General features: G+C 42.6%; 4 protein-coding genes and 1 long non-coding RNA gene across 10 annotated transcripts; 3 read left to right on the top strand and 2 right to left on the bottom strand.

Annotated features, from left to right (window-relative positions):
* The first annotated feature begins 182404 nt into the window (after positions 1 to 182404).
* Positions 182405 to 388067, top strand: LOC144669353 (galactosylgalactosylxylosylprotein 3-beta-glucuronosyltransferase 1). The gene is made up of 6 exons (XM_078531720.1): positions 182405 to 182506; positions 351948 to 352090; positions 357036 to 357550; positions 365335 to 365631; positions 375146 to 375240; positions 377182 to 388067. Exons 2-5 carry the CDS (start codon positions 351979 to 351981, stop codon positions 375230 to 375232), a joined length of 1011 nt encoding a protein of 336 aa, XP_078387846.1. The 5' UTR covers positions 182405 to 182506; positions 351948 to 351978; the 3' UTR covers positions 375233 to 375240; positions 377182 to 388067.
* LOC144669312 (beta-galactosidase-1-like protein 2) lies at positions 351785 to 448829 on the bottom strand. 6 transcript variants are annotated; one of them, XM_078531687.1, is made up of 19 exons: positions 448577 to 448829; positions 433826 to 434023; positions 431806 to 431874; positions 429214 to 429309; positions 425870 to 425978; positions 424706 to 424798; positions 422301 to 422382; positions 421570 to 421631; positions 420238 to 420319; positions 417556 to 417693; positions 413832 to 413912; positions 412750 to 412856; positions 410397 to 410543; positions 404753 to 404824; positions 403386 to 403464; positions 401134 to 401221; positions 399987 to 400098; positions 392817 to 392933; positions 351785 to 352208 (listed from the first exon to the last, which is right to left on the bottom strand). In XM_078531687.1, exons 1-19 carry the CDS (start codon positions 448699 to 448701, stop codon positions 352137 to 352139), a joined length of 1929 nt encoding a protein of 642 aa, XP_078387813.1. In that variant the 5' UTR covers positions 448702 to 448829; the 3' UTR covers positions 351785 to 352136. The 6 variants fall into 6 exon arrangements, with proteins under 6 accessions (XP_078387813.1, XP_078387805.1, XP_078387799.1 ...); XM_078531679.1 differs by lacking the exon at positions 351785 to 352208 and adding an exon at positions 390013 to 391631; XM_078531673.1 differs by lacking the exon at positions 351785 to 352208 and adding an exon at positions 390013 to 391558.
* Positions 448830 to 467107: 18278 nt separating this feature from the next.
* LOC144690953 (uncharacterized) lies at positions 467108 to 474276 on the bottom strand. The gene is made up of 3 exons (XR_013578996.1): positions 474052 to 474276; positions 468198 to 468343; positions 467108 to 468110 (listed from the first exon to the last, which is right to left on the bottom strand). It is a non-coding gene; the product is annotated as an uncharacterized LOC144690953 (long non-coding RNA).
* A 2740-nt stretch (positions 474277 to 477016) lies between these two features.
* Positions 477017 to 492740, top strand: LOC144691555 (uncharacterized). The gene is made up of 4 exons (XM_078559748.1): positions 477017 to 477080; positions 482337 to 482895; positions 491087 to 492134; positions 492729 to 492740. Exons 2-4 carry the CDS (start codon positions 482537 to 482539, stop codon positions 492738 to 492740), a joined length of 1419 nt encoding a protein of 472 aa, XP_078415874.1. The 5' UTR covers positions 477017 to 477080; positions 482337 to 482536.
* A 45770-nt stretch (positions 492741 to 538510) lies between these two features.
* Positions 538511 to 555425, top strand: jhy (junctional cadherin complex regulator). The gene is made up of 3 exons (XM_078558874.1): positions 538511 to 538799; positions 554209 to 554295; positions 555032 to 555425. The coding sequence occupies exons 1-3, from the start codon at positions 538581 to 538583 to the stop codon at positions 555197 to 555199; spliced, it is 474 nt and encodes a 157-aa protein (XP_078415000.1). The 5' UTR covers positions 538511 to 538580; the 3' UTR covers positions 555200 to 555425.
* The last annotated feature ends 21291 nt before the right edge of the window (positions 555426 to 576716 follow it).

The following is a 576716-nucleotide window of genomic DNA, read 5'->3' as shown; positions in this document are numbered from 1 at the left end:
CAAGCAGGCTGCTTTGTCCTGGATGGTGTTGAGCTTCTTGAGCACTTTTGGAGCCGCACCCATCTAGTCAAGTGGAGAATATTCCATCACTCTCCTGACTTGTGTCTTGTAGATGGTCAACAAGCTTCGGGGAGTTAGGAGGTATAATTCACCTCCTAACTCTTCACAGAATTTCCTGAGCTGCCCCTGTAGTCACAATATTCATATATCTGGTACAGTTCAGTTTCTCATCACTGGTAAACCCCAGGATGTTGATAATGGGGGATTCAGTGGTACTAATGCCATTGAATGTCAAGTGGAGATGGTTAGATTGTCTCTTCTTGAAGATGATCATTGCCTGGCACTTGTGTGGCGTGAATGTTCCTTGCCACTTCTCAGCTCAAATGCTAAAATTTCCACAATAAAAAGTTCAACTGAAGAATTTCACTAGCTCCAACTCAGAAAATCTCTTCAAAACATTCAGTATAAGATACCGTCTGCAGCTGGTTAAGTTAGGCGAAGCACATTCCAAAAAATGTGTCATTTTCTCCTGTTGATTCCATTCACTCCAGTGCAATAGAGAGCAGCTGATTTCAGAAGCTGAATGTATGTCTGGAATAGGTGATCTTAAAAACAACAACACTTGGCATTCCATCTCACTCAAAGTTTAATCATTATACCTTTTTATAATACTTGTCATTGCAATAGTCTAAATTGTTAATTTGTCTCATTTTGCCAGAATTTCTCTTCCCTTTCAATCTCTGCTTTTGAGTTGCAAGCTTTTGCTTAGATGTTGTATTTAAATGACGCTTCATGCCTTTGAAAATCGCATGAGTGTACATTTTTAATTGTCAGGCATGTCACTAAAAATTCTGCAACATGAATTTGTTTAATACAGTACATTTTGTAACAATGCAGCATAGGTCATCTTTCTCTTCTGCCTGTGAGTTAGGGGCTTTCCAATTATGTCAGTTTGAAAAGATTGTAAGGGGTTTACAGTTCTCCCATGTGTAACAGGGTGAAAACTATGTGCAACCATGGGCTCAGTTCAAATTGCAGAATTTATGTGCAGTTGGATTTAGGAGGGAGAGAATTTATGAGTTATTTTCAATTATCAGTCATTTTTCCCATCCTTCAGTTGTGACCATTCATCCCTGCATGACTTTCATCAGCTGGACCACGATGTGAGTTATTCATAAGTTCTCCTGTCTCTAAAAATACCCAGCATTCTATGTTCTTGTTCCAATGGGAGTCCTCTTTTTCCCTGCAGTGTTACGACGCCCCGTGTGGGTTCACAAGTAACTGATCTGGTTTACATATGATTATAAGAAATAGGAGCAGGAGTGTTGTATCTCTATGTTTGCTAATACAAACTTACTGATCTCACACAGGACTGGTAGCCGTAGGTTTTATTTATTTGAAGATGTAGTACAAGTTTGCTCAGCAGATGGATTTACTATAAAGATTCAACTGCTATTGTTAACAGGAAAGTATAGCTGCAACTGCTTCACACCACATGCTGCTAGCTAAACTGAAAGTTACTCTGAACAATAATTCTGCCAGCTACATGATTTACATCCTGGCTACTTACTCATTAGCACATTCTCTCTTAAAGTGATATCACAACATCCCCTTTTTCCAAGATAACATTACATACATTAAGAGTGAAAATACACATACTTCAGTGTAGTTATGAAAACTATTTGCACTCTATTCAAGAATATAAGGATTTAAGAATCTAAGAGTTTAAGAGTCTGTATAATGTACAGGTGGTTTAACAATCCTCCCAGATTCCACAAAAACATAGAAACATAGAAAATAGAAGCAGGAGTAGGTTATTTGGCTCTCCAAGCCTGCTCCGCCATTCAATATGATCATGGCTGATCCTCTATCTCAATGCCATACCCCTGCTCTTTTAAAGTCTAGAAATCTATTTCCTTCTTAAATATATTTAGTGATTTGGCTTCCACAGCTCTCTGTGGTAGAGAATTCTACAGGTGCACCACCGTCTGAGTGAAGAAGTTTCTCCTCATCTCAGCCCTAAATGAGAAAGGGGACAGGTGCTGGCTTGGCAGGATGTCCTAACCTGCTTCCTGAAAATCATTTCTGCTGGTAATAGTAATTTCTAAATTTCTAAAAAAATCATGTCTAAAGGTGTTGCTCTTAAATGTAACACGGCAATACAGAGATCTTATTTTGTTTCCCTGCACTTTATGATTAATGACTTAACAGTGCAAGCCATTTGCTCAGTGAGACTGTTGGATCTGGGATAGTGTGGCAAGGCTGTCACATGGTTTATGCCCCATTTAGCAATCAAGTCCCTAAAAGGTCTGCCAGATACTGTGGCTCTTGTGTGATATGATCTCTCCAGGTGTGCCGAACAAGCTGAGAACTGAACTCATTATGTCTGCCATGGACGCACTTGAGGAATCCTTCAAATGTCTGATGATTTGAAACTTGGAAAAGTAGTCAGTGACAAGGGGAAATTAATTGGCATGGATAGTGAATAAATCTGTTGCGATTTTCAACCAAGGGTACAACTTCATGAGGTTGGTGAAGCTTCTTTGCTCCAATGTGGTTGGTGTATCTGGCATGCTCTGCACATGCTCACTGTCATCTCGATATTGTTGTTGATCTCTGGCCAATAAACAGCATACCTTGCCAGGTGCCTTGCTCTATGCCCATATGTCCCTGGCGTAACTGTGACAATATGTCCTTCGGGTACAGGCACTTGTTTTCCCTTGAAACTCATACCTCTTGAAATACCTAGTTCACCTAGGTATGGCCAAAAATGCCTGAGGGTGTAGGCAGTTCTTGTATCATATCAATACAAACTTTCACTACTACTCTTCATAATGCCTTCAGTCGTGGATCATTTACTGTTTCCTCCTAAAGCTGGTTGCACTTGTGTTGACCAAAATTCATCAGATTGATGTTGAATACAACTTCTGCATCACTGTCTACGTTGTCTACTTGTAGGCCTTGTGAACATCCACAGTCCTTTTCGGACTGGGTAACCTGCTCAGTGTGTCCGATGTGACCTTTTTTGCTACTAGGTTTGCAATGGACTTTGAAGTCTGGGCCCTGTATTTTTATCAGAAGCCTCTGCAGTCTGGGTGGTGCACTTGTCAGTGATTTGCACCAAATCATTTCCAAAATACTTTGTGGTCAGTTTCCACAATGAATCGTTTACCAATAGGCATGTGTGGAACCTTGTGATACCAAATACCAGAGCAAGTGTCTCGTGCCCTAAGTTCAAATAATTTGATTGCACTTGTGATAGACTTTTGGAATAGTAACGATTGATTTGCCATCTTGCATAATGCACCTCCTAACCCTTTTTGAGATCTGTCAACCTCTAAGATAATTTCCTTCCTTGGTTCGTAAAATTGTAGAACAGATGTCTCTGCTGGCAATGCCTGTTTAATTGATTCGAAAATGTGTTGATAGTCCTCCTGCCATACATATGGAACATCCTTCCTTAGCAGCTCTCGAAGTGGTGATGATCTATCGGCAAAGATGGGTATGTATGCTGATAAGTTGAAAAACCACCACATCTCTGCACGTGCTCTTTGTCCTGGGGAGTAGGCCTGTCTTTGAGTTTGCCTGGATCAGGATGGATCCTGGAACTTGAATAGATAGGACAGAAATAGTCAAATTAAACCACATTTCTTGCTATTGAAGATGAGTCTTTCATGATGAGTTGCTGCCATCAGTGAGTGCAGATTTCGGTCATGCTCCTCTTTCATATTGTCCATCACTGCAACATCATCGGCGACGCATACAAATGCAGAAATATTTTCTGTGATTGTGTCCATATGCTGCTTTAACAGATCCTGACTGATGGATAAACCAAAGGGTAATCTCTGGAAGCAGTAACTTCTGAATCGTGTCCTGAAAGTAGTGATTTCTTGAGACCCCCCTGCCAAGTGAACCAACCAATATCCATATTTGGTGTCCAACTTGGGGAAAAGCTTTGCTCCTGTGAATTTGGGATTCAATTCCTCAGATTATGGAATCTTGTTTGAGCATCTCTTTAGAGCAAGGTTTCAGTGTCTTGGATCTAAGCATACCTGGATTGTGTCATTCTTTTTCAGAATGCACCAGTCAGTTGCTGATGCACATGATGGACAATGCCATTACGCTCCATGTCATCCAACTCACTCTTTAGCGTCTCCTGTAGGTGCACAGTGCACTTTCTCAGAGTGTTAATTGATGGAATTGCATCCTCTCTGAGGTAGAGTACGGCGTCTCTCCTGAATTTCCCTATGGCGGTTGAATCTGTCAGGATACATCTGTTGTGAATCATGGACTGATTTAATGTGCTTATCTTCAGTCTCTCCTGTTGTGATTGGTATCTTGGTGATCTTGTGCATGGTCACAATGTTGAGCTCCGTACACGCTGGTAATCATTTTACTGCTGATCCAATTGTGTCCACCAGGTAGTTTTCTTGTGATTTCCATGCAGACTTGCCACAGCTGCATTTCAATGTCACTCTACCTGTGCAATGAATGGGTGACCCATTGTGCACAGTTAGTTTGTCTGTTGTAGATTGTATCATTGACGTCTAGCAATCCGGACACACATCCTTCAGGATTCTGACTGGTAGGATATTCATGCTCATTCCGAAGTCAGCTTTGGCTATGAGTGTGTGTTTGCCAGTTTTCTTTGGGCGTATGATGTTGATAGTAATAAAAGCCTCTAACCATTTTGACTTCATCCACACATTGGCCATTTCTGTTCCGGGGTCTAAGTTTGGTTGGCGGGTGTGGAAGTGAGACTGATTTCTACTGGGGGCAATGGCTGACTGTGGGCAATCTTGCGCTTTTCAGCTCATTATATATGCATCCGCAAGGATTCTCATGACAGGGGCAGGCAGGAGGTCGCTGTTCCCGTTGCCACCTCATGGGGTCGAAGATCCGGGCGCCATTTTTAAAGTGCACCAGACACCTTGCACTCTCCTTTCCACCTTTGATCGGCCACTGCTCCACCCTTCCATGCTAACCCTTCCTCCCTGTTTTGGTCTCCTTATTAGAGAAAGGATGTAAATGAATTGGAAGCAGTTCAGAGAAAGTTTACTAGACTAATACTTGCATTTGACCAGTTGTCTTTTGAGAAAAGGTTGGACAGGCTAGGTTTGTATCTGCTGTTACGACCCCTAGCTAGACCCCGGAACACGGAGGGAGATCTGGTTATGGACCAATAACTTTTTGTTTAAAGTAGATAAAGGTTGAAATTCAAGACACCTGCTTTTGGAATAAAGCCACGATTTTTAACAAACAGAAACAAACTTTACTATACAAGTTCAGAAAGATAAAACAATTTACAATATGTATCTTATACTCGAACATTCAGGGTATGTATGAGGTACATGTGAATTGTTCTGGCACAGTGGATGGTAAATGCTGAGCTGCTCAAATCCCAGAGGGAAATTTGAAACAGCTGCCACAACTGTTTTGCAATTTGTATCTTTATTTCGAGATGCATGCCTTGAATTCAGTAGTAATAAGACCACAGAGTCTTAGAGGTTTTTTACAAAGCTAAATTAAACATTTATTAATAAAATAAATGATTTTAAGCACATACATAGGTCTACAAATTACTACTATGATAACTCCAAATCTCCTAATTGATCTATCTGCCAGTTACACTTCTGTTAAGTCAACAGTAAAACAGCATAGATTTCAGCAGACTCAGGCACACAATACCCTGGACAATAATATTTAAAATGGATTCACTTAGCTTCAGGTCCTGGAGACAGTAGCTTGGTACATGGAACCTGGAGGCTTTTCACACTTTTTGGATCTATCTATCTATTCTTCCAGCAAACTCGGATACATTAGTTTCAGTCTCTTCGTCAAAGTCAGTAATTGTAATTGTATTGGTTGTTTACTGGAATGGATGTATTGGTTGTTTACTGGAATGGATGTATTGGTTGTTTACTGGAATGGATGCTATGTCTCACTGTTATGTTTTTTAAATGACTTTCTTTGGGCTCAACAGGTTTTGATTATTTCAAACTGATGTTCTGAATGCCAATAGAAACAAAGGGGCCCCTTTGGTGCAAAATGATTTTGATAAAACATGGAACATGCTAAATTTTTCCTTGTATGTTGTCTTTTTCATTTCTCTGCGGTGATTAAATAATATAAGATCGCCACTTAAAATTTAGTGCAAACTGTCAGGGTAAGAGTTGGGAACAGCAGTGTAACATTATAGAAAGGGATTTTATTTTCAGAACTGTACCTGGTATTGATATGAACTCACGGTTTGCAGTAAAATTGTTCTGTTTTTTATGACCTATTTCTTCCTCTGTGAAGCTCTTTAGCTAACCCTGTGATTGTATAACATATTGTGTAATTATTTCATATCCCTGGTCTCGTGGATTGGGCAATGCCTGTGTTATCATTTCTTGTGCCATTTTTGTTTTTATCTTTTACTGATAAATATCTTTATGGCGTTGCTCTAATCTACTGTCAGTTCTGCTCAGCCTCTGGCTCACAAGATGTTGGGTTCAAGCCTCTATCCCAGGCTTGAGCACATAGGGCTTGACCCTTGCAATACTGAGTGCTGCATTGCTATAAGTACCACGGGAGCAAACTGATTGGGCATAGAAAAAAAGAAAGAAAATGTAAATATCAAAGTGCTAATTTATTTTTTTTAAACAATTTTCAGAGGCAAGCACAATTCTTTCATTAAAAGCATTTGGGAAGGCTGTCAATGGACCTCACATTATCCAGCATGAGTGATATGTGACCTGGAACAGTTCCACTTCTGCCAGTTTTAAATCTATTGGATTGTAAGAGACAAATCATTTCTTTGGAGTGTTTTATTATCGCTGCACTTGTTATGGTTTATTGTGTGCCTTCTGAAAATGAATAAGAAATCAAAAGGAAGACTGTAGTTCTTATGCTTTATAGTGTCTCTGGTTGCACACAATGATTTCCACAAGTGGTACTTCTGGAGCTAATTCAGAAGAAAAGATTGCACAATTTTATTGTCAGACAGCAGCATATTCATGTAATTTTACCTGAAGGCAAACTACTTGGGGGAGATTTTATTCTTTGATCAATTCAAATGGTGAAAAGGCACGCTTGTTCTTTAAGTAAATGCACTATCCAAAGTGGAGCTGAGCCATACAAATCAAGATAGTACCTTGATCACTAACTGGGAGTTGTGAGCTAGGGAGATGGAACTCATCCATGCCTTTGACCTAATGTTCTCCTGGTCATCCTCCCAACCTCCACCCTTCCTAATCTTCAGCTCATCCAAAAATGCTGCTGTTGTCTTATCTCACACCATGCCAAGTTCCCCCTTCACCACCCTGCACTAGCATACCTCAAAACCTCAAATTAAAATTCTCATCCTATATAAACATTCCTCCATGGCCACAGCAGCTCTACAAAATCTCAACCTCTCAGTTCTTCCATCTTTAACCTCTTGCATATTCTCCCTTTACCCCCTAGTAGCTATGCCTTCAGTTACCTTGACCTAGCATTTGGCAATTCTTTCTGTAAGCCCCTCCAGCTCTCCAACTCCTTTAAGAGTCTCTTTAACACTCCCCATTTTTGACAAAGCTTTAGACCGGTCTTCCTTCTTTGGTTTTTTTGGCATCCATTTTTTCCCCTTGTGCCTTTGTAAAGTGAATTGTGTAGCGTTTTTCTACATTAAAGTTGCTTTATAAAGGCAAACAACTGTTGTTCTTCTTCTCGCCCTGCTCAGGCACTAAACAGGGGCAGCACATTTGAAGTGCACTGCGCCTATTCAAATCCATGGGCATATGTATTTCCTGCCTGGGGTAGATTAAATAGCCCAGATACAGCCATGGCACAGAACCACTCATGGCAGGCCTTTGCACTAACGGCAAGGCCAAGAAAACTACCTCTTTGCCCTCAGGGGTGAAGACTTTCTGGTTGTCAATGGAGGTCAGTGGTCAAAAGGTCTTGATTGTCCATTGAAATTCTTGGGCTGGGAGAGGGTATATTGTATTACTTACCTGCAGATTTTTGAACTGCTTCTCCAGAACCTTCAAGAACCCCCTGGCCAGTGGGGTTTGGGAGCAGGTCACAGTGCCACATTTAGGGCACTTCCATGCTTGAAGTTCCAGCGAGCATGACACCCAGAAATTGCAGTTCAAGACTGAGAGAACACCGGTAGGAGAACCCCTGAAACCCTGCGGCGGCATTAAATGGGAATAGTTCTGAGGATCCATCCCCTTTTCCCCGACCTTAATGTCTGCACAATGCTCAGTTCCTGGGCCAGAGAACCTGGAAAATTAGTTTCTACCTTGTAGACTCAAGTATTAAAAAATGGCTAAGGTGATTGGAGAACTAGTGGAGAATGAGTCAATGCCTTCAGGAAGATGATCTGGAATGCTCGTACAGTAATAGGGAAGAAATGAAACCTGCTGTTTATTTGGAAAGCCACTTGTCTCGAAGGGCGCTTCTTGATTGTGAGCAACAAGTGATTTTAGCTATCACAGACAACATAAAATATTGCATGCCAGATGCAATATAGGCCTGAAAAAAATGTCATTATTTTATTAACTCAGCTGTGGGATTATCTTTAATGGCCAGTGAAACAGTGAGATTTGCTGCCATGGAGAATTATTATTGGAAGAAGTGGCTAACACACAAGTTCAGTGTGAGATAGGCAGTTCTAGGTGACCTTAGGATTTGAATCACAAATACAAACTGAAGCAGGCTCCCTGAAGCACATCTTTACACCAATTCTTTCTTCAATGCTTTGATTGTAACACAGCAGAACAGCTGAACAGGAATGCGGTGGAAAAGGCAGCCAATTATTGACGGGATACAGAATGCAGGCCTAACAGGAATAGTTTGACAAGGTCTAATATCAACCTGTCAGTGAAAACGTCCACCTAATGGACAATCAGGCAGGTTTGGTGGGTCTCCAAGCGAGTACTGTTGTACCATGTGGCCAAAGAATGCCCAGGATCCTTGGCTCTGAATGATTGTATTCTATAGAAATTGCTTCCACGCACCAAAGAGAAGCATCAATCTGTTGTAAATCTTTAGTAAACTGCAAGGACTTGCAGAATGTACAAAAACATGATTTATATATTTAATAAAACATTGAGAGAAAAAAAGTATAATATATTTATAACACCTCAAGGCATATAATAGTTTATTTTATGCATTTTCACATGCCATTGATACAGTAAATCAAATAATTTTGGCCTTACTGGGCAAACTGATGTAGTATTGCATCCTTTTCAAAGCTAATTGTTTCCTATGTTACAACAGTGAAGAGGCACTGCTCTAGCTGTTAAGTGCTTTGGGACAGTCTGAGGTCATGAAGGGCGCTACATGTAAGGCTGTTGTTCTTTTTCTTTTAACATAGGAACTTCTTTAAGGCCACTGGGGTAGAAATTCTTCTTGAGCGATACTGTAAAGTGAGTATGAATCAGTCACTCGCATTACACTCTGATATGAAAGAAAATAAGAAAATTAAAGAGTGTAATATGGGTTGTCTGTGAACTGCTCCTTAACCAACACTGACAGGTGAATCCATCTGGAGGAGCAAGAAGCAAAGCGAGTAGAGGAGAACCAAGAGGACACAATAGTTGAGGAAAATGAAGCTCCATCTGAGCTCAGGGACAGTCAGGCCAACAGAGAAATCTCATCTTGGAAGCCCTCTCATGGTCATATCATCCAGAACAACATCTTCATCCCATTCCTTCATCTTGCCCTTCCTCTGGAATAAGGATAAACTCTGGAAAAATCACTCTGCAGCCAACCACAGCCCTTCTCATCATCATCCCTTATGACAAAAACCTCAATTCTAGTAGCATAGAAAGGGTTTTGCACAACCATCACATTTATAACCAATTGTGACTGTCACCCTAATCCTTCTCGCCATCTTCCCTTTCTTAACAGTAACTGCCCTTTTGAATATTTTTAATTAGCCTGGTGCTTTGTCCAAATGGTTCTCTTCAGAAAAGAAACAGGGCAGAAGGTTGGCTGCCACAAGTCACTGCCAGCTAATGTGGTTCACACGTCAGATGGGCTCGGATCAGTTTGCAAGGACTGCTTGGCCCTCTCATATTGAAAACTTCTGTGCAATCAAGGGAGGAGAAACTGATAGTGGTGTAGGTGGAGCCTATTGGAGAGCGAGAGTGCACAAATTTCCAGAGTGTATTTCGACATTCTACCTCTCTGCCTATTGGCGTAAGGGTTGTCAGACCCCATGACTGGATCGGCAAGGGCGTGGCTGACACCATCTCCTGCCTTTTTAAGCTAGAGTAAAATCTCCATGAGTTGAATCCCAGGAAAATCGCCTCCAAATGTGTTTCTATTTAACCCAATATGTCTACAAACGCAGTCCATGTCAAAAAGAACAGGTTCAAATGCCAAATGAAAACACAGTAAAGCAGTTTGTTTTTATTATTCATTCATGAGATGTGGGCATCGCTGACTAGGCCAGCATGTATCACCCATCCCTAATTGCCCTTGAGAAGGTGGTGGCAAGCTGCCTTCCTGAAATGCTGCAGTCCATGTGTTGTAGGTACATCCACGGTGCTGTTAGGGAGGGAGTTCCAGGGTTTTGATCCAGTGACAGTGAAGGAACAGTGATATATTTCCAAGTCAGGATGGTGAGTGGCTTGGAGGGGAACTTCCAGGTGGTGGTGTTCCCATCTATCTGCTGCCCTTGTCCTTCTAGATGGTAGTGGTCATGGGTTTGGAAGGTGCTGTGTAGGGAGCCTTGGTGAATTCCTGCAGTGCATCTTGTAGGTGAGTGTTGTTGGAGCTGCACTCATCCAGGCAAGTGGAGAGTATTGTGACCTGGAGCAAGCTCCCTGAAGCACATCTTTACATCAATTTTTTCTTCAATGCTTTGACTATAACACAGAAGAACAGCTGAACGAGAATGCAGTGGAACAAATGGAGAGAATGGTGCGGAACATTGTGCAATCATCAGCGAACATTCCCACTTCTGATCTCGTGATGGAAGGAAGGCAATTGATGAAGCAGCTGAAGATGGTTGGGCCTAGGACACTATCCTGAGGAACTCCTGCAATGATGTCCTGGAGCTGAGATGACTGACCTCCAACAACCACAACCATCTTCCTTTGTGCTACGTATGACTCCAACCAGCATAGAGTTTTTCCCCTGATTCTCATTGACTCTAGTTTTTCTAGGGCTCCTTGATGCCACGCTTGGCCAAATGCTGCCATGATGTCAAGGGCAGTCACCCTCACCTCACCTCAGGAGTTCAGCTCTTTTGTCCATGTTTGAACCAAGGCTGTAATGAGGTCAGTAGCTGAGTGATCCTGGCAGAACCCAAACTGAGCGTCAGCGAGCAGGTTGATCCTAAGCAAGTGCTGCTTGATAGCAGTTTTGATGACCCCTTCCATCACTTTACTGATGACCAAGAGTAAATAGATGGGGCAGTAATGGCTGGGTTTGATTTGTCCTGGTTTTTTTGTGTACAGGACATACATGGGCAGTTTTTCACATTGCTGGGTAGATGCCAGTGTTGTATCTGTACTGGAACAGCTTGGCTAGGGGCATGGCAAGTTCTGGAGCACAAGAACATGCTCTAAATGTTTGAAAAATTCTTTATTCAATTTGTTCACATACTACAATGACCTGAACTTGCATAAGGCTGGGACTTTGCATTGAAAAAGGCCAGCAGTTGGCTTCAGAAAAACTCCGTAATCTTTATGCCATGCTTCATGGCACAGTTTTCCACTTGCTGTATCTGCTTTACGTTCTCTCCGATCAACAACACTTTAACTCTTTCACGGGTTTAGCCATACTCCCAGGTTTTTCACATCCTTTCACATGGAGATCTCGCTGTCAAATGATGGCTTGATCAGCACTCCATGATTTTGCACTCTTATGTGCTCCAACTCCGCTCTTATTGGATGACATGGTCATATGGCAAGTTTAGATAAATTTGGCTTATCAGGAGTAACCAGTGTGGAATTTTAGCTCATCACGGGCTTCATTCTATGGGATTTGCTATTCTGCCAGCTGGAATGATTACGACTTTGGCATTACCGGAATTTTGCATCATCCGTGTTTGACTCATCTCGATTTCACTGTGCCTGTGTTGTGAGCGAGGCGAGGCAATACACCTCACAAAGGTGTGTGAAACTCCTGATGGCCAAATCCCTCCTTATTCTTGTTCCAAAAGGCTCATTGGATTAACAGGCATGCAGTTTGATTAACTGCTGCTGATTCTATCAGTTTATTCATTAACATGCTTGATTAAACCGTGCTCAGTCACCTTGAGAAATGATATGCCTGTCTGAATAAAAGAATGAGACAGATGCCCTGCCATTGTTGCTGTGATAATACAGTGCTGTACAGGGTTTTGAATTTACTATAAGCATATGTTCATGTTAAACACATAAATCTAAAATTCTATTGTGGGCTCTGCTCTCCCTCCAAAAGGGAAATTCATTGGAGGATATCAGAGATTCTCAAGGACTTGAATTAAGTAAGAAGAGCATCTCATAAACTGAACAATCATGGCAATTAAAAATAAATTTTCAGGGATTAAAATATACCTTCTAAAGATGATGAGGGTGAATTTGAGTAGTGCCAGCCAGCCCTGAACGGAATACAGGGAACAATCCCCTTTTTTTTTTAAGAACAGGCAAGCCCCATTCAATCTTGGTCCCCAAGCCCCAATTAAAATAAATCCACGGACTTAAATTTCAGGTCACTGTCTCAGCCGCTGCGGCCCTCAGGATGGGGAGATGCAGCAAGATCTGGAAAGCAACCACATGTTGAAGGGCTTTGGTGGGGAAAGAGATACTGAAGATGCTGCAGTAATCTACAAAGACAGAGGGACACAGGCACTTTTTTTGAGAAGGGAATGGCAAGAACTTTGAAAGGGAATGTAACAGTGGCAGAATTACATTTAATCTAAGCTGAAGAGAGACAGGACCTGCTGGAAAGAAAAAAAGGTAAAGATGAAAATCAAATGAGCATGTTTTTTATAGTACTTAACGTGAACAAATTAAGTTTGGTGACTAGTGCCCCCTACATCTTTCTTTGTAGGGCTTAACAGAGACTGAGCTAAGTTAGTGAGGACAAGATTGGAGGGAAATACTAATACTCTGCTAAGCCCTGTCACCACATTAATGGCCATTATGGTCTCCACTCTGGGTTTACCACCACTTTCACCAGACAGTCTCATCCAGTGGCAGGAACAGGGGTAGGTGCAAGGGAAATGGGACGGGAGTCCAGCTGCCCCCTGCCACCCACATTTGCAGCTGGCACACTGGGATGCCAGCTGCAGTCTCAGTGGGTGAGGCAGCGAGGGAAATCAAGGTCAGGGCAGAAAAGTGGGCATTGGCCTCACCATTCTATTTCCTTGCCATATCTGCCATTAAAGAACATCTTATGCACGATATGTTAACATTTTTCAATGACATTTTTATGCCTGTCAATTGCCTTTGGTGATGTGGATCGAACAGCGAGGTTAGAAAATGAAAACAGATAAAAATGGTGATCTACACGTGTAAACATTGTTGTACAGCTTGGCGCATGCTGCTGATGTTTGGAAACCAAAGTCGGTTGAACAACACCAGATTTATGTCTCTGTAAATTAACCCAATAGGAGGACTTGTGGTGCAGTGGATAGTGCTGCTGCCTCTGGGCCAGAGTTTCTGGGTTCAAATCCCATGTCAAGAATAGATGGCCAAGGAAGATATGTTCAAGATGCAGCCAAGCAGGTTGAGTACCAAACTGAAAATGCCTCCAACACACACCAGTGGCAGGTGGTAGAAGCAAGAGAGATTTCTAGTCAGCCATGTGACAGAAGGAACCTTGGGCAGCCCAGCAGGCTTATCTACAAATCTCTCATGATCCTGCAGCCTCAGACTGTCAGCTTGTGCACCCCACGACCTGCCTGACCATTATCTCTTGCTTCCACACTACCTGCTCCCCCACTGTGTCCTTTGGCCGCAGGCTTTCCCATGCATCAGCCTGTCTGTCAGGCTGCAGAGAGAGATAAAAGATGCTGTGTAGATGAAAACTGTTTAACATTCGGGACACCCATTTTTAGCGGTTTCCTATCTATAACTGACCTCCCCTGTCCAAAAGCCTCAAATATCAGGGGCCAAATTAGTGCATTCTCAAATCTCAGATCCACTTCAGCTACCAGTTACTTTATAAATCTCACTGCGCTATGGAGACCATGCAGATACCCTTTTGTCAAGTACAGCACAATGTAGGCTTTCCTCGAAATCCCTGCCCTGGATTTTAATGTGGATAAATGTAAGGCACGTTACAGAAGGAAACAGTCCACACAACGAAAAGATGACCTCCACTATATTATCAAAGGAAAAAAGACAGAACCAGTGCATCCGATGTACGATCCTTCTGTGCACCCTCAGGATTGCTGGGACTTACATTTGTATAGCACTCTTTACAACGACCAGATGTCACAAAGCAGTTTGCAGCCAATGAAGCAGTTTTTGAAGTGTACTCACTGTTGTAATGTAGGAAACATGGCAGCCAATTGGCGTAAGGCAAACGCCCAAAAAAGCTGTGTGATAATGACCAGATAATCTGTTTCTATGGGGCAGAATTTTGCCCTCAGTTGGCGGGCGGGCCCCACCGGCTCGGTGGGGGGCAGGCTGCCGAACTCCACTGCCGAAACAGGGCCCACCGCCATTTTCAGTGGGCGGGCCAATTAAGGCCCACCCAGCGGCCTGCCCGACAGGGGATCCCCAACTGCCAGAGTGCACATGCGCGCGAAAGAGCACACTGCACCCTGAGACCAAGTGCTGTCTCAGGGAGATTACTGACAGGTAAAAAAAACTCCAAAAATAGAAAAATATTAAAATTATTAACATGTCCCCCTCATGTAACAATGTCACACAAGATGGGACATGTTAATAAGAAACACATAAACTTTATGAAACTTTTAAAAAACGGACATGAACCCTCATCCCGCCAGTGGATGAGGTTTCATGTATTATCAGAAGCTCGCTGGGGTTCCTGGCCTGCCCGCCAGCCTTAAGGTTGGACGGGCAGGGTCTTTAATAATCTTTATTAGCCTGTCAATGGCCTTAACTCCACTGTCCGCCCGCCTTCCTGAAAATTTAAAGGGACCAGGATGATGCCAGGGGTTCCTCCCGATGTCCTCCCGAGTCATTTTCCTGTCGGCGAGCGGGCCCCGCCCACAAATCGCCGACGGGAAAATCCTGGCCATGATGTTTATGAGGGATAAATATTGACCAAGACACCAGGGAGAAGTCCCCTGTTCTTCTCTGAAATTGTGCTTTGGGATCTTTCACAAACAACCAAGCAGTTGTGGGGTTGTCCTCCGTTTAACATCCCATCTGAAAGTGGGGATCACAAGGACTTTCCACCCAGGTAATCACATGGTCCTGGAGTGCTTATTGTACAGGCTCACCTCCTGGCAAAGCCTGGAAAGTGATGGCAGCCACAGGCCTCAGACCTGCATTGAATGTCTAACCTTGGTCACCTTCTGGCTGCTGAATGATCAATGAGGTCCTCATTGATCATTAAAGTTCTGGAGTTGATTTCCAAAATGCAACAGTGCTCACATGAACATTTTTAGCCATGCACAGGACCACCTCTGGGTTAGCCTCTGGGGGCCTAGGGCAGACAATAGATGCCTTATTTTTTAGCCCCTCTGCCATAGGGTGATCAAATGCTATTTGCTCTGTAAAGGGAAGGATGAAGTTAGAAATGTCCCCTTCTGCCTCATTCACATTGTTCATCTGGCATGCCGAGGGTATCCCACACAGAATGACGGCTCCATTATACATACGCAGGTTCTTTTCTTCATCCACTGGAATGTTCTTGATGTGGATGCTAGAAATCCAGAAGGAAAATATATCTGGGAACACAGGAAAAGGGGGAGGCCATTCTTCTCCTCCAGCCTATTCTGCCATTCAGTTAGATCATAGCTGATCTATACTTCAAGTTCCTTTACGAATCTTAGTTCCATTAATCTTCATTTCCGAATGTTAACAGTTCTAACCGTGATGATCTGGTTGGTTTTTATTAATTAGGTAAAATTTGTGGAGTCAGTAAGAGATGCACGGTTAATGAGGAGAGACTTCAGCCTGAGTGAGACGGAGACCGAGTGAGTATATTTGGGAATTTGGTTCAAAGTGGGAATATGGTACATCGGGGAAAAGAGGAGCCTGAGGTAAGGTTTACTTCAAGAAGTAAAGTGTGCTGAGTGGAGAGTTCGCTGAAGGGAGGAGGTACTATTTTTCTTCTACTCTTTTCCAGCCTCCAGTTTTTGATTTCCACTTTGGTGCACCAGAAAGAACAGGTAACCAGTGACTGGTATTATTAGTTTTATCAGTATTGTAAGTACTGTATTGTTTTATCAGTATTGTAAGTTTTACTGGCAGTGCCAAAACCTATTGGGAGGTATAGGCTTAATTAATTCATAATTCATTAGCAATTATTAATTAATTAACTAACACATATTGGAGATGGCAGGTCAGGTGATGTGATGCGATTGCAGGATGTGCGAGCTTCTGGATACCGGTGTGATCCAGGGCAAACACATCTGCAGTAAGTGTTTGCGGCTACAGGAACTTCAACTTCAAGTTATTGAGCTGGAGGCTGAGCTGCAGACACTGCGGCATATCAGGGAGGGGCAAGTTACCTGGATACTTTATTCCAGGATGTGGTCAGACTCCTTAGGACAGAGCCTTCTGATTTGGTCAGTGGTCAGGGACAGGAGGGTGTGACTGTAAGTGAGGCAGGTAAGGGGACCCAGCGGGCAGGAGTGCAGGAGCCTCGGCCCTTGCAATTGTCCAACAGGTTTGAGGTTTTCTCAGCTTGTTTGAATGAGAGCGATAGCTGCAGGGTGGATGAGCTAACTGGCCATGACAACATGGAACAGGAAGCCATTCAAGCGGGGGGAGTTACAAGGAATGTGTGGTAGTGAGGGCAGTACAGTCAGAGGGATTTATACTGTTCTCTGTAGCAGAGAGCATGAGTCCAGATGGCTGTGTTGCCTGCCCAGTGCCAAGGTTCGGGATATCTGCTCAGGGCTGGAAAGGAACTTGCAGTGGGAGGGGGGCGGGGGAACCCAGTCATCATGGTCTATGTTGGTACCAATGACGTAGGCAGGACAAAGAAGAAGGTTCTGCACAGTCAGCATGAGGGGCTTGGCACTAAGTTAAGAAGTTCATAATCTCTGGATTATTACCTGAGCCAATTGCAAATTGGCATAGCATTTATCAGATTAGGGAAATGAATGCATGGCTCAAAGTCTGGTGTGGGAGAAGTGGGTTCTGGTTCCTGCAGCACTGGCACCAGTATTGGGGAAAGTGGAATCTGTACCATTGGGACGGCCTACACCTGAACCATGCTGGAACCAGTGTTCTTGCGAGCTACATAACTAGGGAAGTAGAGAGGGTTTTAAATTAAGTAGTGGGGGCAAGGGTACAAATTTGGGAAGGTGCGATAAATCAAAGAGTAGAGACAAGACAAAAGGGAAAGGTATTATTACGGAGAAATGAAATACAGACAGTGACAGGAAGGGATAGAGAGTACAAATCTAACAGTAAATCAACAGATGAGACTAGAGATTATTAAAAGAATAAAAGGATAAAACCAAAGGCTCTGTATCTGAATACATGAAGCATTCGAAACAAAACAGATGAACTGACAGCACACAGAAATAAATAAGTATAATTTGATAGTCATTACGGAGACATGGCTGCAGGAGGACATGGATTGGGACCTGAATATTAAAGAGTATAAGACATTTAGGAAGGACAGGAAAAGGTGGAGAGGTGGCTCTGTTAGTTAATGATGGTATTAGCACAATAGAGAGAGATGACCTAAATTCAGGGAACCAGGATATAGAGGCAGTTTGGGTTGAGGTGAGGAATGGTAAAGGTAAGAAGTCACTTGTGGAAGTCATGTACATGCCCCCTAACAGTAACCTCGTGGTAGGATTGAGCACAAAGGAAGAAATAATGGGAGCTTGTCAGAAAGGCATGGTGATAATCATGGGAGATTTTAATCTACAAAAAGACTGGAACAGTCAGATGGGCAAAGGTAGCCTAGATGAGGAGTTCATAAAATGTTTCTGGGATATTTTCTTAGAACAGCGTGTTCTGGAGCCAACCAGAGAGCAGGCTATGCTAACCTGGTATTGTGCAACAAGATGGGATTAATTAATGATCTCATAGTGAAGGCACCCCTAGGTAGCAGTGACCATAATATAAATGAATTTTACATTCAGTTTAAGGGACAGAGGAGTGGGTCCAAGACTATGTTTTCAAACTTAAATAAGGGCAATTATGAGGGCATGAAAGCAGAGCTGGCTAAAGTGAATTGGTAAATAAGGTTAAGGGATTGGGTAATAGAGATGCAGTGGCAAACATTTAAGGGGATATTTCGGAATACACAGAATGGATAAATTCCAATGAGTAAGAAAATTTCCAAGGGATGGACATGGCAACTGTGATTAACTAGAAAGGTTAAAGGTGGTATCAAACTTAAAGAAAAAGCATATAATTGTGCGAAGATAGGTGGAAAGCCAGAAGATTGGACAGAATATAAGGAACACCAAAGGATGACTAAAACATTAATAAGGAGGGAAAAATTAGAGTGCAAGAGAAAGCTAGCCAAAAATATAAAAGCAGAAAGCAAGAGTTTCTATAAATGTTTAAGAAAGAAAAAGTGTTAACAAAGCAAGAATTAGTCCTATAGAAAGTGAGTCTGGAGAATTGATAATGGAAAACAAGGAAATGGCAGATGAATTGAACAAGTATTTTGCATCGGTCTTCACCATAGAGCATACAAGTAACATCCCAGAAGTAGCTATAAATCAGGAAATGGAAGGGAGGGAGGAACTCAGGAAAATTACAATCACCAGAAAAGTGGTACTGAGTAAATTGTTGGAGCTGCAGGCTGACAAGTGCTCACGTCCTGATGGGCTTCATCCTAGGGTCTTAAAATAAGTGGCTAGTGAGATAGTTGATGCATTGGTTTTAATTTTCTAAAACTTCCTGGATTTGGGAAGTCCCATTAGATTGGAAGATAGCAAATGTAACTCCATTATTCAAAAAGGGAGGGAGACAGAAAGCGGGAAACTACAGGCCAGTTAGCTTAACATCAGTCATAGGGAAAATGTTAGAAGCTATAGCAGGGCACTTGGATAAGTTCAAGGTAATCAGGCAGAGTCAACATGGTTTTGTGAAAGGGGAACCATGTGTAACCAACTTAATGGAGTTCTTTAAGGAAGTAACATGTGCTGTGGATAAAGGAGAACCGATGGATGTACTGGACTTAGATTTCCATAAGGCATTTGATAAAGTGCCACATCAAAGTTTATTGTGGAAAATAAAAGCTCATGGTATAAAGAATAACATATTGGCATGGGTAGAAGATTGGCTGGTGAACAAGAAGCAGAGAGTAGGCATAAATGGGTCTTTTTCAAATTGGCAAGATGTAACGAGTGGTGTGCCTCAGGGATCAGTGCTGGGACCTGCACTGTTTACAATTTATATAAATTACTTGGATGAAGGGATGGATGGGATGGTTGCCAAATTTGCTGATGACACAAAAATAGGTACGAAAGTAAGTTATGAAGAGGACATAAGGAGGCTACAAAAAGAATATAGATAGGTTAAGTGAGTGGGCAAAGATCTGGCAAATGGAGTATAATGTGGGAAAATGTGAAATTATCCATTTTGGTAGGAAGAATAAAAGGGAAGCATATTATCTAAATGGTGAGAGGTTGCAGAGCTCTGAGATGCAAAGGGGTCTGGCTGTCTTAGTGCATGAATCACAAAAGGCTAGTATGCAGGTACAACAAGTAATTGGAAAGCTAATAGAATGTTATCATTTATCGCGAGAGGAATTGAATACGAATGTAGGGAGGTTATGCTTCAGTTATACAGAGCTCTAGTGAGACCACATCTGGAGTACTGTATACAGTATTGGTTACCTTATTTAAGGAAGTATGTCAAAGCATTGGAAGCAGGTCAGAAAGGGTTTACCAGACTAATAGCTGGAATGGGTGGGTTGTCTTATGAGGAACAGTTGGACAGGCTAGGCTTGTATCCACTAGAGTTTAGAAGAGTAAGAAGCGATTTGATTGAAACATCTAATTCTGAGGGGTCTTGCCAGGGTGGATGTGGAGATGATGTTTCCTCTTTGTGGGAGAATCTAGAAATAGAGGTCACTGTTTAAAAATAAGGAGTCGCCCAATTAAAACGGAGATTAGGCTATTTTTTTTCCTCTCAGAGGGTTGTGAGCATTTGGAATGCTCTTCCTGAAAAGATGGTGGAAGCAGAGTCTTTGAATATTTTTAAGGCAAAGGGGGATAGATTCTTGGTAAGCAAGAGGGTGATAGGTAATCTGGGTTAGGTGGGATGCAGGTGTGAGGTTTACTATCAGATCAGCCATGATCTTATTAAATGTTGGAACAGGCTCAAGAGGCCATATGGCCTACTCCTGCTCCTTGTTCGTATGTTCATATGACACCAAGCTGCACACCTGGCTGAAGAAGGCATTTGGAAGGCAATGGTAGAATTTCACATTTGGACTCAGGATTTTAACATGGTTAAATGTAAAGTGTACAATTTGTGCACAAAATGTAAAGATAACCATCATTAGCAAAGGCGAGGAAGGAAAAAGGATGATAATTACTGGATCTTCACTGAAAATATCCTATCAAAGCAAAATTATCCTCAACAAAGTTAATCAGGTACAAGGATGTTTTATATAGATCACTGAGGGCAAAACAACATTATGTCTATTTCCAGCACTCCAACTTCAAAACAATACCAATACATTACAAAAGATCCAGTAGAGAGTGACAAGGATGCTTGTAAGACATGGGTCTGCAAGTCGCATAGAGGGGTTAGTTTTCATTAAAGGGAGTCATGGTCCAGACTCTCAAATGCTGAGAGGATTGGATAATGTAGAGGCAAGTTGCTTAACTTGAAATATTAGCACATAAGCAGAAAGGATAAATATAGCTTTAAGCACTCAAGATTAGAAGTTTTTTTTTTATATTGTCGTGGATATGTGAAATAAACACCTTCTTAAGGCACTTAATGTTGGGTATGTAGAAAATTGCTGGATGAATATCTGGTTAGGAACAGAATTGGAGGTTAGGGGGTTACAAATGGATGATTGAATACTTTGTAAACACAGTGCCTTGGATTGCTGGGTCTAAAAAAGGTGCTGCCAAAAATGGTTACAGTCTGGAATTCATAATTTGGGATGAAAGCTAACTTGGAGGCATTAGGGGGAAGCCTGGGATCTGACTCCAAAGTGGATAGAAACTGACAACATTGAGTGCGAGTAGGACCAGGAGAATCTGATTCCGACCGGCCCCAGGTCCCTTAAGCATCATGATTCTGGATGTCAAACTTGGTTCTTGACCTGAAGTCAGCTTTAAGTGCAAACTACTCTCTAATACTATGGTTGTTTACTGTGCATTTATTCCATATATAAAGTGCACACAAAAGATCCCAGGGCACTATTCAAAGACAAGCAGTGGAGTTCATTCTGGTGTCATAGCCAATATTTATCTCTCAACCAATATTACAAAGATCAAAGTTAATATACAGGTGATATAATAATCCTCACTACTTACCTGAAGTTTTCAAAATTCAATTTGTTTATGCTGTAAGAAAGAAACCCTCAGAAATAAGCTTTCTGGGTAACAAGTACATAAAAAAATACATCTTTCACAAACGCCGAATTAGATTTGCATATTATTTCTCCAACAGCTATCATAGCTATTGTTTGTCTCGTCTGTTTTCTCTCTCTGTCTTCTTTTTCTTTCCTGTCTCTATCAGTTTCTTCTTCTTTAACTTTCTATCTACGTATGTCTCTGTCTTCAGTCTTTCTCCTTCTCCCCTTCATGCCCTTTCTAACTCTTTAGCTTCAATCCTTCTGCTTCTCTCTCGCTCTCCAGCTATCCTTGATTTAAGCTCTCTCTAATGTCAAAATTGATCACATGATATTTTAAATGTGAAGGATGATCTGAGTGCCCTTAAGTGGCACCTTTATGGGCCTAATTGGCTACCCGCCATGAGTGGGTGGGCAACAGTCACTCCCCACCAGCTGCCGCCTCCCTGGAAATAGGCCGGAGGAGGGAAGGTGCCAGCAGGCTGGCACACCGGCTGGTAACAAGAAATTGCTGGCACACTTGGCTCCAAACCCACCTCCAACTCTGGAAAATTCAGCCCCAGGGTTCTGTAAAAAATAAATTTATGAAAATTATCTGCAATTACAGAATTATTAAATTGTGTCGTCCCTTGATGTTCAATGGCATTACCATTACTGAATCCTCCACTATCAACATCCTGGGGGATGCCGCTGACCAGAAACTAAACTGGACTAGCCATATAAATACTGTGGCTACAAGAGCAGGTCAGAGGCTAGGAATTGTGCGAAGAGTAACTCAAGACCTGACTCCCCAAAGCCTGACCACCATCTACAATGCACAAGTCAGGAGTGTGATGGAATACTCCCTACTTGCCTGGACGAGTGCAGCTCCCACAACACTCAAGAAGCTTGACACCATCCAGGACAAAGCAGCCCGCTTGATTGGCACCACATCCACAAACATTCACTCCCTCCACCACCTGTGTACAGTAACAGCAGTGTGTACCATCTAAAGATGCACTGCAGGAATTAACCAATCCTCCTTCAACAGCACCTTCCAAACCCACGACCATTACCATCTAGAAGGACAAGGGCAGCAGATAGATGGGAACAGTACCACCTGAAAGTTCCCCTCCAAGTCACTCACCATCCTGATTTGGAAATATATCGCTGTTCCTTCACTGTTGCTGGGTCAAAATCCTGGAACTCCCTTCCTAACCGCAGTGTGGATATACCTACACCACATGGACTGCAGCTGTTCAAGAATGAAGCTCACCGCCACCTTCTCAAGGGCAGCTAGGAATGGGCAATAAATGCTGACCCAGCCAGCAAAGCCCACATCCTGTGAATGAATAAAAAAAAGTTATTCTCCTTAAATCACAGCTGTGAGTCCATATTTTCACATTTAAGATTTTTATTCAAAACCGGAATTGATGGAGGTACTCAGCAGCCTCTGAGGAGAGAATAAGTGAGATACTGGGGAAGAACATGGTTGGAGCAATAGCTCCCTCCACCTGGTCCCTATGAGCAAGAGGAGAAGCGTCATAATGTTCTGGTCAACATGAGATGCTGCCATTAGCTGTCAGCCCCTTTACAGCTACAGGTCCTCAAGGCTGTTCACCATGAATAGCCCAAGTTCCCTCAGTGGAAAGTCAGCATCCTTCCACCTCTCAACATGTAGCCACAGAGGAACAATCTTGTAAGAGCAGCAGAACAGGCTAGATGGTACAAAAGTCAGGCACTATTTGCACAAGAGATGATCTTTAGTTCTTAATTGTTAAACTTTTGGAATGATAAAATGAAGACTGAGAAGCATGAAGATGGTTTTTTAACTTTCTTAACTTAATTGTTGGTCTTAACTGTAGAGTAAGGAGGCATACTCTAAGAACATGCAAAAGAAGCTGGGCCATAACTTCCGGTGGAGTGGCAATTGAGTCGGAGTGCTACTCTGCTTGCCGTTACTTACCTGGAAATCTGGCTGCTCCTATCTCACTGGACCTTCCTACTGAGGCTGGGTGAGATCTGTGTAGCGCAGCGGGTTCCCAGGGCCTTCTGTCCAGAGCTGCAGCCTTGGAGGTGAGGAGGACATGCCCCCATTTTTAAGCTGGCATAAAGCAGATAAGTCTACTCGATATAATGTCTTAGCGGGTGTTGATTCTGGTATAGCTGGGATTTCCAAAACAATGCCAATTAACATATATTATTCAAAACACACCTAGCATCAGTTCTATATACAAGTGTTAGACCTCTGAGCTGGCAACTCGTCAAATCATGATTCTTACGTTGACACAGGTTAAACAAATGTTCATTTATTATCCACAGGGGCAACTCACCCTCATGAATTTGTCTCAAGTTTTCCTGTGTCTGCTTGAGCATCCATGATCAATAGGTGCTGCAGACGTCATTCCTGACCACATCATCTGAGAGGTTTCTCTCTACATTAATCAATTTGTTAATGGTCCAAGCCTGGCTGTCTGGTACAGTGGTCAAGCTCTGAATTATTCATGTCAGGTCTTAGTCCACACTGTGTTGTCACTTGTTTTACTAGAGCTGCATACAGTGCTCAGGTCTGACCCAAGCACCACTCAGGCAAGCCAACATTGGAGATGTTTAGGACAACAGGTACCTGCTCATGGTGTACATTATCATACAGAGTTTTGCCCACTTTTATCAGCACTAGTCCATTCTCTAGTCCAGGGCTCAATGCTGGACAAGATATATCAGTTAACTGTGGCCATGGTGTTTTACCTCCACTTATTAAGTCAGTTAGCGCTGTTGTTGTAGCATCATTCCTGCTGATTCAAGTACAAGGCCTCCCAGTCATCGCTGGTTGGCCACGATTAGTCCTGTAAGATAAGATCAGTTAATAACATGCTTCAATCGTGACCAGTGCTTCCACAAGGGCGTAAGTATCGCTAATCATTATTATCTCATTAAGTCCTATCCACTTGAGTGCAGAATCTGGTTTCTCGGGCGTTACCTTCACCATTACCTTATCCCTCACTTTTGGCACATCCTCACGTGTCGGTGCAGACTCGATGGGCCGAAGGGCCTCTTCTGCACTGTGATTCTGTGATTCTGTCCTGGGGGAGCCACTCCTCCTCATTTCTTTCCTGGTCTGCTATCTCCTGCTGTTGTCTCACCTCGTATCTCAATTGCTTAAACTGGCTACACAACTCTACAATGCACCTTCTTATCCAATCTTTCTATGGCTCAGTATCTTCTTTCTCTTTGGCAGTCGTTTAACTATGCCTGTCATCATGGTGTTAATCCTGTGGTCTTACTTTTTGTATCTCACAGGCACATTAATATGGTCAGTAATACATCTAATTAGCCTTTTACCAACTTTCCCTTTACCTGTATCCATCCTGTGGTAAATTGCTGTTAAGTATTATTTCTCCTTACCCTTCAATTGCCTCAACTACAGATTCTTTATACTTTTACCTTTAAGTTTTTTTTACTCCCCCTGACCATGATAATCCTAAAATTCTCTTAAGGTCAGTGTCTCTATTGCCTTGATTGTTTAAAATGTTTCCTTACTCTTTAGGCCATATTACCCATTCCATGTCAACGGGGCTTTCTGTCTCTAGATCTTGGCTTATCTCCCCCTGTGCAGTTCCACTGTCTCAGGTGATAGCCAGATTATCAAATTCAGATTATCAGTTTGTATATTGTATATTGTGTCCTCTTCCCCCAACTCTATCTCTATGGTAAAGTGAGGTAACCTGTCCCTTTAAGGGAATGCAAGTGTACTGATCATGTGACAACACTGACAGATCACTGTACAGCGTGGGCAACTGGGAACTGTAAGTCTAGTCCTGGGGGATTCTGAGTGAACACGTATGATCTGGTGCTCTGCCCTATGTCTCAATAAACCATCACTGTTTATTCTTACATCAACCTCTCCCAGTTATTGATTGCAGGCAGCAATTGATGAGAACATAGGAAGGTGTGCAGTTAGAGTTCGATTGGCCAACAAACTCATTTACCCAAGACATAAGAGTGGCAACGAGGATAAAGAAGGAAAGAAAATAAATTTCAAGATGGGTGAGAAAAGCATTGGAAAGAGCATCTGCACTTACTTGTAAAATAGGCGACAGCCGGCAATGGGAGCAGAAAGCAGTGCTGCAGTTTGAAATTTAAAAAAAACCCCGCAGAATTGCGATAACGGGGATCCTGCCAAAACTCAAACAGAGCAGAAAACCCAGCAGAGAAAAGCTGACAGCTGCAGAGACAGAGTTTTAAATAAAAGGTGACTGCTCTTAAAGCGGCAATACATTTAAAAAGGGTAAATACATGAAAAATGGCTATGGACAGAAAATTATAAGAGACCCCAGAGAGAGGGCGACTCCGGGGTAAGCCAAACATCTAAATTTGTCATTACCTGGAAAACCTATCAGAAGTTTTGAGTAAAGGAACCCATCCTCTGAAGTTAGAAGTTTCGGACACAAAACTGAGGATATACCCGGGTGAAGAAATAAGGCTGAAAGGGTTATGTCAAGTCTCGGCAATTTATGGCGATCAATCTGAAAGGTTGCCTTTGTTAGTGGTAGCTGGAGAGGGCCCCAGCTTAATAGGCTGCAACTGGCTCAAAAGGATTAAATTGAAATGGGCCGAAATTTTTCAAATTACAACAAAAAGCTTACAGGAATTGTTGCAAAAGTATGCTTCCGTTTTAAACGACAAGTTAGGAAGGATTCAAGGGCTACAGGCCAGGTCCATATAGATCCAAACGCAAGCCCCAGATTTATGAGAACCAGACCAGTCCCTTATGCTCTACGGGACAAAGTTGAACCGAACTGGACAGACTGGAAAAATTGGGCATCCTACAATCTATGCAATTTTCTGAGTGGGCAGCACCCGTCATACCTGGACTGAAGCCGGATCAAAGCTTGCGTTTATGCGGTGACAATAAGCTAAATGTCAATAAGGTGGCCAAACTTGATAGACACCCAACACCCAAGATTGAGGAATTGTATTCGAAGTTGGCAGGGGGCACCACATATTCAAAATTAGACATGAGCCATGCCTACCAGCAGGTAGAGTTGGAAAAGGACTCTAGGGAATTTGGCACCATTAATACATACCAAGGATTGTATCAATACACACGTCTCAATAAACCATCACTGTTTTATCCTGGCATCAGTCTCTCCCCGTTATTGATTGCAAGCAGCAATTGAAGAGAATCTAGGAAGGCGTGCAGTTAAAGTTTGGTTGGCCAACGAACTCATTTACCCAAGACACAAAAATCTCCTACCCTTAATAATTTCCTCATACAATTTTACACATGCAATAGCTACCATCTTATCTTGTTCAGTTTGTCTGGAGAGACTTTACACTCCAGTAAAACAAACATTCTCATAACATTTTTAAGACAGAAAACAAACATTTCTATTTGATTCCAGATATTAAGCTTGTTTTGCTTCCTTATCTTCTTCTCCTCAAATAACATTTTATTTTTCTCAAAAGTAACCAAACAGATTGTGTCTGACCTCTTCTTCATTTTAAAATTATCCCAGGTTCCTTAGCTCTACCAAAAATTGGATTTCTGACAAACTTTGCCAAGGTCTTGAGATTAACTTTGGAAACAGACTTACAAATACAAAAAGCATTTGAATTAGTGTCAATTGTCGTCAAACGTTTTAAAATAAAAAATCCCTTTTGAGAACTTTATCAGGAACCAAACCTCAAATTTTTGAATTTTGTATGAACTGTAATTTACTCTAGCAAAATTAAAACTACGTCTTTCTCATGCGTATAAATTTGTAGCCAAGCGCAAAATTGCGGAAGGCAGCCAATCGTGGCTGGGAGAGAATTGTACATCCGCTTCCAGGCTGCCAATCACGCTTGCATACCACACTAAAAGTTCAGCCCAGGTTTTCAAACTTTCTTTTAGCTCCACTCCGCCACCATGTTTCGAGCTCAAAGACCGCAGTGTTTCTTAGAGGAATACCTTTATTGCACTGATTGTAAGATGGCTGGCTGCAAAGCAAATCCCTCGTGGCAGAGATCACATGACTACAGCAAACCAGATAGGACATGTAATAATGTTGCATTTCAAACCCAAAGAGTATATACTTTGAGAGTATTCATGTGATGGTGTAAGGACATTGGGTGAATGGTAGGAGGGATTGCTGGTGCATTGGAGATGGAACAAATTATTGAACTGAGCCTCTCCTCAGTGGTTCTCCATCACAGAGCTCTGGCCATGGTAGGGATCAGTGCCTCTTTCTCTTCATCAGCATCCTCAGAATCCAACTCCCTCACTACCATTACTTCCTCCCAGAAGTCTCTAAGGGCTGCCCCTTTGCAGGCATGGAGCATGCAGCACACATGGAGACTCTCAGGGCTGTTCTGAAGAATGCCTCCAGACCTCTCCTGGCAGTAGAACCTCTGCTTCACGAGGCCACTGGCTTGTTTAATCAGAGCTGTGATTGAGGTGTGGCTCTGGTTGTAGTGCTTCTCCACACCTGCGCTTAGGCTCATGACAGGAGTCATGAAGCAGCTGGCCAGGTGATACTTTCTGTTGTCAAGCAGCCAATTTTACAGCCAACAGTCTGGGTGGAAGAGAAGAGGGTATTGAGTACTGGCGCAGGATAAAGGCATCATGATTATTGCCAGGAAACTGGGTATAGACCTGCATAATGACCTGTCTGTCATCACACATGAGTTGGCCCCATTCAGGAAATGAAATTTCTTCTTGTTGATGTTTATGCCTCACTTTTCAGCTACCCCATGCAAGGCCATGTGAATGCAGTCAACAATCCTGTGCACCTGTGAGAAACCTGCTATCGTGGCAAAGCCCACAGTTTATTTATCTCACTTACCGGCCTCCCGGGAAATTAGATAAATTGGTTTCTCACAAAGTAAAGTGCCTCTGTGACATTCCTTATGCAGTAGTGACCCTTTACTACAGCAACTTCTGTAATGTCCCTAATGTTACCTGATGCAGCCTGGACTGACCCTGTAAACTAGTACTTAACCAAGGTTTTCCACCCACGGTTGTTGACAGGGCCCTCAACCGTGTCCGGCCCATCTCCCGCGCATCCGCCCTCACACCTTCCTCTCCCTCCCAGAACCATGATAGGGTCCCCCTTGTCCTCACTTATCACCCCACCAGCCTCCACATTCAGAGGATCATCCTCCGCCATTTCCGCCAACTCCAGCATGATGACACCACCAAACACATCTTCCCTTCATCCCTGGCGGCATTCCGTAGGGATCGTTCCCTCCGTGACACTCTGGTCCACTCCTCCATCACCCCCTACACCTCAACCCCCTCCCATGGCACCTTCCCATGCAACCGCAGAAGGTGCAACACATGCCCCTTTACTTCCTCTCTCCTCACCGTCCAAGGGCCCAAACACTCCTTTCAAGTGAAGCAGCATTTCACCTGTACTTCCCTCAATTTAGTCTACTGCATTCGTTGCTCCCAATGCGGTTTCCTCTACATTGGAGAGACCAAACGTAGACTGGGTGACCGCTTTGCAGAACACCTTCGGTCTGTCCGCAAGCATTACCCAGACCTCCCTGTCGCTTGCCATTTCAACACTCCACCCTGCTCTCATGCCCACATGTCCGTCCTTGGCTTGCTGCAATGTTCCAGTGAAGCTCAACGCAAACTGGAGGAACAGCACCTCATCTTCCGACTCGACACTTTACAGCCTTCCGGACTGAATATTGAGTTCAACAATTTTAGATCATGAACTCTGTCCTCCATCCCCACCCTCTTTCTGATTTTTTCCCCCTCCTTTTTGTTTTTTCCAATAATTTATATAGATTTTTCTTTTCCCACCTATTTCCATTATTTTTAAATGTATTTCCATCCATTGTTTTATCTCTACCTTTTAGCCTTTTTCGATTCCTTCACCCCACCCCACCCCCACTGGGGCTATCTGTACCTTGCTTGTCCTGCTTTCTACCCTTAATTAGCACATTCCTTTAGATAATATCACCACCTTCAACACCTCTTTGTCCTTTTGTCCGTGACATCTTTTGGTTATCTCCACCTATCACTGGCCCTCTATCCAGCTCTCTTGTCCCAACCACCCCACCTTAAACCAGCTTATATTTCACCCCTTTTCTATTTTTCCTTAGTTCTGTTGAAGAGTCATGCAGACTCGAAACATTAACTGTGCTCCCTTCCACAGATGCTGCCAGACCTGCTGAGTTTTTCCAGGTATTTTTGATTTTGTTTTCGATTTCCCGCATCCGCAGTTTTTTGCTTTTATCTTAAGGGTCGCTGTTACCTTCACAGCCACAGGCAATGCTGTCCATGCCCTGATGCTGCAATAGGTGACAAAGCTCAGTGACAGCGTCCCTCATGAAGGAGTGATGCCTCACAGGCTGTTCCTCAGGTAGATCCAGGTAGACATCGCAGTTCCTGAAGACACTCTTGATGTAGGACCTCCTGTGCCCTCCCTTCACCATCTTCAAACAGCAATCATCCTTTAGTCTGAGCAACCTTTCTTGCTGGTCCTGCTCTTTCACATAATTTTCAATTCCAAAATACCAAACCCAACAGAACAACCAGGATTAAAATCATCGGGCTGAAGAAAAGAACCAAAAGCCTCCAAAATATGATTCTATACACTCCTGCTCCAGCCAAAATAGCCACAAAAAGATCACAAGCCTGCACGACAGCTGCAGTCAATCGTCTTGTAGGAACCAGAAATTATTTCTCTTTATGGTTCATGTTACTGGTGTTTAGCTGAAGGGACATAGAAAAGTTCCCAAGAATCAAAAGATTTTTAATGTCGAACGCCTATTTTTATTAGGCAAGCTGCTAAAAAAAATTCCTTAAATCTTTTCTTTTTGTTATGCAGTGGCACACAGAGCATGGTGAAGAGTGACTTGACTTTGATAAAGAGTAACAAGGCTCTTGGTGACACAGCACCTGAAGGCATATGGCAGGAAATGACTGGCACCATAAACATATGATTCTTCTCAGCAGCAGATTTATCAGTAAATATTGTGTTAAGAGCTTGAGCCAAGAGGTTACTGTTGGTGTAAAGGTCCATGCTGGAGGTAATTCAGAGAAATGAGGCAGTGTATTCTGGACTGCAGCACCACACTCACTTTCCCTTTAGAAAATACACTCTATACGCATTGCAGGCTATCCAAGGAGGCTTCTGTGTATCAGAGAGCACAATGTAGACATTAGATCAATTAAGACAGTTAATGCTGGCATAATTACTGTTACCTGGGGGACAAATTATATTCCAGAGCTTCTGAATCACACCTGCAATGCATTCTTGCTGTCCCCATAGTCTCTTGGAGTTGAGTCGGCATCACTGTAATGGAAACTTACCAGCAAAATGCTGCCCTACTGCGTTTCAGGCAATATTATTCTGCACAGATAGCAAGCACAAAGATAAGGCACTTTACAGCCTTCCGGACTGAATATTGAGTTCAACAATTTTAGATCATGAACTCTCTCCTCCATCCCCACCCCCTTTCCGAACCACTTTTTTTCCAATAATTTATATAGATTTTTCTTTTCCCACCTATTTCCATTATTTTTAAATGTATTTCCATCCATTGTTATATCTCTACCTTTTAGACTATTTCGACTCCTTCACCCCACCCCACCCCCACTAGGGCTATCTGTACCTTGCTCGTCCTGCTTTCTACCCTTAATTAGCACATTCCTTAGATAATATCACCACCTTCAACACCTCTTTGTCCTTTTGTCTATGGCATCTTTTGGTTATCTCCACCTATCACTGGCCCTCTATCCAGCTCTACCACCTACCCCCCGCCCCCCCCCCCCCCCCCCCCCCCCCGCCCCCCGCCCCCTTAAACCAGCTTATATTTCACCTCTTTTCTATTTTTACTTAATTCTGTTGAAGAGTCATACGGACTCGAAACATTAACTGTGCTCCTCTCCGCAGATGCTGCCAGACCTGCTGAGTTTTTCCAGGCATTTTTATTTTTGTTTTGGATTTCCAGCATCCGCAGTTTTTTTGCTTTTAACAAAGATAATTGAATTTGGCGTATCCTGACCACCAGATTCAGCTGTTCGGAGGGGGGTGGGGGGCAGGAGTGGCCTGGTGGAGTGGAAGGTGGCAGCAAAGCCATTCCATCTGGACCTGTCACTTCACTGCCCATCTAGTGGACTATCCATGGGATAGCTAGCGGGGTTTGATTCAAGAACTGCCCTAATGAGGCAATGACTGAGCTGTGACATGTCCTAAATGAAGCTCTCCAGCCAACATCTAGACAAAAAACATCCATCAGTGAGTAGCAGCAGCAAAGTCTTAGTGGAGACAGTGGTGTAGTAGTTATGTTGCTGGGCTAGTAATTTGAAAGTCTGGGCTAGTGCTCTGGGGCCACCAGTTCAAATCCCACCATAGCAGCTGATAGAATTTTAATTCAGTTAATAAATCTGGAATATAAAGCTAGTCTTAGTAATGGTGACCATGACAACTATCATCGATTGTCATAGAAAACCCATTGGTTTACTAATATCCTTCAGGGGAGGAAAACTGCATCCTTACCGGACCAGGCCTATATGTGACTCCAGACCCACAGCAATGTGGTTGGCTCTTAAATGCCCTCTGAAAATGGCTCAGCAAGCCACTCAATTTAAGGGCAGTCAGGGATGGGCAACAAATGCTGGCCTTGCCAACGACGTCCACATCCCATGAAAGAATAAAAAAAGGTGAAGGACTTCTACATTTGATTAATTGTTCCTGTGCGGCCATTTAGGCCCTTGCTCATAACTCTTGAGTCATAGATAAGCAAAAAGGCTTTTTGGCTCTCTCAATATCCGACTATGACCTAAGCATTGAATCACCCAGTCCAACTCTTGATACATTTATTCATGCTGGATCGAGAGAGCAATGGGAGCTGATAGACAAGGAAGTCAAGGGTTTTGGGGGGCAGACAGGAAATTGGAGTTGAGACCACCAGATCAGTCATGATCTTATTGAATGGCAGAACAGACTTGAGGGACCGAATGGCCTACTCCTGCTCCTATGTTCCCATCAACTACCGTCATAATGAAAAGGGCATGGGAGTACTCAAGAGCTAACAAGTTTCCCGTTATTATCCTGCATCCCAGTGTCAATACAGGAGCACTTTCCGATTCCATGACCCTAAAACAGTCCGAGGTAACTTCAACAAGAATAGTAATAACAAATACTGGTATTTGTATAGCACCTTTAATGTAGTAAAATGTCCCAAGGCATCCACAGGAGCATGGATAATTAAAATTTGACCCTGTGCCACACAGAGACTTTAGGGCACAGAGGTGGTTTTTGAGAAGAACCTTAGAGGAGGAGAGTTGGAGGAGCAATGAGGTTTAGGAAGGGAAATTCAGAACTTAAGGCCTTAGCAGCTGAGCGCATTGCCATCAGTGGTGATGCATTAAAATCAGAGATCATGAAAAGGCCCGAATTGGAGGAGTGCAGAAATTTCAGAGGGCAAGAGAAGGTTACAGTGCAAGACCAAAGAGGGATTTGATAACTCACATGGGGATTTTAAAATTGAGTGGAAGTCAGGGAGCATGGGGTGATTGGGTGAATGGGTTGGTGTGAGTTAGGATACGAGCCGCACAGTTTTGGATGAGTTTAAGTTTATGGAAGATGGGATGCAGCCCAGTAACGGGTTGGAATATTCAAGTTTAGAAGTGACAAAGACATGGATGAGGGTTTCACCAGTCGATGAGCTGAAGTGAAGTGGAGAAGAGCGATGTAATGGATGTGAAATTAGGAGAACCTAGTGATGGATATGTGCTTGAAAGTTCATCTTGGTTCAAAAAGGACAGTGACGTTGTGAACATTCTGATTCATCTTCAGACATTTGCCAGGGAAATGGAGGCAATGGTTTCAGCAATGTATCTAGTCTTAAAGTTGTATGAACCTATTATGGAGACATAAATCTTTTCATTGCACGGTGATAAATGTAAACTGTGTTTGTACTTATGCCATTAAAATTTTTTATTGATCAATGCTGGCAACAATGTCCATTAATTTAACATTAAATATGCATGTAATTTGTTCATTATAAACGTAGGAGAAGTGTGCATATTAGACCAAGGTAGAAAGTATTGCTGCTGTTGTAGCCTGTTTATTTTTTTAATAAATGGATGTTGATAATCTTTGTGCATCTGTATCTGAGACAAAGGCTGGAGTTTTATCAAAAGCTAGGTGGCCAAGCTGTCCCAGAAGTGGGCCCTGAGCCAGCGCAGGCAGCTGGTGAGACTTCGGCTGGGATTTTACTGGTGATGACCCAATTAAGAGCCCATCACTGGGACCCCTGTCCAATTGAAGATGCTAGCCCACCTCTCAGAGCTGCTGCCCAATCAGAGGACTGATAGAGGTGCGTGCTGTTGAGGTTACAGGGAGAGGAAGAGGATGTTGAGGCACTCTCGAAGGACAGTTCTGATTTTTTCCCTGTGTCAGGCCCAGTCAATCAGAGGGATGAATTCTCCAGTGGTGGCCCTACTTATTTTTCCAGAAAGTAGCAAGGGATCTATAAGTCCCCCCTGAGAGGGCAGTTGGGGCCTCACTTGTTCATTTCATTTGAAGTGCAGCACTCTGGAAGTGCAGCACTCCCTCAGTAGCACACTGAAGGGAAGAATTTGAACTTACAAGGGGGATTGGGGCGGGCTCAAGTGGGCAGGGTGGGGATTAAAGCCCCAAAAAGTGCCATCTTTCGGAAACCTAACATGATCCCGACCCATTCCCAGGTTTAACCGGAGTGAATGTGAAGCAAAGCTGCAAACTCTCATGGAACTGTCAGGGAAGTAATTTAAATAGACAATTCCTTGTGGATTTAACCCCGGATTCCGGCATTAACAACCAGCGCATGGGTTCCCGAGCTGTGTGAAATTTGCCAGGGTCACTAAGGTGAGAACACAGCGGGGAGCCATTATTGAAGAAATAGTGAAACCGCACAGCTGCTGGGTTGCTCATGTGAAAGGCTTGTGCTCACTCAGAGAACGAGAATTCACTGCTTCTCAGATGATTTCCAACTTTTTGAAAGTTATTTCACCTACCTTGAGCTTTCCTCATCTTGAGCTGATCTACCCTGTTATCGGCCTTCACTGCAGCTTGGGGCAGCTTACATAGCTGTGCCTTGGACTTCAGGTGAGGAACAACAGGAGCAGACGCACCAACATCAGCAGAACCAGCACCAGCAGCAATCTTCTCAGCCACTGCCGCTCCATATGTTCCGGCAGCTGCGAACATTTTTAATTTCAAATAGTTTAAAAGTTCTGATTTGACACTTCAAGATGGAGGCATCCTCTCTCTCAATGGCAGGCTGCAGTTTCTTCAGTGCTGGAGGGCCTCCTATTGGCCTTTCAGCTTCAAGGGCTTGCCCACGTGCTTTCATTGAACAGCGAGCCTGCCCTCTAGCGAATAATTGGCCAACCCAGGCAAAATCAATGTTGTGTTGCTGTTCCCACACAGTGTAGGGTCAGGACCCACCCTGATGTAAGGACACCAACTCAGAATAGAAAATCCTGTTCTTGTGTGGAGAGAGGCAAAACGGTGAAGTGAAAACCCTGAGATCATTTAAGATGCAACTCGATGCAGTAATGGGGGAGGCTGAATAATAAACAGTTGTTCTGAATTAAGGAATGAATGAAGTATGATGGGCTTAATGGCCTATCCATAAGCATTTTGTGATCCGATGAATGGCACATTACAAATCAACAGACTAATGAGACATTACACAGCCAGGTCAATGATTGAACTACTTCTGCCAGTATAAATGTTTTGGTTCTAACTCATTGTTTCTATTTAGCAGCGTAAGTGACTCCTCAGTGGTAATATTCATCAGAGTGATTATGTGTAACAAGGTCAGGACAGCAGGTGAGAAGTGGTAATTGGTTTGCCTATTTAGAAGATAAATTCAATGGGGGCCTGATGCTTGTTCTTTATTTGGTTCAATTTGGATTTGGAAGCAGAGGTGTAAGTATTAACCAAATTAAGTATTAAAAGCAATAGTTTGGTTGGTGACTGATTAATCCAGGAATATTAATTACATGGTATGTACAGCATAGAATCAGGCCATTTGACCCAACTGGCCTGTGCCAGTGTTTATGCCCCACCCAAGCTTCCTCACACTCCTCTTCATTTTACCCCATCACTAACACCTATGACTTTCTCCAACATGTGCTTATCAAACTTCCGCTTAAATGTATCTGCGCTATTCGAACACTGTCCCAGACTGCTGAGGGAGGAGGTCGCAGGGACTCTGACCCAAATTTTTTATTCCTCTCTGGCCACGGGGGAGGTGCCAGAGGACTGGAGAACAGCTAATGTGGTTCCGCTATTTAAGAAGGGTTGTAGAGATAAGCCAGGGAACTACAGGCCAGTGAGTCTCACGTCAGTGGTAGGGAAACTATTGAAGAAAATTCTGAAGGAGAGAATCTATTTCCACTTGGAGAGACAAGGTTTGATCAGGGGTAGTCAGCCTAGCTTTGTCAGAGGGAGGTCATGCCTAACAAATTTGATTGAATTTTTTGAGGAGGTGACCATGTGTGTAGATGAGGGTAGTGCAGTTGATGTAGTTTATATGGATTTCAGAAAAGCCTTTGACAAGGCCCCACATGGGAGACTTATAAAGAAGGCAAATGCACATGGGATACAGGGTAATTTGATAAGGTGGATTCAAAATTGACTTAGTTGTAGGAGACAGAGGGTGATGACAGAAGGATGCTTTAGTGACTGGAAACCAGTGTCCAGTGGCGTACCAAGGGATCTGTGCTGGGTCCCCTATTATTTGTCATTTATATAAGCGACATAGATGACTATGTCGGGGGTAGGATTAGTAAGTTTGCGGATGACACAAAGATTGGCCGGGTGGTTAACAGTGAGGTTGAGTGTCTTGGGCTACAGGAAAATATAGACGAGATGGTCAAATAGGCAGATAAGTGGCAGATGGAATTTAACCCTGAAAAGTGTGAGGTGATACACTTTGGAAGGAGTAATTTGACAAGGAAGTATTCAATGAATGGCATGATACTAGGAAGTTCTGAGGAACAAAGGGACCTTGGCATGTGTGTCCATAGATCTCTGAAGGCGGAGGGGCATGTTAGTGGGATGGTGAAAAAGGCATATGGGAACCTTGCCTTTATCAATCGAGGCATAGATTACAAAAGTATGGAAGTTATGTTGGAGTTGTATAGAACCTTGGTGAGGCCACAGCTGGAGTACTGTGTGCTGTTCTGGTCGCCACATTATAGGAAGGATGTGATTGCACTGGAGCGGGTGCAGACGAGATTCACCAGGATGTTGCCTGGGATGAAACATTTAAGTTATGAAGAGAGGTTGGATAGACTTGGCTTGTTTTTGTTGGAGCAGAGAAGACTGAGGGGTGACCTGATCGAGGTGTACAAGATTATGAGGGGCATGGACAGGGTGGATAGGGAGCAGCTGTTCCCCTTAGTTGAAGGGTCAGTTACAAGGGGACATAAGTTCAAGGTGAGGGGCAGGAGGTTTAGGGGGGATGTGAGGAAAACCTTTTTTACCCAGAGGGTGGTGACGGTCTGGAATGCACTGCCTGGGAGGATGGTGGAGGCGGTTGCCTCACATCCTTTAAAAAGTAGCTGGATGAGCACTTGGCACGTCATAACATTCAAGACTATGGGCCAAGTGCTGGTAAATGGGATTAGGTAGGTAGGTCAGGTGTTTCTCACGTATCAGTGCAGACTCGATGGGCCGAAGGGCCTCTTCTGCACTGTATGATTCTGTGATACTACTTGTAGTAGCAAATTCTACATTCTAGTCAGCCTCTGGATAAAGAAGTTTCTCCTGAATCTATTTGGATTTATTAGTGATTAGTCTGTTTCCTAATCAATTAAATATTTAAGATAAAATCATTTAAAACAAGCCTTTCAGTGCCTGAGAAAGTGCCTCAGAAAGCGAGTGGAATTTGAAGGGCTTTCCCAATCAACACAATCACCGGGTTCTTGCAATTTTGACTTGGGGAGAGTGTGGCCAGTTTTGTGGGTGGGGCCTGATTCAGACGCATTTAATCTTGAACCTGCGTAAACAATTGCGGAAAACATGAGCAAGGGTGCCTTTGGTCATAATTCACATCTGTTTTAAATTTTCTGATCTTTTGGTTTGGCTCAGTCAATTCCACCTTCAGTGCCTTGATGTACCTAATGGAAACCAGACTCCTTTATTCTTACCCCATGCATTATTTTGCAAATTACGCATAGTAGTTAGAATTATGTTTTCTCCGTTTTTCTTGTTTAACACTTCAATCAACCCAATTTAAGCTGATTTTAACTGTCCCTGCCTGGGAGAAAAATGGATGAGAGGAAGGACAGGGTGTGTTATGTGGAGGCAAAGTCGGTTAAAATAAGATCAGCAACCGAACAACAGTGGTCCTGTGGCGTTCCTGCTGTGTCCTTCGAGTGGGCGAGCAACAGACCAGCAGGAGAGAAGGTGTTTTTTTCAAAAATTCTTTTCATGGGATATGGCCCATCCCTAATTGCCCTTGAGAAGGTGGCGGTGAGCTGCCTTCTTGGACCGCTGCAGTCCACCTGGTGTAGGGTACGCCCACAGTGTTGTTAGGGAGGGAGTTCTAGGATTTTGACCCAGCGACAGTGAAGGAACGGCAATATACTTCCAAGTCAGGATGGTGAGTGACTTAGAGGGGAACTTGGAGGGTGCTACTCTAAATTTGTAGATCAAGACCAATGTCATCAGTATGTGTAAGCTGGAAATTTAGTTGAAGGCTTGGGGGATTTGGGGGGGGGGGGTGTGCTGCTGGGGATCATTGATGGCTACCCTGTCAGGCAAAACTGTCAGGAGCCTGACTGTGGACCAGAAGAGACGGGAAGTCGCAAAGTTTTAGATTTTCTTGTAGGTCAGGAGGGGCGGCAGTGCTCCTTGCAAAAAAAATGCTGACCACCCATGGCACCATGCTAGCCCTCCTCCCAATCTTTCAGGTAGGCCTCCTCCTAACCTCATTGGCCCCCCCAAGCTGAATTCCAGAGATGGTCCCCACGTCTCCTGCCACCAGCTGCCTACTCACACCCATCTGCCAGTTGCGTGTCAGGCGGGACCCTGCAGAGATTTATTGAGGAAGGCCTCACCGTTAAGATCAGCAGGGCCTCCACATCCCCAGCCTCACCAGGTTTGCCATCCACTACCAGAATCCCCCTGCGGCCTTCTGCCATCCAAAGCCTTGCCTAAATTTCAGCAATGTCAATGGCCTTCATATTAACAATGAAAATTAAGTGCTCATTCCACGAGTCCTGGTGCTGCTTTAAAAAGAGTTACGGTTTCTCACATTCTCTCACTGTTAGATGAATGAACGGCTTTGTTCCTTAATGAATAGCTAGATTCCAAAATACAGTATTTGTCCCGGCTATTTACCAGGACATTTGAGGTGGGGAATGTGGTGAGTTGGGCGATTGGCCTCTGAAACTTAGACTGGAAGTCATCTTTCTTTGCTAACACTAAGAATCAAATTTTGACATGAGTCTAACCTACATTTGAATGGGTGAAAAGCAGAAATCCTAACACTGGTGCGGTAACAGGTGAAAGGGCAGGACATGTTTCCCTCTATTGCTAATAATGCTACAGCAGAGTTCAGCACTTAAGCCTGACATTGAATTAAAAGATAAATAAAAATAATTTCAAAACTGACGTTTCTCACTACGATGAGCACAAAAATCATCAGAAGATTATATAGTAAGGAAAATATGATGCATGCTGTCAGGCAGCATTCTCTCAGCAGAGCAGTCTTTTGATATTCCTTTCCACATTCAACAATTATATAAATTATTATTTTTTTAAAGCAAGGAGTTTCTCTGTGAATAAATCTGACTACAATATATGGGAGTTATTTAAATAAGACCCCCCCAAGACTTTCCATGTCCTTCTTTGCATCTAAACCAAGAAGTGACCTGAGACTTTGAGACAAAGCCTGCAAACTTCTCCTTTGACCAGCGAAGGCTTAGGACAGATTTGCTAGGGGTGTCGAAAATCCTGAAGGGTTTAGATTGAGTAAATAAAGAGGAACTGTTTCCAATGGCTGAAGGGTCGATAATGAGAGGAAACAGATTTTAAGGTGATTTGCAAAAGAAACATAGGCGACATGGAGAAAATGTTTTTTTACCCAACAAGTAGATTTGGAATGCACTGCCTGATAGGGCCGCAGCAACTGATTCAATAATAAATGAATTGGCCTTCGAAAGAGCTTCCATGGACTTGATGGATTGAAAGCCTTGTGTGGCCTGCTGTAATACTATGACATTAGGATTTATGTAAGGGGCTTTTACAATGATATAAATGTTTCTTATTCATATCTTTCTGTCGCAGTTCAGATAAAGATCACTAAAAGCTGCCTAGTCTTTACTTATTCCAATCCCTCCTCTTCTCCCCCTCAGGATGTCTTTGCCAAGACTGATTTCTGGTGGAAACCCAACGCGAATGTAACTCCGATTCTGGGATTTGAACTCTGGTTCCCCAGGCACAAGTGGTTGTGTGCTTGTGTCATAGGTATGAGGTGGAATAAAACTGTATTGTTTCCATTTTTATTGATCTTTCTAGTTTTATGACAGCATAAAATAGACAATTTGTTAGCAATAGCCAGCATAGAGCTTCATGACAGGAGGATGTAGTAGGGAGATAAAAATGATTTATATAGGGCAGTGATGTATTTACAACACACTGTATAGGAACAGGTGTTTTTAAATTTATCAAAATATTCTTTATTTATTAAAACCCTGTGCGTTTAGATTGACATATGCTGGAGTCAGATGGTGCATAGCATTCATTTATTGGATTCAGAAGAGTGCATTGTTTTCAGCAAGAGGATGTGCGAAGATTACTGAAAATTAAGCCGGGAATGTTTATTGAAGAGAATTGTGAGAATTATAGTGAAACCCATGGTTAATTGGCCTGTTAGCAATGATTTAGTGTTTTTTTAATACTCCAAGCTGATTTGAAACTAACTGGTAAGTTGGTAAAGTGAAATATCTTTTTATGATAGATATTTACGTGGCATTGTTTCCCTCAGCACTCTGCGCTGAAGTGGTCACTGATGTGAGACATCAGATGTTTGCATTGATTTCTGCCTAATTATTATCCAATATGGATCTAAAATGGGATATGAAGAACAGTACATTAGACAGAGGGAGAAGTCAAGAGACAGAAAGAGACAGGGAGATGAAAGGACGTTTCTTTGCTTCTATGAAGGGTTCCATGCTTCAGAAGTTTGTCAAGATTAGTGCTGATCAATAGTCCATTGGAATAGTGATTCCTTTTCTCCATGGATATTAATAAAAGAGCTAGCACAGCTTTGGTTCATCTACCTGCTACCTACTCTGGTACCTCTGAACAGTCTACTGTCTGCAGCAGCTGATGATTGCATTGATCTGCAGGTCAAAATATCTTCATTCAAGTGCGAAAAGACCATCTAACAAACTCCTTCGTTGTCTGCAGTTCTAAGTGCACTCTATAAACAGTGTCTGAGAGTTGTCTGCCCACAGACATGAGCAGGGTGCAATAGAGTTTTCATAGCAATTTAACAAGTGAGTATGATTATTTGGGTTGTTAATTTGAACAATGTCTTTCAGAAAATGTTATTGACCTACTTCAGATGTACGTTAAATATGATTATACAATTTTCTACAATGGAAAAACGCAACATTGGGCAGAATTTTCTTCTCCTGTTGGAGGTGCGCGTCTTTGGTGGCATGAACGGCAGACAATATGCGATAAGGCCAAAAATCGGCTTCACACCATCATGAAACTAGTTTGCAATTGGCTGCTCTACCCATCAATGGCGGACTGCGTTTCCCACTGCCACATGTAATTTCAATACTTTAGCATCTCATTATAAGCCCCGCTCTCGGGAATCATCCCCTCACATTGGATCACCCGGGCACATCAGCATGATTGCACGCCGGAATGTTTCACAACTGTACATAATAAGCAACGTGCACCTGGTGAGCTGCACTTCCCTCGGGGCTTTAAGGTTTGTTTGCCTACCAGTCATCAGTGCCGGGCTTCACAGACAGCACCACAACACTTTTAGGGGGGCTCACGGGCAGGACTCTACCTACCAGACCAGACATAAATCGGAGGTGGCTTTTCAACGGCTGCAGGGTTAGGGCTTGCTTGGGGAAGGGGGAGAAGTGGCCTCAGGCAAGGGAAAAATGCTGCAGGGCAGGTGCTGTTTTGGGGAAGTGGGGTATCCCAGGGTGTGTGTGGGGGCACATGTTGATCTGTGCAAGTGACCTCAAGATGGTGAGGGCTGAAGAGGCAGTCTCCTGAGGATTTGAGACCAGGCGGAGATGTGAGAGTGTGTGTGTGTGTGATAGTGAGTAGTGATGTCCCTTGAGCTGGCAGCGAGTGAGATGCCAATGAATGTGTGATGGCCTTGAGTGTGTGAGTCTAGAGTAATGAGATGGTTGCCTTACCCTGAATTGGTGTCATGGATGAGATCACTCATCCTCTTTCTACTCTGGATGGCCGATCTCTTCTACGCAGCATTTGCATTGATCACCTCTGGTGATTGCTGGACCTCCTGCAGCCAAAGCGGAGTTGGAGGACATCACAGCCGGCCTCCAAAAGGCATTCCGGTGATGGGTCACTGAACTCTTCTTGGCTTTCAGGGCCATGTCTTCACTGGAGCAGCCCTGGGCTGTAAGCATTGAGAACTGTGAGGACTGTAGTTTAGATATGGCACCAGGAGTGAGGAACCAGTGAGGTAACAGCGTGGCAGGCAATTCAGAGGCTGCCCGCCAGCGAGACAGTGCGTTTCCTGTGACTGCATAACTAATGAGGTGGGAAGCGGACAATACGGCGCGAAAATCCGCCATTGTGGCTGGCGGGTAAAAAGTCTGTCTTCACGCCCGCTATAGCACTTAGTGCAATCCTGGGACAATTCCACCCATTACCTTCAACCTACGAAAATAAAGGGCAGCTTAATTTATATTCTTGTAACCGAGGTCATAGGCTAACGCAGCTCATGTGGTGTACTTGGTTTTCCAAAGGACGTTTGGTAAAGTACCACATAACAGGTTTGGCAGCAAAAGTTAAAGCCCATGGAATCAAAGGGATAGTGGCAGCATAGATATGAAGTTGACTGAGTGATAGGAAACAGTATTGGTGAATGGCTGTTTTTTGCACTGGAGGAACATATAGAGTGGGCTTCCCCCGGGGTCGGTATTAGGATCACTGTTTTTCTTGATCTATACTAAGACCATGACATGACTGTGCAGAGCTCCCTTCCAAAATCAGCAGAGGACACTAAACTTGGGAGTATTATGAACTGTGAGGAGGACATATAGTGATAGACTTCAAGAGGATATAGGCTCATGGAATGGGTGGAGATGTGGCAGATGAAATTTAATGTAGAGAAGTGTGAAGTGGTGGTAGGGAGAGCAAAGAGATAATATAAAATAAAGGATACAATAGGGTGAAGGAGCAAAGGGTCCTCTGTTGTATATGCATAAATTGTTGAAGGTGACAGGGCAGGTTGAGAAAGCAGTTAATAAGGCATACAGGGTCCTGGACTTTATAAATAGAGGCAAAGTATACAAAAGCAAGGAAATTATGGTGAACCTTTATTAAACATTGGTTTGGCCTCAACTGGAGTAATGTGTTCATTTCTGGGCACCACACTTCAGGAAGGATGTGAAGGCATTAGAGAGAGTGCAAAAGAAGATTTACAAGAATGGTTTCAGGGATGAGGGGCTCCCATTATGTGGGTCGATTGGAAAAGCTGGGGTTGTTCTCCTTGGAGAAGAGAAGCTTGAGAGGAGATCTGATAACGGTGTTCAAATCATGAGGGGTCTGGGCAGAGTAGATATGGAGAAAGTGCTCCCATTAGCAGAGTATTGGGAACTGGAGGGCACCAATTTAACATGAATGGCAAAAGAACCAAAGAAACGAGGATTTTTTTTTTAACGCAACATGTGACTAGGATCTGGAATGCACTGAGTGTGCTGGAGGCCAACTCAATCATTGCTTTCAAAAGAACATTGGATAATTATTAAAATAGGAAAAAAAATGTGTGAATATGGGGGAAAAGGCAGAGGTGTGGGACTAGCTGGGTTGCACTTTCAAAGAGCCAACATGGACACAATGGACTGAATGACCCCTTCCATGTTGTAACAATTCTATCAGTTTATTCCATGATTCTAAAAACTGCAAAATGCTTGATTTTGGCTTTATTCTTAACTAAAAGGCGCAGCCATCACATATTTCGTTTTAACAGATTCTTGGCTCAGCTCTTTCACTTCTGACACATGGGAGAACGTTGTGTTTATTGCTTTAATAGGCAATTTAGAGTACGTATTCTATCCATGTCATGGCAGGCTGACAATTTGAGGCTTCAGTCATTTTAAGTGCCTTCCATTCTGTTGTGTGGAACAGCAATGAAAACACCTCATAAAAGCTTTAAATCATTTTAAAATTTACATATTAAACAAAATTCTATTTCAACTCATTGTTTTGTTACAAATGTTCTTTAATATTGTATTTTTTCTAGTAATACTTACGGCCTATGGGCACAATGCAGAAACACAGTTTACAATTCACTTTTACGCTCCATCTCTTTGTAGTTTTCTGCCTCAGCTCTTTACTCACTTCGCCAGCTGGCTAGTCTACTGCCTTGCCCTAAACCCTACAGGCATCAGTATTTTTAACCCTATTTCTGAATGCTTTTACAAAGAAGGCTTACATTTATATAGCATCTTTCAAGACCTCTGGTTGCCCCAAAGCATTTTACAGTAAATGAAGTACTGTTGAAATGTAATTGTAACTGTCATGTAGGAAATGGGGCAGCCAATTTGTACACAGCAAACTCCCACAAACAGCATTGTGATAATGACCAGATAATCTCTTATAGTGGTGTTGGTTGATATAAATGTGGGCCAGGACACTGGTGAGAACTCTTCTGCTCGTCCTCAAAATAGGTTCATGGGATCTTTTACATTCAGCAAAGAGGGAAGGTGAGATGTCGATTCAACATTTCATCCAAAGGACAGCACCTCCATTGGTGCTGTGCTGGAGTGTCAACCTAGATTTTGTGCTCAAATCCCTGGAGTAGGGTTTGAACCCATGAACCCCTGACTCAGAAGCAAGGGTACTACTGATTGAACCATAGCTGACTAAATAGAGAGTGACGTGAACTGACAACTCCAGTGACAGGCATCAGAGTGACGCTAAAGATAAAGAATGGCCTAATTTAGTGTGGACCATCTACAAATGCACTGCAGTAATTCAGCAAGCCTCCTTCGAGTACCTTCCAAACCTCCACCCAAGAAGGACAAGGGTGTCAGAAACATGGGAATCTGCAAGTTCCCTCCAAGATGCACATTATCCTGACTTGGAGCTTTAAAACTGTTCCTTTACTGTCATTGAGTCAAAAACTTCCTTTCCCAGACTTTTTTTTCCTTAAAAATTTACATATCTAATTTTTACTTATTCTGGTGAAAGATCATTGACCTGAAACATTAATTTTGTTTCTTTTTCCACAGATAGTGCCTGCTGTTGGTATTTCCACATTTTCTATCTTTACTTCCATATGGGTTATTATATTTTTTTAGTTTTGGCCATTTTTACATTTCCTTAGCACTGGCCCGTCTCTGCCACCATAGTTTTGCCAAGGTTTAGGCATGTACATAGAGTTTCGTCACAATTTTGCTGAAATTATCTCAATGGATGTTAATGGTTTTTGTTTGATTAAAGACTGGAATCACACATAAAGAGAGTCAGCTGGGACACTAGGGTAGCAGTTAGGAGGCAGAGATCTGTAAGGCTGCATCCTGTGAATAAACCCACTACCAAGGAGGAGAATAGTGTCTTGTTTTGTACATCACCATCTGGCTAAGATCCATTTGTCATGGTAGCAGACAATGGTTGCCTAAAAATGAAGATTGGAAACAGAAGCCTGTAATTGGAGTTACTTTTGAGAAGAATGACTGAAATCAAGTGTAAAGTTTTAGGGTATGTTTTCCCACTGATGTTCTCTAAATCTGAACCGGGTGATCAATGGACAAATGAAGTAGCTGTGTGGACATGGGTCACACAGGTTACCAAAGAAAAGGCAAGGTATGACCTTGACACTGTTGCTTCCTACCAAAAGCAAGATCAGGTGCAAAGTATATTTGGAGCTAGAGGCTCATTAGTTGGACACTGAGGAAAGTTTGGATATTCTAATAAAATTTATCAACAAAATTTATCAGAAAATGATCTATTAAATGCATATGAAGCATTGTCAGACTGATAAATCCAGAATGACATTCTATAGGTGAATATATCATGGAATCTAACAGACTACATACACGATGGCAGAAATTCTATTTGGAAATTCCTAATTCAGCGTTTGCTTTCACATAGTCGGATTGTGCTAAAGTGTCACACATGGACAGGCTCCTGGTCTTAACTGGATTTAGATTCTGAGAGAGAGCCATGCTTTTGGATGAGATGTCTGATGCTTTAGCAAAATCCCTGGCAAAACAGTCATTTCCAGTGGCCTTCATGGCACAAATGGGACATTCGATGATGTGGTAAAATATGGAGGATTAAAAGCATGCGGCATTTCGAAATCGAACAGATGTGGGGCGCAGGTGTCAATTCACTGGAAGAATCACAGATAAAAGAAATCAGGATGGAGACCTTATTGGCAGATAAGATCTGGCAGACAAAAGGAGTGGAGTAAGAATAATAGAGGAATGAACCCCAGGAATGGCCTGGGAATTATTAACAGATGTTTCAGATCTAATTTAAAATATCATTATGCGGTAAATTGTCCAAAACAAAGCAGGGTTTTCAAAGAGATGCATGACATAGAAGATTCAGAAGGGGAAGATGATGATATTGATCAGTCTGAGGGAATTGTATGGGTCACAAGAAGCTTCAGTCCAGTAATGAGTGTACTAGTCACAGATTCATTTAATTGTGCCATGTTGGACGGTGGTTGCACATCCACAGAATGTGGAATGGATTGGTAGAAATGTTCTTTGGCTTCATTAAGTAGGGAGGATTAAAATAAGGTCAAGGAATATGAAGATTCTACTTCAGTTTTGAGGCTGACAACATGTTAAAGTCACTGAAAAGAGTGGCAATTCCATGTAGAATATCTTGGGTAAGCCTAGGATTTCCAACCCTCCAGAATTGGCCTGGAGTCTTCAGGAACTGCAGATCAGTCTCCAGGAATAATAACAGAAAATTATGGAAAAACTCAACAGGTCTGGCAGCATCTGTGGAGGGAGAAACAGAGTTAACATTTCAAGTCTGTATAGCTCTTCGGAGAGTCTGTTTCTCACTCCACAAATGCTGCCATGCCTGCTGGGTTTTTTCCAGCATTTTCTGTTTTCATTTCAGATTTCCAGCATCTGCAGTATTTTGTTTTTACCAATCCCCAGGATACTGATGTTTGCAACTCTGGAGAAATATCAGATACATTAAAAAAAGATTTTTTTTTGTCATTTTCTTTGAATATTTCTCTTTACCAGATATAAAAATATTGAAAATGGTGGATCAAGGCTATCTGGCTGACAGTCAAGCATCATTCAATTGGTAATGAGTTTTTTTTTTTGCTTTTTGATTGCTGTAGGAAGGTAGTACATACAAGGATGGATGTGTTGGCTGACCTAATGGTAGGAGTGTGAGACCAGTCATGTGATGAAAAGTCCAGGAATACATTTTAATCACAGTTGACAACCCTTGGTAAGCCACTTTATCAATACAGGTGTAGTGTCTATTGAGATACCTTTGCTACTGAGCACACCAATCATGAAAAGGGCACAAATGATTTTAGACATGGAACTTGGATAAAGCAATTATCTTTGGATAAATTGCAAATCTACTGATTTTCCAATCAGGACGTTATTGCATCCCTTTAATGAAACCTAGCATCTCTAATCAGAATGTTAAAGAAATGTTAATGGCATCAGGTGATAGGAACTTAGGAGAAAAAAGCAAATTGCCTTAAAGTTACATTGACAATTTGCCAATCCCTCTTGTCACAGGGTAAAAATCCTGCTAAAGGATGCAAGAGTGGTTGGTGATGAGTATCAAAGCTTATTGAGGAAATGAATGAGAATGCGATATATGCAAAAAGTATCGGAGGACAACATCATGGCCTATTATAAGTCTCCCATTAGCATGCGGCTTCAATGAAGTAGTAGCTATGGATTTAAAGGTGTCGGACAAGGATAGAAACATTTTTGTTTTACATTTCATAGACATGGTAACACGATTAATCTGTCTACAGTAATACATGGTAAAAACAAGAGTGATCGTGGATAAAACCATGGAAAAATGAATAGGTACCAGACTGCGGGTACCAGCTAAATTTCTGACTGACGAGGGCACTGGGTGGGGTGGGGAATAGGGTGGAATTTGCCAATCTCAAATTTAGAGACGCATGAAAATATGAACGTAGTAGTGATGGACATTGCAATCGATGGTCTCTTCAGTAATGAGCTTTGTGAAAGAAATTGCATGTGATTGATGAGATACTGCATAAGATCTAAGCTGACCAACCAAATTGTAAGCTAACGTGTGCCTTGGCATGGGTAGTCCATGTGAAGAATTCACTTCAAATGGTTGGGGGCTAAAATCTTCATCAGTTGGTCTATGAGAGAAATCCTTACATCCAGAGAGAATGACATTCACCAAGGCAAAAGTCTTAGAGAAAATTCAACGAGCCTTACAGTATTGCATAAGACTGTCAGAGATCAACTTTAATCCTGGGGATTTAGAACACTATAAAAGAGATGGTCAGGAAGAGTGGAAAGGCCCAGATAAAATGATGAGGTGTGATGGGAAGATAGTAATTCTCCAAAATGGTAGTCAAACTAGTAGGGTACATTTATCTAGGTTAATCGGGATTGGTTATAAACTTGCAGAATCTGAGCAATTAGTAGAAGATGGTGAAACACCCATACTTCACATACTCATATGTTTGACAGTTGTGAGGAGCGGAAAAGAAGCAGATGACAATAGACAAAGTGATACCCGTGCACAAGTTAGGGCTACTTATCCCAAAGGATAATTATCGAAAGTCGGCACTAGGGCAACATACATACCAGAAGGGCCATTGAATGGAGGGATGCAACCATTGTACAGGGAGCAGGGAAAGCCACCAGCAAATTCAAACATTGGATAAATGTGCAAGGTGATGGACATGACATAATATCTATGTACTGGCAAAATAAGAGGAAAATGTGGAAAACATAGCGGATCTGGAAGTGACTCTGGCCCTAAGAAAAGATCACATACTGGCAACAGAACCTCTGATCATGGGAGGGAGAGGTCATGCAGCAGTCCAGAATGAGAAAGGAGGGCACGTAGTGGCATAGTTTGACTAGAACAAACACTACAGAACAATCTAGGAATGCCACTAAGAGTAGCAGTCTTTATGATCGGGGGCTTTAGTGGCTACAAACAAATTATAAGATGAATAGGAGGTGGGGCGCAAAACAAAAACAGTTGGATAGTTGGAAAAAATTTGGTGTATACTCTGAAGTGTGAAAAAGGGGACAGCTAGCCTTACCACAGAGGTGGATGTGTATGGAAAAAGTTCTCCCTGATGGGGCACGTAAGATTTAAGTGGGGCTAACGACTCAGGGTTTCAAAGAGAATTGGCGATGAAAGATGTTGGAATGAACTCCCCAGTGCAGGAAAAGTGATCTTGAAGATTTTCTTGGCTCTTTTAACCACATGTGCTTGGGAACATAAAAGTTGTATTTTTACAGGGTGAAAAATTTCAGAGAAGTGTTTTTGAAACTACCTAAGGAGCGAGTGATATAGGAGGAAAGCTATAGAAATTAAACAACTGTATTTATGTATTGAATGATGCTTTGAGAGTAAGGTATTTCTCAGTTAGATTTGTAATGCTGAAAGTAGGTTATATTCAGCTGAAAGGAGACCCAGCAATGTTCTACTGGCATCACAAAGAAAAACTTACAGGCTTTTTTATGATGCACATTGATGCTTTTCTATGTGGAGTTTCTGTGGAATTAGAGCAATTTGTTTTTGATAAGATCAAAGCAGAATTTAAGACTAGAGGTCAGGCTTCAAGGGCCTGGAAATATATAGGGTTAGGCATTAATTAAACTAGATCAGGAGTAACCTTGAATCAACAATCCTATCTGGAAAGTATCCTGATTAAATGGAGCCAGATCCTCACAGAAAGATGCTCTTGTGTCCAAGGAAAAAACAGGCCAGTTAAAAAGTTTGATTGAGTAGTTAAACTGGCTGTGCCCTCAGACAAGACCTGATGTCAGGTGTGATGTATTGGAATTGAGTACTATGATGAAAAACGCTACAGTTGAGGGGGTCCTGAGGGTGGGTGGTACCAATGTGGCGTCCAGGCCAAGGATCAGTTTCACAGCGTGAAAGCAGAGCAGCATCATCCGATGGTCTCCGACATGGCAGAATGCCAACCCCGCTGGAGGCCATCGTGAAACCACTTTGCATCCCACTAATGGGATGCAAAGTAAGGCCTGACAGGCATTGCTCCCTCCATGCCAGATTTACTGTAATGTCGGCGGGAGAACACATCGGCCTGGAACACGTCTGGACAAGTGTGACATGCAGATGTCAGGACTTGGCGTTAGGCCCTAGATCGCAGACATCCAAGGAGCAGAAGATGCTGGAGCCCTACACATACCGGACCCTGGAGAAACATGTGCATCACATGCTGGGTGGATTCTCATGGACATGGCTCCACCGCTAAGCAGCTCTTGGAAGGTGGGAGGTCTCTGATGTCTCGAGTCTGCTTCAGATCATCATGGTCTTGGCCATGGGCTGCTACGGATGTTCGGCCATGAGGGGGAAAGGGAGGTCCAGCTGTGAATGCGAGAGGAAGGTGTATCGGGGTAGGGTGGGAGAGGAAGGTCTAGGTTTGACTGGGAAAAGAGAATGCAATGGCAGGGGAGAATGGGGGCGTGAGTTTAGGGGGTGTTGAAGGTGTCACGGTGGAGCTTGGGAGGGGGAGAAGGGAGTATAGGGGAGGAGGATGTTACGGGGAGAATGCAGCAAGTGGGGAGGTAGGTATAAGGGGGGAGGTAGGTGTAAGGGAAGGTGTTAGGAGGGGGGAAGGAGTCCCAGCAGAGGAAGAAGTCCCAAGGAGGGAGGAGTTCGGAGTTGAGAAGGGGTCCAGCGGGAGGAAGGGGTCCAAGGGGAGGAGGGAGTTCTGAGGTTGGAGGAGGCAGTAAGGTTCAAGGAGGCAGTAAGTTTGGAGGAGGGAGTAAGGAGGGGTGGATGTCCATGTGAACTTGCAAGGAGAGGTTTGTGGTCAATGACTGCCTCCTGGGGAGTGAACTGAGGGTGGGCATGCTAGGAAGGGTTGGCGAGTATGAGAGAGGGCAGAGTGAGGTGGGAGGGTGAGGATGCGACAGGAACGGTAGAAGGGATGGTGAGGGTAGTTGGTCAGGACTTAGAAGCAGATAAGGACCCTGGGGAGGCAAAGGCGATCGGGGAGATCAATGTGGCGGGATTCTCAGGAAGGTAGAAAATGTGCATTTTCACCTGGACATCCTGGGGGGAAAAAGGATTCTGGTTGGTTGGTAATGATGGGGAGGTGGAAATTGATGATGGGGAGACTGGTCAATAGTGATGGGGGTCAGGACATGGGTGACTTGGGGAGGAAAAAGGACTGGGGAGCTGAGCAGAAATGTGACGACGAATATTTTTCTCAAATCGAAAGTGAGTCTTGTGTTGGACGGGCACAAGTGCTGCGTGGGAGTGTGATCCGTGGGTGGGCAGAGATGCAGGTCAGCTCAGATGGACAATTTAAAGAGAACTCCAGCAGGCAGCATTGAAAATGTTTGAGACATTGAGATGAGTGTGATGTGTGGGAGAGTGCTTGCATGAGTCTCCGAAAGGCCCTGCCACACACACACCTCTCCCTGCAGAATCACTGGGGGGCTGGCTGCATACAGTTGAACTACCAGTTGGTGGGGGGAAGCGAGGGAGAACTCGTGAAGCCGGTAAATGAAGCTGAATGACACTATTACACATTATTCAGTGAAAGTGAATAATTTTTCAGATTATAAAGTGACAAAATGTCATCCATGCAATCACTTGTGATCAGAAATTCTTAACTTTTCTAGGTGTACCATTTCTTCTAGTTGTTTCCCTGACATCTGCAGCAGGGGTGGAGACAGCCTGTGCAATGGTTGGCCCTGTTGCCTCTGATGACTTTGGTGTAGGTTCTCTGGAGAGTTGAGGCCTTGAGGGACCCAGCTTGCTTTGGCTGCCCTCCTGTGGGCCAGCTGCTCCTTCAGCAGTGACAGAGGACGAGGTTGAGAGGGTCACAGGCAAAGGGGACTCGGAGGGAGAGGACAGCCTCTGAGGTTTCTGAGTGGATGATCCAGTGGTGTCAAACTGCTGCTCCTCCTCCCTTCGGGTGCCTGAAGGCCCGGCCTGTCTCCTTGAGGAGAAGGAGATCCTGGAGGGATGTCAAGGTGCCCCGTTTCTCTCTCATGTTGCCACTGCAGGAACTCATCATGGCTACCACAATGGAGTGCAGGTCTGTGTGAATCTCTGCATTCCGCTGGACTATAGTATCCATGGTGTCCACGGAGACCTCCATGCGCACACATGTGGGCCTGCCTTATCAGAGAGCAGGCAGATGCACTCCTCTGGCTCACGTGTCACTCTGAGAGCTTCCAACAGCTCTGTGTTATGTCCCATGCCTTCTGCTGACTCTCCAGGATGAGTTGTGAGGCCAAATCCAGAGACTCGTCATCTGACTTGGACGACGTCACAGATGCCTCTTCCCCAGCAGTTCTCCGAGTGCCGGGGGACTCAGTTGAACCTGCCTCCTCCTGCTGCTGGGGACATGTGTCCATGCTGTGACCACCGGATTGTGAGCCCGAGCCTGCTCTATCTTCTAGATCCCACTGAGGCGTGTGTCTCTCTGCATTGGTGGAGGGTGTGGTTAAGCGCTATGATGGGTCTTCCAGGCTGCTTATTTCCAGCACTTCAATGGAGGAGGTGTCCTCTTGGCTGGAGGTGAGGACGTGCATGGAGCTGAGGGATTGTCTGGCTGAGGGCATCGGTCACTTGGCAAAGCTCCCTGTGACCCAAAGTAGAAAGAATTTGTGCATGGCAGCAGTCTAAAGCAGGAGAGAGCGCACTCACAGTTGCGTTGAGAGAGGGATGATATGTTGCAGGATCCTCACGTGGGTGTTCACCGCCGACCTCACCATCACCGCAGGCAGGGTCCATGTCCTCGCCAGTCAGCGCGATGGCACACTCCTCGAAATGAGTGAGGGGTCTAATGTTAAGGGGCTCCAAGGTGATTTAGACAGGATGAGTGGGCAAATACATGGCAGATGCAGTATAACTTGGATAAGTGTGAAGTTATCAACTTCGATCGGAAAAACAGAATGCCAGAGTATTATTGAAATGGTGATAGGCTGGGAAATGTTGATGTACAAAGGGACCTGGGTATCCTTGTACAGCGATCACTGAAAGCAAGCATGCAGATGCAGCAAACAGTTAAGGAGGCAAATAGTACGTTGGCCTTCATTGTAAGAGGACTTGAGTACAGGAGCAAGGATGTCTTACTGCAGCTGTACAGGGCCTTGATAAGACCACACCTGGAGTATTTTGTGCAGTTTTGGCCTCCTTACCTAAGAAAGGATATACTTGTCATAGAGGGAGTGCAGTGAAAGTTCACCAGGCTGATTCCTGGGATGGCAGCATTGTCGTATGAGGAGACATTGGGCTGACTAGGCCTGTGTTCACTGGAGTTTAGAAGAATGAGAGGGGATCTCATTGAAAAGAATACAATTCTGACAGGGCTGGACAGACTGGATGTAGGGATGATGTTTGGTCTGGCTGGGGGGCCTAGAACAAGGACTCACAGTCTCAGGATACAGGGGTAAGCCATTTAGTACTAAGATGAGGAGAAACTTCTTCACTCAGAGGATGGTGAACCTGTGAATTCTCCACCACAGGGCTATGGAGGCCAAGTCACTGAATATATTTAAGAAGGAAATAGATATATATCTAGACTCTAAAGGCATCAAGAGGTATGGGGAGAGTGCAGGAGAACGGCGTTGAGATAGAGGATCAGCCATAATCATATTGAATGGTGGAGCAGGCTCAAAAGGCCAAATGGCCTACTCCTGCTCTTATTTTCTACGTTTCAATGTGGGCCACTCCACTCCTGTTCTGGGGCCTCTCCCTACTGTTGTGAGCCAGCTTCTCCTGGAGAATGTGTGGATAGATGGAGAGAGTGTGAACAGGATGCATGACACTGCGTGGAATGTTTGTGTGGTGAGCGGAACCATAGTCAGGATGAGGATGCGATCTCCAGTGAATATGAGCCTGATAGAGATGTGAAGTGGTGTGTGAGAGTTAGTGGTGTTGTCCCTTGAGGTGTGAGATCCTTGTGGATGTGTGACGGGTTTGTGAGTGTGTGAGCTAAGTGATGAGGTGGTTGACTTAACTTGGCGGGACGGATGAGAGCATTCATCTTCTCCCTACAATGGTTGGCTGACTTCCTCTGTGCTCCAGTGGCATTGACTACCATTGCTTCCCAAGCTGGAATGATGACTCTGGTGGAACTCCTGCGGCCAGAGCAGGAGTTGACGACATCGCAGCGGCCTTCCACTGCATCCAGTTGGTGCCCCAGAGGTGTGTGACTAAATTTGGGGGCTACCTTCTTTGCTTTTGGGGCCATATGTCACCTGGAACAGTCCTGGTCTGTAGGCATGAAGTAGGCATGTGCTCTGGTGCACTTTAAATATGGCGCCCAGAGTGAGGAAATGCTTAGGTCATGGCATGGCGGACAAATCCGAGCCCACCCGCCAGCGATCTGGCATGTTCCCCATGAATGTATAATTAATGAGGCGGGACATGCTGGGAATAGGGCAACACGGCGTGAAAAGCTGCCATTGCGCCGGACGGGTAAAACATCCAATTTCCAACCCGCTACCGCACTTAGTGCAAAGCTGGGATGATTCTGTCCCTTTTGTTATGATGAGCTATAAGAATTATGGAAACCATTCCTTACTTTAATTTCTATGTATGTTTAAATATGTCATAAAAATTTTTGGTTAAAGAAAGGAGAACCTGTTAATGATTTGTTGATCAAATTGTTAAAGACACACGTGTTGAATATTGCTTGATTAATGACTGGGATCACTTATAAAGAGAAACTGCTGGGACACTGGGGTAGTTAGGAGGCAGAGATCTGTAAGGCTGCATCCTGTGGATAAACCTACTATCAAGGAAAAGAATTGTCTTTCATTTCATACTCGACCATCTGGCTTGGATTCACTTGACAATGGAATGGGATCCGCTCCAAGGAAATTTCATACTATGATCTCAGAAACTTGGCGAGTTGATGTTGAAATATTTTAGTATCTTGATCATGTCAAGTTGAACTTTCTGTTCTGGATTTAATGAAATCGTGCGCAAACATCAATGCAGCCAAATCAGGGAAAGGGTGTGGCAGATCAAATTGGCTGAAGAAATGCATGATTTGCTTCTGAAATAAAAACAGACATTGCTGGAAAAGCTCAGCAGTGTTTGTGGAGAAAGAAACATAAATATGACTCTTCTTTGGAACTGCTTTGCCTCTGTTGTAGAGAAACAATAAACCAAGTCCTGAGCAGAGTTATAACTGCAGTGAACTGCTTTGGTCCCCATTATAATGAAGTGTGAGTAGTGATTAAAGCATTTCCTGTCAACTTAAAGCACAAAGGTTGATTGTTGTTTTCAGACTGAAGATTTACTTTTTAAATTGACATCTGTCTGCTCAATGTAAATGATAACAATATAATCATTGCTGACAAACTTTCTAAGAGTATTTCTAACATTGTTTCTATCAATGTGTTCAAATAGAATTGACTATTTTAGATTTGCCATAAAAGTAACTAATTGCCCCAAATCAAAGGAGGATGTACATAGACCTTCCCATGCAATGGCACACTTAGATTACAGTCTAAGATACAATTACATGCACTGCAACTTAATGTGCCTGCCCTTCTTCTTTTTCCTGGCCCTCCACTAGTACCAGCACAACTGAAAGGTTAAACAATTACAAAGGTCAGTAATTGCCAAGTTTTTCCAAAACAATGAATTGAGGAATTAGGTTAAATCTAAATGCTTCACACATTCGCGATCGGTTCATTCATGGGGTATGGGCATCACATGCAAGGCCAGCATTTATTGTCCGTCCCTAATTGTCTTTGAGATTCGGCCACATCTTGCTGTTAGAGTTGCTGCAGTTTGACAGGACAGGACTTCACTTTAAAAATCAGGAGGACCTGTATTTCCATGGCACAAACTCTCCTCATTATGAAGCTAATGGCCCACAGTGGAAATATGATTGATATAGTGAGGAGTTTGTAGCCTAAGAACTTTTTGTAATGTAGCTAAACTCCGTGGTGGTTTATTAAGGGATTGCAAAAAGCACTGAACATTGAGCATTTTGCTAATTTCCAATTGGAAAATTTGCTTACGTTTCAATCTTAGTTATAGCCTGTGATCCACTTCCCTTTCTTTTCTTCACCAAAAAGAACAACTAGGATGAGACCTCAACTGCCACTCTGTATAACTGAAATTACTTATTGGAAAATATAAACCCTATCAATGTTTCATTTCCATGTATATTTTATTAGCTAAACTAGATAGCTTAATTGCTGGATTTCTTTTCTATTCTTTTTCCACCTCGTCCCCTCTCCTCTTGAGGCTCTAACACACAACTCTGGGGGCATCACAATCAACCTCAACTCTGTCTACACACATTTACTTCCAATAGGAGTCGTTGCTTTTGAAAGAAGTGGAAACCTTAGACAATTTTCTCTTCTTCATAAAGAGCACCTAATTGCATTCTTTTTCCTTAACAAAAACAGAATTACCTGGAAAAACTCAGCAGGTCTGGCAGCATCGGCGGAGAAGAAAAGAGTTGATGTTTCGAGTCCTCATGACCCTTCAGCAGAACTGAGTAAAGTTAGGAGAGGGGTGAAATATAAGCTGGTTTATGGTGGGGGGTGGGGTGGGGGGAGAGAAGTTGGTGGGGTGGGTGGGTGGTAGTAGGGACAAGCAAGCAGTGATAGGAGCAGATAATCAAAAGATGTCACAGACAAAGGAACAAAGACGCGTTAAAGGTGGTGATATTATCTAAGAGAATGTGCTAATTAAGAATAGATGGCAGGACACTCAAGGTACAGCTCTAGTGGGGGTGGGGTGGAAAGACTGACAGGGCATTACAAGTATAGATTTAAAAATAATGGAAATAGGTGGGAAAAGAAAAATCTATATAAATTATTGGAAAAAACAAAAGGGAGGGGGAAGAAACGGAAAGGGGGTGGCGATGGGGGAGGGATTTCAAGATCTAAAGTTGTTGAATTCAATATTCAGTCCGGAAGGCTGTAAAGTGCCTAGTCGGAAGATGAGGTGCTGTTCCTCCAGTTTGCGTTGGGCTTCACTGGAACAATGCAGCAAGCCAAGGATAGACATGTGGGCAAGAGAGCAGGGTGGGGTGTTAAAATGGCAAGTGACAGGGAGGTTTGGGTCTTTCTTGTGGACAGACCGCAGGTGTTCTGCAAAGCAATCGCCCAGTTTATGTTTGGTCTCTCCAATGTAGAGGAGACCGCATTGGGAGCAACGAATGCAGTAGACTAAGTTAGGGGAAATACAAGTGAAATGCTGCTTCACTTGAAAGGAGTGTTTGGGCCCTTGGACAGTGAGGAGAGAGGAAGTGAAGGAGCAGGTGTTGCATCTTCTGCGTGGGCATGGGGAGGTGCCATAGGTGGGGGTTGAGGAGTAGGGGGTGATGGAGGAGTGGACCAGGATGTCCCGGAGGGAACAATCCCTACGGAATGCTGCCAGGGGGGGTGAAGGGAAGATGTGTTTGGTGGTGGCATCATGCTGGAGTTGGCGGAAATGGCGGAGGATGATCCTTTGAATGCGGAGGCTGGTGGGGTGATAAGTGAGGACAAGGGGGACCCTATCATGGTTCTGGGAGGGAGGAAAAGGCGTGAGGGTGGACGCGCGGGAGATGGGCCGGACACGGTTGAGGGCCCTGTCAACGACCGTGGGTGGAAAACCTCGGTTAAGGAAGAAGGAGGACATGTCAGAGGAACTGTTTTTGAAGGTAGCGTCATCAGAACAGATGCGACGGAGGCGAAGGAACTGGGAGAATGGGATAGAGTCCTTACAGGAAGCCGGGTGTGAGGAGCTGTAGTCGAGGTAGCTGTGGGAGTCAGTGGGCTTGTAATGGATATCGGTGGACAGTCTATCACCAGAAATTGAGACAGAGAGGTCAAGGAAGGGAAGGGAAGTGTCAGAGATGGACCATGTGAAAATGATGGAGGGGTGGAGATTGGAAGCAAAATTAATAAATTTTTCCAGGTTGAACTTAAGTTTGTTCACCACAGACAGGAGGTCGAACCTCACAACGTCCCAAAGCACTTACAAATAATGTATTTTTTAAGTGTAGTCACAGTTGTGATGCAGAAAGCAATTTGTGCACAGCAAGGTCCCACAAAGAGCAATGTCAAAAAGACCACATAAACTCTTAGTGATGTGGCTTGAGGGATAAATATTAGCCATGATACAAGTGAGAATTCCCCTATTGTTTTTGAATAGAGTGATGTGATTTTCCACGTCTCACCTGAAAGCCAAGATCTCTGATCAGTGCAGTACCGAGGGAGGGCTGAACTGAGTGTCAGTCTAGATTTTGTGCATGAGTCTCTGGAGTGGACCTATGAATACACATCCTTCTGACTCAGGTGTGAGTGCTACTGACTGAGTCATGGCTGACACTGTATGAAAACCACGTTAAAAACAATTTCATTAGTGACTGTGGACACACTTAATACTGGGGCTTTATAACTGATATAAATATTATCATTGTTATTAGTGCTCTTATTTAAAAGTTGTTTTGAGGAGGATGACTCATTGATGTTGTTGTAACTTTGTATCCATAGTCAACTAAAGGAAGTTTCCTGTCTGTCTCTCTGACATGGACGTGTTCATATGATGAACAATGACATATAATGTGATTGATCAATGAAGGGTACATGATTTTAATCTGAAATATTTTCCAGTTTGCTACCAGTTGAATGTAATAACAAGCAGTATACATTGGGGTGGGAAGGGGATTAAACTCATTGCAATAATGGGTGTAAAACCTTTGAATTTCACAGCATAATCTGCTACGTCCAAAGTGGAACTATGACAGAAACCATATTGGGTGATCTTTAATCTTACCTGGCCTGATAAAAGTGTTGGGCCAATGAGAGGCCTCTTACAGGGACCACTGGAGGTCATTCAAAAACAAAAAGGACCATCAATTGTTCTTTATTGTTGTGGGGCAGGACAAGTGGATGTGCTCTTTCTCGGCCTACAAGAAAACCTCCAGCCTGCTGCTGGTGTGTTTGAGGCCTTGCTGCAAGGATTTCCTCCCCTTCCATGCTAACCAGCTTGGGATCTGACTGATATCACCCCCGCCCTGACCATTGGGCTGCAATGGCACACTCACTAGACACCATCAGTCAGACCCCATACCCCCCTCCCAGCCCCCCCCTCCCCTCCACAAAAAGAAGGGAAAACCAGTTCAAAAGGTTCAAATCCCAGTAATGCTGGAGTTCCATTTTCAGCTATACAAGACCAGTTCCAAGGCCTATTGGCTCAGGCTTCAGGCCTGCAAATATCTCAGAGCAATGCATAGTTAACACTAGTTTCTAAATATACAACGGGTTTTATTTGCAAGAGTTTTAAAGTATCTCTGCAATCACAGAACATCTGCACTCCTGCTTACATCTCAGCTTCTCGTAGTTTCGGTTTGCTTAAGCTTGGGTGTGGAATTGGGGCAAAGTAATCAAGCACAATGAGTATAGATCAGTCACCACACTCATACAGTCAAACATAGGACAACTGACCACTGCACTTCACTATCACTGTTACTGTCAGCAGCTGTCGCTGCACCAATTTTGGCAAACATCTTTAAGCTCAAACATGACATCCAGCACAGCAGCTTAAAAATGCATAGTCAAACAAAAGACATAATTCACCCTGGCTCCATTTCCTGTATGAGGTCATCACATTTATGCCTGTTTCCATAATGCCAAACCCACTGTTTCATAAATCAAGAGTTAAATCCTAAAAAAATCAAGAGATTTGATATATAAATTGTCAGTAGCTATTTTTGAAAAAAAAAACAAACAAAAAAGATTGACAGTTAATTGATTTATTAGTGGCTATTTAATTTCTGACAGAACTCTATATAAATGCTGTATTACCGCATCTTAAAATGCTTGGCAAAAGACTTTTTAAAAAAATCCTATCCATTATAACCACGCTGGGAAAGGAAGTGACAGACTGGGAGACAAAGTCATCTTCTCCTCATTAGCTATGCAGAGGATGAACAATCCAATAATATTCCTCATTCAGAGGAATGGTTTCCCAGATCCTCACCTGGTCCCTGGTTGAGAGATGAAAAAACAAATTCTGACAGTTAAGACTTCCATTGTGAGACTGAGTGAGGCTTAATTTTACTTAGAAATCGGAGTTCTCATGACAAATTCACAAGCATTGACATGGCTGCTAATTTTCTTTTGAAGTTTGTGGCTCACACTGGGTTACAGTTCCACTCATGCCCAGTCCTCCGACATCCTGCCAAACAACCAGTTGACAAGTTTGTTCTAGGCAGCTGTTTCCAATCCAATCTTCATGCATCATCGACATGTAGACTGCCAGATAATGATCAGAAGCAGGACTCCCTGCTCAAAGGCACTGTCACTTCAGCTAAATAAGCCTAGACTAGAGATGGAAGCTAGGTCTTTCCTGGTTCTGTATCACATCATAAAATGTTGATGTCAAGGAAAGAGAGAAATAGGAAGATTTGCATTTATATAGCAACTTTCATGATCTCAGGACATCCCAAAATAAAGCTAATAAAGTACTTTTAGTCACTGTTGGAATATAAGAAACACAGCCACCAATTTGATCAGAGCAAGCTCACACAAACAGCACTGTGATATTGACCTGATTATCCATTTTGGTGATGTTGATTGAGGGATAAATAATGGCCAGGACACACAACTTCTCTTCTTCAAAATTAGTGCCATGGGATATTTTATGTCTGCCCGAGAGACAGACAGACAAACGGGGCCCTGGTTTAACATCTCACCCAAGAGCACCCCTTCACATCATTTTTGGTGACATCTATTTAACATAGTGAATCATTTTCATACACATAGCTATACACCATAGGCATATCAGCTATCAAAAATTTAATGGAGGAGCTTTTATGTCAAATTACATAGCCTATTGCTGTGCCATGAATTCTATTTGGTCCAGCAGGACTATGTTGGCATTTATACTCCACATGATCTTCCTCCCATCTTATTTTACCTCATTCTCAGCATATTTTTCTATTCCATTCTCCTGCAGGTACTTATTTAGCTTCCCTTTTGAGTTACTAATAGTTTAGAAATGGTGGATAGATGATGTATTGATGTTTTGTGGGATTGAATTGGGAGGAAAATGCTGGCTGCTCTGTTGTTAATCCGCTAACCTCGAACCCCCAGTTTGCTTGGGCAGTTCTATGAGGCAGGAATATAGTCAGTGGAATGAATAGAATATTATTTAATATTTTAGGGGTAGAGAATGGACAATCATCATATCAGCAATTCAGAAATAAGCATCAATGTACTCTTTGCAACTCCAGCTTGCCTGATAAACTATGTGGTGAAATTGCTTTATGGATTTGCAAAGACATCTACTGTTATCCCGCTCTCACGCTGCTAATTAATTGAGCTTTATCCAGAATCAAATGGCCATAAATCAATGGAATGTAATTAACTGTCCCTATCATTATAAATGATAATATTTAACATACAAGCTGGATAAAATCAATAACATTCTAGGTGTTATTATATTTAACGTAAAACCACAGACCTTATGTAAAAAGTGAGGAATTCAATAATCTGCAGAATATTGTAATTTTAGTTATGAAACAACCATCAGTGTTGCCCCAGATTCATCAGTCACTGTGACTGGGAACTCAAGACCTCCACAATATGCTAAGAGCAGTTTATCAGAGGCTGTTTACATGGTGTCCTTCATTAACGTCATAAACACAGTAATGGATTGCGGCAATCATTTCAGGAGCCTGCAGCCTATAAAACCATTATAATTAACTGAATCTAGTGCACATCTATACATGGGGCAGGATCTTCCCTCCTGACAGGGGCGGTTGTGCGGGAGTGGGTGCGAGCGGGCGGGTTCCCAGTCGGCGCCCCTGGTGGGGGGGGCACACCCCCATTTTACGTGGGCGGGCCAATTCAGGCCCACCCAGTGTGACGTGCGCCAGGAAGTGCTGTGTGCTCCCTGTGCGGGTGGTGGGGGGGGAATTCCCTAATCCGGGAGTGCGCTCGTTCACACATGCGCGCGGAAGGGCGCACAGATCTCCCTGAGGCTAAGCGCTGCCTCAGGGAGATCGGCTCCAAATGTGAAAACCAGTTTAAAGAATAGGAAAAAAATCACTGACATGTGCCCCCGTGTGACACTGTCACATGAGATGGGACATGCCCATAACTTTTATTTTAAAATATTCTGAAATTTTTAAACCCCTCATGAAACCTCACTTCGCCTGTGAACGAGGCTGCGTGTTTTTTCTGAAGCCCGTCTGGGCTCCCGGCCTGCCTGCCAACCTTAAGTCTGGACGGGCAGGTCCATTGATCACTTCAATTACTTTATTAAATGGTGTTAAGTGGCCGTTGACAGGCTGGCGGCCACGCAGCCGAGTTGGCTCCGCGCTCGCCGACCTGAAAATGTAAATGACGCAGGGTGACATCAGGACACCCATCCGGCGTCACCCCGCGCCATTTTATGTGTCGGCGAGCAGGCCCCGCCCCCCCCACCCCGCTCGCTGACCGGAAGGTGCAGCCCCATGGATACTTACAGTTAGGGATCAAAATTCCACATCACCTGCTCCTTGCAAATGGTCAGGGGAACAGATTGGGAACATGCACACTCCCAGTTTGTGCTTTTCCTGGTGCACTCTCCACGCATGCCCCAGGAGCAGATGTAACGGAGTGCTGCCCCTTAAATAGTTTGAAATTTAAAGAAATAGCTGTGTGCTCCATTTTCTATGGAATAAATATGTTTATGGTGATAAGTGTTTAGAAATGAATTCCTATTCTTAAGTACAGTGCTCAGTCCAAAGTGTCTTTCTGTTTTTTCTTCATTCCTCTTCTCCACATCAAAATGGAACTTTCAATTCCAAACATGAAGTAATAATACGTTGCTACATCCTCATGAATTTCTCATCATTCTTTAATGCACTTTTTATGGTACTTGCTCACTTTAAGTATCATCAAAGCCCAGACATATAGGCAGCACAGTAGAATTAGGGACAAAGAACATTTGTTTTACTGGTAGCTTGAACTCACCAAATCTTTTCTTCAGATCAGAGGTGAAAAACGAATGCCTATGCTGTTTGAGACTGAATTATGTAATTGTATAAGTGTCCAGCAGAGGGGATAAGCTGTGGAGTCAATGCTGTAATTATCTGTGTTTGCTCCTGGTCAAAAGGAAAAAGCCAGCAAGTTTGATTATTTGTAGCTAAATAAGATAAAGAAAGTGTTTTTCTCAAAGAAATGGTTTATGCTCAACATTATTCAGAAGCTATAACACCTAGATGCTGACCCTGCTAAATCAAGCCCTCATTGGCTAGTTTAGGTGGATGCAAGATCCCATGACATTATTTCAAAGAAGAGCAGGGGTGTTCTCTTGGTGTCTTGGCCAATATATATCCCTTGACCAACAACATATTGTCTCATTGCTGTGAGTGGGATCTTGTTACGAGCAAATTGGCTTACATGTTGTCTACATTTGCAACAGTGACTACACTTTGGGTGACCAACTGTCCTGTATTTTAAGGGATTGTCCCTTATTTTGATTGTTTGTCTCACGTCCCCTAAGGGATACCTTTTGTCCCTTAGTTCTAGGACAATCTGTGGGAGACTGAGCCTGGGAGTCTCATTTTGCCTTCACCTATTTGGTTTCTTGGTGAGTATGCATCCCCACCTAGCGCCCATTGCCTGTTGAGATAGGTTCTGACTTCCCGTGACCCTGAGTCAAATGAAGCGGTTCTGGAAAAGTGAGTGAGTATTCATACTGTGGTCATTGGCCACCAGGGGGAGTAATGCTCACCCAGCCCCCCAATGAGATCCCACGGTCGAAGTGTCCTTTATTTTATTTCATACATCGGGCACCCTGATTACTTTGAAAGCACCTCATTGCTGAGTTTGTGAAAAGACGCTATCTGAATGGAAGTTCTTTCTTTCTTCCCCCTAGAGATTTGATAGACCACAAAGTGCTGGTATGATTGACTCTATAAACAGAATGACCTGGTGGCAATTTGATCTGTGCAGCTTCCAGGAATATGAATTGGTATCAAGGCAGCATTTGACCGAGTGTGGCATCAAGGAGCCCAAGCAAACTGGAGTCCATGGAAACCAGGGGGAAAAGTCTATGCTGGTTGGAGTCATACCTAGCACAAAGGAAGAAGGTTGTGGTTGTTGGAGGTCAATCATCTCAGCTCCAGGACATCACTGCAGGAGTTCCTCAGGGTAGTGTCCTCAGCCCAACCATCCTCAGCTGTTTCATCAATGACCTTCCCTGATAAGATCAGAAGTGGGGATGTTCGCTGATGATTGTGTAATATTCAGCACCATTCGCGACTCCTCAATTACTGAAGCAGTCCATGTCCATATGCAGCAAGACCTGGACAACATTCAGACTTGGACTGATAAGTGACGAGTAACATTCATGCTACACAAGTACCAGGCAATGATCATCTCCAGTAAGGGAAAATCTAACCATCTCCCCTTGACATTCAATGGCATTGCCATCGCTGAATCTCCCACTATCAATATCAAAGAACAAAGGAAAGTACAGCACAGGAACAGCCCTTCGGCCCTCCAAGCCTGCGCCGATCATATTGCCCGTCAAACTAAAGCATTTTGCACTTCCGGGGTCCGTATCCCTCTATTCCCATCCTATTCATGTATTTGTCAAGCTGCCTGTTAAACACCACTATCGTACCTGCTTCCACCACCTCCTCTGGCAGCAAATTTCAGACACTCACTACCCTCTGTGTAAAAAAAACTTGCCCTGCACATCTCTAAAGTTTTCTCCTCTCACCTTAAATCTATGTCTCCTAGTAATTGACTCTTCCACCCTGGGAAAAAGCTTCTGACTATCTACTCTGTCCATGCCACTCATAATTTTGTAAACTTCTATCAAGTCGCCCCCTCAATCTCTGTCGCTCTAGTGAGAACAATCCGAGTTTCTCCAACCTCTCATAGCTAATAACCTCCAGACCAGGCAGCATCCTGGTAAACCTCCTCTGCACCCTCTCCAATGCCTCCATATCCTTCTGGAAATGTGGCGACCAGAATTGCACGCAATATTCCAAGTGTGGCCTAACCAAGGTTCTATACAGCTGCAGCATGACTTCCCAGCTTTTATACTCAATACCCCTGCTGATGAAGGCAATCATGCCACATGCCTTCCTGACTACCTTATCCACCTGCATTGCCGCTTTCAGTGACCTGTGGACCTGTACACCCAGATCCCTTTGCCCATCGATGCACTTAAGGGTTCTGCCATTTACTGTATAATTCCTACCTGTATTAGACCTTCCAAAATGCATTACCTTGCATTTGTCCGGATTAAACTCCATCTGCCATTTCTCCGCCCAAGTCTCCAACTGATCTATATCCCGTTGTATCCTTTGACAATCCTCTTCACTATCTGCAACTCCTCCAACCTTAGTGTCATTTGCAAACTTACTAATTAGCTCAGTTACATTTTCCTCCAAATCATTTACGTATACTACAAACAGCAAAGGTCCCAGCACTGATCCCTGCGGAACTCCACTAGTCACAGCTCTCCATTCAGAAAAGCACCCTTCCACTGCTACCCTCTGTTTTCTATGACCAAGCCAATTCTGTATCCATCTTGCCAGCTCACCTCTGATACCGTGTGACTTTACCTTCTGTACCAGTCTGCCATGAGGGACCTTGTCAAAGGCCTTACTGAAATGTAGATAACATCCACTATCCTTGCCATTGATCAGAAATTGAACTGGACTAGCCAAATAAATACTATGACTACAAGAGCAGATCAGAGGCTGGGAATCCTGCAATGAGTAACTCACCACCTGACTCCCCAAAGCCTGTCCACCATCTACAAGACACAAGTCAGGAGTGTGATAGAATACTCCCCACTTGCCTGGATGAGTGCAACTCCCACAACACTCAAGAAGCTCAAGACTATTCAGGACAAAGCTGCCCATTTGACTGGCACCCCATCCACCACCTCCAACATCCACTGCCTCCACCACAGATGCACGGTGGCAGCAGTGTGTACTATTTACAAGATGCACTGCAGCAACTCACCAAGGCTTCTTCAACAGCACCTTCCAAACCCATGGCCTCCAACAGCTAAAGGGACAAAGGCAGCAGGCGCATGGGAACACCAACACCTAAAAGTTCCCCTCCAAGCCACACACCATCCTGACTTGGAAATATGTTACTGTTCCGTCACTGTCTCTAGGTCAAAATCCTGGGATTCTCTATGTAACAGCACTGTGGGTGTATCTCCACCACGTGCACCGCAGAGGTTCAATAAAGTGGCAGCCACCACTTAGGAATGGGCAATAAATGCTGGCCCAGCCAGTGCTGCCCAAATCTCAATGAACGAATATAAAAAAGGCACTGAAGTGAAATGAGTGTTGAAGGCATGTTTTTCTAGAGGGAGGGGAAATTTTGATTTTCAAACCTTATTAGATGTATAATCTGACATTTTCAAACCAAAATAATTTCTTCTGGAAGGATTACAGTAATTGAGGGATTTCAATATAACTGTAAGATTCAGTGTACCAAACCCCAGCAACAACAATTCATTTGTAAACTGTAATTTTTTACATTGTGTAGTAATTATGGTTTTGTTAAAAGTTGGACTGTCCCTTTAAGAATAGTGCTGTGATGTAAGATCACACGATCTGTGTAAACTAATACATTAGCAGCGCGGGCTACCTCCTCAGGAGTATAGAGATAGAGATGGAGTTGAAAGCACACACGTAGTTGCTGCTGGCTGTATTGTAAATAGACCTAATGTTTCCACTTAGAAAGTTGTCTGCAGATCAACTCCATGACAAATGGGCGGCTCAGCCACGCTACAACAAACTGGCGATGAGGATAAATTGGAATCGGTACTGTACCTCGCCAGCAATTGTGAGTATCAACCTTTGTTTAAACTAGCAGAAGATATACTCACCCAAAATGCCACAATTTGGTAGAATCGATTGAGCCAGCCACAGACGACTGGTCTCAGTTTATAGAACGTCTTGCGTTCTTCTTTCAAGTGAACAAAATCACGGGGGAAGAGAGGAGACGAGCAATCTTCCTGAATGCTTGTTAGGGAAAAACCTACAGTTTGATTTGAAGTTTGACGGCACCCAGTGCCCCAGATTCGAATAATTCGAGGAATTGTTGAACCTTGTGAAGGGACATTTTCAACCCAAGCTCTCAGTCACAATGCAAAGGTTCCGGTTCAGTTTGCGAAATAGAGCCCCGGGTGAGACAATTGCTAGCTACATGGTGAAGTTGAAGCAACTAACGGAACATGGCGAATTCGGTGAGACTCTGAACGACATGCTCGTTTAGTGTGCGGTGTGAAAGAAGACACTACTCAGAGAAGATTGCTGGCTGAAGTGAATCTGGATTTTGAGAAGACGTTAGAAATGGTGCTGACCATGGGAACGCGGTAAGAGATTCACAAGCAATATAAGGGGCACAAAATGTCACCGTACTCCAAATTGGGCGGGAACAGTCAGCTGAAAGTGGCGTGAAAAAGCCAGACTCAGCCGCAAAGTGGGAAACAGCCCTCGCTAACTTAAAAATGAGAAGAAATAATTTAGCAGCTAAATTGAAGAACAACTTTAATTGATGTGGAAACGATTGGTCTTTTGGTGACTGGCAGTTTAAAAAAAGTTGAATGTTACTTTTGTCACAGAAGTGGACACGTAATGAGACAGTGCAAAGAGAGATTTAAACCAGCTTGCAAACAACAGCAGGAACCCAATGAAATCTGTAGTGTAAAAGAGCCTGAAACACCAAATTCTGACATCAATTCATTGTTTAACATGAAAGTTGGGAAGACAGAGCCAATATTTGTTACAGTACAAGTGAATGGTAAACTTGTAAAAATGGAAGCACATACAGGAGCTTCCACCACTGTAATTGAAGAACACCCTTTCAGATATTTACATAACGGGGAACATCAATTAAATTTGCAACAAACATCTGCCAAGTTTAAAACGTACACAGGCGAAGAAATCCAAGTAAAAGGGATCAGCAGAGTTACTGTCCATTATTGGCAATCGGCAAAGTTACCAGTGATGGTGGTTAGTAGGTGAAGGGTCAAGCCTTCTCGGGCAAGATTGGTTAAAGGAGATTAAATTAAACTGGTCAGAAAGCTTCCAGTTGAGAGTAAGTGGGCTACCGGAGCTGCTTAAAAAGTACGCCACCGTCTTCAAGGACGAGCTGGGAAAAATCCAAGGCCTGCAGGCCAAGATTTACGTGGATCCAGAAGCAACCCCTCGCTTCATGAAAGCAAGACCAGTGCCATACGCCCTGAGAGAGAAGGTTGACGCTGAGCTGAACCGGCTAGAGAGGCTGGGTGTCATGAAAGCGGTTCAGTTCTCAGAAAGGGCAGCACCCGTAGTCCCTGTCCTTAAACCAGACCAAAGTGTCCGAATTTGTGGGGACTATAAACTAACAGTCAACAGAGCAGCCAAACTGGGCAGGTACCCCATTCCAGAAATTGAAGATCTATATGCCAAACTAGCAGGAGGGACAATGTATACAAAGCTTGAATTGAGTCATTCATATCAGCAATTAGAGTTGGATGATGCCTCCCATGAATTTGTCACAATTAATACCCACAAAGCGTTGTACACGCTTGCCTTTCGGTGTTTCCTCAACCTGTGCCATATTTCAGAGAATGATGGAAATCTTACTGCAGGGGCTACCCCAGGTTGTAGTCTACTTAGATGATGTGCTGATAACCAAATTCACAGAAAAGGAACACTTGGCTAACCTAGATGAAGTTCTAAAATGCTTTTTACAAGCAGGAGCGCGACTGAAAAAGGAAAAATGTACTTTTTAAGCAAAGGAAGTAATCTATTTGGGTCACCGGGTAGATTCTCAGGGGTTACACCCTGTTGAAGATAAGGTTAAAGCAATAAGAGAAGCACCTGCACCCAAGAACGCCTCTGAACTTAAATCATTTTTAGGAATGATAAATTATTATGGACGATTTTTACCTAATTTATCTACAGTTCTGTCCCTCTGTATTCACTGCTAAGAAAGGACAAATGCTGGTTCTGGGAGGCACCCCAAAAAAAAGCTTTCATGAAAGTGAAACAGCTGTTACACTCATCCAATCTGGTAGTGCATTATGACCAGATGAAAGACTTGGTGCTAACATGCAATGCGCCTCCCTATGGATTGGGAGCGGTACTATCTCAGAAAGGATGACGGCACAGAGCAGCCAATAGGCTACGTGTCCAGGACGCTTACCACAGCTGAAAAGGATATTCTCAGATTGAAAAGGAAGGTCTGTTGATCAGTTTTAGTGTAAAGAAATTTCACCAATACGTGCATGGCTGGCATTTCACGATTGTATCAGACCACAAACCACTATTAGGTTTGTTTAGCAAGGAAAAGGCTACGCCACCCATAGCCTCAGCGAGAATGCAATGATGGGCCCTAATTTTGGCGGCTTATGAATACACCTTTGTAGAAAAGCCTGGCATTCACATCGCAAATGCTGATGCCCTGAATCACCTGCCCTTACAAGAGAATGACAAACACCTCCCAGTTCCACAGGAACGCGTTTTACTGTTAAATTTTCTAGATTCATCACCAGTATGTGCCAGACAGATCTGAGACTGGACGAGTTGGGACCCAGTCCTACCTCAAGTGCGAGACCAAGTGTTACATGGTTGGTCCCAGGAGCCAGTCTCCGATGAAATGAAACTGTTTTTCAACCGAAGACATGGGATGGGCAGTCAAGATGGCATTCTATTGTGGGGTGCACAGGTACTATAGTTCCTCCAAAGGAAGGGAGCCACTTTTAGTCAAACTATGCCGTGCCCATCCATGGACCTTCTGAATGGAGACCATAGCATGCAGCTACCTATGTGACCAGGGATGGATGACGATATTGAAAATGTGGTAAAGCACTGTGTGCAAAGTCAGCAGCTGCAAAAGTTGATGATGGCAGCTCCATCGCACCCATGGGAGTGGCCTGGTAGGCCCTGGGTGCAGTTACACATTGACTACGTCGGACCCTTCCTTGGAACCATGTTTCTACTGATTATAGATGCTCTTTCCAAGTGGTTAGATGTTTATGAGGTGAAGTCGCCAGTGTCGGGCACTACATTAGAGAAACTACGCCAGAGCTTTGCCATCCACAGGCTACCAGAAGTAGTCTTATACGATAATGGCACTGCATTCACGAGTGCTGAGTTCCAACGATTTATAAGCCTCAACGGTATCACCCATGTGAAGGCTCCAACCTACCATCTGTCATCAACCGGACTGGCAGAAAGAGCAGTTCAAACTTTTAAGGCGAGCACGAAGAGGTTAACAGGTGACTCGTTGGAGATGAAGCTTGCACGCTTTATTTTTCACTACAGGACGACCCCCCACAGGACGACAGGAGCAACACCAGCGGAATTGTTGATGAGGCACCGTCTCAGGACAAGACTGAGCCTACTATTTCCAAATTTGGAGGGGAAGGTGGAGAAGAGTCAAGGAAACCAAAAAGCTGCGCATGATTGCATAATCGTGAGATGCAATTTACTGTTAGAGAAGCAGTATATGTGAAGAATTTCAGTGGTTACTGGGTAAAGTAAGTTCAGTAACTGGACCATTATCATACCATGTGGAAGTGGAAGGCCAGATCATCCGTAAGCATGTGGACCATTTAGGAAAAAGAGAGATATTGCAACAAGATATGGTTCTACCTGTAACCATTCCTGAACCAATGTTTCCTGTTGAAGATGCGCAACCAAGGACTGCCATGTCTGATGTCTCTATCAGAGTGGAAGACTCTGAACTGCAAGTGCCCACCAAGGTACCTGATGTTCGTGCAGTTCCAGAGAATGTGGTTCCTGAAAAGGAATCTGAAATCGTGGAGCTGTGACATTCCACATGAATCAGGAAACCACCTGAAAGACTGTAAATTTCACGACTTATGTAAATATAACGTCATGCGATAAATATACTTGTAAATATATGTACAGCAAAGTTAAAGGGGGAGGAACTAAGTAATTATGGTTTTGTTAAAAGTTGGACTGTACCTTTAAGAATAGTCCTGTGATGTGAGATCACATGATCTGTGTAAACCAATCATACCTAACACAATGGAAGATGGTTGTGGTTGTTGGAGGTCAGTTATCCCAGCTCCAGGACATCGCTGCAGGAGTTCCTCAAGGTAGTGTCCTAGGCCCAACCATCTTCAGCTATTTCATCAATGACCTTCCTTCCATCATAAGGTCAGAAGTGGGGATATTCGCTGATGATTGCAAAAAGTTCAGCACCATTCGCGACTCCTCAGATGCTGAAGCAGTTCATGTCCAAATGCAGCAAGACCGGGAAAATATCCAGGCTTGGGCTAACAAGTGACAAGTAACATTCATGCCACACAAGTGTCAGGCAATGACCATCTCCAACAAGAGAGAATCCAACCATCACCCCTTAATGTTCAATGGCATTGCCATCACTGAATCCCCCACTATCAACGTCTTGGGGGGTTACCATTGACCAGAAACTGAACTGGACTAGCCATATAAATATTGTGGCTACAAGAGCAGGTCAGAGGCTAGGAATTGTGCGACATGTAACTCACCTCCTGACTCCCCAAAGCCTGTCCACCATCTACAAGGCACAAGTCAGGAGTGTGATGGAATACTCCCCACTTGCCTGGATTAGAGCAGCTTCCACAACACTCAAGAAGCTTGACACCGTCTAGGACAAAGCAGCCCCGCTTTATTGGCGCCACATCTGCAAACATTCACTCCCTCCATCACCGACGCACAGTAGCAGCAGTGTGTACCCTCTACAAGATGCACTGCAGGAATTCACCAAGGCTCCTTCGACAGCACCTTCCAAACCCACGACCACTACCAGCTAGAAGGACAAGGGCTGCAGATAGATGGGAACACCACCACCTGTAAGTTCCCCTCCAAGTCACTCACCATCCTGACTTGGAAATATATCGCCGTTCCTTCACTGTCACTGGGTTAAAATCCTGGAACTCCCCCACTAACTGCACTGTGGGTGTACCTACACCACATGGACTGCAGCGGTTCAAGAAGGCAGCTCATCACCACCTTCTCAAGGGCAATTAGGGATGGGCATTAAATGCTGGCCCAGCCAGTGAAGCCCATATCCTGGGTCATGAGGACTCGAAGCGTTGACTGATTTCTTCTCCACCGATGCTGCCGGACCTGCTGAGTTTTTCCAGGTAATTCTGTTTTTGTAAAAAAATATATATGTTAGCAATGCAGACTACCTCTGCAGTCAGTGTAGAGATAGAGGTGGAGTTGAAAGCACATGTGTAGTTGCTGCTGGCTGTATTGTAAATCAACCTAATGTTTCCACTTAGAAAGTTGTCTGCAGTTCAACCCTATTACAAATAGGCGACTCGGCCGCACTACAACATTATGCATCCAGAATAATCCAAAACAACAGCGTGTGCTGCATACAAGGTTACTTTGCTTAGATTATCAATACTCATTTTCTCGCTTGTCCTTGTCTCCTACCCTGTGGCAGCCCAGAGGAAGCTGTTGGGTTACAGCTTCTATTTTGTAAGTACCAGCAGGAGGTATAAGGGTAAGTTGATATCATTGAAACAGAAATGCAGAATGGAGTTCCTATCAAGGGTCACATCCAAAACTTAACCTGTTTTAATACTTGTTTAGATGATCATCAACCTACTGTGCGTTTCAATCATTTTCCAACATGCAGGGCTAGAGGAAGTACTGCTGGTGATACTAGCACATGAATAAGTAGCACTCACATGACATTCCTCAGCCTGCTAGTCTTGCAGAGGGCTTAACTTATTTATATAGGATAATGTCCTCCAATGAAATGGCAAATGGGAAAATTTAATTGTGTTAGCCTCTATTTAGTTATTTTTGGCCTATTTTGCCCAATTGCTCTATGTCAAAAAAGTTCTTCTCTTGGATTGGAAAGAACACTAAATTGCCTGAAGTCATGGTTTGTAGGAATGGGAATCTAAATTGTGCACCTGTTACACCTCACTGCCTTGGGTCTAAACTTTATAATCTGTTGGACTCATGGACTATTAACCTCAGTCCTTGCATTTCTTCATGAATGATCCCCACTCTGATACAAGTAATTCACTCCACAATTACTGCATAGTAACAAGAGGGAACCCCACCAAGGGCACAAACAGAAAACTGCTATCAAAGTTATAGTGTGTTTCATGTATAAGGACAGCAGTCATTTTTAGTGTGTGTCAGTGGAAGGTCTTTATTGAACTAATTTTAAGATGTTTGCCTCCAGAGGCAGCCTCATGGCACAGTAACATGACTACAGAGATCCAAAGGTGTCAATCTGACTGGTTACATTTCAAAGCCCAACATCCCTGCTTTCAAATTGAACTAAAGATACAAACAGCCCCGTTTTTCTTAGCAACAAAAGACACGTTTGAATGCATCATCCTGTTACCCACTATACACCCACTGTTCTCATGCATTATCAACTGTTTGTCCTAGTCAGTCACTTAATGGTCCCTGTGCATGTTGACATTGGCTGTACATCTGGGTGATATTCCTTGTCCAAAGAGTGTTGATCTCGTGGCCCTTGTTGCCTTGTTGTTCTATTGCAGTTGTTGGGGACTCATGGACCTCAGGGATTGATGGTAGTTCTGTACTCAGTACGGTCGGTGAGATCCCTGGTGAAATTGGTGATGGAGCAGCTTCACTAGTTGAGAGTATATGCCTGCGCCTGTATATCTGGCTGAGTTTTTTCAACTCTTGCTTTGAGTTGCCAACTATGGAATTGAGGGTCATTCTTTCCTCCTGGTACCTTTGTGTTGTCCCTGAAATTTGTTTGGTCAAATCTCTCACAGCTTAGTTCATTGAAGTCTTAAGTTTGTTGTGCTTTTTCAGAGAGAGAGTCTCAGCTGGAACCTTGCCCTTCAACTCTTCCAGTTCAGCTCTGATGTGCACATTTTCCTGTAGAGCATTTACCCTCAGCTCGTGCATTTCATTGCACTGATGTGGTTGGCAGCCATCTTGTGGTTTACTTGAATATTGTCTCCCTCTCTCTGGGGTCTTTTGTTGCCCTTTATCTGTTGGCACATTCAGGGTTACCAGCCCAAGCTTTAGACTTGATCTAGCTGGGATGAGTGGCTGTTGTGTCCCATCTATGATCTGGAACTCGAGATCTTCCTTCTTGCCATTGCTTGGGCTGTCAGACTAATTTGTCCTCTCGGTATGAGTCTTGCACCATCATATAGCCTCAATCTTACTTTTTGAGTGATCCATTTTCGGATCGCCATGTTGAGCCACTTCACATAGATCTTTTATATTGCATGGCGCACCTATGTCTATCTGACACTTCTTGTTGCTTGCTACTCTCCCTCTGCAGTCATCATTGTAACAGTCACAAGCCATTTGTCTCTTATCAACTTGATTGAACCAACCTCCTATGTGATGTATAGTTCTTCATCAGGCTTATCTGCTGAAATCTCTCCAGTGGCTATCTGTATCGGCTTGTTTGCTTTTTTTCTAGCCAAGTACTTGTGGGTGAAATGATTTTGCATCTCATGGTGAAAACACTGCTTTCCCTATGCTGGGCAATTCTTCTCCTCCTGTGCATGCTGTCTTATGCAGCATTTGCATCCTGCCCTTTGTCTGTGAGTGCTTCTGGACTGTCTCTCAGCATAATGTATCTACTGATCTGCTCTGCCATACATGTGCTCTAGCTGACGTTTCACATTTTGACACATGTCTATCGCTTTCTTTAGTGTCAGTTTCTCATCTTTCAGCAAACTTGCTCTCACCTAGGAGTCTCTCACCCCTAGGACCAATCCATCTTTAATCAGATCATCTGTTAGTTGTCCAAATTCACATGATACCACTAGCTGCATTTCTGCTGTCACATATCATTCAATGGTCTTGTTTTCACTCTGAACTCTGGTGTTGAATACATATCATTCATGTGTAACTCATTCAGAGTTTAAAATACGCATGCAATTTCTGTAACCTCTAATCTTTTTATCTTTGCTCGTCTGTTAGATTTAGGGTGGTATACACTTTGTAGCAATCTCTCCCCAGCAGTGTTAACAGTGTGGCTACTCTTATCGATTCAGGCTTGTTCATTAAGTCCGTTGCAATCTCATAGTTCTGCCACTGCCAGTTTTGCCGTGCATTATTTTTCATTGCTACTGGAGATGGGATTGGAAAATTTACTGCAGCCATTGTTTACTCACTCAGTATTTTTTTTTACTTGCAGCCTTTGTCTGTGTTTCCTTTGTCATTTTTATCTGCAGCTAGCATTTTACACTTCTCTGTGCTTTTCTTTTGTCCTTTTCCAGCACCTTTTTTCTTGCAGCTTTGTACTTTTTCTGTGTGCCTTTCTGAGCTGTCTCACTTGCAGCCTTTGTTTTCCTTTGTTCTTCTCAGCAGCTTTTTTTTTGTTGCAGATTTGAACCTTTTTCTGTGTTCCTGAGTTCTCAGTGTCTTCTCTGGTGCTTTTACAGGGTTTAAAAATCTATTTTTCTTCACTTCTGTACACCATGTTTCATGTATAAAGACAACAGTCTTCTATTGTGTGTGTCAGTGAGAGGTCTTTATTGAACTGACCTTAAGATGTTTGCCTCCAGAGGCAGCCCCATGGCACAGTAACATGACTATAGAAAGCCAGAGGTGTCAATCAGAGTGGTTACATTTCAAAACCTAAACATGGTGCATATTTTGTACAACTCATTCATTAAAAGGCCCCTATTCCAACCACAAATCATAGTATTGCACTACAATAATACCCAAATATCAGGATATTCATGTATTATTTAAATAAGTAAAACTCATAACCAATCCAACCACATTCCCTATTTTTTTTCCCAAATCTTAAGTAATCCTGCATGTCTCAGCACATGAACATTCAAACCTTCTTCTAAACCTCCAGCAGACTTCTGCAACAGTCTTGAAGATTAATAACCTTCACGTAAGACGGCATTACATGATAGTCCAGTAAGCTTCTTCGAGGAAATTCAAAATGTTTTTCAAAGCTTCATTTTAATAATCTCTGTATGTGTATATCTGTGGCTCACTGAAACCATCAGCTCATCTGAAACATTCCTGCCTCAAGTTTGTGTGCAATTTACAGCGGGAGGAAGGAATTTCTGATCGATTGCTTCTATTAGCGTTCAATCTCACTATCTAATTAATCTGATTGATAAGCTGACACGTAGCTATTAGCTTAAAAACCAATGGGGCAAATAAATACCTTTTATCTTTTTAGCAATGGTTCTGTGTATTTGCCTGTTCAAATGTAGATTCTTTGTTGTACATCATGTTCTAGTCCCATATTAGTGTACTTATTGATGAATAATTTTACTGCTGTAAAAATTTGGCAACATTCGCTGCTACTTAATAATAAAATCAGCTAATGTTAAAGTGTTGCTAAGGATGATGGCCCGCTCTCCAGTGCTGTAGCCATTAGCTTGAGTCTCTACGGTGGTTAAAAATAATGTATACCAGCCAAAGAATGATGCTTCTTCTGATCACAGAAGACTGAAACTGCGAGGTGGCATAGCAATTCAATGATGCTTGCCGCTCCTTGTGTTGGGAACCAATAGTTTGTAGCTGTTTGTCCCTCAAGCCTTGCTGAGCTCTGTGGTAAATGATTATGATGGAAAATAAAAGCGACAAGTGGAAATAAAATACATTTTTAAAAAAGATAATCTTCAGGACAACATATCACACACCTCAGCAACAACCGTGAGCAGGTAGCCAAGCCTATCAAATTGTGGTCTATAACAGGTCTCCCTTATAGGCATGTCGTGTTCCTTTTATCCAAATATTCAACTAGGGATCCACAGAAAATTGTACAATAAATGAACCGTGATTTTTTTTTATTTAGTTGCATTATTTTCCGAAAGTCAAAGAAACTGCAAATACAAGTCAAAGAAACTGCAAATACAAGTCAAAGAAACTGCAAATACAAGTCAAAGAAACTGCGACTCGATGGGCCGAAGGGCCTTTTTCTGTGCTGTAGACCTCTGACATGTCAGCAGTATAATTTCAGATTGAGGGAGGCAGTTTGAAAATATGATTCCGATAAAATGCTTGGGGAAAAGGATTCCACCTTCTGAACTACGAATATTTTTGATTAATTGACTAGAAGTTTTGGTAAGGTCTTCTGATATATAGTTCATGAGTTAATTAAGCTAAGGGGTGAAGGTAAAGCATCAGGGATTGAAATTCTTCTGTATTCTATTTTTCGCAAATTGTTTATCATATTTGTGTCAAACTTTTGAGTTTGTTATTCTGACAATGTCCAGAAAGCTGTTATATTTTTGTTCTAACGATTGTTCACGTGGGAGTTTCAATCTCCAGGTACTAAAAATGAAAGCTTTTGCATTGGACTGTAACGTTATACTCTGTGTTTATTAACTAATGTGTGATTTATATATTCTGAATTCTATAAAGTCAGAGAAATCTAAAAGGGAGTTCCCCAGGTAATTGTGCAGCTAGATGGTAAATGTAGCCATTTACATTTACATCCCATAGGGGATTCCTGCCCTGTAGGAATATGATTATGATTTGGCTAAAACGGGGAATCTTGTTACGATTCCCAGCTGAGGTTACCCCTGAACAAGCCTGATTCCAGAGTGGAACCTAGCTTGATAAATCCTGACATTTGATTTGTTTGTTTAAATACATGGAAAGTAGCTACTGAACAGAGTCAGAGGAGTCAGCTGATCAACTTTTAAAAAAAGAATAAAACATGTATTAAACAAGAAAAGATAAACTATATTACAATCCTCATTCACCCACAACTACACCTTTACAGATATATGCAGATTTGTAGTGATAACACAAGTTACAAAAGCTATCTTATACACTAATGTCCACAGTAAGTATGCAGTCCATGTACCAATAAGCACCCTGTGGTCAGACATGCCACACTCTGAAACCAAGTGATAGATGCTGCCTCAAACAAATGCTACGGGTCTCTCCTCAACTTCCCCCAGACGCTTGGCACACTGAGCCAACCAATTTCACTGCACTCCGTCTTTCACGTGAGATTTTCCAATCTCCACTCTCCAAGAACTCACCTTGGAATATTCTCCCAAAAGATGCTTTCTCTCAGATGCCTTCTGCAAGGGTTCAACCTCCAGGATTTCAAACTCTCCTTCTGATGTTCCTCTTCCCTGGGTCACCACATGCATTCAAGCTGTCTTCCACACACTCTTTCTCCCTGACACAGCTGACAACAGTACCCACTGCTTCACATGCCAATAGCAAAGAGTTACAGACCTTCAGTTGTCTTTTGCAAGCAGTTCTCGCTTTCGGCAGCTTTTGTCTCTTTAAACCTGAAGCTTTGAGCCTTTCTTTCTGCCCTTCACTCTTAACTTCATTAACAAGAGCTTTTCCAGGTTCCTGTCCTTCCTTGGACTTGAAGGTCTGCTTGGGACTTGGCTCCAGTCTCTCTCTCTAGCAGCTATTTTCAACCAACTTTATTCCAACAGCTTCCAAAACAAACTGCTGTTTTTCTTCTTCTGTGTGTCTGTGGGAGGGACCTGCTTCTCTGGCCCCTGTTGCTAGACAACTGCCCAATTATTCTACTCTTGTTTGCTTAACTTCTCTTTAGGAGTCTTAAAACTCATTAGAAATTCAGGCACTTTTTTAAAATGAAACTAAAGCTCAATTTGACGTCTCAACACACAGATACAAAAATACAAATTAAACTTAAACATTAAAGCTAAAACTCATTCTTAACACCTGCAAATACCAATATAGCTTACTTAAACTGTCTCTATTTCCTAATAATCTTCACAAAGGGATTTGGCATGTTGTTACTTCCAGTAAAGGAAATCGCTCTTACCACAATGCTTAGCTGTGAGTTTAACATTATGAAATTGTGCATGATTATCTTATTTACAGCTTGGTTCAGCCTCTGGGTCTCTCGCTTCTTCGGTCACAAGATTATGGGTTCAAGCGTCAATCTTGCAATTATGTCATCTAGGCTGATACTTCAGTGCCTTCTTGAGAAATTGTTGCACTGTTGAAGGCTCAATCTTTCAGATAAAACATTAAATCATGGCCTTATCTGTCTGGTTAGGTGGACATGAAGAATCCCATGGCATTATTTGAAGAAGCGCTTGGGAATTTTTCCAGGGTCTTGGTCAACATTCCTTCCTCACCCAACACTACCAAATCAACAACAAAAAACTTTCACTTATACAGTGCCTTTAATATCATAAAATGTCCCAAGGCACTTCAAGAGTACTTTATCAAAAAAAATTTGACACCGAGCCACTGAAGGAGATATTAGGACAGGTGGCCACAAGCCCACTTAAAGCGTTGGGTTTTAAAGAGAGTCTTAAAGAGGAAAAGATGAAATGGAGAGATTTACAATAACAGCAGTTTGCATTTATATAGCATCTGTAATGTTAAGAATGTCCCAAGGTGCCTCAGAGAGGCATAATAAAACAGAATATGACGCTGAGTCACATAAGGAGATGTTCAGTCAGACAACCAAAAGCTTGATCAAAGAGAAGTTGTAAAGAGTGTCTTAAAGGAGGAAAGTTAGGTAGACAGGTGGAGAGATTTAGGGAGGAGATTCCAAAGTTTAGGACCCAGGCAGTGTAGGCATGGCCACTGATGGTAAGGTGATTAAAATTAGAAATGCTCAAGAGGCCAGAATTAGAGGAGTTCATGTACCTCAGAGGTTGCGGCACTGGGGGAAGATTTCAGAGATAGGGAGGAGCAAGGCCAGGGAGGGTATTGTAGAGAAGGATTTTAAATTCAAGGTGTTGCTTAACTGAGAGCTAGTGTAGGTCAGTGAGCACAGGGTCGACCAGTGAATGGGATTTGGTGCGAGTTAGGTCAGGTTAATGATCATTTATCTTGTGGGACCTTTCTGTGTGCTAATTGGTTGTGATGTTTGACTACATAGTAACACTGACAAATCTTCAAAAGTGAATTCCTTTGTGACCATCTGAGGATATGGAAGGTACTATCTAGATGCAAGTTCTTTCTTTCTTATTTGAGTAATATAATACAGTAGCATGTACCCATGGTTATATTTAAACAACCTTTTTTGCATAAAAAACCTTTATCACAGTGAAGCTATTAATCGCTTCAATATTTCAAACTTGGTTAAATTAAGCAGTTTTATTTCCCATTAATCTGAAAGCGTCTGCACTGTATATAAAATGTAAGTGTTTCAGTTCAATATAATAAATGGAGTTCATAATGACAAACTTTAGCAAGTAACATCAGCACTTCATACTGAATATCTCTTTTGTTTTGGAGAGAGTTACTGTTGTAATTAATAACACCAACCTTAAGTACATTAAAAAACATTTTTTATGGAAATTCCTGGAAGTATGATCTCAGTACTACAATAATGTTGCATCATTTCTATTTTAGATAATTAATTGGAATGAAATTTACATTAATAATTTAGTAATGCAGAGAAATAAAAGATGAATATCTGGTTCTTGATTTGCTTTCATTTATTCAAAAATATATGTACTTAAAGAATTTTGTTCCCTTTTAAATACTGCTGCTGAGTCGATGGGACTGACAGCAACTATTAATCCATCTTTTCCCTGTGAAAGTTTGGGGGAGTGAGATTATGAAACTGCAGTTGTACTGAGTTACCATGAGCAAGCAAAAATCGGTGAGTAGTTATAAAAAAGACATTTGTGAGTGTAATTCCTGATTTCGTATTCAAGGTTGCTGCTGGACCAACTTCCAATAATGTATTAAAATTGAGAATATTTTCAAATTCTTATTGAATCAGACGCTAGTTTCTGTATAACCAGACCAGCATGCAACGAGATCGTCAGAACGATAGTGGGCCTAGAAATTGGACAACAGCCAGTTCTTGTGTCACAAGGGGTAGACCCAAAGCCCACCTGCTACAGAGCTTCATGCCTCACCAGGCAGCTCATCACTGAAGATAATTTGACTTGGGCTGTCTTCAGTTTTTTTATTATTTGTTCATGGGCATTGCTGGCTAGGCCAACATTCGTTGCCCATCCCTAATTGACCTTGAGAAGGCGGTGGTGCATTGCCTTCTTGAACTATTGCAGTACATGTATTGTAGAAACACCCACAGAGCTGTTAGGAAGGGAATTCCAGGTTTTTGACCTAGTGACAGTGAAGGAACTGCGATATAGTTCCAGGTGAGATGATGTGTGATTTGGAGGGGAACGCGAAGCTGGTGGTGTTCCCATGCAATGTCCTTCTAGGTGGTGGATCACAGGTTTGGAAGGTGCTGTCGAAGGAACCTTAGTGAGTTGCTGAAGTGCATCTTGTAGATGTTTTGGAGGGAGTGAACGTTTATTGTCATGGATGGGGTGCCAATCAAGTGGGCTGCTTTGTCTTGGATGGTGTCGAGTTTCTTGAGTGGGCTTGGTGCTGCACTCATCCAGGCAAGTGGAGAGTATTCCATCACACTCCTGATTTTTCCCTTGTAGATAGTTTACAGGCTTTGGGGAGTCAGGAGGTGAGTTACACTCCACAGAATTCCCAGCCTCTGACCTGTTCTTATAACCACAGTATTTATATGGCTAGTCCAGTTCAGTTCCTGTCTAATGGTAAGCCCCCAGGAGTTAATAGTGGTGGACTCAGCAATGATAATGCCATTGAATGTCAAGGGGAGATGGTTAGGTTCCCTCTTGTTGCAGATGGGCATTGCCTGGCACTTGTATGGCACAAATGTTACTTGCCACTTATCAGCCCAAATGTGAATGTTGTCCAGTTCTTCTGCATATGGACACTGACTGCTTCAGTACAGTCACGAATGGTGCTGAACATTTTGCAATCATCTGCAAACATCCCCATTCCTAACCTTATGTTGGAGGGAGAGCCTTTGAAGCTGATGATGTTTGGGTCTAGCACACTACCCCGAGGAACTCCTGCAGTGATGTCCCGGGATTGAGATGATTGACCCTCCAACAACCGCAACCATCTTCTTTTTTGCTAGGTATGACTCTAACAGGTAGAGATTTTCCCCCGATTCCCACTGACTTCAGTTTTGTTAAGATTCCTAAACGCTATATTTGGCCAAATGCTGCCTTGATGTCAAGGGCAGTCATTCTCACCTCACCTCTGGGGTTCAACTCTTTTGTACATTTTTGGACCAAAGCTGTAATGAGGTCAGGAGCTGAGTGAACCTGGAGGAACCCAAACTGAGCGTCAGTGAGTAGGTTATTGCTAAGCAAGTGCTGCTTGAGACAATGCTTTCCATCACTTAGCTAATGATTGAGAGTGGGCTAATGGAGCGTTACAAGTAGTCTATGTTAGAGAATCACCAGTTGACACCTCATTTTTAGATATGCCTGGTGCTGCTCCTGCCCTTCTGCACTCTTATTGAACTAGGGTTGATCCCATGACTTGATGGTAATGGTAGAGTGGGGGATATGCCGGTCCATGAGGTTACAGAAGGTGGACAAATATAATTCTGCTGCTGCTGATGGCCCATAGCACCTCATGGATGCACAGCTCGAGTTGCTAGATCTGTTCGAAATCCACCCCATTTAGCATGGTGGTAGTGCCACACAACACGATAGAGGATATCCTCAATGTGAAAACGGAACTTCATCTCCAAGGACTGTGCATTGGTCACTCCTACCAATACCGTCAATGACTGACAGGTGCAACTGCAGCGGGTGGATTGGTGAGGACGAGGTCAAGCAGCTGTTCGTGGAGGAGCACTGATACATCAGCTGATGGTGGATCGTAGGTGGTAACCAGCAGCAGGTTTCGTTGCCCATGCTTAATGCCATGAGACTTCATGAGGTGCAGAGTCTGTGTTGAAGACTCCCAGGGCAATTCCCTCCTGACTGTATACCACTGTGCCGCCACCTCTGGTGGTTCTGTCCTGTTGGTGGAACAGGACATAAACAGTGATTGTGATGATGGTGTCTGGGACATTGTAAGATATGATTCCATGAGTATGACTATGTCAGTCTGTTGCTTGACTAGTCTGTGGACAGCTCTCTCAATTTTGGGTCAAACCTCCTGATGTTAGTCACGGGGATTTGCAGGGTCGACAGGGCTGAGTGTGTTGTTGTTTCCAGTGCCTAGGGTGATGCCGGGTGGTCTGTCCCATTTCATTCCTGTTAGGCTTTGTAGCGGTTTGATACAACTGAGTGGCTTGCTAGGCCATTTAAGAGTCAACCAAATTGCTGTGGGTATGAAGTCTCATGTCAGCCAGGCCAGGCAAGGATGGTACATTTTATGAACCAGATGGGATTTTACAACAATCAACAATGATTTTGTGATCACCAGGTATTGTTAATTGAATTTAAATTCCAGCAGCTGCCATAGTGGGATTTGAACCCATGTCCCTACAGGATTAGCCTGGGCCTCTGGATTATTAGTCTGGTATTCTAGTCAGTGTTCTACGTCAGGAAACCAGTTGATGAAGGATAGAACTGGAGGCAGTGTTTACAAACTTTTATATATATTTACAGAGTTACATGTTACACGCATACACCTCCTAACCCAACAGCCACCTTTTTAGTCAGTGTCTTTTTATAGGAGCTCAGGCACAGTTAAACGCAATTACTATACAATTAACAATCAGTAAGTTAGAAGCGAGGAAATGATTAGGAGGAATGGACAATCAGGAGAGATTATAAGTGATCAAGAGATGGCAGGAGCGGGTAACAGTGATCAGGAGAGCAAGGCAGGCACCAATCAAGAAAGGGAGGGAGGCAATGCTCAGGAGGTGACTAGCAGCAGCCCATGGTGTTCACATGTCCCAACTATTTACAATCTATATTAATGACTTGGATTCAGGGATAGAAGGTACTATAGCTAAATTAGGTGGGAAAGCAAGTTGCAATGAAGAAATAAGAAGTTTATAAATGGAATTCGTTATCACAGAAAGTGGTTGGGACCAAAACATTGTATGTTTTCAAGAAGGAGTTAGATATAGCTCGAAAGGGATCAAAGGGTATGGGGAGAAAGCAGGAGCAGGCTATTGAGTTAGATGATCAGCCATGATCATAATGATTGGCGGAGCAGGCTTGAAGGGCTGAATGGCCTACTCCTTTTCCTAGTTCTATGTTTCTAAATGGACAGGTTAGGTGAATGGGTCAAAATTTGGCAGATGGAATTTAACGTGGATAAGTGTGAGGTTATCCATTTTGGTCGGAAGAATAAAAAGGCAACTTATTATTTAAATGGAGGGAAACTTCAGAATGCTTCAGTGCAGAAGGACCTGGGTGTGCTCATGCATGAATCGCTGAAAGCTAGTATGCAGGTACAGCAGGTAATAAGGAAGGCAAATGGAATTTTGGCATTAATCGCTAAAGGAATAAGAATAAAAATAGGGAAGTATTGTTGCAATTGTACAAGATATTGGTGAGACTGCACCTGAAGTACTGTGCACAGTTTTGGTCCCCTTACTTGAGGAAGGATATAGTTGCACTGGAGGCGGTTCAGAGGAGGTTCACATTGATTCCAGAGATGTGGGGCTTGTCTTGAGGAGAGATTGAGCAGTTTAGGCCTATACTCACTAGAGTTTAGAGGGATGAGAGGAGATCTAATTGAGGTATATAAGATGCTAAAGGGGATAGACAAAGTAGACGTGGAGTGGATGTTTCCTCTTGTGGGGCATTCTAGAACGAGAGGCCATAGTTTTAGGCTAAGGGGTGGAGCCCTGAACAGCCTTGGCACCTGGAGGAGGAAATATCCCCATCATCAGTAATGGAAAAGCCCAGCACATCAGTGCCAAAGATGAGGGTAAAGCATTTGCTACAATCCTCAGCCAGAAGTGCCCAGTGGATGATCCATCTTGGCCTCCACCGGAGGTCCCCAGCATCACAGATGCCAGTCTTCAGCCAATTCGATTCACTCCACATAATATCAAGAAATGGCTGAAGGCACTGGATACTCCAAAGGCTATGGGCCCTGACAATATTCCGGCTAAAGTACTGAAGACTTGTGCTCCAGAACTTGCCACGCCCCTAACCAAGCTGTTCCAATACAGCTACAACACTGGCATCTACCCGGCTATGTGGAAAATTGCCCAGGTATGTCCTGTACACGAAAAGCAGGACAAATCCAACCCAACCAATTATCGCCCCATCAGTCTATTCTCCATCATCAGTAAAGTAATGGAAGGGGTCATCAAAACTGCTATCAAGCGACACTTGCTTCGCAATAATCTGCTCACTGACACCCAGTTTGGGTTCTGCCAGGGCCACTCAGCTCCTGACCTCTTTACAGCCTTGGTTCAAACATGGACAAAAGAGCTGAACTCCCGAGGTGAGGTGAGAGTGACTGCCTTTGAGCCTTTGACATCAAGGCCACACTTCACCGAGTGTGGCATCAAGGAGCCCTAGCAAAACTGGTCAATGGGAATCGGGGAAAATTCTCTTTCTGTTGAAGGGTCATTCGGACTCGAAACGTTAACTGTGTTCCTTTCCACAGTTGCTGCCAGACCTGCTGAGTTTTTCCAGGTATTTTTGTTTTTGTTTTGGATTTCCAGCATCCGCAGTTTTTTGCTTTTATCTTAGTATAGTCAGTCTTTTTGCTTCCAAGGCCTGAATTTCAGCCCATCCCCATCAATGTGAGGAAAGTCTACCGTCTCCCTAATGTCTGCATTTGTAGGTTTGATTAATACAATATCATTAACTGGGCTGCCTTTCTTGACCAGCCAATGAAGGTTGCTGTAGCTAATAAAATTGTCTGTGCTGCTGTAGTTTAACTAGAGTCAGCTGACATGCAGTCTGCAAACTCCGCTTTAGTTGATCAAGTACATCCCATAATCTTGTGGGATCCATTGTCTAAAACTAACATCCCTCACATTAATGAGCATCATACTGGAACTTTGTTCAAAGACAAGGAGTGAGAAATTTCATAAAGGTTCAAAGCTCGGTGTAATTTTCAAATGTACAATGAGAATACTCAGTTCTACCTCATTATCAACTCCCATGACTCCTCCACTGTTGCTAAATTTTAAGATTGCTAAACCAACATCCAGTACAAGAGGAGCAGAATTTTCATCTAATATTGGTGAGATTGAAGCCATTATTTTCAGTCCCCGCTCCAAACTCTGGTCACCAACCACCTGCTCCACCCTTCTCTCTGGTAACAGTCTGAGACGAAGTCAGAAACCCTGGTGTCACATTTGGGCCCAAGATGGCTTCTGACCTCATAACTGTGCCACCACTAAGACCACCTATCTCCACCTCCGAACGTCACCCAGCCTTGACCCCGCCTCTGGGCTGTTCTGCTGTTGAAACTCTCATTTGTGCCTTTGATACCCCTAGACCTGACTATTCCAATGCAGTCCTGGCTGGTCCCCTGCTTTCTATTCTCCATAAACTTCAGGTCATCCAAAACTCTGCTGCCCGTGACTTTACTCGTACCTTAAGTCCTGTTCACCTATCAACCCGCTGCTCACAACATTGGCTCTAGGAGGTATAATATCTTAATTTTATAATCCTCATCCTTATTTTCAAATCCATCCATGGCCTTGCCCCTCCCTATCTCTGTAAACTCCTCCACTCCTATGACACTTCAAAATATCTACACTCTGATTCTGACCTTTTGTGCCCTGGTTTTAATCTCTCCACCATCGATGTCCACACCTTCAGCTGCCTGGGCCCTAACTTCTGGAATACCCTCCCTAGGCCTCTCCACCTCTCTATCTTTCTTTCTGCCTTTAAGAAACTCCTGAAAACCTAAGTCTTTAACCTTATGATAAAGGAAAAATACTGCAGGTGCTGGAAATCTGAAAAAAACAATAAAATGCTGGAAAAACTCAGCAGGTCTGACAGCATGTGTGGAGAAAAAGACAGAGTTAACGTTCCAAGTCCGTATGATTCTGAAGAAGAGTCATACAGACTCGAAACGTTAACTCTGTCTTTCTCTCTACAGCTGCTGTCAGACCTGCTGAGTTTTTCCAGCATCTTTTGTCTGTGTCTTTAATCTCATTTCCATCAAGGCTTCGCTATTAGTTTAAGTTTGATGGATAAGGATTCGCTTCATATGGCAGACAAACTGACAGGGTTTGTGGATTAGATCCGGTAACTGAAGCCAAATGAAGTGTATAATAGGACTGTATTTTTTTGCATAATATATCAGTTTGCAGGTTTATTGGCATATTCCAGAGGCATTGGATCTATAATGTTAGAATGACTTTGCTTCACTGACTGCAGTGGAGGGCCTTAGACGAACAAGCCATGTGGGTCTCATGGGGAGAGGAAGGTTTCTGATTCAAGGACGTGCAACAGAACTTTTAGCTCAGTGTGCGGGCACACGCCTGACCCGCTCGATCGCAAAATAGCGCATGGTGACGTCAGGCGAGCGTCCCGATGTCATCCCACGCTCCCGTGATATTTCAGTCAGCGGAGCATGCGCAAAAGTTGGAATTAAGAGGGTAATTAAGCCCATTAAAGTTCAAATTGTCCCCGATTTTTCATGGTCTGTCCGATCTTATGATTGGTGGAAGGGCGAATCTGCCAGGCGGACTTTGCATTTTTGATGACACCTCATCCAACGGTGAGATGAGGTTTCCATTAATAACTTAAAAAAATTAAAATGTATGGACAGAATTTTCATCATGTATATGTTCAGGTGACTGATTCTGATGCATGGACATTTTTTTCTGGATTTTAAAATATTTATTGGTTTTAAATTCTTCAGCTCCCTGACGCAGCTCTCTGTCTTCAGGCAGTTTTCATTCCGTGCTCGCCCGCACCTGCACTTACGTCAGCGCCCACTCTCCTCCCACCCCCAGCCCAGCTGCGCTTAACATTTCAGCACGTGTTTCACACTGGCTGGCTGTTAATTGGCCAGGCAGCGTGAAATCACGGTCAGGAGCCAATCACGGGCGGCAGTTCATTCCTCGGCCTCTCCCGAGTCCGCCTATCGCACCCACCCACCCACCCACCGACCTAACAGTCCTGCCCATGGTTTTGATTGGCAGTTCGGTGACTCGCTCCCCGTTACAAGGAGCTGAGGGAGGCTTGAAGGTCACCACTTCAACTCTACCAAAATAGTCAGTGTGAAGGAAATTGGACTTGGAAACTGGGAGGCAGGGAGGTTTTTGTTATAGTGTGTTGCATAGCATTTGGTAGACCTTATTGAATTGTCTTAAGTAGGTTAACTGTATGTGTTTATTAACCACAAGACCTATGTACATATATACAGTAAAAGGATCAAGCTGGGAGCTGTCTCCATGCTTGCTTGTGCACATGGCTCAGTCTAACAGTAGACTGACTCCTAGGCGTGGGTCATGTGTTCTCTTACATTACTGTGTGGATGGTACTGTATTCAGTCCCACATTAACCCTATATGTGGCAGACCCTTGTATTGCACCTCCCCCCAAGTCTTTATCCAATGTATTTCAAGTCATCCTAGTTCACCCCATCTATTTACATTGTTATTACTACCCCATCTCCCCTCTTCAAGTCTCTGACTTCATAGGATCAGGCGATCTGAAGGCCTTATAACCTTTCGATATCTAGTTCACATTACTATCAGAGGAGTGGTGGGCTCTGTTGCTCCAGATAAGCTCTGTTGACTTGGAGGTTGTTCTGGCAATTGGGCACCTCTTCATCCTATTTTCCCATATTCCTTGTTTTGAGCCACCTCTTTGCTAACTCGGTGATTGCAGTGATCGGTGTTTCTTGTTGCATTCCATTTCTTAAAGGGCGGACGAATGTTGTGATCATATCCGTGTCATTTTCCCTCTTCTTCCTTCGTCGTGTGAATCATCGCGATGTCCCCTGTGGCAGAAGATGGCCATTCCTGTTATGAGATTGTGTTTTTTTTTAGTAAGCTGACCTTTGCGTTTGGCTGTGTGGTGTGCTGTCAGCTATGGACGGTTGCTGCTTGGTTCCAGTATCATCTGTGGCCCTGTCCAGCTGGCTGGCAGATGCAGCATTTGCTCTGTGGTCGCAATGTGACCTTGTCAAGAGTCATCGGAGCCTGAAGTTGAGACTCTTCTAGTTGTTGGTTGTCTATCCTCCGCTGGAGGCGTCATGGTAACCATCTGAGTGTTTGACTGGTCTGACCAATGAGTGCTTTCCGGCACCTGTAACAAAAATGAAAAGAGAGAAGACAGTTCAGATCTGAAGTCCCAGTCAGGATCCTCTTTCTTGTTTGAGCTCTCGGGAACTTGTAGTTCTGTATAATTTACGACAGTCATTGTCTTGATGTCTGCCATTTTGAGGAGATTCAGAGTTACACAGGCAGCTCTGCTCAAGAGAGTAAAAGACTGGTTGGCTGGTTATGGATGACAAAGTTCAGTCCGAAGACTTGTTCACTGCCATACCTTAGTGGCTCCAGAATCATGCCTATGACCAGAAGTCAGATTCCTCTGGGTCCCTAGATTGGTGTGTCTGTTGTTCAAGGCCAGAAGTCTCTTAGCCACAGTTCTTTGTCGATAGGGCTGTGACACTGGCTCCCATGTCCGTTTTAAACTTTGTGAGATGGCCATTATCCAAAATGTCTATACTCCAATACAAAAATCTTTGACCTCGCCCAAGATACATGGCTGTGTGTCCTCTTGGTGTGTAGTCTCAACCTCAAGAATCATCTTGGGGTCTTCTGTGTGTTTAGATGTTTTGGCTTTTCACAGTTTAACCAAGTATCCAAATCTGTTGCATTGAAAGCATTGGGCTGAAATTGCAGGGCATAGATCCCGCCTGTGGAGGCGCTTTGCTCCACTGGCATAGTTGCCCTACTGGTTGGTTAGGGTATTGCTTCCCTTGGCCTGGAGTGTCCTTGTTTCTAAGCTGTTTAATGAACGAGGCTGTGGGGTTTACTTTATACCACGATTTGCTTTCTCATTTTAAAATGGACCTGTGCTGCACACAGTGTTCAGACTGCCTAAAAATCTGGATAGCTTTCTCAAGGGTTAGATCTTCCTTCGCTTGCAGCATGCCTGAGAGTGTGTCATCCGCTACTCCTACAACTATTCTATCCCTAATCAATTCAGATTTTAGATCTTCATATTCACAGCCTTCTTCCATCCCATACAGAGTCAATAGGTTCTCCTGGCTACTGGACATGCTTATTCAATTTAGCCCTTTTGAGGATTTTGTTACTTCTTGGTTAAAATTAACATTGAATGATTTTAGTACTTTTTCAAATTTAGCAGATAATTCATTGATTCCTTGTCCAGCAATAATGTTATCCGTTGTCGGGCCTACAGAATAAAGCAGCGTGTTAACTTATTGAGCTTCTGTCTTTTAATTCAGACCATGTATCTAAGGAATCTTTATCTCCAAGTCTCCAGTTTTGTGATTGATCTGGGCCTTTAATAAGTCCAAATTGACCTGGAAGAATAGATTTCTGGTCCATGGTTAAAAACTTTTGAAGTGTAGCTTCAGCTTTGAGAAGCTGCTGGAATTCAAGATGGCGCCGCCGTTTGCTTGAAGACACAGAATTCACCTGTACCTGCCGGCCTTGGCGGGCCCCCTCTAGAATGATGCTCGCACTCAGCCTTGAACAAAATTATAAAGAGTGGCAGGTCAGATCGACTGGCTGCAGACTTCTCTGCTTCAGCCCTATGCTTTAGGGTCACAACAGCATCGAGTCCTGGTCTTTGCTATTCTTTAAAACTGATTCTTTAGCCGTGATTTTCACAAATTAAGTTTTTTTTTTTCCTTTTTGGAGTGAGCACGGACGTCACCTGTTCAAGCACCAACTGGGGGATCTATTTTTTTCCAGACAGAGTTATTAACAAACTATTTCTGACCACTGAGCTATTTAAAGTTTCTCAGTACTTGCTGTATCCTGGGATTTAAAAGTTTTCGTTCACCCCTGCTAGGTCTGCTGACTCTGCGCTCTGGGAATTGAAGCTGGAATTCCAAGAGGTCCCATGGAGACTTCTGCTGCAGTGAGGAATTTTAGACTTCTGCCTTTAGCTTCCAAGCCTTTCTTTGAAGCTCATTGCTGGCGATTTACCTCTGCATGTCTGCTTCTCAAGCGTTTCTTCAGTCCAGAATGTTTCTTTGAATTTTTCTTTAATCATGCAGGATTTTGGTTTTTCTCTACGTTTTTTGAGAGTTTTTGGGTTTTTCCCCTTGCTGCTCCTATGTTGTAGGGTGTCAATAGGCCTTACTGAAGTGTTTGTAGGTTAACTACAAGAACTATGTACATATATACAGTAAAGTGTTCAAGCTAGGAGCTGTCTCCATGCTTGCTGGTGCACACAGCTCTGTCCAAGACCAGACTGACTCCTAAGTCTGGGTCATGTTTTCGCCTACATCACCGTGTACTCAGGGTTAATGTGAAACTATATGTGCCAGATCCTTATACTATAATTTTATTGTCAAATTAGCCCACGAGAATTGGATGATTGCATTATGAAAATGTATAGGTGAATCTTTCTTTTCGCTGATTAGTGGGAAAGGAGCAGGGGAGTGGTTCACATTGAGCAGCTCTATTTTCCCGCTACGTTACCACTGATTCTTCTTATTTGATGTTGGTGATTTTAGCAGTAGATAATATTCCCACCAAACTCTGGCAGAGACCTAATCAATAAGTGGAAATGGAGGAACTATGATGTTTGTGAGGCACTGGATGGTGCTTGAAGTAGCTTCTGAGCACGATACCCAACACAACTACCGTCAAATAATGCTGTCAGGGAGCAGCAACATCCACTAAGGGTGACTAATAAACTCTTACCTTCATGGGGCCAGGAGAAGCAATAGAGCTCCTCTGGGCCCTCCAGGAATTCCCAGGTTTCTGCGATAACTCTCACCCTCCCTTCCAGTGACGAGACTCGCACAGCAACTCCTTTCCCAGACATACTTTGCTGCAGGCAGCCTCTCGGGCCAGTGGAAGCATCTAGGCTGCCCAATCTTTGGCCCTTCCCCCATTCCCCGCCATCCATTAGCTACTTTCCACCCAAAGAGCAGCTGACCTCTGGCATTTAAATGAGGCCTCGCAATTTAAACCTGCTACATCTCTGATGAAACCTCCTGTCGGCAGTAACAGCTTTAATGCATTTGTAAGAGAAAGATTAGTGCCCTCTGGTTTTCAGTGATCATAAAGTGAGATTAGCCCATTAACAGGAGTGGAGTGGCAGAGTTTATTGTTTTCCATGTTACAAACAGTGATATGAAATAAATTGAACCTCACTGAGAGCTGTATTCTGCTCAGTCCTGGATTCCTTGTACCATCTCATTGTTTTACAGTTCAATTGCTGTAATTAGAATACTTTCATCTTCTAGGAGATAAAATATGCACAAGTGGGAGCAAGTGTGAGATCACCATATTCAGTAAATACAATGGGACATAGGAATTACACAGGAACAATTGTGTAGAATAGTTGAGAAAATATGTATCAAATAATGTAGGGCAATGTGTTTAGATAGGAAACATAATGTGGGACACTCTTGTGTGTCAAGACTGGGACTAAGCTAGAATACAGTTCCACAGGCACCAACTATCCTCCACTCTTTCATCATGTGTGGCATTTAAGACTGAGCATCACAGCCCAGCCCAATCCGGAAGATGATTAATGAATGGAAATCAGAAAATTGACCATTTTTAGAGCCCCTGAAGCCCTGCAAATGAACACAATTAGCAAAAACTTCCAATGGTAATTCATTTGATCTGGGGCATGGCCAATTTTTCAGGTGAGGATCAGGTGTAGTGCAACGTTTTTTTTTTAAACTAGTGCAAAAGATCACGGAAACACAAGTTATGTCAAATGTAATACGCGTTTAAAATTCCGCCATTGTTTGCCTGCTTTTGCTAATTGTGGAAAAATTGTGCTTTTAAAAAAGCAGAACTGAGCTGAAATTGATGGTCTTTTTGTTAATTTGTTAAGTAATATTAACCTTTGCATAAGCCTCCCAACAGCACGGAGTATGTTAGCATATTGGACCACATTACAACTCACTCACTTTTCCAGAACTGCTTCATCCGATTCAGAGTCGCGGGCACATTACAATTGTGTCCGAAAAATGATTGGCTTATTATGAAAAATATTAAATTATTGTAAAATGTTTGGGTTAGTTGTTCCCTGAATAATAATTGTTACGTCCTTGTCACCAAAGCCTGTCCAAGGCACAAGTCAAGAGGCCACTTGCCTGGATGAGTGCAGCTCCCACAACACTCAAGAAGTTTGACACCATCCAGGACAAAGCAATACCTTGATCGGCACCCCATCTACCAACTTAAACATTCATTCCTTCTACCATTTGTGTGCAGTGGCAGCAGTGTGTATTATATACAAAATGCACTGCAGCAACTTATCGAGACTCCTTCGACAGCACCTCCCAAGCTTGTGGCTTCTACCATCTAGAAATGCAGCAGATGCATGGGAACACCACCACCTGCAAGTTCCCCTCTAAGCCACACACCATCCTGACTTGGAACTATAATGCCATTCCTTCACTGCTGCTGGGTCAAAATCCTGGAACTCCCCCAACCCCCCCTTAACAGCACAGTGGGTGTGCCTACACTACATGGACTGCAACAGTTCAAGAAGGCGGCTCACCACCACCTTCTCAAGGGCATCTAAAGATAGGCAACAAATGCTGGCCTTGCCAGCAACGCCCACATTCCTTGAAAGAATAAAGAACATTTTAGCAAGGCACAAGCCTAGCATCGATTGTCGTATGGTAGAATAGCACTCAAAGCACAGCAGTACTTACTCTACATTGCGTAATCTAATTAACTGTCAGAGAATGCATTGTCAGGAAAACTGATAGATTGTTCAAGGCAGTTGATTCATAATGCTCTTTCAAACCCACCAAGAAACAAAAAATAAATGAAAAAACAAAAAAGAAAGCATCCTATTTACGGATTTATGCAGCCCCCTACTCTAATGTCAGGATAAGTAATGATAAATAAAGCAACGGTAAGCCTGACTGACAAGAAATGGGAATATGTCATTGTGAAAGCAGTATCAATACCATATAAATATTTGTGGCAGTAAGTTACTGTTGGAGAGGTTGTAATAGGATTGGATGTTAAAGTGAGGGCAGAACAATGGCAGAATGTTACACTAAAAGCACCACATTACAGTGGAGTTGAAAATAACACCAGAGCCAATATATAATAGCAAGGCTGGATATAACATCAGAAGTGAGACGTAATGATGCTTGGTAGGATGTTACAGCAAGGATGGGCTGTAATGTTTGAGCTGGATGCTCGGTTGTTAGCGTTAGGTCAGTGAATGTATTCTATTTTGTTATATCCGTTGTGCTCGCAAGTGTGCACTACATTTACTAAGGATAAGATATAATTGATATGACAGCCTGTTAGGGCAGGATTTTTAGGTTGGCATCCGGCGTGATTGGTGGGCCCGTGGGCGGCCAGGGAACAGACCACTGCCCTGACCATGACTGGCCCACGACCACGATTTCACACTGGCTGACCAATTAACGGACAGCCAGCGTGCTGAAATGCTCAGCGCTGCTGGGCTGGGGGCAGGAGGAGGGCAAGCACTGATGTAAGTGCAGGCGCAGGGGATCGCTGAACGAAACCTCCCTGAAGGCAAAGAGCTGCCTCAGGGAGCTGAAGAATTTAAAACCAATAGATAAAGGTGTTAAAACCCAGAAAAAAAATGTCCACGCATCAGAATCAGTCACCTGAACATATGAAGATTGAAAATTCTGTCCATACATTTATATCTTTTTATTTAATAATGGAAAACTCATCCCACCCTTGGATGAGGTTTCATCAAAAATGCAAAGTCCACCTGGCAGATTCACCCGTCCACCAACCATAAGGTTGGATGGACCACGAAAAACTGGGGACAATTGGAACGTTAACAACTTTAATTGTCGGTAGGCAGGCTTCTGACACTCGCTGGCGCCCACCAACTGAAATATCGCGCGAGCGCAGGATGACGTCGGGACTCTTGCCCGGCATCACCTCGTGTAATTTCATGTCCTATCTGGTCAGGCGCGCGCCCGCACGCCAACCTAATAATTCTACCCTTAGTGATCACCTTGTTAGTGTTTGTATGAGTCATATTAGTAATCACCTTGTTAAGATTTTATGAAGCTAGCTGTCCACTTTCTTTCAAGAAAAATCAGCCAGTTTAAAACAAATGGGTTAATGCTTTTTTAAGCATTAATGGGGGCAGTTCCTTTTAGTCAGAAGTTCAAGTGCAGTACTGAAGGTGCCAGGTGAGATGTAAACCCAGATTCTATCTGTTCCTCCTCAGGTTGTTACATAACATCTCCGAGTAATATTTAGAGAAGAGCAGAGTAGTTCTCCCAGTGACCGAAAACAGATTATCTGATCATTTGAAATAAAATCAGGAAGAAATGTTGGCATCTTTTGTTCTAACAACACAGATTATACAATGATATAAAAGAAGCATTTAAAATTGTGGAAGAATGGGATAGGTGCAGAGTATTTCCAATAACAGAGAGGTCTAGAACAAGGGACCATAGATACAAGACTGAATGTAAGGCTTAGAGCAGAAGGCAGAGAGCAAAACAACTTTACACAGAGTTATGAGGTTGTAGAGTTTTCTTCCAGGGTTAGTAGTTGAGGCAGAAAATAAGTCAACATTCAAGATCATATTGGATAGGTAGATAAAGGAAAGGGAAAAATAGGGTAGATAAATATGATTAGGATTATTTTCTCATTTGAAGGGTAAACTCTAATACGAATTACTTGGGCCAAATTGCCTGCTTCTGTGTTGTAACTTCTATATTTTTTTATGTATCTAACCACTGTTTGTTGTCTGTTGCTGTGTACAACTTGGTTGGAATGTTTACCTACAAAATAATAGTGAATACACTTCACAGAATCACAGAATCACAGTGCTGAAGAGGCCCTTCGGCCCATCGAGTCTGCACCGACACGTGAGAAACACCTGACTTACCGACCTAATCCCATTTACCAGCACTTGGCCCATAGCCTTGAATGTTATGACGTGCCAAGTTCTCATCCAGGTACTTTTTAAAGGATGTGAGGCAACCCGCCTCCACCATCCTCCCAGGCAGTGCATTCCAGACCGTCACCACCCCCTGGGTAAAAATGTTTTTCCTCACATCCCCCTTAAACCTCCTGCCCCTCACCTTGAACTTATGCCCCTTTGTGACTGACACTTCAACTAAGGGGAACAGCTGCTCCCTATCCACACTGTCCATGCCCCTCATAATCTTGTACACCTCGATCAGGTCGCCCCTCAGTCTTCTCTGCTCCAACGAAAACAACCCAAGTCTATCCAACCTCTCTTCATAACTTAAATGTTTCATCCCAGGCAACATCCTGGTGAATCTCCTCTGCACCCGCTCCAGTGCAATCACATCCTTCCTATAATGTGGCGACCAGAACTGCACACAGTACTCCAGCTGGTTGCCAAATTATAGGAAGGATGTGATTGCACTGGAGGGGGTGCAGAGGAGATTCACCAGGATGTTGCCTGGGATGAAACATTTAAGTTATGAAGAGAGGTTGGATAGACTTGGGTTGTTACTTCAAAAGTAACCAATTGCCTGTAAAATGGTTCATAGATGTAATTTGTCTTATTCTTTCAATATTGGAGAAACAGAAGCACTGAAAATGTTTTAAGAAGAAAAAAGTAGGGAATGGTTATATGAAGATTTGTTATGAGTAATGAAATATGTCCCTGATGATAGATCATTTGTTATTGGTTCTTAGAGACCAGTTTGGATTCCTGCAGCTTGAGAGGAATGGTTTTCCAGATGTTTGTAAACTACATTGCACATGACTTCATCAGGAACATGTGATTAAAAGCATGTGTTTAAATTACTATTCCAGAAGATAAGAGAATAACAAGTGGGAACAAGTGTGAGATCACCATATTCAGTAAATACAATGGGGACATAGGAAATGCATGGGAATAATTGTGCAGAATAGTGGAGAAAATATGTAGTGTATTGGACAATAGAGGGCAAAATGTGTAGAATAAAGGATAAAATGTATTATATCAAACAATACAGAGGAAGTCTTTAATATGCAAGGAAACATAATATGGGACACTGCATTGTGTCAAGACATGGACTAAGCTAGAATACAGTTCTACAGGTCAATAGGCAGAGATTGAATTTCATGCATGTGTGTGTAACTGTCAGGGGAAGTAGAGTTGTTGATGGAATGTTGGAAGAGTGAATCGGTTTCTTTGGAAAGCTGAGAGGTTAAGAGGATGCGAGAGGTGAGGAAGATGTGTTGGGTGGTGGCATCATCTTTCAGATGATGGCATTGGAAGAAAATGATTTGTTGAATGCGGAGCTATAGTGGGGTGGCAAGTAAGGATATTGGACACCCTACCATGACAAATGACAATCTGCATGTAAAAAAGCACAACTAACATAGGCATACATCTTATGGCACTTCCTTAAAGTAAACATCAGATTCTTGTGATCTTAGAATTATTCCTGAAATGAATAATGAATGGGCCTGATTTGAAGTTGGCTTTTAGTATTAATGGCACCTACAGAAGATGACATGAGCTTCATGAGTGAATTTGTAAGTAAGAAGGAACAGCATGAGTGCTAAAGATCGAAAATAAAAACAGAATTATTGAAAATGTGCAACAAGTCAGGCAGTATCAGAAAGAGAAAGATAGTTTAGTGGCCCAGGTTTTGTAGTCAACAGTGAAATGACAGTGCTCGCTGCTAACATAAAACTGTTCATGAAGACCTGGTGATCTCTTTGGCCCTTGTCCGATTTTAGTTTAACTATGGAACCAAGTCAAGGGGATCGCTAGGCCTCGGGGAAAGTGATGTCATCAAGCAGGGTAAGAAGTCAATTAAATTTCAGTATTCTCACAGACAGCAAACCAACAAGTAAAATCCATTTTAATTAAATTTTAGAGGGAAAAATAGGGGCATACACATTGGAAGCTGAAATATGAAAAACAAACTATTTTTAAAAATGTTAAAATACAGAGCTTTTTTTAATACCATGGAAAAAATTGATGTTTCATATACATAAAATTAGTTTTTCAGGGCCAGTGAGGCTATGTATTAGTAATTATGAACTTTATATATGGTTAAAATCCCAGGGATAGCTCATTCAACAAGGAATAGCTTTTTCAAGGATTTTTGTAGTGAGACTGTTATGACCACGAGTGTTTACATATGATTCCCCTATTATACCCTCTAAGTCTGACCATGACAGGGTGTTATTTTGAATTTAGCAAGGATGACAGTATTTACTTAATGTTTGTGCTAAACCACTGATTGCAAAGAAACTAGTCTGGCAGGCTTTCTTCAGTTTAAAACAAAAATATGTTAGCTTTATTGAGTAAAAAAACACACTCAGGTAAAAATATAAAAATATTTCAAAAGGTAAATCAACACCTCAACTTCGTAACACATGCATGCACATAATCATGCAAAGTTACAAGTTATATAGTGGGTGGTTACTTTCGGCCAAGTTTAAATTCAATACTTAAAGGTGTAAAAAAAGTGTTCACTGTTTTGAGTCGTTTAATAGTATACATGGCTGCGGCAGATTTTTCTCCATGGAAGATTTTTCTCCTTGAAGCCCATGTAAAACTGCAATTTCCGAAGACAATTTATTTTAAAAATGTAATCTGTCTGTTCCAGAAGTCAATAATTTCTGCATCTGTGATCCCTTTCAATGGAAATTCACTATCTCTGTGCTGGATTTTAAAATTGTAACAGAGATAAGGTCTCGCAAAGAAGGGGACAGGGAGAGTATTACTACCTCTTTGGCATGTTCCTTCTAGACTACTCCTCAGTCGCTTGTGTGCTGTAATAAAAGGCGTTCAGAAAATGGTTAGTCTAGACACATGACCTCTCTCCCCATTATGATTTCAGAAGGTATTTTCTTAGCTGATGTCTGACCAGACTGTGGCTATTGTTCCATGGCCTATAATCAGGTGTGAAATTCCAAGAGGATGCCTGGGCATGCCCTAATTGTATTCCACATTGGAACCTTCCAGGAAACTGGTCACCTTGTAATACCAGACATCAGGTGACTTGTGGTAGCCATCTTAAGTCATGCCTTTGCTTGCTTTTTTAAAAACTCCTTTTTAAACAGTTCAACAATATATGTCTGATCAGCCAATGAAATTAAAGACTAATGCCTCTCATTAATAAGTCACATTAAGTAACGAGATTAATGAGTCTTCAAAAACTTACTCCACTGAGAAACATAGTATCCCTGACGGCAAATTCGAGATTTTCGCATTTAATTGCATGTGTGGACTCCAGAAGTTGTTGTCAACTTGTGCTGGCAAATGCTGACAGTTTCACTGTCATGACTACTGCAAAATCTGGTTCCATGCTTTAGCAAGGGTACATATGAGAATTCAGAGTAATATTTGAGTTGTTCATAATAATCATTTGAAATCTGAGACTTTAATTCCACTTGGTTAGAGCCGGAATGTCCAAATTATGGCCTGAAGTCCATGCGTAGCTGGAATGGTCCTGGTGATCTTGCCCTTAAAGACTAAGAGACTCATATTTATACGAGCTTGCTCTTCCAATTTGGCCTGCAGATTTAAATCTTAGGTCTGTTGCTTCATTGTTGGGTAGAATTTAAATCAGAATATCAAAATCTTATAGGATCTGTTGCTTCGCTTAAATGCAATTTAATGGAAACATTCATCTAAACTTCATAAACAACCCAGGATGGGAGATTTGTTATATAGAAATAGGAAATGCTGGAAATACTCAGCAGGTCTAGCAGCATCCATGGAGACAGAAATAACATCAGCACTTCACACCTGTGATCTTTCGCCAGAACTGGAAAAGTTAGAGATGCAACAGGTTTTAAGCAAAAACAGAGGCAGGGAAAGGGGGAGGGGAATGGAAAGAACAAAAGGGAAAGTCTGTGATTGAGTGGAAGATAGGAGAGATTAAATATCAAAAGAGATGACGGTGCAAGGAAAAGGTGAGTGCTAATGAAAACAAGAAACAGAAGAAATGTCTCAAGGAGATGCCTAGAGTTGCTATGAAATGGCAATGGCAGAACCGCAACCAGCACTTGCTATCTAAAATGTTCGGAGCGGTGGTTATGATCTGAAATTATTGTACTTGATGTTGAGTTTGGAAGCTCTGTAGAGTGTCTTATCCAAACGTGAGCTGCTGTTCCTTAAGCTTCTTTTGAGCTTCTCTGGGATAGTGTAGGAAGCCGAGGACACAGAGGTCAGAGTGGGGGAGAGGCGGGAAATTAAAATGGCAAGTGATCAGAAGCTCATGGTCTCATGGACTGAATAGAGGTGTTCAGAAAAGTCATCACCCAATTTGCATTTGGCCACCCAGGCCAGAATTTTTAGCTTGGCTTGCGGATGTGGGTGTGTGCTCGACACGCCTGAGCGTGAAATAGAGTGTCGACGTCGGCCTAGCGTGCTGACGTCAACGCGCACTCTCGCGATATTTCACTAGGCAGGTGCACGATGAAGATGGAGGCACACCCGCCATTAATTAAGTGGCCAGTTAAGGCCCTTGAGACACCAATTGTCTCAGAGTTTACGTAGCCGGTGCAATTTTTAGGCCATCGCACAGGCTAAACGGGCAGGCGGACAGGCCACAATTTCAAAAAGCTTGTAAATGTGAGCAATTTGTAGTTTAGGATATAACTTGCTACGGGTCGCTTGTTCAAACATCTTCATTTCGCTTCAGAGCTGCTTTGACAGAATTAGGAGGCTTCGGTTCAGGACTCTGTGTTGTTTTCCAGGCCCCCGGAGGATTCATACCACTTGGGACCTTCCAGGTAACAGACAGCCTTACCCTGGTAATGGGGATTGTGGCATCTGCTGGAGGCACCTCCTCCGAGAAGGAAGAGAGGCCAGGAGGGGGCGGAGGCCAGGTGTCCCTATTCAGCTTCTAGGGGAGCGATCTGTGGGAGGAGAGGCGCAGGCACAAAGGGGGAAGGGCCAACAGGAAGTCCAAGGTGGAAGGGTCTGCAGAAGATGCCACCATCCTGCTGCCAGGGTTTACAGGTGTAGATGCAGCTACCTCAATATGTCTGAGGTGCAATGTTGAAGGAGGCTCCGCCTCTCAAGGGAGACATTGACCTCCATTTGTCAGAGAATCGGCCCTGAGATCAGCCCCGACTGTGTGGGTGGACACCCCATGCAAGTGGTGCTGAAAGTCACAGTGGCCCTCAACTTCCATGCCTCTGGCTCCTTCCAGGGCTCAGTGGGGGATCCGTGTGGAATCTCACAATCAGCTGTCTACAGTTGTGTCAAGCTGGTGACAGATGCTCTGTTCAGACAGGTGTTGACTTTCATTCACTACAATATGGATGAGGCCAGCCAGGCTGAGTGAGTCAGAGGCTTCACGGCCATTGCTGGCTTCCCCCATGTCCAGGGTGCTATAGACTGTACACATGTGGCCATCAAGGCGCCAGCAGGTGAGCCTGGTGCCTTCATCAACAGGAAGGGCTTCCACTCCATGAACGTGCAGATAGTGTGTGACCACAGGATGCTGATTCTACAAGTCTGTGCAAGGTACCCAGGCAACTCCCATGATGCCTACATCCTTAGACACTCCCAGGTGCCAAGGCTTTTCAGTGCTCCAGCCCAACTGGATGGATGGCTGCTGGGTGACCAGGGCTATCCCTTGAAAAGGAGGCTCATGGCGCCTCTCCGCCACCCAAGAATAGAGGCCGAGCAGCGGTACAACAGGAGCCACGCATCCATAAGGGCGATGGTAGAGAGAACCATTGGTCTTCTCAAGATGTGCTTCTGGTGCCTGGGCTGTTCAGGGGGCGCACTGCAATACCCCCCAGATCGTGTGTCACTGACAGTGCTTGCATGCTGATAGTGGAACCTGTGCTGGTCCACCTGAGACAGTGCAGCAGTGCCGTGACTGGCATCTCCCCAGTTGCTGCAGCCTCATCGGATGCCACGGTCACTGGCAGAGGGGCGGAGGAACTGCTGTCCTCATCCGGAGCGCCCTGAGAGGAGCCCGCAGAGATGACAGGCAGCGCGTGCGCCAACGTGAGGTAACTCATGACCTCCCTGCTCACCATTGATGGATGGGCACCTAGCTGGGATACTGGATGCCCAATCCATCTCCCACACTGACACTGACACTGACTCCACAATCCGATACTGGAAAGGGTTGGTGCAGTGGAGGAAGCGGATCTTGACGCAGCTGTTCAGGCAACAGATGAGGAGTAGTGTAGTGAGTCAGACGGTCAGGAGAATGCTGGGGGGATAGACGCTGACCTGACAACCTCCAGGGAAGCAGGGACACCCGGGATGCTTTGTTCCAACGCTCCTTCAGCTAGACTACCAAATAAGAGCCACCACCACATGCCAGGGCTGCAGGCTCCAGACTCGATCCCTGACAGGACCAGTTCCTTGGTCAACAACATACACTCTGTGCCATTTCAATAAAGTGTAAGGAGAAACACGACCATCATAACATTATTGCTTACCCTGCACCTGCAGAACAAATAAAGCATCCACAGGCCAGTTGCACAAAAACACATTGAATTAAACGCCTGCGGCATTGTTCCAGTGAAGCTCAACGCAAACTGGAGGAACAGCACCTCATCTTCCGACTAGGCACTTTACAGCCTTCCGGACTGAATATTGAGTTCAACAATTTTAGATCATGAACCCTCTCCTCCATCCCCACCCCCTTTCTGATCCCCCCCCCTTTTTTTCCAATAATTTATATAGATTTTTCTTTTCCCACCTATTTCCATTATTTTTAAATGTATTTCCATCCATTGTTTTATCTCTACCTTTTAGCCTATTTCGATTCCTTCACCCCACCCCCACCCGGGCTATCTGTACCTTGCTCGTCCTGCTTTCTACCCTTAATTAGCACATTCCTTAGATAATATCACCACCTTCAACACCACTTTGTCCTTTTGTCTATGACATCTTTTGGCAATCTCCACCTATCACTGGCCCTCTATCCAGCTCTACTTGTCCCACCCCCTCTTAAACCAGCTTCTATTTCACCTCTTTTCTATTTTTCCTTAGTTCTGTTGAAGGGTCATTCGGACTCGAAACGTTAACTGTGTTCCTCTCCGCAGATGCTGCCAGACCTGCTGAGTTTTTCCAGGTATTTTTATTTTTATTTTTAATTAAATGGTACTTGGCATACATTCTACAAATTAACATTGACAGGTGTTTTCCGTCACACCAATAAACACTGAGTGGAAAAATGGGGGAAACAAATACCACCCTTGATCAGGCCATGTTGTGCCTAAGGTGCTTTACGTTTTCGCTTGTGGGTGTTACATCTAGGTGTTCCCCCATTGCTGGCATCGGCATTGGAGACAGCCTGCTCACTCTGCTGTCCTGTTGGCCTTGATGACCTTGGCGGGTGTCCTCTGGCCCGTAGAACCTGTGCTGGCCCCGCCTGGGAGGGAGCGGCCAGTGCCGCAGCTGGCATCTCCCCAGTTGCTGCAGCCTCATCAGATGCCACGGTCACTGGCAGAGGAGCAGAGGAACTGCTGCCCTCATCCGGAGCGCCCTGAGAGGAGCCTGCAGAGACGACAGGCAGCTCGTGCGCAAACATGAGGTTACTCTGGACCTCCCCGTTCACCATTGATGGACGGGCACCTAGCTGGGATACTGGGTGCCCAATCCATCTCCCACACTGACACTGACCACCTGAGGTCATTGCCGGTGTGAGGGCTTGCAGGTCCGAGCACATCCCCAGGAAGCCCTGATTCAGCTCCTGGAGGAGCCTCTCCATGAGAGTCACCACTCTCTCCATGGAGGAGGCATTGCGCTCGGCCATGAGGGTCAACGCAATGCTTGCGCTCTGCAAGGACTCCTCCACAATGGAGATCATGGCACACATTCCCTCATGTATCCCCACCAGATCCTCCCGCACACCCTGCTGTATGTCCAGCATTTGCTACCTCATGGACAACTCCAGAAGCACATCATCAGCCATCGATTCAACGTTATCCTGGTCCCCAGCTGTCCTCTGACTGCTGATGCTCTGGGTACTCTCTGCCTCCACCTGCACCTTAAGAGAGTGTGAAGTGCCTCACCAATGTGCACTGAGATAGTAGCCGGCGATCTAATGCCCACCGAGGTGCTGGTATCTGTGCTGGTGCCTGCTTGGCAGAAAGGCTGTGATGCAGGTGCGTTCTGATCAGTGTTGCCCTCAGGGGTCAGGAATGAGCCTTCAGGCTCCTCATCCCAAAGGGTTGGTGGTGAGACCAAAAGGAAGAACAAGGATATGTTATTAGTTGAAGTCATTACACTGTTACTGTGCATGCCTGGCAGCCTCATGAGACAGGGATCAGGGTGCCCTCGTCTTTCCATTATCACTGGGGATTCCAGGTTCGAGGCTCACATCAATATAGAGACTACAGTAAAATGGTTGCAATTACCGATATTCCCACCTCAGTGTACTGCACTCTTACTTCTTTGTGGCACCCCAACCTCTCCGCGACTGCCTGACCGAGGTGCCTCTCCAGCTCCAGGGCTTCCTGCTCATAAGGAGTGAGGATTAGTAGGTGTGGTAATCCCCCACCAGTCCGCAACCTCTTTGCATTGTTGTGGGATGTTTTCTCCTGAAAGGACAGGGGAGCATTGATTGGCCCACTCTCTACCTGCAGCGCCATTGCAGCCTGACCAATCCCACCTGAGGAACACCTCACAGGGCTCAGCCAATTCGTGACTCTGGAGTCGCAAGGCACTCAGTCCAAGCAGCCAGGGCTCATCCTCTTGCCCGGATCCTGCCTCATTAACATTTGCCACTCACACTCTAACATCTCTGAGGTCCACAGGGGGATGGGCACTTCTTAACTGTTCTGCAAAGTGACCCATACCAACACGGTACTCACCCTTCAATGATCTGCAATCAGGAAGCGCTTCCGGCACTGCACCCATGTGTGCCTCAGCACATCGTGGCTGTTGACCCTGGATGCCACCTCCTCCCAGGCCTTTTTGGTGAGGTGGGTGGGGGGGAGGCTCCTCTTCGGTCCCTGGGGCCAAGGGCTTCTCTCTGCGCTGACACCTCCTCCAGGAGGGCAGCAAGGCACTCACCTGAGAAACACGGGGCCGACTGCGCCGCTGACCTGCCCTCCCGCCTGCCGTGTCCACCTGCAACACTGTCCATCATGACTTCCGCGTCCTTTGCTGGCAGCCTTCCAAGGGCTGCCTAGGCCTCATTTGAATCGGTGGCTGGGTCACCATTGGACCCGGCGGACATCGAGCACCCGCCCTCGCCTGCCCCTTCGCGCTCATTCTGCAGCCATGTATTACGCTGGGCGGGCCTTAATCGGACGTGTAAAATCGCAGTGCGCTGCCAATCGCGGGTGGCGGGCGGCTTCCCGACTGCCCCCACCGATCCCACAGGCCAAGGGCAAAATTCTGCCCCCAGTGTTTACTAGATTTACTTGTCCGGGAGTTGAACAATATATTCGTGACTTCAAAATGACCAATTTCTTCTCAAGAGATGGAAGGAAAATTCATTGGTTAGTATGATAGTTGATTCCAATATAAAATGGTATGGTAGGGAGATTTATCTATGAATACTTATAGACCATCTGCTGGAAATTCTGCAATATCTAAGTTCATTTGTGTGAAAATACTGGAGGCAGGGCAATCTGCACGCATATCACATGCCATGAAGTATGGCCTAAATAATTGATGAAATAATTATCGCGGGGCACTTTCTGCTGACTGCCTTTAATTACAATTCAGTTACATTAATTGAACATCACACAGAAAGCAGTAGGCCCACAGGGTGGACCCAAATGTGGTCATATAGCACACCAGTCTATTAAACGCTACCAAGTATTTATGAGCAGTAGCATTTCCTGGTCATTTCAGTGTAATTTCATGAGCAAACCAACAGCACTGGGAGGTTTCGCGCTCGTACTTTCATCAAGAGGACTGATGACAGCACCAGGAAAATGGAACACATCGCCCCACTTTATACTGAGCAACAAGCTGAAATTCTTCTGAGCTCGGCATAAAACACGAGGCAGATTTACTCTCCCGTTGGCCTGAAAGTACAGCTCAATCTCAGCCCTGTCCACCCCGCCCCACATGGCACAGGACTGACACTTCCATTTCAACAAGCTTGTCTCTTCTGAACTGCTCCCAAAAGAATCGCTGCAGAAGTAGGAGTCAGCAATGCAGGTCAGTGTCTGCTGCGAAAATGGATTGTTAGGCTGCACAGTGAGAGCCTGCCCATGAATCCCAAGTACTTTAGATGATGGGGATTTCTAAGGGGTGAACAGCATGTTCCTCTTACAGCGGTTTTCCAGTGGGAAGAAAAGATGGACCAAAACAAATTAATTGAGCAAGTTATCGCCTTGTGGGTAATGCATATTGTTTAATTGCAAACTTACATTTTCACACACTGCATTAAGGCTTAAATTTACTCATGCATTTAGCTATTAAATTTCTTTAAGCTCTTTAGTCTACAAATTGGGATGTGTGGTATTAGCATACAAATCCTAAAGTAGTCGTACTGAATTATTTTGTCTGCTGTTCTAACAGAGGCTCCCATTTAAACTAACTGTGTTAATGCATCCGTTAAACATGATGCAGAAAGTAATAAAAGCTTCCAGCCCTGAAGGGGGCCCTTGACTCATCTGTGTCAACTCTTTGCTAGAGAAATCCAAACCAAATCGTATTGCGCTCCTTGCCCCAGTCTGTCGCATCCTCAACTTTGGTATTGTTCCATCACACAAGTCAAATGAAGCATTTGTACGCTGGAGCCACAAACACTTGCCAGGGGTGGGATAGCAGGCATAAAATTTGGCAGCAGGGCAGCCACACCATCCTCGTCCATATACCCACCCCCACCTCCCCCCACAGTTATTTCACCTATGGTGGGAAAAGGTATCAGGAGGCCCACTTATCCGTGGGCCAATTGAGGCCCACTTAAATGCCTCCTCCCATCACTGCTGGGATTTTACTCATGGCGGGGAGGCTGCTGCCAAGTGTCCAGGTCCCCAGGCGAAACCTGGTGGGCTGGTGATTGGGCATGGGAGTGGCTCCTTTTTGGGCACCCTATGCCCATCACCGGCCCCCTCCAAGGTAATTCTGTCTCCCCCGACCCCTCCCCCACCCCCTACCCCCCCACCCCCACCTTCTGGATTTCCTGCCAGCTTGGCCCCAGCGAGATCCTGGATTTATCTTCGTCCAGACTCCATTGTGTCTATTCTTCAGGGGAACAAATGTAATCCCAGCAATGTCCTGTTCCTGGTGATTGGCCAGCCGCTCTCAAGGTGGTGGGGCTACCTCTCCGATGGGGACAGAAGTCCGCCCCAAGCCAACTAACTGTTGACGTCTGTTAAATGGCTGTGGGGGGGAGCCAGCCATGCGCAGGTGGGCTTGACTCTCTGACTTTTACGCTGGGGTGGGGGTTGGGGAGGGGTGCAGAGAGGCCACCACCCCCACATATAAAACTCAGCCCACTAAGAGGGAAAACCGATTGAATTAATTTGATCAGGTTACTTGTCCTGGTAATGCCAGAGTATCACAGCTCCTGATTTAAAACTGTTTAACTGAGCAGGTGGCGAGGAAATCCATCCAAAACTACTATGGTCCTTCTTCATATAGGCATGCTTGGGCCTGATGAGGGTTACCAAGATGGAAAGAGAGAGTTTGCATTTATATAGCATCTTTTATATAGCACATTTATGTAGTCTTGAAACGTGCCAAAGCACTTCACAGCCAATCAATTGGTTTTTGAAGTGTAGTCATTGCTGTAATGTAGAAAATATGGCAGCCAAATTACACACAGCGCAGAGGCACAAACGTCATGTTGGTATGGAGATCAATATTGGCCAGGATACAGGAAGAACTCACCTGCTTTTCTTCAAAATAGGACCATGGGATCTTTTACATCCACCTGAGAAGGCAGGCAGGGCCTCAATTTAAAATCTCATCTGATAGGGCTTTCCTGCAGTCCTTCTAAGATCGTCCTGGAGTCTCCTGGAATTAATTAATTATTAATCTCCTGGACACCGATGTGAGCAATAAGCCAGGAGTAAAAAAATCATAAGGGCACGAAAAAAATTGTCGTCTTTATCATTTTCTTTGACTTCTTTCAATTATTGGTTACAACAAAAGAAAAAAATAATAATTTCTGACTGGTTGAGGCAATTGGAGCTGGTGATCATGTGATGAAACCTCCTGGAATATGAGCAACCAGAATAGGCAAACCCACATCCAAAGCAAAGAAGGTTGGCCTGGTAGCTGCACATAATAAGTATTCCTCTGAGGTACCCAAGTTTAGCTAAGCACTTTGTGAAGGTATCCTTTCAGTTGCCAAGGCCCTAAACTCTGGAACTCCCTTCCTAAACCTTTACGGACTTGTTTCCTCTTTCCCCTCTAGTTCTACTTCTTTAAGGAAGCCTTTGTTACCTGTTCTAATAGCTCTTTATGTGCTTCACGGTTATATTTTGTGCCTTTGGGATGTTTAACTACATTAGAAGTGCTATATCACTGCAAGTTGTTGTTGGTGTTAATGGCCCCTGATTGATTTGGGGCATCATGAAATAAGCACAAGTGTCACAAGCCTAATGGCATATCAGCTGATAGAATGTGAGGGGAGGAAGGGAAAGGGAAGAAAGGCAGAATTCCACAGGGCAAGGGAGAGGGGGAGTCATGGAAAAGAGGCAGGAGGATGCCAGAGGGTGAAGGAGATCGATACCAGAGGAGTAGAGTAAAGGTCAGAGGGAGAGGAACTGACTTGCCCAAGAGTCATAAAATTACTTTGGGAGGTTTGCTGTAAGAATGTTCAAACACAATTTGCCCTTTGTAAAATTATTTTGACTCTGTCTGGTCATACTGTGATTTTCTAAGTGCATTGTTAAGAATAGATTAGATTAATAATAGATTCCAATGACTGATGTCAGGCTACCTGGCTTGCAGTTCCATGTGTCTTCTTTCCCTCCTTTTTTGAATAACGCTGTTGGAGTTACTAACTTCCAATCCATTCTAAACTCTAGGGAATTTTGAAAATCATAACCTGCGCATCCATTAATTCTGCAGCAAAATCTTTTACAATCTTAGGATGGAGACCATCAGGACATGGAGATTCGTCAGCTTTTAATCCCTTATGTTTCACTAACACTTTTTTCTCTGCTGATATTAACTACTTTAAGTTCCTCACTCTTAATAACTTGCTTGCCCATTATTTCCGATATGTGATTTGTGTCTTCTACTGTGAAAACAGGCACAAAGTATTTGTCCAACACCTCTGGCATTTTCTCATCCCCCATGGTAATTTCTTCTGTCTCTGTCTCCTAGGGACTAATGTTTACTTTAGCTACTCTCCTCCTTTTTTATATACTTTTAAAAGCTCTTACAATCTGTTTTTATAGTCCTGGCTAGTTACTATCATTCTATTTTCTTTTCCCTATTTATCGACTTATTGCTGGTTCCCAAAACCCTTCCAATTCTCAGGTTTACTACTATTCTTTACAACATTATAAACCTCTTCTTTTAATCTAATGCTATCATTAACAGTAATGAATCTGTTGGAAGCATTGAAATAATCCCAGTGAAATTTAATGTGGAGTAACTTGGAATAAATAATAAATTAATCAGTATGTATTCCTGTCTGTATGTCTGTGTTTAATATATGTGTATATGCTAAGAACATGCGTATCAGCTCATAGAATTTATTCTAATTTAAGTGGGTTCCAAGCATTTGCTCTGTTTTAACATGAATCCTGATTGCTTCTGAGAGTGGTATTCTCTGTCCAAATATCCATTCACTGAACATAGCTTAGAACTTTCAGATTCACTGAAATATAATTAAAAGGTAGGAGCAGCTTATATTAATTCTTGAATAAATTTCACAGGGCTCTATTGTTATTGCATTGAACAGATGGCAGAGCTAACAGTTGTTTTGTCCAGTTTAACCTTTAGGTAATGAAATCACATACTGATGAGCTAGTAACTGGAAGAAATGTCCAAAGGGAATATTTAGGTGTTGTTATATGATAAATATGAGCCTAATGTGGAGTCAGCAGACCTGATCTATATTGCAAGCTCCATGGCCCTCTCACTCCATCAGTGCTCATTGGCATTTGCTTATGGCAGATGAAAAAGACACACAGAAAAAGGCAGGCAAGTTCATGCAATTTGTTACTTTCAACCATGTTGTAATGAGGCAACACCACCCCAACATTCTTCATCCACCACCAACCATGTCATACCTTGAGTGCGGCTAAATAAACAGATTAAAAACAAAAACTTTAGACCAACTCATGAAAAAAAAGGAAATCTAGGAAATTTCTCCCCAGCTCCTGAAAGTCACTGGAAGTGACTTCTAGAAGATAACAGTGACAACAAAGTACATCCCCCACCATCCCACTCATGCTTTTGTATGCAGCAATATCAGGCTGCTGTGGGAATTTATCCAGCTCCCTCATGAATGCTTGCAGTGAATCCACACTCACTGCATGAGTGGCAACCTGTTCCAAAGGTCAATGGAAAAGATTGACCACCAGACATCTAACCTAGTTTTGTGCCTGTGTCGCTTGTACAGATGTTCCTCTTTCTTCATAATTTAAGCAACCTCCATTAGATTATTTTGGACAGCGGCAAAAAAATGCCATTCGGGTTAGGTCTTTGGGCTTTTAAATTGTGTAGGAACCATCAAATGTGAACAATGTAGGCAGTGGACATTCTGTACATTCAGAAATGCAAAGATACATAAATTAACATATACACGAAATATAACTATGGTAGGAAGAATGTGGAAAAAAGAGAATAATGGCACAGTAGCAATAATGTTTTTTAACATGTTGATTTTTTTTCTAAAATATATATTAATAATCTTTCAATAATTAAGCTACTTATAATCTCTGGATAACATTATATTTGTGATGATGCTTCAGCCTTTCGTGAAAAGTTCCATGGAATTATTTCACAGAATAGCATGGAGCTCTTCCCAGTATCCTGTACAATATTTATCCTGCAACCAACGCAAAAAAAAAAATCAGATTAGCCGGTCATTATCACGATTTTCTTTTGTGGGACCTTGCTTTGCACAAATTGACTGTTGTATTTCCTGAATTACCAGAGTGACTACACTTGCAAAACATTTAATTGGCAGTAAAGCACTTTGGGATCACCTGGGGCCCTCGAAAGCACTACATAAATTGAAGTCCTTTCCTTCTTTGCATGTGATGAAATTCGCAACACTAAATAGCAGGCTGTAGTGATTGTGGGCAAAACCGTTCCTACTATTTTAGGGATCATGTGATTGTACTGACGAATCAGCCCTAAACGTGGGTATTCTTAGGGGCAGAGCTTTCTAGTCATGGACCTGGTCCAAGCATGTAGCTTCTTCAAGAAATCTGTAAATAAATTTAAGCTTTTCAAGTAAGAAACATGTCCGATACACCAAGTTTATTACAATTGGCAACGAGGATAAATAGTTTAAATGCTGCACCTCGCCTCCTGAATGTGAGTACATCAATTCTTAAAGAGAGAAAGAAAAGTATACTCACTAGTCATGTTATTCATCGGCAGAATCGACCCTTATGGCTTGTCCATGGAAGACTGGAGCCAGTACATAGAGCGCCTAGGTTTTCATTTCGTGGCGAATGAAATAACAGCGGAGGAGAAGCAGAAAGCAATTCTTTTAGGTGTCTGCAGGAGCAAGACATATAACCTCAATAGTCTGACAGCCCCGAACCCACCCAATTCTAAATCTTTTAATGAACTAGTAGACCTCGTGAAGACACATTTTCAGCCTAAGCCATCAGTAGTTATGCAAAGATTCAAGTTCCACTCTAGAGTAAGGGCCCCAGGTGAGTCAATCGCAACTTATATCATGTAGTTAAAACTGTTGACTGGGCACTGCGACTTCAGAGATACACTCAATGACATGTTGTGAGATCGTTTGGTGTGCGGCATACACGTCGATGCCATTCAGTGCCATTTAATTGCAGAAGCTAATATTGATCTGAAGCGCGTCATGGAAATATCTCTAGTGATGGGGAGTGCTGAAAGGGATTCACATGCTTTGCAGAGTGTGTAACATTTCTCCGTTCTTCAGTCAGGGCAGGAACCTACCACCGGGCGTGGTGCAAAAACCAGGGAGACAACTGCAAAGCGGGAAACAGTCTCTTCTGCTTGAAAAACGAAAAGGCTTACTGGAAGCATCTCACCAGCGATTCAGAAATTAATTTGTTACTGATGTGGGGGTAGCCATGTACCAGAAACTTTCAAATTTGAAGAGGCAGAATGCCACTACTGTCACAAAAAAGGGCACATAATAAAGCAATGCAGGGTGAAATTGAAACAGTCAATGAAACAGGAGACCAAGATGATTGAAGTGCACAATATAACTGAACCAGAGGCTGATGATCCTGATATCTATTCCCTATACAATGTCAAAGCAGTAAAGACTGAACCAATCACCATCACCCCTTCAAGCGAATGGGAAACCCCTAGTCATGGATGTTCACACAGGAGCATTGACCACAGTGGTGGGAGAGCACATATTTAAATACCTAAATGAAGGTGCCCAGCCACTGAATCTGAAGCAAACCACAGCTCAACTGAAGATGTACACTGGAGAGGCAATACAGGTAAAAGGCATCGCCTCTGTACCTGTACCCTACAGGCAACAGACAGCCCAGCTTCCAGTGATTATTGTAACAGGTGAAGGATCTAGTCTTCTGGGCTGCGATTGGTTAAAAGAAATTAAGCTCAACTGGTCGGAAATTTTTCAAGTTAGAACAGGAGGAATTTCTGAGCTGTTAAAAAAAGTACTTTAGCATAATTCATGATGAATTGGGAAAGATAAAAGGCCCACAAGCAAAAATATATATAAGTTTGGAGGCAACACCCCGTTTCTTTAAGGCCAGGCCTCTGCCTTACACTCTAAAGGAGAAGGTGGATGCAGAATTGTGCTGCTCAGAGGAGCTAGGCATCATCCAGCCAGTCGAATTTTCAGAATGGGCAGCGCCCATAATCCCTGTGATGAAACCAGATAAAAACTATTCGCATTTGCGGAGACTACAAATTAACTGTGAACAAGGCTGCTAAATTAGATAAATACCTTATCCTGAGGATTGAAGATCTGTACACTAAGCTAGCTGGAAGAAAATCCTACACCAAACTGACATGAACCATGCATACCAACGGCTAGAGCTGGACAGCACATCTAGAGGGTATGTAACTATCAACACACAAGGGCCTATACCAATATACACCAATATGGTGTATCGTGTGCCTGTGCGATTTTCCAAAGAACCATGGAAAGCTTATTGCCAGGGCTTCCCTGAGTAGTAATGAACCTGGATGATGTCCTGATCACAAGATCAGTGGAAGACAAACATTTGGTCAATTTAGAAGAGGTTTTAAGAAGATCTTTGGAAGCTGGTGTATGATTAAAGAAAGAGGAGTATACTTTCCAAGTGACTAAAGTCACTTATTTGGGTCACCGAGTGTATGCCCAGGGGTTGCAACCAGTAGAGGAGAAAGTCAGATCAATCAAGAAGGCATCCTCTCCTACCAGTATCACTGAACTGAAGTCTTTTTTTGGGCAAGATAAATTATTACTGTCACGTCTTGCCAAACTTATCAACAGTGTTAGCTCCTCCACACTTGCTACTAAAAAAGAACCACCGATGGTCATGGAAGGTGCACCAAGAAGAAGCCTTTGCAAAAATCAAGAAGCTGTTATGCTCATCATGCCTTTTAGTACATTATGACCCATCAAAAGAATTAATATTAACCTGTGATGCATCTCCCTACAGTATGGGAGCGGTGCCATTACACAGGATGGAAGACAGTTCCAGAAGGTCAATAGGCTATGCCTTCAGAACCCTCTCTGCAGCCGGGAAGGATTACTCACAACTTGAAACAGAAGGTTTACCCGTAATATTTGCAATAAAGAAATTTCATCAATATTTACATGGTCAACATTTCACCATAGTGTCAGACCATAAGCCACTAATGGGGTTATTTAGTAAAGCTAAAGCAATTCCGCCGATAGCCTCTGCTAGAATTCAACAATGTGCCTTGATTTTGTCGGCACATGAGTACACCTTTATGCACCGTCCAGGTGTGCATATTGCAAATGCAGACGCCCTCAGTTGTCTTCCATTGCCAGATAGCGTTGTACATGCTCCAGTGCCACAAGAAATTGTGCTTATGTTGAATTTCCTGGACTCCTTGCCAGTCTGTGTGAAGCAAATAAAGAATTGGAGAAACCAGGATCCAATTTTATCAAAAGCTCGAGACCAAGTATTGCAAGGATGGTCAAATGCACCAGTCTCTGAAGAGATAAAACCGTTCTATGCCCGTAAAACTGAGTTAAGTTGTCAAGATGGAATTTTGTTGTGGGGATCAAGAGTCGTCATCCCCTCACAAGGAAGAGAACTACTCTTGACTGAGCTTCACAGTGCGCATCCAAACATTTTGAAGATGAAAATGCTTGCACGAAGCTATGTTTGGTGGCTAGGTAAAGACAGTGATAAAGAAAAAATAGTTAAACATTGTCTCCAGTGTCAGCAACAACAGAAGTTGTCCTTTTTAGTACCACTGCATCCGTGAGAGTGACCTAGTCAACCCTGAATTAGACTACATATGGACTATGTAGGTCCATTTTTAGGTACCATGTTTTTATTGATCAGCGCGCATTCATGGATATGTCTAAAGTTAGATCACAGACATCATGTGCAACTATTGAAAAGCTGCGCCAATGTTTTAGTTTACATGGCCTACGAGAAGTCATCGTTTTGGATAATGGTACTGTCTTCAGTATGGAATTCCAGAGCTTCGTGAGTTTAAATGGAATTAAACATAATAAAATAGCACCATATTGTCCCTTATCCAATGGGTTAGCAGAAAGAGCAGTGCAAACTTTCAACATAGGAATGAGGAAGTTATCCGAAGGAACGTTAGAAACTCAAATTTCACAATTTTTTCTCAACTATCGCACGACTCCTCATGTGACTATGGCTTGAGTCTGAATTACTGATGAAATACCACTTTCGTACAAGGTTGAGTCTGGTGTTTCCAAACTTAGAGGGGAAGGTAGGGAAGAACCAGAGTAGTCAGAAAGTGAATCATGATATTCGTGGAAAATCTCAAAAATTTATTGTTGGAGAGACAGTTTTTGTACAAAATCTTGGAAATAGACCTAGTTGGGTTCCTGGTATAATTGTTTTTGAAACTAGACCTTTGTCATACCAAGTGGAAGTGGAAGACCAGATTATTTGAAAATGTGGATCATCTGAGAAGTAAAGAAACATTCCAACAACCAGTTATTCCACCTGAAATTGATGTCAAACCTTTAATCTCTGAGGTGGCCGATCAACCTAGAATAGACATACCTGATGTCTCTGCTGAATTAAGGAATTCTGAACTGCCATTGTCTAAAGATGTCCCTGATGCTGCAGTTCCTCATAATGTTGATGATAGAGCTATGCTGCTCTAATCGAATTGGAAAACCACCTCAGAGACTTGACCTATACTCGCATGACCTATGTATATATGTATATGTTGTGGATTAAGATATTCTTGTAAATAAGAAATGTAAAAAAAAATAAAGGGGGAGGAACATAGTAATTGTGGGTAAAACCTTTCCTTCTGTTTTAGGGATCACACGATTGCACTGGCAAATCGGCCCTAAACATGGGTAATCTTAAGAACGGAGCTTTCTAGTCATGGACCTGGTTCAAGAATGTAGCTTCTTCAAGAGCTCTGTAAATAAATTAAACTGTTTCAAGCAAAACACCTGTCTGGTACACCAAGTTTATTACACAGGCCCAAGATTTACAAGTACATTATGATTCCAATACTGTAAGGATAAGCATTTGAACCAAAGAACAACACTTCTAAAATAGTGTCCCCTTAAGACTAAACCTAAAAATGATACAGAGACAAAAGTACCATCAACTGAGCCAAATTATGCTATAAATTAATAATTAAACAATTATTGGCCTTGATTTTGTGTTGACAATAGCAGTGAGGCAATTAGCAGTCACTGTTATTGAGGAATAATTCAGAAAGCAATTTCTTTTATCTGCATGTCCTCAGTTAAATGTGGAAATGTAGAAGTTGCTAACTGAGTTGCCCTAGTTTTTTTTAACTCTTTCATGGGGCATGGGTGTTCGTGGCTAGGTCAGCAATTTTATTGCCCATCCCTAATTGGTGGTGGTGAGCTGCCTTTTTGAGCTGTTGCAGTCTATATCGTGTAGGCACATCCACAGTGCTGTTTGGGAGGGAGTTCTGGGATTTTGACCAACCAGCAGTAAAGGAACGGCAAGTCAGGATGGTGAGTGGCTTGGAGGGGAACCTGAAGGTGGTGGTGCTTGCATGCATCTGGTGCCCTTGTCCTTCTTGGTGGTAGAGGTCATGGGTTTGGAAGATGCTGTCAAAGGAACCTTGGTGAGTAGCTGAAGTGCATCTTGTAAATAGTACATAATGCTGTCACTGTGCATTGGTGGTGGAAGGGGTGAATGTTGAGGATGATGGATGAGGCACCAATCAACTGGGCTGCTTTGTCTTGGATGGTGTTGAGCTTCTTGAGCGTTGTAGCTGCACTCAACCAGGAAAGTGGAGAGTATTCCATCACAATCCTGACTTGTGCCCTATAGATGGTGAACATGCTTTGGGGAGTCAGAAGGACAATTACTTGCCACAGGATTCCTAGCCTCTGACTTGCTCTTGTAGTCACAGTATTTATATGGCTGGTCCAGTTCAGTTTCTGGTCAATGGTAACCCCCCAGAGTGTTGATAGTGGTGAATTCAATGATGGTAATGCCATTGAATGTCAAGGAGAAATGGTTGTATTCTTTTTTGTTGGAGATGGTCATTGTCTGGCATTTGTGTGATGTGAATGTTACTTGCCACTTATCAGCCCATCCTGAACATTGTCCAGGTCTTGCTGCATATGGTCACAGACTGCTTCAGTATCTGAGAGTTATGAATGGTGCTGAACATTGTGCAATCATCGACGAACATCCCCACTTCTGACCTTATGATGGAGAGAAGGTCATTGAAGCTGAAGATATATTGGTCTACGACACTACCCTGAGGAACTCCAGCAGTGATGTTCCAGGACTGAAATGATTGACCCTCCAACAACCACAACCATCTCCCTTTATGCTAGGTATGACTCCAAGTAGTTTTCCCCCTGATTTCATTGACTCCAGTTTTGCTAGGGCTCCCTGATGCCACACTCAAATATTGCCTTGATGAGAAGGCCAGTCACTCTCACCTCACTTCTTGAGTTCAGCTCTTTTGTCCGTGTTTGGACCTAGTGAGGTCAGGAGCTGAGTGGCCCAGGGGGAACCCAAACTGAGCGTCATTGAGCAAGTTATTGCCGAGTAAGTGCTGCTTGATAGAACTGTCAACAACACTTTCCATCACTTTGCTGCTGATCAAGAAGAGTAAGCTCATGGGGCGGTAATTAGCCTGGTTGAGTTTGCCCTGATTTTTGTGGACAGGACATATTTGGGCAATTTTTCACATTGCCAGGTAGATGCCAGTCTGTAGCTCGAACAGCTTGGCTAGGGGTGCAGCTAGTTCTGGAGCACAAGTCTTCAGCTGTATTACTGGAACATTGTCAGAGCCCTAGCCTTTGCAACAACCAATGCCTTCAGCCATTTTGTGATATCACATGGAGTAAATGAAATTGGCTGAAGACTGGCATCTGTGATGTTGGGGACCTCAGAGGAGGCCAAAATGGATCCGCCACTCTACAATTCTGGCTGAAGATGGCTGCAAAGTTTCAGCCTTATATTTTGCACTGATATGCTGGGCTCCCCTAACAGTAAGAATGGGGATATTTGTTGAGGCTCCTCCTCTAGTTAGTTTTTTTTTAATTGGCCACCACCATTCATGACTGGCTGTGGGAGGATTGCAGAACTTAGATCTGATCCATTGGTTGTGGGATCACTTAGCTCTGTTTATCTCATGCTGCTTCCACTGTTAGCATGCAAGTAGCCCTGTGTTGTAGCTTCACCAGGTTGACACCTCATTTTTAAGTATGCCTGGTCCTGCTCCTGGCATGCCCTCATGCACTCTTCATTGAAACAGGGTTTGATCCTTGGCCTGGTGGTAATGGTGCCCTCATCACCTACTGCAGACCCAGTCTAGCAGCTATGACCTTTAGGACTCTGCCAGCTCAGTCAGCAGTGGTGCTACTGAGGCACTCTTGGTGATGGACATTAAAGTCGCACAACCAAAGTACATTCTGTGCCCTTATCATCCTCAGTGCTTCCTCTAAGTGGTGTTCAACATGGAGGAGGTTCGCCAGCTGAAGGTAGGTGGAAGCCAGCAGGCGGTTTCTTTGCCAATGTTTGAACTGATGCCATGAGACTTCATGGGGTCCAGAGTTGATGTTGAGAACCCAACTACCTGTGACTGTATACAACTATGCTGTCACCTTTGGTGTGTCTGTCCTGTTGGTGGGACAGAACATAACCAGGGATGCTAATGATGGCATCTGGGGCAATGTCTGTAAGGTATGGTTCCATGAGTATGGCTATGTCGGTCTGCTGCTTGACTAGTCTGTGGGAAAGCTCTCCCAATTTTGCCACAAGCCCCAAGATGTTATTGAGGATGATTTTGCAGGGTCGACAGGGCTGGGTGTGCCATTGTTGCTTCTGGTGCTAGGTCAGTGCCAGGTGGTCCATCAGGTTTCATTATTCCTTTAAGACTTTGTCGCGATTTAATACAACTGAGTGGCTTGCTAGGCAATTTCAGAGGGCACTTAAGAGTGAACCACATTGCTGTGAGTCTGGAGTCACATGTAGGCCGGACCAGGTAAGGACGCCAGATTTCCTTCCCTAAAGGACATCAGTGAACCAGATGGGTTTTTATGGCAATTGACAATGGTTTCATGTTTACCATTAGACTAAATTTTAATTCCAGATTAATTAAATTTAAATTTCACCAGTCCATGGAGAAGCTGCCAGTCATACCAGGGAGAAATTGTTAATCCTGAATCAAAGTCTATAGCTGTGGTGAGCTGAAATTTGTGGGCTACAAGGTTGAAACATATCCTGTATCACTTGCTGATTTTCCCATATTTCGGGCTGATTTCCAGAACATTGAGAGAAATTCTTTACAGAATGGGCCAGAGATAGTTTTTGCTTTCCCAGGAGATGAGGAAGAGGAGGGTTAATGCATGAGAATGAAACCCAGCTGAGAACAGAAGAGCGAGCATGAGTGTGTCTGATGGTCTTTTCTCATCCTTGATAGCATAAACCGAGTAATCAGCATAAACAGAACTTTCAAGTGAAAACATCAGGATAAAATGTGGAAAGAATGAATGGCATTCTAAATAGAGATTGCAAGTTTATTAATAAATGTTTTTTGTCATCTCTCAGTGTGAAGATGAATTTTTAAAAAATATTTTTGGCAATATGGTGGTATTCTGTAAAGAAAGCTGTGAGTGTGTGTGTTTGTGTATGTAAATAAACTGGGGGAAGGTTAGTGAAGACAGCTTGTCTGTGGGAGCAGAGAGATGAAAGGGAAAGGTCTAGATGCATGCATTTATAATGAGAGGCTATGGTGAAGTTGAATGTATGAATAAATGGGGCGGGTTTTAGAATTCACATTTGGTGATAGGCAAGGGCTTGACATTTCAGCTGTTAAATTTCAAAGGGACTTTTACAACTTATGAAGTTTCATAAGTAAACAAGGAAAGGTTATTAAATTTTATTTTACCCAAAAGTGGAGGCAATAGGAAAGCATGAAAGATTTTTATATTTTGGAAAAATTCAGCTCAAAGAGGTGCTTAGAACAATGGAATCTAAGACCAAAGGGGAAAAGGATATTTAAGGAAAGATGTTTTGTTTAGTTGAGTTGTGTTGTCTGTGTGGGGGAGATGTCCTGAGACCAGCTCTGTGCTGAGAAAAGTTATGAATTTGAAGCAGCCATCCAGTTTCAAGCCAGAAAACTCTTTATTTTCAGAAAGCAGTCTTTCTGAACTTCCTTTGATTTTCTACAACAGATGAAAGAGAGTGAGCAATTGTATGGGGTACAGTATTGATGTAGCAGCAGTTTTTGCCTTGGGTAATATTATTGGATTTTTATGGTTAAAGGGAGCTGTTGCCAAATAGTTCACTTGTGTGTTCTGGTCAAGCAGGGGCGGGGGGGGGGGGGGGGGCGGTTTCGGGGGAGGTGGGGGGGTGGAGTGTTTTAACTTTATAATTTTAATCTTGTGTGTTTAAAAAGTTTTTTTTCTTCTTGTTAATAAATCTTAATTTTACAATCCTAAAAGTGTTACTGGGACTCTATTCTTCTGGGATCAGTAGTTTTCCCCTCGTTTTCAAAATGCAAAGAAAAGTTATGATCAGTAAGACAGGTTTTTCTCTGGGATTTGGCTTGCTCAGCAAATAACATTAGCTGCGATCATAACACTCAGTACATTGGGTATCATTAGCTGATTGCTCATTTCACTTAAGTATGAGTTAGAACTCCAATCTTTTGCACATTAACCCAATCATCTAAAAATTGTCACAATTCATTTAGAGCCAGTTGCAGAGCAGATAATCCAGAGAGTAAAATTATTAGTGTTGCAAACTGATCACTCATTTTCCCTTTCACTAAAACTAGCATTTCATTATTTTACACTGTCTCACTGCTGATAATAGAAGTGATAATGGTGCTCCTGGTGGAGTCAAGAGAAGTTTAATGAAATGTCTTCCTAATTTATTGACAACATTTCTCAGAAGCATTGCCAGTGACACTCAAAATGGCATTTTTAGTCTACCAACTCAAATTAGCAATTATGCAAACACGTCAGCTTAAAAATGGCTCTCACTAACACATAAACAAAAGATATTGTGGATGTTGGAAAATCTGAAATGAGTTCTAATGCATGGCCATTAACTTGAAACATTAACACTGTTCCTTCCCCAAATAGATGCTGCCTGACCTGCTGAGTATTTCCAGCATTGTCAGGTTTTAGCCTAAACGTGACTGTGTATGATGTGGCATACACATACTCAAAATGTTTTGAAGACATAATTCCTTGATCAAAAAGAACTGACTTAATAATGCAACATTAAGTATTCAAATGCTGAGATCAAATGTAGCACTAGAGGAAGATTAGACTTCTATTGGGAGTCAACTCTAACAAGAATAGTAAGGATTATCATTACTCAGGTACATCAAAAATGCACAAACTGTAAGTGAGACTGGCCCTTTTGAGCAGAGTGCTCAACAGATTAGCATGGTATTGCAAAACATTTGCCTTCAACTCAGCAGATGTGCCAGTAGTGCTGTTACCACTGTTAACTGGCAGCGGTGAGACATTGTAAAATAATGAAATACTAATTTTTTCATAATTTAGTAAGCAACGTGTTTCGAGAATAAGATGCATCGCTTATGTCATTAAACTTTAAACAGATTTTGGGAGCAGGAGCATTAGCATGAGTGCATGTACTTTTATAGATATGTTCAAAAGGGAAGTGATGACCTTCCAAAGTGCAAATATCCTCTTTACCAAGTCTGAGGGAGTTCCCCATTCCTTTATCCTTTCAAAGCACTGATTTAGGAGTGGTTTGTCTCCTCCCTGTTCTCTGTATTCCTTTCTTACAGGTGATGACTTCACAGGCCTTCTGTAGTACGATCGCAGACAGGAAGGTCTGGACTTTCCCGCAAAATCACACCTGAAATTCTATGATGTAGCAAAATAAATGGGTAAAAATCAGGGCTGTGAGGTTCCCCTCCCTACACTCCATCTGCCACGACCACCTTTTTTCCCATCTGGCAGGTAAAAATGTCAGCTTTCTGAGAATAGGCAAGAACTTCCCACCCTACTTCCCGCCCTTTGGTCCTTCTTGCAGCCGCTCCTTCCTGGCAATGTTACCTGGTATTTACAGCACAGAAACGTGCCATTTGGTCTAACAGGTCTATGCTTCACAGGAGCCTCGTCCCTCCCTATTTTGTCTCACCCCGGGCAGACAGTGGTAATGGTAGTAATGGCCTAAAAATTTGTAAATGGAGGGAATAGGCTTTGCGGTGGCCTCCTCTCCCTCTATTTTGACCCATTTTGTTAGCTCTAAAGAGCTCTTCTCCCCAGTTTAAAGTGACCTCCCATCATTGAGTGCTTCAGCATTGTCAGGATTTTCCTCATTGGCAGTGGTGGTCTCCTCATGTTGACAGAAATTCCTCTGAGTGCTGTGCCTGCACGCTGAATGAACTAAAGGTCAGGCAAATGGCCCATAACAACTGCAGCACGTGTTTATACAGTGCCTTTAATGTAGTAAACCGTCCCAAAGCACTTCACAGGAGCATTATCAAACAAAATTTGGCACTAAGCCACATATGGAAACATTTAAGAGTGATGACCAAAGGTTTGATCAAAGAGGTAAGTTTGAGGATCGCGCTAATGGGGGAGAGAGGAGAGAGACGAAGAGGTTTAGGGATGGAATTCAAGATCTTGGGTCCTCAGCAGCTGAAGGCACAGCCACCAATGGTGGACTGATTAAAAACAATGATGTTCAAGAGGCCTGTTGAAGGAGTGCAGAGATCTTGGAGGGTTGCAGCACTGGAATAAGTTACAAAGATAGGGAGTGGTGAGGCAATGAAATAAAGACTTGCATTTGCATAGCAGCATTATAACCACAGGCTATCTCAAAGCACTTGGCACCCAAAGGAAAATTGCAGATAAGTTGCACACAGCAATCTTCCACAAACAGGAATGTGAGGCATATTCTTCCACTCCAGGCTGAAATTCCGCGGCGGGAGCAGGAAGTTGGAGTGACATTTGCTGGTGAACGGAACGGGTGATTATGTGTAATTGTGTGCTGCCCACCTTATTATTTATGCATGTGCACTGTTCACGTCAAATCTCATGGCAATGCCCCCCCTCCACCCCAATCATGTCTGGGCATCATATTTAAAAGTCACCCGGACAGCCCTTCATTAATGGTGCCAGGAACCTTGCAGAAAGATGTGCAGCAGAAGGCAGCAACCTCTACCCCCAAGATTCAGCAATGCCTCCCTGGAGAATCTCCTTTAGACTACAGAGGAAAGACAGGATGTCCTTTCCAAGGGTTGGCGGCAGGAGTTCCTCTTGTCTGACCATGGCGGCCTGGGAGAAGGGCGCCAGGGTGGTCAGTCACCGTGGGGTCTATAGGAGGACCGTCCTGCATTGTAGGAAAAAGATCAATGATCTAATCCACTCCACTAAGGTAAGTGAACCCCCTACTCTCCAAACTCACATCGCCACTCATTTTGTGATTCTGTCATGTGACTTGGGCAGCACTGTCCAGGGCAGCATTTTTGTTGCCCATCCCTAAATGTCTTTGAGAAGGTGGTGGGGTGATGCCTACTTGAAAGGCTGCAGTACATGTGGTGTGCTAGCTTTTGGCACAGCCGCAGAATGTGGAGTAAAGGGCAACTTGCAGGTGGTGCTGTTCCCATGCACCTGCTGCCCATCTAGCTGATAGAGCTTGCAGGTTTGGAAGGTGATATCAAAGGACCCTTGGTGAGTTGCTGCAGTGCATTTTGTACCTGGTGCATACTGCTGCCTCTATGCATCGATGGTGGAATGTCTGAATGTCAAGGGCGCTGGATGGGGTGCCAAACAAGCAGCTGCTTTGTCCTGGATGGCGTCGCACTTCTTGAACGTTTATGGAGCTGCACTCGTCCAGGCAAGTGGAGAGTATTCCATCACACTCCTGACTTAAAACAGAAGAACATAAGAATTAGGAGCAAGAGTAGGCAATTCGGCCCCTCAAGCCTGCCCCGCCATTCAATAAGATCATGGCTGCTCTGCCCCAGGCTTCAACTCCTCTTTTGTGCCAGCTCCTGATAGCCTTAAACCCCCAGATATTTCAAAAATCTATCTACCCCCTCTTTAAATACTCTCAGTGATCTAACCCCACATCTCTCTGGGGTAGAGAATTCCAGACATTCAATACCTTCTGAGAGAAGAAATCCCTTCGCATCCCGGTTATAAATGAGTATCCCCTTATTCTGTAACTATGGCCCCTGGTTCGAGATTCCCCCACTAGTGGAAACATCGTCTCAACATCTACCCTGTCAAGCCTCCTCAGAATCTTGCATGTTTCAAGAAGATCACCCCTCATTCTTCTAAACTCTAACGAATAAAGGCCTAACCTGTTTAACCGTTCTTGATAAGTCAATCCCTTCATCCCAGGAATCAGCCAAGTCAATCTCTTTTGAACTGCCCTCCAAAGTCAGTATATCCTTTCTTAAATATGAGAACCAAAACTGTACACAGTACTCCAGGTGCAGCCTCACCAACACACTTTACAGTTGTAACAAGACTTCCCTATTTTTAAACTCCAACCCCCTAGCAATACAGGCCAAAATTCCATTTGCCTTCTTAATTATTGGCTGCACCTGCATGCTAGCTATTGTGTTTCATGCAAAAGAACACCCAGATCCCTCTGTGCTGCACTTTTTTGGAGTCTCTCTCCATTTAAAAAGTCTGCCTTTTGATTCTTCCTACCAAAGTGCATGACCTCACACATTCCTACATTAAACTCCATCTGCCAAGTTTTTCCCCAATCACTCAACCTATCTATATCCCTTTGCAGATTTCTTGGGCAGGCTTTTCCCCTTGGCGATTTGGGGGCGGGGCCCGCTCGCCGAGGGGAAAATGGCACGGGATGACGTCGGGAGGAATCCCCGACGTCATTCGGGTCCCTTTAAATCTTCAGGAAGGCGGGCAGACAGCGTAATCAGCTGTCCGCCCGCCGACCTGTCAATGGCCAATTGAGGCCATTGATAGGCCCATTAAGATAATTAAAGACCTGCCCGTCCAAGCTTAAGGCTGGCGGGCAGGCCAGGAGCCCCAGTGGGCTCCAGCTTATTCATGAAACTTCATCCACTGGCGGGATGAAGTTTCATGTCCGTTTTTTTAAACATTTAATAAACTTTATGTGTTTATTATTAACATGTCCCATCTCGTGTGACATTGTCACATGAGGGGGACATGTTAATAATTTCAATATTTATCTATTTTAGACTTTACTTACCTGTCACGAATCTCCCTGAGACAGGACTTTGCCTCAGGGAGCAGTGCGCTGTTTCGTGCGCATGCGCAAAAGAGCGCACTTTGACAGATGGGGATTCCCTCACCACCCACCCACCCCCCCACCCCCGCACAGGAAGCGCATAGCGCTTCCTGTCAAGCAGGCCGCTGGGTGGGCCTTAATTGGCCCCCCCACTCAAAATGGCGGAGGGCCCCGTTTCGGTGGCGGGGGTCGGTTGTCCGCCCGCTGCCGAGCCAGTGGGGCCTGCCTACCATCTGAGGGAAAAATTCTGCCCCTTATGTCCTCATCACAACATACCCTCCCACCTATTTTTGTCTTCTGTGTGTTAAGCAATCCTCAATCCACGCTAATACATTACCTCCAATGCAATGAGCACCCATCTTGTGCATTTTTTATGTGGCACCTTATCGAATGCCTTCTGGAAATCCACCAGTTCCCCTTTATCAACTCTGTTTTTATATCCTCAAAGAACTCTAGCAAATTTGTCAAACATGACTTCCCTTTCACAAAACCATGTTGCCTCTGTTTGATTGAGTTAAGCTTTTCTAAATGTCCTGCTATTTCTTCCTTAATAATGGACTCTAGCATTTTCCCAATGACAGATGTTAGGATGACTGGCCTATAGGTTCCTGCTTTTTGTCTCCCTCCCTTCTTGAACAGGGGTGTCACATTAGTGGTTTTCCAATCCGCTGGGACCCTTTCGGAATCCAGTGAGTTCTGGATATTTTGACCAATGCCTGCACTATCTCTGCAGCAACTTCCTTTGAAACCCTTGGATACAGGCCTTCAGGTCCTGGCGACTTGTCTGCCTTTAGTCCCATTATTTTGTCAAATACTTTGTTCCTCATGGTAGAGACTGTTACAAGATCTTTCCTCGCATTAGCTCTTTGCTTATCTGATATCTTTGGGATTTAGAGTGTCTTCTACCATGAAGACCGATGCAAAATATTGGTTTAAATTTTCTGCCATTTCCCTGTTCCCTGTTATCAATTCTCCAGTCGCATCCTCCAAGAACTTGTGCTTAGTAAATTGTGGCCCAGCTTTGGGTACTCAGAAGATCAGTTATTAGCCACAGAATTAGTAGCCTACAACCTGCTCTTTCATCAAACAAGCTCATTATCTAGCTCACTCACCTATCTATCTTTATGCAGGAGAAGACAGCAGGAGGGAGAGAGAGAAGATGAGGGATGGAATGCCTGAGCTCTGACCCCTCACTCCATTTGAACACCAGACTGTTGAGGTGGCAGGTGATTATAGAGACTGTGCCTGTGCCAAGGGTGAGGTCGGCCTCTCCCAAGAATCCAGTGAGGAAGTTTGCATTATTCCGTTAACTTTGGAAAATTAAAGTGATTGACGCGTGCAATGTTTGAGCCAACCTTGGCAGTCACTCATTCTCTCCTTTCTCCATTCGAGGTGCCAGCAGGAAGAGGAAGAGCATCCAGCATCCTCCACAGAAGAAAGCCCCAGCCACCAGGACACCTTAAAGGAAGAAGACAATGATGACTTCACATCTGTAGAGCCATTAGTGTTCACCTGTACCCTTTACCGGTCCAGAGACACACACACCTCAGTGGGTCATATGTCTAGTATAGGCTCGGGGTCACACTCTGGTGGTAACCTCACACACGTGTCCACAGTAGACAGAAGCAGTGACACCAAGGCCTCTGGCGCTCGGAGGACTGCTGGAAAAGACCCTGCTAAGGCAGAGTCGAGTCTAAGTCATGAGCCTCTGCAAGTGGCCATAGAAAAGTTGCAGGAGATTCAAAGAGACACACAGGAACTTCAGTCAGAGCTGTCAGAGGCACAAGAGATGGAGGAGTCTGTCTGCGAGCTCTCTGATGTCGTGGCTCTGGCATTTGAGCACATGGAAGTCTCCATGGAGAGGGTTCCAGAAGCCATAAAGACCCAAGTCCAGCAGTTTCTGCTGGGTGTGTGCTTGGATATCACTATAGCCATGGCTAGGTGAGAGGGGACAGAGCACCTCGAACCTTCCTCCAGGTGCCCCTACTCCTCAAGGAGTCAGGGAGGGGCCGTCGAGCATCCAAAGAGAGGAGGGGCATCAGGTGGACACGCAGGAGGCATCCACCCTGGACACTCCAAGGGTGTCCAGACATTCCCAATCTCCTCTGTCTGTACCCCCATCAGCTCCAGCTGCTTAGGTCATGGAGGGTGCACCTGCCCTGAGCAGGAGACCCAAAGTAGGCCAGGGCGCTCCAGGTCTTGGTCCAGAGGGACACCCACCAAAGTCATCACAGACAAGGGGACAATTAGCAGGCTGCCTCCACCTCTGCTGCAGATGTCGGGGACATACCCAGACCAACTGGTAGAGGGTAAAAGGTAGCGGAGAGCGATTGAAAAAGACAAAGGCTGCTCAGCAGCAAAGCAGCACCCTCAAAGTCCAACTGCAAAACATCGAGGTGGGAGGAGGGTGTTCTCAGGCAGGTGGAGCTGAAGGTCAGCAGAACTGGACAACTAAAGGGAAACTCTAATAATCGTGGGGCGACTGCATGAGAGCTTTGTTCTACTGAAATCCTCACTGTTTGGTGAAGCTCACACGGCAGCAGGTCTGACCCTGAGGGTTCTCATTACAACGAGATCCCAGCAAGATGTAGAGCTGCCATTCACTCTGAACCATCTTCCATCTGCTCCAGTCACAGTGGCACAGGTGTACAGTCATTAGATACAGTTTTGGCACTTGTAAATATATGTTAGCTTGCGTCGATTGGAAGTCTCCTGGATTCATTCTTGCTGCCAGTTTTTTCAAAGGCCGCGCGCACTCCAGGTGAAGGACATCCTGAGGGGCCTAGAGTGTGTGTTCCTCCCCCTAATACATATTTGCAGATAGAGACATCGTTCTTTGACAAGGGTGGTGAGAGCCTTGTGTGAGAAGCCTCCAACTCACACTATTCCACTCTTCTCCACTGCCCTCGAGATTCTACAGAGAGACTGTTGCCTTGTTATAACCGAAAGGCTAATCACATGAGCCCTTGTCAGGCAAGTACATTCCCTCAGAAGCTGGAGGTTTGCAGTCGCCAGTTGGCTGCCTTTCGGCTGCATGTCCCTTGTAGGCATCCACCTCCATCCTACCCTTCATCTCTAACTCTGACTGGAGCCGATGGAAAATGGTTCAGAGTGAATGGCAGCTCTACATCTTGCTGGGATCTCGTTGTAATGAGAACCCTCAGGGTCAGAGCTGCTGCCTTGTGAGCTTCACCAAACAGTGAGGATTTCAGAAGAACAAAGCTCTCATGCAGTCGCCCCATGATTATTAGAGTTTCCCATTAGTTGTCCAGTTCTGCTGATCTTCAGCTCCATCCACCTGAGAACACCCTCCTCCCACCTCGATGTTTTGCAATTGGGGTACTGCTTTGCTGCTGAGCAGCCTTCGTCTTTTTCAATCCCTCTCCACCACCTTTTACCCTCTTCCTGTCACCCAACAACTTCCTCCCCCACCCACCCATCACCATTCCCCCATGTGACCTTGACTTTGCCCTCTGTTATCCTTGAATCTCTCCCATCACCCTGGACCCTATAACCATTAACCTGGGCATTGGACATGCCTTCCCTCCCCAATGAGCTCACATCAATCACAGTGCCCACCCTGATACAGCCCACTACTGTTACCCATGCCATCATTCTTGTCCTCCTCATGACCCTCCCGATGAGAACTACACTCACCATACCCACACTAACCTTCCTTCCTGCACCTGAATTTCCCCTCTCACTGTCACCATAAGCTTTGTTCCATCAACACCCTCAGATCATCCCCCAAGAACTCGCTTTTGACTCCACTGACCCCTCTCTATAAAACTCCTTCTTCCCTGTACAAACCCCCTTCTCCGCTCACATCCACCCCCCTCAAACTTTTAACCACCCCAACCTTTGTGCCTTAAACGCACCCCACTGCCCCCCACCTTCAAGCCTTCTATCCCCCCTCTCTCTTGGAGCCTTCAACCTTATCTCTCTTCGTGTCTTCAACACCTCTCTTGTGTGCCATTTCCTGTGGTTCCCACCAATTGTTCAGGCAGCGCACACTGACCAGTAAGTCCTAGATGTCCCTTTCACCGAGTGCACATTATGTTTCTTAAGTCAGGTAACTGAACGGCATAAATTCCCACCGGCGGGGCAGAAGATTTGGCTTGGGCACAAGATTCCGCTCTATTGGCCTGGTAATGAGCATTCACAAGGTGTAAAATGAGTTCCCGATGATCTTCAGTGAGAAAATTGACCCGCCTTTAACCCTCCATGAAAGTTGGGAGAACTTGATTCGGACCTGATTTCCCGACATCGGGAAACTGATTTTTGGCCTCCTCCCTCCATCCCCGGCTGCTACAGTTCCCACGGATGGCAGGAGGGGAAGATTTGGCCTATGATTACGGCCAAATAATCTTTTTTTCTGTCATCTTGATTAAGGGATAAATATTGGCCACGACACCAGGGATAATTGTTTGGATCTTTCTGTCTCTATTTCTGGTGATAGACTGTCCACCAATATTTATTACAAGCCCACCGACTCCCACAGCTACCTCGACTACAGCTCCTCACACCCCGCTTCCTGTAAGGACTCCATACCATTCTCTCAGTTCCTTCACCTCCGTCGCATTTGTTCTGATGATGCCACTTTCCAAAATGGCACTTCTGACATGTCTTTCTTCCTTCCTTAACCAAGGTTTCCCCATTACTGTGGTTGACAGGGACCTCAACCGTGTCCGATCATCTTCTGTGCCTCTGCCCTCACCCTTTCCCCTCCCTCCCAGAACCATGATGGGGTCCCCTTTGTCCTCAGTTTTCACCTCACCTGCCTCCGCATTCAAAGGATCATTTTCTGCCAACTACAGCATGATGCCAACACCAAGCACATCTTCCCCTCAATCCCCTGTCAGCATTCTATAGGGACTGTTCCTGCGAGTGGACCCTGGTCCACTCCTTCATCACCCCCAACACCTCATCCCCTTCCTACGGCATCTTCCCATGCAATCACAGATGGTGCAACACCTGCCCCTTTACCTCCTCCCTCCTCACCATCCAAGGGCCCAAACATTCCTTTCAGGTGAAGCAGCGCTTCATTTGCACCTCCTTCAATTTGGTCTACTGCATTCGCCGGTCCCAATATGGTCTCCCCTACATTGGGGAGACCAAACGCAGACTGGGTGACCACTTTGCGGAACACCTTCGGTCTGTCCACAAGCATGACCCAGGCCTCCCTGTCGCTTGCTATTTCAACACTCCACCCTGCTCTCATGCCCACATGTCCATCCTTGGCCTGCTGCAATGTTCCAGTGAAGCTCAATGCAAATTGGAGGAACAGCACCTCATCTTCCAATTAGGCACTTTACAGCCTTCCGGAATTAACATTGAGTTTAACAACTTCAGACCATGAACTATCTCTTCTATCCTCACCCCTTTATCAATCTCCATTTTTTCTACATTCAGTTTTATTTTTTATCCATTTATTTTTATTTTCATTCATTTATTTATTGATCCCCTTTTTTATCCCATTTTCTATCTTTTTTTCCCCACCACCACCCCTCCCCCACCCCATCCCCAAAAGGGCCATCTGTTGCTTGTTCCATGTTGTTCTTTCACACAATGCTACCCTTGTTCTGCTATTATCTGCTTTCTTACCTTTACCTTTCTTACTTTTACACCACTATCAGCCCCTTTTTTAGTCCTTACCACTACCATTAACACTCCCTTTGTCCTTTAGTTCATGACATCTTTGTCAATCTCTCCTTTGCCACCAGCTATTGCTGGCCTTCTATCCAGCTTCACCTGCTCCACCCCCTTTAAACAGTATAAACTTAATCACATTTCCACTTCTCTTTAGCTCTGAAGAAGGGTCATATGGACTCGAAACGTTAACTCTGTTCCTCTCTCCACAGATGCTGTTAGACCTGCTGAGATTTTCCAGCATTTTCTGTTTTTGTTTCAGGGATAGCTCCACAGATCTTCTTCAAAATAGCAACATGGAATCTTTTCCATTCATCTGAGAGGACAGACAAAGCATCGATTTAATATCTCACCTGGAAGATGGCACCTCTGACAGTGCAGCACTCCCTCAGTACTGCATTGGAGAGTCAGCCCTGATTTTTGTGCTCAAGTCGTGGGGCTGTGAACCTACAACCTTCTGGCTCAGAGATAAGAGTGCTAAAGACTGAGCCAAGGCTCCCAAGAGTGATGGGTTTACAGCAGGATCAGAGGGCTGAGTGGATGTTCCATTTCACTACCATCTCAGTACAAAGAGGGAATCCAACTCTTTCTTCATTGAATATTCCAGCAAAAAGGGTTGGGTGACATTGGGAGAGCCTAATCCTGTCCTGCCAATGCCAACTCTTGCAAACTTTACAGCAACTTCACCATATGCTTTCATCTGGGTGTCATTAATTCCCTGGGTGTAATAATTTTTAAAAATGCTCTTCCCTAACATCCGCATCAATGTTCCTAATCAGCAAAACCCCCTTGCCTTCCATAAAAAGATCCCTAAGAATTACAAAATGGTTAAATGATTTGTACACACGTGTTACATACATTTTTTTAGAGCATTAATTTGTTTTAATATTATGACAGCTGTTAATGCACTGTCAGCAGTTTATAAATCTACACCAGGGACAAGCAACATGACAGTGTGCTTATACAATATAGTGTAATGAATGTTTATCTTAGTAATTAATGACAGTTTTTCTTAAACATGATAAATTCTGGCCTGGCTGCTATTTTCTGTATAGGTGAAACCTTTAACAGTAATGAATACCAGCAGGTTTGTCCTAAAGTCTCACTGCAAAATCTCTTTAAAAAGTTGTATATTTTTGGATGATGTGTAACTGGGGTTTTAACAGGGTGATATGTTCATAACTGTTGATAAACAGCCTCACTGGCCTGGAAGAATAATTTTCTATCTGTTGAATGTCATTTTTTTCTCATTATAATAAGACATTCCACATAATTTTAAAATAATATTTACATTTTGGTTTGTTTATAATATTTTATTGTCTACTTTAATCCCATGTGTAAGTCTGAATCTTTTGTTTGGCTATCTGTAAATTCTAAACATTAAAAAGCGATACTATCTGGATTGTTGTCTGTGAGAGTACTTAAATGTGATTGGTTGCTTACTCTGCTTGGTGAATCACTGTTGCTGGAGGCCTGCAGATCCCCCTTGCTTCCAGTTGAAAACTGACATTGGGAAAGAAGAAACCTGTTGCCAAAGAGATAGCTAGATCTTTGCGGGCAACTTTACTTCTTCAAGGTCAGTGGAAAGTGCCAACGTTTCACCAGTGACTACAAAATTCAATCCATTTCATGCACCATTGGCAGCCTGCAGCCTGAATTAAGGAAATGTGGTTTACGCTATCTTTTACATTTTTATCCTGTGACTTACATTGCTGCCATATGGAACGACAGAGCAAACATTAATAAAGCTTTGAATAACACACAGTAAAATTGTATTATCCAGGATACGCGATGCTTGCACATTATAAAACAGAATTACTGAAACATTCAAAGAATAAAACCACCATCTGTTTCCACCTCAGAAAAAAACTCCAACATCTAAACTTTCCTTTTTGCCTAATCTTTGACTGAGCAGCTTTGCAGACAATCTAATATGAACCATTTCTGTCTTAATCCCTACTGAAAAAATGCATTGAAATTAAAGGGTATGTGCACAGATTTTGTATAGATCCAGAACAGAAGACTGTACCACACAGCTGGATGTTAACACAGCATCATCTTTATTTATATTGCGGTGGATCAAAATATTATAGCTGGATTAGTGAATAAAGAAGGGATTTGAGAGGTAGGACAAGTAACTGATGGAGTTGAAGGTTTGAAAACAAAGCCTATGTTTGAGACATAAGCTATTGTTGAGGCTACTTTTGGGAAATCTGAAGATGACCCCTTGAAATGTCACTATACCATCTTATACCAGCACCTATCTGAGTTATACTGCTGGCTGTGGACTGAAGAATGGCCAGAGGTGAAGGAGTTCCTCTGACAGAATGGGTACATTTTAACATTTGAAGAGTGCTGATAGGAGCAAATGTTGCCTCCCAACATTAAATAACTCCTCTTTTGGTCCATCAGGGACCACCAGGTAACATTTTCAACTTTGCATCAGGCTGGAGTTCAAGGAACTTGAACAATGTGAGACCACCTAGCAGAGGTATTCCACAACACTAGCGCAGTCTACCGTAAAACTGGCAGCCTGACTCCAGAGTTACAGTGAACGTTGAAAAATCTATGGCACAAAAGGAGGCCATTCAGCCCATCATGCCCATGCCATTGCAATTCACACAAAGGTAGCCATCTTAACAGCATGCTTAGGTTCATATCAGTTCTAGCAAAGCTCCCAGAGTTTCACCAACAATTTTGTCCATCGGGTTATTTCTGCTGCCTAAACCACTAATAAAAATCCCTTAGGATTCCAAAAGATTTGTCAGAGACTAATTACACTAATAGAACCCACTGCTGAAGATGCAGTTTTCATTTTGGCTACAGTCAGAGGATTGACAGTACTCGAAGGTGCCAAGATGGAGTATAATAAATGTTTAGGGATATGGAAAGACAGATTACTCCCTTGTGTCAGGAGCTTCTCTATAATGCTAATGTGAGCTAAACAACCACTTTAAAATTCATACAGGTCCTGATAAATATTAGTTTGTCAAGTTTCCAAAGTAGTTTCCAAGACATTAGTGCCAGCGTATGGCACAATGGAGATTATAAACAAGCTTACAGGACACATGTTATCACATATTTGTGTTTGATATTAAAGACAGCAACACTACATGGGCTGCTGCAGTAGTTGGTGAATAACAATTACACTGTTATAAAGATCCTAACTGCTAGTAATAAAATCTTTATGCCCAAGGCAATTTAAATAGGCTAACCACCTAAAGAATGTTAACTATACTCACAATATATACAGTGGAATTTATGTTACACAAGTTTCAGTCCTTGATACCAAACAAATTAAACAAGGTTTTGTTGGCAGTTATGTTTTTTTTAATATTCTCTAATGGGATGTTGGTGTCATTGGCTAAGCCAGCATTTATTGTCCATCCCTAATTGCCCTTGAGAAGGTGGTGGGCGGGCTGCCTTCTTGAGCCGCTGCAGTCCCTGTGATGTAGGTACACCCACAGTGCTGTTAGGAAGAGAGTTCCCGGATTTTAACCCAGTGACAGCGAAGGAACGGCGATGTATTTCCAAGTCAGGATGGTGAGTGGCTTGGAGGGGAACTTCCAGGTTGTGGTGTTCCCATGTGCCTGCTGCCCTTGTGCTTCCAGATTGTAGCGGTTGTGGGTTTGGAAGGTGCTGCCTGGGGAGTCTTTGTGAGTTCATGCAGTGCATCTTGTAGATGGTACACACTGCTGCCACTGGTGGTGGAGGGAGTGAATGTTTGTGGATGGGGTGCCAATCAGGTAGGGCTGCTTTGTCCTGGATGGTGTCGAGCTTCTTGAATGTTATTGGTGCTGCACTCATCCAGGCAAGTGGAGAGTATTCCATCACACTCCTGACTTGTGCCTTGTAGATAATGGACAGGCTTTGGGGAGTTTGGGGAGGTGGGTTACTCGTCACCCGATTCCTAGCCGCTGAACTGCTCTTGTAGCCGCAGTATTTATATGGCTAGTCCAGTTCAGTTTCTGGTCAGTGGTAACCCCCAGGATGTTGATAGCGGGGGATTCAGCATCGTAATGCCATTGAACATCCAGGGGCAATGGTTAGATTCTCTCTTGCTGGAGATGGTCATTGCCTGGAACTTGTTATGGTGTGAATGTTAATTGCCACTTGTCAGCCCAAGGCTGGATATTGTTCAGATCTTGCAACATTCGGACATGTGCTGCTTCAGTATCAGTGGAGTCATGAGTGGTACTGAACATTGTGCAATCATCAGCGAACATCCCTAATTCTGACTTTATGATGGATGGAAGGCCATTGATAAAGCAGCTGAAGAACTCCTGTATTGGTGTCCTGGAACTGAGATGATTCACGTCCTACAACCACAACCACCTTCCTTTGTGCTAGATATGACTCCAACCAGCAGAGATGTTTCCCCCTGATTCTCATTGGCTCCAGTTTTGCTAGGGCTCCTTGATGCCACACTCGGTCAAACGTTGCCTTTATGTCAAGGGCAGTCACTCTCACCTCACCTTTGGAATTCAGCACTTGTGTCCATGTTTGAACCAAGGCTGTAATGAGGTCAGGAGCTGAGTGACCCTGGTGGAACCCAAACTGAGCATCAGTTAGCAGGCTATTGCTATGTAAGTGTCACTTGATAGCACAATTGAGGACCCCCTTCCATCACTTTACTGATGGTGGAAAGTAGACTGATGGGGCAGTAATTGGCTGGGTTGGATTTGACCTGTTTATTGTGTATAGGGCATACCTGGGCAAGTTTCCACATTGCCGGGTAGATGCCAGTGTTATAGCTGTATTGGAACAGCTTGGCTAGGATCTGTAAAGAAAGGTACACCTAGGAAGTGGCTGTAGAAATAGTGGAGGCATTGGTCGAAATATTCCAGAACTCACCAAATTAGGGAGGGTCCCAGCGGATTGGCAAATCTGCTAATGTGACACCCCTGTTTAAGAAGGGAGGGAGACATAAGGCAGAAAACTATAGGCCAGTCAGCCTAACATCTGTCATTGGGAAATTGCTAGTTTATTATTAAGGAAGAAATAGCAGGACATTTATAAAAGATTAACGCAATCAAACAGAGTCAACATGGTTTTGTGAAAGGGAAATCATGTTTGACAAATTTGCTAGAGTTCTTGCTAGGATACAACAAGCAGAGTTGATAAAAGGGAACTGGTAGACATAGTGTATTTGGATTTCCAGAAGGCATTTGATAAGGTGCCACATAAATGGTTATTGTACAAGATAGGAGCTCACTGTATTGGGGTAATGTATTAGCATGCATTGACACACAGTTAACACACAGAAGACAGAGAGCAGGGATTAATGTGTCTTTTTCTGGTTGGAAAGATGAAACTAGTGGAGTGCCACAAGGATCAGACTTAGGGCCTCAATTATTTACCATCTATATTAATGACTTGGAGGAGGGTGTAGAGTGTAATGTATCCAAATTTACTGACGATACAAAAATAGGTGGGAGGGCATGTTGTGATGAGAGCATAAGAAATCTGCAAGGGCTTATATATAGGTTGTGAGTGGGCAAAAGCTTGGCAGAAGGAGTTTAATGTGAGGTCATACACTTTGGTAGAAATAATCAAAAAGCAGATTATTATTTAAAAAGTGCAGCACAGAGAGATCTAGGTGTTCTTGTGCAAGAAACACAAAAAATTAGCATGCAGATGCAGCAAATAATTAAGAAGGTAAACGGAATTTTGTCCTGTATTGCTAGGTGGTTGGAGTTAAAAAAATAGGGAAATCTTGTTACAATGTACAAGGTGTTGGTGAGGTCACACCTGGAGTACCGTGTACAGTTTTGGTCCCCATATTTAAGAAAGGATATACTGGCATTGGAGGCAGTTCAAAAGAGATTGACTAGTCTGATTCCTGGGATGAAGGGTTGACTTATCAAGAACAGCTAAACAGGTTAGGCCTTTATTCATTAGAGTTTAGAAGAATGAGGGGTGATCATATTGAAACATGCAAGATTCTGAGGGGGCTTGACAGGGTAGATGTTGAGATGTTTCCACTAGTGGGGGGGATCTCAAACTAGGGAACATAATTACAGAATAAGGGGACAATCATTTAAAACTGAGATGCAAGGGAATTTCTTCTCTCAAGGGTAGTGAATGTCTGGAATGCTCTACCTCAGAGAGTTGTGGAGGTTAGGTCACCAAAAGTATTTAAAGAGGAGGTTGATAGATTTTTGAAATATCGGGGAGTTGAGGGCTATGAGGAGCTGGTATGAAAGAGGAGTTGAGGCCTGGGGTAGATCAGCCATGATCTTATTGAATGGTGGGGCAGGCCTGAGGGGCCAAATGGCCTGCTCCTATTTCTTATGTTTTTATAGCCTTTGCAGTATCCTTGAATTTCTTTTTAGTATATTCATTCATGGGAATGTGGACATCACTGGCTAGGCCAGCTTTTATTGCCCATCCTTAATTTCCCTTGAGAAGGTGGCATGGTGCCATTTCAGAGGACATTTTTAAGAGTCAACCACATTGCTATGTGTCTGGGGTCACATGTAGGCCAGATCAGGTAAGGACTGCAGATTTTCTTCCCTAAAGAGCATTAGTGAACCAGATGGATTTTTACAACAATTGACAATGGTTTCATGGTCATCATTAGATCTTTAATTCCACCATCTGTGGTGGTGGGATTCGAATACAGGTACCTAGAGCATTACCCAGGGTCTCTGGATTACTAGCCCTGTGACAATACCACTACACCACCACCTCACATGGAGGGGATGGGATTGGCTGAAATCTGGTATCTGTGATGCTGGGGGTCTCCAGAAGAACCTAACAGCTGTTATATTTTACTTTATTGCAATATGCATACTTGCTCTTTCTGCTTTGGCATATGCTAGGGAGTTGGGCCATGGGGGAGTCAGGGATGGATAGTTGGCTCGGGGGTAGTTTGGGATGTGGGTAGTCGTGTTGGGGGCTGTCGGTTGGATTCTGGGCTGGTAATTGGGTTGGGGGGTTAGTCAGGTTAGGGAGGTAGTTTGGGGGGTGGGTAGTTGGATCAGGTCGGTGGGGGTAGTTCATTGGATGTTTAAACTTGATGCTGTTGATATCGGAAGATCTGACCGGAAGTTTTCTTTTCATTCCTTATTTGATTCCTTGGTGACTATCTTTAGGAAAAGCTTCTAGGTTTGATGCTCCCAATAAATAGAATCACTCTCTCTGTATCTACTTTAACAAAACCTTCCATAAGCTTAAAGGCCTCTATTAAGGTTTCTCCCTCCAGTCTAGTACAATGGAGATTCAGTAACAAAGAGAATAACTTTGCAAATATAAGGGACTCCACGATCTGGAGACCTGATGAAAGGTCATCAACATTAACTGTTAACTCTTTCTCTCTTCACAGCTGCTGCCTGACCTGTTGAGTCTTTCCTGCATTTCCTGGTTTTATTTGTTCTGTAAGCCAGCAATCCTTCCACCAAAATTGGTTAGGCCATGCTTTGAGTATTGCAATATGCACATTTACTCTTTCTGCTTTGGGCTATGGTCATTAACTTGGCCTAGGTATGGAGTTGTGGTCACCATATTCTAAAAGGAGGGGTGATCTAATAATTATTTTTGTAGCTAGTGGCAGTCACCACTGACTTGAAAATCTGGAACTTTTTTTTACACCAAGATTAATGAGATTGATGAGAACAGGGAGTTCCCTACCAGGGGCAGTGTTTGAGACCAACAGTGTAGATGCATTTAAGAGGAGGCTAGATAAGCATATGAGGGAGAAGGAACTAGAGTGTTATGTTGATATAGGTAGATATGAAAGGATGGGAAAAGGCTTGAGCAGAGCATAAACGCTGGTATAGCCTGTTTCTGTGCTGTATATTCAATGTATATAAAAATAAACCCATAAAAGGTCAGAGTGTTTATTGATACCACTGAACTGGAACTGGGGCAGGATGTACGGCAGGACTCCCAGCAAAATGTCTATTTTACAGAAAATAAGGTCTATTTGAACATTAAAAAGTCAATTTAAAAAGAGTCTCTATGAGTTACAGCAAACGGAACAGCTGAGCAATACTACAGCAACATCTCCCAATAAAAGCAGGATCATTTCTCCAGCAAAATGCAGTGAGAGGAGGATGGGTGCATTATACAAATTGATTATTTGTCCATTAAAATGCTGAGTTAGGATAGTTACATACTGTTCATTGTGTGCATAAAATCAATCCCAATCACTTATAGCAAGACCATCACCAGGCATGAGTGACAGGGGATTTATATAATCACCTTCAGTACAGGCAAGAATAGCGTCACTTTAAATGACCAGGAAGATTTGTTTCCTTCCCCTTCGCTCCTCATTATCCCATCTGTCAGATGTGCTAGGGCCATAGTTAAATTATCCTTGTGTAATCCATTTGTTTTTTTATACGTCACTACCCTCCCTCCTGCTTCTCCCAACACACTCCACCCTGCCTTACCTTACTCTTACCTTACTCTCACCTGCCTTGTCTGTTGTGCAGGATTCGCCATTTGACCATCTTTCTCTGGGATATCCTAATCTGTGAATTGGGTATTAAATGCACTTCTGTATCTTTATTAAAGCAATTAACAGAATCAAACACTTCAAACTCAGAAACATTGCAATATCCCATCATTATTTCATTCCACCTCCTGAGGCACTGACGCTTGCCACATCTAGTTCCACTGCTTCACTTTTCCAGCAACTCAAGTAGTCCATGTGGCCAGGCGTTATACACAAGTCTTAAGTGTGAGTGTTAGTAAGTTTATTTTTCAGTTGAAAAGCATAAGTGCTTTTATGGTTACATTTAAGTTATGTCACATGCAACACACAAAGCTTTTAATATATTAAATACATTTGAAATTAACCTCAAACCAAGCATTAGTTAAATGCACAGTGTTAAAAGGATACCAACTATAGGGTAAATTCATCAATCCCATGTGAGACCATGGGAGATCAATAATTTGAATTGGGAACTACCTTGACCTAAATCTTTACAGCATTAATGTCTTTGTTGGCTAAAAATAAAGTCTACGTTAAATCCTTAATGACATGCAATATCCTTTCTGTAACACTGTGTGTGCGTGTGTGTCTGTAATGAGAAAGCAAAATTCAATGATTCAGAAAGGCGAACATGGCATCTAAAAACCTTTGTAGTCATGTGGACGTTCCTTGCTATGCACTGTGTCAGAAGCATCAAATGTTCGAAAAAGTTGAGGTGCAAACAAGTACTATGTCATTCATCTGCAGAAAAAAAAACATGATTTTATCTGTGGCATTGGAAAGTTATAGGACAGCTTTCACGCCAACTGCAAGTGGAGAGTCTCAATGAATTCAAGAAAGAATGTTAAAAATGGATAAAATGGATGTCATTTTACAGTAGACTGTGAGCATGAAAGAATGCTTTCAAATAAGACAACAAAGGAATCCAGAAGACTAAAGAACTGTAGTAATTCATGGAAAACAAAGTATTCTATGGGCAGAGTTTTCAGGTTGGTGAGCAGGCGTGATTGGTGAGCCTGGGATCAGCTGGGAAATGAGCCCCTGCCAGCGATCAGCCCACGAACGCGATTTCACTGTGGCAGGCCAATTAATGCCCGCCCGGCATGATACATGGCTCCCCAATATTGGGGAGAACGGTGACCTGGCGGCCGGTTTAAAAACGCCACAGTCAGCCCCTTAAATACTGCCACGAAAGAACGTATCTCCTGCGTTTTCAACAGTAAAGCCATGGGATCAAGTGTGGCTGGAGATGGCAGGTGGGAGGGAAGGTCAGGTGGGCACTTGGCCATCCGCTTTTCGGACGAGTGTCTCGCCATGCTCCTGGATGAGGTAGCTGTCAGGAGGACAGAGACGGGAGGAAGAGTCCACCGCGCCTCACGAAGAGAGCATGGGAGGAGGTGGCAGTGTAGGTCAGCAGCCATGACGTGGTGTGGAGCACATGGGTGCAGTGCCGCAAGCGGTTCAATGACCTGCTGCGATCAGGAAGGGTCAGTGCTGTGTTGGCGTGGATCAGTGTGGAGAAGTGTTAAGGCCTGATCACCCAACCCACCCCCCTCCCCCGCCCCCAGGAGCTCAGGGATGCTGGAGTCTGAGTGCCAACTGTCAATGAGGCAGGACCTGGCCAAGGGGGTGAGCCCTGGCTGCTTGGATTGAGTGCCTTGCGCCTCGAGGGCCACAACTCGGATGTGCCCTGTGAGATGTTCCTCAGCTGAGGTTGGCCAGGCTGCAATGCTGCTGCAGGTAGCGAGTGGACTAATCAATGCTCCTCTGTCCTTTCAGGAGAAGATGATCCATAACCAAACAGAGAGGGCACGTACAGGTGGAGGCCTGCCCAACCTGCTGCTGCTGACCAGGTATGAGCAGGACGCCCTTGAGCTGGAGAGCCGGCACGCTCCCCGTGCAACCGGGCGTGGAGAGGCAGGAGTGTCAGATGAAGGTAAGAGCTCAGTGCACAGAGGTGAGAGTTTCAGATTGTGCAACCATTCTAGTGCAGTTTCTCCATTAATGGAGCCTCAATTGGAGTCCCCGTTGATCATTGAAAGAATTTGGCACCATGATGCACATCTCCATTGTCTCACCAGGGTGCCTGGCATGCACAGTGATAGTGTGATGGCTTAAACTAATGGCATGTCCTTGTTCTCCCTTAGATTCACCAGCACGCACTCGTTCTCTGGACCCCGAAGGGCCACACCTGACACCAGTGGGCCGCCGGGTTTCATCTGCATCTGTGTCACACCGGCTCTCTGAACCAGGCACCAGCGCAGATACCAGCACCTCGACGGGCATTAAATAGTCAGTTACATTGGTGCACAATGTTGGTGCACATTGGTGAGGATACTTCACACTCGCTTGAGGTGCAGGTGGAGGCAGAGAGTGCCCAGGGCACCAGCAGTCGGAGGACTGCTGTAGACCAGGGCGATGCTGGGTTGAAGGCAAATGATGAGCCTCTGGAGTCGTCCATTAGGCGGCAGATGATGGGTGTCCAGTGGGATGTGCAGGACGATCTGGTGGAGATCCATGAGAGTTTGCGTGCCATGGTCTCTGTTGTGGAGGAGTCCATGTGGAGCATGAGCACTGCATTGACCCTCATGGCCGAGCGCACTGTCCCCTCCATTGAAAGACTGGCGACTTTCATGGAGAGGAATCTCCAGAAACAGAATTAGGGGTTCCTGGGGATGCGCTCAGACCTGCAAGCCCTCACACAGGCAATGACCTCGGGTCATCAGTGTGAGTGTGGGTGATGGATGAGGCACCCAGTATCCCAGCTAGGTGACCGTCCATCACTGGTGAGCAGGGAGGTCCACAGCGACCTCATGTTGGCACACGAGCTGCTTGTCGCCTCTGCGGGCTCCTCTCAGGGTGCTCTGGATGATGGCAGCAGCTCCTCCGCCCCTCTGCCAGTGACCGCGTCACCTGATGAGGCTGTGATGACTGGGGAGATGCCAGCCGTGGCATTAGCCGCTCCCTCCCAGGCGGGGCCAGCACAGGCTCCACGGGCCAGAAGACGGCCGCCAAGTTCATCAAGGCCAACAGGACAGCAGAGTCAGCAGGATGTCTCCAATGCCGGTGCCAGCAAATGAGTGGAATTCTTTCCTGTTAACGAGGGCACCCGGCTCATCCGCTGGTGCCTTGATGGTCAATGTGTACAGTTGATTGCACCCTGGACATGGGGGAAGCCAGTAATCGCTGCAAAGCCTCTGGCTCGCTCAGCCTGGCTGACTTCATCTGTACAGGATAAAGAATAAAGATCAGTACCTGCCTGAACAGAGCTTCTGTCATCAGCTTGACACAACTGTGGACAGCTGATTGGGAGACTCCACACAGATCCCCAATGAGCCGTGGAAAGAGCCGGAGGCATAGAAGTTGAGGGCCACTGTGACCTTCAGAGCCAGTGGCAAGGGGTGTCCACCCACACAGTCGGAGCTGATCTCAGGCCCAATCATCTGACAAATGGAGGTGACTGTCTCCCTTGAGAGGCGGAGCCTCCTTCAACATTGCACCTCAGACAAATTGAGGTAGCTGCATCTACACCTGTAAACCCTGGCAGCAGGATAGTGGCATCTTCTACAGCTTCTAATGCCTTGGACTACCTGCTGGCCCTGCGCCCCTTGTGCCAGTGCCTCCCCTTCCACAGGTCCCTCCCCTGGAACCTGCACTGGGACAACTGGCCTCCTCTCCCTTCTGCCCCTCTCCTCCTCAGAGGAGGAGGTGCAACCAGCGGAGAGCACAATCCCCATTACCAGGGTAAAGGAAGGCTGTCTGATACCTGGAAGGGTCCACACGGTCTGAATCCTCCGGGTGCCTTGGAGACACCAATGATTCCTGAAATTAAGCCTTGAAATGCACAGAATGAAGTCCCGAACAGAGATGAAGCTGCCTAGCACCAATAAACAACCAGCAGGAAACTATCTCCAAAACTCCTCATTCTTCACAATGGCAATGCTGCTGACCCTTTGTATCCTGCCCTTGGATGAGGTTTTGTAAATTGTCGGCTGCCCGCTTGCCCGTTTTGCCTATGTGATGAGCACGAAATCGCACCATGAAATCTTGGTCGATTGCCTTTTTAATTGCCTTAACTGGCCTCTTAATTGATGGCAGGAGCGGCTCTGACACCCACGCGCGCCCGCCGACCGAAATATAGCTGGAGCGCGGGATGGCATTGGGACACTCGCCCAACATCATCTTGCGTGATTTCACATCCAATCGGGTTGGGTGCACGCCTGCCCAATCAGCATAAAATTCTGCCCTATATCTAAATGCAAAGTGCAGGTTTTATTCCACAAGTGACTTATTTGAAGACCTTCAAGAGAGTGAAAGAAAAACCATGGTTCCTGACTCTATAGGGAATATCTGAGCATTCTGTGATAGAGTCATAGATTCAATTATAAAACACATAATTCTCTTCTATTATTACATCATCAACATATCCTATGTGTAATATAATAGTTCCAGGCAAGATAAAAACTTGGCTGGTTATGTTAGTCATGGTATGACTGTGTATCTTCATCCAGAAGCTCGCAGAACCTGAGATATTGTATCTCGGGCCATGTAGCAGTCAGAGCTGAGATGATCATATAAAAAAAAATTGGAGCAGGAGTTGGCCATTCAGTCCATTGAGCCTGCTCCACTATTCAATAAAATCATGACTGATCTGATTGTGACCTTAGCTTCACTTTCCTGCCTGTCCCCAAAACCCTTGACCACCGCCAATCCCCACCCCACCCCCACCCCACCCTCCCACATTGTAGATCAAAAATCTGTCAAACTCAGCCTTGAATGCATTCAATGGCCCGGCCTCTGCTGTTCTCTGTCAAAAATACTTCCAAAGATTGATGATCCTTTGAGAGAAGAAATTCCTCTTCATCTCTGTCTTAAGTGACTTGTCGGTGACTTGTCCTCAGATTGGTCGTCATACAGTGTGAAGCATAAACACTGAGACCAGAGTTATTCTGCAGGCTGCAACTCACATTCTGCCAGGTGGAAGGCAGCTTTTAACAGTTGTTTGCATGCATGTACACAGCTCTGCTTCTTTATTGGCTACTTTCCGATGCTAGAAGGCAGGTGTTAGTGTTTGCTTTCTTGCAAAATTAGGAGATCATCTACTGTTACTGGTGTGAAGTCCAAGCAATGTGAGAGAGCTCCAAAGAAGTTCTCAAATCAGTTGGCTTTAGTGCATTGAGGAGACAGATATGGATCTGGTGCCAGACTCAGCTGCCATGTTCACAGTGATGCACAGCTGAAACTGCCGTGCATCAATGTGAAAGCAGCGGTATGACTGAGGCCCGAAATTGATTGCACATCCAGCAGAGGGAGCCGAGTCCTGGAAGCAATACAGTTAATCATTATTGCATAACCTGTCAGCTAGGAGGTCGTACATCAGTTGGAACTGTTGAAAAAGTGCTGACAGTGTGCTCTTGTAAAATCAACGATTTCTCTTTAATTTTATTCCGTTCCATAACACACCATAAACATCCTGTCCATGCTGTCCTCTACTAGCAATTGGGAAGCTCATTACAATGACTCAGAAATAATTTTCTTACCAGTCTCCTCATTCTCTGTAGGACACCATACAATCTTCACTCAGTACTTTCACGGTGATGCAGCCAAGACTGGGAACTCGGTGGTGTCGGAACTAACAGCACAAGCCCAACTGCCACCGGATGTTCTGTGCTTTGCACACAATATCTGTTGATAGCTAGTATTCATGTAAAGTACAGTAAACTGTTTAAAGATATTTTCTTGCTGATGGCTCAGTTGGTAGCACTCTCATCTCTAGATCGCAAAATTCTGAGCCCCGGTCCCACTCCAAGGCTTGAGCAATAAATCAAGGCTGACACTCCAGTGCAGTACTGAGAGAGTGCTGCCCTGTTGGAGGTGCCATCTTTCAGATGAGAATTTAAACTGAAGTCCCACCTGCCTGCTCAGGTGAATATAAAAGGTGCTGTGCCATTATTTCAAATAAGAGAAGGGTGGTTATTTCTAGTGTCCTGGCTAATAGTTATCCCTCAATCAACAAAAACAGGCCATTTGGTCATTCTCACATTGCTGTGTGTGGGAGTTTGCTGTGTGCAAATTGGCTGTCATGTTCCCTTCATTACATCATGATCTACACTTCAAAAAGTACTTCATTCACTGTAAAGCAATCTGAGGCATCTGCCAGTCACGAAAGGTGCTACATAAATGCAATTCTTTCTTTTTCTTTCTGATTCAGATTATGTGTGTCTAAGATTAAAAGAAACTTTCTTGAAGGTAAATGCTTCCAGCACTTTATCCCAGCAACTGCATTGATAAATGTGTTCAAATATATACAAAAGCAAGGTACTGCAATTTGGAAATTGGAAATGGAAATAGAGTTAACATTTCAGGTTCTGATGAAAGATCATTGACCTGAAATGTTGGGTGGAATCTTGTGCAGGGAAAAGGGGGCACAGCTGTCAGCTGGAGAGCCAACGACGCTCCAACATTGCCTCTTTTCAAGAGGGCCTGCCCCTTCTCGTGGCGATCAGGCACTTGACAGGCCATCGTTGGGCCTTCCCCCCGGGATCAAGGACCCCCTGGGGTGAAATTCTGCCTGAGCAAGAACTACCGGCCAATTAGAGGCTGGCAGCTCTTCTGTACTGAGCAGCGCCACTGGGGAGGTGATGGCTGCTGCAGGTAAGATACCCACCCAAGGCCTCGGATCACAGGGGCACAGGTGAGCGGGCTCACAGGGTGGAGGTTGGGGGGGTTGGGGGGGGATAGGCAGCAAAGGCAAGGGATGGCTCTCAGCAGCACCACTCCCCCTTCCCACATGCACTGTGTCTATGAACGAGCGACTGGAGATTCTCTCTCCGAAGCAGAAATGCCTATTATTAAAAAAAGAGAAGCCGTGACCTGAAAATAACTGTGAGGTGTAAATTAAAATGAAACAATCAAACTGCGCCAGCCCGATATAAAGGGTATCAAAAATTGCTGACAATTGCTGACAGAGAGAAAAAAAAATGTGTGAGGATATTCAAATTAAATCACCGAGGCTACTGCAGGATTTAGTAAGTGATTGAATAATAATTTCCATGCTGCCTGCAGTTCTAAGTGTGTATCCTCTTTGTAAATGTATAAGCTGTTTAGCGTTAAATTCTGTTGTGAAGTCTGTTGTTGTGCCATCTTGCAAGTCCTCACCTAGTACGGTCTTTTGTCCTTGTGGTTCAAGTCGGAATGTTAAGTAGTTCTATTTTCTGGATTAAAGTGCATGGAAAAAACAATACAAATCAGTGCAAACTTGAAATTCTCATATTAACAGTATCTCCAGAGGGGAAATTCACTGACCTTGCATTCCCAGTGAGGAGCCGTGCTTGAAGGATACACAAATTAGAGAATCAGCATTGGAGCTATATCACTGAACTGTATTCTCTTTGCTAATAGCTTCCAACAATTTTATGCAGTCAACAGTGTTAGGTCTGCTTGTGGGGCTGGAGGACAAGGAGGAACATTGATAAGGACAGAAGAGCAGGAGCAGCTGGGAGAAGAGGGAGGATGTGGGCACTGTGCAGGAGATCATACCACACCTTTAGGGAGCACTTCACCTACCTCAACCTCACTGACGATGTGTCAACACCTGAGCTTCAACAAAGAGTCTATCGCTACTGCAGTGTTAAGTGAGATTGCCCCCATGCCAGAGCATGGACAGTGCTGTTTGTGGCTGTCACAGTCACTATGGCCCTTAACCTTTATGCCATGGGCACATTCCAGCCTGCAAAAAAAGAAAGATGTGCATTCATGCGGCACCTTTCCTAACCTCGGGACATCCCACTATGCTTTAAAGCCCAGGAATTGTAGTAACAGTTGTGTGTAGAGATTGGCAGGAAGCCAATTTATGCACAGCAAGGCCATACTAACAGTAATACAATAAGGACCAGTAACATGTTTGTGTATGAATGCCCGAGACACCAGGAAGAATTCCATCGCTTTTTGAAATCGTGCCATGGGATCTTTCATGCCCACAAGAGAAGGTAGGCAGGGCATTGGCTCAAAGTCCCATCCAAAAGGCAGCACCTCCAACAGTGCAGCACTCCCTCACTTTTGCATTATAGTATCAGTCTTAATTACATGTTCAAGTCAAGCCTCCTAAATCAGAGGCGAGACTGCTAACAACAGAGCTATAGCAAATGTCTATTATGAGGTACAAGTTACAAGTGGAATATTTGCTTCTGTAGCCAAGACACCAACACAGGACTCTGATCATTCAAAGAAGAGTCATATTGGACTTGAAATGTTAACTCTGTTTCTCTCTCCACAGATGCTGCCAGACCTGCTGAGATTTTCTGGCATTTTCTGTTTTTATTCCCGATCATTGGTTTGTTATAAATCAAGACCAAATGAATGGAAATGCCCTCTCCCCATGTCACATAGATCTCATCAATCAAAGTGAATGAGGAGAAAGGAAACAAACGATGAATAGTAAAACACTGAATGGGATCCAATAATAAATAAATATGCTCATTAGATGATGAGCTCCTCTTTGGATTAAAAACAGAAAATGTTGGAAAACAATCTGCTGGTCAGACAGCAATTGTGGAGAGTGATACAAAGTTGTCTCAGGCCGATGACACTTCATCAGAACTGGAAAGTGTTAGAGATATGCAGATTTTATACACAAACATACAGCCAGGGAAAAGTGGGTGAGGGGGGAAAGGAAGGTATAGCGGTGAGGGTTGGGTTTAGGGGAAAGGAGGGTTGGGGTGAGGGTTGGGTTTGGGGAAAAAGGAGGGCTGGGGGTGAGGGTTGGGTTTGGGGGACAAGGGCTGGGGGTGAGGGTTGGGTTTGGGGAAAGAGGAAAGAACAAAATGGAAGGTCTGTGATAGGATGGACGAAAGAAAGTCTTTAGTGGATCTATCCGGGGTTTGCTTAATTTTTACATTGAAAAACATTTTCAATTATGGAAATTATTTATTACTTCTTCATTCTGGCAGTTTCCCATTACTGGGGCTTCCCTGTTTCACACCTCAGCGCTATCATTTACTATCTCTACTGCTCCCACCCATGAGGGCATCATGTCATGCACTGCTGCTTCTACTCCTGCTATAGATTTATTGACTTTAGCTTATGAGAAGTCCTAGGAACGGTCAAAACCAGAATTTCTTTGTGTCAACAAGATGCCAAAATGATTATTAAAGTCAATTACTTGCATTGAATACCACTAGGCTTGGCGTTTATCAACCTGCATTAGATGAGAAATGGGTTCCGATGTACCAATATTATCGGTGAGAACCCTTAATCATTTTGATGGTCCAGCCTCATTTGTGTTGAATTGGTGAGTTTCTCACACGTATTTCCAAACTCCGTTAGGCAGTTTGCCATTTTGAAAGTGTGTGAAATCCAGTGGGACAGCACAAAGCATGGAGGGCGGGGAAGAATAGGGGGGAGAGAGGTAATGGAGAGCATTGATAAAGGGATTTGCAAACTATGAGAAAGGTACTGGAAGGGCAGTTAAGGTAATGCTGAAGGCTCAAAACTATTAATTAATAAAATTGCTTGACCTGCTCCCAGCCACCTTTTTAACCATTGCTGGTTATTACCTTATCAAAAGTGGGAAGGATTAAGATGTGCAAATTGGAAACAACCAAACTAGCATCAAGCTCCTAATTGTCTTTCTACCCTTAATGTCACCTATTAGCACATTCCTTAGATAATATCACCACCTTCAACACCTCTTTGTTCTTTTGTCTATGACATCTTATGGTTATCTCCACCTGTCACTGGCCCTCTATCCAGCTCTACCTGTCCCACCCCCACCCCCCCCACCCCCTTAAACCAGCTTCACTTCTTTTCTATTTTTCCTTAGTTCTGTTGAAGAGTCATACGGACTCGAAACGTTAACTGTGTTCCTCTCCGCAGATGCTGTCAGACCTGCTGAGTTTTTCCAGGTATTTTTATTTTTGTTCCTAATTGTCTTATTGGACCCCAACTTGCATGCAGCAATGAGGTTCCCACACTTTCTGTCGAGAGAACTGGCCACTTAAGTCGAGGCCTGTGCAAAATTGAGTAGTCATGGTGAGGTTATGTTTTGCTATTTTCAGCTCACTACTGCATCATCCATGCTTTAAAAAAATAAGATGCTAGTGAGAAAAAAATTAGGGGCCCTTGTGACTTATGGGCTGCAGCTGAGCAAAACGATCATGAAAGCAGTTGGATTTTTGTATCCTTCAGGGAAGGCAGGCTGAGAACCTCATCTGGTCTGACCCATCCATGACGCCAACTCCACACTATAGTGGGTTGGCTCAAAATATCTTCAAGACAACCTGGGATGAGCAATAAATGCTGTTTTGCCAGTGTCACCCATATCCCAAGAACTAACAAAAAGCAAAAAGGACAACATTTTATCAAGTAGCTTCCTGCTTCAATAATCAGATCATTTTCGAGCGCATTAAGAGGAGAGACTGGTCCAGTTGGAACCAAGACTGGAAAAATACAGGATCTGAATAGAATAGATAAAATAATTATCACAGCTGTCGGATAGATGCAAACACCCGAAACAGGCTGAACAGAAGTTTGTGTACCGCATAGAAATACTGATGAGCTTATGAAAATATTCTTCAAATGTAATTAATATAAAATCATATGCAAGTAAGGGAAATATGTAAAATAGATTGATATCACTAAGCTCCATAATAGCAGAGTATGACTTGGCACGGTGTCAACATCCCTGTCTCTCAGCCAGAAAGCCATGGAATCGATACTGTGGACAACACTGGTGAAGAGACTTCTGGTCTTTGAATGCCATGGACTATCTCATTGATCAAGAGGAGTACATGTATGTGATTTGATTCCCCACGCCCCATTTCACCTAACCAGGTCCCGCCAGTCAGGTTAACGACCCATGCACATAAAAAGAGGGTGTTGTTATGGAAACAGCCCAGAACACAATGTAAAAACAATGGAGGGAACGTGTTGCCATATGTGCCATTCGATGTGGAAGTAAGCATTATCCTGTATTATGTAAAATGAAGTCTTTATGTAGGCTGAAACAATTAAAAGATAAGAAAACAAAGGCTAAGCAGGTGTGCTTGGAAAATTCACAGGATTTATCCATGATTTATGGAGAGTTAGCTGATTTCAGTAGGATCAGTGTTGCCTCGATATGCCCCTGAGTTAGTCTGAAGCTAGAAGATTTGTATAACTGCACAAGAGAATACTTGGCTATGATGCCCTCAAACGCTTCATTATCGTGTATGCAAAATTCATCCAGATGAGCTATCTGTGGATTGTTAGCACCTTTGGAAATGCTCCCTATACGAAGTCCAATGATCAGGACAATAGGAGAAAAAGGCAACAAAACTGGAGGGAAAAAAGTCCTTAAATTGAAGGTACAATACTTGTTATAAAACATAAGGAAATGATCTCACTGGGTAATCTTTAGTACCTATCTGTAATAAATGCAATAATCATATGAGAGCTGCTGACAAGTCATTTGTGTGTAAAAGGCTTTAAAGAGGTCCTCTTAGATTGAAAATTAGAACATTGCAGGGGAGGTAGGTTGGAGTATGATTTTAAGTCAAAATATTTAATAAAATATTGAGGAAGTCATACAGTGCATTTGATCCACTACCTCATAGGTCAAGTCTCTTTAAGTGAGGTGTTGATTCTTACATAAAGGAACGGAATGGCAGCCTGAGGCAACATTTCCTAAAACAAAACCACAGCTGCTGTATCTGGTCAAATTTAACTGCAACTTCCATCGCTGTCAGAAGCGATCTGTTTAACAGCAGTTATACTGAGCAGAATAACGGGCACTGGATCGATTTGTGCCAAGGGCTACACATCCACATTCAGAGGAAAGCTTGATTAGGTACAAGAAATAATCTCCTGAGAGTCTGAGGTTGATTGTAACTTGTTGAAAGAAGTTGTTGGCAGGGGACAACCACATTGAAAGCAGCTCACCCTAACAGCTGGTCTGAATTCAAGTTCACAATTAGTAAGCGCTGGCAAATGGAACTGACTTTATCCAAGCCTATTAGTATAAGGCTGACCTATAAAAAAATGGAATATCAAGAGGGTGCATTCCTAGCCGCCTCAGTATTCAGGAATGTCCATTGAATGAGGCTCAAATACTAAAATATTAATGGGGAGAGTCTTCTCCCCGTCGGGGGGAGCTGAGCGGGAGCATGCGCGGGCGGGCACACAGCCGATTGCTGTCCGTAATCGGTTGTGCACTGCCATTTTACGTGGACAGGCCAATTAAGGCCCGCCCAGCGTGACACACACCCGGAAGCGCTGAGCTGCCTCAGGGAGTTTAACTTCATTGTGAAAAAGTCAATATAAGATTTTTAAAAATTATTTGGACATGTCCCCTCATGTGACAGTGTCACATGAGCTGGGACATGTCTATGAATTTTATTAAAAATCTTTATTAAAGTTTAAAAACATTCATGAAACCCCATCCCACCCGTGGATGATGCTGCATGAAAAATGCAAAGGCCGCCCAGGCTTTTCGCCTGCCCGCCAACCTTAAGGTTGGATGGGCAGCCCTGTTAATTGTTTTAATTGCTATTTAAATAGCCTTAATAGGCCTTTGACAATTTGGCGGGCACGCAGCTGACTCCGGTGCGCGCCCGCCGAACTGAAGATCTGAATGACGCGCGGTGACGTCAGGACACACGCCCAACATCACCGCATCGGCGAGCAGAGCCCGACCCCACACACCGACCAGAAGATTCAGCCCTATGAGAAAATATTGTCAGATCCATCAATGCTCCCCTCTATCCTGTGAATCATAGGATCATAGAATCATTGAATGGTTGCAGCACAGAAGGAGACTATTCAGCCTGTAGTGTCTGTGCCGTATCTCTGCAAGAGCAACTCATCTAATTCCAACCCCCTATCTTTTCTCTGTAGCCCTGCATTTTTTTTCTCTTTTAATAATTATCCAATTCCCTTTTAAAAGCCACAATTGAATCTGCCTCCACCACATTCTCAGGCAGCGCATTCCAGACCCTAGCCATTTGCTGCGTAAAAAACATCTTTCGTGTGTTGCAATTGCTTCTTTTGCAAATCACCTTAAATCAGTGTTCTCAGGTTCTGGATTCCTACACTAATGTGAACAGTTTTTCCTCCTGACTACTCAGTCGACACCCCTCCCGTGGTTGAATTCCTCTATCAAATCTCCACTCAACCTCCCTGTTCCAAGGAAAACAGCCACACCTTCCCCAATCTGTCCAGATAACCGAAGCTCCTCATCCCTGGAACCGTTCTCATGAATCTTGGAAAAGGCAGCTTTTCCAATGCCTTCCTATCGCTCCTGAAGCGTGGTGCCGAGAACTGGACACAACGGCCAGGATTTTCTGGTCACGCTCGAAGTCAACAGAGCTTTGCTGGTCCATCCTGCCCATGACGATTCTCACCATGGGTGGGACTGGAAAATAGCAGCCAGTGTTCCAGCTGAGGCTGAACCAATGTTTTATACGGATTTATCATAACTTTCTTACTTTCGTTCTCTATGCTCCCATCTATAAAGCCCAGAATCCAGTATGCTTTATCAACCAAGTCAATTATTAAATGAAGCTATCTGATATGCTAATTTTCAGCCTCATACTCAAAGAATCCCATGTCGCCTTCTGTATGCAACTGTGCATAATTAATTTGATTATCTCCTCTGTGCTTGCTTTTTTAACAATACTTGCACTTGTTCTTCATTAAAATATTATTCTAAGATGTTGATAGTGTTCCAAGATTTATGTACCAGTAAAAATAAAAAATCATGTTTCTGGAGGAAGTGTGTGGAACAGTGAATCAGGCACTGGCCTTTCAACTCTGGGACTTGAGATCAGCTCCAGCCTAAGCTGATGGTTTAAATGTGTCCTTTGGATGATCTCAATCTAGTTTCTAGTGACTTAGGCCTACAGTACAAAACTGACACTAAATGGCTATCGTACCCAGAGGCCATGAAATGGCTGGTGTGGGAAATGAACAACAGAAAACCTTTGCTATAAACTGACCTAAAAATGCTTGATGTTAACACTGAGTGACGTTCCTAGCACAAAGGGAAAGAGATCACATTTTTTTTGCTAAGTTGCAAACTCAAAGTAAGTACTCTGGAGAATGATCTTTAGAAAATAAGAATCAGGTTTAACTCTTTCTTCAACCAACCAAAAATAGTTTAACTGGTCATTAACTTCATTGCTATGTCACTCCATATTGTGGGATTTTGCTGTGCTCAAAAATGGATGGTCCATTCACCTTCATGATACCTGTGAGTACAATTCAAGAATAACTCCTTGTATGTGAAGCATACTGATACACCCTGAGCGATATGAATTTTATCTATAAAATGCTATATTTTTCTCCATTAACTAAATTTAGTTAAAGAAATGCACAAGTATAAAGTATGGAATACTCAATATTCAACCCTACTTTGTCACTAAAGCTGGCAATAAATTACTTTTTAATGAGTGATGAATATGTTCCCATATAGAGGATGAAATCTGAGGAGCTTACTATGCTTTATCAATGTAGAATGGGCATAGTCTTTTACATATTTAGAACATTTACTACTATGTATTCACAGATACTACTGCATTTCAAGAATTTCTAATTAGTATTTTATAGAAGCTTGCTGACAAAAACGCTTAAATGATTCATTTCAAATCAAAAAAATCTGGACAATCTAATTGTGATATCTGATTAAAGCATTTGATAGGGTAGATAGACAGGTACAGGTATCCAGAACAATGAGGCATAGCCTTAAAACTAGCGCTAGGCCATTTGGAGTGATATCAGGAATTACATCTTCGTCCAAAGTATAGTAGCAATCTAACAATCATGATCTAATTGAATGACAGAAAATGCTCGAGGGGTTGAATGGCCTACTCCTGTTCCTATCCAATTATTATGATGTTGGTAGAGACAAATAACTTTTTTTTAAAGTAGAAGAAATCTGAAATCCTAGTTATTTTCTAAAAGAGTGAGGGCCGAAGCAACAAGACTCCACAATTTGAAATAGAAGAATTTTTACTATACTAGAGTCAAACAAATCAAACACTAAATACTATCTTAATTAATATTCTAAAACTCAAAGTCAACATTAGTTAAACATGAATTAACAGGCAAATTATGGTTGATTATAAACGACAGATGCAACTAAGACAGGTCTTATGAATGGACTCAATGGTCTACTCAGCATGTAGGCCATCAAACTCAGTCACAAAGTCCTTCAAAACTCTGTTTTCCTTGTGAAGAATTTCAGCTCCCCTTTTTCTAGGATGAAACCTGATCCCCAGCGACAGAAGCACATAACCAATCTGAGTTCCACAGATACGGTCTTCACCAGAATTGAGTCCTTAACTCAGTTTGGATGGTGTAGGTCTACCAATGTTATCTTCAAGTAACAGAAACAACTGCATCAACTGTGTATTTGCTTATTCTCAGCTTCTGGAGCTAGCCTCTGTCTTCTTAAGCTCAACTGGACTCATCAACTACAGAGTTCTGATGGCTCTGTCTCCTTTTATATAGTTTCAACCAATAGTTTTGGTTTCCAATTATCAGCTTCAGTCATAGTTTGCTTAGCAACTGGGAGGATCCATTTTCTTTCTCAGTTTCCCTTTTCGATTAGGAACAGTCTCAAAACATACAAACCCTGACCATAGATTCCATCACACAATGGGGCGAATTTTCCAAGCCTGCTGGCGTGTGCAAAAAAGTATGGTGCGATCTGCTTCACGACAGTATAAAGGCAGGTTGTGATCGTCCGCTCGGCCCGGCGACAGCAGGCTGCCTTTCTCACCATTGGTTGACGGGGAGTTAATTGTAATAGATTAGCATATAACTAAAAGGCCATCCCACCAGGCTGTTGGAATCCCGCTGTATTGTCCATCCACGTGGCGGGAAAGCAGGCCGATGTGTTTCACAACAGCACGCCTGGCGGCCTTCACTTTGGGGGAACTGAGGAGAGTGAGCAGCAGCGTTCTCCACAGCTCACCTGATGTTTACAGGCCTCAGGGGTGCCGAGGGGCGGGAGCAACTGATGCCTGGCCCCAGAGGCGATGCTGGGGGTGGGGTGGCGGGGGATGTCCAGGGGCAAGTGCTGGCCAGCCTCGGGGGCGACTGCTGAGGTGGGGAGGGGTGGTGTGTATGGGGGTAAATGCAGGCCAGCCTCAGAGGCGACCATTGTCGGTGGGGGTGGGGTGTGGGTCAGGTGTTGCCTTGGCGCTGCATCCCATGCACAGGCGACCGAGGTGGGGGGCAGGGTAAGCCATGCATTAGGGGCACCTGTATAAACTGACCATGCCTCTGCAACTGAGACAGATCAAGCGCAGCCACAGTGATATGATTGGGGTCGGGCTCCTAGCCTGCCCGCCCACGCAAGCAACATGGAGGCACCAAAGGGCCACCAAGTGCTCCAGGCCTTCCTCCATCTGCCCCCCCCACCCCACACCCCCAGCCCAATGCCCCCCGGCACAGACTTCAAGTCCACCGCCACTTCATTGGACCGTGGAGCAGTTATACTGCACATGTTGTACAACCTCTTCGCCAACACTGGCCATGTAGCAGTCACTGCTGGAGGTGCTCACAGCCCCTTACAATCTCAGCATCCTGGTTTGGATCAGTGTCCCCCATGTCGCAGGTTGCCAGGGCAGCTGTGCAGCGAACTCATCTCCGGCCATCCGAGGGGTGACCAGCACTCTCCGGGAAGCGTTAAGGGGTAGTCACACTAGGCCAGGAAAGGTGCTAAGTACAGCCATGATAACCACATCTCTCTCTCTTTCATGCTGCAGGAGGACCACGTCAGGATCATGGATCCAGGTGACCTAGCTAGCCACGATCATGACCTGGTCCTCCTGCAGCATGAAAGAGAGAGAGACATGGTTATCATGGCTGTATTTAGCGCCACTCCTGGCCCAGTGTGACCGCCCCTTAACGCTTCCCGGAGAGTGCTGGTCACCCCTCGGATGGCCTGATGGCCTACAAAGGCCATAGGAGACTGAGGAGAGAATGAGTGTGGTTCCTGGCTGCTCAAAGGCAGGAGCAGGAACCTCAGGAAGAAGGGGCAGAAGGGGCTCCTGCGCACACTGCCCAGGAGTGACAGCGAGCACTGGCTGGTCGGAGCCTAGCAACACCCAGGGTCTATAGACGCCGCCTGCCATTCCTGCAGATAACTGAGAACCAGTGTCGCTAACGAATGCACATGTCTAGGGACCTGGTCACTCACAACTGCCATTTACTGCAGGATTTGGCGTCATGGGGACATGGAGGGCATCCACTGCCAGTGGCTGTGAAAGTGACTGTGGCGCTCAATTTCTATGCCAGTGGCTCCTTTCAGGGCTCCACAGGTTACCTCTGTGGGATTTCACAATCCACCACCCACAAATGCATCCATGAGGTCATGGATGCCATCTTCTCCTTGACACACAACCTTGTGCATTTTGCTTGGGACTGGGACAGCCAGGATGCAAGGACCATTGGATTTGGCCAGATCCCGGGATTTCCACAGGTGCAGGGTGCAATTGACTGCACTCATGTGGTGCTCAGGGCTCCATCGCTACACTCGGTGGACTTCAACAACTACAAGGGCTTCCACTCACTGAACGTGCAGCTGGTGTGCGACCACCAGAAACGCATTCTGCAGGTATGCGCACGGTTTCCAGGGAGTGTGCACGGAGCCCACATCTTGAGTCGCTCGCAGATCCCTGAAGTCTTCCAGGGTTCACAGAAGCTGCAGGGTTGGCTCCTTGGGGACAAGGACTACCCGCAGAGGCCGTGGCTGATGACATCCATGCGGTGGCCTCAGACTGCAGCAGAGCGATGCAATAATGAGGTTCATGCTGCAGCTCGCAACTTGGTGAAGCAGACCATCGGGATGCTGAAGATGCGGTTCTGGTGGCTGGACCAGTCTGGTGGAGCCCTGCAATACAGTCCGCAGAGGGTGTCATGCATCGTTGTCATCTGCTGCACCCTTTATAACCTGGTGCTGCAACGGGGAGAAGAGCTGGCTGAGGAGGAGAAGGAGGAGCTGCACGTCTCCTCCAATGAAGAGAACACCAATGGGGACGATGCTGAGGGTGCCTTTGGTGGTGACGATGGTGGGGATGAGGCTCTTGCACTGGCTAGAGAATGCTCCTGTCATGGAGATGCATTGGCGACCCTAATAGTCATTTGATCGCAGGAGGATGATGATGACATGCAGTGACGGCACTCGACAGATCTTCACATAGCCTCTGAGAATGTCTGACTCCTGTCTGGAGCTTGATCTGAGGCCCTGGGTCATGGACTCTTGTCAGCTGTTTGGCAGTAATGCCTGTTAAAGCAATAATTAGTGATAATTAGTGCATGGCAGTGGCCTGTGAGAGAGGACACATCACTCACGGCATGGTTATCTGATGGACGTTTCACTTGCTGGATCCTCACTTGGTAGAGCATCACCGACCTCACTGTCAGCACAGGACCAGTCCCAGTCATCGCCGGCCAGCTGAACAGTTCTGTTTTCGAACTCTTTCAGAAATGTGATCTCCGGCTTCCCTCCACCTGTCAGCGACCTTTCCCTCCTGTTGTGAGCCAGTTTGTTCTGCATGGATAGAGATGTGGGGAGTCTTTCAGGATGCCTGCCAGGCCAGATGATAAGTATGCCTGTCCTGTGTGGATGGTGAGTGGTCCCATGGACAGGATGAGGATAATGATGGTGTGTGTGAAAGAGTGAATGGTGATGTCCCTTGCACTGGCAGTGAGTGAGGGCCCTGTGGATGTGTGATGGATTTGTGAGTGTTTGAGTTGGGAGTGATGAAAAGAGTGACTTACCCTGGCGGAACGGAGGAGATCATTCATCCTTTTGTGGCACTGGGTGACTGTCCTCCTCTACAGGTCATTTACGCTGACCACTGCTGCCAACACCTCCCAAGCCGGGTTGGTAATTTTGCTGCCCATCCTGCATCCAAAGCTGGGGTAGAGCACATCCCGGCAGGCCACCATGGCATCCTGCAGTGGCACAAGGGACCCATCATTGAAGCTGGGGGCTGCAGTCTTTCTTTCTTTGCTGGCCATGTCTCCCAGGCAGTGGTGTTGAGCTGGTGGCGATGAGCGCTTTGCTGGTGGCTGCCTTTTAAAGATGGCGGCCGGTGTGATGCAACAGCGGGGTAATGGCGAATGGGTGAATGAGAGCCCACCCGCCATGGAACTGGTGTGTTTCCCGGGAATTAATAAATAATGTAGCGGGCTTGGGACGATACGGCGTGAAAACCCGCCATTTTCGTCGGTGGGTAGGACACCATTTTACCCACCCGCTACCACACTTAGTGCAATTCTGGGAAAATTCCACCCTATATACTTAAATTCATAAACAAAAGAAAACCATGACTAACTTTTGAGATAATACTTCGATCAACCAAAAGAAGTAAGGAAAATATTAATTGAAAATAACGTAAAGTATTTATAGATGTAGAGCGGCCTGCTAATGGATACCCAAAACAATTTAATGGACTCTACTGTGTAACAGAGAATCCCATGTTAATCAAAACATTCATTGTTAGTTTATCAACCGTCTTCTAATCCCAGATGGAAAGTTTTGCATCATTCAATGTATTTCCAAATTCACAGGACAGTGGATGCCCACCACTAGCTGCACAATTCACACCCAGTGTTCAGTTCAATAAATTTCAACTTGTTGCACAGAGAAATACTAATCTGAGCTGAAATGAGAAAATAAAGTGCCGAGCAGAGGCAGGATGCTTTGCCAGAGGGAAGGAAGAACAATTGGGAGTTGAGTTAACTCCAGGAAATGTCTTGATGTGAGGTATCTGTCAGCTGGAAGGAAATGTATGTGGCAAGCTCTGTAGAATGAATGGAAGCAAAATGGAAAAAAAATAATGAAAATCGGGTTACTACAGCATACATTTGCACAAGGAGCTCTTATAATACTTATCAAATTAATATATAACAGAACAATTACTAGATATGGCTGAAGGCAATGCAAAGGCTACGGGCCTTAACGACAAACCAGCAATAGTTCTGAAGACTGAGCTCCAGAACTAGCTGCACCCAAGCCAAGCTGTTCCAGTACTACCCAGCAAGGTGGAAAATTGCCAAGGTATGTCATGTTCACAAAAAGCACGAAAAATCCAATTATCGCCCCATCAGTCTACTCCCGAACATCAGCAAAGTGATAGAAGTTGTTGTCGACAGTGTTATCAAGTAGCACTTACTCAGCAATAGCTTTTTCATTGGCATTCAGTTTGTGTTCCACCAGGGTTAGTCAGTTCCCATCATCATTATAGCCTTGGTCCAAACTTGGACGGAAGAGGTGAAGTGAGAGTGACTGCCCTTGACATCAAGGCAGCATTTGATCGAGTATCATCAACAATACCTAGCAAAACTAGAGTCAATGGGAATAAGGGAGAATACTCTCCACTGGTTGGAGTCATACCTAGCACAAAGGAAAATGGTTGTGGTTGTTGGAGGTCTATCATCTCAGTCCCAGGATTTCACTGCAGGAGGTCCTTAGAATAGTGTCCACAACCCAATCATCTTCAATTGCTTCATCAAATGACCTTCCATCCATCATAAGGTCTGAAGCTGGGATGTTCTGTGATGATTGCACAATGTTCAGCATTGTTCATGATTCCTCAGGTACAGATGCAGTGCGTGCCCACATACAGCAAGGCCTGGACAATATGCAGGCTTCGGCTGATAAGTGACAAGTAACATTCACATCCCAAGTGCCAGGCAATGACCATCTCCAACAAGAGAGAATCCAATCATCTCCCCTTGACATTCAATGGCATTACCATCGCTGAATTCCCCACTATCAACATCCTGGGGGCTGCCATTAACCAGAAACTGAACTGGACCAGCCATATAAATACTGTGGCAACAAGAGCAGGTCAGAGGCCTGGAATTCTGGGACAAGTAACTCAAATCCTGACTCCTCAAAGCCTGTCTGCCATCTACAAGGCACACGTCAGAAATGTGATGGATTATTCTCCACATGCCTGGCTGATTGCAGCTTCAACTCCACTCGAGAAGCTCAACGCCATCTGGGACAAAGGAGCCTGCTTGATTGACACCCCCAGCTTCAACATTCAGTCACTCCACCACCACAGCACAGTGGCAGCAGTGTGTACTACATACAAGATGCACTGTAACAACTCACCAAAGCTCCTGCCAAAGAGTCTTCCAAACCCACAGCCTCTACCACCTAGAAGGACAAAGGCAGCAGATGCATGGGAACACTGCTACCTGCAAGTTCCTGTGCAAGCCACATACTATCCTGACTTAGAACTATATCGCATTTCCTTCACTGCTGCTGGGTCAAAATCCTGGAATTCATTCTCTAACAGCACTGTGGGTGTACCTACACTACATGGACTGCAGTGGTCCAAGAAGGTGTCTCAGCACCACCTTCTCGAGGGCTATTTGGGATGGGCAATAATTGCTGGCCTAACCAGCGAGGCCCACACCCTGTGAAAGGATAAAAAAATACATGATAGATGTAGTGGATTGATGGGGTCTTCTAATTTTCAGAACACTACAGTGACTACACTTCAAAAATATTTCATTGGCTGTGAAGTGTTCTAGAATATTGTGAGATCATGAAAGGTGCTATGTAAATGCAAGTTCTTCATTCTTTCCTGCACTTGCCAATCCATCTTTTTATGCCCATTAAAATAACTAGGTGCAAAGCCATGTGCTGGGATACCACAGAGACAGAAAAACTCCGGCTATAAATTAGATAATTTAGCTAGATAAATTAGCATGTAATAATTTCCATTAGATCTTTAAAAAAATGTTCAAATTACTGAATTCACCCAATTACCTTAAATAAAAACCAGAGGGCTGAGTTCTAATCTTGTTTCCTTTGGGCTCTTAGGAGTATGGAAGGACCCAGGAAAGTTGATCCAGGCAAATTATGGCAAGGGGGGTCAAATAGCAGGAGACACAAGTTCTAAAATGATGGTGTTAGCTATAAGAAGGGAACTCAGTCAAATTTTTTTTGTGGAAAAAGTGGTACATTTGAACAGGGTAATTTTGTGAATTTCTGAATATGACAGTGGTTATAGTACTAGCCTAGATACCATGAGTTCAAATCTCACCATGAACATAGGAAGCTGAATTCAGGAGATATGGTAATTTGTGGTCTAGAAACCACAAAAAACCAACCATATAAAGTATCAGATTGTCATTAAAAACCTACTGGTTCATGAATGTTTTCCAGGAAAGGGAACTGACTGCTCCTACCCAATCTGGCCTCCATGTGGCTCTAGTACACATGATGCGGTTTATTCTTAATTCCTATCAAGAAGGCCCAACACTATTTTCTTAAGTCAAATACTCAGGGGAAATATTCAAAGCCCTATCAATTTCAGCACATTGTACCACCAAATTTGAAGAAAGTTTATGATGTAGATCTTCATCTATGAGGACTGGTATTGATGAATTTGATATTTGGAACTCCTATGTAGGATACATTCTGAGGGAAGCCATTGAAGCACACAGTATAAATGGGCTGATGCTCCTTTTCTAGACAGAGAAGGGTGTAAAAATCCATGGAATAGGAAAACAATTTTCTATTGTGGGCAGCTGACCTACAACAACAGCTTTATGCCCAGGCAGCAAGTTGAAAAGCTGCCTCTATATATTTACCAGGCTACAGATGTAGATGAGTTCGTACTCCCCATGACGTGGACTGTGTTGGACAAAAATATTATGTGGAACATCCAGATGCTTGTGCCTGCATTCCCGAAACATGCTACCGTTGCGTAAAGGTGCGTCTCAGGAGCACTAATTTGTAAAGTCTAGTTCACTGTTACTAACTGTAAAATGCTGCATTAAAAAATACAGATGCAAGCAAGCAACTGTATGCTCTTAACTGGGTCAAAAATAACCTGCAGGGTGTGCAATGATGATTGATTTAAAATGCCAGACAGTTGATTAGACATGAGGCATTTTTTTTTATGACTGAAGAACTGTGATAATTGCTTGAAAATTCAGTTTTTCTTATCATGCTTTTGTTGCTGTTCATTATAAACTACCACCAATGTCAATGTTAGTATTATATTGTAAAATGCAAGAGCTAATATTCATTCAGCTGTTGGGCTAACCTTTCTAGTCGATATGTATTTTTTAAACAATAATTGTTAAACGCAAATAGAAACTGCCTATTTTTGATTCCCACTTCCTGGACTCTCAAGTGATGTAGAATACTGCCTAAGATCATCATAAACATAAACTTATGGTCATTTCCCATCAAATGCCAGTGTTTTTCAGTTTTTTTTTATGAAGGGCCATAAATCCAATAGTGTTTGCTTGCAGATTGCCCCCAGGAATATTTGTGCCCATAGACTCCACATGTTGAGCTTTGGTTTCAAATTTATCAAGTGAGGACAAAGCATGCTCACGCATTCCAGGAAGGAGGCTAATAATTTCACTGTAGGCCCTGTAATATAGGCCTTTCACATTCTGCATGGTTACTGCCTCCAAAAAGTAGCCTCCTGCTTCCAGTCATTGGACAAGAAACAAATCAAAGGGAACCGTATTTATCCCCAGCTTTGGTAATACCTCAAAGCCATCCATGAAAACCTTGGAAAATGTGGGGGTGTTGATCTGCCGACAGTCAAAGCTAAAAGTGAAGTTGAGGTGCTCGTGTTCCCTGAGCCGCATTCTGAGTCACGCTAATATTAGTGGAAAAAAGTGAGTGAGCGTTTTGTTGCACTGCCTCAACAAAAGCAAACACTGTTGATGCTGGAAATCTGAAATTAAAACAGAAAATGTTGGAAATACTCAGCAGATCTGGCAGCATCTGTGGAGAGAGAAAGGACCTTTCTTCGTAATGGCTGTTGGACTGCTTTCTTGTTCTAATTCAGTTTGTTACTTTGAACACTGGAGCACAGAAACAGCTGGTTATAATAATGCAAAATAAGATAGTTAATGAGATCATACTTCACAATGTGTGCTCAGGTCTTTAATATGGCATCATACAATGCATTCCTGTATGTGCGCTGTGGTATATCACACTTTATGATTCCAGTAGGTGTACAGCACACAGTGGTTCATGCATAACACTTATACTAATCATACCTTGATTTCTGTACCCCAAGTGTACTAAATCATGGTACATCAAAGATACATAAAAGTGATATCAGAATAACAACATGGAGCAATCAAAATGCGTTTAACTCTTTTCAATATCTTCCAACAATTATGTTACCATGATTATATTTTCCTCTTAACTGCCATAATTATATTGCCCTCACAAGCCCTTTCCACCACTTTCTTACTATCAACAGTAGATTCAGATCTACTAGAGCTATGGATTACTGAATTTCACACATTCTTTCAGTCACTATCTGAGAGGACATCCCTGCCTTAGCCCTGCTTACTTAATGCACCCCAAGCTCAGCAGAAAACTGGTTTAACTCTTCATGTGCTTATCACATTGACAGCCCAGGACATTGAGGTATTTGGGTAGTGTGAACTCTCATTCCCACACATTTCACTAAGAGTTCTTCACTGAAGGGCACTTAGAATTCCCTGCTGACTAATGACATTACCACTTTATTGACACTTAGCTGTCCTGCTCACTTGAACAATTGGTATTGAAGAATCTAAGACTTTTCTTTCTATATGTTTTAACACAATAAATCCTGTCTGTGTCAATAGCCCGCAGAGTTCACATCACTTTGGGCTTCCATTCTCTTAACTTTAACACAAATTACAGGATATCAGCTTAAACAAAAAATTTGGTCATTTCAGTGGAGGAATTCTTAATATTAATTTTAATGGATGAACGCTTCTGTTAAATAACAGATCTCTGTTAAATAGCAGACAGAGAGTCCCAAGATTGTGCTGTGCATTTATTCACTGATATTACTAATGGTAATTCCTAGGTTATGGCAAGTAGAATTTTTGCAGGGAAACCAGGATATCTTTAAAATGAGAAATCCTAGCTGCGCTTCTGCTATGTCAAGAATTAACAAAATATAATTAGAAATATAATTGTAATTTTTGATCTCATCAATCAGGTTTTCCTGCCAAAAAGTCTCCAAAAACCTTCCAGGAAAACATAGCCAAGCAGGGAGTATATTGTTTCCTTTTTTGTGCAATAATTAAGCTAAGAAATTGAAGACATGGAATTGATTTCCCAGCAATTATAACCAAAGCACATGTACTGTTCACTCTACCTTATGAAGGTCAATTTACGGTGTTGAATAGCAATGCTACTAGTCAAGAATGCTGCTCATTAAAATGTATATGTGTTACAGATAGGAAACTGCTGTCTTCAGCTAAGAGCTGGGATCTGATCATAGTTCTGTTGCAAAGAAAGACAAGACCTGAATTTGTATAACACCTTTCATGACTGCAGGATGCTTGAAAGCACTTTATAGTCAGTAAGGTACTTTTGAAGGGTAGTCATGTAGGAAAAGCAGCAACCAATTCGTGCACAGCAAGCTCCCGCAGTTTTGTGATGTTGGTTGAGGAATATATTTTGGCCAGAACACCAGGGATAACTCCCCTTCTGTTTTTCAAAATAACACAGTACACAAGAGGGCAGACAGAATATTGGCTTAATATTGCATCTGAAAGACAGCACCTCCAACTCCACAGAGCTCCCTCAATGAGACTTGAACCCCCAACCTTTTAAGTGAAAGGTAAGAGTGCTACCAACTGATCCATAGCTACAGACTGCTTCCTTTATGCTGTTCACTTTCTTATCTCAGTGTCTCTGCTATGTAGGCTGTGGTGTAGAGCCGAGGCAGTTTGTCAATTAAGGAGGAAAATTAGAGGGGGAATCATCAGGAAACCCCTGGCAGCTCACACCATTTAGTGGTTAGCTCAAGACTGTCATTGACAGAAACTAAAGAGAAGAAGGACCTGTAAGTTTATAGTTTCATGTGAATTCTTCCAATAATAATCATGAGGCATAGTCTTGGCAATCCCTCCAGTGTGTGCACAGGATCATATGAATCCAACACGGGTTCTGCTATGTACATAGTTACATTACAGTGAGAAGTGAAAAACAGATTAAACAATTTTGGAATTTTTGTTTGATTCAGAGTGATCCAAAAAAGCTTTGTTCCCTCCCTTTCACAAACAAGGAAATGCCCTTCAGTTTAAAGTAAAATAATTGATCACATCTTCTGTATCAAATCATCAATATGCCTAATGGGCCGTAATCAGATAAATATTCTTAAAAAGACTCCCCTGGGCCATTGTTTTTTTAACCTTTTCTTCTGGTAAAACATAAATTTCAGAATATTGAAGTAGTATTGAATAATTATGTGGATGGCACATATTAGCCAAAAGCAAATGTATGATGCTTTAAACTCAGTGTAGGGCAATTGATAACAAATAGTGGAATTAAAGGAGATGTTTTGTGATCCTGTGCAGGCAGAAACCCTGTGTATACAGCCCATGATTTTCCATCAATTAAAGTGACAGGCCCATACTCCCAAGGTACCCTCCCAAGGTAGTGCCAGGTTCTAAAATTGTCCATTAAAAGTGTGATGAGAATTATTGTGAGATTCAAATGCATTGTGATTTAATGATTAATGATCCATTTTGTCATTGCGGAATGTAATTTTTGATGTGGAGGGAGTGATTTCTTCTATGTATTAGGTGCGGCAATACAAAAAAGCATTGATTAGCTTGCTTTCCGTGGTCATAGAAGAATTCAGTGTCCATATTTAGTAAACTGTTACTTATGGGGCAGACATTTTCGCTAGGCAGGTGGGCGCGCGCGTGCCCAACGCACTCGAACGTGAAGTGACACACACACCGACATCAACGCGCAGTCACACGATAGTTCGGTTGGCAGGCGGGCACCAGAGCTGGCAGCACACCCGTCGACAATTAGAAGGCCTGTTAAGGCCATTAAGTAATCAATTAAATTAAATTTTTTTTGCTGCCTGCCCAACCTAACGGTTGGCGGGCAGGCAAAAAGGCCAAGCAGCCTTTGCATTTTTTGGAAACCTCATCCACGGGCGGGATGAGGTTTCCCAAAGCAAATGAAAATAAAATAAAAACTTTAATTTTTCGTTAATAACACGCCCCTGCTCATGTGACAGAGTCACACAAGGGGACATGTTGCATTACATCTTTATAATTTTTTGTTAACACCTTTTATCATATCACTCGTGTGCATGCATGGAGTTTGCACTCGGCCCGCTGGCCCTCCTCCCCCCCACCCACCACAGAGTCAGCGCTGTCGCTTGCGTTTCACGCTGGGCTAGCTTTAATTGACCTGCCAGCGTAAAATCGTGGTCCAGTGCCGATCGTGGGCGGCAGTCGGCTTCCTGACCGCCCCCGCCCACCCCACCTGAGCACCCCCACCAAGGGCAAGTTGTTTTTTTTATTTCAATTTCCAGTTTTTCACAGTAGTTTCTTCCATCCATTGACACAGTAAAAGTTACTCACACTTGTAGGTTCTGCAGGGTTATTTTACTAGGAGCATTGTGCATGATCAAAATCTTTGCTCCACGTTCATGTCTGTATGAAGACATTAACTATTCTCACATGGAAAAGATGTTTCCACTTTGTAGTCCAAAACTAGAGGTCAAAAATATAAGATAGCTGCTAATAAATCCAGTAAGGAATTCAGGGCAATTTCCTTTCGCAGGGAGCAATTAGAATGTGAAACTTGATACCGCATGAAGTAGTTGAGACATATAATCAATGAATATAAAGGTGTGTGGATAGGGTTAAAGAAGTAGAGTAAGAACAGAGTCATGAGGAGCATAATCACTGGCACAGATGTTAGGAAATAGAGATAGTTGAAGTAAGTTATATTTGTATATGTGGGTTTTAGGAATGAGTTTTAGCTTAAAGGCTTAAGTTTGATTTGTATTTCTGTACCTGTATGTTAAGAAAGGTCAAATGGAGTTTTAATTTCACTTTAAAAAGGTGCTTGCATTTCTAATGAGGAGTTTTACAACTCCTATAAAGTAAAGGTAAATATACAAGGGTAGAGGGATTGGACTGTCGCCTGGCAACAGGGGCCCAGAGAGGCAGGTCCCTCCCACAGGCACACACACAAAAGAAGATAAACAGCAGTTTTGATTTGGAAGCTGTGGAGTTCAGTTGGTTTGTTTGAAAGTTGCTGCCAGGAGAGACTGGAGCAAAGGGAACAAATAGCCAGTCCCAAGCTAAGGAAAACCCCAAAAATCCAGGGGAGTGGAACAGGAGAAAGTACCAAGAAGATCTTCTAGTTAAAGGAAGGACAGGAACCTGGAAAAGGTCCTGTTCAGTGAAGTTAAGAGTGAGCGGCAGAGAGAAGGGCTCCAAGCTTTAAAGAGACAAAAGCTGAAGAAAGCAGATTTAAAGTGAGAACAGCTTGCAAGAGGCAAAAGGGTCCAAAAAGAGAACTGAAGGTCTGTAACTCTTTGCCATGGGCATGTGAAGCAGTGGTGTACTGTTGACAGCTGAGTCAGAGAGATAGATTGTGTGGAAGACAGCTTGAATACCGAAGGAAGAGGAACATCAGAAGGAGAGTTTGAAACCTGGAGGTGAACCTTTGCGGAAGGCATCTGTGAGAAAGCAAGGGTTTGGGAGAAGATTCCAAGGTGGGATCTTGGAATGTGGAGATTAGAAACCTTCATGTGAAAGACGGAGTTCAGCAAGACTGGTTGGCTCATGGTGTGACAAGCGTCTGGGGAGTTGAGGAGATATCCATAGCATTTGGTTGAGGTGGCATCTGTCAGTTGATTTCAAAGTATGGAGTGTCTGACCACAGGGTGCCATAGATTTACATGGACTCTGTACTTACTGTGTACATTAGAGTGCATTAAGATAGCTTTTGTAACTGGTGTTGTCCTTACAAATCTGTATACATCTGTAAAGGTATAGTTGTGGGTGAAGGAGTATTGTAATATAATTCATCTTGTTGAATAAATGTTTTATTCTTTTGTTAAAAGTTCATCAACTGACTCCTGTGGCTCTGTTCAGTAGCTACTCTCCACATATCTAAACAAACAAATAGAAGTTAGGATCTATCAAGCTGGGTTCTGGGCTCAGGCTTGTCCAGAGGTAACCTCAGCTGGGATCATAACAAAAGACCAGCTGGCTGTCTGGCCTACTTGCATGCTTTAACTTCTATGGAATTCTAAGTAATATACCAAGGGCTCACATCAATGTTGATAGTGCTCATTTTATAAAGTCATTGAGTTCAATGACTCATATCTGTCATGTTCAATGGTTCAATTGTTCTGTGTTTTATTATGTGAGTCTGGTAACTGATCTATGCTTACTGTGCTTGATTAGCTAAGCATGGTGTGATGACTCAGAGGAAAGTAAACAGGCAATAGAGAAGCTGGAAGCATGGAGTAGACATTTTAAAGCACTGTGAATGACACAGAAATAGTGTCATCTCTTCATAGATCAGAGATGGAAAATATACAACAATATCTTTGCATTAATTTCAGATGTGATGCCTTTCTGTAGAGGTAAGTTGTTGTAGGGGATCATTTGACAGTTTTTAAGAGGGAATGCTCTCCAATTATTCCCAGCTCTAGCAGCATAGATGCTTTCATTTGATCCATATCATATATTTTATTCAAAGTTTGCATGTCCAATGGACCCTCTTTAATTGTGTTCAGTTTAGTGTTGCATCTGTGCTAGTATTGGTTGCTAACGCCTAACGGCATTCTCCAAACTTTCTCCCTGGTTAATTTCTCCAGCTCATTTTCCCAATACGTGCTTATTGATATTTTTATTTCTTTCTCTTTAACTCAAAATAGCATATATTGCGCACACAGGTCTCTCCACTAGGTTTGCTTTGCGTGTTACTCATTTAATTTGTGATTTTTGGACTCTGATTCCCTTGCTCTGCCAGAGTTTGTCTAATTATCCCATGATCTGTAGATATTGGATTCTAGGTAATTGAAGCTTCTTTCAGTTGATTAAAGCTGGTAAAGGAATTCTTCAAGAATCACTAGATCCCCAATGACTGTTAATCCTATCATTCGCCATACTTTATTCACTAATTATTTGCTATCTACTTTCCTGGGCTGGTTATTCCACAGTGATTTTTCAAAGACTGTCAGTTCTTGGAAGCTATCCAAAAGGTCATTTGTATGCAGTAGTCCAAGTATACCTGATCCACAGATTTTTCTTTGCTCCTTCACTTTTACCCCTCGAAGCACAGATCTTAAGTCTGCTGGCTGTAATAAATGCCTTTTCTTTGGAAGGCAAGGGAAAATGTGACAGTTTCCATCTGTTTGTTTGAACTTAAAAAGTTAGCATTTCAATGTTTCCATCAAACATTTTCAAATGCAAGAGGTTGGTGATATTGATGTTTCAGACTTGATCTATTAGCTGTGAAAGGGCAGCCACCCATGTGGTATGGAAGCACCTTCAAACAAAGGAACCTGTTAGAATTTGGCTTTGCCTTATGAAGGTGCTTTGAATAAGAAATTACAACTATGTTTCCTTTACATTATGGCGTGAGTTACAATGTGACTAATCTTTATCACAAAGAACCAATCCTAGCTTGTACAATAGTTAGCTCAGAAATTGAATTAGCAGTTCTCCAGTGTACATCACGCTCGTGGTGAAGTGTTGGTTTGAAAACTGGTCCAGTCGTTTCTGATTCCAGGGACAATATCACATTTCACAAAATGCTTACACTTATTCAATTGCTCACACACCTTGATTGTTTATCACTTTCTGTCTTAATTGCAGTGTTCAATTCATAGAATCTTGTAGCACAGAAGGAGATCATTCAGCCCATCAGGCTGTGCCAGCTCTTTGAAAGAGCTGTCCAATTTGGCCCACTCCGCCGACTCTTTCCCCATCACTCTATTAATATTTCCTTTTCAAGAGATATATCCAATGTCCGAGAAGAACACTTTGTTCTTCTGACAGAGGGTTTCTGTACACCCTCCCCTACCCACCATTGGAAGCCATGTCTTCAGCTACCTAAACCCTATTACCTGGAATTTACTCTTTAAAACACTCCACCATTCTTCAACTCTCTCTATCCTTCCTTACCCACTTTTCCACTGTTCATAGTAAAATAATGCTTCAGAGAAAAGAATCTTCTCATTTTTTTATTGTGAGATAAGATTAGCAGCAGACATCTTTATATAGTAATTCCTCACTTAATGCTCTAGATGTGGTCTTTAAAAGTGCAACTTTAAACGAAACATCATTAAGCAAATCAGATTTTTCCATAAGAATTTATGTTTAAATTGGAGTTAGGTTCCTCAGTGATTTCCTCACCCCCAATCTCCAGTGATTCTCTCCCCAGTCTCTGCTCCTGGATAAGTTTTGAATAAGTTAAAATTTTGGCCAGACAGATTTTTGGATACTCAGGGGCTCAAAGAATACAGAGATTGGCATGTGAAGGTGCAGCTGTAAGTAGGAAATCAGGGAGGATTTTATTAAATGGCAGAGCAGACTCGTGGAGCTAAATGCCTACTCCTGCTTTAATTTCTTATGTTCTCAGAAGAAGACGCAGTCTGGTTTGCAAAGGACGTGAGAATCACTGAAGTGAGTACTCAGGGGTGCAGAACCTGAGGACAATATGCAGTGTGGGTAACATCCAGTGTCAGGTGTGCCTCAGTTAGTAGTACTCTCACCTCTGAGTAATAAAGTTTTGGTTCAAGTCCCACTCCAAGGTTTAAGCATGAAAATCAAGGCTGACACTCCAGTGCGGTATTGAAAGGCTGCTGTCAGATGAGATATTAATCTAAGGCCCCATCTGCCTGCTTGGATGGATACAAAAGAGCTTCTGGTATTAGTTCAAAGAACAGTGGAGTTATTCCTCTTATCCCAGTCAATATTTATCCCCCAGTCAACATCACAAAACACAGATTATGTAGTTGTTATAACATTGTTGTATGCTGGAGTTTGCTGTGTGTAAATTGGCTGCTGTGTTTCCTATAGTTCAACAGGGACTAGAGTTAAAATTAATTTATTGCCTGTAAAGTGCTTTGAAGTGTCTGATGGTTATGAAAGTTGCTACATAATCAAGTCTTTCCTTTTCTTTTGAAGCAGCCATCATGCCCAGCTTTAGAATTTATGTCCAAGTCCCTTCAGATGTAAATCTACAAACATTGATTTTTACTGGCTTTAAAACCAAATGTAATCCCAAAAGTTTGCATTCAGTAAATACTGTCATCTCAGCTAAAGTTACCAGCTATTTGGATTGGGAAAGTACTCCAACAATCAGGAAACCCAAACTCTGTGAGAGCTTACTTGAGGGGATATCACATATTTAGCTTGGGATTTAAATCTAGACCTAAACAGCCACTTTCATCTTGAGATGCACTCAAAACTCCTTGGCATTGATACAACTGCTGCAATTAAATAGTGTCTTAATTTTTAAGTGAACAAATCAAGTTAATTATTTTAGTAGAAGGTTCTCTACAATTAGTCCCTAATGAAGGAGACTTGGTTTGAAATGTTCAATTAACAACCTCCTCAAAACCATTATAGGCCCAACTGAGAGCACTGTAATCATAAAGGAAAATTTAGCAAGAATCTCTGTCGTACTGTAAATCTGACAGACTTTGTATTATACCATTTACAATCGCAGACTGCTGATGAGTTTTATTTAACGCAACAGCCAAAAAATGGCACAATGTTAATAATAATTAGCAGTATATCAACAAACCTTTTGAGACTGAACACAAGTCTATTGCACTGAAAGAAGATGTCACACTGGTCAATCTTTAGATATCACTGCTGTAGCATAGTGCTTCATGTACTGTTGTAAACAACAATAATGCAACTGAACTACATCATACCCGAGCTGCAGCAATCTGATATTGACATTAGGTGGAAAGTAAGAAAGTTTCAATTACATTGTGCAATTGGGTCCCTTAGTGGGCACATGTACTTACAATGCTTTCATTGTAGCTCTTACAGCTCATTAGAGCACTGTAATACTGCCTTCCAGTAATACAATGTGGACTGTATGATTTATGTGAGGTCTGCTCCATTTTGCTGAATCATAATTTAATAAATCTATCCAATGGTGTTTGATCTAAAGTGGGCTTCTCATCACACACACAACCTGCCATGATTGACACCAAAATGTCAAGATACACAATGCAATGAATAATACAAATATAAGCTTCTTCTATGAAGTTGTGGATTGATAACCAGTTTATTTAAGGAATTTTGACATCTCAGCTTAAAACAAATGCATTATTTAAGAGGGTCCCATAAAGCATATTGTTGATGGGAACAGTGTCATCTCTCTCTCTCTCTCTCTCTCTCTCTTCCTCCTTTATAACATCCATAAACTTTGAAAAGGACATAAATCAGATGGATGTTTGAACTATGAAAAGGGCTATTTAGACAGTGAAAATTTAATGAAAACTTGACTAGCAATAAAATAGATCACCAGAACACAAAAAGCATCAGAATGAATGGCACCATTTAGTTAAATGGATTGGAATCAGGTTGGCTTGATCACACAACCTAATGGCAAAAAGATGTCAGGATGATTTGATTTATGATTCAACCACGTCATCTTAGATTATAAACTTGTGCTTTCCAAGTTGGGATGACAGATGTCAGGTACCCTTAAAATTAAACACATATAATAAGTCATGCTCTTAGTCAGGAAAGATATCAGTTGTCAAATCTCATTCCATAAGGAATTATTTGGGAAGGAATTATTGTTTAATTTCAAACAATAATGCAGAGTTCAAATCTTCTTGCTCCTGCAAACGTAAAGGGAAGATTTTCTCCACTGGTTATTGCTAACAAAATCACTAAACTTCTTCTAAAATAATTTGAGGGTAAAATTTATCTATGACATGAGTGTGAAATGGCCTCATAGTGAATTGCCAGCTGATTCTTCACCCTGCCAATTGTTGGGTTCCATTGACTTGGAAAATATTGCCAAGATTTTTAATTTCAAGACAAGTAAAAGTAACAGTGAGACTAGAAAAGGAGTCTGCAAAAAGAGATTGAACAGTCATGCTGTGAAATTCAGTGGAAAGAAGATCAGGCAGGTGAAAAATGGTCTAATGGTTCACTAAGATGCTGTCTCGCGTTGTTAATGTGGACCAATTTCACCCCCTATAAGATCTTGCCAGACATAGTGAAGATAAGAACACTTGCAGTATTGCAAACAAGTAGCAGTTAGAGATCTCCCTCCTTACTTTGATCATGTAAAAATACTTTCAAGATTAGAGTGGATCTCTGTGTTTAGCTGAAAGAACATCCCTCTATGTCAATGAAGAACTCTGATGTACAAAATAGGAGGAATATTAGAAGATAGTGAAGAATAAATATGAAGATTTTCACCTAGTTCCATTGCCCAGAGAAAGATATTCTATTTGTGAGTACATTGAATATAAAAAAAGATTAGCACTCAAGAGCAGAATGTAAAGGTCTTGGGCTCAGTAAAAAAGCAAGGGTTAATCATCTTTTCTAATCAAAATGAGGAACATTTTGTATAGGCAATAGACAGAAAAACTGAGTTATGTATTTTTGGGGTCTACCTTATCAAGCCTACCTCAAAAAGCCTACTTCATATCCTTAAGGACTATACAAGCTGACTGATTTTAGCAAGATTAATGAACCCAGGAGCTTTAAGAGCGTCGAACGCCTCTGTAGATCTTGGAATAACAGGGTAGATACTTGTATTCACAGCCTGAACGGCAATAAGACGGGACGATTGCCTGTCCTTTATAGAATCCAGCTGAATTTAATTCTATTGAAACCACTGAAATGAAAATCAAGCAAGTTCTGTGAAGGAAGTGTTATCAAACCCAATTGATTGCTACCCAGATGGTGAAGGTGAAAAACCTACGCCAATAGAGAGGGAACCATGCCAACTGTGGGATAATATTACAACCTAAAGTGGAATGGCACCAGCTATGCTTCAGAGTTGAAGAGTCAGCAGAGCCAATAATTTGATGTTAAGAATATTTGTTTGATCCATCTTAAAAAAAACTTCAGAGGGCCCTAACTCTAGCAAGACTGCTAAAGTTGACGTATTCGAGCTAAAATGGTTCCCAATGAGACTTGGATGTATACTAGCCACATAGCATAACATTGGGTTCTATATTCAAGTATAATCTTAATTCAATGGTTGGCGTTTAGGAACAGTCATCAGTGCAAATAATCCTAACAATTTTATATCACTCCTTAGAGCTTTTCATACATTTTCTTTGCAAGCGAATCAGTAGGTAAGAAGCTCCTGAAATCCATTATTTATAAAATATAAACCTTCTCTGCCATAAGGCCAGTCAGTTTTCTACAGTGACAAATTTTTCACAGGATCTAATTCCAATCATGTTTAGTTTGATCAAAGATTCCAAGCATTTGTAACATTTCAACTCATTAGTCTCAAGTGCCAATAATAGTGGTTCTGTTTTAAAATTCTCATCCATGCTTTCAAACCCCTTGATAGTTTCTCTCCTAATAATTTCTGTAACCTTCTCCAGCCCTACAACCCTCCATGATATCTGTGCTCCTCTAATTCTGGACTCTTGTGCATCCCTAATTTTCATCCATCCACCATTGACAAGCATGCCCTCGGCTGCCTATGGCAGAAGATCTGAATTCCCTCCTTAACTTCAACCGCCTTTCAACCTCTCCTTTGCCCTTTAAAATATTCCTTAAAATCTCTTGTTTTGACAAAGCTTTTTGTCACCTGTCTCTTGCTTGTGTGGTTCTTGGTATTAAATTTTATTTGGGAACACGCATTTGTTTGCTTAACTACGTTAAACGCGCTTTACAAATGCAAGTTGTTTTTGTTGTTGCTGCCTTACTACATCAGCAGTGTTCTACTTAATGCTTCTCATGTTGGCCCTCTTCCAAGGAATTGATTTGAAAAAAAAATTGCCAACCAATTTGATATTGTCTGTTCAGTTAATTTTATGAGCCCATTCATCTGTTTTTTTTCTGAGTCCAGGCCTTCTGACATATCCATCCTTTATCTTGAAATGGGGCCATCTCTAACTTTTCATTCAGATTAACAGCCTTTGAATTTGACACGTTGACATCATGTAAAGTCAGAGATTAATATCCCTCCTTAAATAAGGAGACCTAAATATATGTGGTACTCTAGATGTGATCTCACCAATGCCTTGTACATTTGTTGCAAGTCTTCCCTATTTTTATACTCCATTCCCTTGCAATGAAGGCCAGATTTCCATTTGCCTTCCTACTTATTTGTTGTACCCGCAAGCTAATGTTTTGTGATTCATGTATGAAGACACCCAGATCCCTGTACAGCAGCATTCTGCGCTCACTCTCCATTTAAATTATGGATTTCCCAGCCTTCATTGATCCTTCCCTGACTCCAAGTAAAAATTGGGGGCAAAGTATCTACTTAGCCACTTTTCATTTTCAGATTCTTTAAGGGTAACTCATAGACTCATAAACTCATAGACATTTACAGCACAGAAGGGCCATGCAGCCCATTGTGACCATGCTGGTGAAGAAAGCTCTGACAATATTAATCCCAATTTCCAGCGCTTGGCCAATAGCCCTGGAAGCTATGGAAACGCAAGTGAATATCTAAATACTTCTTAAATGTTACGAGAGTTTCTGACTCAACCACCCTTTCAGGCAGTGAGTTCCAGACTCCCACCACCCTCTGGGTGAAAAAATTCCTTCTCAACTCCCCTCTTAGCCTTCTACCTCTTACCTTAAACCTATGCCCCCTGGTTATTGACCTCTCTACTAATGGAAAAAGTGCCTTCCTATCCACCCTATCTATGCCCCTCATAATCTTATACACATCTATCAGGGTCCCCTCTCAACCTTTGCTGATTCAAGGAAAACAACCCCAGCCTATCCAATCTTTCCTCATAGCTCGGACACTCCAGCCCAGGTAGCATCCTGGTAAATCTCATCTGCACCCTCTCCAGTGCAATTACATCCTTTCTATAATGTGGTAAACTGAGCTGCATGCAGTGCTCCAGTTGTGGCCTAACCAGCATTTTATACAGTTCCAGCATAACCTCCCTGCTCTTGTATTCTATGCCTTCTTAACCACCTGCTACTTTCAGGAATCTATGGATATGCACACCAAGGTCCCTCTGATCTTCAGTACTTTCCAGGATCCTACCATTCATAGTGTAACCCCTTGCCTTGTTAGCCCTCCCCAAGTGTATTACCTCACACTTTTCTGGGTTGAATTCCATTTGCCACTGCTCTGCCCAACTGACCAGTCCATTGATATCCTCCTGCAGTTTACAGCTATCCTCCGCACTATTTACCACCCTACCAATTTTCGTGTCATCTGTGAACTTCTTGATCATACTCCCTACATTTAAGTTCAAACCATTTATGTAAACCACAAACACAAGGGCCCCAGCACCGAGCCCTATGGAGCCCCACTGGAAAAAGACTTCCAGTCACAGAAACATCCCTCTACCATCACTCTCTGCTTCCTGCCTCTCAGTCAATTTTGGATCCAACATGCCACTTTGTCATGGATCCCATGGGCTCTTACTTTCTTGACCAGTCTGCCATGAGGGACCTTATCAAAAGCCTTGCTAAAGTCCACGTAGACCCCATCAAATGCATTACCCTCAACAACACCCGGTTGCCTCCTCAAAAAATTCAATCAAATTTGTCAAACACAACCTTCTCTTAACAAATCCATGCAGACTAAATCCATGTCTCTCCAAGTGCAGATATATTCTGTCCCTCAGAATTATTTCTAGTAACTTGCCCACCACCAAGGTTAGACTGACTGGCCTGTAATTTCCTGGTCTATCTCTTCCTCCCTTCTTTAATAATGGGACAACGTTAGCAGTCCTCCAGTCCTGTGGCACCTCACCTGTGGCCAGAGAGGGTTTTAAAATTACTGTCAGGGCCCCTGATATCTCTTCCCTTACCTCCCCCAACAGCCTGGGATACATCTCATCTGGGCCTGCAGATTTATCCACTTTTAAGGTTGCTAAACCCTCTAGTACCTTCTCGCTATATGTTAATTTCCTCTAATGTTTCCTCTAATAAAGCACTTCAGTCCATGTGCACGTGTGCATGTTTGCCACATCCCACCATGTCAAGAAAAATGCCAAGGTTAAAGCTACAGTAACAAAAGCCAAAGTTTGAAGTATCTATTTCACTTTTTATACATGTTCCAGTCAGATGGAGGCATCAAAGAGTTGATGTTACAATGTTAGCTGTTGCCAGCCAAACTCAGCCACTGACAGAACTGATGAGGAATGCCAGTCCACTCCTCCCTCAATCTCCTGTCAATCATTTGCTTCCTGGCCCTCTGATGGTAAGGCATTGGGAGAATTTTAACTCCCAAAAATGGGTGGGTGTGTGTTGAGTGAGAAGTAAAAATGTTAAAAATTTCAAACATGAGACCCACCGTGTCTTGAACCCTCCCGCTTCTCGTTTTAATAGAGACAAGTGACAGAGAACGAATCTGCTCTTCGGAGGCAGCTTGGTTGCATGCCTTCATTTTAACATGCTTTTTATTTTTAAGACCATGGCCTGAATTTTTTCAGTCAGCATGCGGGCTCAGCGGGAGCGGGCGGAGGTGGTCACGGAGCTGATCGGCCCGCCTGTGATTGGCTCCGCGCCGCCATTTTATGCAGGTGGGGCAATTAGGGCCCGCCCAGCGTAAGACGCGAGCGGTAGCGCGCTACCTGTGCAGGCTGGGGGAGGAGGGAGAGTCGGGGCCAGCACTCTTTCGCGCATGCACACGAAAGAGCGCTTCAATCTCCCTGAGGCGCAGAGCTGCCTCAGGGAGATTGCAGCGATATTGAAATAAATAAATAAATGGGAAAAATAATTAATTAAATATGTCCTCTCATGTGACTGTGTCAAATGAGATGGGACATGTTTTTATATTTCAGAAATTTTTTAAATTTAATTAATAAAAGCTTCAGGAAACTGCATCCCGCTCGTGGATGAGGTTTCCTAATTAACGTAAAGGCCGCTTGGCCTTTACACCTGCCCGCCAACCGTAAGGGCAGTGTTAACAATGACACTAATTAATTCATTAATGGCCTTAATAGGCCTATCAGTTATCGGTGGACGGGTAGCCGACTACAGCGCACGCCCGCCAAACAAAACATCATGAGACAGCGCGATGATGTCAGGACGCACACTTGACATCATCGCGCGTCATTTTACGCGCTGGTGCATCGGGCCCGCCCCCGCATGCCGACTGAAAAATTCAGGCCCGTAAGATGTAGGAGCAGAAATAAGCCATTCGGCCCATCGAGTCTGCTCCACCATTCAATGAGATCATGGCTAATCTGATAATCCTCAACTCCACTTTCCTACCTTTCCCCATAACCCTTGATTCCGTCACTGATTAAAAATCTGTTTATCTCAGCTTTGAGTATACTTAAAGACCCAGCATCTACAGCCCTCTGCGGTAAAGAATTCCACAGTTTAATTACCCTCTGAGAGAAGGAATTCATCCTCCTGTCATTTTAACCACTGTTGGTGGGTTTCCCAGGTCTCAGTAAACCCAGCAGGTAAAATGTGAGAAGGAGGGCTAGATCCATGAGGTAGGTGTCGTTACATCACTGCTTGTTGGCCAGGAGGAACAAGGATGCTTCCCTGATGTGCAAAACCTCCATAGTCACTCCCTTTATCTCTCGTCGACCCTCCATATCCAATCACACTGGCGATATCCTCTCTCACCACAACCACCCTCGTGGTCTCACACCTACCGCCCACACCAATATGCCCCCACATGGTCTGTCACCTGTGATCCATCAGCTTCATCCCCCATGATCTCTACCTCACAACCACTACACCTTGGCTGTGACCTTTATGCGGAAACTTCCTTTCATGTTTTTGGTTATCAAGTTCACTTTGTCCTGCGAACACAAGTTGTCCCCTTGATATTAACACATTAGTTGGTGCTTGAAACAGTATAGGCAGAGAGACCGATTGACTGAACAAACACTGGTGGTTTATTGGAACTAAGAAGAGAACACTAACAAAATGTGTGCTTCTTCACTTCCAGCTCTCGACTTACAGTTACCAAAGTAGCCCACACTGTATAGTGATTGGTCAATATAGTCACGTGGTCAATCAACTACATTCTCTTAAAGGTACATAGCACTCCACTTTACCTCACTTCCTCATCCTGCAGACAGCCAATCAGGCTGTATATCAGACAGGGAAGCTGGGGGGAAAAAATTCTCACTTTGGAGATCAAATTCCACAGCAGGAAATTGCAGGGAAACCTGCAATTCTCCCCTGCCCTGCAGCTCAGAAACCATGCCACAGTAGTCACTGGGGCCAGTGTCTCCATGGTCTTGTGGGAGGAATTTTTTGTTGGTAGATTAACCAGTGCAAGGCATCCCTGTTCACAATTCCTGCTGACCTAGAGGTGGCTATAAATCTTTCCCAAGTGATTGTGTTTCCTGGTGCTTTAGGAAAGCTTGAAGTTCAAGGATCACATCTTTAGTTTTGTCTTTATGAAGACTTGCATTTCTGATCCTCAAAGCTGAAGAAAAAATCTCTGAATGTTTGACTACTCATCCTTTACCATTGTTTATGTGCACGCTGAGGTAAAGAAAGCAGAGGCATATTACAGGTGTATTTCGTAATAGGAAGATAGCGGCAATTCATGTCAACCATGCTGTTAGTCATTCTCCGAATAATTCCATGCAGGCATAAGTCAAGGCCAAGATTTTAAATGGAAATTCAGAAGAAAAAGCAAGGAAACATGCAGGGATAGGAGGTCAATTTAAATTAAAAATATCATTAGGTTTTATCAGCTGAAATTTACAAATGTGAGGTGAAAATATGACAAATGTATCACCTTACAAAAATCTTTCAATTGAGGGAAGAAACCGTTTTCATTTTAATTATTTTATGTTACATTTTTTTGAATCAACATTGTTCTATGCAATGTATTAAAAGAGTACCAATGCAACTTTTGTCATCACCTCATTATTCATTATCATACGTATAATGCATTATTTTCTAATTATCTGTACTGTGATATATCAGGCATCTTCCCATCAGAGAACATTTTTTCTAACTTGTTATGTCATTCACTTTGCAATTCTGTAGTTGTACAGAAGTTGTAACTAGTCACAAAATGAAACAGTATGTTCAAAAACAATAGGCCATAAAGTCTGGTCATTGCAACTAATGGGCCAAAAATATCTCAATCAAACCTGTTCTCTGTTACGTGAATCCTATTTTTACACTGCTGTGGATAAAGACACATTCAGTAGGTGTGGTATTTGACAACCCAATAAATCTCCATTGCTTATTATTTTGATTGCTATTACTAACAAGTAGAAAATCACAGTACACTTTCACTCCAACAGAAAATTCTCAGAGGAGATTCTGGTATGAACTATGTATTACAGTTCCATATCAGAGACTATGGTCTGTCACCGAATGCTACCTACTGAGAAGCTTTTGTACCTTGTAATTTGCAAACATTTAACGATTTGACTGTTAAGAAAACAGCACTTCCTGACAATCATGCATCTTTCCATTCGATAGATAGTGTTGAGGTTTTTTTTGAGTTACTGTAGAATCAAAGACGCTTCGAGAAAGAGGCTATTTGGCACATTGTGCCTGTGTCAGTGTTTGGTCCGCATCAGAGCTGTCAGTCCTAATGCTATTTTCCTGCTTTTCCTCATGCCCTTCCTCAGGCACTTACCTAATTCACTCTTAAATGTGATTGTCACAGCTTTACCAGCCAGTTATTGCATATGCTAATAACCGTCTATGTGAAAAAACTTCTAACCTCCCCTTTATCATTCTATTAGTAATTGTAAATTTATGGACCCTTGTTGCCAATTCATCAACCACTGTTAATAATCTTTCAATATTTACCCTCTCAAGCTCTTTCGCAATTGTGAATGCCTCGGGTTAAAATCCCTTTGACCTTTTCTGCTTCAACAAACACAACTCTAATTATTAAAATCTCTCATAGTAACTATATCCTTTTATCATTGATAGCATCTTTGGGAATCTATGTTATAGCTTTTCCATGGCTCCAATATGCTTTTTATTAAAGGGGGCACAAATCTGGACACAGTATTACAGCTTGTGGCCTAATCAATGCTATAACACAGGCACATCATCACCTTCTAACTTTTGTATTCAATATTGCTATCTATAAAATCCAAAAGCACATTTACCCTTTGAATACCATAGTATTTCACACTGGTGCTATGTTGTCACACTGGTGCTATCTTGTTATTCTTGAAAGTGAACGGAAATGTTTAATTTCTATTCGCTGAATCATTGTGCAAAATGCAGCCTTGGCCTCAAAAGGAGGATAATTTGTAGATTATCTTAACCTTGTATAACATTATCAGGTGACACACTCTTCAGTACAGTAACTGCTGCAAGCAAATAGCTAAACTTAATTAAAACGCTATGATGTGAATATTGACAAAAATGTTGTGCTGCCTGATGTGAAACAGAGCCAGTCAGGCCAAGCATGTTGCAGGCTCAAACCTTGGTCTGTGTTGAGTGAGTTGATATCATTTAGGGAAATGATGGGAGCCACTACAATTAGTCTAAAGAGAGTAGAGTAGGTAGGAAATTCATCAGGGTTCTAGTTCTGAACACTATCCAGTGACCCCTGCTGGTCAGTGTGTGTGTGTCATGATATGGAAAGGATGGGTCTGGTTTCAGGCGTGATGCCTCTCCGAGTCATAACTTTCACATGCCATCACATACACATGTGTGACTGCACATACACCTGCATAAACGCACCCTAATGCACACATACACACACACACACACACACACACAAACACACACAAACAGACATCCACATTCATGCTACTCACTGTCTAGCGTCACAAATAAAGAATTCTGATTTGGGCAAGGTAACAGAATTGTTACACTTGCATGTCACTCACTGCCTTCAGGGAAAGGGAGGAGAAAATTGGAGCAAAAATATTGAATTCTTCTGACCCATATAAATAAAGTACTGAATCACATTTTACGCATGTGTGAGATGTTTGAGGGAAAGCGAAAGACAAAAGAAAATAGTGAGTGACATCACTTGTTCTTCTGAAGTTTAAATTTTAGGGTTTTAAAATGTTAATAAAACTCATCAATAGCACAATGAGCACTCGTAATGGTTGAATTTCAGATACTGCTACAGTAAATATAAAATCTCTGCATTTGTGTAATGCAAAACATTAAAAGCAGTGACATGCTAACATCATCTTACTTTGTGCATTTTTCATTTATAGTCACCATTTGGCTATGCCAAGAAAAAATAGCCAAAATGTTGCAGTATTCAATAAAGCTGCAGAATCAGACATCTCATTGTTGCTTCTACAAGAATAAAGCACATTTTGTGGATTTATATTGCAACTAGCTGGACCGTTTCCTGTTAGGTGGCAGGAACCATTCTTTCTCGGGGATAATTGAAGCAGACTTCACTGATTTGCATGCAGCTGTTACTGTGAGGGTACTAGCAGCCCACCCCGGATAGCTGTTTCCTTTGGTACAGACCATTCGCAGAATAAGTCCCATGCCCCCATGGGGGTGGGCTCTCGGGGTACCAGGACTGGTTTCCCTATTCAAAAACACACAGATGTTACTCCACGCTTCAGATCATTTTGCTGCTGCTGGGCAGTCTCATTCGCTCAGCTGGCTTGAAGGAACTGTAGGGTGGCTGGGTTTATGTAGAGCTGTTTTTCATGGGCTGCATTAACTTGGGGGGACTGACAGCAGCTGCAGGATTAGATAAAGGGATGCTTTGAATTCTGCTTCTGTGCTTAAAGAAAGGATTATGACTGAATGGAAGTAAGCTAACAGCATGTGGTGGGAATCTCAGACCATTCACTCTCCAGACCTGAGGTACCTTATTCTCTTTCAAAGTCTGTATGATTTGTATACCATTTATGAGGCTCCTTGTGTAGCTTTAGAGGAGTGCTATTAGATGTTTAAATAAGTCTTTCAGTCAAATGTCTGCAGTATATTGCCACAGATTTGTTTTTGTGTGAATAGAGCTCATCGCTAATCCTTAACTCTTTGTGGAGCTTATTTTATTTCTGAGCAGTAAATGCACCTTTCTTTACATTTGTAATATTTGTAAAATAACACTGGACAAAGAACAAAGAGATCCAAACACATTATAGAGAAGCGCATCTCAGAGGCATCCTGAAGAGAGCCTGATTTGGTATAATTTTGGAGTACAGTGCAAACATACTGCTTGCCACTATTAAATAGTTAAAATATGCCGGCTCCCCCCCCACCACCACATTTTCGATGAGGCACTCAAGCAATTGCTAATTCCAGTATTCCTAGTTATCGCACGGGATTTTAAAGTTGGAATGTTCCGAGAATTATGCTTCAGTATGAACCGCAGTGTCTTGTTTGGAATTGAAGGGAACGCAGACTGAAAACAAGATCCTTCTTTCAGCGTGAGATCCTTTCTATTAACTGAATTTAATGGGCAGCAAGGGATTTACCAAGGCTTCCTCGTGCTGAAACCACAGATACCCAGGTCTCCAGCACCAAATATCTTGGGCTTCTTCTTTCATGTCTCCTTTACATAAAAGCCTTTCTTAGGAACGAGTGAAATGATTACCAGAATATTTAACCTTTTCAGCACTATCTTTTCCACTGCAACTTTCCAAAATATATTCAGAATGAATTTTGGTTCAATTTGGCAAAACTGTCTGTAGGCAAGAGGGCACTTTATGTTAGTTCCTTTAACATTGATCTGAAAACATATTGCTTTCAAGGTTTGCCTGTATATTTTGTTTTAACCAACTGATTGTGGAGCCAATGCACTCAGTTGTCTTAGTCTATCAGCATCATTACCAGATTAGAGCAGTGATTAAGATATATTACAGTATGAAGTTGCAGAGCATCTGGATGGACTTAATTGCAAGTAGCCAGTGCCCCAATTATCAGCCAGTGACCTGATATGTGGCATTGTGCAGTCATTATGGGCAGCTGTTGTCCCAATTCAGTTCATGGTTGGATATCTATTGCTCGTTTTGCTGGGGTAGTAATAACTTATGTTTTCGTGATGCAGCTCGATTTTTTTTTTAATTGCAGTTTAGCATCAGTACCTCCTAATGGTTCCCTCTCGTCCAAGGATCCACATGTAGGGCACTCCAGGTGTACATGCGAAGTTTTATTTTCCCCATTTCTCATCATTTTGTCAATGCATTTGTGTTCTATGCCACTCGTTGGTAAAACACTGAATTGTCCGTGTGAAAAATATTTTTTGACAGTGTAAGAATCAAATGAGCCAGCAGAGTACTGACACAAATCCATTTTGGGTGTTCTTCACATGAAAACTGATTGGTAAGTGGGCATATAGTTAGGAAGATGCAGAGACAAAAGCATCCAGCAATATTTGATAACTATGGAAATAGTTATTTGTAAAACAGACTGCTCACATATCATCAGTTACAATGTTGCTATATAGTGTATATTATGCTCACTGTTTTTTCAGTAAGCATTTTGTAATCAATGATTAAGCTATGCTTTGATCTATAATATAAAATGATTCAACCTATAACAGATGTCATTATGACAAGTTATTAAAACATTGCTACAATCTCAATTTGATTTTAGACAAAGCTATTCATCCAATAATTGGTTGTAAGTCACTCCTATCACTATCAATAGCACATTCAAAAAGTGCATGCAGCAGAAGAGATCTGGCGTAGTAATTTTGGATGAACAGTTGACATTTGAGTTAGAAGCACGAGAACCTGTGGCATTGTAGTCGATAATAGAAATGGAATTATAACCAGTAAAATGGAATCAAAAGGTGCTAATTATGGACTAGTTTAAACAGAACTATTAAAGGGAATCTGGACCCTTGCCAATTCTTGTAGTTGTCAAGGCTAAACTTGGTCCCGAGTCATTGACACATGAAGATTAGTTCTGCTGATTTACTTTTTAATTTATCCTGTTAAGTATATTATTGGTTGACAGAGAGCATTCATTTTCTTGCAATTAGGTTTTCACACAAGGAATAGTGAGTGTAGTTTGACAATAATTTTACATCCTTTTCAATAGAAAATGGACTGTCTGAAAATCTCAGTGTCAGGCACAGCCTGTTATAAATATTAAATATGAATGGTTGGTTCAATGTCTTGAGTGAAAATATATTGACATAAAGAAACATCAAAGGAACCTTCAACCATGACTATACAGTCAATTGTGATTGCCTTGCGTCTTTTATTCTAAGAATACGTAGCAAATTATTAAGAAAGCCTCAAGTTATCACTCATTAGTTTGTTCTTTTGTTGAACAGTCGCGACTCAACTTCATTAAACGGCATACAATGCTACACGCTATGCAAAATCTTGTTAATACCGGAAATTATATTAGTTAGTTCGAATTGTTGACAGTTTTATTAATTTCCTCAAGTCATGAATTTAAACCTTGGCTTGAAGAATATGTTATTGACTTCTCTTCTAACTTGCCGCAGCATAATCTTTCCATCGATTTCCCATTTCATATTAATCCACTCCTAGTGCAATGTCCCATTTTCAGATCTCAGTGCGCTGCCGCTCCTTTTATCCTTTACAGATTTTAAAAACAAGGCTGTACTCTCCAATTCTATTTTGCTGTCTTGGAGGTGCTGGCATGTGCTGGGGTCCAGCACCACCGCCCACCCCCCCTTGCCCCCCCAACTCAAGAATGGGCATGCCAGCCCTCCCATTACCTTACCCAGCTGGTCTCTCTTCAAATATGAGTCTGCAAATTGGTCAACAACAGTAGTGCAAATGGGTTATTAGCACATCAGCAGCCCTTTTTACACTGCGTACAGTAAAATCAATGGAGAAAGAAAATTGGGCATGCTGTAAAACCCACTGCCAAGTCACGATCAGGTTCTTATACCTCACCAGCTTTGAAAATATCAGTAGGTTACTCAGTCACAGTAGGGTCACAGCCCAAGACCAGGTTGATCCTCAATAAACAGTGAGATATGCAGACATTCCGGCAGGATCACTGGACAGTGAAGAGGTGCAGAGACCTTAGCTGATTTTCCACTCCATAGACCAGAAATGCTGAAGTGTATCTAAGCACCTTCATCCTGCATAAATATTTAACCACAGGCAGTGAAAATATCTGTTTTAGGACATGGTTATCTTTTATTAACCAAATATTTAGCATTGCTTCCTGTAATATGGATGGAACTAGCATTCCTTTTCATTCTTGGGATGTTAGCATCACTGGCAGAGCCAGCATTTATTGCCATCCTTAGTTGCCCTTGAGAAGGCGGTGGTGAGCTACCTTTTGAACCACTGCAGCCTATGAGGTGTAGGTACACCCTCTATGCTTATTTTTGGCCTATACCTTTAAGTGCAAAATGCCATTTCATTTCATTAAACCAGTGATTAAAATTAAGAAAATGCCTTTGGTTTCTTTGTTCCAACATCTGATTTTCAAACCTTTTTATTTGTTTTGAATAAGGTTTCAATTGTTTCTGACTATTCTATCTGCTATGCAATGGGGTGAGTTACAAGAATAGGTTATGGTCTAATGCTGCCTCCATTGGCTGTAAGTTGATTATTGTCGACTCATTTCTTTATCCTTAGGTTTCCTCCTTTTATCATAGGTTGCATTGCCAATGGACATCGTCCTTCAGCATGCATGTCAATCATGGAGGTCTCTATCATTCAAACCATTGCTGCTCAGGAGTTGGGTGACAATTAAGAGACACAGTTCAAACCATAACCCAAACTGGAATGTTTCTTTACCTTCACCTCTACTACATATTGTCAAAGACAGGTCATTTCACTTGTACCTGCTGCTCTGTTCGAACAGCCTAGCTGTTCCAAGCTCTGTACCAACCAAGCCAAACAAACTCCTGTGAGCCTTAAAAGTCAGGTTGTTGACTTTCTGGTGAAGAGTTGGATATCTAACAGCATCGGTGGGCTAAGCAAATTAGTAGTTACTCTTTGAATTTGTTTCTGGTGGAACAAGTTCCAGCTCATCTATCTTTGATATGATGCTTGGTACTGCCATGTCAGGTTAGCAGACACTGGTATTAGCACAATTGTTGGCCATTATCACATTTAAAAGGAACAAAATCAGTACCTGCACACTGCCCGCTCATTACACCCACGATGCTCGTTGTGTGCGTTTTCTTTTAGTCTATGTATCTTTTTTATATAGTCACGTGACCGGACAGGTGGGGGTCAGGGACAATGAATGGAGAGTGCAGGTGACAGGGCTATCATAACACACACAAAATTTGAGAGCAATGAGGAGTCAGATAGTACATTCAAGCCGGTTTCTCATAGTAAGATTCCGATTCAGCACTAGGGCAAAATTTATCTGAGATCTTTATGACAACCTCGCTGCTTCAGTGCTCAGTAATTTTTGCTGCTTTGCATGGTAAACAGAGTTAACATCCGGGTAGCTGTAAGTACACAAATGGTCTCCCACCCTCTGATAAGGGAGTTGGTACAGAGAAGGATACTCACTCCTGATTAATATCCAATGGTACTAACAGGGTGATTGGATCTGAGCTCAGTTAGGGTCAGGCTTGATCATGATTCCTCCCATTATCAAATATCTTTGCAACATTCAATAACAACAACAACTTGCATTTACATAGTGCCTTTAATATGACAGGGAACCACATAAGGAGATATTAAGGCAGATAAGAAAGACTTGCATTTAGATAGCACCTTTCATGACCTCAGGGTATCCTAAAGCATTTTAAAGCCAATGAATTACTTTTGAAGTGTACCCTATGATGCAAAGTATGAAGCACAGAAGTTAATCTGCTTGCAGTAAGCACCCACAAACAGCAACGTGATAATAAGTTAATCTCTTTTTGTGATGTTGATTGATGGATAAATATTGGCCAGAAGACCGCTTATCTTTAAAAAAGTGCCATGGGATCTTTTACGTCCACCTTAAAGATCAGATGAGGCATTGGTTAAACATCTCACCCTAAAGCTAGCACTGCATCACTGGTGTGTCAACCTAGAGTTTTGTGCTCAAGTCTCTGAAGTGAGACTTAAACCCACAATCTTCTGACTCAGAGGTGTGAGTGCTACATAGCGAGCCATGATTGACACCAGGTGACCAATACTTTGGTCAAAGAGATAGGTTTTAAGGAGCATCATAAAGGAGGAAAGACAGGTGGACAGCTGGAGAAGATTAGGGAGGGAATACCAGCGTTTAGGGACTTGGAAGCTCAGGGCATGGTTTTAGGAACTAGAGATGGTTTAAGACATATCTTTGAGTTTAAGTTTAATTTGTAATTCAGTATTTGTGTGTTAAGAAAGGGAACTTGAGTTTTTGTTTCACTTTAAAAGATGTTTGCCTTCGAATGAGGTTTTATGACTCTTGAAGGGAAGTTAAAACAAACACAAGGTAGAAAAAACTGTGCTGTTGACTACCAATAGGGGTGCAGAGAGAGGACCCACAGAGACAGAGAAAAAACAAAAAGTAGTTTCAGTTCAGTTGAAAGGAGTTTCCAGGAGAAGCAGCATAGGCGAGGGAAAAAGAACAAGTCCCAAACTAAAGATAAAGCCAAAACCATGGAGTGGAACAGGAGAAAGGAATCAAGAAGACCTTCTAGTCAAAGGAAGAACAGGAATCTGGAAAAGATCATGTTAAGTGAAATTAAGAGTGGGGAGCAGAGGAAGGCTCCAAGCTTAAAGGGAGAAAGCTGCAGGATGCAGACTTAAAGCAAAATAGGCTTGCAAGAAGCCAGAAGATTTAAGGAGACAGCCAAAGGTTGGTGACTTCTTACTGTAGGCATGTGAAGCAGTGGTGTTCTGTTGGCATGGCTGAATATCTGAGCGAGAGTTGGTGAAAGGTGAAGTTTGAATGTACGTGGCAATCGAGGGGAGAGGCACATTGGGAGGAGAGATAAAAACTCCCTTGTGGAAGGCGTCTCAGAGAAAGTATTGTTTGGGAGAAGATTCCAAAGCAGGTTCTTCAAGAGTGGAGGTTAGAAACCCTGATATGAAAGATGGAGTCCAGTGAGACTGGTTGGTTCACAGTGTGACAAGAGTCTGGGGGGAGTTGGTGAGGGATCCACAGCACCTGTCAGGGGTGGTATCTGTACTTGGTCTCAGAGTGTGGTATGCCTGGCCAGAGCTCGCCTATTGGTTTACACAAACTGTGTACTTGTGAACATGAGAGTATAAGATAGCTTTTGTATCTTGTGCTCTCCTTATGAATCTGTATATATCTGTAAAAGTATAGTTGTGGGTGAAGGAGTATTGTAGTATAATTCATTTTTTCTTGTTAAATAAGTGTTTTATTCTTTTGTTAAACATTCATCAGATGACTCCTGTGACTCTGTTCAGTAGGCGCCCTCCATGTTTCTAAACAAAAAATAAAAGTTAGGATCTATCAAGCCAGGTTCCACCCTGGGATCAGGCTTGTCCAGTAGTAATATCGGCTGGGGTCATAACAATGGCCACTATAGGTGGATCAATTAAAATTGGGGTTGAATAAGAATTGGTGGAGCATAGACATCTCAGAGGGTTGTAAGTCTGAAAGAGGTTACAGAGCCAGGGCAGGTATTGAAAGATGGATGAGAATTTTGAAGTTGAGGCATTGCAAACCAGCCAACAATATGGATCAGTGAGTACAGGGATAATGGGTGAACAGGACTTGGTGCAAGTTAGGACGTTGGATGACCTTAAGTTTAGGGAGGGAGGAATTTTGGAGGACAGCCAGTACTTCATTGGAATAGTCAAGTCAACGACATGGATGAGGATTTTAGCAGCAGATGAGCTGAGGCAGGTATGGAGTCCGGTGACATTACTGATGTGGAAGTAGGTAGTCTTAGCAATGGCACAGATATGTAGTCAGGGCTCATCTCAGGGTCACATATGTCTGCAAGATCACAAACAGTCTGGTTCAGCCTTGGACAGTTGCTAGGGAGAGAGATCGAGTTGGTGGTTAGGGAATGGAGTTTGTGGCAGGGAGAATGGCATCACTCTTTCCAATGTTTAGTTGAAGGAAATTTCTGCTCTTTGAGTACTGGATATTGGACAAACAGTGTACAGATAGTGGAAGGGCCAAGAGACCTGGATGTCAACAGCTTATATGTAGAACCTAACCAGTTCTCAGATAATGTCTTCGAGAGGCAGCATGTAGATGAGAAATAGGAGGGGTCAAGGATAGATCCTTGGGTGAAATAAAAAGTAATGGTGTGGGAGGTGGGTAAAAGAGTCATTGCAGATGTTTTCCTGACTCTGACTGGATAGATAAGAAGGAAACCAAGCAAGTGCAGCCTCACTCAGCTGGACAATGGAGGAGAGCAAGATGCTGCTGGTTAACTGCGCAAAAGGCTGCAGGCAGGTCAAGAAGGATGAGGGGCAATAGTTTCCATGGTCACAGTCACTTGGATGTCATTTGTGACTTTGACATGATCTGTATTGCTACAGTGGGAGGGATGAAAACCTGATTGTAAGGACTCAAACATGGAGTTTCAGGCAAGATGTGCACAGGTTGAGAAGACAACAGCAAGTTCAGATCTAGAAATGATTGTTGGCAAAATTAGTGGAAAAATATGTCAATGTTACACTTGTTTTATCATAAATGTGTTGATGTCTGCATTAATATCATATATATCTAGGCTTCACTGTTGCAGATTACATATGGAGAATGACTACATGAATGAAATGACTGAGGTTGTTAATACCTTTGAAACCGTATCCCAGGATGAGGAGTGAAAGAGGAACAAAACTATAAAGAAAAAATGAGAGTTCTAGAAATTGAAGCTGACAAATCCATTACAATGTTCCCTTCCCTGGGACGTTTCCACTTTTTAAGCCCTTTGAGGGGTAACTATTTGTAGCAAAATTGTAAATGCAACTCTATAAATGTTTCAGATTTCCAGATCAATAATCCTTCCTCTTTGTGTTCCTATACTTAGGACTATACTTTTCCTCAGGAAAAGATCTTAGTTAGTTCAACAACATATTCCTTAAATATTGTACAAATGAATCTTAAAGATCCTGAAGTAAGAACTTGTACAAATGTACTGTATTAAAATATCAAAGCATGTGAGCAATAAACAGTGAAAGTATTGGACATTACAGCTTTGACATAGAGCTGAGATTGCTTGCTAACGTTACAAAGTAGAACAAACCAGGCCTCATTGACTGTTTTATTACTTATATATTGCTGATGAGGAAGGATATTGCCAGGTATGTAATACTGTAGGCATCTGGGGAAATCCCAGTGGGAGCTTAAGCTGTACCTGAACTGAATAAATGATAATGTAGAATTCAGCCCAGTCCCATGTTGGAACAAAGAACACTTCAAATTGCAGAATTCATTCTATGGGCAGAATTTCAAGTGATTGGTGAGAGCAGGAAGCTCACAGACTGAGACAGTGATGTGTGGCAAATTTTGTAAGAGAGACCATGACAGAACCCGAGGATTCTTTCATTTTTAGTTTCTCTGGCTACAGAAATGAAACAAAAAATAAAATGCCTGCTCTCTGCCCTTGGGCACATTGACATCAATTCTCTGTTTTACCATCTAAACTCTGTAATCATCACTTTTGCAAATCCTGTTCTGAAATGTTTGTACTTTTATCATCTCAAAAGCAACACATTTTTATGTAAAATGTCCATTTGAGATGCAGGTTTTCGCTATTTAGCAGTAGCTTACAGATAACAGCTCTGTTTTTAAACTGTGCATAATGCTATACTCTTTGCTATGAAAATTATAAAAGACAGTGGAATCCTGCAAATGCACTAGGTAGTGACGGAGTGGCAGGACAGAGGTGGCAGCACAGTGGTGTACATTTGGAGGGGTTTTGCTCAACATTGACTCTGGACCCCACAAAGTATCCTGGCATCAGGTCAAACATGGGCAAGGAAACCTCCTTGGTTATCACTGACTGCCCTCCCTCAACTGATGAATCGGTGCTCCTCCATGTTGAACACCACTTGGAGGATGCACCGAGGGTGGCAAGGGCACAGAATGTATTCTCGATGGGGGCAACACCAGAGAGAAAAATCATGGACCGTAGTGCTTCTCCTCTTTCCGGGCCCCTTATTCTCCACACCTCCCCCTGCTCCAACTTAACCCTCCCCCCTCAAATATGATATTTTTCCCCCTTTCAAGATTAACCAAACAACTCACCAATCACAGAAAGGTACTAGTAAAATGATGACATCCATTGTTAGCATCTTGTTACAAATATCATCCGATATATATGCAGTGTGGGTCATTAATGTCAAGAGCAGCAACACAGTGTTCGTTTGCGTGCATCCTTTAAGTGACCCCCACCGCGACTATTAAACAAACAAGAGAGTACAAATTTTACATTATCAGCATCATGCAATATTGTTAATTTGACTTGAAAATATCCTATTGGTTATTTATAACACTGCACAGACGATAACACTGATTTTGGTGACTGCCCCAGCCCTCATTAACATGTTCTGCAAATTGCACCATTTGAACATGATGAAAGTAAATTAATTTTTGGGGGAAAGATTCAATACTTGCAATCCAGATAAACTACACAAAATCTTTTCCATTCTGTAGGAGAATTAGAAGACTTTCTCCTGCCTGGGTGCATGATATTTCATAGAATGGGTGTAATTGGATTCTATTTTATTAGTAATCTCACAGGGTAGAAAGATCAAATGACTCCTGAGTAAAAAAGTGGAATGATTGAACCACATAGGTCTTCACTGTCAGTGAGAAGTATTGGAATCCTCAGGTATCTCTGTGCAACACGATATTTAGGACGCCAGAAGACAAATACTGAATGGTTCACAATTGTATCTGTGTTTTCTTGATCAGCAAGTTTGAAGACTCTGCTGATTGCTGCTTCTCACTACAATAAATTTTCAATATCTACTGTGCAACACAACTTTATCACAGCATTTCAATATGGCAAAAATTTCACGAAAACACAAAGATAGAGTGGAATAATAGGTAAGTAGACAAAAGGACAAGATTGAAGTCAATGGAAAAGACTCTTGAGAATCATGTCTCATGTAAAACAAGTTATTGATTCACTATGAGCCTATTACGCACTCCTGTCCTTGCATTTTCACCCCACAAAGCCTGCGCACAGTAAACTTCCATTAGCAACAAAATAAATAGAAGTCCAGCCATAATTCCACCCTCTGTTTGCAAGGCAATTATGGATGGCAAAGGCCATCTAGCCCAGCTCATATCATCCATCCAGGATGACATACAAACATATGTATTAGGGGCAGAAGTAAGCCATTCAGCCTCTCGAGTCTGCTCTGCCATTTAATAACTGCCTACATTATGCCAGTGACTACAACTCAAGTTTATTTCATTTCAAAGTGATTTGAGACATCATGGAAGGTGCTGAGTAAATGTAGGTTTTATCTTTCATTATACCTGCATGCAATAGGCAAGGTAACAGTAGCAATGATGAAATTAGAAGGCCAATGCTAATTCTGTAAGGATAATTATTCACAGAGAAATCAACTGATGTTAGTAAAGTGGCTACAAAGAAATCATTACAATTACAAAATAATTCAACTCTGTAGCTAATACAACCTTACCATTCTGATTTCTCTGACAGCAACTCACAATATACCAAATTTGGCATCTGCTCCTTTCACACTAATGACACTATGCCAAGGATTTGTCAGTCAGACATCTACTAGCAGCTTAGGAAAAATATATGGCAGATGGAATTGCTAATATGAATTTTTCAGAGAAGAATGATAAGTACATAAATTCAGTACGACCTTAACTCAAGAACTCTTCCCTCAGAAACTGTTATACGCCTCCCAACCTGCACCGATCAGCTCCCCACCTGCCCAGCACAAACAATGTTCTAAAATAGAGATTTGATTCAGCATTTTTCAGCAAAGAACACTCTCAGTTGCTGTGCTGCTTTTGTTCAGCCAACTTCGTGGTTTCTCTGGCAAGCTTTTCAAAAGAAAATCAGAATCATGAAGCTGCTGAAGGTCAGAAGCAGCAGTGTAGCAACTCAGTGAAATTGACCTGACACTGACAGACCAGCTTTATAAAAAAATAGGATCTCAGCCTAGAGATTCCAATTTTTTTAAAAGTCAGTTTTCCAGGTCTGCAGCTTTGCCTCTAGCTGTTCAGGCTATAGGACAACAAGATACTCCATTTAGAGCAAGGAGCCCTGGCCCCCCAGTAGCCCCGGGCCCCGGTGTTTGGCACCGTCTAAACTCCCCTCTCCCAGGCCCTGGATGGAGGTCCTCAATGTTCATCATCAAAAGTGGCTCGGTAGCACCGCTACTGATAAACTGGCCGGCCAAGTCCTGAAGAACATATCTGCCAGACTGGGCCTGCAGCAGGTGTTGAGAGAACCAAGAGAAAAAAACCTACTAGACCTTGTGCTCAACAATCCACTGTCCATGAGACCATTGGTAGGAGTGACCACCACACAGTTCTTGTGAAGATTAAGTCCCATCTTCACACTGAGCATACGCTGTATTGTACTGTGTGACACTACCACCATGCTAAATGAAATAGATTCAGAACAGATCTAGCTGCTCAAAACTGACCATCCATGTGGTGCCTTGGCCATGAGCAACAGCAGAATTGTATTCAACCACAATCTATAACTTTGTGGCTCAACATTTCCCTCACTCACTACCATTACCACCAAGCCAAGGGATCAACCCTGGTTCAATGAAAAGTGCAGGAGGGCATGCCAGGATAAGCACCAGGCATACCTAAAAATGAGGTGTCAACTTGGTGAAACTGCAACACAGGACTATTTTGTGTGCCAACAGTAGAAAAGGGATGTGATAGACAGAGCTGAGCGATCCCACAGCCAACAGATCAGATCAAAACTCTGCAGTCCTGCCACATCCAGTCACGAATGGTGATAGACAATCAAAGATGGAGGAGGAGGCTCCACAAATATATCCCCATCCTTAATGAGGGGTGAACCTAGCACATCAGTGCAAAAGACAAGGCTGAAGCATTTGCAACCATCATCAGCCAGAGTGATGGGTGGTTGATCCATCTTGGCCTCTTCCTGAGGCCCCAAGGACCACATATGCCAATCTTCAGCCAATTCAATTTACATTACTTGATATGAATAAATGGCTGAAGGCAATTGCACTGAAGACCTGTGCTCCAGAACTAGCCAAGCCGCTAGCCAAGCTGTTCCCTCATAGCTACATTACTAACATCTATCTGACTTTGTCGAAAATTGTTCAGTACTTCCCACAAAAAGCAGGACAAGTCCAATCTGATCAATTACCGCCCCATCAGCCTCCTCTTGATCATCAGCATAGTGATAGAAGATGTTGTCAATCGTGCAATCAACTGGCTCTTAGACAGCAATGGGACCACTCCATTCGTGACCTCAAAAGAGCTTTGGTCCAAACATGGACAAAAGAGCTGAACTCAAAAGGGAAGGAGAGATGTCTGCCAATGACATCAAGGCAGCATTTGACTAAGTGTGGCATCACGGATCCCCAGTGAAATTGAAGGCATTGCCGTCGCTGAATCCCAGATTATCAACATCCCGGGGGGTTACCATTGACCAGAAACTTAACTGGACCAACCATATAAATACTATGGCTACAAGAACAGGTCAGAAGTTGGGCATTCTGCGGTGAGTAACTCATGACCTGACTGTCCAAAGTCTGTCCACAAGACACAAGTCAGTGGTGTGATAGAATACTCCCCACTTGCCTGGATAAGTGTGGCTCCATCAGCCATGATCATATTGAATAGGCCTAATGGCCTACCCCTGCTCCTAGTTTCTATGTAACACCCAAGAAGGTCGACACCATCCAGGAAGAAGTAAGCAATTTGATCGACCACCCATCAGCTTAAACATTCACTCCCTCCATCACCGATGCACACTGGCAGCGGTATGTACCATCTACAAGTGGCACTGCAGCAACTCATTAAGGTCCTGTGACCTCTACCATCTGGAAAGTCAAGGCATGGGAACACCACCAACTCTAAGTTCCCCTGTAATCCACACAACACCCTGACTTCAAAACATACCATCATTCGCTCATCATTGTCAGGTCAAAAGCCTGGAAATCTCTACCAAACCACACTGTTGGACAACATTAACCACATGGATAACAGCGGTTCAAGGCTCACCACCATACATATATGAACACAAGAATTAGGCCATTCGGCCCCTCAAGCCTGCTCCACCATTTCATACGATCATAGCTGATCTGACTGTGGCCTCAACTCTACTTTCCTGTCTGTCCCTTATACCCTTTGATTCCCCTGTCAGTCAAGAATCTACCTAACTCAGCCATAAAAATATCCAATGACCCTGCTCCACTGATCTCTGGAAAAGAGAATTCCACAGAGTAAGCATCCTCTGAGAGAAAATATTTCTCCTCATATCCATCTTAAATGGGGGATCCCTAATTTTTAAACTGTGTCCCCTAGTTCTAGTCCCCTCCATAAGAGGGTATCTTTCACAAGGACAATAAGGGATGGGCAATAAATGTTGGCCTTGCCAGTGACACCGACAACCAATGAACGAATAAAAGAAGGCCTGGTACAACGAAGTGTGCAGTACATCGGAGTGGCCATGAGGAGTACATCAGTGTGGTGCAGTGAGGAATATGGAGTATATCACTGTAGTACAGTGAGGAATGTGTTGTATGTGTGTGTGACACAGTGAGGAATGTGAAGTATATCAATGTGGTACAGTGAGGGCTGTGGAGTATATCATTCAGGTACAGTGAGGAGTGTGCAGTATGTTAAAGTTGTTGCAAGGGGTGTGGAGTATATCAGGGTGGTACAGTGAAGGGTGTGGAGTATATCAGTGTGGTACGGTGAGGAATGTGGAGTATATGAGTGTGGCACAGTGAGGGATGTGGAATATGTCAGTGTGGTACAGTGAGGGGTGTGGAGTATATCAGCGTGGTACAATGCGGGGTGTGGAGTATGTCAGTGTGGTATCGTCTGGAGTGTGGAGTATATCAGTCAGGTACAGTGAGGAGTGTGGAGTATATCAGTCAGGTACAGTGAGGAGTGTGGAGTATATCAGTCAGGTACAGTGAGGAGTGTGGAGTATATCAGGGTGGTACACTGAGGGTTGTGGAGTATATCAGTCTGGTCCACTGAGGGGCGTGGTGTATATCAGTGTGGTACAGTGAGGGGCTGTGGAGTATATCAGTGAGGTACAGTGAGGAGTGTGGAGTATATCAGCCTGCTACAGTAAGGGGTGTGGGGTATATTAGTCAGGTACAGTGAGGAGTGTGGAGTATATCAGGGTGGTACACTGAGGGGTGTGGAGTATATCAGTCTGGTGCACTGAGGGGCGTGGTGTATATCAGTGTGGTACAGTGAGGGGGTGTGGAGTATATCAGTGAGGTACAGTGAGGAGTGTGGAGTATATCAGTCTGCTACAGTGAGGGGTGTGGAGTATATCAATGTGGTACACTGCGGGATGTGGAGAATATCAGAGTGGTACAGTGAGGGGTGTGGAGTATATCAGTCAGGTACAGTGAGTAGTGTGGAGTGTATCAGTGTGGTACTGCGAGGATTATGGAGTTGTTCTGATGTAACATATGATGTGTGCCTGGCAGACCAAATCCACAAGTGAAACTTGGTCACACTATCACAACAGCTTTGCAATTTGTATTTATTACGAGATGCATGCACCGAATTCAGAAATAGTAGCTCAACCAAGACTTTTAGAGGTTTTAAAAATTAAATTAAATATTTCTTAATAAAATAAAAGATATCAAGCACTTACATAAGACTACAATTACTACCATAATAACTGCTTAAATTCCTAATTAACCTGATCCCATTACACTCCCTTTAAGGCAACGGTCCAGATTTTAGATTTAAAACAAACTCAGCAAGTTAACACAATACCCTGGACAGTGTAATTCCAAATGGCTTTTCTCCAGCTTCTGTTTCAGTAGACAGCAGATTTATGCACAAATGCTGGAAGCTTCATTAAGGCTATTTCAAACACTCCTGTTAGATCTTACATGGCCTTCTCCTCTCACATAGCCTTTCATTCTCCTTTATATATGTTTCTCTCTTTTTAACATGTAAATTCAATTGTTCCACATGTCTTTGAAACTGTATCTTCCTCATAACATAAAAACTTCCATGTTGCCAACATTGCCAGTATCCTTTGGGAAAAATAAACACATTCCTTAGCCTTGCTTATTTGGCTTGTTATAAACAGACTAAGATCCCTTTGAAATCCAAATATCCCTTCACTTATCTAAAAATGCAAATTCCCTTCACAACTTACATGCTAAGAGAGTATCCATGTTTACTCATTAGCATGTCAAGCACTTAGCTTCTTTTATAAAAACAAAAAACTGCGGATGTTGGAAATCCAAAACAAAAACAAAAATACCTGGAAAAGCTCAGCAGGTCTGACAGCATCTGCGGAGAAGAATACAGTTAATGTTTCGAGTCCAAATGACTTTTCATCAGAACTATATTCTGATGAAGAGTCATTCGGATTCAAAACATTAACTGTATTCCTCTCCGCAGATGCTGTCAGACCTAACTTCTTTTGATGAATTAAACTTGCGTCTACTTGACTCCAAATGTAATAAATCACAGACATACCCAACTATACTTACCCCCATAAACCTACTTTACAATAAACCAGAAAAATATTATGGAAAAACTATTAATTTTATGACACCTCCATCCTTTTGGCAAAATGAACCGTCATAATTTTAAAAGACTGCTTCATTTACTTAACCCATCTTACACTACCAGCTATACCTTTCTATATATCCAACCTATTAAATTACTAGGTACATGCATTAACATAACAATATATATACAAATACTTGGTATCAACAGAGGTCATTTCAGTCCAGTATCCAGGTTTTAAATGTTCAATTTCCCTTTGAGCTTTAAACTCTTGACAATGCGTCTGCAATTAGATTTTCTCATCCAGCCACATGTATAATCTGTAAATTAAATAGCTGCAGTAATAAAGTCCATCTGAACAGCCACAGCACTTCAGTCTTGAAATCTGTCCAGGAATTTTAAAGTATTGTGGTCTGTATAAACAATTGTTTCTGATGAATTGTTTGCAAAATACACTTCAAAATGTTGCAATGCTAACACCAGAGTCTCCTGTGCGATTTGAATAATTTTTCTATTGTACATTCAACTTTCATGAAAAGTACCCTATCGGTTTCTCAATTACAGTTTAACCTTCTTGCAACAATACATCACAAATGCCCATATCACTGGCATCAACAGCCAACTTAAATTGCTTGCCATAATTAGGTACTGCCAAAACTGGTGTCATAATCAATACAGTTTTTATACTGTCACATGCCTTCTGAAACTCTTGTGTCCATTGAAACTTCTCGTTCTTTTTTGATATTTCAGTTAATGGAGCAACCACACTACTAAAATTTGGTACAGATTTCCGGTCAAACTCACTCATGCCCAGAAAGCTCAAAACTTCTTGTTTTTTCAGTTGGCACGGGGAAATACATGAAAATCACTTCCACATCTCTCAGACCCACCTCACCATGCCCAATGGTAAGGCCCAGATATGTAACTTGCCCTTTTGCAAATTCACTTTTAGTCAAGTTCATCACCAAATTAGCTTTCTGCAGTCAATTAAATAATTGTTCCAGATGTTGTAAACGCTTCTCCCATGTTTGACTGAAAACTATAAGTCATTATTATAAACAGCACAATTGCTCAGTCCCGCAATTACTTTGTTTGTCAGTCTTTGAAATGTCACTAATGTGTTTTTCATACCAAATGGCATGACTTTAAACTGATATAGTCCATCTGACATCACAAATGCCAATATCTCTTTTGCTCTCTCCGATAACGGTACTTGCCAATATCCTCTCAGAAAGTCAATCTTTGTGATAATTTTTGATTGTCCCATTCTCTCAATGCAATCTTCCAACCATGGTATAGGACATGAATCCACTTCTGTCCATGCATCCACCTTTCGAAAGCCCATACACAGTCTTTGTGTTCCATCCAGTTTCGGTGCCATCACAATAGGTGAACTCCAGTTACTGTAACTAGACTCAATGATGTCATTTTGAAGCATGAATTCAGTTTCTTTCTGTACTTGTGATAACTTTGCAGGACTTAATGTGTAAGGAAAAATGTGAAAGTGAATCTCCTACATGCACGTCAATAGTAGCTAAATTTGTCCTCCCCACCTTATTCCCACACATAGCTTTGTATGACTGCAATAGCTTCTCCAAATCACTTTGACACTTGTCTGGAAGGTAACTCAATATTGCAATTGAATTTTTAAGTGCCCCCTGGTTATCCAGTTTGATTAGAGGAAAATCAATTTCGGAATCCTTCATTTCTCCCTCTTTTGCCTTATCTACCACCACTAATACCTCCTTTTGGTCCTCTTCACTGTCAAAGTGCTTTTTAAGCACAACTACGTGACACACCCTCTGCTTCTTTCTTCCATCTGGAGTATTTATTAAATAGTTTACTTCACTTAGTTTCTTTTCAATCCTGTAAGGCCCACTAAACCTTTCCTTTAACAAGTCACCCAGTACTGGTAACAAAACTAACACTTTCCCCCCCAGCAACAAAATTATGAGCTGTGGCTCTGCTATCTGCCTTCACTTTCATCACTTGCTGTGATAACTTTAAATGTTCCCCAGCTAACTCACATGCTCTGTTCAATCTTTCTCTGAAGTTTGATATATAATCCAGGAGAGTGATTTCTGAACTTTGATCAACCAATTTCCCTCATGAATCAATTTCAGTGGTCCCCTTACCTCATGACCGTAGACTAATTGAAAGGTTAAATCCAGTTGATGCATTAGAAGCATCCCTAATAGCAAATAACAAGAATGGAATTCCCCTATCCCAATCCTGTGGATAGCCTTATCTATAAGCTCTCATCATGATTTTTAAAGTTTGATGCCATCTTTCCAAAGCCCCTTGTGATTCAGGATGATAAGCTGCTGACTTAAACTGTTTTATCTCCAAACCATTCATTATTTCCTTAAACGCCTGTGACATGAAATTTGAACCCTAATCTGATTGTATTTCTTTTGGTAAACCATATATTGTAAAAACTTTAGTCAACTTTTCCACAATTCTCTTTGTTGTAATATTTCTCAAAGGTATCTCTTCTGGAAACCTGGTAGACACATACATTATTGCCAGTAAGTATTGATTCCCACTTTTAGTCTTAGGGAGGGGTCCTACGCAATCAATCAGGACCCTAGTAGAAGGTTCCTCAAATGCTTGAATTGGAATTAAAGATGCCGGTTTCATCACTGCTTGTGGTTTCCCCATCACCTGACATGTGTGACATGTTCTACAGAATGTGACTACACTCCTCACTGTACCAGACTGATATACTCCACACTCCTCACTGTATATCAGTGCTGTACAGTGAGGGGTGTGGTACAGGGAGGAGTGTGGAGTATATCAGTGTGGTACAGTGAAGGGTGTGGAGTATATCAGTGTGGTACAGTGAGGGGTGTGGAGTATATCAGTGTGGTTCAGTGAGGGGTGTGGAGTATATCAGTGTGGTTCAGTGAGGGGTGTGGAGTGTATCAGTGTGGTTCAGTGAGGAGTGTGGAGTATATCAGTGTGGTTCAGTGAGGGTTGTGCACTATATCAGTGTGGTTCAGTGAGGGGTGTGGAGTATATCAGTGTGGTACAGTGAGGGGTGTGGAGTATATCAGTGTGGTACAGTGAGAGGTGTGGAGTATATCAGCGTGGTACAGTGAGGGGTGTGGAGTATATCAGTGTGGTTCAGTGAGGGGTGTGGAGTATATCAGTGTGGTTCAGTGAGGGGTGTGCACTATATCAGTGTGGTACAGTGAGGAGTGTGGATGTATATCAGTGTGGTACAGTGAGGGGTGTCCACTATATCAGTGTGGTACGGTGAGGGGTGTGGAGTATATCAGTGTGGTACAGTGAGGCGTGTGCACTATATCAGTGTGGTACAGTGAGGGGTGTGGAGTATATCAGCGTGGTACAGTGAGGGGTGTGGAGTATATCAGTGTGGTACAGTGAGGGGTGTGCACTATATCAGTGTGGTACAGTGAGGAGTGTGGATGTATATCAGTGTGGTACAGTGAGGGGTGTCCACTATATCAGTGTGGTACGGTGAGGGGTGTGGAGTATATCAGTGTGGTACAGTGAGGGGTGTGGAGTATATCAGTGTGGTTCAGTGAGGGGTGTGCACTATATCAGTGTGGTTCAGTAAGGGGTGTGGAGTATATCAGTGTGGTGCAGTGAGGGGTGTGGAATATATCAGTGTGGTACAGTGAGGGGTGTGCACTATATCAGTGTGGTTCAGTAAGGGGTGTGGAGTATATCAGTGTGGTACAGTGAGGGGTGTGGAGTATATCAGTGTGGTATAGTGAGGCGTGTGGAGTATATCAGTGTGGTACAGTGAGGGGTGTGGAGTATATCAGTGTTGTACAGTGAGGGGTGTGGAGTATATCAGCGTGGTACAGTGACTGGTGTGGAGTATATCAGTGTGGTATAGTGAGGGGTGTGGAGTATATCAGTGCGGTACAGTGAGGAGTGTGGAGTATATCAGTGTTGTACAGTGAGGGGTGTGGAGTATATCAGCGTGGTACAGTGAGGGGTGTGGAGTATATCAGTGTGGTACAGTGAGGGGTGTGCACTATATCAGTGTGGTTCAGTAAGGGGTGTGGAGTATATCAGTGTGGTACAGTGAGGGGTGTGGAGTATATCAGTGTGGTATAGTGAGGGGTGTGGAGTATATCGGCGTGGTACAGTGAGGGGTGTGGAGTATATCAGTGTGGTACAGTGAGGGGTGTGGTGTATATCAGTGTGGTACAGTGAGGGGTGTGGAGTATATCAGTGTGGTACAGTGAGGGGTGTGGAGTATATCAGTGTGGTACAGTGAGGGGTGTGGAGTATATCAGCGTGGCACAGTGAGGGGTATCGAGTATATCAGTGTGGTACAGTGAGGGGTGTGGAGTATATCAGCGTGGCACAGTGAGGGGTATCGAGTATATCAGTGTGGTACAGTGAGGGGTATCGAGTATATCAGTGTGGTACAGTGAGGGGTATCGAGTATATCAGTGTGGTACAGTGAGGGGTGTGGAGTATATCAGTGTGGTACAGTGAGGGGTATGGAGTATATCAGTGTGGTTCAGTGAGGGGTGTGCACTATATCAGTGTGGTTCAGTAAGGGGTGTGGAGTATATCAGTGTGGTGCAGTGAGGGGTGTGGAATATATCAGTGTGGTACAGTGAGGGGTGTGCACTATATCAGTGTGGTTCAGTAAGGGGTGTGGAGTATATCAGTGTGGTACAGTGAGGGGTGTGGAGTATATCAGTGTGGTATAGTGAGGGGTGTGGAGTATATCAGTGTGGTACAGTGAGGGGTGTGGAGTATATCAGTGTTGTACAGTGAGGGGTGTGGAGTATATCAGCGTGGTACAGTGACTGGTGTGGAGTATATCAGTGTGGTATAGTGAGGGGTGTGGAGTATATCAGTGTGGTACAGTGAGGGGTGTGGAGTATATCAGTGTTGTACAGTGAGGGGTGTGGAGTATATCAGCGTGGTACAGTGAGGGGTGTGGAGTATATCAGTGTGGTACAGTGAGGGGTGTGCACTATATCAGTGTGGTTCAGTAAGGGGTGTGGAGTATATCAGTGTGGTACAGTGAGGGGTGTGGAGTATATCAGTGTGGTATAGTGAGGGGTGTGGAGTATATCAGTGTGGTACAGTGAGGGGTGTGGAGTATATCAGTGTTGTACAGTGAGGGGTGTGGAGTATATCAGCGTGGTACAGTGACTGGTGTGGAGTATATCAGTGTGGTATAGTGAGGGGTGTGGAGTATATCAGTGTGGTACAGTGAGGGGTGTGGAGTATATCAGTGTTGTACAGTGAGGGGTGTGGAGTATATCAGCGTGGTACAGTGAGGGGTGTGGAGTATATCAGTGTGGTATAGTGAGGGGTGTGGAGTATATCAGTGTGGTATAGTGAGGGGTGTGGAGTATATCAGTGTGGTACAGTGAGGGCTGTGGAGTATATCATTCAGGTACAGTGAGGAGTGTGCAGTATGTTAAAGTTGTTGCAAGGGGTGTGGAGTATATCAGGGTGGTACAGTGAAGGGTGTGGAGTATATCAGTGTGGTACGGTGAGGAATGTGGAGTATATGAGTGTGGCACAGTGAGGGATGTGGAATATGTCAGTGTGGTACAGTGAGGGGTGTGGAGTATATCAGCGTGGTACAATGCGGGGTGTGGAGTATGTCAGTGTGGTATCGTCTGGAGTGTGGAGTATATCAGTCAGGTACAGTGAGGAGTGTGGAGTATATCAGTCAGGTACAGTGAGGAGTGTGGAGTATATCAGTCAGGTACAGTGAGGAGTGTGGAGTATATCAGGGTGGTACACTGAGGGTTGTGGAGTATATCAGTCTGGTCCACTGAGGGGCGTGGTGTATATCAGCGTGGTACAGTGAGGGGCTGTGGAGTATATCAGTGAGGTACAGTGAGGAGTGTGGAGTATATCAGCCTGCTACAGTAAGGGGTGTGGGGTATATTAGTCAGGTACAGTGAGGAGTGTGGAGTATATCAGGGTGGTACACTGAGGGGTGTGGAGTATATCAGTCTGGTGCACTGAGGGGCGTGGTGTATATCAGTGTGGTACAGTGAGGGGGTGTGGAGTATATCAGTGAGGTACAGTGAGGAGTGTGGAGTATATCAGTCTGCTACAGTGAGGGGTGTGGAGTATATCAATGTGGTACACTGCGGGATGTGGAGAATATCAGAGTGGTACAGTGAGGGGTGTGGAGTATATCAGTCAGGTACAGTGAGTAGTGTGGAGTGTATCAGTGTGGTACTGCGAGGATTATGGAGTTGTTCTGATGTAACATATGATGTGTGCCTGGCAGACCAAATCCACAAGTGAAACTTGGTCACACTATCACAACAGCTTTGCAATTTGTATTTATTACGAGATGCATGCACCGAATTCAGAAATAGTAGCTCAACCAAGACTTTTAGAGGTTTTAAAAATTAAATTAAATATTTCTTAATAAAATAAAAGATATCAAGCACTTACATAAGACTACAATTACTACCATAATAACTGCTTAAATTCCTAATTAACCTGATCCCATTACACTCCCTTTAAGGCAACGGTCCAGATTTTAGATTTAAAACAAACTCAGCAAGTTAACACAATACCCTGGACAGTGTAATTCCAAATGGCTTTTCTCCAGCTTCTGTTTCAGTAGACAGCAGATTTATGCACAAATGCTGGAAGCTTCATTAAGGCTATTTCAAACACTCCTGTTAGATCTTACATGGCCTTCTCCTCTCACATAGCCTTTCATTCTCCTTTATATATGTTTCTCTCTTTTTAACATGTAAATTCAATTGTTCCACATGTCTTTGAAACTGTATCTTCCTCATAACATAAAAACTTCCATGTTGCCAACATTGCCAGTATCCTTTGGGAAAAATAAACACATTCCTTAGCCTTGCTTATTTGGCTTGTTATAAACAGACTAAGATCCCTTTGAAATCCAAATATCCCTTCACTTATCTAAAAATGCAAATTCCCTTCACAACTTACATGCTAAGAGAGTATCCATGTTTACTCATTAGCATGTCAAGCACTTAGCTTCTTTTATAAAAACAAAAAACTGCGGATGTTGGAAATCCAAAACAAAAACAAAAATACCTGGAAAAGCTCAGCAGGTCTGACAGCATCTGCGGAGAAGAATACAGTTAATGTTTCGAGTCCAAATGACTCCTCATCAGAACTATATTCTGATGAAGAGTCATTCGGACTCAAAACATTAACTGTATTCCTCTCCGCAGATGCTGTCAGACCTAACTTCTTTTGATGAATTAAACTTGCGTCTACTTGACTCCAAATGTAATAAATCACAGACATACCCAACTATACTTACCCCCATAAACCTACTTTACAATAAACCAGAAAAATATTATGGAAAAACTATTAATTTTATGACACCTCCATCCTTTTGGCAAAATGAACCGTCATAATTTTAAAAGACTGCTTCATTTACTTAACCCATCTTACACTACCAGCTATACCTTTCTATATATCCAACCTATTAAATTACTAGGTACATGCATTAACATAACAATATATATACAAATACTTGGTATCAACAGAGGTCATTTCAGTCCAGTATCCAGGTTTTAAATGTTCAATTTCCCTTTGAGCTTTAAACTCTTGACAATGCGTCTGCAATTAGATTTTCTCATCCAGCCACATGTATAATCTGTAAATTAAATAGCTGCAGTAATAAAGTCCATCTGAACAGCCACAGCACTTCAGTCTTGAAATCTGTCCAGGAATTTTAAAGTATTGTGGTCTGTATAAACAATTGTTTCTGATGAATTGTTTGCAAAATACACTTCAAAATGTTGCAATGCTAACACCAGAGTCTCCTGTGCGATTTGAATAATTTTTCTATTGTACATTCAACTTTCATGAAAAGTACCCTATCGGTTTCTCAATTACAGTTTAATCTTCTTGCAACAATACATCACAAATGCCCATATCACTGGCATCAACAGCCAACTTAAATTGCTTGCCATAATTAGGTACTGCCAAAACTGGTGTCATAATCAATACAGTTTTTATACTGTCACATGCCTTCTGAAACTCTTGTGTCCATTGAAACTTCTCGTTCTTTTTTGATATTTCAGTTAATGGAGCAACCACACTACTAAAATTTGGTACAGATTTCCGGTCAAACTCACTCATGCCCAGAAAGCTCAAAACTTCTTGTTTTTTTAGTTGGCACGGGGAAATACATGAAAATCACTTCCACATCTCTCAGACCCACCTCACCATGCCCAATGGTAAGGCCCAGATATGTAACTTGCCCTTTTGCAAATTCATTTTTAGTCAAGTTCATCACCAAATTAGCTTTCTGCAGTCAATTAAATAATTGTTCCAGATGTTGTAAACGCTTCTCCCATGTTTGACTGAAAACTATAAGTCATTATTATAAACAGCACAATTGCTCAGTCCCGCAATTACTTTGTTTGTCAGTCTTTGAAATGTCACTAATGTGTTTTTCATACCAAATGGCATGACTTTAAACTGATATAGTCCATCTGACATCACAAATGCCAATATCTCTTTTGCTCTCTCCGATAACGGTACTTGCCAATATCCTCTCAGAAAGTCAATCTTTGTGATAATTTTTGATTGTCCCATTCTCTCAATGCAATCTTCCAACCATGGTATAGGACATGAATCCACTTCTGTCCATGCATCCACCTTTCGAAAGCCCATACACAGTCTTTGTGTTCCATCCAGTTTCGGTGCCATCACAATAGGTGAACTCCAGTTACTGTAACTAGACTCAATGATGTCATTTTGAAGCATGAATTCAGTTTCTTTCTGTACTTGTGATAACTTTGCAGGACTTAATGTGTAAGGAAAAATGTGAAAGTGAATCTCCTACATGCACGTCAATAGTAGCTAAATTTGTCCTCCCCACCTTATTCCCACACATAGCTTTGTATGACTGCAATAGCTTCTCCAAATCACTTTGACACTTGTCTGCAAGGTAACTCAATATTACAATTGAATTTTTAAGTGCCCCCTGGTTATCCAGTTTGATTAGAGGAAAATCAATTTCGGAATCCTTCATTTCTCCCTCTTTTGCCTTATCTACCACCACTAATACCTCCTTTTGGTCCTCTTCACTGTCAAAGTGCTTTTTAAGCACAACTACGTGACACACCCTCTGCTTCTTTCTTCCATCTGGAGTATTTATTAAATAGTTTACTTCACTTAGTTTCTTTTCAATCCTGTAAGGCCCACTAAACCTTTCCTTTAACAAGTCACCCAGTACTGGTAACAAAACTAACACTTTCCCCCCCAGCAACAAAATTATGAGCTGTGGCTCTGCTATCTGCCTTCACTTTCATCACTTGCTGTGATAACTTTAAATGTTCCCCAGCTAACTCACATGCTCTGTTCAATCTTTCTCTGAAGTTTGATATATAATCCAGGAGAGTGATTTCTGAACTTTGATCAACCAATTTCTCTCATGAATCAATTTCAGTGGTCCCCTTACCTCATGACCGTAGACTAATTGAAAGGTTAAATCCAGTTGATGCATTAGAAGCATCCCTAATAGCAAATAACAAGAATGGAATTCCCCTATCCCAATCCTGTGGATAGCCTTATCTATAAGCTCTCATCATGATTTTTAAAGTTTGATGCCATCTTTCCAAAGCCCCTTGTGATTCAGGATGATAAGCTGCTGACTTAAACTGTTTTATCTCCAAACCATTCATTATTTCCTTAAACGCCTGTGACATGAAATTTGAACCCTAATCTGATTGTATTTCTTTTGGTAAACCATATATTGTAAAAACTTTAGTCAACTTTTCCACAATTCTCTTTGTTGTAATATTTCTCAAAGGTATCTCTTCTGGAAACCTGGTAGACACATACATTATTGCCAGTAAGTATTGATTCCCACTTTTAGTCTTAGGGAGGGGTCCTACGCAATCAATCAGGACCCTAGTAGAAGGTTCCTCAAATGCTTGAATTGGAATTAAAGATGCCGGTTTCATCACTGCTTGTGGTTTCCCCATCACCTGACATGTGTGACATGTTCTACAGAATGTGACTACACTCCTCACTGTACCAGACTGATATACTCCACACTCCTCACTGTATATCAGTGCTGTACAGTGAGGGGTGTGGTACAGGGAGGAGTATGGAGTATATCAGTGTGGTACAGTGAAGGGTGTGGAGTATATCAGTGTGGTACAGTGAGGGGTGTGGAGTATATCAGTGTGGTTCAGTGAGGGGTGTGGAGTATATCAGTGTGGTTCAGTGAGGGGTGTGGAGTGTATCAGTGTGGTTCAGTGAGGAGTGTGGAGTATATCAGTGTGGTTCAGTGAGGGTTGTGCACTATATCAGTGTGGTTCAGTGAGGGGTGTGGAGTATATCAGTGTGGTACAGTGAGGGGTGTGGAGTATATCAGTGTGGTACAGTGAGAGGTGTGGAGTATATCAGCGTGGTACAGTGAGGGGTGTGGAGTATATCAGTGTGGTTCAGTGAGGGGTGTGGAGTATATCAGTGTGGTTCAGTGAGGGGTGTGCACTATATCAGTGTGGTACAGTGAGGAGTGTGGATGTATATCAGTGTGGTACAGTGAGGGGTGTCCACTATATCAGTGTGGTACGGTGAGGGGTGTGGAGTATATCAGTGTGGTACAGTGAGGCGTGTGCACTATATCAGTGTGGTACAGTGAGGGGTGTGGAGTATATCAGTGTGGTACAGTGAGGGGTGTGGAGTATATCAGTGTGGTACAGTGAGGGGTGTGCACTATATCAGTGTGGTACAGTGAGGAGTGTGGATGTATATCAGTGTGGTACAGTGAGGGGTATGGAGTATATCAGTGTGGTACAGTGAGGGGTGTGGAGTATATCAGTGTGGTACAGTGAGGGGTGTGGAGTATATGTGTGGTTCAGTGAGGGGTGTGCACTATATCAGTGTGGTTCAGTAAGGGGTGTGGAGTATATCAGTGTGGTACAGTGAGGGGTGTGGAGTATATCGGTGTGGTACAGTGAGGGGTGTGGAGTATATCAGTGTGGTACAGTGAGGGGTGTGGAGTATATCAGTGTGGTATAGTAAGGGGTGTGGAGTATATCAGTGTGGTACAGTGAGGGGTGTGGTGTATATCAGTGTGGTACAGTGAGGGGTGTGGAGTATATCAGTGTGGTACAGTGAGGGGTGTGGAGTATATCAGTGTGGTACAGTGAGGGGTGTGGAGTATATCAGTGTGGTACAGTGAGGGGTGTGGAGTATATCAGTGTGGTATAGTAAGGGGTGTGGAGTATATCAGTGTGGTACAGTGAGGGGTGTGGTGTATATCAGTGTGGTACAGTGAGGGGTGTGGAGTATATCAGTGTGGTACAGTGAGGGGTGTGGAGTATATCAGTGTGGTACAGTGAGGGGTGTGGAGTATATCAGCGTGGCACAGTGAGGGGTATCGAGTATATCAGTGTGGTACAGTGAGGGGTGTGGAGTATATCAGTGTGGTACAGTGAGGGGTGTGGAGTATATCAGTGTGGTATAGTGAGGGGTGTGGAGTATATCAGTGTGGTTCAGTGAGGGGTGTGCACTATATCAGTGTGGTTCAGTGAGGGGTGTGGAGTATATCAGTGTGGTGCAGTGAGGGGTGTGGAGTGTATCAGTGTGGTTCAGTGAGGGGTGTGGAGTATATCAGTGTGGTACAGTGAGGGGTGTGGAATATATCAGCGTGGTACAGTGAGGGGTGTGCACTATATCAGTGTGGTTCAGTAAGGGGTGTGGAGTATATCAGTGTGGTACAGTGAGGGGTGTGGAGTATATCAGTGTGGTATAGTGAGGGGTGTGGAGTATATCAGTGTGGTACAGTGAGGGGTGTGGAGTATATCAGTGTTGTACAGTGAGGGGTGTGGAGTATATCAGCGTGGTACAGTGAGGGGTTTGGAGTATATCAGTGTGGTACAGTGAGGGGTGTGGAGTATATCAGTGTGGTGCAGTGAGAGGTGTGGAGTATATCAGTGTGGTACAGTGAGCGGTGTGCAGTATATCAGTGTGGTACAGTGAGGGGTTTGGAGTATATCAGTGTGGTACAGGGAGGGGTGTGGAGTATATCGGTGTGGTACAGTGAGGGGTTTGGAGTATATCAGTGTGGTGCAGTGAGGGGTGTGGAGTGTATCAGTGTGGTTCAGTGAGGGGTGTGGAGTATATCAGTGTGGTACAGTGAGGGGTGTGGAATATATCAGCGTGGTACAGTGAGGGGTGTGCACTATATCAGTGTGGTTCAGTAAGGGGTGTGGAGTATATCAGTGTGGTACAGTGAGGGGTGTGGAGTATATCAGTGTGGTATAGTGAGGGGTGTGGAGTATATCAGTGTGGTACAGTGAGGGGTGTGGAGTATATCAGTGTTGTACAGTGAGGGGTGTGGAGTATATCAGCGTGGTACAGTGAGGGGTTTGGAGTATATCAGTGTGGTACAGTGAGGGGTGTGGAGTATATCAGTGTGGTGCAGTGAGAGGTGTGGAGTATATCAGTGTGGTACAGTGAGCGGTGTGCAGTATATCAGTGTGGTACAGTGAGGGGTTTGGAGTATATCAGTGTGGTACAGGGAGGGGTGTGGAGTATATCGGTGTGGTACAGTGAGGGGTTTGGAGTATATCAGTGTGGTACAGTGACTGGTGTGGAGTATATCAGTGTGGTACAGTGAGGGGTGTGGAGTATATCAGTGTGGTACAGTGAGCGGTGAGCAGTATATCAGTGCGGTACAGTGAGGGGTGTGGAGTACATCAGTGTGGTACAGTGAGGGGTGTGGAGTATATCAGTGTGGTACAGTGAAGGGTGTGGAGTATATCAGTGTGGTACAGTGAGTGGTGTGCACTATATCAGTGTGGTTCAGTGAGGGGTGTGGAGTATATCAGTGTGGTACAGTGAAGGGTGTGGAGTATATCAGTGTGGTACAGTGAGTGGTGTGCACTATATCAGTGTGGTTCAGTGAGGGGTGTGGAGTATATCAGTGTGGTACAGTGAAGGGTGTGGAGTATATCAGTGTGGCACAGTGAGGGGTGTTGACAATTTATGACAGTTTGGATTAAATTATACATTTAATACTTGTTTCCACTCACCTCTAACGTTAAATGCAATAAGTAACTAATTTTATCAAACTGAATAGAAATAATAAAGAAATGACTTTTCAAAGATCACTGTTAGAAGCTGCTCCTGAATGGAGTGAAAAAAATCTGACTCCCGTTGTACATTTTTGAAATTATGCAGAATTAGCCTAGCATTAATTGAAAGGTCCGAACAGAAGATACTCATGGCTCAGTGCAGATCTGAGCAGGTGGAACTGCCCTGGTTTTATTTATGGGTTTCAATTTGAATGGTAATCTGATGAAAAGCCAGCCTGTCTTTCTTCAAACACAGCAGAACTGCTGGCAGACAAAGAGCAGCTTTGTCCTCCGCCTCATTGTTTGTGGTCACTTAACAGACCTTTTGGTGGGCGGGCTTTCCTCCAAATGGCTTTCAGTTCCATCCCCCCTCACTATCCCCAACACCCCCCCCACCGCCCCCCCACCACCACCACCACCACCATCACACACACTTTGGCTGTTACAGAACTTATTATCACCGAGATCCTTGTAAGATGATGGCTAATAGGGCCTTTTCAGTTTTGAAATTGTGATTACCCCTTTGCACATGTCAAAGCAGGCAAGTAGTGAAAAGCGCTGTAAGGTTACAAAATACATTAGAGTTCTATAAATGTGAAACTCATATTGCCATTGCTAGATCCAATATATGGAAAGCTTCTTAATATTATCAAGGGATAGTTATGTCTTTATGTAGCTCATTCCCATGAGTGCCCAAATTACCAAGACAAGAATAACAGTCATGAATGAGCGATTCATTTCCTCCCAATTAAGGAATGAGCTTCAAATTTCATATGGTTTATACATGATAACATACTTAAAATTGGCAGGGAGGAAAAGATGTGCTGGCCCATTGAGCCTGCCCTAAACTACAATGGCAGGACCTTCATGGCTAGACTCTTGTTTCCTCCCCTCCACTTCCCACCAGCCACCACAGCAAGTTAATCTCCTGGCTGAGGCAAAGAAACAGAGAGGAAAAAACCTAGGGCCAAAAAGGGACAAAACGCTCTGAGAAATTCCTCTCCTACTTCCTCAGTTACTATAGGCAGGAACTCTTTTTGAGCCTTTGCACTCGTTGCATTCATGGTTACTCAATGTCCTTCAATCTCCTGTTGAAGCTCTGGCCAAAGAAATTAAGTATAAGAACGGGTGACAAATGTGGCATTGGCAGCATCACCCAGCACCTGAAATTAAATATAAAATGTGGCAAAAAAAACACTGTTTTTTCAACAAAATACATCTGAGTGTAGGCTGAACACTCTGAACTGACTGAGTATATATCTTCATTTAAACTGCCAAATATTTCATAATCACTCAGTTTACTGCAGTTGAGAGCAACATAAATTAGTTAACTAAAATTGACACTGCAATACTTTCCCCCTAAATGTATCAGAAACATATGTAAAAGATTGCTTCCAGCAGCATTTTAGTTTCTTCGATACCCCTGTAGTTATGTAAGACCCCCTGTAGAGATCAGAGAAGACATTAGGATGAGTAAGTCTGCATTGCATTTTTTAAAGAATTCCATCGGTTTTAGTATACCAACCAGTTTTATTGTTTTTTAATTCATTCTGGAAATGTGGGTGTCTCTAGAAAGGTCAGTGTAGATTGGCCATCCCTCTTTGCCCTTGAGAATTTGGTGCTGAGCTTTTTTTTAAACCACTACAGTCCATGCAGTGATGGTTCCCCTCAGTGCTTTTCCTTGCTTTGTTCATGGGATGTGGGCATCGCTGGCTAGTCCAGCATTTATTGCTCATCCCCAATTGCCCTTTAGAGGGTGGTGGCGAGCCACCTTCTTGAACCGCTGCAGGTCATGTGGTGTAATACACCCACAGTGCTGTTAGGAAGGGAGTGCCCGGATTTTGACCCAGCGACAATGGAGGAATGGTGATGTATGTCCATGTCAGATGGGTGTGTGCCTTGGCAGGGAACTTGGAGGTGAGGGCGCTCCCGTATGCCCGTTGTTGCTCTTGTCCTTCTAAGTGGTGGAGGTCACAGGTTTGGGAGATGTTATTGAAGGAGCATTGGCAAGTTGCTGTTGTGTAGATAATGCACATTGCAGCTGATGTTGTGACTGGTATTTGTACTTTATTAAATAAACATTAGGGAGGTCTGGAGGTGCAATGAGTAGCATCCCTGCCTCTGAGCGAGAAGCTCTGGGCTCAAGTCCTACGTGAGAACTTCATGGCCAAGGAAGGTGCATTCATAATTCAGCCAAACGGGTTGAATATCAACTTGTAAATCCTTCCAACTTACACCGATGGCAGATGGTAAGTGTGAGAGAGATTCCTGGTCAGTCATGTGATGGAAAGAAAATTGGAGCTTCTATCATCACTATCCATAGCTCTGGACTACAATGTTTATGTAAAAATGCATGTGGCCACAGCAACTTGGACTTTCTGCGGGAATGGTTGGCTAAGTTGGCTGGTGTGGATCAGATTGGTGCCAACATCAGTGGATTGGAAGAACCCTGACAAAATTCTAGACCTTCATGTTTTGGACAGGTAAATAGATTTATCAACTTCCCACCTCCCCCCCTCTATATGTCCTCCTGGGCCACATACTATTCCCAGGCCAAGAGAGTAGGCAGACAACCACTTCCAATGTGTCACGAGAACCTCTGAGCTGCCCACTAGGAGGAATAGGACAGCAGACTGGAGTGGCTCAGCTGGGAATCTAGGGCAACCACAGAAGGAGGTTCAGAACTGAGTGAAGTGTTTATGTCTGTCAGCAAACAAAACCAGATAATGCAAGGTGCTGTGTGAATGTGCTTTAACCTCAATCTCCTCATAGCACCAGCAGAATATTTCCATTGCTTACACCAGCTTTAGTTACATTTGGCCCTTTTCTTCCGGCTAGTATTGATTTTAGGACAGAGTCATAATGAGGAAAAGCAGCGAATAGGAGATAAATTCATGACCAAAAGGCTTTCACAACTTGAAAGCTTTTTATTCTATTTTTTACATGATACTTATTAAGCCTCATCCAGTCAGCATTGCCATCTGGGAGGCTGGCAAACATCTTCTAATTTCAGTTTAAACTCCTCATCAGAAGGTAGTTGACTCACTCTCTGAGAAACATTTTCTCCCATTGCTGAGTTCCTCCTCCATGTGATTCACCCAAAACTAGGAACTAAATATATGGGGTTAGGAGTGGAGGCCTGTAAACATGACTCTGTGATGCAGTGTGCCCATAAGTTAGTGACAAAGTCATCTGGCTACCAATCTTTATAAATTTAAGAACAAACACTTTTCAGATTCATTTTTTATATTTTCAGCCAAAGTTAAAAGATGCACACGGCAAACTGATAGAACAAAATGCTATTGCAGTGAAGTACGTATCACAGGTCAAGACAGGTTTGAAGTCTTGTCCAGATAGTGATGGATATGAACTGGGTTATTGGGACAACTCTATCTGGAAGTGAGGTAGCTAATCCATGGTAGGGAGGAAAATATATTTGTCCCAGGCACCATTGAGCACTGAATAACAGCAATCCCAATTGGGTAACTTCATCCACTTTCCCTGCAAAGGAGACCGGATCCCCATACCAGGCCATGTATGCAGTAGGAGCGTTTCACTTTATGTAATTAGTAAGAGGGAAGATGAGCCTGTGGCCCCGAACAGTTTAAAGGAGACTATCGATCAATCTTCTGTATAAAGGTTAAACCTTTGGGGGTAAATTTCACTTGGAGTCCTCCCAGCCCTCCTCTTTAACAACCTTCACACTGCTCTTTTTGGGAGCTGTCATGGCTCTTTCATCAATGTTACAATGAATGAGCAATGTCCTGTGGCAATTCAGCTCAGACATTGCAAATATACAATTTTTTCATATGATGTAGAGCTAAAACCCAGAAAGATTAGAGACAGCCAGACTTCCCGATGGTATTTGATCCACAAATTATCTCAGTTAAAGGATCTGTGTGTGTGTATATATATATATATATATATATGAATATAAATAACCTACGGTGCCCTATGTGCCCCCTGTAGTATTCAGTACATGTTATCTGTCCAAAACATCTGTACAAGATAATTTCTATGCATTCCTAATCCTTAGTATAACATGGAAGTGGAGCTGCACAGCAGGTCTTCATTGACACTGACTGTAATCTTCTTACATATAGTATTTCGATATGGTAAAAGAATATTGTCATAGCCTCTAAAGGTCACAATTGTTCAATGATGTAGGCTTTACAGACAACATTATCAAAACAGGCTGCTATGAGGCAAACTGCAAACAAAATCTAGTACTCCAAGGGTTCCTTTAACTATATTCAGTTGCTTTCTGCTGGTTTGAGTTGTCATTTCACTGCTGAATCATTAAACAGCACAGAGAGGCTCAGACACAAAAACCTAACAGAATGTGAGGCTTGAGAATGTTACAAATTGTCCTAATCTTTGACAAGTCCCATCTGTGGGCTTAAAATCCTTGAGCAGATGCTGGATAAATTACACTGTCGTCTGGCTGGAAGCCTGAGAATATACCACGGTGAGCAGATTATCCATGACACAAACTGCGACTCGAGGCCACTGACATGAAGCTGTACTTCAGAACAGCTTTTCGGAGTCAGTGGCAGGATGGTTACCTCCTTAGGGACACGTTTGACCCCAATGCCATGCCTACTGTCATGGAACAAATACTCCCATCTCCTAGGTGTAAAGGCAGCAATTTAGTGTCTGGAGCAGATGGGTTGGTTTGCGGGGGGAGGGGGTCATTCTATTTTAATAAATCAAGACTGGGAACTACCAGGGACTGTATAAGCATTGTCACCATTTGGAGGACAAAAATGCTCAGCTTTCCCAATTAACGAAGAAAATGAATTGAATCATCCTGTTTCCTTCCTGTAAAAAAATAATATTACAAGCCTACTGACAACAGTGTGATGCATTTTCAAGGAAGCCAAATTCCTGGAAGAGCTAGATTAATAGCTGGATTGAAAATATTATGGGCATTCCATGGCTTGCTGTGATTTAAATGTTTGTAATGCATTTATCTTTCTTAAAGTTATTATTTATAGCTTAATTTCAAGTTGGAATGGTTGAATGAACAAAGACAATTGGAGATGCAAAGATGTTATTACAGCCTTGATCATTCGACACGCACTGTTGTTTTCAGACCTCCCCAAATTTCTTACAAGATATTGGATCAAACTATCCTCCAGGTTTAGTCTGATTTAGAATTTGTCGAAATTGGACAATATTCTAAACCTCAATCCAATCTGGATTCATCCAGCCATTGCCATTAAACAATTGTCTGTTTTTCATCTTGTCACATAATCATTGTGAGAATTTGTTAAAGTGCATTCAAAAACCAACTCGTTGAGCAAATAATACAGGAGAAAAGTGTAAAAACTTTTTTTTAAAATACATTTCTTCTGTTTAGCTTATTTTATATCAAGTTGCATTGTTTCTTTACCTATAAAGTATTACAATAATTCTGAATGTACATAATCCTTTATTATTGTTCATAAAATGTTATATTTTGGAACAATTTTTGGGGGGAGTTATAGGCCCAATACAAGCTGAACTTATTGCAGCTTCAATATGAAGATGTAATTACCCAGAAGGAAAAAGTAGTTCTGACCAGTACTCTTATTTCTCATTTTCTACTATTTTTTACCTTCTGGGTAGCTGTGACATAAACATTTCAGATACAGGATTACATTAGGCCCAAACTAGACAAACAACTATCTTTTGCAGATTAACATCTACCCTCCTACAACTACCACTTTCTCTGGAAAAATATCTGATTGCTTTTTCAAACTATTTATATTGTTTGCTGCAGTGGTAACTTAATGACTTGTTCTACTGTTTTACACTAGTTCCTCTTTCAGTTTTAATCCATGGTATCTTCATCAACAGTACTAATGTAGGGGAAAACGAAGGAGTGTGCCAAGGCCAATTCAAATACTAGAGCTATCCAGCTCTTAATGTTTCTCAACCTGAAAGGATCCCTTTTCTAGCAACAATCCATTCCTTGTTTTCTAGATAATCATCTATCCAGTGGAATTTTTAAATAATTTATCATTTCCTGGGATGTGGGCATCACTGACAAGATCAGCATTTGTTGCCCTTGAACTGAGTGGCTTACTAGGCCATTTCAGAGGACGGTTAAGAGTCAACCATATTGCTGTGGGTCTGGAGTCAGTAAGCCAGATCAGGTAAGGATGGCAGATTTCCATCCTTAAAGGACATTAGTGAACCAGATGGGGTTTTATGACAATCAATGGTGGCTTCATGGTTACCATTACTGAAACTAGCTTTCAAGTTCAGATTTAATCAGTTTAATTTAAATTCTACCAGATGCCATGGTGGGATTTGAGCCCATTTCCCCCAGATCATTAACCACTAACCTCTGGATTACTAGCCCAGTGACATTACCACTATACCACTGTTGCCCCATCACTGGAGTGCTTTACTTGATAATCTATGGCTCCATACTTTAGGCAAATGCAGAACTCTTAATAACATCTGAAAATATCATAATATTAACCATAGTTCCTCTGACCATCAAGTCAGTAATGGCTTCAAAAAAATCTCCAAATGTTGGTTGAACATCATGTCCATTTCTTGAATCAATGACTCTTAAACATTTGATCACCCACATTAGACGGGCTCTCAAACCTGGGTACTCAATTACATGGGGATTTAACCATCTTTCAGTTCCATAATTGAGTTTTTTCTGGTACCGGTTTTCAGAGCTTGTTTAAGGTCCCAGCTCTTCTGATCCTACCAGGATTCTAATTTGCATTACATTACTGACACTAATTAAAGTAGGTGGGGCTGTGATGGTTAATTTTACATTTTGACAGGTACTATTGCTTGCTTTGATAGGATATAGATTTTGTTCGTTGATTAATAACAAGACATCAATTAAAATTAAGGGCACCCTCGTCCTCATTTTTCACATCAAAACTTTTCATTAACCAATTAATTAATGATTGCACCTTTAATTCCCTCAATGGTGAGGAGTGAACAGATTCTTGATGTTTGTCATCATTCTTGGCTATCATCAGTTTTAGGAAGGGAAGATCCTTATTTAAATAAATATCATTTAACTGATTGCCCTCAATGTTACCTGTTGGCTGAGTTGCTGGAATGCATTGCCCATTGTAGAACTGAGCATTACAAGGGTTCAAATTCCGTCTCTGCCCAGTGCTGAGTCACATCTGGTCGACAGTATGCACTAGTTACAATTGGTCTCTGAGCTAGCATGAGTGACAAATGGCTTCCCATGGTCAGATACCTTGTCCACTTTCCCATATAATGAATAGCCTCGTGGGTGAAGCACTGGAAAGCCAATGCTGCCCAAGGACCGAAAGAAAGAATAAGGCAAGCAAGTTTTGCAATCATATAGTGCCTTTCATGATCTCAGGGCTTCTCAAATCACTTTACAGCCAATTTTGAAGGAAGCACAGCAGCCAATTTGCACACAGTGAGGTCCCATGAATAAAATGGTGATTTTTTTTTTATTATTCATTCATTGGAAGCTAATTTTGCTGGCAAGACCAGCGTATGTTGTTCATCCCTAATTGCCCTTGAGGTGGTGAGCCGCCTTCTTGAGCCATTGCAGTCCGTGTGGTGTAGGAAGACCCACAGTGCTGTTAGGGAGGGAGTTCCAGGATTTTGACCCAGCAACAGTGAAGGAATGGTAATTTGGTTCCAAGTCAGGATGGCGTGTGGCTTGGAGGTGAACTTGCAGGTGGTGATGTTTCCATGCATCTGCTGCCTTGTCCTTCTGGTGGAGATCGGGGATTTGGAAGGTGCTATTGAAGGAGCCTTGGTGAGTTGCTCCAGTACATCTTGTAGCTGGTACACACTGCTGCCACTGTGCTTCGGTGGTGGAGGGAGTGAATGTTGAAGGTGGTGAATGGGATGCCAATCAAATGGGTTGCTTTGTCCTGAATAGTGTTGAACTTTTTGAGTGTTCTAGGAGCTGCATTCATCCAGGCAAGTGGATTATATCCCATCACACTCCTGACTTGTGCCTTGTAGATGGTAGATAGGCTTTGGGGAGTCAGGAGGTGAGTTACTCTCCTCAGAATTCCTAGCCTCTAACCTGTTCTTGTAGCCACAGTATTTATATGGCTAGTCCCATTCAGTTTCTGGTCATTGATAACCCCAGGATGTTGATAGTGGGGGATTCAGCGATGGTAATGCCATTGAATGCCAAGGGGAGATGGTTAGATTCTCTCTTGACGGAGATGATCATTGCCTGGTGCAAATGTTATTTGCCACTTGTCAGCCCAAGCATGAATGTTGTCCAGGTCTTGCTGCATATGGACAAGGACTGCTATCTGAGGAGTCATGAATTGTGCTGAACATTGTGCAATCATCCACGAACATTCCCACTTCTGACCTTATGATGAAAGGAAGATCATTATTGAAGCAGCTGAAGCTGGTTGGGCCTAGGACACCACCCTGAGGAACTCCTGCAGTGATGTCCCAGGTTGAGATGATTGATCTCCAACAACCACAACCATCTTCCTTTGTGCTTGGTATGACTCCAACCAGTGGAGAGTTTTCCCCTCGATTGCCATTGACTCCAGTTTTGCGAGGGCTCCTTGATGCCACACTCAGAAAAATGCCGCCGTGATGTCAAGGGCAGTCAGTCTTACCTCACCGCTTGAGTTCAGCTCTTTTGTCCATGTTTAGAATAAGGCTGTAATGTGGTCAGGACCTGAGTGGCCCAGGCAGAACCCAAACTGAGTGTCAGTGAGCAGGTTGTTGCTGTGTAACTGCCACTTGATAGCACTGTCAACGACACCTTCCATCACTTTGCTGATGACCAAGAATAGACTGATGGGGCAATAATTGGCCTGCTTCTTGTGGACAGGTCATACCTGGGCACTTTTCCACATTGGCGGGTTGTAGCTGTACTGGAACAATTTGGTTAGAGGTGAAGCTTGTTCTGGAGCACAAGTCTTTAGTACTATTGCCAAAATGTTGTCAGGCCCATAGCCTTTGCAGTATCCAGTGTCCAGCCCTTTCATTATATCACATTGTGTGAATCGAATTGGCTGAAGATTGGCATCTGTAATGCTGGGGACCTCAGGAGTGGGCTGAGGTGGATCATCCATCCTGCATTTCTGCCTGAAGATTGTTACAATGCTTCAGCCTTCTCCTTTGCACTGATGTGCTGGGTTTCCCCATCATTGAGGATGGGGATATTTATGGAGCCTCCTCCTCCTGTTAGTTGTTTAAGTGTCCCCCACCATTCACGCCTGGCTGCTACAGAGCTTAGATCTGATCCATTGGTTGTGGGATTGCTTAGCTCTGTCAATTGCATGCTGGCCCTGCTGTTTGGCATGCAAGTAGTCCTGTGTTGTAGCTTCACCAGTGGTCATGGTCCATGTAGGTACCAATGACATAGGCAGGATGAGGAAGGAGGCTCTGCATTGTCAATGTGACGAGTTAGGCACCAAAGTAAGAAGCAGAACCTCAAAGGTAATCATTTCTGGATTATTACCTGAGCCAACTGCAAATTGACATAGGACAAATAAGATTAGAGAAATTACTCAAAGACTGGTGTGGGAGAAGTGGGCTTTGGTTTGAGGGCCCGGGCACCTGTATTGGGGAAAGTGAGATCTGTACTGTTGGGATGGTCTACACCTGAACCATGTTAGGGCTGGTGTCCTTACAATCTGCCTAACTAGGGAAGTAGAGAGGGTTTTAAACTAAATAGTGGGGGCAAGGGATTAAATTTGGGAAAATGTGGTAAACCAACGTGGCAAGAGAGACAGGTATTAATATGGGAAATGATAAACAGACTGTGACAGGAAGGGACAGGGAGTACTAATCTAAGAGTAATCCAGCAGGTACAGCTAGACACTACAAAAATAATAAAAGGACAAACGTAAAGGCTCTATCTAAATGTACGTAATATTCGAAACAAAACAGATGAACTGAAAGCACAAATAGAAATAAATAAGTATGATCGGATAGCCATTACAGAGACATGGCTACAGGATGACATTCATTGGGACCTGAATATTGAAGGCTATGTGACATTTAGGAAGGACAGGAAGTTATGAAAGGGTGGAGGGGTGGCTCGGTTAATTAATTATGGTATTAGAACATTAGAGAGGGATGACCTAAGTTCAGGAAACTAGGATGTGGAAGCAGTTTGGGTTGAGATGAGGAATGATAAAGACAAGAAGTCACTTGTAGGAGTAATGTACAGGCTCCCTAATTGTAACTACACAGTAGGACAGGGTATAAAAGAAGAGATAATGTGAGCTTGCCAGAAAGGTACAGCAATAATCATGGGGGATTTTAATCTACATATAGACCAGAAAAATCAGATGGGCGAAGATAGCATAGATGATGAGTTACAGGATAGTTTCTTAGAATAGCATGTTCTGGAACCAACCAGAGAGCAGGCTAAACTAGACCTTGCATTGTGCAATAAGAGAGGATTAATTGATGACCTCCTAGTGAAGGCACCCCTAGGTAGCAACGATCATAATATGATTAGATTTTACATTCATTTTGAGGAAGAAACAAGTGCACCCAAGACTAGTATTTTAAACTTAAGTAAGGGCAATTATGAGGGCATGAAAGCAGCTAGCTAAAGTGAACTGGCACATGAGTTTAAGGAATTGTTATGTCGTGGCAGGTGATGTGTGCCAGGTGGACCAAATCTACAGAGGAAACATGGCCATGCTATAACAACGGTTTTGCAATTAGTATTTATTAGAAGAAGATTTAGGCACTGAATTCAGAAGTAATGAGTCCACTAACAACTTTAGAAATTTTAAAAAATAATTAGAACATTTATTAACAAAAAAAAATTCAAGCACATAAATAAGATTACAGTTACTTAATATTATAACAAATCCCAAAATTCCTAATTAAGCTGACTCCCAACTACACTCCGCCTCCCTTTAAGGCAACAGTGCAAAATAGATTTTTAATTTAAATAACAAGCCAGCACATTTACCACAGCACCCACTTGACAGTGGAATTCCAAAGGCTTTTCTCCAACTTTAGTAACGACACAGCAGACTTTTGCAAACATGGCTGGAGGGCTTCTCCAAGGATGTTTCATACACTCCTGATGGATCTTACATGGCCCCACAACATCACCTTCTTTCCTTCTTTATATGCGTTTCTCCCTCTTTAATCTGCAAATTTCATGGCTCTATATGTCTTTGGATATGGGGAGGTGGTGGCATAATGGTATTGTCACTGGACTGGTATTCAGAGACCCAGGGTATTGTTCTGGGAACCTGGGTTTGAATCCCACCATGGCAGATGGTGAAATTTGAATTCTATAAAATCTGGAATTAAAAGTCTGGAATTAAAAGTCTCCTCTCCTGATGACTATGAAAAACTATTGCCGATTGGTGCAAAAACCCATCTGGTTCACTAATGTCACTTAGGGAAGGAAATCTGCCACCCTTACCTGGGGCAGAATTTTCTGCCTGTTGGGCGGACGGGCCCGACCCAATCTCCGGTGAACCGGGAGCTGATCCCTGCCTTAGAAGCAGGCCCCACCGCCATTTTACGTGGGCGGGCCAATTAAGGCCCGCCCAGTATGATGTCCGCCGGGAAGCGCTATGCGCTTCCTGTGCGGGCAGGGGGGATTCCCTAAATGCGAGAGTGCGCTCTTTCGTGCATGCGCATGAAAGAGCACACATCTCCCTGAGGCTAAGTGCTGCCTCAGGGAGATCGCTGACAGTTTTGAAAACATTAAAAATAGGGGAAAAAAATCCTTAACATGTCGCCCTCATGTGACTATGTCACATGAGATGGGACATGTTCATAAATTGCACTGAAACTTTATTGAACTTTTTAAATCCCTACATGAAACCTCATCCCACCGGTGGATGAGGTTTCATGTTTTTTCTAGTTCCTACCGGGGCTCCTGGCCTGCCCGCCAACCTTAAGGTTGGACGGGCAGGTCCTTTAATTGTTTTAACGATCCTGTCAATGGCCTCAATTGGCCATTGACAGGTCGGCGGGCCCGGAGCTAATTTTGCTGCGCCCCCGCCTTCCTGAATATTTAAATGGGGCGGGATGACGTCAGGGGTTCCTCCCAACATCATCCCACGTCATTTAGCACGTTAGCGAGCAGGCCACACCCTCTGCTCACCAACGGCAAAATTCAGCCCCTGGTCTGCCCTACATGTGGCTCCAGACCCACAGCAGTGTGGTTGACTCTTAGCTGCCCCCTGAAAAAGGGCAATTAGGGATGGGCAATAAATGCTGGCCTAGCCAGTGATGTACACATTCCAGGAATGAATTTAAAAAATGTACTTATCCCATAATATGAAAATCTCTCATGCTGCCAATATGGTCAGTACCTTTTTAGCAAGAATAAACATAATAACCTTGCCCTATTTACCTTGTTAGTTATAAACTTCCTTCCATCCCTTTGAAACCCAAACAACTCCTTCACTTACCGAAAAATGCGAATTTGCTTCACACCCAACATGCTAATACCTCTGCCATGTTTACTCATTAGCATTTCAAAGCCTTTTACCCCTAATTTATTTTGGTAGTTTCAAGCTTGCAGCTTATCTGACTCTAATTTAACTCAATCGCACAGACGACCATCTACACTCACACCCATAAACCTACTTCACAACAAACCACAATAATATTATGAAACTTATAGTTTCGTGGCAGGATATGTCAATTGAAGGTAGGCAGACATTTAAAGAGGTATTTCAGAAAACACAGAATATATACATTCCAATGAGAAAGAAAAATTCCAAGGCGAGGGCCCACCATCTGTGGTGAACTAAAAAAATTAAAGACAGTATCAAACTTAACGAAAAAGCATATAATTATGCAAAGAGAGGTGGCAAGTCAGAAGATTGAAAAGAATATAAAGGTTAATAAAGAAGGAAAAATTAGAGTATGAGAGAAAGCTAGCTAGTAATATAAAGACAGGTGGTAAGATTGTCTATAGATATTTAAATAAGAAAAGAGTTAACAAAGTGAGTATTGGTCCTATAGAGAGTGCATTTGGGGAATTGATAATGAAAAGTAGGGAGATGGCAGATGAATTAAACAGGTATTTTTCTTTGGTCTTCACAATAGAGGACACAAGTAACATCCTGGAAATAGCTGTAAATCAGGAAATGGAAGGGAGGGAGGAACTCGGGAATATTACAATCACCAGGGAAGTGATATTGAATAAATTGTTGGGGTTGTGGGCTGACAAATCTTCAGGTCCGGATGGACTTCAATCTAAGGTCTTGAAAGAACTGGTTAGTGAGATAGTTGATGCACTGGTCTTAATTTTTCAAAATTCCCTAGATTCTGGAAAGGTTCCATTAGATTGGAAAACAGCAAATGTAACTCATTTATTGAAAAAATGAGGGAGATAGAAAGCAGGAAACTATAGGCCAGTTAGCCTAACATCTGTTACAGGGAAAATGTTAGAAGCTATTATTAAAGATGTTATAGCAGGGTACTTAGAAAAGTTCAAGGTAATCAGGCAGAGTCAACATGGTTTTGTGAAAGGGAAATCATGTTTAACCAATTTATTGCAGTTCTTTAAAGGAGTCACATGTGCTGTGGATAAAGGGGAAACAGTAGATGTACAGTACTTAGATTTGCAGAAGGCATTTGATAAAGTGCCACATCAAAGGTTATTGCAGAAAATAAAAAATGGTGTAGGGGATAACATATTGGCATGGATAGAAGATTGGCTAGCTAACATGAAGCAGAGAGTTTGCATAAATGGGTCATTTTCTGGTTGGGAAGATGTAACCAGTGGTGTGCCTCAAGGATCAGTACTGGGGCCTCAAATTTTTACAATTTATACAAATGACTTGGATGAAGGGACCGAAGGAATGGTTACTAATTTTGCCGATGACACAAAGATAGGTAGGAAAGTAAATTGTGAAGAGGACGTAAGAAGGCTACAAAGTGACATAGATAGGTTAAGTGAACAGGCAAAGATCTGGCAAATGGAGTATAATGTGGGCAAATGTGAAATCATTCATTTTGGCTGGAAGAATGAAAAAGAAGCTTATTATCTAAATGATGAGATATTGCAGAGCTCTGAGGTTCAGAGGGATCTGGGTGTCCTAGTGCATGAATCACAAAAGGTTAGTATGCAGGGACAGCAGTTAATTAGGAAAACTGATAGAATGTTATCATTTATCGTGAGGGGAATTGATTACAAAAGTAGGGAGATTATGCTTCCATTGTACAGGTCATTGGTGAGACCACATCTGGAGTATTATGTACAGTACAGGTCTCTTTATTTAAAGAAAGGTGTAAATGTGTTAGAAGCAGTTCAGAGAAGGTTTACTAGACTAATACCAGGAATGGGTGGGTTGTCTTATGAGGAAAGGCTGGAGAGGTTAGGCTTGCATCCAGTGGAATATAGAAGGTTAAGAGGCAACTTAATTGAAACTTTTAAGATCCTGAGGGGACTTGACAGGGTGGATGTGGAGAGGATATTTCCATTTGTGGGAGAATCTAGAACTAGGGGTCACTGTTTAAAAATAAGGGTCAGTCATTTAAGAAAGAGCTAAGGAGAATTTTTTCTCTCAGGGAGCTCTGAGTCTTTGGAACTCTCTTCCTCAAAAGATGGTGGAAGCAGAGTCTTTGAATATTCTTAAGGCAGAGCTGGACAGAATATTGATTAACAAGAAGTTGAAAGGTTATTGAGGGTAGGCAGAAATGTGGGGCTGAGGCTACATTCAGATAGGCCAAGATCTTATTGAATGGCAAAGCAGGCTCGAGGGGCCAATTGGCCTACTCATGCTCCTAATTTGTATGTTCGTTTGTTGACACCTCATTTTTAGGTTTGCCTGGTGCTGCTCCTGGCATGCCCTCTGCATTCTTTGTTGAACCAGGGTTGAACCCCTGGCTTGATGGTAAATTTAGGGTGGGGGATATGCCAGGCCATGAGGTTACAGATTGTATTCAAATATAATTCTACTGCTGCTGATGGCCCACCATACCTCATGGATGCCCAGTATTGAGCTGCTAGATCTGTTTGAAATCTAACCAATCTGGCAAGACCACACCAACACAATGGAAGGTATCCTTAATGGCATTTACCTGGCAATGTAAAAAAGTGCCCAGGTATGTACTGTCCACAAAATGCAGGACAAATCCAACCCAACCAATGCTGCTCCATCAGTCTACTCTCAATCATCAGTAAAGTGATGGAAGCTGTCGTTAACAGTGCTATCAAGTGGCACTTACACAGCAATAACCTACTCACTGACACTCATTTTGAGAAGACAGGACTTTGTCTCTACAAGGACCGTGTGGTCGTCACTCCTACCAGTACTGTCATGGACAGATGCATATGCGACAGGTAGTTTGGTGAGGATGAGGTCAAGTAAGTGTTTACCTCTTGTTGGTTGCCTCACCACCTGCCGCAGACGCAGTCTAGCAGCTATGTCCTTTTGGTCTCAACCAGCTCGGTCTCTAGCGGTGCTACAGTCCACTCTTGGTGATGGAATGAAGTCCCCACCCAGAGTACATTCTGTGCCCTTGCCATCCTCAGTGCTTTGACCAGGATGGTGTTCAACATGGAGAAGCATTGATTCATCAGCCAAATGGGGTGGTAGGTGGTAATCAGCAGGAAGTTTTCTGGCCCATATTTGACCTGATACCATGAGACTTTTTGGGGTCCGGAGTCAATGTTGAGGACTCCCAGAGCAACTCCCTTGCAACTGTATACCATCGTGCCTCCACCTCTGGTTGGTCTGCCCTGTTGGTGGGACAGGATATATCTAGGGATAGTGATGGTGGTGTCTGGGACATTGTCTGTAAGTTATGATTCTATGTGTATGACTATTTCAGGCTGTTGCATCTCTGGTCTTTGGGACAGCTCTCCCAATTTTTACAGACATTAGTAAGGAAGGCTTTGCAGGGTTGACAGGGCTGGATTTGCCATTACAGCTTCCGATGCATAGGGTGATGCCAGGTGGTCCATCCAGTTTCACTCCTTTTAGACTTTGTAACAGTTTGATCCAACAGAGTAGCTTGCTAGGCCATTTAAGAGTCAACCACATTGTTGTGGGTTTGGAGTCACGTGTAGGCCAGACTAGGTGAAAACGGCAAATTTCCTTCCAGTTTTTATGACAATTGTTTCATGGTCACCATTACTGGGACTAGTTTTTAATTCCAGATTTATTAATTAATTGAGTTTAAATTCCACCAGCTGCTGCCACGGTGGGATTCAAACCTGTGTCCCTAGGGCCTCTGGATTACTAGTCCAATGATATTACGGCTAACCCACTGTCTTCCCTAATAATGATCACATGATCTGTTTCTGGGACATTGGTTAAGGGATTAATATTGGTCAGGACACCAGGGACAATTTTCCCCACTTTTCTTCAAATAGTGCAGTGGGATCATAGGCCCACTTGAGAGGCCTAGGAGAGGGGTTTAACCTCTCAAACGAAAGACAACACCTCCAACAGAGCAGCACTCCCTCAATACTGAACTGCAATGTGAGGCTAGATTTAGAATAGGGCCAATTCCATGCTCCTGGTAGGGGGTTAGGCTCACTAAGAGTGCCTTGTGGATTCAGAGACTCTGATCTCCCACCCATTCAGATCAATGGGCAAAAAATTGCAGCCTGAGCACTTGCAACACACTCCCAATGAGCACTGTCCTCTGGTGCAAGTACAAAAGCCCTGAGTTTGTGGTCAGGACACACAGAAAAAAAATGAAGCCAAAAATATGTCCTAATAACTGGGTGCCTTTCAATTGATCCATAAAGGATCATTTTACTCAGTGAGCACAATAGTACATAGTGCTATGATCAGATTAGCTGGAGTGAACTGACTCCACTCCTGAGCTGGTTATAATAGAGTTTGAATTTAAAAGGGAGGTGAAATTATCAATTCAATGTATTTTTAACTGCGTATAGCTTAGTGCAAGAAATAAGACAACCAGGTTCCTTAAGTTAACAAGTAAAGAGTTCAGTTTACTGCTAAAACTCACTCAGGGAAAGATGCAGAAATTACTAACAAAAAGTTTAAAATGTACAAATTTGTACAGCTACCCACTAATTCAAAAATAACACACACTCAAGCATGAAAAATAGAAGTAAAACTCTGCACAGTATCAATTATTAAAATTAAGCCAACTAACTAATAAAGTCAGGGAAAAAAAAAAATCACGGAGTGCCCAGATGCTTGTTTACAGTTGACAGGCCCCTTTCCACAGTAGCTGTCAGTTCTTGGGATTTCTCACTGGACAGAATGGTGTTGATTCAGAATTCTTCTCCAAGAACTCTCGGTTTGCAGCAATGAGGTCTTCTGGTGGGTTTTTCAAATTGCAAACAGCTCAGCTTTGATGAGAGAGGTTTCAGAAGAAAGAGAGATGGGGTGAGACTGTTGCCTATTTGGCAGTCTCTGTTGGTACAAAATCTAGCTTATATTTTTACACCCAAGAGCTGGATCAATGACCGCTCTCTGAGCTCTCCATAGACTTGGTTTCTCCATAAAAGCAGCTTGTGTCCTTTGCAAATGCAATATAGAAGCTGCTGTAACCAGTAAACTGTAAAAGTGTCCTTTTCAATAAAGTTCAATACATATATATGTCCAGCCAAAGACATTATAAATTAATATTATATGCAACACATCTTCATTAAAAAAGGGAGCTACAACATTATAGCCTGATTTTTCAACCCAGTTGTGAGTATTGCAGTATTATCCCAATACTCTACTAGATTACATTCCTGTGGATTCATGAGTTGAAGTGCAGTATTTTGTACATTAAAACACAACAAAGGACTATTTGGCATGTTCAGCAGTATGTGTCCTCAGTCATTATTGCACATACAAAATTCTCCAGCCTCTGTCACTGAATGTCAAGGCATCTTAAAGTTCATCCTTAAACAGTAGTATTCTATAAAATAGGAATTATGTTTCAATATGAAGGTGAAAGACTGCAATGCTGGCCATTGGATCTTTTCTTTCTCATTATTTGCATTGACTGGTAATACCGGGTTGTACCAAATCAAGAGTTGCATGACTCAGACAAAATCATTACTTATGGCCCGGGAGTGTCCCTTAACCACAAATACAAAATAGAACTCTGTTTCCACTCTACCTTTCACTTCATCAATGTGCCATTGTCCATTGCCCCTTGTCCCTAATGTAATATTAAAAGACAGGGAATAGGAGAAGCTTAGGAAACTGGAGCGAATCCAAATGGATCAAGGATTGAGTTAGGCTGATATGAAATTTTGACCAGGAATAGGAGCTGGCCCTGGTACAGTGAATTAAAAGCTAGAGTTAATTCAATAGTTTGGTGTGGATTAAATGCTTCATTATGCTAGGTGAACAATGATCTGGCTTTGTTCTTCAGTTCAGTGAGTTTTCCCAAATAGACAAAACTAGACATCAGTAAGCTGATTAAACCCAAGTGTAGATTACTCAGATAATTTGTCAATGAAAAGGTGAGAACTACCAGTATTTTTAATTATTACATTATTACTGCTCTCTTGCCTCTGAATTAAAGACTCAAATCCTCAAATTTTACATTAACAATAACATTGAGGCTAACAGCAGTCACTGTTATTGTGGAATATTGTGGAGTATATCAGACAGCAAACTCCACAATCCGCATGAGCATTTAAACATGGAAATTCAGAAGTTGCTGTCAGGAATATGCTGCTCCTCTACAGGCTGCACTATATCATTCCTTACTAATAGACTCAGCATTAAAAGACACGTAATGACATGAACATGGGACCGCTGTCCATTAGTTCCAAGGTAGATGTCACAAATAGTTAGGACTGGTACACAAGAGTAAGTGAATTTTTAATGGTGTGATAATTGATAAAAACGGCCAAATAATCTCTCCGACCCTGGAAATTTAAATTTACAAGCATGGCGTCTCATTCCATCAGAATTTGATCAGTGTTGAAGATATTTTAATAAATAAAAATTCAAAGAATTTGGTTTTACTTTTTCTGTCCGTCTCTAATATCTGTCTCTCCTAATCACATTTGTTTCCCCACACCCCCCCACCCCCAACCTCCCTCCCTCCCTCCCTCCCCCAATCTCTATTCTGCTTTTTGGGCATGATTTATATCTAACTTATACTTCGGGCTTTATACTTCCTGGTTTGGACTCTGTGTGTCTTAGTGAGGATTCTTCAATCTAATTGGTTGAGGAGCCTCACTGCTGCTTGCCCTGCTCACAGATGCCTTGGATTCTCTGTCAATGGTGCTGCACTGGATCAGACAATGACTGAAGCAAGTCTCTGCTTTAAAGCCCACGAAAACCTTGTGGACAGTTGTCAGCAAGGTTAACAGCGAGTGCCATTCCTGCACTGCTGACTGCAAAATCTGGGCCAATTTCTGTCTCAAATCTCTTCTCATGTTGTTCGTTTTGAGACATTCCCTACCTCATTTTTATTGTTTAATTGTACAAATCTCTTGCTGTTGAACTGCAAAATTATTCAATTTTCAGCTAAATGAGCCTCATCATTTGATCAAGACAAACTTAGACTTTTTGTGGCTCTCTTTCTCATTATGTACTTTACAAACAAATTTGATACATGTATAATTGTAGCAATCTGGATTAGTAAGACACATCATTCAATAAATGTTAGGTGGAGAAGCTGGCCCCACCCTAAGACTAACTTCTCCAGGACTGAGAGGTATCTGATGAATAGTTAAAACACACAGTGGGATCTTAGCATATGTTGCATAAAGTGATTCCTTATAAAACAAATTATAAAGCGCCAACCTATTAGGCCCTGCAGTATAAAAATTTGTGTTTTCACTTGTGATTCTCAATATTGCCATTCTCTGCCAATCTTTGTTGTGTCAGCAGGAGATGCAAAAAAGAGCCCAATCATTTATTTGAAGAACATCTTAATGATCTGCTTGAGAGACACAAAGCATGCAGAGTTCCAGAGTGAAGTTACACGCCGAGCCTTTTGGTGTAGACCAGGGAGATTTCAGCAGAATAAAAACAGAAAATTAAACGGCAAAATTAAAAAGAAAAATCAAGGAACATGGCAATTTAGAAATTTAAATTGCTCAAGAGATGATAATATACACCTCAGGCCATAGAAATGGGATGTGTCCTACCTGATAGGTCTCATGCCAAAGAAAATATCTTGCAGTACCATAAACTAGTTACCAATAGCTGTTCAACCCTGAGGAATGAAAGTAAACAATTACCATAGCGAAAGAACATGAAGAAATAAATTACCCTCCACCCTTTCATTTCTTATCTAATATAATTCATCGAACATTGGGTTGATTCAATAAAAGGTATAATGTCACACAGCATATTAAATATTTTTAAAGAGTAGTGACAAATATGATATTTGCCTGATCCAATTTAATGATATTTTGATCAATTTAAGGCTGTACCTCACATTCAATATTGGAAATTAAATTAAATAATGAACAAAAGAAATGAGAGCTTCAGAGCATTTTGAATTGATCTTCATTGATTGCACCATTTAACAGCATAAAATAAGCAAAATACATTCATTGTCACCTACAATATAAAGTATCCCATATAGACTAGCAATGCACAGCTTCCCATTGCTTCTCTATACATGTTTACTTCCAATATTGGCAAAGGCCCATCACCATTATTTTGTTCCCTTGATGTGTAGATGTTGCCCAGTGGCTCAGTCTGGAACCAGCATTTTATGGAACTGCTTTTATTGAAAACCATCAGTAGCTTAAAGGAAACATTAATGGATCGGCTATTCATTAAAAACTCCTTATCTTAAGTCACTTCCCACCAACTCATACCCGTTAACCTGTCACTGACTCTAGTGAACAACTATTTAACTGCCTTGCGTTCCTTAGCTTTAGTAACTAAATTAGGATAAGTGATAGTAATTAATAGGGTTGCAATGTGTTTCATAGTTTGTGATATTAGAATTGGAGCAAAGTTTTAACAAGATTAAATTATGGTCTTTTACTTACCCCCTGCAATTTTATATCATGTTTACTAGACATGTAATTCCACTTCAACTTTGCTTTGGAAAAGCAAATAATTCTTTTACTGCACCTTTTTGTGAATCACATGACAGGAGCCTTCAGCACTGATGACATCCCAACAACGTCTTTCTATCTTCAATCAATGGCCCAGAAGTTGCTGGAACAGGGAATCTCACTCACCCTTCAGATCATATTGTTCTTGCCCTGCAAATTGCTGGAAGTGCAAGCTTACACTAGCACGGTGAGGTGATTGGCACACCTGGGACTTTGTGAACATCAGCTGCAATAGTCCATCTCCTTAACCACTGAAATATAAAGATAGAGAAAAAAGCAGAACAAACAATGCAGAAGCAAATGGGATGAATCAGAGTCACATTATATGCATAAATAAAAATAAAGAAAAGGAAAGAAAAATTGGATTAAGAGAGACAAAAACAGCCAAAAGAAAAAGTAAGAAATTAAAATTCACTATTTTAAAAATGCCTCTAGGAACAATTTACTACCTGCAGGTGTGAGAATCTAGAGCTTCATTTGTTTTCCTTTTTGGCTTTGTCAAGACCATAAATCATGTCACTAGCAGGATCTTGCAACATGAATTAGCAGTGCTTAAATGTCCTCAGCACGATCCATTCATATTTATGTGCAACCACAGCAATTTCTTGACACTTACAATGAGGATCATGGTGAGCTTCCACTTTTATGAAGCTAATGCAAGTGTTGAAAATTTTCCAGCAATTCATGGCAATTCACAACTTAAGACATAACTCATCCTCGCCTGATATTGCTAGAGTTTTTGTGCATTAATAATGACTTGCCATGACCTCTCCATTATTTTTCCAGTCATTTTCTGCCAATATTATTTTGACTCTTATTATCATTGAATTCATTTTACTGAAACATTACGAAATTATGAACATTATGTACATTATGAAAGAAAAGATTGTAGGTGGTAAAAATTCAGTTAAAACCTATCATTTTGTTGCAGAATTGGAATTGTTTATGATGTATTCTGAATCTTAATTCAGTGGCAACCTTATTATTCACTCAAAACCGTCCATACTTCCTTACAATAAGTACTATTGTCCCAATGACATGAAAAGTAATAAAGTGGAGCTGACTTGACATTGACTGAAGACACCGAGAGAATACTGTGCTGAAAAATGTCACAGGAGGATTAAATATGTAGAATAATGTATGGTTGAGAGTGAGTAACAGGGTCATAATTTAATCAAGAGCTTCACAAGACATCATAAAAGAGTTTGAGCTGTTTGTGTTTGTTAAAAAATCCAGGACTGAATTGTAACAAGCCCTGATTGTGTTACTTCCTTGCAATTTATTGTCGATATCATTCAATAAATCTCTAGTGATCTTATTACTACCACTAATCGTTGAGGATGGACATTGTCATACATCAACTGCACAGAAGTCCCTGGCTTTTAGCGTCCATCTTAATACTGAAGTCTGACTGAAATAAAGGAGAGTGAAAATCAAATAAATTAGTCTCAACGCTTGCTCAGTATATTCTATAGAGTGACTAGATCAGTGGGAATGACTTGCAGGAAGTAATCTCATCTTGAGCTTCATGCATATTAAAGATAAAAAGAAAGGCTTGCATTTGTGCTGCCCTGTAGCACATCTCTCAGCAACGCCTTTAAGTGTCTCACATATAGGGTAGAGTTTATGAACCAATGCTTCCAATGCTGAGTTTTGTGCAAGAGGAAAGAATAATGAGGATTTGAGTGCAGAGGTGAACACCCAAATTCCCAATAGGCGCTCCCATCATACTAAGTTCTGAGCCAACAATGCTAATTTGTAAAATCTATTCCATAAACAATTATTTCGAGATGCCTGGCTGCCATGTTTCACATAGTCGGATCCCACAGAGATAATTGGCGAGTTATTTGTTTTTCTATGGACTATTAGTTGAAAATTATGAGGGAATGTTTAATGAGTTTGACATGTATTCTCTTGCTTGGAGAATGAGGGGTGATCTAATTGAGGTATTTGAAATGTTACAAGGATTTGAAAGGATAGGTATGGGGAAGACATTTCATGTCTTGGGGAAATCAAGAACAAGGGGACATTATTTTAGAATTAGAGCTGGGCCATTCAGAAGCAAAACCAGAAAGCAATGTTTCTACACATAGGGTAGTAGAAACCTGTAACTCTCTCCCTAAAAGGGCTGTGGAGGCTGGTTGAATTGGAACTTTCAAGACTGAGATAGATAGATTTTTTTTTTTGGCAGTGTTATCAAAGATATGAACCAAAAGTTGGAAAATGGAATTGAAGTGCAGGTCAATCCTAATCTAATTGAATGGTGCAGCAAATTTGAGGGGCTGAATGGCCTACTGCTGTTTCTAACATGCGTAATACTCCTATGAAAGAAAAGAAATGTTAGCTGGGACACTGGAAGAACTTTTAACTTTACCTGGCTTAAGCTCCAGCTTTATTCGTGCAGTTTATGCTATGTGAATCCCACATGAGATTGCTGCTTGACACTGGCTCCTTAATATCCATTCCATCTACCTAATTTTAGTCATTTTTTTTTCACAATATTTATTCTAAACTGGATTTTCACATTCTTGTTTTTTACTATCAAAGATAGATTCCAAAAGGTACATTGTAGATTCACAATAAAATTGAGTTATTCAATTGACATTAGCGCAGGCATGCTATTGATTAAATAGTCCAACTGGCTGTCACGGCATAATTAAGTTATTATTTTTGCAGCTGTAAAGCAGAATTATGACAATTTAGGAAATCCAGTATGTATCACATATCTTAGGTGGCACAGCTTTGAAAACCACAGTGGTACAATATGTTGAAACCATCCGCTTCCATTTACACTGCTCCCACATTACGAATTATCAATGCCTGAGTGTGAAATGTGAGTGCTTGACTCTAACTAGACACAGGGGTACTCATTAACTTTTTACTGAGGGCCATATTCATATGTGGTAACTTAATCAAGCTGCACTCACAAATCACAAGAAAGATTTAATTCTTTTAATTCAGATTTCCCACCAACACAAGCCCCAGGGTTAACACTTAGATATATCCTTGGAGAGAGAGCTCAACCAGCTTTACCTCTCTCATCTAACAGGCTGTTGAAAGTTGGTGACCTCGTGAGGTTCTCACGTTGTTCTTTTCCCCGTGGGAAGTAGGTTTGTTTGTAGGCCAAACAACCGAAATGAAATGTTCTAGTTCATATAAGGGTCCTACCTGAAACCAATAGTTTGGATGGTTTTAAATGAGACGTTGTAGGCACAAGTGTGCAACACAAAACTGCCTTTAGTTTAGCGCAAATTGCCACTAAGTAGGTAAATTCACTCAAAGTTAAGCCTAATTCTTGTGGTAAGTAAAAATGGACGGGTGCATGGGGAGTGGGATTGTAATTTCTGAAATAAGGTTAAAATGTATTTTAGAGAAGAGTAGGACAGCTGGGTGTGCTATGTCTGTGCTTGATTCTGATAGGGATTCTTGATGGAAAGGTCTTTGGATTCCCAGTATTGCGATCCCTCATCCCGATGACTGCTAAATATGACAGCCAATAATAAGGACACATGACTGTGTACTTGAATGTTTTCTCAATCAAACTTTTTTCTTCCAATTTTCTTTTCATATTTACCATATGGAGTAGCATAACAGTCCATTTGATATTTATAAATGAAGAGTAATTAAAAATCATTTCTTGGCGAGAACTGAGTGAGTTTAGACTCTACAACAACACAACTGCTTTGATTTACAGCCATGATTAAACTCTAGGGTTAGCTTGATCCCTATTCATATGCCAATATACATAATATATGATATGGATTTAAGGGAAGTTTTAGTTTATTTTGACTTTATTTTGTATTATTCTAGATATCAGTAACCATGATTCATTTGTTTCAATTCATTTGTCGGATGTGGGCATTACTAGCAAGGCCACATTAATTGCCTATCCCTAATTGCCCTTGAGAAGATGGTGGTGAGCTGCCTTTTTGAAATGATGCAGTCCTTGTGGTGTAGGTACACCCACAGTGCTGTTAGGAAGGGAGTTCCAGGATTTTGACCCAGTGACAGTGAAGGAACGGTGATATATTTCCAAGTCAGGATGGTGAGTGACTTGGAGGGGAACTTCCAGGTGGTGGTGTTCCCATGCATCTACTGCTCTTGTCCTTCTAGATGGTAGTGGTCGTAGGTTTGGAAGGTGCTGTCGAAGGAGCCTTGGTGAATTCCTGCAGTGCATCTTGTAGATGGTACACACTGCTGCTAATGACCGTCGGTGGTGGAAGGAGTGAATGTTTGTGGATGTGACACCAATCAAATAGGCTGCTTTGTCCTGGACGGTGTCAAACTTCCAGGCAAGTGGGGAGTATTCCATCACACTGCTGACTAGTACCTTGTAGATGGACAGGCTTTGGAGAGTCAGGAGGTGAGTTACTCGTCACATGATTCCTAGCCTCTGACCTGCTCTTGTAGTCACAGTATTTATATGGCTAGCCCAGTTCAGTTTCTAGTCAATGGTAACCCACAGGATGTTGATAGTGGGAGATTCAGTGTTGATAATGCCATTGAACACCAAGGGGCGATGGTTGGATTCCCTTTTATTGGAGATGGTCATTGTCTGACACTTGTGCGGCACGAATGTTACTTGCCACTTGTCAGCTCAAGCCTGGATATCGTACAGGTCCTGCTGCATTTGGACATGGACTGCTTCAGTATCTGAGGAGTCGTCAATGGTGCTGAACATTGTGCAATCATCAGCAAACATCCCCACTTCTGACCTTATGGTGGAAGGAGGTCATTGATGAAGCAGCTGAAAATGGTTGGGCCGAGGACAGTACCCTGAGGAACTCCTGCAGTGATGTCCTGGAGCTGAGATGACTGACCTCCAACAACCACAACCATCTTCCTTTGTGCTAGGTATGACTCTAACCAGTGGAGGGTTTTCCCCCTGATTCCCATTGATTTCAGTTTTGCTAGGGCTTCTTGATGCCACACTTGGTCAAATGTGGCCTTGATGTCAAGGGCAGTCACTCTCACCTCACCTCGGGATTTCAGCTCTTTTGTCCATGTTTGAACCAAGGCTGTAATAAGATTGGGAGTTGAGTGACCTTGGCGGAACCCAAACTGGGCATCAGTGAGCAGGTTATTGCTAAGCAAGTGCTGCTTGATGGTACTGTTGATGGCCCCTTCCATTACTTTACCGGTGATCGAGAGTAGACTGATGAGGCAGTAATTGGCCTGGTTGGATTTGTCCTGCTTTTTGAGTTCAGGATGTACCTGGGCAATTTTCCACGTAGCCGGGTAGATGCCAGTGTTGTTCCTATGCTGGGACAGCTTGTTTAGAGGTGTGGTAAGTTCTGGAGCACAAGTCTTCAGTGCTATTGCCGGAATACTGTCAGAACTCATGGCCTGTGCACTATCCAATGCCTTCATCCGTTTCTTGATATCATGTGGAGTGAATCAAATTGGCTGAAGACTGGTATTTGGGGGCCTCTGGAGGAGGCTTAGATGCATCATCCACTTGGCACTTCTGGCTGAAGATTGTAGCAAATGCTTCATCCTTATCTTCTACATTGATGTGTTGGTCTCCTCCATCATTGAGGATGGGGATATTTGTGGAGCCTCCTCCTCCAGTGAGTTGTTTAATTGTCCACCGCCATTGATGACTACATTGCTGTGGAGTCTGGAGTCACATATCAGCTAGATACACTAAGGAAGGCAGGTCTTCTTCCCTAAAGGACGTTAGTGAGTTTGATTTTTACAACAAATTTAATATTGGCTATCAGAATATGGCTTTTATTATCTAATATAATATGTTTTCATATTGAATTCCTCCACCTAACCGCAGCTAAATGAATCTAACAGACTTGACAAGCATGGGGATCATGGTATGTGATTAACCTGTGTCTGTTTAGTGTGATTCAGGCAGCACATTAACTTTGTACTGCTTACTGGTTTAATCAGAAGGGGCATGGTGAGGTACATTGCAGCTCCAAGAAGTATTAGGGATATTTTGAAAAATGAATCTGGCTGTGATATTGTGACGAATGGCTGAATATGTGAGCGCGCAGGCCTCCTGCTCTGACAGCCCACTGGAAGGGTTGATGCAAGAGCTGGAGAGCAGAAGGCACATCCTTTATCCACTGCGGGGGTGGTAGAAGGAGGTTCAGGATGCCCTCCAGACATATGCTCCAAGAAACTGCGTGCAGTGCAGGAAAAAGTTTAATGACCTGGCAGGAGTTGCTAAGATGAGTGAGTTCATCTTCAAATAGCATATTCTACCAATTGTATGAAACGGCTGATGTTAAATGCCGAGCTGCCCAAATCCCAAAGGGAAACTGAAAACTGCTGCCAAAATGGTTTTTGCAATTTGTATAGTATGAGGAAAGGTTCTGAAGTCAGGAAATGATTTCCCAACTACTTGTGATGATTTTATAGTGGAATAAACATGCATTAAAAAAAATAAAGGAAAAAAAGCACAATTACACTTAAACACAAGGATGGCTTCACACAGTAAACAGTACTTTAAAACCATTCCAAAAGATCTTAACTTAACTACACTCAGAGCTAACCTTCCCCTTTTCTGTTAAGCAACTATCCTTATAGATTTTAAAATCCATAGAGTTTCAGTAATTTTACCACACAATGCCTTTCTCCTTGGGTTTCCCTCTGAGGCTAACAGCAACTGGTTCTTTCAGTCTGGGCTTGTTCACACCATCTTCTGAGAGTTCTGACCAGCTATCCTGCTGCCTTCTGGGTTCTGGGAGATCTAAACAGCTACCCCCTCACATAGGCTTCAATATTTCCTTAAATGCGTTCCTTTGCTTTGATCTCCCAATTGTCTCAACCAATCTCTTCAGAAATGCTTTCTCCCCAGAATTGATTAAACTCATTTCTTTACTCTAGCTCCCAGCCTTTAAAAAAGTAAACTGACCCTATCTTTACCTTACTTACTTACACCTTTTACAACTTGCATATATCACCCTTTGAACTAAAACAACTCAGTTCAAAACTACTCTGTTATTGCTTTCTGTAAAATTCTGATTGAAGTTCCTCTTGGTTTATTAACATATCAAAACCACTTCTTACTGTTGGTTTTAGACTCTTGTAGTCACTCTGTCCCTTACTCCAATTACCATACTTACAACCCCCAACAGCCTGTCTCCCAGTACATGAGAGATATGACAATGATTTCACCAAAGAAAAATATAACTATTTTTTTCTTGTTTTCTTGACATGTACCATTAGCCTTAAATGGTAACCACTGCTCAATTCATTATTCCCTCATCACCACCCAACAGCAATGTCTGTTGAGCCTTCAATTCACATGCTTTATCTCATCCTCACATGGTTACACACATTCACATTAGCTGATGGCTGCAAGTGTGGGGGATTGAGTGGCAGAATCTTCATCTTCACTGTCATCCTCCTCTCCCTCTTCTCATGGGAAGGCTCCAGTTCGCTGAAAAGAAAAAAGGGGCAAGAATGGGTTTGTGGTGAGGGGAGAGGAGAAAGTAAATTGTGTGCTTACAATATCTGCAGCTTGTGAGTCAGTAGAGATTGTGGGATGAGGGAGAGTGGGAAGAATGAAGAAGGACCAGGAATATAGAGACCCACATCATTGATCCCTTCAATGCCTCCAGAGGCCATGGTCTCAGCAATGCCCCTTCCCAGAATGGCCAGCACTGTTTCCTCCAATGAGGGCAAAATGTACATAGACACTTGAACCTCCTCCAGTTCTCTGCTGCTGCCTTTGGTTATGCGCTATCTTCTCCTACAAAAATAAAAGAGGGATATGTGTCTTCAAGGGGCATGCAATATGTGTGGGTGATATGGCTATCATGGTTGAATAGCTGCTACTCTGTGTGAGCCATGAGCTGTGTGTACAAGGCATGCAACAGTGCTAAGTGTATGAGGTAAACAATATTAATTGAAGAGTTGAGTATGATTGATAGAGAATGTTGGTAAGTAAGTCATGCGGGTGCAATGAATTGAATAATTAATGTGACTGGTGGTGCAGTTGGTAGGCTATGCCATTTGAAGATTGAACTCACCTTGGCAGGTCATGTGAAATCATTAAATATCTTCCTGCGCTGCATCCATGTTCTTGGAGTACCCCTGCTATTGACTACTGCTGCTCCTTCCCACTGCCTCCTTGAGCAGGTATGTTGAGGGCTTCCCATCCTCATAAAGTATGTGAATTGAAGGCTTGATAGACATTGCTGTTGGGTGGTGATGGGGAAATAATGAATTGAGCAGTGGTTACCATTTAAGGCTAATGGTACATATCAAGAAAACAAGAAAAAAATTGTTATAGTTTTGGTGAAATCACTGTCATATTTCTTATGTGCTGGGAGACAGGCTGTTGGGGGTTGTAAGTAAGATGTCTCTCCTTCTTTCTGCCTCTTCCACCAAAATCTCCAGTGCAATATCAGAACACCTTAGTTCACTCTCTTACATATTCTTCCATTCCTCAAAGTGTCAGATTCAGCTTTCAAAGGGCTCACACCATTTCTTGCACACACAATGGACTCCCCTTAAGAGCTGCGGGCTGCCTTTAAGTAGCACCAGTCATCCCTTCACTGTGCCCAATGCTGATGCTTCCAGCCAAGCTCAGGTAGCACCAATTTAACATGCTGGCTGCAGTGTAATGAATAGATATACGTTAATCACAGACCGTGATCCCCATGCCTTTTCATGAAGTTAGGCAATTTAACTCCCTATACCAGCATAGGAACTGGCCCACTTCCCACCAGTAATTTAAATGGAGGAAAATTGGAGTTTGGTCACAGCATTCTGCCTGACTTTCTAATCCACAGCACCAAATTCTGGACCCAAGGAAAATTTCCCTTTAAAGCAGTTTCAAATGTTTTCTCAGCTGTTTCCCAGAGCCTGCAAAACAAACCTTCTCATTTTTCTATTTTATCTTCTCACAGACTGTCAACTTTCCATCTTCTGTGATAGCTTTGGATTTTTTTTTTTACTTTCTTTTCTTCCTAGTCTGGAACTCCCATCTGTCTGGTTTTGATGATGGCCTGCTTTTTGAGTTGGCTGCCTAAACATTTGCAACATGTATACCAGACACCAGTTCTCTGATTTTAGAATAGAATTCCTTTTCCTACCCTAACTGTTGTAAGAGGCTTGAATTATTAAGATTGTTTTGTTTGTATATTAATTTTCAGCAGCAGGAAGCCAAACTTTAGAGCGTATCAGCTGCTAGAGAACGATTGGAAAATTAGTTGAGCGTGCAAGGCCTTAGCTTAAGACCTACATCGATTCCTTTGCTTATGAATTTCCATGTGGCTTTACTTTTGTGTCCGAGTCCAATTACATGTAGCAATCTAATTAAGGTCACAGAATTTATGTAATGAATGGTGCAGCTTTCTTGCCTTTGTATCAGGATTGTGCTGTTAAGCCTTCAAAGCCCATTTTGAATGGCACAAGGAGAGGACCATGTGTGATAGAGCTCAGATAGGGCAGAGAACTTTATAAAGTGTATTTCTGTTTGCAATATTTACCATACCTGTTTGATATTGTGCTGTATTGATCAGAGATTTTGTCAATAATTCTGAAATTGTTATTAAGACTATAATTATTTTTAGGTGGACAATTTTTCTTTCTGAATTAAATTTGTTTGTATATGTCACTAGAAAAAGGGTCCATTGGTGTCCAATAATTCACAATAAGTGGGGGGAAAAGCGAAATATTTACAAGACTTCAGCGCTACAGGAACAGATGAAAACATTTCTCCCAGCCCTCACTTTCATGGTAGCTGAAAGTGTCGCAAGACATCCAGTTCCGAGTTGCAGAGTTTATTTATGGATAAGCAACTCTATTCAGTTCTTCTCTGTTGCTCACATAAATCTTCCAAATCCCAAAAGTGCATCATCAATAATCTTGAAAATAATTTTTAAAATTTATTATTTTAACAGTGGATCTGCTTTATTCCAGCAGTTTCTCACTAGCATTGAACATGAACGGTGACTTGAAAACAAAAACAATTGAAAATAATGCTTGAGATGAACTCTCCGGCCTTGCCTGGTAGTTGATCTTTGACTCACGCCATATGAGGAGTTATCTTCTAAATCTGTGCCAGTAGTAGGGAACCTTGCCCCTCACAAGGGCACACTTGCAAATTATAGGTTCACTAGCCACGATGTTTCGATATACACTGGCATTGGGCAAGGTTTGGATGATGCCAATATAGGCATAGATAATTACTGCCAGTGCACAACTAGGTTCTATCCATCTATTTTTTATTTATGTTTTTGATAACACTTCCAATTTTTTTTCAACTGTGTTTGTCACAGCACTTATTTTAATCGTAAAATTATCTCCAAATTTACCTTTTATGTTTTTTTATTCTCAAATCAGTCAATAGATTCTGGATCAGTAAAATGGGTCTATTCTTCTCTTGTTCTGGTCCCCAGTGGTTTTCTTGGGAGAGGACATCAAACATTACATAAAATCCAGGAATTTCAGAGGGCTAAAGGCCAGCGAATCATAAGAATTACATCATTGATGGACGCCATTCAGTCCATCATATCTGTGCCAGCATTAACTGTTCAACAGGAGACACCCAGCGCATCTAATTTCCCTGCCCTTTATCATTTTATATTCTTCCTTAAAACTACTAATCTTGTATCCTTTGAAATGATATTCTAACTTTTCCCTAAATGGCCACTTGTGATAAAGCATTCTGTATTCTAAGAACCTTTTGTGAAAAAGTCATTCTAGTTTCCGTTTTCATTAAATGTTCCTTCTGGATCGATGCCGCCCCAACCTTATTACCAGTTTGTCAGCCATTAGAAGCAATCTTTCACCATTTACCCTCTCAAAACCTTTCAGAAATGTGAAAACCTGCATCATATACTCGCTTAATCTTTTCTATTTCAGTGAAAGAAGAGGTTTTTTTTCTCCCCATAACCATAACTTCTCATTTCCGCTACAATTGTGCTGCATTTTTGCTGTCCCCTTTCCATATCTTTAATATCCTTCCTATAATGGGGTCACTCAATGTTAATCAATAATTGCAGTGTTAGTCGAGCCAGACATTTTCAGCTCCTGCTGTCCCACTTTTTGACCTAATTTCCAGCTTCCTTAGCTCCCTTTCCAGCTATTGTGTTTTCCATGCCTATTCTCAACCTCCTGACCACAATCAATTGAATTTCAATGGTTTTCCAAACTCCTAGCATCAGTATCAATGGCACATTTGCACCTAACATATCTAACTGCGACAATATGGCATTCTTCAGCTGGAGCTATTTGCATCATCCCTTCTTCATGAAAAAAAACCTTCTATTCATAAGGGAACCAAAAAAAAAAATCACCAAAGACGAGCTTGCTGTAAGTGATGGTAAGATGGAAAAGATATTATTGCACTTCAGTTTGCGAAACTAAGTCGGCACTAATTGAACTGAAGCCGAGAGGCTAAGCGTAGCACGTCTCCTGTGTCTTCTCAGTTACATACATTTTTGGTTGCAGGATCATTTTGCGCTAGGCAGACAATATTGCGTCTGTTTTTCTGATAGTCGGGATGCTTAGTGTTACCCAAGGAGAGCAGCTTCAATTTCACTGCACAACTCTTAGGGAAGTTCATTTTTGTAAAAAAAAAATCAGCTCTTCTTTCTCGAATTCCCTTTGGGTCTTCTTTAGAATGATTTCAAGCTTCTCAAATGTTTTAACTCCTGAGTTTAAGTTTTATGACCCACGGCACATATTTTCCATGAATAAAATTTGAAAGGTCGCTCAGTTGGAAAATCCAAGTCTTTTATGCTGACCCAGCCAAACAAGGAAGGTGCTCATGTCAGCCGTGGCTCAGTTGGTTGCACTCTTGCTGCGGAGTGGGATGATTGTGGGTTCAAGTCCCACTCCAAAATCCTCAAGCAGTTAATCTAGGCTCACATGCCAGTGCTGAACAGAACATTGCACTGTTGGAGGTACTGCCTTTAGAATAATATGTTAAACTGTCGCCCTCCCTGCCCTCTCAGTTGGATGTAAAAGATCCCATGGCACCATTTGGAGAGGAGTAGCGGGGTCTTGGCCAAAATGTATCCCTCAACTAATATTGCTAAAAACAGATTATCTAGTCATTATCTCATTGCTGTTAGTGGGGACTTGCTGTGCACAATTTAGCTGGATGCATTCGTTTCCTAAATTACAACTGTGATTACACTTCCAAAAGTACTTTGTCGACTGTCACACACTTCAGCAAATCCTATGGTTGTAAAAGGCACTATATAAATACAGGTTCCTTCTTTTCTTGCTTTGTTAGTTAAGCCTAGCCTGATGGTTGCTTTCATCATCCCAGTGGTCAGGAGGAAAAGAATCAGTCAGTGTCCTGATTCCTTATCACTATCCTTAGATCCTGTGTTGGAAGGTACAACATTGAGTGACAAGAAGGTTTGGCATGGCTGCGATCTAATTCATTGTTGGTCACACATGGAGGGTGGCAACTCGGCTATGGCAATGGGTAGTAGGAAGCATCCATGGAATCATATCACAGAATGAATCAGGCCATCAGGAGAGGAAAGAATTGGAGGAGAGAGTTTTTCCATCAGCAAGGGTCAATGTTGAATGGACATCAGGCAAGTTCCCCATTGCGAGGGGTAAAATGAAGCGCCAGTCACCCAGGGTCACTGTTGAACATTTCTAGTTATAGGTTAAAGAGTGTCCCAGTGGAGGGGTCGTAAAAGGTCTATAGCACAGCCCTTCTGACTCAACAGGTGAATGGTACAGAGACATTGACATGGGAGGAGGGGAGTAGAAATATTTGCACATTTACATTATTCGCCAAACAAATGAATGAATTGAACATTGGAATACAGGGTAAAATTTCAAAATTTGCCCATGGTACCAAACGTGGAGATGTGTCGAACAGTGAGGATGATACCAATCAATTGCCACAGGACATAGATAGGCTAGCAGAATAGTCAGACAAGTGACAGGTAGAATCTAAAACAGAGAAGAGTGAGGCAATGCATTTTGGCAGAAGGGATAAGGTGAGGCAATATAGATTTAATGGTCTGGATTTTCACCGAGTCGGGTTGACTCGGGAGCCCTTTAAAAATGGCAGGAATGTCCTGATTCTGGGATTCTTGATCCCATTCCTGGGATGTCTAATTTTTGGAAGTGCCTTTAAAGGGTATGGGCTGCTTCCTGTCAGAAGCCCACATCTGGCACTGCTGACCTGGCCGGCTCCATTGCGGAGATAGGTATCTCCTACTCCTCTGCGATTCCCATGGAATTGGGCCAGGTTTTTAAAGAGTCACGGTTCATGGACCCTTAGAGGAGTTGTGAACCCTAATCAGCAAGAGGGGACCTTTTAATAGGTAAGTTCAAAAGGTCCCCCTCATGCTCCCATGCCAAGTTATGCCCCTCTCACCCCCTATGCCCCCTCCATACCCCCATGCCAAGCTCTGCCATTCTAACCATCCCCTCAAGCTGCTCATGCCCCCTATGCCAAGCTCTGGCATTTTGATGCCCATTGACCCACTGTACACTTTCTAGAACCAATGAGCACCGTGGCATAAAGTGGGATGTGTAAAAATAAAACTTTGAAAAAAGGTAATCTCTTTGATCACTTTCTCCTATACTTGGAAAAAAAAAGTCTGGACAAGCTACTAAAAGTGTCAATCATCCAGGCCCTTTGAAGTTTCAAAAACCACAAACCCTTGAAACCACTTAACTTGTGTCAACAAACATTGTGAAATTGTCCGCAGGATTCAGAGAGTCTGACCTGTCAGTCAAACAATGTTTTCTCTAGGGAACAGGTATTCCGTGATTCTAATAGATGTCAGGACTCTCAGCCAAGCGTACATAATGAAGCTTGGCGGAGACCCCAGACAGCTATTAGAATAATAAAACAGTTGGTCCCCAGAGGAAACATTATTTAATTAGGCTATCTGGTCTTTGTGGTCTATTTCACTATGTTTGTTGACACAGGTTAAGTGGTTTAAAGGGTTTGTGGTTTGTGTCTTTAGGAACTTCAAAGGGGCTGAATGATTGACACTTGTATTAGCTTGTCCAGATTTTTTTTTCAAGCACAGAAGAAAGCAATAAAAGAGATTACATATTTTCAAAGCTCTTTTTTTAACACATCACATATACACTGTGGTACTCATTGGTCCTAGAAAGTGTACAATGGCTCAAAGGGCACGGAAATGCCAGAGCTTGGCATGGGGGCATGAGGGGCCTGAGGGGATGCGTAGAAGGGAAAAGCGTGGCATTAGGGCATGAGGAGACATATGGGGTGGATGGAAGGGCAGAACTTGATATAGGGAGCATGAGAGGCCTGACGGGGTGGGTGGAAGAGCAGAGCTTGGCATGGGGGCATGAGGGAACATAGGGGGTGGGGCAGAGCTTATCAGAGGGGCAATGGAGGGGCCTAAGGAGTGGGTGGAAAGGGAGAGTTTGGCATAGGGGCCATGGAGGGACACCGGGGTGGGTGGGGCATGAGGTGGCATTGATGGGGCAAGGAGAGTGTTTGGAGGGTGAAAGGGGTGTGAGGGCTGGAGCACCTTTGCAGGTCCTATAGCACCAAGGTGGGCCTTTTAAACAGCCCATCTCTGCACCCAGAAGCCGCTATGGCTGCCTCCGCACTTCTTCTCAGGTCTGCTGGTCGAAATCCAGCCCACACCCGGTCCCCAGAAATGAAGATCCCACTTTTGCAGGAACTTTCACCAGAGTCAGGCGGGTCAAGCTGGTAATTTTCCCGACTCCCCCTACCTACCTCGAGGATGAAAATCCAGGCTAATGGCACAGTTCTAGAGAATGTGCAAAGATAGAGGGACATGGGAGTTCATGTGCACAAATCTGTAAAGGTGACAGGACATATTGAGAGAGTAGTTAGGAAAGCAAGTGATCTTCGGCTTCATAAATACAGGTATTGAGTACAAAAGCAGAGAAGTGATATTGAACCTTTATAAAGCTCTGGTTAGGCCACAACTGGAGTATTTCATCCAGTTCTGCTCACCACACTTTAGGAAGAGTCTGAAGGTCCTCGAAATGCTACAGAGAAGAATCACCTGAATGATTCCAGGGAGGAAGAATTTTAACTACGAGATTAGTTTGGAAAAACTGGGGTTATTCTCCTTGCAACAAAAATGATTGAGGGGAGATTTGATAAGGCGTACAAGATTATGACAGGATTAGATAAGGTGCACAAAGAAAGGCTGTTCACGTTCAAGGACTGGGAGACACGGATTTAAGGTTTATGGTAAAAGATGCAGTGGGGATGTGAACATATGAATATGTGAGAAATAACTTTTCTCACAGCAAGTGATCATCACCTAGAATTTATTGCCTACGAGGGTGACGGAAGTGGAGATGATCAATGATTTCCAAATAAAATTGGATGAGCGCTTGTGACAAATAAACTTTCAGGGTGACTGCATAGAGCGGGGAATGAGATGGACTGGATTGCTCCATAGAAGGCCAGTATGGACATGATGAGTCAAAAGGCCTCCTTCTGAGATGTAATGACTTCATGGGTGGTATTTAATGGAAGCCAGAAGGGTCTCACTGCTGGCTGGAGACCCAGTGTGACCTCCACCTCGACTCTTTTCAGTAAGGCCCACTGAATTAAGTGCCAATCCGGAACTTAACTGGGCATAGGTGAGACATCTCCAGGGGCAGAAGTGTCGCCAACTGAGAGCTCTCGGCCAGAGATTGGCAGCTCTTCATTGTTCAGTAACACCACTGGGAAGACTGTGGGCTGCTGCTGGTACTGCACAAATCCAAGGCCCAGAATCGCCAACGAACAAAGGCACAAGTGAGTGATGGCAGGAGGAAGGTGTCATGGGGTGGAGGGGGGAGGTCAGCAGCAAGGGTAGGCAGCTGACTCTCAATAGACCCTTTCTTCCCAATGTTGGATCCCTCAATTAGGAACTGAGTGCCTTTGAATGAGGAACCCCTACTGGAAGCCTGTAAACAATCCCGAAAGGATTTACTTTTCAGGCTTCCCGCATGTTGAGCCCCCTGCCCACCATTGGATGAGTACCAGCAGTGGTGAGATGAGGCATTAATTGCCCACTTAAGGGCCTCAGTTGACGGTGGGGTGAGAAGGTCATCCATGGGCTTTCCCACCCTGCGGACCCTCCTGCCATATTGAATGCCCCCAGCTACCAAAAGTGCCACAAGGGAGGGAATTAAATTATAACACTATGGGCTGAATTTTACACTGATTGGGTGGGTGCGCACCCAACCCGATTGGGTGTGAAATCGCGCGAGATTTATGTCGGGTGAGCGTCCCAACGTCATCCTGCGTTCGGCAACATTTCAACTGGCGGGCATGCACAAAACTTGGAAGTGCACTCGCTGACAATTAAGAGGGCAATTAAGCCCATTAACAGCGCAATTATCTGTCATTTTACGTAGCCGTACAGTTGGCAGATGGGCGAATCAGCCAGGTGGCCTTTACATTTTTCAGCAAACCTCATCCAAGGGCGGGATGAGGTTTCCGTTACTAAATAAAATAAAAAATAGAAATCTGTGGACACCATTTTTATAATCTATATGTTCAGGTGCCTGATTGCGATGCTTGGACATTTTTTTCCTGATTTTAAAAACTTCGTTTCCTGGGCTTCGGGTCTTCAGTTCCCTGAGGCAGCACTCTGCCTTCAGGGAGCTTTCTGTCAGCGCTCGCCCGCACTCGCGTCAACATCATCGCCCGCCCTCCTCCCGCAGACCCTCCCACCTCCCCCCCCCCACCCCTCCCAGCGTGGTGAGCTTTTCAGCACATGCTTCACACTGGCTGGCTGTTAATTGGCCAGCCAGCGTGAAATTGTCGTGGGGGGGGGCCGATCGCAGTCCGTTTCCCGACTGTTCCTGGGCCCGCCGATCGCGCCTGTCCACCGAGCTGGAAACTCAGGCCTGTGACACCAATTTCTAATGTCAACACGGAAAATTCTCATTAGAATTCAAGCTAGTTATGAGACCCTAGCCGGTGGAGATTCACGTAAAGCAAACTACCTATAGCACATCCTTCGCATGTTTGGTGAAAAGGTGGCACTTTAGTTATTGAAAAGGTAATTTATCCATCTCTCATCCATCAAGACCACTCAAAAAGCATTGTAGCCACAGATCATGTTGGGGTATTTGAGTTTCTATGTAGACCAATTGCTCATTATGTAATTCCATATCTGAAATATAATATTTTAATGCTTTTAGTCTCTTTGGAAGTAATTTAATTATGTGCCAGCAATTGTGACTGAGAAATCATCTCTTAAGTGTCTGCTCCTCATTGCTAATGTTTTGTTTAGCAACTCCAGGTTCTGACAGTGATATTAATACAAAGTATTCGCTGAAAAATATCCGTGTGGTCCATTTTCTCCTATGGTTTTGACATGCAAAATGTTTCCTTAACCTCCTTCTGCTCTCTGGGTGTCCGGTGAAACATCGATCCTCTCAGTCGAACATTTGATCCGTTGACAGATGTATGGCAGTTCTAGCCTCAGTTCAAATGAAAAGAAGCAACTATGGTCCTTGATGACTGAATTTCTCCCGTTTCTTGGGAATTTTATGCTCACTGAGCTGGTATTAGTCTTGGAAAATGGACCAAGTGTCAAAATCAAATAACCACAGGGCAGGCTTAGAATAGTTTGATGTGATTTGCCAGGTTACCTTATGCAAAAACCTGTTCCAGTATGAGGGGACATTCGGCGATCCCATCTTCCTGATGTGGAGCCTTGCTTGACCAGGGCATGGGTTTTAGATTCACTGTTAAGTTTTGTAGCCCTGCCTGTAATGTGCTCATCCATTGAGCAGTCTTCTGCTGGGAGTGCAGAATTGGTGAATTGAACCCACGTGGTGATTATGAACCCTGTAAAACATGATGAGACTAATGTGGAAAATATAGAAAATACAAAATATATTGCTCTTTAATTAGGTAATCAAAATTCAGACTCGAGCAAAAATGTATCCAAATTCATTTAAAAGGTCAACCAATTCCATTCATTTTGGCACATGATCTTCGATGCTTGAGTGAGAGCAACAATATTTTACATTACCTTTAAAAATATATTTTAATTATAGTTTTCATTTTGAGTGCATTGTGAATAAAGACATTTGTATGTTCAGTGCTTTGGCTTTATTCTGTCACAGCAATCGTCAGTCTACATTTTTTTTATCATTTATCAGGGTTGAAAAATCACTGAGGAAATAATGAAGTCATCTGCTGTATATCATGTTTTAGTGTTGGACACTTGACAAGCTAACTCCAGGTCTGAGGCTCAATCTCAACTAACATTCCACACTTATGTCTGCCAAGAATTAGTGGTGATAAGGTCACTTACAAAAGGAAGGGAAGGAAACTGCCTCGTGGAAAACTTGGTCAGCTCTCTGAGCTCGAACCTTCCTGATCCACATAAGAATGATGTTGCTTGTTAGATGATAATTGTATCACACAGGTTTGATGACTGAAAAAGCAGTTCCTGGGCTTCTAATTCCTATTCAGAGTAGATTTTTCCTCCCTATACTTTCTAACGCTTTTTCAATATTACCACTCCCTAAATCTAATGAAATGAAGATGCATTCAGGAAACATTGAATACCCTAAGAAGCTTTTTAATAGCTGGTGGGCATGGCTTTTAATAAGTGTCTAATAGATTGGTTACATGCACATGAAAGATATGCATATGGTGCGCAGAATATTACGCGCTGGCGTGGTGCATGTACCTGCCCACCTGGAAACGGCCGGCATTCAGACTTCCAAGCCCACTGCCCAAAGACGCCGAATAAAATGTCAGTTGGGCCAATTAAGAGTTCTGAGTGGGTTCTGGGCTGCAGATTGAGAGCATTACGCCCAATCAGAGCAGCAGGGCAGGATATCTGGCACTGGAGTTCATCAGCCAACACCCAAATCGAGGCCACGGCCTGTAATTTAAAGGGCCACTCTGGCCTCTTTAGCAGAAATGGAACTCTCTGCATGAGGTCTCAGGTGCTTAAATCAGGAATTTAAGTCAGTATACATCTACTTCTTCCACAAAGCGCTTCTAGCGGCCAAAGAACACTGAACAGCCAAGATTTAACTTTGCCCTCAGACAACCCACCATTACAGCCTGCCTGATGAAAAAATGGGAAATACGGCTGGCATGAAACCCGCTTTGAGAGCGTTTTTTTTTCCATTCTGCACATAATGTGGCAGCCGATTACCTTTTCATTGAGCACAACTAGCCTATTACCTTCAATTTGCATAGCATGGGCAGGCTCCTGATTTCCAGTCCCATCCGCTACCCAGACTGGTGTCTTCACGCCTGATAATACGTTGGCACATGCGCATATCACTCCCATTTTCAGAGTGTATTATTCAGGCCTGTATCTCATCGAACTCACACAACCCACAATAGCCCAATGTTAAAATGACAGCAACTGTTGACAGGTTATTAAAGAGAATGCAAGTTACTGCCTTTTTTTCCCTTTGCCTATTTCCAACCACCTTTCCTTATTTCCATGTCAGTCTCTATGTGCTGGTAATTGTGTCTATATAATTCATTAAGATCTACGAATGATTAAATGTTCACATCTATTACTGTGTGCACAATGTATGTCTCCGAGTTCAGTCATATATGTATAGATTATGCTTTAAGTTGAGCATGCATTCTAGTAAAATAGCAAGGGAGACTTGAAAATAGGGCTAACTGTGGTGATCACAGAGAAGCTGGAGGTTAAGATTTTCATGCTGCTTTTACTTTGTAAAATGGCTTAAAAATAGCGAAAGAAAATCTCAGTTCACGGCCCCAGAAGTTGTTGATGCTGGGTTGACTCCACCGAGACCCCGGACAAGTGGTAGTCTTTTGAAAGTAGGAGACTGAGGAGTGACCTATTAGAGGTCCTTAAAATTTTGAAAGGTTTTGATAGACTGGATACAGTGTGAACGTTTCCTGTTGTGAGGGAGAGCATAACTGGAGGCTGTCAATATAAGATAGTCACCAACAAATCCTGTAGGGAATTCGGAAGAAACTTCTTCACCCAAAGAATGGTGAGAAGGTGGTACACGCTGCCACAGGGAGTGGCTAAAGCAAATAGAATGGATGCATTTAAGGGGAAGTTAGACAAACATGAGAGAGAAGGGAATCAGTGATTTCATTGATAAATTTAGATGAGGCTCAAGTGGAGCATAAATAATGGCATGGACTGCTTAGGCTGAATAGCCTGTTCTGTGCCGTATATCTTGTGTAATCCTATGTAATTGTGGCAATGTTATAAAATATCTCTGAATGCAACACTCTCATAATCCAATATGGTGCTGTGATTCGCATTGAGTTTAACCTCTGTCTAAACTGACAACTCCTCGGATTAACATTTGGGGCTGATTCATATGTCAATATATGCAAACAACTGGCATGCTAAATCAGAGCAGAAAAACAAGTGCTACCTCATGCAGAGGGAACATTGCTCCTCAGGCACAGTGACTCTCTGCCTTTCAGAGAAACTTGGAGTGTAAAAGAACCTACCTCGTATAAATAACGCAATGTTAACTTGTTGCCCCTCACTCACTCACTCCATTGGGTTTACATATGAAAAAGACGCAAAAGACTAAGAGAGGTTTGGGGTTAAATTGGGCCATGCAGTGTCTATTTCTCAGATACTACGCAGCCTCCCAAAATCCCAAAGTGGCAGACAAGTAGCACCTCCCATCATATTGGGAAAGGACAAACAAGAGGCGTTCTTCACCTTTGCCTAAAGCAGCCATTATACCATTTGTTGCTGCAACTTTGATTAACCCAGAGAAAAGATCACCTGAATAAAAAAAAGTAAGTACTCACTGCAATCACTGAGTCCAACCTCCAGCCTCCCCCATCGCCCTCCCTCTCCTCAGCCCTGTCAACTAGAGCCCCTCAATCTCTGGAGGCTCTGGTCTCTCTCCCCAACAGTAACACTTAGGTCCCCAATTCACTTACCCAGATGACCAAACTTGGACTAATTACCTGATGTCAACTCCTCCTACAGTGCCATCTTCATTAAGATGAGGTCCTTGGCTGAATGTTTGAGGCTCCTCGGATGTCACCATTTGTGCTTGGGTTGAGAGGTGGGGATGGGGTGGGTGGGTACTGGTTCCAAAACTGGACCCTCCAAAATGTAACCTTCAATGTATACCCTGTATGGTGTATACCTCCCAAATATGTAGTAACTTTTCCCTGTACTAAAGCACATGGCTAATACATTGTAACTATGCCTCGCATTGAATATGCCTATTCTTGTCACACTGTATATAATGCCAGCATTTTGTTCATTGTGTTCTTATTCCCTTTCAATGAATTTTGTCTTTGTTCTACAGAAGGTAATATTCAATGTTGAAGAAGAAACTTTATAAAGCTTTGGCGTGATGTTTACCTTTGCCCTGCTTCCAAAATGTATCCTGCTGGGTTCTGCAGTATTCAAGATGTGTAGGATGTATGCACGCGTCATAAAATAATGACATTTCCAAGTCTTGTGATGTGTGCAACATAATTGGCATTTATTAGAGTGTTATCCTTAGATACAATAGGTTGACTTGATCGAAACTGATTTTGATTTCAAATTGCCAGCTAGAACACTACCTGGCAATGTGGAAAATTGCCCAGGAATGTTCTGTACACAAAAAACAGACTAAATCCAACCCAGTCAATTACCGCTCCATCAATCTACTCTCCATCATCAGTAAAGTGATGGAAGGGGTCATCAACAATGCCATCAAACAGCACTTGCTTAGCAATAACCTGCTCAATAACGCTCAGTTTGGTTTCTGCCAGGGCCACTCAGCTCCTGACCTCATTACGGCCTTGGTTCAAGCATGGATAAAAGAGCTGAACCCCGGAGGTGAGATGAGAGTGACTGCCCTTGACATCAAGGCAGCATTTGACCCAGTGTGATATCAAGGAATCCTAGCAAAACTGGAATCAATGGGAACCAGAGGGAAAACTCTCCTGTGGTTGGAGGCATACCTAGCACTAAGGAATATGGTTGTGGTTGTTGGAGGTCAATCGCCTCAGTTCCAGGACATCACTGCAGGAGCTCCTAGGCCCAACCATCTTTAGCAGCTTCATCAACGACCTTCCTTCCACCATAAGGTCAGAAGTGGGGATGTTCGCTGATGATTATACAATACTCAGCACCATTTGTGACTCCTCAGATGCTGAAGCAGTCCATGTCCAAATGCAGCAAGACCTGGACAATATCCAGGCTTGGGCTGAGAAGTGGTAAGTAACATTCGTGCCACATAAGTGCCAGACAATGACCATCAACAACAGGAGAGAATCCAGCCATCTCCCCTTGACATTCAATGGCATTACCATCACTGAATTCCCCCACTATCAACATCCTGGGGTTACCATTGACCAGAAACTGAACTAGACTAGCCATATAAATACTATGGCTACAAGAGCAGGTCAGAAGCTAGGAATCCTGCAGCGAGTAACTCACCTCCTGACTCCCCATAGTTTGTCCACTATCAACAAGGCAAAAGTCAGGAGTGTGATGGAATACTCTCCCCTTTTCTGGATGAGTGCAGCTCCAACAACACTCAAGACGTTTGACACCATCCAGGACAAAACAGCCTTCTGATAGGTACCCCATCCACAAACATTCATTCCCTCCACCACCAGAGCACAGTAGCAACAATGTGTAGAATCTACAACATGCACTGCAGGAACTCAGCAAGGCTCCTTTGACAGTGCCTTCAAAACCCACGACCACTACCATCTAGAAGGATAAGAGCAGCAGACATATGGGAATACCACCACCTGGAAGTTCCCCTTCAAATCACTCACATTCTGTCTTGGAAATATATTGCCATTCCTTCACTGTCACTGGGTCAAAATCTTGGAACTCCCTCCCTAACGGCACTGTGGGTGTACCTACACAACATGGACTGCGGCAGTTAAAGAAGGCAGCTCACCACCACCTTCTAAAGGGCAATTAGGATGGGCAATAAATGCTGATCTCGCCAGTGATGCCCACATCCCATAAAGAATTTTTTAAAATTTTCAACTTGTTACTCACAATTGGTATCTCATAAAGCCATGAATGATATTTCAGTCATAATTAACTGATTTGACTGAGGACTCACACTGTGCTTAAAATGAATTGGAAATAAGTTTCAATTTGTGTGTAATCATTAGCTGAGTGTTGGGACTCCAATTATGTCTTCTGGCCTTTACTGTGATATCATCGCCCAAATCTTCAATTAGCATCAGAACAGTTCTGACTGATATTAACCACAGGAACAAGTACACACTAACAGCCTGTGTCTTTTAAGGCCAGACTTCTGATGCTGGCTGCTCCCTGAAGTCTCCAGTAGCAAATCAGGCAGGGCTCAGGGCAGGAGAGATCAAGCCAGGCCCCTTTTTCACTTACTCTCTTAAGTAAGAGTTTAAATGTCCCAAAGCTTGTGGTAATTGTGTTATTTCCAGCTTTGTTTCATAGCAGAAAATGTGATTTTCAGTAACCACAACTGGTAAATATCCCATGGCCAGCATTTCCAAATCAAATTACTTGCAATTCTTTGAAAGCACACATTCAAAACCCATGGGTTAAAGATTGACTGGAGCTGTCCACCTCCAAAACTGTGCATAGCTTCACCCCATTGACAGTGCTAACCACAACCTCACTCCACTGACAGTGCTAATCCCCCTTCACTCTACTGACAGTACTAATCCCCCCTTACCCCCAACAATGTCCACCCACCACCGCACCACTGCCCCCTCACCCCACCCCCTCACTCCACTGACAGTGCTCACCCCAATGGCCCAGGTCTTCCGGACTTTGGATAGTCAGAGGCCAGACGTACCCCGGGAGATAGGTGTTGGGACCTTTCGGAAGTCCAGCTTGCACATTTCCCTGGTACTTACGCAGGAAGTTTAAATTCCGATTGCCGGTTTATCCTGCCTGGAATTTTTTTTTTATTCGTTCGTGGAATGTGGGCATCACTGGCTAGGCCAGCATTTATTGCCCATCCCTAATTGCCCTTGTTCAGAGGGCATTTTAAGAGTCAGCTCCGTGATTGGCCAGAACCACAGAGACTTGGGCGGTTTGTCCTCTACTTACCTAGTTTTTACATGGATTTACTTTGAGTTTTTCAGAGCAGGTATAAACCCAGCAAAACTCTAAATCAGCGGGACTGTCACAGCACTCCAACACCTACAGAAATGTTCACCCCACCCAGTGCTCACTCCGTCTCCTCCCACTCACCCTCTGGCATTCCCAGTTCCTGTCCAGCTGATGTCAGAGTCAGCATTATAGGGGAGGGGGTGAGGGGGGTAAGCATTTTCGTGGGCTGAGATGGGTTGATCGGGGCTGAGCACTGTCGGGGGCTGAGGGAGGGAGTAGTGCTGTGAGTAGAGTGATGGGAGATTAGCACTGTCAGTGGAGTGAGGGGGGATTAGCACTGTCAGTAGAGTGAGGGCGGATTAGCACTCAGTGGAGTGAGGAGAGATTAGCACTGTCAGTGGAGTGAGGGGGATTAGCACTGTCAGTGGCGTGAGAGGGGATTAGCACTGTCAGTGGAGTGAGAGGGGTTTAGCGCTGTCAGTGGAGTAAGGGGGATTAGCGCTGTCAGTGGAGTGAGGGGGATTAACACTGTCAGTGGAGTGAGGGGGGATTAGCACTGTCAGTGGAGTGAGGGGGATTAGCACTGTCAGTGGAGTGAGAGGGGATTAGCACTGTCAGTGGAGTGAGAGGGGTTTAGCGCTGTCAGTTGAGTAAGGGGGATTAGCGCTGTCAGTGGAGTAAGGGGGATTAGCGCTGTCAGTGGAGTGAGGGGAGATTAACAGTGTCAGTGGAGTGAGGGGGGATTAGCACTGTCAGTGGAGTAAAGGGGATTAGCATTGTCAGTGGAGTGAATGGCGATTAACACTGCCAGTGGAGTGAGGGGGGATTAGCGCTGTCAGTGGAGTGAGGGAGAGATTAGCACTTCCAGTGGAGTGAGGGGGATTAGCACTGTCAGTGGAGTGAGGGGGATTAGCACTGTCAGTGGAGTGAGGAGAGATTAGCGCTGTCAGTGGAGTGAGGGGATTAGCGCTGTCTGTGGAGTGAGGGGGGATTAGCACTGTCAGTGGAGTGAGGGAGAGATTAGCACTGTCAGTGGAGTGAGGGAGAGATTAGCACTGTCAATGGTGTGAGGGGGATTAGCACTCTCAGTGGAGTGAGGGAGAGATTAGCACTGTCAGTGGAGTGAGGGGGATTAGCGCTGTCAGTGGAGTGAGGGGATATTAGCGCTGTCAGTGGAGTGAGGGGGATTAACACTGTCAGTGGAGTGAGGGGGGATTAGCACTGTCAGTGGAGTGAGGGGGATTAGCACTGTCAGTGGAGTGAGAGGGGATTAGCACTGTCAGTGGAGTGAGAGGGGTTTAGCGCTGTCAGTGGAGTAAGGGGGATTAGCGCTGTCAGTGGAGTGAGGGGAGATTAACAGTGTCAGTGGAGTGAGGGGGGATTAGCACTGTCAGTGGAGTAAAGGGGATTAGCATTGTCAGTGGAGTGAATGGCGATTAACACTGCCAGTGGAGTGAGGGGGGATTAGCGCTGTCAGTGGAGTGAGGGAGAGATTAGCACTTCCAGTGGAGTGAGGGGGATTAGCACTGTCAGTGGAGTGAGGGGGATTAGCACTGTCAGTGGAGTGAGGAGAGATTAGCGCTGTCAGTGGAGTGAGGGGATTAGCGCTGTCTGTGGAGTGAGGGGGGATTAGCACTGTCAGTGGAGTGAGGGAGAGATTAGCACTGTCAGTGGAGTGAGGGAGAGATTAGCACTGTCAATGGTGTGAGGGGGATTAGCACTCTCAGTGGAGTGAGGGAGAGATTAGCACTGTCAGTGGAGTGAGGGGGATTAGCGCTGTCAGTGGAGTGAGGGGATATTAGCGCTGTCAGTGGAGTGAGGGGGATTAACACTGTCAGTGGAGTGAGGGAGAGATTAGCACTGTCAGTGGTGTGAGGGTGATTAGCGCTGTCAGTGGAGTGAGGAGAGATTAGCACTGTCAGTGGAGTGAGGGGGGATTAACATTGTCATTGGAGTGAGGGGGATTAGCACTGTCAGTCGAGTGAGGGGGATTAGCACTGTCATTGGAGTGAGTGGGATTAGCACTGTCAGTCGAGTGAAGTGGGATTAGAACTGTGAGTGGGGTGAGGGGGATTAGCACTGAGTGGAGTGAAGTTGGATTTGCGCTGTGAGTGGTGTGAGGGGGATTAGCACTGTCAGTGGATTGAGGGGGATTAGCACTGTGAGTGGAGTGAAGTGGGATTAGCACTGTGAGTGGTGTGAGGGGGATTAGCACTGTCAGTGGAGTGAGGGAGAGATTAGCACTGTCAGTGGATTGAGGGGGATTAGCACTGTCAATGGAGTGAGGGGGGATTAGCACTTGCGGTGGTGTGAGGGGGATTAGCACTGTCAGTGGAGTGAGGGGGGATTAGCACTGTCAGTGGAGTGAGGGAGAGATTAGCACTGTCAGTGGAGTGAGGGGAGATTAGCACTGTCAGTGGAGTGAGGGAGAGATTAGCACTGTCAGTGGAGTGAGGGAGAGATTAGCGCTGTCAGTGGAGTGATGGGGATTAGCACTGTCAGTGGAGTGAGAGGGTATTAGCACTCTCAGTGGAGTGAGGGAGTGATTAGCACTGTCAGTAGTGTGAGGGGGATTAACGGTATCAATGGAATGATGGGGAATTAGCGCTGTCAGTGGAGTGAGGGGGATTAGCACTTTCGGTGGTGTGAGGGGGATTAACGGTATCAATGGAGTGATGGGGAATTAGCGCTGTCAGTGGAGTGAGGGGGATTAGCACTGTCAGTGGCGTGAGGAGGGATTAGCACTGTCAGTGGAGTGAGGGGGATTAGCACTGTCAGTGGAGTGAGGGGGGATTAGCGCTGTGAGTGGAGTGAGGGGGATTAGCACTGTCAGTACAGTAAGGGGGATTAGCACTGTCAGTGGAGTGAGGGGGATTAGCACTGTCAGTGGAGTGGGGGAGAAATTAGCATCTCAGTGGAGTGAGGGGGATTAGCGCTGTCAGTGGATTGAGGGGGATTAGCACTGTCAGTGGAGTGAGGGAGAGATTAGCACTGTCAGTTGAGTGAGGTGGGATTAGCACTTTCGTTGGTGTGAGGGGGATTAGCGCTGTCAGTGGAGTGAGGGGGGATTAGCGTTGTCAGTGGAGTGAGGGAGAGAGTAGCACTGTCAGTGGAGTGAGGGGAGATTAGCGCTGTCAGTGGAGTGAGGGAGAGATTAGCACTGTCAGTGGAGTGAGAGGGTATTAGCACTCTCAGTGGAGTGAGGGAGTGATTAGCACTGTAGGTGGTGTGAGGGGGATTAACGGTATCAATGAGGTGATGGGGAATTAGCGCTGTCAGTGGAGTGAGGGGGATTAGCACTGTCAGTGGAGTGAGGGGGATTAGCACTGTCAGTGGAGTGAGGGGGGATTAGCACTGTCAGTGGAGTAAGGGGGGATTAGCACTGTTAGTGGAGTGAGGGGGATTAGCACTGTCAGTGGAGTGAGGGGGATTAGCACTGTCAGTGGAGTGAGGGGGATTAGCACTGTCAGTGGAGTGAGGGGGATTAGCACTGTCAGTGGAGTGAGGGAGAGATTAGCACTGTCAGTGGAGTGAGGGAGAGATTAGCGCTGTCAGTGGAGTGATGGGGATTAGCACTGTCAGTGGAGTGAGGGGGATTAGCACTGTCAGTGGAGTGAGGGGGATTAGCACTGTCAGTGGCGTGAGGAGGGATTAGCACTGTCAGTGGAGTGAGGGGGATTAGCACTGTCAGTGGAGTGAGGGGGGATTAGCACTGTCAGTACAGTGAGGGGGATTAGCACTGTCAGTGGAGTGAGGGAGAGATTAGCACTGTCAGTGGAGTGAGGGAGAGATTAGCGCTGTCAGTGGAGTGATGGGGATTAGCACTGTCAGTGGAGTGAGGGGGATTAGCACTGTCAGTGGAGTGAGGGGGATTAGCACTGTCAGTGGCGTGAGGAGGGATTAGCACTGTCAGTGGAGTGAGGGGGATTAGCACTGTCAGTGGAGTGAGGGGGGATTAGCACTGTCAGTACAGTGAGGGGGATTAGCACTGTGAGTGGAGTGAGGGGGATTAGCACTGTCAGTACAGTGAGGGGGATTAGCACTGTCAGTGGAGTGAGGGGGATTAGCACTGTCAGTGGATTGGGGGAGAGATTAGCATCTCAGTGGAGTGAGGGGGATTAGCGCTGTCAGTGGAGTGAGGGGGATTAGCACTGTCAGTACAGTGAGGGGGATTAGCACTGTCAGTGGAGTGAGGGGGATTAGCACTGTCAGTGGAGTGGGGGAGAGATTAGCATCTCAGTGGAGTGAGGGGGATTAGCGCTGTGAGTGGAGTGAGGGGGATTAGCACTGTCAGTGGAGTGAGGGAGAGATTAGCACTGTCAGTAGAGTGAGGGGGGATTAGCACTTTCGGTGGTGTGAGGGGGATTAGCGCTGTCAGTGGAGTGAGGGGGGATTAGCGCTGTCAGTGGAGTGAGGGGAGATTAGCGCTGTCAGTGGAGTGAGGGAGAGATTAGTACTCTCAGTGGAGTGAGGGAGTGATTAGCACAGTCAGTGGTGTGAGGGGGATTAACGCTATCAATGGAGTGATGGGGAATTAGCGCTGTCAGTGGAGTGAGGGGTGATTAGCGCTGTCAGTGGAGTGAGGGGGATTAGCACTGTCAGTGGAGTGAGGGGGATTAGCACTGTCAGTGGAGTGAGGGGGATTAGCACTGTCAGTGGAGTGAGGGGGATTAGCGCTGTAAGTGGAGTGAGGGGGATTAGCACTGTCAGTGGAGTGAGGGGTATTAGCACTGTCAGTGGAGTGAGGGGGGATTAGCACTGTCAGTGGAGTGAGGGGGATTAGCACTGTCAGTGGAGTGAGGGGGGATTAGCGCTGTCAGTGGAGTGAGGGGATTAGCACTGTCAATGGAGTGAGGGAGAGATTAGCACTGTCAGTGGAGTGAGGGGGATTAGCACTGTCAGTGGAGTGAGGGAGAGATTAGCACTGTCAGTGGAGTGAGGGGGATTAGCACTGTCAGTGGAGTGAGGGGTATTAACACTGTCAGTAGAGTGAGGGGGATTAGCACTGTCAGTGGAGTGAGGGGGATTAACACTGTCAGTGAAGTGAGGGGGATTAGCACTGTCAGTGGAGTGAGGGGGATTAGGACTGTCAGTGGAGTGAGGGAGAGATTAGCACTGTCAATGGAGTAAGGGAGAGATTAGCACTGTCAATGAAGTGAGGGGGGATTAGCACTGTCAGTGGAGTGAGGGGGATTAGCACTGTCAGTGGAGTGAGGGGGATTAGGACTGTCAGTGGAGTGAGGGAGAGATTAGCACTGTCAGTGGAGTGAGGGAGAGATTAGCACTGTCAGTGGAGTGAGGGGGATTAGGACTGTCAGTGGAGTGAGGGAGAGATTAGCACTGTCAGTGGAGTGAGGGGGATTAGGACTGTCTGTGGAGTGAGAGGTTATTAACATTGTCAGTGGAGTGAGGGGAGGATTAGCACTGTCAGTGGAATGAGGGGGGGTGAGCACTGTCAATGGGGTGAGGTATATGCGTACATAAATCATTTGTTGATATTTAATTTAAAATATACAAAACAATTAAATAGCTCTTTGCTTTTGCAGTGACGGTTTTGACTAGTTTGCTTCCACAGGTCTCAATTTCCCGTTTTGTCACACAACTAAATAGTCTGATTTCTGAACGTGCTTTTGTTAAATAACTTACAACCATTAAGAACTGTAAACTGAAAAAGGCTGCTGCGAGGTCAAAACAGGGGTCAAGATAAAAGGGCAAATGCTATTTTCTCACGGTCCTGTTTGTTTCTATAAAGTCCCAGGATTTCTGGGTTTCCCCTGGTATTATGGAGGACAGCTAGGGGCCAGAGGCTTGTGCCTGCAGTTCAATTATTTCATAGAATTCAGTCAAGGGGGAGTGTTTCCAGCTACCCAGCTCTATTTTCACTTCTCCACTCCATTGAGTGTCCATTTTCAAGATCAGCCAAAGAAAGTAGCACCATGTAGCGGCTCACCAACTGCTTAAGGACGATTAGTAATAGTCAATAAATAATGCTCACATTCAAAGAATTAATTTAATAAAATTATAGTTGGTGCCTGGCTCCTGGTGGATAGAGGATCTCTGGAGGTCCCAGTATTGCCCAAAATCAGAAACTCCCTGAATGGAAAGAGATCTTTCTTTCCCCAGGGGTAATCTTGTGATATTTAGGCCTCAGGGTCTCTGGTTGCCAATTCTCCTGCAATTGTTAGAGGTTTCAACCCTGGTGGCCCGAGACCTGCTCATGGCCATCGTGCTAGTCTCCTGTTTCCTGCCCTCTTTCTCAGCACACTGCCAACCCTGGAGATGGACCAACACCAGGGGTGCTCCTGAGCTTTAGAAATGGCTCAGGCCAGGAAATTTGATGTTCCAGAGCATGCTCAGGCATTGCACCCTTTCCACTCCTGTGCAGTGCAGACATGTTAGGAATGAGGAAAATCGCACATATGAGCTCCAAAAGTTTATGCCAGGTGCTATCCTCCTGCCTATTACTGCCCTTGTGGTCAGTTAACTAGTTAAATATTCCTCTATGGGAAGGTTCAGAAGTAGAGCAACTGGAGGCCATTTCTGTGCACTTTAAGGGGGCCTTTGAGCTAGGCTACTTGCCTGTATTTTCAGCTTGTGCCAAAATAGCAATGAAGAACGTCAGAACTTTGTTCAGAACAATAGTGCAGTCCACCTATTCGAAGGCCTAGAATACTTCTATCTAAGATTGCTTTACTCTCATTAGAAGTGAGAATACCTTTTGCAAATTGTGCAGTAATTGCTAAAACACAAGATAATGTAGAAGAGTGATTTGATGAGGTAACTGCTGAGAAACCTCGTCCATTCACCTGATTTATAGCAGTGTAAGGAATGATACGATGAGTTCAGCTTCTTGATTGCTTTAGCTATCAGTGTGTGTGCACAGAGATCAATACTAATCTTCTGATCTGATCAGACCCTTGTCTAAGGGTTAGTCACATCTTATTGATTGCTGAATATAGGTGAAAGTGCATGATAGATATAGTTATTAAGACACTTGTGGAAGTGCTCAGACTCATTGCGACCATGTATATTCCTTTTTGAATGCCTCCATTCTACACATTGTACAGATATTTATTCTGAATTCAATCACGTTGCAAGTGTGGTGTTGTAATGAGTGGCAGGAAGGAGAAAGCATGCATGATAATCATCCACAAACGTTTAGATTTAAAATGCCAGAAAAGATAAGGTATTGTTCTTATAGAACTGGGAAAGTGAGGGGCGGGGAAAGCAAATGTCAGCAATCAAGCATCCAAAAGATGAAGAATGGCTTCCACTATTTGTGTTTAATCCCTATTTATTCAACTAAACTGCATTCATAAGTTTCACAGAGCAATGAGGGCCATCAGCAGCATTAATTGGGAGAAATTCATTACTGTGCAGATCTCTTGGGGTTTCTGTTATCTGGCATCAAATAACGAGAGGGGAGAATTTAAGAGGGAAACCAAAGTGGCTTCATAATAAATGCCACATAAGACAGTCGGAGTTTTGTTTAAGCAGGACATTCATTTTCTTTTGAACAGGAGAGACTGGGAAAAACTCAGCACCTGAAACTAAAAGCATTGAATAAAAGCAACTAACTCGCAGTCCCCAGGTGAACAGAATTACAACATTCAGGGCCTGAATATCCCAGACTTTGTGAACAAGGCCTGCTTAAAACACTTTCTCAATTGGCGGAGACACTGTTGGTGATGCTGTCCTAAGGCACAATGCAAAAACTGTGGTTAAAGTAAAGTCTATTATATGGCCTCTTTATTAGTGAAAGAGCCATAAATAAATACAGGAAAATAGAGGGTTGTCAGGGAGTTATTAAATTGTAATTCAGTTGAGCTGGTCTGAGGATTTTGTAAATTGAGGTTTATGGTTGACAATGGAACTGTGAAAGATTAAATTACTGTTTTGAACATTTGTTCATTTTATATAGGCCAATGATTTTTCTTTCAATAAGCTTTAAGTAAGTTCTGAATGGATGTGAGTTCACAGTACAGAAGTATCCTAATTGGGTATTAATTGCAACAAAATTGTCAATTGCTCAACCAGACCAGTAAGATGACTCATGGGAAATGGAAACATTCACATAAGGCAGAGATATCTGTTCTTCATAGAAAGCATGGATGCCACTTTTAAGCATAACATTTAACTTTGGCAGCATTGACTGCCCATTATACAAGTTGCCTGATGTTCCTTTCCATTGAAATCAATGATAAGAATAATAGGCAGCATGTATAACAAGTGCATGATCCACTTCTGACTGTTTTCCACCCTGTACCAATTGAATTTTATTCCTGTTTAACACACATCTCTATTAATTCAAACACATTTATTAGTTGTCAATAATGACAGCTTTTGGGACTGTGCTTTAGGAATCCTAAATGGAATGTGTCAACTACTATAAAAGCAGCCTTTCTGATCAAATTTCGCATCAAATTCCAACAGGACAAACCAAGAAATAAATAGAAGGGAAAATAAAGTTGAGTTTCCTGGCTTCAAAGGCCACTCCTTCAGCCATCTGCAGATGAATGGAGGCATAGATGTTAAATTTGATATGTGGTTCTCAGGGCTCCATATGCACTGTGTAAAAAGGTTGGACATCCCTGTCCTACATGAGTAGAGTTTTTTTTTTTCACTTTGCAAACCAGCCTTCCTTTGACCTCAAGTGCAATTATCAATTATCTTGCTGTAGTTTGCAATTTTGGTAGCCTTACATTACAGAGAAGTACATAGAATTTGCAGAAACAGGCCATTTGACCCAGATGGTCAATATCATTGTTTAAGCTCCACGTCTGCCTCCTTCTAGCCTACCTTGTCTAGCCCTATCAGCATTTTCCTCCTGTTCTTTTCTCCCTCTTGTACTTATCTATTTATCCCTTAAATGCATTTATTTTTATTTGTTCATGGGATGTGGGTGTCGCTGGCTATGTCAGCATTTATTGCCCATCCCTAATTGTCCTTGTTTCAGGTTTCAGACCACATTCCTGTGGGTCTGGAGTCACGTGTAGGCCAGACCAGGTAAGGATGGCAGATTACCTTCCCTAAAGGACATTAGTGAACCAGACGGGTTTTTACAACAATTGGTAATGATTTCACGGTTGTCACCAGACTTTTAATTCCAGATTTTTGTTGAGTTAAAATTTCTATCAGTTACTCCATGTGATAGCAAGTTCCACAAACTAACCATTAATGAAAGAGAATATTACAGTGCTGGAGAGAAAGGATGTCCTAGAGGGGTCAAGGATAGGGTCTATTTGATTAGAGTTAAGAAACAATAGTGGTGCCATTACACCACTGGGTGTATTCTACAAGTCACCAACTAGTGCACAGGTTATGGAGAAACAGATTTGCAGGGAAATTACAGAGGTGCAAAAACTATAGGGTAGTGATGATGGGAATCTTTAATTATCTTAATATAAACTGGGATAGTAATTTTGTAAAGAGTAGAGAAGGTTTCTGAAGGCGCTCTGGAAAATTTTCTTGATCAATATGCTCAGGTCCACTGAGGAAGAAAGCATTCCTGGATCTGGTCTGGGGAATGAGCTGGATCAAGTGTTAATGGGGGAACATTTAGGAGGCAGTGATCGCATTATAAGGTTAGCCAAGGGAAAGGACAAGGAGCCATCTAAAATTTTTTAAAAATATTAATTGAAGGAGGGCCAATTTCATTGGGGTGAAAACAGATGTGTCCCAGATATTTTGGAATCAAGAATTGGCAGGTAAACTGTAACAGAGCAATGAGCTACCTTTAAAGAGGAGATGCCCTGGGTACGGTCGAATTGCATTCCAACAAAGGGGAAAGTTGGGGCATCCAAACTAGACTGCCATGGGTGATGAAAGAGATGGAGAGTAGAATGAAGCAGAAAAAAGGAGCCATATGGCAGATGTCAGTTTGATGATACAAGTGAGAACCAGGCTGAATATAGAAAGTTCAGAGGGGAAATGAAAAAGAAAACAAGAGAGACAATGTGAGAGTACAAGAAAAGACTGGCAGCTAACATAAACATGAATCCAGACGGAATCCAGGAGTCTTCTATAGACATATAAATGATAAAAAAAGTTGTAAGATGAAGGGTGGGACTGACTAGGGACCATAAAGAAATCTACACATGGAGGCAGAGGGCATGGTCAAGGTAATAAATGAGAACTTTGCAGTTGTTTTTACCAAGGAAGAGGATGCTGACAAAGTCACAGTGAAAGAGAAGGTTGTTGAGTTGCAAATGGTCAAAAAATTGATTTTTAAAAAAGAGGTATTAGGAGGGCTGGCTGTACTTAAAGTTAATCAGTCACCAGGACTCAATAGGATGCATTCGAGGATGCTGAGGGGAGTAAGTGTGGAAATTGCAAAGGGACAAGTCGTAATCTTCCAAACCTCCTTAGATTCAGGCTGATGTCAGAGGACTGTTGCAAATGCTACACCCTTGTTGAAAAGGAGTGTAAGGATAAACCCAGCAACTACAGGCCAGTTAGTTTAACCTCAGTGGTGGGAAAGCTTTTAGAAATGATAATTCGATACAAAATTAGCAGTCAGTTGAGCAAGTGTGGATTAATTAAGGAAACCCAGCATAGACTTGTTAAAGGAAAATCATGTTTTACTCACTTGAATGAGTTTTTGATGATGCAACAGAGAAGGTCGATGAGGGTAATACGATTGATTTGGTGTAAATGGATTTCTGAAACGGTGTTTGATAAAGTATCACATAATAGACTTGCCAGCAAAGTTGAAGCCCATGGAAAAAGAGGGAAAGTGGCAGCATGGACACAAATTTGGCTGAGTAATAGGAAACAGAGAGTACAGTGAATGGTTGCTTTTCAAACTGGAGGAAGATATACAGTTTAGTTCTACAGGGGTCAATACTAGGACCACTGCTTTTCTTGATATATATGAATGACTTAGACTTGGCTGTACAGGGCATAATTTCAAAATTTTCAGATGAGCTAAAACTCGGAAGAATTGTGAACCATGATGAGGATAATGATAGCTTTAAAGAGAACATCGACAAGCTGGGGGCAAAGGCAAACATATGGTAGATGAAAATTAATGCAGAAAAATGTGAAGTGATACATTTTGGTGGGAAGAATGAGGACAGGCAATTTAAATAGAGCACAATTCTAAAGGGGGTACAGAAACAGAGAGACCTGGGAGATATATGCATAAATCATTGAAGGTGATAGAGCAGATTGAGAAAGTGGTTAAAAAGGCATATGGGATATTGGTCTTTATAAAGCAAGGTATAGCGTACAAAAGGCAAGAAAGCTATCATGAACCCTTATGAAACACTGATCAGCCTCAACTGGAATAGTATCCTGTTCTGGGCATCACATTTCCAAAAGACATAAAGGTTTTAGAGATGGTGCAGAAAAGGTTTATGAGAATCTTTCCAGGGATGAGGGACTTCAGTTACATGGATAAATTGGAGAAGCAGGGGTTGTTCTCCTTAGTAAAGAAAAGGTTGAGAGGAGATTTGATAGAAGTGTTTAAAATCATGAGGGTTCGAGACAGAGTAGATAAAGAAAATCTGTTCCTACTGGCGAAAGGGATAAGAACCAGAGGAGACCAATCTAAGGTGAGTGGCAAAAGAACCAATGGAGACATGAGGAAAAACTTTCTTGTGCGGAATGTGGTTTGCACTGCCTGAGAGTCTAATGGAGACAGGTTCCGTTGTGTCTTTCAAAAGGGAACTGGATAAGCACCTGAACAGAAAAACATTTGCAGGGCTATGTGAAAAGGCCAGGACATTGGGGCCCGCAGGGTTGTCCTTGCAGAAACCTGGCATGGATAGGACATGTCAAATAGCTCCCCTTCTGTAACGGTGCTGTAACGATGCTATGATTCTTTTCTAACTTTCCGGGTTGAAGAAGTTTCTCCTGAATTCCTTACATGTACTTTTGGCTGTGAAGAATGCTCTGCTAAGGCTTGGATTAAGCCACTTCATTGAAACAGAGTAAGGGAACTATCCTTTGAAGCTCTTTGTACTTTGCCTGACCTGGGAATGCTGCAGTGGTAATCCTGGGTAACAAATTGACAAAATTATTCTGCTCGCAACACTGTTGTCCTTCACCTATATGAGCACAAAATTCACCCTCTAACACAGGAAAGTGGGGAGGTGGTGGCATGAGATGAGTCGGTGGCATAGTGGCATTGTCATTCGACATAGTGTTCCAGGAAACCCAGGGTGATGCTCTGGGAACCTGGGTTTGAATCCCACCACAACAGCTGGGGAAATTTGAATTCAGTAAAAAATCTGGAATTAAGTCTGATGATGACCATGAAACCATTGCTGATTGTTGTAAAATCCCATCTGGTTCACTAATGTCCTTTAGGGAAGGAAATCTGCCATCTTTACCTGGTCTGGCCTCCATGTGACCCCAGACCCACAGCAATGTGGTTAATTCTTAACTGCTCTGTGAAGAAGAGCAATTAGGGATGGGCAATAAATGCTGGCCTAGCCAGTGACACCGTCCCATGAATGAAGTAATGCTGATTTTATAAATCCACACAACCCCTATGAAGCTCTAACATAATTGCTGATTCATGTATCAGGGCTGGTAGTATATTGGTGGTATATCAGGGAGCCTATATAGGTAGATAGATGACATGAATGTCTGTGAGTAACAAGGTAATAATTTAATTGTTGGGATTTGATGACATTATAAAACAATGGGCTGTTATTGATGGTCAGCTCACCACCACCAAGGGCAGCTAGGGATGGGCAATAAATGCTGGCCCAGCCAGCAAAGCCCACATTCTGTGAATGAATAAAAAAAAAAGCATGCTATTTGTAATAGTTAAGTGAAGTGAACTTTGGCTTTTAAATTAACGTTATTTATCATAGGGAGTTTGTTTCTAAGAGCTCATGCAATAGCAGGTTCACTTCAGTACTAAATTGTACAAAATAATTAATTGTCTGTTATAATAAGGAAAAGACTGAAGAAGGCCCTGGTACATCACAGCGACATGAACTGAAAAGAGTTCAAAAAACAGGAAGAAAAACAAGACATTGTGAATAACGTGCCTTCCACTGACTGGACTTCAGAGGCTGAGCATTACAAAGAAAAAGTCTATTGTCTTTTTGTTAATTGTAATGTAGATTTACTTTGGACATAGCTTGCCATTGTCAGACATTCATACTTTGCAATGTATGACCTCTTTCAGGACTAAGACATTACACTTTGGAAAATAGATGCAGGTTAAATGCAGCACAGCCATTTTTATCTTCTGCTTGTGTCCTCTGCCCAGAGGCAGACCCACACAATGCCACAACCTCCACCATGGGTAGGGCAAAGGGGTAGGTCCTGAATCCACCACAGTTTGAACAGGGTTTGAACCCTGTGCTGTTGGTAGCAATCTGATTCACACCGGCTGTCCAGCCAACTGGCTCCGCCCCCAAGGATTCTGAGTTGCTGCGGCAACATGTACTTTTACACGTATGTTGTAATTTAGAGCTATGGGTAATGATGGTAGAGGCTCCAATTTCTTGCTATCACATGGCACACCAGGGATCTCTCCCATTCTTACCTTCGGACATTGGCACAAATTGGAAGCATTTACAAGTTGATACTAAAGCTGTTCAGCCGTGTTATGAACACACCTTTCTGGGCCATCAAGTCCTTGAAGTGGGACTTGAACATGGAGCTTCTGTCTCAGAGGTAGAAATGGTGTCCCCTATGCCATAACACCTCATTGTAATTTTTCTAACCATTAATTAAATACATTTAAATCGGTGTATCAGCTGACCATTTGAAAAACAAACATTTAATCACTTTATTGTCATCATTTAAAATAACTGTAAATGACTATGAGAACCACAGAGGCAGGAAGTAAATAATATTTTTAAATAGCTGTAATAGAAAGTGAATGCATTTCTTCTAACCTGTAAAAAGCAATTTTTCTGACAACTGATATCCGAATTGATAAGCTATAAAACTGCTACTTTAGTTCTGAAGGTTAGGAGATGACATATCCAAAGTGTAATAAAAATCTTATGCCTTGTGATTGTGACAGATTACTGTAAATAGGTTAATCAATATTTACAACACAGTTTTTTTTATTTGTAACACTATTTCACAGTTTTACTGCTTGGGGTGAATGCAGGTTAGGCAGGGAGAGGCAGAATATGTTGGATTAGATGAAAGTGTTCAACTTAATGCTGGGTATAACAGAACTTGAGTATTGCTGAAAAAAGAGGCATGTCTAAGCTTTTCATCTTGCACTCATCAGGACACCGATTTAAGATTGTCAGTCAAGCATGCAATGTGACACATTTGCATGTATTGGAAAATACATATATTAATACACAGGGCCCTGTTCTTTGGCAGACAGAAAGAATGTGTACATACATTGCACCTGTTTCAGCTGAATAAAATAAGTGACAGCCATTCACTGACTCATACCTCAGGGCAATACCTTGACCAGTCAGGGTCAAGCTGCCCGGTTTAAATTTCAAACAATGTTTGTCAGTCACCATCACTGGTGCATTCCCAATGGCAACGCCACTTGCCAGCCAGTCAGCACTCTCTTCACATACAGTATAAATTGTTGTTTTCCCCTTTTATTGGTATTCTTGTGAGTGTCCTGATGAGTGCAAGATGAAAAGCTTAGACATGTCTCTTTTTTCAGCATTGAAATATCATTGTCAAACTATAAGGAGAAAATGAAAAAAAAAACACTTTGCATTCTAAAATAAACTATTAGGATTTACAAAAATAAAATTCAGCCCTTGGGAGCTACATAGAATAATCAATAGCAATATCTTGTGAGGACCAGGTGAGGTGAAGTGCTGGGGCCTCTGGAAAGTATGAAACATTTGAGAGCTAGGCAAATCATCGACATCTTCAAATCCCTCCATGGAGTGACCCACTCAATCTTGACAAACTCCTCCAGCCTTCCAACACCTTCAGCACTCCAATTGTAGTATTTTATAAGTTTTTTTATGTTCATATCTTGATCTCTCAGGGAATCAAGGGATATGGAGAACGGGTGGGAAAGTGGGGGTTGAGGCAGAAGATCAGCTCCGATTGTATTGAATGGCGGAGCAGGCATGAGGGGCCATTTGGCCTATTCCTGCTTCTATTTGTTATGTAATCTTGTGGTATATTTTTTGGATATCTTTTTATTTTTCTGAAAAAATAGTGGCTGTTACAGACAGGGCACATTCTTTTTCTCTTGATCAATCAGCATCCTTTCCCTGAGTGAACACAGGTAGACAACCCACTCACCTCTTGGCCTCACAAGTTCCTCTGTGACCAGATGCTGGAACTGCAGTGAAGAGGTTGAGATGCAGTGGATTTTATCTGGTGATTTTCCCAGTCACTTGATTGAGAAGTGTTAGACTTCTTCAAGAGGCGGGCTAGTTCGTCGCACGATTCGTGGGTGTAAACCCATGTGATAGCAAGTAGGCTCTTTAAATATTGTTTCCCTGTTTGTCATTGCAATGCACATTTAACGGACTGAGTGCAGTAGTGGGACTTTCTTTTTTGATTCTGCTTTCAGTTACTTTCAGCAGTTGCTATCCAAACTGAAATTGTACAAAGCGAGAAGTAAAAATATACATTTCATAATTAATATTCAGGTGATGGGTACGTGGAAGGACAGTTCATGGTTGACCTGTATCATAATTGTTTCGAAAGACAATTTTTTCCTTTGCACTGCTGAGTGTCTCTTGCTCCTCTAGGGCTTTTTCTATTAAAATGAGTTACCATTTTCCTGATAGAAGGTACGTCCACATGATTAATGGATTTCAAAGATAAAATGAGGAATTTAAAGGTCACGTTAATGCAAAGGCAGTTTCTAGGGGTGAAAGTGGTCTGCAGGCAGCAGTGCAGAACAGGTTGTCAGTGAACTGCCAGTTGACTTTTCACCGCAGCATTATTTATTTTCTACTGGCTTGGAAGACGTTACCAAGATTTTAAATTTAAAACCAAGCAATTCATCAGTGAGACCAGGAAACGGGACTCCAAGAAGTGTCTGAGCTGTCGTTCTGTGAGCTTCGGTGGAAAGATCAAGTAACGTGAAAAATCGGCCCCCAATTTGCTACAAGCCCATTCTGTGCTGCCGGTGTTGACTGTTTCACTCCCTCTGTGTTTATTCTCAGTTTTAAAGCTACAAATATGAACAGGCCAATATGGAAGGAATTTTATACTAGAACATCATTTTTTTTAAATCAGAAAGAACTCTCCTCCAGCTTTTTCCTTTCAATTGAGCTCTTTGGATATTAGCGCACCAAAATTGAAGTTCTTGTTAAAGTTTTAATTAATTTACGCTCAAAGGAATTTCAAGTATTCTATAATTCAAAGAAAAAAGGAACTTGTATTTACATAGCACCCTTCACATCCTCAGGATGTCCCGCAATACTTAACAGCAATTGAATTACTTTGGGTGTGCGGTTGTTTTTGTTTTGTAGGTGTAAAGCAATTGCTAATTTGTTCACAGCAAGGTCCTACAAACAACAATGAGATAAATGCTCAGTTAATATGTTGTGGTGTGCAGGATAAAGAGGAATATTGGCCAGGACTCCAGGAGGACTCCCTCTCTTACTCAAGTCATGCCATGGGATCTTTGACACTCCCATCAACAGACAGGCAAGCGTTCGGTTTAACAAAAGATGGCACCTCCGACAATGAAACAATCCCTCAATTCTGTACTGGATCCATAATCAAATCCCTGGCGCAGGGTTTCCATACACAAACCTCTGACTCAGAGGCGAGTGTACTATTACTGAGTCATGCTAATACTTGGGGGGAGTCGATTTAATTTCAACCATCCAGTAGAATCCAGATATGGGAGCCATTAAAAAAAAATGGCGGATTGCTTGCTCTGGGTGAACTTTAGCAACATGGTAGATAAGGTCCTCATCTAAACCAGGTAGAAACCTTACACAGGTATGCAAATCTGCAACCTTATCTGCAGATTAATATGACCCTGCTGGCCTTTTAACTGAGATCTCAGTGGAGAACCCATTCCATTTCGAAATCAGCCAGTGAGCAGAATATGCTGTATCCTGGCCTATCAGCAGGCTTCAGATTGACCATGTAGGGATGTCACCTTTGTTGCTTTGGCCACCAAGGCCATCAGTGCCAGGAGAGGGCAGGACATAGACAGGAGTTCCTGACGTCAGAATTTTCCAGTTCCCCATTTAGGAGCTGCTGTGGAATGGGCCAACAAAGAGCAGAAGTAGGGCACACCTGGTGGGGGGTCAAGGTACACTGGAGACAGGTTGCTGATGTCGTTCGTTGGTGGTGGGGTGGTGGCATGGGGAATGGTTGCTACCTCTCTGTAAAGCCACTGAATGGCCAGACACTTTTGTGAGAAGTGTCCTTGATATGCCCCCGAGAGGCATCAGTGCTCATTTTACCATTCAAAGCAGGGGACCTCCCGCTGACCACACAGGCTTTCGCAGGGATCAGTGGTGACCGTCCTGGGGGGGCACATCTGGACTCCCAGTAGATCCCCCATTGATTTTTGGAGCCATGAATTTTAATTTAAAGCTTAACATGGGAACAACCTAAATTTATTTTTTAAACTTCTGTTTTGAATCACAGTAAATTTATTATACGCGTTGAAACAAATTATTGATGAGGAGGGGAGAAAATTAGAAGTAAAATATTTTTGTTTCCTTAGGAGCAGTCAGTGCTTAGCTTACATGGCCAGTCTGATACCTGAAAGTTAGAGGTCGCATGCAACTAAAGCCCATGCATTAATCCAGTAAGTTATTCCTTCCACATATTAGATAGTAAAAGCCATCACACTAATTTACTAATAGACAGCAATGCACCAGAGTAAAATGGACTGATGTAATTCTGCTCATCACCATTTTAACACCAGCAGTGAGGTGACCCTTTGAACAAGTTAGAATTCAGTCCTGTGTGAGAGATCTACACTTCCACAGCAAATCAAATTCCATGCTCCTCTGGTATAAGCAGGTGAATGAGGAACATTTCAAATGTTATTTAAATTTATTTTAAAATACAGTGAAATTAATACTAACACTTTGATTTTCTGTACCGTAATATCCTTGCAATATTCATTCCAAGGGTTGCTTTGAGAATTCTAATTGCCTCTTCCATGTAGCTCTGCACAAACATATTATCCCAGTGTGACTGCAACTAACTCATCACTTTAAGTTAATGTTGAAGATTATAAATTAATATGTGTATGTGAGAAAACTGCTAGCGCTAGTAAAAGCATCCAAGCTGATCCTTTCCCTGAAGGATGGGTCAGCAGATTGAGTTCAGTAGCCCTGCTGTGTCAAATTCTTTCATACAAAACAACCAGCGTGCATCATTTCCAGGCGCTAACCTTTTCCTTTGATTCTTGCAGCTTTTTTGGTATTTTCTGCTTGAATTTGTGTCCTTTCACCCCTCCTCGCTTTCTGATGGTGATTCAGGTGATGGTGCAGGTACAGAGCTCACTTTGATAGTTGCCCTACTTGTCCTATCAGCAGTAAGTGTAGCTGATGTATTTGACTGTGATTAGCAGCACAGCTGAACCTTATCCTGTTCTCACCTGATGTCTGCACATGTTGCCTGCCAGGAGTCAGAGAGCAATCAGGAACCCTGACCAATATTTTCTCTTCGGACTCTGGAGATTCCCTGGGCTGTCGGGGAGAGAAATTGGGAGATGCCTGGAAGGTTTCCCAGATCTAAAAGTGAGGTGGGGGAAGGAAAACTGAATTTGGAAGCACAGTGTGGTGTGCCGGAAAGGTGCTGGAAGTGCACACAACACCATATTGGTCCAAGTGCTCGATAGGTATCCCGAGCGACATCAGTTAAATATGATACTAAGGCACCTGCACCTGAATCAGGCCTTTTACTAAAATTGGTATCTGTGCACGTCTGAAATGTTATTTCCTTAACAGGCCCAAAAAAAATCAGTGAGAACACTTGGCCAACACCATTCAGCTGCCTTATTTAAAGTGAGTCTGTTTGGGTTGAGTCAGTATCGGTTTCTTGGGTGCTTTCGAGCCAGAGTTTCATCAAGTGCTTGTTTCATTAAAATACTTTTGCAGGGTGAGTTTGTGGACTGTTTCAGGGGGAATTTCCTTGTCCTGAATTACATGAGAATGCTGTGGAGCTTATTGTTGAGGCTCCAAAGTCAGGAAGTGGAGCAGCAGGAAGCAAGTCAGCAAAGAGCAGCAAAGGAGGGCGAAGCAGGAAAGGGTACAGGAGGTCTTAGTGTGTGCATCTTAAAGAACAGTGTATCACACCTGAACCTCATAGAGGAGCAGTGTGTGGCTGTGTTTCAGTAGGAACATTCACTTACCTGTGCCATCTGTTGCAGCAAGTGTTGGAGCCCAGCACCAGTGGATGTGTTGGATGTGTGCGGTCGTGAAGGTCACTGTAGCTCTAAGGTTTTGTGCCTCTAGCTGCTTGCAAACTGCTTCTGCTGACATCAGCAAGTTTGCAGCAGGCGGCCCTCCACCAAGATACTGATGCCCTGTTTGTGGGGTCATTGCCATCCCAATGGAGACTGACAAGCATCAAAGAAAGTGCCCTGGGATTTGCCCTCACTGCTGGGCTCCCTCAGGTGCAGGGCATCATGGACTTTACACATGCAGCCCTGTGTGCTCTCTGACACAAAACAACACTTTCTCAACAGGACGGCCAACTATTTGTTTAATTTTCAACGTATTTGCGACCACAGGCAAAGGCTCATGCAGGTCGGGGACTTGATTCTTGGCAGTGGTTGTGATGCTTTCGCACTACTACCCTCCTCAATGTCCCCTCTCGATGTAGAGAGACGCAGAGCAACAAGACCTCTGAGTAGACCATCGGTGATCTGAAGGAACGAATTTTCCCAGGCAAAAGGAGGTGGGCTTGGGTGCATGCAGGGAGTGACACCCCCCCCCAAAAAATAACACTGGGTCATAATCCTGACATTGTCCAATCTTCTTCCAGCTTCCGCCTCTGTGCAGCTGTTGGGTCAGCCATTTAAATATTGATTTAATTTGGGGAGACATTGATGTAGTGATAATGTCACTGGACTAGTAATCTAGAGGGCTTGGCTAAGGCTCTGTAGACATGGGGCAGAATTTTCCCATTGGCATCCGGGGACGGGCCTCGCATGTCCGTGCATAAAATGATGTGCGGTAATGTTGGGCGAGCATCCCGATGTCACCGTGCGCCATCGCGATATTTCATTGGGCGGGCACGCAATGATACCCGCTCCGTGCCAGCCATTAACTAACGGGCCACTTAAGGCCCTTGACTGACCAATCGACGCCGATTTTTCATCGCCCGTGCAATCTTCAGGTCGGTGCATGGGCGCAATGGGCAGGCGGGTAGGACAGATTTGTATAAACCTCATCCACAGGCGGGATAAGAGGGCTCTCTGGGATCGGGAGTGTGCACTGTCAAGTATTGAGTTTTCGAAGTTATTAAAACTTGCCTGTGTGATCTGCAATACTTCAAAACGCATACCAGCTGCTTTGTCTGGACTCACAACCTTCAGGTCAGCACTCTGCAGTGAGGAATCTTTTTTGGGCCTGCAGGTTTCATTCCCATAGCCTGGGAATGGGAGCTGAACTCTCCACTGAAGGCACCTCCTCTGAGGATGAAGGGAGGGCTTGAAGGGGGAGGAGGCCAGGAAGTGCACATTCAGCCTCCAGGGGAGCTACCTTTGGGAGGACAGGTGCAGGCACAAGGGGCACAGGGTCAAGAGGTAGACCAAGGTAGAAGGGGACACAGAAGACACCACTATCCTGCTGCCAGGGTATACAGACAGCTAAGCAGCTACCTCAATAATTCTGAGGTGCAGTGCCGAAGGAGGCTCCATCTCTCAAGGGAGACAGTCAACTATATCTGTTAGATGATTGGCCCTGAGATCTCCCCTAACTTTGTGGGTGGACACCCCATGCCAGTGGCTCTAAAGGTCACAGTGGCCCTCAACTTCTATGCCTCTGGCTCCTTCCAGGGCTCGGTGGGTGATCTTTGCGGTGTCTCCCAATCAGCTGTCCACACTTGTGTCAAGCAGGTTACAGACGCTCTGTTCAGATGAGCATTGATCTTCATCCACTTCCGCTGCGACCAGGCCAGCCAGACACAGAGAGCCAGAGGCTTTGCGGCCATTGCTGGCTTCCCCCGCGTCCAGGGTACTAGACTGTACACATGTGGCCATCAAGGCACCAGCAGGTGAGCCCGGTGCCTTCGTCAACAGGAAGGGATTCCACTCCATGAACGTGCAGATAGTGTGTGATCACAGGATGCAGATTCTACAAGTCTGTGCAAGGTACCCAGGCAGCTCCCATGACGCCTACATCAGACACTCCCAGGTGCCGGGACTCTTCAGCCGGCCCGGCTGGATGAATGGCTGCTGGGTGACAGGGGCTATCCCCTCAGAAGGTGGCTCATGACGCCTCTCCACCATCCAAGAACAGAAGCTGAGCAGCGCTACAATAGGAGCCACGGCACCACAAAGGCTACTCAAGATGCACTTCCAATGCCTGGACTGCTCAGAGGGCGCACTCCAGTACCCCCCAGATCGTGTGCCACTGATAGCGGCTGCATGCTGCGCTCTCCACAATCTTGCGCTGGAAAGGGGGGACGCAGTGGATGATGAAGACGTTGATGTAGTGGCTGTGGCTGCACATGATGAGTCCAGCAGTGAGTCCGAGGCTGAGCATGCACAGGGAAATGCTGAGGGAGTAGACGCTGACCCGGGCATACTGCAGGGAGGCAGGGACACCCTGGAGGCTTTAATCCAACAAACCTTCAGCTAGCACACCACAGATGGACCTCCAGGACAAGCCTGGGCTGTAGGCTCCATACTTGATACCTAAGTGCCAAATCTGCCTGGTTAGGAACAGTAACTAAGGGCCTTGTTAATAAATCTGAATGTCCCACAAAGCACTCGTAACATTTTTGGAAACCATACACGTGCAGAGATAAAGAGGCACCCCCAGCCATGGCCACATGTCTGAATTTAATATCACAGGCAAAGAAACTTAATGAAACAAAATGACAAGGGTGTTCCAATTCAAAGCAACTCATAAGGACCTCATCTCGAGCCAACACAAAGGCACCAGTGAGAAACCCGTGGTGTGCCTAAGGTGCCTTATGTTTACATTTCCGGGTGCTACATCTTGGTGCTGCCCCCTCACTGGGAGAGGCAGCTGAGACAGCCTGCTCACTCTGCTGTCCTGTTGGCCTCGATGACCTTGGCGGTCGTCCTCTGGCCCGTGGAGCCTGTGTTGGCTCACCTGGGAGGGAGCTGCCAGTTCCACAGCTGGCATCTCTCCAGTCGTCACAGCCTCACCAGATGCTATAGTCACTGGGAGAGGGGCAGAGCAGCTGCCGCCCTCATCCGGACCGCCATGAGAGGTGCCCGCAGAGGCGACAGGCAGCTGCTGCACGAATGTGAGGTCGCTTCGGACCTTCCTGCTCACCGTGAATGGATGGGCACCGAGCTGGGAAACGTGGTGCCCACACCATCTTCCACACTGGCACTGACCTGCTGAGGGTCAATGCCGATGTGAGGGCTTGCTGGTCAGAGCACATCCCCAGGAAGCCCTGATGGGTCACCTGGAGGAGCCTCTCCATGAGAGTCGCCACTCTCTCCATGGAGGATGCACGGCACTCGGACATGAGGCTCATTGATTCAGTGATCGTCCGCGTAGACTCTTCCACCACGGAGACGAAGCCAAGCATAGGCTCATGTATCTCCCCCAGATGCTCCCGCACACCCGGCCGCATTTCCTGCAGCTGCTGCATCGCGGGCGACTCCAGAGGCACATCATCAGGCACCAACTGAGCATGTGCCTGGTCCCCTGCAGTCCTCCGACTGCTGGCACCATAGGCACTCTCTGTCTCTGCCAGCTCCTCCAGCAACTGTGAAGTGCCCTCACCGCTGTGCCCCAGGACACTAGCCGATGTTCTAGCTCCCACCAAGGTGCAGTTCCAGCACAGTGCCTAATTGCAGCTCCTCCAGGTTGCCCCAAAACAGTAATGTGGGTCTCAGTGTACCACATGCTGCGGGCGCAGAACACATCTCTTCACCATCCTCTCAGGGTGACCTCGGCATGGGCAATATCTGCTGGCCCACCCAGCAAAGGACACATGCTGTCAATGATTCGACACAGTCACTAAACTCAGACTTGAGTTGGAGGTTGGGGGGTTGGGTGGGCAGCAGGGGTGAAAGCCGACCTGCTGGGTTAAATGCCCAATTCAAACATTGTCCTCACCCTTCCAGAGCACAACAAGTTGTTGAAGCGCTTGCGACACTGGATCCAGGCACGCCACACCACATCGCGGGAGCTCACCACCTCTGTCACCTCCTCCCAGGCACGTTTCGTCATGTTGGGGGGGGCCTCCTCCTCCTGTCATGGGGAACCAGCACCTCCTGCCGTGCTGCCACCTCCTCGAGCAGGGCAGCAAGGCAGACATCAGAAAAACAAGGGGCACACTGGCCCCCCCACCCTACCCTCCGGACTGGCATTACCTCCATTGCCCCTCTGCAGACCCCTTCACCCAGCCATGGCGAGCAGCCTTTCCAAGGTACAGGCCACCGGGCCGCCATTGGACCCGGCGGGTTAAGCGCACCCGCTGCTGCCACCCGCCCGCTGCCGCTATGCACGGGGGTGGTGAAGTACACTGGGCTGGCCTTAATGGCCCGCACGCGTAAAATGGCGGCGGGGACCTGATCGCGAGCGGCAATCGAGTCCGCGCCTTCCTGCATCCGCTCTCGCTCCATTCCACCCCCCCCACCATCCAGAAAATTCTGCCCATGGGTTCAAATCCCACCATGGCAGCTGGCGGAATTTAAATTCAATTAATAAATCTGAAATATACGAGAAAAGCTAGTCATTTAGTAACAATGACCAGGAAAGCTATCCTTGATTGTTATAAAAACCCATCTGGTTCACTGATGTCCTTTAGGAAAGAAAATCTGCTGTCCCTACCTGGTCTGGTCTGTATGTGACTCTGGACACACAGCAATGTGGTTGGTTCTTAAACTGCCCTCTGAAAAAGCCTCACAAGCCACTCAGTTCAAGGGGAGTTCGGGATGGACAACAAATTTTGCCCTTGTCAGCAATGCCCACACCCCAGGAAAGAATAAAGAAAAAAATGAAATATTATAGTAGGTAATTAACTGCTGTTTCAACCCTCAATTCAGGCTTTGACAGACAGGACACCTGATTACCAGCCTGTCAGCACCTCTCCAGGGTCATTGAGGTGAGTGCACAGTGGGAAGAGCTGGGGAGGCTTTGATCAGTTCTATCGAAGAGCTCCAGCCACGGCCAGGTGGAAAACTGCTACTCTCAATGCTTCTTCTGTCAGAGAGAGTGCTTCCACTGTTTGACAGCCGGTTGCCAACCTCTTGGAAGTCACTTCACTTGCCTTGCACTTCACTCATCTTCAGCTGTACAGCCTTCAACATGGCTTAGGAACAGCTTATGCAGCTCCATCTTCCAGCTCTGATGAGGAACAATGTGAGTAGCGACAGCACCGCAAACCGTAGCTACTTTCTCCTCAGACGTATGACAGACGGAATGAACACATACCTAACTGGATGGAGGTGAGACCCCCCAGCTCAGTGTCTACAGGTTGAGGATCAGCTCCTCAACATATCTGTCAACATGTCAGGCTTAGGCTTTTACGATGGGTTGCTGCTGACATCTGCAGCATCCTGGAACCAGGGGGATCACTTTGCCAGTGGCCAACAAGATGCCTGTCACTGGAGGGCCACCTTACTGCCTGTCGCCAAGCTTATGTATTCTCTTCTCCTGTAAGAAGAGAAGACAGTTATAAGTGTTAGAAACGGTTATGTGGAGAGGAGGGAAGGATGCCACTTGTGGAGGGTGACTGTGAGGCAAAGGGTGCAAGAGGGCAGTAGGAAGAGGATGAGTGTTAGCCAGTTGGTTGGGATGTGAGATGCTTGCAGAGAGAAGAATGAGTGGAGCACCAAGGTGTGTTGTTCAGACAAGTGACGTGTAAGGGAATGCTGGGTGAGCCAAAGTGTGGGGCTTGGCACCTGGAAGTGTTATGCCATACACCCTTCCTGTTCTCCTGAGGTCCTGGTTCACTGTCTTCAGGTTGGAGAGACAACACTCCTGCTGACTTCCTCAGCCACATCCATCCACGCCTGCATGGTTGAGGAGGTTGCCTCTTCCACCTGTCCTTGGGTGCGCTTACCTCATTGCAGCACCTTGGTTCGCTCAGGAGGGCCTCCAGGTAAGAATGAAGGGCCCAAGAGAGTAGCTTTCCCAGGTCTCCTCATCTCCATTCCTTGCTGCAGCCTCAAAAATCCAAGTGTTGGTGAGGTAACCCATACTGTGATCCTTTTAATTAGAAACCCTTCCTTTGACAGATCCAGCACTCATGCCACCCGCACTCCCTGATTGTTCGCAGAACCCGGAGGTGGGATGTTAATGTAGGAGCTCAGTTAAAGAGCCTTAGGAAAATCCACTCCTCAACTCACCAAGCGGTCCTGTTGTTGCGGCAGAGAACAAGTGTTGAAAATTCTGCCCAATGGTTCCACTGTCTGGACAGTTTGGGGGAGATATTTCAGTACAGCCCAGAATATATGTCAAGATTCTTTAACGTTTGCTGTACATTCTACAATTTTACTATTGTGAGGAACCCAATTTTGAAAAATTTGAAGGACATTGAGTGTTGGACTTTCTTCCTCCTGAGTAATTCTTAAAAGTTTGCAATATTAATTCGCGGCTGTGAGTATGCCTTTCTTCAAGAAACCATGGGTCAACAGGGATGTCCTACAGGAACACCTGGAGAGGGAAGAGACACTTTTTATATCTAAGTAAACAAAGGACTGCTGTTGCCAGGCTAAAGGCTCTTACTGATTGGTTAAAAACACCTGAGAAGCAGGTTGCAAGAACGGACTCTCTCTTTTTCCTCTCTCTCTCTGCCCCACCTTCATGTTCCATGCAGTCTAGAGTAGGTTAAACATTCCTCAGAAACTTTCATCAGGATAACTCATCTGCTTTATTTTGCAAGTCTGCAAAGTTGTGATAAGTAAGAGTCATCAAAGACAATTTCACCAATAAGTCGGTCTGAAAGAACTTCCAGACCTATTGTGACCAGAATTCTGTTATAACAACAGCATCGAGATCTCTTCAAATTTTATCCTTTTGAAAGAAATGTTCCCATCCTCCAGCCTCCCCAGGGGACGGTGTTTGTTTTGTCCTGTTTTGTGTTTGTGTGTGAGTGTATAGGGGTTCGAATATCTGTTGCTTTAAAAAAAGAGGAAGATCGTTACACTTCTAAACTACAATTTGTATGTTAATCAGTTCATTAACTTGTTTTTCAAAAGTAGTTTGTTTTATAATAAATCAATGTTTTTGTGTCTACTGAAAGAAGCCTGGTTAGAGTATTTTTGTGCTGGGAATAACAGAATCAAAGGTAAACAATTGGCCAGTTTTGTGGATGAATTAAACGTTTAAGCTATTATTATGACCTGGGGGCTAGAATTAACTGGGCACTCCTCCCATGTCGGTCCATAACACTGCCAAAAAGGGAATGGCATGAGAACTTCCTGCGAAGTTCTGAAGAACTGGAGCAAAAAAGATGATAAAGGGAATGAGGAAGCAGACAATACCAAAGAAGAGCATGGCCCAGCAGTACTCTGAGCGGACAGAGAGGTAAAGCATAAAATTAATACGGAGAGATTCTCCTGAACAATCTGTCTCCTGTCCAGAGGACCACCATTTTCTCTTTCCATTTGATACCCACTCCAGCAATGCCCTCAAACAGTACAATAAGGCACTAAAATCAACTTCTATCTTGTTATTCCATTAGCTGCTCAATTGTGATCAGCTATGTTGGTATACATTGGTGTGAACCGGGGATCTCTGGTCTCTAGCTTATCTGAGTCATGGCATACTGCATATTTCACATGGCCAACACCAATCTCAAAGTAAACCTATCAGCTTCGAGAGAATGATCCATGGCCCTAGCACCCTATTGAAACCAAGATAAAAGCAGCTCACAGCATAAGTGTTAGATTCACCAAATTAGCACACAAATCAAAGATTTTTTGAAATATTTAAGTGCAGCATAAAATCACAAAAGCTCAAACCCTTGTGGTGTTCTCTCTATTGAATCTGACACTCTGGTGGGTAACTGATTGACATCCTGAGATGTTAAAGAGCATCTGAAAAAGAAGGCATCAGTTTGAGCTGACAATCATCAATCAAATTTGAACACATGGTGATAACCAAACAAAACAATATATTTTCAAACATACAAACATATGAAACAGGAGCAAAAGTAGGCCATTCAGCCACTCGAGCCTGTTCCGCCATTCAATAAGATCATGGCTGATCTGTTTGTGTTTCAAATTCCGTGGGCGGAATTTTACAGCCCCCTTCTGCCGGCAGGATTCGCCAGTCCTGTTAAAGTCCGATTTACCAATAAATAAGTATGCATACTGTTAGCCTTTACCCTCACTGTTATTGTTGCAGTAATTTCTGACCCATTAACTTTAATTCCGGCTTTATACCATGAGTTATAATGGGAAATCTAAGGCGATGTTTAGGATGAAAAATCAACGGACATTTAAAACTTCTTAGAAAACTTGGACGAGTTGAAGGTAAAAAGTCACATGAAAATCTAATATCTTGATATATGTCATGCTTATTTATGTTTGTAGGTAGATTTAATCCCCTGTTCTATGACATTTCAGAATGCCTTTTAGTTCTTTTAGGATTACATTTAATCCAGTACTTTTGAAATAGGGCATGTTTTCATAGAATAAAGATATACAGAATTTCAGAGAAAATAAAATGACCACTTTAGTCCTTTAAAGCCCAGTGAAATGGTTTGTGCCTACAGCAGGATTTTTGTATTGGAAATAACTCAGTAGCATGCTAGAAATCCTGCTTCATCATTCTTGCAGCTATTATATTGTACATTTTTCACAAGAAGCTATTATATTATTTTGCACTAACTAACCACTCTGCCAAACCAGACCTGATCCATGTAATGCCAATCAAAGCATGCTGATGTGAAGATTTTCAGCTCTCATTAGTTCCAACGCATAGAAGAGGAATTGAATTTTAGACTTCAATCCGGTTCTTAGCTGGTAATCGATCTGAAACTCTCTGGCCCACTTTAATATGTTTCAGTTCCTAATCTGCTCTGTCAGGCATAAAGACAACAGATGCCTGCAATGATTCTGGGAGGGATGGCAGCTTTTCACAGTGTACGAGGTCCATAAATCTTCCTTTGTATTGTGAAAGTCTAGCTGTTTGCACATGGTAATGTCACCAGGAAAATGGAGCAGCAGCCAAAGCAGATTTGACAGCTAGCTGAGGCAAAGCTGGAAATATGTCGTATCATTTGATTTTGGTAACAATATTTTGGTGACAATATTTTGATGGGGGTAGGGGGATGGTCATTCTTTCGGGGAGAGACACTCCACCCCACCCCTGCCCCAGACTGCTGTTTGCTTATAATGCACAGCACACTCCTCCAACGTGTATTTGATGGCAGGGTTTTTTTTTTCATCCTTTACACAGGATAAGACGAGCTTTGAAGCGAAATCTTTTCGGCTTCATTGCAGCCCTCGGAGAAAGCAATGCGACATCAGTGTCTGGTGACATGTATCAGCCAATAATCTCTCCGTAGCAATCAATGACCATGGTCAGTGACTGACAAGCAGCCACTTTGAAACTTCGTTTCGCTCTCCGTACAGATGAGGTGACACAAGCAAATTGATTTAAAGATTGAAGCAATTCCTTAGCTTTAGGTCCCTAGGTGTCTGAGGAGAGCGAGGGATCTTAGCTGGTGCTATTGAAGGATACTATCCCTCTGGATAGAGTGTACCTTTGCTATGAGACTGTGCAATCAAAAGGTACAATAGCTTCATCAAATATATGCTTGAATACAAACTCTTGAAAATATTACATTTAATTTTAAGTGAATTGGTGCTGGCCTGAAGGACTGTATTAAGTAGAACTGCTGCTGCATTCTGTAATTTCCCTTTCAAAGCCAGTTGGAGTCATTTGAATAAGGAAGTCAGTAAATCATCTTTGCGTGAATGGAAGCCGGTCATCAGGATGAATACACTAAACAATAACAGTAATAAGAAATGATTAGACATTGATGCTGCTCCAGCATTTTTCAATCTACTGCGACTGCTGTTTTCGATAATGTCGGTTTAACTCAACAGGCAGGGCTTAGCTTCCATACACACACACAGCCGCTTAAAAAGAAGATGGATTTAGCGTGTGAAATAAATACAGGGATTGTTACCCTAGAATGAGTGACAGCTCGGGGAGGTCTTTCAGCTGCCGGCTGCTCAATACCTGCCTGAAAAACGGCTAGGTGGCGGAGGAAAGTCAAGTGGGGACCACGGACACCCATTTGCCCACCTGATTTGATTTTTCAGGCAGGTCTTTAAATGAACACCCAACCCTTCCAAAAACAGGTGGCAGTTTGTTTGCAGTTGTCATGGAGAAATGGGTGAAGCATGCAAAACACACATTAGTCTTCTCCAGGCATTGAGAGGCAATGGCCAGTGACCAGTGATTCATAAAGGTACCGCTAGAACTCCAAAACATGAAACTTTTCATTTGTTTTGAGGAATTTTGTGGGACCTAGAGTAAGGACCATGCTCACCCTTAGTCCCTCAAAATTCATCCCAGTCTGCCTGCTGCTAGCTCTTTCTTGCCTCCCCCAGAGGATCTGCTCCCCTTCAGCAGGCCCTACCTGCCAGCTAGATCAGTGCCAACCTTACCAGCTTCAAACATGGTGAGCTGCAGCAAATTACCCATTTGGCCCCCTGCAAATATTTAAATGAGACCCAAATCAAAATGCAGCAGGCCTCCCAACCCTGGCCCTGTGCAGGCATCATGGGCAGACCAGTGATAACGTGCACATTTTGGGCCTGCACTGAAAATATTTTCTCGCCCCCCCCTTTTTGAATAGAGAAACATTGGTGAAAGGCTAGACCAGTGCCAAATTTGATAATAGCAAGAGAGAAAATTAGGTAAGTAAAGGATCCCTGGTTAGGTGGCACTAAGTTTGGATTTTGAAAGTCTGTAGAAGATAAAGGCTGAGTGAACATTACTGTCCACTTCAATATTTAAGGACTCCATGCAATTTTTTCAAGAATACAAAGCACCCAATGTTACTGATCACATGCAGTAAAAGTTGTCCTATGATTTGTTGAATGTGGCCTGTTGAATACAATAGGATCTACAGCGATATGTAGTCTAACCACCTTCTGCGCTTCTTTGGATTCAGAGTAGCACATTGATGGAGATCCTCGGTTATTAATCCACCAATACCCAGACAAGTTGAAAAACATTCACAAGCATTGATGATCATGATTATGAACAATGTGTGGAAGCTATTAAAGCTCCCGCTCCTTCATGGCAAAGAAGAGGGTGTGTGTAAACAGAGTGCTTGATGCCTTTTTCTTATGCCTGATATTTCATATAAGATCCTTACTATTCAAAAAAACAGCTTGAAGATTATAGTGGGAAGGATTGGTTTGGGGATGATAGGGATGGGAGGTGGGAAGAAGTTCCTGAGGACCTGAGGGGTCATCAGTTTAATTATGAGATGATGTGCTGCATCATTATTTTCACACAGTGAGAGGGTGGGGAGAAGAAAGAATATGTAGATAGTGAAATTATAGTTCAGGAGGATCAAAAAGGAGAGTTCAGAGGAGTACTGATGATAAGAATATCAACAGAATAGAGAGTGGTCAATTGAGAAGTTGGCATATAGATGTGAGAGGTGTGTTACAGATCACTCAGGGAGTCCAAGTTACTGTGGCAACATGCACTTTTTACATGCATGTTGTAGTCTAGAGCTTTGAATTGTGATGGTAGAGGCTCCAACATTCTTTCAATCACATGGCTGACCAGGAATCTCCCCCGTTCTTACCGCCTGCCATTGGCGTGTGTTGGGAGGATTTGCAGGCTGATACTCAACCTGTTTGGCCATGTTATGAATGCACATTCGTTTACCAAGAAGTCCTGGGATGGGACTCGAACCTACAGCTTCTGGCTCAGAGGCAGGGACACTACACACTGCACTACAAGACCGCCATCCGATGTGAGAGAGGGGGTTCCTATTCTATGACAAGCTTTCTCCTGACCTTATCCAAGACTGCACGTGAAGTGTTGGAAGAGCTTCCTCAGTAATTGAACAATATTCAGTTCTTGGCTTGATCAAGACTGGAGCCAAATGCCACGACTGGTCTCTAGGCAAGGTTCCCCCAATTTGTTATGATGCCGGACGAGACATCCCAAATTGTTATGTTCCCAGGTGAGGAGGAATGAACTGGCTGCCTTTATTTGTTCAACCCCCTCTGTTGGTCACAACAAGGTTAATTTAAAAAGGATCCCTTCCCTTGTGGATACCTTTTCCAAGTCCAAATGTATTTATGTTTTAAAGGAGCCAATTTAACCATGGTGTCTTGAGTTAAAGAAAGAATGAGTTTATTAGTTACTAAAAAATAAGAAAAAATATAATAAAAACACAATACACACACGCACAGATTAGAAATGAGAAGTGAGCCCAGAAATAAAGGTTTTTAAAAATATACCAATCAGTCTTTGGCTTGTCCATGTTGGTGAAACATTGCAGCTGTTTAGTTGGGCAATTCCGGTAGAGCTAGCTTTCGCAGTTGAGCAATTGATTTAGAGATTCTTGGTTCTGCAGGTTAGCTGAAAGGAGTTGTCCTGTTTCCTTTTCAACTGTGGCTTTGCTGGTATGTGACTTGCTTCTAGCAATCAGAGAGAGGGGACTTTTTTTACCTACAAGCGCAGGGGTGCCTAGTTGATCTTCTTCAGCTGTGACCTTCACAACATACCCTCGCACATCAGGCCTAAAACACCAAAAATAGCACAGAGACCAGGTTTGCAGCTGGCTTTTTAACCCCCTTTCTTGTGTATTCCTGGAAGGGAAAAAAACAATCATGTCTTTCACCCAGATCTGCTTTTTTTTCAACTCACTTCATGTCCACAGTCTGGAATATAGCTCACAGGACATGGTAATCAGCCTATATTATCTTCACGACAACAGGACATTACAGTTCAGTTTTTGCATTGCATCTTTTCCTTCGAAGTGTATCTGTCTGAAGTAAGCCTTGACAGCTTTTTAGGAGCAATATTATATTCTCTAGACTCGTTGGTCAAGTGTAATCCACATAGGAATTTTCCAGCAATGGTTACTTTACAGTCTCAGCCAGCGTTGGCTTGTAGGTCCTTTTTTAAAACACACATGGCTTACTTAAAAGTTCAATATGTCTGTAAAAAAATCGGGGCTATGATCCATGGTCATGACACAAGGCTCTAGTGGAAAGGATAAATAGGACTGCAGAAAGCGAAATAAGTGAAAAGTGAGCATTTGGGGAGATATAACACTAAATTAAAGAAAAGAAAAAGAGGGGTTGAGCAAAGAGGAGTTGTACAAAGATAAAAATAACATAAATACTCAGGGAGCAGAAAGGATTCTAGGAAATAATAATAAAAAAACCTGTTAAAAATAAAGCAGGAGGAATGAATGATTTAAAATCAATTAAACTGAAGCAGTGTATTGAAGGCAATAATTCCAAGTGAGGAAATGGATGCAATAGAGTTAGCAGAAGTATGGTTGGAGGCAGGACTGGAGTGGCAGTTAAATACTAAATGTTATAATGTATATTGAAACAATAGAGAAGGAAGAAGGGGGGTAGGGTAGCTATTCTCGTGACCATGGATCATAATCCCAAATTGCTAATTGACATATTGAACTTTTAAGTAAGACATGTGCTTTTAAAAAAAAAAGACATACAAGCAAAAGCTGGCTGAGACTGTAAATTAACCACTTGCTGGAAAATTCCTACATGGTTTACACTTGACCAACTAGTCCAGAGAACAGAGAAGCTTCAAAGGAAAAGATGCAATGCAAAAACTGAACTGTAATCTCCTGTGGTTGCGGAGATAAAGAAGGTTGAATACCATCTCAGCAGAAACCATCTTCTGTGAGTTAGACTGTGGATATGATGCACATTGAAAGAAAGTAGTTTCTGGGTGAATGACATGTTTGTTTTTCCCCTCCAGGAATACACAAGAAAAGGGGTTAAAAGCCAACTGCAACCCTGGTCTCTATGTGCTAGATTTGGTGTTGCAGGCCTGGTATGCAAAGGTGTGTTGTGAAGGTCACAGTTAAAGAACATCAATCAGGCATCCCTGCGCTTGCAGGTAAGAAAAGTCCTTCTCTCTGATTGCTGGAGGAAAGTTGCTTCTCGTGTTTCCGTAACTAATAAACTCACTCTTTCCTTGATTCAAGAAAGCCTGGTTAAATTGGCTCCTCTTAAAACATAAATACATTTGGGCTGGGAAAAGGTATCCACAAGGGAAGGGATCCTCTTTAAATTAACCTTGTTGAGACCAACTAAAGAGATTGAATAAAGAAGGGAAGCCAGTTAATCCCTCCTCACCCTGGAGCATCACAATTTGGGGTACATGGACCAGGATCATAACAAATTGGGGGAACCTCGCCTGGGGTCCAGCCATAACACTGTGTTAATCAGAAAAAGCAAAATAGCAAAAAAGGGTATTACAGAAAATAGAACGGAATCTTTGTTAATTGAGATAAGTATAGGAAGGGATCAGTCATACTATTAGAGGTGAACTGCAGGTCACCAAATAGTTGAGGGAGGTAACAGTAAGAAATTAATTTTAAAAACACTCAGAATCATAATCCTGGAGGATTTCAGGTACCCCAAAAAATAACATTGAGAGGGCGTGATAGAGGAGAAACAAGGTTTTACAATGTGTACAAGACTCCTTTCTAAAACTGAATTCTTTCAGTAGTTTGCAGAAAGAGTAAGCAGGGGAACTGCAGTTCATGTGATACACATGACCTTTTAGAAGGCCTTCAATAAACGATCACAAAAGAGACGCATGGCAAAGATCAGGGTGTGTGGTGTCGGGTCAGGCGACAGAATGGATTGAAAGGTGGTAACAAAACAGAAAACAGAGGGTAAGAGTTAAGGAAGTTTTCTCAGACTGGCAGAAAGTAGGAAGTTGTGACTAACAGTGATCCATGTTGGGACTACTGTTGTTCACCATATGCAGAGAAGTGTTGGACTCAGAAATTGGAAATATGGTCTCAAAATTTGCAGAAGATACGTGTAGGGGTAAAGCTAATAACGCAGAGGGCTTTGGTCGATAAGAACCTATACGGTGTAGAGGATCAAAGAGGTCTATGAAAACAGCTAGATATATCACTAAAAGTCCACAAGATAAATCTCTCAGACAATAAATAGTGCAAACAAGGTACTGTTGTTTATTTTGAGAGAAATAGAATATAAAATGCAGGGAGGTAATGTTAGGTTTACATTGGGCAGAATTTTGCCCTTGGCGTGTGGGATCGGTGGGGCGGGTGGGGGCAACCGGGAAGCCAACCACCGCCTGCGATCAGCAGCACTCCGCGATTTTACACCGACGGGCCAATTAGGGCCCACCAGCACGATATGTGAGCGGCAACGCTGAGTGCTGCCTGTGCAGGGTGGGCGGTGGGTGGAGGGTGAGCAGGTCTAGTGCGCAATTCGTGCATGGGCGTGAAAGAGCGCTGAATAATCTCCCTGAGGCAGCTCCGTGCCTCAGGGAGATGAAGAATATATTGAAAAAATTATTAAGCAGCACAAAAAATTAATGAAACATATCACTGCTCATGAGACTCTATCATGTTTTTAATTAAAAATTAAAGTTTTTGTTTCATTTGTATTTGATTTTGGAAACCTGTCCGTGGGCAGTGAAAAATTCAGCACGCTTGTTAACTTAATGGCCTTAATGGGCCTTTTAATTGTCAGAGGGTGCACTGCCGGCTCTGGCGCGCGCACACTGACCGAGCTATCGCCCGACTGCGCATTGACGTCAGCACGCACAGCTGACGTCATTTCATGCTCGGTCAGGTCGGGCGCACGCCCACCCGCCAAGCTAAAAACCCTGTCCATAGAATCTTGGTTAGACCACACTTGGAATACTGAGGGCAGTTCTGTTCTACAAAAAAAGCCATTGAAGCACCAGAGAAAAAATTTATAAGAATCTACTAGAATTAGCAGATTGCAATTATCATGAAAAATTGAGCAGGCTGGCACTCCATTCTCTGTAAAAGGGAAATCTAAGAGGAGACCCGATAGTGGGCCTTAAAATCACAATGAAGATCATTAGGATGGATGTGGAGAAGCTGTTCCCCCTTATTGATGAGTCCAGAACAAAGGACATAAATTTAAGGGTTTTAATTCATTCATGACTTTCGACATCGCTGGCAAGGCCAGCATTTATCGCCCCTCCCCAGTTCACCCCTTCAGGATGCACAATAAATGTTTTCCTGAGCCCCCGTCACGAACCATTGCAATTCGTGTGATGGTAGTGCTTAGTGCTTTCATGCAACTGAGGTGGCTTGCGAAGGCACTTCAGAGGACAGTCAAGAGTCAACCGCCTTGTTGTGGGACCAGAGTTAGATAAAGACTAGATTGGCCAAGCCAGGCAGGTTTCCACCCCTAAAGACATGAGTGAACCAATTGAATTTTTCCAACAATCCAACTTTATTATGGCCACTTTTACTGACATCAGAATTTTATGCCCAGATTTTGTTTTTTACTGAATTCAAATTTTCAAACCACCATGGTGGAATTTGAAGTCAAGTTCTCTAGGTTATTAGTGCAGTCTCCATTACCAAGCCCAAAATTAAATGATCACTAACTGCTTAAATAAAGAACTTAGGATGAATTTCTTTATACAGAGACTGATGAGAATGAGCAATTCACTACTATGAGATTGAAACTGATAGCATCGGTGCATTGAAACCTGATGTAAAAATGAGGGGCAAGGGAATAGAGGCATGAAGAAGCAGTTATAGAATAAGAGAGCTCATGTCATGTTTAAGGCTGGAGCCCCAGTTGGGCTGTGTGGCCTGCGCTGTAGACTTAGTGTAATTCTGGGCTGCATCTTCCGATCGGGGAGCGGCGCGGGGCCCGCTTGCCAACACGTAAAATGACGCGGGGTGACGTCGGGCGGGTGTCCTGACATCACCCCGCGTCATTTACAGTTTCAGGTCGGCGGGCGCACAGCCGAGTCAGCTGCGCGCCCGCTGACCTGTCAACGGCCTATTAAGGCCATTAAAATAGTAATTGAAATCATTAATGGACCTGCCCTTCCAACCTTAAGGTTGGCAGGCATGGCCGGGAGCCCTGGCGGGCTTCAGAAAAAACATGAAACCTCATCCACGGGCGGGATGAGGTTTCATGAGGGATTTAAAAATTTCAGAATATTTTAAAATAAAAGTTATGGACATGTCCCATCTCATGTGACAGTGTCACATGGGGGGGACATGGCAGTGATTTTTTTTCTATTGTTGAAACAGCTTTTCACATTTGAGCCAATCTCCCTGAGGCATCACTTTGCCTCAGGGAGATCTGCGCACTCTTTCGTGCGCATGCTTATGCATTCCCGGCTCAGGGGATCTCCCCCGCCAGCACAGGGAGCACATAGCGCTTCCTGGTGGACGTCACACTGAGCGGGCCTTAATTGGCCTGCCCACGTAAAATGGCGGCAAGCCCCCGATTGGGGGCGCTGATTGGGAACCTCCCCCGCGCCTGCTCCCGCACATCCCACCCAACGGGGGGAAAATGTTGCTCTCTAAGCAAGATAGGAGACCAGGTTTAGTAGTTTCTAACATTTGCAAGCATACTGCCCAGAGCATAGCCATCGTCTTACACCATTCACAGGCCTGAACCGTGGATACTTAGAAATATCAAAGGTCACTATGATATTTATAATCAAGATTTATATACCCTTTTCTGAACAGTTTCAAAAATACAATTTTCCCATAAAAGCATTTCTATTGCAGTTATCTTGCAGTTTGCAACAGGATCGATTTGATGTATGTTACCCTCCTTGAATAGACATTGGTGAAAGGTCTTCTGCTTTTCCAGGTCTTGGCTTTGTTAATTATTCTTGGCCCGAGGACAAAGAACAGTGTTATCTTTCTTCTTCCTCATTGTTTGATCTTCATTATATAACCCTGCAGGGAGAGGACAAATTAAGATCAAGCCACTTCCAAAATGTCAGAATGGAATTGGCATTCACCTAGTGACTATGAGAAGCACTTGACCTCTGTGATTTAGTGTGATTTGTGCATGGCTCTGAATCAATAAAGAAAAATGGAAGTGATTGCATTAATGTTACATAGGTAAGCTGAAATATCAGACTGAAGAAGTAGAATTTGTGAGGTTCAGTATATCGTGGCAAAATAAAAATGTTACATACCAATTATTTATCAAGAACTGGTGTCATTTATTTCAGTACAAGCACTTGCAGTTAAGAGTAATAAAAGCTGAATAATTTTCTTAGTTCAATGTGGATTTTCAAATCATTTATTCAGTGGCACAACATTGATGGTAACTGTTGCTCTTTTATTCAAAGAAAGATCTTTTTGGCTATCATCCATTGACTTTTTTAATATTCTTTCCCCATTATTATTTTCTTCCTCCTTTCCTGAATGTCTGTGGGTCTGGTTCTGCACCATAATTTGACACGTGTAGCAGCCATCTTTCAGTAGATTGTCCAGATAAGCATCCTTTATGTGTGAGCATAGTGTCACTAGGCTGGTTAACTGTGGTACATAATAAGAATGAGTATAATCCTGTCATCACCTGATAGCCAGAAAGAACAGGATTCACTGGAGAACACCAAGGAATATGGTTTGGTGCTCACCTTTTTTACTCAGAGACCCTTATCTTCAATCTCTCTTGCTGAGATCATTTAATTCAAGATTGTCTCAGAGTTGAACACAAGATCTTCTGGCCTGTGCTGTACAATTCCCCAATAAGCAGGATATTTGCTCACTAAACCAACAAGGGACACAAATAGCTTTAATTTGAGGTACTCTGCATTGTCTCATCCTACAGCCTGTCCCACCATTTATCCTTGGGGGTCTTACCTGAATGCAGCTGGTGAGCTCCAGGCTCCAAACAGATGCCCCCATGCAGCTTGCTGGTCGCAGGAGGCTGGGAAATCAACCAGCTCCAATACTGAGCCAGCCAGCAGGTCAAGCAAGGGAAGGGTTGTTATAGTGGTGGAGGCAATCTGAAAGGAGGAGAGCCCAGGCCAGCAGGGAGCTGTGCTATTTTTGATGAAACCTGAAAGAGCATGTTGTGTATTTTGCCAGCTTGTTGTATTTTTATACATTGGATTTGCCTCAAAGCAATACAGAGGTAACACCAGTTTCTAAGTATGCAACAATTTTATTTAAGGGGCTTTAAAATAGCTCTGCAATCACATCTTCTAGGTCTTTGTTCACTCAAGCTCTGAGTTAACACCTAGGCTTAACCAATTAAGCACGGTGGCATAGATCAGTTACCAGGCTCACATAATCAAACACAGATAAATTAATCCATTAAACACGACAGAGCACTCCTGTGGAACCTGCAAAAAAATACTAAAAATAGCTCACGGTCCTTTAAGGACCACTGGTTAACCTGCTTATAACTTGGTACAAATGGATGGATTATATCCCATGTATGCTCTACCCATTTCAAAATTGCATTTGAGGTCCTTTGCAATTTTCAACTGCAAACTACTTGCTTTTCAGGTGAGAAATGGACAACTGGCAATGGAAAATTGGCACCACCATAACTAAGTAAAACATCAGTAGGTTAATGAGTATGAATAGACACAAAAGCAGTTGAAAGTTTTCTTCCAAGTTTTTATAAACATATTACAATATGATTCATGATGCAATTGTCAGGAACTATCATATCATCACAAAAATATTAATGCTTTGCTTATGTATTCTGATCACACTTCTTCTTGAAATGTTAATTGTTCCTCCAAGAGTTTATGATAAAGGGCAATAATTAGCTGATGTAATATTTTATTTCAATGGCGCATGGTTATGTGGAATTTTTTTTCTCATGCTGTGTATAAATATCACCTCTATAATTTAAAATGCTTGGCATTTTTCAGTGTTACAAGTATCTCCGTTTACTTCAAAATATTTTTCCAGGCCAAACTGAGAGGCAAAGTCGAACTGAAAACACACAGGCAGCTCCTGTTACTGAAGGTTTACTGATAAATGCTGTCACTGTGGGATAATTAGTCATGACGGTGCACAGGGACCATAACACGTAGAAAGAATCACTTGCTTCAAATGCAAAACCTTCCAGAAACTGGTATTTCTTTTTTTAACTTGAGAAGAGTCAAAGCTAAAGTGATTCAAAGAGAAGACAAGGTGAATCAAGATGTAATCCTAAGCCTGGATTTTCAAAGTAAGAAAAATTGTACATGAAAGGTATGACTGGGAGAGATAGAATTGCTCAGTTTGAGGTGCTGAGAAAGAATGCAGTAGGAAAGAGGAATTAGGACAAAGAATGAAATATTACAGCTCAGGACAAGTGAGAGAATGTTCCATAGCAATATTTATCTCAAGGTCTATCGGGCTGTCATTGGATGAGATACTTATTGGATGTTTGGCATTTAACCTCTCTCATTGATGTTGAAATAATATACTCCACACGATATTTAAAGAAGCAGTGATGCTTTCCTGTGATCATACAGGAAATTATAGCTCATGTGGAGGCACTAGTGGGACTCTTCCGTGTGTAAACACTCCAAAGGGAAAATTTTTAAAAAGCAGAAGTTGAACAGTGGTTAATGAAAATTTAATACCTGTTGTCATCAATGGAAAAGATTTTACAAACAGCACCACAATCCAATTGCTTTTAAAGGAAGTTGCCTTGTATGGTAATGGCAGGCATCCAACATCAATTAACTCTTCATACAATATCAATAAGAGAGCTTTTAAGCTATGGCAGTAGATATTGGAAGACAATACCAGAGTAATGAAGTAAGTAAAAGTTTCAGAAAATGAACTGTCACTTCACAAAGGAGCTTTAGCTTTAGGAGAAGGAAAAGCGTTCGGGAAAGTGCTTAAAAAAATATTTGCTGTGAGATGAGAAAATTAGAAAGACTTCCACTATTCTGTGGAGGGGAAAATCTTTGGTATATTGGCCTGAAAAATAAAACATTCATCACAAAAAGAAAAAAAAAAATGATTCTGGCATGATTGTGACCGCAAATTAGATGCTAAAGGATTTCCTTTGATGGGGGCAACATAATAAAAATCTAACAACTGATGTATTCATCATAGTAATATACAATTTCAAATTGTTGTCATAGTCTCATTGATATGTGGGAAGGAACACATTTATTTATCGAGGTGTGAAGATTGCCATGTCCACTTGCCATTCTTCACCAACAAGGTTAATACTGACCACTAGCCTTTTGTGCTGCCATAAAAAATGCTCTTCAAGAATGCGTACTTTTTTTTGAACTAAGAAATAAAAGAAAGACTCATCTGATCCTTAAAAAGAAGCTTTTTATCCATGAGATATTTGGCTTTGCTGGCATTTATTGCCCAAGAGAAGGTGATGGTGAGCTGCCTTCTTGAATACAATTGAGTTGCTTGCTCAGCCAATTCAGAAGGCAAGTACCAGTCAACCACATTGCTGTGGGCCTGGAGTCACATACACAGGCCAGACCAGGTAAGGAAGCAGATTTCCTTTCCTCAATGACCTTAATGAACCAGATGAGTTTTTACAGCAATCTAGTAGTTTCATGGTCACTATCATTGATTCTAGCTTTTTATTGCAGATTTATTTAATTAACTGGATTTAAATTCTCTGGCTGCCAAGGAGGGATTATGAATTTATATTTCGAGGTCATTAGGCAAGGCTCCTGGATTACCAGTCCAGTAATATAATGCTATCATAGCACTTTTCCAAGGGGTTATGTCGAATACTTTTGGGGCAATATCCTGAAGGCGTATGCTTCTTAGGCGATCCCTTAGGATCATGGATGACTTGCATCCACTCCAGTTTTATGGCTTCTGAGATGGTTGATAAGTCCAACATGTGACCTACAGATAATGTCAAATGTGGAGCAGGCGGTGCCTGAAGGGTTGGGCAGATGAGGTGTTTGGAGGTTTGTGAGCTTGCTCTGACACCTCGGCTTCAACTCTGCGTATTCCCCATGAAGTGTCTCCAGGTCATTGATGTCTTCACAAATGAACATTCTTGGTCAGTCACAAACCAGGGATTCTCATGGGCTGAATCTTCAGCTTGGTGAGCAGGGGTGTGGTGGGGCCCACCCCTGCTCGCTGAGGCATAAAATGATGCGGGGTGACATCGGGCGTGCATCCTGATCTCACCGCACATCATTTAGATTTTCAATATGGCGGGCGCGCAACCAAGTTGACTGCAAGCTTGCCGAACTGTCAAAGGCCATTAATTAACTAATTAAGCCAATTGATAAAGCTGCCCATCCTCTAGGTTGTTGGGCAGGCGAAGAGCCCAGGCGGCCTTCACATTTTTCATGGAACTTAATCCACGGGCGAGATGAGGTTTGATGAAGGGTTTATACATTATATACATTTTTTCATTAAAGTTCATTGACATGTCCCCTCATGTGACACTGTCACATGAGGGGACATGTCTTAATTATTTTTTTCTTTATTAAAATTTTTAAAATTTAAAACTTATCTCCCTGAGGCATCTCTGCCTCAGAGAGATTTCTGCGCTCTTTCGCGTACATGCACGAAAGAGCGCACTCCCAACTCAGGGAACACACGCACCCCCCCAACCTGCACAGGGAGCGCACAGCGCTTCCGGGTGCGCGTCACGCTGGGCGGGTCTGAATTGACCCACCCACATAAAATGGCGGCATGGACCCAATCGCGTCCACACCCGACCCCACACAACTCCCCTCACGGGGGGAGAATTCTACCCCATGAATCGACAGTGATGCTTTATCTCTTCAGGGATGCTTTGAGTACATCCCTAAACAGTTTCTGCTGTCCTCCTGAAGTGTCCTGACATGGCCAAATTCCAAGTAGAGCTGTTTCTGGAGTCTGGTGTCAGGCATACAAATGACACGTCTCACCCAGCGGAGCTGGTTTTGAGTGATTAGCGCCTCGATGCTGAGCAAGTTGGCTTGGGAGAGGACGCTGCTGTTGGACTGCCTTTCTTGCAAATGAATATGGAGGATCTTGTGAATGCACTGCTGGTGGTACTTCCCCCAATGCTTTGAGGCGCCTGGTGTAGGTTACCCAAGTGGCTGAGACATATAGGAGCATAAGTCTACACTAGCCTCTTGTGGACAGATTCCAGTTCTCTTGTATTGTGCTGGTTGGGATTTTTTCTTTTGGCTTCTATGAATCATATTGGATTGCCAGTAAATCCGACCAGTTGTTTAGCCTAAACAATGTGTTTTATTACTGTGATATTTCTCATTTACTGAGCTGGCAGAAGACGTAGTGTTCTCCATTAAACAATTTAACCTGATTGGGATTAATTGTTGGGCCTGGCCTGTGGTAACTCAGTGCAACAGAAGGATGAAGAGGAAGTAGGCGGTGCTGTTTGTTTATGCAAACTAACATCAAGCTGCTTCCATTATGAAATGATGCTCACCAATAAAGTTTGAACTAGAGCTCATTAATAATGCTGATTAATAATTCCAGCAATATTCTCCCTAATTGAAGAATCGGTGATCTGTAAAAAAAAATTACAGAAATGCTTTCTTTGAATATTGTATTATTTTCTAACTTTATGTTAATAAATGTTTTCATCCTCTTTCTCCTTTTAGGAACGATTTAGAATTGGTTCCAATACCCAAGCTTTGGTACTCATGGTACAATAATGAACACGATTAGGTCAATTTCAAAAGTTATTAAATGGTTCAAAATGTAGTCAGGTGAAGTTTTGATCACTGAGTTAATTAATTTCCAGCAATTTCAAGAAAAAGGAAATGCTACTTAGAGCATCATATACGGTGAGGTTTTACTCTTCAAGATAGTTCAGGGAATGGCATGGCTTGGATAGCCGGTTTGAAGGCTTCACTTGTAATCTGGGATCTGAAAGGACCAAGCCTCCTCTGCTTTTTAACCGACTGAGGTCTAGTGAATGGATGCATTGGGCAGGATTTTTCAGCCGGCTTGCTGGGGCGGGCCCGACATGCCGACACGTAAAATGACGCGCGATGTCATTGGGCGTGTGTCCCTACGTCATCGCGAGGTTTTGGTCGGCGGGCATGCACCAGAGTCAGCTGTGCACCCACCGATATTTAAACGGCCTATTAAGGCCATTAAGGAAGTGATTAATGGAATTGTTAACGCTGCCTGTCCAACCTTACGGTTGGCCGGCAGGCGAAAAGGCCAAGCGGCCTTCACGTTTTTTAGGAAACCTCATCCACGAGCGGGATGAGGTTTCATAAAGCTTTTTATTAATAAAATGAAAATTTTTCCCGATCTATAAAAACATGTCCCATCTCATGTGACACAGTCACTTGAGAGGACATGTTTAAATAAATTTTTAATCCATGTGTTTAATAATTTCAATAGCAATTCAATCTCCCTGAGATAGCTCCGTACCTCAGGGAGATTGAAGCGCTCTTTCTCGCGCATGCACGAAAGAGTGCTGGCCCTGACTCTCCCTCCTTCCCCCCACCTGCACAGGTAGTGCTGAGTGCTGTGGCTCGCATCTTATTGGCCCACCTGTGTAAAATGGCGGCGCGAAGCCGATCGCCGCCTGCAATCAGCTCCACGACCACCCCCTCCCACTCCCACTGAGCCCGCCCGCCGCCGGAAAAATTCAGGCTATTGAGTTTTTCTCTCACAGAAAGAGCCAAAGAAATGCCTTCTTAGGCCGGAATTTTCCAGCCCCCTGCCCCCGCGGTAGCTTCCCCCACGACGGGGCCGGTGAGCCATTGAAATCTCAATTCACATCGGTGGCACTGGAAGATCCCACCAGCTTGAGGGGCTGTAAAACTCTGGCCTTAGTGTTTATTGTGTTTTTATTTTGTTTCATTGTCATAAACATATAATAATCATCTCAATGGCACTGTTTTCCCTTGAGGGATATCATTTAGGGTCTGTTCAGAATTCGTATGAGTTTACGAGAATAGAACAATTCCTTTTGGCAACCACTTAATGAGGTTAAGTTACACATTTTACTGTGACATTCATTGTTAAAGTGCAGAACTTCCAATTCTGTTTGCCCCTTAGCTCAATATTTTTCTAAGCATTTCATCAGTTCATGAAGGATGTTACAGCTTCAGAATTGCCTTGTAACAATAACACATCACCTTTTTTTATAAATAGGTTCATTGGCAGGATTTTACACCCCGTGGGCAGGCCCGTGCCCGACCCGATCGGGTGTAAAATAGTGCGCAATATTCTGGTCGGCAGGCACATGCAAGAGTTGGCAATGCACCCGCCGACAATTAAGAGGCCTAGTAAGGCCATTAATCAATTAATTAAAAGCTCTTTCTCGCTGCCCGTCGGTTGGCGGGCAGATGAATCGGCCAGGCGGCCTTTGGGTTTTTCAGGAAACCTCATCCACGGGCAGGATGAGGTTTCCAACATTCATTTTGAAAATAATAAAAATGTTTTGACATTATTTTTATGACATTTATGTTCATGTGAGTGAGTCCTGTGTGGGGACATTGTTTTCATATTTTCAAAATCTTTATTTTTGTTTTTACAATTCCTTAGCTCCCTGGGGTAGCCTTCAGGGAGTTTTCAGCACGCGCTCCCCTGAGCACCAGCAGGCTTTTACGCTCGCACTCCTCCCGCCCTCACCCCGGCAGCGCTGAGCCTCTCAGCATGCCTTTCACCCTGGTTGGCCGTTAATTGGCCAGCCAGTGTGCAGTCACAGTCGGGGGGCCAATCGCGGGCGGCGGGCCGTTTCCAGGCCACTCCCAGGCCGGCCGCCGCGCCCACCCCGATGACCCGAAAATCCTGCCTCATACTTTTGTTTCTTTATTTCAAAGCTTATTGTCAGTACTTACAGGCAGTGATGATTAGCAACAGAGCGGCTGGGCGGTCGTTTTTCTCAACACTTCTGCCAAATTGAGAAAGAAAAATAAAAGAATTCTGTGAGACTGGGTCATACTCTTGGGCACCAAAAATAAAGCTAGGGCCCTGCCAAAGCAAACCAATTTAAGGTCCAAACATGTACTGTCACACAAACGTATTGAACGATTTCTCAGAAATTAAAGAGAGCCAGATGGGAATAATTAAGTAATATTGTCAAACAGACTTGTGAACTTCCTAATGAGATTTTCTACTGAATAAAGCCAGCCTGATCTTTATCTTATTGAAGCCTCTAATACAGTAGAGCACCTGGACAGCCTCCAGTGACATGAACCCTCATCCTATTTGTCATCTCATACCCTTCCCTCACAGGTATCCTCCACAAATATTATTGTTTCATCCACTCAAACATATTCCATTTCTGGGGTGGGCTTTTTATTAGGTCCACTGGCTGTCAGCCCACTCTTGTCGGGGGGTTTGGACATGGGCACGAATAATTCAAATGACTCACTGTCTTTCATGTAACAGTCCTCAATCTTTTATTTAGAAGCTGTGGAAATTCAGCCTTTAGAAGCTGAGGAAGTTTATACACTCAGCAGTAAGTTCCTTTCTTTCGCAGAGACACCATCCACTAGACCCAGGGCCGACGAGGAAGTTATGAACCTCTCAGTTCTTCGCAAAGTAAGACCAGAGGTGGAGGATACAGACGGCACTGAAGCAGATGGTGACCAACCCCATGTAGACCTGCTGGACCTGAATTGGCTCTTCCTAGAGAGTGAGGAGGAAGAATTCCTTGCAGTGTTTAGTGATCTACTGGAGAATGAGGCCCTAGAGAATTATCCGTCTTTCCCGTTGATGAATGTGCCTTATGAAGTCTCTGTTGTCTTTTTAGAAGCATCAGCTGTGCTTTTCATGGCTGAGCCACATTCAGATCTCAGTTCCACTGAATCGACCAATCTATTACCTGCTTTATCTCCTGTCGTTCATGAAGTGTTTTCCACAGAGAATGCTTTGTCTGAATCCTGGTTAGAGTCCATAGAGGATCACACTGCTGAAGAGCTGGTACCTTCCCACGGTGAAAGTCAATTGACACCCACACTTCAGTCCCAGCTGCAAGTCTTCTCTTCAGAGCTGGAGGTCAGCACGGAAGATGTGGCAGAATATTCAGCACTTCTGAGGGTGAAGAATCCTGTACAGCATCTTATCCCAGAGTTCATTGTCTACAGGAAATTTCTCTCATTACAGAGGCTGTCTTGCCTTCATATCCTCAGCAATTCTTCCCATTGCCCATGGTGGAGCAACCTCATACAGAGTGCGGCTCTCTTACCGCTACCTACAGACAGTAGACAGTCCTCCCAATATATCATTGGTAAACCATCTCTCCTTTTCCTGACAGTCTTACAGGAAATTGGTCATCTTTTCCTTTGTCATGTAAATTCATTGAAAGCTCAGATCTTCAATGCCTTTTCAGTCATTGATACGACAGTGGATGATATGACTGCGACAGTCCTTCCTGGAGTTGAAAATCTTTCCTCTTCTGAAGCTTCTACCCAGAGTCCTTCATGGGAGTAACAAGTTCCTCAGAGCGTCCTGAGTTCTTCTCTTCTAGTCCCAGAGAGTCCAAAAGTCAATTCTCTTTAGTCTTCTCTTTTGCAAGCCATGTCTTCCTGCAACCGGCACTCTGCTACTGAGCTATGCTGATGGCGATGATGCTAAAATGTTGCTCCATCCCGCAGACGATGATGTCCTGCCAGATGCAGAAGAAAGTTCTCATATCCCCAACACTTCGTCCCTCAGGGCCCAGAGCACTGAGGGAGACTGAATGCCCCAGGGGAGGGGACTAGGAGTTGGTGTTGAGTAGAATGTTTAGTTGTAATAAAAGGAGTTATTGAGATATAATGTAAATAATTAAAGATACAGGGAGGGATTTTCCCCTCCATGGGCTAAGTACCGTGGCAGGTGGCGAAAGTGGCATTTTTCCCGCCACCCGCAATGGTGGGTTTTCGCGCCCGATTGTACCCATCTCACCTCATTAAATATACATCAACAGGAAATACGTTGTATCACAGGCGAGTAGTCTGTGAATCGCCCACCCCACCGTAACCTAAATGGATCATTGGTGCAGGCGCCATATTTAAATCACACCCGTACACAATATCTGGAGCTCAGGACTACTGCAAGAAAGAGATGGCCCCCAAAGGGAAGAAGAGTGCAGACCCCAAGTTCAGCGACGCATTGCTAGGTCACCTTTTTGATGCCATTGAGGATCACCAGGAGGTGCTCACCACTGTGATGGCAGAAGGCAACCCAAAAACCTCACAACTGCGGCTTGGGAGGAGCTGGCATTGGCGGTGAGTGCCAACTCAGCCCATTAGAGATCTGACATCCAGTGTAGGATGAGGATGAATGATCTCATCCATTCCGCCAGTGTACCTCATCATTCTCAACTAACAGTCTCACACGCCCATCAAACATTCGCAGGATGACTCTCACAGGGATCTCACACATTGTCAGCTCAAGGGACATCACCAACCACTCTCACACACATTTTGACATCTCCATCTGAGCTCACATCCTGTGCAGCTCGTGTATTCATCCCGTGCAGGGCTCCGCTCAGCACTCACACAAGGCAGGCATCCTTATCATCTGCCTTGGCATGCATCCTGCCCACACTCTCTCCATCTGTCTTTATGCAGGACAAGCTCACCCACAATAAGAGGGCGATGTCCCAGATCCAGGTGGGATTCCTGATCTCAAGGTCCTCACTCCCTATGAGAAGTGTGCTATTGAGCTGGCCAGAGAGGACCATGACCGTGCCTGGGGCGACGGTGAGGTCAGCAGCACAGACACAGTTGAAGACCCTGCACTAGCTGATCCTTCAGACAGCGGGACTGTGAATGCATTGTTATGTTTTGTAGTCTGCTGCCATGCACTAATTCCCTTTCACAGCCAAATGCCCCAGGGACACCAGGAGTCAGACCCTCATATCCAGTCCTGAAGACACCTCGGATGAGGATCCAGACAACACGCTGCTGGAAGATCTGTCACAGCGCTCACCCACACCTTCCACCAGTGCAGAGACAAACCATCTGGTGGTCACAGACCAGCTGTACATTGGGCAAATGGAACCCTTTCCTGTAAATATATTGCACTGGCTCTTGCCAGGGAGCTCTTATAGCCACGAGTGCAGCCAATGGCACCCTGCACCTGTGAGAATCAAGAAACAGCAGCAAAGCCCAGTGCTCAGGCTGCCTGGCTAGCTTGATCTCTAGCAAAGTGTATGTAATTGTGCACCTTGGCAAAGAGAGTATCTGTCACCTCCTGTATGCACTTGTAAGTGGAAGCTTGAGAGATTCCACAGAGGCCCTCTGTGGAGCCCTGGAAGAAGCACTCACGTAGAAGTTAAAAGCTGCAGTGACTTTGAGACTCACTGGCAATGGATGTCCACCCAGTCCCCACAATGTCAACTCCTGGGGAGTGCGGCAGATATTGACCCATCAGATCCCTGGACATGCGGAGGCGTCAGCGGCACTGACTCTCGCTCATCAGGAGGAATGACATGCAGTTTCTGTTCACCCTCGGTCTTACGAGCCAACTATGCTCAGTGGATCTGTAGCCTCATCCTCCGGCTCTGGAGGGGGCTGCTGCCCATTGCTCATCAGAGTGATGCTCCTCCCTTTGACAAGCCTGGCACCAAAGTAGCACTCTTCTCCACCTTTCCTCCTGCCTGCATGAAATGATGAAGGCAACGTTAAATGCGCCATCAATCTTCCCCATGTTCTCCTCTCTGCTGGGACATTGAAGAAAAACATGAGTGAACATCAACCTCCAAAGCTCCTCTTCCTATTGCTGACTAGAGAGTGACTATGGTTTCACCAAGGTGTTTGTTTCAGTCGAGGCTCCTCATCACCACGAAATTCCTCGGCAGCGTAATGACAGTTTTCAGGATCACAGCATGCACATTCTCCACCCAGCCTCCCCTCCCCCTCCCCCTCCCCCACCCCCCCACCTCTTTCGAAGACCCAATGATATAAGGTTGCTTTGATGTGTTTCGATGTGCTACATTTATCCCAGGTGCTGAAATGCTCATCCAGTGCACTCTAAGACTACATGCTTTGGAATACACATCAGGGCAAATGTTTAGTGAGGGAATCGGATTATTTTAGGAGGGACTGGGGTTTCCCATCTCAGAACCTGCCAGAAGCAAGGTTCAGTGGTGCAGTTTACAATAGGTGTCTGCAGTTTGTCCAGCTGCTCACTTGTTCTTGGGTTTATTGTTGCAGTGGGAGATTTCCACGATTGGGACAAGGGGTAACACGTATTAGAATTAATCTCGCCTGAATGCGCTTTAGGATTTCAGGCTCCTGATTGCATCTATTGTTATTAAAATACATGTCTCAGCTCTGCATTCCTCCTCATTTGGGAATACAGATATCAATTGGATGCTCCTTAAATTGGCCCACCAGTGCAGTGATCCACTCCTTCCAGAAGCCTTAAGAGCCCTCCCCACCAGAGGTATTTGGGCTTCTTTGCTCAACTCTCTTCCCATTCTGGCCCCAAGGATGTGCCCAGCTGCATCACCACTCCCGCCCCACTCAATCATGTGTCTAAGCCTCGTCTCACCAGTCTTCACACCCCTACCCCCCAGTCAAGCCTTTGTCCTCCAGTCCCTTCCCTTGCCTCTGTCTTGTCTTCCCCCCTCCCACCGTCTCAGGCAAGCCTTTGCCCTGCGGCCATTTCAACCCACCCTTGCCTTACTGCTGGTCTGGTATGTAACATCTTGGCTCTGAAACCACCCTGAAATCATTCTGCTTTTGCCTGCGATGCCTGGCATGGAGTCAGAGGTGCCGACAGCAAAGCGCGATGTAAGGTAGGCGAACTTATCTCAAAGTCACGAGTGAAGTGCAGTTTGCCAGGTGCAGGTCCCTTATAACCGGTTGTGAAACATGCAGGTCTTTTGATCCAGCGTGGGGGCAAGATTCCGGCGAGCTGTCCTGATAATGAGCACTCATGGTATTCAAATGCCATCCCCGACATGGCGCAGAGGGAAACATGCGCAGCATTGAAGCCTGGAGGGGATGATCACAGCCTGTTTTTGCACTGACATAGACCTGACTTTTGCGCTCCCTCGATATTTTCCCCTCCCACCCACCATGATACCTGACACTGATGGGATCGGAAAATCCCGCCCATAATTTCATATTGTTGTTAAAAAGTAGGATAGTATTCTTGGAGTGAGGTGTAGTGAAAAGGGTTAACAGATGGGATATGCTAATGTATGACTTAGATGATGATGCACCACTGATATCAATCAGTCATGTGGTAGATTCGCGAGAGGCTGGGATCACATGATTAGGAGCAACATGCCTACTCTGTAACCTATGTATTTGTAGTACTAATAAACAGGTGTTGAGCAGATACCAGAGTATGTCTACAGTCTGTCTAAGAACCAAGCTCCACGCCTAGAGTCCAAGATAGAAGAGCCATCTCAGAACACCTTTAACGATAGTCTTAGCATAGCCTTGTTCCCATACTCTGAGAGGACTTTGTGTATATTCTCTCTAGATCCTTGACTCCATCTGGATAAATGCAATGATGATACTCTTCATCCCATCAAATAAGCAAAGAAATTCTCCTTGCTCCCACATTTGGAAAGCCAAAGTTGAAGACACGTTAATAAATCTTCTGTTTTTAATCCTTTATATAAACACTGCAGACTCAACATGGAGACACTACAGAAACACCACAGCATCACGCTAGAAATATTACAGGAATGCAGCACTCTCTATTGAAATGCTGACTTCCCAGAAATATATTTTGTTTTCATAAAGCCTCAAAAGGAATCATGTTCTGTTCACAAAATCACAGAATTGTTACAGCATAGAAGGAGGCCATTTGGCCCATCATGTCTGCACTAGCTCTCCATAATAGTTAATGCCTGAAAATTAGAATTAATCTGACCAGATTTTTGATCAGGTCTGGAAATTCCTTGGCAAGAACGTTGTCAACTGATTTAGTTGATGGCAAAGTCTTGGCTAAGGTTTGTGTACAGAACAGACATGAATTTGTATCTAATCACCACCACAATGCTTCAATTGCAGCTGTAGAATTGAATTTGACATCCCTTCATCTTTTGAGGAAAGAACATAATATAAGCTTTATTATACCTCAACTTGTCTTATTTAGGAATGAAAGAAGCAGACTTCATTCAAAGAGCAAAGGAAATAAAAAAAATAATGATAGTCCAATGGTCATGCTAGCTTGGGCTATAATATTTTGTGAACTGTATTGATAGCTATTAGAGGTTCAGTGATAAAAGGTTTTTTTTGCAGGAATGGGATGGTGTTGGTTTCTTCCTTATTGCCCTATAATCCAATGATCATTCGCTGTTCCTTGGATATCGATCTGAGGCTGTCAGTTATTGAATAATGAAGCAGAGGTTGAGTGTTACTGGGCGTGCTGCTTCACATCAGCATCTAGAACCAAGTAGAATTACAGTCTCTGCTCAATCTGCAGTGTTGCTCATAGATGGAGTGTTCGACTGGCATCAGCTGAGCCTGTCCGAGTCCACCCCAATCCTGAAATTAAAAGCCTCCGTGAAGATTTCGGTGAACTTCTAGTAGTTGGGGGAGATTTCATCAATCTTATTGCATTGGCAGAAAAGATGATAGAGTTTTGCACAAGAGGTGCACTTTGGGATTCAGGCCCGTGATTACATTCCTCTTGATCTCTGCTTTTGAGTCCTGCCATAAGGTGGGCCATTATAATTCCTGCTGGACTGCCTTTGTTTTAACTACACAGTGACCCATTTTTGGTGAGAACTGTTACACTCCAATTCCTGTTTAAAGAAACCCCATTCTAGAGCCATTAACAATGAGAGATGACACTGATGTGCCTGATTTCCTCTGCTCTGAAGTTCCCTTCATTTGACAGGTCAGGTTTGAAAGTAATATAGCAGAATTTTTCTCCCATCTATTATGATTGGCATGTAAATTCTAGTTTATTTTCTGAACTCCGCTGCTCTCCCATGGCATTGCTCATGAGTAGTCCATAGTTGTGATATTTAGCTGCTAAGATGAATTGTTCTCTAATCTGACCTGTACCTTTCAGGCCATTTCAAATACTCCCTGTGTGGAAGCAGTCTAAATAGGCAAATTCAGGTAATTATGGACACCTATAAATTTCTACGTCCAGGTCAAAAGAATGTGGCGATAAGTGATTGCTTTCCTGTCCCTGATTAAGATTTTTTGCCATCTAGAACAATGTTGTGAACCTCTGAGGTTTAGCACAATAGAAGCAAAGCTATATATATGTCAATGTTTCAATAATAGTTCCAGTCAGTGGGCCTTGTCCCCAACCTTTTCATTAATATGTCCTGTCGAGCTCCCCAAATTTTTGAAATTGTATAATGAAAATATTCTTAAAAAGATTGAAGACCTTCCTAGAGAAATAGTTGGAGGTTACAACTTTAATAATATAAGATACACCGATGACACTATTCATATTGCTGACTTTGAAGGGAAACTGCAAAATATTTTGGATAGAATGAAAGTGAGAAGAAAGGGCTGAGCATAAATTGTAAGAAACCAAATGTCTAGTAGTGTCCAAAAATAAAATCATACCAGAATGTAAGTTCACAGAGAAGAATGAAAAGGTCACACGGGTAGACAAATTTTGTTACCTAGGAAGTATGTTAACATCGGACAGAAAGTGTGACCAAGAATTAAAATGAAGGATTGGAATGGCCAAAGATGCATTTCAAAAAATGAAAATGATTATGATCAAATCAAAATTAGCCATGAAAAAAAAACTGAGAATCCAGGAATGTTACAGCACACCAATTTTGACATACGGACATGGGTGTTGGATTATCAGTGAGGCAAAGCAGAGAAGAATTGAGGCTGCAGAGTTGTGGTTTTTGAGATAAATAATGAAGATACCTTGGACAAGTCACATTACCAATGAAAGGGTGCGAGTAAAATCTGAGACCAAAAGAACCTGCTGACGAAGATCAGGAAGCGACAGTTGGAATTTCCAGGGCACGTAATAAGAAATCATGAGTTAGAAAGTCTGATGCTGATGAGAAAGATCGATGGTAAAAGAGATTGAGGCAGACAAAGAACGATCTTTCTAAAGAGCCTCGCGAACTGGATGAATGTACCACCAGCAAAGATGATTCATGCCTCCAGAGCAAGATTAACACGGAGGTCGTCAATGCCATCTTAGGGCATAGTACCGGAAAAGAAAAGAGAGAGAGAGAGCTCCATGACCTATGGATTAGTAATAACCCCACTTGATCTGCTAATTGAATGAAATGAAGTTTCTTACCACATTATCATAATCACTTTGGCAAATAAGATATTAAGCACAAGACACAAAATGATATTTTTAGCTTTGCAAGATAATGCTCTGGTTATTGATATAGTTTTCATCTTCTCGTGCACCATTTAGTTTCTATATAAGTACGCAGAGTACTGAAATGATGCAGGAAACAGATTCAGTAGTAACATCCAATGGATCCAATTGATATATAATTGGAAAGGAAAACTTTACAGAGTTGTGGGGAAAGAGTAGGGGAGTGGAACTGGCTGGTTAGTTCTTACCAGAAGCCGGCAAGGTCACAATAGACTGAATTGCCTCCTTCAGTGCTCGATGATTCTTTTGAAACACTTCCTTCAAGTAACATTTAAAAGTGAGCCTACCAAAAGATCTTTCAACTGGATTCAAGTTTTTTAAAATAAGCTTTAAAATTTAAGTGGCATTCAAACGTACAATTTGAGAAATGTTGATAATACAAATAAAATACATTTTACTGAATGTGGAGCAAAACAAATCGGATAGGGGCAAACTGACAGAAAATAAATCTTATGAAGGTTTACTCAATTTAGAGGTTTCCAGGCATTAGCAATTTAAACCAACAGATCAATCTGATCTGGGATCAAAAAAGGCCATCTATATTTTTTAATTAAATTGAAACAGGGAAATTCAGGCATTTGAATCATTGAGAGAGAAGTCAGTAGTCAGTGTAATATAAGGGTTAGGCAGAATGAGGTTCCCCTTTGCATTTAGATTTGTATTGCGCACGGCTGAAAGACAAATTGTTTGCATGGAAAACTGGAGTTAAAACCAAAAAACAATAACAATAACCTTTGTAATTTATGTAGTACCTTGCAAGTTATTGGGCAGGATTTAGCCCTTATCGGGCGGCCTCGGTGGGGGAAGGTGAGGCGGGGGGCAGGCGGGAAGCTGACCGCCACCCGTGATCGAGGCCGGAGGGCGATTTCACACTGGGCGGGCCAATTAAGGTCCGCCCAGCGTGAAACGCGAGCAGCAATGCTCAGTGCTGCCTGTGCGGAGAAGGGGTGGGGGGGTTGAGTGCAAGCGGGGCTAGCGTGAACTTCACGTATGCGCACAAGTACGCACTTGAGAATCCCCCCGAGGCTCAGAGCTGACTCAGGGAGATGAACAATTTTTTAAAAGTAAATTAAGATTAGAAAAATGTTATAAAACATGTCCTTTCATGAGACTCTGAGCAGGGACGTGTCATTAATTGAATTTTAAAATTTTAATTTTATTTTTAAAAAAGTGCAAAGGCCGTTTGGCCTTTTCGCCTGCCTGCCAACCCCAAGGTTGGATGGGCAGCGAAAAATTTCTTTTAATTATCTTTCTAATGGCCTCAACAGGCCTTTTAATTGTCGGCAGGCGCATTGCCAACTCCGGCGCGTACCCACTGAACGAAATATCACGCGACTGCGCGTTGACATCGGGACGCTCGCCCAACATCAACACACGTCATTTTACGCTCGAGTGGGTCGGGCGCGCGCCTGCCCGTCGAGGTAAGCGTTCTGCCTATTGTGTTAGTGTTTTAAACTTTTTGCCGAGCTTTTTGAAGTGCAGTGATTGCGAAAGAAAGAACCTGCATTTAAGTAGCACCTTTCACATCCTCAAATCAAAAATAACTAACGGAGTGCTGTTGAACTATGAACACTAATGCGATACATGGAAACGCGACGTCCAATATACACACAGCAATGTCACAATAACAGAAACCAGATGAACAACATTTTGGCCAGGATTTTCCAGGCTGGACCCGTCACAGGTGGGACGGAAAATTTGGAGAAGCAGCCAAATGTGCATTAACTTCAGGCGGGAACTTCCGGTCCCGCTGTAGTTGTGTCTACTTAATGGGCATTATCCATGGGTGAAAGCTGGAACTATTTCACCACCATCAAATCACAGAAGGAAAATCATTGCCTTTTTTCCCCTGGCAGCCAAATTGAAGTTGGTATTGGTAGGAAACCACTGGCCACTAATAAGTACTCAACATATACAGATTGCCCAAACACCTGAGCTGAGGCTGGTGTAACACCAACTCTCACTGATGTAATACAACTCAAATGTTTGGTATAGTGCATCAGAAGGAAACAGAGTGCCGCAGGGCTTCACATTGCTGCCCCAGGGGATCCAAAAATAGTAGAGAAGTCTCTATTCTAGGAAAAGACTTCCTGTTGGGTTAGCTAAAAATACATTACATGTAGCACATGTCCAGTGTTATGTTCCGTATTGCCAGATTTATTTCATCAGTGTTAGAAACCTACCTAACAACAAGTCTGTCAGTCAAACCAAATAACACATAATATATTGTTAATAGTGAATTTTCCTTAATATTAATATGATTTTGATGATTAAATACTACTTGTGTAAACTATTCAGAAATTAATTCAAAATGACAAAATACAAAATAGGCAGGAAAATTGCAATTATTCAGTAAACCTCAGTAATTCTAATAATTAGATTCAATTTGTTTCTCATTTGATGGTTCTCTGTGAGTTGTATATTTTGTCAATGTGCAAGCCCATTTTCTCATAATCTACCATGAAAATGAGTTTTTTTTTAATCTATTGACTATCAGACGCCTTGCCAGCATCAAATTTGCAATTTATTTGCTATCATGTTCCAGCTGATTCAATCATTTCTTGCTTCCAATAATTCCTATTATTAAAACAGAGCTCCCCAACAGCTTGCCTGGCCAATTCACCACTTAGTTTGGTCATGTTCTTCCAGGCCAGGAAAGGTCACAGGTTCAATCCCCAATTTGCTTGTATTGCTTGATATGGGAGATGATGTGGCTGTTTGACTCAGTTGGCAGCACTCTCACCTGCGGCAAAGGGTTGTGAGATCAATCCACCCTCCAGATTCAAGCACAGAATCTAGACTAATATTTTGCCCAGTATATGGCATTGTTGGAGGTGTTATCTTTCAGGTGAGGTCTTAAACCAAGGCTATGTCTACCCGCTATCTGGATGTAAAACATACCATGGCATTATGTGAAGAAATTCATAATACTCTCAGTTTACTAGCCAACGTTCATTCTTCCAGCTAAAACAATTACCTTACATTAAATCTTTTCATATTTGTGAGACCCTTGGGGTGGTTTTTTTTTTTAGCTATTTGTTCACGGGATGTGGGTATCGCTGACTAAGCCAGCATTTATTGCCCATCCCTAATTGAGAAGGTGATGGTGAGCTGCTTTCTCGAACCACTGCAGTCCATGTGGTGCAGGTACACCGACAGTGCTGTTAGGAAGTTCCAGGATTTTGACCCAGCGACAGTGAAGGAACAGCGATATATTTCCAAGTCAGGGTGGTGAGTGACATGGAGGGGAATTTGCAGTTGGTGGTGTTCCCATGCATCTACTGCCCTTGTCCTTCTAGGTGGTAGAGGTCACGAGTTTGGAAGGTGTTGTCTAAGAAGCCTTGGTGAGTTGCTGCAATCCACTTTGTAACTGTTACATGCTGCTGCTACTGTGTGTTGATGGTGGAGAAGTAAATGTTTCAGGTGGTGCTTAGAAAATGTGTATGTATATTTGCTGACCCATGTGCCTGTATAACAATAGTGATGACACCTCAATCATGAAATTGTTGTTTACGACAGGTGTTGGGATGTCCTGACAATGTGAAAGGTGCAGTACAAATGCAAGGCTGTTCTTTTTTAGCAGAGGAAACATTTTTACCTAGTGAAAGAAAGAAAATCCTGCACCTAATTGCTATACTGTTGCTGAAAAGTCCACCTATGGCATTATTGGCTGAGGACAGGATCAGATACTTTTGAAGGTCCCCACAATTTAATAATTTGGCAAATCAACAGCAGGTTCTGCCCTCAATTCAATTTTCTGTTCCTATTGGCCACTTTGCACTTCCACCCAAGATAAATTTATACACAACTGAACATATTCATACAAAAAAAAAACCTTGGACGATGACCAAGGCATTGCCACACGTGAAATCATACTTCAGCATGATTCATTGCTGTAGATTTTCAATTTGTAAAAGTGATGCTGTGGATTGCACCCACTTTCTAGAAACCGCCCAATTTATGTTCCCATTTATTTGCATGGAAAATCGAAAAATTTCCCGAGCCTGCCGGGATCGGGCGTGATAGGTGGCGTGAGCGGACAATATGGCGCGATCCGTTTCACAACAGCGGGAAACCAGTTCGCGATCGTCTGCTCGCCTGAACCTCATCAGCATATCATTATCAGGCCAGCCCGCCGGAATCGTCCCCCACACCCCCCAACTGGATCATCCGTCCACGTTGGCGGGAAAGCAGGAATGATGTGTTTCACAGCGGCACTTAAAAGGCGTGCGCTTGGTGGCCTGCACTTTGAGGGGGCCTCAGAGGTGAGTACACGGTAATGTTGTGCAGTGCTCGCCAGGGTCGCCTGTTAGACTTCGAATTTCAGGGGCGTCAGGTAGTCGGGTTTAAGGGCAGCTCTGTCATTGAGGCGACTGGTGGTAGTGGGGGTTAAGGGCAGCCCTACCATTGAATATAGCGCACAAGCATTCAGGGTGGGGGGTAGGGTGGGCGAGGGAAGTGGACACACATCAGGGAAAACTGTATAAAAAGTGACCATTCCTCTGCAACTGAGACGGGTCAGGCGTAGCCGCATTGATATGATTGGGATCGGGCTCCTCGCTTATTTCCCCATTCAGGCAACGCAGAGGCATCAAAGTGCCACCGAATGCTTCAAAGCTCCCCGCACCCCCCACCCCGCCTGGCACAGACTGCAAATTCATGAGTACTTTAGTGGATGGAAGAACAGTTGGATGACTGCTCACCTTGTACAATCTCCTCGCTAAAGCCGACCATGTAGCAGTCACTGCTGGAGATGCTCACAGCCCCTTGCAATGTCAGCATCCCAGTTTGGACCAGTATCCCCCATGGTTCAAGCTAACAGGGCAGCCATGCAGCACACTAATCTCTGGCCATCCGAGTGGTGGCCAGCACTCTCCGGGAAGTGTTAAGCAGCCATCACACTTAACCAGGACAGGTTCTTAGTACACCCATGCTAACCCACGTGACTCCCTCTTTCATCCTGCAGGAGGAGTGCATCAGGATCATGGAGCCTGGTGAATTAGCTGTATGCCTGATGGCCTACAGAGCATGAAGAAGATGGAGGAGAGAGCGACTGAGGCTCCTGGCTGCACAGAGGGAGGAGCAGCAACCTCAGGAAGAAGAGGCGGCTGGGGCTCCTGCACATAGCGAGCCATTGCAGGCCAGCACCTAGCAACACCCAGGGTCTATAGACACTGCCTTTCATTCCTGCAGATGACCGAGAACCAGTGACACCGAAGGCTGTGCATGTCTAGGGAACTGGTTGGTCACATCTGCCAGCTACTGCAGGATTTGGTGCCACGAGGACACGTCGGGCATCCACTGCCAATGGCTGTGAAAGTGACTGTGGCACTCAATTGCTACGCCAGTGGCTCCTTTCAGGGCTTCACAGGTGACCTCCATGGGATCACAAGCCTCCACCCACAAATGCATCCATGAGGGCACGGATGCCACCTTTGCGAGGGCACACAACTTTGTGCATTTCGTCCGGGACCAAGACAGCCAGGATGCAAGGGCGATTGGATTAGCCCAGATCTCGGGTTTCCCACAGGTTCAGGGTGCCATCGACTGCACTCAGATCTCCATTGCAACACACAGTGGACAACATCAACCACAAGGGGGTCCATTCGCTGAATGTGCAACTGGTGTGTGACCACTAGAAACGCATCCTGCAGGTGTCCACACGGTTTCCATGGAATATGCACTACACCTACATCCTCAGTTGGTCATAGATCCCTGGAGTCTTCCAGGGTCCAAAGAAGCTGCAGGGATGGCTCCTTGGGGACAAGGGTAGGCAGGCCGTGGCTGATGACATCCGTGTGGTGGCCTCAGACTGCAGCAGAGCGACGCTATAATGAGGCTCATGCTGCAGCTCGAAACTGGTGGAACAGACCATCGGGATGTTGAAGATGAAGCTCCAGTGCCTGGACCGGTCTGGCGGAGCCCTGCAATATAGTCCACAGAGGGTGTCACGCGTCGTCATCGTCTGCTGCACCCTTTACAACCTGGTGCTGCAATGGGGAGACAAGCAGGTTGAGGAGGAGATGGAGGAGCTGCACGTCTCCAATGATGAGGAAGATGCCAATGGAGATGAGGGTGGGAAGGTCCTCAGAGGTGACGATGATGAGAATGAGCCCCTCGCACTGGTTGGATGAGACAGGCACGCTCGGGAGGCCCTCATAGCCACTAGATTTGTGAAGGATGATGACGACATGCAGTGATGTGACCCCATAGATCCTCACATCGCATCTGTGAATGTTTGACTCCAGTCTGGCTTATGGCAATGCGAGTACCCTCTGTGAGAATGCTCCTGTCATGGAGATGCATTGGAGGCCCTAGCAGTCGCTCGATTGTAGGAGGATAATGATGACATACTGTGAGGACACTCCATAAATCTTCACATTGTCTGAGAATGTCTGACTCCTGTCTGGCCGAGGGAAAATCGCTTGAGCTCTGTGATCAGGGTCATATCATAGAGATGCAGCCATGAAACTTTAGAAGCATCTGATCCTTTGTCCGCCTTCAGCACCTGAACCCTTCAGGAACACAGCATCAGTGGTCACAAATGCTGAAGAGATGGGGGCTAGCTCCACCTTAAAGGTACTGAGAACACACAGAGAGAATGACGGAACTCTGTGACGCCTGCCCACTACATTCCAACAGCAATGACAAGCACAGCCAAGGTGCAGGCGTCAGTAATGTTTCCAGGGAGTGTGAGGCCAGACCATCACTTTAATCTGAAGGCTGCACAGAGCACAGGGAAGAGGCCCTGGACCTAGACACCTGCCTTTATCTTGTGCAGAAAGGTTTCAAATCTGAGTGACAAGATCACGGTTCATCAGAGCAAGGAGCCATAGGCAGGGAAACATTCATGGAAGTTTATTGACAATAGTGAACAGTATGTACAAGTGATTAACACCCATGCCCAGGCTGTGCACCTAATTCTCCTTAACTTTCCTAATGCTGCCGCTATGTCTTGGTGCTCCCCAGTCATGCACAGCAGAGGTGGAGACAGCCTGCTGACTGTGACACCCTGTCTGTGTTGACCTTGGCGGGCATCCTCTGGAGAGTCAAGGCTTGGAGGGCCCTGGCCTGCTTTCAAGGTCCTGCTGTGTAGCAGTGGCTCCTCCTCGGCTTGTGGAGCCGGAGCTGCTGAGGTCACAGGAAGAGGGGAGGCGGATGGGCCGGATGCTCGGAGTCACCTGGATGGATGAGCCCGGAGTGTGCACCTGCTGATCCTCCTCCCTATGGGTGCCTGGGGGCCCCAGGCTGACTCCTTGAGGAGCAGGAGTAGCTGGAGTGAGATCGAGCTGCCCAGCACCCCGCTCGCATAAACACTGTTGGAGGCCAAATATGGCATCAGCGATGGAGTTGAGCCCGCGCAGCAGTGCAGGAGCAAAGTCTTGGACCAAGGTCTCCTTGGCGGCCGTCACCCTACCAGTATTGACCATGGTGCATTGGTGTGCCAGTGCTATCACCTCAGCCTGAAGGTGGATGGACTCCATCACCGTGCCTTGCAATCTGAGGAATGCAGCCATCCATTCCTGATGTTCCTGAGCTTGCCTTTGCATCTCCAGCAACTCTGAAATGACCGAGTCCAGAGGCTCGTCATCTGACTCGGACTCAGCAACGTTCTGGCCTCCAGCAGTCCTCCGAGTGCCAGAAACCTGGGAAATCCCTGCCTCCATCTGTTGTGAATCGGATGGTGCAATGTGTTCACCAGATTGTGATCACAAAGCTATTCTAAAGCTAGGTCCCACCGAGGTGTGTGCCCCTGTGCTGGTGGAGGGTGTGGGTGAGCGCTGTAACGGGACTTCAAGGAGGGTGCCTCCAGATTCCTCTCCAGAGGTTTCTTCAGGGCTTGATTGGAGGCCCTGAGTCATGGACTCTGTTGGCCGTGTGGCAGATGTGCCTGCAGAAGCAAGGGGAAATAATTAGCGCATCACAGTGGCCTGTGAAACACTTCTCTTCACCCACAGCGTGGTTATCTGATGGTTGTTGCACTGCTGGACCCTCATCGTCAAAACAGGACTAGTCCAGATCTTTGCCGGCCAGCTGGATGGCTCTGTTTTCAAAGTCCATGAGGACCTTGATTTCGGGCGTTCCTCCACCAGTCTGCGGCCTCTCCCTCTTGTTGCATGGCAGCTTGTCCTGCATGAATAGAGATGGAGAGAGTATAAATAGGATGCCTGCCAGGCAGATGATAAGTATGCCTGGCCAGTGTGGGTGAATGAGTGGTCCCATGGATGGGATGAGGACAATGGCAGTGAGTGTCAGAGAGTGAATGGTGATGTCCCTTGAACTGGCAGTGAGTGAGGGTCCTGTGGATGTGTGATGGGTTTGAGAGTGTGTGAGTTGAGAGTGATGAGAAGAGTAACTTACCCTGGCGTAACAGAGGAGATCATTCATCCTTTTGCGGCACTGGGTGGCTGTCCTCTTTTGAATGGCGTTGGTGCTGACCACCACTCCCACCGCCTCCCAAGCTGGGTTAGTGCTGTTGCTGCCCATTCTGCGGCCAGAGTGGGGATCGAGGACTTCCCGGTGGGAATCCACGGCATCCAAAAGGCGTTTGAGAGACGTGTCACTGAACCTGGGGGCTGCAGTCTTCTTCAGTTTTAGGGCCATGTCTTCCATGCAGCAGTGGTGGTCTGGAAGCACTGAGATGTGTGCGCGGCCGGACTTTAAATATGGTGCCCGTCGTGATGCAGCAGCAAGATGGTTGCGGGCTGGCAGGTGATTAAGTGCCCGCTCACCATGGAAACGGCGTGTTTCCCGGGAATGCATGAATAATATGGTGGGTTTGGGATGATACGGCGTGAAAACCCGCCATCGTGGCCAGCAGGTAAAACGTCGTTTTACCCACCCGCTACCGCACCTAGTGCAAATCTGGGACAATTATGCCCATAGACACTTGTAAGTAATCCAATCAAGTGATCAAGTTGATGACCTCTAGCCAATGACAATCGTTTTGACTATCTTACGCTCCTTAGCTGCCTGACGGTTAATTCACTAGCAGGTTTTATTGTTACCATTTTAATTTATATTGTACAGTGAATTGATGTTGAATCTCCATTTCTTGCCCTTGCAGTGGGTCGTCCCTTTGTTGTGAAGGTTTTGAGCCCTGTGATGTAGGGCAACAGTCCTAAGGGTATTATTGATTTTATGACACAGGAAATTAAGTTAGATTGGATCAGATAGCAGGTTCTGCTACATTGTCAGTTCTTCCGCAATGTAATTTCTCTTGTAAAAGGTATTTCCCATTGTTTTGGATAGCACAGCACATTTGAGCCCAAATGCCCATGAATTCCAAAACAACATGCTTTATGCTCTCAACTGTGCTGTCAAAGTGAAGCATTGAATGAATTTGTAGTGCTTTCGAACACTAGAGGGAAATTATAGGACGAGTCACAAAGGACTGCTCTCATGCACCTCCTTGTGGTCTGTCAAGAAACAGCAAGAAATAGTCTGTCAAGAGGAAAATAGGAAAGATGTCAGCCATGCACAGTTGGTTAGAAAGAGGCAGAAACTCTTCAAGGGGAAGAAAATGAGAGATCCTTAATATAGTTTTAGAATCATAGAAAGTTTGTGGCACAGAAAGAGGCCACTTGTGTCTGCTCCGGCTGAAAAAAATAAGACACCCGGCCTAATCCCATTTCCCAGCATTTGGCTCATAGCCCTGCAGGTTTCGGCACTTCAGGTGCACATCCAGGCACTTCTTAAATGAGATGAGGTTTTCTGCTTCTACCACCTTTTTGGGCAGAGTTCCAGACCCTACCATCCTCTGGGTGAAAAGAAATTTCCTCATCGCCCCTCTAATCCTTGTACCAATCAATTTAAATCTATGTCCCCGAATCACTGACCACTCTACTAAGGTAAATAGGCCCCTCCCACCCACTCTATCTCAATCTAATCTCCCCTCAGCCTCCTCTGTTCCAAGGAGAACAACCCCAGTTTATCAAATCTTTCCTCATAGCTGCAATTTTCCAGTCCTGGCAACATCCTTGTAAATCTCCTCGGTACCATCTCTAATGCAATTACATCCTTACTGTAATGAGGTGACCTGAACTGCACACAGTACTCAAATTGTAGCCTAACTAATGTTTTATATAGTTCCAGCATAACCTCCCTGCTCTTACATTCTATGTCTCAGCTAATAAATGAAAGGATTCCATATGCCTTCTTAACCATCTTATCAACTTGTCCTGATACCTTTAGGGACCTGTGGACAAGGTCCCCTCACTTCCTCTTCACCTCTTAGTATCCTTCCATTAATTATGTAATCCTTTGCCTTGTTTGACCTCCCCAAATACATCACTTCTTCTCTGTATTGAACTTAATTTGCCACTTTTATGGCCACCTGACCAGTACATTGATATCTTCCTGCAGTCTGCAGCAATCTTCCTCGCTATCTACCACACGGCCAATTCTTATTTCCCCTGCAAACTTCTTGACCATTTCCCCCTTTATTTACATCCAAATCATTAATATATACAACAAAAAGCAGGAGACCTAGTGCTGAGCCCTGTGGAACCCAACAGCCTTCCAGTTGCAAAAACATCCATCGATAATTTCCTACCACTGAGCCAGTTTTATATCCAGCCTGCTACATTCCCCTGGGCTTTTATTTTTTTTTAACCAGTCTGCCATGGGGAACCTTGTCAAAAGCTTTGCTAAAGTCTGTGTGGACCCCATCAACTGCACTACGCTCATCAATCCTCCTGTTACTTCCTCAAAAAATTCAGTCAACTTAATCCAACATGACCTTCTCTTAAATTCATGACTTAAATTCTGACTTCTTTATTAATCCACGCCTTTCGAAGTGACAGTTTATCCTGCCTCTCAGAATTAGTTCCAATAATTTGCCCACTACTGAGGTTAAATTGACGGGGTTGTAATTATTCAATGTAACCCTCGCTCCCTTTTTAAGCAAAGGTGCAACGTGAGCAGATCTCCAATTCTCCGGCACCATACCTGTAACCAGTGAGGATTGGAAAATGATGGTCAGACCTTTCGTTGTTTTTTCCCTGGCTTCTTTTAACAGCCTGGGGCACATTTCATCCAGCCCTGGTGATTTATCCATTTTCAAGGATGCTAATCCCCTTATTACTTCCTCGCTCCCTATGTTTATCACATCCAATAGTTCATATTCCTCCTCCTTAACAACAATGCCTGCATTGTCTCTATCTTTTGGAAGACAGACGCAAAGTCTTCATTAAGAACCATCCCCACCCATTCATTAAGAACCATACCCACATCTTCCACCTTCACACATGGGTTACCTTTTTGGTCTTTTATGGGCCCTACTCTTTCCTTAATTATCCTCTTGCTCTTAATGTATTCATAAGATATCTTTGGGTTCTCTGTGATTTTGCTGGCTAATATTCTTTCATGCCCTCCCTTTGCTTTCCTAATTTCCCTTTTGATTTCACCCCTTCACATTCAATACTCCTCTTGGATTCTGTTGTATTGAGTTCTCGGTGTCTGACTTAAGCTTTCCTTTTCTGCCTTATCTTACCCTGTTAGCTCTTTGACATCCAGGGGGCTGTATATTTGGCCATCCCACCCTTTTTTTTTATGGGAACATGTTCATTCAGAACCCCTTGAATCTCCCCTTAGAATGCCTCCCAATGTTCTGATACTCATTGACCTTCAAGCAGCTGTTTCCAATCCATTTTTGCTAAATCACTTCTCAGTTTAGTAAAATTGGCCTTACTTTAGAACTTTAAGTCCATTTCTATTTTTGTCCTTTTCCATAATTATGTTGAAATTAACTGAATTATGATCACTACCACATTGCTATCCCTTCCATTTAGCCAGCTTCATTAACTAAAACTAAGACCAGAACCACGTCCTGTCTTGTTGGACTTGCTACATCCTGGCCAAAATATTCTCCTGAATGCACCTTAAATGCACCAGTAGAAACATAGAAGCAGGAGTAGGTCATTCGGCCCTTCGAGCCTCCTCCGCCATTCAATATGTTCATGGCTGATCCTCTATCTCAATGCTATACTCCCACACTCTCTCCATATCCTTTGGTGCCTTTAGAGCCCAGAAATCCGTCTATTTTCTCCTTAAATATATTCAGTGACTTGGCCTCCACAGCTCTCTGTGGTAGAGAATTCCACATGTTCACCACCCTCTGAGCGAAGAGGCTTCTCCTCATCTCAGTAAATGACCTACCCCGTATCTTGAGACTGTGACCCCTTGTTCTAGACCCCGCAGCCAGAGGAAACATCGTCCCTGCATCCAGTCTGTCCAGCCCTGTCAGAATTTTATACGTTTCAATGAGATCCCCTCTCATTCTTCTAAACTCAGTGAATACAGGCCCAGTCAATTGATGATCCTTCTAACATATCATCCCTCCTCACAGTTGTAAATGCTTCTTCAAAATAGTCACCCCCTCCCTTTTTATCCCCCTCTCTATCTCATTTGAAAACTCTGTAACTGCGAATGTTGGGCCACTATTCCTGTCCCTCTTTAATCATGTTTCTGTAATAGCTATGATATCATACTGCCACGTTTCTATCTGAGCCCTCAGCTCATCTGCTTTTTTCACTATACTCTTTGTATTGAAGTATATAAGCTTCAGCACTGCTTTTAAAATTTTCTATCCTTTGTTCCCTTTGCTTTCCAGACTCACTCACTAATCTTATGTCTTCCATTTCCATTTCTGATTTTACCCCTTCTGAGTCTACCCTCAGGTTCCTATTGTGCCTGCCAAACTAGTTTAAACCATGCCCAACAGCACTAGCAAAACTCCCAGCAAGGATATTGGTCCCAGCCTTATTGAGGTGCAAACCATCCAGCTTGTACAGGTCCCACATCCCCCAGAACCACTCTCAATGCCCCAGGAATCTGAAGCCCTCCCTTCTGCACCATCTCTCCAGCCACACATTCATCAAGCTCTAACCTCCTATCTCTATGTCCACTGGTGCATGACACTGGGTGTCACTGAGGTCCTGCTTTTTAATTTCTTGTTTAGCTCCCTAAAATCTGCTTTCAGGACCTCATCCTTCTTTCCACCTATGTCATTGATACCAATGTGAACAATGACCTCTGGCTGTTTACCTGCCCTCTTAAGAATGCCCTGCAGCCACTCTGTAACATCCTTGACTCTGACACCAGGGAGGCAATGTACCATTTTGGATTCACGTTAATGACCGCAGAAGTGTCTGTCCATTCACCTAACTATTGATTCTCCTACACATTTTCACTTCCACTCTTCCCTCCCACCCATGCAGCTGCACCATCTGTGGTGCCTTGAACTTGCCTCTTGCTACGCACCTCTGAGGAATGTCCATAATGGAAAACCAGTTTGTGAGAGAGAGAGTCTCAGAGGACTCCTGCATTACTTGCCTGGATCTCCTAGACTCCCTGGTGGTCACCCATTCCTTCTCTGCTCGCATGCTCCTAACCTGTGGTATGAACACCACCCTAAACATGCTATCCATGTAGTCCTCAGTCTCGCGGATGCACCACAGTGACTCCAGCTGCTGCACAAGTTCAGAAACCCAGATCTCAAGTTTCTGCAACTGGTGATGTGTTCACCTAGGCCATGTGAAGTATGGCTTCCCACATATCACAGGACGTGCATTCCACTTGGCCAAGCTGGCCTGTCATACCTTAACCTTACTTTTAAGCCAGTTGCTAGTCGAATCTAGAATTACAGACCTTCACTCACTAATCAGCTCCTTCTCCTGCAGGTAGTTAATGGTTATTTAAAACTTCTACATTTTTCCATTATGCAGTTATTTTCACACAGTGGATACTCACTGACCAACTGGCTTATGAGTTGAGTTGTAGTCTCCTAGCTTGGAGAGAAAGGAAGAAAACTAATCAACTACTGGAGGCTGAAAAAGGTAGAAAAAGAGAGGAGAGCCTCTTTCCCCTCTTCACCAAACCCCCTACCCCTCCCCACCACTCGCCAAACTTCCAACGTCACACTCTGTATTACATAGTACTTAGAACACAGATACAGGCCATTCAGCCCAACAGGCCCATGCCAGTGCTTATACTCAGCACAAGTCTTGTCTCACCCATCTTCATCAAACCCTATCAACATATCGTTTCACTCCTTTCTTCCCCACATTTATCTAGCTGCCTCTTAAATGTATCTATGCTATTCACCGCAACAAATCCTTATAGTAGCAAGTTCCACATTATAATCACTCTTTAGAACAGAGTTCCACTGAATTCACCATTGGATTTATAAGTTATTTATGGTCCCTAGTTCTGGTCTTTCCTGCAAGTAGAAATATCTTCTCTATGTCTCTTTTTTACTTCATTCATTCACGGTCTGTAGGCATCACTGGTAAAACCAGCATTTGTTGCTGCCCATCCTAATTGCCCTTCAGCTGAACATTTTAGAGGACAGTTAAGTGTCAACCACATTGCTGTGGGTCTGGAGTCACATGTAGGCCAGACTAGGGTAAGGACCTTAGTGAAGCAGGTGGGTCTTTACAACAACCGTTGATAGCTTCGTGGTCGGACTAGTTCTATATTCCAGTTTTGTTAATTCAGTTTAAATTCCACCAGATGCTGTGGTGAGATTTGAACCCATGTCCCCAGAGCATTAGCCTGGGCCTTTGGATTACTAGTTCAGTGATATTATCACTATGCCACCATCTTTTTTTTATATTAATTCACAGGATGCAGTCTTCGCTGGCTGGGCCAGCATTTATTGCCCATCCCTAGTTGCCCTTGAGAAGGTGGTGATGAGCTGCCTCCTTGAACCGCTGCCGTCCATGTGCTGTAGGTACACCCACAGTGCTGTTAGGGAGGGAGTTCCAGGATTCTGACCCAGCGACAGTGAAGGAATAGCAATATATTTCCAAGTCAGAATGGCGAGTTACTTGGAGGGGAACCTCCAGGTGTTCCCATGTAACTGTTGCCTTTGTCCTTCTAGGTGGTAGTGGTAGTGGGTTTGGAAGGTGCTGTCTAAGGAGCCTTGGTGAATTCCTGCAGTGCATCTTTGGATGGTATACACTGCTGCTACTGTGCGTCGGTGGTGAAGGGAGTGAATGTTTGTGGATGTGGTGCCAATCAAGCGGGCAGCTTTGTCCTGGAAGGTGTCCAGCTTCTTCAGTGTTGTGGGAGCTGCACTCATCCAGACAAGTGGAGAGTATTCCATCACACTCCTGATTTGCGCCTTGTAGATGGTGGACAGGCTTTGGGGAATCAGGAGGTGAGTTACTCGTCGCCCGATTCCTAGCCTCTGGCTTGCTCTTGTAGCCACAGTATTTATACGGCTAGTCCTGTTCAGTTTCTGGTCAATGCTTACCTCCAGAATGGTGATAGTGGGGGAGTCAGTGGTGGTAATGCCATTATACGTCAAGGGCCGATGGTTAGATTCTCTCTTGTTGGAGATGGTCATTGCCTGGCATTTGTGAGGCGTAAATGTTACTTACCACTTGTCAGCCCAAAGCTGGATATTATCCAGGTCTTGCTGCATTTGGACATGGACTGCTTCAGCATCTGAGGAGTCACACATGGTTCTGAGCATTGTGCAATAATCAGCGACCATCCCCACTTCTGACCTTATGATGGAAGGAAGGTCATAGATGAAGCAGCTGAAGATGATTGGGCCTAGGACACTACCGTGAGGAACTCCTGCAGTGATGTCCTGGAGCTGAGATGACTGACCCCCAACAACCACAACCATCTTCCTTTGTGCTAGGTATGACTCCAACCAGTGAAGAGTTTTCCCCCGATTCCAATTGTCTTCAGTTTTGCTAGGGTTCCCTAATGCCACACTAGGTCAAATGTGGCCTTGATGTCAAGGGCAGTCACTCTCACCTCACTTCAGGATTTCAGCTCTTTTGTCCACGTTTGAACCAAGGCTGTAATGAAGTCAGGAGCTGAGTGGCCCTGGCATAACCTAAACTGGGCGTTAGTGAGCAGGTTATTGCTAAGCAAGTGCTGCTTGATAGCACTGTTGATGACCCCTTCCATTTCGTTACTGATGATGGAGAGTAAACTGATGGGGCAGCAATTGGCCAGGTTGGATTTGTCCTGCTTTTTGTGTACAGGACGTACCTGGGCAATTTCCTACATAGCTGGGTAGACGCCAGTGTTGTAGCTGTACTGGAACAGCTTGGCTAGGGGCGTGGCAAGTTCTGGAGCACAAGTCTTCAGTATTATTGCCGGAATATTGTCAGGGCCCATAGCCTTTGCACTATCCATTGCCTTCAGCCATTTCTTGACATCAGGTGGACAGAAGTGAATTGGCTGAAGACTGCCATCTGTGATGCTGGGGACCCCCGGAGTAGGCCAAGGTGGGTCATCCACTCGGCACTTCTGGCTGAAGATTGTGGCAAATGCTTCAGCCTTATCTTTCACACTGATATGCTGGGCTCCCCCATCATTGAGGATGGGGATATTTGTGGAGCCTATTTCTAACCTATTAAACCCTTTCATAGTTAAAGACCTTTATTAGGTTACTCTTCAATCTGCTTTTTCTAACGCTTGTTCAATCTTCTAAATTCTTATACGCACAGATGCAATCCATCTACCAGGGGTTTTCCCCCACTCTGAGCTTGATTAGTTTATCAATTAACTCTCTATTTTCTATCTTAAATTCTTTTTTTTTTGGTCTCTTTTTCTAATATCATGTCCATGTTTGTCTTCCTGGTAAATATCAAAGCAAGGTAATTATTTAATATTTCTGCCATTTCACTGTCATTACCTATGATTTTATTGCATTTTTGGTCCTATCCCTAACTGATTTTTCTTTTGTTCTTTATGTGCCTGTAGAGTATTTTGATATTTCTTTTCATATTTCTTGATAATTTTATTTTATAGTTTATCTTTGTCTTCAAAATTGTTTTATTGGCTTCTTCTCTGAACATTCTATTTTTGCTGTTTCACCCTCTAATGTATGCCTTTTTCTTTAGTTTCAATTTTGCGTCATTTCTGGCTAGTCTTCGGTGGACTATGTTTCTCATAGATGCCATTGATCACCATTTGAAATATTTCACACTGCTATTCTATTTATTTGTCAGTATTTTTTTCAAGTTTACTTTCCCTAGTTCTATTCAGATTCTCTTACAATTTGCTTTTATCCAATTTATTACTTGGGTCGTTGTCATACACCCTTCTCAACCTTTATCTTAAACCTTTATTATGATGTGATTGCTATTGCCTAGATGTTCCCCTATGCTTACCTCCATTATCTATTCTGGTTCATTTCCAACTACTAGATCCAGTATTACTCCCTCTTTTACTGGGCTTTTCATAAACTGTGTTCGGAATAGAGTCCTCCACACATCTTCTTACCAGTTTATTTGCTATGTTTAATGAGTACAACAATTCCACAACCCCTTCTTCCTTCCCTATCCTTTCTAATTATGTTTAAACCTGGAATATTTATTTGCCAGTCCTGTTCTTTATATAGCCATGTTTCAGTTAGTCCTATTACATATTGTTATTTGCTACGGATTATTAAGAAAATTATGGACATACTCCTTTCCCCTTCATTGCCACCTAGTATCTCTAGGGAAGCTACATCATATAATTTATACCTAAATAGGAGACCAATCTCCAAACACATTACTGAAGAAATTATATGATTTAGCACATAGCTTTGCATAATGAGAGCAAGTATCAGAAACTTAAGCATGGAGGTCATCGTGCCCAATTGATGACCTGCACCTGCAAACTTTGGCATCCATTTCTGAGAAGTGATTTCTGCAGTTGGCAGTGGATTGGTTCCATATCTGAGCACTGTGAGACTGTGCACTAGATTCCTCAGACCTTCAAGAGTATTATCAACAGCAAGTGAAAACTGGCAGTGTTCTGCATTGCATTGGTTCACCAGCAGATGTTGCCATGGATACCGGGGGACATAGGTCGAATCTCCTACTTCCCCATTTCTGATCTAAGTTACAGAGCTGAGAGGAGATGCCTGATTCCCCTCTGCGGCAGTGCTGATAAAATCAGTGTGAGATTCTTCCGCAGGCCATTTTTCAAAGGTAGTGGTCGCTAGCTATAATGATACAATGATAGGCACCAGAGAAACAGAGAGAGAGAAAGAGACAGAGAGGGATAGGGAGGGAGAGATAGAAAGGAAAGGTAAGAAATAAAGTTAAGTTTTAATTTTTCTTAAAATCTCCACCAAAAATTCAAATCCTGAAGGAATGAGACCACCATTGTAATAGTTAACTTTCAGTGCCAGAGAGGTTGGTTGGGAGCAATTAACAATGATCACATCATTAAAAGGCTACTTACATGATTAAATACTAGTCATAAATATCCGTGGTGAATTTAGTTCAATGGACAATTTCATGGCATTCAGTGCGTGGCCATGGTAATCCAGACAATGAAATGCAATTTTTGCAAAATGGAGGGGCACAACTTAGATAGTAAATTCACAGTTAACCTGCTGCTTACCTGAAGTTGCTCTACTATTTACACCTAGGGGCAGCATTCCACCCCCCCGGGATGGTTGTGCAGGAGCGGGCACGAGCAGGCGGGCTCTCAATGAACGCCCCCGATTGGGGGCATGCCGCCATTTTATGTGGGCGGGCCAATTAAGACCCCCAGTGTGACATCCGCCCTGAAGCCCTGTGTGCTCCCTGTATGGGTATGAGGGGAGGGTGGTTTCCCTGAGCAGGTCTGCACGCATGCGCGAAAGAGCCCACAGATCCCCCTGAGGTAAAGTGCTGCCTCAGGAAGATCGCTTCAGCTTTAAAAACTGTGCTGAAAGGAGAGGAAAAAGAATATTGACATGCCCCCTCATGCGACACTGTCACATGAGCTGGGACATGTCAATTATTTGAATGTCAAAACTTAATAAACATTTTTAAAACCCTCATGAAACCTCATCCCGCCTACGGATGAGGTTTCATGTTTTTTCAGAAGCCCGCCAGCATTAAGGTTGGACGGGCAGCCCTGACAACAACCTCAATTCGGTAATTAACAGGCCTTAATAGGGCTTTGACAATTCAGCTGCATGCCGAAAATCTAAATGACACTGGGTGACGTCTGGACGCCCGCCCGATGTCACCCCATGTCATTTTATGTGTCGGTGTGCGGGACCCACCCCCACAAGCATACTGGGAAATTCTGCCCCTAAATAACAGGGAGTGCCATTATAATTAGCCTCACCATTAATTTGATAGCAAATTTTGGCCCAATTTTTTTTATCACACGGCTTCAATATTTTGAGTAATTTTAGGCTAACTATAAATAACTGGAAGACTGAATAATTGAAGGTGCTTGAGTGCCGCAGGAAAGAGTTCTGCTTTGTTAATTAAAAGGAAATTATATTCATTGAATTATTACTGCAGTTTAAATGTTATAGAGGGAGACATCTGTACATTTACTGGTTTTCATTTTTCTTTTCTTCCCACGGTTAATTCTGTTAGTTGGAGGCCAAGCAGGAACAAAACATGTGTATGAATAAGTTGCTCTTGAAGGGTTGAATCTTCCTGCAGGCATTGGGAAACCAATCTTGGGATCTTTACATTGGAACAATGTCCAAGTACTGGACACAGGGATTCAGGTGTCTGCCAGTCTAATTTTACAGGATGTTGCTAATCAGTAGGCTGCCTCTGTGATTGCCATCCAATTAGGGAAGTCGAGTAGCATAAAGACTCGCAAGGGCCATTCAGAGGGGCTGAAGGGAGGGTCCCACTGCGAAAGGTGAGCACTGCTCAGGCAGACGGAGAGCGAGAGGGTGCCGCACAATGGTGGGTTTTTTTAATTCATCCATGGGATATGGGCATCACTGGCTAGGCCAGCATTTATTACCCATCCCTAATTGCCCTGGTTCAGAGGGAATTTAAGAGTCAACCACATTGCTGTGGGCCTGGAGTCACATGTAGGCCAGACCAGGTAAGGACAGCAAGTTTCCTTAGTGACATTAGTGAACCAGATGGGTTTTTATGACGATCGGCAATGATTTCATGGTCATCGTTACACTTTTAATTCCAGATTTTTTTCAAATTCTAATTCCACCATCTGCCATGGTGGGTTCAAACCCGGGTCCCCAGAGCATTACCCTGGGTCTCTGGATTACCAGTCCAGTGACAATACCACTACACCACCGACCTCCCCAGGTGCTTGTCTGGAGGTCCAAATGGCATCTTTGAATAGAGGCCAGCACCATCTCAGCTATCAACGTGAAGCGGAAATAGTTCCAACTGCCTACAGATATGCTGATTACAACTTCCTACTTATTTTGACATGATTCTGCAAAACCATATGCTGTAGCTCTGGCCTCCCACTGTGAAACTGTCTCCAATGTGTTACTGGTCTCCTGACATTGCGGGGAACCAATGTGCCTTCATAAACTATCATTGTGGTGTCAGAATTGGGGCTAATAGCCCTTTTAATTACTGTAATTGACTATCCACCACTGCCAGACAGGTAGCCTTTGGTACTGGGAGCCCGTCTCCAGGCAAAGCGCATGGAGTCAACAACACATTGGGAATCAACACAACACACTACATTCTAAATTTCTGCTCCAAAGCCACTTCCACTGGGCTGGTAAAATTCCAGCTGATAGCATTAAGTTTTTCCCTAAAGCATGAGGAATGTTGGAAGCACCCTGCTATCTCCTGAGTGTTGAATTTTGCTCACCATTCACGATTCAGTCAGAGTGGAACTTTGTAAAAGCATCGCTGATAATTTGGCACAAAAACCTGGGCAGGATTATTGGGTAAATTTTCAACATTTTGTGTTCTGAGCGCAGAGCTTTGCAATGACACAATTCCATATTGGAAATTCAGGAAAAGAGGTGAACAAATCTGATACACAATCTGCATGACTGTCAAGCCATCACTAGAAGTGGTAAATTATAAAGTGGTAAATTGTGAGTCTATCCCTAGGTCTCTTGGTCAGATATGTATGTGCTGTGAGTCATCAGGGACATTTGTTCAAAACTCTTCACAAGTGCAGTCACTTATGTAATGTTAAAAAACAAGGCAACATTTCACAAATAGCAATGTGATCATTTACCAGGTAATTTGTTTTATTGATGTTGGTTCAGATAAAAGTGCTGGTCAGGACTGAAAGAGAGCACCTTGCGATACTTTGAAATAATGCTGCGGGATCTAGTACATCTTTTTTTAAATTTACTCTTTCATGGGATGTGGGTGTCACTGCCAAGGCCAGCATTTGCTGGCTATTCCTAATTGCCCTTGAACTGAGTGGCTTGGTCAGCCATTTCAGAGAGGAGTTAAGAGTCAACCTTATTGCTGTGGATCTGGAGTCACATGTAGGCCAGACCAGGGAAGGACAGCAGATTTCCTTCTCTAAAGGGGTTTAGTGAACCAGACGTGGTTTTGTGACAATTGATGCTAGTTTCACAGTCATCGTTACTGAGACATTCAATTATTCATTAATTGAATTTAAATTCCACTAGCTGCTGTGGTGGGATTTGAGCTCTTGACCCCAGAGCAATAGTTTGAGTCTTTGGATTACTAATCCAGTGACATTTCCACTAAACCGGCATTTTCCTCATTTGGGAGGGCAGACAGGACCTCAGCTTAAAGCCCCAGCCAAAAGACAACACCTGTGGCAGTGCAGCACTCCTTAATACTGCACTGAAGTGTCAGCCTAGATTATGTGGTCAAGTCTCTAGAGGAAAGTTTAAACCCATGTCCTTCTGACTCAGCGACAAGAGTGCTACTAACTGGGATAAGGGCCTGAGGCCAAGAGTTGCACTGATCATATTTAGATGGACATTGTCCTCTTTATATTCCTGATTATGGCTGGAATCCTCCTTCTCCAAGTGAATCGCTCTGTGCAAATGAACATACAAACATACAAATTAGGAGCAGGAGTAGGCTACTCGGCCACTCGAGCCCACTCCACCATTCAATAAGACCATGGCTGATCTGATTGTAAGCTCAGCCCCACAATTTCCTGCCCATCCCCGATAACCTTTCACCCCTCTTGCTAATCAAGAATCTATCTAACTCTGCCTTAAAAATACTCAAAGCTTCTGCTTCCACCGTCTTTGGAGGAACAGAGATCAAATGACTCACGACCCTCTGATAGAAAAAATTCCCCTCATCTCTGTCTTAAATGAGCGACCCCGTGGGCAGAATTTTTCCGTCGGCATGCAGGGGGCGGGACCCACATGCCGAAACGTAAAATGACGCTGGGTGACATCGGGTGGAACTCTGACATCACCCCGCGTCGTTTACATTTTCAGGCCAGCGGAGGCACTGCCGACCCGGCTGCGTGTCCGTCGACCTGTCAACGGCCTATTAAGGCCATTAAAGAAACCAATTCAGCTCACTAACGGACCTGCCCGTCCAGCTTTAAGGTTGGTGGGCAGGCCAGAAGCCCAGGTGGATTTGTGAAAAAGCCTGAAACCTCATCCACCGGCAAGATGAGGCTGCATGAGGGTTTTTAAATTTTAATGAAAGGTTGCAATAAAAGTTATGGACGTGTCCCAGCTCATGTGACAGTGTCACGTGAGGGGACATGGCAGGGAAAATTTTTTAACCCCGTTATTAAAAGTTTCAAAACGGAGTCGATCCCCCTGAGGCAGCACTTTGCCTCAGGGAGATCTGTGCACTCTTTCACGTGCCTTAATTAGCCCGCCCACATAAAATGGCAGCATGCCTCCGACCAGGGCCGCCGATCAGGAGCCCGCCTGCTCGCACCCACTCCTGCTCTTCCCCCTCAACGGGGGGAACACTTTTCCCCATATTTTTAAACGGTGATCCCTAGTTCTAAACTCTCCCACAAGAGGAAACATCCTCTCCACATCCACCAGGTCAAGACCCTTCAGGATCTTAAATGTTCGATCAAGTCGCCTCTTACTCTTCTAAACTCCAGCGAATATAAGCCTAGTCTGTCCAACCTTTCCTCATAAGACAACCCGCCCATTTCTGGTATTCATCTAGTAAACCTTCTCTCTGAAGCATTTACATCTTTCCTTAAATAAGGAGGCGAGTACTACTCCAGATGTGGTTTCACCAGTGCCCTGTACAACCGAAACATAACCTCCCTACTTTTGTAATCAATTCTCCTCATAATAAATGATAACATTCTATGAGCTCCCCTTATTACTTGTTGTACCTGCATACTAGCCTTTTGTGATTAATACACTAGGACACCCAGATCCCTCTGAATCTCAAAGCTCTGCAATCTCTCATCATTTAGATAATAAGCTTGTTTTTTATTCTTCCTGCCAAAATGAACAATTTCATATTTTCCAACATTATACTCTATTTGCCAGATCTTTAACCACTCAATTAACCTATCTATGCCCCTTTGTAGCCTCCTTATGTCCTCTTTCTTACTTTCCTACCTATGTTTGTGTCGTCAGCAAATTTAACAACCATTCTTTCGGTCCCTTCATCCAAGTCACATATAAGTTGTAAAAAGTTGAGTCCCTAACACTGATCCCTGTGGCACATCACATGTCACATCCTGCCAACTACTTCCTGTTAGTTAGCCATTCTTCTATCCATGCCAATATGTTATCCCCCTATACCATGAGCTTTTATTTTCTGCAATAACCTTTGATGTGGCACCTTATCAAATGCCTTCTGGAAATCTAAGTACAGTACATCCACCAGTTCCCCTTTATCCACAGCACAAGTGACCCCTTCAAAGAACTCCACTAAATTGGTGAAACATGGCTTCCCTTTCACAAAACTGTCTGATTGCCTTGAATTTTTCTAAGTGCCCTGCTATAACATCTTTAATAATAGTGTAGAGATTTTAAGTAAAACCTTTCATACTATTTCAGGGATCACGTGATTGTACTGACGAATCAGCCCTAAGCGTGGGTGATCTTAGGGGCAGAGCTTTCTAACCATGGACTGGGTTCAAGCATGTAGCTTCTTCAGGAGCTCTGTAAATAAAGTTAACTGTTTCTTACAAGAAACCTGTCTGGTACACCAAGTTTATTACAAATTGCTTCTAACATTTTCCCTATGACAGATGTTAGGCTAACTGGCCTATAGTTTCCTGTTTTCTGTCTCCCTCCCTTTTACAATAAATGAGTTACATTTGCTACTTTCTAATTTAATGGAACCTTCCTGAATTGAAGGAATTTTGGAAAATTAAAACCAATGCATCAACTATCTCACTAGCCACTTCTTTCAAGACCTTAGAGTGAAGTCCATCAGGACCCGAGGATTTGTCAGCCCGCAGCCCCAACAATTTGCTCAATGCCACGTTCCTTTCCCAAGCTCCTCCTTCCCTTCCATTTCCTGATTTACAGCTATTTCTGGGATATTACTTGAGTCCTCTGTAGTGAAGACCGATGCAAAATCTGTTTAATTCATCCGCCATCTCCTTATTTTCCATTATCAATTCCCCAGATGCATTTTCTATAGGACCAACACTCACTTTGTTAACTATTTTCTTATTTAAATATCTATAGAAACTCTTACAATCCATCTTTATATCACTAGCTAGCTTTCTCTCGTACTCTAATTTTTTTGTCATTCTTTGCTGTTCTTTATATTCTTTCCAATCTTCTGACCTGCCACCCGTCTTTGCGCAATTAAATGTTTTTTCTTTAAGTTTGATGCTGTCTTTAACTTTTTTAGTTAACCACAGATGGTGGGCCCTCCCCATTTGTGCATTTATCATCTCTTAATAAATGAAAAAGTTATAATCTCCGACATTTCAGGTGTTTCAATTGGTTTTATAAATGTTGCTATGACCCTACAATAGCAGAATAATTAAGTAAAACAATGTACAATTGTTAAGGATTCCCATTAGGAAAGCTAGAGAGAGAGAAAAAAATTGATAAGGATCAGAGTTCCTCATCACATCTTTCGATCTTGTTTGTGTCTATTTCCAATAAAGTGTTCAAATTGAAATTCCTCTCTTAGTTTTACATGGGCTGAGAAACTCTTTGTACTATTTAATTTCCTATAATTTATACAGCAAGATAATTTATAAGAAAGTGCTGAAGGCTAAGAAATCCAAAGGCTAGAGATGATACTGCTCGGAATTATATTGCTGACGCATTACAAATACTCTCAGTGTTAAAATTCAGTGTAATTACCCGTGGCAGTACAGGGTCTGCACTTCCCTGGAGGCCTGCAGCACTGATGCTAAAATAAAAATGAAATTTGTGTGTGAGAAGTACAAATAAGTGCATTTGATCTCACCAACATATATCATTCATAACGTAATTTTAAATGTTCTTTGGGACTTTGGGAGAAAATGAATTGTTGGACTAAAATCAAATGGATGTTCAAATCTCTACATTTTGTCTTGTATGTCAAGACGTTCCCTTATCTGTTATGTGGGTCGGGGCTGTTAGCTAAAAGCTTCTGCATTATATTAATTATATGAAAGAATTGTCTAAGCATTGGACAACATTCAGGCTTGGGCTGATAAGTGGTAAGTAACATTCCTGCCACATAAGTACCAGAATAATGACCATCACCAGCAGGAGAGAATCCAGCCGTCTCCCCTTGACATTCATTGGCATTACCATCACTGAAATCCCCCATAATCCACATTCTGGGAGTTACCATTGAGCAGAAAATGAACGGGACCAGCCATATAAATACTGTGGCTACAAGACCAGGTCAGAGGCTGATAATTCTGTGAGAGTAACTTACCTCCTGACACCCCAAAGCGTGCCCACTATCCGACTTCAGCCCTCGCCCTCCTCCCACCCCTACCCCGGCAGCGCTGAGCCTCTCAGCGTGCATTTCACGCTGGCTGGCCCCCCGTGCCCGCCTGACAACCCGAAAATCTTGCCCAATGATTTCTTACTTTTAATTTATTCTTTAGTAAATTAGAACATGTAAATTAGCCCACAGAAAAATTAAGTATTTTGTCAAGGTTAAAAAAATTATACAACTTTGAAGTTGTATTTTCACAAGGGAAAAATATGTTTCTATTATACTTAAAGTGCGGTTTGGCAAATACCTGCTTTAGGCTGATGTACGCAAAGGGTTATACTGTGATGCATTGTACTTATACAACGTAAAGGTACATAAACACATTTTCTCACTGGTTAGAATATTGCTAACTTTTGAAATCTAATGAAGGAGACAATTCAACTACTCTAGTTAACATCAGAAAGTTAAACGTTATGGAGTTGCTTGGCATTAGATGCAAATATACTGTACAATTATTTTGTAATGTGTCAGCAATTATACTATAGCTGCTATCAACTACTTTCCCAATGGTGGCCTCCTTCCCAAAGTTGGCTGGCTCCATTTGTCAAAATTCAGATCTCATTGAGATTAGCAATATAATATATTGCATTGACAAACAACAGTATAATTGACCCATTACAAAAACAATTCCATGTTCTTATGTTCCCGTCCTTGCACTTTTAATCAAGTCTGTTTGTGCTCTGCCTGAAGGCAGGTCTCCTGATGCTTCACCTCGAGCTGTTTCCTTGGCTGGTTTTTCCAATGGTGGTTTGCCATTGTCTTCCACTCTCAGGGGCAGGGCAAAGAGCAGGCCCCAAATGTACCTCAGCCAGAACAGGAACCAGACCTGCACTGTTGGTGGTATTTTGAACCACACACGAGCCATCTAGTCGATCCCATCCCTTATATTTTATGCACTTAGAATTCATTCTTTTTGAGGGGAAGAAGGAATGTTCACTGAGGTGAGGAAGTTTGTCTTGGGGAACAAAAAATATTTTGCCATTTTGTACCAGGAGTCTACATCAAACACTGACAGGTACAAGTCCTTCTACTCTGTGCCCAAATGTACCTCAACCCAACATCATATGAGCAACTGTATTTGTAGGATACAACTTTGGCTTTAATTGTCATTTTACTAGAGGAAATTAACACCACATCTATCCTTTAGTTTCTTACAACTCATTTATCACATAGTTAAGAGTGGTTGACATTTAAATGAATCAAGTTGAAATGTCTTTGTGAGTAATTCTTGCCTTTAACCCTTACATTGTTGCTGTCATTCGTGCCTTTATATAATACCTTTCAAGACTTTTGGATATCCCAATGCACTTGACAGCCAATTAAATCATTTTGAAGTGTAGTCACTGTTGAAATGTTGGAAATGTGCCAACAAATTTGTGCACAGCAATCTCCACAAACAGGAATGTGATGATGACCAGATAATTTGTTTATTGTAATGTTGGCTAAGGATAAATATTGGACAGGTCACTGAGACAAATTCCCTTACTCATCATTTTGTGCCATGGGATCTTTAACATCCACATGAGAGGCCAGATATCTCACTTGAAAGATGGCAGCTCCAACAGTGCAGCTCTCTCTTAGTACTGCACTGGAGTGTCAAAATACATTATGTACTGAAGTCTGCAGCGAGGCCCACAATCCTCTGACTCAGAGACAAGAGTGCAACCACTGAGGCATAGCTGGCGCTAAGAAAGGGACAACCTTGTTAATAACTATTAAATAATACAAATGATGGATCTCCACTTGAAGTAAATCAATCTATCTACCTCTGCATTAAAAATATTCAAAGACTCTGCTTCCACTGCCTTTTGAGGAAGAGAGTTCCAAAGATTCACAATTCTATGAGGGACAAAAAAATTCTCCTCATCTCTGTCCTAAATGGGTGTCCCCTTATTTTTAAACAGTGGCTCCTTGTACTAGATTCTCCCACAAGAGGAAACATCCTCTCCCCATCGACTTTGTCAAGACCCCTTAGGATCTTATATATTTCAATCAAGTCACCTCTTACTCTTGAAACTCCAGTGGGTAAAAGCCTAGCCTGTCCAACCTTTCCTCATAAGACAACCTGTGCAATCCAGGTATTAGTTTAGTAAACCTTCTGTGAACTGTTTTTGATTCATTTACATCCTTCCTTAAATAAGGAGGCCAATACTGTACATGGTACTCTAGATGAGGTCTCATCAATGCCTATATAGCTGAAGTATAACCTCTCTACTTTTGTATTCAATTCCCCTCGCAATAAATGATAACATTCAATGAGCTTTCCTAGTTACTTGCTGTACCTGCATACTAGCCCTTTGTGATTCATGCTGTAGGACCCCTAGGTCCCTCTGTATCTCAGAGCTCCGCAATCTCTCACCATTTAGATAATAAGCTTCTTTTTTACTTTTCCTGCCAAAATGGACAATTTCACACTTCCCAAGATTATACTCCATTTGCCAGGTCTTTTCCCACTCACTTAACCTATCTATGTCCCTTTATAGCTTCCTTATGTCCTCTTTACCACTGCATCTCTATTGATCTATCCCTTAACCTAAGTTGCCAGTTCACTTTTACTAGCTCTGCTTTCACGACCCCATAATTGCCCTTATTTAAATTTAAAATACTAGCCTTGGGCCTGCTCTCCTCTCCCTCAAAATTAATGTAAAATTCAATCATATAATGATTGCTGCTACCTAAGGGCACCTCCATTATAAGGTCATTAATTAATCCTATTTCATTGCGCAATAGCAGGTCTTGTATAGCCTGCTGCCTAGGCGGTGCCAGAATGTGCTGTTCTAAGAAACTAACCCAAAAACATTCTATGAATCCCTCATCTAGGCTACCTTTACCTATCCGATTTTCCCAGTCTATAAGCAGATTAAAATGCCCCATAATAATCGCCATACCTTTTTGACAAGCTCCCATTAGTTCTTCCTTTGAACTCCCTCCTACTGTATAGTTACTGTTAGGGGGCCTGTACAGCACTCGCACAGTGATTTCTTGTCTTTATTATTTCTCATCTCTACCAAAACCCCCGTTTCTATATCCTGGTTTCCTGAACTTAGGTCATCCCTCTCTAATGTACTAATATCATCATTATTTAATGGAGCCACCCCTCTACCTTTTCCTAGCTTCCTGTCCTTCCTAATTGTAACATACCCTTCAATATTCAGATCCCAATCTATGTCATCCTGCCGCCATGCTTTTTACTGAGTATCAGATCGTACTTTTTTATTTCTATTTGCACTCTCAGTTCATCTGTTTTGTTTTAAATGCTATATGCATTCAGATGCAGAGCCTTTAGTTTTGTCCTCTTAATATTTTTGTAACTTCTAGCCTTAATCTGCTGATTTACCCTTGGATTTGTATTCCCTCTGCTCTCTGTCCCTTCCTGTCACAGTCTGTTTATCATTTCCCACATTAATACCTTTTCCTTTTGTCTTTTCTCTACTCTTTGATTTACCACATCTTCCCATGCTTATCAGTGATCGTTTTGGTAAGGTATTTTCTGTTTATTTCAGTATTAATTTGTGGCAGGAGCCTTCAGTACCCCAAGCCATTTATTATTTAAAATTCAGCATGTTTTTGTTTTGGAAATCAATTATAATCATGTTAATATAAGCCCAGACCATGAAAGATCGAAGATCACTCATCTTTCTCTCTCCAATTTTTCTCTATTTCTTTAACCAGTGATGCTGAATCTTTTACCTGACTCTGTGCCCAAGTAATCATTCTTCATGTCTGGGGAAAGAAGCGAGTCCTAGCAAGATGTTGAACCCCTGAAGGCATCAAACCCAGACTTTCCCTTTCCTCACCTGCTTTCCACACATGCACACTATGTGGCAGGTCGTAATGGATCATGATTCTCAGCTGATTTTCCCTTTGATTGTTCCAGACCATGGACGCCAATTAAAGCATCCTTGTGACTGGCTGGCCTGTCATCAACTAGCTCATCATACACCAAGGATCTGGCATGACTTTCCCTGATCTGTATGGATCAGTAACCCTGTGGGTGGTGAATCTCTCCAGTGAAACAGGGAAGCAGTGAAACATCAGTTCAGTGAGCAATCATTGCAGGCTTGGCTTTAATCTCTTGCTCCCATGCTTCTTAGAAATAAAATATGCTTTTAGTTTCAAGATTATTTCATGAATTTAAATTAGAGCAACTGGTATACTAGCTATCAGAATGTTCTGATTAACACCAAATTTGTTGGCTGATTGCTTCTACAGTTTATTTTTCAAGGATTATCTATTATAATTATAGTTGGTTGTGACCCAAGCTACATCATTTTGTTAGAATTTTATCCTTCAGTTCTACTTAAACAAATGTTACAGGAACACACAGATGTATCCAAACAAGCCTTAAGATTTTCCATGAATGAATCTTGTTTTTAACTCCATGTATACCTCAATAAAAACAAGAAAAAGAGTACAATATGGATAAAAAAGTTTCATATCATTTATTAGAAATAAGTAAATTACTGGCTCCTTACTCCCAGTTTGAAGGATTTTCATCTCTGCTGCCGTGTTTCCTCAGTGTTTTTACAGGGTCTGGGATTAGGTCAGTTGGGTTGTGCCCAGTATTCTTCATATCCATATCTCACAGCATCGCTTTGTGCCAGTATCGGATGTGTACAAGTGTGTGTGTATATGTATATGAGTGCATGTATGATTGTGGGTGTGTATGACTGTGTGTGTGCACGTGTATGTATGTGTGCAAGTATATGTGTATGAGTGTGAGTTTGTGTGTATATATGAATGTGAATGTGTGTGAGTATATGTGTGTATAAGTTTGTGTGAGTGTGTGTGTATATCTGTATGTGCGCGTGTGTTTATATATGAATGTGTGGGTGGGTGAGTGCATGTGTGTATAAGTTTCTTGTGAGCGTGTGTACATGTGTATGTATGAGTGTGTGTGTATCTTTATGTTTCAGTGTGCATGTGTCTCCAGCCTCAGAAGAATACCTCCTTGACACTTACCATCTTCTGGACAAAACAACAAGTACCAGAACTAAAACAAAAATACCTGGAAAAACTCAGCAGGTCTGGCAGCATCTGCGGAGAGGGACACAGTTAACGTTTCGAGTCCGAATGACCCTTCAACAGAACTAAGTAAAAATAGAAGAGAGGCGAAATATAAGCTGGTTTAAGGGGAGAGTGGGAGAAGTAGAGCTGGATAGAGGGCCAGTGATAGATGGAGATAACCAAAAGATGTCACAGACAAAAGGACAAAGAGGTGTTGAAGATGGTGATATTATCTAAAGAATGTGCTAATTAAGGGTAGAAAGCAGGACAAGCAAGGTACAGATAGCCCTAGTGGGGGTGGGGTGGGGTGAAGGAATTAAAAAAGGCTAAAAGGTAGAGATAAAACAATGGATGGAAATACATTTAAAAATAATGGAAATAGATGGGGAAAAAAAATCTGTATAAATTATTGGAAAAAAGGTGGGGGGGATCGGAAAGGGGGTGGGGATGGAGGAGAGAGTTCATGATCTAAAATTACCATTACCAGAACTATAGAGGACAGATAATTATGAATGTAAAACAACAATTCAATTTTGCACTGAATTGGAGCCCAACACATTGTTGTTAAAATTACCTACTGATATTATCATGGGGTGTCATCACTTCGGGGACTGCCGCAGTTGAAGTAAAAGGCTCACCACCGCTTCTCCTTCTGTGCTTTGTCTGAAGGCAGGTCAGACCCACAGCTCCACAGAAAAAGCTTAATTTCATTCAGGTTGACAGCTAGATCATGTTTCCTATGTGAACTGACAAGCATCCAAGACTGATGACTACCTTTAGAATGTTCAATTAGGCCATTCACCCTGGAGATATACCAGAAGATTTTATTATATGACTCCCACTTCCAACCACCCCACCACCACAGTTCTGCCATTGGTCATCTGACACATTAATCCACATGACACATCATCTTCTCACACCACTTGGAATTCCAACAGACTCTTTCTTACCTGACTTTTTTTTTATTCATTCACAGGATGTGGGCTTCGCTGGCTAGGCCAGCATTTATTGCCCATCCCTAATTACCCTTGAGATGGTGGTGGTGAGCTGCCTTCTTGAACCGCTGCAGTCCATGTGGTGTAGGTACACCCACAGTGCTATTAGGGAGGGAGTTCCAAGATTTTGACCCAGTGACAGTGAAGGAACAACGATATATTTCCAAGTCAGGATGGTGAGTGGCTTGGAGGCGAACTTGCAGGTGGTGGTGTTCCCACCTGGAACACCACTGGATGTTGACTGGATGATTCCTGACTGTCAGGAATCTAGGTTGGAAAGTCACTGCAGGGCTTCAATCTAATTTCCCATTTTTTAAATTTTTATATCCGTACGATTTTTCCCCCAGGATGTTCGGAGCAGTGAACAGGAGATTCACCTTTAATTTCTTGAGTTTCCAGGACAGTCTAGGAGGGTTGACAACCCAGTATTGCAGTATCATTTCAAAGATCCCTATAAATCTGATTTAGTGGAAAATCTCCCACCAGCTAAATTCATAATCTTCAGGCATTGAAAAGTTCTGGATTTTGGTTAAGGCTAATGGGTGGTGTTGTGATATGATGTGCATGCATCTTTAAGGGGTGTATATTAACCCACTGTCAATCACTATCCGCCTTGGCAGGATGTGATGTAATTTTCCCATGAATTGTAAACAGTCTGCAAACAGCAGCAGACATGTACATAGAGTCTCCCATTTAACAGCACTTGTACATAACCTTACCTTCAAGTAAAGATCCCACATTATTGTTTCACCAATCCTTGTGTATGACCTGTATGTTTACATCGAAGAGAAGCAGAATGTAACATGGTGGCAGGGTGGCAGGATGGTTTTGAAGATTTGACTGTGCCGAATACAAGTCTCAACCCTTCGCATGCAACAGAAGAAAAGAGCTCATGTGAAAATGAAACAACCATCGACGCTCACTGTGTGTAAGGATTCTACAGTTTTTTTAGGGATTCAACATACAGTACTGTTCTGGGATCATACCTCGCTCCAGCCAGCAGGCATCGGGTCCCAGTAAGATTGTTCAGATTTAGGAGAGCTTAAATAGTTAAAGTCTATCTTGCTTTAAGAACTCACGGACAGGAGAGCTCTTTACTGCTGAAGATAAACACTGTAGGCTGGTCTGGGAAGAAGAATCTATCCAGTAACAGCTCCTAGCAGCTAAAAGAAGCCTGTAAAAAGCTTTCCTCACTACTTGCTTTGACTTTTGAAGCCCTGCAGTTACTTTCCAACCTAAATCAGCGCTTTGTGGGAGAAGCTTAGAGTCAACCTGTAAAAAATCAGAAACAGTTCAACAGCACCACCATTAAAGTCAAGCAGTAATCTATTACCAGTTAGGGCAGTGACCCTAAAGGTACAACAATTCAGAGCTACATTAACTCTAAAAGAGCTGGCAGAATCTTGCATAGCCGTTAAAAGCTCGAGGTAGCATTAAAAATCCTGCAGAAAGGTAAAAAATGAGCACAAAATTTCCAACCCTCAATTGGAAGGCAACAGATATCCTATCTGAGTTTATTGCATTCGAACAATGTGTCGAGCTGTGTTTACTGGACCTCGATATTTCTGAAGTAGATAACAAGCCATTAAAACTAAAATTGCTACAAGCAACAAAGGCCTCCACAGACTGAACATGTCAGGTCTGTCCTACGGGCACCTGAATCAGACATGAAGGACTGAATGGCCTCTTTCTGTACTGTAACTATCCCATGATTCTAGAGTCCGTACTTATTGCTAACTTTGGCAGCCATCCAAAAATTTTATTATGGCAAAGCGCATGTTGCAGAATGGGTGCTTTTCTTGATTTGGTGAGTGATCCGTATGCAATCTGTATTTGATGAGAGAGGCCATGGTATATCAGAGTGCCGTCGTGAGAGGAGAGACCATTCATTCTGCTCATGAGGACCCAAAAAATTAATGCTTTCTTTATCCAGTTCATTGTGGTCCTGATGCTACATTCAGAATGTGACTTGCCTGCCCTTCCACCATAGCCCTTCAAATATTTATCCAATTTCCTTTGGAAAGTTACAGCTGAATCTGAGTTCACTGTCCTTTCTAGCAGTGCATTACAGTTCATGGGCGGGGTTTTCCGCACCCGCCCGCCGCCAGGATCTTCCGGTCCCCCCACAGGTCAGTGGGCTTCTGGCTGGGGCGCCGCTTTGCCCGCAGCAGGTCCCACCCGCGACAGGGCTGGAAAATCCCGGTCCATACTTCACTGAGCAAAAACATGCTCCTCATTTCACCCCTGGTTCTTTTGCCAATTACCTTAAAAAGTGGAGATTTATAAAATAAAACCAGAAAAGAGCATTAGTGAATTCTTAACATAAATTATAATATTATTCAGGGGCTTTAATGAACCCTTACACAATTTCCCAAGCCCCATCTAGCCTATATTACTGCTGAGGGCTCTCAAAAGATCAGCCCCGAGGTCTAAATAAGATTTGTAAAATGAAAATGGCAGAGACATTACTGTAATGACTCAGAAATTAGTCAATCTTGTTGAGAGAACAGGCAAGTAAAATATTCAGGTGTGAACCCTTGTACAGTGAGATCATTGTGAAAAATTCATTCATAATTCCCAGAAGAAATACATGGGCAGAATTCTTGGCGTGCGGGATCGGTGGGGGCGGTCAGGAAGTCGACCGCCGCCCGCGATCCACAGCGCACTGCGATTTTATGCTGGTGGGCCAATTAAGGCCTGCCCAGCGTGATACGCAAGTGGCAGCGCTGAGCGGCGGGAGGAGTGTGAGCAGGCCTAGCGCGCATTTCGCACATACGCATGAAAGAGCACTGAATAATCTCCCTGAGGGCGATGAAGAAAATATTGAAGACATTATTAAACATCAGAAAAATTTAATAAAACATGTCCCCTCTGTCACATGAGCAGGGACATGTTTTTAATTTAAAAAATAAACTTTTTATTTCACTGGTATTTGCTTTTGGAAACCTCATCCTGCCTGTGGATGAGGTTTCCAAAAAAAATGCAAAGGCCGCTTGGCCTTTTCGCCTGCCTGTCAACTGTTAGGTTTTAACGGCCAGTGAAAAATTCAGGGCTATTGATAACTTAATGGCCTTAGAAGGCCTTTTAATTGCTGGCAGGCGTGCTGCTGGCTCTGGCACACGCCCACCAACAAAAATATTGCAAGACTAAGCATTGACGTTGGCACGCTCGGTTGACGTCAACGCGCGTCATTTCACGTTTGGTCGGGTCGGGCGCGCTCCCACCTGCCGAGCTAAAAATTCTGGCCTATATAATTTTCGGTGACCATACTCTCTCCCTGAAAAATTATACAGAATAATGTTTTAAGGCCTCAGTAACAGGGGCTGGATTTTTACAAGTACAATGTTAAAAAGATTTGTGAGGAAAAGATTCAGAGAGAGAGGCTTAGAAAGTGACTTATGCCCAAGTTGGTTCTCATGAGACATCAGGATGTGACTGGCATGTTGGAGTTGTCAACCTCATCACATCGGGTAGGACTTTGGGTATGAAGAGGAGGAAAGTCGATTGGCAGGGTTACTGGCACTCGGCTAGTGAGTCCAGGACTGGGGAGAGACTGGGATGTGCCAGAGAATTTGGGAATGTAACCTTTTTTCAATTACCTTTTTTGTGGCAGCCTCCAATGGTTTGGTACTGTGGTCACATGCAATCCAATATAGGCAAGGCCCTTGGTTTTGCTTAGAAATGGGCCTAGCACTGTTTTCAGCTACGCTCCTGAATGATGTTGAGGGGCCCTTACTAACTTGCCAAGTGTCATTTCCCTGATGCAGAATGAGTGCATGCCAATTTGGACACTTCAGCGCCTGTTTTAACCCCCACAAAAAAGGCACAGTGCAATCCAATTTCTAAGCCAACATATTCAAGGAAACTTTGTACCAATATTGTAGTTATAAGTTATAAGAGAGAACAATGAGCGAGAATTGTGAAGGTGATTAACAGAATGACTGATTGATTCAGTGATGAATCAATGACATTTCAAGATTCACGGTTCACTGATTGAAGATTGCTGAGCTGAATTTTAGAATATATTACACAGTTTGCTGTGTATTGGTTGAAAAGCATCAAAGTAAACAAGAACTAATTTGATATTTTGAAACGTGATAGGAATAATCCTATTATAGTTTTAAAAATGTCTTCACATTAAACCTGCAGTATATTGCTTTGCTGTGGCCTGTCATATACAGAATGATTCTACTCTTACACAGAGGAAATGTGATAAAATGCAAGGGAAAGTTGGCATTATGGGACAGGAAGTATCAGTGATGGGTACCAATGTGCATTTGTGCAAAAAAACTTTTATGGAAATTTTGTCTCAGGACAGTTGTGCCATTAGAAAACTGGGAAATAGCCAATGCTATTCCACATTGAACAAACAATGTGCAGGGAATGATAGGTCTGTTGCATTTGCCTGAGGGAGGTATGCTTGGCACTTCTGTGTACTGCCACAAGCCTGTTTGTAATATTGATTGCTGAAGTTGTTTTAATTTTGATTCAAAGTCCGTCATTTAATTTTATGCAGTGATGTGATACACATGTACATGGTTTGTTACTGATAAGTGTGCAGAACAAGCAGTTCATTGGCTACAACACAAATTGTTAATTAATGCTTTGTAGGCCACCATCAACAGTAATATGTAGTGTTTCAAATTTCCGGTCTGCTCTCAATATTTTCTCAGATTCAGCATTTCTAATCACTCCCATAAATGGCTCCCATGTGGCTTATAATGACACTTTACCTTTCCTGCCTAATATCTAGTCATAAAATAGCATGACCCAACAACAACTTGTATTTATGTAGCACCATTAACATAGTAAAAATATCAACACTTCACAGAAGTGTAATCAGGCAAAATTTGATACCGATCCTCAGGCAATGGACTACTTTACACTTCCTTGTGTAACTTTACTGCCATTTTCTGCTACAGATAAGTTTTAGACATGGAGTGATACATATGGTCATAAGTCCATGATTGACACTAGTATCAATCCTTTTGACTCATTTGACGTCAGTGTGTATCGCTGAAAGTCTCCCCTGCAAAAAGTGCTGGTGTCACCTCCAGGAAGCACGGGCCATTGTTTAAAGACTACACGCGCTGTCATAATGGAAAGCCCTAGTGCATTTTTTATTTAGTTCTTCGGATGTGCCAGCATTTCCATTAGTTTGGTCACAAGGTTCAGTGGAGTACATAATGAAGAAATTGGAACTCTTTGAATTGTTTGTTGTGTTTACTTGGGAGAAGGTGCCTCTTTCTGGGTGGATTTTTGTGTGACACAAGAATGTTGCCATGGCAAATAGTACAGCTAATGCTTTTAGCCAAAGTTACATAAAGAGTCAATTTTGGCAGGATGAAAAGTAATATGCTATCATTTGCTTCATAGGCAGGCAAGTTAAATGTGGCTGCATAACCCAATTTTAGCTCACAAACCACAGAAAGGATTTGCTTATGGGAATCACAGCTTTGGACAAAATTCCTGCAAAGGCCATTTCATCAGGCACTGTTTGGCAGAACTATTCTGTTGACTGCTGAAAATTACATGAACTAATGGACGATTAAGGAAAGAAAGTTACTTTCTTAAGAGGTTTCCTTTGAGTATCATAGAGTTCCGGCCTATGTTCTAGTTCACTCCAGTTCCTAGTCTCAAGCGATAAATGTACATTTGAATAAAATGACTCTTGGGGAGGAAGAGACAGAATTTCTCTGTGCACTATATCTAATGAAGTAGTAAAATCACTTATATAAGAACTGAATTGTAATTGTATCGCAGAGTATAAGGAGGAAATCTTACCCAGAGGAAAGGTAGCAATTTGAAATTGTGCTACTCCTGTTGTTTTATGCAGGCAGTATCATTTCTGGTCTGTGAGGGCTTCTGAGAATGAGGGAAGTTTGAGTTTGGACACTGAATGAGGAGAGGTTCAGGCTTGAGCTGTGATTGGCCTCAGTGATTGACAATCCCTCCAACATTCACTGTTTAAATTTCTGCATGAGGGAGGGCTAACCTGCAATGCGATTCATTGGGAGGAAGGGGGAGGGGTGAAATCAGGCAGCGCAGCAGCTCTTAATGGACTACTGCTCGCCCTTAAAGCAGCAGTGTATAACTGATTGTTTTATTATTTTGTTTGATCTTGGTTTCTGGGGAATAGTGAAGCACGAACGTGGGGTTGAGATTGCAGTGGTAGAGTGGGGGGGTGATGGGGGGTGGCGAAAGGTAAAATTACAAGTGGTCATATCAGTGGGAATCTTTTTCCTTTCATGGTCAGTGGGTGGCTTGATATGTTTGATGCTGAGTGAGTCTTCAAAAATGGACCTTAGAAGCTTGCTAATGGGGAAGCATCTACTTACAGCTAGTGGCAAGTCTGCCCTTTCCAATGCAATCCAGATTGAGTTAGAGTATCCCCTGGGCAGAAATTGTTTATAACTCTCCACCACCACTACAACAATAATGTGTAGTGTTTCAAATTTCCGGCCTGCTCTCGATATTTTCTCAGGTTCAGCATTTCCAGTCACTCCCATAAATGCTTCCCCGTGTCACTTACAATGAGACTTTACATTTACTGCTTAATTTCTTGTCATAAAATAGCATATGCTATCAACAGCAATTGCATTTATATAACACCTTTAGCATAGTAATAATATCCAAAGGCACTTGACAGAAATGTAATCAGACAAAATTTGATACCGATCCACATAAGGAGGTGAGCTGACGCAGGGGCAGAGATGGCCTAAGGGTTAGCCAGGACCATAACAATGAAGTCTTTTGTTAAATAAAATGGTTATTTATAATCTCATATACGTGCTTCTCTAATATTTTCAAAGACAGACTGATTCACACTTCAATGAGACAAGGCTAAACATAAGTCGTGGAACCATACATCACTGAAGGAGGCCACTCAGCCCAAAGTGCCTATGCCAGCTCTTTGGAAGCTACCCAATTAGCCTCCACATCGCGGCTCGCTTCAAATCAACAATTCATTTGTTTGTTTTGCAATTCTTAAGTGAACATTTTTGCTATATCCCATTGCACTTGACCCTGAGAACAACAAGAAATAACATGCCATCATGTCCCTATTCGTAGGCTAAAGATCCACTTTTTCACTCAGCTATTTGTCTGAACCTGACAGAGTCTATCTTACAGAAATAGGACCTGGACTCAGTCTGGCTGCCTCTTTCTTGCAGCAAATCTCCTGGAACTGACACCAGGCCATGTGTTTATCGTACTTTGTTCCTCGCTGGACAGCAAACCTGCAGTTTGGCCCCTTATTCCCTCTCTGCCTCTGTGTTGGCCAATAGGGCTGCCAATTAAACTAGTTACTGGGCCTCCGGGTAGAGGCTCCCTTTGAAATTATCTCCTGTTGTTTCTCAAATTAATAACATCACTAGAGCATAATGAGCAATGATAGCAGAGATAGCTCACACAATCTCTTATCTGGAATGAGTTAATGACTCAGTAGCACCGCTCCATGCACTGGTTCTTCTAGTTTTACATATGTTCCAGGCTTCCCGTATAGAACATTTAACTACTTGAGAACAACATTTCAATTAAAAGTAATATTTTAATATCAATCAAACCAAGCCTTGTTTGTCTTTCCTGACAGTTATATCTTTTCAGTATTGGTATTATCCAATGTGCAATGAAGATTTACAAGGATGGGACCAGCGCTGAGAGGTTCTAACTGTCATGAAAGACTGAATGGGCTGAGGCTCCTTTCTCGAGAAAAGGAAAATAGGTGTCTTTAGAATTATGAAGGTGTTTGATAAGGTAAATATAGAGAAACGTAGAGAGATCGTCACCAGGGATATAAATCTAAGGTAGTCACATATAAGGTAGTCACATAAATATAAGGTAGTCACTAATAAATTCAATAAGAAATTCAAGAGAAACCAGAGAATGATTAGATGGTGGAACCACCTGGAGTAGTTGAGGTAAAGATGCATTTAAGAGGAAGGTAGATAAATACATGAGGGTGAGAGAAATAGTAGGATATGATGATTGAGTTAGACAAATAAAGATGGGAGGTGGTTTGTGCAGAGAGTAAACAATGGCATTGCCTCAGTGGGCTAAATGGCCTGTTTCAGTAATTTCATCTCCATGTAATAATAATAATTCTATGTTAGAGATCCTCCTGTGGTAAAAATGGTCAGAAATGACAAAACTTAGAACGGTCCCTATCGTTTGCCAGCTTTCTCGTAATCATTGCCCTTGTTTGTACCAGCAAAGATCAGACTCAATCATCAAACCATTCAACTTTGACTAAACTCTTCTGCCCATTGCTTCAATATTCAATCAACACAGAAAGTCTGCATTGCTTACTGTAACCATGGTAAACAGGATCTGTCTTGGAACATAATTTATCTCTTTAGCACAGAGTGGAGCAACATGATATCGTGAAGCACGATTTATAAAATTAGATGATGTCAATTGAAATGAAAAGGTTGATTTTCTGACTTGACACATCTGGTGGAGAGACTTGATTACAGCAAGAGAGCACATAAAACCAACATGATTGAGAACTAATAGGCACTACATATCTGAATTTGCAATACTCTCAGCAGGTATGACTCCCTGCCAGTTGCAGTGTTAAAAAAATGTACCTCGAAGTTTCACTTTAAAAGTACAAGGTGAATCTTCACAGTACAACAGAAATAACATCGATTGCTGTATAGTTTGTGTAACAATCTTTGAGCTGGATTCCTGTTTTGGGCTCCTCTGGGAATTGAAAAAGAAATCTTGCTTTTATAACCAAAACATCCCCAGTGAGATGACATTCTCTCTTTAACACCTCAAAATTACTTTCTCATTAAACAAAGTCAAAGTCAATTAAAACCATCACTTGCAATGCACAGACTAATTATGGGGGAACCTTGTTATGGCAAAGCCTATCAAGTACACATCCCATGCAGCAAACAATTTCTGTTGCCTCTGCTAAAGACAGTGGGAAGATTTACATTTCAATAAGCTGATCAAAAACTGCTTCACCAGTCCCCAGAGCTCATAATAATCCCGTTTCAATGTGACATAGCAAGTAATATAATACACTTTCTATTAATTGGTGTCACTTTGGCTCCACTGCAAACCCAGATAAGTAAATGTGACACTACAGAGTGCTGCATTGTCAGAGGTGCGTGAGATGTTAAACCAATACCCCACCTGCTTGTTTTGCAGACTCAGGTAACTATGAAAGACTCCATTGACTTCACTTCACTTAATAACACCACCAAAAAAAACCCAGATGATACGAACATCAGAAAATAAGGAACAGGAGAAGGAATTAACCATACAACCTCATGAGCCTGCTCTGCCACTCAGTCAGATTTGACTGACCTTCTTCCTCAGCCCACCTTTCCCCTATCTCTTGATTCTTATAGCATCTGAATACTAAAGTGTTTGGCCATTCATGTTATGTTTGAGACTCTCACTGAGCTCAAGATGCTGTCATTTTCCCTTGCACAGAATTTTAAAGAGCCTGGAGTGAGCACAGGCATTGGAGCCCTTTCAGAGAATTATGACAGGTATGAAGGGCCGAGTGACCTCCTTCTGTTTGGTACATTCACTCTCACTTATAATAACAACCACTAGATACGGAATGAGGGCAGCAAGTAAGCCAATCTTTCCTTGGCACTGAATATATTTCAGAAAAGTTTTTCTAAAAACTAAATTGCTTTTTCATAGGACAACACTGTATAAAATTCTAATAATACTGACAGAGGTGTTAAAATCTTCTATTTTTGAGGTGGATTGGTTGGGTTTAATTAAGCATGAGTTTTATTTTTCTTCATCAATCATTACAAATGAGATAGGATACAAGGTTCCCACTGAGCTGGTGAAACAGTACATTGTTAATACAGTTTGGAACACAGGCTAATCTCTGCACTCCAGTATATATCTCAGTGTATAAGCTTTGCAGTTATAAATCTAGAATCCTGCACACGTTATAAAATGCTACTTTTTTTCAATAAATAGACTGTGAGAAAAGTCCACTTCTGCAGATGAGCAATGTGATTCCACAGAACAGTGGCCCTTGTGCCTGTGCTCTGTGTAAACTGAGATCTGAGATGCTGATGCTGAGGAACAGCACCCATGGAGAGAGAAAGACGGGGTTAATGTTTTGGGTCAATGACCTTTTGTCAGGACTCTATTAACTCTGTTTCTTCCTCAACCAAAACTGTCAGATCTACCGAGCTTTTCCAACATTTTCTGTTTTGATTTTAAAGTTCCAGCATGCACAATATTTTGCTTGTGTATTATGTTGCACATATTGTATATATGTTAGCTCACCTAAACAATCCGGAAAACCAACATTCAGGCACTCTTATTAAACCATTTATTTATAATCATATCAAAGAGAATCCAAGATTGAAAATTATGAGACGTCATTGTCATCTAATACTTGAGAATAATACATCCAGAAAGCACAGACTCTCCTGAGTTAGAATACCATGCCTGCATTGATTTATAGAGGTTGAGACTGCACCACCACTTCTTCCCACTAGCAGCCTCCCCACCACAACACCCCCACCCCCCCTCCTCCCCCCCAAGGTATTTTCTCTAGGTCGACACATCATTGAGGGGGCGAGAGAGCAACCATCTCCTAAAGCTCTGTCACTGCTTCACTGAACTGATCACTGGAAATGCCTGAAGTTGTTCTTTGAGCTCCCTTTAGCCCAAACTCTCAGCTTACACAAGACAGCATAGCCGAAACCAATAATGCAACACATGGAAAGTGTAGGTGGAAGACTATGCCCCAGCATTCTGGATGCTGCATTATATTACTATGATTTGTCCCAAAACTAGTTAAACAACATCTCGCCACCCAGGAATACGCGCTGCTGTAATCAAAGTCTTCCATAAAAGAGTGTGTAAAGTAGGAATATCTTGTGTAGAACATTTTGAACTCTACTGTCTGTTGAATGTACTGTCGTTCTGAACCTTATGGGGTTTGTGGTAGGTGATGAAGAAATGTAGGACCAACCCTGGAGATGCCGAAGAGACGAGACATCCTCGCAATTGTATTGATTGTTTTACCCTGGACTCTGCTTATTACAGTTTGGCACCAAAACACCATCTCGCCTCTGCTGGCCCTGAGAAAGGGTAAGTGACGACCAGGCTCACGGGCTCCCCAAAATGTTCATTGTTTTTAAAATGTTTCTTTAGAGAAACACGAAGAAAGATGTTCCATAATGTCCTTTAGATGTAGAAATCTCAGAATCTGAAAAATGTAAGTTGAGAGATGCAAAATGAGAAGGCAAACAGTTAAAGTGTTCATATGACATCACAGAATCACAGTGCAGAAGAGGCCCTTCGGCCCATCGAGTCTGCACCGACACGTGAGAAACACCTGACCTACCTACCTAATCCCATTTACCAGCACTTGGCCCATAGCTTTGAAAGTTATGACGTGCCAAGTGCTCATCCACGTACTTTTTAAAGGATGTGAGGCAACCCGCCTCCACCACCTTCCCAGGCAGCGCATTCCAGACCGTCACCACCCTCTGGGTAAAAAAGTTTTTCCTCACATCCCCCTAAACCTCCTGCCCCTCACCTTGAACTTATGCCCCCTTGTGACTGACCCTTCAACTAAGGGGAACAACTGCTCCCTATCCACCCTGTCCATGCCCCTCACCCCTCTGTCTGTTATGTTAAAGGAGGCTTTAACCACATATCGTAACCCATCCACTAAAATAGCATACAGTGTAATGTTCTGCAAATGCTAATATTGCAATACCTTTTCTGGGTAATCAAGAAGTGTTAATATCCATTATTTTTTATTTAGATCAAAAATTAAAACAGTTGATGGAACATTTATAAACTGAAGCCATTATAGACATGTTGTTGAATTTTGTATGGATTTTTTTCTAAAATAAACTTTTTCAATTGTTCTGAATTATTTTCTTATACATAATCTAGTGGGTGGATTTTTGTCTCTGCTGCCTGCCTGGCCATTAAGGAAATTTGGTCACACTCCACTAAAATGATCCACTGGATTTTCCTTCTGCTTAAATTATTGTAAGGAAGATCAAACAGGTCCAGTAGGTAAGATCTTCCCTGTTGGACTTCCCTCTTTGTGCTCCATCCAAGATACAGAAAAGCTGAAAGTATCAAGCCATTGACAGGTTAATAAAATGAGGGATTGAGGTGAATATGAATAAGGAAACAGTAACTAAATAAGAAAAAGGAAGTACTATTTGAGAGTGAATGCAACAAAAGACATTGGAACATAAATAACAGATCATCAGTGTGCGACAGAGTTAATTAGAAAATTAATCAGAACCAGTCAACTGAAGGAAAGGGGACAGCAGTGTGGCAGAAACTCTGGTAGATGAAAGAGTATTAAAAACACGGACAGGTGAAAAGGAGCCTGACCCATCATCCTGTCCTATATTGTCAGAAAGTGTGACTTCAGTTCAACATAATCCTCATCCCCTCCACGCCCCCCAAAAACCAGTGAATCTCCTGGGAGAAGCAAAATATCAGAGATAAAAAATCCTAGAAGAACTTAGGGAGTTGCGGCAGACGCTTGAGGGAACCCCTGTGGAAATCCCACCTCAGTGTTTTAGGTGAGACCAAACCAAGACTGTGTACAGGAACGGATTAGTATTTCCTGGTATTTATTTAATTATCTTGGAAATATTTTTCTAACATTCCATTTGCTTTTGCAATAGCCTCATGGCATTAGTCATGAATCTTTAAAACTCATGCACTGTAATACCCAGCTCTTTCTAGCATTGGGCACCCAACTTTTTTTCTCATCTAAGGTCCTTACACCTGAACACAACTTTGTGCATCTGCAAATTTGTGAACAGTTCTCCTGATGCTGTCATCCAGATCATTGATAAAGACGGTGAAGAGCATCAGCCCTAATAATAATCATTGTGGGACTCCACTAATAACCAGCCTTCACACAGAACCACTACCATTGAGAAAGATACTCTTCTCTCTTTGAGAATTCCACCAGTTCTTATCCAACCCAAAACCTGCCTGTTAATCCCATAGGACTCCACTTTATTTAGTAGATTTAAAGTAATGAAGACTATTCTGGCCTATGAATATATGAGACCTACGCATTGCTTACAATGAATTTACAGGTGCAATTAAATCTTTCCTTCGTCCTGAGTGCAGTTGTTTATGCAATATCATGAGGTTCAAATAGCTGCACAACATTTTTTTGCAAAACATCCTTTGACTCTTCAGTTGCTGCTACTGGATGGTATTGGTTACTCATGTTATGCCTGTTTGATACATGCGTCCACATCCATTCATGAGTGCTCTGCCTGAAGACAGGTCCTTAGCTCATTTTCTGCTGATGTTTCATCCTGAACTACTTTCTTGGCAGGTTTTGTCAGTGGTGGTTTGCCATTGCCCTCCAATCTCGGGGTAGGGAGACGGGGCAGGTCCCAAATTTACCTCAGCCAGACTGGGTGTCGAACCTGTACTATTGGCATTAGCCTGAACCATATGCTAGCCAACTGAGCCAACCAGCCCCCACACACAGATCCACATTCTGAATAAATAATACATATTAATTCTTCAGTAAATGTCTGGTCTGGAGTTATATGAAAATTAGTTAATTGCCCTACACAAAAACAGGTTGAAACTGCATAGCAATTGATTTTGCTGCCATGTGACTGTCACCAATTTTGCAATTTCCCTTGGGGATATTAATTATGTCATAGATATAACCAGAGTATTTAAAGTTTTGGTTAGCCTCTTGAATGGAGGTAACAATCAAATCTAATTTCTATCAATCTCTCTTAAAGTGTATTTTCTAAATGAACGTCTCTCCAATATTCGAATGTCAAGTATGAGGAATGGAAATTTTATAATGTGCATGAAGGAGCTTGCAGATGACACAAAAATTGGCAATTGATATCGAGGAGGGTTGCTAGGAAAATATCAATGGACTGGTCAGGCGGGTAGAAAAGTGCCAAATGGAATTCAACCCAGAGAAGTGTGAGGTGATGCATTTGGGGATGTCAAATAAGGCAAAGGATTACACAATAAATGGGAGGATGCTGAGGGACCTTGGAGTGAATGTCCATAGATACCCTGGAGGTAGCAGGTTGATATGGTGGTTAAGAATGCATATGGAATCCTCTCCTTTATTAGCCGATGCATAGAACATGAGAGCAGGAAGGTTATGCTGGAACTATATAAAACATTAGCTAGGCCACAAATTGAGTACTGTGTGCAGTTCTGGTAGCCTCATTACAGAAAGGATGTAATTGCACTAGAGAGGGTACCGAGGAGATTTACGAGGATGTTGCCAGTACTGGAAAATTGCAGGTATGAGGAAAGGTTGGGTAGCTTGGGGTTGTTCTACTTGGAACAGAGGAGGCTGAGGGGAGATTTGATTGAGATGTGCAAAATTGTGAGGGACCTGGAGGGCCTATTTATTTTAGCAGAGAGGTCAGTGACTGGGGGGCATAGATTTAAAGTGATTGGTAGAAGGATTAGAGGGGAGATGAGGATTTTTTTTTCACTCAGAGGTTGTGGAGGTCTGGAATTTGCCTGAAAGGGTAGTAAAGGCAGAAACCCTCAACTCATTTAAAAAGTATCGGGACCAATTGCTGGAAAGTAGGGTCAGGCTGGGTGGCTCGTATTTTGGTCGGTGCAGACACGGTGGGCCAAGTGGCCTCTTTCTCTGCCATAAACTTTCTTTGATTCTATGATTTGCATCTAAATCAGCCCTTCAACTGATAAAAGTATTACATTACCTTGGCCAATATTACATTGCTAGATAATAGACCTGCTCTGGTCAGTCACATTCCTCCAGGTTGGAAATGCACTTTGTATAAAGTCCCATTACCAGACGCCACATATGAGGTAAAATGTAGGAATTCATACTTGCCTGGGACAGTGTGCCTGAGCTATGAACCAGTGGATCCCATGCATGCAGTTTGCATGATTGTCACAGAGCAGTTGATACTTAAGTGCAGACAAGCAGCGTTAGTGATGGAGGAGATGCAACATTATTTTGTATAATCATCTGAACACATATAGCAACTGTACAAATAATTGTAAAAAAAAACGTGTTAACTATCCTCTGCAAATGGGATACTTCATATATTTACACAAATTAAACGTATCTGTGCTTTAACAGCAATGTGTTTTTCAGCCCTCTTTTTAATACATCCAAACCATCCATAGCCCTTGATCAAGGAGGTGGAGGATTTAGTCCGAATGATGTCCTGTAATTATAGGTTTTCGCTACACAAAGCCGAGGTTGACTTGCCCTCATTGTTTTATCGACTATTTCATTTGGTCTAGCCCTCTACCTTCAGTCAGTTCCTCCCCTTGAGAGTGAAAATGAAGTCAGATATTAGCTAGATGCACAATTGTGATTATGGATCCATGTCCCTGCACACTTTACCTTTTACACTTCTGAACTGGAAGTGTATTGGATACATCATTGTGTGTGCCAGCTTGGCTCCGTTGGATCAGAAGGTTATGCCTTCAGTCCCGCACTGGTGCTTGAGCACATGAAGTGAGCGGACACTGCTGTGCAGAACAGACTGAGTGCTACACTGTCAGGGGTTCCAATCTCTGAATGAGTCAATAAGGCACTTTTCTAAAAAGCCCAATCTGATTGGTTTGGTTGATCTTAAACATCCTATAGCATTATTAAAAGAAGAGCATTGAATTCTCCTGATGTGCAGGTCAATACCACTAAACCAAAGTGCTATTCATTTAATTTCAATCATCCCTTTGTGCAGAATGGCTACAGCTATCAGTAGTTGCATTTCAAAAGTAATTCCTTTGCAAATGTACTTTGATTTGTTTTGACCTGATAATATGCTACATAAATGCAAGTGTAATCATTATGTACTAAATCATATTGCACAGAAACATGATATAGGCACACGATGCAATCAGCAGATGGAGTAATGTGGAGCGCCATCTAGTGATGGAGCCTGAGCTCTTCCTTACTGTTAGCAAAAGACAGAAGGCAGTTACCAAGAAGAAATCAAGGCCAAAAATGTTTTCAGTCAGTGTAAAGTTTACAAAAACAGAACTAAGATTTGTCATTTTTTTTCAGATGATGGGAGTGAGAATGGCAACCGCCGAGACTTTGGTCAGTCATCAGGCTCCAAGGAATATTGTCCATCAGATAAGGATATCGTGGAGGTGATCAGGACAGAGTATGTTTATACACGGCCTCCTCCCTGGTCAGATATCCTCCCCACAATTCATGTCATCACTCCAACTTACAGCAGGCCTGTACAGAAGGCAGAACTGACGAGGGTTGCTAACACCTTACTTCACGTGCCCAACCTCCACTGGATAGTGGTGGAAGACGCACAGAGAAGAACAACACTGGTGACCCGACTCCTCAAGGAGACGGGCCTTAACTACACACACTTGAATGTAGAAACACCACGCAGTTACAAGTTGAGAGGGGATATTCGGGATCCTCGTTTCCCACGTGGCACAATGCAAAGAAACCTGGCACTGAGGTGGCTTCGGGAAATGTTCAATTTAAACAACACACAGCAAGGGATCGTATATTTTGCAGATGATGACAACACATACAGTTTGGAGTTGTTTGAAGAGGTGAGTTCAACCTTGTAACAATGAATAATGGTGATAAGAGTAGGTGACAGGTTTGTGTCCTGAGCAATGGGTTCAGATGGTGGCTCAATCCATGACAGAAATGATTTTGTTCAGAATCATTATCTGAACCCTCAGTTTACAGACTTTAAAGACCTTTTATCTATGCTCTTGTGATAGTGGGCCAAGGATATCCATATTAGAATAATCGTAAATGGTGTCTGGATAGATAGGATTGCTGGGCCGAATGGCCTCTGGTTAGTCAGAATCTCTTACATTCTCATGTAAAATGTATGTCATTTTTCGTTTTTGCTATTTTTAGGAAAATGTCCATTCCTTCTTATTGGATATATGGAATGATGTGTAACTAGGAGGCACAAACTCAAAATGACTGGAATGGCAGACAGCTCAGAGCGAGTTGCAAACATCAATTTAATTGAGTACCTCAGATGGTTATGATGCACCTGTTCCTTAAAGAATGACACATGAAATCCATGTACATGCTAGTTAGCCAGAACTTTCATATCAACATCTAACTATATAAATAAGTATTTACATGTTTTACACCCTCACTCTTGCTCTTTGTTTGGCTAAGTGATGTATTCCACTGTGACCACTGTGATTCCCTGATGATAAGAGCAGCAATGGAAGAAGGAGTCACGTCTAAAGGAAGTGGGTAACTTGAGATTTGAAAATGGAGGATGGTGCAGTTATTTTGTCTGATAACAAGGCATCAAGGTTAAAGAATCTTCAATAGGCTCTATTGAGGGCCGAAGAGGAAAGAGTCTTGCTATTCATTCTTCACATAAAGCCTTGTTCAAACCCCATCCACAGTACTGTATTCATTTTTAAGAACACCTCCAGAACTATATATTGATCTTGGAAAGGGTTCAGTGCAAATTCACCAGAATTAGACAGGAAGCTCGAGGATTAAATTGTAATGACAGGTTACAGAAACTTGGCTTGTATTCCATTGAGTAGAAGGTTGATGGGTGAGGGGATTGAGGGGTGTTTGAGATGTTAAAGAAACGTTACGAAACACTTTTTTACACAAAAGGTAGTAGAAAACTGAAATTCTACTCTCTCAAATTGGCTCCTATGACAATTGGAGCTTCTAAGACAGATCAATAAGATTTTGTAGGTAAAGGTATAAGAGATATGGAATGAAAAGAACAAAATCCATTTTTTTTATAACAGCAGTGTGTAGTCTACATATAAGAACTTAAGAAATAGGAGAAGGAATAGGCCATTCGGCCCCTTAAGTCTGCCCCGCCATTCAACAAGATCATGGCTGATCTGCTCTATAGGGTCATTATGGAAAAACCTGTGGTCCCACTGACTGAATGCCCAATTCCTGATCTGTACAGCCAGCACACAAAGTTACATCAAATCAATCTTCTGAGTCCACCTTAAAATTCCATTATCTGCCAGCTACATCTCCATTCAAATGTTAAAATCCCTTCAGAATATTTTCTGCAAAATAATTGTGCTTTGGCCCATTACAGATTACTTTTATTTTATGATGACATGCAGAAATATTTTACCTCAAAAGGACAGAACAGGTCAGTGATAATGTTGTGGGATCAGCTTTTGCAGTTCATCTACACTTTCAGTAGTACATGGACCATTATGCCTCAACTTGAAAAACAATGCTCAGTCCATTAGGATTGTAATAATATGTAATATAGCTTGCATAAATGCTTTGTAGCCCATAGTGCCAGTGTAATGATAAATATGGTAATGGGACAATGACAAATGAAAGATAATTCCCATCATTTGTGTTTCACTAATATTGCACTTAACGTTGCATCTTTGATGGTTAATGTGCTCTTTTGAACATTATTAAGAGGCTGGTTATCAAAGCTTAAACTTTTGACTCTTCTAATTTATTATCTTGACAATATATGTTAACATAGCATATTCAATAATATAAAGAATTCCCCACACCAACAAAATGGAGCCTCTTTGGGCCCCATTTTAACTTTGTGTAGATGAATGGGTTTTGAGTGAGTTAAAATCTCACCCTTTATTTGCTAAACTAAATAACTAGCCTGTGAAACTCCAATCAGCTGCGTCAAGTTCTCGAGGCAGAATATCACTCAGGTGAAAACTCTAGCAGAAAGCAAGAGTTGTAGTGTCTTTTGTTACGTAGGCAAAGAGGGCAGTTTATTTATGCAAGCAAACGTCACAAACAGAAAGGGAAATGGATGACGGGTTTTGATGTTTTGAACTGAGGAGAGAATGCTGCCCAGATCACATGGGGAACTTTCACCTCTTCTGTTGAGTAGATCCAGGACAGATTCCCTTTAATGTAGCAGCTGAGAGATAGCAGAACTGCAATTGCTCTTGGGGACCATAGAGAAAAATGGGCAAAAGCGAGTCAGCAGCACATTTTACACTCTGCCTAATTTTATTTTCCATTAACTTTAATAGAAACAAAAAACAGGCAGGGTTTAAAACAGACATGTTAATGCACTATTGCCATTGTGTGCTAACACCAGTTTCACCCCCAGGGCATCTTACATTATGACTATCACTCAGTGTTGTGTTGGAGTGTCAACCAATATTATATGTTCCAAACCTGATTTGTGATCTATATGGTCCTCATTGTCTCAGATTGTAAAGGTAATATGCTCACGGCCAGCTTTTAGAGTATCCATTGCAAAACAAGTTAATTTGGTTATTTAAGGTTTTTACAACGGCATCACCAAATGTGCTTGGAGCTCCAGGGGTAGATTTTGGTCTGGACCCCTTTTCCAAACCAAGAGGACTGAGGATCAATGGAAAGCCTTCCTCATGCATTTAACACTCTTGGTGTGAGCTGCAGTACTGGTTGGGCATCCAGTGGCACCTTGCTGGAGCAAAGATATCAATGTCAGGCCACCTGTGACAACTTGGCACCATCACGACAGCACTGTCACAACCTTTTGTTTTAGAAAATGGGTTTATTTCGATTTTGCCAAGAGCTTGTCTGCTCTTAATGCAGTCCTGGAACATATCAAACGTATCAGCCATTTTCTTTTATTATATGCACCGTTTAATAAGAAAAGCAAACAGTTTCCTATTTTCATCATGATTGATATTATATGTCTGTATTATTAAAGGAAAAGAAACACTTGCATTTATATAGCATCTTTCGCAACTTGAGGACACTCCAAAGTGCTTTTCAGCCATTGAAGTACTTTTTGAAGTGAACTGTTGTAATGCAGGAAATACAGCAGCCAATGTGTGCATTGCAAGCTCCCACTAACAGCAAAGTGATAATGACCCCATAATCTGTTCTTGGAATGTTTACTGAGGGACAAGTATTGGCCAGGACACTGGGGATAACTCCCTTCTTCGAAATAGTGCCATGAGATCTTTTATGTTCACCTGAGAGGGCAGATGGGGCCTCGGTTTAACGTCTCATCTGAAAACGGAGCCATTGACAGTACAGCACTCCCTCAGCATTGCATTGGGAATGTCAGCCTAGATTTTTGTGCTCAGGCGCTGGAGTCGCATTTCAACCCACAACCTTCTAAAGGTATGGGCTTACCTTTGATTTAATCCGATAGCAAAATATGAAGAAATTTAGGTTATAGTTTTCTTTGAAATCATATTGAATATGAGGGTAGGGAGGAACGTTCCAAGTGTAGGATGAAGTGTGTGTATCAAGCCATGGCCAGAATTACCTAGATGAATTACTGTGATTGATCCTCTAAGGGTGAACAGTGATTCACCAGCAGTTCTTCGGTCAACTTGATGCCACTTTTGATCCTTATAAAGGAGCTGTTCGTTCTTCTAAGAATAATTTATGCAGCAATTGGCTGACACTTCAAGCTCCCATTGTTGCCGCCATTCAATATTGCTTCTCCTCTCATGAAAAAATATATATTTTAAAAAATATTAATTTCATGCACATTTCATTCAAAATCATGTGTGAAACACTATCTATTCTAAAACGATTATTGTACCGTTCAGTATTTTGGGCTCAATACAAAAACCTGTGACCTGTCCTAAGTCCCAAAACAACAGTGCAGAAATCTGCCATTAATCCCTCAATATGCCAACCATGGCAGTTTAATGCTGAGCATGATTCCTGTTTATTGATCTGTGTAAAGGTAATTGAAATATCCATTAAGGTTTCTATGGCCGGAATTTTATGGCCCCGTCAGGGTGGGGACAGAGCTATAAAACACGCCGAGTCATTTTAAACTCCATTGACTTCGGCGGGGCTGTAAAATCCCACTGGCCTAAAATTCCACCCATATATTTCTAAACATATGTTTATATGTAAATGTTGCTGATATGGTCATGTTTAGCAGTGTGGTATCTTAAGGAGATTGTGTTAGTGCAGAGGTGCCCACACGTGCTTTCCCAGAGCTTCAGAAACTTCACTCTGGATCTTAGCTAATGTATTTAAACCAATAACTGCAACTTTACAAGTCAAGAACCTCTTCAAGACTTCATTTTCTGCTGAAATGAGGAAAGTTTCTACCAAAACTCAGGATATATGAGGTGGGAAAGGAGCCTCAACTGAAAGGGGAGACGATTCCTCTTCATACCATTGCCCTGCAGGAAATAGCTGAGCACTGTACTCCTTCCAGACTGGACAGTTAATTGTTCACTATGCAACTTAGCAGTAAAATGATTTTTAAAATATCCACTTGTCAAATTGTGAAGCCACATTGGCTGGGAGGTTTCAAAGCTCTGTCAGCAGTTATCAGTCAGCGTGCTGGCGGGGTCGCCTGGTTTACTCTGCACATTACAGGCTGGAAGGGAAAATAAGTTAGCAAGGTTTCACTCTCCTGGTTACTGTGCATTAGCTACAATATACATACACATAGACATTCTGTGACACGGATGAGTTTAGTTACCAAACTACCAAAGTTGAAAAACTTGTTTCTAATTAGTGTCTCACTCATGAAGACGGCCATTTAGATGATGCCATCAGCACCTTCAAGGCAGTACCGCAGCAGGGATCAGCATCTTTAATGCAATACCCCAGCAAGGATCAGCACCTTCATGCAGTAACCCAGCAAGGATCAGCACCTTCATGCAGTAACCCAGCAAGGATCAGCACCTTCATGCAGTCCCCCAGCAAGGATCAGCACCTTCATGCAGTAACCCAGCAAGGATCAGCACCTTCATGCAGTAACCCAGCAAGGATCAGCACCTTCATGCAGTAACCCAGCAAGGATCAGCACCTTCATGCAGTAACCCAGCAAGGATCAGCACCTTCATGCAGTAACCCAGCAATGATCAGCATCTTCATGCAGTAACCCAGCAATGATCAGCACCTTCAATGCAGTCCCCCAGCAAGGATCAGCATCTTCACGCAGTAACCCAGCAAGGATCAGCATCTTCATGCAGTAACCCAGCAAGGATCAGCACCTTCATGCAGTCCCCCAGCAAGGATCAGCACCTTCATGCAGTAACCCAGCAAGGATCAGCACCTTCATGCAGTAACCCAGCAAGGATCAGCACCTTCATGCAGTAACCCAGCAAGGATCAGCACCTTCATGCAGTAACCCAGCAATGATCAGCATCTTCATGCAGTAACCCAGCAATGATCAGCACCTTCAATGCAGTCCCCCAGCAAGGATCAGCATCTTCACGCAGTAACCCAGCAAGGATCAGCATCTTCATGCAGTAACCCAGCAAGGATCAGCACCTTCATGCAGTCCCCCAGCAAGGATCAGCACCTTCATGAAGTCCCCCAGCAAGGATCAGCACCTTCATGCAGTCCCCCAGCAAGGATCAGCACCTTCATGCAGTCCCCCAGCAAGGATCAGCACCTTCATGCAGTCCCCCAGCAAGGATCAGCACCTTCATGCAGTCCCCCAGCAAGGATCAGCACCTTCCTGCAGTAACCCAGCAAGGATCAGCACCTTCATGCAGTAACCCAGCAAGGATCAGCACCTTCATGCAGTAACCCAGCAAGGATCAGCACCTTCATGCAGTAACCCAGCAATGATCAGCACCTTCATGCAGTAACCCAGCAATGATCAGCATCTTCATGCAGTAACCCAGCAATGATCAGCACCTTCAATGCAGTCCCCCAACAAGGATCAGCATCTTCATGCAGTAACCCAGCAAGGATCAGCATCTTCAATGCAGTACCCCAGCAAGGATCAGCACCTTCATGCAGTAACCCAGCAAGGATCAGCATCTTCATGCAGTCCCCCAGCCAGGATCAGCACCTTCATGCAGTCCCCCAGCCAGGATCAGCACCTTCATGCAGTCCCCCAGCAAGGATCAGCACCTTCATGCAGTAACCCAGCAAGGGTCAGCACCTTCAATGCAGTACCCCAGCAAGGATCAGCACCTTCAATGCAGTACCCCAGCAAGGATCAGCACCTTCCTGCAGTACCCCAGCAAGGATCAGCATCATCAATGCAATACCCCAGCAAGGATCAGCACCTTCAATGCATTAACCCAGCAAGGATCAGCACCTTCAATGCAATACCCCAGCAAGGATCAGTGCCTTCATGCAGTAACCCAGCAAGGGTCAGCACCTTCAATGCAATACCCCAGCAAGGATCAGCACCTTCAATGCAGTACCCCAGCAAGGATCAGCACCTTCAATGCAGTACCCCAGCAAGGATCAGCACCTTCATGCAGTAACCCAGCAAGGGTCAGCACCTTCAATGCAATACCCCAGCAAGGATCAGCACCTTCAATGCAGTACCCCAGCAAGGATCAGCACCTTCAATGCAGCCCCCCAGCAAGGATCAGCATCTTCAATGCAATACCCCAGCAAGGATCAGCACCTTCAATGCAGTAACCCAGCAAGGATCAGCATCATCAATGCAATACCCCAGCAAGGATCAGCACCTTCAATGCATTAACCCAGCAAGGATCAGCACCTTCAATGCAATACCCCAGCAAGGATCAGCATCATCAATGCAATACCCCAGCAAGGATCAGCACCTTCAATGCATTAACCCAGCAAGGATCAGCACCTTCAATGCAATACCCCAGCAAGGATCAGCATCATCAATGCAATACCCCAGCAAGGATCAGCATCTTCAATTCAATACCCAATACCCCAATAAGATTCAGCATCTTTGTAGCAGGTTGATAATGATAATAAAATGTTGGAAATATTAAGTATTGAAAATGTATCAAACTGTGTGCTCCGGTTGGGAATAGTCAATTATGGTCATTTTTATTTTTACAAATTCCCATATAAATTTAGGCAAAGGAAATGCAACATTGTGATTTAACTTTTCAAGACTGAGGTGGGGCAGTAATGCCATGGCATCTAGGAAGGTTGAAATGCTTATGTTCAAGTTCTTCATAAATGAAGAATGAATAGGATATTAAAAAATACCAAGTTGACTGATTCACATAGCGACACTTACCTTTTCTATGTTCCGCCATTGCTGGCATACTCAGTTGGCCACCAACATTATCACTTGAAGGAGTCATTTAATTTTGTTCCCCTTTTGGTTGGAGAAGCCAGAGTTTCGGATGTGCACTGGGCAAATAAAACTGAGATGTTGGACGTCTGATAAATAGTAAAATTGAAAGTAATGACTGATTTTGCATGTCTAGGAGGCTGTCTCTAATCACAAGAGGAGGCACAATATATCCAGAATGAGAATGTCCTGACCTCTGATCCACCTCTTCTATCCTTGCTGATTAAAAGGAGATTTTAATTTGATAGAAGTTTTGATAGCATGTTAAATCCTGTTAAAATACACCAAGGACTGATCCTTGAAATGTATTTTTATGGTCATTCTGTTGACTTGATTCTAATAAATAGTAAATGCTACCACTCTTTTTTTTTCACTTTCCATTAGATGCGTGCCACAAGGAAAGTCTCAGTCTGGCCTGTTGCCTTTGTGGGAGGACTCCGATATGAATCTCCGAAAGTGAATGCAGTGGGAAAAGTTTACGGATGGAAAACAGTATTTGATCCGCACAGACCGTTCGCCATAGATATGGCAGGGTTTGCAATAAACCTTCGATTAATCCTGCAGAGACCTCAAGCTTACTTCAAGCTACGTGGAGTAAAGGGTGGCTATCAAGAAAGTAGCCTTCTACGAGAGTTAGTGACACTAAATGACCTGGAACCTAAAGCAGCCAATTGCACTAAGGTAGACCATGTATATAAATCTGACCTACTATAGGAAGTTGGAACCAAAAAGATAGATTTGCAAGCAAAGAGCTCGATTTATACCTTTCATGCCCTCAGGACATCCCAAAGCATTTTACAACCAATTAATTACTTATTGAGGTACAGTCACTGCTGTTTTGTAGGCTAACACAGTGGCCAATGTGGACACAGCAAGATTTTACAAACAGCAATGTTATAATTGACCAGTTAATTTGATTCTTGAAGTGTTACCTGAGTGATAAATGTTGGACAGGTCACTGGCGGAACTCCCTTGCTATTCCCCAAATATTGGCATGGGATTTTTATATCCAACTGAGAGAGGAGATTGATCCTTTTTTAACATCTCATCTACAACATGGCTGGGTAGAACTTCTGCTTTGGACAGATTCGGTGATCTGGGCCCAAATTGCACCCAAAATTGCATTAGTTTTGAGATGTGTTTTGTTTCTCAAGTTTCCTCTTAAACTCATTTGCTTACTGCCAGACTTAAAATTTGCCAGCAAGCAGCACAATCAGACAGTTTATTAGAATGTAAGTGTTTTTTTTCTAAATGTTGTCTTAAAAAATATTCTGTCATATAAAAGAGTGGTAACTTGACCCAGTTTGATTATTACAGTTGCAAATGCACAAAAAATAAGTATTTTTAATCTGAACGCCCAGTCGACCAACAGTAAGTAATTTGATCTTAAACAACTCTTAAAAGCTCATGGTAAGTAGGAAAGTATGTTGTGAAGAGAACATAACGAGGTTGCAGACAGGTTGCATAGATAGGTTGAGCGAGTACGCAACAATCTGGCAGATGGAGTATAATGTGGGAAAATGTGCAGTTGTTCACTTTGGCAGGAAGAATAAAAAAGCAGAGTATTACTTAAAGGGAGAATGGCTGCAGAATTCCAAGGTGCAGAGGGATCTAGGTGTTCTAGTGCATGGATCACAAAAGGTTAGTCTGCAGCTACAGTAAGTAATTAAGAAGGCTAATGGAATGCCAGCCTTTATTATGAGAGGAATTGAACATAAAAATAAGGATGTTATGCTTCAATTATACAGGGCATTGGTGAGACTACATCTTGAATATTGTGTGCAGTTTTGGTCTCCTTAGAGTGCCACCACTGAGCCAAGGCAGAATCAATGATACGTTCTCCTTCACACAGAAAGCAGTGCAGTTCAGCCCAAGTGCATCTAGAAAATGTGCTGCTAATACATGCTATCATGAGGGGGTTACGGAGGTAGCAATTCTCATGCTTGCTCCATAAGTTCTCTAGTGTATTATAATTGGATAGCAATTAATGTACCTCAGATACCTCATATCATTTTTATAGTAATAGAATATTTCCCATGCCATGTTATCTAATAAAACTTTAAAACAAATTATAGTTAAACTCATGTAATAGCATAAAGGCATCAGTGCCAAGTGACCTAAAGAATTTTAACTGCCAAGGTACTTGCCTGCACCATGCATGCAGCCCCTTTGAGTACAGAAGGCTATTTTTAGTAAAGCTTAAAAAACAGTAGCATTATCTTCTATATATATCTACAAAGGAGAATGTTCCCTTTTTTAAACCATATTTTCTCCCCTTTTTTGAGTTAGCTATACCAGAGGAAGAAATATGAGATGGTTCACATTCTGACCCTTCCTTCATAATGGGATAATATACTGGTCTCTGCTTTGAAGTATTTACTGTGGGTGGAATTTTACGGCCTTTCCCGCTGGCAGGATTTTCCAGTCCCGCCGAAGTCAATGGACTTTTGAACGGCTCACTGCATTTTATGGCCCCACCCTCGCCATAATAGGGCCATAAAAATCTGACCCCTGGAGATGGTGAAGAGTCAAAGAGCTGGCTGCCAGTCCCTTCATGAATTATTGCCATTTACCTCATGATAGCATCAAGGAAAAGTAGAATGATATTTTTCTGGCATTTTGACGTCACCTGAGCAGTTGCATTGCAAAGAGGGGAGGAGCTCATCAACACAGCATTGATACAAATTACAAAATTCCTTGAATAAACAAAAAGGATAATAGTCACTTGTTAGTACAGGACTTGAGTATTTCTGAAAAAGAGACATGCTGTCAAAGCGTTTTGTCTTGCATTCATCAGGACAGATGCAAGAGTGCCAAATTTCCAAGGGAGTAACAATTTATACTGCATGGGAAAATGGTGCTAATTGGTTAGCAAGTCATCTCTGATTGGTTGAGGTGCTGCTATGGCGAATGCACAAGGGATCTATTGTCCCCAACTCTTCTGTTTAATTCAAAAAAGGTGCAATGCCTGTTCATGTTCCTTTTGCCTGTAGAGGACAGATCCTGCATGTGTAGCTTCTAGTAAGTGTCAGTGAGCCGTGTTGTGAGCCCGTCTGATAATCTTTAATTGTTGTTACTGTCAATCTTAGCACACTCAGGATTGTTCAGCAAATGCTGTCAAATTGCTGAATCACATCTATTGTTAGACATTATGTCCTGAGTTTTGCAAGCACGGGCTAGTTGAATACAGTTAGTACTCTGCCTGTTGTGAACAGCCAAATGGACGTGCTGTTTGATACAATCCGCCAGTCATTGGGATGTAAGGCCTGTACACCAAGCATCGCACAGCACTGATATTCATATACCACATCACTCATTTTTATGGTAGATAAAACATCTTTTTGGCTTGATGGCAGCGTCCAGATGGCAGTGGAAACATCACTCGTGTTGCTACTAGTTTCACCTGTTGCTCAAATTTTTCTGCTTACCATAGAAATAAGTAATGTGGTATATGAATTTCAGTGCTGATGCAATGACAGGCTATACATCCCAATGATTAGCGAACCGTATCAAACAGCACGTCCCTTCAGCTGTTTGCAATAGGTAGCATACTGACCATACTCAACCAGCCTGTGCTTACAAAAGTCAGATATGATTCTACAATTGGATAGCATTTGCTGACCAATCCCATGTGTGCTAAGAATTATACTAACAATTAAGATAATTAGTCAGGCTCACAATGTGGCTCACTTATGCTTGCTAGAAGCTACATATGCTCACATGCAAAGACCTGTCCTCTGCAGGCTAAAGGAACATGTCTAGGCATTGCACTTTATTTGAATTAAACAAGAGTGGGGGGAAATTGTTCCCTGGTGCATTCATCATGACAATCCCACAACCAAAGTCGACATGCCAACCAATCAGCACTCTCTTCTCATGTAGAATAAATTGTTGCTGCATTTGAAATCTGGCATTCTTGCATCTGTCCTGATGAATGCAAGATGAAAAGCTTCGACAGCATGTCTCTTTTTTCATGAGTAACGGGATAATATGAGCCTCTAATGATGCAGACATGCTACAGCAGTTCGTGAGGTGAATGAGAAGGTAGATAGGGCCTAGCATCAATTTTGACATTACAGCCTTAAAGTACTTTGTGAGAAGAAAGTTGCAGGGCTAAAACGAAAATCTTTTTTTCTGAAAATGCAATAGAAAAATTAAATCAATCACTATTAAACCTACCAATTGTTCCATCATTTTCCAGAAACTAAAGAGATGATCGCAGCCAAACTCTGGGATGCTTTAAAGTTCTGCAGTAAATTACATGGTTTATTCCCTTCGCCATTCCATTGTGTTTATTGAAAAACTCTTATTGCTGCTCTAAAGTGGCTGCTGTCAAGTTAAGCTAAAAGCTTAGTTGCTCATAATTTGATTTTTTTTCCTGCAATGATTTTCTTATAGGTTATACCCTCCTGTGCCTGTCAGGCGTAATTTTTTTTTCCTTACTTTCCTCACTGAGATTGTTCGGAATGATACTTATACCTTACCAAATCACAGTCTACTCTAAATGTTACTTGTATTTTTTTTGTGCGTGGAGCCCACAAAACTTGCAGCAGGCTGATATTAGGCCAGAACAAACAGTCTAACTGGGAAGGGCAACCCCTAAAGCACTACACAGTGGTGACAAATGGCATCTGGTTCTACTGTTAAGGCATCAGAGAAGACCTTGGCAACGCACGAGATTCAATTTGTGATATTATCCCACTCGCGCCTCAGCTCATGAAGCAATGTTTCAAACTCTCTGCTGGGTCAGTGCAGAAGGTTTCTCAGTATAAATAAAATCCAAGTGAAGAGTCGAGGCTCATTGTGCAGATCAAGTTGGGAAAGGGCAATATTTGTCTGTTGTATACCAAAACAGCTGGTGGTAGCCCAACAACACAAGATGCAGTGAGAGTAGTAACATTTTGTTTCATGCGGAAATGTAGTATAACAAGCACATAAAATTAATGATCTCCAACATCCATTCTGAAAGTTATCCTTCATACTTCAAGACATTCCACTTCAGGCATCATGCTTTAGAGTTTTAATACGTTGTCTACACATGTAGAACTATACTCCGAAAGAGAAAAATCAGTCCATACTTGGGAGCATTCAAGGTAGTCAAATGGCATTCACAGTCTGTGGCTGCGATATCAATTAAGGAGTTGTCTCTGAAACACTTTTCTGGTTAAAGGAGCAAGTAACTGAGTGTACAGGGAAGGTAGGTCATATGCCAGTATTGTGTTAGCTGATCTCATCTGTAAATGTGGTAATTTTAACCAATGGCTCCAATGGTTGAGGGTGAGGGAAGTTGGGTAAGATTTCCATTCATAATTGCTGACACCACTTGATGGAAGTGCACGTTTGAGAACATTGCGTGAGGTTTGGCAGTGGTGCTTCCAGTAGCTGAGTAGGTATAGGTTCACAAACGAAGAATGGCATTTTGGGTGAGGGTGACCTCCTTCTAGCGTACTCCAGTGCAAAATTAGTACCCTTAGGAGAGAATGAAGAAGAGGAGAAAACTGATGAAAAAGGAGAGCAGAAAAGAGCTATCGCACAGCGGTTCCATGGTGTCCCATGTGGGAAAACCTTCATATCCATCATAGGATGAACTCTAACTCTTATAGCTCCCTACATAGTCAATTCAGCCAAAAAGCTGTCTTTCTCTGGTGTTTATGTTGGTTTAATTCGCCTCTCAATTCTCAATGTCTAAATAAAGAGCAGAATCATTGAGGAGAGGAAAAAAGAGATTATGGTGTCTTTGGGGAAAGATGGACTGTGGAAAATAAGTTATCTACTTTAACGATTTATGTAAAACACTGTGCGGTAAAATTCAATTTTTAGAGTTCACATCTATGATCTAATTTCTAACAGAACACTACAGTGATACATGCTGCCACTTTAAAGCATTAAATACACAATATAAATCACAGCTACATGGCCTCAGTATAATCAACCATCTCTTTTTCTATCGAACATTATCTTTCCCCTGCTCAGTTTTCTACTGCAACAATTCCTTCAAGATTTGTGTCACTTTTCTTCCAATTCTGAGCTTAGCAACTACTCAAAGCATCCAGATTTTGGATTCAGGAGGCTGGGAGCATTCTTTTGCCTCACACTATAATTTGTCAAAGTGAAAACACTCAGACTCTGGTGGCAGATATACTACGAGGAAGAAAAAGATACGATGTGTGCCCCCGGTGAATATATAGGCCAGGATGTTACGGCCCCTCCGCAACTTGTCTTCTTCCCCTGGTGGATGCGGTGAGCCATTTAAATCCCCATTCAGTTTGGGAGGACCATAATATCTTCCCGGGAGGGGGGGCGTAAAATCCTGGCCATAGCAATTTATCTCAGTCTAATGGCATTAGCACACTCTCAAATCGGCATTATTTGTGTTAATACTCTTTCTACAATATTATATTTTAGGTTTTCTTTTTATCTGTTGTAGTGTTTAATATTCAATTTATTTTCCTAATGTACTTCATTTTTATTTACAGAAAATTGTGAACATAATCAGCTTGTGAAAGAGAAAGACATCTAAATGTTTGGAGGGGCTCATTTACTCAAATTGTTCTGAGGGATTCCCCACAAATTGTCAGCTTGCTTTTGTTCTTTCTCACCGATCTGTCATGCAGTCAGCTAACAATTCTTATGGGATAAACAGCTATGTCCTTTTTCTCTTCAATCTTTTCCCCTCTTTAACATTCCTCCTGTTCCTCGATGCCGCACGTACCTCCTGTAATGATGTAATATTAATATTTAGAAATACTCCTCACTTCAGTGTACTAAGTGGGGCCCACCATCCCCGGAAACAGATGAGCAGCAGCCACCGGGTCAGGAGGTGCCTATCCGCACAATAGAGTCAGCCAGGTCAAGAGTGCAGGGTGTGGGCTCGCGACCCACACCAGACTGCACCCTTATCCTGCACGGATAAAACTTGGCGGGGGTGGGGTGGCACCGGGAATCCTGGAATTGGGTCCCACCCACCATCTTTAGAGGTCAACAGGGTCTCCCAGACTCCACAAAAGTCCAGCCTGTAGTCATTGTCGTAATGTAGGAAAGTAGCAGCCAATCTGCACACAGCCATCTCCGCCAAACAGCAAGTGTTAATGACCAGATAATCGGTTCTTGTGAATGTTGATTGAGGGATAGATATTGGCCAGGACACCAAGGATAACTCACCTCCTTTTCTTCAAAATATCGTCAGGGGATCATTTACCTTCACTCAAGCAGGCAGACGGGGTATCAGTTTAACATTTCATTCATAAGACAGGATAGCTTAGTGATCGCAGTTAATGAAACTTTGATGCTGAGCATTTCCTAAATGTTTCAAATGAACTGAGAATCATTGTAAGTTTGTATTCCGTAGTCACACAGGGCAGCATTAAGGATTGAGACATGAGGGAAGCAATTGGACACCAAACGACCAGAACAAGAATTGCCTTTGCCCACTAAAAAAATAGGACCTATCCTAACTAAATCTCTTTGGTGATCAGTTTAAATAACAATCTAAGCATTTTGCTATTTAAGCAACTGATGTGCTGTGGTGACCACCACTTGTGTAGGGCTTCAAGGAAACCAATGCGTGAAACATGACTGTAATCTGTTGAATATGTATATTGGACACAATACTTTAACAACTAGTATCTGACAATCAGAATTGCGTGCAATTCTAGTCGCCACATTACCAGAAGGATATGGAGGCGTTGGAGAGGGTGCAGAGGAGGTTTACCAGGATGCTGCCTGGTCTGGAGGTTATTAGCTATGAGGAGAGGTTGGAGAAACTCGGATTGTTCTCACTAGAGCGACGGAAATTGAGGGGCGACTTGATAGAAGTTTACAAAATTATGAGTGGCATGGACAGAGTAGATAGTCAGAAGCTTTTTCCCAGGGTGGAAGAGTCAATTACTAGGGGACATAGATTTAAGGTGAGAGGGGAAAACTTTAGAGAAGAGCGGAGCAACTTTTTTACTCAGAGGGTGGTGAGTGTCTGGAATTCGCTGCCAGAGGAGGTGGTGGAAGCAGGTACGATAGTGGTGTTTAAGAGGCAGCTTGACAAATACATGAATAGGATGGGAATAGAGGGATACGGACCCTGGAAGTGCAAAATGTTTTAGTTTGACAGACAATATGATCGGCGCAGGCTTGGAGGGCCGAAGGGCCTGTTCCTGTGCTGTACTTTTCTTTGTTCTAATCATCTGTTTGAGCCAGGCTATTGCAGACAGAGAACTATAAGATGCTTTTTTTGATAACAGAGGCTAAGAGCTGTAGAATGTTGCTGCATGTTGTTTCAAAACACAAATAAAGTTATTCCTTTGTCATGGACAGAATGTATTTGCTCTCTTACAGCCCAAATTCAAAAGGTTTTGCATGGAAATAGGTGTGTCTTTTCATACCATTGGAGTATCTCCATTCGATAATCCAACAGCAAGCTTTTGTAATTTTAAAATACACATTTACCCTGAATTAACACAACGTTACATACTCTGTCTTATGCATGCATGCACACACACACACACAAAAAGATTGGATACAGGTAAAGAGAGTGCACTTTTACAGATTACAGTTACTTCAGTCTCTGATTTGCGATTTCCAGTCCCCCTTGTGGCAGGCCTGTGGTTTCTTGAATGGATTCAATGATTTAAAGTTGATGTGAGGACAAAGCAAAGGGTTCACAGCAGGTTGAGGTTTTTTGTAGCTGAATATTTTGGAGGATGGTTCTCAGGTGAACTTTGAAACTGGAACGGATTAAGTGTTTTGGCTACTTGATGACTTGCAGCTAGTTTCAGAGTTTGCTTCTCAGACTGGCTGAAAATTGGTGGTTCTGATGGATCTGCTGGATACTGGGGTAATAAGGGATAGACCCTGAAACCATTTTTGATCACATGATCACTGAGATAATGCTTCTGAGACCCACTCAGTCTGACTTGAATGGGGAAGGCCATTGTGATACAATGGGAAGTTGATAATAGCCATTGAGTTTTGATTTTCCCATTTGTCCAGTATGAAGCATGGAAACACATAGCCTGGAAACTCCACAGTCTTTAGCTATTGGCCCTTCCTTAAACAATGAGATGTGTAAATTTAACAGATGGCTGTGAGGTACCTTCACCGATGTCCATATTTAATTGGTTGGTCACCAGAGATTTGATAGTTTGTCGTCCAAATGCCATAAGTCACATGATTTGCAGCAGCCATCTTAACAGTGTCCACTAGTGTCCATTTTAAACAAATAAAATATAGTTCCAGAAGCTTTCATATGAGCACAGTCTATGTTTAAATTTATGTATATGACAGGCCTTTACTGGGCATGACACTTTACTGAATTAGAAAGATTGCTGAAATCAGTTCAAGGCAAAAACCAAGCTTAGAGGAGAGGCTGATGATCTCCTATAGGCTTCTGCATGTGGCCTTCTGTTACCAACTGCTAATAGATCATAAGCGTTTCTTTGATTTGAATTTCTGTCCTTCCAGGGATACAGAGGAAAGAGTTTGTCTACATCCTGATACCTCCTTTGATGGTCCAGTCAAGTACAAAAACCCATAGCCTACCCGTAGCATATTACATTAGAACAGCAGGTTACTATACCAACCCATTGATAAAGTTTTGGAAAGCAACTTACCTTATTTGATCTCACTAAGTAGCATGCAGGTCCTAATGATGCCAGACTGCTGAGCAACTTACATTCTATTAAGACATCATAGGATTGGTAACCAGGGGACACAGACTTAAGATAATTGGTAAAAATTCCAGGGGGAAAAAGTGAGGCAACATATAAATTATGCAGCAAGTTATGATGATCTGGAATTCATTGCCTGGAGGGGTTATAGAAACATCTTCATTAATAATTTCCAAAACTGAATTAGATATGTACTTGAAAAGGAAAAATTGTCAGGGCTATGGGAAAAGAGTAGGGAAGCGAGACTAATTGGACAGCTCATTCAAAGAGCCATCACAGATAAGATCAGAATACAATTTTATGACTCTATTGCCTTTGATTTTTGAAAATACAAATGTTACTTCATTTTCAATGGACCCTGATGCCCAGAAAATTGCACAATGTCTCAGAGAAATTTCTGCAATCGGCACTGTTGGCACACCTCAGTGGTTCTTCATTGTTTTGAATAGGAACAGGGATCAAACTCAGGGCTTTGAAGCTACTGGGGTTTATATTATTATGGCATTCTTACCTTCATCTTGTTTTTCCCCCCACAGATACTAGTTTGGCACACACGGACTGAGAAACCTGTGCTGGTGAATGAAGGCAAAAAAGGCTTCACAGATCCAAATGTGGAAATATAAATGCACAGGTAAATACGAAGAAAGTCAAAGGGACCCGGGGAGTGCCCATTCACAAATCCATGATGGAGGCAGGGCAAGTTGGTAAGGCAGGTTAAAAAAAGCATACGGAATCGTTGGATTTGTAAATGGGGACATTGAATGTAAAAATAAGGAAGTCACGTTAAACCTTTAAAATCACTGGTTAGCCCTCAGCTGGAAAATTGTGTATGGTTCTTGGGCACCTCACTTTAGGTAGAATTGCAAGGCCCGGAATAGGATACAGATGAGGTTTACCATGATGATACCAGAGATATAGAAATTCAGATACAGTGAGAGATTAGAGAAGCTGGGATTGTTCTCCTTAGAGCAAAAATTGAGGGGAGACCTAAGAGAGGTATTCACATTTACGAGGGGTCTAGATAAAGCAAGTAGGGAGAAACAATTTCCTCAATTCCAAATTTCTTGATGATAGGATAATAGGTAGGAAAGCAAGTTGTGAGGAGAATACAAAGAATCTGCAAAGGGATATAGATAGATTAAGTGCTTGGGCAAAAAATTTGACAGATGGAGTATAATATGGGAAAATGTGAGATTGTCCACTTGACAGGAAGAAAAGAAAATCAGGTTATTTAAATAGAGAGAGACTGCAGAATTTTGCAGTACAGAGGGATCTGGGTGTCCTTGTATAGGAATCACAAAAAGTTAGCATGCAGTTACAGCAAGTAATTGGGAAGGCAAATAGAACGTTAGTCTTTATTGCAAGGATTAAAGGAGTGTTAAAGTAAGGAAGTCTTGCTACACCTGTACAGCGCATTGGTGAGACTGTACCTAGAGTACCACATGCACTTTGGTCTCCTTACTCAAGGAGGGATATGCTTGCATTGGAGGCAGTTCCAAGAAGGTCTATGAGGCTGATTCCTAGGATGAAAGGGATGTCTTTTGAGGAAAGGTTGAGCGGGTTGGGGCTATATTCACTGGAGTTTAGAAGAATGAGAGGTGATCTCATTGAAACATATAAGATTCTGAGGCAGCTTGACAGGGTAGATGCTGAGATGGTGTTTCTTCTCATGCGAGAATCTAGAACTAGGGGACGCAGTTTCAATCAGATCAGCCACAATCTTATTGAATGATTGAGCAGGCTCAAGGGGCTAAAAGGCCGGCTCCTGCTCCAATTTATGTCCTTAGGCAAGTGGGTCAGTAGGTCATAGGCTTGAAATCACTGGCAAAAGAGCTAGAGGGAAAATGAAAAACTTGTTTACACAGATTGTTGGTAAGATCTGAAATGATTGGAAAGTGTGATGGAATCACAAAGGACTTTAACAAAGAATTACAAAATATTTACAGCACAGAAAGCAGACTGCAAGGCAAGAAGGAAGATCGTTGACCAAAACTGTGGTTGAAGAAAAGGTTTTGGAAAAGCTTTTAAAAGGAGGAAAATGAGGTGAAAATGTTTAGAAAGGGAATTCCCGAGAGTTGGAACCTGACTGTTGAAGACTCTGACACCAGTTTGCAGGTGAATAAAGTGGGAGAATGCACAAAAAACCAGGGTCAGGAAAGCAGCTGTTCAGGAGAATGAAATATGGAGGTGTAGGAGCAGAGATAGGGTGAGGCAAGGCCATAGAGAGAGTTAAAGAGGGGTGTGGTGGTTTAAATTTAATGCACTGAAGGAAGTCAGTCTAGATCGGTGAGGCCAGGGTTAATGGGAGAGTGAGATTTCAAGGACAGGATCAGAGAATTACAGAAATGTTACAGCGCAGGAGGCTATTCTGCCAGGCACTAAATGAACTTCTATTGCCTTCTTATAACCACTCCCTATTTGTGTTACATCTCTCAAAAGTGTCTTGGAATTTAACATTTTTTATCATTTAGGTTTCCTCTGTGATTAAAAACATCAACATATTAATACACAAGAATTAAAACAAGTTCACAAGCACTTGTGTTCAACTTAACTGACATTTGTTTTCTTGCAGACAAATTGACCTTAAGCCTGACTACAAGCTGATTGCTCCATTCTCTCACCACACGTACAATGGATAAAATTGTAGTGGTTTTACTTTTAGCAAAAGCAAAAATTTCAGATTATGTACCTAAGGTGACAGGACCAAGAACAGGTCGTGTCATCAGATAATTATATGGACAAAGCACAGAAGAGATTCCTGAGAAATGAACAATAATAATTGAAGAGTATGTTCTGTGACTTCATTTAGCAAGGCTCTGTGACTTATGATTGAGGAAGATAGGTTCCTTTGTATGTGTGAATAAGATGGCTCCATGGCAATGCATTCTGTTGCATGGGTAAAGGAGGATGCATGCACTCAGTGTGAATACCAAACCAGAAATAAATACTGACCTTGAAAAGCTTCCTACAAGATACAGCGAAGCAGTGAAGAAGATTGGGCCGTAATAGTGAGTTACCACAATGAACCTTTTCTACCATGAAGACCTAAGGAATGGAATGTTCTGGTTTACATACCTCGTGAGCCTGCACCTATTTGTTTATTCTTTACATGTGTGCATATTGTATTCCACCTTCACTTAGATCACATGGATATTGACTCAAGGTTACCACGAAGTGTGTAATACTCTGTTAACTTGTAGTGTTCATCCCTTTTTTGCATTTTGCAAGGGCTCTTTTGAGACATGGTAATTCACCAGCTGGCACACCCCAAGTGAACAAGGCTCTTATCTCTTCAGTTTTGTTCCAATAGTACATATTCATTCTTGGAAGATCACTGCAGTTTGAGAGGTATCTGTGTGAACATTGCCAGCTTAGCTCACTTGGCCAGGTTAGCAAAAAAGTAGCGTACTAGGGTGATTTTTTTTCAGTTCAACTGAGTCCTCAAGGAAGGCTACATTAAAAAGGAATGCAAAGATGCTACGTTTATAGATGAAAGTCATACTTACTGGATGTGATACACGTTAACACATAGAACAATGCTATATATTAAGTGGACCTAACTAGTGTTAAATAACCATTTTTACTGCTAATTGAGAGTTGCCATTTCAATAAGAAAATTATGGAACACATGGATAATCTGTTTCTAATCCTTTGTAGGTTTAGGTGCACAAGGCGAGATTTCAGCAGATTCAGCATTAGTCAGGTTGTATCTCCTGTATGTATGGAAGGCTGGGTGATTTAGGAACTGCAAAGATCACACTGTTTCAGTACAAAATGATCATAATCTGAGGTGACTGTATATTTGCTGCACCGAGAGGGACACAGAACTACATCTAACCCATGACTAAAAAAGTGGAAAAATGTTGGAAATAGCAAGGCAGCCAAAAACAGGAAGAAAAGGTTAAAGCTTGAAGTCTGATCCAGTTTTGGAACTGGTCCAGATCTCATGAACAGTCCCGCCTGCAGTATTAATCCTTGCATTTCTCCTTAGATACTGATGTCCCTGCTGGATAGTGCAGCAATTACTGTTTTAATCTCGGGTTTCTGTTATTCATAGTTTTTTTCCTTTTGTCTCCAATTTGTGACGCACGGGGGGTGGGGCTTGGGATACTGACAATAGAGGAACCGTTTTTCATTCCTTCAGCACCGGTTCTCTCACTTTCATGGGCTCAAATTACATTGACGTTTTGTTGTATTCATTTCAAAGTTGAGTCCTTTCCCTCCCTAGTACATTGAATGGAGAGCATCTCATCCAATGTATCCTTACTTTAGGTTGTGATGTTATTATATCTGTTGGCCTGTCAATCAGTAATGTTGCTTAACTCGGCAGGAGCCGCCCAGCAAGACGTAGATTATAAAGTTCACCCAGGGTTATGTCAAAATCGTTAATCTTGGTGGCGTGCTGCAGCATTTTTGTGTGCCTTTGTTCTAACAATATTAGTGAAATTAACCATACAAAAGTTGCCCTGTAAGGAGTGTAGCAAATGGATCCAAGGTCTGTCTGAATTAACGCAAATTTGGTTGCATCAAATACTCCCGTGAAAATTTAATTTGAGGCTCTAAACTTTAATCATGGTCCAAGTGCATGGAAATGTGAAAAATGGATTCTGTATGAAATAAGGAATTCTGTTCATATGATGAGATAAGGCCCTTCAGATGCCTAGACACCAAGTGTGAAATTAGTAATAAAATGTTAATACTCTTGTATGAAATTTTACTGTCCTCTTTTGTAGTGAGGGTGATAGCTTGTTAGCAATTACACAGAGTGCGATTTTAGTCCTGCATGTGGTTTGCTTATGTGACCATGAATTTGGTGGGTTGTCCCTGTTCATTCTGAAATTCATCCTGCCTCAGTAATCCTGGAGCACTGGTTATGACAAGCCTAGTTGAAAGTTAGATAAGAAAGGAAAGATCCCTCGTTAAATACTTCTTCAAATGAATACAGCAGCTTCTCTGCAGCTAGCCAGTATCCAAGGTAAAACATTCTCAGTACTCCATGTGCAACAGCATTATTGAGCACAACAAAATCCCAGCAGAATAAATCAGTTCAGATCTAAGTGTTCCGACTCTCATCTCCATGTGTTCATGAATCCTTTTCAGCATACAGAAGCTAAAGACATCCTGTAGTGTGTCCTTGGCTCAATTGGTAGCAGTTGGTAGTTTGACGGGGCAGTTATAGGGTACATTTAAGGGATAATTTCAATCTTGTGAGTTAGAAACTTGTGCCTTGAAGCTCCACCAATACTGAAGGAGTGTTGCACTGTTGAAGGTGCTGGTTTTTGGATGGGATATTAATCCAATACCTTCTTCCTGTTCCAGTGGCTCAGATGGATGTTAACAATCCTATGCCATCATTCCAGGAAGAGAAGTCTGCTCTCCCAGTTAATTTTTTCCTTCAACTAGTGCCACCAAACCCAGATTAATTGGTCATGCATTTCATTGCTGCTTGATATTTCTTGCTGTTTGCAAAATGAGTGCTATGTTCACCTACCTAACAGTGAACACTTCAGAGTAATTCCCAATGTTTGGCGAGATTCCTAAGGAACGTGATCAGGAGCTATACACCAACATGAATTATTTCAAGTTGTTTTTATAGAGCAATTATAGAGTGCATTTAAGGGATAATTTCAATCTTGTACTGCCAGTATGGAGCCTCACCTGCTAACATGGCCTATCAGAAATAGGCCATTCACACCACTGATTTCAATAATTAGAAAATCCCATTCCATATGCACTTAGTTCCAAACCGCATTCTTAGCAGGCCAGGGTGCCCATTGGGAGTGCAGAGTTGGAAAAGGATCCCTTACACTGTCACTGTGAACCAGTTCTCTTTTGCAGTGATGTAAAATTTGTACCTGTGTTCATGCAGCATTCAGCTTTAGAGCGAAATGTGTTGACCAGGCTTCAAATTAAGGTTGCACTGGACTGTGATTACAACTACAAATTATATGTTAGTACAGGGCTGTTCACCAGCATTAAACCTTTCATTTCCAATTCACTTCTAGTTAGCAGGACTTCATCCACAAAAGACCTTCTTCCTAATAACACTTGTTATATTCAAACAGAGCACTTTAAAATTTGCCTCTGGGTTGTGCAGTTACAACAAGATATGTCCAAGGACAGCAGCACACAAAAATGTTTCATCATGACCAGAAATATGGCTATTATAGCACATTACAAAGTTCAGATTATTTTCCTGAAAAACAAGATACCACAGCCCATTCAGTCAAAGTAGTAAGCAATAAGGAAAGGCACTGTGGGTCCTTGAACCTCAAGAGTGTTTTACTACAGTCCTGTTAACTTTAGTTTTCAAATATCCAATTGTGTCCTTCTAGGGTCAGCTACAGAAAGCCTTTTCATTGTGCCAGCACTGGGAGTTAGACCATAAGACATAGGAGCAGAAATTAGGCCATTCGGCCCATCGAGTCTGCTCCACCATTCAATCATGGCTGATAAGTTTCTCAACCCCATTCTCCCACCTTCTCCCCGTAACCTTCGAAGTTCTACAAAAAATGGGTTATAAGCATTATCCAGATGGTCATAACCAATACCCATTAAATGAGACAGACTTACATTGTACTTTAATATCCTCCAGTAGGTCTTATCAAGGTTCAGCAGTATATGTTCAGTCACTTATATTTAGGCAATAACAGATAACAGGGAAGATAATTGCACTGACACATTCCTTTATGTAATATTTGTCATCTATGTTTCAGGATTTCCTCACTGCTACATTAAATTTTATTATACTGTGGCTTTTTCATAAGATTTTTACTACGTTGGAGAGGATAAACTCTTTCTCATGCACAGAAATCAAAACTAAATTATACTACCACAAAGGGTATATTTTCAGGGAGAAATTGGTAAAAATGGATTCCCCTCACCCATCCACCCACTGATGAGTCAGTCGATAAATGCATCACATGGTGTGGCTTTAAACCACGTTGACCAGGAAAATCGAAGGGTTGATCCTTGGTATGTTAGCTAATCTCTGTCAAGATAGCAATAGCAATATGACAATGGACATCAGGGCCTCCTGCCCAGGGAAAAGCAAATCCAGCCAGAATTTCTATTCAGTGATCTGGGTGTTAATTGAAGACAGGATTGCTCTTAGCGTTGAGGGTCCACATTAAAATAACTGTGACCTCATGCATGAGGAACTGACACTTGGTCAAGGTAACAAAGGACTGCTAGCTTTGAAACTGCAACCTAGTAAGAGATCATCCCTTCAGGGCACGAGGGGTAACAGGAGAAATTCAGAAGGAAATATTGAAAGTGCAAAATGTAGCTATGGAAGAGATAACGGAAATTCACAGAATAAAATTATGAAAGGATATTGATTATAATAACTTTAGCACTAGGAGAATGAAGAATTATACCATCTCAAATCAGGAATAGTTCATCCTTCAACATGAACAGGGAAGGAGATCTGCCACACGCACCAAGTTTGGCCTGGGTTTGACTCCAGTGTCTCAATAATGCGACTGATTCTTAACTGTCTTCTGAAGTGGTCTAGCAAGCGACTCAGTTAGCTCGCCACCACCTTCTCATGGGAACTAGAGATGGGCAATAAATGCTGGTCTGCCACAACATCCACATTCCAAGCTTTTAAAAAAAATCTAGCACTTGTGCATTGTTAATCCCACTGGATCAATATATATTGAGTTTGGGTGAATTTTATCATAAATTTAATTTTACACCTCAAAAAGAAAAATTCTTGATAGGACACAATATCAAGAACAGGCATGTCTAGCATAAATAAACAAATCACTAACTGCAAATAACCCTTAAAGAGAGACCTAAGTCAGTACCTCATTCCCACTTGTCAAGATAGTGTCATTCTTGGCCAGCAACTTATTATTTATGCCAAATAATCCCTAGCTGTGTGCATCATTCTGAGAAATAATTATGCAGTAATGTGTAACATACTAACTGGCGGAGCACTGTGTAAGTCTATTACATTGACTGAAGGGGCTGAGTGATAGGAAATTAAATATATAGGACTGCATGATCTTTGAATTAAATGATGTAATTGAATTAAATTATGTAAATAATTAGGACAGGCAAACATCTCGAGTCCTAAATGAAATCTGTATGTGGGTACAGTAGAGCCTCAGGATGACATTACAGTAACTGATGTTTACACACCTCATGGAGAGTTACAGCAGCATGTGGACAAACAGAACATGCTGCAGATAATACAGTGGCATCAAATTTGGAAATGTGAAGCACAATTTTACTAGATGTAATCCTCAGCACTTGACAAATTACAGCTTTCTCTTCTATCCTCTTGGCATAGCTGATCAATTCCTTGTTTTTACATGCTTTCTTCAGAATTAACTGAAGTTATCTAACACAACTGCTGTTTGCTAACAACTGCTGTTTAATTTATTTCTATTTATAATTTAAGAAAATTGTTTAATGAAATCCTTTTGTTTAAAAAAAACTCTTAATACCATATTTTACCTTGTGAGTCAAACCTGCGTTTGAAAATATATGCAGTCCCTGTGACAAGGGCAGAGATGATTAAGTTACTGTCCATGTTGTGCCATTGTATAGGCAAATTCCAGAGAAAGTGAAGTATAATTAAGACATGTACCAAAGCCAACGGTTAGCCACTCTTCTACGTTGTTTCAAACCTCTATCAAAAAAATAGCACACAAGGAGGCATCACTGGACAACAACCTTCCAAACAAAGGTTCAGTACTGCTCAACAACCTCTCAAGGTTTCACCAAAATAATAGAAGAAATCAAAAGGAAGAATGCACAGAGGCGTTAGTGGCTTCCAAAAGATATTTCTTTCCGTTCAATCTGAACTATATTTGGTACTAAGGGAAACTGTTGAATTTTCAATCCTTCTATTACGGCACATATTTAAAAGCAGCCTTCTAGTTTATGGTTGTTTTCTTGATAACAAGTTGATGTCTTATAAAAACAACAAAATTGCTGCACTGTGTTTCTAATTGGATTTGGCAGTCTGTCTAATAACAAAGGTGGTGTTACCTTTCATTAGGAACAGAACTGACCCAGTGATAGTGCACACATTAGTACCAGTGACATTGAGATTTAGCTGCTCTTTGAATAATATTAGTGCTAGGTTTCCAATTACCCTTACCCAACAGCTGCTTAGTCTAAGTGGCTCTATATAATTATATAAGTAGCCTTGTAATTTCCTTTTCACTATCACAGTCAGACACCATTCTGGTGCAAACAAAAGAAGATTAATAGAACAGAACAAAAAGGTGAATCTTAATGATTAATACATAGTAAATTGTATCCTCTTTCACTTTTGTTACCGGATGAATGACTACTGGCCATTCAATGGCAGTTCATGTTACCAATGAGGCTAATCAAATGTTTGGGTATAGCTTACAACACAATCATTATTTGAAAAGAAATTATTTTAACTCTAATGCATTAGCAAAGCTACACTTTGAATACTGTGTACAGTTCTGCATAGTCCACCTTTGAATGGACATTGAGACATTGACAAAGGTTTAGAAAAGAGCAAGTGAGCCGATTCCAGGAACATAGGGCTCTAAGCTATGAGAGTCTCTCAGAATTGGACTTCATACTGAAATGAAAGACGATTGAGGAGGTCTGATTAAATTATTTCAAAGTGACTGTAGGATAGAATAGGGGAAGGGGGAAACAAATAGAAAAACAATGAAACTCCAATTGGTCTAAACACCAGAAAAATATTTCTCTGCACTAAGTGATGGATATGTGCAAGAGAATAAGAACATAATAAAACAAAAGGAGAAGTTACTCTATTGCAGCTTATCCCTCTCGATTCTACTGTTCACAATGCTCTTGTAAAAAGCTAAATATAGATGGGCTATAATCATTTAATTTATACCACAGAAGAAAGGTTTTTACACATCTCACATATGCCAATGCTGCCTGATTAACTAGAGTGATCTACTCTGATCCCTTTTCCCCCATAGACACAAATACACTTGGTACATGATGCTGTTGGGACCAGGGATGGGTCAATGTGGAATACAACTGGGCAGAGTTCAAATGTGGGTTGGGAGGCTGAATTGATATTTTGTGTGTGATTATTTATAAAGGTCAGTGAGTAATTTCAGAGTCTGAGCCATGTACAGGATTACCTGCAGTTCACCGGTGAGATTGAGTGGTTTGTTTTGAATCCTTGGCAGGGCTAATGCTAGATGGCAGGTGGAGAGAATGGGTTTGAAAATGAACTTTACTTGCATTTTTTTAAACCATAAAAGGGCTATTCACTGTGTACAGCTCAGACCAGAAATTTTTCTGCAGGTCACACATGCTTGATATAACGTAGAGTCACATCTTTTATCACCCATCTCATATTTGATGTACAAATATAACAGTTACATTTGAGCTAAAGAAAAAAAAATCCCACCCCTTAATCTTTACTATTTGTAAAAGAGCTAAATTAAGGATGGCCTTACATTTGCTCAATCTCAAGTATAATCAAGGTGGATGGATTAATGCAGCAGATGCCGGTTATAGTGGATATCCTTATTATTTTTCACAAGGGATCATGATTAGCCAAGCATAGCATTCAATATGCAGCTTAATTAACCTCAGTGTTCGCAATACCCAGGGATATAGTTGTATGAACTAAAAGGCCAATTCCTGCCCAGCACTACTACCATTCTCCTTGCCATAAAACACACTGTGGCTACACTTCTATTTACATATTGCACAGGTGCAAGATTACACACACATTCCTTTGCAAGTAGCAATCCAGGCTACTGACATTGCATGGCTAAATCTATTAAATTGAGACTGATCTTGAAAAATTGTGCAAACTCGCCCCTTCCAGCTGGTGAGCAGGATTTATAGTTTGATGCTGCTAGACAACAGATTTGGCACTAAAATGGCTCTAATATTTGCATGAATTACAGTCAGAATAAGTTCTTTCTACTACCATTCTGAAACTGTGTCGTGCAAACCAATTCAAACTGATTCAAACACCTGGTGCTTTTTGTACTCAGTGCTGGACAATGATGAGAACCAGGGTACAGGAGTGAGGAAGGAGATTAGCACCTTCAGCCTAGGACAAAAAAACAAATCTTCAGGGGAAATGTCACTGAAAAAGACTTTTAGAAAGATATATAAACAGGCGTGCTGATTTGCATTACCTATCTGAGACCCATAAATACACATTATGTCACAATGTGTGACACTTAATTTACCTCTGTCACGTCTGGGGAGGACTTTTTGGCACCTCTTTCATAATCCTGAGCAAGATGCAAAGTTTGGAGTTGTCCAATTACTACTTGCTGTACAATGTGCTTTACCCTTTCAACTCAACTCACAACCATTTTAACATAGTTATGCATTAGTTCATGTGAACTTTAATTTATATTCCACATTTGAAACGTGCACTATACATATTCACTCTACATAAGTCATACATCAACATGTTTTTTACAGTCACCATCAGTGGAAGGCACTTGGCTGTAACGAAGTGAACTCAAAGTAACGACACATGTAACATGTATCCCTCCTCCCTAAAGGATCTGCATGAAAGGAATTCTCTAGTAATTCACTTATTTTCACCTTATCAAACCTTTTAGCTAACATTTGAAAACTCCCATCTATTGTGAAAAATATAAACCTTTACGTTTTGAAGAACTCAAATTAACATAGTTTGTTACAGTAAGAAACTTTCAAAAAGCATAGGCTAAAGGCTGTTTTTCTTGAAGAGAAGGCTTAGAAGAGATTTGATAGAGGTATCCAAAATCATGAGGGTGGCTAGGGAAAAACTGCTCCCACTTTTTGAAAGGATCGAGGATGAGATTTAAAGTAATTGGCAAAAGAAGCAAAAGTGACAGAGAAAGAAACATTTTCACGCAGCGAGTGGTTAGGGTCTGGAATGCACTGCCTGAGAGTGTGGTGGAGGCAGGTTCAATCAACGCATCTAAAAGCGAATCAGACTGTTATCTGAAAAGGAAGAATGTACAGGTGTTACAGGGAGAAGGTGGGAGAATAGGTGAATTGCTCATCCGGGAGAACTGAGACACAATGGGCCGAATGGTCCCTTCTTCACTGTAACAATTCAGTGATTCTGTGAATTATGCCTTTTTCTTGGCTTTTTGTTGCAAGATCTTTAAACTCCTATGTTTGAATTTCAGTGACAGTTTTACTTTCTAGCTTTCCTTGTTTTAAACCAGTGCAAGGCTCTGCAATAAACCATCAGAAATAGGAAGGGATGTATGACATTTGGCCCTTTGAGCCTGTTTGAGCATTCAACAAGATCTTGACTGATCTTTTCCTTCAACTTCACCCTCCTGCACTATCCTCATATCCCTTAATACCCACAATTCTTAGCGAATTCTGTCTTGGGTATACTCAATAACCGAGCACCAAAAGCTCACTGGATAGAGAACTGTAAGGATTCGCAGCACTCTGAATGAAGAAATTCTTCATCTCAGTCTTAAATTGCTAGTTTCTTATTCTGACACTGACCCCATCTTCCAGATTCCCCAGTCAGGGGGAACATTTTCTCAGCATTTACCCTGTCAAGCCCCTTAAGAATTTTATATGTTTCAATTCTTCTCATTCTTATGAACTCCAGGGAATATAGGCCTAGTCTATCTAATCGGTCTCTCCTCATCGGACAATCCCCTCATCCCTGGAGTTAGTCCAGTGAACCTTTGGAACGCTCCGTCTACCGCAAGTAAAAGCCTTCCTTAGGGAAGAAGACAAGAACTGCACATAGTACTCCAGGTGTGTCCTCACCAAATGCCCTGCAATCCTGGATTTCCATGATAGCAATTAAACTAAAAAAATAAACACTTCCTTCCTGGTGGACTTGAGAGAGTTTAATTCTGGTCATTTATTTTTTGCTAAAGGCTTTGCTATTAAATCACTGGCTACTTAATTAGATTTTTTTCCCTCAAATTAACTTGGAAGTTATCACAAGGGCTGAAAAGGGAAGCTGCAGCTTTATGAGACCACTAGGTGGCAGAGTAGGAATGCAATTTTGAGAGACTGGGCAAAAAAAAAATCTGCACAAAATTAAAGAGGAGAATATAAAACTACTGACCAGACCATAACCCAGTAACATCAGGATATGATTTGTCAACTGTCAGTGCAGGCTTTTCTTTAGTTCTACATTCAAATGCCTGAGTCACACACTGATCACTATCTTTAGTGACAGCCCCAAGACTGCCACTGATAAATAATTCGCACATACTTTTGACTCAGGCTGCCAAAACTGCTTTTCCTAAATAGTCTTTAATTCATAAAGACAATACTAAGAAGGCTGTCCCTAACATTGGAATGATATTTCTTTCTCACTGTATAATAAATGTATTTGATTTCTTTATACATAGATCGTAACATTCTCAGTCTCTGTGACAGTTGCACTTTTTTTTTTGCATGTTAATGTATTGTTGATTGCACACAATCCCTCAATGTCATTTTAGCAAGAGAGAACCCTAAATAAAGAGAGAAAGTACAGTTGTCTGTTGTGATTGTTGAAAAGCGCTAATGTTGTGTATCGATTTGCCCTTCATAGAAAACAGAAATGACAAGTGTCAAACGCTAGCACCAGATTTCTAGAGTATTCTTCACCAGCATTCTTTGCAGGGTTTTTTTGAGATAGTGAATGGTTTCACGACGCATGTCAAAGTATCCGGATTAATCCATTGTTAGAGCTCTTACCTTTGGCCCAACAGTTGTTGGCTTGAACTCTGCACCAGGAACTCACTGAGGCTACACTGAGGTGAATTCCTTTGGATGAGATATTAAACTCAGGCTCTCATCTGCTGCTGCAAGCGACATTCAAGATCAGGAAGGTCTCTAATAAATGGATTGCTGAGTCCGTCGCTGTTTGGTTCCAACTGTCCATCTTGGGGTCACCCCAACTTCAGAGAACTGACTTACTTTCCCCTCAGCCCAAGTGAGTATAGCTACTAGTCGATTATTAACAATTGATGGATGTGACTCCTCAGATACTGAAGCAGTTCATGTCCCTATGCAGCAAGACCGGGACAATATTCAGGCTTGGGCTGATAAGTGGCAAGTAATATTTGCGCCACCTAAGTGCCAGGCAATGACCATCTCCAACAAGTGAGAATCTAACCACCTCCCTTTGACATTCATTGGCATTACCATCACTGAATCCCCCACTATCAACATCCTGAGGGTGGTGGGGTTACCACTGACCAGAATTTGAACTGAACCAGCCATATATCATACTGTGGCTACAAGAGCAAGTCAGAGGTTGGGGATTCTAAGGTGACTAACCGGCCTTCTGACTCCTCAAAGCCAGCTCGCAAGTTAGGAGAGCGATGGAATGTCTCTTCATTTGCCTGGACAAGTGTAGGTCCAACAACATTCAAGAGCTCAATACCATCCAGGACAAAGCAGCTCAATGATTAGCACCATGTCCACCATCTTAAACATTCATTCCCTCCACCACTATTACACAACGACAGCAGTTGTACTATCTACAAGGTGCACCCCAGCAATTGACCAAGGCTCCTTCAACACTGTAACCTCTGCCGCCTAGAAAAACAAGGGCAGCAGGCACATGGGAACAACACCCCCTTCAAGTTCTCCTCCAAGCTACACACACCATTCGGACTTGGCGCTACATCGCTGTTCCTTCACTGTCGCTGGATCAAAATCTTGGAACTCCTTTTGTAAGGGTACTGTGGGAGCACCCACATCAGATGGACTGTTGTGGTCCAAGAAGGAGGCTCACCGCCACCTTTTCAAGGGCAATTAGTGGCCAACAATACCCACATCTCATGACGGAATAATAAAGAAGATTCTTGCATCTCCCACTTCTTCTTATGGCTGGATACTGAATGGCACAGGAACACCAAGTGGTAACAATTAGCCCCTGGCACTTATTTCTTCACTTTCCCTATCTTAATTTCATAGACTTGAAAGCTTTGAAAGTGCTGCTTGTCAAGCTTTGCATCATTTTTGGATAAGTTCTAAGTTAGAAGTTTTAGATTTGTTCATATCAGCTATTAACAAATTAATGGGAATATGGAAATAAATTCCACATGTGGCCTGCAACCCAATGAGACAGCACAGAAAGAGCTTGGATATTCAGTTATGGGAGTTGAACTGCTTCAAGTTTCTTTAGCGATGTCTGCAGGATCAATAATGATCTTTAGAGTCAGAAGGCCAAATGTATTTTTAGTCAGTCTTTATGGAGTTGATCCAGGTTTGGAACTCATCCACACTCCCAGCAGAAAACATTTTTTGTACGTACGTATGAATTCCTAGGGGTCCCACAATATCTATTTCCTGAAGGCTTCAAAGGCATCTTTCCCTTTCAGGCCTCTTGTCATTAATCCAAGGGCTGGATAGAAATAGTTTGCAACAAAAAAAAACAAAATAAAAAAATTAACGAGAGCAAAATAAACACGCAGTGACAACAACAACAGGAGGTGAGTGGGCTTTATTTTTTTATCTCAAACTTTAATTCAATTGTGCAAAGTTTACAACCTTCCCTTGTCACTGTATTTTAAGGTCAAATAGAACTTGCAGATACAAACGTGTTGGGACCTTACAAAGCTGGACATATTTGGGTAGCACCTAGGTCTGATAGGGTGGATATAAAACCATGAGGATGGAATGTTTTATCAGAAGCAACTGAGACACTGAACAACGTAAGTTTTAAGGGAGGAATAGATAGTTGGAGAGGAGGGAGATAGAGCTATGGGGAATGAATAGGGCACAAATTAGTTTTAGACTTAGCAAATGATTGTGCACATGATCACAATCTCAGGGGATGCCATTTGTGACTTTAATTAGGGACATTTCAATGACATCTTTTGTGAGGGTGACCTTGGTACACTATCGTTCTATGTTCTTCCTGCTGCCTTTGAACACACTATTCTCCTCCAAAGCTTCTCCTCCATTGTTCAACTCAATAAGCTTCCACTCACACCTATCCAATCAGCTTCTGTGAAGTCATTGCTCCTGATATACTCTATTTTGATTTAAATTTCTGTCTGATTATTCTCCTACATGTATGTTGCAAATTTCTTAAACGAAAGTTGCAGTTGTTGAATCCACAGGAAGTTGAAAGCACCCATTTATGTTAAGTGCTTCCTCCTGGGTTAATCATCGAAACAAAAATGAACAACCCCTATAGATCATCACAGACAGAGAAACTTTGCGACACTAGGATAAGAGCTGGAGGACAGCAACCATCTCCTGGTAAGAGATCTAATGGCACTGTCCCCAAACAGCTTACCAACTTAATGTGAGGAGAGGCTTCTATAAGACACAGGAGGAGATTGTTACAGTGTTTCCCAAGAAAGCCGAAAAGGATTTTACTTCAATGGCCCCAGTTTGATATTTCACACTGTTTTAAAACACAGAAAGGTCAGTGAATGCAGAATTCATTCAAATTCATTCAAGATTATTAAAATATAACCTCTGATGAGAAAATTAAGAGAAGTGAAATTGTTTTTTGCTAAATATTAAACAAAAACAGGTGAATTTTGCACATTTCAGTCCTGGAAAAGGTTAAAACATGGATGCAATTAACACACTTGTTTGTAATTCTTCTGCCTGCTTATTCAGCAGAGATATCAGCACATTTATTTTAAACAGGTTAATCTTTTTGCTATAACTGTGTGGAAAAAGATTTCAGACAGTGCATTAAGTATTTTTACACTCCTAATCAGTATAATTTCAAGCACTTGAAAACTTTAAACAATTCTATCATAGATCAAACCAACTGAATCACAAGTTTATTCTGGTAACTTCTCAATGAAGACTTTATTCGATACTTGAATGCAGTGATGATCAGACATCAGCACAAGTGAATGCTTTTCTCCACCAAAATGTTAAAAAGTTAATCAGGAATGGTCGAGAAAAATTCTTTGTTCTCATCTTCCTTCTTGTTGAGCTTGTCCTAGGTCAGGCTTGCCTAAAAACTCAACTGTTTTTCCCGCATTGCTCTCTTCAAAAATTACAATCTAATTTAAAAGGGAAAAAATGTGAAAGTGTAGTAACGAACCAAGGAGGTGGTGCAGGCGTGCTGTTCAGTGTCTGTGTGGGAGAATATGAAAATATGTTACTTCAAAAAAAAACTTCAAATTTTTGTGCCAATCAGGTTTCCTTCCACCCGGACAGGCCTCAACAATGCCAATGATAGGAAGGAGGCCTGTCTGTATCCCAGAGCACCCCACTGATTTTAATACAAGTAGTAATTTTGGAAGGCTCAGATAGTGGACCAAGGGCCTAATCATTATGGAACATATTTGTAGATGTTTCTATCCCTTCACACCAGTTTTTTACTTACTTTTGTTAATTTTCTATGTTTGTATTCTGCAGCATGCACTCCAAGGTATCAGTTCACACTGAAGGTATTAATTCTTTTTATGCACCATTTTCCACATCTTCAGAACATCCCAAAGTTCATTACCACCAACAAATAATAAAATGTAGCCATTGCTGTTTGGTAGGAAGAACTCCAAATGCTGTTGCTCAGGTGTCTACCTGCTCAGGTGGACACGACAGGGTCTTGATCTCAACGGCAACACCTTAGACAATGTAGTACCACATGAGTGCCAGCCTAAATTGTGAGTTTAGGACTTGGATGAGGGCTTAAATCCATGGGATTCTAACTCAAAAGGTAGGAGTGCTAACACTGAATCACTACTTACAGTGCTGTAAAGTCTAACTTTTTACATTGTTGAGCCAATAATTGTAGATTAAAGTCCGCATTGGGTTTGTTCAAGATTAAAAATGATTATTAATTATTACCCAATGGCACTAATCAAAGCCTTCTGTTAAAAAACATAACGACTTATTCTTTCAAATAAACAGAATACTATACAAAAGATGTGAAGAAATGTTAGAAAGTGAAATAAGAAAAGTAGAGAGCGCAAGAACTATTCATTCAAAACATAAGGCTATAATAGAATTTTGGAATTTTCTTTTTAATTTGCTGCTGAAATTTTGCTTCATTGCTCAGAGAGTAAAGTACAAGGTGAAGAGGCACTGGAACAGCTCTCCTGCCCTACAACTTAAATCAACCTAATCATGAAATATTTTTCAGCTGCGCACCATTTCTGCTCTAACTGGTAATATGGAAGCCCAGGTCAGAATTGTTGCAATAAAGGCGAATTTGAATCAAGAAATCTCACTTGTGACATACTCAATGATCACCTACAAGGGGAAAAAGAATTATGGATTCCAACAGTTGAGTAAACAGTCACACTGTCTGCTTACCTCATTGGTGCCATGTTGTAACCATGGGGCTGGTAAGTATAATGTCTGTTGTGGTCCTATTTCCCAATAGCGGCCTAAATTCATTCCATTCACAAAAACTGCTCCTTTTGTCCAGCCCTTAAAGTTACAAGAAGAAAACATAATAACCTAATTTGTAAACATTTTGCAATTTTACAAACTGTGAATGGGCTGAAGGTGCTCTGGGATACAGAAAGCTGAAGAACCAGCTAGAAATATAATTGCTAAGCCTAGGTTTCATAGAATAGAATCATAGAATGGTTCCATTACTAAAGGTGGTCATTTGGCCTCTCATGTCCATGCCAGCTCTCTGCAAGAGCAACTCAGTTATTTCCACTCCCTTTCCTTTTCCCATAGCTCTGCAGTTTTTCTCTATCCATATTAATTATCCAATTCCCTTTTGAAAGCCACGATCGAATCTGCCTCCACCATACTCTCAGACAGCGAATTCCAGACCCTAACCACTTGCTGTGGAAATTCTCATTTTGTCTCCGGCTCTTTTGCCAATCACCTTAAAAAAGTGCCCCCTCGTTCTCAACACATCCAGCAACAGTTTTTCTCCATCTCTCTTTCAAGACCTCTCATGAATTTGAACACCTCTATCAAATCTCCTCTCAACTTTCTCTTCTCTAAGGAGAATAGTCCCCATTTTACCAATCTATCCTTGTAACTGAAGTCCCTCAACCTTGGAATCATCCTTGTGAATCTTGTCTGCACCCACTCTAACGCCGTCACATCCTTCCTAAAGTGTGATGCCAAGAATTAGACACAACACTCCAGCTGAGGATGTCAGTGTTTTATGCAGGTTTAGCATAACTTCCTCCTTTTCTATTCTCTGCCTCAATTTATACAGCCCAGGGTCCTGTAAGCGTTATTAATTGCTTTCTCAACCTGCCCTGCTACCTTCAGCGATTTGTGTAGATGGATTCCCCCATGTTCCTCTGCTCCTGTACCTCCTCCAGAATTGTGCCATTTATTTTATGTTTTTCCTCATTCTTCCTACCAAAAATGTATCACCTCAAACTTCTCACATTAAATTTTATCTGCCACATCTCTGCCGATTCCACCAGCCTATGTCCTCTTGTAGTTTATCACTATCCTCCTCCCAGTTCACAATACTTCCAAGTTTTGTGCCATCTGAGCTTGTAATACTTTATCTTTCTTGGAAGAAGCTTTTCATTGCCTGTTTGTATATTTCGATAAGATTAAGAAGTGTTAAGAGGGTTACAGCTTTAAGCAATGGGGGTATGAATGGTTATACTTAATTGATAATGTTATGAATATTTTAAAAGACTTGCCAGTGTTATTATAGGGTTCATTGGTTCTGTATCTGATGGATACTGGCAAAGTTCTTCAAAGGCTCAGCAGATGTCAGGACATTAAATCATTGTGAAAAATCAAACACAGAATCCCCTAAATACATTATTACAGAATTCTTACAGTATAGAATTCTTACAGCCATTCAGCCCATTCTGTCTGCACAAGCTCTGAATGAGAAATTCACTTAGTTCCCCCCGCAACCCTTTTTGAATGCCTCAACTGGATTCTCCATCCTGTGGAATGCAGAAGGGTACTTTCTACACTGGGCAAGGTACCCTAATACATCTGAATGCTTTCACAATGCTGTTCAATTTAATGGTCACTTACCTTTTAATAACAAAGCCCTATCATCAATCACTGTATTTAAAACATACTTAAATTATTATAATGATAAATATGAAATGTGAGGTTGGTAACACCTTTCAAACTTATCTGTCAAAAGTTTCCCAACTCCAGACTAGGCAATCCCCATGGTTCACGACTCCTCTGAGGTGCTACCAACCACATCTCCAGCAAAATTGGTGGGATTTCTGAATGTGAGCTTGCTCTCTGTACTTTTATACTGGGGCATAAAAATCCCACAAGACGGGAATGATGGGGGTGGGGGGAATCCTAGAATCAGGTCCTGTCTACAATTTTTAAATCCGTCCCACCTCTGTTCCAACATGGATGGGGGCATGAAAATCTGGCCCTGTACGCTATCCTCACAATAGCTTTCCCACTCAGCTTAGTATCATCAGAAAATGTGGCTACAACACACTCTGTCCCTTCATCCAGATATTAATATAGATTGTAAATAGTTGAGGCCCCAGTAATGATTCCTGTGGAACTCCACTAGTTAAAGTTCACCAACCTGAAAATGATCCATTTATCCCAACGCACCGTTTCCTGTTAATCAGCCAATCCTCTATCTACGCTAATATATTACCCCCAACATCCTGAACTCATCTTGTGTAGTAACCTTTTCGGAATGCCTTTTGGAAATCACTACATTTACTGGTTCTCCTTTATTCACCTTGTGGTTACAATTTGTCTCTGTTGACTCTGCTTGATTGTGAGATGATTTTCTAAATGTCCTCTACAAACTTCCTTAATAATGGACTCCGGCACTTTTCCAATGACATATGTTCGATTGACTGGCCTATAATTCCATGCTTTCACTGTCCTTACTTCCTTGAATAAAGGCGTTATATTTGTGGTTTTCCAATCCACTGGCAGTTTTCCAGAATCTACAGAATTTGGAAGGTTACAACCAATGCATCCACTATCTTTGCAGCCACTTCTTCTAAGACCCTAGCATGCAGGCTATTAGATCAAAGGCTTGTCACCCTTTCACAGAAGCGTTATCAGGCAAAACTTGGCACCATGTCACTTCAGGAAAGCTTGGCCAAAGTGGCGGCTTTTAAAGGAGTATTGTTTAGAGGAGATGGGGAGAGGGGACTTAATGCTATCACACATCCTGTTTGGGTGCTGTTTATATGTAGGTTTCACTTTGTGCACTGACCAGAAAGAATGCAGTCAGTTCCTGTGGAGCCGCTCTCTAATGGGCTAGTACCTGATATCAAGATGAATGGTTCCTTGCTGAATTGTGAAATGTAAGATCTCATGGGGAAAAGAGGGGAAGTATCAGTAATTTTAAAGATTGGAGGTTTATTTTCATCAAAAAGACCAGAGAACTTTGAAGTGTTAGGACTGAAATCTCCCCCTGTACACTTTTTTTGTTCATTCTTGGGATGAGAGTATCCCTGGCAAGGCCAGCATCTATTGCCACACATAATTGCCCTTGAGGAGGTGATAGTGAGCCACCTTCTTGAACCGCTGCAGTCCATATGATACAGGTACGCCCGTGGTGCTGCTAGGAAGGGTGTTTCAGGATTTTGATTCAACGACAGTGAAGTGACGACAATATAATTCTTAGTCAGGATGGTGTGTGACTTGGAGGGAAACGTTCAAGTGGTAGTGTTCCCATGGGTCTACTGCCCTTGTCTTACCAGGCAGTGAGTTCCGGTTTTGGATGGTGCAGTCAAAGGAAGCTTGGTGAGTTGCTGCAGTATATCATGTAAATGCAACACGCTGTTGCATTTAACGTCTACTTCAAAGTCAGTCTTTGCATGCCAGGATAGACAAATCCCTAAGTCGCCGAGTGTGGGAGACCCTACAACTACCCTCACCTGGTTTGGCCCGCCCAAAACAAATTTACCAGGTAGTTGTCACAGTTGCATGTTAATAACTACTTGGAGGCAAGCAAGAGTTGGGCGCAAAGGACCAATACAGGATGAGACACTCCAAAGATTGCGGCAAACTTGCCTGAGGGGTAAAGTTCCAGGACCTGATGTTACCCCAGCTGAGGTCTACAAGGCTGGAGATCCACAACTAGTCAAGTAGCTCACTGAACTCCTTCAGTTTACGTGGGAGCTAGAACCAACCCTCAAGAATACAAAGATGCCTCCATTGTCCACCTGTACAAGTGGAAAGGAACTCGGCAATCTTGTGACAATCAGAGAAATCTCACCAGCAAAATCTTTACCAGAATCCTTCTGAACCGTTTAGTGCAACGTATCAACCAGAATCTGCTGCCAGAGAGTTAGTGCGGTTTCAGATAACGTTGAGGAACCACTGATATGGTGTTTGTAGTTAGACAGCTCCAGGAGAAAGGCCAAGAATAAAATTATGGCGTCTACCCATATTTGTTGCTGTGACCATGGCCTTTGACACAGTCAGCCATGAAGGCCTTTGGAAGGTAATGGAGAAGTTCAGCTGCCCTGAGAAATTCATCACAATGGTTCAACAGTTCAATGATGTTTGCACATACCCTGGGCAGCAGTGAGTCTTCCAATCCATTCTCAGTCACTGATAGAGTTAAACAGGGCTGCCTGCTAGCACCAATCCTCTTCAGTATGTTTCTCTCCATCAAGTTTTCCAATACATTCTATGGCGAACCTGGCATCAAAATCAGATATCACGTGAGTTGGAAGTTGCTCAATCTGAGACAACTCCAGGCAAAGACCAAGGTCGCCAAGGACATACTATGCGATTTCCTGTTTGCTGATTCAGAGCTGGACATGCAACGTAGCATGGGTTTGTTCTCCAATGCACGCAACAGTTTTGGACTTACTATCAGCATGAAGAAAACAAAGATAACATACTAGCCTACTCCAGGAAAGTCCTATTTTGAGCCCAAGGTTTCAGCCCATGACCAGAACCTGTCAGCAGCAGATAAGTTCACTTATTCAGCAGCATGCTTTCTCGAGCTGTCTATATTGATGATGCAAGAATGACATGCAAGAATTGCTAAAACAAGTGCAGCCTCCAGCAGACTCTGAGCATCAGCCTGGGAATGAAGAGGAAGTCTATAGAGCAATAGTCCTGCTCACTCTATTCTATGCATGTGAGGCTTGAACCGTGTACCAGCATCATGCCCAGGAGCTCAACCACTTTCAGATGAGTTGCCTGCAGAAAATTCTGAAGATCAGATGGCAGGACAAAGACATTGAGGTATTCACCAAGTTGGCATGTCAAGCATTGACCCAACATTGAGACAGTCACAACTGGCCATGCAACCAGAATGCCTGACACACACTTACCAAAGCGAATCTTGTATAGAGAGCATGATGCTGGGCTGCACTCTCATGGTGGTCAAAGGAAGTGCAGCAAGGGCACTCTGAAGGCTTCACTTCGTCATTTTGATATTGACTTTTAAGTCCTGGAAGACGCTCACACACTATTGCTGCATCTGGCACAGCCAAATAAAAAATGGTGCAGCCTCCTTCCAAAGCAAGCACATAACAGAGGCAGAGAGAAAATGCAAGGAGAGAAAATCTCGAGCCAGCAACTCATCCAAAACTCAATCATCTGTGATATCCTGTCCTATTTGCAGTAGAGCCTTCCAGGTACAGGTCGGCCTTAGCAGTCACCTATGTACCCATTGAAACCCTGCCATATACTCCAGATGAAGAACATGGTCATCTTCATCTCGAAGGGCAAACAAGATTTTAATGTAGTGCTGCAGCTACATTCTAGTGAAGCAAAGGTATTTACACATTAAAAAAGGCATCTCTTTTACATCAGTAAATCTGATTCAGTATTTTGCTGAAGTAACTGGTTCTCTTGGATTACCAGCTCCTCTTACACAACACAGCAATCTCCTCACAATGAAAATCAGGTTCAGTTCATACCTGTTCCTAATAGATTGCCTGACTTCAGTGAAAAGAGAAATTAATTAAGTCCATCTGATTTGTGATTGAGTTGCTTTTTTTTTTTTTAAACTGGCTGGGTTCGCCTAGAGGTGTGAAGAACCCATCTGGTTTTCCTGTACCTGCTGTTCCCTGGGTCATTCACCAGCTCTCGGGACAAGAAACAGGAAAATCGCCCCTACAATTCCTTAATGTTCAATCACGTATTTATTGCTAGAGAAAAAAAAGACCCAAACGATAAATGGTAACAAACACAGCCTGAAGCGAGATTGAGCAAAATTAAAACCTATTACTTCAGAGATTTGAAGTAATTTTAAAAACAGATGGATTAGGATTGATTCGAATCGATTCTTTGACTCAGTCTGTCTCTGCTTCCCCTCACTACTGTCTATCATGTCTCAGTTCATGGCACAGGCTGCGAGGAGAATGAATCAAGTCTGGAATCAATAGAATTCACTCTCTGGTCTAAATTGGCTTTAAAGGATCGCAGTAACCAAGGGTAAAGAGAAAGTAAAGAGCAGATTTGACAACATTTTGACAAAGTAAGAGAAGATAAATCCCGTCAGCACAAGAGTAGTAATAACAAAGTAATTCAGAGAGCATTTCAGTTAGAATGGCATTACCATCACTGAATCCCCATTACCAACATCCTGGAGGTTACCACTGACCAGAAACTGAATGGGGCCAGCCACATAAATACTGTGGCTACAAGGGCAGGTCAGAGGCTGGGAATTCTGCGAGGAACTCACCTCCTGACTCCTCAAAGCTGCCCATCATTTACATGGCACAAGTCAGGAGTGTGATGGAATACTCTGCACTTGTCTGGATGAGTGCAGCTCCCACAACACTCAATAAGTTTGACACCATGCAGGACAAAACAGCCCACTTGACTGGCACCCCACCCACCACCTCCAACATCCACTCTCTCCACCACCAACACACAATGGCAGCAGTGTGAGCCCATCTACAAGATGCATTGCTGTAACTCGAAAAGGCTCCTTCGACAGTACCTCTCGAACCTGCAGCCACCTAGGAGGACAAGGGCAGGAGATGCATGGGAACACCACCATCTGCAAGTTCCCCTCCAAACCAGACACCATCTTGACTTGGGAATGATAATTGCCGTTCCTTCACTGTCACTGGGTCAAAATCCTGGAGCTCTCTCCCAAACAGCACTGTGGGTGGTGTACCTACGCCACATGGATTGCTGCGGTTCAAGATGGCAGCTCACCACCATCTTCTCAAGGGCAATTAGGGATGGGCAATAAAAATGTTGGCCGAGCCAGCGATGCCCATGTTCCATAAAAGAAAAAAAATTGAGACACATTCTCAAACGCTGAACAAGCACCCAGGGGAATGAATCCTCAGTTAAAGCAGATTTCCATCCATAGCTACAAAGTTTTAAAAGTTCTGTGGAGTACCTACACCTCCTTTAAAAAACAATGTTTAAAAAGTTTAGTATTGCATATTTTCCCATTATTGTCGGGATGAATTTGAGGTTTAGTATTTTTACAAATTTGCGTTTTGTTTATTTTTCGACTGCCTTGTTCAGTGCGTCTCACATCTTAGGATATGCATTTTATTTTAAATATCATGACCTGAAGCAGGAAGCTGTGTTGATCGAAATAATTTTCCTCACCTTAAGCTTTACAAAGGTATCGTAAGGCAATGAATCCACATGCATTATGCCATAGAAAAAGGCAGGAAAGGTAGGATTTTCCGGAATAGGATTCAACGGGATAGTTGAGAAACTTCAACCCAGGAGACAAACAAAGACAAAAGTGTTATTCCCAATGAACAGTGTTCAATTATCATTCAACAAATGTCACCATCTTTATGCTTTCAGTGTGGGTGTCACTGTGTAGATCTACACTGGCTGAGGTATGCAAAGTGAATGTTGGACAAAAAAAAACAGGGTCTACACACTCCACAATATTTTTTTTTTTGCAAGGACACTGCAATTAGCCTCAGTATCTATCCCTGGGTTAGGGACAGGAATAATTATTTTGTGCGATCATCACATGTTTATTAGGTACTAATTCATATCAGTCTGAGTTCAATTCACAATGGTAACCGGGTTAGAAAAAAAAACAAGAGGGCCACTAAAGTGGCAATCAAGAAATATTCAGACTGGGACAGAGTATGGCAGCGCTGCCAGGCATTTACCAGAGCTGGGAGTATTTGATGTTTGCAGTGGGGAACTAAGGTAGAAAATGCAATTCCTCCCATTGTTGATTACAAAATCTATTCAAGAATATGGAGCAACCTGTAAACAGTGATCTAATCTCAGTGTACAACGAAGAGTTGAAAAAATTGTAAGAGCCTTGCTCATCTTGTCTTTGCCATCTGAACTACTGTGGTATTTATTCTTAGGGTTTAGCTAATAAAGATTAACTTAGGAAATGAGTTCGGGAAACTTTAATTGGTTTGAAGTAAAATGAAAATAAACAGCCATGACTAAATATACATGCTGATGTGTTATCCCTTGTGTTGATAATTTGAATATCTGATGTATAAACTTATTTCAAAAAATCTTTTTAAGATCATTTAATCCCTTGAAGAAACTAATCACATGAATTACGATGAGAACAATACAGACTGTAGTATAAAACACACAAGGCGGGTGCTGAAGAAAATAGTGAGACAACTAGCATCATGGACACTTGAGATCTGGGTGTGGTCATTTGAAACAAATAATCTTTACAAGAATTGCTGTAATTATACAAATCAGAAATTGCACAACATAACAAATCAGCTGAAAACATGTTGAATTCCTATTACTTTACCTTTCAATAAAATTTGTTTTCATCTCTAAGGGGTAGATTGTAAAGCCCTTCAAAGGTTCTTTATTCAGAAAGATATCTCCTATGAGACCTGAAGAACCAAAACAAACATTGGTTTTCTTTTTAACAGATATCCTGATTCTATGAGATGGTACTCATTGTACTTTGAACTAAGGTATATGGCAATATAATCAATGGGAGAACATAAGTAAAGACATGGGAAGCTGCTTCTTAAAAGGAATCCTGGATATAATAAAGTGATTTTCCTGTTCTTTTCTTTACTTTGGTCAAAGTGTCTCAGAATAATAACTTAGTGACTCCAAAAGAACAGAATATCTTCAGGTGACCATGGTTCAAACAATGGCTTTTGTTGCAAACCAAACAAGTTGCATTAATAAAGCACCTTGAACAAAGAAAAAGATCACAAGGCCTTCTCAGAAGTGTAGTCAAACAAAAATTGGTGCCAAGTTTGTGGAAACATTGAGAGAGGTCACTAAAAGCTTGGTCAAAGGAGTGGGTTTTGAGAAGGATCTTCTAGGAGAATGGGAAGTTGGGAGAGGTTTTGGAAGAGAATTACAGAGCATGTCCAGGGTGGCTGAAGGAAGGGGATACAGGGACGGAGTACAAAGGCCAGGGTTGACGGAAGGCAAAGCTCTCAGTGAACTGTAGAGTTGGAAGATGTTAAAGGGATAGGGAGAGCTTGCAGACATTATGGGGCCAGGAGTCAATATGGGGATTTTTGAGTCCACGTGATTTGGTACAAGTCAGATTAGAGGCAGCAAGTTGCAGATGAGCTGAGATTGATGGAGGCTGAAGGATAGCAAGAAGAATATTTGAATAGGTGAGCTTGGGTGTGAAAGAGAAGTCCTAAGGGTTATAACTAAATACCTATCTGATTGCCTGCAAAATCAGATAAAATATTGCATTGTCTGAGCACTTTAGCTGAAGGCTGAAAAGACCAATTTACCCATTAAATTGTACCTTACCATTTGTAATATCCAGGAGTAGTATTCATACATGATGCGTACTTACCCTGGAGAAACTGAGGTTCCTTAAATGGTCAGAGTTCTGCCCTCAGTTCCACACGCAGTTATCAGAACAAAATCTCTCTCTCAGTGAAATCTTTCTAATGATTGAAATGTAACCAAGCACATCAATTTTCTACAGTAAATTCTGGTGAATTTAATCCAGTTCTTCTTGCTGGGTGTACTTTGTATATTAAAATTAAGAGTTTAACAGAATAGTTCAGATACCTACACTGGTTGGAAATGTTGTCTGATCATGCACTAAACAGTGTTATGGCATGGCTGATGGTAAATGCTGAGCTGTCCAAATCCCAAAGGGAAGCTTGAAACAGCCGCCAAAACAGTTTTTGCAATTTGTATAGTATGAGGAGAGATTCTGAATGCAGGAAATGATGTCCCCACTACTTGAGATGATTTTATAGTAGATTAAAGGTTTATTAAAAAAAACACAATTACACTTAAACACAAGAATGGCTTCACATAGTGAACAGTATTTTAAAACAGTTCCACAAGGTCTTAACTTAACTACCCTCAGAGCTAACCTTCCCCTTTTCTGTTCAGTAACTAGCCTTATAGATTTTAAAATCTATAGAATTCCATTAATTTTTAACCACACAGTGCCTTATCCTCTGAGGCGGACTGCAACTGGTTCTCTAGGTCTGGCTTTGTTCACACTGTCTTCTGGGAGTTCTGACCAGCTATCCTGCTGTCTTCTGGGAGACCTAAACAGCTACCCCCTCACATAGGCTTCAGTATTTCCTTAAATCCCTCCTATCCTTCGATCTCGCTGTTGTCTTAACTAGTCTCTTCAGAAATGCTTTCTTCCCAGAATTGATTAAACTCGTTTCTTTACCCTAGCTCTTAGACTTTAAAAAAAAACTTACCCTATCCTTACCTTACTTACACCTTTTAAAACCTGTATATATCCCCCTTTGAACTAAAACTCAATTCAAAACGACTCCTGTTATTGCTTTATGTAAAATTCTGATTGAAGTTTCTCTTGATTCATTTAACATATCAAAACCACTGCTTACTGTTGGTTTTGGACTCTTGCACTCACTCTGGCTCTTACTCCAATTACCATATTTACAACTGCCAATAGCCTGTCTTCCAGTACATAAGAAATATGACAGTGATATTAGAGATATTACTAGGCAAAAGAGGTTACGATTTCTTGCTTTCTTGACAACAGCACTGACTACATTGTTAATCATCATCTTACAAGTTCACCTTTTCGCTGGTCGTCAAGTTTGTCACCATAGTTGACTCTGCCACGATTTTCCACCAAAAGGCTCAAATTTCGTTTACCCTGTGAGAAAAAGAAATCAGTTTCAATGCAGGGGAACATTGTGGAACTTCATCATCACATCATTTAAAGCAGAGCGACCAGAGGAGTTCTTACATGATGATGGACACTCTCTCCTAATTGATATTTCAGATTTACGTTGTCATGGATTTATAAAGCAGTTGAACAATTTAATTGCAGACAATTCAAAACATTGCACAACAGCAAACTTAAACTAGAACACAGAAATTAAACAAATAAAAACACATTGCTCTTGGGATAAAATGCTAACACAATAAAACTACAGGGGATATTTCACAAGACATCACATTGCTGGAGGGCTCCACACACAGCAGGCAAAAATTGAACATAATGCCAGCAATTTTCCAAACATTGTAATCAATACATGGAAGACTGCGGGTTTTTATATTATCCATTAACTGTGTACAAGGTCAGTAGGCTGTGTGGACTCTTGTTATAATTTACTGCATAGTGATTCTTAACCATGATCAAATGATGCAGCCCAGACTGAGGGGTTTTGGAGCAACTGAAGTCCATGTTAAAGTGCAGTGTTAGGCACTGTCTGTGTTCTATGCTCTAATTGAAATCTCAGAAATGCTGTCGAAGGTACCACTGAAAATCATTTACCGCAATTACCAACCATCCATTTGCGCAGAGATTCTATAGCCCAGTTAGGCACGTCACCTCCTTGCTAGACGTACCAAAAACTCCTTAAACTATGTTCTTTACATTTTCCCAGCGTTGTTCTGAAACAAACCATCCTGAATCAGAGGTTGTGGGTTCAAGCCCTTACCCTGCAGTGGAGCACATAATCCAAGCTAACACCACAGTGCAGTACTGTGAGAGTACTCCATTGTTGGAGGTGCTGACTTTTGAATGGGAGTTTAAATCTTGTTCAAGTGGATGTAGACGATCCCATAGCTACTCGAAAAAGAGCAGAGATCTCTCCCTGTGTCCTGGCTAATACTGATCCCTCATTGAACATCTCAAGAAACTGATTAACTGGTCAAGTATTTCATTTCCTGCACATAAATTGGTTGCTATCTTTGCCCATAGAACAAAGCAAATTATTGACTGAGAAACAATTATAGACATCCAGGGGAGATGAATGGCACTTTATAAATCGAAGGTATTTTTTTGTTTTCTTCATTATAGTCACCATTTTTGTGAAACCAACAGTAAAAAGCCAGATTATCTACTGCCACCTTCAAAAACAGCAATCCTGAGAAATGAGCAATTGCTCAATTAACTACAAACACATTTTGAAGACTTGATATTTAATAGCACCTACCGTAGCAACTGAGATTGCCAATTCCAAATTTTTGTAATCCAGGAATCCAACTGACTGGCCATCAACAAACACCTGAAACATCAGAAAGTAAACTTGCTTGTGCAAACAGAAAACGTTAAGAGTTGTGTGTGAATGACAGGCCATGGCCTTCAGCAGGAGGAGATGTATAGCAGTGAAAAGCACAATCTAAAGCAAAAAAAAACAAATGCCAACTTCTTCAGTGTTTTTTAATATTGGAACAGGCTAAAGCTTCTCATTCCCACCTCCTTTATAGGATGCCTCACATGGTATATCTTCAGTTCCTTTCAACCAAGCATGGTTAGCATGAAGCTAGTTAAGTCTTAGATTTGCGTGGGATTAAAGGATTTCAAAGGATAAACGGCAAAGAAACAGGTTAATTGGCCCAGTAAGTCTCCTCTGATTGTGGGCAGAGAAGTAGATAAACCTCTTGGTGCAGGGGTAAAACACCTGTCCTGGAACAGTGTTGTAAAGGCATTGACCTGATGAATCTGGCCCCTTCCGCCTCCCTTAAGTCGTTAGGTTTTCTGAGCCCTGAGAAACCGGTCTTGCCAGCAGTACAAGTAGATCTCTGGTTAAATATGAGGCAAGCCACCTCATTAAAATATTCTAATTATGGACCTTTCTCTGGAGAGCAGTTTGGATGGCTACCTTTCAACCAATTAATGGATACTGAAGTTTAGAATTGGGCAGTCAATTTAACAAAGGAGATTATTATCATTACAGTCCTGGCTGTAGCAGCATCCACGGAAGCACAGGGGTTTACAGCACAGTGACAGCATAGATGGAGGTCATTAATCTCCTGGTTCCTATTCCAGCTCCTTAACAGAGCAATCTGCAACTAATCTCACTGACCTGCTCTCTCCCCAAATCTTTCAGAAAACTGACTGCTACTGTCCAGACGCACATAGAAACAATTTGTTTGACATGATTGAATGATAAAAACGGTGATGGTGGAAGGCAAAAGATGGGATGGCAGTGGGACAAGTAGAGGAGCAAAAGATGGGTCAACAAAAAGTTCAAATGGCAACAGTAGAATCATTACCGACACCTGCAGTTTGAGAGCAGAAAAATAAACAAACATGCACATTAGCAGATCTGTCTCAATATTATTCATGGTGTGTGGGAATATATGATGTTTTGTAACAGTAAAAGTCATATTGGCAAAGGGGACAATGAGACAGGAACTAAGTCCTCCAAGAACGAAGTGCAGCACCACTCAGCCATGAATGTCTTCAACCAAATTAGCATCAAAATGTTGTTACTTGGGCCACTTTATCTGTCTGTCTGAACAATTTTTGAAATGGAGATGGGTAGATAAACCATCTGTCCATATACGAATGATCACCTTTCCATGTGATGTAAGTAAGCAAAATATATTGTCCAACCCATGTCCCATAACTTTCACTGTCTCAAATTTGGGGGTAGAATTGTCCCCTCCCACCAGTGGTGGGGTTCTTAGCGGGGGGGGGGGTGCAGACAATACTTCGGGAGCTGAAAAATCGGTTTCCCGATGGTGGGAGCTTGCAGTCCCGACTGTCGTGGCAGGATAATGGCGGGTCGCCATTCCTGCCAGGTCGCCATTCCTGCCAGAGGCTGCTAGGAAGCCGTTTTACAACTAATAGTCAGGATTCAAATGAACAACCAACCAGAACATCCATTCGGTGTCCAATCAACCGTCCTGCCAGTGGGATTTCACACTGGTTGAGAACACATCCGGACCATTGTGGTGTGCAGGTGTCGGGGCTTACCTGGATGCACGCCTGGAACAGCAAGTGGATCCTGGAGTCAATGCTGGAGCCAAGAGCTGAAGGTGGGGCCTCGACCAAGTGGAGCAGCCAGCAGCAGGTGCACATCTGCAGCAGCAGCTGGTGTGCAACGGGGGCCTTTGTGAGATGGTGGTGGTGGGGTAAGGGGGGGAAAGAGGGAAGGTGATGGGGAGGGAAGGCCGAAGAAGTGGGTAGGTTTGAATGCCAAAAAGGGGGTGGGAGGGGGGGAAGATGGGAGTCTTGCGGGGGTCTTGCATGGGCGCAATGGGGGAATAGGGCAGGAGTGAAGGAAGGGCAGTGGGGGGGAGAATAGCAACATGAGTGTGGGGGAGTGGGGGGGGGGGGGGGTAAGGGCAACGTGAGTGGGGGGGATGGAGATGGACAAGGGCGATGTTAGTGGGGGGATGGAGTTGGACAAGGGCAATGTGAGGTTGGGGGGAGGGGGGGGGGGGAAGGTTCAGTGGTATCAACTGAAGAATCCAGGTGGTGGGGGCCAAGTGAGGGAGTTGATGGTATAAAATGGAATTGAGACTGTTAAAGAAGGCATTGGTGTGCGGTAGGGTGGAAGTCCTGTAATGACAGGTGAAGGGACGGTCAGGGTTGTTGGAGGGGAGATGAAGTGTGAATCTTTGGGGTGGGGATGGGTAATGGTGGGCATTTCAACGATGACTGGGGTGGGCTTGTCAGGGAGGGAGGGGACATCGGCACTCGCTGTAATGGGCTGAAGGATGATTGGAGGAGGGTTCAAGGGTGACCATGAGGACGCTGTCTGTGACACTGGGGGGAATCAATGGTTATGGGGCTGGGGGCGGGTAACAACTATTGGAACAAGCTTCGAAATGGACATGCACATGGCTGCTCCAGACCTACCCAGTGCCTTGAAGTCCAGATTTAGAAATGCTGGATGGGGGTAGGCTCATTGGGTGGGTAGAGCTTCATGTCAGGTCAACTGGACAACCAAAGAGGAACCCCAATATGTTATTCTGACTAGGGAAAGGTGATTGTATTGTAAAGGTTGTGAAGGGCAAAGGAACAGCATCTGTGGGAGGCTTCTCACACATGGTTCGTAAGGGCCATGGCAAAGATCGATGCATCCCTGCGCACGCATGATTCCGGAGGGGCACACACTCAGGCAGGGTTGTCCTCTTGAATATAGGGGATGCAGAGACATTAAAGCAACCAGGCGTAATGAAAAGACAGAAGACCTTCTTCAAGTGCAACTGTACATATATTAACAAGCATGCATCAAAAATGAACAATTATTGTGCAACTATGCCACCACTGTGAGATCAGTACTTCTTAATTTTATGTTCCCTGCCACTGGGTCTAGGTGCTCCCCCAACATCTGCAGCAGGGGTGGAGGTAGCTTGCTCACCACTAGCCCTGTTGTCTTTGATGACTTTGGCAGGTGTCCTCCAGAGCCCTGAGGCCACCGACTTAGTTTAAGTCTCCTGCTCTGGGGCACCCTTTGTGGTCCCAGAGGCCAGAACTGATAGTCACGTTCGAAGGGGATTCAGAACAGCCAGGCACCCTCAAAGAGTCCTGAGTGGAGATCCCAGGGGTGTCCGCCTGACGCTCCTCCTCCCTTTAGGTACCAGAGGGTCCCTCCCTGACTCCATGAGGGAAAGGGGCATCTGAAGGGACATCAAGGTGTCCCGTACTCCTCTCATGTTACCACTGCAAAAGCTCACTCACAGCTACAATGATGGGACGCATGTCTGCACGCATCTACAGCAGAAACTGGGGATTCTGTTGGACCAGAATCTCCATGGCTTCCGCCACCCTTCCCATGGAGACCTTGATGCTCGCACATGTCGGTGCCACTACATCGAAGAGCAGGCAGGCGAATTCCTCTGCCTCGCACACTACTCTGACACCTGATATTTCCCCCGTCTCTTGCTGCATCTCCAGCATCTTGTCTAGGACCACTCCCAGAGCCCTGTCATTTGACTCAGACTTAGCAGAAGCCTCTTCCCCAGCAGCCCTCCGAGTGCTGGCGACCTTGGCTGTCCCTGCCTCGGACATGTGTCCATGTGGTGACCACTAAAATGCGAGACCCTGCCTGAACTAGATCCAGTACCCATCCAGGTGTGTCTCTCTGCGCTGGTGGAGGGTGCAGGTTACTGCGATGACAGCTCTACAGGTGTAATATCTTCAATGTCCTCATCATCCTCACTCCTCTGTGGGCTAGCTGGACTCGGTTTCAGGGTCAGGCCTCACCCTCTTCTTGCTAGCACCTTTAATCAAAAAAGGAGAAGGCGAGTGAGAGAGGGTGTATGGGTTGCCTGCAACCTGGCACTGAGGAGCATGACACTTAGGTTTTAATGTAAAGACAGTATACGTGGTTCCTTACTGGATAGAGGCTGGACGCTGACCTCACCGTTTGCACACGAATAGTCCCCAAACCTCCCCTGCCAGGTCAGCTGCCCTCGCTTCGAATTGTGTGAGGAGCTGGAGTTCAGCCATGCCCCCTCCCGTCCCTCTCTCTTGCTTGTTGTGCATTAACTTGTCCTGTGCAGGCAGAGGAGATGGTTTGAGAGCAATTAGGAAGCAGGTTGCGTTCGCATGATGCCAGTCTTCACCAATGACCCACTGGCTACTGTGTGCCACGTGAAAGAATCACTGCAGCTCGTCCACAAGGATTCTTCGGCAGCACTCTCCAGAGCGGTAAGTTCGTGCTGATAGAAGGATAAGGCCAAGAGAGGCATGGCATCAGCAGTGAATGCTGGTACCCTCTACGCCAACCATCATCTCCCCACTCCCCCCACCCCCCGCCGACCCAAACACTATGAACCGTGTGTGTGGGGGGCAGGGTCAAAGACCCACTGTCATCTCTCCACCTGCAAACTACATGGACTGCAATGGGGCTGTGGTGCATCACGCTAAGATGCGCTTTTATCGTGGGCAGCACAGATGGTGGCCTTGCCACTGAGGCCCATGCCCCAGTTCTCACTCAGTGAGGTGAGTATGTGGAGTAGAGGGTTCACTTACCCTGGCAGTGCGGATGAGGTCATTCCACCATTTCCTGCAGTGCAGGGTGGTCCACTGGTGAATGCTGCTGGCACTCACCATCCTGGCGACTGCTTCCCATGCAGGGCTGGTGATTCGGGTGGGCCCTTCTCCTCCATCCTTCTGGTAGAGGACGTCCCTCTTCTCCTCCACTGCATTCAGCAGTACTCCCAGTGAAGCATCGCTGGATCTGGGTGGCAGTGCTCCTTGCTTTCTGTGTTCCACGTCCCGGCCCATAGTTAAGAGCGCGATAAATCTATATCTGTCCAGGCGCCTTTTAAACATGGCACCCGGGTATGGCAGCAGGGCACACGACTTCCTGCCCACTTCACCACGCATAACATCGGGAAACCCCTGGCTGCATAATTAATGAGCCCATCATCACACAATTCAGCGCAATTTCCCGCTGGGCTCCGCGGCAGTAAACACTCTCGCTTCCCATCCCCGCCTTGGGACTTAAACCCGGAGTGGGAAATCCCAGTCCAGTTGCACGATACCTCTAAGCATCCCTCATGCCCAGTGTTACTAAGTTTAGAGGATGCAGAAATTATATTGAGTGTGGACTATTCCTCCCCTGCAATCTATTGTAGAGTGATCTACAGGAGTAGGAAAACTGCTAAATTCAACATTTGGCAATTTTAAACATTTTTTAAACACAAACAATGTACGCTCTGAGTTCCTCTGATGGAATGATGCCTTAATATACGCATGGCTCTTACTCCTCCATCTGACTTGCCAGTGTGAGATTTTAAGTGCTGAATTGTGAATCTTCCTCAGCATTGACAGCCCTCACCTTGGAAGATTATAGACATTTATCAAAATTATACAAGAACAGTTTGTTTGTTTACCTGTGCTCTGTCCCGTACATTCTGCATTGAATGAAGTAATCCTCCACTATTTATTACTGTGTTATATAACGTGTACCCATAGGCTTGTCCACTGCCGTTGTTGATTGGCAGGTTTTCCATATTAATAGGTTTTTCACTTTCAATTGGCTACAAAAGACAGTGAAACGTGTTACTTCTGTAACATCAAACATTTATGCATAGTTCACCTACCAACATGATCCCAAGAAATATCCCCAGACCCATTCACAGCAGATTCTGAGAACCTCCAACAGAGCAGGAATTAAGAAGCTTTGAGTTTGACCCGATGGCCCTTGTGTGTTGAGGAACATCTTGCCTCAGTGTTCAGACAATGAGGCCATAGCACTGGCATAGGCTGCAAGTTTGAATCCCACCTGATGTGATAATGATCTCACCACTACCTTCTCAAGGGCAATTAGGGATGAGCAACGAATCTTGGCCAGTGATGCTCACAATGCCATAAAAGAATAAAACAAATATGGATTTTACACCCCAAATCCCCCACCGCTGGGTGTGTTTTCAGCAGGGATAGTAAAATACAAGTAGTGATAAAACACAAGGGAAGTAAGCCACCGCTTTCTCGCCTTACCCCACAACCTGGTCCCCATAATGTGGTGGGTGGGCGGGTGCCAAAATTGCCAGCCTGCTCGCCATTTTTAAATTAATAATGAACTGGAAATTGAGCTCATTACCAAGTCAATTAACCCGTTCACACTGCCCACATTAAAATGGTTGGCATGCAGGCGGGAGTGAGGAGCTGGTTTTGGAAACATTATTCCAAAATTAGTAGCGGATCCTGTAGGGAATAACATTACAATCAATAAAATTGGTAAGCTTGTTGTGCCCTGATGAATTTAAATCTCAAGTGCGGCACTCGCAAAGAAAGGACTTGAAATGATGTAAACAAACATCAACCAGCTTGCTACAATATTTTTACTTTACTTAAATCAACAATGCAACTTCAGTCCATTCAAACAATGTTGCGCCTTTTAAATTTCAAAGAAATAAGCTTGTGGTCAATTAACTATTGGGGTGGTACTTGAATCTCTTCCCTCATTAACTTTACCTCACGTTTTTAGCTTTCCTCACAAACCATTTCTCCGCCGAGAGCAGGAATGCACCAGCTTTCTCCCTCTATTAAAATGCCTCGTTATCAGCTCCTGGGAGATGGGTGAGAATGGACTGAGGTTACTTGCCTTCAAGTGGTTCAGTAGACTCATTAGGAGAATGCCTAGTCTCTGCTTGACACATCCGCCTGCAGAAATGAGTGACACTAGGGACTCACTTACATAGAACTTCTGATTAGTTACCAAAGATGTTTGTTTTAAACATTTTGAACGAATAACAAGGACAGGAACACAGTGCAAGTTATTAAGTGTTCATAAGTGAACTCCCAAACTGGAAGTTCCACCCTATCATGTGGGAGAAAATTAGTCACTTTCTAATACACCCTGCTAGCAGGTGACCACCGCAATTGTGGGGCTGCATTCCACATGCCTCCAGTGGGCGTGTTTCCCGCAGGGGAGGGAGGGCACGTAAAATGGGTGGTTGCCCATCCCACCATCTTCTCGCCCACTCGCAAGCTCACCCCATAAAATCATGGGCAGGCGGCACCGAAATTGACAGCACTCAAACGTCTAATTATGGGTCAATTAGGATTGTTATCAAACCTGTTGAAACTTATAATACGCTGCTCATGCCGTAATATGTTTGGCGTGGACAGCAGGGCAAGAGTGGACAACCCGATTTTTTTTTAAACCACAATGTTTAAAGAGCAGAAGGGAGGGTGGGATCGCTCGCTTCAGGCGTTGCCCTTTACTGATCGCAGGTCGGCCCCCTTAGACTGAACGCTACTTTCTTCAAACACATTCACTCCCTTAAACTAACTCCCTACCCCACCATGGCCCCTTCTCCATAACCCACCCATATCCCCCTGATCCAAGGCCCCGGACTTACCTGCTCCGAGCATCCTAGGCCTTGGAGTGGTCTCTTCAGCAGCAGTCCCTGCAGCTGCCACTAATCCTTTCCTGACTCTGCTGGGGCTGATGGCCAATCAGAGGGGCGGAAGTCCCACTTGGCCTACGTTAATCAGCCCCTCTCAGCTTTATTGCTACGGGGCTGGTCAGTGTGGAGCTTGTCGGCTTCACGCCAACATGGTTTCCGGGTGGGCGTGCCACCTGTGTTACTCCGCCTGTGGTCTAAATGCTGTAAACTTATGATAAAGATTCCTATGCCCAAATCCTTTATCATCTGAATCTAAATCGCACCAGCTTCACTCACCTCTAGTGCATAATTTGCCTTGAAAGATACACAAGTCGCAGTCACTAAAATATACCTTTTCTAATTGACTGAGCACTTCCCACAAAGGAATGTATTCCTTTACACGAAGAGCGGAGTACTTTGATTTATACATTTGAGCAGGTTGTTCAGGTAACTCTTGATCTGTGACAAAGCGAAAAAAAATTAGCCTGGTTTTTAACACAACTTATGAACAAATATCAATAAGAACATTTTGGGGGTGGGGGTGGGGGTGAAGAATGGGACTAGGAAAAAGATCTTGTATGAAATCAGAGAATGGTTACAGCACAGGAGGTCATCACTTGACCTCTCAAGCCCGCGCCAGCTCTCTGCAAGTGCAAATGAGTTTGGTTTTTGACTTTACAGATTGTTGTTTGAATTGAATTTTTAATTGGCAGTCATGCTGAGGTCACATGATCGCACATTAAAATCCTCAAACTGCACATTCAAACTGAGAGAGAAATTCTGGTGCAAGGATGATGCGGTATTAACTCAAGCTGTGACATGAGTGGAGTAAGAGAGGGCAGAGGGTCGGATTTATCAATCGTTCCAAAGCCAGATATGGCTAAGATTAATTGCAGGGTAAAGCTCCTTACACATTGAGCCTCAAATCCAAATTCTCGCTCCTGTTGCAACCTTTCTCACACTAGTCACCAAGCAATTTGCTCAATCTGCATCCTGAATCTAACGATAAATTATGGGTATTTTGTGCATTGGATACCACAGCAGATACTTTAGTCCCATCAACCTGACCAGGCTGCAGACACAGTTTCCAGTCAGCTGACAAAACACGTTTTAAGGGACAGAAATCAAAGTTGAGTTTTAGAGCTATAGGCAGGGAAATGGACACCTTGACAGAAATCCCAATGCTTTCAGAAAGCATGTTATTGAAGTGCGTACATCTTCTACCTGATCATTTATATTATGTTCTACACATAATGCAAAGAGAGAAGTCTAAACATGGATGGTATTGCAAAGGTTGGGGTGAAGGGAGGAGGGTGCGGTGACTAAGTGACAATCACACCCTTTCAACTTCTAAGACTAGGCGATTGGACAAACAAATCCACAGACTTCATTTTCTCAACAAGTAGTGTATAGAATTCAGGAAAGTCTTTTTACCCAAGTACTTGCTGTAAAGTTTCCGAATTTGAACATATTTTTCTGTGTAGTCTCCTGCTTCGGACAAGGGTGCGTCGTAATCTGGTACACAGGTGGAAAATTCAGCCAAATGAAGAAATGTCAACCAATAGGTTCAATCTTATTCAATACTTAAAAAAAAACCCACAAGTGAAATCTGAAATAAAAACAGAAAATGCTGGAGAAACTCTGGCAGCATCTGTGAAGAAAGAAACAGAGTTAACACTTCGAGTCCTATGGCTCTTCTTCAGAGCTCAATACGTCAAGTGAAATCTGACCTCTGTCATTCTGTAACTACCAAATTATTAATAATCAAGGCTAAATAGTACTACATGGAACTCAACTACAGCATTGTGAAATGTAACTATAGTAGTGTAATGTATATTATAGCATAATGTAACCAGGTTTGTCCAACCCCTGGAACCAGTTTTCAAAATTACAGTCAAACAGGTGAGTTTCAATGGAAGATTCTGCATGGAACTGCTCCTCTAGAGGCTCCTTCTCTCCCACAGTTGCTGCTGATAGGCTCACTAGTGAGCCTATCAGCAGCAAATGAGGGAAAGGGGCAGTATCTAACTAGAAGAGCAGTAGCCACTGGTGTTGGTGAGTGTACTGAGGGCTGCCTGGCCAAGGGAAGTGAAGGTATGATGGGGCTGGAGCCCGCGGAGCCAGGAACGTCAGGACTGGAGCCGTCAGGCCCCTGGAGGACAAGGTTTTGGCGGCCTGGGGGGGGGCAAAGTCACGTTAAGCCCATGGAAGGCGAAGTTTTGGCAGGCCCGGGAAGAGGCGGTGCCATGGTGAGTGTCTGTGTCTGGGGAGGGGGGGGCAGGTGAAGTGAGAGGGCGTGACTAAGTGAGTGTGTGGACGAGTGAGAGTGCGTGGGGGGGAGTGTGTGGCTGAGTGATTGTGTTGGGGGGTGGGGGGGGGGTGGGGGGAGGAGAGTGAGAGGCTGTGTGTGGGGTGGGGTGGGGAGTACGAGAGACTGAGAATGAAAGACAGAGTCTGGGGGGGGGGGGGTAGAGAAACAGGGGGGGTTGGATTGCGGGTCTGCCTTGCGCCCCAGTTTCAGGTTTGTCACTCACACTCACCACCACGTACCAACTCGCAGCGGGCGGGTGTGAGTGAGTGAGCACCCTGAGACTGGGAGTGAGCTGGACACACACACTCAGCTCACTTTTATTAATTACTCTTTTTTAAATTAACAGTTTACTGCAATGACATTGCTGTAATTTTGCTCAGCAATTGTTTCTTTCCTTAAAACCCAACTATTTTTTTTAAAGTTACATTATCGTTGTGCCAAACCTTATGTTTCCGAAATCTGCTCATTGGCCCCTTGAGTGAGAAAAATATGCAAAGGTGGCCCCCCCGCCGAGCAAAAAGCCTGCTATAAACCATCTCATCTGACTGAAGGAAAAAAGGCCCCACAATTAAAACTTAGAAGTAAACGTTAGTTTGGGGATAGAACACACTTTAGATTAAATAACACTCCCTCAAACTCAAAAAGGACAAGGTGCAAATGATAATTTTATGTAATCCTGCCTGATTCTTGTGCACCCTGATTTAGACCATTCCACCATTGGTGGTCGTGCTTCAACTACCTAGATCCTCAGGTCTGGAATTCCTTCCCTAAACCTCTCCATCTCTCGCTCCTCCTTTAAGACACTTCTTACAACAGTCTCAGGATAAGGGGCCAGGGATAAGAACTGAAATGAGGAGAAAATACTTCAAAGGGTTGTGAATCTTTGGAATTGTCTACCCCAGAGGGTTGTGGGTGCTCCTTCACTGAATACATTTAAGGCTGGGATAGACAGATTTTTGATCTCTTAGGGAATTAACGGATATGGGGAGTGGGCAGGAAAGTGGAATTGAAATCCAAGATCAGCCATGATCATATTGAATGGTACAGCAGGCTCCATGGGCCATGCAGTCTACTCTTGCTCCTACTTCTTGCGTTCTACCACATTGACAAAGCTTTTGGTCACCTGTCTGAGTGATAACACTCTTCTGAAGCACCTAGTTTCATTCTTCTGCATCAAAGGCATTATATAAATGCAAGTTACAGTTGATAGAAGATGCTTCAATTGGTTCAGCTGTGAAAACAGACTGATATTTTCTAATCAGGTATCAGCACCTTTCCAATTCCAAAATCATGACGACGATGACACTGGTAATTTAATGCAAATCCAAATTAAAGCACTGTCAGCATGTTCAAGTGCAGGAGCCAGCACCCAGCAGAACAAAGAATAGAAGACACGTAAGTAAATATAGAACAGCCTGCTGCAAATGAACTTAACAAAGTGATCATCTGAGTCTTTTCTACCAAGGGACTAAACATAGCAAGCCTCCCAAGATCTCAGGATAAACAACCTCTTTAGAAACAGAAGAAAAAACTGTTTTTTTAACCTGACTTTCATGTCAGATTCACCTGTTCATTCTTCCCTCCCCATGTTCTCTTTCACTCAAGAGCCTTTTTTACTTTAGTAATTTTCCATTTCTCCAATGTCTTTTTCACAAGTTGACTGCTGGTATTTCTTTATCAACTATGACTTCTCATCTTTTTACTGTGTTTTTTTATTGATCTGTTTACAGCTATCAAACATATCAAAAACAAAAATACCTGGAAAAACTCAGCAGGTCTGGCAGCATCTGCAGAGAGGAACACAGTTAACGTTTCGAGTCCGAATGACCCTTCAACAGATGCTGCCAGACCTGCTGAGTTTTTACAGGTAGTTTTGTTTTTGTTTTGGATTTCCAGCATCCGCAGTTTTTTGCTTTTATCAAACATATCAGTTGCCTCTTTGAAATAGTAATTAGCATATCTGTGCACTAATCCATTGTCTCTTGTTCTCTCCTGCCTTCTCCATTTTGCTCACCCTGATAAGGCTGATGAAAGATCTTCATGCAAGAATGGCTTTACCTTTTACAGATGGAGACTACCTGTGTTCTTCCACCATTTGCTGTTTTCCATTTAAGATTCCTTTACAGATCAGGTAAAGTCACATGACATTTGACGACCAAATTATCATGCAAACTAAAGATGATCAAATGGATTTCAGGAAGTTTACACAAATGCATTCACATTGTGCTACCAGATTGAATTAAATTCTCTCCCATTGCACACCTTTACTTAATATTTCCGCGTCTGTATTCATTGTAAACCATTTCACTTTCTTAGCACAGGCCTCGCCTGCTGGATGAGTTGCAAAATACTCTTCCCAATGTGACCCTGAGCCCTACAAGTCAGGATAGGTCTCTGAAAAAAAAAAGCAAAATACTGCGGATGCTGGAAATCTGAAATAAAAACAAAAAGTGCTGAAAAAACTCAGCAAGTCTGACAGCATCTGTGGAGAAACAGTTAATGTTTCAAGTCAGTATGACTCTTCTTCAGGTCTCTGGTTTGACTGCACTAATCGCAACAGTAAAGAGATGCTTAAAAAGCCATGTAGTAACTTTTGCTTTTGCTGCAGATACATCTACAAATGGTTATCTGATTTCCCATTAAGCTGATTGAAAATGCAATCCTGTCCTAATAATGCTCATTAAATGGAGAAACTACAACTAATTTGTAAGTACTTGCATCTGGCTGTGAAGCCTCAAGGACTGACTGCTGCAATTTGCTTGAAGAATCGAATAAGATTTTGACCTCCTAAAAGGAACAGTTGCCAAACAATTGAGGAAAATCTGGCGACATCTCAAGTGTACTCACCATAGCTGGTGACATCAGCAATATAGGTGTCAAAGTCCTGAGCACCATTCATAAAGCCAAAGTTAGTTCCTCCATGAAACATGTAGAGATTGATGGAAACCCCTTTGTTTAAAAGTGCCGCAATGGTATCCAATATTCCTGCGGAAGAAATCAACAGTAACATTTTCATGCAGTGAGATAAAGAAATATATCCATTGAGACTCAAACACAACCTGCTCCTGTAGTACATAATAGCTCTGCTATATGTATAGCCAGAAGTAAAGGAAACTTAACAGAGAAACATAGATCTACTGATGTACAAGACTTACATTTGTATGGAAAAGAAATGCAGGCAGATTAATGCTGCTATTATTGACAGGAGATCCAACTTTACCTCTTTCTGTTGTAACTATGTTCACCTAGCTCCATTTTATCTATGCTACCAAGATTGATGCTTCCCTTAATTTTTCTTATTTATTCCTCCTAAGCTATAAATAAATACACTATCCTCTAAGATTCATTGCATGTCTGCACCCTCTAAATCATTCTTTCCTAGGCGTTTAAACACATGCAATTGCTCCCGTTCATCAGTCTTCCATTTCTCCTACAATCTACAGGTTTCAAAGACATAGATCGTGGTGTCGCCTAACCATTACTTTTTGCAGATAGCATTACTACAATGACTGAACATCTGGCCAAACAGGAAAAACACACAGCTGTCTTTTTCCTTGCAGTAAGTATTTGCTGTTCCTTGAAAATACTGCTGGACTACTGTTCAGGAATCAGGTGATAAAGAAATTGGGAGTCTGTTGGTGACCAGAGAAAGAAAAAAAGGAAGGGGTAAGAAGAAGGACATGGATTGTCTGACCAGAAATTGTGAGGGGGAGGGCCGGGGGGGTAAATAGCAGAATCTATAAAAGCTTTTGCAAGGGAAAGGGATAAATATTTGACAAAGCAGCATTTTAAAGGCTACGGGGCAAGAACAGAGGAATAAAATTAGGTGGAGAGTGCCTTTAGAGAGTTGGCATGGGCATGATGGGCTGAATGGCCTCCCTCTATGCTGTAAAATTCTATGCCAACAGATTTTCTTTTAAAAATAAAAACATTTCTCCAATAAATGAGGTAATGAGTGGCCCAACTCTCAAAGACCCAGGTTCAATCCCTGTTCTATCCTAAGCCACCCTACAGGCTTGAACTGACACTTCACTACAGTACTGAGGAAGTGCTGCAATGCCAGAGTGCCATCTTTCAGGTGAGACTGGCCCCGTCAGCTCTCTCAAGTGGACATAAAAGATTCCATGAAGCTACTTTGAAGAGCATGGGAGTTTGTCCCAGCATTATCCTAGTCGATATTTATCCCTCAACCAACATCACTAACAGATTATCTGATCATTATGGCATTGCTTTTTGTAGGAGCTTGCTGTGTGCAAAATCGCTGTCATGTTCCCTACATTCCAACAGTCAATCCACATGAAATGTGCTATTAACTGAACAGGACTAGCCATATAAATACTGGACCTACAAGAGTAGGTCAGGAGCTAAGAATCCTGTGGCAAATAACTCACCTCCTGACTCCCTAAAGCCTGTCCACCATCTACAAGGCACAAGTCAGGCGTGTGATGGAATACTCCCCATTTGCCTGGATGAGTGCAGCTCCAACAACATTCAAGAAGCTTGACACCAACCAGGACAAAGCAACCCGCTCGATTGGCACCCCACGCACAAAGATTCACTCCCTCCATTACCGACACACAGCGGCAGCAGCGTGTACCATTTACAAGATGGAACTCACCAAGCCTCCTTAGACGGCACCTTCCAAACCCACAACCACTATCATCTAGGAAGACGAGAGCAGCAAACGCATGGGAACACTACCACCTGGAAGTTCCCCTCCAAGCCACTCGCCATCCTGGCTTGGAAACATATTGCCACTGTCACTGGGTCACTGGAACTCCCTCTCTAACTGCACTGTAGGCGTATCTACCACATGAACTGCAAGGGTTCAAGAAGGCAGCACCACACCACCTCCTCTAGGGCAACAAGGGATCGGCAATAAATGCTGGCCCAGCTAGCGAAGCCCACATCCCATAAATGAATTTGAAAAAATATTCATTGGTTGTGAAATGATTTGGGATGTCCTGTGGTTGTTCAGGTCATTGAAGACCCGAAAAGTGTTTCACATGGTTAATTATTATGCAAGTGAAGGGGCTGTTTTTGGATATTTTCTTACACTCAACAGATCTCAGCTGGGGCAACTGCATTTGTCCTGCTGTTTAAGAATTCTAGTGGGGTTTGCTAATTCACCAGTGCTGTCAAGGTTTGTTTAAAATCTCATTGTAATTACGTTCTTGATATGTTGATGGCAGACTGTAAAATAAAATTAAAAAATCACGAGAAGGAATGAAGAGTTAATTTCACACATTTTATTTCCACAACAATTTGCAATTTGCCGCTAACGTTATCACTACCAGGGCAAAGATTTGGAAGGGCTTTATTATCATGACAAATAGGTCAACACCAAATGCATAAAAATAAAACCCTAGCTAAACTAACAATAAATTGCTCTCAGCCAACTCCAACCTTCACAATAATTATTGTGGATAACTGAGGCTGCAGAATAAATTATTTACTAAAATAAAACCAATGAAAAGGAGGAAAAAGGACAAAATGATTTGCAAAAAAAGCTGAAACAAACGAACATACCTTCCTGATAGATGTGATGATGACCTCCCCAATTATCAAACCAGCCACTCCAGTACTCCATCACCATCTTAGGTTTGCCAGGCTACAAAGGGAGAGAAAAAGGCTGGCTAAGTTACAGTGGAGGAATACATAGAAATACTTATGGCACAGGAAGAGATCACTTGTAAGATAGAACACACAAAGGCAGAATTTGAGAGGGAGAGGGGTTAGCATTAGCAACACCACCAGGTATTAACTGGCAATTACTTAGAGATTGTGATATCCTGCCTCCCTAGTTATTAGCATTCAACCTTCTTCCCCTTGTCCTCTATCTTCCATGAAAGTGCTAATACTCCAGTGAGATATGTTTCCATAATGCTGAGTGCTCTGCGATACCTAGTCCCACTTGGCAGCTTAAAGAGTGAACACTGGCACATTATTTGACCGTGGAAGGCATCACAACCAAATCTAAACCTGTTCACAGTGGAAATCCACACATTTGCATGCATTCACCCCACCGCATGCGCCCTTTGCCAACAATCTATAGTAGATGCTTTACCCTTTGTAACCCAAGGCTCTGAGGTTAATTATAGCATCCCTAACATTATCTGGCAGGGATTGACACAATCCAAGAATCCAACCTTGACCCTCTAGGTTCTGTAGTTTTCTGAATGTGGTCACAATAATGGGCTATGACCAATTAAAATAATCAAGTTTAATTTGACCTCGCAGTTTTACATTATCATGTAACAGCTGTATCATGCTTGTAGCACCACAACTAATACAGGTTTCAATTTTGGATGGTAGCTGCTGGCCCTTCTGCTTTTCACTTTTACACCTCTAGGCCCATCTTTGTTCCTTTACTTGTCCTATTGCTATCTCTTTTTACCTTTCACTATCATCCCTTTTGCTGTTTAATCTCTCAGTTGATCATAGGCTTCCCCCTTTGTTCTTGGTTCGCCTCTCACCTGCCAACCCCCACCCTTCCCTTGGCTGGATTAAATGTTACATCTTTAAGTACTCCCAATAGCAACCTGAAAAGTTAACCCTCTCCACACCTGCACTAAAACATTCTACTTTGGTACTCGACCCTCCTGCCAGCACTTCAGTGACTCCCTGAAAAGCACTGAACTGCAGAGGTACCGGGACCTGTAGCTGAGAGCTGAAATCTTACATCTCAGCATCTCTGAACTCAGCAATACTCATCCAGTTGCCTGACACTGCCTTTTTTTCACCCCTTTTTAACAATGGGATGAGGAGGACAGTTGCAAGTTCTGAGTTAAAAATATTGCAGATCCTGGCAAGTAATAAATATTTTCACCAAGTGATGAGAATATATAGAAACAATCTTACTTCTAGACCTTTCATAAATGTCATTCCGGAATCCATCTCTTGAAAGTTGATAGTTGGTAAAGCTGTAAAGTGTATCAAAATGAATTAGTACAAGTAGGACATTTATTTTTTCTCCTGACTTTACAGGTTAATAACAGTGTACATTGGAAAAGTTTCCATGTGCTTGTCATGCGTACAACATGGGTTAGGATTTTTAGGATAGCAGGATTGCCCTTCCCACCATCTGAAGAGTCGGCAGAGAACACATCCCTGCTGATATAGAACAAAAACAAAAATACCCGGAAAATCTCAGCAGGTCCGGCAGCATCTGCGGAGTGGGACACAGCCAAAGCTTCGAGCCCGAATGACTCTTCATCAGAACTGCTGATCTCGCCTGCCCCACAGCCGTTTAACACTCCAACATTCATTACATAGCCAGAGGCGGGACTTCCACCCTTCATTCAGGAAGAAGTCCTGCCCCAGAGAACTGCCGGACAATCTGATTGGCCAACAGCTCTCTAGTCCATGCAGCGCCAGAAGCTATAGTGGTCAGGGCTGGGACTGCAATCAGTCTCCAACCTTCAGAGCCTAAGACCCAGGATTAGTTTTTGTGCCAGAGCAAAATTAACTGAAGCTGCTTCATGAATAACTATGGAAGTACCATTTTTATTTCAACTTCTATTCCCTGCACAATAATTATTAAAATTTTCATGAAATAATTCGTCATGCTAATTCCCCAGGATGGTACATACCTCCATCAACTGATCCTTTACTTAGTCCATCTTGGTTGTCTGAAGTCATGAGTAATTCTACTATCCCTCTGTGCAACAGGGCCTTTCAAGATCAAAACAGAAATGACTTTGGGTTTGTTTATTCAAACTGCCAACAAGAACATCAAATATGTGGCCTGCACAATACATGCAATATATTCTCTGCTACTGCAATGTAGTCAGTGTTTCAAATTTAATGGTTCAGATTTGCTCCTTGTAAACAAACAGCATTTATGGTGGCGAGTTATGCTTCATAATTTGGAACAATGTGAAATGGACGTACAACTGGTGAGCAAAGTCACTTGAACCAAATTTAGGCAGACTGTGCGAGACCACCTCACATTTTGCTCCAGTATAACCAGCACAAAGAAATGTTTAAATCACATGTTCAAACAGTTAGCATTAGTAGGGAACTGACTACTCCCTTGGTCATCAGTAACATTAACAGTCCATGGGCCGTTGGGATAAGGTGAGTGGAGTCTTGCAGAGGTAAACACACAGGCACTGAGCCATATTACCCTTGGTCAGGGAACTATATTGAGTCAACAGCACCAGGCAAATTCACCAATCCCGGCAGGTTGGAGAACCGGCTATACTTCCAAGCATAACCCTCCTGTTGGAGCTACAATTCACAAATCCACTCATTTTAACCATAGCAATAGCAGCACATGAATGCTTAGCATACTTGCAAAACATCAGTTTTCTCAACATTTCAACATAAGCATTCATCTATTTAAGATGACGCACCGTCAACTCAAGCTAATGAAGGGGGTGGTCTTCAGCGTGACAAAGTTTGTCCCATTCTCATTGGTATGAATATCACACAGATGCCAAGTATTCTGTAGCATGTATGAATTATAATAGTAAATAATGCATCCAAGATGTAGGGCACTGATTTGTGCTGTTTCCCATACAGCGAAATCCAGGATGCCAAATAGAGGCCAGGAGACATAATGGCACAAAGGATGAGAAAAAAATGCCTTTCAGTTTACAAATATCCTCCCCCTAGTACACACCACTCTTTCAGCCGGGAATGACAAACATTAGTGCAAATGAGAAAGGTCATCTGACTCATGTAGCTCATTCTTCTACAAAAACTATGATTTTCTCTTCAGAGAACCAACTATCTCTTCGATAAGTCTAGAGCTTTTGCTTCCACTGTTCAACTCAGTAGACCATTCCTTGTGCCAATCACCCTTCTTCTAAAGGAGTGCTTCCTAACATCAGTCCTGAATATGTGCCTAAATTTTCCGGTCCTGCCCGCCACAAGAATTATTGTGGGCAGGACAGAAAATTTGATGGACCAGCAAAAGGTCCATTGACCTTGGGCAGGCATTTCCTGTCCCACAATGGGTAGGACTGGAAAATCCCGCTCATGGTTTCTGGCCATTAAACCCTAAGAAAACCTGTAGGAATGGGCCACTGACCTGTTGGCCAGGGGCTGCAGCCGAACTGCTGACACAGGCAAAAGCAACTTTTGACCTGAAGTAACCTGATTCCAGTCACTGGCCTGAGCTGGCTGGAACCCATTTGAAGTAGCAGATTTTCTTGAAGAACAAAGGGAATGAGATAAGACACAAGTCCTTACATAGGAAAGGAGTAATGAGGTAATGCTACATAAGTCCTTGGGACAAAGCCAATGGGAAGATGCCACAGACAAGGCAAGCAGGCCTAAACCAACGGGAGAGAGACAGCACAGCTTGGAGAGATAAGATTTCGGAATAAGAATGAAGAACTTTGGGCGTGGAGCCAGCGAGAACTCCGGAGACCAACTATCGCAGAAGCGGAAGAACTTACGTCACCAACGTAGAGACACAAGAGAGAGAGAAAGAACGGAACGCCTGGCCAGCTTCAGCTCTCCTTTTCGGGTATTAGCTTTTATATTGTGACCACTCAGGGAGTGTCAGAGAAACCTAGTGGGTGTGTGTTTAGATCCTAGTTTTGGGTATAAAACCGTATAACCTGCTGTAAACTGCATATCTATATTTAACCAGACGCATAAGTTATATGTAGATGACCTAACGACGTGAATCAAGCGAATTTAGAGTTAAGAGAGAATTGACTCTTCTCCTCTTTGTACTAAGCCAACAACCGTTACCAGTGACCTCCGGCAACAGACCCTAGATTTCTCCCAAAAGTAGGCAATGTGAGTACAAAAGTCACAGGTTACCATCAGATACTTTTTATTCTTCCTAGAAGCTTTTACCAGAGTGGAATTAGCAGAGGCCTAGGACCAGGTCATTCACCTTCCCCCACCCCCCACCATCTCCCACCCTCACCTGTTTATCCAGAGAATGGTCCTGAATGGATTGAGAGAGGAACAAGACCTAAACTTACATTATGGTACATTATTTTCATTCACATAACTAAACAGCAAACATAATTACCTCATAAACAAATTTCATGTACTCCTGATCTTTGTCATAGCCACCATATTCGTTTTCTACTTGTACAGCAATGATTGGGCCTCCTTTTTTGTACTGCAAGTCAAGAAAACACGATGAGAAGCTATTTTGATGATTAAAACTCATCTTTAATAATCCCAATAGTTTTCTTTTTTTCTTCTGTCAATTTTCTCCAGTTCTGGAGGTGTTGACATTTTACGGGGTAGCGCCATGGTATCAGGCACCTTCCATTACTTTGTCCAAGTGACTGCCCTTCAATCGTGAGCTTAGATAAGGAACATTGGCCATCTACGAATCTGCTGCCAAACCTGATCCAGTTCTCGCCCACAACATTTATTTATTCATTATTAATTCTTTGTAGGCATTGCCGGTGAGGTTGGCATTTATTGCCCATTCAAAGTTGCCCCACGAAAGTGGTGGTGGTGGACCCTCTTCCTGAACCACTAATAGTGGTTGGATATTACTGAATGGCTTGCTACAATGCCACATTGGTATGGGACTGGAGTTACACATTGGCCAGAAAAGGTGAGGACAGTAGGTTTCCTTTCCTAAAGGACATTAAGGAATTGGATGGACTAGATTGATCGCCAAAAGGATTTCACATAATCAAAGAAATAGATGCCAAGGCAAAGGAGGAAATATTAGGTGGGGCGACCAATAGCTTGGTCAGAGAAGTGGGCTTATTGGAGGATCGTATAGAAAAGAATGTGGAGAGAGCAAGAGATTTACGAAGAAAATATCCAGACACATACGCTTGCAGCAAGAGTTGCTGGATATCGACCAGGAATGGTTACTGTAGAAGAGCCCTAAAATCATGTGGGGATGAATGGTATCAACTCAAGGTTTCTGCCTTAGCACTATTAATTTTAAGAAATTAATCATCATCCTGAAAAAGGGGTAAGGGGGGGGGGGGGCAGGAACCAACCAGATCAGTGATGTACATCGTCTGCATAAAAGGATGTTTTATGCTGATGTCCAACAGGTTGCAAATCACAAATACCTTGATCAGAACAAACGCTGGTTGCTAGGACGTCAGTTTGCTATTTCCAAACAATAGAGGAACATTAATAAAGTCTGCAACATCAATAGCAATTTTTTAGAGTCTTAGTTGTACAGTCATAGTAGTAATGAACTGGTCAAACTCACCTGAAAGGGGATAACTTTAGGAATCAGTTCATCAAAAAAATCATCGACTGCATCAGTAAACCCGACATAAGTCGTGCGCAGTTTCATGTTCTTGTCTCTCAGCAACCAACTAAAGAAATAAACATATTGCAATTTTAGTGGAATTAATTAACCATCTAATGATGATCAGTTTTCTTTAACCAATGAGGAGTGTGTTAAGTGGCTTCAGAGCGATTTAGACAGGTTCAGCAAGTGGGCAAATACATGGCAGATACAGTATAGCGTGGATAAGATTGAAGTTATCCACTTCGGTAGGAAAAACAGAATGGCAAAGTATTATTTAAATGGTGTTAGACTGGGAAATGTCAGTGTCCAAAGGGACCTAGGGGTCCCTGTGCACCAATCACTGAAAGCAAGCATGCAGGTGCAGTAAGCAGTTAAGAAGGCAAATGGTATGTTGGCCTTTATTGCAAGAAGACTTGAGTACAGGAGCAAGGATGTCTTACTGTAGCTGTACAGGGCATTGGTGAGACCACACCTGGAGTATTGTGTGCAGTTTTGATCTCTTTACTTAAGAAAGGATATACTTGCCACAGAGGGAGTGCAGTGAAGTTTCATCAGACTGATTCCTGGGATGGCAGGATTGTCATGTGAGGACAGATTGGGCTGACTAAGCCTCTATTCACTGGAGTTTAGAAGAATGAGAGGGGATATTATTGAAAGATATAAAATTCTGACAGGGATGATATTTCCTCTAGCTGGTGGGGGTGGAGGGTCTAGAACAAGGGGTTACAATCTCAGGATACAGGGTAGATCATTTAGGGCTAAGATAAGGAGAAACTTCCTCACCCAGAGGGTAGTGAACCTATGGAATTCTCTACCACAGAGAGCTGTGGAGACCAAGTCATTGAATATATTTAAGAAGAAAACAGATAGATTTCTGGACTCGAAAGGCATCAAGGGTTATGGGGAGAGCGTGGGAGTACAGTGTTGAGATAAAGGATCAGCCATGATCATAATGATTGGCGAAGCAGGTTTAAACGGCCAAATGTCCTACCTCTGCTCCTATTTTCTATGTTTCTAAAATGTGTATAGGCATTTGATCACAATTAGTGACAGGCATGTTCCTAAACTGCGCAGGTGCACAGCTACACATTAGCCTGGAGGATACTATGCACGCCTTGCTTCAAGATAAATACCATGTGTACAAAGCTAAACATTGGTCATGGGTATCAATTCTGCACTCAACCTACATATCAATGTAGCTGTAAACCATGTGTGGACTCTCCTCATATGGACAAATGCTCTCCACATATTGTGAAAACCACCAGATTACATAACTATCTGTGGAAATTAAAGGTGTTTATTTGCATGTGCTAAACATTGAATGAAGCAGAACTACAAAAGTGAAATTCAACCGCATTCTGTTTACACTGATTAACTTATGCAAAATTTTCTTGTGCATTAAACAAGCAACAACTTAGCTAAAACAGTGAGCAGAAAAATTTTACATGGAAACATTAACAATTGTAATCCAAATAACACAGCCCTTTCCCAGACATGTCTAGCCTCAACAGGTTCAAGGATGCTACTTAGCCTGGTTGAATGCAAGTCGATAGAAAATATCAGAACTGTACACCGATTTAAAAGTTTACTGGAAAAATACATCGTGTATTACTAATCTTAGGTTTATTTGCACTTTGCTTCAATTTTTTCCATGATAATGTGGGCATAATAATTTATAATGAAAGTACCTTTGTAAACTATTACAAACTATTAATTTGTAAATTACACACTCCCTGCTCCCAGTGAAGGCATTGCAAAGCCACCACTGACAAAAAGGTGAAATACAATTGAGTCATGTTTACAGAGTCAGTTTCAATCATAAATATGGATATAAGAACTTATAGTGGAAATATAAAACGGAGTTGAATGTGCGACTTCAAAGTGAGAACTGAAATATGCCCACTCGCCCTGCTTCAATTATCCTCTGTCTCCTCACGTGAAGATTACACTGGGTTGGAACTTACTATATGCAAAGCCAGGGGACATCAACAAGTGGAACAGAAAATGCTCACTTCAGTATACAATTAATGGGATGACACTGATAAAACCTGACACAAAGCATATTAATTGGTTCAAAACAAAAACAGAAATACCTGGAAAAACTCAGCAGGTCTGGCAGCATCGGCGGAGAAGAGCACAGTTGACGTTTCGAGTCCTCATGACCCTTCAACAGAACTGGAAAAACTCAGCAGGTCTGGCAGCATCAGCAGAGAAGAGCACTATTCATGAGGACTCGAAAAGTCAACTGTGCTCTTCTCCGCCGATACTGCCAGACCTGCTGACTTTTTCCAGGTATTTCTGTTTTTGTTTTGGATTTCCAGCATCCACAGTTCTTTGCTTTTATCTCATATTAATTGGTTCATTTGAAGAAATCTCTAGAGTGTTATTTAAACTTAGCCAACAAGTGGAGCTCTTGAATAAGCAACTTTGGTTAAAACTGTGTTTTCTCCCACCCCAAAAATGAATCATTTAATAGTTCCACCATCCATACTCTATGATAATCATAGACTTTTCATGCATCACAGACACATTTATTGATTAGAATTTAATTTCTTGTAATAATCTTGGACATTCTTCTACTTTGATGTCTTTTAAGGGAGAGTACAATTAATTGCATAACTTTATAAATTAGGAATCAAAAGAAGAAAAACATTTTGATGTCAGCCATGTCATCGTGGTGAAAGCCAGAATTCTTCCTGTTCAAAGATGAACAACTCCTCTTCTGAGTCCAAAAGTTACAACTCATCTTTTGTTCTTATCCCTGACCCCATAGTGTGATGCTGCATGGGTTCCTCTGCAATGGTCTTCACCGTGGCTTTAACAGCATTTTTTAAAAAGCAAGGTTTCTCCTGCTAATTCAGTGAAGACATTGAGGAGAAGAGGATAAACACTAATATTTTCTACCTGTCCTTTGGACTTATCCACATCCACATTTTGTAAAGATTAGCACATAGTCCCTACATTTCTATACTATGCACATTCTGCAGTGTCTCCTAAAGCATTAAATGTCAGAGATAAATTTTAATTATCGCAACTTGAGCTTTGCTCCCTCAGCTTAGGAGGTGATTTGAACCCATCAATATGTTCTTACCCTGTAACACACTGTAGCCTATTTTTAGATCTAACCCTCATCAAGGACGGCATCCATACTGATGGCTGGAAACATAAACCTATTTTCAGCAATGTGAGCAAAGGTTCTGCAGATATTGCTACATCAAGTTTCTTTCTTTTAGCTGGATAATTTAAAACACTCAGATTTTGTGTGACTGTGTGTCCAATTCATTTACCGTTGCATTTACCTGGGTAAACCACCAAGGTCCCACTCCGAGCAGATGTATGGTCCAGGACGTAAAATGACCCATAAATTCAAATCATCAGCCAATCTGAGATACGCCCTGTGAGAGAAAATACTTAAAAATTCTTAAGTTGAACCTTTTGAACAAAGTGGTGAACTTGTGGTATCTTTAGAGATGAATGAGCTCTATTCCCTGCATTCACCAGTGGCTCCTTATCCTACATCCTCTAAAATCCCACTTAGCTGACCTAAAGAGGAATGCCAATATGGGGAAAAGAGTATATATTTCATACCAGACAGCTGAAAACAACTTATATTTTCCTATATTACAGCATTGTGGACATTTCACAAGTACTTAACTTTCTGTAATGTGCTTTAGCACGTCCTCAGGTCAGGAAAGATGCTACAAAAATGCACAATTTTTTCTTTTTATGTGGATTTCTTAGTAGTTTTGGTTTGGAGATTGTTAATCACGATGTTAGGTTTCAATGTGAGTCAGAAACCTCGCCAACCAAAAATAATAGTTGCACAAAAATCAGATTTAGGATTAAGAAAAAAATTGGGAATACAGTGCGCTAAAGAGATCGACTAAAGTATCAATCATATATATTACAATAAATGTACCAAATACAGTGTCACAAACAAATTGATTATATTACAAAAAGGGCTTTATAAAGAGCTTAGAGTATATTTAGATTTTGCAGTAATGCTACTGCACGATGTCCATTCACAAATCCTACATAAGTGTTAAGCCAAACACTGCTTCAGAACACACACTAACAATCATTTATGACTATGACTAATATAATGGGATATATGCATACATAATGGAATCCCCAGTGGCTAGCTGGTTAAGATAAGGAGTGTTCTACAGAACCAAGTCAGTGGCAAGTTTGACTGCAGATATCGCTGCGTTAAGTTTCTCCCTTAACTTGGATGATTTGAAACATGAAGATTTTGTGTGGTTCTGTGTCTGATTGACTAACCTCACCGGGTTAGGGCACTGAAGTTGATCTCAACTGTCTGGGTAATGAAGTTTATATTAAAAAAAAGGCCAAATTTTCATCTGGGCTCCATTTTTGACTTTTTGCACGGGGTCAGCCTTGCAGTACGGTTTTCAAGCCTCACTGGAGTGCATGAGGAGTGTGGGTGCAGAGGTGAGCTGGTACGAAGGCCTGCCTTCCTTCTCCAACACAGTATTCCAACTCCCAATATTGTTCAAAGGCTCCCTAAATCTTACCCCTCATCCTCCCTACCCACTTCCCTTGCCAGCCACGCACCTCTATGCACCCCCCCATCTATCCTCCATAGCCACTCACCCAGTATGCACTATGTGCAGTCCTCAAAATCCATGCAATATCAATGGAAGATATTTTACATTCCTTGGAAAAAAATAAACCTGTCAACATCTAATAAAAAGCCTCCATATCATTGACACAGAATAAAAATACATTTTGCCATGTGAAAAAAAAAATCTTAATACTTGCAATCCTATTAGCTTGTGTCAACAAACCAGAAACCACAAAGGCACAATCTGTTATTTCAGCTTCTTGGAACTACCGTTCATTCTCAAATTAATGGAACACCTACTATGCTAAAACCCATTAGCACTTAAAACTCAGCCAAGCATAGAAAATGGCCACAGCTGTCCATATAATATACTGCTCTCTGGGAAGCTAAGAAGGTGGTTAGCATTTTTTTCAAGTGTAGATTTACTCCAAGCCTCAACCAGATTTTTTTAAAATCAGCCAGGGCCATTTAAATCACAGTGGAAAAGATGGCAGCACAAGCTGACAGGGCATTTTGTAACATTTCTCTCAGCATCAAGGTGCTTTTTCCATTGGAAAAGCACTGTAATGCATGTGAACAAATACACAAGACTGGTCAATGTAAGGGTCAACTTACTGTTGTAGGACAGATCCCTATGATGCATTAAAAACACACCTACATTACAATACAGCACTTGATAATGACATCTGAAGATGCGAAAACACCTCACACAAACTTTCAGAATGCTCCAATCCTCAGCAGGCTTTTCATTTTCTTCACAAAATCTCAAACCCTGACGTGCTTTTAATGGGCTTCCAAAAGCCACAGCACTACATGAAAATGGTATGTGGGAGGAAATCAGATTTTCAAGCATTTAAAATGGGGAACATGGCCTCAGCAGGGGCAGATATGCATTTTGCGCACTAGGCCTTCCAGGCCCGCAAAAAACCCAGAGGAAAAGGGCACGAGGTTGGGAATACAGGGGGAAATTGAATTTCCTCCCAAAAAAAAAACTTAAGGTCACCATTCACAGACCGAAATGCGCCTCTGCACCCAGACGAGAAAAATCCCAGGAGCCCAGTTCAACCATCATTCAGAAACCCTTGCTGGAAATGCATGTGGAGCTAGGTTGAGGACAGGGACAGAACTGACTACAATACTGCTTGGTGGTCATATCACTCACTGGCAGACATTCACTACCAAGGCTTACACATGAAGGCTGAGCTACCAAAAGTGACTGAGTCCAAGAAAATCATCAATGCTTTTGTAAGAGATGAAGGGAAATAAAAGCAAAAAGAAAGAATGTTGAAAAAAAAAAATTACTTACTCAAGATCAAGATTTCCCTTGAAATTAAATATTCCCCTCTGAGGTTCATGGAGATTCCATGGTACATACCTTAATAAGAACACAGTTATTGATATTGTGTATAAAACAGCAAGTAATGCTGACTACAGTGTCCATGCAGTCAAGCTACACATTTAATACTTCCATCTTCCCCAGGCTCAAAATGTTCCCAAGCTATTTCCATAACTAGACAAGAAATGCAGCATGGCAGCTTCTGACCTGGTCCTTTAAGCTCATGTAAAAGTAACTGGGGTTTTGCTTAATAATCTATCAATCAATCTTAAAAGGTTTGCAGAAAGATTCGGCCACGAAGCTTTATTAGGTTTCATAAATTTCAACCCAATTTCGGTATGTGTCAGAAAATTAGCAGTGAAAAATCGGCAAAGCAACATGGACAGAAATGCATATATATATATATACATATATATATATATATATGACTGTCCAATATTCATTACAAGCCTACCGACTCCCACAGCTACCTCGACTACAGCTCCTCACATCCCGCTTCCTGTAAGGACTCCATCCCATTCTCTCAGTTCCTCCGCCTCCGTCGCATCTGTTCTGATGATGCCACTTTCCAAAACAGTTCCTCTGACATGTCCTCCTTCTTCCTTAACCGAGGTTTTCCACCCACGGTGGTTGACAGGGCCCTCAACTGTGTCCGGCCCATCTCCCGCACATCCGCCCTGACACCTTCCTCTCCCTCCCAGAACCATGATAGGGCCCCCCTTGTCCTCACTTATCACCCCACTAGCCTCCGCATTCAAAGGATCATCCTCCGCCATTTCTGCCAACTCCAGCATGATGCCACAACCAAACACATCTTCTCTTCACCCCCCCAGCGGCTTTCTGCAGGGATCGTTCCCTCCGGGACACCCTGGTCCACTCCTCCATTACCCCCTACACCTCAACCCCCTCCCATGGCACTTTCCCATGCAACCGCAGAAGGTGCAACACCTGCCCCTTTACTTCCCCCTTCCTCACCGTCCAAGGGCCCAAACACTCCTTTCAAGTGAAGCAGCATTTCACTCGCACTTCCCTCAATTTAGTCTACTGCATTCGCTGCTCCCAATGCGGTCTCCTCTACACTGGAGAGACCAAAAGCAGACTAGGTGACCGTGTTGTGGAACACCTTCGGTCTGTCCGCAAGCGTGACCCAGACCTCCCTGTCGCTTGCCATTTCAACACACCACCCTGCTCTCATGCCCACATGTCCGTCCTTGGCCTGCTGCAATGTTCCAGTGAAGCTCAACGCAAACTGGAGGAACAGCACCTCATCTTCCGACTAGGCACTTTACAGTCTTCCGGATTTAATATTGAGTTCAACAATTTCAGATCATGAACTCTCTCCTCCATCCCCACCGGCTTTCCGATCCCCCTTTTCCAATAATTTGTAATTTTTTTACAACTATATTTTTTCTTTTCCCTATTTTTAAATTTATTTCGATCTATAGTTTCATCTCCACCTTTTAGCCCATTTCGATCCCTTCCCCCTACCCCACCTGCACTAGGGCCATCTGCCACTAGCTTGTCCTGCTTGCTTCCCTTAATGTCCCCATTTGCACATCCTTTAGATAATATCACCACCGTCAACACCCCTTTGTCCTTTTGTCTATGACATCTTTGGCAGTCTCTTCTTAGCCTCCACCTATCACTGGCCTCCTATCGAGCTCTACCTGTCCCACCTACCCCCCTCTACCAGCTTATATTTCATCTCATTTTTATATGTCTTAGTTCTGATGAAGAGTCATACAGACTCGAAACATCAACTGTATCCCTCTCCGCAGATGCTGTCAGACATGCTTAGTTTTTCCAGGTATTTTTGTTTTTGTTCTAGATTTCCAGCATCCGCAGTAATTTGCTTTTATATAAATAAATAAATATATATATATATATAAATAAAATATTTATATATATAAATAAATATATATATATATAAAAGCAAAATACTGCGGATGCTGGAATATATATATGTATGTATATGAGGATCATTACTCACGTTGTTAAAGTGTTCAAGCCTAAAGCTTTCATCTTCAACATGCGGTCAGTCCAGTACGCCCGTGGAACGCGAAAGTAGTGCATCGAGCCACCCAGGATGAGAAGCTTCTTTCCCTCCAACTCAAAATATTCCCTTTCGGCCTGCAATCCCACTTTTCTGCTGTTCATTTTTGTTGGAATGAGTGGCAACCAGTGGAACCTAGAAGGAGATGAAAAACGTCTTAGTTCAAAGTATAATCGCAGCTGAGCACATGGTTAGTTTGGCCAAAAGACCTTAAGTGCCAGAAAGCTTTCATTCGGATGTACAGATGAGTTAAGATAGGCCAAAGTGCCTTCCTCTTCCATCTTCCCTGGGATTTATTGGTGTTTAGTAGTCACATGACCAAATGATTGGGCCAGAGGGGAGTGGGTGGGTCAATGGCCCACAAAACAAAGACATTTAACCATTTTACTACCCACACAATCATCTTTCTAAAGGTGATTGTTAGGAAACCATTGCAGATACCCTGTAATTTGTGCATAGCTCAGCACCAACACACTTCAACCTAAATGTGTGCTGGGCTATACAGTTTTTCACTAGCATAACAAAAAGTACATCACATTATACTCAAATACAAGTACTTATACATCTGGTAAATTCTACAATACTTGGTATTTCTAAAGATTTAAAGGATTTTTCCATTACATTGTGCTGCACTCAGTAGAAAGACTGCTAACTGTAGCCACAAATTCTTTTAATTTCCACAATAGCCAAATATGTTCTATTTATTTTAGAATCTATCCGACTGGTCGAAGGGAATTGCATCAGGAGGCAGCTATATTCGGGACAGTAAGTCTTCCTTTCAGATTCCCAACGTACTTCTCAGTTATTTAGCTTCATATAAATTTAGCTAGAGAACTGTCCCAACCCTGCGATTTTTGTTCTGGTGTAACAAGTCTCATGACTTACAGCAAAAAGGTTAAAAAATGGAGATTAGAACTCAATTGGTCCAATGTTAAGGTAAGTTTGGAGCACCTTTACACTATATTAATGTGGAGTCTATTAGCATTGAAATTATCTCATGACACGTTCCAGAGGGGAGAGAGAAAATAAATAAAGGAACAGAACACCTAGCCAAAATAGATAGCTCAAAGAGATGATGCAAGCTTACTCAAAGAGATGAGATGACTTTTAAGAAGGTAGAGCTTTAAGTGAAGAGGTAAAGGTTTTTTTATTTGCGAGGTGCCAAAGATTTCCAAAGGAATATGGTACTAATGGTGTCAAAGGGAAATAGGATGATTTGAGCACACCACTGGCTTATTGGCATAGCCGGATTGAATGAGACACATCAAATGAGAGTCCACTGGAGGCTCTAGGATCATTGTTTTATACTGTGTAGTGCACATATTTCCCTCACAGAGAGGCCTTGAATGAGCAATGGGCAACATCAAGATAAAAAGATAGGTCAACCTGCAGGAAACATCTGTGCTACTCTTGTGGAGACCACCTTCTCTATATTTCTGCATTGGTAGTCCTGCCCGCGCTTTGGATGCTGCATTGGCAGTCCTGCCCGTGCTTTGGACGCTGCATTGGCAGTCCTGCCCATGCTTTGGACGCTGCATTGGCAGTCCTGCCCGTGCTTTGGACGCTGCATTGGCAGTCCTGCCCGCGCTTTGGACGCTGCATTGGCAGTCCTGCCCGCGCTTTGGACGCTGCATTGACATGCCTGCCCGCGCTTTGGACGCTGCATTGACATGCCTGCCCGCGCTTTGGACGCTGCATTGACATGCCTGCCCGCGCTTTGGACGCTGCATTGACATGCCTGCCCGCGCTTTGGACGCTGCATTGACATGCCTGCCCGCGCTTTGGACGCTGCATTGGCAGTCCTGCCCGTGTTTTGGACGCTGCATTGGCAGTCCTGCCCGTGTTTTGGACGCTGCATTGGCAGTCCTGCCTGTGTTTTGGACGCTGCATTGGCAGTCCTGCCTGTGTTTTGGACGCTGCATTGGCAGTCCTGCCCGTGTTTTGGACACTGCACTGGCAAACCTGCCCACGTTTTGGATACTGCACTGGCAATCCTGTCTGCATCTTGTCCCTTCCACCATAGTCATATGAATAACCTAAGCACTTCTCCATATGCAATTCACCAAGCTCCATTTAAAGTGCTTACAAACCTTAGCAAGAAAAATTTTAATTAGAAACTAAAAGGTGTCGCCAAATTGTTTCTTAGAGCCACGTTTCCCCTGGGTTTCAGTATATGGAGTAAGTACACTTAACTCTATTCTTATGCTTCTTTTAGCTGCTAGCTCAGGGGAAAGAGTGCATGGAAGCGGCTAGTTGCAATAGTAGCATCCTGGCACTGAGACTGCCCTGGATTCCAATCAGATAGACCTACTGCGGACTGTGATCCTTCTGCTAAATGGCAACCAGCCCGTTTCTTTCTTCTACACAGGCAGCCAAGAGGGCTAGGGGCCATGTTGGGAGAAAGCATCGCCACCTTTTCCCATTCCTGCAATGCCGCTGGTTTTGGGTTCTAGCTCAATGTGACTCTGATCTTGGAAAATGAGGAGATGGTGAAGCAAGCCAACAAACCCTTGGTATATCAGAAAAGACAGTCATCTCCATTCTGGCAACCAGGCTTCTATGATGAAATCAAATACAGAAAATACTCAGTAGATCAGGCAACATTTATGAAGAAAGAAAGTTACCGTTTCAGGTCAATGGTGTTTTGAAGGCACATACCTGAAATGTTAACTCTGTTTCACTCCTGCTATTTCCAGCATTTTCTGATTTTTATTTCAGATTTTGAACATCTGCCAGAAGTCTTGAGTATTGAAGAAGTTTGGATTCCATCAGTGTGTACCATCTACGAAATGCACTGCAGAAACTCACCAAGGCTCCTTAGGCAGCACCTTCCAAACCCACAACCACTGCCATCTAGAAGAACAAGGGTAGCAGATACTTGGGAACACCACCACCTGCAAGGTCCCCTCCAAGCCACTCACCATCCTGACTTGGAAATATATCGCTGTTCCTTCATTGTCACTGGGTCAAAATCCTGGAACTTCCTCCCTAGCAGCACTGTGGGTGTATCTACACCACATTGAATGCAGCGGTTCAAGAAGGCAGCTCACCACCATCTTCTCAAGGGGAATTAGGCATGGACAATGAATGCTGCCTAGCCAGTGTCATGCACATCCCGTAAATTAATAAAAAAGCCACAGGTTCCATTGTGGTCTGTAGCGATGTAAATTAATTTTCCATTGCTCTTCAAGGCCTGCTTGTCAGCTCCTCCAGCTGAGCTAACACCTGTAGCACACTGGCCAATGCACGCACCTATATCTTGCTCTAGCTCCTTGGTTTGGATATCTCAGAGTTACTGTCTGAGATGTACAGAGTGAGAACTTGTGGTGTGAAGTGCTGGAAGGGCTAGACTTACTGCAGACTTTGTGACCTTTTCTAGGTACACATGAAGGAGTAAAGAGGGAGAGGAATTATTATAGTTTCCTGGTGAGCAGTATTCACATGTTGCTTACAACTGAAGAAAGTGACTTGAGATTTTCATGAGTTTGCTAAGAGCTAATGACTACAACAATATGATGAGATGGAAACAAAACAGAAAACAATCATGCACCTTCATCAGGCACATTCCCTCCTGGTCTCTGATGTATTCTATGGTCTCACTCCCCAGGATACAGTATAAGCAAAAAGATAAAAGCAAAATACTCTGGATGCTGAAAATCTGAAACAAAAATAGCTGGAAAAACTCAGCAGGTCTGACAGCATCTGCGGAGAGGAAGCCCATATGACTCTTCATCAGAACTTCAGTGCTTAAGTATAAGCACTTCTGCCTCATAGGAAATCTGAGATTGGTTGGCCATCCTCTGTCATAGCTCTTTAGTAGTATTGGTTGTTTGATTTTTAAAAAGACGCACTAAGTGAGAGCTATCTTTTGTTATCATGACATTCAGTGACACTCATGAATCAACACAAAGCCTGTAATGGGTGTGATGAAAGGAATGTGCAACAATTATATTCTATGCAAGCTGTGGGGTCAATACATCAAGTTATGATTGAGGTGAAAGCTGAGGGCATCAAGGCTGTCCTCACTGGCAATTTAAAGCACTTTTAATACAATGTGACATGGAAGTCAGCAAAGGCAAGTTAGTTCAGTTGGCTAGATTGTAGTGTAGAATAGCATCAACAGCACAGGTTCAAGCCCTGTAACAGCTGATGTAGTTCTTGGTGCCTGCCTCCTCGCCTTGCCCCACAGTGATATCATGACATTCAGCAACCCGTTAAACAAAGGGGATGTGGCTTGAAGAGAGGGAAAGACATGGAAGTTATAGCAAATGACAGAGTTGCTTAGTACAGTGTATTTACGGAAAGTGTACCTGGTTTCTTTTGCCTTGCCCGGCTTGATAAGGGCATTAAATTTCTAGCTGCCACAGTCTGGACATGTATGAAGTGGATCGGTTGGCAGTCACTATCCTAGCCATTTACTTGCACTTCTCAGACAGTTCCCCGTGGGGTCTTGCCAGTGTCAAAGTTGGTCTCCATCCTCTACCCAAATTCTTGGAATAGCACTTCTGTCGGCTGCATGTGAACCCAGAAATTCTAACACCCTCCTACACACCAGTCAGACATCCTTTTCCTCTTAGCTTTTGTTGGCTGCAGCAGATGGTCTTTGAAGTTGCTGAAGACAAAAATTTTGCAGCAACTTGCTATTTTAAAACCCCAAGGGAGGTGGTGTCAATCTTTAGATGGCTTATGCTGATTATAATGAGGCTGACTACAGAAATTATGCTGGGTTAGCAACCCAGGTGTCAGACCACCTTCTATCCCACCTCCAACAGGGCTCAGAAAACCCAGACTCTGTGATCTTTATACATCAACATCTCTTTTCAAAACAAAAGAATCTTGGGGGTTTTTTTTGCACTTATTATTTCCAGAGGTAGACTAAACTCAGATAGAATCTTAGTCAAAAAGTATGGATCTGGCTTGACAACTGTTCTATTTTCATGTCAAACAAGGGAGCTCAATCAGCATGTAATATGAGCAGGCAATCTGACAATTTCAATTTTAGGTCTAAATAGCTTGGCAATAAGTTTGTTTAAATGTAAGAATGAAATCCTAAGAATTGGAAGATAGGCATAAATTAATTTGGATAGCGTTAATTATTTACCAACTGAACTTCCCATCAAGGACAGACAACATTCTGAAATAGTAATATTAAAGAAAAATACTGTGGATGCTGGAGACCTGAAATAATAACAGAAGTGCTGCAAAAACTTGGTTCCAAAGAAGTTATACTGAGCTTGAAATGTTAACTCTGCTTCTCTCTCCACAGATGCTGTCAGACATGCTGAGTTTATTCAGCACTTTGTTTTTTATTCTGAAGTAGTAGTTTGCTGGTTAATAGTCATCACAGTCTTGATATCCGTAACAAATAGGGGCATTGTTAAACCAGGGCTGCAGAAAACTATGGACTTTGAGATTCAGGCTGCTTTCTGAAACTACCATTTAGCAAAGGACATCAATAAAGGTGCTTTTCCATAGCAGGGAATAAACTGATTAGTACTGGAAGTATTTAAAGTAAAGGTTTTTCCACATGAAATAAGAGCCAATATCAGAGAAGGACATTAACTGTGTTCTTTGGGAAGTATGTGTACTGTGTTTTCCATGCTGAGAACAAGTACTGAGCACCAAGCTGAGAGTAAGTGCTTTTTAGATATATTATAAGCTATCGTTCAACAATTAACATGGGCACACATACTTTGACAACTGTCCTGAAACCAGCACATTTCTTCCCTTTCTCCCAGGTTTGGAGCACGGGATGTAGATAGTTTTGGGGTGGTTACGATGAGTATCAGTTTATTTTAAATCCAATACTAACGCTAGCTAAAGGAGATAGTTTGATGTTATGTCAGTCATATTTCTCTGCTAATTAATTGTAAACCTTTGAGTTATGTATGTTTTGATTATGTAGTTTTAATGATGTAAAAGTCTAAAGAATTCATTGTAATAACTTCAGTTGCAAGTTTTATGCTGCGTGGTTCAAAACGAAAGGAGTTGTGAACTCTGGTAGCCTCACATACCATGGAATCAGAAGACTAGGTGAAACTAACTCAAACCAGTTCTCACCAAAGGAATAGGGGTCTTTACACTTCTTCATAAGTGTCTTTCATCACTGCAAGGACCGGATACTGATCACACAGTGTCTAAGCCAACCAGCAGGGCTCTGAACATTAGGTGGTCTTGGCCATCAGAAGGGATTAAAAAAAACAGAGGTCAGAGGGGCCCTGATCACACAGAAACAGAGAGTCCCAACTGATGGAAACCGTAGACTAAGGAAACAAAGAAGTTCATGGCATAGCAAAACCAAGAAGCCACTGGAGCAAAAGAAACCTGAGAGGAGTGCCAAGCGTGTTGAACTACACCCAAAGCTCAGACAGAAAGTAAAAGCCAGGCAAGTAGTTGAGTTGCCACCTTGGCTGATTAAGCATAACTCTTGTTTCTGAAAAAAAATGTGCTGATTTGCTACATCAAAATATTTCCCAGTTGCCCTTCTGGGTTTTTGTCTCGTCGAACTAAAGTTTGAGTGATCCAAAAAAACTCACAGGGGAGACAGTATCCACTCAGCTACCTCCATCCGGGTTCTGATACTCCTTTTGATTGGAAGAGGAGCCGTCACCTCCAAAAACGTCCAGGCTTCTTTGCAAGGTCTTCAAAGCTGCTTCGATGAATGGAAGATTTCTGACCTATGCCCTAGCTCCAGCCATCTACAATAGGACAGTGTTAAGGACATCTAGATGCTACTCCCAAGTTGCTGGTGTTGGATAACCCAAGCTGTGACCCTGGTGCTCTCCCAGCCTGTTATGCCTGGCCCAGAAACACTATGGGCAGAATTTTGCCCTCGGTTGGCAGGCGGGCCTCACCGGCAGGCGGGGCAGCCGAACGCCGCCGCTGAAACGGGGCTCACCACCATTTTGAGTAGGCGGGCCAATTAAGGCTATGTGCTTCCTGTGCCGGGGGAGGGGGGGATTCCCCATCTGTCAAAGTGCGCTCTTTCGCGCGTGCGCACAAAAGAACACACATCTCCTTGAGACTAAGTGCTGTCTCAGGGAGATTACTGAGTGTCAAAAACATTAAAAATATAAAAATTAACATGCCCCCCTCATGTGACAATGTCACACAAGATGGGACATGTTAATAAAAAGGACATAAACTTTATTAAAGTTATTAAAAACGGACATGAAACCTCATCCCGCCAGTGGATGAGGTTTCATGTATTATCAGAAGCCTGCTGGGGCTCCTGGCCTGTCCGCCAGCCTTAAGGTTGGACGGGCAGGGCCTTTAATTATCTTAATGACCCTGTCAATGGCCTCAATTGGCCATTGATAGGTCAGCGAGCGCGCAGCCGATTTCACTGTCCGCCTGCCTTCCTAAAAATTTAAAGGGACCGGGATGACGTCGGGTGTTCCTCCCGACATCATCCCGTGTCATTTTCCCGTCGGCAAGCGGGCCCCGCCCCCAAATCGCCAACGGGAAAATTCTGGCCTATAGATTTATATTAATGAGCTGACTCTACAACATAGAATCCAAGAGCAGTGGAACCAGTATGCATCCTTTACAAGATGCACTACAGCAACTCACCAAGGCTCCATGGACAGCACCTTGCAAGCCAACAATCTCTACTGCCTAGGAGGACAAGGCACACACCAGACTGACTTGGAAGTATAGTGACTCCTTCACCGTCGCTGGGTCAAAATCCTGGAACTCCCTCCCTAACAGCACTGTGGGTGTACCTACACCACATGAGCTGCAGCAGTTCAAGACAACAGCTATCACCACCTTCTCAAGGAAAATTATGGATCAGCAATAAATGCTGGCCTAGCCAGCGACGCCAACATTCTGCAAAAAAATAAATAAAAGGCTCCATGAGATTGTAATTAACCTTGTCCGTTACATTAATGGAATGCTTGGATTTGTTCAGGTGGCATTCCTGCTCGCCTGAAAGGAAATAGCTTACTGGCTTTTTTCAAAAAAATAAGACTGCCCTAGTTAATATTTATCCCTCAACCGACATCGTTAACACAGTTCATCTGGTCACTATCACATTGCAATTGGTGTGCGCCAACTGACTGCCATGTTTCCTTATGTCACAACAATTACTACTCAAGAAATACATAATTGCTACAGAGCGCTTCAGGATGACCTGAGGTTGGGGAAGGCATTATACAAATGCAAGTTGTTCTTCTTCATACACAGCAGTAGCAACCAACTGTTTGCCTTATAGAGTCAGCAACCCGTGGCTCCGCAGCCACATGCATCTCTTTAACATCTCCCTTGCAGCTCCCAACCTTTTCCAGTTGGATTGCATTATTATGAAAAATGCCTTCAAAAACTCAAGTCAAGGAAAGTGAAAACCATCCCATGTTTTGATCGTGGGCATAGAAGGCTGATCATTAAGCTGCACGTTACAGTTTCAAACTATTATTTTGATGAAAAGCATCATTGTACTCTAAACCAGCCTGCTCGAGTGACATAACTACTTCATGATTATAGATAATCCCTTTGGTTCGAAGAACAGGTTCTATGGTTGAGACCATTGTTTCTGATATAGCTGAGACAATAAATTATGAATGTTCCAATAGAAGCTTTTTTTAAAATCAAGTGGAAACATGTTATTGTTTCCATCAAATTAATATAGTTCAGTACTTATATTTTACTTAGCTATGCAAATTATGCATTCTGCCAGAGAGGCTTGGCCATTTGCCAAGTATTTGGTTTAGAAATGTTGAATTTTCCTCTTGCGGCTCCAAAGAATTTTTATTTAAGGCAATGTTTTTTTAAAAAGGCTCTTCAGGATGTTGACCCCTGTCCTAGGATAAAAATAACAGAGGAAAGAGCCATGTCAATCTTTATGTCCAAAGGGGGTTTATTTTTATACAGACACTGAATTCCAGATGATCAGGCTGTTGCCCTGGGGCCAATTTCAGAGCTTAAAACAGGCTTCATACTTCAGGAAATCAGTGCACATGTAAACAGCATAAATATCAGGTGCAGGAAAGGTTCCATAACATTCACCGCAGGTTCTGCAGCTGCGTCAGCTACAATACAATGTATTACTCTCAGCCTTGGGCAACTGCTTCTGAAAATGTGTGAGCAACAATATACATCTCAGTAGCAGTCAATGGGAATAATGTTCAAGCAGGCACTGGCATCAGGGAATCAAACACTGTCAGAACCTGCTGCAAAATCACAAGCAGTGCCACCATACAGTGCAAAGCCAATATGCCAAACCAAGGGTAGCCCCAGGTCAATGGGTCAAAGTGTGCACATTTTTTCAACAAGTTTCACTTCATACCCAGAAAATCTTTTATTTTCTATAGTCATTGTAAGGGTCATTTCCTCCCTAAGTGTTGCTGCTGCCTGTGAATTTGCATGCTAAACTTGGCAGCACATGCTAGATTTGCATGATGCAAAACCACTAATTAAAACCACCAGTATTTTTCAGAAAATTACCTGCAGTGTCTTTAGAAGATAAAAACTTCACTGGATAGGAAATTAAATCTGCCTAAACATTTTTAGAATTGGACAATTTAATGATTAACCACACATTATAATGCCAAAAACTAGGCGTCAAAAGATAAAACTTGTTTTTCTTGCATATACAGAAACCAGTCAAGACTGCTGCAGATGAAAGAACTAGATTATGGCTCACAATAAGATCTTGCAATAGAACAGGGTAGAGAAAGGAATGATGGAACAAAATAAGCCCATTACAGTCACACCTTTCATAGATAATATGTCACTCCCCTGAAATTCTTCCTGATCCCCATTGGTAATCGAGGGATGCGCTGGATTATCGATGCACCCCAACTTTTCACTATTGAATCTGAACTGGCCACAACTGCTTAAAAACCATGGTGTTCCACAAAATGTTCAGATATTTCTATCTATATATACTTAACCCAAAGAATTCAGTCTTTTCCTAAAGGTGTAACAGAAGCTGTTCCACTATAATATATATTTTATAGCCTTGATGCGTAGTTTATTGCTACAGTTCAAGTTAAACAGACATTAAATTGACCTCTTAAAAAGCTGGATGATGTCCCCTCCTGATGCTATCTGTTCTAATGAGATGAACTTCAGCCTAATGAATCCCTCTCCATAAATCATGATGCTTGTAGCTTCCTACAAAATCCTCCCCAATACATGGCCATGGATGGATTTCAAAACAAATGTGAAAATTTTAAAACAGAGACATTGCTGCTGGACCAGGGGCCAAGATAAATCAGACAGCATAGGGATGATGAGTAGACAGGACCTGGTGCGATTTAGGAAATGGGCTCAGGCCAGTGGAGCAGCAGTTTGATGTTTGTGAAAAAAAAATATGCATCCAAGTGCTCAGTTAGCCTAATCAATAATAACTTCATAAATTCAGGAAACTTTTGTGAATTGTGTTGTCAAATCCAAATGTACTACCCTTGGTTTAATTATGGTCATCATTTCTCCTGATCCAACAAGTAAATGAAAAGCCAGGTCACATTCGTTAACCCTAGCCACATAATCAGTTCAGTTCAAACACCTTTGTTCTGTCATTTATTCATAGCTTAGCTTCATTAGTAAATGTTGCAACATCACAAATAGTATTCTCCCCTATTTACCAGAACAGAAAGCTACAACATTCTCCTAGTCACAGGCCCTACCCAGAGCTTTTAGCATTTATCAATAATTTCCAAGTTTAGTATTGAGTCTTTACAACGTTTTGAGAAAGTGGATTTTCCTATCCATGCTCTCCCAACATTAAAATTTGGAGCATTGTGCAGTTGTTAATAAAGCATTTAGGAAGCCACAGTCCTTCAGCATGGACAACAGGCCAACATTTGTTTAAACAAATAACACAACATTCTCACTGAAGACCACATACCAATTTGGTAGCGCTAGTACAAAAGTACACTAGTATAATAAAGATTACTTCAGGTAACAGCAGCACAAATGTCAATTCACTAAGTCAGTACCACTATCAGCAAATAAAATATGATCATCGGCATTGCTAACTATTTCTTTATAAGCTTTTAATTTTTGTCCCCTTCATATTTCCCATATTTCTCGATTCCATGTAGTCTGTGAAAGGGGAAAAACAAACTACTCACATGTGCCTGAGACCCACACACTTAACTGCTTTAAAGCTACCTGACACAATGTTCCTTATTGATAATGAGTGTGCAAACACTCAGTATCTGCTTGACATCTTTCCACAATGCATGGCTAAGAGCTGGAAGTAACCAAAGGGGAGTGACAGTCAAATATAGATGCAAACCATATCTCACCATCTCCAAGACACTGCTTATTGGCAGTGTGCAAAAAAAATATATACCACAACACAAATGTCCAAACTTAGAGGCCTTGAAGTAACTGCAAATTGTTCTCAACAGGTATCCACTCAGTCTTCCTCGGTGTCCCATTATAACTCTGCAAGCCGTTGAGTTTCTGAAAGTGTACACAAATTAGCAAAGCAATTCTACCAAGTCACACAAGCCCCAACTGACTACTTAAATCTTTCTGATCTGAAAATAGAAGCCTCTTGATAGATCAATTGTGACAGATTATTGCTGGTGGTAACAAATGCAGCAATGTTACATAGATTCTCTCTTACAAAAAAGGATCTACCGTATCTCCGTGGTTAGATACAAGATGGGAGGTTAGGCTAGGTACAGCCACAAATGATCAAACATAGATTTTACGTTGATTAATGTGGTTGGGAATCCTTTGGGAGAAAGAAAAAAATATTGGAAAAGAATGCAATGCCCTGATACACAACAATCCAAATCACCATTTCCTGTCTTTGAATCACAATTTTACTTTTCAAAGCACAGTCCAGTGTATCACAATGTTGGTTCTATATACTGCCAGGCTAGGGTCAGGTCCTAAAAACACATGATGATTGCAGTATTTCCCCTTTTTTCCTCAAAAAACATTTTTTGTAACATTTTCCACACATCAGCATTTGGGAAGGTGAGTATTTGTGTTTATTATTCTTGAATTTAACTAATAAGGCTAAGGCATGGCCAGCAATCTGAAACCTGGTCCCAGAGAGTAGCATCCAATGGTCAGGTGGACAAGGTCAGAAGATATGGTTCCATCTTGGCTTTGCCTGTAGTGGGCTGCTGGGGCTCAGTCATCAAGTTTAAAATTCATTTGCTTTCTCTAGCTGCAAGCTAACTAAACAGTTACATCTGCAACATGGATGGATTACTTCCATCTACAGGTCAATTGAAGGCAAGCTGAGGCAGCAAAGGAGAGCCAAGGCCCATAATTGCAGGACACAGTCATGTTTGAAAACATAGAATATGGTAAATGCTGAATTTGTGCTTACTTGATGGGAAGATTGGGTTCTAATAGCCTCTAGATTGTAGGAAATAGTGAAGACCAAACTAGCAGTGATTATACACTTAGAACATGACACAATGAGTCTTGACTTCCGACACAAGTGAGTTTACAGCTTAGAGGGGGAAATTCAAAGTAACGTTGACATCATATACTCCCTTTTCGATCAGAATTGAAAATACACAGATGAGGAAATTACAATCAGCCAAGCAAAACACAATTTTACTTCATAAATTCTTTGATTTCATCCTGACACCAGGCTCACCATCTCCCCACTGCAGCATTGTAATTGCTTCTCAATTAAGTCCAGTGTCCTTGCCCTGACTCTACCCACTCCTCCTGCAAATCTGTTCCAGCTTCACAACTTCCTGACGTTTGTCCTAAACTTGCCTTTCATACTCTTGAACCTATGCATCAGCAAATGCAAAAGGTGAACAGCTGTGGCTCAGTTGGTAACTCTCTCATCTCTGAGTCAGAAGATTGTCAATTCAAGCCCCACTCCCGGACTTGCAGCACAAAAATCAATGCGGTATGATGAGATGTCAAACCAAGGCCTCATCTGCTCTTTCATGTAGATGTAAAAGGTCCCATAGCATTATTTCAGAGAAGAGCAGGGGAGAAATCCCTATGTTCTGGTCAATATTTATCCTTCAATCAAATTACAAAAACTGATTATCTCCTACATTACAACAGTCATTACACTTCAAATGTACTTCATTAACGTAAAGCATTTTGGGATGTCCTGGAGTCGTGAAAGGTGCTTTATAAATGCAAGTCTTTTGTTTTGTTCCAGGATTATCTTCTCTCTCCCCTAAAGGACTAAAAAATACCTCTCTCATACAATCTCCTCTGAGACATCTCTTTTTAGGTCAAAGCCCTAAGTTTATGCCTCACAGCTCATCCTTCTGACAACTCTGGGGTCAGGCCTCATCACATTTACTGCTTTTAGGGTTGGGTGTTAAAAAAAAATACAATCATCATCCACCATTCTTGAATGCTTGTTCCCATTATTTAGCTGAAACATATATCACCCACCAATCATTTCGCTGATACTTTCCCCTCTGCTGTTTTCCCTCCTTTCTATAAATCAAAGATTTATAAATCAGCTCAGTTCTTATCTTTCAGTTTTGAAAAAAGGCACAAGCCCCAAACATCAACTGTCTGTTCTCACCACAAATGCTAACTGAGAGGAGCTTGAGTGGCTCTCCTGCCACTGAGCCGGAAGGCCCTGGGTTCAGATCCCACTCCAGGACTTGTTGGCCACAAAAGAACATAGCCACTGGTGTAGGGAAGCCAGTGTGTATAAATGCCAGTCATCAGCCTGGCTAAATAGGGGAGGGTTAGCAGCAGGAAGGGCATCTGACTGTAAAACCACCCGTCAAATCCAAAAATGATGGCTGATATGAAGGTGATCAACCAGCAGTGTGGTGACCCTCATGTAATATGGGAAAAGCCGAAAACCAACCGAACACAAGGACTAACTGATTTAGTGTGTTTCCAAATTTTGGTTTTTGTTGCACTGCACCAGATCTGACCTGACTTTATTTATATTGAGGCAGAAACTCAGACTGCACAATTCCTCAATTTGCCATTCCCTGCATAGCCTTCAAGGGTGACCAGGTTGAACCAGGAGTTTATAAAATCATCAACTTTCTATATTTGTGTTTTTGTAAACTTATCAACAGGTATTTCTGTTACTGTTCTGATAATAATGGTTCCTGCAGATAACATCTACCCAAAGGAAATGTTTGTTGCAGACCTCTTCCTCTTTCAAGTGCAAATTTTCAGCATCTGCAGTATTTTGCCTTTATCTCACTCTTTTAATATAACTGTTTAGGCAGACAACCAGCCTCGACAAACATCAGTGTTGTTCATGTAGCAGCACTCTTACGTCCAATTCCAAAGATCACAGGCTCAAACACATTAGGTTAAACACATCTAGAGTAAATCTTCAGTGCAGAACCTGGCGTTGTCAAAAAGCGGTTAGCTGTCAGTTCCTGAAGAAAGCACAGGAGTTGTCCTGGCCAATTTATATCCCTCTAGGAACACCACCAAGAGAGATTAACTGGTTATTTATCTTATTGCTGTTTGTGAGATCTTGTTATACTCAAATTGGTAACCGTGCTTGTCTGCTTAACAGTGACAAAACTTGTGAAGTAACTAATTGGTTGAAACATGCTGGGAGTGTGATAGTTACCACAGAAACACATTAAATGCTGCATCTGACACTGCTTCAGTGAACAGTTTCAGCACAGACCAAAAAAACCTCGAAATAAAATGGTTGCAGGTGAATAAATAAAAGGATGCGCCAGTAACAGAGGGGAAAGCAAACAAGTTACAAAGTGCGGTGGAGACTCCCCCCCCCAACTCCAGTACCTGAGTCTGTACAGAACCAGAGCCACTACAATCAGAAGCAGGAGGCCAATTCTCCGCACATGCTCCTTCCTCACTGCAATGATCTGCATGGACCGCGATCCTTTCTGTACCAGCAACTTTAACATTACAGCCAGCACCGGCCCCTCCTGCAGCGCCGGTCCCTGTCTCTGTCTCTATCTGTATCCCAGCCCCAGCCCCACTCTCACTCTCTGCCTCAGAGGCCGCTCCCACGCCTCTTCTTCCAGGTCAGCGCAACCCTTCCGCCCCCACGCACGCGCACTCCCTGTATATCCCATTAGCTGGCCACCTTTCATCCTCCGTTCCCATTGGCTGGTTTTTTCCCCTTCCATATTCCTTTCCCATTGGCTGCCTTCCCCGGCATGCTCCTTTCTTATTGGCTGCCTCCCCCTTCATGTTCCTTTCCCATTGGCTGCCTTCTCCGGCATGCTCCTTTCTTATTGGCTGCCTTCTCAGGCATGCTCCTTTCCCATAGACAAAAACAAAAAAACTACTGCGGATGCTGGAAATCCAAAACAAAAGCAGAATTACCTGGAAAAACTCAGCAGGTCTGGCAGCATCGGTGGAGAAGAAAAGAGTTAACGTTTCGAGTCCTCACGACCCTTCAACAGAACTGAGTATAGTTAGGAGAGAGGTGAAATATCAGCTGGTTTAAGGTGGGGGTGGGGGAGGTGGTTGTAGGGACAAGCAAGCAGTGATAGGAGCAGATAATCAAAAGATGTCACAGACAAAAGGATCAAAGAGGTGTTGAAGGTGGTGATATTATCTAAGAAAATGTGCTAATTAAGAATGGAAAACAGGACACTCAAGGTACAGCTCTAGTGGGGGTGGGTGGAGAGACTGACAAGGTATTAGTTGTAGATTTAAAAATAATGGAAATAGGTGGGAAAAGAAAAATCTATATAAATTATTGGATAAAACAAAAGGGAGGGGGAGGAAACGGGGTGGGGATGGGGGAAGGGAGTTTAAGATCTAAAGTTGTTGAATTCAATATTCAGCCTGGAAGGCTGTAAAGTGCCTAGTCGGAAGATGAGGTGCTGTTCCTCCAGTTTGCGTTGGGCTTCACTGGAACAATGCAGCAAGCCAAGGACAGACATGTGGGCAAGAGAGCAGGGTGGAGTGTTAAAATGGCAAGCGACAGGGAGGTTTGGGTCTTTCTTGCGGACAGACCGCAGGTGTTCTGCAAAGCGGTCGCCCAGTTTGCGTTTGGTCTCTCCAATGTAGAGGAGACCGCATTGGGAGTAACGAATGCAGTAGACTAAGTAAGGGGAAATGCAAGTGAAATGCTGCTTCACTTGAAAGGAGTGTTTGGGCCCTTGGAAGGTGAGGAGAGAGGAAGTGAAGGGGCAGGTGTTGCATCTTCTGCATGGGCATGGGGAGGTGCCATAGGTGGGGGTTGAGGAGTAAGGGGTGATGGAGGAGTGGACCAGGGTGTCCCGGAGGGAACGATCCCTACGGAATGCCACCAGGGGGGGTGAAGGGAAGATGTGTTTGGTGGTGGCATCATGCTGGAGTTGGCGGAAATGGCGGAGGGTGATCCTTTGAATGCGGAGGCTGGTGGGGTGATAAGTGAGGACAAGGGGGACCCTATCATGTTTCTGGGAGGGAGGAGAAGGCGTGAGGGCGGATGCGCGGGATATGGGCCGGACACGGTTGAGGGCCCTGTCAACGACTGTGGGTGGAAAACCTCGGTTAAGGAAGAAGGAGGACATGTCAGAGGAACTGTTTTTGAAGGTAGCGTCATCAGAACAGATGCGACGGAGGCGAAGGAACTGAGAGAATGGGATGGAGTCCTTACAGGAAGCGGGGTGTGAGGAGCTGTAGTCGAGGTAGCTGTGGGAGTCGGTAGGCTTGTAATGGATATTGGTGGACAGTCTATCATCAGAAATTGAGACAGAGAGGTCAAGGAAGGGAAGGGAAGTGTCAGAGATGGACCATGTGAAAATGATGGATGGGTGGAGATTGGAAGCAAAATTAATAAATTTTTCCAGGTCCAGACGAGAGCATGAAGCCGCACCGAAGTAATCATCGATGTACCGGAGAAAGAGTTGTGGGAGGGGGCCGGAGTAGGACTGGAACAAGGAATGTTCCACATACCCCATCCTTTCCCATAGGTTTCCTTCCACATCAGTCTCCGCTCCCAATGACTGCCTACCCCTTCATCCGACGTTCCCATTGGCTGTGAGGGAGTGTGAGGAAAGAGAGAGTGTCAAGGAGAAGGAGTGGGTTATAAAGGAGGATTGTGAGAGAGAGTATAGCGTATGTGGGTGGGAGTGGGAGTAGGGCAGGGCAAGGCAATGGCAATGGCAATGGTAATGTTGGGTGTTGGGCCAGAGGAATTTCTGGGACATGCCACCTCTTTGCCTATTCTTTCATTTTGTGTGTGAGTCAGTGAGGCATCTCCACCTGACCAGGGATGTGCTGTGCCAGGAGACCACCAACGCCTAGGTGATAAATCCCTCTCAATACATAGAGCTGCTCTTTTAAGAGAGACATATACAAAGACATGATTGTAGGTTACACCCAATTTTGTAAAGCAAGACCTTGCACACTTATCAAATTTAAGGTGTGGCATTAGTGTAGCAATAGTTTTGGTATACCTCTGCTTTTTATGCCAGCCACAAAATACATTGTTTTGCTCGTCATGACCTATATATCGTTTCACCATCTGTCGACAGAAGCAGAATGGACCAATTTGATTTCTATCACATAATATTGTATCACATTTCCACTAACAGCTTAAATACAATGAAAAAGTGAAGGAAAGCAGCCAAGCAAAAAGCATTGGAATTCTTCACACAGCCACAGATACATTATCAACTGCTAATCCAGTTATTTTGTCACTTTTTGGGATGCTTGTCAAAATTGTCTGTCGGATTTGCTTATATAACAACAGAAACTGCACTTCAAAAGTAGCCCATTAACTTTGAAGTTCTTTGGAACCTCCTGAGGATTTAATAGGGTGGTTTATAATGGAGCTATACTGTTGGTGGTTTCAGTGCACACTCCCTGCAATACTATCACTCTTACGTTGTTGTGCAACTTAAACTCTTCTAAGTGGGCACAATAGTGGTAGTGAAAATGCTGCTTAAATCATTTCTTACAAATGATAACTTCTTGTTTTCCCACTGAATTTCTGCTTGCTAGTTCTAGCAAGTGGCATTTTAGCCCCTACAGTGTTTTAGCATGTGCCTGAGCCAAGTTCTTTGAGAATAAATACCAACGTTATTGTTTCCTGCTCACAGGAAAGCTTGATCAAATAAAAACTTCTAAAATATGTGGTGACCATCACCACATCCCTTCTGTTAGTTGCCCAATTGTCTGCAACCGAGCATAGGGAGAATTTAGAAAATGTGAGGCCTCTATGAAGTGCCTTGGGATCTTTTTCTATGTTAAAGGTACTATATAAATGCAAGTTATTATAGAGCACAAATAGAGTCCACTTTATAGTGGAGATGGAACCATTTCTCGGTATTTGAATAGCTGATTTGTGTAATTGTGTACAGAATTTTGACAAAGTAATGGAGATTCTAGCAGACTACAGTCACAACCTTTGGGCAGCGTAGCTCTGAGCCTGTTATACTCAAATTTGTCAAATGAGGAAATCTGTACAACAGTTATGACAGACATTTTGGAGCATGATTAATTCTCATGCTGTTATTGATTGATGGGAAAGAGCAGAAAATGATTGAACTAGGGCAGGCACTACAGGCATCTCAACATCTTTGGCTTGAATTGGTCCAGTGATTACAGGAAGTCTTCTTCCGGAGGAGAGAAGCGAGATAGAAATGAGGCAGAGCTGGTAAAATATTATTTGCAGACAAGAGACGTTTCTGATCAAAGAGAAACCCAGAAAGGATGAAACTGGAGATTACACTCATCCTGAGAGAGAGGGAAGCTAGCTTATCTGGTATAGAGGGTTGTATGGATATACAGAAACAGGCCATTCACTCCAGCCAGTGACGGTGTTAAAGGTCCACTCAAGCTTCCTCTTGCCTTTCCTCATCGAAATGCATCATCGTAACTATATGCTCTCTGATATGCTTGCCTGGTTTCCCCTTAACTGCTATTCACTTCAATGACTTCCTGTGGTACCGAGTTCCACATTCTCACCACTCTTTGGATAAAGACATTTCTTCTGAATTTCCTATTGGTTTTCTTGGTGACAATTTTATATTGATGGTCTCTATATGCTCTTCTCCACAAGTGAAAGCATTCTCTCTGCATCCGCTCAATCAGAATCTTAGAGTGTTGGCCTATGTTGATTCAACTAAAATCAAGAAGTCAGAACTCTTGCTATGAAACGTGATGTTAATCTAATGATAAGAAAAGAAGACACGGAAGCAAGCCTCAGATTTAAGTTTGTATTTTCTGGCTCCCAAATTCCTAGGGTGGTGGAGTGCGTAACTCAGAATTTTCATCCTTGAGGGGGCCAGGAATGTCTGATAAGGCTGATTTTAAAAAAGGGTTCTGTTGGAGAAGCCCCTCTCCCGAACCTTCCCCCACAGTTAAATTCCATTCATTTTCAGGAGGCACTGAAAGTGTCCATTCTCCCAGTGGCAGACACAAATAAATTACAAAATTAGAATGGGAGGACCTCCAAACTTGCCCTTTAAAATGTGTCACTGTTTAAAAGCCACAATTTTTCAGAAACCATTCATTAAACTTTGATAACTTTGGTAAATGAACACTGCAATTGTGTGTGAAGTCTTGTGTCCGTATTTCGGGGCTTACTGCACACTTTCAAAAATCACTGTATGTAAATTTATAACATGCTGCGAGTTGTTATGATGCTTCTATATTTTGACAGGCGTGTGTCCCAATTGTCATTCAACACCATGGTGACTGTCAGGAAGATATAATAATTTTCATAATGTTATTGGAATTTAGTGTAGAGTAACAGTGGGGTCTGTGTCTATGGGGTGTGTATGCATGTGTGTAGAGGTGTGGTGTTTAATTGAATACAGACAGCTGGTCTGGGTACTTTGATGTATCTGATGAGAAACTAGGTTTGAAATGCTAAATAGGTAAACATGGGGGAAGTTTTAGAATGTGAGGTGTAAAGGGAACACTTGCATTTTTAAATAAACTGGAGTAGCTTGAATTCAAAAGAGGGGGTGAGATGTTTCATCTAGCCAGAAGAAGTTAAGAAACAATGTGTTTATTTTTTCTACAGATTACTGGTAAAATTAGTACTATGATAGATTTTTATTATTAGAGAGGTAAAGCCTAAAGACATAGTGAAACAATGGGAATTTGCACTCAAAGAGCAAAATATGTATAAAGGAGAGAAGGTTGTGTGCAAGGGAATGCATTTTAAGATCTAACACAATTATGAAAAGCCTCCAGCATCCAAGTCTCAAGTTGCCGTACACAAAAAACTGAAGTTAAGAAAACTCATTTTGAATTCGACTGTTCAGGGTATTGTGCTACTTTGCCTGGGCTTTTTTTAAATCTGTGTTTTACTGTTGCCTTAATGGAGTTGTAACTGGGAGTTAGATTAATTAGGAAAGCTAGAAGTTATTATAGTAGTAATTTGTACACCTGTATATGTGCTTAAAATCATTTTTGTTTATTAATAAAGGTTTATTTAGTTTTGTAAGAAACCTCTATGCCCTGGTGGCATTTTTACTGAATTCTAAGCCCGCATCTCGAAATAAATACAAATTGTAAATAGTTGTGGGAGCTGCTTCAAATTTCCCTTTGGGATTTGAGCAACTTGGCATTTACCATCCGCCTGCCATAACAGTAACAAAGTATACCCAAAATTCCATGGCTACGAGCCTTTCCTTGGGAGCACTGAAGCTGCAGAAAAATGAAATGGAATGTAAACCCATGAAGACAAGGATAGGAATTGGAACAAGCAAACATGCCTACAGTATGCAACCAGCATAGTCTCATGAATTATGATCGTGAGTTTCATTCTTTTTAGCATGACAATGCAGAAAGTAGTGTTGATAGATGTTCTAGAGGATGCCAAGGGGCCTGGCAGAGCTTCATGACCCAGTTCTTGAATATCAGGTACAATAGCAACTGTTGCTAAACAGCTGAGAGTTAGGATTATTCATCACATCTTCATAGGGCACTAGAGCACTTAGATTTCACCAAACTCTGTGGCCTTAGATAAAATTCATACTCCTCACAGCTAGCCATCACATTCTAATTCCTTTCTCCTTCATCCTACAAAAGAACCAAACACTAAACAGTCCTTAGATCAAAATATTCCAGTGATTTGTTTCAACTACTTATGAAAACATTGCTTTGTTTTGTCAGCATGCACAACCTTATCAAAACCTTTTCTCTGCCCTATTCTAACATTTATGTACCACATGAGGGCCTGGGCTAAGAGCTAGACAGCTGTTGAAAAATATTGGGAGTCTCTTGTAATAGAGATGGCCTTTCTATCAGGGCCTCCACATCCTGTGATAGACCTGGATTACGCCTAGCTCTTTGGCATGCCTTAATGGTAACCTGCTCCTATAAAGATTAAAGATTCTGTAAGGATCTGCTGCTGCGAGGAAAAACTGTTATATCAGCCTTTAAAACTGATACATGTATGTGCTTTAAGACTGTTAAAACTCAAATATAGCATGCTGCATACCAATACCACACAGCCCTTGTATAAAGCATGCTAAACAGTCAAATTGCTTGAAAAGGTTAGCAAAAGGAATCATTGAAAGATTGCATGTACATCAACTTTTCCATTGGTGCTAGGAAGAGGATTCTAGTTATCAGCTATCAATGGAACAACAGACATTACAGAATCTAAAAGGTCCTTAAATCCCTGACAGAGAATCAACAAAATCTATTTTGGTCAGTCTGAGATACTGCACTGTATACTTTGCAATATGGTTGACATTAACATACGAACAAGGAGCCAGAGTAGGCCATTCGGCCCCTTGAGCCTGTTCTGCCATTTAATAAGATCATGGCCTATCTACATCCCACCTACCGCCGATAACTTATCATCCCCTTGATTACAATCTATCCACCTCTGCCTTAAAAATATTCAAAGACTCCGCTTCCATCGCCTTTTCGGGAATAGAGTTCTAAAGATTCATGATCCTCTAAGAGAAAAAATTTTGCCTCATCTTCGTTTTAAATGAACGAATCCTTATTTTTAAACAGTGACCTCTCCAGATGTCATCCAAGAGCTGAAAACCTTCATTAGGTGCATCCACCTTGACCTAAATCTTCCAGTATCCATATTGTCTGGCCAGGAATGTAAATCTGTGAAAGTCCAGACATGTGGAAATACAAGGTAGGTTTGTGGGAATTTCAAAGTTCTGGTAGGGTCTTTTACACTGCTCGAATTGTTCCAATGTTTCCTTCGACAGTTGTAGGGCTCTCATTGAAATATGCCTAACCACGGAAACTTGGGCTAGATGCCCAGGCATTGTACAGGAAATTGCACAGATCAGCCGAGACAGTTTCATTGCTGGCCTAAGACTAGGGTAACAGATTTAAAAAGTTAAAGGGAGTGGGTAGCAGCTGCCCTGTCAAGCTCCTGAAGGTTAGTGAAAGCAATTGTCTTATGTTTAATAAGATGGTCAATCGATCTGTAACTCTCCAGGATGTTTACAAATGATAGATATGCACCTCTATGATCCAATACAATCATGGCTGATCTTGGGCTTCAGCTCCTGCCTGTTCCTCATGCCCCTTGATTTCCTGAGAGACTAATCATCTGTCCATCCTAACCCTAAATGTATTCAACGATGGAGCATGCACAGCTCTATGGGGCAGAGAATTCCAAAGATTGACAACTCTTTGAGTGAAGTAATTTCTCCTCATCTTAGTTCTAAATGATCAGTCCCTTATCCTGAGGCTGTTACCCCAGATTTTAGATTACCCAATCAGTGGAAGCAATCTCTCAATGAATTGTTTTCTAACTTTTTCAAGCAATTAATTGTTTAGCATGCTTTATAAAAGGACAATGTGGTATAGGTATGCAGCATGGTTTATTTGAGGTTTAACAGGCTCTTTAATGCAATGTTGATCTTCAGAAGCTTTCTCAAAAGTAAATGTGATATAGGAAGTCTGCCCCATGTTAGGATTCACTGTTCCAAGTCCCTTTATGTCATTTGGTTGTTTGATATGTTTATGAGGAGGTCTTGTGGTACAGTGGTAGTGTCCCTACCTCTGGGCCGGAAGCTCTGGGTTCAAGTCCCACTTCAAAACTTGATCGTGTGTATATAATGTGGCCAAACAAGTTGATTATCAGCCTGTAAATCCTTCCAATATCCCTGATGGGCAGGTAGTAAAGAGCAGGAGAGTTTCCTGGTTAGGCATACTACAGAAGGCAAAGGAACACTGTAGTACTTTGCTAAACATAATTATGGACCAATCCAATGGAAGTCTGTGGTTGCTAATGCCCTCTTTGGGCATGGTACCTGAAGGAGGAGGAGGAGGATGCTTCATAAAAGTGCAATGTGTTAAAATGACATATGACAAGGCTGATGTGTGCTATCACTTTAACAGATATTCCAGCATCTGTTGTAGATTCAAATGGTGAGCCGGAGACATCTTGGTGCTTCAGAAATATTGCTTTCTGTCATGCAACTTTCTAACCTGGAAAGAGAGTACAACACAGGCACAGGGGCCACGAAAGAAGAGTTAGGCACCATACCTGCTTGCTGACCAGAAAGAGAAAGCACCCAGCCTTGAGAGTGTATAGGGAGAGGATATCATATGGAATGATGTTGGAAAAGTTGTGTGTTAGGCAATTATGCTTCAGTAGGGAAGTGATCAGATGCTGCTGTGGTATCTTGCAAGATGACCTGAAGCCAAGCCCCAAATGCTGCACTGCCTTATCAGTGGCAATGAAAGTAACTGCTGCACTGAATTTTTATGCATGTGGGTCATTTTGGTCAGGAACTGGTAACGTGCAACATCTCCCAGAGCACTGCAAGGGTCTGCATTCACCAGATTACTGAGACTATCTTTGTAGGGCTTCTGAGTTCATTAACTTTGATGTGTTCCTAGTAGGGCTGGCAACTCTGGCTGGACATATTCCGGGAGACATTGGCAGAAGTGACGTCATGGAAAGCTGGCAGAAGTGAGGTTACAGGAAGCCGGTGGTGTGATGTGAGCAGGTGAAGCTAGAGACAGGGTGAGAGGGAAAGGACCCGTCTCCACTAAATTCCACTACTGAGTCTGAATAATTCCTTCCCCTGCCAGTTGCTCTCGGCGGATGGAAATCCACAGCACACCACAGTCCACTCGGTTAGCACCAATTCAACCTGTCACTAATTAAAAACACTAATAACGCTAATTATGCACTATACCAGCATCCAGCCAGTATCCTAACTTTGGCTCATAATCAGCGCCCCTTCCTCCAGCTCTGCAGCCCGAGGCATCACCTCAATTGATTGAAGCACTGATAACATGGTCTATGGCTGTTTGGATATTTCCATCAAGTGACCTCTGTCGACGTAGGCTTTTCCATGGGCGGGGGAGTAGGTTCCTGACAAAGGGAAGGTGAGGTGGTGCCCGTGCCCAGGCTGTGATTGGCTGATGGCTGGTCCCTGATGTAGGGAAGGTCAAGCGGTAAACGAGTCTGGGACGTGATTGTCTGGTGGCTGGCAGACATACTCCTGGAATGCTTTGTTTGGAGATTGAAGCCGATTCCGGGGGACTCTCAGTTATTCCGGGAGGGTTGGCAACCTTAGTGCCCTGTGAAGAGGAGGGAGCAGTCCATCGCATTCCACAGGATTGCTGGTTTCCCAAAAGTGCTTTTGGGACAATCAATGAAATGCATGTTCCATTGAAGGCACCAAAAGCTGAACCTGCTTCATTCATCAGTAGGAAGGGCTTCCATTCTTTGAACGTAATGATTGTATGCAAAGGCCAATTGAAGATCCCCACTGTAAATGCAGATAACAGGGGAAGTGCTCATGATTCATTCTACCTGGTGAACTCAAGGTCATGACTGCGTCACCGGAAAGCTCAGGATGGATACTGAGTACTAAGTGCTGCCCGCTGAGAAGGTGAGTGATGAAACCCTACTGCAGGACCAGCAACAAAGCACACGAAGAATACAACCTTGCACAACGCAACATGTGGTGGAGAGGTCACTAGGGCTGCTGAAGTCATGTCACAGTTGCCTGAGCAGGTCAGGGGGCACTTTATAGTACTCTCCTGTGAAAGCTTCGAAGATTGTGGTAGCATGTTATGCATTACACAACTTTGCCAACCAGGAAGGACTGGGCCTTTACCCCGAGGATGATTTAATGCCGGAAATGGAAGAGATGGAGGGGCTCAACGTGGGTCCAGGCTGAGCAGCCACCAGGACAGCTGGTCACTACTGCTTTTCCACATTGAGAATTGCAAATTCCCTCTCCCTCCCTCCCCCTTGCCCCCCAGAAATAAGACAGCAGAATGTTATTTGAAAGTTAAACAAATAACTTTATTTCAGTATCAAACACTTGAAAGGCTTTTGAGGTAATTACTGTTGAGGAAGGTAAACTTCCACCATTCAAGTAAAATATTATACAAGTAAATTGCGTTTAATATTGAACATTTTGTCATGTTTTTTATTAGTTTCATGTGAACACAATATTTCAGAACACTTTACAAAGATTACGATCAAAGGGCAGAATTTTCCATTGTTGGGGGAGGGGGAGAGAGGGTGCCGGCGTGGACCCAATCGGCGGCCGCCATCGGGTCCGCGCCGCCATTTTACGCGGACGGGCCAATTAAGGCCCGCCCAACGTATTTGCCGACTCCCATGGATAGCGGGAGTGTATGGGCGGCGGCGGGCGTGCACAGACCACCGGGTCCAATGGCGACCCAGCAGGCTGTTTAAAAGAAGGCCTGGCAGCCTCCTGTTGGCTGCTCACAATGGCCAATTCGAGGGTGCACCACAGGGGGTCGGCTGAGCAAGCCAGGCTGGAGGGAAGGACAGAGGAACAGGGCAGGCTGCAGGGTTGGCCAGCGGGGGTCCAATGTGCCCCTCGTTTTTCTGATGACTGCCTTGCTGCCCTCCTCGAGGAGGTGGTGGCACGGCGGGAGGTGTTAGTCCCCCAGGATGGGAGGAGGAGGCCCCCCCACATGACCAAATGTGCCTGGGAGGAGGTGGCGGAGGTGGTGAGCTCCCGCGACATGGTGCGGCACACCTGGATCCAGTGTCGCAAGTGCTTCAACAATTTGTTGCGCTCTGGCAGGGTGAGTACCATCTTGGCATTGGACATTTAATCCAGCAGGTAGCCTTAGCCTTTGAGGCCACCCCTCTACCACCCCTCCCCCTCCCCCCCGCCCCTCCAAGTCTTACTGTCATGACTTTTTTATTTTATTTTATTCGCAAGCATTTTAGCGATCGCAACCACACCATGGTACAGTTTAAGTTTGTTATGGACAAAGAAATCGACAAGTTGCAAAAAAATGTTTTGGATTGGGGGACAGTGGATTTTAGTAAAATAAGGCAGGATCTGGCCAAGCGAGACTGGGAACAGTTACTTGTGGGGAAATCTACAGAGGAACAGTGGGGGGCGTTCCAAAAGGAAATGGGGAGGGTACAGGCTCAACATGTTCCCTCTAGGGTGATAGGAAGGAGTAACAAGCCCAGAGAACCATGGATGACCAGAGATATTCAGGTTACGATGAGAAGGAAAAGAGAGGCTTTTAGCAGGTACAAGGGAAGCAAATCAGCAGAGGCATTAGTGGAGTACAGACAGTACAGGGTGGAGCTTAAGAAAACAATTAGGAGAGCAAAGAGGGGATATGAGAAAGCTCTGGCTGGTGAAAGTAGGGAAAATCCCAAGATATTCTATAAGTATATCAATGGGAAGAGGATAACCGCGGAAAGAGTAGGGCCCATAAGGGACCAAGGGGGTAATCTATGGGTGGAGCCAGACGACATCACTAGAGTGTTGAATGAATACTTCACGTCTGTCTTCACCCAAGAGAATGAGGATGAAGGTATCGAACTCGGGGAGAGAGACTGCGAGGTTCTTAAGCAAATTGATATAGGGAGTGACAAGGTATTGGAGGTGTTGGCAGGCTTAAAAGTGGACAAATCTCCAGGTCCGGATGATTTGTGTCCCAGACTGCTGAGGGAGGAAAAGGAGGAGATCGCAGGGGCTCTGACCTGAATTTTTAATTCCTCTCTGGCCACAGGGGAGGTGCCAGAGGACTGGAGAACAGCTAATGTGGTTCTGCTATATAAGAAGGGTTGTAGAGATAAGCCAGGGAACTACAGGCGAGTGAGTCTCACGTCAGTGGTAGGGAAACTATTGGAGACATTTCTGAAGGAGAGTATCTATCTCCACTTGGAGAGGCAAGGTCTGATCAGAGAAAGTCAGCATGGCTTTGTCAGAGGGAGGTCATGCCTAACAAATTTGATTGAATTTTTTGAGCACCAGGTGTGTAGATGAGGGTAGTGCAGTTGATGTAGTTTATATGGATTTCAGCAAAGCCTTTGACAAGGTCTCACATGGGAGACTTATAAAGAAAGCAAATGCACATGGGATACAGGGTAATTTGATAAAGTGGATTCAAAATTGGCTTAGTTGTAGGAGGCAGAGGGTGATGACAGAAGGATGCTTTAGTGACTGGAAGCCAGTGTCCAGTGGCATACCACAGGGATCTGTACTCGGTCCCCTATTATTTGTCATTTATATAAACGACATAGATGACTATGTGGGGGTTAGGATTAGTAAGTTTTTGGATGACACAAAGATTGGCCGGGTGGTTAACAGTGAGGTTGAGTGTCTTGGGCTACAGGAAGATATAGACGGGATGGTCAAATGGGCAGATAAGTGGTAGATGGAATTTAACCCTGAAAAGTGTGAGGTGATACACTTTGGGAGGAGTAATTTGACAACAAAGTAACCAATGAACGGCATGGCACTAGGAAGTTCTGAGGAACAAAGGGACCTTGGCGTGTGTGTCCATAGATCTCTGAAGGCAGAGGGGCATGTTAGTGGGGTGTTGAAAAAGGCATATGGAACACTTGCCTTTATCAATCGAGGCATAGATTAAAAAAGTAGGGAGGTCACGTTGGAGTTTTATAGAACCTTGGTGAGGCCACAGCTGGAGTACTGTGTGCAGTTCTGGTCACCACATTATAGGAAGGATGTGATTGCACTGGAGGGGTGCAGAGGAGATTCACCAGGATGTTGTAACATTGTAACAGGCACGTCATAACACTCAAGGCTATGGGCCAAGTGCTGGTAAATGGGATTAAGTAGGTAGGTCGGTGTTTCTCACGTGTTGGCAGACTCGATGGGCTGAAGGGCCTCTTCTGCACTCTGATTCTGTGAGACTGTGATTCTGACTAAGCCATTGAATCATTTAGGGCATTTTCCTTGTGCTGGGTGGGCAAGCAGATAGTGCCCATGCTTAGATCAACCTGAGTAGTTCATGAGGAGATGATTTCTCTCCCGCACCATGTGTTGCTCTTTGTCACACGTGACTAGTCTGGGGGCAACCTGCAGGAGATGCAGCCAGGCACATACTCAGAACTCCAACACATGTCCTGTTCAGGTGATGAGATGGTGAAAGGGGAGCCTCAAGGTGTTGTGGCCAAGAACCATCTGCTGCCCTCAACGCTGCACATAGTTGTGCCTCCTTACTGTGGGAGCAAAGACCGTGTGGTTCCTAAAGCGATGTACACAGCATGTGTCCAAAGGGCCATTGGGGGGGGTTGGGAGCAGGAGTACTATCTTTGTGTGAATGATCAGCAGTAGCGGGGAGAGGAGGCACTGGAAGCCTGAAAAGAGCCACTGTGGTTGGGGTGCGGCTTGCGGAGTCCATGTGCAATTTGCCATAATGAATGGTGTTCTCTCTTTCTCAGGAGAAGAATGCTCATTATGCCTCAGAGTGTGCGAGGACTGGAGGCGGCGAGGCTCACCTCCTCATGTTAATCCGCTTCAAACAGGAGGCCCTTGAGCTTGAGAGGCGCCATGCACCCTGGTCAACTGGTGTCGGTGAGGCTGGGGTGGCACGGCCAGGTATTTGAGGCCAACAGTGAGATCTGCAATGTCCTCCCAATATCCATAGCGCTGATGATTGTTTAATTTGTTATTGTTGTAACATTGCTCGGTCACAGAGTGATAGAGTCAGGGGTGTGGAGCACAGAAAAAGGTCCTTCAGCCCTTCGAGGATGCGCAGATCAAACACGTTCCTACGTCTCCTAATCCCAATCCCCAGCACTATACCCATGACCTTGTATGCCATGGCATTGCAACTGCACATCCAAATACTTATTACATGTTAGGAGGGTTTCTGCATCTGCCACCTTTTCAGGCAGTGTATTCCAGATTCCCACCACCTTCTGTGTGCAAAAGTTACTCATCACATCCCCTGTAAACCTCATGCCCCTTACCTTAAATCTATGCCACCTGGTTACTGATCCCTCCTCCAAGGGGAAAAGTTCCTTTCTGTGGACTCTTTCTATGCCCCTCATAATTTTATACACCTCAATCATGTCACCCCTCAATCTCCTCTGCTCCAGGGGAAATATCCCCTGTCTATGCTATGTCTCCTCATAAGCGAAACTCTCCAGGTGAGGCAATATCCTGGTAAACGTCCTCTGCACTCTCTCCACTGCAATCACATCCCTCCCATAAAGCGCATTTCAGAACTGCACACAGTACTGTAGCTGTGGCCTAAGCAGCGTTTTCTGCACTTGGAACATTATCTCCCTGCTCCTATATTCTATGCCTCAGCTAATAAAGGGAAGTATGACATTAGCCTTCTTAAACGCCCTATGTACCTGTCCCGCTACCTTAAGGGACCAGTCAACATGCACACCAAGATCCCTCTGATCCTCACTACTTCCCACGGTCCTACCATTCATCATGTATTCCTGTGCCTTGTTTGTCCTGCCCATCTCACACTTGACCTCACACTTATCCACATTACATTCCATTTGGCATTCAACAGCCCATCTGACCAGCCCGTCTATATCCTCCTGTATTGTAAGGCTATCCTCCTCACTATTTACCACCCCACCAATGTTCGTGTCCATTGGTTCTGGAAGGCTGAGCGAATAATGAGCCAGGGGGAAAGGGATGAAGTGTGTCAGTGTGTGCGCGCTAACTGATCCACTGTCCTTGTTGTTCATTTCAGCATCATCAGAGCATGGCCGGCAGGTGGAGCTGCAGATGCCCCCTCTCACACCTGAGGGCCCTTAAGTGCCACCTGTGTCACACCATTTCTGCCAGGCAGTCACCAGCGCCGATACTAGCACCTTGGTGGGCTTTGGAACATCAGCTAATGTCCCGGGGCACAGTGGAGAGGGCATTTCACATTCACTGGAGGAGCTGGCAGAGACAGAGAGTGCCGATGGTGCCAGCAGTCAGAGGACTGCAGGGGACCAGGCACATGCTGAGTCAGGCCATGATGTTGTGCCTCTGGAGTCGTCCGCAATGCAGCAGCTGCAAGAAATGTGGCCAGGTGTGCAGGAGCATCTGGGTGTGATACACGAGGCTGTGCTTCGCTTGGTGTCCGTGGTGGAGGAGTCCACACGGAGCATCACTGATGCAATGAGCCTCATGGCAGAGCATCATTCTTCCTCCATGGAGAGAGTGGCGACTCTCATGGAGAGGCGCCTCCAGGAGAACAATCATGTCCTCTTGGGGTTACGCTCGGACCTGCAAGCCCTCACAACGGCATTGGCCACAGCTGGTCAGTGCCAATGTGGGAGATTGTGTGGGCTTCAAGCTTCTCAGCTCGTTGCCCATCCATCCACGGTGAGCAGGGAGGTCCGGGACGACCTCACGTTGGCGCAGCAGCTGCCTGGTGTCTCTGCGGGCTGCTCTCAGGGGGCTCCGGCTGAGGGCACCAGCTCCTCCGCCCCTCTCCCAGTGACCATTTCATCCGGTGAGGCTGCGGTGACTGGGGAAATGCCAGCTGTGCAACTGGCACATTCCTCCCAGGCGGGCCCAGCACAGGCTCCACGGGCCAGAGGACGACTGCCAAGGTCATCGAGGCCAACAGGACAGCAGAGTCAGCAGGCTGTCTCAGATGCTGCTCCGAACAATGGGGCAGCACCAAGACTTAGCACCCGCAAACTGAAATGTAAGGCACATTAGGCATATCACGGGTTTCTCACTGGTGCTTTTGTGTTGGCCCGAGATTATAATATTTTTTTTGCTTGCTTACAGTATTGTTTTGCAATTGGGAGAACATCTGATGTTGAAATTAAAAATCAGATGTGTTACCATGGCTGAGGGTGGCTCCTTTATTCTGCATGTGTAAGTTTAAGAGAAATGTCATGAGTGTTTGTTTAGACATTCAAATTTATGTCCAAGGCCCTTAGTTCCTGCTGATGACCTGGCAGATTTTACACTTAGGTGACGAGTATGGATGTGCCAGGCAAGGCTGGTCTTGCTGATCCATTTGTGTTGTGCTAACTGAAGGTTCATTGGATTAAAGCCTCCCAGATGTCCCTGCCTCCTTGGTGTAGTCCTGGGTCAGCGTTTACTCCCTCAGCATTTCCCAGTGCATGCTCATCCTCAGAATCAGTGCTGGACTCATTGTGTGCAGCCGCAGACACTGCGTTGATGTCTTCATCGTCCACTGCGTCCCCCCCCTTTCCAGCGCAAGATCATGCAGAGCGCAGCATGCAACCACTATCACCGAGACACGATCTGGTGGGTACTGGAGTTCGCCCCCTGAATGGTCCAGGCTTCGGAAACACATCTTGAGAAGACCGATGATTCTCTCCACCACAGCCCTTGTGGAGGCGTGGCTCCTATTGTAGCGCTGCTTAGCTTCTGATATTGGATGGCGGAGAGGCGTCATGAGCCACCTTCTGAGGGTATAGCCCTTGTCATCCAGCAGCCATCCACCAACCTGGGCCAGAACAGCCCCGGCACCTGGGAGTGTCTGAGGATGTAAGCGTCGTGGGAGTTGCCTGGGTACCTTGCACAGACTTGCAGAATCTGCATCCTGGGATCACACACTATCTGCACATTCATGGAGTGGAAGCCCTTCCTGTTGATGAAGGCACCGGGCTCACCTGCTGGCGCCTTGATGGCCACATGTGTACAGTCTACAGCACCCTGGACGCGGGGGAAGCCAGCAATGGCCGTGAAGCCTCTGGCTCGCTGTGCGTGGCTTGCCTGGTCCCAGTAGGAGTGGATGAAGGTTAATACCCGTCCGAAAAGAGCGTCTGTGACCTGCTTGACACAAGTGTGGACAGCTGATTGGGAGACACCGCAAAGATCACCCATCGAGTCCTGGAAGGAACCAAAGGCATAGGAGTTGAGGGCAACTGTAACCTTCAGAGCCACTGGCATGGGGTGTCGCCCACACAGTTAGGGGAGATCTCAGGACGAATCATCTGACAGATGTAGTTGACTATCTCCCTTGACAGTCAGTGCTTCCTTCGGCACTGCACCTCAGTCATATTGAGGTAGCTGCTTCGCCACCTGGCAGCAGGAGAGTGGCATCTTCTGCAGCCCCTTCCACCTTGGACAACCTCTTAGCCCTGTGCCCCTTGTACCTGCGCCTGTACTTCCAAAGGTGGCTCCCCTGGAGGGTGATTGTGCATTCCTGGCCTCCTCTTCCTTCTAGCCCTCCCTTCCTCCTCAGAGGAGCTGCCTCCAGTGGACATGTCAGATCACATACCCAGGCTAAGGGGAGGCTTCTGGAAAGCTGCAGGCCTGATAAATATTCCTGACTGCAGAGTGCTGACCTGAAGGTTCAAAGTACACAGAAAGCTGCTGGAATTCATTCTGAACTCCTACAGGTCACAACGGCAAGTTTAAAATACTTTCTCCAACAAATACTCTACAAAGCAGATTGACGACCCCACTGAGCCCTCTTATCCCGTCCGTGGATGAGGTTCATAGAAAAGTCCCTTACCCGCCTGCCCTTTGCACCCGTGCGCTGACCCGAAGATCGCACGGGCGCCTAAAAATCACCGTTGATTGACGACTAAAGGGCCTTAACTGGCCCATTAATTAATGGGGGGGTGCGTGTTGGACTTCATCATGCGCCCACCCAGCGAAATATCGTGATGGCGCGTGGTGACGTCGGGACACTCGCCCGACATCACCGCGCGTTATTTTACATGCCGACGTGTGAGGCCCACCCCCTACACGTCAAACTGAAAATTCTGCCCAATGTGTTATTTGAGCATCAGAAACAGTGGGGAGAATTTTCGGCTTGGCGAGCGGGGGCGGGGCCCGCTACCCGAGGCGTAAAATGACATGGGGTAACATCGGGCATGCATCCCGACATCACCGCACGTCATTTAGATTTTCAGCTCAGCACTGTCCCATGAGGGGGCATGTCTTAATTTTTTTTTCTTCTTTATTAAAATTTTTCTCTGTGCCTCAGGGAGATTTCTGCACACTTTCGCGCCAGCGCACTCCTGACTCAGGGAACCCCCCCCTCCCCCCTGCCGGCACAGGGAGCGCACAGCGCTTCTGGGTACGCGGTACATTGCGCGGGCCTTAATTGGCTCGGCCACATAAAATAGAGGCGCAGACCCAATCAAGGATGCCAATCGGGTCCGCGCCCGTCCACGCCCACCCCTACACAACCCTCCCGATGGGGGGACATTCTCTCCAGTGATTGCTTAAATATAGTGGAACTATTAATGAATAACAGATTATTCAAATAAACAACAAATCTGAACTGGAACAGTGCATATTTAAATAAAGGCATAAATATATAAAAACTCAGAAAACAAAACAATAAATATCAAATCAAATGGAACAGTACATAGTGTGCAGTCAAATCTAATAGTAAATATAATTAAAAAGAAACATAACACAAACCAATAAAAACAGAGAAAAATCGCCCTCATGATAAAAGGTAGTGAAGTTGGGAGGGACCCTAATTCACTTTACATCTCCCCGTAACCATGACGTGACCTCTACTGTGCCTGAGGCCCAGCAGCAGATGCCTCTGCACTGAAGGTGCAACCACTATAATTTGAGCCAGGATCCATCTCATTTCATTCAGGGTTTCATTGGTTCTTTGCTGAAGCTGGCAAAGAACTTCACTTTTTTTTTTGCAAATGCGGACAAAGCATCTCATTACTGCTTCTATGCAGATGCTGACAAAGACCTGTCTCAATATCATGCACACTTTGAACCAAATCAATTAAAATCTGCAATGGCCAGTTGTTTCTCATGTTGATCGTGATATAACTGCTCAAGGAATGTCAGGTCATTTGCATCATCAGCATTTTGTGCACCATCAGCATGGGCCTGACTGCTCGCGGTAACGGCAGAACTTCTGCTTCCAAAGCCACAGTTTCTTGTCTCCTGACAATTCTGAGTGCTTCCTTCCACAGCAGCCATAACATCACAGGTTTCCCCTTCTTCACAAACCATAAGGTTTAATCTTCAGACTGAAGTCTCAGCACTACAATGACTACCCTCAAACTCAGACATCCCACCATCCTGTTCCATTGTTTGTCACTCTTCTTCCTTCTCCACTACAGCTGCCATACCTCCTCGTTGTGAAGCATTTGCCTCCACATCACTCCTCTCAGGAACCTTGGATGCTGCCCACAACACACCACTCCATCATCATTTGATGTGTCCACATGGATCTGGCAGAGGAAAGTGTTCACAATTATTTTTTGTCACATAAATTAACTCTCCTTTCGATGGTTTAAGTATTCAGCTGATGACATTACCTTCACTTATCAACACATCTGATCCACCACTGGCACATGGCGGTGTGGAAATACCAAATAGTTCCCTTGTCAACTCCTCGTGTTCTGTCAGTTCCTTCAAGTACGCCACACCACGAGCACTCCCGGGAATTATGGGCCAAATTTGCCTAAAAGGAGAAATAAAAATTTTAAAAATAAAGCTCAAGTCTCTGCTGCCTTGTGTCTCATTTTACGATTACTGGTGATGGCTCGTAAGTGGCACTTGGCGGGTGGGGCATGGTTGTGATTAGAGATAACACAAATGAAAAAGTCAGAACCATTTCCAGGGCAATTGCAATTTATGACACCTTGCAAAATTAGTAAACAAAAAACAACATCTCGTAACCTTTCTGTATTTTCAACTTCAGCGGGTGGTCTGAGCTGGGAGTTTTCCCAATTCCCGATCCCGGCCTCAAAGATGAAAATCCAGGCCAATGTGTCTAATTCTGGGCATTTGCTCTAGAGAAGATGCAAAAATGCTTTATGAGAATGGTTCCAGTGATGAAGCACTTCAGTTACGTGGATAGATTGGAGAAGCTGGGACTGTTCACCTTAGAGAAGGGAGGGTTGAGAAGAGATGTGATAAGAAGTGTTCAAAATCATGAGGGTTCTAGACAGGGTAGATAGGGATAAACTGCCCCTGTTTGTGGAGGGCTCAAGAAGCAGAAGACATTGATTTAAATCAATTGACAAAAGAATCAACGGTGACAAGAGAAAAAACTTGCACACTGAGCGGTTAGGATCTAGAATGCACTACCTGAGACTGTGGAGGAGGGAGATTAAATCATGGCTTTCAGAAGGGAATTGTATAATTACCTGAAGAGAGAGAATTTGCAGGGCTACGGGGAAAGGATGTGGGAGTGGGGCTAACCGAGTTGCTCTTGCAGAGAGGTGGCATGGACACAATAGGCCGAATGGCCTCCTTCTTAGCTATAACCGTTCTATGATTGAAAACTAGGATTTTAAGTTTAACAAAATAACTTCCATATACATACCCTGGCAAAATGCATCAAATCATTAAGTTTTTTTCTGACATTGTTTCAATTGGCATGCTACTATTTGCGCTCACTGCCTGTGTTACTTCCTTCCAGGCTATGGAGATCACTTTTCTGCACAGTTTCATTTTTCCACCTTCTAGGGTGCAATGACACCTCACTTTCACCTCACTTAGAAGAATATTCACCTCTTCATCCTGAAAATTCTGACTCCTTTTCTTCTGGATTATGTCAACTCTGTGTTGACATCTTCTACATGCAAATACATAAGCGCATTCAATAGGCTATACTTAATATTATTATTCACTCACTAAAATAGCCAATTGTTTACCTTTGCTACTGCTAGACCCAGAATAAAAGAGACTTTAACCAGGCTTCTTTCAATAAACTCAGAATAATTGATTTATCATGAAATGAAACTTCTTGCAAAACTGGTTAACATGCAATTTGTAACCAGGAAGTGTAATGATTTACCCCCTTTAAAAATCCCAACACACATGCACACTCACACATAAATAAAACAGAGGACAAGACAAACAAGGTCTCTGCAGCGGTTGGATAAAGTTCAAAAAGGTCTTGATGCTGTCAATCTGACAGAGTGCTGATCACAGTAGTTATCTGGAAGTCCTTTTCAGATGGATCTTCAGTGAAACACTGTCTTTGTTAACTCACTTGTTGCAGCATCGCTGGCTTTCAAAATACAGATAACTTATATTGAGATGAGAATTTTATGGCTGAAGGTGAACAGCCACACTGGACTGCAGGCAATACAGCAGGAGGGTGGGGGGAGAGAAAGAGAGAGAGAATCAATCTTCCTTTACAGTTTGTTCCCAAGTCACAGACTGAGTTCAAAATAAAATGTTCAGAGAGGTCAGGTTTTTTCAGCCAATCAGCAGGGAGCCCAAGGCTTGGCAACAGCAGTTTTTTATGTTAACTCAAGTAAACAAAATAACTTGTCTCACCAGGCGGCTTGTTGGACATCTAGCTGAAGTTTTGTGATTTCTTGGAAAAAGCAGCTTTCTCACAGATCAAAGTGAACATGTAGACTTAAAAAAACTCAGGAGAGTGTCTAAATAATTCAAATCCCTCCAACTTTTAAAAAAGCATATAGTTCTTGGAGGCAATGCTTGACTATTATTGTAAGGAACACACATGTATTCCTTTTTATTCAGTTTTCTGCCCTGTCATTTATTTAAAACATTCTTACCTTTCCTGACCCTGGTGAGATCATTATACTTCTTCTGTACTGCAAGGATTTCTTAGGGGTTATGAAAATCCCAGCCACAGCTACAAATTACCGCATGGTTCATGTCCTGGTACTACAATAATAGCATCTCTTCATTCATTAATTTGGGCCAGCAGCACTTACACATCAGCCTCTGAAAAATTTGAATCTCACCATTCTTCCCCTTTAGCTCCAGCCATTTAGACCACACTTCCACCACCTTATGCAGCCTTTTATCTATAGTATCCTTTAGAAAAGGAACTGTACCTTTCCTTCTCTCTATTTTCAAACATTTCCACACATATGTGTCTTTCTCATTTCCACACCATCCTTTCTCTCCTGCCACAACCTTATAACCTTTGACTCACCAGAGCAATGCCACTGGAGATATGCTAGTTTAAAATCATAGAAAAAACAATTTGAATGTCAAAAGCCAAACTTGTTTGCTTTTGCAGAGAGCTAGCATGGACTCCTCAAGCCGAATGGTCTCCTTCTGTGTGTACCCATTTTAAGAAGGGTTATTAGACCATTGAATGCATAAGTACATGTTTAGGAATGGTCTAGGGCATTATTTCAATGAAAATTGGATAAGTATTTGAAAACTAAGACTAAAACCAAATTGTGATAAGCATGTAAAATTAGATTAGAGTAGATAGTTCCAGTTGAAAACATGACTCTGGCACAAACATGGCTTCCTTTAGTAAAGTCATATCTAAGATTCCATGCAAGGGCTGTTACAAATTGAATCACTACTTCAAAAAGTACTACAACTTGAGAGGAGCCGAGTACAGAAAGAAAGCTAACAATATTTTGTAGATACCTAATAATTGACTTTTTGTTTAAAAAGTTGAAAATGATCAACGATAAGATCCATTTCCATTCTCTGCATTATCAGAATTTTTCTCTACAGAAGTAAATCAGCATTAATGAGCTATATTGCAAAATCGAAATAAAAACATTTTAACATTTTAAATAATATTGAAAAATAAAACAGTTTTGGGGAAAAGCCATACCCTTAATAGTGGCTGTGCCCTAGTTACCTAAATATGTTATATCAACGCTTTCAAAAATTCAATAGGGAAGTAGTAACGGTTATCTTAAATCTTGACACCTAGTTTTCAGGAGTACGGAAGGTTCCCAGTGACTACAACTGCTCTGACCTTGGCATTGAAATGAACAGCAAGCATCAATTTCTTGGTTGTTGCATTATGTTGGGTACAAAGGATGATGTCGCTGATATTTGCCAGGTCATTGTGACGCCTATGTTCAGGAAGTGACTAATGAACTGTTTTCTCAAGACTGGCAGGCCCTTAATTTTTCCAACAATGCAGGTGCACAGCAAAGATTTTATCCTGCTATTGCATTCCCTGGAGTGCTGAGTGTGGCAAATTTGTTATTTTAAGTTTTTTCTTTAATTCTTTTTCTTAAAGTCTTCTATTAACATTAACATTTTGATATTGTAAAACATGCATGATTCAGTAAAACTTCATACTCTTTTCAGGTTTTTCTCCTTAGTTAGAATTCAGTCTCTCTCAATGCAAAATCTGCCAGGAAGTGTGAAGGCAGGGGACCGGTGATGCTGAAAATGGCATGGTCCCCATCACAAAAATGGTATTTAGAAGAGGTACTAACTGCAGGATGATGCACATTTCAATGGGATGTAAAAGGTTGCAGGACTTCTAAATAGGTCTTACCAAAAGGTACAGACATAGGCAAGCAATTCATTTCAGTAACCAAACTATAATGTTATTTAAAAAAGACTTCACAGCTTTGAGAAGATTCTGAAAATATTACATTCCGGAATCACTGTGCTGCACGTGTAATAGAGCTGGCCCTTTAGATTCTATTAATTTTACTGGCATCAATACAGAACAATTACATTTTATTTCTGGAGACTGTGAAACAAAATCACTATTTAAAAAAATAAAACCTGTTGGCCCAAACTAAATGGTTTCTTATTTATCAATGGTTATTTTAAACCAGGAGCTGATTCCCCAGGGAATCAATAAACTACATTACAAATTATTCTAAATGCTTATTAATGGTGTAACTTACATCCTCATCAACAGCTCTAGTTACAATACAGCTTCTTTGTACAATAGTTACTACTTTTGTTCTGTTGATATTTCCAGATTGACCCAGGTCTAATTTCATCTGTGGGAGTAGTAAGCTTTCCTTTCTAAACAAGAAAAGGATACAGTAGAATTGACTTCCTTTTAGATGTGTTCATGTCAGGAACTCTTACTCATTTTAAATTCTCCCAAAACATGGCCGTCAAGACAGGCTTATATGAGTGAGATTTATGTTTAAAGTGAATGAGACTAATTAAAAACCCAATTAATCATATGGAGCTTTGTTCCTTTTTCAGAGCAAAATATATCAAAATTCGGCAAAATTTTGAACTCTCGATCACTCTTGCATTATTATGAGTTTTCCATTTTTGTCCTTTCTTGCAATGCAGCAGAGAGGAAACAAACATAGGAACAAAAAACACAAAACCTTCTGCCAGTTCCTAGCAACGGTCATTGCCTCATACAGAGCCACACTGCATTCCCACAGACAGGACATTTAAGTCACTGCAAATTTTCACTGGAACTCGGTCAAAATCCTGCCACAATGATCCGTAACTTCTGAGCTCATCCAGCATCAGATTCGTGGGGGGGATACTCCAAAGATGCACTGAGGCACCCCTCTCAGATCTTCAAAGGTCAGGGTTTGCATGCCAATTGTCCAGAAGTGCAAACTTCCTCTGGGCAATAGCCCTGCACTGGGAACCATCCGAAAATGCAATTTAATCGCAAATGTTGGATGGTTCCGACAGGGTTACACCAATAGTTACTTAGAAAAAGTTAGAAGAATTAAAACCTCTTCTAACTTCTGGGTGACTATTGTAAAGACCCAGAATGACATCCTATGGGACTAACCTCACACCCTTGAAGCCCCGAAGGAAATCCCTCCAAACCCCCGACCCTCCAGGGGACTGCCCTCCGGCCCCGCCAACTAACCACCCCACCATGGTATTCCCATGGGACTGCTCTCCCCGCCACCCCTGCTGGCCTGACTCTCACCGCCATAACTGCCTGGGGCCCAACTCCCTCCTCCGACCCACGACATGACCCAACACCCCGCCACCCACCACCCCCACCCCTGTAGGCCCGATCCCACCCTCCACCGCCCCTCCTGATGTCCGCTCCCCCTCCCTGGTCCGATCCCCATACCCCTCCCCAGCAAAGACTGACCCCGCCCCCCCCCCCCCCCCCACCCACCCATTCCCCATCTCCCGAGGTATGACCTCCCCGGCTCCGCAAGTCCCGAGAGCCCCATGAGTTCTGAGCCCCCTCCCACCAAGGTCTAACCCCCACACCTCCCACCAGGTCCCACCCCCAAACCCCCGCCCATCGAGGACCGACACCCTCCCCATGAGTCCGACCCCCCAAGATCCAGCCCCCCACTCCCTCTTCGAGATCTGACCCCCCCCTCCCTCAAGATTCAAACCCGCCCCAAAGGTCTGACACCCCCCAACCCCAATCGAGGTCCAACCCTCCCCTGTGGTGGCCTAGGCAATTACAGGGAGCCCATTTGGTGCTGGAAGGGTTAATGAGAAGCAACCTACAACCTTGTGAAGAATACCATCTTGTCTGACCACAGTTGTAGGATGAGCCCTGAGATGTTCCATTTTGTTCTTTCTCAGGCCGAATGTAATCAGGGTTGTGATAAGCAACTGCGTAACCAAACATCTGTTGTGAGGGAAATGGAAATTTACTGGAACATGGATTGGTCAGTTAACTTATGCAAATAAACGGATAGGTTTGTTGCAAAACTTACTGATTGGCTGTAAAAATGTTTTCAACAAGTCTGCGTGTATTCTATGAGACTGTACAGTAGCTCTCATTGTGCTGTCTCCCTTGTGCACAAGTAATAAATGGGATTTCTACGTACGAAATGATGCCTCGATGTGATTAATCTCTGACACCCCCACCGCCAAGGCACAGCCACACCCCCCCAGACCTCAGATCCCTCCCCACCCCAAATCCTACCTTAGACACTTACCTTCTCCCTGGCCTATCAAGGACCTTTAAATTTCAATGGGACCTTTAACTTACCTGGTTTGCCAGAGCTGGTCGCATAAAAAAAGTGAAGCCTGTCCTGCTTCACTTCAACAGAGTTGGACTTCGAAGCTGGGGCTCAGGGACAAGCTGTGCTGCCTGGATCTCACCCAACTCGAGTCAGAAGGTTGGGCGACACAGGTGCAGAAGAAAAATCACAATCCAACACTGATTGTCACTTCGAGGAAGTTACGGCCTGATATTTGTTTTTGACTCAATGGCTTGAATTGGTTTATAAATGCCACCTACTGGGGGAAAAATGCTACTTCATCAAAAACCCAACATTTCTATTAGTGAAAACTGTCAGGGCCAATTAGCTTAGGTGGCTAGTGTGTGGTTCAGGATAACACCACTTATATAGGTTTTATTCCTATTTAAGTTAAGGTAGACTTGGCACTTACCATATTGCCCTGTTCCTGGGAATAGTAAGCACTGACAAAAAACCTCCCAAGAAAATGACTCAGGATGAAGCATCAGCGGACAATAAGTCAAGGGACCTGCCTTTGGACAGAGCATGAATGAATCTCAAGGTTGTTACAGATAGAATAGAATCATAAAGCCTCTTATTCCTGGTGCCATCTTAATGAGTTTCCTCTGCATCATCTTCCAAATTTTGAAATTCTTCCTAAAGTGTGGTGCTCAGAATTGTACACAAGATTCCAGCTAAGGTCTTTTTAGTGATTTGTAAAGGTTTAGCATAACTTGCATATTCAATTTACAAAAGCTATTTACAAAACCAAGTATCACATATGCCTTCTTACCCACTTTGTCAACTTGCCCTGTCATCTTTAAAGATATCCCCAGGTTCCTTGGGTCTTGCATCACCTCAGAATAATACCATTTAGGTTATACTGTCTCCCCATGGTGTTCCTCCCAAAGTGCATCATTTCAGACTTATCCGCAAAATTTGTTGCAATTCAACATTGACAAAACTAAAGCTATCCTTTTTGACTCCCATCAACTCTCATGAGGCTCTTCCCTTAACTCCATTGCTAGTGGAACTTAATTCCATTGCTATTGCTAATATTCAGGTAGGAAAGCAGTATGGTTGGTTGTGATCTGGAAGGCCCTGAACCTGTACGACGTTGAGGTAGATGTCCAGAGCTTTTGAAGCCCCAATGTTAGAAGTGTCCAATTGCGGATGCAGACATGACTATGGCCTATATTTTTCTGTGATAATGGCAGCGAAAGCGTCAGCGTTCACCAATATTACTTCACCGAAACTGACAGCAACTTTGGGAGTCCGGATATGCACAAGGGTAATACAGACATCCAGAAGTTGCTATCAATGACTCTACATTTCCAGAAGGTATGCTGTCGAAGTTTGCACAGGCCATAATATCCACTGCAATCATAAATTAACATAAACTTCCATTCCTATGCTGTTAGTTTTGCTGAAAAAACCCTTGAAAAAGTTACACCTTGTTGAACGAGGTGTAACTGGTTTTTACCTGTGTACTAATTTCATAATTACTACAAAACAAGCTCACTGGCCCTGAAAAGCTGATTTTATATTTTTGGAAAGTCAAATTTCTCCACAATATGGAAATTTCCAAATTCTTTTTTCAACAAAAAACGTTGTTTTCTCTTTTTAAAAGTCTGCTTATCTTTATTTGAACTTCTTCTCTAATATAGACATATTTATTTAACTACCTGAAAATTAAAATTAAAAATGAGAGATGTTAAGTGCTTTTAACTTCTTGGATGGCTGTGTATACTTCAATTTGATTGCTGACATCACTGCTGCTGCATGCCAAGACATCTCTTTGACTTGATGCCAAAAATTAGCAAAAATTAAAGAAAATGTTACTTTACTGCAACAGACTGAGCAGATTATACATTACAGGAAATTAAGTACACTTCACTTGTTCAGATGATTCAAATTTAACTCTCAGCATCGCAGATCTGGGTAAGCCCAAGGTCAGATTTATTGTAGAGCTTTGTTTCCCCATTTAGTAAATGCTTTAATGATTGGAGAACATCGTTCGTGTTATTCCAACATAAATAGCGTAACTATAAGCTTGTAGCATTCTGCAAAAACAAAATGACTATTAACACTAGTTACTCTTGTTAAATGTATGTAGGGGGGGTTAAGGTTTCGAGCTATAGAAAATGTTAGCACTTTGTGCACAATTTAAGATCGCAGCAAGATAGTTACGATTGATATTGAACTGGTGAAGTTGTTATGTGAGAAAATTAAAGCGAAATGTTGCAGATGCTGGAAATCGGATAGAAAAACAGAAAATGCTGGAAAAACTCAGCAGGTCTGGCCGCATCAGGGGAGAGAGAAACCGTGTTAACGTTTCGAATCTGTACGATGTTACCCGGCATTTCCTGTTTTTGTTGCAGATTTCCAGCAACCGCAGTAGTTTCCTTTTATCCACGTGATCAATCGCTGTTACATTTTTTTGCCCGGACCAACTCAGCACGCACAGAGCGCTGCTTACGCGATGACGTTGACAGCGTCGTTGCTGTGGCGACGACGTTGTGTAGCCCGGGCAAGCTGTCGGCCAGTGTCATGGCGGCGTGTTCGTCCCGGGTGAGTTTATGTGGTCACAGCCCGTAGCAACTGGAGATTTAATGCCTTATAAATGAGAAATTCGGTAAATTAGTCAATAATAGACATCCCATGGCTTGTGAGATGTAGTAATAAAAGCTCAGCCTCCCGTGGGAGGGGGATGATTTATCTGAACCTCTCGGCAGCCGGACTGATCCTCCCAACTGACTCCAGCACTGCGCCTGCGCCTCACCTCACCTGCCCCAGCCTCTGGTCTGGCTCAGGACTAAAGGGACAATTAAAAGGGCAATAACTGCATTAAGGGGCTCAGAGGGCCCAGCTCAGTCGCATTTGGTTGAGAATGTCACCGTATCTCCCAGGAGTGGTTTGAGAAAGTCGCCTGGCGTTTTCCGAGCACTTGAGTAATTTCTAATATTTTCTGCTCTATTGGCAGCGCTGGGTGAAACGTGGAGGAAGTTTTACAATTTAAATCAGAGCCACAAAGGTCGAGTCATGTTTTAGAAATTGTTTTGTGTGTATTTGTTATTTTTACTGAATTTAAACGATGTGGGAAACATGGACTTTCACTTGCAAACTCATGACAAGTTGTTCTGCGTGACTTCAGAAGATGAGGCACCTTTTATATTTAAAAATAAGAGTTGTATTTATATAATGCCTTTCATATTACTGGACGTTCCAAAGTGCTTTACAGCCAAATGCATACTTTTGACGTGTAGTCACTTTTCTAATGTAGGAATTACAGCAGCCAATTTGCGCACAGCAAGTTCCCACAGCTATGTGATAATGACAATATAATTTGTTTTTATGATATTGATTAAAGGATAAATGTTGACCAGGACATCCCTGTTCTCCTTCAAAGAGTGTCAATGGATCTTTTACATCATTCAAATGATAGCATCTCAGTCGTGCAGCACTTCCTGAGTACTGCACTGGAGTCGTAACCTATATATTTGTACTCCAGTGCCTAGAATGGGACTTGAACCCATGTTTGCTAGTGTCATAGCTGTCACATAAATCTATCGAAAACAATTCAGAGATACTTTAAAGGTGACAGGAAGAGCTGTGTTTTGCTTTCCTTTATTTCAGTTTTGCTGCAAATGGATTTTGGCCAGAAGTCTCTGTAGCAGTTAATGTGTCATGACAAAAGCAAAAAACTGTGAATGCTGGAAATCTGAAATAAAAATATAAAGTGTTTGAAATACTCAGCTGGTCTTGTAGCATCTGTAGAGAGAGAAACAATGTTAACGTTTCAAGTCGAATATGATTCTTCAGAACCATGTATTGATGTCCTGAGTGAAAGACCAGTAATTATCATGTGAACACAGCAAGTTTAATAAGCTGTAACTGATTAAGTCTTCAAGAACAGAGATGTCAATGCTTGGAATTTAACCATTCTTTTAATGCCTTTACTTTCCAGGTAAGTATAAAGCGCCCTTTCAGGGCCCTCAATCAACTTTGCACCAATGGCCTTTTGGGAAGGCATATTCCACATTCTCTTAATCCTTTGGATAGAGGTGTTTTCCTCTGATTTACTTTTAATCAGTTGCTTCAACTTAGTCGCTGGGTCAAAATCTGGAAACTCCCTCCTTAACAGCACTGTGGGTGCACTGACACCACATGGACTGCAGCGGTTCAAGAAGGAGACTCACCACCATCTTATCAAAGGCAATTAAATCTTCCGTCCAAAGTATATGCAGCATAATTCTATTGATTGCAACTACCAACATTCCACCTACTTGCTTAATCTGTCCTTTTTCAATTTTGTACTATCTTCATAATTCACTGTGCTTCTAAGAGAGTAATAGGAATGTTGATTAGTACACAATTTCAATTAACTTTGTTCTTTGGGTGAATGCCCAGTAGACTTCTTTAAATCATTTTACATACAACCCATATACACAGTAAAGGTAGAAGACTTGTGCCCCATCACAACAACTTGCATTTCAGATAGTGCCTTAAAGACAATAACATGTTCCAAAGTACTTTGTGGAATTATTACCAGACAAAAAATTGACACCAAGACACAAAAGGAGATATTAGGACAGGTGACCAAAAACGTAGAAAGGTAGGTTTTAAGGAGCATCTTAAATGAGGAGAGAGATGGAGTGGTTTCGGGATGGAATTTCAGGCAATAGGAGCCAAAGGAACAGGAGCAGGCTACTCAGCCTCTTGAGCCTGGTCTGCCACTCATGTAGATTATGACTAATCTGTATCTTAATTCTATCTACTCACATTGATTCCAGAACCTTTAATACCTTTAACTAACTAAAACATGTCAATTTCAGTTTTTATGTTTTTTTATGTTAATTGTCATAGCTTCAGAACTTTTTAGGAGACGAGTTCCAGATTTTCACTACTCTTTATGTGATGGAATGCTTTCTGACATTATCCCCGCACGACCTTGTTCTTATTTAAAGGTTATGTCCTCAACGACCTAGACAGATGAAAGCATAGCTGCCAGTGGATGGGTGAAAGAAATTGGATGTGTTCAAGAGTTGGGGAAATGCAGATTTTTCTTGGGATTTTAGGACTTTTGGAGGTTACTGAGATCGTGTGGTGCAATGTCTTGGAGAGATTTGAACACGGGTAAGAAATTTAAAATAGAGGCATTGCTCGAGCTGATGTTGAGCAGTGAACATAGGGGCTATGAGGCAATGGAAATTTGGTGAGTCATATATGGATAGCAGAGTTTTGGATGAAATCAAGTTTACAAAGGGTGTAAGATGGAAGGCCAGCCAGGAGAGCAATGGAAAAGTTGAGTCTGGAGGTAACTAAAGTGTAGATGTGGGTTTGAACAGCAGATGAGCTAAGGCGGTGTTGGACTAGATTACAGGAATGGAAATAGGTGGTCTTGGTGATAGAAAATAAATGGGATCAGAAGGTCAACTTGGAATCATAGAGGACACTGTGGTTTGAGCAGTTTGCTTCAGCCTCAGTCACGGAGCCAAGGAGAACAATTGAATCTGGTGCTAGAAATTGGAGGTTTTGGTGGGGCCAAAGACAATGGCTTTAGTCTTCTCAATGTTTTAATTGGAAAACATCTCCACTATCCAGTATTGGATGAGCAGAAAAGGGGCAATATGAATTGGATTCAGTGGCAAACTGGCAGGAGGGGTGGTGAGGTACACTGGTGACACCCAGATCTACATGTAGAATTTGATGTGTTTCTGAATGATTGTGGATGTGAATTATAAGGGCACCAAGTTACATCCTTGGGGAACTTCGAGATATTTGTGGGATCAGAAGAGAAGCTGTTACAGTAAAATTTCTGGCTACAACTGAATAGATAAGAATGAAACCAGATGAGTGCAGCCCCACTCAGCTGGGCAATGGAAGAGAGGCATTGGAGGAGGGTGCTTTGGTCAACCGAACTGAAGACTGCAGATAGGTTGAGAAGGATGAGGAGAGATAGTACACCATGGTCACAGTTACATATGATGTAATTTCTGACTTTGATAGGGTCAAGGGGAGAAATTTAGGTACCAACGATGAAATCCAGCTTGGACAAGGTTTTCAAGAATGGAGTGATGGTCGCACTGTTGCTACTATGCCATATAATAACAAGAGTTGGAAAAAAAACTTCTGCAAGGAATGTGTCATAACTTTAAAACATACTTGTTAAGGAAGTCCTCCCAAACAGGATTAGTGACTAAAGAGAAAATCTTCTTAGAATATATGTTGGACTTTATTTTTGGAGTGCTTTCATTTGCAAATATTAAGCTTTATTTTGTTTTTTAAGTTAGTTTTCACCTAAATTTATATGGCACAAGTTGACTAAGCTTCTCTCTATTCCTTTCCTAACAGCACATGACAGCCCATTTCTTTCACTGCATTACATCCAGCAGATGGTGCTCTGAGTTTTTCATAGCAACAATCCCCTTTTTTATGTGAACAGGTCATTAGCCTGACCAAAGAGGCTAGATGTGATGGGGAAATCACCATTCTACTCCCCTTGGATGCAGGTACTTCAATGGATGCCACCCCAGTATTCCAAGCCTGGGAGTCTTGCCACCCTTTGCTGGGGTAATTTAATCAACTAAAAGTTGCAAATTTCTTGTCCAAATGTTAGTGAAATTTTTATTTAATACAGAAAATCATTATATCCCTGTATTATTGAGAGATATTTCAATAATGTGAATGTAAACTACTTGGTGTAATCATAGCTTGTGGGCTTGTGCCATTGATTCCCATACAGCAAATTCCTGATTTCAGTCATTCAAGTTGGTGCACTATCTGGGTGAAGAAGTGATTTGTAATGAAACATTGCATTGTTTAAGTTCCAAAATACAATGTAACGCTGTACAGGATCTGACATAAATTGTGACATTTTCAAAGATGTGATGTTGAGGAAATGAGGCTAAGACCTGGATTTAAGCCCATGGTGAGATTAAAAACTTCTCTTGACAGCCCCAAGAGTTTTAGATTGCTTTGAGTCAATTCTTAATGGTTATACTGTAACTCCTCCACACAAACCTTGCACATTTTGGCACGAATTAATATTAAATTGTCAATCTCAATAGAGTGGCCATAGGGATGACTAGTATAAGAAATAAATAAAAGTAATATTGGTGCACTGATCAGTGGGATGTTTTTAAGATTGATGTTAAGATATGTTAGGACTGACTACAGTAAATCTTAATGTACATCCAGCAATAGTATAGTTAAGCAACAAGTATTGGGTGTAAAATGTAGAAAAAACTTTGATTTCCGGGCAGTTGTATCCTTCATCTTGAACTCAAAATTCCTCCACAATGTAACAATAGAAAATGCAATTGAAGCTTGTATTCTGATATATTTCTTTGTGTACAAAGGTTATTGTTAAACTCTGTTACAAGACCCGAACTACAGAATCAGCTCTCGATGCACATATAGTCATTTTGAATCAAGGAACTAAAACTGAAGCCACTGTGGTAGATATAAAAGCAAAAAATGCTAGAAATATTTAATGACTCAGTTGTTACCCATGGAGAGAACATACAAGTTAACATTTCAGTATAACCTTCACCAGAACTGATACATAGTAGAGTCTATGATTGAAAATTTCATGTCGTGTGTTTTATGCCGGTTATTACTATTCTTTTACATGTTATGTTTTGTATACAAAATAAAGGTTACTTGTGTCCAAACTGGAGAAACACTGAAATTTAAAGTTATCTATTCTGCTGAATTCAAATTTGACAAAATATTTCACAAAAAGTGCTTCTACCACATTAAATAGGTACAAAGCCTTCATCTTAGTTTGTTAATACATTAATGGTTTATCTTTTTTCCTTTTAGTTGTTGAATAAATATGATACAAGCAAAATTAAAACATATGGTTGTCACGTCGTACAGAACATGAATCTCCTATGCATCTGATGAAGTCAGAAAATCCTATTTATACAAGACATCATATCCAGTTCTTTCATGTGAACTAGTACTGTACCTGCACAATGAATGCTCAATAAAACCTTTTTTACATCTTGCATATTTTAACAATGGAGAAAAATAGGAATCTCATACAGTGGAATAAGCTGCTAAACCCAGAAGCTGGCACCCAACTGAAAGAGGTGCCAAAGGGGTCATTTCCACTCGAGAAAGGAGAGGATTTTCACTTAAGTTTATATGACTCATTGGAGTCTGATTCTGACAGCTTAATTCAAGAGAGGCAATACCAATTGGAACTGCAGCATCACATTCAGGAGAATGAAGAGATGGTAACTTTAGAAGACACTGAATTTGGTGCAGAGAATGGGGAGGAGGAAGGATGGAATTTCTATGACAGTCTGGAGGAAACAGAAGCTGAAAATGAGCAGGATAGATACAAGATTGCACCTGAATACCATGACAATACGAGGTAATTATTCATTTTGAAAATGTATTTGAACAACTTTTTTTTTCCCCCGAGCCACTGCTCCCAAATTCCTCTCCTGTTCCCCTGAATTATTGGTTAGGCTTTAGCTGGACAATTCTGGACACCACATTTCAAGAAAGGCCTGAGAAAGTGTACAGGGGAGCTTTATCAGGATACCACAAGGGATGGGGGCCTTTAGTGAGCTAAGGTTGGAAAAGTTAGGACTGTTCTCCTTGGACAGAGAAGATTAAGAGGTTACCTAATGGAGGTTTTCAAGGTGATGAGTTTTTTGATAAAAATAGACAGAGAAAAACTCTTCCCTGTGGTGAATGGGCCAATAATCAGAGGGCATAGATTCAAATGATTAGAAAAAGATGTAGTGGGGAGATAAGGATAAATGTTTTCAGTTGTCAGGATCTGAAATGATCTACTGGAAAAGGAGGTGGAAGTTGATCCCATAAACATTTTTAAAAGAGAGTTGGACAGGCACTTGAGGATGAGGAACTTAAAGTTATGGACAGAAAGCAGGATGCAGAACTAAGCATGATTTCAAAGAGCCAGCATAGCACAATGGGACTCCTTGTGGGCTGCAAGTTTCTATGATTCTAGATATTGAGTCTTGTTAGGCTATGGTTTCATTGGCATCAATAGGTCTTTGCTACCTCATTCAAGTAGCCATTCATCTTAGTTCCACGTGACTCAGGCACAACCAATTTAACCTAACTCCCCTGCTGAAAACTATCCTTTAGGAAAACCTGGCCTTTACTTTACATATTAGCCCATCTCATTATTTAAATTTTGGTCACCTTATCCTCCTGGCTTGCACCCAACATTTTCCTTACGTGGAGTGTTCTAAACACTTCTGCTCACTACTTCTGAGCTGCCTCTTGATTCTAACACATTGTATTCTTTAGAGTGTTGATTGGACATTGGCCTCACTCATTCTTTTCATATCCCATAACCCAGCTTTCCTCCTCCAGATTGGTTTCCAAGTTTGTCAGAACACATTGCCTAGAGCAATAAATCTTTCACTTCTCTCACATTTTCCTTGGCTGGATGTACACCTTCTGAAGCATGGAAACAGTTCTACAGCTTTTACCCCATTATCGCCAATGGCCATTTTGTTCAGTCTTTGTGTATAATCCTTTGCTTTATCTATGGGCATAATCTTGTTATTTGGGGAGCTGATGTTTAGCCCACTGCTTTTCTTCAGCTTTTCCCCCCTCTCCACAACCTTATCTAAATTGCTACCATCTGAAAATGCTGACCAATTCACCCTATGGTATTATACAGTGGTTCAATTCCTCAATCAGGTGGTTGTATTGTTTAGACTCAGTGTGGTAGAGTATTTGATTGTGATAGGCACATAGCTGAGCTATATACTGTCCTCATCCATTGTCCAAGACATCAACTTTTTACCATGGATCACTGGTTAGCAGTCAGAAATGTGGCTGATTTTCTTTTTCAATCTTCATTCCTTCATTCATCTAGGCTAATGGTATCAGAATTTTTTTCTGTCTGTGGAGATAATAAAGACTGATGATTTATTCAGGAGAAGCAATACATTTGTTTTTTATTGCAATGACCAAGAACAGCAGCACAACAAAGATGTCCAATTCCACTGGGGTGATTGATAGAACCCATACAGCCACAGGACTCTCAGCCATTATACAATGCTGGACACAAATAGAAAGTGTACCACTTCATCCATCTTCATTTTGTCTTCTCATCATACATTTGTGGTGCTATCTTGCTCAATGCCATGGCTGGTATTTCACTTGGCCTACAAAAACAACAGAGCAGGGAGATCAAAATGTAGCCTCAAAGAAAGATTGTTTAGCAGTCCAGGTATCTATTGCATGCAATGTTCCTGAAACTCAATGGATACCTACGTGCCTGTGACCGAATTGGACAAGAAATATATGAAGAACACGATGGCAGTGGACCTGAGTTCAGGTGAACTATCTGGCTTTGTTGTCTGCTATTGTGTTTGTGCTCTATAATGTGCAGGGTGGCCTCCTGATGGAGCCAAAGGCTTTTATCTGCCTCTGGTTTTGCTCTGCTGTTTTTTATTATGAACCATTTTGACTTGCAAGCAGATAAATAATCTTGTGATTTTTGCAAGTTTAAATAGCAGACTGACGTGGTTATCTATCCTCCAGATCATTTTGTCTGACAGTAAATGTAAGTGCATGATTTAGCTAAGATGGCTTGTGAGGAATTCATGTATAAAGTCCCTTTAAGATTTCTTTGAATCCCACAGTTAGAGTTATAAAGTCGCTTGTTGCATCTATTTCTTGTTGCAATATGACTGTTTCATAACCCTCCAGGACATGTGTCCCTCCTGGCACTATTGCACTTTATGAGCATTTATTAATGGTTAAGAGCAGGTGATTTACAGGTTGCGAGGATATGCATGAGGGAGGTACATAGCATTCCAAACTTTAATTTGATTTTATATTAACTGATTTCATGAGGTCAGCCACAGTTTTATTCGCATCTCTCCAAGTCTACTGAGCTCTTTGTTCCCAAGCTTCTGGCACCTCTGCATAGAATGGTCTTCAGCTCATTATTGTCCTCATGTCCCTTACCATGTCAGTACTTCCAGCAGTTGGTCATCAAAATATTTCTTATGAGCCCTAGAAATCTGTATTTTGCAGCAATGTAGCCCCTTAATGTAATCAACTGCTGCTGAGGCTTGCTTCTGCTTATGCCACTCCTTTGTTCGTCCTGCTGTGTGGGTTTCCTGGGACAAGGTTTACTCATACGACCGAAGCCAGCAGTATTGGCAATTAACAAGCATACACATTTTTTTCCCCAGAAATCTTTAGTAATTCACAGCTAACTGCTGAATAGCATCAACAACAGTTTCTGGGTCTAACGGTATATTCAACCTAGTCTGCACTACAGAAGGCTTAATATGAAAGAATATTACTGCTGAAAATCTGAAATAAAAGTAGCAAAATCTAGGGAATTTGCAACAGATCAGTCAACATCTGAAAGAGAAAATTTCGTTAATGTATGATTGAGGCCTTGTAATAAAATTTTGATGAAGTTTTATAAAGTTACATATCACTTCTCTTTCAGTAGATAACTTTATTATCATCCATAAGAATTCTGATGGTCCCATCTGACCCATTAACTTGTCTTTCTCTTTTAAACGTTAATGGATCTGTTGCCTGTTTTAAAACATGCAATCCATAAGGAATCTTACCATGATGTCCTCCTTTTGTGTAGAACTTTGGTGGTATATCATTGAGGTGCTCAGAAACAAGAGGAAGTAGTATAAAAATAAACTTCTTAAAGTGGAGATCATCTGTGTAAAGTGATAGAAGAGCTTGACACAGCAGCTGAACTAATTATCCAATAACAGTCAATGTAAATGATGAAGCATATATAACACTGCAATTTGTAGTTTATGGGTTTGAAACCCTTTTCATAAGGACAGCTTGGTGTCAGAATGGATCATTTCAAATGACCCTAATTATTTCAGCTGCTGCACCATATCCAAATGAGTTGCATTGTTCACTGTGACCCAAGTCGCTGTGTGGAAACACGAATGTGAAGTGCTCCTTCATAGTCTATCATGAAAGAAATGTGAATCTTTTTGTTCTCAGTCAAATAAAAGGTTATGCAAACAATAGATACACAACACTTTTGTTTATAAATATAAAACAGATGCTGGGCAAGTGCTTCAAATTCCTGAGTGACTAATGGGGTTCAAATCCGTACGCAATAACATTTTGGTAGGTTAATGGACTACATTAGTGGTGCTCATCATGATCACGTCAAATAAAACAGAATATCCATTTAATAGATAACAGCTTCACAAACGCTGCTAAAGGGGCTGAATTGGAACAGTTTCCGATAATTACAGCCCATGCACTTAGCTTAACATTTTCAATAATTGGGACTCATTGCTCTTTGAATATGCGGATGAAACATGTTATTAAACATTTAGCTTCCATTTACAATTATTGCTCATTTATTTTAAATTTGTTTGTTTACAGCCACACATTTGTTGTGATTTAATGCTCATTTCATCCCACTTAGCCAAACAAAAATACCTAGTTTTTAATTAGATTTATCAGCCCACAAATGAGTTTGAAATCAAATCCTTTAGAAAGTAGCATACCAATTTAACTATTAAATACTTGTCAACTATTTAATAAATGCATTACTGTTTATGTCGTTTTATTAATTAACATTATATGTTTGGGACAAATTCCCAAAAGGTCTTGAAATTACTTGTAAAGATTAGCAATAGAACTTAGGAAAGGCATTTCAGATAAATTTGCTATTGTGAGAGATGCTTTCTCTGTCCAAGCCAATAGGTTGCCTCTAATTCCCCATAGCCCATCATCAAATGGGGATCTTTCATTCTTTAGTTCTGAAGAAGAGTCATATGGACTCGAAACGTTAACTCTGTCTTTCTCTCCACAGATGCTGACAGACCTGCTGAGTTTTTCCAGCAATTTTTGTTTTTGTTGCAGATTTCCAGCATCTGCAGTATTTTGCTTTTCTCTTTCATTCTTTGCTCTCTGGAATTATTTTCCAAAACCACTTTATCTTGCTAGTATTCTCCCCGTGTTCAAATGTCTATTTTAAAAAAAACCTTTATGCATTTGGGTTGCACTTTTTTACAAAATTCCTCGCTTTGTGGTCAGCGTTCAATTTTCCTTGTTGTGAAATAACAATTTACAGCATTTCACATGATGAGAGTTTTACAAAAGTGAGTTGTTGTAGAAATGCCTCTAGTGCAAAATCTGTCTTTAATTAACAATATTTAAAATCACAAGTAAGGGTGCTCCTCTGTGCCTCCATTCTTTTACTACAAATGAGAGCTTTGTTCAATCCATGAACTTAAGGTTACATGAAAGCCCTAAATTACAGTGATGCAATCAGACAGTAGCTTTCCCACTCACTCCTTTGTTCCACATTTGCTTATAAACTGAGATAGACTAACCAATAGTCTAATAGAAAACAAAAACAGAATTACCTGGAAAAACTCAGCAGGTCTGGCAGCATCGGTGGAGAAGAAATCAGTTAACGTTTCGAGTCTTCATGACCCTTCGGCAGAACTGAGTATAGTTAGGAGAAAGGTGAAATATAAGCTGGTCTAAGGTGGGGGGGGCGGGGGGAGAGAGAAGTTGAGGGTGTGGTGATTGTGGAGATAAGCAAGCAGTGATAGGAGCAGATAATCAAAAGATGTCACAGACAAAAGGATCAAAGAGGTGTTGAAGGTGGTGATATTGTCTAAGAAAAGTGCTAATTAAGAATGGAAGACAGGATACTCAAGGTACAGCTCTAGTGGGGGTGGGGTGGAAAGACTAACAAAGTTTTAGTTTTAGATTTTAAAATAATGGAAATAGGTGGGAAAAGAAGAATCTATATAAATTATTGGATAAAACAAAAGGGAGGGGGGAGAAACGGGGTGGGGATGGGGGGAGCGGGAATTTAAGATCTAAAGTTGTTGAATTCAATATTCAGCCCAGAAGGCTGTAAAGTGCCTAGTCGGAAGATGAGGTGCTGTTCCTCCAGTTTGCGTTGGGCTTCACTGGAACAATGCAGCAAGCCAAAGACAGACACGTGGGCAAGAGAACAGGGTGGAGTGTTAAAATGGCAAGCGACAGGGAGGTTTGGGTCTTTCTTGCGGACAGACCGCAGGTGTTCTGCAAAGCGGTCGCCCAGTTTGCGTTTGGTCTCTCCAATGTAGAGGAGACCGCATTGGGAGCAACGAATGCAGTAGACTAAGTTAGGGGAAATGCAAGTGAAATGCTGCTTCACTTGAAAGGAGTGTTTGGGCCCTTGGACGGTGAGGAGAGAGGAAGTGAAGGGGCAGGTGTTGCATCTTCTGCGTGGGCATGGGGAGGTGCCATAGGTGGGGGTTGAGGAGTAGGGGGTGATGGAGGAGTGGACCAGGGTGTCCCGGAGGGAACGATCCCTACGGAATGCCGTCAGGGGGGTGAAGGGAAGATGTGTTTGGTGGTGGCATCATGCTGGAGTTGGCGGAAATAGCGGAGGATGATCCTTTGAATGCGGAGGCTGGTGGGGTGATAAGTGAGGACAAGGGGGACCCTATCATGTTTCTGGGAAGGAGGAGAAGGTGTGAGGGAGGATGCGCGGGATATGGGCCGGACACGGTTGAGGGCCCTGTCAACGACCGTGGGTGGAAAACCTTTTAAGGAAGAAGGAGGACATGTCAGAGGAGCTGTTTTTGAAGGTAGCGTTATCAGAACAGATGCGACGGAGGTGGAGCAACTGAGAGAATGGGATGGAGTCCTTACAGGAAGCGGGGTGTGAGGAGCTGTAGTCGAGGTAGCTGTGGGAGTCGGTAGGCTTGTAATGGATATTGGTGGACAGTCTATCATCAGAAATTGAGACAGAGAGGTCAAGGAAGGGAAGAGAAGTGTCAGAGATGGACCATGTGACCCCAGCTATGCCTGTCTCTTTATGGGGTATGTGGAACATTCCTTGTTCCAGTCCTACTCCGGCCCCCTCCCACAACTCTTTCTCCGGTACATCGATGATTACTTCGGTGCTGCTTCATGCTCTCGTCAGGACCTGGAAAAATTTATTAATTTTGCTTCCAATCTCCACCCCTCCATCATTTTCACATGGTCCATCTCTGACACTTCTCTTCCCTTCCTTGACCTCTCTGTCTCAATTTCTGATGATAGACTGTCCACCAATATCCATTACAAGCCTACCGACTCCCACAGCTACCTCGACTACAGCTCCTCACACCCCGCTTCCTGTAAGGACTCCATCCCATTCTCTCAGTTCCTTCGCCTCCGTCGCATCTGTTCTGATGACGCTACCTTCAAAAACAGCTCCTCTGACATGTCCTCCTTCTTCCTTAACCGAGGTTTTCCACCCACGGTCATTGACAGGGCCCTCAACCGTGTCTGGCCCATATCCCGCGCATCCGCCCTCACGCCTTCTCCTCCTTCCCAGAAACATGATAGGGTCCCCCTTGTCCTCACTTATCACCCCACCAGCCTCCGCATTCAAAGGATCATCCTCCGCCATTTCCGCCAACTCCAGCATGATGCCACCACCAAACACATCTTCCCTTCACCCCCCCTGACGGCATTCCGTAGGGATCGTTCCCTCCGGGACACCCTGGTCCACTCCTCCATCACCCCCTACTCCTCAACCCCCACCTATGGCACCTCCCCATGCCCACGCAGAAGATGCAACACCTGCCCCTTCACTTCCTCTCTCCTCACCGTCCAAGGGCCCAAACACTCCTTTCAAGTGAAGCAGCATTTCACTTGCATTTCCCCTAACTTAGTCTACTGCATTCGTTGCTCCCAATGCGGTCTCCTCTACATTGGAGAGACCAAACGCAAACTGGGCGACCGCTTTGCAGAACACCTGCGGTCTGTCCGCAAGAAAGACCCAAACCTCCCTGTCGCTTGCCATTTTAACACTCCACCCTGTTCTCTTGCCCACGTGTCTGTCTTTGGCTTGCTGCATTGTTCCAGTGAAGCCCAACGCAAACTGGAGGAACAGCACCTCATCTTCCGACTAGGCACTTTACAGCCTTCCGGGCTGAATATTGAATTCAACAACTTTAGATCTTAAACTCCCCCTCCCCCCATCCCCACCCTGTTTCTCCCCCCTCCCTTTTTTTTCAATAATTTATATAGATTTTTCTTTTCCCACCTATTTCCATTATTTTAAAATCTAAAACTAAAACTTTGTTAGTCTTTCCACCCCACCCCCACTAGAGCTGTACCTTGAGTATCCTGTCTTCCATTCTTAATTAGCACTTTTCTTAGACAATATCACCACCTTCAACACCTCTTTGATCCTTTTGTCTGTGACATCTTTTGATTATCTGCTCCTATCACTGCTTGCTTATCTCCACAATCACCACACCCTCAACTTCTCTCTCCCCCCGACCCCCCACCTTAGACCAGCTTATATTTCACCTTTCTCCTAACTATACTCAGTTCTGCCGAAGGGTCATGAAGACTCGAAACATTAACTGATTTCTTCTCCACCGATGCTGCCAGACCTGCTGAGTTTTTCCAGGTAATTCTGTTTTTGTTTTGGATTTCCAGCATCCGCAGTAGCTTTTAGCTTTTTGTTTTTAATAGTCTAATAGGATGTTTTCTATATATTTTTGGCTACTTGGTCAACAATCTTTTATGCTACAATTGACCTTTTTAAAAAATTCTTGCAGAGAAAAATGCAGTGACAGATACGCCAACCTGCGATATAATCCCAATTGGAGAAGTACAAGAGCAGGAGCTGAGATTTTTATGTCCAAACAGCAACACAACTCACGTCTTTATGATTCACTGGAGAACTTGCTCCAAGAGTCAAATGAGCTGTTGGAGAAAAATGTTGGAAGATACCATGAATATGAACACCAAGACATATTGGAACAAAAAATGCAAACAAATAAAGCTCATGGAGTTAGATTTAGTTTGAAAGAAAGTGATAATAATGTGGAGAAACAACCTAAAAGGAAAATACCACCTTCTCCTTATAGTAAATGTGAAACTAGCACACAAGAAGAACAGGATTCACATGATTCTTCTGGATTTTATGATGAAACCATTATGAGTGATTTGCAAAACCACAGGATAACTAGAACAGATAAAATCACAGGAATACCCCAGGATAACCATGGGGAAAATAAATGTCACAATGAAGATGAGTGTGAAAAGTTTGATGATTCTGAATATGTACATCTAGACTTATTGAAACAGAAGAGGCAAACAGATAAATCTCAAAGAGTTATGTTTAGTTTGAGAAAAAATGATAATGTAGAAAAACAATCTAAAACGAAAAGACTACCTTATTGTAAGAGTGAAGATAACACTCAAGAGTGTGAATCACTTGATTCGCCTAGATTTTATGCTGATACCATGAAGGATGATTTGCAAAATGATAGAAAAACCAGAACAGACAAAATCACAGAAAATGTATCCAAGGGTAACCATGAGAAAAATAAAGATCCCAATGAAGATTATGAAAATTTGTATGATAACTATCAGAAAGAATACCAGCAGTTCTTGGAGCGTGAGTCAACCTGTAGCGATGTGAGCACAAATAGTGTGAAAGACCACAAGAACTCTGTGATCTCTCATGGCAGGAAATTGCAAGCAAAAGCAAGATCACAGGATGATATTGTGGAACGTAATAAACAAACTCTGGGCAGACGCAAAATAACCTCATATCAGCTATTGTACAGCAAAAAGAAGGAGGTTGAAGGTACGCAGCAGGTAGGTGAAATGGTAAAAATCTTCCCTTTTCTTGGGCAGTTCTTCAGGATCGAGGATGACTTGCTTCTACTCTAGTTCGATGGGTTCTGAGGTGGCTGATAAGTCCAGTGCATGATTTACAGACTATGCCACACGCAATGCAGGTGATACTTGGAGGGTCAGATAGATGAGATTTTGGAGGTTTATATGCTCTCTCCAATTCGTTGACTTTGCTTCTGCATGTTCCCGATAACGTCTCTCAATGTGTTCAATGCTTTCCCGAATGAACCTTCTCCGTTTTGATTGGTCAAAAGCCAGGGACTACCTTGAGATGGTGGGGATGGAAGATGGTAAAATATTGTCTTTTGACCCCAATAAATGTGCGGAATGAGGAAGAAGTCATTCTGGGTTTCAGTGCTGAAATGCTTATTGATGCATGAAAAATAGTTACTGTACTGAAGTTAGAGTGATCAAACCATTGCATGTGGGGGTTTAACACTATTTCTTTTGTTAAAGTACACCCTGACAACATTTTGTTGCAAAATTTATTACCTAAGTTAATTGCCGAAGTTTGTGTTTTCCTTTATTGAAATCCATGTTTATTCTGTGTTTTAGTTACTGAATTAAATTCGCTAACACCTTCTTATTGTCATTCTGGACTGACAGCACTAGCAGTAGCATCTGCTCAGTGGTGGACCCTCTCTTTTGAATCTAGATCCAAATGGGACTGGGCTTCTTATACTGCTAACTGGAATATTATTTTAAAACTTTATTAATATTAATAGCCTTATATCAAAGGCAGAAAAAATAAATGGGAAAACTGTGTTTTGAGATGAAAAGCAGATTGTTGGTATCTGTTTTTCATTTCCTAACAATCTGCAGAAAAACCGATGTCTGGTCCAAAACTGGACAATGGTAACTCAGCCTTCTACTGCAATCAGTTGATCAACTACTTTTCCAGTAGTTTCTTAAGAAGCTTATTAAGAAACTTAAGAAAGTAGTACTTTCTTAAGAGGCAAAATGTTCTGTCTCCAGTTTCTGAGGGTGAGCAGGTAATTGTAAGCTTTCTTCTAATTGGTATATTACATCTAGTCTTTTATGAACTAAACAAAAGCTTCGCAGTGAAAATATTAACTTTTACATTAATGTTACCTTTTAAATGTATGCAGAGATTGTTGTCCCACTTTTGATGCTAAGAGCTGTATTTTCACATTTCTTCCATTGTTTGTTTTATTCTTTCCACTTCCCATTCATTTTTTCATGCCTTTCCATTTATTCTGTTCCTCTCTTTCACTTCATCTAGTGTTGCATTGTGCCTTTACGGTTATTCTCTCCAGGTTTCTTTGTTTTACTGAATATTATTGCCTCTTTTCTGTTTGTGACATTTTAAAAAAATTCTCAATCCCTTGGTGGTAAATTAAATAATTCTTCATATCTTTAGCTTCTTTCACACCAAATTGCATTTTCTCTGAAATGGTGGGCAGGTGATCCACAACCAGATCGAAGAAGTGCCGCTCTAACTGGCAATATTTTTCAGAAGCCATCGTTAACGGATTACCTTTCTTCCCAAGCATTGCATTGCTAAAAGAATCCGGAACAATATGCTGAAACTGAATATAGTATTCGTTTTCTGTAATGTAAAAGGAAGCAGTTGTGCAAAATTAAGCACTTTAAGCTACACAGCACAGGAACCCTGAAGCCTTCTCCAATGGGTTTAGTGTAGCATTTAAACACATGGGAATTATACATGAGGCCCATTTCAGAGACATCATTATGCTGGCGTTATGCCCAGGTCTCTTAACTGCACCTATCTCAGGAAACCTGCCAGCATTCACTTAAATACTAAAAGTAGCTCTCATTCAAATGTGCAACACCTGAAGCCAGATTTGGAGACCAGCTTATGAACAGGAACAGCAGTAAAACTTTCAGCTGCTTTGAACTTTTATATGTAGACTTCCCACAAGCAAGTGTGGAGATTATTGTTACAATTGTGGACTGAAAATCAGGGGACGTATCAAATAGGAATCATGGTTGGGGGTTTCATCACATTTTCTCTGGAAAGCAGCCAGCAAGAGGAACAGCCCTCCACTTCTGCCATGACACTGAATTCCTACAAGTACACACCATCATTTACTCCATGTGGCCATGGATGTCTTGAGCCCAAGCATAGTGCCATCCATTAGATAGAAAGAGCTACCAGTTCATCCCCTCTTTTTTCTTTGGCTTTATATCGTTACCAATGATTCACATTTTCTGCTCATCTTTGTGAGCCTTCAAATGGGATTATAGTCCAATTCAAAGCATTGTTTGTTGCAGCGGGGGCATTTTAGGTTATCATTTGCTGATGCAGGGGTGACGGCCATATGCTCCTTTCTGTGGTGGTGCTTTGCTGGGCAATCTGAAGATGTGGTTCTTCAAATTTCCATGCTCCAGTGTGGAGACTTCGGTATCAAGTGACTTCAATAACTGGGAACAATCTGGCATGAAATTATATCTCACTTATATCTTTGTTTTGGCTGCCCAATGGGTCTACTAGCACTAACAGTCTCCATAGTGAATCTTTTGGTAGAGGATCATCATTCATTCTAACGACATGGCCTAGTCATCGTAGTTAAGGTCATTTGAGCATTGCCATGATACTTTCGGAGTTAGAAAGCCAAAGTACTTCTATGTTGTGGAATCTATGCTGCCAATGGACCCTAAGGATCTTTTTCAAGCAATGCATTTGAAATGAATTAGATCTGCGTTCCTGCTTCTGATATGTAGTCCAAGATTCAGCACCATACAGCAATCTACTTAATACACAGGCATTATATACCATTCTATCAATACAATTCCATTTGACCTTGCCTGCCTGGACTACCTACTCCAGAACCTGACCGTTGTATGGATCTGTTCTGCCCTCAGTCATTGGTCTTGATGAGATTTGAAGTGCAGCATTAAAGACAGTTATTGCTGGACTCTTTGTATTCCCAATAAGTTATAAGACATACAGTGGGAGTGGTACCAAAATATAGTAATGATCTGATCTTGTGTATTTGGACAGTGGTCAGCTCATTGGGACAGAAGCACACCTTAAGAGTGGGACAGCATTTTTGGCCCATTTGCCACTTCCTTTATTGTATTGTTGCATATATTATTTTAAAAAATGTCTGAAGAATTATAAAATTAAGTAACCTTTAACACTGAATATCGGAATGAATTTGGCCTGAAGCTATTAAATCAATGTTGCTCTGTTGCTGATATATATGTATATACTTATTTGCAATAGTGTAAGTCATGGGGTACAATGACAGCCTTGAAACACTAGAGAGCACTCCAGTACATGAGATATCACAAGAAACTTGAAAATATCTTACAAATGGGAAGAGCACTAAAACTACTTTTTCTCCAAAATAGCAGTGAGGCTATTAATTGTTGGAGACTTTTTAAAAAATGTAAAAAAAAAAAAATTCTATTCTTTTTCTCTTTTTCTTATTCCAATCTTTCTTTCTCTCTCTTTATTTTTCTTTTTGTGCCTGATTTGGTATTGAGTTCACTATTCTCACTTACACTTCTCAGTTCAGACTGCATTGGTCATTAACAATTCTTCTATTTGACTGCTTCTGGAGATACAGAGTACACTTGCCCTGCTCACACAAGTTCCAGGTGTCCTGTAGATCTCCAATTCACAGCAACCTGTCTTGCAAAATCTCATGGAAAATAAACAAGCAAGTCAATGACAGGTGGGTGCTGTTCAGTGGCCAATTACTTTAAATTCTGGCCCATTGAAGAAGCGAAATTGTTACCACTGAACCAAGCTGATTTTCCAGTAAAATCAAAATAAGAAACAAGATGTCAGAGTAAAAAAACAATTTGAAGGTAACAAAATTGAACTATGCTGGAAAAAAACATTTTGCATGTACTATGCTATGGTAATGGTTAAAAAAGTCATTTAAGGTGATTTTGAATATTTTATGGTCTAATCAAAAGTACAGTGGATGCTGTGAGAATTCTAGGCTCCTTGTACTCTATGCTAGTAAATGTGATCCACTGAATTTCTAAATATCAGAATTAAAAATCTAAAATCGTATCCTGCTTTGCAGTTTGGTTGGAAAGTTAGTACCCATGTTTTTGCCCAAATGATACAATACTGGTTCAAAAAAAAACTTTGGGTCAGAACCTCCGTGGAGTGGCAATCACAGTCAGATTCCTATTCCGCTCCTTTTTACCTACCCTAGACTGGAGCTGCACATTTCTCGCCTGGACTTCAGACCCAGGCTTGAAGAGAAATGTGCAGCACAGCAACTCTGAGTCCTTCCAGTGCAGGGCAGCAACATCAGGGGATGTGAAGCCAAGCCCTTTTTTTTATGGCATTAACACTGCAGTAAACTGTGTAAGTTTAAAGGTCCCAGCCACTTTGGAAAGCCAGGGAGAAGGTAAGTGGGTGAGAGGTTAGGGTGGTCTCGGGAGATGGGGATTGGTTGGGGTCAGGGTTGGATGGTTGGTTTGGGGTGGGGGCGGTGGTCAAGTGGTCAAGGCAATTGGGGTGTCAGGGAAGGGAGGTCGGATGGTTGGGGAAGGGGGGTTGCAGGTAGTCGGGCGGGGTGTCGGGAGGGTAGTAGGAAGGTGGGGTGGGGGGAGAGTAGCCGGAGGTGGTCAGGGAGGGGAAGTCAGGTGATGGGGGGAATTAAGAGGGTTCAGGGGGGTAGTCGGAGAGTTGAGAAGGGTGGTCGAGGAGTCTGGTGGGGTAGTCCGAGGTTGTGGAGGGGCCGGAGGATATAGTCGGGGCTGGGAAGAGTGACCAGGGGGGGATTGTCGGATGGGAGGTAGTTGGAGGGGGGAGGTCAGGAGAGTAGTGGGGGGATCCGGGGCGTAGTCAGAGGGTCCAGTGGCAGGGGTCAGTACCATAGTTACCTAGGAGTTAGAAGTAGTTTTAACCCTTCCAACTTTTCTTTGCTAATTATTCTGCTAAGATAAGACCATAAGACATAGGAGCAGAAATTAGGCCATTCGGCCCATCGAGTCTGCTCCGCCATTTAATCATGGCTGATAAGTTTCTCAACTCCATTCTCCCGCCTTATCCCCGTAACCTTTGATCCCCTTACCAATCAAGAACCTATCTATCTCGCTCTTAAATACACTCAATGACCTGGCCTCCACAGCCTTCTGTGGCAATGAATTCCATAGATTCACCACTCTCTAGCTAAAGAGGTTTCTCCTCATCTCTGTTCTAAAAGGTCTTCCCTTTACTCTGAGGCTGTGCCCTCCGGTCCTAGTCTCTCCTACTAATGGAAACATCTTCCCCATGTCCACTCTATCCAGGCCTTTCAGTATTCTGTAAGTTTCAATCAGATCCCCCCTCATCCTTCTAAACTCCATCGAGTATAGACCCAGAGTCCTCAAACGTTCCTCATATGTTAAGCCCTTCATTCCTGGGATCGTTCTCGTGAACCTCCTCTGGACCCTCTCCAGGGCCAGAACATCCTTCCTGAGATACGGGGCCCAAAATTGCTCACAATATTCTAAATGTGGTCTGACCAGAGCCTTATAAAGCCTCAGCAGCACATCCCTGCTTTTATATTCTAGTCCCCTTGAAATAAATGCCAACATTGCATTTGCCTTCCTAACTACCGACTCAACCTGCAAGTTAACCTTAAGAGAATCCTGAACTAGGACTCCCAAGTCCCTTTGCACTCCAGATTTCTGAATTCTCTCCCCATTTAGAAAATAGTCTATGCCTCTATTCTTCCTACCAAAGTTCATGACCTCACACTTCCCCACGTTGTATTCCATCTGCCACTTCTTCGCCCATTCTCCTAACCTGTCCAAATTCTTCTGCAGCCTCCCCGCCTCCTCAATACTACCTGTCCCTCCACCTATCTTTGTATCATCTGCAAACTTAGCCAGGATGCCCTCAGTCCCTTCATCTAGATCATTAATGTATAAAGTGAAAAGTTGTGGTCCCAACACTGACCCCTGCGGAACTCCACTAGTCACCGGCCGCCTTCCTGGGAAGGACCCCCTTATTCCCACTCTCTGCCTCCTGCCAGACAGCCAATCTTCTATCCATGCTATTACCTTGCCTCTAACACCATGGGCTCTTATCTTTCTGAGCAGCCTCCTGTGAGGCACCTTGTCAAAGGCCTTCTGGAAGTCCAAGTAGATAACATCCATTGGTTCTCCTTTGTCTAACCTACTCGTTACCTCCTCAAAGAATTCTAGCAGATTTGTCAAGCATGACCTCCCCTTGATGAAACCACGCTGACTTTGTCCTATTTTACCATGCACTTCCAAGTATTCTGAAATCTCATCCTTAATAATGGACTCTAAAATCTTACCAACGACCGAGGTCAGGCTAATCGGCCTGTAATTTCCCGTCTTTTGCCTCACTCCCTTCTTAAACAGGGGTGTTACGTTATCGATTTTCCAGTCCTCTGGGACCCTCCCTGACTCCAGTGATTCCTGAAAGATCACCACTAACGCCTCCACTATCTCTTCAGCTATCTCCTTCAGAACTCTGGGGTGTAATCCACCTGGTCCAGGTGATTTATCCACCTTCAGACCTTTCAGTTTTCCTAGCACCTTCTCCTTGGTAATGGCCACCAAAATCACCTCTGCCCCCCGACTCTCTTGTACTTTGGGGATGTTACTTGTGTCTTCCACCGTGAAGACTGATGCAAAGTACCTATTCAGTTCCTCCGCCATTTCTTTGTTCCCCGCTACTACTTCTCCAGCATCATTTTCCACCGGCCCAATGTCCACTTTTGCCTCTCTCTTACCCTTTATATATCTAAAAAATCTCTTGCAATCTTCTTTTATTTTACTGGCTAGTTTACCCTCATATTTAATCTTCTCCCTCTTTACTTCTTTTTCAGTTGACCTCTGTTGGTCTTTGTAGGCTTCCCGATCCCTTGGTTTCCCACTGCTCTTCGCCGCATTGTATGCTTTCTCTTTAGCTTTTATGCTGTCCCTGACTTCTCTTGTCAGCCGTGGTTGCCTCGTCCTCCCTTTAGTATGCTTCTTCTTCCTAGGAATGAATTTTTGCTGTGTCTCCCAGAAACTCCTGAAATTGCTGTTCCACTGTCTTTCCTGCTAGGCTCATCTCCCAGTCAATTCTGGCCAGCTCCTCCCTCATGCCTCTATAGTTGCCTTTATTCAACTGTAATACTGTTACATCTGATTCCAGCTTTTTCCTCTCAAAGTGCACGGTAAATTCTATCATATTATGGTCACTTCCTCCTAAGGGTTCCTTCACCTTAAGCTCCCTTATCAAATCTGCCTCATTACACATCACTAAATCTAGAATTGCCTGTTCCCTAGTGGGCTCCACCACAAGCTGCTCCAAAAAGCCATCTCATAGACATTCCACAAATTCCTTTTCTTGGGATCCACTACCAACCTGATTTTCCCAGTCTACCTGCATATTGAAATCCTTCATGATCACTGTAACCTTGCCTTTCTTACACGCCTTTTCTATCTCCTGGTGTATCTTGTGCCCCACATCCTGACTACTGTTCGGAGGCCTGTACATAACTCCCATTATGGTTTTTTTTACCTTTGGGGTTCCTCAACTCTACCCACACAGATTCTACATCATCTGACCCTACGTCGTTTCTTGCTATCGATTTAATTTCATTTCTTACTAACAAAGCAACCCCACCCCCTCTGCCAACCTGCCTATCTTTTCGATAGGATGTATATACTTGGATATTTAGCTCCCAGTCCTGATCCCCTTGCAGCCATGTCTCCGTAATGCCCACCACATCATACCTGCCAATTTCAATCTGCGCCACAAGCTCATTTACCTTATTTCGTATACTGCGTGCATTCAGATACATACAGTGCATCCTGTATTTCCCATCCCCTTTCTCATTGTCATCCCTTTATCTGATGTGCTTGAAGTTAGATTGCTAGCCCTTTCCAAACACTGTGTCCTATTTTGTGTTCTGGAGACTTTAATAGCCTCTCCTGGGCTCTCCTTTTCAGTTTTTTCATAATTTTCCATGAAGTTGAATCCACCCCCCCCCCCACACGCTAACCTGCTGCTTTGTTTCCCATTAGTCATACTTCTTGGAGTTTTACCCTTCCCTCCCCCCCCCACTTTCTAGTTTAAAGTCCTGTTGACCACCCTATTTACCCTTTTCGCTAGAACATTGGTCCCAGATCGGTTCAGGTGGAGCCCGTCCCAACGGTACAGATCCTTACTGTTCCAATACTGATGCCAGTGCCCCACGAAATGGAACCTCTCTTTCCCACACCACTCCTTTAGCCACGTGTTTACTTCCCTTATTCTCGCGTCCCAATGCCAATTTGCACGTGGCTCGGGTAGTAATCCGGAGATTATAACCCCTGAGGACCTGTTCTTTAATTTAGTTCCTAGTTCCTGATAATCCCCAAACAGGTCCTCTTTCCTAGTCTTACCTATGTTATTTGTCCCGACCTGGACCACAACAACTGGATCCTCCCCCTCCCTCTCCAATATCCTTTCAAGCTGGTCAGATGTCCCTCACCCTGGCACTGGGCAGGCAACATACCATGCGGGACTCTCGATCCTGCTTACAAAGGATGCTATCAATTCCCTTAATTATAGAATCCCATACAACTACCACTTGTCTTTTTGCTCCCCCCTCTTGAATGGCCTCCTGTGCCACGGTGCCGTGGTCAGCTGGCTCATCCTCCCTACAGCCCTCTTCCTCATTCACACAGGGAGCAAGTACCTCGTACCTGTTGGACAAGGTCAAGAGCTGAGGCTCCTCTGTTCCTGAACACAGGATCCCTCTACCTGCCTCACTTGCAGTCACACCCTGCTGACCCTGACCACTGACCGAACTTGAGGTACTTAATCTACCGGGCGTGACCGCCTCCTGAAACAAAGCAGCCAGGTAACTCTCCCCCTCCCGGATGTGCCGCAGCGTCCGGAGCTCGGACTCCAGCTCATCAATTCTGAGTCGGAGTTCCTCCAGCAACCAACACTTGCTGCAGATGTGGTCACTATGGCTCGCAATGAGATCTGCCAGCTCCCACATCATACAGCTACAGCACATCACCTGCCCAGCCATCTCGACTTAGTTAATTAATTTATTAATTAGCTTTGCAGTGTTTTTTTTCAAATTTGGTGCAGATTTCCTACCAACCAATCAGGTCACAGCTTTCCTGTGATGTCACTTTTTCAGTTTTGGCTTCAGTTACTCTGTGCCCCGAGGTCACTGCTCCAGTGTTCCTCCCTCCGAGTCTGCTCCCTGGAGACAAGGCTGCGAATCCCCGAGGTAAGCTAGATTTATACTCACCGCTCCGGTGCTCCTCCCTCCGAGTCTACTCCCAGGATTTACTCACCAATGAGCTGCTTTTTCTTTAAAATCCACTTTCAGAAGAGTGTCCCTCACAGATCTGGTGCACTCCTGAAGGCACTGCCTCTTCCTCTCTTTTTTTTTAGGTTTGAGGAGGAGGGAGGGATGGAAACACTACAGCAATGTAATGTTTGGGGCTATTCCATTCTTTGACAGTGGGTCCTCCTCGATTCCCTCCTGAGTCGCGGTGGCTGCGGTGACTTCTCCCAGAATGCTTGTCACTTCTCACCAGCACACTCTGTTGGATAGTCGGAACTATCTGAAGCTTCTAATTTAAATCTGAATATTGGATGGGTCCAGCTGCAGAGTAATTGCCCCATTTGATGCCATTATTTCTTTGGAGGATGTATAATAAGAAAGAAATAAGAATCCAGCTTGGCCCTTAATTAAAGATTTTGCAACCCACACATATGCTAAGGCCCAGTTTTAAATCAATCCATTTAAACCTATTGAATAAATGGCCTGTTTGTACTGACTCTCTCTCAGACTTGGCAATAGCTGTAATATTATTTTATAATTATTTGAGTCTACACACAATTAAAACAACTTAAAGAATTGTGTGGGAAAAATACCAAAACAATGGAATGGCTGTTTCTAACTTTAAAAGGGCACCTGCTAAATTTAGCTTCAAAATTACTTTGTGTGATATTAGCATACAAACACTTAATATTTGTCGGTGATTTGGGGAAGCTTTTAGAAATGATAATTCCGGACAAAATTAATAGTCACTTGGGCAAATGTTGGTTAATTAAGGAAAGCCAGTATGGATTTTTTAAAGGCAAATTCTAAAAGGGGTACAGGAACAGAGGGGCATGGGTGTGCATGTGCATGTGCATAAATCATTGAAGGTGGTGAGAGCACGGTTAATAAATCATACAGCATCCTGGGCTTTATCAATTAGGGGATAGAGTACAAACTATGTAAACCTGTATAAAACACTCGTTCAGCCTCAATTGGAGTGTTGTGTTCAGTTCTGGGCACCAAACTTTAGGAAGAAAATGAAGAAATTAGAGACGGGGCAGAAAAGATTCCCAAGAAGGGTTCCAGGAATGAGAAACTTTTGTTACTTGGAACGATTGGAGAAGTTGGGCTTGTTGCCCTTGAAGAAGAGAAGGTTGAGAGGATATTTGATAGAAATATTCAAAATTATGAAGACTCTGGAGAGAGTAGATGGGGAGAAACTGTTCCCACTTGATAAAGTATCAAAAACCAGAAGGCACAGATTGAAGGTAATTGGCAAAGAAGCAATGGCGACATGAGGAACAACTTTTTCACGCAGCGAGTGGTTAGGATCTGCAATGCATTGAGCGTGTAATGGAAGAAGGGTGAGTTGAGGTTTTCAAAGGGAGTTGGATCATTATTTGAAAAGCAAAAATTTACAGGACTGCGGGGTAAAAATAGGAGTGGCGCTAGGTGAATTGCTCTTTCGGTGGGGCAACACAGACATGGGCAGAATGGCCTCCTGTGCTGTAAACATTCTCTGGGCAGAATATTGCGCTCATCAGGCAGGCGCGCGCCCAGCCCGAACAAGCGTAAAATGACGCGTGATGACGTTGGGCGAGCGTCCCGGCGTCATTACGCACTCGTGCAATATTTTGGTCGTCGGGTGCACACAGGAGTCGGCAGCACGCCCGCCAACAATTAACAGGCCTATTGAGGCCAATAAAAAGAAAAAAATATAAACCTGAAAAAAAAGTAAAATACTGCAATTTCAAAGTAAGTGAATCAGTGTCTAAAAGATAAAAACGCTAACATTTTCCATGCATTTCCTTTCATTAGAATGGGGTTGAGAAAGGATCCCTACCAGAAACATTTTCTTTCTAATTGTTGTCAGAACCACTGTGCATTTTCAGCAATTTCTGCCTTTTTAACCTTATTTAACTATCAGCTAAAAAAATAAGGGGGTACTTTTCAGCTTCAGTGGCGAAGGGGTGGATCATATCATCTGCCATTATGGAATCCATCCAATTTGAATTTCTATTGATTTCCTCAAAAATCCGTTGAAGATCTGACTTTTTATTAATACAGAACTATGTCACTGCTTTTCTGTGTCTTTTCTTCATTATTGGTATTCTAATTACTATAGGAAGATGAAGGAATATGAGAATTTCTACAGTTTTTTTATATTTCTAAAGAGCTGAGGTTATTGTTTCTGGCCTCCATCTGTTCCCAGCAGTGCGATAATGTTCTCTATCACCAATATTTGCATATTCAAGTGCCAATTATGGCTAATGTTGTACGAAAACATTGCAGTGTGCCTGTGGTTCAGGACATATTAATTGATGCGCAATATTTAATTTCCTACCAAAACTACCACCATTCAGGCTATTTAGCATGGATTTGCAGTATCTAAGCTGCAGTTTTTGCAGCGATGAAAGCTTTTCACATTGGCATAAATGAATAATTTTGTTGGCTAATTGTCTTGCTATGTTGTAATAATTAATTGTGAGCTCAATGTGTTGTACCAAAAGGAAACGCATAGCATTGATTTCAATAGATTTTATATATGCAACTGTTCAGGATCCTCATAATAAGATGCACATATACAGACTTGTATCCTCCTGGATTGACCAGTTCAGACTTACTCAATAAATTGCTTTTCGTCCTGTCATTCATTCATACAGAGCTGCCATGTACAATAGAGCACTTCAATACTTTGCAGCTAGTTTAGCAAAATGTTTTTTGAATCTCCATTTACATCTTTTGATCTTGGAACCAAATTTTGTCATTTAAAAAAAATCACAATATTCAATGATTAATTTGCTACTGGGATTGATAGCAACAAAAAAGAAAATTCTAAGAGTACAGATATACAACAATATGTAAGTCAGTATGTTTTGTTCTGACTTTGCAGACAACTAGTACCGCTAAGAATTACAGACCTTAATCATGTTAGTGTCTCACTTCAAAAATGACGTGGTATAAATAAGGCCAAATCAACTCAAAATAAATACAAAATGTCAGTACCCTCTACCTACTTTATCCATATATATATATATATATATATATAATATATACACATAAACAATTAGTTGCCTTTTATTGAGTATATAAATAAACCTTTCTTAAGAGATTTATTATATGCTTTCTTTTACGCTTTACTCTGCATCTTTGTAACGCTTTAAAAATATAATTTGCAAAACTAAACAGCTGATGCACTACAGCTGGTTGAAGTGTGTCAGAAAATTAACCCACAGCTTCTCCTCTATCTCTTTACTCCCCCACCTCCAGTAAAACTACTTGTTGATTACAATAGAATTCTAGAATTTTCTCTCTCCATAAAGCTAGCAATTGTAATTGTATGGCTGTCTACTCTGTGTCTTCACAGAATGATTGATTTTTAAGGCAGGAACATAACATCAAGATGAGGATTTGACCAGGGAGAGTGTAGAAAGGGGTCACAAGTCAAATTCAGGACTTCCACCAATTGCAGTTGCCTATTCTGAATTCCATTTAAACCTCACTTCAAACTTCTTTGCAGGGGGAAGTGGGTGGGGCAAGGAAATTAGATGTTTTCTCCCAGTTTTTTTCCATCTTCACAGTAACTGTTAAAAACTTAAGTACTTCAATACACAAAACCTAAAATTCCTCTCTTACTGAAAAGGTGCTGCTTTTATACTTGTAATTTTATTCATAAAGGCTGGATCTCTTCGGAAATTCTGTTGTCTGATTCATTCCAGGCTCCTCCTCCTCCAGATACAATGCCCTAAGAGGGCAATGTTGACCAAAGACTGTTAATGTTTTGAATCCCTGTGTCTTAAAGCGGACTCGAAACGTTAACGCTGTTTTTCTCTCCACAGTTGCTGCCAGACCTGCTGAGATTTTTCAGCATTTTCTGTTGTTATTTCAGATTTCCAGCATCTACAGTATTTTGCTTTAATGATAAAAAAATGATGGCCTGGATTTTGTTGTGAGTGGCAAAGAAATGGCTTCTGTTGATCACCTCATATACAATGAATGAAAGTCGCCATAGTTGTGGAGGCCCATAGGCTGCTCTCTCATTATAGAACGACTAGTGGTGAGTTTAACTTGAGGGTCACCACATCTCAGGTGAGGGGTGAGGTTGAGAAGGTGGACCTTCAGGATGACCTTAGCCAGTACGGGAATTGAACTGGCACTGTTGGCGTCACTCTGCATTACAAACCAGCCATCAAGTTAACTGACCCCCCTAATAGTTACCCGATGACTATTCATGGACTTATCAGTGGATCCTGCCTTGCCAATGTTTCTTTGAATTTGGCACCCTCTACTGGGGATCTATGAACAGATAAAACAGTAGAGAAACTTAACCAGTAAGGCTGAAGAATTGTCACTGACATCAGACAGCAAAATAGGAATTAAAAAGTAGAACATATAAATTATTTATCAATCTTTGTACAATAAGCAAGATAAACTTTGGGACATACACGTGGTATTAAGGGAAATTCTTAAACAAAAAAGCAAAATAGTAAAACTATTAAAACATTTTAAAAAATCTACAACATTAATTTTCTTCTGAGGGAATGAGACTCCACACTTTTCAAATTAATTTTTTAGGGCAAGAGAGGGTGTTCAGAGTAATGATTGCATCATGCATCATTTTAAAACTCAGCTAACCTTAACGTTTTTGGCTGTTTTTAAAGTCAGAATTAGCCCATGATTACATCATCATCATGATCTCCATGCAGATTTCCGTCAGTGAAGACCACAAAGCGTAGCCTGCAGAAGAGCAGGGAAGCTTTAACTGTAACGGGCAGAGATCCACAATTAGTTGTACATACATGGACACCAGAAGTTGCTGTAAATTTTACCTTGTAATCGTGGCAAATGCTGACAGCCTTGCCATTGTTATTTATTTTTTACATTTATCCTTTCATGGGGTGTGGTTGTCGCTGGCTAAGCCAGCATTTATTGCCCATTCCTAATTGCCCTTGAGAAGGTGGTGGTGATGGGTCACCTGCTTAAACCGCTGCATGCCAAATAACGTAGGTACACCCACAGTGCAATTCGGAAGGGAGTTTCAGGAATTTGACCCAGCGGCAATGAAGGATTGGCAATATAGTTCCTATGCAGGATGGTGTGTGGCTTGGAGGGAAACTTGCATGTGGTGATGTTCCCATGCATCTGCTGTCCTTGTCCTTTTAGATGGTAGAGGTCGCAGATTTGGAAGATGCTGTTGAAGGATTCTTGGTAAGTTGCTGCAGTGTATCTTGTAGATGGTACACACTGTGCCACTGCATCGGGGGTGGAAGGAGTGAATGTTTAAGGTGGTGGATGAGATGTCAAAAGGGCTGCTTTGTCCTGGATGGTGTCAAGCTTCTTGAGTGTTATTGGAGCTGCACTTAACCAGGCAAGTGGAGAGTATTCCATCACACTCCTGACTTGTGCCTTGTAGATGGTGGACAGATTTTGGGGAGTCAGGTGAGTTACTCACTGCAGAATTCCCAGATTCTGACCTGCTCTTGTAGCCAACGTATTTATATGGCTAGTCCAATTCAATTTTATTCAATGGTAACCCCCAGGATGTTGATAGAGGGGGATTCAGCAATAGTAATGCCATTGAATGTCAGATTCTCTCTTGTTGGAGATAAGTCATTGCCCGGCACTTCTGTGGCATGAATATTACTTACCGAATGTCAGCCCAAGCCTTAATGTTGTCCACATCTTGCTGCATATGCACAGGGACTGCTTCAGTATCTAATGTTATGACCAGTTCCCGCGCAAGGTCCCCAAATTTGTTGTGATCCTGGACAAGATACTCCAAATTGTTAACCTCCCAAACAGGACCCCAATTTTGTTATGCTGCCAGGTGAGGAGGAATGAGCTGGCTCCCCTTCTTTACTCAACCCCCTCAGCTGGTCGCAACAAGGTTAATTTAAAAGGGATCTCTTCCCTCGTGGATAAGCTTTTCCCAGTCCAAATGTATTTATGTTCTAAAAGGAGTCAATTTAACCAGGATTTCTTGAGTCAAAGAAAGGGTAAGCTTATTAGTTACTGAGAAAAAATAATAAAAATGTAACACACATACACACAGATCAGAAATGAGGAGTTGAGGCCAAATAAAAGTTTTTTAAAAACATACGAATCAGTCTTTGGCTTGTCTGTGAGGTGCAGATGGCGAAACGCTGTGGCCATTAAATTGGGTGTGTTGTAGTTCGCCTCGACAAACCACAAGGAGACTCGGGGACAGGCTACGATCATTTATTAATTATTCAAGCGTATGCAGGGAGAGACAGCCTTGGGCAGTCCAAGACCGAACTCTAAAAGGTTACAAGTGTTCACTCCTTATATACACCGTTGGTCACGTACACATAATATAACCTTGTCAACTTACAATCACATGCTTCTCTGGTCTCAGTTACTTGTTTTATGTGTGTACATACATCAAGCATTGTTCTCATCCATGCAAGACCACCATATCTTGCTGATTGTGCAGGAGTCTGATTTCAACAACCATTCCCTAGCCTTGCTCCTTGTTTTACTAGCTTTCCTGTCTCATTTCTTATCCTGTCTAAAACATTCCTGCTATTCTTCCATTCTGCTTTTCTGCTTATATTTTATTTTTACTAAAAGACACTTCTAACTAAAATTGTCTAAACCTTTCAGGTGATTCTGTTAGACCTGACTTTGGCAGTTTAGCAGTTGGTTTGGAAACACTTGGTTTTGCAGGTTAGCTGAAGAAGTTGTCCTATTTCCTTTTGGAATATGGCTTTGCTGACTTGCCTCCAGCAAGAGAGAGAGAGAAAGAGATCCTTTGCCTTTAAGCTGCAAAGGGGTGCCTAGTCGATCTTCTTCTGCTATGATTCTCAGCAGCACATCAGAAATTGAACACATGGATCAGGTCTGCAGCTAGTTTTTTGACCCATTTCATTGTTTGTTTCTTTCCTTCCAGGAATTTTCTGGTTTTTCGCCCAGAGTCTGTTTTCTTTCAACTCAGATCATTTTCACATTGAGGTATAACTCAACAGGAGACGGTTTCTGCTGAAATGTGGTAATCAGTCTCCTCTGTCTCCGCAACCACAGGAGATTAATGTTCAGTCTTTTGCATTTCGTCTTTTCCTTTCAAGTGTCTGAAGTAGGCCTTAACACCTTTTTAGGTGCGACATTCCATGTTCTCTCTAGACTAGTCGGTCAAGTATAATCCACATAGGAGTTTTCCAGAAATTGGTTGCTTTACATTCTCAGCCAGCTTTTGCTCAGTGTTTTTGTTTGTATATTTTTTTTTAGAAAAAAACACATCTTCCTTAAAAAGCTCAATATGCTTGTAAGTAAGTTGGGGCTGTGATCCATTGACTGGACACTAAAGAGTCACAAATGGTGCTGAATATTGTGCAATCATCAGTGAACAACCCCACTTCTGACCTTTTGATGGCAGGAAGGTCATTGATGAAGCAGCTGAAGATGGTTGGGCCTAGGACACCACCCTGAGGAACTCCTGCAGTGATGTCCTGGGACTGAGATGATTGACTTCCAACAACCACAACTATCTTTCTTTGTGCAAGGTATGACTCCAACCAGGGGAGAGTTTTTCCCGATTCCTATTGACATCAGTTTTGCTAGGGCTCCTTGATGCCACACTTGGTCAAATGCTGTCTTGCTGTCAAGGGCAGTCACTATCACCTCACTTCTGGATTTCAGCTCTTTTGTCCATGTTTGAACTAAGGCTGTAATGAGGTCAGAAGCTGAGTGGCCCTGGAAAATCCCAAACTGAGTGTCAGTGAACAGGTTATTGCTGAGCAAGCGCTGCTTGATAGCACCGTTGACAACACCTTTCATCACTTTGCTGATGATCAAGAGTAGACTGATGAAGCGCTAAATGGCCGGGTTAGATTTGTCCTGCATTTTGTGGACATTAGCATGGCAAAATTTGGGTCATTGTGGTCTGACCTTATGAATTGTTGTAACATCTAGTTCACATTGAGGAAGGGGATTTCTTTATTACTTCAGGTATAGCAGTTTGCAAATTCCTTTCTCTAAGTGAGGATAAGATTGCCCCAGCTTTATAATCCATATTACTATTCACTCTTCTAGTGAGCTTGAAAGCAGTTAGTGACTGCTGCTTATAGTAACTACAATGGAGGAGTGAAGCATTTGATGTGCAGTGTTCACTAGGATCTATTTGAGAGAGGGTCAATTTGAAATGCTGCACTGGATGTGCATCAACATGCTGTGTTTACATAGATTGTAAATTCTGAATTCCATTCAGAAATGGTTGAGAACTGTTGGAATAATTCTTTAGATCCAGGTTCTTTTGGGTTTATATAAAAGCAAAATACTGCTGCTGCTGGAAATCTGAAACAAAAACAGAAAATGCTGGAAAAACTCAGCAGGTCAAGCAGCATCAGTGGAGAGAAAAACAGAGTTAATGTTTCGAGTCCATATGACCCTTCTTCAGAGCTGAAGAGAAGTGGAAATGTGATGACATTTATACTGTTTAGGAGGTGGGGGGGGGGCAGTGGAGCAGGTGAAGCTGGATAGAAGGCCAGCCATAGGTAGGGACAAAAGAGGGATTGACAAAGATGTCATGAACTAAAGGACAAAGGGACTGTTAATGGCAGTGGTAAGGGCGAAAAAAAAATGCTGGTAGTGGCGTAAATGTAAGAAAACAGAATGTGATAATAGCAGAACAAGGGTAGCATTGTGTGAAAGAACAACATGGAACAAGTAACAGATGGCCCTTTAGGGGATGGGTTTGGTGAGGCGGGGGTGGTGGGGTGGTGGTGGAGGATAGAAAATGGGATAGAAGGGAGGGATAAAAAAGGGGATAAAACAAATGAATAAAAATGAAAAATAAGTGGATAAAAAATAAAAATGAATGTAGAGAAAAGGGGATTAAAAAAAGAGGTGAGGATAGAGAGTTTAGACCTTCCTCAAATTTCAACGTTCTACTTTTCAATCTTGGTATACAGCAGTATGTTCATTGGTCCTCTACCTTCCTTTTTCAATATATTTTTTAAAAAAGATGAGCTGCACAGATCAACACAACTACAAATAATTGGGCAGATGCTAATGTGTAGTCTCTGATGAGTAAGTTCATTAACAACTGACATTTGATGTGCATTCTAATTTGCTGTCAAAAAGTGAATAAACATTAGCTCATGGGCTACAGAAATCCATATCCGTATAGGATCTGAACCAGTATTTGTATATCTATGAGCACTCTGTAAACTACAATGCAGCATTTAGCCTGTTATTTTTGGCATGATGTGAGGAAATGTTTGCATTTTTATACAACTCAGTGACCACAAAAGTAATTATTTGAAGGAAGAATCAGCTGTTCTATTGAATGCCACTGTGCAACTTTATGTAAGAATCTAGGGGCGGGGCTCGCTTGCCGAGGGGAAAATGACATAGGATGATGTTGGGAGGAATCCCCGACATCATCCCGGTCCATTTAAATCTTCAGGAAGGCGGGCGGACAGCGAAATCAGCTGTCCGCCCGCCGACCTGTCAATGGCCAATTAAGACCATTGACAGGCTAATTAACCTTGTTAAAGACCCTGCCCGTCCAAGCTTAAGGCTGGCGGGCAGGCCAGGAGCCCCAGCGGGCTCCAGATTATTCATGAAACTTCATCCACTGGCGAGATGTAGTTTCATGACCGTTTTTTAAAAATTTAATAAACTTTGTGTTTCTTATTAACATGTCCCATCTCATGTGACATTGTCACATGAGGAGGCATGTTAATAATTTTAATATTTCTCTATTTTTTGACTTTTCTTACCTGTTAGTAAACTCCCTGAAACAGCACTTTGCCTCAGGGAGCAGTGCGCTCTTTCGCGCACATGCGCAAAAGAGCGCACTTTGACAGATGGGGATTCCCTCCACCCCCCCCGCACAGGAAGCGCTTCCTGTCGGGTAGGCTGCAGGGCGGGCCTTAATTGGCCCACCCACTCAAAATGGCGCCAAGCCGGTGGGGCCCGCTCACCCACTAAGGGCAAAATTCTGCCCTAAGTAACACTTTTACTGACAGATATTCAGAGAAGGGTTCTATTGCGGATGTTTATGAATCAGTTTTGGGAATACATTTTGCCAGTGCCCAATAATAGTTATTTTAGCACCGAATATTGATTTAGTCATTTGTGTATTTGCTAATGAACTATAGCAGACAGTATCACTGAACTCATAATTTAAACTACAGCACAGCTGCCCCAGTACAGCAGCATTACTTCCACAGCAAAATACAGCAAGTGGAGGATAGTTACATAATGCAAATATTGCATATAAAGTCAGTTCCTGTTATTTATAGCAGTGTGATTTCCAAACACGATTGACCGGAAAATAGTCCAATCATTTTCTTTCTAACTGGAACTTGTGATGTCACTGTTTGCACCCGTTATTTTAAGCTGGTTTTAAGAAGCTGTTAAGATAGAATAAAATTAACAGTAATAATTAAGTAGTACAGCACTAATTATTTATATCACATACCTGTTTCTTGACTCTGCAGAATTTTCTTTGAAGTTATCCATATTGATGAAACACAGTTTTACTCTGTAGTTTCTGGCATTGCTTCAGTTTACTTTGGCCTTTCCAGTTACATTCTAAAAATATATATAACTACTGTTATATCAATTTATTAGCAACATATGAGCATGATATTCAACCTATAAAAATGAATCTGGTGTTTGAAACAGCAGCAACTTTTGCCAGGCATGTTAATCTGGGAGAAGCTGTTGACTTCTCCTGATAACCAAAGTAGCTGTATTTTTACCTCAGCTGCACTTAAACTAGCTCTTTCCCTTCCCAATAACTGTCACTTCAAAGTGGGAAGACATAATGTACAATTTATTAATGGCTCATTGGCTCTAGACCAAAGGGCTTGGGCTCTCTGTGCAGCATACTTCTCCTTAGTATGAACATCTAATCAGGATTGCCCAAGCCCCTACAATAGCAGCCAAATGCAATTCAACAATGGTGAGCCTTTGAAGTCCTATTGCAGATTTCTGTAGCCGAGCCTGGGATAATAACATGCCATGATTGCTAGCTTTGTTGTATATTCTCTGTGGAGAAGTAATTACGGACTCGATTTAACAGAAAGAACATTACGCAGCTTATGCTCAAAATGTAACTTCATTTGATCATTTTCTCAATTTGATTGGTATTATTAGAATAGCTCCTAAAAATATTGTAAGAAACATGGGCAGAGGTTGAGGCCTGCGTCCCAGTGAAAGAGATAATGAGGACTATGTTGCGATTGTGTCTGAACAATCAACACCTACAATGGATGCTGTCTCTGCGGTCCTTACCAGCAGTGTACTTTTCTCAGTGTTATGACCACAGTGCATTTTGAAATGCTGAACATAGTGTAGGTCTCATTCAATGGAGTGGGTTGAACAGTTGAGCCATTCCAATGCTTTTCAATATATAAAAAAAACTTAGGCTGGGATTTTCTGGGGGACCCCAGAGTCCAAAAATGATTTTTCTACAATGATAACATCAGACAATTAAAAAATGTACTTGCAACCATTATTTCATGATCATGTTCACCAAATTAGTTGAACATCAATCATATGCCAACTTGTATTGAATTACCTCAGTTCCAGTTGCACAATTTCCTTCCTGAATTCAGTCAACCAAAGATGCTCCATATTGTGGGATTTTAAAATTAAAATTAACATTACCCATTCAAAAAAAGGAGCAGAAAATAACACCAGCTTGGGGTTGCCCAACTGATTGAGTTTAATATTAAAAGAGAAGTTCCAGTAAACAAATCTTGCTAATTCCATTTACTGATTTTAGGTTTGTGCACCATTTCATAAGTGAAGCATCACTCTCTGACTAGATTTTTTTTAAAATGCTAGGTTTCAGGTTGATTTTGCATAGTCATGTGTGTTGGTGGGGCCAAATGTCCATCAAACAATGCTGCCACATGTCAGATCTCATAGCATTTTACCTGCAACATTTTGTGTCACACACGATTGGTTCACATTTTATATTTAGTAATGGGCAAATAATCACAGCTGCATAGTATGTTTTCAATTAGCAAGTTATAACTAGAAAATAGGTGACAAATCATTGGGTTTAAATGAGTGCAAATCAAAAAATGGATAGCCAGCAATAGAAAGGAGCCAACAAACCAAATAAATCTCTCAATCTTTAAAAAAATATTCTTGGTCCTGAATTAGCTGGAATGCATTTTTGTTGGAACATTATTATTTGGGCTTCCCAGCTGCCTATTCATATCAATCAATATTTACACCCTAATTTGCTGAACATTAATCCATCTATGATGTATCAGAATCCTCGTGGACCGAATACAGATACACCTGATGCAAAAACCAGAGATCAGGAAAGGACATGGAGGAGGTCTTCATTTTCTAATGCTTCCCAAATGGTTACAAAAGCTCCATGTGTTTTTTAGTTAAGTTTAAGTAAACAATGGTTATTTTTGAACTCTTGTGTATAAGCAGTTGTATTAGGCTTTGAGGAGAAGTTCTGCACAAAAGTACTGAATTATATTTTACAAAATCTTGCTAAAATACAATTTGTCATAGCAATAAATTGGTAAATAAGGAAAAATACAAAAAGTGAAAGGTTAAACTAAAGTTTATAGATTCCTTAGTCTTCATAATACAAAGGCATTGTTGAAGCGGGTGGAATGAAATGATACCAGTCATTCCCATGTATTGCATGCAGACATTTATTAATTCAATTGTGTAATGTGAGGGAAAACTATATTTATCTACCTACAGCTGGTCAGGAAAATACTATTTACTTATTTTCCAATAACCAGTCAGAAAACAATTAGCTGTCTGAATCTGGGGAGATTCCTTACAAACTTCTTACCAAAAGCTTAAGTGGAACTATGCACCTCTCCACTTCCAAACCCATTTCCCATGCAAAAGTATATTTTCTGGCTCACTGTGCAACTGGAGCAGTTGTGTCTTGTTACATCTTTTCTCCCTTGAGTACCAAACATAACATTTTGTTATAGATTTAAAATTACCTTTAAAAACTAGCAATAACATCAGTCATTTAATGTTAGATGCTTCTATCTTGGAACTTGAAATGAAAAGTAAATTGTTATTTGGAAAATTTTCTCAAAATACTCAGCATGCCTGGCAGCATCTGTGAAGAGAAGTAGGGCAGATGCTTCAGGGGTTAGATGAAAGGTCACAGACCTGAAATGTTAAATTTATTTCTCTCTCCATAGATGTTGCCAGACCTGTTGAGTATTTCCAGCATTCGCTGTTTTCATTTCAAATTTCCACCATGTGTGGTGTTTTGCTTTTTGTGTTGTGTGGGCAATTTATGTTGAGCAGCAACAGGACTTTAACTAATCTGATCTTTTGTTGGAGGGAAGCCCCTTGGTGAAGCAGCTGAAGATGGTTGGGCCTAGAACACTACCCTGAGGAACTCCTGCAACAATGTCTTGGGGCTGAGATGATTGGACTCCCAACAACCGCAACTGTCTCAGCAGCTCTGGCAGCAACTGTGGAGAGAGAAACAGAGTTAACATTTTGAGTCCAATATGACTGTTCTTCTTTTCCGAATGTTAGCCATATTAGAATTCTAGAATTTACACATAAGAAAATATTTAGGCTAGAACATGTTAAAAGATCATATGTGAGGAATAAGTGGACTTTGCAAATTTATTTAATCATTATTTCACTGAAAATTACAATTCTAGTATAACTGTTATTAGCTCAGTTATTGGTACTTATTTGTCAAAAACTCTATTTTCTTCATTGATATAAAATAAGTGTAGAATACTTAAAACCTCAAAGCATTTTGTCATTTTATAAGCTAGGTATGCTAGCCAACTGTGGTTAGATATTGTGTAACCTTATGTTATTCAGAGATGCTTTTAAAATTAGCTGCAAACATGTGAAGAACTCTCTGCGTATTGACAGGCACTAAAGTGGTTTAAAGCCAAGGAATCAGCAATTAAATGAGACACCTCCATTAAAACAGCTACAAAATTATTTGAACTCTAGGCTGGTTACCTTTTCAGTAATTATTAATGGAGGGATTAACTGCAAATCAATCAATGTGTAAAATGTCCTATTGAACCTGGTATTTGGCTGTTGGTTTTGTAGAATATTGGTATTGACCAGGGTCTAATACTTAAAGTCTGTACGTAAAAACATAGGAACATAAAAAATAGGAGCACGAGTAGCCATTTGGCCTTTCAAGCCTGCTCCACCATTCAGTAAGATCATGACTGATCTAATTATGACCTTAACCCCACTTTCCTGCCTATGCCAACACTGCCCCCACCCGCCCCACCCCACCACCTTTCGCCATAACCTATGTAGATCAAAATCTGTTTAACTCAGCCTTGAATATATTCAATGACACAACTTCCACTGCTCACTGGAGTAGTGAATTCCAAAGATTAAAGACCAGCTGAGGGAAGAAATTCCCCTCATTTCAGTTTTAAATGAACAACTCCTTATTTTCAAACTGTGCTTCCTGGTTCTAGATTCCCAAATGAGGGGAAACATTATCTTGTCAAGTCCCCCCTCAGAATCTTTTATGTTTCAATATGATCATCTCTTATTCTTCTAAACTCCAAGGAGTATAGACTCAACCTGCTCAACCTTTCCTCATAAGACAATCCCTTCATCCTAGGAATCAACCTAGTGAACCTGCTCTGAAATGCTTCCACTGCAAGTATATTCCTTCATAAATAAGGAGATCAAAACTGTACACAGTACTCCAGGCGTGGTCTCACCAATGCCATGGACAGTTGTAACAAGACTTCTCTACTTTTATATTCCATCCCCCTTGCAATAAATTTCATTTGCCCTTTCTAATTACTTGCAGTATTTGCATGATAAATTTTTGTTAAACATTTTGAGGATATTCCGATTCCTCTGTACCACAGCACTCTGCAGTTTCTCTCCATGTATATAATATTCTGCTTTGCTATTTTTCCACCAAAGTGGAGAACCTCACATTTTCCTACATTATACACAATCTGCCAAAATTTTGCCCTCTCATTTAACCTACCTATATCCCTTTGCAGACTCCTTACATCCTCCTCACAGCTTGCTTTCCTATTTATCTTTGTATCGTCAGCAAATTTGGCTATAATACACTTGGTCCCTTCATCCAAGTCATCAAAATAGATCATAAATGGTTGACGCCCTGGCACTGATCCCTGTGGCACACTACCAGTTACAGTTTGCCAACCTGGAAATGACTTATTTATCAGTTTCCTGTTAATTAGCCAATATATTATCCCCATACCAAAAATACTGAAAATATAACATTCTGGGAAACTACTGAATAATACTGATATAATGCAATCCCTCACTTCTCCAAAACTGTTTAATCTAATTCAGTGTCGCAGGGAGTCGGAGCCTGTCCTGACAGATAATGGGCGCTAGGGGTACATCCAGAACGGGACGCCAGTCCATCATAGGACACACGCACACGCGCGCACATACACACTAAGGGGCAATTTAACTGTAGCTAATCCACCTAACAGCATGTCTTTGGACGGTGGGAGGAAATCGGAGCACCCGGCAGAAACCCATGCGGACACAGGGAGGACGTGCAAACTCCACACAGAATCCAACCCGGGTCCCTGGAGCTGTGAGGCAGCGGTGCTAACCACTGCGCCACCGTGCCAGAAGGGGAATGAAAATCTCATTATTTTTCCTTATAACTTAAAGATTTATGCAGTAGTATGAATTGAAGTATTAAGATAAAAGTTTCTCAAAAACTTATGTTTTAACAGAACTCATGTAGTTAAGTTTGATTAAACTGCTTGGGTGATTTTTTTTTTGTGCTTATCAGTGTCAGTGATGATGTGCCGAATACCTATCCACTACGGACACCCAGTGTCACATCAAGTGCTGTAAAGTGCAGAAGCAGCATTATGTGCTAATGATGTGTCGTGTTCATCTCCATTCACAATTTCTCAGAAAATGAAACAGTTGTGTCCACATATAGCAAGACCTGGCCAACATCTAGGCTTAGCCTGATAAGTGGAAAATAGCATTCACACCACACAAGTGCCAGGCAATGGCCATCTCCAAAAAAAGAACTGAACCGTTTCTCCTTGACAATCAGTGGCATTACTATTGCTGAAATCCACCCCATCCTCCTACTCCACCTCATTAGCATCATGGGGCTCATTGAACCTCCCCATAAATGCTGTGGGTTCTGGTGTAGGTCAGAGGCTGAGCATTCTGCAGCATTTGCTCACCTCCTGACTCCCTAAAGTCTCTCCACCATGTACAAGGCCTACATCAGAACGGTGATGAAATACTCTTCACTTACCTGGTTGATGCAGCTTGACACCATCCAGACACCATACACGTTATGCACTAGCTGAAAGTCGCCCCATTCACCACTTGTGTACCACGGCTACAGTGTGAATGATCTACAGGATGTACTGCAGAATCTCACCAAAGCTTCTTCTACCCCACAGGTATTTATTTTCCTTCCCTCTACTCCTCGATTCCTGCTCTCTTGATTTATCTCTTTGTCTGTCCAACCATCTCCCTTCTTCCCCTTCCCTCTCTCTGGTTCACCTATACACTCCCGCTGTCTTTTCCCTCCTCCCACACTGTCTTCCCATTCCACTCTCTCCTCTACCCCACCCTTTTTCTTTCACCCTTTTCCCTCCCCCAATTTTCTAAACCTGCCTAATCTGAAAATTCAAATTGGACTTGAAAATCAATGAACGCTGCCTTGGAGTGTATTTTCGGATAGAAATAAATCTAGTTTTTAACACACATACATGGTATACAGCAAGAGCTTTATCAGGATGGCCTGAAAATGTATTTAAAACTAAACCTGAAAACCTGAACAATTAACATCCCCCAAACTCATAACAGCTATTAAATATCTTTGAAACATTAGAAATACTATTTTTAAAAACCTTTAAGAACTTCCAGAAAACCTCACCATAGCACTGTAAACATGCTAACCTTAAGGGAGTTACTTGAGCTGGTGACATTAAAAGGGGGCATGATCTTGCCACTCCTGCTTGTGAATCTCTATGACGATGGCTCGCTCCTCACTCCCGGTCCTGGCTACAACAGTGAAAAAAGCATTAGGGTTAACTTTTAATGGGGGTTTGTGGTGACTACTATGGGACCGCCACTGACTGGAAAATCTGGGCCATTACATTTTGAGTTACATTTCTGTTGACAGTAGTGTCATTAAAATAATAGAATAATGCAGTACAGGATGAGGACATTTGGCCCATTGAGCTTATGATGGCTCTTTTGAAGAGCCGATCAAGTTAGTCCCATTCCTCCACTCTTTTCCTTTATCCCTCCAATACATTTTATCCATCAGAAATTTATCCAATTCCTTCTGAAAACAACTATTGAATCTGTCTTATACTCTATCAGGAATTCATTCCAATTGTAACCACTCGTTGAGTCAAAATGTTTTTGGTCATAGCACCTCTGGTTCTTTTTCCAATTGCCTTAAATCTCCGCCTTCTGGTTATCAAACCTTCTGCCGCTGAAAAGAGTTTATCTTTATTTATTTTATCTAAAGCCTTCCTGATATAATCCAGCTGTATCATAGCACTTCTTAGCCTCCCTGCTATAAGCAAAACAATCTCAGGTCTTTCTATGTAACTGCAATCCCTTATCTCTGGGACCATTCTGATAAATCTCTTCTGCACCCTCTCCAAAGCCTTTACGTCCTTAGTGAAGCCTGGTGCCCAACTTGTGTTTTGTATGGGTTTAGCATTACTTTGTGGCCTTTGGCACTCTGTGCCTCTATTTATAAAGCCTGTGAGAGTTTTTCCTGCAGGTGTCACAACCTTTTCTGCAGTCAGAGTCAGGTTGGGATTTTAATTTCCAAGTTCAACTTGTGTTTTTGCACCAATTCTAATCTGAAATCACTTCAGTATACATAAATGCTGTGGTATAATAGTACCATCAAATTATTTTCATTCTTCAGAGTACTTCTGTAGCTAGATGATGATGACTTGGAGATAATGTTCTACATACTTATCAAGAATATATATTTGGGTAGAGTCCACCAGGGGCTGAATTTTCCCCCCATCAGGCGGGTTGTGCGGGGTTGGGCGGGTGTGAGCGCGATCGGCACCCATTTTATGTGGGTGGGCCAATTAAGGCCTGCCCAGTGTGACCCTCGCCCGGAAGCGCGGAGCGCTCCCTGTGCGGGTGGGGTATTCCCTGAGTCCGGGCATGCGCGCGAAAGAGCACAGAAATCTCCCAGAGGTGCCTCAGGGAGATTTGTTTAAAGTTCAAACATTTAAGTAAAGAATTGAAAATATTTTGAGATGTCCCTTCATGTGACATGTCAAGGAACATTGATTAAAAAATGTATTTAATTTATAAACACTTCATGAAACCTCATCCAGCCTGTGGATGAGGTTCCATGAAAAATGCGAAGGCCGCCTGGGCTCTTCGCCTGCCCGTCAACCTTAAGGTTGGACGGGCAGCTCATTTAATTGATTTAATTAGTTTCAAACAGGCATTAATAGGTCTTTGACAGTTCGGTGGGCGCGCAGCCGACTTGGTTGCGCGCCCACCGAACTGAAAATCTAAATGGCACGCGGTGACGTTGGGACACCTGCCAACGTCATTTTACATGTCGGCGAGCAGGCCCCGGCCCCGCCCGCTGACTGGAAAATTCTCCTCCATGTAATGTATCGTTCTGTTAAATGAGTGAGACACTACATTGGATTTACATTTGAACACTATTCAAAAGAAAGTTTACTGCAGGACGATACTTTTTTCCCCTTTGGTTGTTGTTTAAAATTTATGCCTGATAATTACTTAACAATATTTAATAAATCAGCACTTTATATGTCAGGCGGCGTCTCTACCGAGTGTCCCTTAACTCCTTTGCCAACCAAATAATTGCATTCTATTGCATGAGAATGATTGTCAGGACTACTGTCTAAATATAGAGTCAACTTACTTTGACAAACTCTCAGGTTTTAGCAGTTACACAGTAACAAAGAAGCTTATTTAATTACTTAGCCCAACAGATTTTGATTCCGATAAAACCCAATTCAGTTGGTAACCAGCTGGCACTGTGGCACAAAGCATAGCACATTATGGATTATTTTTGTAGAAGGTAGTATTTGTATGGGCAATGATGCCCACTTGACTGATTTTAATGCATTCCTTAAAATTCCTCCCTTTATTTTTATTTAAACTAATGGTAAAATGAATCCAGTTTTTGATCCTTCTCTCTTGGGGAACATTAGTTTTTGTCCAGCAAAAGAAGAAATCGGAAAAATTGTGTTCACACAAAATTGACACAGCTACTTTAAGATGACTCAGTAATAAATAACTTTTAACGTTTAGATGATGATTATATTTTATTAAATTGTGAGATTTTTAGAGCGTTGCAGCTTTAAGTTTGGAATGGTTTCATTTTCCTTTTATTTATCCATGTTGTGATTTTCTTGCTGCATGCTGTGGTAGTGGCATTTTATGATTGTGTAACAGGCACTTTCACAGTGAGGGATGGGATCTTCATAGAGTATTTCTAAACAGCCTACCCTTGGGAGAAATTGATCCATTTATAGGCCTAATCAAGAAATAACCAAACATGAACAATGGATTTGAATGTCACTCAAAGCTATATTCCATCTCAGGTCCTCTCAATTTTTTTTATTATTGAAAATGGGATATTTTTGTTCTTTCCTTTTGCTAAGGTATAAGAGGGAAAATTTTATCCCATCCACCCCACCCCTGATAGAAATTGACCATGTTGTCTACATATGTTCCATTGGTGACCTGCTCTTCTGAAAAGGCAGCAAATGCTGCCTACATTAAATATATAGCTCAGGGTCCAATTATTGGGTCTTTGGGCCGGATGGCGGTTTTAATTCTGATCTGAATGGGGAAATTTCTGTGGCTTTCCTGCTTCGTAAAGACAGCAAGAAGGTGGTCTGGTGCTGGAAGATGTGAAGGAATGCAGCTATAAAACAAAGTTATAAGAGAATTCAGCTATAAATTCAGAGTTATAAAATTAAAAAGTGATTCTCCTATGAAGTAGGGATTAAAAATTAAAAGCAGGGTTCATCTGCTGGACAAAGGTTTATAAGTTTATAAACATGTCTGGGCATAATTGTGTGCTCAAGGACACTAACATCCTGTGGCATTGGATATGGTATATCCTCTAACACAAGGCAGTTCCTGAAAAAAACAGGAACTGGCCTCTACATCATCTCAGCAAGGCACTGATAAATTGTAAGATACCACAGTCAAACCTTAAGGATGCCCCTAAATCGCTTGTTAACTGAATCCTGGAAATTGAGTGTAGTGACCATCATCTGCACCTCTGAGTATCCTGTTTGCTTGAAAGATGTTGATTAAAATGAAGAATGTTGACTAAAACAAAGGATATTGTTCAGCATGAGTGCTCAACATGCTTCCTGTTGGTTTAGCTATTTTTCGGTATAAATATTGGACCGCACAGTACGATTTTTAAATTCATTGGATTCACTCTAGCAACTCTCAAGGTAAACATGGCTGTTGTAGTGTAGCGATGATAGTTCTCCCCTTAATTGGGATAGAGGTATCTTGCTTGACTCTGTAGCTTTCTACTCAGGGATTTAAGGTAAATGCCACTTTAAATATTGATGGATATCTTAAATATCGCTCTGTAACATTATTAAGATCTGGTTTCTCTAATAGAAACAAGGTTATACTTACTTTTTCTATAACTATCAATGTTGCGATTACCGTCAAAAATAAATTGCATGTTCAGTTCTTTAATAAACTTTTATATAATTTAGAAAATATATTGTCTCATATATCATCTGTATCCAAACTCGAAAAGCCATTTCTATACACTGTTCAGTGAGGAGGTACATTGTTGGGAAGTAATGCCGGACCCTTCTTCTATCCAGGTTGTTATAATCTGGCTAAAACTTGTTAAAAAGGCCTTCTGGAGATTTGTAATATCCTCTGGTGGTTCCTTTCCTTCGGGGAGAGTTAGGTTAGTTCTTCAGAACCATTTAAGTGTCTGTGGGGCCTGTCTTTCTCAGCCTTAAGTGAGTAATCATCTGAGGAATAAGCCTGATCTGGACTAGTCCCAAAAAGGGGCTAGGATTATAATCCACTTCAAAGAGGCTATTTAATCAACTTTTATTTTCATTTCCTTACGGGATCAGGAGTTCTACTCTGAGCTCACAAGGAAAGTTTAGACAACCCATCCCATTCCTCGATTCCATTCCCTTCTGCATGACTCTCCTAAAACTCACTTCTGGTAACTTACTTTCTTCCCGTTGAACCTTCCTTTAGTGCCAGTCAGCAGCTTCCTGCTACCTGAGCTTCTGCTCTCACACGACAGCTAGCTTCTGCTACACACTGATTTCAGGTGGGCAGCCAACTGGCATGCTAATGAGGCCCGAGAGTTGAAATTGCCTGGACCACACTGCTGAGTTTGGGCATCTTTTCCCTCCACCCCTCCCCCACCAACCCAATTGACACACCCAGTTAAATAGTTTCTTTACTGTAATAGTAATAACTGCAAGGCTCTTGACATCCATCTGAGATGAGTGGGATGGGGAGCTGTGGTAGGGGAATGAAGTGGAAGAAACATTTTTTTGCCAATATTCGTTTTCTGAATTTTGTGTGCTACACAATTCATATCATAGGTCCAATGGTATAACAGCTGCAACTTCCGGTCATTGAAATGAGTAGTCAGATCATCTTTATAAAGCAGTATTCTGTCTCAATTATATATCATTGTGATGTGCATCATTCATCTCAGCAAATGTGAATCATTGAGGGCTAATTAAATCACTATTGAATCACTATTGCTTCATTCCTGAAGTGCTTTATTTAAGCACTCTTTTTATCCTCCAAATTGAATGTCCCTGTGACCTTTCACATAATTAATTTGCTTCTGTTGATTGTTATCTCATGAACATGTCTTGTATATAACATAGTAGTACTATTCTAAGGTCTTTATACTGTATTCACTGATGGTATAGTTGTCTCACAATGAACTGGATTTTGCTATGAAAATAACGAGGGGACTAACAGCGCTCGCACAAATTGGACAATAATTTTCAGGAAGCACAGGTGCATAGTTAAACATGAAATTTTGGAAGTTGCTGTCCAAGATGTACCTCTCTTCCGTAAGCTATGCAAAAATAGTCTCTCGCTGTCTGGCTCCCTATTTAAGTGTGTTGAACAGTGTGACGCTTCTGTTTTAAAACATAGATACTGACTAAATTAACCACTAAAATTTGAGGTTTGTTCATTCTAGTCTACATACCTTTTTAAACAGCATTGTAAGTCTTAATTCTTGCCAAACAACTTCTCACACTGAAAATTAATTTTTATAAGTATGGAGTCTCATTACTTCAGCTTTTAATTATTGCAGTGGGTTCCAATGTCCACCCCCTCATCCTTGCCACAGAACTTGGGCAATGAGTAAGAACGGGTTGATCAAAACACCTTGAAGTACGGTGGGACTCCTTATGTCCTGGGCCACTTCAGTTACCATGAAGGCCTGTTAAGAACCGTAGAAGTACTCAGCAGACAGAAGTCTGGCAAACAAGTCCTTAACAGCAGAACAGGCAGAGGAAGATGTGCCATATAGCATATCTCAATGGCTGTTCCAGTGAGCAAAGCTGCAGCAAAGCAAAACCTTAGTTTTCTTGCCATTGGATCAAGGTTTCATTCAAGACATGTGTGGAAGCTGTGTGCAACCAGTTACTCCATGTTAAAAGATGTCACACACAGGCATCTTTCTTTCCTAGCACATCTTCCAAGCCCTTCGGGGAACAGAAAATGGTAACGGGAGCAGGATTGTGTTGTCTGGAAGCTTCTAGTCATGGAGGTAGGAGTTACAAGATGGTCGTCTAGCACTCAGATGAGGCAGGGGTGCCTTTTGGCAGCTGTAACTGCGACTGAACAGCCCCCTTGAGGATCCACTCAGCTCACCGCTTATTGGGGAGGGGGCTAGAAAAGGTGCTTTAAACATAGTCTGCCTCATCATTCCCTACTGGATAGCTGCGTCAAAAGGGATCACCTTCTGTGGTAGGAGCACACAAAAGACAAAAGTAGTAAAGTTTGAGACCTGGATCATCACGACCATCATGGACACAGCAGTGAGTGAACACCCAGAGCGTCACTCTGCATTGTCGCTTGAGAACTCCAGCAATATGACATCGACATCATCATTCTGAGTGGGATCTGGTGAGCTGGAGAGGGGCAGCTCAAGGAACTCCAAGGCAGCTACACTTTCTTCTGGAAAGGGAAATCAGAAAAAGAACACAGAGTTGGATCTGCCATCGAGAATGCACTTGTGAACCAGCTTCATGAGCTCCATCTTGGAAGATAAAAGCGCCTTATAACTCTCCATCTCAAACTGGCAAGGGGCCAATTCGCCAACGTGGTCAGTGCATATGCCCCAACTCTGGATGCCGATGATGAAACCAAGGAAGATTTCTATGCCAAACTTGACCAAGTTCTCTGTGGAGTTCCGAAAGAGGACAGGCTTATTCTTCTTGGAGATTTCAATGCCAGAGCTGGAAGAGATTCCAATCTCTGGATTAGAACAACTGGCAGGGAAGGAATTGGAAATGTCAATTCCAACGACATTCTTCTCCTTACCAAATGTGCAGAACTTGGGCTCATCATCACTAATACCCTGTTCTGCTAGAAAAACAAAATGTCATGGCAATACCCATGACCCAAGCGCTGGTACCTGATTGATTACATCGATGAGAGCAAGAGGCATAACTGAACTAAGGCCAAGGTGGAAGAGTATGCAGGACGCAAGAAGAAACTGGAGAGAGAGTAGAGAAGGCAGAATGCAGAGATGATGGCAAAGATGTCTGTATTCTTCGGAATTATGTTTTCTCTGTTTCTCTCTCTTTTCTGGATCATTTCAATCTCTGTCAGTCACATTTCATTTTCCGCACCATTTCAGTTTTCTGCATATTTGTCTTACATCCACCACCCACGCTGCACCATCCACCCCCCCCACCATCTACCTGTCCCAATTTGGTTAATAATGTTAAAGAACGAAGAAAAACTTTGAAAGGACTACAGGGATCAGGGCTCGAGGGCCACATATCACCAGGGGCCAACATCAGGTCTAAATGCTGCAGAGCAGTCAATGGGAAATGACATTGCCAGGCCAGGCTGAACCGAATGAAGGGTTATTCGGACTCGAAACGTTAACTGTGTTCCTCTCCGCAGATGCTGCCAGACCTGCTGAGTTTTTCCAGGTGTTTTTGTTTTTGTTTTGGATTTCCAGCATCCGCAGTGTTTTGCTTTTATCTTTTTTGAACCGAATGAAGCCTGACCGAATGCCAGAATAATGCGTGTGCACAGCAATGCCTCGTTGACAAAAGTAGAATCGAATAGGGCTTTCTTAGGATGAAATGGTTACCCGTTAAAAAACAAAATGGCAAATCTAGTTGTGGTAATCAGTGGAAATCAAGGAAGTATGGGGGCCAGTTGGGATGTTAAAAAGAAGCATCATAGGTGTGGCACAACAGCAGAGGAGGAAGGCCATCAAGATATATTTTACCAATAAGTAAAATTCATGACTTATTTGCCATTACTTACCTTTATCAAGATGGTCAGTACTGGAGCCATGTCTGATAGGCTAAAACCACATGCAAACACAGGAGTTTCTAATGTTTCTGGTATCACAGACAGTGTTGATCCAAAATCTTATGAGGAACATGTCAGGGCAGACATCATCAAATTTAGCACATGTCTGGACGCAATAATTTTGAAGTATCCAAAGTAGGCACTTACAGGTGACAAGATATTTCACAACTCCTCAGATAATGAGGGAGATGGTGGCACAGTGAGCTAGTAATTCAGAGGCCCAGGCTAATGCCCTGGGCTCATGGGTTCAAATCCTACCACGACAGCTGGTGGAATTTAAATTCAAAATTAATAAATCTGGAATTATAAAGCTAGTCTCAGTAATGGTGACCATGATAATTATTATTGATTATTGTAAAAACCCATCTGGTTCACTAATGCCGTTTAGTGAAGGAAATCACCCTCCAGACCCACATCAATGTGGGTTAACTCTTAAATGCCCTCTGAAATTGCCTAGCAAACCACTCGGTTCAAGCGCAATTGTCTGGGCAACAAATGCTGACCTTGCCATAAAATAATTTTAAAAATGAAGCAATGTGTGCCCATGTAGGAAGACCTGGACAATATTGAGAAATGGGTTGATAAGTGGCAAGTAACAAGTCATAAAAGTGCTAGGCAATGATTATCTCCATGAACGTCACCTTGACATTCAATGGCGTTTCCTTTGTCAAACCCATCGGCAACATCCTGAAGGTCACCATTGACCAACAACTTAACTGGACCAGCTACCTAAACACCGTGGTTACAAGAGTAGGTCAGAGGTTTAGAATTCTGTGGTGAATAACTGGCCTCATGACTCCACAAGCACTTTCTACCATCTACAAGGCACAAGTCAGGAGTGTGATGGAATACCCTCTACTTGCCAGGATGTGTCCTGCTCCAACAACAATCAAGAGGCTTGGCATCATCCAGGACAAAGCAGCCTGATTGACTACCACCCCATTCATCATCTTAAATATTCACTGCCTCCACCACTGATGCACCAGGGCAGCAGTATGTGCCACCTACAGGATGCACTGCAAAAACTTGCCAGGTTTTCTTGATTGCACCTTCCAAACTCACAACCTCTACCACTATGATGAACAAGTCACATGCTATGCTGACTTGGAAATATAGCAGTGCCTCTTCATCATTGTTGGGTCAAAATCCTGCACTCCCTCCCTTACAGTACTATGGCAGCACCTTCATTGTATAGACTGCAGTAGTTCAAGAAGGTGGTTTACTTCCACCTTTGCAAGGGCAATTAGGGATGGGCAATAAATGCTGCTCTTACCAGTGGTGTCCACATTCTGTGAATTAATTAAAAAATATATAAATATTATATATCATATATATATATATTCCAATACTATATTTCAATATCTTCAGGCTATTTTCAGCATATATTCTGTATTTTCAAACATATTCACTGACACTTGTTTACTTTCACAGCTATCTTCTGCTAATAGTTCCAAATCCGTGAATACAGTTGAGTCTGTCCAGAATACTGTGGATGGTCAGGAGAATTGTTGTATTGAAATGAAGTGGAAGCAAAGGGCACAGAAGTTGCAGGTTAGATTATTTACAATCCTTACCCTTTAATATGCTGCAAATATGACAAGTGTCCTTCATAATGTGTTAAAACTTTTGATCAAACTAGTCATTAACATCAAAAATAGATCTTTTTTCTAACTGTAATGTGATATTTTGAATGTGGTACAACTATAGCTTTAAAGATTGCCTGTCCTCGAGCATAGCATATGTGGCACTGCAGTCCATTGTACTGTTAAATTTCTATTATCCAACATTCTAGCAACTTGAATTCTCTACTAACAGGAATTCTGAGGTCAGGCCTGTATTTTTGTTTTTGTCTTTCTGTTGCCCGATGTCAAACTCATCAGTGATAGTTATCAGTGGGCGGCCTGTCTGATTCTGGCCTCAGCCTCCCACTGCTCTGCAGCACCATCTCCCATCCACGTGGCTCACTCGATTCCCGCGCTCCCGCACCTCTCGCAAGGTCGATGCCCACTTGATCACCCTAGAGCTTTCCCATTGGGTGAAAACACAGAAGTCACCTTATGTCTCAGTTAACCAGCATATTTGATTAACCGATAACTCCCATTCCCAGGTCATGCCGGCTGACAGAGTTTTTCCTGTAGTTAGAACAGTGACTAGATGCATTACATATGCCACCAAAGCAGCAATGTCTTGCATTGACGGACAGGCCCTCTGTCTCATTGAAAATGGCTCAAGAGGCCTGAAATCAGAAGTTCCACCCCTGACCTCTGCCCCCACCATTTTTGCAGAACTGGGAACAGCTGCCTTCAGTCTGATCTGATGTTTGGAAGGAGGGTGTGGGAAATGTGACATCTGCATATTAGACCAAGTAGGAAAAGGTTGGCACTAAGTCAGAATAGGGACTGTAAAGAGGTATGGGGTTGCATAGAGGGCAATAGGTTGGCATGGGGTATGATGGCCATGGACATTGGGTAGAGGGACACTAAGTTGGCATAAGGACTATAAAGGGCCATGGGGAGTGGGGGGAGAGATGTAGGTTGGCATGAGGATATGAGGGGTCAAGGGGTGGTGGGAGCATGAGGTGGCATAGGTAGGCATGGGTGGGGCACACGAAGTGTGTGCTGTTGTAATGGTGTGGTGAGGGCTGGAGGGCTGTTTTTAGTTTTATTCTTACTTTCACAGTGCTGGAGCACCTGGGCGGCCTTTTCATCCAGTCCGCCCCCGTACCTGGAGGCACCTGTAATGCTTGTGAACTGTTTCCGGGTCAGCAGGCCTGACTCCTATTTTGCCCCACCACTCACCTCCACCACACCCTCCGCCCCCACCCGGAATGAAAATCCGACAATCCGGGGCATTTTTCCCTGGGTTGGGTTTGTGGACCTGGGAATTGTCCTGTCTATGTGCTCCTGATCGAGGAGCAAAATTTCAGGCCTATGTTCCCTTCACCTTTGATCATGGCACACATGCTGCTCCATGTTCTTATGGGCCCACATGTTAGGAATTAGTTCTTTCCTCTTCCTGTTTACCTGTTCTCCAGCAAAGAACAACACAGGAGTGCTATTTGGACAATGGATTATCCCAACTTCCACGGGACAATCGAAACTGGCCTACTGAAATGGAGCACCATGACAACTTTTTGTCTAATAGTTCTTTTTACTTCTTTTTTTTTCCCATGACCTCCCTCCAAAGAGGGAGCTCCACCATCTCCCTGCTCCAAAAATTGCAAGAAAAAAGAGCACACAACGCAAGGGTATTTTCTTGCTGGTTGAAACTCTTTCGAGTCACAGATTGCAACTCTTTCGAGTACAATCACAGTTCTTGGTTTTCCGGGAGTGGGACATAAACCCACAACCCTCTGATTCAAAGGCAAGGGTGCTATGAACTGAGCCACAGCTGACACCTCAACGCAAGGGTATGTGGGAAGGTGCCAGTCCTCCTCTTAATCACTGCCTGCAATGATGTGATTGAAATCTCACCAGGTGCAGAATCACAGTTGCAGAGGCACATGCTATCAGTCTACGACATTTACAAAATAACAGAAATCACTACATAACAGAGAGCCATTCAGCCCTTTGTACCTTTGCTGGTGCAACATTCCTTAGATTGACCTTTCAACAAGTCATTGGATGAACAAAAATTTAGTGAATAGCATTGTATTAAAGGGAAAATACAAATTCATAATGGCTTATCCTCAGACAGTTGTGATATCCCCTGGCTAATCTCCTTTTATCTTTCTACCGCCTCTGTGATGTAGCTGTGTTCTTCTTATGCTAGGGATTGCCTTATATTCCAGTGTTGCCCCTTCTCCCTTTGAACTATATAATTAAACTTACTGCAAGATTTTGATTTTCACATATACTGGGGGTGATTTTCAAGTAGAGCCCAAAACAGGCATATATTTGGCAATACATGTCTCTTTATGGGGTATGTGGAACATTCCTTGTTCCAGTCCTACTCCAGCCCCCTCCCACAACTCTTTCTCCGGTACATCGACGATTACTTCGGTGCGGCTTCATGCTCTCGTCTGGACCTGGAAAAATTTTATTAATTTTGCTTCCAGTCTCCACCCCTCCATCATTTTCACATGGTCTATCTCTGACACTTCCCTTCCCTTCCTTGACCTCTCTGTCTCAATTTCTGATGATAGACTGTCCACCAATATCCATTACAAACCTACCGACTCCCACAGCTACCTCGACTACAGCTCCTCACACCCCGCTTCCTGTAAGGACTCCATCCCATTCTCTCAGTTCCTTCGCCTCCGTCGCATCTGTTCTGATGACGCTACCTTCAAAAACAGTTCCTCTGACATGTCCTCATTCTTCCTTAACCGAGGTTTTCCACCCACGGTCGTTGACAGGGCCCTCAACCGTGTCCGGCCCATCTCCCGCGCATCCGCCCTCACGCCTTCTCCTCCCTCCCAGAAACATGATAGGGTCCCCCTTGTCCTCACTTATCAGCCCACCAGCCTCCGCATTCAAAGGATTATCCTCCGCCATTTCCGCCAACTCCAGCATGATGCCACCACCAAACACATCTTCCCTTCACCCACCCTGGCGGCATTCCGTAGGGATCTTTCCCTCCGGGACACCCTGGTCCACTCCTCCATCACCCCTTACTCCTCAACCCCCACCTATGGCACCTCTCCATGCCCACGCAGAAGATGCAACACCTGCCCCTTCACTTCCTCTCTCCTCACCGTCCAAGGGCCCAAACACTCCTTTCAAGTGAAACAGCATTTCACTTGCATTTCCCCTAACTTAGTCTACTGCATTAGTTGCTCCCAATGCGGTCTCCTCTACATTGGAGAGACCAAACGCAAACTGGGTGACCGCTTTGCAGAACACCTGTGGTCTGTCCGCAAGAAAGACCCAAACCTCCCTGTCGCTTGCCATTTTAACACTCCACCCTGCTCTCTTGCCCACATGTCTGTCCTTGGCTTGCTGCATTGTTCCAGTGAAGCCCAACGCAAACTGGAGGAACAGCACCTCATCTTCCGACTAGGCACTTAACAGCCTTCCGGGCTGAATATTGAGTTCAACAACTTTAGATCTTAAACTCCCTCCCCCCATCCCCACCCCGTTTCTTCCCCCTCCCTTTTGTTTTTTTCAATAATTTATATAGATTTTTCTTTTCCCACCTATTTCCATTATTTTTAAATCTACAACTAATACCTTGTCAGTCTTTCCACCCCACCCCCACTAGAGCTGTACCTTGAGTGTCCTGCCATCCATTCTTAATTAGCACATTTTCTTAGATAATATCACCACCTTCAACACCTCTTTGATCCTTTTGTCTGTGACATCTTTTGATTATCTGCTCCTATCACTGCTTGCTTGTCCCTACAACTACCGCCCCCCTCAACTTCTCTCCCCACCACCTTAAACCAGCTTATATTTCACCCCTCTCCTAACTTTACTCAGTTCTGCTGAAGGGTCATGAGGACTCGAAACGTCGACTCTTTTCTTCTCCACCGATGCTGCCAGATCTGCTGAGTTTTTCCAGGTAATTCTGTTTTTGTTATGTATTTGGCAAAGCAGCCATTCTGACTGCCCAGTCATTAGACCGAAGTAATGGGGGGTGGTGGGGAGTAGGAAATCCCAAGAGGTGGCCTCAAACGGTCTGGTAGTGGACCAGAGCGTTTTGGAGGGTCCCAGGAAGTGCAGGGGTGCTGGCCCTGGCCCTCCAAAATTGAAACTTCCTGTACCATTTATTGTGCAGCCTGCAGTGGTCCCTTTAATAACTACTAGTTCGTCTGCTGAACACCTGCTATAACCTGGCAGAGCGTGCACAACACACTGCCTAATCTTTCATCATGAAAATTTCAAACGGCATCCTACAACCAGCGTAGAACCCTGGTTTACATACATATACGTGCTCCTGGCCATTTGAGGTGGGCATGCTGCTCCTCCGTTTATAGTCCTGCCTGAAAATTGCATCAGCTAGATCTTGGGCACCAGTCAGGCTGTCAAGGTAACCTCAGCTCTTCAGATTCTCAGTTGCAGGTCACTTACTTTTCAGGCAGGAAATGGACAGCCACCGGTTGAAAATCACACACAATATTTAAGTATTAATACACTGTATAATAATACTAATTTTTTTTCAGAACCAGAAAGCAAAGCAACTATCTATGAGGAAAAAGGGATTAACAAACGTGGTGAGAGAAAGACCCCCAAGACCACCTGATAAGCCTTCCATTAAACAGCAGATACAGAAATCCCAGCTTCATGAGGAGCAATCACAACATTTTGAAAATGTGCTTCATCAGAATAAAAGTGCACCTGAGTTGCTAATAATTCAGAGAGATGACAATAGTGTCTTGTTGACTCCTAGCAGTGACAGAACATTTAATTCATCATCTGTCAATCAAATTGGACCTGCCTTCATTCCCAATTCTCATCCAACAGTGAATCTGAACATTAACTTAAATACTTTGTCATCTGGTGGCAATACACAGACCGCTGTTAAGCTGGTCCCATCACATCATCCAATGAGTCAAGCTGCTTCAGTTTACAAAGACCACAATATTTATAGTACATCACAGCCACAAAATCCTGTTCCACATTTCCAGGAGTATCAAAAGTATCCTGAATTAAGGACCTCTCACTTTCCATACAGGTTGGACACTGATCCATCCCACTTTTCAACAACTTTGTTTGTACCAGAAAATACCTGGCATCAACCTACCTGTGACATCCAGGCCCCTTCCTATACAGAATTTGGACAAACCCAACATTGCCCAATTCTCAATCCTAACTATCAGCAAGCTGCTTACACTAAAACATTAGCACCAGGTCTTTGCAATTATTCCCATCTGCCAGGGCCAGATATTGGTACTAGAAATTCACTGTTCTGTTCCATGAACCAGGAGAAAATGACAAAAGAGGATCGCAACCAGTTTGGAAAAGAATATGGGAATGCAAGGTAAGCAAGGAACAAAAACTGTATAGCAATGTCATGGTCATTTTTTTCTGTGTTATTTAACATTAGCTAAAATCTGTTTAAAAGGTTAGTTATGGTGAGACATCCTCACTAAAAAAATTATTGCAGTTACCCAAAGGGCACTTTGATATTTGATATAATATTTACTCACTTTTTTCACTTATACGTGATCCTTTGATATCAATAAAACATGAGCAGGATTTTGCGTTTTGAGTTAGGACATTGATGTCGGGGTCAAATGGGACTCCTGACCCTGCACTGTGTTGGGAGCAGTCAGCCAACCTTGATTTTGCTTGGATTGGCTAGTTAGTGGCCAGAGGCCACACTTGACATCAAATTAAATATGGCAGGTAGGCTTTAAGCTTTTTTTTATTTGTTCTTGGGATGTGGGTGTTACTGGCAAGGCCAGCATTTGCTGCCAATCCCTTAATATCATTGAGAAGGTGGTGGTGAGCAACCTACTTGAACCGCTATAGTCCATGTGTGCAGGTACATCCACAATGCTGTTAGGGAGAGAGTTCTAGGATTTTGATCCAGTGATAGTGAAGGAATGCGAATATAATTCCAGGATGGTGAGTAATTTGGAAGGAAACTTGCAGGTGATGGCATCCCCATGCATCTGCTGCCCTTGTCCATTTAGGTGGTAAAGGTCATGTGTTTAGAAGGTGCTGTCGAAGGTGCCTTTGAGAGTTGCTGCAGTGTGTCTTATGTATGTTACACACTGCAGCTACTGTGCAGTGGTGAGGAGGGAGTGAATGTTTAAGGTGGTGAATGAGGTGCCGATCAAGAGGGCAACTTTGCCTTGGATTGTGTTAAGCTTCTTGAGTATTGTTAGAGTTGTACTCTTCCAGGCAAGTGGAGAATATTCCATCACACTCTTACTTGTGCTTTGTAGATAGTTGACAGGCTTTGGAGAGTCACAGGTGAGTTACTTGCCACAGAATTCCCAGTCTTTTGACCTACTCTTGTAGCCACAGTATTTAGAAGACTGATCCAGTTAAGTTTCTGGTCAATAGTAAACTCCAAAGTTTTGATGGCAGGGGGATTCAGTGATGGTTATGCCATTGAACATCAAAGGGAGATGGTCATTGCCTGGTACTTGTGTGGTGTGAATGTCACTTGCCACTTATCAACCCAAGCCTGAATGTTATCCAGATCTTACTGCATGTATTCATAGACAACTTTGTTATCTGAGGAGTTGCAAATGGGCTGATCACTGTCATCAGCAAACATTCCCACTTCTGACCTTCTGTTGGAGGGAAGGTCATTAATGAAGCAGCTAAAGATGGTTGGGTCCACAACACTATCTTGATGAACTTCTGCAGCAATGTCCTAGGGTTGAGAAGACCGACCTCTAACAACCACAACCACTTTCTTTTGTGCCAGGTATGACTCCAAACAGTGAAGAGTTTTCCTCCGATTCTCATTTACTTCAATTTTTCCAGGGCTCCTTAATGCCACACTCAGTCAAATGCTGTCTTGAGGTCAGAGGCAGCCACTCTCTCCTTACCTCTGGAATTAAGCTCTTTTGTTTGGACCAATGTTGTAATGAGATCAGGAGCTGAGTGGCCTTAGCAGAATCCAAACTGAGCATTGGTGAGCAGGTTGTTGCTGAATAAGTGCCGCTTGAAGCACTGTTTATCACACCTTCCACCACTTTGCTGATGATTGAGAGTATTGATGCAGCTGTAATTGGCCAGATTGGATTTGTCCTGCCTTTTGTGGACAGGACATATGTCGGCAATTTTCCACATTGTTGGGGAGATGCCAGTGTTGTACCTGTACTGGAATAGCTTGACGAAGGACGCGGCTAGTTCTGGAGCGCAAATCTTCACTACAAAGTATCGCACCCTTCTCCCCAGGCATTATCTGGTGGTTTGTTATGCCTTTTGAGAACTGCAGAACCTCAAGGCAGCATTAGATTTCTTCACTACCTCCTGGCTACCTCAGCTTCTAGTGCAAAGTGAGCATCATCAAAGAGGATACGGAGATGATCAGTATGTAGCCCAAGAAGCCAGATGTTGTTATTTCCAACTATATCTGTTGGACTGTGTTAGATTGCCGCTGAAGGGATTTTTGAGTCATTTATAACAGCTAATGAACAGGTGATCAGCAACAAGGTTTGGCTCAGATTGCAAGACGTGGTGATATTGATGATGACAGGTCTGTAATTGAGCCACCAACAACCAATGAACCATTAGATAGCATCGACACAAATTTCTACTTCCTACAATGCTTCAGCATCGTTAGTTCATGTGTGTTGGCTATCCTTGCTTGTGATGAGAAAGAAGTCCTAGAAAAATAAATGAAAAATGTCAATAGACTCTTACACCTTATTTGACACTTTGATTATTTGAGGTTTTGATGTATCTCGGTCTATTGCTTGGTTATAACAAACTCGTCTGGATTCTTGCTAAGTAAGATACCTTATCTTGTCCTATATTAAAGCAGTCATTTTCTGTCGTTTAAGTTCCATTGATTTTTAATATACTTAATTGTACAGGTTAAATAAATTATGTTTAGTCAAGCTGCAAAAACTCATTTTTACTCATTATAATACTATTTTCCAAGTATTAAGCACAATGGTTACTATAAGATTTTGTAGAAGCTGACTTAAAAGCTGATGTAACAAAAATAAGAAATGCAATCACTATTTCGGCTACATCTGTTTTGCTACAAGCAATTTTGACTACTTAAAACCTGTTGCTATTAATTTGCTGGCACTCAGTTTTTAACTGGCAGATGGTTACTGTTCAGCAACTAGAGTTGAAAAGGATGTTGATACGTCCTATCATTATAAGAGCCATTCGCTGATGGGCCAGCCAGTGATGCTGATTGAACAACTCATCTTTGGCTTTCAAACTCATTGTGAAAGCTGTGGGTAATGAGATTAAATGCAGCATTTCTCCAAATTAATAGGGGAGACTGTTATTTGCGAGTGATTTACAAATACAGTTTCACCTTTAATGTAAGAAATATTTTGTCACTTTGGCTAAAATGGAAAAATAATTGACATTTTTCAATCTGAAGTAAGACATCTTGTTAAAAATTTTGGTTTTTTAAATTATAGAATTGTCCAGTTTTTGGGCTGTTTAACCATTTTCTTTGTTGTTTGATTTTATCCTACATGACCCAGAAGCTGTATTTTTTTTTTGCAGGCTACCCTATACATGAGTATCCTGAGAATTAAATATGACTTGTTTAGTCTTCCCTCATGTCTTCTGGGCATGACACATGTGATAGACGACCAGTAGAATTGAAGTACAGTATGTTAAAAACTGATCAAAGTGTTTACAAACCAAAACAACTAACGATTAACTATCAATTAAACAATGATAGGAAGCTCAAACTTTTGACAAATATGAAAACTACATTTTATTTATTCATGTAGCCAGCAGTGCCCTAATGGGGAGATTGCCCTTCCTAAGGATGACTACTAAAGAAATTAACAATTTCTTATGGCTGAATAAACAAAGTCCTAGTTTCAAGTAAGGCACTTTCAATGGGTTTCCTCTTGAACCATTTTTGGTATTGGTCTAGCATAATGTTTAATACAGTAATATCTCAGCAAGAGCATGAAACGGAGTGTTCTATTTGATCATGTACTAAAGTATAGTGTTGAATTCTGACTGACCAGTTTTGAACAACTTACGAATTAATTGTCAACATTCACCTCTAACATTCTCTGCTAATTATTTTAAAGTGAAATTGTGAGATATTAATGTCTTAAGGGATATACTGGCATTGGGGGCAGTTCAAAAGAGATTCACTAGGCTGATTCCTGGGACGAAGGAGTTGACTTATCAGGAACGGCTAAATAGGTTAGGTCTTTATTCATTAGAGTTTAGAAGAATGAGGGGTGATCTTATCGAAACGTTCAAGATTCTGAGGGGGCTTGACAGGTTAGATGTTGAGAAGATGTTTCCACTAGCGGGGGAATCTCGAACTAGGGGACATAGTTACAAAATAAGCGTTCACTCATTTAAAACTGAGATGCGAAGGAATTTCTTCTCTCAGGGGGTAGACTCACACTTATATACAAGAGGAAAATACCTTTCTGTCTGAGATAATCCAGTGAATAATTACGTGTCTCCATCAATTATATGATTCACTTTGAACTTTGGGTCAAAAGATAGTATCTATTCTCTAATTTAAAATTAAAAATCAATTGAACAAACATTAAACAAAAGCAATAATGTTTAACTCGCTATCAATGTTGCATCTAATTTGCTTCAAGTATTACATAGGATATGCACACAGAAATAAGCCAAATGTCCCAACTAGTCCATTCTGGTGTTAATGCTCCATTTGAGTCTCCCCATCTTTTTTCATCTAAACCTACCATCATAACCTTTATTTCCCTGCTTTTTCATATGTCAGTACGCAGAAAGATTAAACACCAGCAAAAACCAATGTTTAACAAATGTGTTAACATCTGTATCATTGAACAATTTGTGTTTCTATTGTTTTGTATAAATATGCATTTTCTCAGATCTATGATAATTTTTCTGAGTTATTTAAAAGAAAATGCCCTGTTTAATTCCCTGCTTACAGTAAATGTGTATATTCAGATGCTTACCAGTGGAGGTATATCAGTACTGGAAAAGTAGCATTTTTAACTTCTGTCTACCATTCATGTTGTTAGCATTCTGTTTTTATAATCTCTCACTCCAGGTCCTTTTCTTTTCTACATGGAACATGCTGAGAAAAGTTTCACCAAATAGAATCCTGGTGGCTTTATCACCTGTGTATCAATAAAAAAAAGAATAGCATATCGTCTGAATTATTATCACTAGCTAACAATTGCAAACTGCAAAGCAAAGAATGATGTCACATTAATGAGAATTGGGCGTTAGTCACATCCTTTTTCGCTACTTCCTGATTCATTCCCTTTCTCCGGCTTGATGTCTTTTTGTGATCCCTTGTCTGGCAAAGTGCTCAGTGATGTATCTTTGTACATAATGAGAACTGTTGAATGTATGTTGTCAGGTTCAGAATCTAGAAAATATTCCACTTTCAAGCAAATTTGAGGATGCTTTATTGCCTTTTCCCAGTTTCACCATACCAGTAAAAAAAACATCATCCCTATGTCTATGAATTCTTATTGATGCCCATAAGTTGTAATTTAACACCTGGTTGATAGTGGGAAACTAATTTTGCTTCAATTTCTGACTAACAAAAGATTGTGAAATATATGTGTTTTGATAATTTGACTTAAAGTAGTGTTAATAAGTATTGATAGGTACCATCTCCAAGTTAAAATAGCAGTAATTAGTATACCTGCTTCCAGCCTTTACTCTCCCGTTGCAGCCACAATCCCATAACATCCACCGGAGGTTCAGCTTCATTTAGATGATTGAAAAATGGTGATTTTGTAAAAGGTTGCAAATGCGAATCTGCATACACATTTGCAATCCTTATCCATGGGTACTATGTTGCCATATATACTTTTTAAGCTGTGTTTTTCAACAGCATTGAATGCAGCCATATCCACTGACCCATTATGAGTGATTAGAATGTATTTCTATCTTTCAAAAGATGTTACAGGGAATTAATTGTCACTACAATAAAAGTAATTTAACCACCTTTCTTTTTTTTACCTAGGTTCCCTACTCTCCCCTTTCTGCCCTCTTATCAGCAGCATTTAGTTCAGTCTCCTAGGACACGCCTCATTCAGCAAATGGAGCATATTTATGAGGGCACGCCTCGCCTGGCTCACACACACCCTAGCTCCCACTTGGTGCTGCCACCTATTGGTCTCATGGCAGAGAGCGACTCTGAACTGGACCAAACTCGGCCAAACGAGAAGAAAGCATTGACAATAACACGCTGCAATTCAGATGGCTACCTGGCACAAATGGAGAAGATTAATAAGCTTAAAGAAAAGAATAACTACAAGGTAAACACAACAAAATGGCTGACAGTTTCTGGCGTTTTATATGATAGTTATGAAAATGGCATCCTCATGAGATTTTCATATGTTATGGAAAGAAGTGAATTACATATTTATTCCTAGAATTTTCATCACCCAACATGCTCCCCTCAAAAAGTTATACCTTTAAAACAGATGTCTTTTAAAAAGCTTACATGACCTCATGTTCTTATCTCTAAGAATTACTTTTAACAACTTTATTTCAGACTTAAATAATTTGACTTCAATCTATGTACACAGAAAACTATTATAAATACTGACTTACTTAGTGTTTCCAGCATTTTCTGTTTTCTTTTCAGATTTACAATATCTGTAGTATCTTGCTTTTGTTTAAGTAAATAATGGAGATTTGTGTGATCTAAACCTTTGCATAGAAGTGGGGCTATATTAATGAGTGGCAGAGGGTTTTGGTGAATCAGTGAAAGAAAATCAAGGAAACTCGGGTGTAGCCTTAGCCTGTTTTAGTTAGCAAGCTGATGAATTTGCTGGATATTTTTGGTATTTTATGTTTTCATTTTTTATGTTTTCTTTTCTGTTAAACCTATCAATATTACTGACTTGCTTCACCAGGATTTCTCCTAAAGTTCTAACTAACATTTAGGTCTCAACTATCACTAAAAACAGATTTAACCATTGAATCATTGAATCATAGAAAAGATACGGTGTACAAAGAGGCCATTCAGCCCATCGTGTCTGCACTGGCCAAAGCAGAGCAAAAAAGAAACTAGCCGATCATTTTAATCCCACTTTTCAGCAGCTGCTCTGTAACATTGCAGGTTACAGCACTTAAGGTGCAGATCTGGGTACCTATTAAATGAGTCGAGTGTTTCAGCCTCAACCACCAATTTAGACAGTGAATTCCAGACACCCACAACCCCTGAGTGAAAAAGTCTTTTCCTCATGCTCCCTCTAATCCTTCTACCAATTGCCTTAAATCTGTGCCCCTGGTAATTCACCTCTCTGCTAGGGGGCACAGGTCTTTCCTGCCTACCCTATCGAGGCCCCTCATAATTTTGTACACCTCAATTAAGTCATCCCTCAGCCTTCTCTGTTCTAAGGAAAACAACCCAATCTTTCCTCATAGCTGCAATTTTCAAGCACCGGCAACATTCTTATAAATTTCCTCTGTACTCTCTCCAGAGCAATTATGCCCTTCCTGTAATGTGGCGAGCAGAACCAAAATTGAACTCGAAATGTTAACTGTTTCTCTCTCCACTGATGATGCCAGACCTGTTGAGTTTTTCCAGCAGCAACTTTCTGAATTTATTTCAGATCTCCAGTATTCGCAGTATATTAACGTTTATTTTACTAAAAGCAGCTTATTTGATAATTTATCCCATTATTTGTGCAAATTTGCTGTGACAAATTGGCTGCCTCATTTCTCAATTTTATGGTAGTTACTACACTTCATTGGCTGTAAAGTGCTTTGGGATGTCTTGAAGTTGTGACAAGTGCTACATAGATTTATATTAGTTATTTCTTTAAGTTGCTTAATAGCAGTATTGTGCACACAATGGGCTGGATTTAATTGTAGGTGATGCGGTTCTCGCCCACTGGTTGGAGAACTGGCAGGAGACCTGCATCAATTCTGTAATGGGGGCCTGACAAAATTAAGTGTCCGTTCTGGCCAGCATTGGGCATTCCCCCTGATTTAGGACCCTGGGTGTGGAAATCACATACCCCCAACCCCGCCAAGAGCTGCCAGCCTCAGATTGACCAACAACTCTCCATTGCCAGCAGCACCACTGGGAGAAGTCCTTGCTGGCTGTACTGCAAGGAACACACAGGGATCATAGTTAGATCCATGGATACAGCTGGGCAAGGGTGGGATGAGGGTCGGCAGGAGAGAGGGTGCCTGACAATGAGGACCCTCCTCCCCTCTCCTCCTCCTCCCCTTTCCTCCCCTCCTCCCCATCTCCCCTCCTCCTCCCCTCCTCCCCTCTCCCTCCTCCCCTCCTCCCCCTCTTCCTCCCCTCCCCCATTCTCCTCCACCCCTCCCCTCCCCCTTCTACCCCTCCCCTCCTCCACCCTCCCCATCTCCACCCCCTTCCCCCCTCCCCACCTCTGGTCTGTTCCAGCCCCAATGATCTGGTAGTCCTCATTTATAATCCATCAGTGGCCTAGTGGTGGCCTACCTAAATAATGTCTGTACAAGCTCCACTCCTCTGGCACCACACTGTGGCCCATTCCCTTTGCTCCACTATTAACAGCTGCTCCTTCAGCCACTGTAGCTCCATCTTTTGTAACTATTTCCCCTGCTGTTTTCAACAGCCCCCTAAAGACTGTTCACTTTGACCTTGCTTTTGACCTCATCACTCCATATTCTTTTCCATCTTTCTTCCTGCTCACTGTCCATAAGTGCAGTAGCTCTGAAATCCTTCTGTGCACATGGGTGCTATAGAAATAGTAGTTGTGGCAGCTTTTTGTTACAGCAATATTTCCCTTGAAGCACTGCTACTGCAAAGATTGAAAATGTTAGACAAAATAAGTTTTGTTTTGCATTTGAGAGCACAGTATGAATATTGTTGGTTGTATTTTGAAAGGCAAGCTATTCACTTGGAGTTGCTTCAGCAGCTGAGAACAGTTCTAACCATTATATGGATTTATTTTTAGAATCTGCACAAAATGTTATAGCCTTTTTTAATTGCTGTGATAAATTTTGCAACACCAAAAAAGCCAACACTTTCAAAATCTATTCTTTCAGGTTATGTTTTCTGCAGTGAAAATGGTTTGTGACATTTTAAACCGGTGTCATTTAATAAATAATTTGATGCTGCAATAGGGAGACTAACATCTTCCTGGATGTGTGAACTAAGACAGGTGGAATCACCTTGCATGTTTATGATTACACTGTGATCTTGTAAATTAGGTCCCTTTTTCACACTGACAGGCTTTTGAGTAAGGTGAACTGGAAGATGGAGGTCTTGTGGTGCAGTGGGTGGGGTCCTTGCCTCTGAGCCAGAAGCTCTGGGATCAAGTTCCACTCCAGGACCTGATGACCAAGGAAGGTGCATTCATAACACGGCCGCCTGTAAATCCTTCCAATATGCGCCAATGGCAGGCAATAAGAGCGGAAGAGATTCCTGATCAACCTTGTGATGGAAAGGAAAGTGGAGTCTCTACCATCACTAATTATAGGTCCGGACTACAACATGCATGTAAAAGTGCATGTTGCCACAGCAGGTCAGATTTCCATTTGGGATGTCTGGAAATCCAATGGGCTGCCACCACTTAGAAGCAGTTTGCAGCTCTTAAAGAGGATGTGCAGCTTTCAGTGGTGGTGAATGGGCAAAATATTACTGAAACAGCAGGAAGAATGATGGTCAATTTTCAGGTACTGCAGTTGAGGTCCTTGTGGAACAACTGAAGAACCTCTTTTCTTCATGTGGGTGATGAGTGCCTGAACAAAATAGCCAAAAGCGATAGAAAAAGGTAACTGGGCAAGTCAGTGTCTGCAGCATAGTTCTTATGGCCTGATTACAGCACAGAAGGAGATATAATGAATTTCCCAACCTAGGAAGTAAAAATTAAGAATCTAATTCCCATCTCTCTTGCATTGTTCTGAAACATAAGATTTAGCTCTAGCACTAGCAATCCTTCCATCCTTGCTTCACAGCCCTGGCCTCTATTCATAGCAGGATACTTCACTACATCTCCTTCTGCCTTCATGCGCAAATTGATCATTTGCTAATGCCCTCGCAGTAACATACCCCCTTGCTGACACTTGCTGCAGCTTCCTCTCGGCATTCACGCTATACTGTGCTGCCTCAGATATCTTCACCAGGTCTTACTAACTCATTTCTGGGAGGAAAAGCTGGCACACAATTGGAGGAAGACTCACTATGGCTCCAGTAGAGGTTGTCTCTATCAACATCATTGTCAGAGGGAGGATATATTGGGGATGACAAGGCTGAAGGCCATGGACAGAAAGATATTTGGGCATTTTCTCTTTCCACTTAATTCTATAGTCCACATGCCTACATACAGACAGCATGATGATGTGTGTCTGTAGTGTGCTGCTACTAATCTGCAATGGCTTTCCCTTCCCATTATGTCCTAATTCTCATCCCTCTGCTCTTTGTATAGGTCCTTTAGACAGCTCAGGCCCCGCAGTTGCGCAGACAGAGATGCACCATCACCTGTGCCTGTATTCCAAGCACTAGCAAAAAAATTGGCATTCCAGATGCCATAGCTAGTAAATTAGAGAAGCCTGCACAGAATGATTCACATTGCACAAAGGTGTAGGTGCACATGGAAAGGACAGCGCAGGAACTGGCTCGCCTGAGGGCAAGCTCAGGTCTAAGTCATGTTAAAGAAAGCAGAGATGCAAACTTTAGAACCTTTAAAAGAAAATTGCACGTATTCAACTATCTGCCAGGGAGCCACTGTAACATGTTGAACATGGAAATTAGGAATAGCAAGTGTCAGAAAATGTTGGTGAGAGTAGTTTTAAAGGCCCCCTAACAGTAGTTATACTGTTGGACAGAGCATTAAACAAGAAATTATTGGATCTTGTAACAAAGGAAATGTAATAGTTGTGGGGGACTTTAATTTTTATGTTGACTGGGTCAATCAAATTGGAAAGGGTGGGCTAGAAAATGAGTTTGTAGAATGTATTTGTGACAATTTTCTGGAACAATACATTGTGGAACCGACTAGGGTTAAAGCTATCTTAGATTTAGTATTGTGTAATACGTAGATTAGTTAGTCAATAATGTCATAGTAAAAGATCCACTGGGAAATAGTGATCATAATACCATTGAATTCCATGTTAAATTTGAAAGTGACATACTCCAATTACAAACAAGAATCTTAAACAAAGCCAATTACATTGGTGTGAGGGAGAACTCCTTTCAAACAGTCTGCACATTTGCACCTCTGCAAACCCCTGGTGCTAATAAGCCAATTAAGCCAGAGTGAGCTGTCAATCATAGAGATACTGCATTGGGGCTAAGCTCCTAGAGGTTACTGTCTATGACCTTAATGAGCCCTCATTCAAGCCACTGCAGTTTTCTGTCTGCCATGCAGATGCACTGAGGAAGCACCTTATAGGAGTAGTAGGGTAGGTAAGAAAGGCACTATGACAATTCTTGGGTGGTAATTGATTCATAGGTATTTGTGTAAGCCAGTGTCATGATAAATGTTTTTGAAATTGTTGTGTATGAAGCATTTCTGCAGTTAACTTGGAAATGTCAGCTGATATGAATATCAATGTCGGTCTTTGTAATTTATTGGAAGGTGGAAGGACTGGAACAGATGTTGGGCATGACTGTTAATGCAGTGAGACAGGGATTGTTCAGCTGAAGCGCTCTTCAATGCCAAAATGCTGTGGTTACAAGCAAGTGCTTTAAGCCTTCTGCTTTTTTGCCATTCACAATGTCATTTCTGTTTGAACGTTCTTGCTGAAGTTTTTAATTCAAGAGTGACTCCATCTATCTATTGAAGAGCAAAGTTCTGCAGCATGCAACAAATCATTATTAAACAAATCACTCTGCCTTAGCAATGTAGGAGGACCACTCTAGACCTGTCTAGGCAGCAGAGTTGTTGCTTGATAACCCCAATTTTCTGATCATTGAGTGTTCAAATTTATTTGTGGATCTGATTTAACATAATTCGACTGCTAAATGTAGGATGCTAGAGGAAGTCCTAAGCTAAATTTGCAGAGAATAGTTCTTACTGCCATGCATAATATGCTGTTGATGATTGCACACCAGTTTCACAATCCCTGTCCCACTGCATTAACAATCATGCCCAACATCTGTTCCAGTCCTTCTGCCTTCCAATAAATTACAAAGACCAACATTGATATTCATAGCAGCTGACATTTCCAAGTTAACTGCAGAAACACTTCGCACACAACAATTTCAAGAACATTTAAGCAATTCATGAAAGCAAGGGGCCTTGACTGAAGTAGCCCATAGAGTGATTTGGGTTCCATCAATGAAACCCTGGACTTTGGAAACCCTTAACCTGTTGCTTCCAATTGTTCATTGGGAAATCTGATGAAAGTGTTTGCTTTAGCAAGCATGTCATCAGTCACCTGCTTAATACATGCATGAACTTTAGGTTGATGTTGCTGATACGATCGTTTGCAACCTGAAAGAATCCGAATGTAAAGAAGCTTACTACAGTAGTGACCAGCAGGCCTGCAAGAAGAATGCAGCAGCAGTGGGATGTAGGTCGTATTGCTGGGATTGAGAACCTCCTTGGGAAGCATTAATACACATGCATTGCACCTCAGTGTGATGTAGCTGTGTTATCCTGGGCCTGTAGGCTCTGCTGGTTGGGTTCAATATCTGATCTCCTTGCAGGTGGAGCTCCGTATACTCCTTTCACCTTTTCCTGCTAACTCTGTCTCTGGCCAGAATGGAATTGATAGAAGGATGCCCTTTTTGAGAAAAGTGCATTACCAGTGTCCCTTTAAGAGTACAGAAGGTTGTTTAGCCACCATAAACACTTTAAAATCAAGTAACTGAATGTAAAAACATGACAAAGTGTCAGCGCAATGTCACTCAAATCTTTGCAGCATCTTAAATGACAGCAGGTGAAAATCCATTCAAATACTACTGGAAGTGGCCAGCTCCCAAACTGTATTGCCTATGATTTACAGGTAAGTTAAGGAAATAATTCTGAGTGTCATGAACATTGTATTACAGTCTTAACTGTGTCATCTGACTCCTATTTCGGGATTTTGGTAATGCAGTAAGTTTGCCTTTTTAGGAAATTATCATTCTGCTACTGTTTACAGGCATAAACAGGACAGTAGACAAAAATCCGACCCACTGTGTTATATGTGATACTACCTGCATCACCCCCAAAACTCCCAGCTAAATTTTCTTTAATTAATTAAATTAAATTCTGCTACTGTACTATGATACAATTCACTGTAGAAGATCAAATTATACGTCTGTTTAATGAATTAGTTAGTTTTTAGTGATCTTATTAAATTAGAATTATAGTTGAAATTTAAATAATTTTAGCAACATGGTTATCAAATTTTATATTATATGTACTTCTAAGTCCAAATTTTGCATGTGAGTACATAATCTCTGCAACGTTTGCTGTCCCAGAGATGATAGATGTAGATAGGCACATGAGCGATTTGTAGGTATGTAATCTGAGTTCACTTGGCAGCTATAAACGTTCAGACTTCGCTTTCACAGTTCATGGTATTGTCTGAACCCCTCAGTGGTCTGTCCGCAAGAAAGACCCAAACCTCCCTGTCGCTTGCCATTTTAACACTCCACCCTGTTCTCTTGCCAACATGTCTGTCCTTGGCTTGCTGCATTGTTCCAGTGAAGCCCAACGCAAACTGGAGGAACAGCACCTCATCTTCCGACTAGGCACTTTACAGCCCTCTGGGCTGAATATTGAATTCAACAACTTTAGATCTTAAACTCCCCCTCCCCCCATCCCCACCCCGTTTCTTTTCCCCCCCCCACCCGTTTTTTTTTCAATAATTTATATAGATTCTTCTTTCCCCACCTATTTCCATTATTTTTAAATCTAAAACTAAAATCTTTAGTCTTTCCACCCCACCCCCACTAGAGCTGTACTTTGAATATCCTGTTTTCCATTCTTAATTAGCACTTTTCTCAGACAAAGACCACCACCTTCAACACCTCTTTGACCCTTTTGTCTGTGACATCTTTTGTTTATTATCTGCTCACACCACACCCTCAATGTGTCTCTTCGCCCCCCCCCCCACCACCCACCTTAAACCAATTTATATTTCTCCCTTGTTGAAACTATGCTGCAGTTCTGCCGAAGGGCCATGGAGGCTCGAAACGTTGACTGATTTCTTCTCCGCCGATGCTGCCAGACTTGCTGAGTTTTTCCAGGTAATTCTGTTTTTGTTTTGTTTTGGATTTCCAGCATCCGCAGTAGCTTTTAGCTTTTTGTTTTTACCCTCAGTGACATTACTGCTTTGTAATTGTTTCAAGGAGTGAGTTGAATGCACTGCCAAACCCTGTCAGTGGCAGGGTGTGGTAATGTGATGTGTAATATACCTTTAAGAATGTGTAATGAGGAGGGATTAATAAGAGGTATCGTAGTTAAGGATCCTTTAGAGGGTAGCGATCACAAGATGGTAGAATTTCAAATGCAGTTTGAATGCGAGCAACTCAGGTCTCAAACCAGTGTCCTCAACTTAAATAAGGGCAATTACAGAGATATGAAGAAAGAGTTGTGTAAAGTGGGCTAAGAAAATAGACTAAGAGGAAGGTCAGTGGATGAGCAGTGGCAGACATTTAAGCAGATATTTCATAACACTCAGCAAAAATTTATCCCAGTCAAAAGCAAGGACTCGATGAGAAGGACGAATAACCGGTGGTTAACCGGTGGTCAAGGAGAGTACCCAATCAAAAACTAAGAGGTACAAAGCGGTGAAAACTAGTAGTAGGCCAGAGGATTGGGAATGTTTTTTTAGGAACCAGCAGCGGATGACTAAAAAGCTAATAAAGAGGGAGAAAATTTATTATGAAAGTAAATTGGCAAGAAATATAAAACCAAACAGCAAGAGCTTCTATGGGTATATAAAAAGAGAGTAGCTAAAGTGAGCATGGGACCATTGGAAGATGTGACTGGAGAATTGATAATGGGGAACAGGGAAATGACGGATAATTTAAATCAATATTTTGCATCGGTCTCCACAGTGGAGGACACTATGAACATCACAAAGGTATCAGAAAAGCAAGGAGCTAATGGGAGGAAAGATCTTATAACAGTCTCTATCACGAGGGACAAAGTATTTGAGAAACTAATGGGACTGAAGGCAGACAAGTCAGCAGGACCTGATGGCCTGCATCCAAGGGTTTTAAAGGTTTTTAAGATCGAAATATCCTGGAATGCACTGGATTCCAGGAGGGTCCCAGCAGATTGGAAAACCGCTAATGTGATGCCCCTATTCAAGAAGGGAGGGAGACAAAAAGCAGGAAACTATAGGCCAGTCAGCCTAACATCTGCAGTTGGGAAAATGCTAGAGTCCATTATTAAGGAAGAAATAGCAAGACATTTAGAAAGACTTAACACAATCAAACAGAGTCAACATGGTTTTGTGAAAGGGAAATCATGTTTGACAAACTATTTGAGGATATAACAAGCAGAGTTGACAAAGGGGAACCGGTAGATGTCGCGTATTTGGATTTGCAAAAGGCATTCAGTAAGGTGCCACATAAAAGATTATTGCACAACATAGGAGCTCATAGTATTGAGGGTAATATATTAGCATGGATTGAGGATTGGTTAATACATAGAAGACAGAGAGTCAGGATTAATGGGTCTTTTTCAGGTTGGAAAGACGTAACTAGTGGGGTGCCACAAGGATTAGTCCTAGGGTCTCAATTATTTACTATCTATAATAATGACTTGGAGGAGGGGGCAGAATGTAATGTATCCAAATTTGCTGACGATACAAAAATAGCTGGGAGGGCATGTTATGATGAGGACATAAGGAATCTGCAAGGGGATATAGACAGGTAGAGTGAGTGGGAAAAACTTGGCAGATGGAATTTAATGTAGGAAAATGTGAGGTCATGCACTTAGGTGGGAAGAATCAAAAGGCAAACTATTATTTAAATGGAAACAGGCTCCAGAAAGTGCAGCACAGCGGGATCTGGGTGTTCTTGTGCACGAAACACAAAAACTTAGCATGCAGGTGCAGCAAGTAATTAAGAAGGCAAATTGAATTTTAGCCCGTATTGCTAGGGGGTTGGAGTTTAAAAATAGGGAAGTCTTTTTACAACTGTACAGGGTATTGGCGAGGCCGCACCTGGAGTACCGTGTACAGTTTTGGTCCCCGTGTTTAACAAAGGATTTACTGGCATTGGAGGCAGTTCAAAAGAGATTCACTAGGCTGATTCCTGGGATGAAGGGATTGACTTATCAAGAACGCCTAAACAAGTTAGGCCTTTATTCATTAGAGTTTAGAAGAATCAGGGGTGATCTTATTGAAATGTGCAAGATTCTGAGGGGGCTTGACAGGGTAGATGTTGAGAAGATTTTTCCACCAGTGGGGGAATCTCGAACTAGGGGACATAGTTACAGAATAAGGGGACACTCATTTAAAATTGAGATGCAAAGGAATTTCTCCTCTCAGAGGGTAGTGAATGTCTGGGATTCGCTACCCCAGAAAGTTGTGGAGGCTAGATCATTGAGAGTATTTAAAGAGGAGACAAATAGATTTTTGAAATATCGGGGAGTTGAGGGCTATGAGGAGCTGGCATGAAAGAGGAGTTGAGGCCTGGGGCAGATCTTATTGAACAGCGGGGCAGGCTTGAGGGGCCGAATGGCCTACTCCTACTCCTATTTCTTATGTTCTTATGTTTAAGAAGAATGTTATAATGGAAGATCATATGATCTTAGTAGCCACTAGAAGAGTAGCGCGGGCTACCTCAGTAGTCAATAGTCTATTGTTAGAGTCTGTAGTGTAGAGACAGGGCTTGAGTTGAAAGCATATAAGTGTAGCTGCTGAATACCTTTGTAAAATAAACAGAATGTGTCCCACCTAAGAACTGTCTGCTGACCTACTCTGTCTATTATACCAACTTGGCCATCCTAAAACATGCGTGCAACCTGGATTCATAAGTCCCAAGAAACTGGTGACCAAGATCTAACACAAAGGCATAAACATTTTTGTGATTAAATGCAGTTGATGGATTCTTAATTCCTTTATTATTTAAACAAGTTAAGTATACGGCTAGAACTTTTTTTTATCAATAATCTATTTACATCAAGAGGAATTAAAAGTCTACTGATTGTATAATTTGAGGTGACACAACAATATTGAGACTCCTTTTCTACAACTTGGATGGATCAATGTCCTTTTGGTCTTAAGATGACAATTAAGAGTTTAGTATATTCTGTTTATTCTCTTAGGGAAGACATTCATGTTGTAAATTGAACATTAGAAAGTACCAATGAAGCAGCTGGCAAAGGGTTAAAGTGATTAGCAGACCCATGACCAAACACACACTTAAAAGTTAACTTAAAGCTCCAACACAGACATCGTAAACAGAGGTAATGGTTTTTGCAGTTTTGAGCTGTGCATTTTGTGTATTGCCGGTTGACTGCCCGGCAGACTGGCTTTGAGGATTAGCCACTGACCATAGCACAAATCTGTCGGATTCATCCATTCCCCCCCGCCCCCCCAGTGCTGTAATAATTGTTTCCCTTTGTGTTTGCTAATTTTGTCAGTCCTGTGCCTCTGAGGTATTCCTTCACCAAACAAAATGTGATAATCTTGTTATTAAAAAGTATGGGTAAAGAGGCTCTGCCACTTATTGTACCAGAAGCTGAAATTTGCACCAGTACCATCTTCACTTGCTCAGCCTTTATACTGGAAGCAAAACTGATATCCCTTCCCCCTCCAAGCTGACATTTAAAATTTACTCAGATGACATAATTTTAAAAAAGGACCCCATATTCTTGCCATAACTCTCAATTCTATCTCTCCAGAAGTGTGCCTATTTGTCTCTTTAATCCATTTATGCTACTTGCTTTATGGTCTTCTTTGGCAAATTGTTCTACAGTTCTATTATGGTCAGGATGAACAAGATCATCTTGATTTCTTTGTCTGACTTCTCTTTTTATTCCTAACTTCCTCATTTTTAACTTGTGAATTTGAACTCTTCACCTGAATCAACTTGTTCAATCCCCTTCATACTTTCAATCAGGTTTCCTTGAAGACTCTGCCAATGAAAGTAAAACCAACTTCTATGTCTTTCCTTGTACCTAAATTTGATATTATCAACTCTCAGCTTACAACAATTTAAGAGGAGAAACTTTGGGACCTAGTGGAAATAGGCTAGCTGGCCTAGTTCCTAACTCTCTGTTCTGCTTCCAGGTATAATCAGTAACTCTTCTATCATGGATAAATAATTAGTTTATTGAAAAATCATCATGGTAGTATGTGCTGCATTGTGATAACAATACAAATAATTCAGGTAATCATAAATCATAACAGTCATAGGCAATCATTAAAGTAAAGTATAAAATAATTAAAGCATTGCACAATTATGAACATTTCAGTATATAAATAATTAGAATATGTTGCAAAATGCAGGTCCCCTTAATTTACAGAATAAAAATGAAAGGTCTACTGAATGCTGCATTTTGCATTAAACTCCATAGATTTTATGTTGTCATGCATTGTTCAGTTGCCTAGGTGACCCCATGATGAGTTGTGCACAAAAGCTGAAAACATTTGGCTTTTCCTGAGTAAATTTATGTTCTGGTTCAAAACTTCCAAGTTGATTCAAGTGAAGAATTAAAATTCACAAGTTAAAAATGAGGAAGTTAGGAATAAAAAGAGAAGTCAGACAAAGAAATCAAGATGATCTTGTTCATCCTGACCATAATAGAACTGTAGAACAATTTGCCAAAGAAGACCATAAAGCAGGTAGCATAAATGGATTAAAGAGACAAATAGGCACACTTCTGGAGAGATGAAATTAAGGGCTATGGCGAGAATATGGGGTCCTTTCTTAAAATTATGTCATCTGAGTAAATTTTAAATGTCAGCTTGGAGGGGGAAGGGATACCAGTTTTGCTTCCAGTATAAAGGCTGAGCAAGTGAAGATGGTACTGGTGCAAATTTCAGCTTCTGGTACAATAAGTGGCAGAGCCTCTTTACCCATACTTTTTAATAACAAGATTATCACATTTTGTTTTACATACTGTCTTAGTTTATTCTGGTTACCCTAATGCACCATGAGACAAAACAAGGCAATCACTGCCGAGTGCTGGAATAAATTATCCTCTCCAAGCAATATAGGCCTAAAATGAGGTTGATACTGACAAGTGCATTGCGTTTTATAATCCAGTGACAGGACATTTTTTACCCCAGTTCTTGGAAAACTAAATGGTTTCTCAGAGATGCAGTTTGTGGCTGATAGTAATCTGTATATTTTTACTTTAGCACATTTATAGTGTAAGCAAAATTTTTGTCTTTAGTTGACTTCTTGTTTCAATTATGAATAAAATTTTAGGTAACTCCCATTTGTTGCTGTCTTCAAATCCCTCCACAGCCTTTCCAAACCACTCTTTTGTTAATTACCTTTATCCCCCAGCAGGGTAAACTGAAAGAAATTTCCAAGTATTAAAGGAACATAGTCTTAGACTGGATCCTCAAATAAAACAACCTCTTCCCCCAGGAATCTCCAATTTAACAAAGTTATCTGAGGACAGAACATACATGGAGATATGTTATAGCAGAATGAATTATTGTGGGATTCCCCAATATCAGACCTTAGGAGTCTTACTCAGATTCCTAGGGAAAAATTTCTCCCCCCCACCCCCCCTCCCTGTTGGGGGGGGAAGTGCGGGCGCAATGGGGGGAACCTCCGATCAGCACCTCCCGATCGGGGGTGAGCCACCATTTTACGTGGGTGGGCCAGCGTGATGTCCACTTGGAAGCGCTATGCGCTCCCTGTGCAGGTGGGGGATTCCCTCTGCCGGGAGTGCGCTCTTTCACGTGTGTGCACTAAAGAGCACACAGATCTCCCTGAGGCTAAGTGCTGCCTCAGGGAGATCGGCTCCGATTTAAAATTTGTAATACAAATGATAAAAAAATCTCCCTGACATGTCCCCTCATGTGACACTGTCACCTGAGTTGGGACATGTCCATACCTTTTATTGAAACCTTTAATAAAAATTTAAATACCCTCATGAAACCTCACCCAGCCCGTGGATGAAGTTTCATGCTTTTTCAGAAGCCAGCCAGGGCTCCCGGCCTGCCCGCCAACCTTAAGGTTGGACAGGCAGGTCCATTAATGACCTTAATTAGTTTTCAATGGCCTCAATAGGCCGTTGACAGGTTGGCGAGCGCGCAGCTGACTCGTCTGCGCCCTCGCCAACCTGAAAATGGAAATGACGTGAAGTGACGTTGGGTCATTTTCCGCCCTTGTTCGCCGACCGGAAGATCCTGCCCCTAGAGTCATGTGACTATATATGTGGGTTCTAAAGATAATATAGATTTGAGACTACAACCCCTTGTATGCTTCATTAATACATGTCTTTTATTGAAATCAATTATGGATTACAGCTTATACAAAAAGGATTGTAGAATAGCATAGGTGGTAAATAAAGCTAATCATACCATGCCAATAAGGTTGTAAAATACATGCATTTTTAAAATCCACCATTGTCAGCAATTCTTGGATCATCAAACAAATATTGATTTTTTAAAAATTATACTCACAATCCAATATGATTGTATTAGATTTTGAAGTGTCTCTGACTCAGTTCTAAGGAATCAGACAGTATGTCTGACTCGACCTATAGTTGTAAAGGTGGCTGCCTGCTGACTCTAACTGTGTCCTTAGCTATGTGTCTTTTTAATAGAAATGTCAGCTAAATTTGAAAATGACTCCCATTATTCACTATGTATTGCATTTCTGAAAAACATTGTCCTTATCTGAGAGTGACTTTGGAACATCTTGTCTGGAAGAGCAGGTGGCTAATTTGGCTGCTTCCCAATCTACAAAGTCTGAAGGACACCTTGTTTACTCTATACATATTGGCAACAATTTGATATAGCAGCCATGTTTATGTCAAGTTGCCATTTTTATAGTGCTAATTTGGAATTAAAGGTTAACATTTTAAATTCCCCATCAAATGTGTGAGTTTTGTAATATCTTTAACACCATAATTTTCAAACTCCTCCTGCCTTACAGGCCCTCCCATGTTATTGATTTCCAAGTCAGATCTTTTAAGCAATTCACCTTCTCTTCATTCCACCACTGGCAGCACAAGATTCAGCTGCTTCAGCTTTATTCCCAACCTACAACCCTTTGCTTCTCGCTCCACCTTTTAAAACCTTTGCAAAATCCATTCTTTGACAAAGTTACTGTCTCTTTTTCCTCTACTCTGTAAAGCATCTTGGGGTCCCACCCTAAGATGCTATATAATTGCAATTTCTGGTGATCTGTAACTGGTCAGAAAGGTGGGATGAACCAGTTAAGTACCAGAATCAGTGTCATTTTATTCTTCGCTAGTCCAGAACCACAGGTTAATCTGTGGTTAAACTAATCCTTTCATGATGCAGCCACATTTTGGGTCAACTTTCATCACTTCAGTGTTATAGTCTTGGTGTGGCTTAAGGTGCAAAACAGTTCAATAGTTCAGATAGCTATGCCCCAACTGGAAATAACTCTGGAGGCATAAGTTCTTATCTTTAGCTATATTTCAATTATATATGCAGTTTATAGAGAATAAGAAACAATGGAAAATGTCAAATCATTCTCTGCTTAGTCACCATTCTTCAATTTCTACAAACTTCAAGTGCAATCTTTATAGCATTCACTTTATTTCGAATTACTGCAGCATAAAATAAGCTAAAGAAAACTTAGTTGAACTTTGTCATTTGCTTCCTGTTCAGCCTTATACACTCAGAGACTACAAGAGTCTAAAACAGGATGTGAAACTTGGAGGCCTGGGACCGGACTGTGATTCTGCTCAGGAAAAGGTAAGCACTTTCAGTTTTTGTGTGCATATTAATGTAGGCCAGGGGAACTGTTAAAATGGAGCAGGGACTTACTGACTATTTTCCCATCATAATCTGGACAATTCCAATTTTAAATTATTGACTACACCAGCAGGGTTCTCTTTAAAGATAGAGGTCTAAAAATGTAGTTGGGTCAAGACTTCCATTTTAACTTGTGGCCTGAGCAAGAGACCAGTGGTGCCTTTTCTACCAGGCCAAATGTACTGGGAATAACCGGCAGGGCCAGAGGAGACCTTGCGGTATTTACATTTATTTTTAAATTTTCTTCTGGGCCTTGAGGAGTACTCCTACAAGTTCCACAAGGAAGCCTTGGGCCACGTCTGCCGCAGGTTTCCCCTCACCCTCTCCTGGAGCCTTGTGCTGGCAAATTTTCCTGCTGGACGCCATTGTTGGTCCTACTGCCCAAATTTCCACTCTCATCCAGGCTGCAATTCCTGCTAGATTCCGATAGGAGTCCGATCTTGCATACTGTAGTTGCACATCAAACCCTCTGCATGATGTTATGTAGAATGGCATCTGGTTTCTCTGGTGGTGCTGGGTACATGGTACAAAAGAGACAATGTCAGGGAAGAGCTACAGGAGATTGAGAATTGAGAAGTCACAATCCACTGTTTTTCTTTCTTCAAATCTGGGCAAAGTTTATTCTTTCATTCCATTCCTGTAGCTGACATTTGTTTTTGTTCATTTGTCTCTTAAGGCAGAGAAAATGAAACGACAAAAGGAATATGCAAAACAAGTTACAGATCGGAACTTGAAAGTAGGCTCCAAATTATCTTCATCCCTGCCTAAACCATCTCCAAACATTGAAAATAAAGCTGCAACTTCACGGCGGAAATTGGTGCGTTTAAAAAAAACAAGTAAATGATGTTGTATCACCATCAGAACAATGTATATTAATTGGTTTATGATAAGATGTTATGAAAAGAATATTTTGGCATTAGCTAGAACAAAGGAAGTCATAGAAACATATGAAATGTTAAAGTACTATTATTTTATTACAGTTGGATGTATAAAATACACACTGAGCTGTTGCATCTAATAGAATTTCTTAAGTTTTGAGCAATTATTTTTAATAAAAGCTATAGATCGATAATTTGGGATCATTTACACTCATTCTTTGGGCGCTACAAGTGCTCCAAATTAGCACACCTTTTGGGCAAATTGTGTCAAATGCCATATTGGTGAGGGCATCAGCATGTGCATGCAGTGACCAGCCAGGAGGAGTATGCAGGGCAGGTAGATCATGAGATCGGTCAGCATCCAACGCTAATTTGACACCACAGTGCCATTTGCAGCTCAAAGCTCCAGTTCATGCCCCATTGAAGTGGTCACCTGATCTCTCTGTAGCAGAACTCATGTACCATAAGACACGTGCGCTATCCTTGCCCCCCACCCCCCCCCCCCCACCCTGTCCTGTCTAAAGGCCACTCATGCCTGATACCTCACCATATGCTATCCTCTAAGTTGTATGAAATGTCAGTATCTGAGTTGGTAGCTGCAAATGTGAAGTCCAGTGAAATCAAGTGATGCTGTCCCTCCATCATTGCTGTCTTCTTGCTGTTCCTCCACTGGCTGTCTAGATTGCACCCCTTGCACCAAGGGTAAGGTTATGATGTAGGGAGAGGTGGGGCTGCGTACTTACACTATCTGAAAATTGTGAATCAGAAGAAAGTGTGGGATGAGGGGGAAGTGTAATGTGACAAGGAGCATTAGGTATGAGGATACTGTCATCTTTGATGGTTTTAGCCATGCCACTGGCTGTATTCCCAACAATGGCCATGCCAATAATGACCAGCACGGTCTCCTTCATAGGATTTGGACATGAAGGAAAACCTCTCCCCCTCCAGTTAGCTTCTGATGCCTCCTGTTGTGCACTACCTTGTCCTGTAAGAGAGAGGTAAATGTGTTGTGAGTGTTGTGAAATTTTTTTGGGTAAGGTGAATGTCCAGAATTGGAAGAATGCTGATATCTTGAAGGGTTGTAGGATTGGAGAAGATTATGGAGATAGGAAGGGATGAAGGGATTTCATGACAGGGATGAGAATTTTAAAAACGAGACTTTGCTTAACCAGGAGCCCAGTGTAATTCAGCAAGTACAATAGTGATAGGTGAATGGGTACAAGTTAGGACACACGCAGCAGAGTTTTGGATAACTTGAAGTCTGAGGGTAGAACGCTGGAGGCCAGGCAGGTGTGCGTCAGAATAGTAAACCAGAGGTAACAAACACATGGCTGAAAGTTTCAGCCACAGATGAGCTGAGGCAGAGGCACAGTTGGGCAATGTTATGGTGGTGGAAGTAGACAGTTAGTGATGGCGCACATATGTGATCGGAAGTTCATATCGGGATCAAACGTGAAACCAAAGTTGTGAACAGTCCGGTTCAGCCTCAAGACAGCTGCCAGGCTGGACAATGGAGTTGTGTCAGGGATTGAAGAAAATGGCTCCGGTCTTTCCAATATATACTTGGAGGAAATTGGTGATCCAACACCAGATGTCAGACAAGTGGTCTGACAATTTAGAGACAGTGGAGGGATCAAGAGAGATGGTAATGAAGTAGAGCTCTGTTCCCAGAATGCATGTTGCTGCGCTTTCAGATTACATCAGTGAGGGGCAACCGAGGTGAGAAGTAGGAGGCAGCCAATGATAAAGCCTTGGGGAATACCAGAGGTAATAGTATGGGAGTGGTAGGGAAGCCATTGCAGGTGATTCTTTGGCTATGACTGGATCAATAAGAATGGAACCAGATGAGTGCTGTCCCAGCCAGCTGGGTAATGGTAGAGAGGCATCGGCAGAGGATGGTGTGGTCAGCCATGTCATTAACTGCAGACAGGATAAGGAGGGATAATTTATCTTTATCACAGTCACAGTCATTGTCAACAAGCTGGCATGCTGCCTGCAATGCAATCAATGGCCATGGGTTAATCACACATTGCGATCCCTATTCGCATTTTCAGCGCAATTGAATTTATTCCCTGTATTGTTTACAAACATTATGAAGGGATAGGTTTTCAACCTATTGCCTAAGGAAAAGGATAAAATCTAACTGAGAAGGTAATTTAAAATTATGTCCTGGTTTTAATAACGCTATGCCCATCTTATAGAATTATATTTTATAGTAGCTTCGTAGTACAGAACTTGAGTATTGATGAAAAAATAGATGATGTCGAAGCTTTTTGCCTTGAACTCAGGACAGATGCAAGAGTACCAAATTTCAAAGGGAACAGAAATTTATACTGCATGAGAAAATGATGCTGATTGATTGGGAAATGGACTCTGGTCGAGGCATTACCACAGAGAAAGCATTGGGGAATAGTTATCCCTCAAGCTTTTGCTTAAGTTCAAAAAAAGGCAAGTCGACCCTTGTTGGTCCATGGGGAATGCACAAAGGAACAGTTGTCCCCTATACTTTGTTTAATTGAAAAAGGCGCAATGCCTGGACATGTTATTTCTGCTTACAGAGGACAGGGCCCTTAGTATGAAAAATGTAGCTTCTTGCAAGCATAGGTGAGCCATATTGCAAGCCTGACTGATAATCTTAAATTGGTTGTTAGTGTAATTCTTTGCACACTCTGGATTAGTCAGTGAGTGCTGTCCAATCACGGAACCATATCTAATGTCAAACATTATGTTCTGCGTTAAGTAAGCATGAGTGGGTTGAGCACGTTCAATACTCTGTCTATTGCGAATAGCCAAAGAGACATGCTGTTTGATATAGTCCACCCGTCATTGAGACGTACATCCTACATACCTGGCATTGCACTGGCACTGAAGTTCATATACCACATTACTCATTTGTGCGATAGGCAGAATGTCTTTTTGACTAGATGGCAGCCTCCTTTTTGTGGAGAATACCAACTCATGTTGCTACTGCATGTAGAAGCGTGAAATGGTTAGCTTCACCTGTTGTTCAAATTTTGATACACCTTACCATTCCAGCATAATTTGAGGTAGACTGGACACTTTTCAGGACCGAAGGTGACAACCTTTGGCCATTCATGAGTTTACACAATATACAGCGGGCAATTATCTGACTGAGGTAGCCATTATCCTGCTGGATAGCTTTGAACCCATATTTCGGTATCAAGCTTGCATGCTGAGCAAATGCTTGGGCCCCAGTTACCAAGTTGCCAGTGACGCAAATCTTAGTGTGTGGAGCTGTAGGAATCCCAGTGCATATTGATCAGTGAGGGTAGGCTTGCGGTAGACAATAGTAGAGAACCCATTAGCGGATTTCTCAACTAGCATGTTGAGGTCAGACTGCTCCATTTCAAAGGTGAATTTGAGCATTGGGTGGAGCCCATTAAGGTGTGTATGGAAATTCTTACATACAGCTGCAGATTCAAATATAGCAACATATATATCATCTACGTTTTGGAAATATGCAAGGGGTAGAAGGTTAGGAGTCATTCCATTCTAAAATGTATTTCTTGTGGAAACTGACAAAAATGTTAGCGAGAGCTGGGCTTAGAGGGGATCCATAACAACACCATCTATTTGACCATACACGGTTTTGTTAAAGCTGAACTCAACTGCACGACTTGCTTCATAAGTTCAATTAATACAGATTCAGGCAATGGCCGTGCATCTATATTGCCATGATATAGTGATGTGACGCAAATATCTGAAAAATGCAACACAAGTGGTATTTGCCACTAACAGGATGCTGCCTTGTAGCTAAAAAGACATCCTTGCCTACCACACAAATAAATAACGTGGTATATGATTTTCAGTGCCGATGTGATGCAGGGTATGTATGCTGTCCGTCCCAAAGACTGGTGGATCATATCAAACAGCATGTCCCTTCATCTATTCGCAACAGGCAGAGTACTGACCATGCTCAGCCAGCCCTTGCTTGCAAAACTCAGCATATAGTGTCCAACTTCGGATTTGCTCCCACGATTGGACTTACTGGACAATCTGGAGTATGCTAAAAATCACACTAATAGCCAATTTAAGATTATCAGTCAAGCTCACAATGTAGCTCACTTATGTTTGCTAGACGCCACATATATTCATACACAGGTCCCTGTGCTCTGTAAACAGAATGAATATGTTCAGGCAATGCACCTTTTTCAATAAAACAAAAGCATAGGGGACAACTGTTCCCTGGTGCAATCCCCAGGGCAACGCCCCGACCAATTGGAGTTCATTTGCCAACCAATCAGCACCCTTTTCTCATGCAGTATAAATTGTTGTTCCTTTTGAAATTTGGTATTCTTGCATTTATCTTGATGAGTGCAAAACAAAAATTATATTTTAATTAAATTATTTTACCTTGTGTTGTCTTGGAAGTTATTATGGAGTCTGCTTCCAGACTGCCGCCCACCAGCCCCCGCCCCCTCCCCCACACGTACACACATACACATATAATGTTATATATATATATATATATATTAGGTTTTGCGATTTTAATCCCTTGCAGCGTTTCTGTAGTAGCTTTAGGAATTCTAGGTACAAACCTATTCCTCACTTCAGTCTGCGTAATGAAATGTTTTTGTGGAGTGAACCCATAGTATTTCCATTTTACTGCCCAGATAAAGGAAGCTTTCAATGAAAAATAGCCAAATATATTTCACAAATGAATTGATCTCTGCAGCTATTGTGACTGGAGCCTGCAACTGCATGTCTTGTGATTATAGATATCATAAGAGCACTATTACTAAGCCACTTATCCGTGCACTATTTAAGGAAACTTCTTCATGGTTTCTGTCATCAGTGTTGTTTGACATCCTGGTGAACACAAAGGATGGTTCCATGAAGCTAACACGTTTCTTTCCCCTGCCAGCCACACAGCACTAGGTCTCAGAAATCAATTTTAAAACAAACTAACCCCTTTTGAGAGTTGATCATAACAGTAAATGATGATTTACCTCTGCCTATTGTAACACTCTATTTTACCAGAGTACAATGAATTATATTGTACATTTAAATTTGAATTTTCCCTGTTTCTCTTTACACAACCCTAGGCATTGGAATATGCTAGAAATATCCATAAACCAAAATCACTTGCAGCTAGACCTGGGGATGCTAATGAGAAATCAGACGCTGGTGACTTTCCTGAACATGGTCAATATGCACAACTGGAGCCATCCCACAATATACTTCTTGAGATGATGCAGCAACGACATGAAAAGGAGAAGCAAATTGTGGCAGGTTTCAAAGCAATGCATGTGAGCTGATGATGAGAAGTGAATTTGGTATTTCAAGAGGAGCATCAGATATTGTATGAATCACACAGGAAGAACTTATAATGCTGTGTTGGACGTTGCATATTTTATAAAACAATTGCATTTGTCATGACATACAATGATAATTCGTTGAAAAATAGTAAATGATGGGCTCACCTTGCATTCTGTACAAAGACTGTGACTGAGATAGTATGCCTAAATCCTTTCTAAAATATTTTTCAGTCTTTTCAGGATTTCAAACTGTTTGGAGGTGGGATTATGACTGACCATCATTACTGATGATGGGTTGAATGGGCTTAGAGAGTCATTTAAATTTGACTTAAAAATAAATTTTTGGATTTAAAAAAATTTCCTTTCTCACCAGAACTAAACTGATGTTTGCAATCTGCAATCTTGTAGTTCCTGGCAAGTAAAATGTCTGTTTGAGAGACAAACTCTGCATGAGAAGGATGTATAACACCTGGAGAAACTGTAAAAGCCCCAAAAGTCTGTTGAGAAAATTTTTGAGAATTCTCAATATTGAGGGTTAGTCCAATTCTTTGTGAATGAAATTTATAAGTATTCTAAAATCCATGTAGCTTCACAAATTATTTTGTACTTTTAATAATAGCATAACATTTTTTTTAGAGACTAAGAGCTCTATTGCAACCCTGTTTAAAAAGTAACTTTAAAATCCAAAATTAAGTACTCAAAGCCACAGGTTATCATGGCCTTATTATTATCAACCATCAAGGTCTGTTTTCACTGAAAAACTGCAAGAGAACTATTAAAGACGTTGCCAATTATTTCTGATCCTATATTATGTTTAATATGGACACATTGCATAATTTTGCCATCTGCAATCAAAGTATGTATAAGACAAGTCTATTTATATTTATTAATTACCAGTTAGAAATTTACTGGGCTATGGAGGAAGAACAAGGGAGTGGAACTAATTGGATACCTCTTTCAAAGAGCCAGACCAGTCATAATGGACCAAATGGCCTCCACCTGTGCTGCATGATTCTATAATGTACAACAGAAACAAAGCCTAAAATAGGAAGAAGCTCCATATAGAGTAAATTATCTCAGATGATTATTAAAATCACTTTGCTCTCATTTTAATTTAGGTAAGTGGTCTGCATAATAATAATCTTCTTTGTGATTGATCTTCATATTGATAGAGATAAAGCTTGCCAAGGAGAATGCGCAGACAAATAATGATGAAGGCACAGGAATATACCAGGTTGCAACTGAGCTCAAGTAATAGTAAATGATATATCAGAATGCATATTAAGTCCACAATCACTCTGTCTGTTCTCAAAATAGCATCTACTGCACATCAGAAAGTTCATTATTGCCATTTGATTATATTTTGAAAACGGTAGATCAATTCTCAATGTATTCTTTATGTCTCCAGGCTCATTCAGGTGTCTATTTTCCTCTGTTCGCTAATTTTAGTGAAAAAGCATATCTGAAAATAAAACATTGTTCCTTCTCATCTACTCATATGCTTTTTACCTAAAAACAGTGTTCACAAAAAACCCCAAGGGCAGAATTTTTCATCCCGTGAGTGGGCACGTGCCCGACCTGAATGGGAGTGAAATAGTGCGCTATGATGTCGGGCGAGCGTCCCAACATCATCCTGCACTCTCACGATCCTTTGGTCAGCAGGCTTGCATGAGAGGTGGCAGCATGACCGCTGACAATTAAGAGGCCTATTAAGGCCCTTAAGTAATTAATTAAGTTGCATTTTTCGCTGCCCGCTCAACCATTGGGTTGGCGGGCAGGCGAATAGGCTAGGTGGCCTTTGCATTTTTAACAGAACCTCATTCACGGATGGGATGAGGTTTCCAACGCTCACTAAAAAACCACTAAACCTTTTTTAACATCCTTTTTCGCATGTCCCTCTTCATGTGACTGAGTCACACGTGGGGACATGTTTATCTCGTATGTTAAAAGTTTATTTTTGTGTTTAAAATCCGTCAGCTCCCTGAGGCAGCTCTGTGCCTTCAGGGAGCTGACAGTGCATGCTCCCCCGCGCATGTGCACACCTCAGTACTCACGCTCCTCCCACCCCCACCCCAGCAGCGCTGAGGCCAGCCAGCGTGGTCGGTTTCGTGGCCACTCCCGGGCCCACCCACCCGATGAGGGAAAAATTCTGCCCCAAGTGTCTGAACTAGCTCAGTGCAACTAGCTAAGGTAACCAACTGATTTTAATGCTGCCAGATTTCTGCTAGAAGATTTTCTAACACTAATTATTTCATTACATTTACTTTTAAAGTATTCTTTCGTTTATTATGAAAAGAATATAGGGCAATTGATTTAACATTTCACATTGCTACTTTCAATACACCACTACCCAGTGAATAGCTCCAAGTATATCCATTTCCTGCAAAAGTCTTATGAGTTGAAAATTACTCCTACCGCCTCTTAACCAATTAGAAGTCGAACAACATATTTAGGTCCAAAATAATCATAGAGGGTATACAAGACAGATGAGACTATACAGTAAAATCCTGATGAGTTGAATTCCATGGGATCCCCCTCCAAATTGATGTTGAGTGGAGCTTTGTGATAGCCGAGGAGGTCCCATACCCAAATGAATGCATCTCTATGTAGTTCAATACCCTTACAAACACGGTCTATGTCAAAAACAACACATTCAAATGTCAACTGAAAACAGGCTGGGAGTTACTTCTGCAACTTAATTAATTACTTAAGGGCATTAATAGGCCTCTTAATTGTCGGCGGTCATGCTGCCACCTCTCATGCGAGCCTGCTGACCAAAGGATCGTGAGAGTGCAGGATGATGTTGGGACGCTCTCCCGACATCATAGCGCACTATTTCACTCCCATTCAGGATGTTAATAAATGTGTGAAAAAATATTCAATTTGACCAAACCCTACAACGACCTGACCTTGCAAAAGGCTGGGAGTTACTTCTGGACAAACTCCATAATTCCTCTTCTGCTTAACATGCTGTTTTTGCACGTGCACAATACAGTCCGCCATGTGTTTATTGCTGTCAAGCATGTTTTCAGTTTCTTCGTGACGCAGTGCAAAATCCCAGAGTATCTCTATGGCCTTTGCAGAATCAGCTAGAGAAACAGGCAGGCAGGCATTCATCAGACTCTTCAGGGTATCGGCCTCCTTGGGCTCCTCAGTTGGAGAACATTATTTGCATCTACAGTGCCATCATCTGTCAGATCCATCATGCATTGTATAGCATCGTCTACCTCTGCGTAAGTCTCCATGGCTGCTGTAACTTCTATACCGGCCTCCCGTAGGCAAGTGAAAGGTGCCTCATCATCGGGTTGGTAAGCCTCACCCTGCTCCTCCTTGTTCTTGACGTTTTGCATAGTCCTAACCCGTTTTGAACCCAGTGTGGTGGAAGCAGTTGGCAATTGTGGCTTCTGTCACCATTTTATCAAGAACATGGCCTCTAGTACAGTTGGATTGTACTCGTGTTTCTTATCGATAGCCTCGACAACCTGAGAGATCACTTATCATTGGTAGTGGGTTTTCAGGTGCAACTAATCAGCCCCTGATCTATTGGGTCGAGCTTAGTCATAGTATTGGGTGGCAAAAACAACAGTTTTGCGCTATTTAGGCCAGAGATGTTTGGGTGCAAGGGGCAGTTGTCTGTAATAATGACAATCCTTTTTTGTTGATATGTTTTGCCCACTTTCCCGATCACACCTCAAAAATTCTGGCCCTTTTGTTAGCCTCGTATTGTGTGGGTAGTGTCTTGACATTCATGAAGCAACGTGGCTTCTTGGACTTTCCAATCACAAGAAGCAATAGCTTTTAGTGAAATCCAGTGATGCATTCCTTGCTCCACTTTCCTTCTTTCCAATCGATAACACTTTTAACTTTCTCACAGGTTTAATCATACTCGCAGGTTTTTCATGTCCTTTCACAGGGAGATCTCAATATTCTCGATGTCATATGATGGCTTGCCCAGCGTTCCATGATTTCATGCGCTTGTGTGGTCTAACTCTGCTCTGATTGGTCGGTGCAGTCATATGACAAGCTTAGACAAGTTCAGTTAATCCAGAGTTACCAGTGAGGAATTTTAGCTTATCACGGGCATCGTTCTACAGGATTTGCTATTCTGCAGGCATGAATGGTTGATGACTTCAGCATAACCGGAATTTCATGTGATCTGAATTTGAGTCATCGTGATTTCACTATGTTACCAAAAAACAACTATTTTTATTCTGTTGATAACACAATATGAATATGCACTTAAGAAATATTACTTCCCCATTATGTATACACATACTGTATAAAGTTTATTCTGTATATATATATCTATGTACGAAATGCCATTTAGATGCATCATTTTGTACTTTTTTTTTATTAAACCTTGTCTAATTTCATAATGTTCAATCACAAACAATATATACACTTGATGAGCAAGCTGACACCAGTTTTGATCTTTACAAATTCTAGTGATTGATTTAATCTTGGCAGTTAAACTATTCTCAAAACCTATTTTTTTGATGGATGCCTTTCTGTTGAAGTATTTTCTCCTCTTGTTTAGATTTCCATGCACGTTTTACAGCTGTGGACAGGAGGCCATTCATTGGCTGTTCTAGTGTCACTCTGAAACTGAGTACTAAGGCAATCAGGAATGCAGCCCTCTGATTCAATTTTTCATTTTCCCCTCCCAACTTTTAGGTGAGCACCAAGTTTCTCCTCCATGGCAGCTCAGCTGAGATTGGGAACTCACCACGTAAAGTCATGGGCATAAACTCATCCTATGATTTCTTATGAAAGAGCACATGGGCCCTAGTATAATTCCCTGCAAAGTGTGAGTTAACTCACCCAGAGCTTTTCAATTCAATTATTTTATTTAAAGTGAGTTTCCGCAGTACCTTTTATTTTCTTTTTTTTAAAATGTGCCTTCATAATGGGAACAAGACAACGTCATTGATTCAAACAATGACCTGTAGAAAATATATAAAGCCACACATTTCAGAGGAGTACAACACCACCATTGTGTTGTGGCCTACTGATGCTCATTTGTATTCCACACTATACAATGAGTAAAATTAACAGATTCTGAAGCAAAATATGAATGAAAAATTACTCACTTTTAACTAGTGTTGTCACATTTTATTGAATATCTTTGAAAGCAATCTTGCATTTTAGATTTGAAATTCACTCATCATTTACAGACTGTAATTTCACTGTGCCCGGCCTTTTAGTAAGACTTTAAAGTATAACCCAAAAAGCTCTTTAAATGCGCCAACTAAATTCAATTTTAATTTTATGTATTTCCAAGGAATGTATTTATTTCCTGCTCACTGCTGGAGTGCAATGGGAGGTGTTAATTTTTAGAAAAAATATTTTTTCTGGATTATTCATAATTGTATATGTTTATATATTAATTTAAATTTTCATTATATTTTGTGCCTGCTACTTGTAAATAATGAAACTGTGATCAAAATGTGTGTCTTCTCACGGTGGAACATTTATATGATTAGTCCACACAAGATTTCCATTAAAATGAAGTGCGTCCAACTTTCAAAACTGATTCTTAGTATAATTGTTAATAATCTAGTGCATCATTTAGACTGTTACAAATGGCATTGATTTTGATTAAATTATAAGGTGATTTGCAATGTAATTAAAAATGTATTTCCTTGCTGTTTCCATTATAATAGAATCATTGTAATAGAATCAGAAACAACAGGGGCTGTTGAGAATTAGGATTTAAGCCTCCATAAAGTGTTGTTATGACCAGGTGATAAGGGGTGAACTGGTTCCCCTCTCTTCAGCCTCCTCAGTTGGTCACAACAAACGTTTTAAATATCTTTTTCACGAGGATATGCCTTTTCCCAATTCAGAACGTTTATGCAGTGAGCAATAAAGAGCCAATAAAACAAGGTTTCCTTAAGTTAAAGAAAGAGCTAATTTATGAACCACTAAATCTGAGAAAAAAATAATAAGGTGACATCTCCCTCTCACTCACACACACACAGAAATAAGGGAAGTTAGAGTCCAATAAAAAAAGTTAAAAGAACATACAGTTAAGTGTCCATTGATTGTCCTTGAGGCACAGATTGTTAAACGTTGCGGCTGATTTGGATTAGCTGGTTTTGTGGATGCGGTCAGATATAGATGATGTTGCAATTATTGCAAAATCTAGGTTCGCTGGTAGTTCTCTAGTAAAGTTGTCTTCCAAGCCAGGATTCAAGAGGGAGAGAGAGAGCACTTTCAGCCTGTCTCTTCTGCTGAAGGCTTTCTTGCAATCTTTCTTGCAGTGGCTGCAGCCTGGCCTGTTGTATTTCACCCACTGTGTATTTCCAAGGGGTTTTGGGTGGGTCTGTCTGTGGCAGCCATTGTTTCAATATCCAGCACTTTGCATTTTAATGACTCTTCCTAATTAGTTTTGATGGATCTTTGAATTATAGGAAATGTCTCTGTCTTCACACTCCCCTGATGGTGTCTTGTTTGCTTTTTCACCTTCACCTTGGATGGTGGCCTTACATTTTTGAGTAGTTTGTTCTGTCTCATTTCAAATCGCAAAATTTCCAGTCAGTTGAAAGTTGAAAATCATTTCTCCAATATTAATGGGGCAGAGCCTTGTGACAGTGTAGTGATCATAAGCAGATGGCTGGTTTACAGAGAATATAAAATCATTCTATTTTATTACATGGGAATCTATGATTTTTATTCAGGCAATAAAATCCTAATTTTGCAATTTTGCCTATTTTTCTGTGAAGACTATAAACTTGAGGCCTTGATTGCAGTGTTAAACTGCTTTTTTTTTTGCAAAAGTTGAAGTAACTAATTTTCTCATTTTACTTATAATTGCTCCTTGGATTTTTTGAGAAATTCACTATGGCTATTCTTAACTGTGAGTATTGTAAATGTGAAGAAAAATTTCCCGCTGAATGCTTCAATCTAAGTCTTCCTGGACTCAAATATTTTTTAATGTGTCGATTTAACCTCGTCAAAGTTGAATGATGATAGTACTGGGGAAATACACCATTTCAGGCCTTCAGTCTCATCATTGTGAACTCCTAATTGAGCATAGAAATGTTGGGTGCAGAGTAATCTCCATCTATTCTGACCCAACAGTGAAGTTCCACATCAAACTCAGAAAGAACATTTCTACTGTTCTAATGCGATATTTTTCCAATTCCTACACCAGCTATCTTACAGATGCTTGGAACAAGATTCCAAATTTAAGGTTGAATTAGAGTACATGTAAGCTGAAAACACCCAGTTCTACCTCACCACCACCTCTTTCGCCCCCTCCAGTGTCTCTTAATTGTCTGACCACTTGTCCAATGTCCAGTACTGGATGAGCAGAAATTTCCTCCAACTAAATGTTGGGAAGACCAAAGAGATTTCCTTGGTTCCCCTCCAGAAACTCTGTTCCCTAGCCACTGGGTATACCACTTCTTCCTAGCAGCTGTCTGAGGCTAAACCAAACTGTTAACAACCCTCGTGCTATATTTGATCCCAATATGAGCTTCCGTGCCATCGATAAGATCACCTATTTCAACTTCTGTAACATTGTCTGCCTGAGCCTCAGCTTATCTGTTGCTGAAACATTCATCCATCCTTTTTTTACCTCTAGACTTGACCAATGCACTGTTGACTGACACCCCATTTTCAACCCTCCATAAGCTTGAAGTCATTCAAAACTTTGCTGCTAGTTTCCTAACTCTAGCCAAGTTTCGTTGACCCATCATCTCCATTCTCACTAACCTACATTAGCTCCTGGTTAATCATCGCCTCCATTTTAAAATTCTCACCCTTATTTTCAAATCCCCTCATAGCCTCGCCCCTCCCTACCTCTGTAACTCTCTGCAGCCGTCCAACTTAGCCCCACTCCTCCAATTCGAGCCTCTATTATTCCAGATTTTAATTGTTCCACCATTGATGGCCTGGCCTTTAGTTGCCAAGGCCCCAAACTCTGGAATTCCCTCCATAAACTTCTCTACCTCACTATCTCTCTTTTTCCCTTAAAACTTACCTCTTTGACTAAGGTTCTGGTCATCTGCTTTAACACCTTATGTAGCCCTCTGTCAATTTTTATGTGATAATGCTCCCATGAAGCACCTCAAGATATTGTACTCTGTTAAAGGTGCTATATTAATACAATTTGTTATTATTGAGAGAGCACTACAATATGAGCTCATTTCCAGTTAAATTAAAATAAACTTATCCAACTAAGTTAAGTTCACATATTTGAAACATCATGTTTAATGGATATCCCTCTTTTTCCATTTATCTACATTAAGTTTAACTCCATGAAAACAAGAAGAATGTTATGCATTTGCCATGACACAAAGAGAAAATCACCCCAAGAGAGCATCATCCCTTTACATTACACGATTGCATTGCATTTTGGTTAGATGGTCTTTCCTGCACATTTCTTTTGCTGTTCAAGTCTTGATGCATGGCAGAAGGAATTTTGGCAATATTTTTTCCCTTAATATATACCTGTTCAGTTTTGTTGGGTGTAAGGAATTATCTTAGGAATAACCTTTATTGAAAGTTAATTTTTGTTTGGTCATGCAAACTTACCCAGTGGTGATTGCAATGTCTCTGCCTAATTCTTGTTGCTTAATGTTGAATGACTCGTCCTCAATTTCCTGCATTACTGCAAGCTCCTAGTTTTAAAATGTATGAGAATATTGGATATTTTTCCCACTGATCTGTACATTCATTCCACGATTTTCACAGTTGTAAAGCCTGCTTTAACCTCAGCTGAAGAATTTGATGGGAATGTATATTTCTTGACGGTATACCCTGATAAGAGATATTTCAGCACAATTAGAGACCTCGTATAAGAACATAAGAAATAGGAGCAGCAGTAGCCCTTCAGTCCCTTGAACCTGCTCTACCATTGAAGAAGATTATGGCTGATCTGATTGTGGCCTGGACTCCATTTCCCTGCCTGTCCACCATAACCCTTGACTCCCTTATCAATCAATAAATCTGTCTAAGTCAGCCTTGAAATTCTGCCAAGTTTGACCCATTAGGGAGCACCAAAGGGCTTCAATTCAAACTATGTAAATTTAGGAATAGCTTAGACGTTATGTTAGGGGGCTACTGCCGGTTAGCTTAGTTGGCTAGAGAGCTGGCGTATGGATCACATTATTGCCAACAGCACAGGAATCAATTATCTTTCTGGTTAAGGTAGACTCAAAGCCTGCCTCCACGCTCTACCCGTAGTTAAAAACTCTCAGTACTTTGCCGTAGTTCAGCGAATAATCGCCGAGGACCTGCTTTTGGGCAGAGAACTAAAGAAGAAGAAGGAATTATGTTCGGCAGTTCTTCCTTTCCCAGACAGTAGTGATTCTCTTGAATACACTGTGGCTTGTGTGCTGTGTGCAAACTCTTCATGCTTTCAAGAGGGAGCTAAATTATTCTCAATTCAGGCAGATCCCATCATATAGAAGGTAAGTGGGTTAACAATAAAGTATGCATGTTCAATCAGATTTTATGGGCTACTTTCAATGGCCTGAGGTGACTGGAGAGGCATTTTCTAGAATTTTTAATCCCTAATTGGCCTTGTTTTTTTCTCTTTGTTTCCTCTCCTCCCAATAGATCACATGACTCTAGAAGGAGGTGGGGCTAGTAATGGAGCATGATAAGTGAGGAGCAGGCTTGATAGACCAACTGGTCTTTTCCTGATGATCAGTTTCATATTTTTGTAAGAAACATGCCCTCGGTTGCTGGTGAAATGGGGAAATTATCCTAAGCAAAACTACACCTGCAGAGCAGCATTCTCTGCCAACACATATGCTGGCAGATGTATATATGTACATATGCTGGGAAGAAAACAGGTCCATTAGCAAAGATGAAAAAAGATTTGGGTGCATCTAGTATTCACTGGAAGTTTTTCATCGTGTGAAGCTGTTATTAACAAAACAAATAAATTATTAGCCAGGGCACTGCAGTGCATTTCACCATAAATTGAAATATGTTGATCTAAACTTGCACAAACCACGTGAGGCCAAATTTGGAAGGCTGTGCACAATTTTAGACTCGCGCTTCCTAAATGCCATTGAAAAGCGAGAGTCTGGAGAAGAATAGCAATAGTGACGATGGAGCAGGGCTTTGACTTATGAGGTGAGAACTGCACTTTTTTTGAGGGGAGAAGGTGGTTTAGAAAGGAAAGCGAGTCAGATCTTTAAAATTGTGAAAACTGTGGTGATGTAGATGTGAGAAGGCCTATTTGATTTGATTTTTGAGCGTAGAATCAGAGGACACAGATTTAAAATTTAAATGCTTCAAGTTTTTCTCTATATTAGTAGATGTGTGAAGCAGAAAAGCTATTGATGGACCTTCGTTAAAAGAGCTCATCTAACCTTGAAGTTGCAAAGATGACCAAAAAGAGCTGCTTAGCAGTGAAGAATGTCTTAAAAAAGCTCATTCCTTATGTCATCACATAAGATTGTGAAAATTCACAAATAATCTTGTCCTACATTTAAAATGGTACCATGGGGGAGCTGGATATTTAAATTGTACTATTGTACTTTATATATGAAACAAAAAGAGAGATCTGGTAAGCCAAAGCAGTTAATTTTCCAAAATGTGACTTTGGTATGCTGACAACTTAAAATTTAAAAGAAAAGCAATGGTATATGGATTCATAGATCATCGACCTGAGATGTTAACTCCGTTTCTCTCTCCATCTGTGGTATTTTGCTTTTGAGCCTTTGTGGAATATATGCTTGCTTCAGACGGACTCTTGTCCTGGAACTTATTACCAAAAAAAAAAATTCACTGCATTCAGTTACTGACCAGTGACGGGCACATCACAATACAGAAAATAATTCCCTTGACTCTCCCTTCTGCATCAACATTGCTATATCAAGATATCAATAAACTAAGAGGATGTTGGTTATGAATAAGGTGGTCATCAGTGACTATTGTTTTAATATTGCACTGACTTTATTTGCAAATACAAAACTAGTTGTTCTGAATCTCCAACGCAACCTAGTCAAGTTGACTTAAAGCAGATACGCCCTCACTGGTCAGTAGAATTCCTTTTATCGCACAGATAAATATTATGGTTGGTTGGCAGGCAAGCAAAGCAAATTCATAATTAGCGGCCTGTACACAATTCACAAACCACTTTGGGTGTTCAGGAGCCCATCAGATCATGCCATTCAGAACCTAGTATAAATGGAGCACTGCTGCAAAAGATATTGCACCCAGTAAGTTAGTAATACAGAAAGAGCTCGCAAAGTGAATCAGAAGTGGTAGGAGCTTCAGCATTGTAAACAAAATGGTGAAAGGAGCATTTTTATTGCTTGCCTGCAAGTTCAACCAAAGCAGTTGCAACAGTTCATATTACTGAAAGATTAATGGATACATTCTGATAAAGTTATTGAATATACTCCGTCCACTCTTCCTACTGCTGTATTATTCCCCCCACCCCACCGCCGCCCTCTTTATCTTTCTCATTTCTCTTCCTCTGTCTCTCTGGTTTGTGCACCTGCTGCTATATTGAGCCAGAATTAAATGGCCTTTCACAACCCAAGTATCAACATATTTTCTCATTCATGGCTGGTTCTGCAAATGGGTCACAAAATGATGACACTTTGAAGCGGTTCTGATTAGGCACAAACTTGTTGTCTGTACTTAAAAGTGATAATCCCCCCATAATATAAATCTGAAGCACCTATTTCTTTAATGGAACCTTTAGATGAATATCAAAGAGCTATTTACTCATATGTAATATTTTAATTAGATTGCATTCCCTATTTAACCCATCACGGACCCTTTGATGCTCTGTGTGTATTTAGTGTTTAGCCTCAGATGCGAGAGGTAATGAATGCCGGACCTTTTGATTTAATGAGAAATCTGCCTTTCCAGTTCGACTCTGTTTGCATCCCTTTATTCCCTGACTATAGAATTCAGTTAATTGAAGGAGTCTCTTAACACCACACATTAAGGAGGCCAAATTAGCATCCCTTTTCTGATTATATAGCACAGGCAGACGTTGTCTCTTTGAAGTGAAGTCTGAACTGAAGTAGACAGCAGTGCTCTGAAAATGAGCTGATGGCCCTGTTATTAGGATAAAATGCAGATGCACCCCATGTGCTACAAAATGCTTAATCTCTTAATTGATCACCTTCCGCACTATCCATATACCACTGCTTTTTTAAATTGTCAGCATATCAAAGTCACATTTTGGAAAATGAACTGTGTCGGCTTACCAGATCTACCAATACAGCCTTTTCTCGCTTTTTGTTTCACATATAAAGTCCAATTTCAATATCCAGCTCTCCCGTGGTACCATTTTAAATGTGGGACAAAATTATTTGTGAATTTTCGTAATCAGTGAAATTTCAAAAGGTGCTGTTGTATTTGCTATAACTGTACCTCTCAGTGAAAGAGAATCTTTTGATGTTTATGCTGATAGATGATAATGCAAATGCTGTTCCTGACTGAATAGGTGCAATTTGCACAAAAAGAACTGTAGAAGGAAATGACTAACATGCATCTGTGAAAGGAAAGGGCTAATTTCATAAATAAAGAAAACAGACAACCTTGAGGAGGGGCGAGGGGAGCTAAACTTTCTGTACCCTTTTCTTAGGCAGGGCTGAAATTGGCAATGCTTACGCAAACAACCTGCAGAAAACAGGTAAATTAGAATTAATTCCGCAGGAAGTAGGTTAAATTAACTTGCACTGTAATAGCTCTTTTCCAATCTGTTGGTGTTGCTCATGTGGTAGTCCTGTAGCAGACACCAAAAAAAAGTCAGTTAGAAATTATGAGGTAGACATGAAACCTTCTGACAGAACTGATGGGGTGTTAGACTATGGAGCAGAGCACAGGGTATTTCTAAAGATTGGAGAAAGCAATGCATGAATAATTTAAAATGAGAAGGAACAAAGGACTTTTTTCTTTTAGTAGAGTTTAAATAGAAATTCTGGTTTACTCAGATAGAAATAACCAGAAGTACTAATTGGTTGTAATGTTATAAACATTTCAAACTGGCAGCATGGAAAATACTAATGGTTCATTACTACATTTCTAATGTACTCTCAATTACATCTTAAAGTTTGAGAATGAATCTGCTATTGATTGAATTTTAGATCAAATTTCTTATTTAAATGCTCTCAACTTCAAAGTTCTTTTGGTAAAATAGTCTACCTGCCACAGGTGAGTTCCATTCTGGTAAGGACTCTAGCAAGGCCAACAAGAGTACAGTATCTCAAAATACTGAAAGCATTAATGTGGACTCTGATTCATCTGTCTCTCTTTTGTTTCTCCTTGCTTGAAGATACTGACTCATGCAAAGCCCACAGGTACTTCAAATAACTTATCATGCCTGAACCTATTTAATAAACATTTGACTATTCACCATGAGGGCAACACAGTAAATGAGCAGGTAGTGGAGAAATAGGCTAGGATAACAGTAGATAATGAGGAGGTAAAAGATTAGTGGTACTCAAAGTGGAAAAGTCACCCAGTCTGGATTAAATGCAATCTAGGTTGCTGGGGAAGCAAGAGTGAAATTGCATAACTATCTGGCCATAACTCTCCTTACATTTGGGAGTGATTCCAAGACTAGAGAATTTCAAATATTATGACCAGTTTAAAAAAAGAGAGGAGGGATAAACCAGGCAACTACAGGCAAGTCAGCCTAACATCAGTGCTGGGAAAATACTTAGCGACATTAATCTGAGACAAAACTATTTAGAAAAATATTCATAAATAAATGAAAGCCAGCAGGAATTATTTGTTAAAGGCAAATTATGTTTGACTGACTTAATTTAGTTTTTTGATGAAGCAGCAGAAAAGGTTGATGAGGGTAGTGCAGTTGATATTGTGTACATGCACTTCAAAAATGAGTTTGATAAAATACCACATAATAGACTTGATTGCAAAAGTGAAGTTCATCGAATTAAAGAGGCAGGGGTTGCATGGATACAAAACTGGGCAAGGGACAGAAAGTGTTGAATGCTTGTTTTTCAGATTGGAGGGAATTGTGCAGTAGGTTCCCTCAATGGTTGGTGTTGGGCTCTCTGCTGACCTGGATTTAAATATATATTGTATAGCTAAGATTACTAAGTAGTAGATAAAACTACAAAAGATCACTGAATTACTAAATTACACTAAAAATGTTGACTTTGGCAACACAAAACTCATGAATGTGAGGAATACAATGCAAACAGGTGACAATTGTTAAATGATTACGAAAGAAATGTTGAAACATAGTAGTAAACAAAAGCTGTAATTGAAAAAAAATAGCAGCAATGGATATGAAAACTGAATAATCTTTAGCAGATACGTGGGAACACCACCGCCTGCAAGTTCCCCTCCAAGTACACACCCTCCTGATTTGGAACTATATCGCTGTTCCTTCACTGTTGCTGGGTCAAAATCCTGGAACTGTCTTCCTAACAACACCGTGGATTTACCTATATCACATGGACTGCAGTGGTTCAAGAAGGCTGCTCACCACCACTTCTCAAGTGCAATTAGGCATGGGCAGTAAATGCTGGCCTAGCCAGTGATACCCACATCCCATGAAAGAATAAAAAAGAGCAATGCTCTGTGGTATCTCGGTAAACTACTGAGAGTCCTGAATTAAATGGCCCCCAAATCTGTTATGAGATAATTTATGTTGGATCACCACATTGCTATATGATATATTTTGAGATCTGCATTAACATTTTAGAATGCTTTTGGACTAGTTGATGGATGTAAGGTTACATGGATTGGTCCTAGCTAAGAGGCTAGTAATCAGTTATATGCTTTTTTTAACTGGTTTGAATGCTATTAAAGAAAAGCACCTTTCATATTTTCATAGAAACTCATTTTTTTAAGAAAGCTGCATTCAGCCAAACAAATGTTTAGAAATGGAATTGGATCATTTGGTTGCAGCTCTATATGTCATAGTGGAGCAGGCTCGAGGGGCCGAATGGCCTACTTCTGCTCCTATTCCGTATGTACGTAGTAGGCAATTTTAGCAGAAGACATGATATGATCCTGCCAGATTTCATGATGGATGGCTAAACCAGTTGTGCACAGGTACGTTCATATCTGCAGCCCCACGATTTGAGATCATGAAGATCGGGCTATACTGGAAGGAATAAGCAGGATAAAAGTGAGTAACTGTTTTACTGGCAACGAGGATATTAAAATGGAGGTGAAGGAGTAGTTGAGCAAATCAACAGCTGCAGAAGTGTCGTGGTGAATGGATTTCCCAAGACTAGGCAATTGGTAGTTTGAATGCATAGTTATATGTGACTTGAGAAAATTTTTTTAATGGGAGTGGATGCAGACAGAAGTGAGTTTAGAAGGGGAAAGGGAAATGTAATGGTCATGGTAAGGGTACTTAAGAAGTGCTCAGGAATGGCTTCTATATAATTGAGACCAAAGGAGTTGAGAGGCCAGGACAGGATGACAGTGAATTAATGGAAAGCACAGAGGAAGCTAAGATTAGAATCACACCAGCTGTCATTCCACACAAATTCTGTGTAAGGAAAGGAGGAACGATGTCTTGATAAGAAATGCAATGTGGGCAGTAGACAAAAAAATAAATAAATGGGGAGGTGAGATAGAATAAAATGAGGTGCTTTATTGTGAAGATGTTGCGGGGGGAAATCAGGATGTGATTTGATGATAAGGGTCACACTGTCATTGTGGTGGTTTGGACAGGATGGGTAGTGAAAAATATAACCAGGTGGCCAGGGGTGCTGACTATCTGTCAGCCAAATATCAGTCAAAGGCAGAAGTGTACGAGAGTATGCTCCTGGCTGACAGCATGTCAGAATCCATGAGGAAAGGCATCATTACCCTCATCTACAAGCACAAGGGGGAAAGGGAGGAAATTAGAAATTGGCGACCCATTTCACTGTTGAATGTGGACTATAAGATTCTGTCCAAAGTCATCGCTAATCGGGCCAAGTCCGCTCTGGAATTGGTGATCTACCCTGACCAGACCTGCACTGTGCCCGGCAGGAAGATCTCTGACAGCCTCGCGCTGCTCAGGGACACGATTGCCTATGTGCTGGACAGGGGTGTGGACACCTGCCTCATCAGCCTGAATCAGGAGAAGGCCTTTGACAGAATATTGCACACCTACATGATGGATGTGCTCTCCAAAATGGGGTTTGGGGAGGGAATTTGCAACTGGATCCAACTACTCTACACTAACATCAGTAGTGCAGTCTCAATCAATGGGTGGGAATCAGGTAGTTTTCCTATTAAATCTGGAGTC

This window comes from Cetorhinus maximus, chromosome 2 (genome assembly GCF_964194155.1).
Source record: "Cetorhinus maximus chromosome 2, sCetMax3.hap1.1, whole genome shotgun sequence".
NCBI lineage: Eukaryota > Metazoa > Chordata > Chondrichthyes > Lamniformes > Cetorhinidae > Cetorhinus > Cetorhinus maximus.
Note: the sequence above shows the minus strand (reverse complement) of the source record. Positions and strands in the feature narration are given on the sequence as shown.

Excerpts from the sequence above, each read along its gene's own strand:
- LOC144669353 (XM_078531720.1), top strand. The coding sequence starts at position 351,979 with ATGCCGAAGAGACGAGACATCCTCGCAATTGTATTGATTGTTTTACCC. Across the intron at positions 352,091-357,035 it reads TCTGCTGGCCCTGAGAAAGG|ATGATGGGAGTGAGAATGGC; the intron begins GTAAGTGACGAC and ends ATTTTTTTTCAG. Across the intron at positions 357,551-365,334 it reads GTTTGGAGTTGTTTGAAGAG|ATGCGTGCCACAAGGAAAGT; the intron begins GTGAGTTCAACC and ends ACTTTCCATTAG.
- LOC144669312 (XM_078531673.1), bottom strand. The coding sequence starts at position 448,701 with ATGTTAAAGTTGCTGGTACAGAAAGGATCGCGGTCCATGCAGATCATT. Across the intron at positions 431,875-433,825 it reads GGCTTGAACACTTTAACAAC|GTATGTACCATGGAATCTCC; the intron begins GTGAGTAATGAT and ends GTTCTTATTAAG. Across the intron at positions 400,099-401,133 it reads AAAACAAATTTTATTGAAAG|TTTCTCAACTATCCCGTTGA; the intron begins GTAAAGTAATAG and ends CCTGGGTTGAAG.
- LOC144691555 (XM_078559748.1), top strand. The coding sequence starts at position 482,537 with ATGGAGAAAAATAGGAATCTCATACAGTGGAATAAGCTGCTAAACCCA. Across the intron at positions 482,896-491,086 it reads GAATACCATGACAATACGAG|AGAAAAATGCAGTGACAGAT; the intron begins GTAATTATTCAT and ends AAATTCTTGCAG.
- jhy (XM_078558874.1), top strand. The coding sequence starts at position 538,581 with ATGGAGCATATTTATGAGGGCACGCCTCGCCTGGCTCACACACACCCT. Across the intron at positions 538,800-554,208 it reads AAGAAAAGAATAACTACAAG|CCTTATACACTCAGAGACTA; the intron begins GTAAACACAACA and ends CTTCCTGTTCAG. Across the intron at positions 554,296-555,031 it reads GTGATTCTGCTCAGGAAAAG|GCAGAGAAAATGAAACGACA; the intron begins GTAAGCACTTTC and ends TTGTCTCTTAAG.